The following is a 462,604-nucleotide window of genomic DNA, read 5'->3' as shown; positions in this document are numbered from 1 at the left end:
ACCCTGACGTTCCGTCCCTCGTTCGGGGGGCGCCGATCTATGTTTTTGCATCCACCTGAACAATGTGTAGTTGCGCCACTGTGCTTGGTTTCAATGTGCTTTCTTGTACTTTCTTAACTTAATTTTGCAAGCTACTAACATGAGCTTCCGGTTAAGCCTTTGGCTTTTTACTGTTTGGAAACGGTTCCTGTGTTTTGCTTTCTGAAAGTTTTCTTTTTCTAGGTGTTTTTTTAAAGAATACCTGCTCTTCTAAACTGACGTCTCCGAATATCAAAAACAACAACAACAACAACAACAACAACAATAATAATAATAATAATAATAATAATAATAATAATAATAATAATAATAATAATAATAATAATGGGCAAATAATTAAACATCTGATCACACAATAATGAACAAGCAAACAAATTCTAAACTTTGCTGCTGTCACATTTGAACACTGGCATGTAAAACACTTTGGAAATCACAAATTCATCCTTCTATAAAAACAAAAAGAAGGAAGAAGATTTCTATTGCACTACTACAGAATGACAAACACCTCAATGATGCAAGAACTATAAGGAATGCAAAACTTGAATAATATTTAGAAATTGTTGGAACAACAGAAGTCCATCCATCCATCCATCCATCCATCCATCCATCCATCCATCCATCCATCCATCCATCCATCCATCCATCCATCCATCCATCCATCCATCCATCCAACCATCCATCCATCCATCCATCCATCCATCCATCCATCCATCCATCCATCCATCCATCCATCCATCCTAACCTGAACACGATCCTGACCTTTAAGCAAGGTGGTGGCAGTACCATGCTGTGGGGAGGCTGTTCTTCGGCCCGGTGAGGAAAGCGGAATATGCTGCAATCTTGGGAAAAAACTTGTTAGATTCAACATTTTTTGGACCCTTTGGACTTAATCTGTTACATGAAGATAAATGGACAAACAGTTAAGACTCTAAAATCCTGAGACATGATTCATTAGACTTGCAGCAAAAGATGGTTCCCCAAAGTAATGAATCAGGGGCACTGAACATAAAGGCAAGCCGCACTTTTCACATTTTTAATTATTCTTATTCAAAAATCTCTGCATCCTATTTTAATTCCACTTCAACGTCATGTGATACTTTCTGTTCTGTTTATACTTAAAATCACAATAAATACAACAAAATGTGATGTTGTTAAATGACAAAATGTTGAAAAGTTATGACTCTATGCTTTTGTGTTTGTAAACCATGGAGTCTTGCTTTAAATTTCTACAACAGAAAGTACCAGTAATTCATTTTGAAATCTTTTAAATCCTTCCCCAATAAGCAATCAATCAATTAATTGTATAAATTCAAAAGAGCTTGATCATTTCCATTCCGATGACTAATATTTTTTGAAGGGCAATTTTGTTTTGAGACTTCATAGTCAATGTTATTTATGTATTTAGGTTTTAATTTCCGTTTTATTCATTGATTTTGGTTATTGTGTTTTATTTTGGTATATTTAAAATGTCTTCCAGTTGCAGTGTGCACTGCTCTGTAGTAAAATTAAACTTTATTAGTGTTTAAGAGGGCGAACTTGCATAGTTATGCTGTTATCAATACTTGAAAAAGGTCTCCACAAAACATTATCATTTATCACGATAATTCCCGGGACAATAAAATTTGTAACGGTTCCACAAAAATAAACCTTTAATTGAAGAAAATGTGCGCATTCTCTTTTATTGCAAAAGTTCTGTCATTATTTTAAAACCTAACAATGGAAATAAAATGGTGGATCTTTAAAAAAAAATGGCTGGAATATTTGATCGAGTTTTTATGATAACTGGACGATATCATGTCCGTTGCTTTCCAATCACTGCCGATTTCCATCTTGTGAAAATATTTGCGGTATAAACCGCGCATCGGTATGATGGAGCTCGACATTCCAGTCTCCTGACTGAACCCGGTGACTCACGGTCAGGATGGTGGAATAAGGGTCATTATGTGGAGGGACATTGTCGCTGTGTTTGCGAGCGTTGAGGAGAAACAAAAAGCAAGACTGTGCTCGAGATTTCTGTAGGAGAATGAGAGATTGAAATTGACTCTCTTGCTCCCTCTGTATGTGCATTTGTGCGCGTTTGTGAATGCGACAAATTACGGCGCGCGAGAGGGGCCGGAGTGGAAGGCTGTGTATGAGTGTGTTATGTCGCAGGGAAGAATGGTCTCTCTGTGGATTCACAAAGTCGCCCTGTTCGCACCAGGGTCAGCTGCCTAGATACACACAAACACACAGACACGCACATACACGTACAAGACACAAACGCACACATTAGTGAACCTGTATTTAATCCAAATGGTCTGTGAGACAACTGAATCAAATAAATTCCAATCGGATAGAAGTGGTTTGTTACCCTCTGTTTATTAAAAATAATATTGGCATTTTCATAAGTGGGTGTTTGCTGTCATTGATTCAATGCATTTCCAAATTCATATTCAAAAATACTGTACTGGATTAATATGTTAGGCAAAAAATGGAATGTTAGCGTATAACTCATTTCTAAGCTGATAACTAATGTTTATTTTTTTACTCTGAACATTTTGGACTCAGTGTCGAAGTTTCTTTTGGTTTCTTTTGAGTTTTGTTATTTTTGTTTTGCTTGTTCTGTCACCAAAGTCTGACTTATAAATGACTCATGGACACATTGATAAATAGGTTGTCGGCTGAATGATCCCTGATTCTTCTTCTTTCAGACTTTTTTTTCCCGTTTATTTCTATACTTTGCCTGACTCTTCTTTGGTTGCTCATTTATAACTGTCCTCACATTTAAGGCATATACTCCCTGGTACAATGTCAGAGTTTAAGTGTGAAGTAATTACTTCAATTAATTTTGTGAATGAAGACAGACGAGTTCAATTAATTACTTTATATCCACGGATGTAGAGTGATACAGAATTATAATCCCAGGTCCAGTCAGAAAATGAGTGAAAAAGCAGATAAAGAACAAAGAAAAAGCTTTTCTTTAAACATTCAACTTTCAATGAATTTAAGTGAAAATCTGGAAAGGAAATGAAAAAGTAGTTGATGTTTTAAAATGTGCACATTTCTTCTTATATTCCTTCTGATTTTCAAGGATATTTTGTCCTCTTAGACTTTAAATATTTAATATTTTTCATCTTTGTGAATTGAAGAAAAAATCTCTGTTTTCTTAAATTATGACAGAATCATTTCATGCCACCTCAACAAGTAGAACTGTGATGCAGCAGGAATCTAATTATTTGTTTAAAAAGCCCTAAGCAAATTTTCAACTTCTGAAACAGAAATGTCCATGTATCGGAGATTCATGTCAGAATTTTGGAATTTTTCTTACAATTTCTTTCGACTTTTTGAACTTAGAAATTTTCATGTTTTTTCTCTAAAAATTTCTGAGATTAATCTAAAAATTTCAAATAAATTTTAAATAAATTTATTCATCCTTTTTTTCTGTCTAATAAGGTCATAAAATGTGAAATGTTATGTTAAATCAACTTGATATAATAATGTAAAAACGTAGTTAAATAAGTTGGGGCAACTTTTAAAAATAATCTCATCATTTTTTAGTTTAATATAATAGCTAAAGACAGTTTAGTCAACTGAACTAATATACAATATATTAACATGTGTTTTGAACTTGGCAGTGAAAAGTGATGCAACTTTACTGAGTCAAAGCAACAAAGACTGTCATTTTGAGTCAGCAAATATTATTTTTAGTGTTCTGCCTCATGTATCCCACCCAAAACAGGTGCCACAACCAGGTAACCAGTGTTAAACTTCACCTGGCCCTGGTTATAATGTTCTGCCTGATTATTGTATACTTACGTAGTTAAGTTGATTCTGATTCTGATAATGCCCCAGCCTTTTGTGACTTTCAAATCTCACATATTGATCTGGGGATGTTAATACAAACGCATGCATCAGAGTAAAATGTATCTTTTCACAGTGTATGGTAATATTTTCATTGTCACATTGTCAGATCTTTGTGTTAACATGTTTCGTAAGTGTTTTGTTACACAGATGCAACATGTATACTTTCTTGTCCATTTTCAGAATATGCGGTTTTAGATGTTTTTTTGCAACAATTCCATGTTCACTATAGGTTCGGTCTTTGGGAAAGTATTATTTTTTCTATTCATTATACAGACTTGTCATCATCAGAAAACAGAAGAAGAGTCACACTTCTTCTACTGCTCTGGCATTCTTAACCATCTGCATGATCTTTACAACAAACTAAACACAAGATATTACCAAGATTGTTTTTTGAATGGCAAAGAAAGAGAAGCAGATTGAGGTTTCTTGGGGTAACTCAACCATCAGATAAGTAGCTGCTGCAGTTAAATTTAACTGACAATACATCATACTTACTATGAAACACGGTGTTGACAGAATCATGCTGTTGAGATGCTTCTCAGTCAGACCTGATGGGAAGATGAATGCAGGGTCATCCTGAAAGAAAACCTGTTAGATGCTGCAAAGATACTGAGATCTGGATGGATGTTCACCAGCCAACAGGAAGAAAGTATTGGGCAAATGATGGGCAAAATATCATTATCTAAATATGCAGGTAGAGACATGCAGTCATATTCAATAAATTAGAATATATGTTCTGAATTGGCTTGTTTGATTAAATGCTATTTAAAAAAATAACCTTAAACCCCATATATTTCACTTGGTGAATATGCCACCAAGTGAATCCATTAACTTTTCAATAATCTAATTTAATGACTGCATTATAAAGGAGTGTTTTTCAAAGTGGGTACCGCCAGGGGGCGATAAGGAGGCCTCAGAAAATTAAAGGGAAAATGAGAAAACAAAATGCTAAAAACTAATACATTTCTTAATAAAAAAAAATATATAATTTTTTCAAATCATAAAATCTATTGTTTTTCAACTATTTATTTTATTTTATTATTATTATTATTATTATTATTATTATTATTATTATTATTACAAAATCTAAATTAAAATAATTTACTGAAATGTTATTTGCCATTATTTGACCGTCTTTCTCGTTGGCTGCCAGTCAAATTCAAGAAGCTACTTCTTAAGCTAGCAATAACATATTTGCTAGCGGTAAATGGGAAAGCTTCTGACAAGAAAAAAATGGAAGAAACCATCCAGCAAAAGCGACTCAAAGACCGACTGAGAGCAGAGCAGGAGTTTAAATTAGCTACTCATCCACCGCTGTGATCGAGAGAGGCTTATTAATAATCGAGAAATAAATATCAAGTCTGGAAACCTGATATGTAACGGACTGAATGTCATGTTTTTAATATAATCTTTGCTCGGCTTAAGTAAAGGTGGTTGCCACGGCAACGGGTGTGCTTAAACGACAAAAAGAAAGAGAGAGAGGGGGAAGGAGGTGGATAAAGAGGGTAGGAGTGGTTTAGAGTTGATCGTCTTTTCGGGTTGTTTTACCTTTTTTTTACCTTTGCTGTGGCTCATCACACCTGCTGTAGTTTCTGAACGTTCAATAAACGACACACTTGGACTGATTACCTGGTTCGTTTGTGAGCATAAGTCACAACATCAAATAGGACAAATATATTTCATTAAGTTTTAACAAATTCTACCACGATAAATAATTATCCATCCACCCATCTGTCCATTTTCTTTCACCCTTGTCCCTCAGTGGGGTCAGGGGGTGCTGGGGCCTATCTCCAGCTAGCGTGCCGGGTGAGAGGCAGGGTCACCTGGACAGGTTGCCAGTCTGTCGCAGGGCAACCCAGAGACACACAGGACACACAACCATGCACACACACACTCACACCTAGGGGCAATTTAGACAGACCAATTAACCTGACAGTCATGTTTTTGGACTGTGGGAGGAAACCGGAGTACCCGGAGAAAACCCACGCATGCACAGGGAGAACATGGAGACTCCATGCAGAAAGACCGGGGCTGGGAATTGAACCCAGAACCTTCTTGCTGCAACCGCGCCACTGTGCAGCCCCGATAAATAATTATGTGAAATTAAATTAATTATATCCCGACTTCAGAAGATTTGCCTTTACTGGGCTCTTTGGTTCCTCCTATCAGTCTGAATTTTCTCATACTGAGATCATCAAACCAAATTTCAGATCTACCATGACTGACTGATACCTGCTGGTGTCAGGTTTGCAACCAGCTTCTGACTGAGAAACCAGTAAGCTGCTCCCAGCGTCAGAATCTCACTGAGGAAGGAACTGCATTAGGTTTTATGTCATTTTATTATTTCTGCTATAACTGATGTATATTCACATATAAAATAAGTCAATAGAGTTTAATTTGCTATTTTTATGTCTTTGTGTCATGAGATAGATCTCAGGCGGCTGGTGAGAGAAAAAGTAGATCTTGGTCTCAAAAAGTTTGGGCACCCCTGTTCTAGATAATTGCCGCCCCAGATATGAATACAAGTTACTAGTAAACCTTTACGTTTTCTTGTATTCATTATTAAACTTTAAAATCTCTTACATTTTCCTCCCACAACCTTGCCCGTTTGTGCTGGTTTTACCTACTGAACAGATTGTAATTAGTTGCATTTAATTTAGTTGTAATCAATGTCTTTAATATTTTGAATTCATTTTCTTCTGTTTAAAAAGAAAGTCAAATTTGGACGGACAACGGCTTGTTCAATTTTCTATTTTTCTTTTAAAATGCTGTCATTTACCCACTCTCCACAGGAGGGCGCCATTCGTAATGATATACCAGTTGCCCCCAGTGACGGCTGACATTGGCACTGCAGAAGAACCTCCCACTCCGGAGCTGTCAACCCCAAACAGCACTCACAGCTGAGAACTTGATGAAGCCGCCCTTCTCAGGAAGTGAGTCAAGCAGATGGTTTTATTTTTATGTTGGGGCTTTCTTATGGAAGTAAATATGTGCCATCAGAATTTGAATAAAAATTTCTGTTCCACTTGGTATTGTCTGCTCTCAATATGGTCCCTCTGGTGCTCAGACTGACACTGAATGCTAATGAGTTCAGACTTGTGAGAATTTCCAGTGTGTTATTGTATGTATGTTAATGTTCATGAAGCAGACTCATTTTTAATATTGGGACTGGAAAACAATGTGTATCTTAGAATAAAAAGCGTTCATCATTTAATAACTGCAAATGTTAAACGTTTATTCTCTATTCACTTCTGCACAAAACTTTTGCAGAAAAACAGCTGTAATATTACCTCAATCACATGGTTAAGTGGTTGAACTGTATAACTTCATAAGCCCTTTAAATGATAAATGAAATAGAATTGTATTACTATAGATTTACAAACAGTGAGAAGATGACAAGTAATAGCAATTCTCATTAAGAAGATGGCTCATGATTTTAGGAGTGAATTACTGTTGGAAGGTTATAAGTAGCTAACGTCTTAACCGGAGTGGATAACTCCCTTGGCAGCTACGCTTAAATCCAGATTAGTCGAATCCGAAGGCTAAATCTAATGGCTAATCTGATAAGGATTGAGTCCTAAGCAGTGTTATTCCGTAACAAACCAACTCCAAAAATATACATTTATAAGACTTTTAAAAGGTTGTCATGTTCACATTTGGTGGTTATTTACTCAGAAATCTTGACTTATTTTTATAGGATATGGAGGTTGGAGGCAGTACAGCACCTTTAATCTTTCTGTCTGAAACTTGTACTGAGAGTAGAATCTTTCTCGTTAAGGTAGGATAAATCTGAAGCAGTGCAAAAATATCATGGTGGTTTTGGTGAAAGACGTTTTGCTACTTTTGTTTTTACACTGCGTTAGTCTTTGGATCAAGCAGCTACTTCTACTTCTACAAACTTAATTCGCATGTGATTTTTGATTGTGGTTCTTATTTAATGGGAACACCGCAATTGCAAAATGTAGTTTTTTCGACATTAGCGGAATATTGGCAAAGTTTTGCTAATGTTTGTAATGGAAGCTCACCTACAGACTGCATAAATATTCTCCACCCCCAAGTCAGTATTTAGTAATTCTCCTTTGGTTGCAGTCACTTCCTTTATCCCCTTAACAAGCAGGGATAAACGTAGGATATCCCTACCATTCTGTTTTTACTTTGGGTTTTTTGGGGGTGAGGGTTAAGGCTCTACATTTAATAGTTATATTTGTCATTTTGCAGAAATCAGTTTTTAATTTGACATTAAGGGGGTTTTGGTGTTTGCAAATTTTTGTCAAAAAGTCACATTTTATAGATCTGGATTGATTTGTAAAAGTAAAAAGTGCAAAGAATAAATTTTCTATGCAGTGGAAATGTTTGTCAGCGGTAAACATAAACTGGTTAATCAGAGGATTCATACAGTGATGTAAAATTAGTGAAGACGTATGTTTGGAATATGAACAAGTTATCCCATTCATCACTGTCTCTTCTGTTTCCACTTAATCCTGTTGAGCGTCACCAGGGGGCCTGGTGCCTGTCTCCAGGCGTTGATGAGGAAGAGGTAACAAACACTTAAACAGATTGTTGTCAGGCTATCACAACATGGACAGGCCAGGACAAGAACCAAGTCAATTTGCCATTAAGGTTTCAGTTAGGATTTGGACCAAAAACCTCCTTGTCGTGAGGTAACCACAGTATCCACAGCATTTATTCTTCATTTATAATAAATGAGTATCTTGAGTCAGTTGTTGAAGAAAGCTCTTGTTATACGTGGCTATCAAAGGGGATTTAACTGTCACCAAAAAGTTACCAAATTGCAACAAAATTTCAGGATTAATGAGCTAAAGTTTGTATTTACAAAGAAAAAGAGAAAATTCTGGAAAATACCAACCTAACAAAGAATGTCCAGGCATGCAGGGATTTGATTTCTATAAAAATAAACAATGGCACAATGTGTTGTAGGTACAGCACACTGCTGTTAGTGCTGTCATCCGCCTCAGGCTCAAGTCATTTAGCTTCTAATGTCTTTGTTTGCTCATTAAAATAACTGTATGAAGGGAATAATGTAGCTTTGTTAAAAAAAAAAAGTTTATTGCACAGCTTGAAGAAACACACTAATATTATTCTTGCCTTTGTTTTACTCTAGTTTCCTGCATAATGTGAAAACACTCAAAAATAGAGGTGCACTTGGGAGGGACTCTCCCTTGATATGTTGGAACAGTAATAATATGAAAAACATGTCAACTTATACAATCTTTTTAAAAAAGTAATAAATTAGACTTTAAGTAATTGCACAGTCGTTGCACACAGTTTCGAAACTTCTTCTACATTCCATCTCCTGTAAACGGTTTCCTCCCCAGCAGGGTACATGTGCACGTGGGAGAAAATGCCACCAAATGTTGAAGGTCTAGCAGTCTGGTCGAGTCTCATAAGCATTCCATACATCCAAAATCTGCTCAGAGTTGTGCAGTAATGTGACAATGACGGAGGCGAAGTAGCAGTCCGTCCTTTCTGAAGGCATGTTGACAACAAACAAACCGCCGCGAGGAGGATCCGTCAGCTGAATCCCTAAATGTCTCATGCACAAACCCATGTACACATCTTCGATGTAGACAGCCTGAACCTTTTTGGACGCTTCCAGTATCCGCTTGGGCAGATCCAGGGACAAGACATAGCCAACTCCCAGCGCGTACGGAGGGTACGAATCCTCGGGGAAGACGTTGGGCGACAGAAACCACTTGGAAGTCGGGTCTCGAAGAACGGCGGCGCCCCGCGCCACCAGGCCTGTCATGTAGTCGTGGCGGGGAGCTTTCAGGAGCATGTCGACGAGGTTGCGTACATTGAGGAAGGTGTCCGAGTCGATCTTCATGGCGTAGGAGGTGTTGGGGCAGTGGGAGCTGAGCCACTCCAACATGACCATTGTTTTAATGGTGAGATTTTTGTAGCTGTCCAAAAAGTTACTTTGGAGGATGTCGTGGTGCTTTTTGCTTTCATTTAAAATCTGTGGAAAACAAGAACATTTGAAGATGAAGTAAAGGTAACATTGATAGCCAGACGTCAGGAAGGAACTACGAAATTTGGCCAATCATGCACATGCATGATTGGTATGTAAACAATCGGATTGCAGAGGAGACTTTCTAGAAGTAGTAAATGAGGAAGTGCACTTTGGATTAACAAGCAAATTTGTTGCTATTTATCCACTAGTTGTGGAATCAACAACAGTTAGCTACAACAATGACAACAAATTATGTCTTGTATGCTCTTAAAAGGGGCACTATAGTGTTTTACAGCCACATGGTTCCATTTTACAGCACAATCAAGTAACTACGTTACCTTCAAAAATGCTATATCTGTGAAATATGACCTAAAAGAAATTTGACTTCATTATTTAGCACCTTGAAATTGAGTCTCTGTCTCTTTAAGAAAGTCCTGCTCTCTGAATCTTTAGGAAGTCATCACTCATCTATTAACCATTTAATGTTTTGACCACCCTTTCACTGAGAAGTGGCTCGTATTATGAGTTCATCAGTTGCGCAGTTCTGCCAGGAGTTTGCTAATTGCTGCTGGCTAGTCTGAAGGAGCTGAGTGGGGGGGGGGTCATGGAGGAGAGTTGCCCGAGGAGAAGCTGCATCTCAAAAGCAGAGCTAGGTTCACCCAGGTGTTTTGTACAGCTAAATGGTTGCCACAGGAATTAAATGATTTCTAAAACATGCACGAAAGAATCAAGGCAACACTGCAAGTACGTTTTTGATGAGGGTATAACATTATAACATGATGTAAAGCTGAAAAAAGTAGATTTTGCATAATACGGCTTTTTTAAAGGAGTTAGATAGGAGTGACCTTTTAGGTCTGTAGGTTTCACAGTAGCAGGGCCGGTCCTAGCCAGTTAGGAGCTCTAAGCCAGTGTTTCTCAACCCTGGTCCTCACTGCCCTGCTGTCCTGCATGTTTTAGGTATTTCCCTTCTGCCACACACCTGAATTGTATCTCTGGGTGATTAACAGGCTTCTGCAGTACTTGATGATCATGCAATCATTTGAATCACCTGTTCTGGAATAGAGGCCCATCTACAACACGCAGAGCAGGGGGGCGGTGAGGACCAGGGTTGAGAAACACTGCTCTAAGCACACTCACCCCTGAATATGTAAATAATTCTTAATTTATCAGAGCATTTCTCTTTATTTGGTGAAGGATAAGTAAGGTTCACAAAGACAACATATTTAAACTGAATTAAAATGAGAAAACAAGGTACAATTAATGAAGTGTAACAATGGGAAGTGTAATACAGAACTGGGAGTCTTCCTAGAAGAGAGTTGTGCTGTTTTCACAAAACAACAAAAAGGTCAGACATTAAAGAACAAACAGATGCATGTAAGTTTAACTTCCCTGAGGAGGATTTGTTAGGAGGGAAAGCTTATTACAGTTTTTCTCAACTTATTTTGTTAATTTCTCAAATTAAATTAAATTTCACATAAATATTAGTTTAACCTCCACAACATTTAGCCATTTGTGCTCATCATAGTATGAGCTTCTCAACACTTCCAAAAAATTGCAAATCCTCTTGGACCTGCATCAATTTCTTCCATGCAGTTCTCTGCTGTTTCATAACATTTAGGGTTTCCCCCAGAAAACTTGCGAAGCCCGGTGCGGTAGGGCAGTCATTCATCCAGCCGGCCGCCATGTTTTTGAGTTAAAAAATGTTTAAAGATGACAGGAAATTTGAAAATATCACTTGATAGTTATGCATTATTGGAAGACTGGAAGATTAATACCTAACTCCAACTATAAGCTAAATCTAAGTCTGGTGGGGGCAGAAGTAAAGCCTGGTGGCCCGCCAGTCTTATAATACACTGTGGGAAACTCTGATGTTATCGTTTGTCATGTGAGTCAAAATGAACTGCACTAATGAGTTAATCATCCGCCCTAAAGCTAGTAGTCCTAATTTTATAACCAGTTCAACAAAAATGTTGAATTGGTTCTCATTTTACTTACTTTTCCTCATTCTTTCCAGAAAATATCTCTCTGAACAATTTCTCTCAGATATTTCTTACAATTACGCACAGCTTTACACAAAAACTATTTTGTGTGTTTGTAGCCAACAAGGTGACTTTTCAATTTGATGAGACTGACATTTTCACTTGCATGAACTCTTGCCTTTGAGAAATAAACTAGCCTTTCTGAACACCCTTTCACAGCTCAACTAAGTTTAAAACTATTATAAGAAGCACACCAACTGTTGTGCACATGTTGATTTCACTGATAACAGATACCAAAGTGTTTAAACCCCATAAAAACAATAAACTACAAATTTGCAACTACAAATCTGCCAAACTTCTGCAGATTATTTTAGCTTCACAGACTTTAACACCAATTTCCAAAGCAAATACTTTGTGAATCAAGACAGATGAAACAGGCAGAGTATGGGATCACTTCCCAGCTTCTTCCTGTTTCTCTCCCTTACTATGGTCAGTGGCGCAACTACACATTATTCAGGTGGATGCGAAAACGTAGATCGGCGCCCCCCTGAGGGAAGGAACGTCAGGATGAAGGAGCGACACTGATTCGACCCCCCCCGAGGCAACGATACGTGAAGGGTAAAACTCGCTACATTTACCTCGTTATGTGCGCGAGGTGAAGGAGCGTAAGGCGCCCTGAAGTGTATGGGAAAACATCATCGGTGCGCCGCCCCCTCCAGACGGGGTTTTGACGCCCCCTCTGGTGCTGCGCCCCTATGCGTTGCATACCCTGCATACCCACTTTTTGCTCCACTGCCTATGGTGCTATGTTTCCGCCACCAACTTGAGTGTGCAGTGAGACTGATTTGAGCACACACATCTATGTGAATGAAGAACAATTTGAGGCATTGCTCAATGGCGTTCTTGCTCCACCAGACACCTGTCAAACTTGAGATGTTTACTCAGCTCCAACAACGTTCGGTTCTGCCCAAACTTTAGACTGAGGCATAATTGAACCGAAAACTGAAGTAATAAATTGTACTTTTGTGTTGGATCTATTAACATGCTTTACATACTTTTGTTTTTAATTATGATTCACTATGACTATCATACTGCTGATTATTTTTGGTGCCCTATGCACAGTGCGAGTTGTGTATGGCGTGAAAACGATGCTTCCCACTATGTTGTGGGTATGCCCACAGTTCCAGGAAATGGCACATACCCTGCAGTGGTTTGCATTTGTGCACAAACAGATGACAGCTGAATCTGCATATAGACTTGTTATTAAGCATGAAAACTTTAACACAGTAAAAATAACATGCCCTGCCACGATGTTTTAGCTTCCTTCATACTTAGGACTATATAAAGCACATTTTTTAAACACACCGACATGTAATGGCTGGAGGCAGAGCAGCTTAGAAATTTCAGTAAAGGAAGTGATCAGACAGTACAGACAAGAGAGACACATTCCAAACAAAACAATGCTTTCGTAGTGGCTGCAAATACATACAGAGATGTATGTGTTATTTGGATATTTTCAGAGTATTGGTGTAAAACTAAAGATATTGGGTTGTCGAAAGCTTTAAAACAGTAACATAGGAGTACAATTGTAGGATATAACGCTGCTGTAAAATGTTTTAGAAAAAATGACGTTTCCATCCTTGTGTCAGTAGCTTCAAGATTGTGGTGATTCCACTAAGTAAAATATGAAATGAAAATCACATGTGAATAAGCTTGTTTGTGCGATAAGAATTTGTTTTGAGTCAAGTGATTACAGTTCTTGCCACCAGCTCTGCCACCCGTTATACAAATAAAAAAGGACATCAGTGCTCTTAGAGTTCACCCTACTCAACTCTCATACCATTTCTTATCTTATCAAGCAGTAAATGTTGAGAGAAAAAGAGTGGTCACATCACCTGTTCATCAGGTGGCTCTGCGTCGTTACCTATTCTAGACTTTCCCAGGAGGAAGAAGTAGCTGACCAACTGGCCCAACACCCGATTTTCTCTTCCCCATGTCCTGCGAATGATGTCACGGGCCTCTTTGCTTTGTGGGGCCACTGGGATCATGACCACCATGAAGGGGCTCTCCTGTCGGCATCGGTTTGGTTCATCCAGTATGAAATGGTATTGGTACGGGTATTCCACATAGAACTGTGAGGGTATATAGTGAGAAGGTGAAATCTGTGGAGGCAAAACAAAGTTTTGTTTTATATAATTTAAATATGACCATTTACATCACATAGTTTAACGTAAATCTATTTTTTCTGAATGCTTGCACAGTATTACATCTGAATTAGCTTTTACACCAACATCTGTACCAATAGAGATGCATTTTAAAAAGGGGGAAACACTTATTTACGAACATAGAGCCTCAAAATGAAGATCTATTTTCTCACTTTCAGCAGCAAAACCACTGACAACAACTTCACTTCCTACTTTTCAAAATTATGTTTTGCTGTAAGCAAAATTATTGCTATATCATCTGTAATGCTTTCAAAAGGCTTTTTAAAAAATAAAACAAAACAAAATAAAAACATATCTACACTGGCCAAACATGCCCTGGCAGAAGCAAATTCCACAACTGTTACTGTAGGAATTGAATTCAAGATTAAATTGTCACTGTGTTCTGAAAATATTGCTTAAACAGAAATTACAGTTCATATCTATGTGTTGCTTGTTTTTTTTACTTAAAACTCTCTAATGTTTGGAGTGTTGTGAAAAGATTAGAGACAGTAGTATATGTGAAGCACAGAAGATTGCTGATCCTTGCAACTATTACAAAAATAATAGGGACAATTGCAACATTATAAGTGTTATGTATTCATAAATAAGCTGGAGATGGTGAAAAGAAAAATAGGAACTGAACTTATTTCTGTTTCAGTTCATCCTTGTGGCTGTTCAGGAGTTAGTCGTGGGGAAGAGCCTGGGAATTCCCAACCACAACTTCAAAATCCAACATGGCTGCTCCTCATAGCCATATTATAGCCATAGTGAAAATTGCAAAAATAAAAGATTTTACCCATAGCTGTTTGTAACTTTGTCAGTCAGCATGTCGTGTTGTGCAACATATCCATGAATATCATGCATTAGTGTTTAAATGCAGTCTGTACTACACATGTGTGAGTGTGTGGGGGGATGTGGGACGGTGCCGACGCTGTAACAAAGCTATAGATGAACCTCATTGTCAGTTCTGGCATAAACTCCAGTTCTATTAGCTTCAACTGTTTGCACAAGCTGATTGACCCAGAGGAATTTGTTTGAGTGCTCACAGATCAGGAAAAAGCAAGTCGCCCAAAAATGCTTCAAGACACACTAAGGACAAGGTGGAAAAAAATCATCACAAGAGACAAAGAGACTAATTAAGACTTAGCTCCACATACCTACACAACCACTCACCTCCACACTCCCAAAGAGAAGGTCAGATATGGGTTCACATTTCATTAAAGCCACCTATCCACTTTCATGCCTGATAGAACCCTGATTTCATACAATCAGTCAAGCAATTAGGATCCCATCTCCAGATTTGCATTTTGCAGATCAAAGCTTCCCTGGCAGATGTAGGCAACCAGCTTCCCCATGTAACATGCCTGAAATGCTGGGACAGGAAAGATGCCTAGTCGGGGTCACAATACCTTGGTCAAAGTGGTTTTGCTTGAATTGCTTTATAAAATTAGAGGCATTTTAAACATTTTTTCCTCTTCATCCATATTGTGCCTCTGACTATTTTTTGGCCACTTTCCTTCTTCCTGACATGTTTTCTACTGAAAGCAAGAAGCTTACTATGCAACAGTATACCAATTTTAAGTCCATATGCAAACAGGGCAAACCGTCTCCCTAAGTTACGCTAGTTTGAGCCCATTAGGCTTAAAATGCGTATTTATTCACCTAAGTGATGGTTTGTATCCAGTAGCAATAACGATGTCCATCCATCCATTGTTGTTCTTGCTGGGTCACAGGTTGCCTGGCCATTGCATGGCAACACCCCTCGTTTCCAGTGAGCCGTATAGCATGGCCCGGTGTAGTTCGTTACGATATTTTATGGTCTGCCATTTTCGAGAGAGTGTTTCCACCAGCAGTTGGACTTGCACTGGGCAGGTGGTGTTAAATCTGAATACCCAACAATGCGTCATACTAGCTTGTCTCAAGCAATGTAATTTTTCTGTCCCCATGTCAATGGACTGTGTTGTGTGACACCAGTAACCCCAACTCAGTTGCACCTTATCATTGTCTTATGAACCTAGAACTGAAGGGTTTCCAGGAACAATGCAGTAGTGGGTCGGTAGAATGACCCACTTTTAAAATCTAAACAATCTGGCCTGTGGCTCTGCACTGACCCATGCCATACTGCTCAGTGGAAATGAAGCAGTAGAGAGGCACAGGACAAACAACTTGACATGGATGAAGCTCATCAACTGCTCTCTAAAGATTTCTCATCTTGTCTTAAGAGCTGTGGTTTGCTAGTTGCCAACCTGTCCAATGCTAAAGCTAACCTGTTGGTTAGCAAACTCCTAATGGCCTCTGCTGGCCAGTAGCCTCTGCTGGCTACTGGAAGTAGGCAACCAGTAGAGTGACAGGACTAGGCATGCTAGTCACCAACCTCGCCAACGCTAGCGCAAGTCGGTAGACTATTTCTCATTTGCTAGCGTTCAGTGACTTATGGTGGATTCTAATTTACCAGTGCCACCCTAGCACTAATCAGATCAGTTACCTGCTTCGGATTGAATTTAGCCTTCTCTGGGTGAGCAATAGTCTGAATTTTGGTGCCGATAGGGTGCCAAATTATTAGACTGTGGGAGGATGCTTGAGTCCCTGAGGAGAGCCTGAGCAGGAAAGGTTAGCAAACTCCAAACCAGGATTCAAACCCAGGGCCAACTGTACTACCATGTAGCATCACATAGTGAAATCAAACACTTATTTGTGTCCTTGCTGTATTTGAATTCTTAAGTTTCATTTACCTAGCACAGTTGTGACAACAAGGTAGTTCAATGTGCTTTCCATGATTAGAAGGCATGTGAAACAAGAAAAAAGCAAAATAAACATTACATTGTGATTGCAAAGTAAGGGAAAACAATGAACGACTGAAAAAAAGTTTCTCATGTTCCAGTTATTTAAACGCAGCTCAAAACAAATGGGTGTTTAGAAACTCAATGTTTCAGCAAATAAGAGAGAAATTTATATTATTGGATTTGCTATCCAGTTGGTTTCCAATGATCAATGATCATCATTTCCCAATAAGTGATCCAACTTCAGACATAAATTAAGCTACGTTTGGTATACTACGACTGGTGAGAGACAAAAAACTGAACTAATATATTTTGCAAGTGATGCAGTAGTTTTACACATCTGTTATACAACAATTTTATTCTCTACCATCACCAGTCGGCATGTTTTTTTTTTTTTTTTTACTAAAATGATTATATTTTATTCTGCATCTTTGTTTTAAATATTTTTTAATATATTTTTTTCAGCTTTGTCATACTCTGAAAATCTCATATCCAGGTGCAAGCCTTCCTAAAGGCCGTCTTAAAGTAAACTAATTTTACAGATGACCAGAATCAGGGTGAAGAAAAAACAAACAGTCCAGTTACAGTAAGGTGTTGCTGATGACTCATCCTGCTGAAGTTATCCTGTTATTTTTTCGTATGACCTAATCCCGGAGGACTAAATAAAAAAACGTACTCACAGTATTAACTGCCGTCTTGTTGTCGTCCCTCTGGATCAGCAAAGGCCTCCAAGATGGTGAGAACCAACTGTAGAGAACTAAAACTCCCAACATGAGGGAGAGCATGACATAGAACAACCAACGCCTGGCTCCTTTCCACGGAGACTTCTCACTGCAGAGCGAGGAGTGAAACATCTTTAGTGGTGGTGAGAGGTGCATCCGGTGATCAAGATTCAGTTCTACTTTGCTGAGGATCCATTTAGATTCACATCTTTCTGGCACTACAACAGGCACAACCACAAAAAACATTTCTAGTGAAACTTGAGCTCAATCATAGTATGCATGTGAAAACAAACTGATGAAAGTGCGTCATATTCAACTAGTACCGACTTGCAGCCTTGCCGCCTCATTTATACCATTTAGAGGAAACATAAATTGAATTTTCTTGAGTGCGTAACAGAATGCACTCCATTCTCTAAGCTGTGAAGCACTAGAAATCACAATGAAACAAAAGCAGATGTTTAAGTCTACACCGCATCCCTAGCATGGAAGAAAGCTGCAAAACTTACACTTAACACACAGTCAACACCTCTAACCCCACCAGCAGAAACAACATATTTACTCCAAAAGCAACAACAACACGCAAAAAACCCTTAACTTTTTCCATCCAGGACACACTATAACCTATTAATGTGCAGTAAATATGAGTCCAGTCCCTACCAGCTGCTTTGGTGGCTTCCCATTGAGAGACATGAAGTTAGAGGGAACAGCAGAGTTCAACTCGTCACAGTTTGAGCTCCCATGTGAAAGTAGCACATCTTTATGCAAGCCCAAAAAGGACAAGCAGAAACACGTTGTCGTCTTCGATGTCTACAGTGTGAGTGCCTATAAGAGTGGTGGAAAAACAAGCGGCAAACAAACATGCTCATGCAAAAACTTGCAAGTGTAACTGTCTAATGATCGGAGATGACATGGACGAAGGGACTACAATCAGAAACACAGAAGTTCTTTTTTTTTTTTTTTTAGTTAATGGAAACTCTGTATTTACTTTCCTGTTCTTTTTGTTTTAAGTAGTTCCAGGCGATGTTTTTCCCCTGCAGTTGTATGACAGTTCTTAAATGTTCAACCATAAAAATAGGATACTTTTTTATGTTTGGACATTTGTGAGAATAGGAAGCACCTTTCTAAGTAATTAGGATTGTATCAAATTCTGCAATTGGGACCTGAAGTTGAAAAACATTAAATTGCATGACAGAAATTCAATCATTTTTGTTGCTTCTTAAAAAAAAAAATTCCCCCAAACAATAAAGGTTAACCCAAATTAAACAAATAGCTATGAACCAGTGGTAAAAATAAAGACGCATCTTTTTAGCCTGCAGCGTGACACGCCCATCAAAACTGTGCCAGCACATTTTATTCAAAATACAGACACGGGCTTACCTTTTTGACAAAGAGTCATTCAACATGGCTTCTTCTGAGATGTCTATCAGGTGAGTCGAGTCAGAATGAGGACATGCCTCTGCTTGCTGTCTGTCGCTGGTTGTGAAGTGGTTTGAGAGGAAGTGCCTCAAAACAACATCTGTTGCCTTTTCTGATCCCATGCCCTCCTCTGAAGGCTGCTTTAGAAAACATAAGCAGAAAACCTGCTAGTGGACACATTGCAGATTTCTACAACTTCCATAAGAGGCAAGCCTGGTTACTCTGAGTCACTATGGTCAAACTATAGCAATAAAAACTCCCTCTTTCCTTCTCTCTTTTTCTCTCTCTCTCTCTCTCCCATTATCTCTCGTGTTTGTACTGCTGCAGCGCGTGCTAAGTGCTTCTGTTTGACGTTTTTCACAATGCAAAGGCAAAAATGGGGCAGAAATTTTTTTTGTTAAGAGTCTAGCAGAAGTGATATGTGACCTTAGATTTTAAGGAGTTTTCTTAGTAAATTTGAACAACTGTTTCCTAAAGGTTTATAATGGTTTATAAAATATAAGAAATTAAATATGAGGATAAATTAGAGGAATTTGTCTTTGTGCTTGATATGATCAGATCACTTCAGCTGCATCCATGAACGCAGCTTGTTTTGACAACTGCTCACCTTTGTCTTTTGACATTTTTTTCTATCAATGTTAAGCCATAAAAAGGAAAAGAAAAACCTACTTATTTCTGTTTGGACATTTGTTACAATCAAAAGCAGTTGAAATTCATTTTATGTTAATAGTGCTGCCCTTTCGCCCATTTACAGCTTTAGGTCGTTTTATAATTGAGAAAGTGAAGATGACCAAAAATGCTAATGGCCGTTATGCTTGACTTTTTTTTTTATACATTTGTGAGATGTTTAATTCCCACCCACTTTGCCAACCAATGCCTTAAAGTAACATTTTATGTTCTACTTTGTTGAAATGTGATAATGTAAAACATAATTACTATGAACTCATACATTCTTGGTAAAATTCCACCAAAACTCAAAATCAAAACTCCTAAAACAATGGAAACTTTTGCACAATTTATCAAGGGATCAGGGTTAACTTTTGATAAGATATTCAAAGTATCCAAATGGCAATTAGAATTTAAAAAAATTGAGAAAAAAAACCCCAATCAATATTATACGTCAATTACATTATACATTTTTCATTCTAATCCAAAAACCAAACATACATATTTCAAAACACAGTTGATATATCCAAAATCATCTTAAATACTTATTAAAGATCTGCATTTTGTCAAAGGAAACCAACACAAAACAGTTTATTGTGTGAATAATCACAACATTTTAAGTGTCTCTCTTTGGAGCAATCATTTCAGTTAACAGAAAACTACAAATACTTTTAAGTCCTAAAAAAAAGGCAAACAATTGTTCTTAAAAGCAGTACTCCACCACACAGAAGCCTAAGAAACATTATTTTTCTGGACCTTTCCCCTTAAGCAGAGTTTTTAGGTTTGCTTTGGCTGTAAAAATTAGTGTTTGGTGCAGACACAATCTTTGTTTTGGGATATTTTATCACTCATTATGATTTTGAAAGCATAAAGCAGCAGTTTCACTGAATTCAAAACCTACCAGCCATGATACTTTTACAAAGCTCTAAGAAAACACTTTAAAGCCACTTGTTCTGCTTAGCCTTATGTGTGCATATCTATAAGGTGACAGACAGAGGATTCATACATGAAATAAGTGTTAGCCTCTGAGTAGTTACACAATTCTGGCTTCCCTTTCACAAACCAACACCAACAGGATGTATTCTGAATGGCAAAGGAAACAGTTTGGGTTTATTGCAACACGGTCACCTCAGAGTTTCTCTGAGAGCTGCTGAAGGCAGTTCCCACAACTTGACTTTCACAGAATTAGATTTTAATCCCAGCAGTGCATCTAGAGACCTCTGGACACTCAGTTCTTACTAGAACTTACTTTTAGAAGACGTAAAAGAGTGAATCCTCGTCCCGAGGCTGACACTATTCAACTCGACTGCGGATTAATGAGAGGTTTAGCTTCGCCTCTTACTCTTTGATTGCTCCATTAGGAAAGCCATCAGCTGCTTTGCTGGGCCTCATCCAAACCAAACTGCTTAAAGATACTTTACAGGAAGAGGTTAAGAAGGCTGCCGAGAAGAAGCAGTGAAAAAGGAGCAACATGAGCTCTTGTATAGAACTGGTTTTCCTCTGCATGTCATAACCTTCTGTATGCCCCATTCAGAAGGAAGGTTGTGACACAGAAGAAATTTGACCCTCTCAAAATTGCCCTGATTTGTGGATGGAAAGGACCCAAAAGCGGAGAGGAAAAATGTGGGATTGCTTTAATAAAGTAATAAAAACGTACAGAAAACGAGGCATAGAGAGCAGGACGAGGAATGCAGGAGGCGAACGAAGAAGGTAACAGGAATTAAGTTTTACACAACAAAAACAAGAGAGCTTAGGTGCTGAGGCAAGGCTGGGAAAATGACCCAGGAACCAAATCAGCTAATCAGAGAAAATGTGGCACAGCTGTGGCTGGAAGAGAGCAAAGAAACTGGGGGCTGGCAGACAGAGTAAACACAGAGAACTGAACAGGCTGGATCCAGCTAGCTAGCTAGAGAGAAAGATAGTCGGCCAGCTAGCTAGTTATCTAGATAGGTAGACAGAAACATTAGCAGAATCCTGACAAAGTTTTGCCCATGTCTGTGCAGCTACTACTCAGCATGGTTTAGCTTCAGCACGTCTGATTTAAATTGTTTTCTGATTAACGGGCATTTGCTGACCTGAACCTGAAAGCGGAGAAACGACTAAAACATGCAGGGTAATGTGTGCCTTGAGGACCAGGGTTGGGAAACACTGCAGTACAGACCGACCGTGTTGCCTCTAATCTCCTTCGACAGCACTTCACTCTCACCAACGGTGGTGAGGAAGTCAGAGCGTCAGAGTCAATGAAACGTGAGCCCTGAGAGCAAACTGGTTCTGAGAGCACGCTGAATTTCACAGGAAGAAAACATGAGCACATCTGTTTTTTTTTTTTGTTTTTTTTTTATATGTGCCAGACTTTCAAATCACGGAGAATTTGAATTTCTCAGTTTCTAAATAAAACCAACACTGATTATGGTTTGGTGAATTTACCATAAAGACAACAACAAACACTGTTTCTCTATCTGTAATATTTGCTGAAGTTTTTGAATCAGTATTTTCATTTAGACATTATTCCATCCAATATATTTGGTTTATTTAGCTTGTCAAAAGAAAATGAGTGTTCATTTTTCAAAGCCATATTTTCGCCATTTTGTTCATACATAAGTCACAAACTAAATTTTTAATTTGTGAACTAAATATTTAGCTTGCAAATTAAATATTTAGTTAAGAAGCTTAAATATAAATTTTTGAACTAATTATTTAGTTCCCACTAAATATTTAATTCTGAGCCAAATATTTAGTTTTCAAACATTTACCTCCAAGTTAAATTAACTAAATATTTGGTTCTAAAGTAAATATTTACCTTACAAACAATTTAATTTTCAAACTAAATATTTCAAATACATATTTAACTCTGACACAAATATTTAGTTTGCTAACTAAATACAGGGTGACCCACGAAAAAGTAGCCTGTCTTCCTGCCTGCCAGAGTGGCGCGCCGAGTGAATCCTTCTCCAGTGAATCCTTCCACTGTGAACACGAAAGTGTACATGAGAATTTTTGAGGAATTTTACGGACAGTTGACGCTGGAAGAACGCGAGTATACGCCTTCTTCTAACAAGATGGCGCGACTTGTCACACCTCACACGTGTCACTGGCACAAATTTGGGAGGTATTTACAGAAGACAGGATTGTCACTAAAGGACTGTGGCCACCGAGATCGCCGGACTTCACTTGTGACTTTTATCTGTGGGGCAATTTGAAGGGAAAAGTGTACGCTAATAACCCGAGAACTTTACAGCAGTTGGAAGACAATATTCGTAATGCAAAGCAGAGCATTGCGTCGCGTATATGACAATATGTTAAGGCGCGCCCCAAACTGCATTGACACACAAGGGGACCATTTCCAGTACTTTCTGTAAAGAGCGAGTAAATATTTTGGCATTTTGAGTTTTTTCTTTCTTTACGGAAGGCCGCCAGTAATACTATAGTAACGCGGGCTACTTTTTCGTGGGCTACTCTGTACTTAGTGCCTAGCTACATATCGTCACCTTCCTAAAATAATGACTTAAGTCAGTGTTGCCAAAAATTATTTTTTGATTATAAAGTCTTTTGGCAAAAAAGAAGTGGTGATTTTTTGCAAAAAAATTACTTTTTTGCCATTATTTTTGGAAGCTACGATTTAAATTAGCCTGCCAATAAGCGGAAGTGGACTATCAAAATAAAAGCTCAATAGAAACTCCTGCTGTTGGCGAGGGTGAACCACTTAAGTCGTCGCTTATGTAAAAACATATTTTTATTGATTCTTTTCCTCTCGACATGTCCAATGTATTAGCTAAAAACACAGGAAGTGCCACTTTAACGACTACAGCAGCTACTGCATCGACATAATGACGCCAAGCAGGAACACTTCCTGTTCATGTTTGATTCGCTCTTAAGTTACTTTAGAGCGGCTATCAGTTTTTATACAGACAACATATTGACTAATTTTCACATGAATAATTTCCACTTATACATTAGTAAACAGGAAGTCTATGGATTCAACACTTTATAAGAAGTCTCATTCTCGCGGCCCACGGGCCAATTGCAGCCCGCAGGACGATGTCTCGTGGCCCCCACCGTGATATGATAGTATAATATTAGGGTGAATCTGTTGGGCCAACAAGACCTAGACATGTTTGTTTTACACGTTCTCCACTTGTGGACTGTTTCTTTTTCTTTCTACAGATGAGTAACTAAATGCCTCAGACAACTCTATGTCTCACAGTCATGTTTCCTCCAACTAAAATGTTCAGAATCACCAAACCAAATATGTAAAACAAACCTTTAAAAAGCTGAGTCCTAACCATAGGCAACTGTCAGAAACCCGTTTGTGGTTTGCCCTAACCAAAAATTCATTTCATTTTGATCTCTTTTTACATATTTCAGTTTTTTTTTAAATAAGTCTCTTCTCAATTTTAATAGTTTTGTTATATTAATTGAATATCACAGTAGTGCTCCAATTAACCTTTAATATCCATATGTTTAAATATGTTGCAAAGGTACACAGCTTGTCTTGATTCCGTAACATAACTATACATAGATCTATACAAGAAGATCAAGTAAAATCTAAGACAAAAAAAGTCTGAATGCCTCCTTGAAAATATGCTGATAAATAAATAACATCTCATACGTTTAGTCATTAGCACATGACTTCATCAGGACTCCAAGATTAAAGGACTTTCTTCTTATTCATAAGTTGAATTATTTCCATAACCAGCTGCCATGTTCAGCAGCCGTTATCTGCTACATCTCCGCCTTACCATCACAGAGGATCTAGCACTTGGTTCAGCCTCCGTATGTTTTGCTTAGCAATGCAGTGAGTCAATTTTCAAAATCTAATCTGACATCGGAAAGAGAAGGAAAGCTAGAGCTGCAGGTCTTAAGATTTTTAATGTGCAGCAACTGCTTGGAAACGGCAAAGACTTTCATTCAGACATAAAAAGCAAAAAATGCAGTTAATACTCATGTCACTGAATGCATTTTCTATAAATGCCTCTTGGTTTGTTTTCCGTTTGTTTGCATGCTGAGAATCTGCTACAGGGAAATTACTTTATTTCTTAAAGCGTCTGCACCAAAAGGAGCTGGCCTTTGAGAATCTGATGTTCGTTACCGAATAGGGGGATTTTCTTTAAAGTTTGTCAGTGCATAAAGAATATTCGACAAATATTTTTTTTGTGAATGCTTTGTGCATTACGTGGGCTGACAAACTGTGGTCTGGCCTTCTTCTGCAGGGGGAAAACCCTTTGGTGAGTGAGTCAAACTGAACGTACAGAAAGGTCAGTTCAACATGTGAGCCCACTGTGCATGAAGTGAACCACACATTTGTGCAACTGGTGAATTCTGCACTTTATCAAACAGAAAGTAAAAGCACTGTTGCACAAGCTAAGTTTTCATAACAAATGTGTCTATGTTCTGCTAATGTTGAACAAACAATGTCACAGTTGTGGTGTTTCCACTAAATAATATATTAAAATCATGCGTGAATAAGTTTGTTCACACAACAAGTAATTAAAAAATAATGGCAGCGATGGATATATTCATTATTCAGTCATGATGTTAGCGCTCATCTATCAGCCAATCAGAGGATATGTCAGCATCTTAGTCAGGCTTGTGAGCAACAAGCCCCGCCTACTTCGGAGCGGTTGCATATGCAGCGTTTTGGGAAATTGTAGTCGACCATTTTACAGAAGAGCGATGGATTCAACACTTTAGAAAGACACACAACTTTTTATGAACTGTGTGATGCTGTGAGAGCTCTGGAGGGACCAGCTGCATATTGCCTGAAAAAGAAAAAGTAAAAAAAACCCCAAAAACATCCTCCTCCTACCACTTCCTGTCATCTTCTTTGTTGTTTTCACCAGTAGTAACATGCGACGGTTGATCATGTGACTCCTGTGATGCAAATAACATTTTTCCATTCAAGGTCTGTGTTTCTGGGTAACACAGACCAACCGACACGCTGCCGCCGCAGCCTCTGTCTCCCTTCCCCCGGCTTTAAATGTATAGGGGCTGGTCCCTTGGTGACCCTTCTCCGTTTGCGCACAGCATGTTGATGGAGAACGTGGTGCTAAATGACCTGCAGACGACCTGATTCTAGACCAATGGTTCTTAACCTTTTTTGAGGTACCGAACCCCCAAGTTGCATATGCGCATTCACCGAACCCTTCTTATTCCAACCCCGACTCACAAAATACTTTGTGGTATTCTGATTTAGTAATGCAATTATATTAGCTGTGTAACCACCCCCACACCACTAGAGGCAGTACAACCCTGAAAAGATGCGACTAAGGAGCAGATTTAGTCTATAGAATTTGGTAAAAACTGTGAGCTTGAGACACAAGTTCAAATCCACGCTGAGAGTAGAACTCCTTCAATCAGGGCTCCTCCGCAGCACTGATTAGATAAGCAATGTAACGTGATCCTCTGCAGCAAGTGATGGCAAAGTGGCGCGTCATCACGACTTTACACAAGTGTGTCTTTACCTCCGCGGCAGAGGCTCCGCTGAACCCCTCAGACAGACTCACCGAACCCCTGGTTAAGAATCACTGTTCTAGACAGTCAGTAGGTAGATAGGTCAGTCAAACTTCATTAACAAACCAGCGTTCTGACAACTATCCCAGCATGCACCGCGCGCTGCTTCTACGGGCGAAAATGAAGTTGGCGGCTGCTTTCCGTAGTTGCTAGACCTGTTGTGGCTCAATATTGGTCCATATATAAGGCGCACCGGATTATAAGGCGCACTGTCGGCTTTTGAGGAAATTGAAGGTTTTTAGGTGCACCTTATAGTGCGGAAAATACGGTACATGGAATACCTGACTGAAATAGAGTAGATATGACAAAATCTAGGAGAATGCCACAGGGAGAATGCCATGAACATAAACGGAGAAGACATCATGTGTGATGCCAGTTATATACATTTGACATGTTTGAAATAAAGATTTTACTTCTTATGATGGTGTAGTAGAAAATGTTTGTATGAGAAAACTGTTAAACAATTTGAAATGTATGCCTTTTATTTTTGACTCATATGTTGACTGTAAAATAAGTTTCAAGAATAAAATAAAATAAAATAAAAAAGAAAACAAAGCACTTCCAAAGAAAGAACAAAGTCCTCTTAGATCAGTGTTTCTCAACTCCGGTCCTCAGCGCCCCCCTGCTCTGCATGTTTTAGATGTGCCTCTATAGAACAGCTGATTCAAATGATTGCATGACCATCAAGTACTGCAGAAGCCTGTTAATCATCCAGAGATACAAGGTGTGTGGCAGAAGGGAAATACCTAAAACATGCAGGACAGCAGGGTGGTGAGGACCAGGGTTGACAAACACTGTCTAAGAGGAATGTTTCAGAGTGTAGAAAAACTGAACCGCTTTGGAGAAAATGCTTCGAGTTCACTTTGACATTTATGAGGAGCTTTTGCTTAAGGACTTTTGACAATGCAAGGAAGTTGGGATTAATGTTTGCATGCATGCAAATATGAACAAAAACAAGTCAAGGAGGAGTTCAAGCCTTAAAGCTGCAGTATGTAACCGTTTAGTTTAACACTGTCACCATGTTATGACAGCATAATATCAGACAAATAATCTGAAAAGATTGATATCTTTCACCTCCACACTGAGCCACTCTTCAGAGACGCATCGCTCCCGATCAAAAACAACCAGTCAGAGCCAGGAGGGGGGTCTCATTGCTGTCAATCAACCTTGTGAATGTGCTGCTAAATGTGTTAATGACAGAAACAACTTACTGTACAGGAAAACCGTTTAATCGGTGTCCATGCTAACAAGCCTTCACGTCAAGCTCTGCTGTCAGAACAGTCTGTGGGCGGTGCACAAATGGGCGCCAAGGCAATCCCCCGCCCCCTTTTCTAATGCTGCCCTGGGAAACAGCCTTAAGCTTTTCACACCAAAACCCTCACTACTTCAACAATACTGAAGCCAGATGCAAGAGCTTTGTGACTTCTTAAAAATACATGTAATGGCGTTACCTACTGATGTCTTGTCTACTTCTGCTTTTCATATGTGACGAGAAGTATTTTGAACTTCAGCAGTCAAGTTGTTTCTTTTATGTAAATTCATGCCTGAAAAGCGGCACAGAAAAGGGATGTATGTACGAAAGTACTGAGTTTCTGTTCTAAAAAGTTCATTATATTTTGCTGTTTTAATCCCTTTACAAGGGTATTTTCTCTATAAACTGACAGTTTGTCATACTTGTGTGGTTTAATTTCATCATACCTTTTTTTTGTTGGCTGTTGCAGAAACACTTCACACAGTTATTCAGAGGTGAGATAAGATAAACAGTGTGAAACATGGGTCTTATGCCACCAAACGAAACACAATCTACAGATCAGTGGTACCGCATGATTCAGAAATATTGAGAAATATGAGCAGTTGCTGTAGAGGAAGTGAAAGGGCAGAGAAGAGGATCTTAAAGTAAAGGAGTTGGGTTTGAAGCAGATGTAAAGATATGAGAGATAGGAGAAAGAGAAACAAGTGACAGACATCAAAAATTAATGAAACAACTAATGCATTTTTATTTGCTCTCAGTTAAATAATGTCAACAAATATATTCAAAGAATAGTCCAAGAAATGAGCAGAAAAGGAAACAAAACAAAACAACTATTATACTGTATATTGCCATCGAATATAACAACTCATAAGTAATTATTGTATCAAACAACCTCAAAATGTCCAGAATTTCATTGGTTCTAATAGGACAATGACAGTACCTTTGTGTGAATTCAAAACATTATCCACATTGCTTAAATATTGCGGTCTAAACTATTTCCTTTAAAGCTCAAAAAGAAGAATGTTTGATTCAGCTTGGAGTTTTAGAGCGGCTTCAGCGGTGGGATGCCCTACCCCCCTTCGGCTGACAGGGGGCGCTAAAGTTTAAAACATCAGTCCGTCGGTAGGGGCGATCCATCGACCTGTCCGTTAAAACGAGGAAAAGAACAAAAACGAAACGCCTCTGGAGCACGTGGACGCTAGTGGAAAACCTAGAGAACAAATCACTGTCATGTTGGGATCTATACAGAAGTAATGGAAAGCTGTACAGAGATTCTTGTAACAAACAGGCAGTAAAAACAAATCTTTGTGGAAAAAAAAACAGTCTAAGGATTTAACTCTTAAATTAAACATGATTAAATGAATATTACATTTTTTATTGAAGGGAAGCCTCCATTTTTCCCTTTTTGTCAGTTTTTAACCATCACGCCATGGCCAGACAGAAAACAAGACATACTGCATCAACACAACAGGATCGTTATAAAAAAAAAAGGCTGCAACAAATGATTGTGCCATTTTTCTCTTTTACCTATGTTTATTGAATCCTCTTTTGGTATCTAAATGGGTGGGTCATGCAAATAGAAAAGAAGCCAAGTCCGTAATACGATTTAGTTCGGTGGTAATGGATAATCTTCGGTTACGTTTGCTTCCCATAGTCGACTACATTTGGAGGTTATGGTAGACGGTCACCATCTACCACCAACTGAAAGCTGTTAGCTAACTGAAGGCTAGTTTTCAGTTAGCTAGGTTCAGTTAGGTAGCTTTCAGTCACTGATGGCTAGCTGATAGCCATCAGTTAGCTATGAGCTAACTGGTGGCTATCAGTTAGCTGATAGCCATTTCATTTGAATGTTTCCTAGAAAAATCTCTGCTGTTTTAGTTAATGGTTTACATTGTATAAAAAAACATTTCAAAGTCAACCAGCTCGGTTTCTATGAGACAAACCAGCTAGCTAGTTATAGTGCTTCAAGAGGTTGACTTGTTTTAAGGTGGAGTATTTTTCCAAAACACCTACAGTAGTCAACAGGTAGGCTGATTTCCCAAGGACTGACCTACATTCAGGAAAAGAATGACAGAATTCAGCCGACTGACCCTTCTGTGGCCCGAGTGGCCTCCAAGTCAACCGGTTTCCATAGCAGCTGGTGTGAGAACAATCTGCGATCGAGAAACCTTTTTGTGCTCTAAGATGCAACTTGGCAACTGCCTGGACAAACAGAGTCCCTAGAGTCTGCACATAGTAATCATTTAGGGTTCCTCGACCCTGGTTAGTCTTTTCCAGTACTTTTATCCATGCATCTGTCTAAAAATTTTATTTTTCTCTGCCCAGTGGGCCATATTGTTGGTCAGTCAGCAGCAGCACTCCCTTTGCAATGGTTGACTTTTTGCAATCCAAGCTGGTGTCAATCTGCAGCCAGTTCACTCCCCTCATCACGGAGAGCAATTGCTCTTAGAATTTGTCTTTGTCCAGTACACTTAAGATTCAAGACATGCCTCATCCACCATCTTTGTTCATGACGTGGTATGAAGTGACCCAGTAGCAGTTCTCAGGCAGTCTTCGAGGAGCCATCTAACTCTCAAGTCTGTACAAAGTCAAACCCCCCCAAACAAAGTCCAGTTGTACAAGCAATCCACCAGAAGGCGTCTGCCCAGCGGTCCGTAAACGGGTACCGACTGAGCCGTCAGTCTACCAGATATCAGAGCTTAGTTCTCTGCTGGTGAGCGGTACGAAGGTGCTGTTCAGGTGGAGGTCTGGCTTCTTCCCAAGCGTACTGCTCTGAGACACCTGGCAAACACAGAGCCACAGGTGTCAACAATCCACTCGAACATTATGTCCGAACAAAAACCTACAGCATAACTCTACGAGAATCATTACTACTGCATGCTAAATGTTTAATGCCTTATCTACAGACAGTCTCACAAAAGTATTTATACTTCTTAAACCTTTTCACATTTTGTCACAGTACTTCAGCAAACTTCAACATATTTTCTTGGGACTTTATATGGTAGACCAACACAAAGTACTGCATATTTGTGATTGGCAAGCAGAAGGATCCAAGATTTAAAATCTTTTACAAATAGAAACCTGAAAAGTGAGGTATGCATGAATCCTTACCCGAGTTAATAACGTCAAAGAACTACGTTTGGTTTTAATTACAGCTGCAAACCTTTACGTCTCTACCAGATTTGTACATCTCCAACAATGAGATTTTTGACAATTTGTCTTTGCAATAGAGCTTAGACTCACTCAGATTGGATGTTGGGCATTTCAGAACATATTGTTACCAAAAATTCTCACCAAAATTTAATCCAGTCCACTTTAATCCAACTCCAGTTTGTTTGTCTAGAAAGACCAGTTTGTTTGGGGAGGTATGAATAATCAAACTCTGATTCGGACCAACAAACTGAACTCTGGTCCATCTACAAGCCTAGGTCTCTGTTTGGTGAAGTGAACTCTGGTCTGGTTCAAATGCAAATATGAATGCCAAGTGGACCGGAGACTGCTCCAAAAGCAGGAAGGAGTCTATTGTTCAGGGCATTCTGGGTAAATACAACCAAATATAAACACACTAGTCTAGTGCTTATGGGAGAAATGGCTCTTGGTAAGACAAGAGAGAAATCCTACGACGGCTAAAATCTGAGGCCATTTTTGTTTACATTTTGTGAAGAAAGAAGTTGTGGTCATGTCTTCTTCTGAGGTTCTGGTATTGTTTTATTCAGTGGTTCTTAATGCAGCGCCGCCACAGGTAAAGGTGGGGAAACAGGTTTTTAAAAGTATTTGGTTTGAGTCTCAAGACATTTTCCTGTAAGAATAAAGGATTTATAATAATAATATGACTTTTGAAGGCAGTTTGTTTGCGCTGGCTTTATTTAGGGTTAAAACTTGTGTCAGACTTTTCAGAATCTTAAATGTAAAGAAAATTGAAAAAACATATACGATTCACAATTATGCACTGGTTTGGTTCACCATATTAAGTTTAATCACCTTTAAGTTACTGTACATTAAAGTTTGGGGTAGTAACGTGACAAAATGTGGAAAAGTTTGAGGGGTATGAATACTAGTCCAAGCCTATTGTTTATCATCATCCTGTCCCAATTTCTACCTTTAGAATAAACACATATTCTAGCATTACACCAAACGAAACAATGTTTCTTTTATCTTCTCTTTTATCCAAACAGACCTCTTGTTCCCCAGTGAACTGCTCTGAACCCCTGGGGAGAAAAGAGGGCTTTTATTTTTATTTGCTCTCAACTCCGAGCACACGCAAACACATAACAGTATGGATCATTACAAAAGGATACTCTGTGCAGATGGTGGGTCTAGGAACGAGAAAAACCAGAAGACACAGGTTCCCCCACCTGTCCATTCAGCAGTGTCATGGGGATGTTGCAGTAGACATGGCGCCCCCCGGGGCCCAGGGTGGAGAACTGCACCGTGGAGGGAGGAGGGAGCGGAGGCGACATGGAAGAAGGCTGCGGGGGAAGCTGGAACTCGTAGCTGCGGCAGAAGTGCCGCATTTGGGCCGCTGTAGCAGTGTGACCCCCTCCCAGTGGCAAGGTCATCTGGTTGTAGTCAGGGATCTCCGTTGCCAAGGCAACCTGTGAGTTAAAACAGAAGGAAAAAGAAATGTAGCTGGGGATTTTTCAGAAGGTTGTCATAATGCTTAGATTTTCACACTTCCTCTCGGGACGAGTTATGAAAACAAGCAATTTGGAAAATAGAGAACCAAATAAGGAACATTTGGAATTACAATGGGGAAAAATGATCCTTTATTATCTTAAACATTTAAAAACAAAGAAGAGGAAGGATACATCAGACGAGCTGTGTGGTGCAATTCTGTACCACACAGCTCGTCTGATGTGTATGTGTCTGATGTGAATAGGAAAAAATGTGACTAAAATCATTCAACATAAAAGTGTCAACTATATGTTGTATTGTTACCTTTGCTATCTTTGTCATCAGCTCATTGCATCCTGTTGCTGCTGCTGTGTTATTTTTGGCTTGGATTAGTCATTTTTTCTGCGTTGCCACTTCTGCAGAATGTGTTTGACTAATCATTAAAGATAAGTTTATCATATTTTGACATAGCGTGCCTATAAAAAGTATTCACTCCCCTGGATGTTTGACCTTTTTATCCCGCTTACAAATCAATCATGATGAACAAAATGTGAACTTTTGACAAAAAATAAATAATTTGAGTAAAAACTGATTTCTACAAAATAATAGTGATAGATAAATTAAAATACACAGCACCTTAGAGATTTTTTTTGTATCCATCCCCTGACTTCTAGTAAGGGGATGGATACATCCCTTTACTAGCAACACTTGAGTTCTGACTCAAGTGTTGAGTTCTGACTTGAGTTCTGACTCAAGTGTTGCTTGAGTCAGAACGTTAAATGTGTGCCAACAGTTCGAATTGGCGTTGGTATTTACTGACCTGATGGTGGCCATGGCGATTCTCATTAGGGGGCGCTAGGGAGGCAGAGGTGGTCGTCATGGCGATGGTTGAGACAGTGGTCTGTAGGTCACCAAAGAGGCCCTGTTCACCTGAGTCCATTACCTGTAAACATGAAAGAGTTTTCTTTTTTCTTGATCTTAATCGTAGAGAAGCTGTGAAGTAAGGTCAGTGAATAGCAAACCTAACTGTTGGTTATTAGTGAGTAGGATAGATGGCTAGCATCATGGGTTCAATATGCTTCTCCAATTCTTCCAAATGCCTCAGAGTGTGTTCTCTGTTGCTCATGAATCCAAGCAAAGTGTCTTGGTTTGAGGTATGAATTAGAGGTGGGCGATATGGACTTTAAGTTTCATCATGATATTTTGTGATGCCATTGTGATCATGATAAGTGACAATAAGAACTATTTATTCCATCTTTTTAGGTGTTTTGCTGTGACTGTGTCTCACATCAATTATAGTCTCACAAATACAAATAATGCTCATGAATAACATTCCAATCGTTAGTGAAATATCTTAGGACACCAGGCATGTAAAGAAGTGTGATTTATATCACTAAGCTGCACACAGTAACTGTGTTTTCAGATTTATCTATGCTTTTATTGAATAAACTGTGGAGAAAATAGTTAAGCAATCAATCCCAACAGATTGATGAACTACTGAGTGTTTTTAAACTGTATTAAATTAAATGTTTTATGATAACTATGAATCAGATTCTTATAAGAAACGAATCACGATACATGATAAACTATATGATAAATGCCCACCAATAGTATGAATAACTACAGACTTGAATATGTCAGGTGTTCCCAACTAAGATCCTAACAGTGCAGAATTGTACATTTCTTAAGCTGCATATTTTACAACAAAAATGTCAGAAACGTGGTTTAGTTTTTATTGTATGCTACCTGACGTCTGGACAGAGTCTCTCTGCGTTTAGCCGGCATCTCATAGACCACCTGCTTCCAAAACTTGGAGGACAGCTCATTGCTCTTTGGACCCCTCCACTTGATAACAGATAAGACCTTCCGAGAAGAACACCAAACGTTAGTGATGATGTCACTTCTGCAGCTCTTGTCCTCCATCAAATGCCGTGATCTCCATACCTTGATCGTATGCTTCAGCGCGTCCACCTCTTGGTAGTTCATGACATTCTTCAAGTTTGCGCACTCTATCATGATCACCTAGGCAAACGATGATGAGGGAAGAAGCATGTAGGACCTTCTTAACACTTGAATCAAACAAGAAAAGATGCGTCAGGTTGAACCCCACCTTGATCTCTCCTGTAACCAGCATGGAGTGGAGACGTGTCTCTATCTGGAAGATGCTCCAGCCTCTTTTGGCAACAAATTCTGGAGTCAGAACAATGATCAAACGTCTGCTTTGCTCCACGCTACGCGCCAAGTCCTCAATGTAGGCTGATGGGGAGAGAGAGAGAATATGGAGTGTTTATGCAGAGCAACAATAAAGATCCACAAGGAATAATCTTAGCTATAATGATAATCCATTAATTCACATAGATTAACAAGAAAAGTGTGGAGTGTTTTGGTCAACCGCAACCTTTGTGACATCGAAGCCCTCCCTCATGTAGCCACTGGTTCCAACAATATGATATGTATTTTTGTGTTTTTATGATGTAAAACACTTCGAACTGCCTTGTTGCTGAAATGTGTTATACAAAAAAACTTGATTGATTGATTGAGTGATGTACAAAGACCCACTGAACCTAAGTCAAGATCACTGAGTCCTGTGCTTCTGCGAGACATTCTGACACAACCGCTGCTCTTCATGATTGACTTCTTTACTCTCAACCACTAGGGGGCATACTAGATGATTTGAAACTAACGGACCTCTTGATTATGGATGCAGAATCAGATGTTTTCCAGTGTCAAATCATGACAGAATAAGGTTCAGCAACTATTTAGCAGACAGTTCAATGAATCAAACTTTTGGTCACATTTGATGCACTGCGACATCGATGAATAAACTTCACATTGCATGAGGTTCAATGTAGGACTAACTGGCTTAGAGGATGTGCTTGATGTTAGGCTCTTAGTATGGGTGTGAAATTTGCAGCTGTAAGTGACTTGCCTCAACATAACCCATCTAGCCAATGAAGTCATCATGCTCTATCATTGAGTCATTTGATTATTCTGGAAGATCCAATACATGGACTTCCAGAATATGGCCCTATGACATGTTGGTGACAGTAAGGCTGGTAAAGACCAGCCCCTTGTCCAGAGGGTCTGGGCCCTTGGATATTCAGAAATGATTGCTTCCTGGAGGTGTGGGTTTTTTATTTAAAGATCAGAGCACCCCTTAAGAATCCTCTCCTAAAGCATTATATTTTCTTGTTTGCTTTCCTCCCACGGCCTGATTTCCAAAGGACATCCACCATAGGTAGTGAATGACTGAATAACTGACATGGTGACTTGCGTGACAAAACCCCTTGTGATGGATGTTTTGACTGACACCAAACAGGAAGTGGTTTCTTAGCATTTTGCTGATGGAAAACATATCGGGGTCAGGGGCTGAGGCGGCTGCATTTGGTATTATAGAAATACAGTTATTCCTGTTTACAGCCCATCTCCAGTTAGTTGTTTGCAGCGTTCTCCGTGTCGGTTTTTGCAACATGTAACGTTAAGATTGCTTATTGTTTGTCTTTGTGCGTCCGTGGACAACAGGATCTCCCCCCTTTTTCTGTATCGCTCCCTTCTCCTCTGTCACATCTTCACCTGCTAACTGAATTAATGACAGAGACTCTCCAACAACACATTGCAATTTCACGCTCAATTTGAGAGGCACAAATAGTACAGAACATCCCTGAATTCAGCCCGTTTCTTCCCTGCCTCTTCCATCGCTCGTTTAATCTCTCTCTCTCTTCCCCCCCGCTCTTCTCTCGCCCCCCCCGTCTCCGTTTGTGAGGATTATGTTAATCAATTAATAAAACAGCACAGACCAGTGACCGTGCCGCCACCTCTTTTTGCTCTCGTTATTTATTTTTGCGCTCTCGTGTTCGTTCCGAGGCGCTAAGTGGGCTGGATAATTGAATGGTGTGTTTAAGGTCTGCTCCGCCACCGGCTTTGGAAGAAACACTGGGAAAAGAGAAAAGAAAAAATGGCAAATCGCTCTTTCTTGGTCGGTGTCACACTCATGCTCTCTGTTCCTCTCGATGTGTGTGTGTATTTATGAACAGCAGACATTTGTTTCAGGGATGTTTTTAGGGCAGCAGTGAAACCTCTCAGACTTTTTTCATGATTTTTTTTCTTAGGAACCTAGATTTAGCTAACCGCAAACTATGTGGGGCAACGTTATTTGTCAAGAGCCATATTTAAGTGGCAATATATGTTTATTTGTAAATCAATAGTAAAACCAGGGCAAAGGGCTTTTACTTTGTGATACAGTAGTTATATTGACTATGAATTCATTTTTCTTGGAACTTTTAGAACATAAACTGATGACTTGACTAAAAGTAATGGCACATTGACTATTTTATTTTGTCAAGTTTAAACCACGTTTACATGCACTGAATAAAAATATAAAGACCTTTTCTTTCCTGTTTCAGGTCACTCAGGATCACCACTACTCTTCCTATTTGATAAATGGAATCATTTCAAGGATTACTACACTTAAACGTCTTACTTGAAATTCTAAAGTTTATAATTAACACATAGCTGTAAAAACATTGCCTCAATACAGATTTCCTCTTATTTTTTTATTTTTGCTGGACTAAGGTTCAAGATCAACACACCTCATGATTAATTCACACCTGTTGTGGTTTAAATGTGTGGAAATGAATATTGTCTTTGACGCATTTTTTTTACAACTAAAAAGCCTCAGTAGGTATTTGTTTTAAAAAGTAAACTTATTTGAAAATTGGTTTGGAGGTATAGACCCATTAGAGCGGAGAGTGACTTCCATCAAAAGAAATAATAGTAGAGATGTGCCGATCAGGTTTTTTCCTGCCGATATCGATCACCCATGAGGGCCGATCACCGATACCGATCACCGATACCGATCACATAATTATTATTTATTTATTTTTTATCATAAACACTACCGGTTACATTATGTGGAAAAAGGAACCATGAATTCACCTTAATTTAGACAAAAACTTGTTTTTAATAACTTTTTCCAAGAAGAAAACTAAACAAAACAGGCATTGTGCAAATTGTACTGCTATTGGTAATACTATCTTTAACAGACTGATAACATATGAAGGCTCTGAAGAGGCTAAATAATGCAAAGAGCCAAAATAAAACCTCTCAACATTGCCAAAAAGTTCAAGTATAAAACTTAACATTCAAAGGCAAATACAGGATCCATTACAATAAACAATCCAGAGTTACTGAATGAAAACTTCCTGTTAGCATGGCGGCTAGCTGATTACTGCTAGTTCTGAGTGGCTGTTTCTGACTGAGTGGAGTAATTATGCAGAACAGGGAGGAGATCGAATATTTTTTCAGAGATTATCTGTCTCATGTTAGGACAGCGAAAGTTTTAATACGTATGTAAAATGTATTTTTTTAGGTTCGATGCAGCAGCTTCAAACAGAGGTTCGGTGTGAGAGTCATTACCAGGTGGAGCAGAAGCGGCGCTCCATCTGTGAAATATTACTACCTGTATTGCGTAGCAGAGGTTCAACAGCGAGAGTAGAACCAGCATCTTACATCGCAGCTCGAAGACTTAAATAATTTTGCGGGTTATTTGTTTAGCTTTCTGACCGTCATGCTAATCCGGGTGAGTGTTTGTACCTGCTATCTGATCCTCCGTATGTCATTTTTACTGCAGTGAGCCTCGATGTAGCCAAACTCCGTCAAGTATGGCATTGTTTTTATGCCATATTAGATTCGTCGTGTTGATGCATTTTGACGTGCTTCAATTTTCCGCCGCAACACGCAAAGGTCCCCATTCACTCAGTGCGTTATAGTTCCACATCGCTTAGGATGTGTTGCTGCGCGTTTGCGCAGTGTGAAGGAAAGAGGAGACCAGCTGCACAAGCAGGCTGTGAAATGAGATGCAGGTGATCGGTTTGTGTGATCGGCAACAAGAGACCGTGATCGGCGATCACCGATCATACACTTTTTCATGGAAATCGGCCCGATTACGATTGGTGACCGATCGATCGGCACACCTCTAAATAATAGTAATAATAATAATAGAAAAGACTGGCAGCTATAATGAATCTCCTTTGATACTGGACTTAGTGTACAAGTCCAGAACTTTTAAAGTGGGTTATTCTTTGATCATTTGTTTATAGAATAAAAATAAAATTCCTTTCTCCATTTGGGTCTGAAACATCCTGTCATTCCTCTCTGTTTTATGATCAACTCTAAGTCAGGGTGCTGTGTCTTGTAGTCCCAGTCAGATTATGATTCCTGCAGCATAGCTGAGGTTTATCTTATGGAAACAAACTTTCTAATAATAATAATAATATAGAGGAATCATGCTGACATCAGACCTTGGATACAAATGTCTGTTTATATTCATCATTACAGTATGAAAGTGTTAAAATCTCATCTTTACTCCTCTTCCCTCACTTATCTACTTTCAAGGAACAATGTTGGACATTTTCCACACACTGATATTATTGAAGCAGTTGAAAAAAATGCCTACATTTATTATATTAAATCACATGAAGCTCATGAAGTTTTTATTTATGGTTTCTGGCATTTTTGCCTGTTTTACACAATTTTCAAATCTAAGCTTGAACTACTTTTATACAGTTTTCCTTTGCCTAGACCAAGATCAAATATATAGCACAGCTACAAATATTTGAATAAGTGAAATCACGTGTAATTGGCCACCTGGATGTGTGCTGCTTTTGATGCTATTAAGAAACGACTGCTTTCTAGATGCATAGACTCTAAGGTTTTAAATTTTACCAAGTTGCTAACATTTGGTCATGTGTAATTTGCCAGTTCGATGCTATTAAGCTTACCAGTAGTTGATTGCGCTGTAAACAACCATCCTCCACTGCGAAGAGAGAAGGATGGAACCGAACAAGAAGGCTGTTAATGTTAAATGCAATATTTGGAGGCATGGCCAACGCAATATGAACGGCTTCATTCACTGCCATTACTACAACTATAGGCAGATTACAATTCTAAAATAAACAAAAAATCAATGTAATCGTTCGCAACTCCTCTTCCATTTCGCTGATTGGCCCAATAGAAATTCCACCAAAGACAATCCACTTCAATGGGAGAAATTCTCAACTGGAGCAGGGAAGGAAAACGAGAATCTAGTGGATTAGCATAGAAAATGGCCCGGCTGCCATCACACCAACCCTGACAATAACAGATCTATCAAGATAATCAGACAATAAAACTATTGCAGTACAATCTCGGTTCAAATGAGATGCCAATATCAACACACCTCAAGATTAATTCACACCTTTTGTTTGGGTTTAAATGTGTGGAAATGAATATTGTCTTTGATGGCAGTATGTTTTAAAAACAAACTGACTCTTAATGAAGCCAGTCGGACATTTTGGGTTTCATTTCATTTACACTGGACTTTGCAGAACCAACGAGAGCAAATTACTCACAATTACATTATATACATATAACAAGTGTTTGTAAATTTTTGCACCGTTTGTGATATGAGTGATATGCAGTCCTGTTTGGACTCCGAAGCCCGTACTGAGAATTTGACGTGGCCTCAAAAGACAGACAAATGTTGTGAACATTAGCTTCTGATTCAAAGTTAGATAAAGCTTCATTTAAGTAGGAAAACTACTGTATATATGTTTCTTTGTGTGCATGTGATGTACGCCTGAGAGCCGACAGAGATAGATTAGTTCAGCAGTAAGTGCGTTGTGATGAAGCTCTGCACACATTTTTATTTATTCTGACAGACTGATGAATTCTGGGGATTGGGGATTACAGTGACCTATAGAGAGAGAGAGTGTGTGAGTGTGTGTGTGTGAGAGAGAGAGGAGGTTGATAAATGGAATGATACTTACTACTGCTGGGTATTAAATCTCTGTCTGGTATAAATAGTTTGTATCCGTAATGCTTTTCAAGAACGTCCGGTAGAATCTCCAGAGCAAAGGTCTCCTCGTCGCTGCTCGTCCTGTCAGGAGAGAAAAACGGAGAAAAAATTATTGCAGACTGAAATACAAAACATTGGGGCCACTGCTCACGGCTCCACTTATTTAAAAGGCTACTTCACATGTTTGGGAGTTTGGTTCTGCAGGGAAAATGTGACAGTCAGTGTCTAATAGAGGTGCAGAAAAAAAAGTAAATAGAGAGTTGCAAATTCTAGTCTTAGGAATTCGGAATCAGTTCAAAGTGCGCAAAATTTCTATTTTTTGGGGGAAAATTGTATTTTTATTATTTTTTATTTTTTTATCTAAGAAGCCAAGCAGCGAAACTAAGCTAACCTAACAGAATTTTATGCCTATGCCAAACCTATTTTCGTTTAAAAATAAAATGATAGAATTTGATACAGTATAGAACCTTATAAACTTGTTGTAAATAATTTTTCTATACAGTGTATTTTCTTTTGTCAGTCACGTCATTTAGGCAAACAGAATCCCTGGACCGTTTGAATAGTAAAATTGGTTTCTGAATTAAAAATCTTTTCTGAACGGAATCCTGACCCTAAAAATTGTAATCGAACATTCAATCTGCCTGAGTTTAATTTAGATGTTTTACTTATTAAAATATTATATTTATTTCCATCAGATGGCTATGGTAGTTTGGGTAAATTGGTCTTGGTAATAGAAACATAAATCTCTTATGCAATATAAGGTGAGACTCTTGCACTTGCAAAATATTAGTTTATGTTATGTGTGAAGAATTCAAGGTGAAGTTTACAAAGAGTATTGAGAGTAAGCCTGATGGTGGCAGCATCATGCTGTGGGGCTGGTTTACTGCCAGAGGTGCTGAGGCCCATTCTGTTCAGAATGTTTTAGAGAAGCTAAACAAATGAAACCTGGATACAACTGGTTATTTCAGCAGAAGAACTGAGACCAAAACATCATGTTTAACGTTTAAGGCAGGCTGGACTAGCCTTCACAAATCCCTGACATCAAGTCTATTGAAAATTTGCAGCGCATGCTGAAAAGGTTGGAGTCTGAAAATCGACTCAAATAAGCTTAACAAAATTCAGAGGTGGTCAAATATTGAAGCGCTGGGGATGTGTGTGTATGTTTGAGGCCGTGGCTATAATTTTGACCCGTTATGGATGAGTGAAAATCCATAAAAAGTTCAAACTTGTGCATCAAATTCTTTTAAATAATCATCCCAGTTGCTTGGTGTGTGATCATTTTACCCCTCAAAATGAGTTCAAATAAAGTATCAAACACCCAAAATGAAATGGTAAACTTCTGACTGTAAGCTCCAGAGCTGATGCGCTTTAAAAAACGTTTTTTTTTGCAAATCTTTGTGAAAATTTTAACTTTTATTCTTCACCATCAAAGCACATTAGTTCTCCTTACTTAAAAAATATGTGCAAACTCATTGCCTCACTTTTTTTTTTTTACAGTTGTCATTAAATGAACTGATAATTAACATTAACTTGTACAATTTTGATACAAGTTAACTTAATAAATCTGAATAATATGTAATTACTGAAACAGCCCAAAGATTATTTTTTGTACATGTAATAAACCCCAAATGTTTCTGAAGAGACATTTTAATAACTTGAAACTACTTTTATAAAAAGAAAACTTCTTGATTGGAACAGTTCCTGGCTTCTGCTTTTTGGTTCATTTCTTACTTAAACTTGAACAGAAGATGTAGAGAGCACTGATAGCTTTCTAACTGTTTCTCAGTAAAACTAACAGTGAGGTTTATCAAAAATGAACATACCACTCACTCATGGTGCAGTTTCATGTATGCAAATGCCCATGGAATAAAAAAAGTGGCTAATAAGAGCTTTACTGCTCTGAAAATAGACTCATTCTTCACATGATTTCAAATTAACTAGGTCCTCAAAATGCTTATAAGTAGGTGAATAAAAGGAAAGCTATATCCACTTAATTTATTTGAATAAAGTGGACGTTGTAAAGGTATTATACTGTTTAATTCAAATGTATTCGTCTGACCTGCCCAAAGAGTCCAGGTCCACCTTGGTGTAGGACAGGTAGGCGTCGTACTCCTTGTTGTCTGGGGAGAGAAAAGATGATGAAGACAAACTGCATGGACTCAAACCCAGCGTTTCTCTAGATGTGCTTCTGTTACAAATGTACGCAAAATGTTGTCATTTGGCGTTTACACTGACCGCAAAACTGCAAATTGAAATGATGAAAATGAATTTGCTTGATGGAAACATGACAATTTAGAAAAAGCTCATGTCTTTGGATAAAAAGTTTTTTACTACGATGAGGTGTTTTTTTTTTGGCCATATAGCAATTGGTTTATTTTGCAAAACTGCAATGGAAACACATATTTTCACATCACATGAGTCACATGATCAACAACCGAATCTTAATACTGGCCTAAACCATGAGGAAGAAGACAGAGGAAGTACTAGGAGGATGATGGTACGCATGATTTTTAAATAATTGTCACATGAACAAACTTATTAATGCGGGACTTTAATTATGCCTCTTATTTAACAGAAGAAACAATTGCAAATTTATGTTTTTCCACATTAGCAGAATGTCAACAAAGATTTGTGCACCCTTGTAATGGAAATGGCGCCAAATTTCCGCTAATATCAAAAAATAAACACAATTTCACAATTGTGGTATCTCTATTAACTAGGAATCACAATTAAAATCAAACTTGTATACATTTGCTCACTCAATAAGTCATCAACATTCATCGTCCAACCACTTCCTGTTGTCTTCTTCATGGTTTTTGGCAGTAGTAACATCCGATTGTTGATCATTTAACTCGTGTGATGCAAACAAAATGTTTCCGTTGTAGTTTTGTGAAATAATCCAATTTTGATATGACCGACAAGCTACCTTATCCAAATGACAAAACTTTTTATTGACAATAAAAGGTGCCGGGTTTCCATTGAGCAAAGTTATTTTCAAAATGTGAAATTATACAGTCAGTTATACAGCTTCTGGCTTCTACTTTAGCATTTCTCTTAGAGAGGTTAAGAGTTTCCCGTCAAACTCCATGAAGAATCCCCCGGAGGAATGCCGAGCAGCTCACCATCTTCAGTCTCGTCACTCCCGAAGTGTCTCCTGTAGCAGAGCATGATCTCCAGGTTGTAGCACTTATAAAGCGCGGTTAGGATCCCCAGCAACAGCAGGATGACCCCAAGGCCGCCCGCCAGCTCCAGGCGATACATATCTGCCAGAGATACAGCGGGGAGAGAACGCACAGCCCATGAGATCCTTATCAGCTAACAGTCTGAGGAATTCCAGCTGAAGTGGGAGATAAATACAGGTAAAAGCTTTTATTTTCGTGTTCTCTGACTTTACTTTGCTCCGTCCTTCTTAAACTACTCCGCTAACACCTGAGGGTATCTAGGGCAACCTGACTTTCAGAAACAGATAAGCAGGAGCTTCAATTCCCTTCAGAGTGGCCCTTTTTCTAAGCAGAATCTTCTTCAGTCGTAAAAAAAAAAAGAGAAAGAAAAAAAAGAATCTGATAATAATGGCTTTTCAGTTGGGATGATTATTTTTTTGATGAGTCACAGCCGCCTCTAGAAGCATCATTCAGAGACCGCCAATCATTCCTATCGGTGCAGCACAGATAAAAGGAACAGTGTGACTAAAGCAGAAAACTCTCCAAAGAGAAAGCAGACAGGTTGTTAAGCGAGGGTCAAATCAGCCAGCAGCTAACGACTGCTGTCTATTATGGATATTTGTGTCTTTCATAAGAGTGATTCAGTTTGAATGTTCATGATGAAAGATGAAATGAACAATCCACTCAATGCTTTAAATGGAGGTCAGAGAAGGCAGTCCTTGATGGCTGCATGGGAGGAAATGAGTTTGAATCAGGAAACGCTTTAAAAAAAAGATAAAGATAAAGATAAAGATAGGTATACAGCCCTTCTTACCCCAAAGAGATTACTATCACTTCCTGAATGGAAGTGGTGGTGCTAGTGATATACACACTGTCACTGCTTAATTTTATCTACATAATGTTTTGCTTTGTCCGTTTTTATTTCAAGTCATTTCCTGTTTGGCACAAGTATTGAATTGCAAAGCCCTTAGATCAGTGATGTCCAGGCATTTTTCTGGTGGGGGAGAGAAAAGTATTTAGATTTTTCAGGTTCACCTGATCAACGGCAAACTAAACGCACATTATTTTAATAAAACAGCATGATTTCTGTAGAGAAATAATCTCTACAATAATCTTTGTAGAACTTTCCATTTCGATAGGCTTTTTCAGCATGTTATGTTATTGCCTCATCAAGACAGACCTGGAGTGTGATGTGTTTGAGAAATCCTTTAATCTCCATGGCAACCACTCATTTGGGCTAAACACCTGGGTGGACCTAGCTCCGCCTTTCAGAATGAAGCTCCTCCTCCTTCAGATCATCCGCCTAATCTCCCTCCCACCCCCCGCCACTCAGCTCCTTCAGAATAGCCAACAGCAATTGGCAAACACCTGGTGGAACTGCGCATCTACTGAGCTCATTATAGGAGCTACTTCTCAGTAAAACGCTGGTATAAACTCTGTGAAAGAGTTAATAGAGGAGCCATGTTGTGATGACTTCCTGAAGGCGGAGTTTCAGAAAGAGCAGTTGCTTCTTAAAGAGACAGAGGCCTGATTTCAAAGCAATACATTATAAAGTCTAATTTCTTTGACTTTATATGCTGGTTATATACATCATTGTATAACAACTGAAGGTAACATAATTAATTGTGCTATACAATGATACTATGTGCCTAGAAAATACATAATATTGCCCTTTTAAGAGTCTAAGACATTTACCAGTTAACTCCCCCCCAGAAAAAAACCCAACAGTTGATGATTTTTCTCTTGATTTTCTTTTTTGTCTTGTCAGCAAGAACAGGTCATGACTGTCTCACTTTATTTTGCCAAGTTAATAAAAAGTCCTAATTGTTTTTCTAGTTTGCATAACCAGATTTAGAATGATCCAGCTAGCACAGCGTGACGTGATCAAGTCCCACATGTTTTCTGACATTGCACAGTTTGTGTTGAGCTTTAGATTCAGTGTTACCACTCAGTCTGTTGGAGCTTCTGTAACAAACACTCAAAGTTGACTTGATGTTTTGGGTCACAGTGTTTCTCTATAGGAACAGTCACTTTGCATGTCCTGTTGTGTGTTTTATCTGCAGTGCATACATACTGAAATGTTTTCCCTGTTTACTTCGGTTGTGTTGTGTGTTGACACTGACATGTTTGCTGTGTGAAACCATTCAAACGATTTTGTGTTTTACAAAACCGAAGATTATAAGAGAAAAAAAAAAAACACAAACAACTTCTGCTGTATTACAAAACACCATGCCTTTATGGAATCACGTCGACACTTCAGACACAATCTCAGATGGAGTGTGTGTGTGCGTGCGTGTGTGTGTGTGTGAGTGAATGATAGTGCCTTCATAGGCAATATGAGTGTATGGGAGATTAATGGAACATGGCTGGTGAATGACACCCTGGGAAATATGATCCATTTGTGCCTCCCTCTCCACCACCACATCATCCGACACAAACACACGCACACACACGCACGCATGCACGCAAGTAAACACACGCCGGCTCATCTCGTCCCCAACTTCTCCTGGAAGCACTTCATTCCACGACCACATTTTATCGATTTTTTCCAGTCACAGCGAGGAATTCTGCTCCATATCCACATTTCAGATTGCAGCTGGGACTTTTCCTTAACGCAGTACGAGACAGTGATATGTTTCCAATGACATAAGGCAAACGCTCAAAACTAATGTGTCTGCATGGACGGACAATACTGAATAATAATAAAACACGACTACTTCTAAAGTTTCATCAGAAACTCACGTTGCAGTTGAATTAGCTCGTATCTTATTAGCTTATTTAACTGAGAAACTACAGGTCCTTCTCAAAAGATTAGCATATTGTGATAAAGTTAATTATTTTCCATAATGTGATGATAAAAATTAAACTGTCATGTATTTTAGATTCATTGCACACCAACTGAAATATTTCAGGTCTTTTTAATACTGATGATTTTGGCATACAGCTCATGAAAACCCAAAATCCCTGTCTCAAAAAATTTGCCTATTTCATCCGACCAATAAAAGAAATGTGTTTTAATACCAAAAAAGTCAACCTTCAAATAATTATGTTCAGTTATGCACTCAATACTTGGTCAGGAATCCTTTTGCAGCCTTGAATGTGGCATGGAGGCCATCAGCCTGTGGCTCTGCTGAGGTGTTATGGAGCCCAGGATGCTACGATGGCCTTAAGCTCATCCAGAGTTTTGGGTCTTGCGTCTCTCAACTTTCTCTTCACAATATCCCACAGATTCTCTATGGGGTTCAGGTCAGGAGAATTGGCAGGCCAATTGAGCACAGTAATACCATGGTCAGTAATACCATGGTCAGTAATACCAGTGGTTTTCTCACTGTGAACAGGTGCCAGGTTGTGCTGAAAAATGAAATCTTCATCTCCATAAAGTTTTTCAGCAGATGGAAGCATGAAGTGCTCCAAAACCTCCTGATAGCTGCTGCATTGACCTGCCCTTGATAAAACACAGTGGACCAACACCAGCAGCTGACATGGCTCCTCAGACCATCACTGGCTGTGGGTACTTGACACTGGACTTGTGGCCTTTTGGCATTTCCTTCTCCCCAGTCTTCCTCCAGACTCTGGCACCTTGATTTCCGAATGACATGCAAAATTTGCTTTCATCCGAAAAAAGTACTTTGGACCACTGAGCAACAGTCCAGTGCTGCTTCTCTCTAGCCCAGGTCAGGCGCTTCTGCTGCTGTTTCTGGTTCAAAAGTGGCTTGACCTTTGACCTGTGGAATGCGCCACCTGTAGCCCATTTGCTGCACACGCCTGAGCACAGTGGCTCTGGATGTTTCTACTCCTGACTCAGTCCACTGCTTCCCCCAAGGTCTGGAATCTGCCCTTCTCCACCAGCTTCCTCAGGGTCCGGTCACCTCTTCTCATTGTGCAGCGTTTTCTGCCACACTTTTTCCTTCCCACTGAGGTGCCTTGATACAGCACTCTGGGAACAGCCTATTGGTTCAGAAATGTCTTTGTGTCTTTTACCCTCTTGCTTGAGGGCGCCAATGATGGCCTTCTGGACAGCAGTCAGGTCAGCAGTCTTACCCATGATTGTGGTTTTGAGTAATGAACCAGGCTGGGAGTTTTTAAAACCCTCAGGAATCTTTTGCAGGTGTTTAGAGTTACTTTGTTGATTCAGATGTTCAGGTTAACTGCTCGTTCAGAGAACCTTTTCATGATATGGAAATTTTTTGAGACAGGGATTTTGGGTTTTCATGAGCTGTATGCCAAAATCATCAGTATTAAAACAATAAAAGACCTGAAATATTTTAGTTGGTGTGCAATGAATCTAAAATATATGAAGGTTTAATTTTTATCATTACATTATGGAAAATAATGAACTTTATCACAATATGCTAATTTTTTCAGAAGGACCTGTATATTAATTTTGTTGCTGTGATTGAAATTCTCACAAACAAGTTGAATACAACCTGTTTAAATGGTCAAATAAAATAAATACAAGTACATTTTATTACAAAAAAACATCATAATAGCAAAGAGACGCATAACGGGGAACATAGTAGTACCGTACTGAAAGATCCAGCCAATTTTGATACGGCCAAACTTGAACTAGACCTCAAAGTTTAGTCTTCACAGGTAAAAACTAAAATCCAGACTGAATTTAAAGTCCGAACATGCATCAGTTCTTCTTAACTGAACAATTGTTTTAGAAGTAAAAACAGTGGGTGTTATGTCTCAATTGGCAATTGATGACATGATTATGATGCATTACTGACATTTCAAATGAATAATTTAATTTAACCAAATTCAGAATAACGTTACTTTCATTTACTTCCTTTTCTGACTTATTTAGGAGAACTGTTCTTTGAAAAAGCATTCGCACTGTAAAAACAAAATCTTACCAAGTATTTTAGTCTATGTGCTAGTGCTGATATCTTAGTAGACTTGAAATAAGACAAAACTAACTGTTCAGCAAGATGTTGGAGCTTGTTTTAAGAAAATAATTCCTTAATATTGATGAAAAAACTCTTGTTCTACTGGCTGATTATTTCACTTATAACATGTGAAAAATGTCTTGTTCTAAGTGAAATGATCTGCCAGTGGAACTAGACCTTATCCATCAATATTAAGGAATTATTTTCTTAAAGCAAGCTCAAATATATTGCTAAAAAGTTTCTTGTAAGTTAGTTTTGCCTTATTGCAACTGCAGGAAGATATTTGCACCAGCAACTACACCAAAAACACATGGTAAGATTTTATCTTTGCATTATTTCTTCAAGTTTTTGCTGTTTTTTTCTTACCTAAATGTTTCAGACCAACAAGCAAATGTCAATATCATCCATTATCTTCCACTTAATCCAGAGTCAGGTTGGGTTTGAACAACACCCCGACGTTTTTAGGTGCTAATGCACAAAAATGTAATCAACTTTCAGACATGCATCGGTTTAAAAACAGGTTCAGTCTTCAAACAGCCGTTTCCTACTATTTCAGGACCTGGAACATTTATGAACATTACTAACAAGCCAATTAAACACAGGGATAATTATGTCAAAAAACATAACACCTCAGTAGCCATTGTGCCATTTTAGTTTTTGCAATTCTTATGTGGAAAATATGGAAATAGCAATCATTTTTCAGTTTAATGTCATATCTTGAGACTATTACACGACTCTGCTTATTGTTTTATGACCCACACAGGAGTTCTTCAAGAGCCACAGTCAGTAGTGTGTGTGTGTGTGGGGGGGGGGGGATGTGCGTGTGTGTTTGTGTGTGCTGTAGTCTAGTCATTGGGAAAGAAGCAGGCACACCCTGAACATGTTTCCAGGTTTCATTGAGCCAAATGAAACAATCAGACACACAAACACACACACCTGTGGTCAGTTTTTGAATCTCCAATAAGCTCTATGCATGTCTGTAGTAATATGAAATCATAGCACAAAAAGAAAACCAAAAGATTGAAAAAGAAGAATAAATAAAGCTTCATGCACAAAGTTGAGACAGCAAACGTTTTGGCAAAGAACAATTGTTGTTTTTAGGTGAACAAGTTTTCTTTACAGGTTAACAGTTTGTGTTTGTCAATGTGACCTGATGGCACCAAATCACTAAAGTACGTTCATTTTTTTGTTTGTTTCATGAACCCAGAGCCGCTGCTTGTGTGTTTTATTCCTGCTCACCACTTCATATGAAGCCAAATTTTCTCTTTGACAAAAATGATCAATACATTTAAACTGAAGGCTAAAACATGTTGCTTGTGTCAAACATTGTAGGCGCAATTTGGAGGAGTGTGCAATTCTTTACAGCTGAGAGCCATCACACTGTTGTAAAATACAAAGTTGAGTTTCTGTATTTAAACAAATGACTGAATTAAAACAGAAGAGAAAGCCAGTCTGAGGACATGGCTAATACATTAGCTTTATTAAAAAGCTTTAGGTAACAAATTTTAAGATGATTCGTTTTTTTAAGGTATTTTAAGGAATTTGCAATCTTTCTCTTTTTGTGCCTCAGTTCAAACAGATTCAGTATCCTTTTTTCCATTCAAATTTGAATTTGGGTAATTAATTTTGTTAAGTGACATAACTCTATATCTATCAATTAGCTTCATTTTCTTTTTAAAATTTTGTTTCCTAAAAGAAACTTTTTATTCCATGTATTTTCTTTTTTGTTTACAACAAACAAAACAAAACAAACAAACAAAAAGCCCCACTACTAGATACATGTCCACATTCACCACTATCAGGCAACTGAGGCAAATGCAACAGTGACAACTGATAGCAAAAGATTTTTAATACAAAAAGTAAAATAAGTTGGTTAAAATGGGTGGCGGGGAGGAATTTCAATAGTCATTTAAAAATGAAACAAGTAAAAAAAAATAAATAAATAAATTCAGCCTCAGATCTCATTTTGTCGACCAGACATTTGGAAGTCTGGTTGTGCTAGATTTCACTCTTACATCTCATTTATATGTATATAAACTGACTAGTTTTAAGTTTGACCTTTGATTTTCTTCCATGTTTTAATTTTCATGTCATTTTATATTACGGAATCAACTGGATAGAAAATAACTGAGACAGATAACAATAAAACCTAAAGAAGACACTAAATTCATCTCTTTATTAGAAATGCAGGTTCTGATTTCTCTTAAAGTAACACACTCCTGTTTCTCACGTTACCCACTATAGGAAATGATGTTACCACGTCTGACCAGTAGGCGTCTCTCTAACTCTACCTCCACCAGCCTCATCGCTTCCACTCAGAGTTAAAGCTCAGAAGGAAGGGAATAAAAAAAAGCAGTCCAAGCAGAGGTAAGAAAAGCAGCAAATGTAACTAATTGCCAAACATTTGCTGTGTGGTAAAATGACCTCAGAATGTCTGCATTGATAATGAGACAGATTCAGAAATCTGTTTCTCCTCACCTCCCCCCGCTCCATGAACGATTGTCAGGTAGTTTCCATTAGTAACGACTTACTACCTTCGTCTGAAACCCGAGAGCGAGCGGAACCTTAAAATCGATTTTTAACCGTGCTTTTTACTCGTCCGCCACATAGAGAGGAGGTGAACTGGTGTCTGTGGGCAGAGGGGGAAGAGAATGATTAAAGAAAGTTCAATTAGATGAGAAACTTTTTCCTCCTCCCTTCGAATCAGAACCAAACACCAGACCAGCACCTTAATTAATTCCACAGCTTTCACTTTGTGTCCCACTGACTCATTTTTTTCTCCCTTTTGGTTTTATTGAGCAATATGTCAAAAAACAATAGGGAATATTCCTCAGCTGAGCTGCAGGAGGAGATGTTTCCTGGTTCTACACAGTATCAGTATGGATGTGTGTCATCAAAAGCCAATATTCTTCAATGCTTGCATTTTACTTAATAAACTGATATGTTGCACACACACCCACCAGGTTGTATTTTGTTGCCCAAAGTATACACAGGTTCAGTTAGAAAAACAAAGGTTGAATTTAGGGACAAACTAATACAATAATTTGGGCCGATATCGATATCCAATGTTAATGTTGCTGTTATGATCAATAACAGATATTTACCTTTATTTTATGGATCATGCTTCCATTTTTTACTCATGAAAAAAGCATTTTATAGCAGTTGATATTGATAATTATTGATTTTTTATATCTAGAATACTGCCATGTTGGTGTTGACTTTTCCTGTTTCATTCACATTTTTAAATCCACACACTTGTTTTTTTAAATTTAGTTTTAAACAGTTATGAGGCACGATGGAGAAGCTTAAAACTGCTGCTGCGCAAGTTACTCATCAGATTGTTGCTAAGCAACCAAAGAGTGAGTGAGTTATTTGATGCCACAAACTTTTCGTAGCTGTGAGAGGTTGAGCGACTAAAAACATTGTTCTGCCTACATCCCCCAGAATGCTGAGCGGTTCCGGATCAGAGTTCAGTGAAATGAATAAACATCCTATCGGACACATCTACGCCCACCATGATGCTGCATAGTCAGCATGTTCAGGGTGATTTGCTGTCTTATTTATATCCCACACACAACGTAAAGTTTGCAACCCAGAAAGTTACATCTTGATCTGATCCGACCAAAGGAGCTGGCTCTACATATTTGCAGTTGAAAACTGTAAACAGGTAATCTTCTGGCTTTCTTCTTACCACCCTGGCATAAGAGCTACAACTGCAAAAACACAATCTTAGTAAGTATATTTGTCTAGTTTCTAGTGCAGATATCTTAGTACACTTGAAATGCTAAAAACTAACTTACAAGTAACATTTCAGTAAGATACAAGAGCTTGTTTTAAGATAATTACTAAACATTGAACTTTTAAAAAAAAAATACTAGTTCCACTGTATTTCACTTATAACCAGAGATGTACTGATCTGATATTAATACCTGTATGAGTCCCGATATTGAAAAAAAATTCTAGGTTGGTATTGTTGACAATGTACCTGACCCATGACAGCAGATCTATTCAGTCTGCTTTATTATTTATTTTACGTTATAATTAGATTTCTTAATTGCACTTGCTGAAACATTTGAAAGACTGTTTGCTGCAGTTTATCTTATTTCATTGTCAGTTTCAGTTCATCTAATTTCCATGGGCTGTTAACCTCCTAACTGAACTGACTGAACAGACTAAATGTGTGTTATTTTTACATATTTGACCAAGCTTGTTAAGTTGCTGGTGTTTTACGTGTGCTGTACTGGTGCATAGTTAGAAAATACATTTGTAATTCAATGAGAATGCCTTACTGTTTGGACTTAAAAAATATATATTTTATAACTTCTTGTACAGGCGAGATGCCTGTTTCCATTTAAATACCAGTAAAAATCAAGAACGAGTTGTGTGCGTTGTTCAACTGGGAGTGGAGTCCCAGCTGTCATGCCACGTCAGTAGAACGCCCTCAGTAACCGTCCTAAACAAAGTTTGCTCCATCATCCTAAAACCTACGATGAAGAAAAGTCTCGGCAAAGCTTTCACAAAACTTTGAACGGCATCAGAGGAACAATGTCCCCATCTGTCCTACCAGTTTGTCACTTTCTCTCTCCTGTCAGCTCCTTCAGTCCGTCTCCCTTCCTGCCCCCCCCACCCTCTGCTAAGACTCCCGTCATGGTGGCTGAGGGCAGCTCTTTCTGCTCTGTCAGTTACGATAAGTGGACGGTGTGTATACCGTAGGTGTGCGTGTGTGTGTGTGTGCATGCGTGCAACACGGCTGCATCAAGCCATTACCTTGGGTCAGTGCAGAGCGAGGGCACATCCTAATTCAATCACACACACACGCACGCACGCAAACGCATACACACACACACGCACACACACTCGGAGAATGAAATCAAGCTTTGCTAACGTGCGCTAACTTAGGATAACTCCTGTTTTGTTTAGGGGCGCCGTGTTGCGTTCAGGGACCCAAATGCGACCCTATTAGCTCCAAGGATTTAGGCAGGAGGATCTGGAACAATTGGCCCAGTTAGAGAACTTTTACACAGAAAGAAGAGAAAGTTTGTAAAAGACCTTGCCTGTCTGAACGGGTTTAGTCATTCTAAGGAGTTGGTGGCTAGGAGAGTAGAGAGTAGGTTGATTTTCTTCTTTTTTTTGTATCAAAGTTCTGTAAGTGGGAAAATTACAAACACTCACTGTTTGTTTGACTAAACCCAAAGAAAGCAGCATCTCCAGCAGAGACATAACAAGCTGATTATATATTCGCCTTTTATGGTTTTTCAATGCGCCTTCAGCCTCAGTCGAACACGCTGGGCTCCCTCTGAATCCCGTGAATCAGCCAGGCTGCTCTTTTCAGCACGCAACAATTCTGCATTAAATGTGTGTTTAGTGCGTCTCTGAAGAAATGCAGAGCAGATCTTTTCGGTCACAGAATGGTGAAAGCAGACGTTTTGGGTAGAATGTAGCTGGTATTTCCCCCTAAAATAGACAAGATTTAACACATAAATCAAAAATATATTTCTGCGTTCTGCACCAAGTTGTAAATACTGGATTTTCTGGATTATAAATCACTCTGGAATATATTATATAAAAAAATGCATCTTGAAGATAAAAAAGTCGTATGTAAGTTGTTCTGGACTATAAGTCATAGGATCAGCCAAACTATGAGAAAAAATGCCACTTAGTCTGGAAAATACAATATTAATAAAACTGATCATTTGGGAATTTATGCTCAAACTTGAAATATTTTTAAGTTGTGTCTACATTTGTTCTAAAACTGCTGAAAAGCAGGTGCATCTGTCTTTGAGGTCATTTACAACTACAAAGCTAACTTTTATTTTGAAAGCTAATAAAATGATCAAACTACAAGCAGACTTCATTTATCTACATCTAGTCATGGTGACTACTTACTAATGCACACATTCATGCACCAAACATGCAGATCGGTCGACAGCTTGGGGTTTAGTGCCTTGCTCAGAGCTGCATCGACATGTGCAAGAAGGAAATCTGACCCAAAACCTTTGGATTACAACATCACTATTATTGCCACTGAACAGCAGTTGCCCCAACATGGTGAGATAGAAGCACTCAGCAATATTTGTCTCAGCAACACTAGTTGATTTGGTTCATTATGAGAACATTTTTGACTGAACAAAAAAATATTTGAACAAATCTGAACAAATCATAACTTTCTCCAGCTGGACAAAAACAAAACTGAAGTTAATATCTTTGGAACGTCCTAGAGTCAGCATACAGCTTGTGTTATAGCTGGAAACTAGAGATCTGACTGAAATCGGGGTGTAGTGATGTGACCTGCACCTTCAGACAAATAAAGGCCGTTACAAAGTCGGCCTTCCATCACTTGAAGAACATCTCCAAGATTAGAGCTAATGTACCAGCAAGATCTATAGAAACTCATTCATGTCTATCTTTTATCGCATTGATTACTGCGACAGTGTCTTCACAGCTCTGAATAGGTTGTATCATTTTAAACAGAGATTTCAACTGCATAGGCACTGTTTGGCCAGAGGGGGCAGCACTGAGACTGTTTTCGGCAAAATACTGCCGAACTAAATCAATTTACACAAACATGTCAAAATTCTCACAGAAACAAAAAGAAACAAAGTGTGGGTTAGTTACACTTTAAAAAAAGTATACTGTTGTTAGTTTATAAATCACTGAATGTCTTAGCACCAAAACACATTAAAGATCTGCTGGAGTTGCTTGAACCTTCCAGACCTCTCAGGTCTTCTGGTTCTGCTCTGCATCCAGAACCAGAACCAAACCTGGAGAAGCAGCATTCAGCTTCTACGCACCACAAATCTGGAACAAACTTCCAGAAAACTGCAAAGAAAAACACTGATTTCAAAGCTCAACACCCACCTGGTTAGAATTGCCATTGATTTGTAGTGAGTGAAAGATTGATCAGCATATTTGATGTGTATTTTCTTGATGATCTTGTTGACGGTATTTGACAAAATCTAATGTTTGTTGCTTGTTTCATGATTGTTTACTGTATTATGATTTTACACAATGAACTGCTGTGTTGCTGAAATGCTTTTCAAATAAACTTGTCTGAAGTTCTTGTTTCTGAACACTAAAATATAAAAAAACAAAAAACCCCAACATGTTTTCCTTATTTCTCTTAGTATTGCTTTAAATCACATTTGTGTTACTTTATTCTCCCTGAAATACTATAAATATATAAATAAGTCCCTCTTTATATTTTGCCTTCAGGTTTACTGAACCCCTTCTAGCTGAACTCTGTTGAACCTTCTTTGACAATCTAATTTCTATGTTGTCATTTTCAGCCTAAAATAAAGGCGATTATATAAAACCCCCTCATGTAGCTGTAGTATATGTCCAATTTCCCCATGTCTGAGGTTTACAGGGTGAAAATTTGAGAAACCAGCAGACCTAAAGTCCTCAATGAGCCACACGCTGACTGCACTGCCTTCGCTCAGCTTTGAAGCTGGAGTTAAATCAAGGTTAAAGCGTTTATCTGCTGCTCACTTTCTTTCAGTGTAAAACGATCAGAGAGCAGATATAGAAGAGAAAAAAAGAGACTTCTATTCTTCAGGATTTGGATTAGGGGGGGAAAAGAGCGACAAACCATATCTCTACAGTGTTGTGTATCTTCAGACATCTCTGAGGTTTTAGGATTTAAAGAAATAATTTAGAGGAAAGCAGAAACAAGAAGAAAGAATCATAACAGAGTGATTTTAGTCAGAGTCCACTAGTTGTAGAACCCAGTCTGAGCTATTGATCAAGGTCACGTCAGGGTGCAGCGGATAATGAGGCCTGTTTAGCCCTCTGTATTCGTTTGCCTAAAAAGTCTGATTTGTTTGGGGAGATTTGAATGCATCGTCAAACTCTGGTCCGACTAAAAACGTCGGTCTCGGTTCAGTTGAAGTGAACTGTGGTTTGATTCGAATCCACATGTGAACGCCGAGCAGACCGGAGACCGCTCCCAAAGCAGAAAACTGACTGCGGAGCAGGGAATTCTGGGTAAATACAACCAAAACAAACACGCTGGTGGTAGAGTCGGGTGGTGGTCTTTTACCAAAGACAAAAGAGAAATCCTACAACAATCCTACAAATCTGACGCCGCTACATTTGTGTTTACATTTCATGAAGAAGAGCGCTTCTTCAGAGGTTTTTGTGTCATTTCCTTGGGTGGTTCTTGGTGCAGCGCCACCACAGGTGAGGAGGGGAACAGCTTTATCAATTAGTTTAGTTCAACTGCTTAGGCACGGTTTGGCCAGAGGGGGCAGCACTGAGAATGTTTTCGGCAAAATACTGCCGAACTAAATCAATTTACACAAACATGTCAAAATTCTCACAGAAACAAAAAGAAACATAAAGTGTGGGTTAGTTACACTTTAAAAAAAGTATACTGTTGTTGGTTTATACATCACTGAATGTCTTAGCACCAAAACACATTAAAGATCTGCTGGAGTTGCTTGATCCTTCCAGACCTCTCAGGTCTTCTGGTTCTGGTTCTGCTCTGCATCCAGAACCAGAACCAAACCTGGAGAAGCAGCATTCAGCTTCTACGCACCACAAATCTGGAACAAACTTCGTTTGACTCAGTGCAGCGTGAAAGCGAAAAAACCACATCAGCTGAAAATGTAGACTGAAGACTGATTAAGAATGCTTTTTAAAGCTCAGTCAGTATGAAGAAATGAGGAATGTTCCAACACTTTTCTGTCAGTAACACATGTACCCTGGAGTGAAGCTTCCTGTTTGTTAGTTTAAAGCTCTGGCTGTGTGAGCATGCATGCATACGATTGTATGTAATTACACTGAGAATAATGAGAACTCCAGGACTCTCATCCCGACCCCCTCTGGAAGTGCCTCGGGGTGTTGGTCCCTCTGGTGCCGGGTAAGTACCAGAAGACAGATTAGGTTTCTAAAGCAATGCGGCGGGAGTCAGATGTTTAAAGAGAAAGATGTGTTTCTAACCCTCTGCCGTCCTCCACCTGCGTCACTTTTCTCCTCTTTTATTTCCCCAAACTTTGTCTCCGTCTGCATCTTTCCGCACTACTTCTCTGATTTCTTGCCTTGCTTTGCCTCCCACTGCTTCTCTGCCTGTTTATCTTTTCCAGCGTTTTTCGTCCCGACATGCTTATGCTTCATACGGAGGGCAGTCACCCAGCTCTCTTTTCTTTCAGAGATCTGAGCTAACTGTGACAACTCATCTTCTCCAGCACTGTTCTAACACTCTGAGTTTCTCTCTGTCTCTGTAGTTTTTTTTTTTTTTACTGCTGAACTTTGACTCACACCGGCCTGTTCGCTCTGTTCGCCAGATGGAGACCAAGATGCGGCATGAAAGGAAGTTGCATCCTCATGCATATTTAAAGCAGCAGCTAATTTGTTTTACCGTTAAAGAAGCTCTTAAACCCATTTAACTTTTCCACATTTCGTCTTGTTTTAACCAAAAACTTTTATTTTTAAAAAAAGTTTTATTTAGGTTAAAAATAAACCCATCTGGAATAAAATCTTCTCCACAACTCATGACTGAATTATTTTACAGAGAATGAACAGAAATTCTCAGCTTCCAGAAAAAAGTTGGAGGACAGAAAACCTAAATATCTGAGAGCCAAACATTGTGGTTCCACAAAATACTATGATTAATATGGGCTGAATAAAAATGCACACCTCACTTTTCAGGTTTTATATTTTAAAAAGGCTATGAAAACAATGTTAATACTCTTTCAATTCACAATTATCCACTTTTCGTTGCATAAAACCTCCGGTGTTTCTTCCACTTTAGGCTCTGAGCGGCCAACGAAGCGAGATTCCTCCGGCCCCGCGCCTCCGGGCTCGCGCCTCCGGGCCCGCGCCTCCTTCCTCCTCCTGCTGTCTGCAGATGGATTCACCGATTGTTCAGGCGCCTCACTTCCTCTCTGTTCAGGTCCAGCTCTTCCACATTACCTAAATCAAGCTTCTGACAAGCTTTCACAGATAAGTCCACAAGATGCACGCGTTTAAAGTCTTAATTACCTCGGAAGCGCCTTTGCATCTCCAAATATTTATCAGGCCAGGAACGCGGCGCTGGCTCTGGAGCCCGAGGGCCACGCCTCATTAACAGAACCGTGAAGAGGGATCTGATACGTCCCATGTAACTGGAGCAGACGGGGGTTTATATTTAGCGAGCCCGGGCCGAGCATGAAAAATAAAGCGCCGCTTTAGGGAGAACGCACCGCGAAAGTTGCAGAGCTCCTGAATGCATCGCGGTGTTTATCTCACAGAGAAACGGGTTGGACTCATTAAAATGAGCCAAAAATACAAACCAACAGACTAATACAGCTTGGACATGAGGCGACTACAGGTGAATGCTTCAGTTCAATTCAATAATACTTCAAAAATTAGATAAAATATATTGGATAATAAATTAGAAAGAACTTTTTACATATTTAAAGAGTCAGTTTTAGATAATAATAGTGTGATAACCAGATAATTACCAGAGATTGAACTTCATGTGTTATTTAATTATCTCCAAATGGATTTTATAACCAAGAGCAAAGGCAATATAAGACAATCTTAAACATTAATAAAGGTCAGCCAATGTTTTGATCCAAGGTGACGGTGTGCATATTTAACGGTTATTGATGGATTTTTGTTTCTAGGAATCCATTTTGGTAACACTTTATTTGAAGGGGTGTGCATAACACTGACATGACACTGTCATGAACATGAACAAGTCTTTATGAATGTTTATGACAGTTGTCATGAACTGTCATTCGGTAAATAATGACACTTTTAATGCAAAGTTGCTCTAAAAGTTGCATTGAAAGTCTATTAAAAATGCCAACTTTGCATGTTTTTGTAAATAATGACAATTTAAAGCATGTCAGTCTTATGCACACCCCTTTAAATAAAGTGTTACCTCAATTTTTGATAGTTTCTCTGAAAAATGATTAATTTAAGCTTCAGCTACATGAAGCTCCCTTGGTGCCTTTATGTCTAACAAACATTAAAATGTATATTATTCTAGGGAATAACCTGGATTTTAAGAAAAAAAAAGGTTTTAAAAACAAAATCAAAACATTTTATTTTATGGTTCATAAAGTCAAAATGTTACAACTTTATTCTCGTACGACTTTATGGTTGTAATCTTATGACTTTATTCTCTAAATATGTTGAGTTAATTCTCGTACAAATTTGTTCTCATAATTTTATTACTTTATTCTGGTCATTTTATTTTACTATTTTACTCCGTCGTAAGAAAAAAGACATTTTATTTGACTGTTTTTGTATTATTATTATTATTATTATTATTATTATTATTATTATTATTATTATTATTATTATTGTTATTATTATGTCTTTACCATAGTGAATGAATTTCTCTTTATTCAATGCAGGAAATGTCAAGAAAAAAATACATGAACTTCCCAACTCCAATCTTTCCAGAGGAACTTACTAACTTAATTGTCTGACCTTTTTCAGACAACAGAAAGTAAAACCTGACTCGCCTCCAGGCAGCAGAAACTATCTCTGGTAATTGTGACATGACAGATTTCTTCTTGTAAACAAAGAGCCTTTTTATTGTCCACCTCATGCAGCAGCAAAGACAAGCTAAGAGGGAAGGAGAAAAGCAAGATCTGTACCTTTCTTCTGCAGTATTGCGCTCCCACTGCGCTTCCCGATGCGGTTCTCTACGTAGCAGGTGTAATTGGCCAGATCTGCCTCCTCCACGGCGTCAAACGTCAGCGACACCTGCACTTCCTTCTCACCTAAATGTTCTCTCAAGATCCTGCAAAGACAAAAACGGAGCACAGATTCAATTCCCATCGGTCACCAGAAACCTCTCCGCTTGAAGCTGCTGATAAGGCTGTCCAGATCTGAGCCACCTGCTGGGAACAAGGACTAGTTTACGTGGGACAATAAGTTTATAAAACCACCATATCACACACCGAACATCAGGAATGTCGTAGAGGTACTGAATGGTGGAGAAAAGTGAAGGAAAAAATGTTCACCCACAAAGTGCTTAAGATTTTTCTGTTCAAAAAACATTCCAGAAGTCTGGCTCTTTCTCTAGCTACACTCTATCGCAAACTTCAGACTGACGTTCCCGGTTTTCTTAGGCAGCATCTGCTTCCTTCTTGTTCACCTTCCATCAAAGGTGAACTTGTGGACTTTCTTTCTGATTGAACGTACAGTAGCAAGAGTCCGATGAAGCTCTGTGACTTGGCGTTCTGTCAGCCGTTTTCAATGTCCTCTACTTTTGGAGGGATTTTTAAAGCAGTGCAACAATATAACATTTCTTCCATTTTAACCAAGTATTTTGGTACCAAGCAGAATTTTTGAGGTAAAACTCCCAGAGCAGAATCCCAACTTGTTTCAAAAAACAAGCAGTAATGCCACAGAAGTTTTTTTTCTCCCTCCTCAGTACAGTGTATGCTGGTTAAAGCCAGAATATGAACCTGCCAGCTTCTGAGACACACATTCCTCAGACCCCATGGGAGTTTTTGCAAAGTGCAACCATGACAAGCACAGAGGCTTGTGTAGTATTTTATATTTGCTCCTTTTCACTATTCTCAGTAAAAAAATACTTTATTTCTCACTTAAGACTTTAATCCCAGTGTCCCGAGCCTAAGAGGTCTGAGACCCATTCAGTGGGAGTGATCTGTTTGGAAAATAAACTCCCTTTAAGTGTTAATGCCGTCTTCCACTGTCAGCAATGGAGGAGAGCAAAAGTAGTTGAAGTAGGAGTTAAGATAAAAGTTACTGATCCATCCATCCATTTCCATGGACTGCATAATTGCGCAATTGCAGATTTAAAAAATAAAAATGAAGAAATCGCTTAACGGAAATATGCCAATTTTGAACATTTGAAAAGGTTTTATTTCTCAAAACTGCAATGAAAACACTGTTTTTCTCATGTGATTAACAACCGGACAGAGACATCTAAAGGTTGCAGGACACCAAACCTCAAGGACTGGATTTGAAGAACCCTGATATAGAGAAATATTATTTAAACTGTCTGCACTGGCAGACCCATTCTGTTGGTTACAATTATAGTAGAGTAACCACTACTATAAGCCAAACCTGTACAGCATCCAAATGACTTCAAACTACCTCAATCCACCAGTCCATGTCTCCCTTAGTGACAAAACTCAGAGATTGTTCAACTCCTCCAGCTGAGTATTCCTAAGCTCAAAGGTAGGTACAGTAGATTATTTTCTTCACCATCAGTTCACACCAGTATTAAAAACAAAAATTCTCACCAAATACAAACACTCCTTTGACCTGACTGGAACTCTACCTGAGTCCAGAGGTACTGACCTCTTGTGGCCGTTCTTCTTTAGCAGCTCTCTTTCAAAAATTACCCGACTTCTAGTGCTTGTTCTGCCAACCAGTAAGCACTACAACCCACTTCACCTGTGTTTTAGCATTCATTGAGTACATTAAAACTTTGTGAAGTTCAAAACTTCCTGATCTCAACTACATCTAGACTTAACTGTGCAGCTGTTCGTAAATGGACTCTCTAGGGTAGTTATCCTGAGTTTGAAAGTGTGGAGCTCACACTTTTCCATGACAATTTTTGTCTTTAATTGCCTACTTCAAAGCTATTAGAGGTACAGCCGGGCACCCGTAGTCGGTAGTGAGAGTTTTGTACATTTAAAAGGACAGTTTCACACACAATGGAGCGAGTCGAGTAAGGTTCACCTTCAAATTGGATCTCTGATCTTTATGTTGGTGTAGATTCTCAATCCTCCAAGACCTGACGATTCCAAGTGCTTAAATTAGAAGACAACCGGACAAGAGGAAAAGTCCTGTTACCTTCTTTTTGACTATTTACGATTTCTCCTTTTTTTATTTAGTGTTCCTTGAAACTGTATCTGTGAATATAGTGAAAGCACTTATGCTTCCCAGTGTGTACTACATATTTTAAATTTACAAACATACATATTTCCATTTCAAATATGTGCAAAATCTTATTGATAATCTACTACTTTTGACAAAACAGAATTTCACAATTGCAGCATGTCAATTAAATAAGAAGCACAATTAAAATCACGTGAATAAGTTTGCTATTCACGTGATAAGTCATTAAAAAACGAGCTGCACCATCATCCTCCAACTACTTCCTGTCTTCTTCTTCATGGTTTGCACCACGTGACTCGTCTGATGGGAAAATATGTTTTCTGTGCAGCTTAGTGAAATAAACCAATTAGATACAACCACACCAAACCACATCATAGCATCAACAAGATTTTTTCAAAAATTGCCACATTTCCATTAAGGGAATTCATTTTCTAAATTTCATAATTGTATAGTCAATGGAAACACAGCTAATGCAAATGTTGGAAAATGTTCAAATTGGAAATAATTTAACACACATGCAGACAAACGAGTATTGTATGACTTTCTTTCAATTTACAAACAGACGGTACGGTTGCCACCAGCGACCATCAGGTGGTGACATTAAGAGCTGCTAATGTATCACAGCCAGCCACTGGAGATTGAGATACCAACTCAAAGGAAAAGGAAAGTCTGTTCTTGAGACAAAGAAGACACCTTAAAGCTACATTAGTCACCAGTCAGCAATTGACAAGGTTTGATCAGGGTTGCATTGTGGATTTAGATGTAGGGTTTACTCTTCTCTATACTCCTCCCAACACTGGATCACTGGATCGTCTTTAGTTAACCCAGAAGATCAAAAGTTGAGCAGTGCCATTTTAAAATCAGTGCAGAAGAAGAAGGTGATTTAGTGAAGGGATGGTATAATTGGGGGAATGAGTCCATGTTGGTTTTGTGCCCATTAAAAGCCAACAGACCAAGAAAAGACTGAATGGTTGGATCAAACTATTATCTATGATTCAGAATGTTCCAACCCCAAACATTAAAAAAAAATGTCAATAACAAATCTAAAGTAGGTTAAAAACAACCATCTCCAGTACATTCTAAATAAAAGAATAAAAGGTTGAAACTTGTTGGGAAAGCGACTTCTGATCAGGGGAAAATGAAGACAGACAAAAAAAGAGTTAGAAAGGAATAAAAAACCGTATGCAGTGGGGGGAGGGTTGAGGAATTCAATCGATGCATTGAAATAAAGATATTATGAATTCATTGCACATGAAGGGACTGCGAACTATGAACGCTGAGTTGCAGAAATGGTAAGTAGCTGGACGGCCGAGCCGTGCCCTGTCGACAGCAGCTCAGAAACTGATGATACTGCTCATATTTACTATGTTTACTGTGCTTTTAGCATATTTTGATCCCAAACATTTCAATTATTTACAAGACAAGTTGACTTTTCTCAAGGAAAGATGCATGCCTTCAGAAAAAGGTGGAGTGCAGAGAAAAACTCAAACCTTTCAGAGGAATGACTTAGTTATGCATCTCACAAACTGAGAAAAGTTTGTGAGATGCATAATGAAGACTAAATCTGTGTTCTACACTTCATGGTTGTAATATTACAGCTAACCTTTGTACATTAGACAACTGTTGTTCATCGAATTGTTTCTCAGGAGAAATAGTTTCAATGCACTCTACTAGTACCACCCATTCGTTTCCATGGCTGCATGGACACTATCAACAAACTCCTGTCAGAATCATGTGGGAGCTGAAAGCTGACAGATTAATATGAGTCACAGCGGGGCTCTGTCCGCCACGGCGCGACTGTTGGATCTGGAATGGCAGCGTGATCTGATCAGAGGCGGTCATAACGCTGAAATGAAAGATACAGAAGTCATCTGGCAAACAGTGTTTTATTACCACGGGGAAGGATTAGTTTCACATTCACCGGCTACCCTCAACATTTACATCTCTGTTTTCACAGAGACAAATATTATCAAAGGGCATTAGCTTAGCAGTCACAGACACCATCCTGAAGGCGGAAGGGCTCTTATGTCCAGACTGAACCAAACTGAAATGTTGAAGTCAAAACGTTGTTTTTCTCGACCTCACAATAAAACAAAATGTACAAGGCTCTGGGTGTTCACTGAACGTTTATTTCACAAGAAACCAAACAGTCTATTTTACCAAACCACCTTAAGAATGTTTCATATATATGTAATGTTTTGTAATCCAGTTTTGTACGATGTAGAGACTCAGAGGAAAATGAGATTTTGTGTGCTTTTACACCTGATAGTCTGGTAGATTTGGTTCGACGCGGTTTGAATGCCGTTCACTACGCATTCAAACCGCGCCAAAGTAGAGTTCACCTCAACTGAACCAACACCTAGCTTTGTAGGCAGACTAGAGTTGTTTTTGGTCCACCTCAGAGTTCGATAACACATCCACACCTCCCCAAACAAACCGGACTGTCTAGGCAAACGGACGGGAGTTCGAATAAAGTGGACTAAACAGGCTGGTGTGAATGCAGCCTAAATTATTCACAGGTCCATAATGTGGTGTACAATATTCCACAGAGGCTGAGCTAGACAGCAACGCAGTTACTTTTAGGTCAAATACTCGTATTATTGTCCATTTAATCAAGGTTCTACTGGTGTTTCCCAATCTGCTAAGTCTTAATACTAACCAACATATCAGATGGAGAAAATCCGTCCACAAATCTTCAATGTTCATATGTTTGAGAATCTTATTTTGTCTCCTCCATACATATTTATTGTAAATATGATCAAACAGCTCAATATCAAAATGGTCATGTGACTGTGATACATGATGTCATGTCCATATGAGTAGCTGGAATTTTCACTCAAGCCTGAAGGTGTGTGTGGTGGAGGAGGAGCTTCCTTCTTGGTTGGTGCCGTCTGAGTCCAGGTTAATATTATAATTGCTTCATGGGGTTATAACTGAACCAGTGTGGATTGGAGAAAATCCACATTACATTGTTTTTTTTCTTCTTCTTGAGTTTTTTAAATAATATTTCCAAACTGTCAAGGGTTCTAAATTAATAGGATATCCATACCTACTAATACTTTGTTTACCTCTGCACTTAATGTTACAGTAAACAGTGATCCCCTGCAAACACACCAGAAAACTGCCTGCTGATTTGGCAACTTTGACTTCCACTGCATGCATCAATTAAATATTTTGAGGCCCGGCTCTGCAGCACTGCGGTATTGACAGGTGGAGATGCAGGATGAAGTTATGAAGTCAACTAAAGCTTGATGAGGTTCCTGCATTGTTTCCGGGTACGAGGTTAAAGAGCCGGATGACAAACCAGATACTTAGTGAATGGGCAGTGATACTTAGTGAATTAGCAGAGCACTGCTGTGGAAAGAGTCTATTATTAAAGTGTGCTGGTGACCGACGGTCAAACGGAGCGACGTTTGGTGACGGCCTCGCCAAAGAACGCTCTCTGTGGGTGAACATTTATATGTTTTGAGCTCTTCTCAGTCTGTCTGTACTTTCTGATCCCTTCAATAAGAGTTTAAACTCTTCTATTTTAAACTTTTATAAAATAGATTTTCTCCCCCTAATTTCAAATAGGTAACAATAGAAAAAAAAGTAGATGAATTATATGAGGTTGGTCTGGTCTGTTGTTCTGATTGAAGGTTTTGGATAACCTTCAAAGGATTAGAGAAACTGTTGTGTTTCATGGCAACCAGAAAACTCTCAACAGGTAAAAAGAGAGCAACATCCGACGTTAAAACGCCTGCGTGGAACTAGCACCACCTCCTTGGAGCTGCAGTTTCCAACCTTCTGCTTCACCTTTGATCCCACTCAACTCTTTCAGACTAGCCAGCAGCAATTAGCAAACACCTGGTAGAACTGAGCATCAGCTGAGCTCATCATAGGAGCTACTTCCCAGTGAAACGCTGGTAAAAATGTTATTAAAGGGTTAATGGAGCAGCCATGTTATGATGACTTCCTGAAGGCAGAGCTTCAGGAAGAGCAGGAGCTTCTTAAAGAGACAGAGGCCCAATTTCAACCCTGAACTCTAAGATGAATTCCTTCTGGTAAATCAATGAACGGTGAACTTCACTGAGGCGAGTGAGGCCTGCAGTGCTTTAGATTTGGTTCTAAGTTCTCTGAGGACTTTCTGAAGGAAATGTGGTGGAGTAACTTTGGTGAGATGGCCACTCCTGGGAAGCTCTACCATTGGTACACATTTTCTCCATTTGCAGATGGCAAACGTAACTTTAGCTTGACGTTGTCCTAAAGCCTTGGCTTTGAGACAACATTTTTTCCCATGTGTTTTTGAATTTCTGTTGGGAGATGATGTATGGCGTTTTGAGATCTTTCATGATTCTTAAAGTCTGGCAGCAATCAGGCCACAGTATGGATAGTGACACTCTTTCCTATAAATATGGATAATCAAAGTAAATTTATAATTTAAGAGGATTCAAGAGGATTTATTACTTATTCCAAGTAGGACCAGGTTGATTTGGATATCTTTAGCCCTAATCAATGAAATAGTATTTAACAAAATTTTTTAGTAGGTTTATCCCAAAGACTAACACAAATGGACGCCTTATTTTTACAGTGAGGAAGACCATGAAATAGCTTCTAAAGCTGCTGTTACACTTTCATACTGAGAAAACTAATGGTACTCAGATCTAAACATGAGGACATAAAGGGGATTCTGTTGAAAATCAAGTCCAGTGGTTGAGCTGTTCGCGTCGTTTCTGCTGCACTGCAGTTCTAAACAGCGCGCACGTATCAGAGTTTACAAAGTTCTACTGAAAGAAGGAAGTTTGTTACTTTTGAAAGAAGCCATTTTAACCTCCCATTATCCATAACTCTAGAACCGCAGAGCTCAAATGGGACTTAGCCTTACATACATCTTTAAATGTTTAATGGATTATAGCAAGTCTTACCCAGGCTTTGGGTTGGAGCCATGGTTTTCTCAATACTCTCTTTCCTCTTCCTTTTTCGTTTTTTTTTTGTTTGTTTTTTTACAGAAAGTTTAAAAGAAACAGCTTCAGACTTTGCACAAGAGCGAGTTAGCCTGGCCAAGGTCAGGTGTTTCAGGGGACACAGACATCCTCTCTTTTGTTAAACTCAATGTGTGTGTGTAAGAGAGAGAGTGTGTGTGGCATTGTAAATATTCCAGCGGTTGCCATAGCGATCTGGCAGATTGTTCTAATGATGTTTGATGCCCTGCAGACACCCAGTCTTTTCCCAGTAGAGTCCGATGTAATTGGTCCCAACAGGGAAGAAAATGAATTCAATTAAACTTTATTATTAGGATTCATAATTTTTCAGGTGAGTTGAGAAGAATCCTGTCGGAGAAAGCTCGGCGAGCCATAAATCACGAGAAAATTAGGTGCTGACGGTGTGAGCGGTGAAGATTCAGCAGAGTCATTGGAAAATTGGTCAAAAACACACACACCTGTGCGCTCTAAAGTTAAACCGCCTGGCTTTATCCTTAATCGTGTTGTCGTGGTAATGTGATGAAATGTTCTGCGAACGCCGTTGTACTTACATGATTTCACTTTCTTTGATGTGTCCTGCCAGCTCCTCCACATACTTCTCTCCTTTCTTCCAGTAGATGATGGGTCTCCTGTTTTCTCCGCTGTAGCCAAAAAAGGCCTTGCAGTCCAGACTCAGGGACATACCTGCACCGTACAACACAAACCTGTCAGCAACCACCATTAAAAAAACACACACACTTTTTGCATCTGAAATTTCTGACTGAATCGTGACTAGAACTCCGGCTGTAATTTGACAGAAACTTGACGATGGCAAGACTCTTCGCTGCAGGGTAAAGTAATGATTTACCCAGAAAATTCTCTCAATTCTTCACATAGAGTAGAGAAGTCAGAGATGGAGAACTACATGTCCCATCTCTAAGAGAAAACTAAACAAAAACAACTTTATTTAACTGATACAGTTACTTAATTATAGACTTTCAACTAGTCAGCTAGAAATTTTTGACAAAACCTCCCATCTTCCTGCACCCTGACATGCTTCAATCAGCATCTGTGATGTGGAAAGTATAAAAACAACTTCCTGTGTAGGTTTTTGTTTGAATGGATACATACAAAAATATTAAAGTTTAGCGCACAGTTATAAAGGAAACACAGCTACTGAAAACCACAGCATTGATGGTGCCATATTTACATTTCCTTTTAAATTTGGTCAAATGTTTCCCAGAAGTATCTTGGACCTGCACATACAAGCGGTTGGGAGGCTACCATTAAGCCATGCAATACCAATATCCCAAGAACTAAAAAAAAAAAATAATAATAATAATTATAATTCAAAGTAAAATACAATTACATTAATAATAATGCAAACACATGGTCACATCCCTTACTTGTTCTCCTAACACAAATGCACACACAATCACGTAAGACCTTGAAATCCCCACCATGCTGTTATTACAGCTATCAGTGGTGATGATGAGGTATTAATGAGCATTCTAATGGACGCCACCTCGTTAGGCAGTCAATTAGCAGATAAGTATGATAGACCTCGGTATTATCATAATGACAGCTCTATCCGCAGTCAAGAATCAAACCGCTGAGGCCGTCTGTTTGTGGCATTACATGCTACAAAAGAAGCACGTTAATCCAGAACTGCTTCAGACGTCCACTGTCATGACACTTCAGGCAGAAGAGACGAGCAGCTTTCTACCTTTGCTATTTCAGCTTTCTAAAACATCCATAAATTTGATTCAGAGCCTAAATTAAGAGAAAAAGTTCAATGAAAAGATTGAAAAATGGACTTTACATCCCATGAAGGCAATGATAAAACCTATTGTGCTTTCTTGAACAGGGTAGGATAGGTATGGGCTACACAAAACATGCTGATCACAATTTTTTGCACATCATTCTTAGACAATAAGATTTAAGTCTGCTCTGTTCTGCCTATTTTGAGCTCCTTTCAGAATGAGCCGTTTTACTATCTCATCTCATCTCTTTAGATCCAAATAATCTGCTGCTGGTCACACCCCCCAGCTCAATGTTTACAATTTCATGTGAAAATGGCTGAAAACAGGTGCACAATTACATAACTGAACATCTTTGAAAAGCAGAAGTGGAGCCTCCTGCACAACCAACAACAATGCCACAAGTGGTTTCTGGATGGTAAGTCGACAACAAAACACTTGTCTTTTCCAGCAGCCATTATACAGCACATACAGCGGTAAAGCCAGATAACCAAACATGCTAAAGCTCTGTTTGGGTTGGAAGGGTTTGTCTCAGGTTGCTAGGTAACGGTGCAGTGTTACTCAATAATTGAGAACCTTTTGAAACAGCTCATTTCCAGTCACCAAAAAAGATGAACTTATTGCCAAGAAAGGGCTTGGTGGTCTCCTTTTTTAAAGTTTTTAGAAACGGATGAGACCCTAAGGGACAAATAAAAATGGCAAAAAATTAATTTTGGTCCAAGTTAAGAGCGAACATTCAATTAAAAGATAGAAAAAAAGACTTCGACTCACATTGAAGCAACAAGCAAATGTGGTTGAAGAGTAAAAAGTGCTCACCAACACAAAGGTGAGCACTGATGCCTAAATATTGCTGAGAAGTTGCTATAGGTTGTCTTATAACGTCTTTGTTTGGGGCTAAACACAATCTGCGCATACCGCCTTAAAAACGTCAAGTTTTCAAATGTCATACCGAAACAGCCATTAAAAAGATCTCCGCAGACACCAAGCGCGCACGGAGGGCCTGATATGGAAATGCCTGATGATTGCTTCAGGTGTGGTGACAATCCTTAACTTTGATTGATGGACCTGGGGGAGAGACGATGGGACACTTTGACGCACGTCAATCTGAAAATGCTAATTCTTAACTAAGAGAAGAAGTGGTCGTCAAATCTCTGCATGTATACGCGCATGTGTGCGTGTGTGTGTGTGTTAGTGTGTGTTAGTGTGGTCTCTCTTGATGGTGACAAATATTTCCTCTCTGACCGAGGCGTGCGGCTTCCTGTTCCACGCACACATAATTCAGAGCTGGCCATAAAAAACAGCATTGGGGGGGAAATTGGTTTGGCTTGATTGCTTGAGTGTGTTTTTGTGCGTAAGGACGTGTGTGAATGCGAGCGCTGCAGTAATTGATTAGCACCCTGAGGGTGTGTTTGTGTTCTCAGCATGTTATGGTGATTAAAATCATCAACTTTGTTTGCCTTCGTGTGGAATGAGGGTGTGTGCTGGTTGGTGCACACACACTGAGACTGTATGTGTGTGTGTCCTGCAAATAGGCCGCGTCAGGCTTCAGATTGTGTGTGTTTCATAAAGTCTCGTTTTATTTTCTCCTGTGTGTGGCAGCAGCAGCAGGGGTTCATACGCTGTTGAAAAAAAAATGATTGCGCTGTTGTCACTACTTGAAAGTAAAGACCTTACACCAATGGCTGATGGGAATTTTCTCAATTAGGTTCATCGCCGTTTCACACTGCAGCTGAGTGTGATTACACAGAGACGGTGTGAATCACAAAGAAGTCTTACTCAATCTTGAGAGAGTTTGCAAACAACAACAACAAAAAAAAATAATCAGGTGACTGTTGTGTCAAATCCAATAGTTTTTTCCCGTCTTCACTCCGACAGGCTTGTCTGTACTTGTTAGTGTAGCTTCTCGATACACTGGATGCGTAGATGCAGCAGAATACATGCATTAATCCAGACTCTGGTTTGCCCATGGCTCACTTTTAAGCATTGCTACTGAAGCACGAGGAACTACGGGTTATCAGACGCTAACATCTATGTCTGTTTGCTTGTAAAAAGAAAGAAAACCTAACAAAAAAAGACAAAACTAACTTTGAGGAATTTCAAATACAAAAAAATGTATGTAACCTGTCAGTGTATTGGGTGAACTACTGCAGCTCTTATTGCACGTTCTAAAATGTGACAGAGTTTGGGGAACCAGCTAAAGACTGCTGTGGTTTTGTTTTTGACATCTGTCTGCATCAAGATGGACGGACCATGAGCTTCTTCTCTCTGGAAATGCAAAACACAGGTTTAAGACAAACTTGCACCCGACTGAATGACACCTGTAACATTTCTGTGGCGATATCTTTTGGAGAGATAAGTCTAAAATAATATTGTTTGTCCACAACGCACAGAACCATGACATGACAAGCTAAACTAAACTCAGCATTATCAGCACAACAGAGTAGGACAGAAGCAACTTACAGAAGAACAGGCATTGTTCCATCATTAGGTTTACCATCAGCTGTACACCAAAGCTAAGTGAGACACCATCTGTCAGGCAGCTGAAATTTGTTTTATATAGTTCTTAGAACAGTATAATTCATCCAAACACCACATCAACTCACAAGACTCAACGTGCTCCCAAATGTCCAGATCTCAACTTGGCTGAAACGATGTGGTGAGGTGTTGGGGAATGCTAACGCCTCACCAGGGGTGCGCTTGCAGAAACAAACGCACCCAGAAATCAACAAACTAAAGCAACGCTGAAGGAAAGTTGGTCAACATTCCTCCACAGCCGTGTGAGAGACTGATAACACTGGGTTACAAAAAATAGTTTTTGGAAGTTATCTGTTTTTTCAACTGAATTAGGACTATTTTACTCCACTGAATCCAAAACAATGTCCATTTATCTCCATCAGGTTTTTATTCTAATTTGATTTAGAGAAATTTGATCTTCTGACTAAACTGATGACATTTTTGTGATATCAGTTCATTTCCGTTAATATTTCTCATCTAAAAAAAAAGGTTTTAGGAGAAAAAACTGGTTTTCTAACAGAGCGCATTAATTAAATGTTACAAATTGGATTTCTGCAAACTGAATAATAAACACTGATCAGGGTAAGTTCATGTAAATTGAACATTACGTCATTAGGTTTTCCATGAACATTCCTGCCAGTAAACTTTCGTTTGGAGTTCGGTTCAGCATCTATTGCTTCATTTCACTTAATAACATCTACATAAATAATTAATAAACACATTCAGAACCACAGTATTTCATGCAGACACTTCCCAGATGTTTTGTTTGTGCCGGCGTATGCTTTCAAAGTAATTCCTCAACTTATCTTCTGCAGAGTTTCTGCTAAGAACCCACAAATGTTGCGATTTGTCACCGAGGGATAAAATTCAAACCAGCCTCCTATCAACAGCAGAGTTAATTTATATTCATGCGATTTGAATCTTGCCCGGATAAGATCCAAAAAATATGAAAAAATTTAAATAACCCTGAAGGAGAGGCTTCGTGATATATCAAGTGAAATGAAAAGTGAGAGAAGTGATATGGGATGGTTGTACAGTCAGAAAAACGTGGAGCCGGTGGTCTCGGTTTGTCCCTTTGTAATTCTTGCAGCAGCTATTCGCATCATTAGTCTGTTTCACTTGTCAGTCTTCAGGGTTCCCCTGTTCTCTGGCTGCGTTTCACCAGAGTAGATTCTCTCTCATCTTTCTGTGTATTCCTGCCAGTTTTCCTTGTTGTGTCAGGACGTATTCTCTTTCCAATTACTTGCTGTCCACACCTCCTTTGTCTTCTCTTTTGCACCTTGTTTTCCTTTGTCCCTCGCTGATTTGCCAGGTTTTACCTGCAGACACGTCTGTCTCTGAGAAATCTGTGAAGCAGCTGGGTTCCTCGCCTACAATGCAGTGCTGCAAAAAGGTATTTACCGCTCTATGGATTTCTTCTTCTTCTTTTTTGTTGTTGTTTTTTGTCACACTTATGTTTCATATCAACCAGTTTAAATGACACCATTCATCCATAGTCTTTACCTGGTTATCCTAGCAGGGTCACTGGTGCCCATCCCCAGCCCTCATTGGCCAATAGGGTGGGTACGCCCTGAACAAGCTGTCTTAAGGAAACAAGCAGCCATGCACACACACACACACACCCACACCCCCACACACACACACACACACACACACACACACACACACACACACACACGCACACACACACACACACACACACACACACACACACACACACACACCCACACAAAAATGCCCAAAGGTTCTGTAAGTAACATGTATGAAATATGAAAAATGATGTTAAATGAAAGCAACAGAACATGTTAACATTTAAATTCACTCTAAATAGAAACACTTTGCTGTTAAGTAAAGAATCTGTAGATGGAAACCTACAGAACAGTCGGGCGTTCTTATCTGCCAGTTGTAATCCATCTCCTCCATTAAGCCTTGGCCCACTTAAGACCAAGACTGATGTTAAATAAAAATCACTCAATTGAACTGTTCGTTTCGCTGGGAAATAAAAAGGTGTCGGGGGAGGCGATGTGTTTCAGTAAAGATTGGCTAATTTTCAATTAGTTCACTGAATAATAAAAAGGAAAGCGCTCTGAAGGTGATTTAACCGTCGCCGTCGTCCTGCTCGCCTCAGCAGATGAAGCGGCGCTGGGGTGGCTGCTTTAACGGCAGATAAAATAAAAGAACCGAGGAGAAACCGCTCACTGACAAACGAGCGGTCAGGTGGATAAATAAAGACGATGAATGTCAGCATGCTGAAGCAGCGGCTAGCGAGATGTGAGGGATTTACACAACAGAGCAGCAACACGATATAATGTATAATCGTGAAGTGAAAGAGCAACGACACCTGGGTTTCAATCAGTTTTGTGAGTTAGAAATTAGAAAAAGAGCAATCTTTATTTTTTTAACCTCTCTTACTCTGATACCACACAACATTACGTCAGCGTATTGTGTGCAATTGTCGAAATAAAAAAAAAAGGAGTAAATTTCCACCAAAAAAATAAGAAATATAGAGATTAATTTAGGAAAAAATTTCTAAACTTCAAAAAAATAAAAAAATGGCAGTTTTTACTAAAAATGACTAGCCTACAAAAATGTCTTCCTGGATGTATAACATTCTTATGTTAAGCTAAACTTACAAACCTATAATATTCTAAGTTATCTCTACTTAATAAGAACATGTATGTTTTAGTAGAAAAGTACAATCAATCCATTTTATTTCATAATGATACATTCTTCCTTTTTATTTTTTTTTACCAAACATAAAAGAATAAGTGATAATTACTAACATTTTTAATACTATCTGGATTAATAGAATATATGGGCTGTTGGGAAAAAAATGTGGATTATTTTGATTGGATCCATGTAGTAACCAATTCTCTATGATATATCAGATTACAATTTAATTATTAATTATTCCTGCATTTTTGTCAAAAATCTAAGGGTCCTTTAACATAAAGCAAATATTTCCAAAATGAACACAAGGAATGTAAATGTATTGAGGGGAAATCATGTGTCGTAGAATGAGATAAATGAGTGTCTCAGTCAGCACAGACCGACTGGGGCCGCCACGTCCGACGGTGTGGTGTGCGTCGCACTGGACCGACACAGAGAAACGGTTGCAGCTCTGTAAAAAGGTTCCACTTCAGGCGCTGGTCTACAAACCGCTGCTGACTCTACAGTCAGAAGCAGAAAAGGCCTCAATCTGAAGGACATGAGAGGTTACAGAGTGATGACAGAGATTCTGCCGCCACTGACAGGACGATCATTTCTTCTTCCACTTTATCACCCTGAATCCACCAGACTCATGTTCAACAGCTGCTCCTCTCAAAACAGCTTCATTCTGATTTGTTTTTTGTTTTTTTTTGTTCAGAACTTTTCTTAGTTGAGAGCCGTTATCCCCTAAAGTTTTAGAAACCGTGCAGCTGGAAAAAGATTCGCACTTACTTTACTACTTTCAGAAAGTTATGTGTAAAAGTGACAACAAGGTATTGTTTTTACAACACAGTATAACTCCTCTACTGAGTTCCATCAGGTGTTTGCTAATTGCTGCTGGCTAGTCTGAAGGAGCTGAGTGGAGACGTTATGAGGGAGGGCTGCTCTGTAAGGCAGAATCTCAGAAGCTGCAGCTCAGAGGAGGAGCTGTGCCTCGAAGGCGGGGCTAGGTCCAACCCAGGCGTTTTGCACAGCTGATTGGTTGCCACAGGAGACTAAAGGATTTATCAAACATGCATGAAAGAATCAAAGCAACTCTCCAGGTCTGTTTTTGATCAGGGGATAACATTACAACATGATGTAAAGCTAAAAATAGGTACATTTTGCATAATACTGCTCCTTTAAGCTTTTGGGCTGTATTTAGAAGCCGTAGAAATCCAAATGGAAGAACAAAAATGTGTAAAATGTAAATTAATAGGTCCCGTTTAAAGAGGTCACCAGCTCTCTAGATACAAGAAGTTTGGGGCAACCATGATATGTGGCTGAAGAAGCCGATTCAGATTCAATCTGCAGCTGAACAAACTGGAATAAATCTGAATTCTATTTGCTGGAGAAAGACAAATATGTTAGTGTATAAAGATATAGATAGCTGCAGTGAAAACCTAGAAGTTAGGTGGTGGCACAATGGCTGAAGCAGCTGGGAACTTTGTTTGAGGGACGGTGGGGTGTATGTGGGTGCTGCCGTCTGGAGCGAATTCACAAATTAAAGATGACAGGTTTTCAAATCCGTGTTCCGTGGCTGCAGCGTTCTACTGAAGACCATCTCAAGATGCCACACGGAACCTTCTGGCTTTCCATAATTATAGCCACACTCGAGCAAGACATGCATAAGCACATTGTCTAATTCTGGCAGCGGCAGCATCATTCAGTGATGCTGACTTAACAAATGCACTGATCCTTTCCACTTACATCTTGCCTCTGTGCAGCAGAGCTAAAAACATTACTGCAAGATCTGCACATGGCCGGAAACACACCAGAACTTCTCTATGCCCACAGCATGCATAGGTTTTAATGTATAGGGTGCTTTTGTTAAGACTTTGGTTCTTTTAGATGATTAATTTACGAGGTTGGGGTTGCAGGAAATAGCAACTGTTTTAAAAAATTATTTTATTTGGATGTATCATGCCAACAATTGTACTTGGAACTGGATTTGGCAGCCGTCTCTGAGGCGCAAAGCCAAATCCAGAATATAAAGTTAATGACCAATAAGAACATTTTGGGTGTGTATGTATTATTCAATTTACTGTAATTAAAAAAAATACTTGAATTATCCCAATGGGAATGAAATGTTGTTGTAACTCAAATCATCCAAGTGTCGTCAAAGAGGGCAGCAAGGATCTCCAGTAGCAGTCAGTCATGCAATGAATCTATAAAAGCCTCTGCTGAAGATTGTTGCTGTTTGAAAGTCCGATGGATGCCATATTTATAATAATAATAATAAATTTTATTTGTATAGTGCTTTCCTAATAAAGCACTATACAAATAATAAGTAAATGACACTTGATTCAAATGATTCAAAGTGTCAAACAGAACACTTTAAGATGCAGTATGTACCTTTTATATAAAAAATATTTACCGCTTCAGGTCAAAAACAACCAGTCAGAGCCAGGAAGAGGGTCTTAGGAATGTCAGTCAAACTGGGAATGCACTGTTAAATGTGATAATGGCGAAGAAACAACTCAACGTTACAGCAAAGCTACTTATCCGCCGTCACTGGTTACAACGCTAACTAATGCTAGCTTTCACAACAGCTCCTATTGATGGGAAAAAGCTTTATAGTAGAGAGAAAGTGGGAGAGAAAGTTGGGGGAGAGCGGTGCACAACACGGGCAAATTAACAGCACTAAGATCCGCCTTAGGAACATGTCCTGGATAACCATCAGTTGCTAGCATGCACTGCTTATCCACCTCATTTGCTTTTGCCACTCTTTAAATCTCTGTCTGGTTAGAAAACCGGTCAGAGAAACGTTTCAATGCAGGACATCTTTAAGATGGAAGAGATTATTTGAACTTCCTCCTTCTCTCTGCTTCAACCTCCTTTTCAACTCCTCTGGAGTTTGGGGTCATAGTTCAGGTATCATTTGAGCTTTTGGGGTGCTAATCAGTAAAAACAACACCTTGTTTTCCCAACTGCACATCACATGAACTGTCCAAAAGTTATAAAGCAAAAGCAAAAATCCTTCCAGCTGCACAGCTTCTAAAACCAGACAGAAAAACTGTCCAAGAAACCAAAGAATCGATCAGAAAAACGAAGAACCAAAGTCTACAAAAAATAAGATCAAACCAAAGCTAACGTAGCAGCTACTCCAACTACTACTCCAACTACTCCAACATGCTGCCGCCGCTCTATAATCTTTTCGCTTTGATTTGAGCGGCTGTATAAAAGCAAAAAGCATGTGTTCTGCTTCGTAAACACAGTGTTTCTGTTGAGACTAATCTAATTCTCACACTTTACACGCAGAGAACGAGCGAACTAAAAAACCCGAAACACACAGGCCGTCCATCTGCTCGTCAATTCACTTCCTGTTCGTCTTTTAGCTGCTCTGCGCTCATACGCTAACGTTTTCATCAGAATGAATCTACCGTAGTCCATCTGTTCCCTTTCAAGCACACACACACACACACACACACCACACCCCCACACACACACACCAACAAACCTTTAGGTGATTCTGAGAGTGAGGGTGTGTGTGCATGTGTGTGTGCGTGTGTGTACATGGACCAGGTACGGCGGTGTTGGGGGGGAGGAAAGCGAGGGGTTGTCTTGGTAACATCTGAGTTTTGGGTCCTAGGCTCTGAGGGTACACAGCTGCAAATGGCTACACAGATGGTGCCTCACACACACACACACACACGTAGAGACACACTTTAATGCCATGCAGATTTCCAGGACATTCGTAGGGACAAATCCAAGTGTGAGTGAGTGGGCTGCTCAGCTGTAACCTGGGAGGCTGCAGTCTGTAACGGCATCCTGGCTCTAATAAACGATCACATTCTTGTTTTCTCCTCATTCTATTTTTAGGAAAGGTGCGTATGTGTCTCCTCTGCTCTTCAGAACCCCCGTTTTCAGTACTTGCTTGATGTAAATAACCGCTGAGGTTAATGATGTTGAGTGTGGAGGCTAATTATGTGCTTTCTCTTCTCTTCCTTGAGTGCTACTTTCTTTCTTTATTCGCCAAGTTGAGACAGAAACTCTCCGCTGGCGGTGCGCTGCCGAAGTTTCGCAAGCTTCACCCACAAGGTGTTTTGATTAACTCAAAGTCTTAGAGAGCCTGGCGAAATAACTCACACCTATAAATCGTTTAGGTTTCGTCACATTGCATCCGCAAATTGAAATGAATTCATTGGGTTTTCAAATGACGTATTGTCAAAACGGCTGATGATCTGTGCCTTGCCTCCGACTCTGCTGCGTCACAATCTCAATGATGCTATGGTTTCCACAGCAAAATGAAGAATATTTTACATCCAGTGAGAGCTACGTCCTTGTAGCACGAGGCTACATCCATTCAGAGCCTGCTACTGATTAGTAATAGGCAACTGAGTAACCGACTCTGGCAAATGAGGAAGAGACAAGTCACTCTGTTAGCTTTAAAGAGGCTGGACATCCAATGGATTGCCTACTTCCTCTCCTGATCAATAGCATCAATGGCTAATGTTGATAGGCTAACGTTAGCATAGTATAGGCTGGGAAGAACAATGCTTAGACTGGAAAGTGTCATACATTTGATTCATTGAAATGTTTTCTTTTGACACGGTTTACTTTAAACCAACGTGAAACCAAGCATAAACATACTGTATTACCATCTGACTAAAGGAGAGCTGAATAAAAACACAACACACTTTTCAAATTTTGATAACCGTTTTTCTAATTACTGACTCGAGTTGGCCTGTTTCAATCAGTGCTAATGAATTATACTGAGATTTGAGGTTATAAAGTGATGAAATGTGAAAACGTTTACGGGGTCTGAAGGATTTTGCCAGTCAAAATGTCTTCTTTGAAGATCTAGTCCCAAATGAGACCTGACTGTCAGCTCTTCAGCAGATTCTTTTATTCACTAGATCACAACTGAACCTTTTGATTACTTGGTAAAACTTCAAAATCAAAACTCACCAACTTAAGGAAACTTTTGCAAATTTTTTTTAAAGCTTTGAAATCCAGAGTTAATGTGTTTATGACGATGTGAGGACTTCGACAAGCCCTGTTCGGATTCAATATAATTTGACATTACAATCACACCGGAGGGACGGAATATTACCAGCTAAAAATGAGCCACAGGATCACTCTTGGAAATGCGATGAAATTTCCTGTCTAACAGGAAATGAAGCTGCCACAAAGCTGGAAAGAGTCATATTTGATTAGCCTGAATAAACTAAATATTTTTCTCTCCCTCTATCTCACTTCATCAGTTTCCCTCCTCCTCTCCTTCTTGTTTCTCTTTAGAGAATCGGAGGTGATTCCCACAGATAGAACTCTCTGGAGAAAAGTAATAAAGGAAAATCCATCCTCCATCTTCATCCGTGTTTGTCCACTTTCTGACAGCTCTAATTAACTAAGTCCTTTATGCATGTGCAAGTGACATTTGATTGGCTGGGGGCCTGGTCTTGTTAGGAACTGTTTTAAATTAACAGATGAAATTAGATAGGAGATTACAGCAGATATGTTTGACAAGGTTAATTAAATGACCAGTCATGAGGGGGGGAGCAGATCCTAATAAGATAGATCTTCCATTAATAAGGTTGCTCTCTGCAGTCCCAGTTTTCCAAGGAAGCATTTGGAGAATTATGCCATTGGTACTTTAATTTTAACTTGCTAATTTGATTACTCTGAACATGTGAGAGCATCTCTGGGAGTTCATTAGTTTTAGTATTACCAATTTAACAATGTTTGCAGATGGAACACATCTGCTAGGAAACAGGGCGTATCTATGACAACGGAGGTAATGTGGGGAATGAGGGGGGCGTTTCACTAGAGCATGACTTCAGGATTTTGTCCTTTTTGGAGCCTGGTATGTCTGAATGGCATTAAACAAAACAGAATGTAAATTAAAGTGTGAAGGTTGTTTTGCTCTTTGACAATTTTTGTCTCCAAAAGTGTGTGTCTAATAATTAAATAACCTTCAGACTACAATAGCCGTGTTTCCATTGACCGTATAATTGCGCAAATTGGAATTATGAAGATAAATCTGCTTAATCGAAACATGTCAATTCTGGAAAAAAAAACAAAACAAAAAAAAAACCTCATGTTTTTCAATAAAAAGTTTCGGCGGTAAGATGAGGTAGTTTTTTGACTGTATTGAAATTAGTGTCTTTTGCAAAACTGCAATGGATAAACTTTTTTCCCATTTCACATTTACATCCCCAAAATGTGTTCAGTTGCTGCCTTGTGACCGACCGACTGCTTCACTATGCATCTCAACACGCAACCAAATCTGTGTATTCAAGAAGCGAATGAGGAGAGCAGACCACTCATTTACTGACAGAGCAACGTATTAATGACACCACCAGGTGGCAGTAATGCAGAGAGTTGGATGCGAAGGAAAACATCTCCGACAAAAGAGTTCCTTTATAAAGAAAAGCTTAAGGATTGAAGAGGTATGTGAACTTTCTTTGCAACAACAAATAAAAGCAAGTTTCAGCAAAAAACAACGTCAGGTAACATTAGCGTAAGCAGGTACATTGGTACTTAAAGTTCCAGGTTTTTAAGAGAATCCTACAATCCAACCGTCGAAGGCAAACTGATGTTTTTATCAGCAACATACCGTAAGTTAATATTTAGTCATTTTTACTAAGAATGAAACAAAATAAGTTCAGTTCATTTTACTCCCAGCTCCTTTATTTGCAAACCACGACAAACACGTAAAAGAGAGCAATTCAGCCATTAAGAGACAAAGATGCTAGAGCATATTCGAAGGCTGAATAATAGTGGAGTTCCAGCATTAAAAGTGAGAGAGCATAAAAAGGCTGACACGCTGTGCTTATTGACTAAAATAGAGCTTCCAGGTGGCTTTCTGTTGGTTTGTGATTAGAAACAAACATTTGCCCATTTCACATCGTGGTCGGATCCATTACGAGTACAAATGGCTTCTATTTACCATTCTCTGCAACAGCCACTATTATTTATCTATATTTATTTATTTTTCTTTTACCTTATGAGACAGATTTGACCTTTTTTTTAAATATCTAGCAATAGAATTTCTATACACACTTTCCTATGGTCAATACTTATTTTTCCTTTGAACATTTCATTCAAACTGTTTGTGTGTGTTTTTTTATTAACCCATTTTCAGTCCAGTTCTAACATTATTTTGTAAACAACAGATGGATCAAGGACTGCTGCTGAAAGTTCAATATTGCATTTTTTAGAGCTGGAATCAGTATTTTCTCATCTAAGGAACAGCTTTACTTGGGATGCATAACGCTGGTAAGAATACAGCATGCTACGATTAAACCACATGGCTTTTGTTATCATCAAAAACCCATTCAGTCATTTAGACTCCACGTGTTTTTTACCCTGTGTATGGTCTGGCAGAGTCACCTTTACACAGTTTTGTTTTTTGAGTGGTTTCGGGAACTGACGGTCTGATGGGACAAGCCCCCACTTCACTGCTGTCAAACCATAATATCTGCCACGCTCCTCCTGAGCATTGCTCTAAGACCGCGGGAGACGTTAAGTGGAATTGCTAGTTCATTTAAACTTTTGACCGTAATTTAGGAGGGTTGCTCTAGAACAGGGGTCACCAACTCCAGTCCTCGAGGGCTACCATCCTGCAACTTTTAGATTCACCTCTGCTCCAAAATGTCTGAATTTCCTCACCAGCATTCATTCCTCTCTGCAATAGGCTGGAAACTAGCAGTTTATTTGATCCAGGTGTGTTTGAGCGGAGACACATCTAAAAGTTGCAGGATGGTAGCCCTCGAGGACTGGAGTTGGTGACCCCTGCTCTAGAAACTTATTGCTACCTCATGTTCTTACTATTCTCCTACCGGTTCTGTTGTGTGTTTTGGGTTACTGGCATGTGGGGACAACTGTGCTGTACAGTTTTTGGAGTGGAAATGGAAGGTACCACCATACTTGCCAATTGGTACCTTACTGCTTTCCATGATTTTGAATGCCTCATCTTGACTTCTCCAAACATTCTTGTCACTGGGGGAAAATACTTCAATCTTTGTCTCATCTGAAAACAAGCATTCTCGACCATTGGCCGTTTTAAGAGACCATAGAGGTCATAGAGGTTGTGGTGTGTGAATGATGTTTGGACACCACTGGGTTATAACGGAAGACAATGTTCCCTGACTCATAAAGAAATAACTCTGAAATGGTAAAACCAACAAACTAAATGAGATCCACCAATCCTAAAAGAGATCAAAGCTAAGATATATGTTGTATATTGAGAAGCACCATTCAGCTTCTATGCACCAAAAATCTACAGCAAACTTGAAGAAAACTGCAAAACAGCTGAAGCCCTGAGTTGCTTTAAATTAAGGCTAAAACCCGCCCTGCCTTTGATTATGGAACATTGATCAACATATTCGATATGATTTTGATGACGGCATTTGACAGAATGTAATGTCTACTGCTTGTTTCACAATTGGTGGCTGCGTGGTGCTTTTATGATGTAAAGCACTTTGAACTGCTGTCAACAGAATCTATTTGATGATCGATGTATGAGAACTTTTGTAATTTCGGTCAGTTATGTTCAGGACTGATTTAAATTACACTGGAGTCCAGATGTTAAAGTTTCTGTTCAAAGAACAGAACTTTGTGTTTAAAAAAAGTTTTTAATGGGACGCTGTTATTCCACGATCACACTTCCCTTCCATTGATTTACACACATTTCCTTGAGGTATCCTCAAAGACTTCTTTTGAGTATGTTCAATCACTGATAAGGCAACTTAATCCGTTTCATTCAGACCTGTGAGGCTCTGAACACTTTGCCCTTAGGGTGTTTTCTTATTATACCTTATGTGAAAACTGTCTATTGTGATACAGAACAAGCAATGCTACATTCGGGCTGAGATTTCCCATGATGGCTCAGAGCTATCATGTTGAAGCAACTGTTTTCGTGTATAAAGAGGTGTTGATTCTCTGCCCAGACAGACAGTACTCATGCATCATCACTCTCGGCTTACAAGCTGGAATGAAACACCAGGCAGTTTTAGTTTGACATTTTGCTCAATTTTCTCTCGGTCATTACTAAAGAGGCAAATTCTGCAACAGCACACAATGATGTTACCAGACTACTGATGCATGAATGTTGAAAGAAATGAAGGCCTTTCCATCCATCATTTCCAGCAGTCATTGACGCAAAAAGGCGGTATAAATTATTTTCAACATGCATTTTTTTTTGCTATTTTGTGAACCCTCCCCCCCAAAAAAACGGAAACCTTTTTAAGAAATGACAGCTGTTGTGTCATTTCCTGTAAGAAATAAACTTCTTGTCTTATTGGAGATCATTTTACATCCAAATCTGCCAGAGGTTATAAATAATTTTGAGATTAACTACAAATGTCACACTGTTCTTAAAGTCAGAGGATGCTACTTACAGGAAACTAAATCTTACCTAGATAAAAATAAAACATATATGTTTATAATTATAAACATACAGTATGTGCTCTGATCAGTGTCCAATTATACACTGATTATGTTAATTTTGTTGCAAAGCATAATGAGGTTGTTATTGAAAAGAAGAACTTGTTCTTGACTCACCAGCGTAAAAAAGGTTAAATAAAATAAACAAGTGTTTCTTCCACATGTTTGCACTGCAATTTATGTCAAACATCTTCCTTTAAAGAATGATGAGCCAGAATGTGATGAAGATAATTTAACGTAGATTGCAACATTACGTGCATCGTATAGACATGTTGCACATTATTGTTCACTACATCTTGCGCACAACGCTGGAGGGCAAAAGGTGATTCTTTTACTTTGCCATTCATAGCTGCTCTGCCAGTGTAGAACAACTCTGTTAACAAAATGAAACCTGGAGATGTAGGTCATACTAACTTAGACCAATACATCACAGCAAAGGGAAAAATAACGCAGAAAAACTGTTAAAGAACAACTCAAACCACTTGAATTATTCGCTTTTGTCGTTCTGTGCTGTTCACAGGGAGTCGTTGCCATAGCAATTGGCTGACAACTCCACTAGTGTACCAAGAATCAACACCAATAATCAAGCAAACATATTTCAAACTAAGAGCATTCAGTCCGTTACAGTTTTATGTTTTCATATTTGAGGTTTATTTTGTGATTATTAATAAGTGATCGTCTGCAGTGATTGATTATCTAATTTAAACACCTGTTCTACTGATGATCTGTCAGAAAGTTGATGTGTAGGTTGTATTTTCTGTTTTAACATGAACCAAATCACACTCAGTTCCACAGCACATCTACATGTTCAAGTTTTTAAAGTCATGTTAGCATAGCTGACCTACTTCCCTCCTCATTTTTTTTATTCAAACTTTTTCTGACCTTGTTATCTAGTTGTTGTGGTGTTGACAATTAGTAGCAAAGCACTGCATCCCTTTTTCTTTTATATATCACAAATATATTTAAGATTTGGCCTGTTATCTTAACTTGACAGCTAAAACCAATGGTAGTCATCATCAGCTAGCAGCGTTTTGCAAGGAGCTGGAGGACAGGATCATGCTTGTGTGACGTCACGTTGCAAAGTGTCTGTATGCTTGCTAAACAAGGTAGAATTTAAACAAAGGCCCAACCCGATCGATGGCTAAAAGCAAAAGTAGTCTAAGCAGAAACAGTACATTTCCCACTGGGTTGGAAGACAGCGAGCTGAAAAAAGGAATAATAATCTGAAGTAGGGGTTAAAAAAGGAGTAAATCCACATGAGGTTAGGAGTGTTAATAGTTTCAGTCTCTGTGGTTCTACCGTGTGTGTGTTTGGGGGAGGTTTTATGACAGAACTGGGTAGTAGGTGACGGCTGACTGACAGCTCTTACCGGAGGCTTCCAAAACATCCAGGAGTGTTCCACTTATCTGGCTTAAAGACGACGGTTAGCAGAAAAAAAAAAAAGACGACTTGCATGGGAAATTAAATTTGGTCCCCGAACTGTCTGAGTCATCTGAGGTTTAACCAGCTGTAGGCCACAATATGACTACACAACTCTAATGTGTCCAGGCTTGAAGCGATGACAAAATTAAAGCGTCTCCAGAGGAGCAGATTGACTCTAAAGAAAGCTTGTGTAATGGCCTTAAGGACTATTTTGTTTGTGTGTAAACAAAACCCACAAAACACACTACTTTTACTGTAACTTTAACCACTTATTTAACACCAAATTTCCACCGATCAATAATAACACCTAATACATGTGGGTCGTTTTAATTGTGCTGTATAACTGCCTAAATTTAGACCTAAATAATGCCTCTTGGTTATTCAGGGATGGTGCATCTTTGAGATAAAACGTTGACTTCTAAGGCTTGATTTAGGCTTTTCACCAACACACATCAATGGCTCTTTGCAGTCCAATTCATTTGAAACCAGATATTTACATATACCAAATAAAAAAGCTTACACTTTATTTTTTCTCTCTGTCTGAAGTTAAATTATACGAAACTTCTTTTCTTTTATGTTGTTCAAAATTACTTCTATTTGCTGAATATCGGAAAACTTAGCAAAAACATTTTTAGAAGTTGAAAGACATTTTGTCAGTACTAGGATAACTGTCTTTTGGTAAATGGGCTGAACCTATATAGTGCTTGTTCCAATCATTTTGACCACTCAAAGCGCTTTAACCTAGAGTCACATTCACCCATTTATACACCAATCTGTAGGCAATTTAGGGTTACATGCCTTGCCTTTTGGGTGACGAAAGGTAAACTTCATTCAAAGAAAGTTACAAAGAAAATCTGTAAAAAAAAAAAAAATTCTATAGGTTTTCTAACAATTCTCAAAAAAATAATTTTTGTAATCCTGACCTGAAATGAGAAGTTTGGACTGATTTAACTTTGGACAGTTTGTGTGTCTTTCCTGTATGTAAATGTTCATCTGTACATAAACAGGTGACTGCATCCTACCAAACTCAGTTATATTACATGTGTTTACACCCTGAATTGAAACTTTACATGAGCCACCTTTTACTGGAACAACACCTGCACGTCTTTCAACTTGAACTTTTCCACAACTTTGCATTGAAGGCACGACTTAGCTCTGCTTAATCTCTGTTTTCAGCTCCAGACTTTGGCTATTTTCGTCACGATGCTTGTGATTTACCCTGTAAAGTTCACGTAAGCTGAAACCGTTTCTTCACAATTTGTTTTATTCATTACTGTGACTACCGCTGCTTTTCAAAGTTGTGCAGAGCATGGCTGTGCATTTCCATCAGCTCTTGTGAGCTTTTTAAGAATTAGTAGTTGAGCTTTAGGAGGCAGAAAGCGTTTGAAAACATCAAACTGTCATGTCGGTTTTAAGGTTGCGAACCCACATGCAAGAACACAGTCAGACAGAGCGAGTCAGAAACAATAATGTTTATTGAAGGATCAGGGAGCTGGTGGCGAAGCCGAATCGGCGGACCGGTTCTTCTATTGGCGTGGAGGTATTAGGGGCGAAGCGGAGCGCGAGCCGAGTGTCCGTTGACGAGCGATGCTTAGCTCTGATGTCGGGCACGGCCTGGAGCCTGATCCGTCCAGGCGGTCCTCCGGGAAGTTCGGGCGTGGGCCTCCTGGCCCGTAGCGTCCCGAAGGGGAAATCCCGGGGAGGGATCGACGAGGGGAGATCACGCACACACACACAGGGAGTGGCGTCTGACCGGGAACACCGGCAGCGTCGGGAAATCACACAGGAGGGAGGTGATCCACAGCGGGGAGACAGACTTACACGAATGCGGGGGGCAGCTGGTTTCCGGGAAACAACTAGAAGACGGCGGGAGAATCGTGGTAGGCAAACACTCAGGCGGTGAGACGGAGTGTAGCTGCTGCTTATATCGCAGGTCCACGCCCTCTAAACCAGCTGCAGGTGTGTGTCCGGGTTGAACCAGGACACTTCTCAGGGGTGGAGCATGGGTGACATCTGCTGGATGTCTTGAGAAGTGGTGGTTCCAGGGACAGGTGGAAATAAAACTAACTAAAGGAAAACAAACTAAGAAACTAGGAAAAGGGAGGACAAACAGACCCTGACAGTACCCCCCCTCAACGGACGCCACCTGGCGGCCGAACAGAGGACGGGGTCTGGGAGTCCCTAAAGTCTCTAATAAGGGAGGGGTCTAAAATGAAAGATCCCGGAACCCAGGAACGTTCCTCAGGACCATAACCCTCCCAGTCGACAAGGAACTGGTGACCCCGACCTCGTCGCCGAGTGGCGACAATCCGGCGGACGGAGAAGGCCGGATGGCCATCGATGACCCGGGCGGGTGGAGGGGGTTCGGCCGGAGGGCAAAGTTCACTGGAGAGTACTGGCTTAATTTGGGAAACGTGGAAGGTTGGGTGGACACGCAGAGACGGGGGAAGGCGGAGGCGTACAGCTGAGGGGCTAATGACTGCCAGCACTTCAAAGGGGCCAATGAACCTTGGAGACAACTTTCTAGACATAGACTTGAGGGGAATGTTGTGTGTGGACAACCATACCTTTTGTCCCACTATATAAGCAGGTGCAGGGGTTCTACGACGGTCAGCCAGGCGTTTATTGGTAGCGGAGGTGTTGTTGAGGGCAGTGATGGTGTCCTTCCAAATCTTATGGCTTCGTCGGATGTGGTGTTGTACCGACGTGATCGAGAGGTTCTCCTCGTCAGAGGGAGGAGTGGTGGTTGGTAACCCAGGACCACTTCAAACGGAGAGAGACCTGTGGCTGCAGAAATGTGGCTGTTATGTGCATACTCGACCCATGGGAGGTATTGGGCCCAATCGTTGGGGTTCGTGGAGGTCAGGCATCGCAGAGTCGTCTCTAGCTCTTGGTTCATACGTTCTGTCTGGCCATTGGTTTGTGGATGGTAGCCAGAAGTGAGGGATACCTTAGCCCCAGAGCCGAGCAGAACTGACGCCAGACCTGTGATATGAACTGGGGGCCGCGATCCGAGAGGATTTCCTGCGGGATGCCATGTAGTTTAAAGACATGTTTAATTAATAACAGGGCAGTCTGGGCAGCCGTGGGCAGCTTACGTAGGGGAACAAGGTGACATGCCTTGGAGAAACGGTCGACGATGGTGAGGATGGTGGTCATACCTTTACTGGTTGGGAGTCCGGTAACGAAATCTATGGCCACGTGGGACCAAGGGCGCTTAGGTATGGGTAGTGGTTGTAGGAGTCCTGCGGGGGTTGATTGGATGACTTGTTCCGGGCACAGATTGGGCAGGCTGAAACAAACTCCTTGACATCCTTGTGTACGGAGGCCCACCAAAACCGTCTGTTTATTAGCCCAATCGTGCGGCTAACGCCGGGGTGACCTGAGAACTTAGAATTGTGTATCCACTGGAGAAAACGGGATCGGACAGAGGACGGAACATACACCTTACCCGGTGGGCAGGACTCTGGGGCTGGTTCTGTTTGCTGAGCTTGATGGACGATGTCTTCGATCTCCCAGGTGACCATTCCCACGGTGCAACTGGGAGGCAGGATGGGAGCTGGGACCACCTCAGCGTCATCTGGGAATAGACTCGAGATAGAGCATCGGGTTTAACATTCCTTGAACCTGGGCGAAATGTGATAGATAGGTTAAATCGAGAAAAGAACAGAGACCAACGAGACTGGCGGGGATTGGATTTCTTGGCTGCTTGCAAGTATGTCAGGTTCTTGTGATCGGTCCAGACCAGTACGGGGTGTTCGGCGCCCTCCAGCCAGTGGCGCCACTCCTCCAAGGCGAGTTTAATCGCGAGAAGCTCTCTGTCGCCCACGTCATAATTCCTCTCAGCTGGTGAGAGTCTACGGGAAAAGAAGGCGCATGGATGGAGCTTATGGTCGTGGGTAGACATCTGGGAAAGAACCGCGCCGACCCCGGTGTCGGAGGCGTCAACTTCCAGAATGAATTGCTTCTTGGGGTCAGGCTGGACCAGAATGGGAGCGTGTGCAAACCGGGACTTGAGCTCCTCGAAGGCGGCCTCCGCTTGAGGGGTCCAGACGTATTCTCTCTTGCTGGAAGTGAGAGCGGTGAGGGGTGAAGCAGTCTGACTGTAATTGCGTATGAACCTCCTGTAGAAGTTTGCAAACCCCAAAAAGCGCTGTAGTTGTTTGCGGTTTTCGGGTTTAGGCCAGTCGAGTACTGCCTTGATCTTGTCCTCGGATGCTCTAACCTGTCCCCTTTCGAGGATGTACCCTAGGAAGGTTACTGAAGGGCGGTGAAACTCACACTTTTCCGCTTTTACATACAGCTTATTCTCCAGAAGGCGTTGGAGAACCAGACGGACATGTTGTTTGTGCTCCGCGAGGGATTTGGAATATATCAGGATATCATCCAGGTAGACGAACACAAAGACATTGATGAGATCCCTCAGGACGTCGTTCACCAGGGCCTGGAAGAAAGCAGGTGCGTTAGACAACCCAAACGGCATGACCAAATATTCATAGTGGCCCATGGGGGTTTTAAACGCCGTCTTCCACTCATCACCCTCCCTTATGCGAAGGAGGTGGTAAGCGTTCCTGAGATCTAGTTTTGTGAATATGGTTGCTTCTTGGACGGGCTCAAAGGCTGAGGATAATAATGGCAACGGGTACTTATTCTTGATGGTGATCTGGTTGAGTCCACGGTAGTCAATACAGGGCCGAAGAGAGCCATCCTTTTTCCCCACGAAGAAGAACCCTGCTCCGAGGGGAGAGGATGAGGTGCGGATAATCCCTGCAGCTAGAGACTTGTTTATGTACTCCTCCATGGTTTGCCTTTCTGCTCTAGAAATGTTATATAGCTTGCTGTTGGGTAATGGGGCGCCAGGCAGTAGATCGATGGCACAGTCATACGGTCTGTGGGGTGGCAGAGACAGGGCTTTGTCCTTACTGAAAACAGGAGCTAGATCATGGTACTCACGGGGAATGGAGGAGACGTCAGATGGGTCGATCTCAGCTGGCTCTGTAGGCGTAGTGACGACTGGAAAGGCGGAATGAAGGCAGGTACTGTGACACTTTGTGGACCACGACTCAATCTTGGTCTCGGCCCAGTCTATGTGCGGGTTGTGCTTGTATAACCAGTCGAAACCAAGGATGATGGAGGCACTGGCGGCAGGAAACACGAGGAAAGTAATCTCTTCTGTGTGATTACCTGAAGTGAGTAGACGCACTGGCTTGGTTTGATGGGTGATCTGTGGCAGGTTCCCTCCGTCGAGGGCTGATACCCGGAGAGGAACTGGAAGCGGCTCGATTTCAATAGACAGTTGCTCGACGATGTCTGAATTAATGAGGTTCTGTTCACACCCTGAGTCAATGAGGGCTGATAAAGAATATGGTTCGTTAATGATTATGGAGACAGGGATGATGAAGCGAGATCTTACTGCTGTAGTCTCCGGCAGTCTCCCCGTCCTTACTGCCGGACCTGCGGGTTTAAACGTATTGGACAGTTAGCTATTACATGATTGGGTTCACCACAGTAAAGGCAAAGCCGGGAGCGCATCCTCCTCTGCCGCTCCTCTGGGGTTAGCTTAGCGTGTCCCAGTTGCATGGGTTCTGGTCCTGTAGATGAGGGAAAGGTGGGTGGAGGTTGGACAGTCGACTGGTTACTGACCTGTGCGGAGCGCGGAAGGGCGGTGCGGCGGGATCGCTCACTCATCCTTGACCGAATCCGGTTGTCTAATCTTATGGCCAAGTTAATAAATTCATCCAGAGACTCTGGTTCATCTAGAGTAGCCAGTTGGTCCTTTATCTGCTCATTTAACCCATGAAAGAATGCGCTTTTAAGCGCAGCAGGGTTCCAGCCTGAAGCAGCGGCCAAGATTCTAAAATCGATGGCAAAGTCTGACACAGTCTTCTGGCCTTGCTTCAATCCATGTAGTTCACGGGAGGCTGAAGTCTTCTCAGCCTCTTGACAAAACACCTGCTGTAACTCCTTCAAAAACTCGGGGAAGGTACACCCATAGTTAGAGGCTGAAGAAAACCGGGCTTCGGCCCACTCTAGGGCTCGACCCGTCAACAGGGATAACACGTAGGAAATCTTAGCACTGTCATGCAAAAAACTCTGCGGTGAATGATTAAAGATGATATTGCATTGGAGAATAAACCCCTTGACCTTCCGGACGTCACCTGAAAATTTCTCTGGCGCTGAGGGTCGGACGTCCGAAAACATGGAGCGGGCTGGTGGATCCGGAGCCACTGTCGGGGAGGGTTGAGAGCTGGGAGCCTGCTGAACTGAATTCCGTAGGAAAGTGGTTAATTCTGTTAGTTTATCGTTAGTCTCGGCTTGACGACTAGCTAACTCCCGTAATGCGGAGTCATGTGACTGGACTAGCGCGTGTTGTTCGGACAGCGCCCGTCTGATAGCGTCTGCTGAGGTTCCGAACTGGCCTGAGTGTTCTGTCATGTCGGTTTTAAGGTTGCGAACCCACATGCAAGAACACAGTCAGACAGAGCGAGTCAGAAACAATAATGTTTATTGAAGGATCAGGGAGCTGGTGGCGAAGCCGAATCGGCGGACCGGTTCTTCTATTGGCGTGGAGGTATTAGGGGCGAAGCGGAGCGCGAGCCGAGTGTCCGTTGACGAGCGATGCTTAGCTCTGATGTCGGGCACGGCCTGGAGCCTGATCCGTCCAGGCGGTCCTCCGGGAAGTTCGGGCGTGGGCCTCCTGGCCCGTAGCGTCCCGAAGGGGAAATCCCGGGGAGGGATCGACGAGGGGAGATCACGCACACACACACAGGGAGTGGCGTCTGACCGGGAACACCGGCAGCGTCGGGAAATCACACAGGAGGGAGGTGATCCACAGCGGGGAGACAGACTTACACGAATGCGGGGGGCAGCTGGTTTCCGGGAAACAACTAGAAGACGGCGGGAGAATCGTGGTAGGCAAACACTCAGGCGGTGAGACGGAGTGTAGCTGCTGCTTATATCGCAGGTCCACGCCCTCTAAACCAGCTGCAGGTGTGTGTCCGGGTTGAACCAGGACACTTCTCAGGGGTGGAGCATGGGTGACATCTGCTGGATGTCTTGAGAAGTGGTGGTTCCAGGGACAGGTGGAAATAAAACTAACTAAAGGAAAACAAACTAAGAAACTAGGAAAAGGGGAGGACAAACAGACCCTGACACAAACACCTAAATGTGAGATAAAAACTATCACCCCTTGTGCCTTTTAGGATTTCTCTTCCCTGCCTTGAGCTTCCACAGCTGTTAAAAGCATGAAAATGTCGGGTAATAGTAAGAGTCTCCTGTTGTATGTTGGCACAAGTGTGCAATCCAGCCACTGATTTGCTCACTGTAACGAATCTACACACGTATGAATCCACGCTAACATTGAGGACAGGTGTTTAAATATTTTTTTTGGCAGCAACAAAGAAATCTAAATATACATTATGGGTAAATGTGAATTCATTTGATTGCCTGCAAAGCACCTCAATTTTCCATCTTATTTTGTCTTATTTCAAGAGGAAAATGAACTACTGTTCAGACAATGATGGAGATAGAAATGGTCAAGATCCTAACAGGAGCTGTGCTTCCATTCACCATGAAATTGCACAAATTGAAATTACAAAAATAAATTTGCTTAATGGAAACATGCCGATTTTGATAAAAAAAAGTTTTTATCAAAATGAGTTGGTTATTCAGCTGTATCCAAATAGATGTATTTTGCAAGATTGCAAAGGAAACACTTTTTTTTCGCATCAGACGAGTTACGTGATTGACAGCCGAATGTTACTACTGGTGGAAACAGAAAAATGACGACAGGAAGTAGTAGGAGGATGTTGGTTTGCTTCATCAGAGCCCTCACAGCATTTCACAGTTAAAATGTCGTGTGTTGTTCAGACATATTGAATCCACAGCTCACCGACTACAATTTCCCCAAAAAGCCACACATAGCTGCTCCCAATTAGGTGGGGCTTAATTTCTATAATTAAACTTCACACATCTAAAGAAAATAATGACTAGAAGTTAAACTTTCCTTTGTTAAATTACAAAGCATGGGGAAAAAACCCAAGATGATAAGTATCTGAAGGATCTGAATGTCAAAAGTTGATCAGAGTCATTGTCAAGTTTTCATGTAAAATTTTAAATATCAGGAAATCAGTTGGTGACTGTAATCCTGTGATTTTTTTCATGTCTTCAGCCCTGATCAGCAATTAGTTTGTCTTCTTCTGAACCACAAATGCACAACACTAAGAGGTACCAAGCCGAGCAGGTAGGAATCAACACTTTAGTGTGGAAGTTGGTTTGGAAGGTAAACGACCCAAAGTTAACTTTCAGAATCACTGAAGTGAAGACAAGGAAAAGCAGAAAAAGGTACTAAGAGGAAAAAACATTTATCATGATGTACTTAGAAATTTCCAAGGTTATTCCGGCTTGGAGAGAGAAAGACTTTTAGCAGGTAATAGCAAGGCTTCAAATTTCCAACTTTACCACTTTAAGCCTTTAATCTCTGTCACGGAAGGTGCTGGATTAGGAAATATTTGGAGCCTTCAAGAATTTTTTTTGGTGTGCTAAGGTGAGGATCTTTAAGTGGTACACGTGTTTTAAAAAATGTCAGCTATGCTAACAATGCTAATATGTAATATGTTTTACAGCAGCCACTCTAGGTAGAAAGACTTGCCTTTTATTAATTTTTTTGTATGTTATATTTTCAAAGCAAAATCAGAATTTGCTAAAAATCATTATCAGAAGCTAAAATCTTTTTATAAACTGGAGATTGGAAATAAGCCAGAAAAATTCTGACCTGTGAATTTCTGCTTAAAATTACAATTTAAAACTGAATAAATGTTGAAAGAACTAGGAAAAAATAATACAAAATTAGCTAAAAAAATAAAAAATAAAAAAATACATGAATGATCAATACGTTGTATTTGATCTCACCTTCAGTATTATGAATGATTTAAAGCTAAAGGGGCTGATGAATGAATTTGGCTTTGCTGGAGCAGAAATAACCGGAAACTGAGTTGAAAAGACAGACCAAACAGTAGCTGTTTCTGAAAAAAAGAGATAAAAGTAACATCTCCAATTAGATCCATGGGAAAGACATCACTGAAGCATTGAATACTCTGCTCAAAAGGGTAAATTTAACAACTGTGGTGCTTGTGCTTTGAAAGAAAAGGAAAGAAAAAGAGCCAAAGAGCAGATCTTTTTCAGGTGAATGGGAGGGAATCGTTGGACGTGATCAGACTGAGCCGTCTGTCGAGTGTTACCGAGTCCATCCCGCTCTCAGTGCAGATGAGAAAGCACATTTTACAGTTTATCTGTGCGTTACTAAACCAACCTGCGAGCCTGAAAGCCCACTTCTTCCGATCCGGGTTGCTCTCACCGCGGTTAGTTCTGCCTGTAAGAACACAGTCAAACAGCTGTTTCTCTAACTGCCTCGCTTTCATCGCATGCATCTCGTTTCTCCTCCCAAATCAAGCCTTTCTCCAACGGTGTCGCAAACAAAAGCTAATTACCATTATTTAAGAGTTCCACAGATGATGAATTAATTGAATTTCATAAATTTCATAGTACTTTGAGCACAGAAATTGTCACTCTTTTCTCCGTAATTACATTTTTAACCCCTTTGAAGCAAATTTTCTCCTCCCTCACATCTTTGACTGTTCCCCTGTTTTGAGTGGTTTGTCTATCAAAAAACAGACATGAAAGCATAAAGAGACATGTAGCTAGTGGAGTGAAGATATACGTTTCTGAGTTAGCATGCTAACTAATGTGTAGTTAGAATGTATTGTATTCAATATATGATGTTATTTTGCATCTTGTGTGGATCTATGTGGCCTATAGCTTAGTACTCACAGCTCCCACAATGTTTATTTGTACCCCAGGTAAAAAAATCAATCGGTTGTTGCATCAAATTTATCAACCCCATGTTCTGACTAAGTTATACATTTTTTCTACAGACATGATGCAGCGTGATGTCATGCATGTAAAGTCCTGCCCCCCAACTTTCTGTGGGAGGGCAAAAGCTGCTAGCTGGTGATGACTACCATTGGTCTTAGGTTTCAAGTTGTAAATGTAATGCGCTAATCTTGAGTGTACGCCTGACATATAAAAGAAAAAAGGACATAATGCTTTGCTACTAATTGTCAACACTATTAGAACTAGATAATATAGTCAGATCAAAGTTTTAATAAAACAAACATTAAATGAGAGGGTAGCAGGTTAGCTATGCTAGCTTGACTTTGACAACCTTAACGTGTAGATGTGCTGCAGAATTTGGTGTGTTTCAGTTCAGTTCAGTTAAAAAAAATTAAGGGGACCTGCACACCAACTCTGCCAGATCATAAGTAGATCAGGTGTTTGAATTGGCTAATCTACCTGAGTGATTGCTTAATATTTGCATTAATAATCATGTATAAAATAAACATGAAGACTCAAAACATAAAACTGTAACATACTGAATGTTCTGTTCTATGTGTGGGAAATGTCTGCATGAGTTTTAGTGTTGCATCCTGATGCAGTAGTGGCATTGTTGTCAATCAATTGCTATGACAACGAGTCTATGTGAAGCATAGCCAACACAAAAGATTAAAAAAAAGGAAAAAGTGTACAAGTCGTTTTGAGTTGTTCTTCAACTAAGTTAAAAAAGTTACGTGGAACCACTTGACATTACATTTTTAAGTCCAGAATATCTGTTGTTGAGTGCGTTATTTTCCCTTTGCTGTGGCGCACCGCATTAGATTAATAACATCTATATCTCCAGTTTCAATTTAAACTGTTCTACCGTGGCAGCATAGCTATGGATAACAAGTAAAACAATCGTCTTTTTGCCCTCCACCGTTGTATGTGCCCAATTTCCAGATGTAAACAATAACATGCAACGTGTCTACAATCCTTTGGTGTGCTGCCCGCTACACAGTTGCACACTTAATAATGTGGCAGTCTTAATCCCAGAAATGTGGGACTTTCATACGTTTTGCTCATTAGATTTTTTCTACTTTTCTCCTGCTAACTTAGATAAAACATCATAATTTTAATGCTAACCATCCAACAGTTCATCATAAGTACATTTGCATTTGATTTCTCATTAAATTTTCTATTTCTTCAAGACATTGCTTCCCAATTTGTTCCCTTTTTAACTCTCAATTGGACAAAGAAAAATAAATTCTCCACTGGATGTTTTTGCTTTAGATCCAATGACACCATGGAGGTACTGCACCACATTGTTCTGCTCTGAATTACCCAGCATACAGTAGGATGACTAGCTTGTAAACGCCATCCCACTTCCTCTAATGTACGAAACGCTAAAATATAAAGACCTCTCGATCATTTTCTCCTGGCCTTCTCCCACCCAATGTTCTCCACCTCTCTGTGGCTGTCTGAAACGGCACGATGATGTACACAACTATTTTAAAACATGGAAATGATGAGCACAAAGAGAAAGGCAAAGGCACAGTTAGATATAAAAGGAAGCAGACAGTGAGATGGAGGCAGACGCCTCACAGAGACAGTCAGACAGACGGGGGCTGATAAATACGATGGGAGATGAGAAAGACCAAAAAAACAGAGACAAGAAGGGAAAAAGGGGAAAAAACACTTCTTATCTCCCTCTGCCTTTCACAGCCACCCCCACGTTAGCATCTAATATGTCTCAGTATGTGAAACTATCTCTAAGCATGACTTGTATGATTTAAACATTGGCTTTGAGAAAATCTATATATTAGTGGTCACTGGAGACACAGTGTCATTTTAGTGAGCAGGAAAAAAATTTAGTATTTGACAAAATCCACATATTGTCTGAATCCCCAATGTTTCACCGTGTATATAGGTTACTATCACCCAACGCCTTTACGCCTCAAATGTACATTTAACTTTAATGTCTACTCTTTCTGATACTAAAATAAGGTTTGGAAAGTCGTCCACTTCTATTCAAACGGGTTTCTGCACCTGGTAGGAATTAGCAAGAAAAGCAGCTCGTTCACCTTCCTTTCAGTGAAAGATCCCTGTAAAGGGGCAAATCTACAACTTTGCAGAACAAACATTTGCATCTTGAGAACATGGGAGCTCTTCTGGATGAATTGGTAACAGTGTCAGTACAAGAACAGGATCCAAAAGGGAATTGGGGCAAACATCATAGGAGCACCGCACCGGTTAGCCTCTTAAAACTGTAAGACCAAACTCAGATACAAAACTATGACAGGTGGAGTACTTTGAACTGCGTGATATTAAACACTGGGACATTCAGTAAAACTTATAAAAGAAAATCCTAGAGGAGGCCAATTCAAATACCAGCTACAATCAAGTCCACCTTAAAACAAGGTGATGTTCTGTCCCAGCTATTGTTCTCCAGAGGCCTGAACACCTTTAGGCATTCATCATGTTCCGCTTAATCCAGGGTCAGGTTCTGGGGTACCTGACTTGTTCCTCCAGGTGAATCTCAATACCTTCACAGGTCCACTGAGAAACAAAGACCCCTCCACATAAACCAACACCTCGCCAGAAAAGATCCCAAGAGGCATCTCAGTCAGATGCCTGACCCACATCAACTGGCTCCTCTTGATGTGGCTCTACTCTGATCCCCTCCTGAATGACAGAGCTTCTTACCCTATCTCTACGGGACAGACACCCAACAGAGGAATCTCATTTTGACCTTTTGTATCCACAGTCTCGTTCTTTCAGTCACTACTCAGACCTCTTGACCATATTGACATTAGGAAATGGATCAAGAGGTAAACAGAGCTTTGTCTTTCAGCACAACTTTCTCTTCAAGACAGACTTGCATGGCACCAGCCAGCGTCACTGCACATCAAGCTACCCATCAATGTCCTGCTCCTCATTTGTAAACAAGTCTCTGAAAACTTAGCCAGGTCTTGCTTTTCAAGATCTGGCTATCTTTTTGGAAATGGGTTCTTAAGTTGAGTGATCATCAGCCACCTGCTTTACACTGATTAAATTAAGCTGCATGCTAAATGACCAAGACATAAACTCACCAATACATACAACTGAGAAATACAAGACGGAAATTTAAATGGCCATTCAGACTAAACTTGTGCAGGAAGTAGTATTTGGAAGACACACAAAGGTTGGACTTCAAGACGATGTCAATGCAGATTTCTAGGTCATAGAGTTAAAAATACCTCCAGGCAGCAAGGAAATCAGCCACAAATAAGTACTCCCACAAAAAAGGAGCCAAGTGAATTGTAAGAACAGTACAAGCTTTCACCACATCCTCTACCAGTCATTTAAAATGCCTTTAAAAGGGAGGGGATAAAACAAGAAAACACCTCAGTACACCAAGGGTTTCAGATTGAATCCAGCACTTTGATCATATAAAACAGACTAAATGAGGGAGCGCATGAACCAGTAAACACCAGAAAATATAACAGCAAACATCCAGAAGTACATAAGGAAAACGGCAACTCAAGATGACATGAAGTCAAGGTCTGCAGAAACCCAAAGTTGGTGGATAGGAACAAGAAGGCATTGGATGAGGCACTGGTTTAAACAAAGAGTCTGGTGTTCTGCTCAGAGTGGACTGGACGCCACAGTCACAGAGGATGAAACGACCAAATCACATCAAAATCCAGGCAACATTAATAGAGTATCTTGATCGACGCCAAAGATCAACAGCACAAAAATGCAACAAAAAGGGTACATAGGGCGCAAACAGTAATTAAGAAAATCACAGGGCCAGAAAAACAAAGGGAAAAGTCAAGTCCTTGGTGTAAGTTCTCATCAGCTAAGCTATTGTGAAAAAATAAAACAAACAAACAAAAAAATTCCATCTCTTTGGTCATAGAGAAGCAAAGTTCAAAGAAGAGCCATTACCATACATAAGGAAAGTGGAAAGTTTAGTTGTCAGGAGGCATACTGTCTCTTTCTAATTGTAAATATTCTATTATCTTAGCTCTGATCTCACAAATTACTCAATCACTGATGACTAATGAATCCAAAAAGAAAACAATTGTACTGGGAGGGGAGAACAAATAAATGTGGGCCGTGTAGATAGCGGACGAGACAATTCACAAATGCAATAACTTGCCCAGAGTGACATTTAGAGGCATTTATTTATCCCTTCTGTCTAATTAAAACTGCATTAAAAAGCAAATACCAGCTTTGTGCGAATGAGTCAGAGATACTAATGTTCACATAGCTGTTAAAATTCCTGATGGCAACTCAGCTGCAGAAATAAATAATTTCGTCATGTTTGATGTACAAGGACTGTTGTACTTGAAAGGGCTAAAAGAAAATGACCTTTAGACTTTTTATGGTCAGATAATTTGTCAGACTTAATTATGCTTGCTTAGCTAAAGGCAGAAGTTGGCTATATTTTTAAAATAGTTTTTTTCAGAGTATTGACAGCATTGTGATCACAGCCATGTCCATGAATTAACCAATTGTACTTTCACACCACTGCCCATAGTACTACCTTACATACCTTTGGGTAGTCTGGCCATTCATTGCCTTCCAGCACTATTCCACTCGATTCAGAGCTCAATCTGGGCTTTGTCCCGTTGACTTGGATTCCACTGGCAAAATTTGTACCGAACAGCAAAGAGAAGAAGTTCTGAACCATAACATTGAGTTTCTGCACCGTTTTAGAATTGTACTCTGCCTGTAGTTTTAGTAATGGCAGTGGAGGAAGTGAACGGAGCCATTCAATGTGTGCAAATATTAAATTAACATGAACAGCCATTTTATTCAGATGAGCACTTCTTTCTTTACAGTGGAGGATGGTTATTTACAGTGCAGACAATTTCTGGTAAGCTTCATAGCGTCAAGCTTGCGCATTACATATGTCACAGACAAACGTTAGCGATCAGGTACGATTTAAAATTTTAATCTTACCCAAGATTGAAATTTCAACAGAGTCCACGCCTCCAGAAAGCCATCGTTTCTCAATAGCTGAGAGTCTGAGAGTGAAGAGTGAAGAGTAGAACCAGGAGCTGGTATTTACCAGGCTAACCTTTAGGGATGTTTCTTTTCAATCAGAGGAATTTTCTCATCTGTAAGGTTTCTGCAGTTCCACCAGTTGCAACATTGCGGTGGAGTACCAAAAAGCACACGGGCAAGAATCTAAAAGTGGGAAACATTTTGTGCTCGACGGGAAGGAGAAAATATAGACGACGTGAATGTTTGGCTTTAGTAATTAGCTGTGCCTCTGTGAATTCATGTATAACATTTAGAAACCGACAGCATTCGTGAGAAAAATGACACGAAGTAAATGTTGAACCTTAAAAAGTCGTAGTGACCCTGTGATAAATGGTGGCAAACATTTTAGATCACCAATCATTACATGAACGATGTCTAATTTACTAAGCCATAATGCAATTTCTCATGCTTTGGTTTAGGTGCTTTCTTCCATCTACTTTCGCCTTGGTGGTCTAACATTCCCATTAGTTTTCCCTCTAGAGCCAACATTCATCAGTTCGCTTCATCTGCTCCATTCTGCCGACTCACACCAAGAAAAATAATGGAAACTCATTGTTTGGTAATTACTCGATTAAATATGCCAGTGAACTCTCTGAAAATATCTTAATTTATTACTCCAAATCGCCTCGAACGTATTCAACACTGGAGAATAAAACTAAGAATGTGTAAAATGTTCATTTGAAAAATAGGGAGAATTATTAGACAGCACAAAGTTTCTGATAGCTCTCTTTTTTGATACTGTGAGCTTCATGCCTAAGAGACAAACGCTTCAGTGGCATCTACTAGTAAAAAAGGACAAGTATTGTAAGACTGCTATGTTTGGTGTTTATAGAAAAAGTCAAATGAGCAACAACAAAAACGTACAAATAATCCAACTAGTTCATTTATGTCCCAACATAAACCTACTTTAAATGCTTTTCAAGTCTAAAATTCAGCTTGAAAAGCTGCTCAGTATTTTTCCATATTAAACTGTAGTTTCAAAGCTGCTGATGCTCCATCATAAAGACTCAGATTCTCTTCAAAAATTGATAGAAATCAAAGATTGCATCCCAGCTGTTTTAGTATTTTGGCTTTTTTAAAGCATAAACAAAAATAAAGAAATAGAAATACCAGAATACACCATGTTTCCATTGAATTCTCTTGCAAATTTTGAGCAAACTTTTAAAATGTTGCAAAGATGACAATGTAAATTAGTGGCGTTTCCATCTACTGGTTTAAAGCAAATTAACCAGGAAGAAGTTTTGTGCCCACCAGCGGACACACGAGAGTCCAACCCAGATGTGGAACTGCATTTTTTTCCCATTGTTCGTCATTTTGACATTTACCGTCAAAAAAAGATTCAGTGTATTTTTTCCCCAACCTTTTTCACATTAAAATAGAGACATGTTCAATTGTGTTTTATTGTCATTTGGTTTGGTTAATATTCAACAAGCTGAACAGATCACACATCAAACAGAGGAATACATGTAACTTTTTCTCTCTAGTGACAAAAATCACTGACTGTTGCTGTAGCAACTACATATAAACAGCCACAGCAAACGATCGCACTTCCATCTCCCCTTTTGCACGTCAACTCTTTCTCAGAAAACTGAAAGCTACTTCAAAGAAGGTAACATTTTTGTAAAAATGAGCAAGTTTTTTGTTTTTGTCATTTTCATCAACCTTTTCTAATGCGATACTTCAAAATGCACATAATTAACCTTGATTGAAATAGAGTTAATCTGTAAACATTTCCAGCTCTGTTCACGTATCTGCTGTGAACGGAAACAGATTTGAACTCACTTTGCTGCTGGGCCTCTGTAGGGAGTACCTACTCAGTTCTGCTAATAAAGTTAAAAGAGTACACTGTGAAAGTAAAGGTGGAAATGAAGATATGAATTATTACCCAACATCCACCAACCACATTCTGTCCTCAATGGGAAACATAACAGCTTCATTCTGCTCACATGTCGTTTAGTTCGAAAGTATATTAGTTTACTTTTGAACATAATGTCATTGAACGTCACCATCGTCACATGAAATGAATCATCCGCTGGACTCAATTTGATATTCAATCAAAGTCAGACTAGTCAGCAGCAATTAGCAAACACCTGGAGGAGCTAATTATAGGAGATAGTTCTCAGAGCAACGCTGGTAAAAACATTGTTAAAGGGTTAATAGAGGAGCCATGTTGTGATGACTTACTGGCCCTTTAATAAATCTGCAACAATCTCAAACATTTGTGTGGAGAATTTTTGAGGAAAAACATTAAGCTAATACAATTTGGAATAAGGCTGACATAAAACGTGGAAAAAGTGCAGCGATTTGAACACATTCCAAATGGACTCGTACGTTAAATCAGCGTCTAACTCTTTGTTCTCGCTTCATCAATGTTTTCCTCACATCTGCAAACAAACAAAACGGATGCATTTACATCCAGTTGTTCCAGAAAAATGCAGGAAGCACAAAGATGAAACGCTTTTGCTCCAACAAACGAGCTTTCGGAACGTAAACGAGCAACCCCACCTTGTCTGGAGACAAAGAACGAAGGACGAAAAGAAGAGACAAAGTGAGAGATGAAAGAGGAAAAGAGAAGACATGAAGCAGAGAGGAAATGTGTGTGTGTGTGTGTGTGTGTGTGTGTGTGGGACAGAGGGGGGAAAGAAAATGAGTAACACCACTGCGGCTGCTGATGTGAATCCTCCTCAGGTTAAAACAAGACAATAATTAAAAATGTACCGCGGGGTCACAGTGTGACTGCCGGAATGTGTGCAACCGAGTGTGCGTCTTGTATGCAGCCTTTATTGCTTTCAGGAGAGTGTGTGTGTGTGTGTGTGTGTTTTGTGGGGTTGATATTGCAGTGCCCATTAAAAGGTGTCCCTGCTGCAGTCGGTGTACAGAGGCCTCGGGGTCTGTTTGTTACTACATCACACACATGCACACACACACACACATCAGAACATTTCTGCCTACGGTGTTAACATTGTCAGAGAGACCGCTGAACAGCAGGGCAAACCCATGCATGCACGCACTTGTGCCGACACAAACACACACACACACGCACGCACACAGCTGGTGAGGAAGGAAGCCAACTGGGCTCACTGCAGAACACAACACACACTGTTTGGCACACAAGCAAATCTGAATTAGATCCTTTTTCCGTGTTTATTTCCAGTCCATCATTTCCTTCCACGGATTTTCAGGAAAACGAAGTCCTGAGACGGAAGTCGGAAGTTCTTCTTTTGGCCTCTTGCCAGATTTGGAAAAGTTTCAAACCAGACCAGTCAGAAGCCATTGCTGTTCGCTGGCAGATGGAGACGAAAGGAGTAAAAGAAGCGCAGCGGGACGGTGAAAGGGTATAGAGTGCGTGCCGACAAGGAGTGGGACAGCCAGCCGAGCGTTCAGCGATCCACTATCCTTCATTTAACTCGGCCAAGATGCTGAAATCCCTGCCAGCTGTTCTCCAGCCAAACCTGACCTCTGACCTCGCACCCTCATGCCTCCACAGACCCAGGCGATGACTGCGCAGGGCTTTGGAAGGCGTCTCCTCACCAAAGCCGCACAACAACACCAGCTCCAGGTTATGTGCTCACAGAGGCTAAAGCTAACAGCTAACAACAGGAATGAGCAACCGCTTACTTTGGGTTTGCTAATCAGCAAAGCTGCAATATGTAACTCATATTGAAGTAAAAAAATTTTTTTACCATATTTGTTGAACCCATCGCTATGTTGCAACAGTATGGTATGAGACAAATTTATGATAAAAAAAAAAAAAAAAAATCAAGTTTGTCTGCCTTCTTCCAGTGCTAACCTGCAGAGCCAGGAGGCGGGTCTTAGCGCCGTCAATCATGGAGATGTGTGCGTCACTCAGGAGGCCCTCTGTGAGCGTTAATACTAGTTAGAATAGCCACACATGACAGTGGATAAATGGTTTACCTGTAACAGAGAGTTGTTTCTCTGCCACTAGCACACTTAGCAGCGTGTTCACGAGGCTGCAGTTTCTGACTAATCAATGAGGATGGCGCTGTATCGACATGGCAGAATCCAAAATAACGCCAACATCTCTGAGGATTGATTTAACAAAAGAAACTAAAACTCCAAGGTGTCTGGACGAATAATTAAGATTTCCGTTTTATCACAGTCACTGACAACAACTTTCAGTATTCAGAATGTCTGATGGAACAGCAGAGAAACAATGAGACACATGTGCAAACGGACTTAGGCCAAGAGGGTCAAAATGAAAAAGAAGAGAACAGGTCTGAATACCAAACCTCTACACTCTTAAAAACATTCATCTAGAATGGATGGACACTTATGCAATCACTAAAAATCAACATCATTTTGTAGAAATCAGTTTTCTGATTGATGGTAAAGGTTTTTTTTTTGTAATTTGTTGTAAAAAAAAAGAAGCTTTTATTGATCCATGATTTACTGATCTAGGGGAAAATCACCCAAAAGTGTTGAATACATTTTATAATCACAGTGAAAATGATCCCCTCAGTAACACACCTTGGCTATAGTTCGCTATGACCTCTGAGGATTCAATCCACCTACATTTCAAACCAACACAAACGTCTCCATACATCTATATAAACAGTTTCACACACCATCCTGATTGTTGTTTTCGTCCACGCCCCTGCTGACCCGACTTGCCTCTTCACATTTCTTCCACTAAATTACCTTGAGACTTCTGCCACCCACACCTTCATGACCTCATTATTAGAAGCCCCTGGAAAAGCTGATGTAGTCACATACAGCACTTAGAAATATTTCAGCCCGACGCTCTGCTCAGTTCGTAAAGGGCAGTTATTATTGCAGCATCATGACACGGTACTACTCCCTCTTTTTATGAACTGCTGAAAAATCAATTGTAAAAAAAAAAAAAAAGAAAAAAAAAAGAACATTCACCCACAGTTTCTGCCATTAGCTGCATCAAACTCTTACCTAATACCACTGTAGACTATTGAAGTCACCATTCTGCAGCAGATTTCTGTTAACATTTTGTACCTCGTCAAGCCTCAAAGTGCAGAGGTCATGTACTCCTCCAGGTTGCATCAAGATAAAGTTGATCAAAACGGCTGTTAATGGAAAAACAGGAGGTTTTATGGAGGAGTACCATCTATCCATCTGTTTTCTGACAATTTGCCCCAACAGGGTGAGGATTACCCCGCACCAGAAACTTCTGGCTCTGAGACTAGCAACTGCACCATCAGTTAGCCACATTTTAAAAATCAAAACACAGTTAAAATTTTGCACCAAAGATTTTCTTCCAAAATTGAAGGTGGCACAAAGTGAAAAGGTTCCTCCTTACCAGGCGTGATTTCTATCACCGTGTCTTGTCTCTCTGGAGGGAAAAGGACTTTGGGAGGCTGAGTCGTCTGCAGCGCTGAAAGAGACCAAGAGGACAGATGATTAATATGAGTGTGCAACAGTTTCAAACTAATGGGGTTTCAATGTTCAAATTTTATGAAAATAACATTTTTATTTATATATTTATTAAACCTTTAGCCACATAAAAACCTATCAAGATCAAGACTTTGTTCACAACGGGTGATCTGGCCAAGAAAAGCAACAGCACACGCCATGACAGACAAGACAAGTAGAAAGGAATAACATTTAATGTATTTCTGATGTCTATTTTAGTTATAAATATGACAGTAAAGTGAAGAATTGTGACAATAATAATAATAATAATAATAATAATAATAATAATTAATAATAAACAGACTAGGACTGGCACGATACATTTTGCTGGATGATGAACTGTCCCAGACATTATCGCAATAAACAATAATATTGTTGTTTCGAGACCATTTCAAGTAAAATAATGATAATGGAACAATAACGCAAGAAACATTCTCAAGTTTCAAAAAAATTTACATTGGCAAGAAATTTGTCATAATAAACGATACAACAATTACCCACTCATAATTAAAATACCTTTAAGTTTGTAGGTTGTTGCATGAAAAAATGTGAAAAGGTTCAAAAGATATATAACACTTTTGCAAGACTCTTGATGTTTAAGAATGAGAGGTGAACTTTTTTAATCAGCTGGAGCGTAGCTGACGTACAGTGATGATAAACGTAAAGGCAGAAATGGGCTGCGTTGTATTTTAGGTTCAGCCGTTTTTGTTCGACACTTTTACATTTACAGACAGCTGGCAGGAAGCAGCTTTGTCAGGTGCTGTAGTATTTACTGAGAGATTCAATATTTGACCAAAGGACATTCTGACATGTCGGATAGGATCAGCCCGACAAGCAGAAATATATATTTAGAAAGGAAATAACTATGTTTAATAGAAATATCTGAATTTGTGGCCGTGGGAAGCAACAAGATGCAGCAGTTTGCATCCACAACAAGCCAAACAATTGTTGCTCAAATGTTAGATTCTGTTGTTTTTGTCTTAACTTGATAACAATTAGGTTTTTATGTCGGAGTTCTCTCTCTCTCGCTTCTTAAACGTTGACTTTCAGTTAATCTTCAGTTTCCTGTTTTTTAATGAAACACCCTTCATGAGACTTTTATGATGTGACACGAAGGCACATGGAGGATTGAGTTATTCTTCTTTTCCCTTCCATCCTCTTCCCAGGTACCCCTCTCCATCTCTCTATCTTTCCATCGCTCTATCTCCCTGACAAGATTGATGGTTTCATTTGCATTCTGAAAGTTACGCAGTGCCCTTTTAAGATTAATGAGACAACCCTTCACCTATAGGCCTCCTCCGCCGCTGCCCCCCCCCCCACTGTCCCAGCACTCCACCTACCGCCATGTTCTCCTTGCTTTGTCACCATTTCCTCATCGCTTTTGTTCAACGTACACAGAGCATTGAAACAGAACTTAAAATAAATAAATAAATAAATACTACATATTTTGATGACGTATTGCAACGTCAAATTCAACATGCCTTAAAATGTAAGTGTCTTAGTTGTAGTCTTTGGTTTACTTTACATTCTGTTTATTTGTGCTTTTACAAAGTAACACAATTGTTACTCAAAACATGTTTATGCCGTATAATATGTCCAGTTTGAAACTTAAATACTTTTTAAAGTTACACATTATATATATAAAAAGCAAATGCAAGAGTTTGGGACTTTTTGTTAACCCATATTACCATCTGAATACAAGAAGGTGGGCAGCAAACACATGATAATGACAAGGTAGGTGTTCACTTCTGGCTGCCAGCATCATAAAAACAGAGAATGTGAATCTTTCTTGTCATTTACTGGAGTTAAAAATTACAGCCTGCTGCTGGTTCAATTTTACATCCATGCTTGCATGTGAGCGGCTAAACTGTCAGTGTTGTAAAGGTTCAGCAAGATCTGAAGTAAACAGTTTTAGGGAGAAGATAACTTAATTGCAGTAAAAGTTTTGTGAGCTTGTTCACGACTGAATACTGCGTATGATGATTGGACAAGCTGCTGTTGCTGTGCTCAACTTTTGCAACAAGATTTATGAACATCATTGTGTTCATTTAAAAAGACCAACCGGTAAAAAGAGGCTTTTCAGGTAAAAATAATGAGCTGTAAACGGGACATTGACCAACTTTAAGCCCATGAAGGGCATTATCAAAATAAAATGGAGGAAAATAACAGACTGATTGTTCACGAGGCTGCTGTTTCTGGTTCAATCAAATCAATCAATCAAATTTTATTTGTATAGCACATTTCAGCAGCAAGGCATTTCAAAGTGCTTTACATAATTAAAATAAAAACAGAAATAATCAGTGAGAAAGAGAGAGATTTAAAAAAAATAAAAAAAAACAAAATAAAAATAAAAACAAAAAACATTACATCATTAAAACATCGAAAAGAAAGAATGGTTAATGGTGATGCGCTGACATGGCAGAATCCAAAATAATGCCAACGTTTCTGTGGCTTGGTCAAGGCGCTGCCTCACTTGGGTTATTTGACTGTAACGACGAATAATTAAGATTTCCGTTTTATCGCAGTCACTGACGACAACTTTTGATATTCAGAAGATCTGAAGGAAGAATGCAGCTGAACGTCATCAGTAGAGGAATTATGAGACGTGAAAATGTACTTATTTGGCCAAAAGGGAGAATATAAAAAAGAAAGAGAACAGGTCCTAATACTGAACCCTGAGGTTATTATTCCTCATTAATTAATCAAGTTTTTTGCATTTATTTGAATTCTACAGGAAGTAAAACAACAAGCGTTCCAGAATTACTCCAGTCATGTTGGAGTGTCTGTATGTATTATTTCTGATTTGTTCTTTTTAAACTTTATCTCATGAGTTTTTCAGTTGCTTCGATGAATGTTTGAACATTTACTCCTTGTGGTTTTGGATGCTGTGCAGCCAGAAGGATTTTTGCTCTCACTTTTTTTGCTTTCGGACCGTCACGATGCGTAACCGTGGCAACAAAGTTACCTTTTATACAACTGGGAGCAATTGGCTAGCATCTCAAAAGGTCAAATAATACCTGAACTATGACCTTAAATCCTGGAGGAAAACACTTCAGATTTAATGCAAGGCTGACTGCTACCAGATATCCTTCCTTCCAGCAACATCTTAAGTCCACAACGACTTTTTAAATAAATACTTGATGAGATACAACATTAAATTTCTCTGTGATAAAGTTGTTTTTTAAAACTGAATTTAAACATAATAAACTGACCCCACCTTCACCACCAATGGTGCAATGATACAAATCCCTTTTCTGACTATTTTTCTCATTTCATTAAAATCCAGCAGGTTTGGTTTATTGTTAAGCAGACAAAAAACAGTGGAAAAAGACATGTATTTTTTAATATTAAAAAAAGAAAATGACTATTTTGGTCCTTGTGGCATAAAGTTTGATGTAATCATTTAAAATGATTATGACTGAAAACATATTTTCACTTTGTAAATAATCATCCTGACCAGATTGAATAGTTTCGATGACGTGTTGCTCCATTGAACGTGGAGTTTCACATAAAGTTTGACCTCTCCTGGTCCTTGTCCTTCCTCCCAGCCTGCCTCATCAGGTCAGTTGGAGCTATAATCACAGACGGTAAAAGTTTGTCCAAGCGCTTATCTCCCTCCGCAGTCATTACAGGGGATGGAAATCTGGCATTTTTGTGAACTTCAAGGTGGCTCCGAGTGCGAGAGTCCACACGTCGTCGGATATTAAAGAAATGTGTGTGTGCGCGGAAAGTTTCGATTGTTGGAAAGTCATTTGAGTAACCCCCCCTGTGACTTAAGGAGACTTTGATGCTATCTGAATCATCCTGATCTGATCATCTCAAGCTCACAGGTGCCGTGGGTAGATTAAAGCAAACCCTGTCTTATACTTTCCCATGCTGATCTAAGGAGAGTGGCTCTGTCAAACTACATTTTTTTCATGCTTTAAATCATACTTCCATAGAAATATCTGTTGCATTTGCAGCATTTGCCCTCATTTAAACACAGGGGATCTGCTTTTTTCACTTTCACATTCCTTAAAAAATTTTTTTTGATTATTTTAACCTTCCTGTTTATTTGATTACCAACACGCTGAAGTCAATCTGTTCATTCATTCCAACACCTGCACTGAAATTGTTCTGTTGTTAAGATAACAGATGACAAAACTACTAGCATTCCTTCGTCTGAAACAATGAACGAGTCATCAGGGTTGGAAAATAAAAGTCTCACCAAAAACAAAGAAGAAAACAGCAAAAGTTTGGCTCGACTGTCAGAGCTAGAATACTCTTCGGAAAGATCTAGAGCTCCAGGAATCTGCAACTCACCGTCTACTGCAGATTTGCGAGAGATCAATTGGCTTAATGCGACCCTGGAGCAAATATTAAGGTGAAAGATGCATAATATGCTTTGTATCAGAGACACCATCTGCTGCGGAGCAGGACCACAGAGGAATGACGCCTCAACGGCAGGAGGAGTACTCCCCCTCGCACTGTACATTAAGCTTGATGATTACCACCATAAATTAAAAATGAAGGGCTATGAAGGGAGCAGAGTGTGCTACAATCAACAACTTTTGATGAGTTTGGACGTGATGGGAGCCAAGTGTACACATTTACCTGACGAGAACTTCTAGACCGGTTTATGTGGGAGGGTTTTCCAAGGAAAGAGTCAAATACCCAAATGTTCAGCTTGACGAATAAATAAGGAGGCAATTTTAGTTGAGGAAAATACCCTCAATACTAAAATGTTGCCTGCATTAAAAATGCATGTTCAAGTGGGAAAATTGGGCAAAAATATATGTGTGAAGAAATCCAAACAGCCCCGGTTGTTCAGAGTTTAAAACGTAACTCAGAAATCGTGACTTGTGTTCGGTGTGAACAAAAAGCCGCTGGAAGAAAAGTGACCAACGTTTCCAGCTGACCCTGTGGTCAAATGGGAGTCAAGATGGAAAGGTTTAATGGTCTGGTGAGTTCAAACTTACAGTGATAAAACACTGAAAACAGGAGGCACGTTCAAGACCTTAGACAGCAGAAACAGTGTGAAGCAACCCAGAGTTTGTAGGGTTGGTAATGGTTGAATGATGAAAGTTTTGTATCGCAAGTTGAACAAATTTCTTTAGAACAAAAAAGCTCATAACAGTGAAAAATAAACAAGACCTTTGAATATGTCTGGTCAAAGTCAATCTTTCTTAAACTAAGCACAGCAGTCTGAAGGAACTACAGAGAGATTGGAGGAAATTCAAGAATCGACACACTATCCCCATACAGCCACGTCCTCACTGCACCTTACCTAAGTTTTTAAGTATCTGCTGGAGCGTTCCTTGTTGTGGCCTGTTGTAAATACTTTGTCACTATATTTTCTTGTGACTCCGGTAGACTACTAGACATTAGGAACTGATGAGTTACACAACGCAAACATGATAGAGAGGGAAAAACATCCTTAAGCTAGCGTTTCCAACCTAGAAACAACAAAGGTTACAAACACCAGAAGTAACGGGTGTGCTAACTTACGTCTCTGAAGGTTGGAGAGAAGCTGAACAAAGACTACGCAGATGCAGAAAAGGTTCAGCCAAGATTGAAATCCTCTCATGATGATTGGATGTTTTTGTCTTAAATAATGCATTACGCCAGCTGTATCATGCCAACTGTGAAATAGCCTCTTTTTGTACTGTGAGGGAGAGGAAACGTGTCAGTCTGGCAGAGCATTGTTCAGGTGCCTCATATTTAAAAAAAAAAAACTCATTGTATCAAACAGAAATGGCATTAATTCTGTAAGAGCAATTTGAGCCTACTGATGAGTCTCAATGAAAAAAAAAAGCTAAACGTTCCTCAAAGTATCAAATTGACTGCGACCCCAGAGGCCTTTTACCGTGTTGCTGGCTAAAAGACCCCCAGAGCTAGCTCTGTAATGACATGGGGAAGATTTCAAAAGGGTGTGAAAAGAAAAGGACACGACTGAAAGGGAAAAAAAACACTGAGAACTGGAGACTGAGGGACACAACGAGCCTCATGTGGACACATACGATTTGCATCCTTCAGGAGCACAGCTTGTATCAGCAATGTTTCGGGCTTCAGCTGGAAGAAATACTGTGTGGTTTCTGAGTCTAATTAGTCAATTCAAATAAAGGAAGGGGACTCTTACCTAACCGCTGCTGGTCCCACTGACAGGACGGACGGAAACTTGATTTATTTCCATCGCGGGGGCCGGAGGGGCCCAAACTAACCATAGAGATTTAGCTAATTATCTCTGCGCTACCTGTGGACGACTGAGCTCTCCCAGAGAGCTACCGTTTTCTCAGTGAAGAGTAAAAATCTGTCAAGACTGAATCAGAAACACAACGGCAGAGTTTCTACTCAAAAGAGACAGCAGTAATAATTAAAAGTATGTTTAAAATTAATAAAGAACAACTAAGTAACATTTCAGCCTAGTCCTCTACAAGACTGCTTCTTCCCACTCAGCTGTTGGCTCTCAAAATGCGGTAGGGGCTTCGAGGACGGTGCTTTGGTTGACTTTAGTGTTGATAAGCTGAAATTTTGACATCAATGATTTGAAAAGTATATATATAAATGAACGCAATGAGATGAAGACCAAATAAAAACTGACAGGCAAAGACATCAACTGGTCAAACAATGACCTTTGTTTCATCAAACCTCCAGGTACAAGGTCAGAACCGCAAATAAACTTTTTTATCTTCATTTGTCTATCAGTGGTATATGCAAGGCTGACTTTAAGGGTGTGTGGTTCGTTTGACACGGTGCAGTGTGAAAGTGAACCAGACTATCAGGTGAGAACCTGCTGTCTGGTCTTCTTGAGCGCAACTTCCTTCTTCACAAAATGTAGCTGGAGTAGCTTCAGTTTTTGGCGATTGCAGGATTCCTCTTTTGTCTGGCATTTCTCCTTGTAATGCTAGAATGCCCTGCTCTATGAATCGCTTCCTGCTTTTGGAGCCGGCTCTGGCCCGCTTGAATTGTCATGCATTTGAACCACACCATAATTCACTTTAATCGAAATGAGACCTAAGTTTTTAGACGAACCAGAGTTTGCTGTTTTGATCCGCTTTAGAGTTTGATTGCACATTCACACCTTCCCAAACAAATTATACTTTCTTGGTAAAGAAACTAGAGTTTGATTAAAGTGGACTAAACAGGGCTGATGTGAAGGCACCCTAACTGGAAACACTGAACTGTGCAACGAACTAAACCATCAGCAAGTCATATCAAAACAGAAACAAAGAATGCTAATGTAAGCCTAGCAAACAATGAAATGTAGTAATATTTTGACACCTTGTCAAGACATTATAATAGCTTTCTAAACTAAATTCACCTGAGTTGGATGACCATACCAAGACAGACAATTTTCTGTAACAAAAATTAACAGCAGAAACAGCATTATCTGTTTGATGAAATGAAGGTGTTTGACCAGTTAATGTCATTTTTATTAGGTCTGTACCGCATTTAATTCATTTATATTCACTTCAAAATCACCACTGGTGAGTGAGTGATGAGTGACTACCACATTTAATACGGATTAAATTTGGCAGAGGTGCCCAACGTGGGTCCTGGAGGGCCGGCACCCTGCATGTTTTAGTTCTCTCTCTGGTGGTAGTAACAGCCTTTTCAGCTTGTCAATGTTCTTCTTGGGGCTTCTAATGAGCCGTCATTGGATCCAGGTGCTTTAAACCAGGGAGAGAACTAAAACATGCAGGATGCCGGCCTTCCAGGACCTACTATGGGGACCACTGCTTTACGACACCAGATGTTTCAAGCAAGTTCAATTATTAAATCGAACTCATGAATTGGCCAAAAACAATTGGAATCTGTTCTCTCAAACAAAAACTCCAGTTTGAGACAATCCGTAGCTAAAACCCCCTTTTTTAAAAACCTCAGCTGTCCCCTGACCTCAATGCCATTCTACTGTCTTTGAGCTCTTGCTACTTCAGGTGACCTTGACCTTCAAAAGATCGTTGTACAACTTCTCATGGAGGATGTTGATTACAATGACAAATGAATGCAGAGAACAAAATGTGAGGTCCTTCCCTCTCCCTGTTGGTGTGTGTGGAGCTGCATCTGTTGAGAGGTGATAAGACCTTTAATAATGAGCTTGTTCATTCCGTCATCAGTCAATGCACTGTCACTGTCTCAGCCATATTCATTAATGCATTTTTCATTTCCACACGGCGGCATTAACAGCACCGGAGGTAGGGGGGAGAAATGAACAACGAAAATGATTGAACAGGGTTGGGACAGTGACAAAAAAACCCCATCCTCTTTACATCCACACACACACACACAGAGTCGCTAAGGCATGTATTGATATAGCACCTTCATCTTTTGCACTCACACCTTTGTCTTCCTTCATTAGATTGCGAAATCATTGAATTAAATATCACTTTCCGGAGAGAAGAGCTTGTCACTTTGCTGATGCATTGGAAACATCTTTCTCATATGCCTTCCCATTGAATTTCATTTGTCTTGTTCACATGAAAAAGCACTTTAGATCAGTGTGAATCTCTCCCTGACCCCCCACGGCGTGATGTTGCGATTTGCTGCAATTTGTTGCTTTGGAGAAAAAAAATAATAAAATAAAAAACGTGGTTAAAAGAAGAAAACAACACAACGACGCTCTGTCGAACAAATACACACAAATGCAGAACTAATGAGGACAGAGTTTGGCTGCCGGAGAACAAAGTAAAGCCGATCACACTCATAAGCAGGAAGCAGAACACGCAGGCACGCCCTTCCTGATCGATGGCCTCGCTCGCATCAACCTTCCTGTGGTTGCTTGTTATTCAAAAACAGGAGCCGTTCTCGCTGAATCTTTCATCTGTCACCCGTACGTATTTGTCTCCAAGTTCATAAAAGAATGTGCAAGGAGAATAGAATTAGTCAGGAGGAAATCTCACCGTGTCATAAGAAAAGGAGATTCTTTTCTTATCACGTAAGTCTAATAAGAAAAGAATCTAGTGATCCGTCAGCAGCGACGGAAAAGCCAGCTCTCTGTCCTCAAATTAAGGAGAAAAATTCACACAGAGAATTAGTCTCTGAAATCTGCCACATTAATATGTCAAATAGGATGTTCAAAAGTTCTTTTATTCAGAAGCACAAAGACCAAAAGCCACTTTCTTTGCTAAACGGTGTGAACATTGTCAGTGATCCAGGTAATACGTCAACTTAAAATTTAGAGTGACTTCTCTTCTAACTTGGATTAGTCGATATCTGGGAAAACTTATCTACAGAGTTTCCCCCAGTGTATAAAAAGCCTGGTGGGCCACCAGGCTTTTCTTGGTCCCACTCCAATGCTCCAAACATAAGCATTGTTTATGTTTTTTTATACACCAGTAACAGTGACTGCAACCTTTAACAACTGATCCGACACGCCGTTATTCAGTAGTGTTGCTCATCATTCATTCTTGGTTATGCTATGTATTTGTCTAGAGAAAAATGCCACTACATTTTGTCCCCTTGGTTTACAACTCACAACAGAGCTTATATAGTTCTGTCATAAAGGGAGCCAGAATGTTTAATAAGAATCCAGATAAAAAAACAACAACAACAATGCTCATTCTCAATTTTAATTAATCCTTTCATGTCATATTTATTTATCATAATGCAGCAGTAAGTAATTTTCCAAAAAGAATTAAGCTTTATTATGGAAAACTTAGTCTGTCTATCCATTGTCTTTACCTCCAGTCATGTTAGAAAATGACAGTAAGCTTCTATTAATGCAGAGCTTGATAAAGCCACAGGAAAATCAGCTTTACCTATTAGAGGTTTTCTCCATCACCACACAACAATGCCTCAATAGGATAATGTCAATGGTAAAATATTATTATCCCAACCTATGCAAGACAGAGAGTGTTTACTGCATCTATTTATTGTTGCGTAACTTCAATAAAGAGCAGAGGATGACAGATCAAAGAAATAAGTCACAAATTCTCATAAAACACTCAGCAGTATGGAACGTGTCAATGCTCAGCAGAAGCTGCTTTTCTTCTTCTTGAACACGAATGCACGTTTAGAGACCTTTAGAAACTCAAGTATGAGCTGAAAGCGAGCACCGACTCACCTGCAGGCTGTTTTCTTAATCCTAATAATTTACCGTTGTTAACTTGAAATAGCTAAAGTATCTGCAGGGTGGTTAGGCTTTTCTGCTGTGCAAAGATTTTAAAAACATAATACGACTTTAAAACTCACACTTTATAATCTGTGTACTTTTCACCTTGGGAGAGATTAAGGGGAGACCATTCATTGATAAGAAAAGATTTTCAGTATAAGGAAAATAAGAATTTGGGAAAATAAGTATGAAACAATGTTTCCGAGTAAATATATTTCTAAAGAGGGTATTGACATAAGATGGAACCAGATGCAAGTGGCAGACCAAATAATGCAGTGTAGTGAATTTAAAACAATAAGCTATGTACAATGCTTTGCTGTTAGTTCTTTATGCACAGCTGTATTTTCTTTTGCTGCAACAAATCTGGAGTTTTCTTGTTTTCGTGAATTAGCTTCTTCACGAGATATGTCATTAAAAAGAATGTCATCGATAGATGCAGACAGTTACATGAGAGCAAGAAGCCCCGCCTACTTTGGAGTGGTTACATATGCTGCGTATTGGGAAACTGTAGTCGAATATTTTACAGAAGAGCTATGGAAAGTTGGGATGACACACAACTTTTGATGAACTGTGTGATGCTGTGGGAGCTCTGGTGGAGCCAGCTGCACATCGTCCAAAAACAACAAAACCAAACCAAACCATCATCCTCCTACTACTTCCTGTCGTTCTTCTGCGTTTCGGTCTGTAGCAACATCTAACTGTTGATCACAAGACTTTTGTGATGTGAAAAAAGTGCTTCCATTGCATTTTGGCTTCATACATGTAGCTTCATACGGCCGAAAAACCAACTCAGCTTAGCGCAGACAAACCTTTTATTGAAAAAAGCGAATTAAAAAAATTATCATGTTTCCATTAAGCAAATTTATTTTTGGATTTTAAATTTGCGCAGTTTTAGGGTTTAATGCCAACAATGACATATGACTTCAACTGTGGACTTAACTTCTCTGATTTCTTTGCGAGTACGAATTATTTTGGTTGTTACTTATATCTGTCATTAAACCTAATAAGCATGGAATAGTTCAATACTTAGTTTACTCAGTACGCATAGACGACTTGCCGCAGGCTAAAAACACGTCATATAAACATATAAATACATGTATAAAACATGTCGTTTAGTCTTTTTTTATTAAACATTTTTATGTTGTAGAAGATACCAGTGAGATTACTGTTGCTCTGCCGTGTTGCTGCCGGTGCCTGTGTTTAATTTGGACAGAGGAGGGAATCTGAAGATATGAGCCACATTCAGATGTCCAGCATCCCTCGCGGCTGTACCCACAGCTACTTTGCATTCCAAACGTTCAAAAACACACACATTTATCATTCTTGATTCCTCCTCCCCACTTCCTGTTTTGGACGGTATATCGTCTGATAAACAGTGTCAGCTGTCAGTGTTTACAGGGAGAGAGAAGACAAGAAAAAGTCTCCTCTGCAGAGTGGAGAACAGTCCTCTTAACATATTGTAGAACAGATGAGTCACGCATACTGAAAGACATCTCCAGGAGTGCCGTCACAGGTATATAAAAAAAAGGAAGTGTTGTATGAAATATTCAGATGAGTGTCATGCACAGACTCTGAGATGAGTGCCACGGAAGAGTCGCAGCTTGTTCCTCTGTCTTTCTTTTGTCTCTTTTCTGTGTGACAGGACCAACAACACAGAGGCTCGCTCTGCTTCCCTAAACACTCCGTTATGCAACCGCTCCTCTTAGCTTTTATCTAATTTGACACTTGTTTTCATCTGCTGGAGAAGATGCGCAGACTTTTCTCTGTTCTGTGTCTGCTTACGTTTGAGGTTTCCTGATACTCAACATTAGTCATGTGACTAAGCTGACGGGAAAGTGGAAAATTGAACAGCTTTAGTTATAAAGCTGAGAAACATTGAGATTAATCAGAATGGACAATCATTTAGGATTTGTGAGATGTGTTGCGTTACAGCCACTGATATAGCTTATGTTACGTGGAGTTCTGAATGGAGAACATAGGAATTGCCTGTCATTATCATCACAATTTGCTTTACAGCTGATTTTTTTTCATAGTTCATATCTAAAATATTCGAATAACAATTCAGCTTGGGGAGCTGAAATACTTAGTATAATTAAAATAGAATTAATTTCTGTCATCACAGATTTCTTCTTTCCATCAGATGTTTACTCTTGTTTGATACTGTAACTATGAATAATGTTGGTTACTTTGGTAACGCTGAGTCGCACCGAGAAATCAACCATTTGTCAGTTTGACCATCTTGGACCAGAGGTGGTGGACTTGTTGGAAACAAAACAAATCTGTTTTCTGACCAGTACCACATCAGAACAACTACGGGTCACGTTGACAACAGCTTCTCAGTGTGGAAGCTCTTCTGTTGGGAAGAAGAATTTTTTTTTTCCAGCATCAGTAAGATCTTGAAAATGTTTGGCATTAGTTATGTGGTCTATCTCTAAATTAAGAAAGTTTCGATAAGAGTTGTCTACCCATGTTGCAGTGGCATGAGGCTGGCAGTGAAGATCTTAAGAGTGTGTTTTTAAGCACTAAAAGACAGAATGAGAAATCCCAGTTTATGAAAATGCAAAGAAACAAAAGAAAAGAAGCATCAACATATGTAAATGATGCGTCTAAACCAATCTGGGAAAGTGATGACAAAGCCGAGATTACTCCTCACCACAGAAGCAACGGTTGTGCATGTTTATCCTCGCTGAGTGGGAGTGGAAAAAACGCTGTGGAAATATTTATTCCTTAGCCAAGGGCTGCTGGATTTTGTGTTTGCAAAGAACTGGAAAATATAACGACGCCTGTTTCACAATCACTTATCTGAATGCTCAGAGACAGAAATAAATAGAGGCTCCAAAAAAAAAAAGCCTACAGCGAGAGTGGTACGAGAAGAATGATGTAGACAAAAAAGAAATTATCAAAGTGGGTTTTAATAAAAGCATCAGTGGTAACACACTGGGAGCTTTATTGGATATACTCAGCTCTGTGCAACATCAGCCTAGTTAAAGATATTTATATTTTCTTATCACTGGATTGTTTGAGCGTCAGATTAGCTATAGCTGAAAGCTAATTGGCTTGAAAAGAGACTCACAAATACTCATAAAAACCATTTTCTATTGTCACAGTGATGGTATTTATCTGGAACTGTTTAAAAAAAGCTGCTTTTGTAAAGTAAATGTGCCACAATTCTCACACCGATCAGATCAGACATAACAACAGGACTAATGACAGGAAGTGAATAAAATTTTGTAACATTTTGGCTCCTAATTCTAAATGTTGGAACATGTTTTTAAATTTAATTTATTTGGTAGGGACAATCCACATCAATAAGCATTTTTGTAAATGTGTCAGAATTAGCCCAGAGGCTATTTGTCCTCTGTTGTCCCTGGACAATAAGTCATTTGTCTTGCTAGAGACAAAAATATTTGAGCAAACGTAAGAGCGTAAAAGGCAAACATAATAATTCGAGCAGATCTAAGGAGGCCCAAAACTGTGATCGGCTTGGTTAGATAATCTCCAGAAACGCAGCGCTTATGGTTCATTCCCAGTCTGCAGTGGTCAGTATCTACTATGAGTGAGCAAAGGGAGATCGTTGATTGGCCAAGAGTCACTGATGCACACGTTAGCCCAGGTGGTCAGATACAGTGGCTCAAAATGCTGAAAAAGTTGTAGAAAAGGTTCAAAACAGTGCATCTCAGTTTGACCAATTGTTTACTAGTCAGTTGGTCAAGCAGCCAGTCTGGCTAACGTTTTAATATTTTATAGATTTAGATTATAATTTTCATCAGGGAACATCCCAAAGGGATTTAAAAACCAGTCAGCCAACCTATCTACCCACCGACTTGGTACCGAACCAATCCACCAATCGTCTTGGTAACAACCAATCAAAGGTCAGGTTTCCTATGTTGAAGTCTGTCCTTCAGGGGAGGGCAGTCTGATCTGATCAGTCGTGACTTTTACTTGACCTTGGCTTGTAGTGTGCATGGCACTATAAAGAAGATGAACTGTGGACAACAGACCATTATTTTTGCATTGACACAAAGTTAAACTGTTTCAGGAATTAATTGATGAGCAAATAGTCTGCCTCCAAATTCACAAATTGGTCATCTGTGGAAAACAGGACCAACTATTCCAATCCGAGGAATAACCACATCACAACTTTCAGGACTTGATGTTAACGTCTTAGGGCCAGATGCCATAGCACACCTTCAGGGGTATAGTCAAGTTCATGGCTTGAAGAATCAATGTTATTTTGGCAGTAAAAGTGTAACCAACACACTATTAGCTTTTAACTGGTCAGTGTATGTGTAGTTCACTGAAAGCGACTGCGTCAACCAGTAAAGAACAGTAAACAGGACAAAGTTCAAAAGTTCAAAAACAGAAAAAAACATGTCTTATTGTGTGTGGTGGAGTCACATCAACTGCTTTCAAGGTCTTCAAATCAAATTGTGTCCCTATTTCCTAACAGAGACAGAATGAGGAGAAAACATGACTTTCTGTGAAGCTTGATATCCTGCCTCCAAGCTGCCAATTTTCACCATGCTCCAGTGAACGGTCGTGACGACGACGCTGAAGAAAGGAAGTGACAGCTGGACGTTGATCATCCCAACATCCCATTAGCACCGAAACACCTCCCCTCCGGATTCAGTCTCAGTGGATCAGATCGTAACTCAGCCTTCTCTCCTGGGCTCCCAGTCTCTGCCGCTCCGGCGCTCCGGGAAAGATCTGTGTGGAGGTCGTCATGATGTCTCAGAGGAACGCTGGTACTTAGCAAGAGAAATAGGCCTGGGTGCTCTGGCTCTGTGTGGCTCTGGCTCTCATGTGTGCTGCAGAGGCGTTACTAGCTAGCAGGCTGAGAGCCACACTGTTTTTCTTCTCCAACGTAATGAGGTCCATATTCGACATTTGACTGGCTGCGCGACACAGGGATGCGTTTCATCGCTAAAGGTGCAGTCAAAGGCCAGGGATTCTGCTATCTGCTTTGAAGGAATGCATTCATGGTTTATGTGTTAGCCTTTTAATAGACAGGCAATCTATACGGGGTCTGTTTTATTCTTCACAAGCAACAAGCCTACAGTAGCATGCAGTAGCAAAGGTTCCTACATGCTACTGTAGGACCCTTTGTAAAAACACCTTTAAATACATTCAATTGTTGTAATTGAATACCTTTGTTTTTACTTTTTTTTTCTTAAAGGGGCAGTATTATTAAAAATCAACTTTCTTGAGCTTTACATCTTGTTATAACGTGATTCCCTTATCAAAAATATGCCTGGAGTGTTGTCTTGAGAAATCCTTTAATCTCCCGTGGCAACCATTCAGCTGTGCAAAACGATTGGTGGGACGTTGCGCCGCCTTCAAGGACGAAGTTCTTTGATCAATATATTTGATGTATATTTGCTTGATGATTTTGATGACTGGATTTGACAAAAATGCTTTTTACTCGTTTCATAACTGGTTACTATATCATGTTTTTATGGTGCTGTACAAATAAACAGCAGTTGACTATTATTTGTGAAATCAAGATCCCAAAAGTTATCAGAAAACATAATTAAAAATAATCCATGTTCTTATTATAGATGCATTACAAAAGAAATCAAAGTAATCCTCAAGCAACTGGAAGACTTCAGAAGTAATTGCAGATGTTAGTTTCAGGTTCCTTGTTCATGAAACTCCTCTGTTGTTGGGCTTTTCCATTATGCTGTGCTTGTGGATGAGCCAGATAAAGTTTGACATTACTTTACTGGCTGGTTGGGTAGGTAAAACTTTGCCATGGCGTGATACACAAGTGGCACAGTGACAAGGTTTTTTTTTGGTCCAATGGCTCCTGACCAGTACTCATCTTTACTCAGAGGCCAAACCTGGTGCTAGTGTAACTGAGCCAAACTCATCCACAATCTGGCCGAGAATAATACTCAATGAACAATTGTTATTCTTCATTAGCTAGCCTATTTGAGGGATAAAGTTCAGTAACACTTAACGTATTCCATGTCTATGGGCTTTTATATACTGTATATGTGTGAAGGAATGACATTAAAATGTTTTGATATAGTTTGGTATGGTTATGTTTATGGTTTTACACCTCTTCTATTCATTCACCTTTTTTTTTGAATATGTGAATCAAATACAGCAAGTTACTTTTGCACAGAACCCATTGGGACTCCACATAAAAGTTCACTGTCTTTCCAAACTAAAGAATATGAAGACAGACATGCTGACTAAGCAGCAGCAGTAAAACTTGGGAGCTTTATACCGCATAATCCAACACAAACAAACACACTTTGAAAGGCTACAGCTTCTCTGAACATCACAACGCATCTATTTTTACCTTTGGAAACGGAGGTGACAGTTGTCTAAAACAATCAAAACAACAACAACACAACAAAAAAAAGACAAAAAAGCTGAGTAAGTGTATGAAGTGTGACTTTGCAACCTGCAACAGACAAACAGGAAACCTGGATATTATAATGAGGCCACAAGAGGACTGACCTTTTCACCATAGTCAACATATGGCACACTACACCTGTCTGCCTCATGAGTCCGGCTCTCACACACGGCTGATTGCCAGTGTGTGTGTGTCAAGCGGTTCTGTCTGAATGAATTAATTTTGGGAATAATATTCACAACTGAAATAAACGCAGTGACAAAAACCAATGATGTAGCTCACCTACCAATTTTATGAATGAATAGCACTGAGTCCTGTCATAAGCCTCGTAACTCAAATGTCTGTTTGTGAACAAGTGGACAAGTTCAAACAGCACTGTTTATGAGGCAGTCTGCCAAACGGAGCATATTGCAGGTCCATGTGTGTTCGTGTGTGTGAATCTCTTTCGGTTGCCCCAAAGGGATCAAATATTAGCAGACATGCCAATCTGAACATATTGCAGATTAGGAGTAAAGGGGAGCTGAGGGATCACCTGGCAGCAGTGTGTCTTTATTGCTACTGGTGTTAACGTGAAGATGTTCAGCTCGCAAGAAAACAATGAAATACACGATTCGGAAAAGGTGAATGAGTTGGTTTTACAGAAATGCTTTGCTTTGGGGTTAAATGCTCTTTTTAAAACAGGCATTAACTTCCACCTTGGTGTTTTCTGATAGCTTTTTCAACATTCAAGAACCCAGTTTTTATATGTGTCAATATGAGTTATTGGTCAAATATTAATTTATAATTACACTATATGTATATATCTCAATAAGCTTTAGAATAAATCATTTTATACACTAAAGTGAAGTTTTCACTATTTGTTATATACTGTATGTTCTCAAATCTAAAATGTATTCTCAATTTGGAAAATGAAAGTAATAAGCATTTGGTGTCAGATCTGAAACCAGAATAACATTGTTTTTCAGTGGGCTACCCAGCTACATAGCGAGGAAACCCCCCATAAATATTTAACCTAAAGGACCCCGTGATACCTGGGAAGCATCTCCTCATCAGTATAATGGGATCCTTTCAGAGTCAAGGTCAGTTTTAAGTCTGTGAGCAGTGGAGTGTGGAAGCCGGTGGTTAGAAATTACAATTTGTGCTCAATACTTCCTATTTGCTTTGAATAGCACTGCTGCACACCAAAAATGGTTCTTGGTTCAAATTGCATTGTAGGCTTTTATGCTTCAAATTTTAACATTCTACTGATGTAAATGTGAGTTTTCTACAATGTCTCTTAAAGGGGCAGTGTTATGTGAAATTGAAATTTTTTTGGCTACGCATCATGTTCTAATGTAATTCCCTCATCAGAAACAACCTGGAGTGTTGCCTTGAATCTTTCAGGCATGTTTGAGAAATCATTTAATCTCCATGGCAACCATTTAGCTGTGAGAAATGCCCAGGTGGACTTAGTCCCGCCCTCAAGGATGATGCTCCTCCTTGGAGCTGCAGCTTCCAAGCTTCTGCCTCACAGAGGCGGAGTGACTGCTGCAAGCGTTTGCAGGACAAACTCTTACAGCCGTCGCCCCATCATGTACAAAACATTTCAAAACAATATGTTGAGTGTTATGGTGACAATATGTGATAACAACAAAGCCACATTTTCTTTGTCATTAACATCTTTCCACTCTTTTCCATAAGTTTATCATCTCAAGGAGCAAGGTATAACAGTCAAATATGTCCTGCAAGTAGACATGTCCAAGTATACGAAATCCATCATATTGCACCTTCCTGAAATAATGGCGAAAATCAATTTTTGCTAAAATTGATTTGTGTTTTTTTGTTGTTTTTTTGGCCTAAAAAAAACAACAACACACAAAAGCACAAAAAGTTTGTGCTTTTCGTATGCTTTTTTTTTTTTTTTTACAAAATCACTTTTTTTCAAAAAATGACATGCCATTATTTTAGGAAGGTGACAACATGCTTGATGTATCCTTGGCAAGTTTGAGAGGATATATTTTGTGGCTCTTTTTTATGTTTAGATACAGCTGAGGTAGGAGTTACTGTAAATACAATCAAACATCAAAACTCAGAGCCGTAGGTACGCACTGCTAAGATTACGGCAGCTTTGAATCCAGCATCCTTTAAGACGTTGTTTGTTGTTGCTGCGTCTGGTCAGAACTCAATATTAGAAAGATGCTCATATTGCTATAGACCTATGGGTATTTTATAATTTCACATTCATCATCACAAACATGGTAACATTTTATTTGAAGGGATATGCATAAGACTGACATGACACTGTCATAAACATGACATAACACCTGTCATGAACATGAAGAAGTCTTTATGAATGTTTATGACAGTTGTCATGAAGTGTCATTCGGTAAATAATGACACTTTTAATGCAAAGTTGCTCTAAAAGTTGCATTGTAAGTCCATTAAAAGTGCTAACTTTCCATGATTTTGTAATGATAATTTAATGCAAAGTTGGCATTTTTAATGGACTTTCAATGCAACTTTTAGAGCAACTTTGCATTAAAAGTGTCATTATTTACCGAATGATATTTTATGACAACTGTCAAACATACATAAAGACTTGTTTATGTTCATGACAGATGTTATGAATGTTTATGACAGTGTCATGTCAGTCTTATGCACATCCCTTCAAATAAAGTGTTACTCAAAATGCCACTGACATTTGAGATAAGTCACCAAATCGGACTCGTTTTTGCAGTTTCAGACAGCTTCCATATTGTTTTCAACGGAAAATGCTGCTGAGTTCAAGAAGTGTAGAGCACAAAGAATGATGCATTCAGGTACCGTCTAACAAAGTCTGTGATATGCAAGTAGCAGTGAGACGCTTTATGGTTCACAGGAAAAAGAATTAACATTAATGATCCCAAGGAGCAGCTCTTCTATTCATCAGCAATACAATGTAGGTAATATGGAAAATACCAAGATCAGCAGATTTGTGATAAGAAAATCTCAATTTCTGCCCCAAGCAGCCCCAGATGACCCTGTCTGTACAAATACACACACACACTACACACACACACACACTTACTACTAATAGCATATTATCTTTGCTGCGAGCTCTTACATCCACAGTCTGAACATTTAGCTAGGCTATTAATACACTTTAATAGGGGTCAAAGCTACCGTGTCGAGGGAAAATCCACATACACTCGAGACCCTCGCAGATTTCGCTCTCCGATTTAAAAACTCACACACACACACGCACACACACAAGAGGTTCTCTGTGGTTAATTCTGTCTTTAGTAGTGACTGAATCAGGTTAAAGAAAGTAATTAACTCATAATGGCCTCAACCACCCTGCCAATTAACACGATTTGCATGCGTGCGAGTCTGCATGTTTTTTTGCACTTTCATCTGCACAGGGGATGATTGTGCCTTGATGAGCGTCTGAGTGTTTATGAAAGCAAAACACTTGTTGTGTCTTTCTGTTTTTTTTTTTCTCTCTCATAAAACCGCCTTTTGTTGTATCTGCGGTTGAGGATGCTCCCATGTGAAGTGTCTGCGCGTGGATGCGGCTAAATTAATAGATTTCCTTTTTTAATAGTTTGGGTGTATTGGGAAATTAGTGCTACGAAATGAAATGTGATTGCCCCCAAGGCCGCTTCTGTCATTATTTAACACCGCTAGCGGTGTGGACCCGGGGCGAGAAGGCCAACGCTGGCTCAAAGAAAGGATGGTTCTAAAAACAGAGATAAAGGAAGAAAGTTAAATGGTCAAGTCAGTCAGTCAGGCCTGTCACTCCCTCCCTGTCAAGGGGGAACAGCAGCAGAGAAAGAGTTTGTTGATCTCTGTGAATCAGAGCTCAGCTGCCGTCTGGCTGCTCTCCGCCTGCTGTCACTCACTTTCACAAACACAACAGCTCATTTTTCTGCCTGACAGTAGATGAGGAGACGGCAGGAAAAAAAAAAAACACAACAGAAAGAAAAAAACAAAAAAACACTGTCCAGGGTTCAGCAGGGAAACACTCCATTGGTATTTCTGGATTTTTGACTAGCCTGTCCTATAAAGACAGCTCTGCACAACTCCCAAAATTGACTTGTATGGTTGTGGACAATAAAAAAAAAAAAAAAAAGGGTGAAGTTCCGAAGCTAGAGAGGGACAACATGAGAAAAGGTTATTTTATTTATATAGCACATCTTCAGCACCACGGCAGTTCAGTACTTTACATAAATTAGAAGGAAATACAAACAAAACAACAAAACCAAAAAAAAAAAAGACAAAGAGGTAAGGGTAAAATATGTTTTAACAAAATTTAATATTGGTTCCATATATTAAATAAGAGTAAGTAGTCCATAGTTTATATACTAATAGGGTTTTCTCTGGATCTTAAGTTTGTTCTGGATTAGAGAGATATAAGACTAAATGTTGGTTCCAGTTGTTCTGGGTTTTGATCTACAGTTGTACAGTATAAAGCTAAACGTTGGTTCTCCATGTCCGATTCTTGTTCTGGGTTGTTAAGTAAACTAATAGAAGTTTCTCTAGGTCCTGCTCAAATATTAAATGTATAAAGCTAAATGTTGGTGCAAAGTAATAAGTACTCCACAATTTCTAAAAGTAATAAACTAAAACACTATGAAAAGCTAAACGGTCCATGTTTGATTATAAAAGTAAATGTTTGCCGAGTAGTGTGTGCTGGTTCTATTGGACCACAGCTTCAGATTCTCCAGGCATTCTGAGATCATTTGTAGCTGATGCCATCCATCATAAAGATGAGAACATTTGAATGTAACTGGGTCGGTGCTTTGTAACAATGTTTATTTGAAAGACAGCTTGTGGTCTCCAAACAACGAAAGAGAGATCTGCTAAAATCACACTCCATTTTTGCTTACATTTTGTAAAGAAGGAAGTGGCGTTCAGTGTCTTCTTCAGAGGTTTTCATTTTGTTTCCTCCAGTGGTTCTTGGTGCAGCGCCATCACAGGCGAGTGGGTGAACAGGTTTTGTTTTATTTGACACAGCAAACCGCACCACATGAAAATGTAACAAATTTTGAAATTTTGGTTCACAATTGAATCGAGTCTACCGGAGTCAGGTGTGAAAGCGTCCTTATTCAACTCTGCTGCTCATCTCAAAAACACTTTCTGCAAATGTCAGACCATTTAAGAGAAACAGGAAGGCTTTTCAAAAACAATAATAGCTAATATAATCAAGGAGTGTGTATCTATATACTTCTGCAAGAACTGCAGCCCAAGACTGCATGAGCATAACTAGAAACCAACAAAAACACTTCAGACAGTCAAACTGAGCTCTTTTTTGGCAGCTTTTCCAGAGCTCTTTAACAATTACTCAGCCTCTTTGTCAGCATGTCAACAAACAGTTGGTCAATGATGCAGCAATTCAGCAACTCAGTCAATCTTCCCAGTCAGTGAAGTCAGGCAGGCACTTGAAAATGTTTATGGAACCATTTTCGCCTGGTTCCATAAACATTTCCCCCCAGAAGCATTCACATATGTATTGCTGACTGATGAACAGAAATGACCTGAACACAGGGACTAGTGCCAACAGAAAAGCACAAGTAGCTGTCATTGCTTGTTTGTGAAAGTGAGTTATGAGAAAGAGGTACAATACAGATAAAATTTGCAAAATTTTATTACTGTAATTAGGGCTGTCCCGATACGATATTGATATTGGAAAATGTTAAAATATCAGAAAAACCTGATAGAATCTCTGATAGAAGCACTCTGCTCCAGCATTTAGTCCGGTCCAGGATTTCTATCTGGCAGCGCTAGCATCCTGTATGCGGACTCATTGGTCAGTTCTTCAAATACCCAATTCTAGTTGACTATTGTTTTCTTAATAATGAGAGCAGCTGCATTAAACAATAAATCAGTTAATCGCATGATGAATTAAAATGAGCTCTATAATTTCTATTTGCATGATTTATCGTTTTTCTTCAGTCTGGTGCTTTGGTCTCAACTAGGTCTTTTTATAAAGGCTAACTTTGACACAGAGACTAGATATTTCATTTTACTTGTTGTTTCTGTTATTTATTTTAATATCTAAATTGTCTTCCAGTTCCAGGTTTAAATGTTCATTAGAATTTTAAGTTTCTCTTTGAGAATTTGTTCTTGCATTATTGTGTTGTTACTACTATATTACTTGAAAACAGTCTCAAAATAATATCATCGTTTATCACAAAAAACTTCTGGGACAATATATCATCTGGAAAAATTTGTTACCATGACTGGCCTATTTGTAACATCATTTAACATTCCTTTTCTAACATTCCACACTACAAAACAAGTATGTATGATTCATGCTGATATTGATATCTAAAACTGCGATACTGGTATGGTGTTGAATTGGGACACCAATTCAACACCAATTCAGTCATAATACCATCATGAAATTTTACATGGATGTTTGGTAGAATTTCATAGAATCTTTTTTTTTGTTTTTCTTTATTGTATGTAATGAGTATTACAAAACATCCTCTAAATGACACGCACACACACGCACGCACGACGCACGCACACCCGCCCGCCGCCACACACACACACACACGCACGCACGCACACCCACACACCCACACACACTCACACCCAGTCCCCCACATGGCTGGCAGGGGGTATGTATAGGGAGCAACCTGAGGCAGTTCCCCCCTCCTCTTATTTAGTTGAGGACCCCTAAGGTGACACACATACATGCACACAGAATCAGATACACACTCTTATTTAGTTATGCCACCTAGGGCTAAACTTCTACATAACATCTGTCCAACATTTATCTGCCCTGACGCAGCCTCTCAGCAAGAGATGGATGAGATGGAAGGAGGAGGCGGGAGCAAAAAGGAGGAAGAGGAAATGAATACAGCAGAAAAAAAAATGTATGCAAAAAGAGGGGAGGGAAAGTGGAAAAAAGGTGGAGGAAACACTGGAGGAAGAGAACGAGGGTAAGATAGTAATGTTGCTGGAAGTGTCGATGGATGAAAACGAGGGATGATGGAAAGGAATGAGTCATGAGCGAAAAAGGGCAAAAAAATGGAGAGGAAGAGAAAACAGAATCAGACAGTTAATATTTACTCTGCTGGCAGAGAAGCAAATCCTACAAAAATACTAAATTTCTACACTGCCACTTAATTATTATTCTGAACAAATAAACCACAGTGGTTTTCATGTGGCTCAGTTTTTTAATGTAACCTTTTAGTTTCATCTGATTCATCCTTCTGTAGCTTTAGCTTGAGGGATTAAGTGGAGTTACAAAAGATTACAGTCTGGCATGACTTAGAGCGAGAGACAAGTTCATCTACAACACCAACGCTCCCGCTGTCTGAACGCTGTTGTGAAGTTGCTGGTGAACTGCCAACAACTTTGCTATACTACAACAACTTGGCTCTAAAACAGCAAAGGTTTTGGTTTTTTTTTATTGATTTGAAATTAGCATATTTGTAATCCATTCATTTGTTGTCTGTACTTGTTCTCCTTAGAGCCGATCTCCAGCGATCTTTGGAGAGGTCAACAGTCTAAAATATATGGCCAGTTTTATTTTATTTAAATGTGGCATTTCAGGGTTAAAAAAAAATCTAAGTTTAAGAGTGTGCTGGAATTTTGAGAAATAATGTACATTTGTGAGGTCAGACATTAGATGCATTTTCATTAGCCATAAAACTGCGGAAGTTGAAAAAATAATACAAATGATACAATTCGTTTAATGGAAACGGCCCAATTTTGATACGTTTTTGCACAAGGATGAGGCGTTTTTTTTTTGTCAGTATCAAAATAGATGATTCTGCAAAACACTTGTTCAAATCGCATGATTCAAGTGATCAACAGCCGGATGTTACTACTCGCGGAAACCAAAGAGGAAGATGACATGAAGTAGTAGGTGGATGATGGTTTGTTTTTGTTTTTTTCAGACAACATGCAGCTGGCTCCTCTCACAGCATCACAGTTTATAAAAAGTATTTCATTCAATCGTCTGGAATCCATAGCTCTTCAGTAAAATCATCCACTAAAATTTCCCCAAAACCCTACATAGGCAGTCACTCCCCAAGTAGGCGGGGCTTGTTTCTCCAACACCTGAATAAGACGGCGACGTCTCCTCTGATTGGCTGATAGATGATGAGCGCTAACTATATCTAATGTAAGTATTTACACCGTCACTGCCATGATTGTTAATGACTTATTGTGTGAACAAATTTTTCACACAAGATTTTAATTTCATTTCTTTCTTATTTAAGGGAAACGGCAGCTGCAAATTTCAGTTTGTGGAATATGGACAAACATTTGTGACAGAAACGCCAATCAAGTTGCTCCGCACAAAACACGAATATGATGGAGTTTGTTGTTTCAGTAACCAAATAGTTCTGTTTTGTAAATCACATGCTACAAAGGAGCACACTCTAATTGGAAGACAGAAATCTCAGATAGTGAAGAGATCTGACAATAAAAAAAAAAAACACTTTCCATTTCAATTTTTTTATATTTGATTTCCTTTATTTAGTTGGGTGGTGGAGTTTGGCACATAAAAAACCCTCGTTTTACCCACAACAGTTGTATAGGCTCAGTATTAGAGTCTTAGAAAGTTGCATTACAAAACCATTTATGCTTTTATTCATTCCCAATCTTAGTTCCTTTAATAAAAAATCTCATTTAACAGCCATTTTGTGTGGCAGAACTTGTGCCGTTTAGAATTGAGCAAAATGCCTCGACGTTGCATTGATAAGTCATTCCTCACAGCAGAGCACAAACCAAACAACTTTATTATGGGCTAGACGATTAAACTGAGCTCCTTTTACAACCCATTTGCCTTTTGCACATCAAAACATTTACATCCGTGTGAAATGAATGGTTTTCCATGGATTGGAGAATAACTCACAAAGGCAATTGTAAAGAGAGGCAGTCGACCGATGCTCAGTCTGCAAGAACCGTTGAAGTAAATCCTGATTTTGGAAAGTTCCAGATTAAACAAATTTGACTTCCCGTCAGAATCTGGCAGAGCACAGAGTTATGATCTGTAGATTTATGCATCACAAATCCAACAAGCATCTGGATAAGAACTGAACTGTACGACGGCCCAGCTTTAGATCACACTCTAAGGTTAAAGTATAAGGCACTATCAGTGTTTGCTAAGTTATTCATTTATAGCTACTATTCTTGGGGGTGTGCTGATGCAATAAGACAAAGTTTAAGCAAATAAAAAGCAAAAGTGACACCCTGCCACCTCACATACAAAGAAAAAGTCATTAAAGCTGCTTAATATTACAGGAATGAATTTTGCTGACTGACTGTAACCTTTGCAGACTGTTTTCTCATTCGGAGCGAATGCTAAAAACAGGCCAGAGGCGAGGCTAGCTCTTTACTCTGACACTTATTAATGCAATATGCTACTACCCCAGATTTAACACACTCTTAAAACACACATGACACTTTATGTATTCAAACAAAGGCCAGTTCTCTGAAATGCCACCCCGTGACTTATTATTTGCGTGAGGGTGTTTGAATACAATCACTTCCAACGCCGTTGTCTGAGATCCATCATTCAGAGTTTCATGAGCTTGTTTTGTGAAGTGTCTGATGAGCGTAATTAAGGCATAAATCTGCTTGTTTGCTCTATTAGATATGTGGCCAGCGGGTAGAAAACAGCGTGTGCTGCACACACACACACACACACACGCACGCACACACCCACACACACGCGCGTGCGCGCACGCATTTATGTTATCGCTGACATCTGAACAAATGGCTTTCTCTGCTGCGTGGATCTATCTTGAAACAATTAGATGCTTTAAACTGTATCATTTACTTCAGTAAAAGGAGAAATGCTTTCTAATCCATGCAGGGCTGTGAAAAAGTGTTTTCTCTTGTAGATTTCTTCTGGTTTTTGCATTTTTCTTCTTTTTTGTCAAACTTGGATGTTTTAAGTAAATACTTGACTTTCTGACAAATATTACAGTTATAGACTCGTACTAAGAAAAAAATAAAAGTGAAATTACAAGAATAAAGTCTTCAAATTACGTGTAAAAAGTCACAATATTATAAGTGTTTTTCACTTTTTTGTTAGCGAAATGTTTTAATAAACCAACTTTGTGACAAAGATTATGACGCGTATTAAGGTCATACTAAGAAAATAAATAGATATTACGAGAATAAAGTCATAGTATAAACAGAAAAAAGTCATAATATTAAACAGAATAAAGTCTAAATAATACGAGCATAAAGTCATAATAATATAATAATATAAGAATACAGTCATAATATTTTGAGAATAAAGTCATTAAAATCAGTACAAATTTATTTTCATATTCTCACATTGTTGGCAAAAAAATTTCAAGATCTTTTTTTTTAACCAACTAAGCTTTTTAACGGGTTTTATTTAAGTTGATTTCATGATTCTCTGCATCTCTGGCAGAAACGTGTGGCTGGTAAATTTGAACTCAGGTTTCCACACAATGTGACCCATTGTGTTCAAGTTATATTTTAAAAGGGGCAATTAATTTTCACATCGGCTTGTTTGATTTTTGAACTAATGTTTTTTTGTTTTTTAAAAGGTAAGATGTGACAACATGTTTAAGAACCAAGCCAGTGGAGGGAACAGTAAAAGCAAAGCGGTTTTATATTTCATATTCAGTTCCATAAACAGTTATAACCCTGTTTTGTCTCTTAAAAATGGAAAATAAAAAGAGTTTTTCTTGGCCTTTTCACAGAGCACGAAGCCTCTAATTTTCCCCTAGTTTGTAAAGGACATAGCATTTAGTTTTGCCATTTTTCTTTTGCCATAACATTTTGTCCAGAATTAGGCAAACTGTGATTTTATGTCACTCTTTTTGAAATAAAAGTATCCCAGCAACTCTTTTTTTTTTCTTTTTTCACTTTAACCACCGGCTTTGTGAAAGGTTGAAATGAAAAGGTTACAAACTGGTGGTTAACCAGATTTCAGGGAGCAGCAACAAGCAGCCACGTATGTTAAAAGTAGAAAATAGAGCAATTTTACAAGAGATCCGTTTCAGATGGTCTGACCTGCAATACCTAGCAACCAATTCCTACATGCTTAACTTTTTCTTATTTTACTATGTGATGGTATTATCTAAGAACAAAAAAAGTGTCATCTAATAATGTAGAGCGAGCAGACGTTTTACAAAAATCCCTCAAGGAGATGCACCAATCAGATATTGATATTAGTCCCAATATTGAAAATAATTCTTGATCGGATATCGGTGTCAATTTGTCCGATCCATAAGGGTAGAGCTACTCAGTTTATTTTTATGTGTTTGCTCTGGGTGCTTTATTTATTTGTCTTACATTATATTTAAATTCCTAATTGCCATTTCTGAACAATTTTTGAAAGATTGTAGTTATTTTTTTTTTGCATATTTTACATTAACTGTAATTACACTGACTGAACAAATTAAAGGTATTTTTACATGTTTGACAGAGTTTGCGAAGCTACTTCTGAATTTAAGTGTTCTGTATTGGTGCATAGTTAGCAAATAAATGTGTAATTCTGCACATTTATGTCTGCGTTTTAAAAAAGAAACATTGTAAGTCAATTCAGTTTTTCTCTATCGGATCGTATCGGACGATGCTAAATCCCAGATATCAGTATCAGGATTGGAAGTGAAAAAAAGTGGACAGGTACGTTCCTACTCTCGATACAAGAAACTGACCTACATCTAATGCAAAACCCCTATAGATGTCTCATTTAAATGTGAATGTTTTCAAAAACATTCACTTTTTTTTTTTGTTTTAATCTTTTTCAAAATCTTTTTCTCTTTCTCACTGTTTATTCCGGTTTTTATTTTAATTATGTAAAGCACTTTGAAATGCCTTGCCGCTGAAATGTGCTATACAAATAAAATTTGATTGATTGATTGAAAAAACAAATAAAAAGTCTTTGCATCAGTCCTCCAGAAGTTGATAAAGATGTGGGTACTCCTGTTTAAACAGAGCTAGCTGCCTCTTAATCACATGCAGATGGCTTCGGTGGCCTCCCAGAGCACAAAGGTTTATAAAACCATTCAGGGACAAGATCAAATTCTAAATTCGGAAACCTAACATTTTTACCCCAGCTGAAATAATGAGATTACTTTGGGATGATGGAATTAGTCTCTTGATGGTTTAGATTTAATGCGGCTTCACTACCCATGTTTTTTTTTTTTACCCAGCAGCATCTACTTTAAGTATTTATTAGCCGTCTTGTGTGGATCCAGTTGTTAGCTCGTATTCCTCCCTTTGAGATCTCACATTAGTGTTAACATTTCTCAGATGACAATGAGCAGACTCCACACACAGTGGTAAAAAAAAAAGGATAATGGATGACCTTCTGATGACCCGTTTAAAACCACTGCCAGCTTCATATTAAATTAACACGTTACAATTATCGTTTCCGATCCGCATCCGACGAATTAACACGAACAGGAAATTATGTGACATTTCATGAACACCATAAAGAGACGAAACGACACTTGAACAATGTAAAAAAAAATCAACGCCTGGGTGAAAAAAAAAAAAGCTTTGCATGCACACAGCATTTTATGTCTTTTGATGGGAGACAAACAAATAATTCTGTTCCTTTGTCAGATAAACAGCCCTCTTTTGTCCCCGCTGCGTTTGTCGCATTGTTCATCAAGGCTCAAACATATTCGTGTTGATTGCGCTGACAGCTTATTGAATAGATGTCAGCGGTTCTCACTGCCTGAGTCTGGGACGGTGATAGAAAACAACATGCGAACAAGCTTATTTATATATTTCCCCGTGAACCTGTGTGCATCTGCTTTGTTCTTGTTCTGCTCCTATTAGTGTTTCTCCCTTGACCTGAGAGCTGCGGATCAATACGTGACAAATACAGTCCTGACGCGACAGACACCGACTCCAGTTCAGTTCGCATCATCTCGCGGCGCCCAAACGACGGTGATGAAATGTAATCTTTTTTGTGTGTAGAAGTGCATGTGATCCACACGACGGAGTTAATTGAAATACATATATTTTTATTCATATGCGCTTTTGATTACCCAAACAAACAAGCACTGCAGCGTGCCGTAACACCCACATTTCCAACGAATTTCCGTTCGTTTAGCCGTCACTGACCTTGAAATTCTGCACACACCCAGAATGTCATTAGGTAGCAACAGCATAAAGGATGATGAATAGAGTGGGAGTAATAATAGAAAAAGAAAACAGCGTTACCGGATATCCGATTAAAGCGCCACAACTTTTACAAGCCGCTTCAAATTTACAGATTTAATTACAGCGGCAGGCAGAAGGAAGGATTTGTTGTAGTTCAGTTTACAGGACAATAATAGGACACAGTTCAGCGTTCATCTGGAGCTGGAGCAGCTTGAGTGGCCAATAAAAGGATGAAAGTGAGTGAAGAAAGCACATAAAGCTCTTCGATGGCCACATTTCCATGTTTGGATTCAGACATTTTAATGTTGAATGCAAAATGTATAGGAGGCTGGAAAACTAAATCACTCTATCTTTAATTTTCCCATCAAACATCTGGAAATTTTGTGACATAATCTAATCTATTTAAAAATGATTAGATTAGATTCCATAAGCACTTAGTGCCGTTTATAGAAGAACTACAAAATAAAGCGTAGTACAAAAGGGTTGGTTTTTACCAGTCTAGTTTCTATTCAACTGTTGTGCAAATTTTGAATGCATTTTTAAAATGTCGCAAAAATTAAAGGAGAACAAAAGAAATTGAAAAACAGGCATGTTTCCATCTACTGGTTTTAGTCAGCCAGATCATGCAAAGTGTAATTTCATCAGATGTGAAGTAGAGATTGCAGAAGTAGCATGCCATGTACCACATTTCTCATAAAAACAGAGGTTTTCAGAAATGTGTTTCTATATGGCGGATTGTTCTGTTTGCTGTTTCCATCAACCTTTTCTAAAGAGATACGTACTTCTCCTTGTTAGTAAGTTTTAGTAAGTTTTCAACTTAAGTACCCTATGTTGCACATCTCCATGTAAGAACATCACGTAAAGTACGTAAAGTAAGGTGCTTATATGTATATATGCAATGTATATCTACACAAGTACCTTACTTTAAGTATGTCTACGTAAGTACTTTATGATAAAAACTACTATTAGCCTTTAACATCAAATATTGCTAACTGGATATCAACAGGAAAACACGGCAAAAGCTTTGAAAAATCGACGTATCCTCACCGGTTTTCCAATCTGGCTCAATACTCATTACCTGTTCTGTGTCTTTGGATTGTTTTGTGATAAACTCGTGTCGTTGAATCCACCTTCAACAGCACTCCATTCTCTTGGCTAAAGTACATCCCACGCTGTGTATCTGCTGTTCATCTAAATCCATCTCTGTCTAGACTGGTGAGGAAGCAAAAAGCAATGAAGGAAAAGGGAGGGCAGTGGCGTTAGAGGAGGAGAAGAGACAGACTGTCTATGTGTCTGTCTGGTTTAATGACTGATACTATGAGGGTCCTCGTCCTGGTAAAAAAGAAATGGTGTTCTCATTGTATCAACGTGCCATGAGTCATGCAACAGCCTGCTAAACAACATGCTCTGAAGAAGCAGAAAGGCAGATAGGAACAGAAAGACAGATGATGAGAGAGGGAAAGCAGACAGAGAGAAAAGGCGATGGCAGTTTTATTAAAACAACAACATGGTTGGAGTCGTGTGTGCATCAAGCGAATCACACTTGATGTGCGAGCGGTGTGAAAACCACAAAATCAGGCCACAAGCAAAGTTGTTAGAACCATTTCACAGTCTACAGCTGCTGATGGTAAATCATGACAACAATCTGTGAAATTGTCCAGTAAATGTCTGGTCTGCTTCTACATGACTGATTTGACGCAGCACAGTGGTGTTTGCAACGGGGAGTGAAATATTGGACAAAACAAAGGCGGAAAACGCTGCAGGTTTGTAACCGCGACGGCAAGTGTGACACTGATTTTCAAACTCGTAAGTAAAATTTGAGAACAGAATGTCTCCATATTAAGTGATTTAAGCAGAATTCAATGCATCCACTTGGTTGAAGTCACATTTTTCAAAGATAATATGCTGACAAAAAACCAGGAATGTGACACTTTGAAGACAAGATCTCTGCATTTGAATTGAAACGACGTTGACGGTTTCAGACAAAAGCCCCTTTCACACAGAGACGATTTTAGGTGCATCCTCAAGTTTTTGTCATTTTGGTTGTGCGTCCACATGAATTTGGCATCCTGGGAGACCAGAAATGATCATTTGGTAAGTTATCCAGAGCTGTTTTGACATTTTTTTAAAACATTTTTATTAAAAATAGTGCAAGACAATATTTTTGTAAGACATTCTATAGCTAGTCCATTGAACTACAAAATTGTTATTAATATACCCACAATAGCCAGACACTAATGTTGACATTTAATTTAACACGGGATAAAAAATTTTTTTTAAAAGATTATTCGACCAACATTTAGTTTTACGTCGTCGTCAAGTAATACACTCCTTCCACGAGGGTCCAGTTGGAGGAGGGGAAAGAAGAATTTGAAAAGCAATGAGTCAAACTAAGAGGAATTAATTAGCGTCTCATTAATCACATTCTGGTCAAAACTAATGTCTCATTCCACGAATCCAGACGGTGGGCAGGGAGCAGACGAAGGGTGGTGTCTGAGAGTGTGTCATGAGCAAACAGGGCGATGTGTAGCAGTAGTTAATGAAATGGGTGGTTATCAAGGCAAACAGGCTTCATTAAGTCCAGTGTAATGACCTGTGTCGCTTTTCATCTCTTCTTCACTCACTCTCTCTCTCTCTCTCTTCTCATCTCTTGGCGCTCTTCTCTCTCTCTTTTTCTCTCTGCTTTCATTTCACTTTGCACAGAGTGGGCTACTCAAAGGAGGAAAACAATGCAAGGAAGTTTAGAATGTCTCCCAAAAGAATATGAGCTCATTCTGATGCAGTTTGAGAAAAATGTTCACTGCCTATTTACTACCGTAACTGCATGGCCCCCAGAAGACATCTCTTGGTGTTCCTCTAAAGCCGATTAAATGTTCATGAGCCAAAAGCGGGGATCACCTGTCTAATATCCTGCTGCTCCTCCATGGCAACAATCCTCTGCGACCCACAGAGGCATGAAGTGGTCAGAAAACCTCAATACCCGGTTGTACCTGGCACAAACATCATGGAACTGGTGCATGTTCTTCAACAAGATCCTTATGCTTGTCGATGTGCTGAAGGAAATTGTGGGATATAAATTGTAGAATTCACATACAGTATTGTCTTCTGGATCTAGAGATAGGATAGGAACTTTTTAGGAGCTTTTACAGCTATCCAGTCTTTGCCAAACTAAAAAAGTTTGATGCAAAGTTGAGCTTGTTTCCTCTGAGGGAAGGTTGTCATTGTTGTCCCTCAACTAAAGAACGCCTGAGTGTCAAGTTGCTGGGATCAGTCAAACAAAACGTAAAATTTGTTAATGCAGGTTTAAAATCCAGATGGCAATTCTTATGTATTGTTTCTTAATTTGAGAACATTGGACAACAATAGTTTGAAAAACCCAATCAAAATCTAAAAGTAACAAATTTTGCCACATACAAAATTAACTGGAACAAATGTTAAAAGCGATAAGTGATATTTATGTCATCATCACAAAATGATCATTTTCTCAAGATGAGATAACGTCTTTCACTATCACGAAAAGACAATAGTTATTTGAGATTACAAGATGATTATCTTACCTTTTCTCAACAGTTTTATCAAGATAACAGGTTAATTTCCCAATGGATTAAGATAATTTCCCAATGGTTTTCTCGAGATAACGAGTTACGGTTACACATAGAGGAAAAAATACCTGTGGAAATCATCCGCTCTCTCCTGTAAAAAGCTTTTCCTTCCAAATCATTAATTTAATGTTCAAAATAAGTTCTGGTGTTGGTATGGTAGATTACTAATAAGAGGAATGCAAATACTAAGGTTTTTTTTATGTTCTTGTCATATGAAACATCCACCGGCTGGTATTATCCAAGCTGGCAATGGCAATTTTGGTATGATGTGAAATGTTTAAAGAATACAAACCATCCATCTCTCTGATGGTTTGTCCGCTGCTAATACTTTGGCAGAAGATTGTCTGTAGCTGTAACTTTACAAAATGATAATTAGGACCCTGACAAACTTTTCAAATTAGCCAACATCCTCAAACAACAGTCACATGGCAATTCTAAGATGGACATTGTTTAGTTTCACCTCTTTGTTAAACGGCTTAATGAGGTGGGCTCATTTTCACCCTTCATTACCCAAGATGCAACCTTGCATCTTCTCCACAGGCTAAAACAAATAGGACCGAGCCACTTCACATGTTGGTCTTCATAGGAATCAAATCACAAATCATAAAGCCCCCAGTGACTCACAGGAAGGACCGGTGACACGTCTAAACTTTAATTAATGTCGTCTCAACAACTTTTTATTCAAACAAACCAAACAATCTTTCTACTTGACATTTGAAAAATATTCCATGTTAAAACAATCAAAGTAAAAGAAAATTAACAACCACCAGGAGTTTGCCTAAAACAGAGGATCATTGAAAAACAAGGAATCAAACAGGCAATGGGAAAAAAAAAGAAGTAAAAATCAAAAGCAAAGGGACGGACTGAGGCCCCAATCCAGATCACTTCTGATACACACATTCATGCAACTAAAGCAGACTGAAAACACACAGAGGTTCAAGCACAGAGGAAAAGCTCCAGAACCGCTAAACAGTGAGAAACAACCTCACGCTTTGTCCTCTTTCCCCGGTTACAAGGAGACGAAGCACTCTAGTCTGATGAAATGCAATTGTTAAGATATTCAGGTCACTGAAAGGTTACTCTGGCATACTTTATAATAAATTTAGCTTCCACGTTTTCTTTATTATCTCATTTCTTTCCCATCAGGATTCATTTTTGTCTTTTTTTTTTGTCTCCCAGCACCTTCTTTTACTATTTTGGCTCAACCCTCCTTTCCCTCTTCAGCCTAATTTCTGCTGCTGTTGTGCAAAGCCTGCGTCGTTCGGTTGCTCCGCTGTAGCTTCTTATTGATTGCCAGCAGAAACGTGCTGTGATTTCATTTAGAGCTGAATAAAAACACTGAGAAATCCCCCCTGAGAGGAAATTAAAAAGGTAAGGGAATGCTTCAGTAATCTGATGATTGAATTATTAACTCACTCAGTGACTTCTAATTATTGAGATTAGAAAACAAAATAATGAGTCAGTGAGATCAGACGCCTCAAGAACAAGAAAGAAAGAAAGAAAGAAAGAAAGAAAGAAAGAAAGAAAGAAAGAAAGAAAGAAAGAAAGAATGATAGACCTGCAGTTTGAGACGTAGAGGAGGAATATTGTTATATATATATATTATATTATATAAATTTAAACACTGAGACAACATAAAACAAAGCCTTTCCAAAGTATTCAAACCCTCTAAAACATTTATTTATGAGTAGGATTTTATGTGACAAACCAAAACAACATAGACAATATTTGAAACCGAGATGTAAAATAAAATTTTTATGAACACAAAACTGTAGTGTTTTGTGATCCCCCACTCATTATAGCAGCTGCTCCTCAGTGAAATGCTGGCAAAAACATTATTGAAGGGTTAATAGAGGAGCCATGTTGTGATGACTTCCTGAATGCGGAGTTTCAAGAGCTGTAAGTTTTGCTGAACGTGGAGCATACAGAACTGAGCTAGATACTTTCACGAGATACTGGACATTCAAGGGTTGAAGCAAGTTTGTTCATTTGAGTTTTTTGGGGGGCCTCAGAAAATATTTAAAGAAAAAAAAAAGCAGAAGCTCTTATTTTCATTTTGAGCAAATGACTGATGACTTCCAACAAATCTAATAATAAAAAAATAGAAAGCAAACAATAAAAGTTAGAATCTGCAAACTAATAAATGGTAAATACAATGGAGAGACTAAGACTAGAAGATGATGAATTTAAAAAAAAGAAAAGGAAAAGGAGGTTGTAATGGCCATTTGGAATACAATAATGGAGCCATTAAACCTGCTCTACCTTAGTGCTATTAGTTCTGAAAAATTAGGGAAAAAGCCCTTCAGTGTACCACAGTTTCCTCTGCTTTGTAACAGATTGTTTCTATGCAGCGGATAATGGATCTCAGAAGAGGAAAAAGAAAATGAATAATGACTGTTTGGAAGACTTTTATGGATTTAATATAGGACCATTTGCCTTATGCATTTTAGTTAATGACTCTGGGTAGAACACTTTCCACAGTTAAGGTAAGAATGATTGCTCAGAGTGGACTTTGGGTAGAATTTAAGTATAATTGAGGCAATTTATTAGACATGCCCCCATCTCTGCTGTGTATGCCAAAAGACGCTCAGCAAAAAAGCCCATACGGCATTGTTTTCCCCCTGAGGTTGGCTGAAGGAGTATCACTTTAGCTTTCAATGTCTTCTGTTTCCATATGATGTGCAAACATCCCTTAGATTTAAGCAAGCTCTGCACTGGTGGCAATATAACTCTATATAGTGGATCCCTGTATTTGTGGGGTTTAGGTAGGTGGATACCTAAAAGCTTCAACATACTTAAGATCCCACTCAGAATGATCATAATTGTTCATTTTAATACTTCAAACATCAAATATACCTTTCACAGTAGAAAGCATCTTAGCACTACCATGGAAGCCAATATCTACAGGTTTCTTTAGCCAATCAGCTCAGAGTAAAATAAACGGGGCTCCTGGATTGGCTGCTTTGCAAACGCCAGCCGACAGCATGTCAATTAGCACTGCACCTCGGTTTTTTAGCTTCCCAAGCTGCATTTTCTTTCAAATATTTTAGATATGCTCAACAAAAAGTTAATTCAGTGATGTTGCACAGAAGAATTCTCAAATAATAAATCGTCAACAAGTGATTGTAGGTAATGGCGAAGAAACCAATTTACCAGTCCATCGATGGCTATGCTAACTCACGTTAGAGTTTATGACAAGCTCTGCTATCAGGCAGAAGCGGTAGCATAGAAAGGGGAAGGTCTGAGTAGATCAGACGCATCGCAGTTGTCAGTTGTCTGATTGGTTGTTTCTGACGTTGTTTCTGTAGTGGAGCTAAATTCTATCACAGATTATTGGTGTCATTTTATAATGTCAGGGCTTAGTAACAGTTTGACCAAATGTGTAAATAAATGTTGCATATTACCCAAGTTTAAGAATAAATCAAAACCCGAGTATGGATGAATGTCATCCCTACTGTACTGTGTTAAAAATACTTTGTGTTTTTGCTTTTTTTTTTATATCTGAACCTCAAGAAAATTGTGGTAAATATGATCAAATATTTACATATTTGTACTGTATTTGTGGTTGAAATAACATATATTAAAAATTTTAAATATACAAGTTGTGTCCCGTTTTCTCTCTTTCACCAGAGACAAAGTTCAGCTTGTTTTCATGGAAACAGAAGCAGCGTTTTACACACCTCTACTTGTATCATAGTTTACTCTCAGAGATAGCAGATCTCGTCTCCACAGGTAATAATCTAGTTGGATTTTTTTTTTCAATCAAACTCTGAATAAACAAAGTTTGCTATTTTCCTGAGCGTGTCGCCTGACATTAACCAATTTGCATAATCACTCCTTTTCATCCTGATGCAACATGCTCTCTATTTCCTATTTGGTTCTGATGATTTTTCTCATCCTGTTTTGTCCTCTCTGTGTTGTTTCTCTCCACTTCCCCTCTCGGTCAGAGGTATCGGTGTGTGAGACGCAGAAGGGTCTGCATCTTAAGGTTGTCTAATGCAATTAACTCGACCACTGGGTTTTGCCATACATGTGCATGTGTGCGAATATGTTCGTCTGAGGGAAGGAGGAGAACTTTACGCTTAGAGGAGACGGTTAGCATCAGTGGGCTTTTGGCTCCTTTTCTAGGCGATCACTGCCTCTGTGTGTGTGTGTGTGTGTGGGGGTGTGTGTGTGTGTGTGTGTGTGCGCGTGGGGGTGTGCGCACGCGTGTGCGAAGGTAAGAAATGTGGGTTTCTGCCTCCCTTCAGCTTCGCTGCACATATTATGCTTGTATCTGCGTGTGACTATGTGTGTATACATAATGAACGTCTTGACTCTTATTTTCCAGACCAGTGGATAAAATCATGCTGGAACATGTTTCAAGTGGAAAAACAAAGGGTATCAGGTCACATCAACCAAATACACACAACATATGTTACACAGACACCAAAAACTGAATGAGAATCAAACTTTATATAAACTAGTTGTTCGCTACTTATTCAGTGGATTTCACCCCCAACTTTCAGATGAAAACTGAGCGTATAAACGCACATACTAAACTTTTACTAATGTTGGGTCATCACAACTTCATCTTATTTGGATTTACTTATTAGGAAGAGATCAACCAACACAAAGTGGTACATAGACACAATGAATATTATCGTTTATAACTGGACGGCAAAAACATGATTCTTCTACTTGCCATCCAAAGCTGCACTGTCACTATAAAACAATTCTGTTCAAAGAAATGAAACCTGGAGATGGAGGAATTATGAACTTAATGCAGTGCGCCACAGCAAAGGGAAAAATAATGCACAAAAAAGTTGAACAACTCAAAACCATTCGCATTACTTTTTCTCGCTGCATACAGACCCGTTGCTACAGCAACTGACTGACAATAGCTCCACTAGTGTGTCAGGATTCAACACCAAAAAACACGCCAACATTTCCCACACAAAGAACAGAACATTCGGTCCATTACAGTTTTATGTTGTCAAGCTCGGTGTTCATTTTGCAATTACCTGAACACGGCGGTGGTCTAAAACACAAAGCACATTTTCATTTAACCCCATTTACTCGAATACCAAAAAATAAAACCGAGGTCCATCAACTGACTTAAGAAGTAACCTAATTAAATAGAGTAAATGGAGTCCACTTTTGTGTAAAAAAGCATTCTGGGAGGATGAAAGCAGTAAAGCACTTTTTTTGGCAATATGCAAAGGACTACCTGAGGCAGAAGTTAAATGACCCTGGACAAGCTCTACCTAAACATGGTGGTGGCAACGTCATGTTTCCGTGTGAACGAATAGTTGTGTAAGTAATCTCAATTCAAGAGATTTTGAATTTAAAATGTTGGTTATTTTGTTGATATGCCATTTTGATTATTATAATGTTTTGATTAAAATTTATAATGAACCTTGCAATTATCTCAATTAAAAGCTTTAATTCAGTCCCACCACCAACCCTCAGACATTTACAAGGCGTACATTCCTTTGATTTATGGCAAAAACGAAAGTAGGAAAAAACCCAAAGTGAAAACAAGCCTATTTTCCATCAGCAAAGCGAGAAAGAGAAACGACAACAAAAAACCCATCCTATTGTGGAAAATAATCAACTCAAATAAATGCTAAATGATTCTCTTTAATCAGGCTTAAAATTACAGAGGACTGTTGCTATTAGTTGGCCTTTGTTGTGTAGATTTATGTTAAAAAGTGTGTGTTTTTAATCAGTAATGTAACAGAATGCATTCACTATTAATCATCTTTTTTATTTTCTTTTATTTTTTAAAGTTAAAATACATGTCAATGGGGTAATAATTGCAACAATCTGCTGTGAAGCAGAGCTCTGGAGAGCAGAAAGTGAGGCATAAAGGAACTTCATCTTTGCTCCATTCGTTACATAACTGCACGAGTTATTACGCACCACGTTACACTGATTTTGTGCCTTTAAGGCGTGTTGCCACCCATATGTGGAGCTGAACTCATGGCGAGGTGAGCCTGCTTCCACTACAGGAACTGTAACCAGGAACAATGTGGCGTAAAATGTGACAAGGTCAACACAAATGATCGGATACCAGAAAACATCTGACGAATAGCAGTTCAGAGACGGGTCAACGCTGTTCTAAGGTAAGCAAGGAGCCTCCTCTGTCCATAACCCGGGCCTTTTAAAAGAGATCTTTGGAAATCAGTCTTGTAAGATTACTTTTAAAGCCCCTTTTCAGACATGTGCATAGTTGTAGTCCATACTTGTAATGACATATGTTATGAGGTAAGTTTAAGTTGAAATGATAACAATACATACGTCCTTCCACTTATTATCTCCTGTCCTATCCAACAGATTCAAGAGTAAAACCCTGTGATCCCTCCATAAATCAACACCCTCCTGCTTATTCTGTCAGGGTTCCCAGGGTGGTACCAGAAGGGATATTTAGTCCCTGTGATGAGTTAAGTTCTGCCACGTAACACTTCTTATGTCAATACCCCATGACTGGCTAGAGCTCCTAAACTGATTTCTATGGAAACCCTCATATAATAAGCAAATTTTTGCCTTTTGTACATGTGTGCGTTGGACTAAGAGCTGTGTTCATCATGATGTTCAGCTGAGTCAGAACTGGTTGCGTTTAGGGATGCAAACAATCGACTTGCGATTGTCGAAAGTTCTAATCGTTTAATTATTAGCGTCCACATAGACCTTCTTTTAGTTTTGTAATTTGGCTTCAATCCAGAAGAGGGCGCAGCTGGTCGTTCCTTGGCTGGAGACAGTTGATACAGAAATAAAAATGGCAGGGCTGTCTCAAAACTGGAAAGATCCAGAGTCTGGTGTGGAATGCCAAATGCACTTTATCCTCTACAAGTTCCTTAAGTTTCACCTAAATAGTGCTCATTCAGCCGAGTTGTTACATGGTGCAGCGGTGTCAGCATGTTATGAAAATATAGACCTTTATGTTATGGAGAGATGGTTGGCCATCTAAAGACAAGAGAATACGTTTTTAAGAAAATGTCCGCTTATCAATCACTCAATCAATTTGATCAAACTTGAGATTAACTCATCGATGAGTTATATCCCTAGTTTCATTACATTTGCCGCTAAATACATGCAATTTTTTTCACGTCTAAGGATCGGTAGATCAGAACTCTGTGATATATGCACAGTTATAAGTGTCCCCAAGCAGATAAATAATTATTTAATGAAATAATTCTAAACAGGTCAGAAAGAGCTGCAGCTGCCATTTGTCAGGCGAGTTGAATCTTTTTCTCTGCAGAGTGTTTGCATAGTTTAGCACGAAATTAATGTTATAAGTGGGTAAATACTGTGAAAGTATAGTTCCACTTTCATTATTGCTGCAGCATTGTTTCACATGTGTGGCACATATAATATCTCAGGTTCATCTGGAAGTAGTATTGTGTATGCTACAATGTGAAATGTGTTGGAAGGTGACCTGAAGTCTGATGTGACCGGTGGTTTAAAAAACAAAAAAAGCAAATCAGCAGCTCCCATTTCGATATTTTCTGGTTTTTTACTCATTTTTTAATTAGCTTTTTATATTTTCCTTTATTTTATGTAATTTGATGTAGCCTATTACCATACTTAAACGTCTTCTGGAAAAAGTCACTTTTACAGATAAATATTTTATAGGTTAGCTTAAATCTGATATGATGGGTGTTTTGCTTTTCTTTTTATCAAATAATAGAAAAAAATATGTACAGTCAACAGCAGTTTATTTGAGGTTTCTTTGTATCCTTTGGTCAAAACCAAAGACCTCATCAATCTGATAACCGAACAGATTGGCTTCGTGTCCGAATGAGTGCTCTGGTCACTTCAACGTAAAACACTACAATCTTACTCGGCCGGACACTGAAACATTTATGAATCCTAAATGTTTAATGATGCAGCGCCACATCCTAATGCGTGCTTGCTGGTGACTGAATGCTGCAATGTAAACACGGAAAAAGAAAAATCGACAGGGATGACTTCACTTTGTGCTGAATGAGAGAATATATTGGACATCTCAATCACACGTTACTGTACAGTAGAGGCAACTCTTAGCATGTGGCATCCCTGTTTATTTCTGACTGCTAACCACAGCACAGTGGATGGAATTAGCTGCTATTGTTTTTATTGACAAAAAGGGAAAGTAGATGCTTAAAACTACTTATAGTCAGCTCCCATCAGGGAGGCTGGCATGTTGTTAATGCTAACGCTATAACCAACATTAGCAGTGCAATGCCTCTTGTTAGCAATAGACAAGCTTTGTAAGATATTTAGAGTACTGAAAACATTTTTTTTGTAAAAAAAAGTTTTTATTTTTGAAATATGATGTGTCCACTACAGTGGACATTGGAACCCCATACATTTGAAATTGAACCTTGATGGCAACCAGTTTGTCACAAAGAAAATATCCAAACATCAACATAAGAATGAACTTCACATTGACAAAACTGAGCACTGTTGCCTAGCAAGAAGGTTCTGGGTTTGATTGCTGACCTGGGGTCTTTCTGCATGGAGTTTGCATGTTCTGCCTGTGCATGGTGGGTTCTCTCCGGGTTCTCTGGCTTCCTCCCACAGTCCAAAACATGACTGTTAGGTTAATTGGCCTCTCCAAATTCTCCCTAGGTGTGAGTGTGTGTATGTGCATGGTTGTTTGTCTGTCTCTGTGTTGCCCTGCGACAGACTGGCGACCTGTCCAGGGTGTACCCCGCCTCTCGCCCGAAACGTTAGCTGGAGATAGGCACCAGCACCTCCCGACCCCAATAGGGAAAAGGGTGTAAGAAAATGGATGGGTGGACGGACGGGTGGGTGGATGGATGGATCGGTGGGTGGGTCGGTGGATGGATACAGAAAAAACTAAAAATAATTACAAATGTCCACTACAGAGGACAATTTTAAAACTTTTAAATACTACGATAAAATACAGTCAAAATAATTCATAGAATGTTTTAATATGCTGCTAAGAGACTTATTTAGAATATGCCAACAAATTTTAAACCAAAATTTGCACAATAAAAATTTTTATGCACTTAGCTTTCTCTTCCATAAAATGTGCTTGTACTGATGGACGCCATTTTTATGAATGAGAAAAAGGAAGGTACAAAGCCCCACCCCTTCACGTTTGGTATCATTGAAAGCCCTAAATGTCTTCTGTAGATACTAAAAGGTATTAATTCAGTAGTATGCACTGGGTGGGAGATATTCAAGTTTACAAATGTCCACTACAGAGGACAAATGTGAACTACTTGTTGTTCAGGAGGCTTTTACCATAGAGACCAGAATATAGAGAAATCATAAAATATATGCCTGAGCCTTCCTGATACAGGAAGAAGCACCAATATTTTTTATGTTATCTTATCCATCACACTTATGTGAACTACTTGTTGTTCAGGAGGCTTTTACCATAGAGACCAGAATATAGAGAAATCATAAAATATATGCCTGAGCCTTCCTGATACAGGAAGAAGCACCAATATTTTTTATGTTATCTTATCCATCACACTTTTCTTAACACACACGCAAACACACAAAGAAAGGTAATAAGGAAACCTTATTGACCACCGGTTCAGAGCTGCCTGTTAGAATATTGTTTTCAATAAACCCACTGCCTATATTCAGCAGAAAATCTGATTCTGCTGTTGTACACAAAAATTTGCAGTAACATTGAAGTCCTTCTGAAGTTATGTTGAGGAAATAAAAAAAAAAGTTGCATAAAGCTTACTATGTTCTTGAATTTCCAGCAAAGCACTAATGAGTACGTTATCATTAGTGATAACAGCTTTATGGCGCAAAGCAAAAGAATAAAAACATAACTGGAAAATTTATTAAGAAATTTAAACGGGGCCTGTCAAAGCATGGCCATTGGTTGGAACCCAGCGTTCTGATGCTAAAAATTAACATCAATGCTAAGCTTAGCTAGCATGTAAGAAATACCATGTAGAATATTAATGTTATATTGAACTGAATCCATTCAGTATGTAAACATAAGTGTGTAAGCTAAAATGATCCAAAATGCTAATGTTATCCTAAATCAGTGTTTCTCAACCTTTTCTGGGCCAGCGCCCCCTAGCCTTTATCGAGGTCCGTCACCGCCCCCCACCAAAGAATGTGTAGGCTACTTTGCACCGACTATTATTTTATTATTAATATTACTATCACTATTGTAGATGTTTTGATTTTTATGCTTGTTTCTGTATTTATCATCAAGATAATTTCACAGAGAACAAAAAAGTCATGGGAATAGAAATGATTTTCACAGGCGTCTAAGAAAAATTTAATGAATGGACATTCAACTCAAAATTGGTAGGCCTAACTGCAGCCAATCAGAATGGAAACAGTATTCTTATTCTTTGTCATTTTCTAGTTGTTAAATATTCCACAAAATGACCAGATAGATGAACAACATGCCAGTTCAAACTTTGGTCTATCTGCAAAACGACTGAGCTCTACAACATTAAAACATGGATAGAACTGTAACTACATTAATCATAACTCTTCTTCTCTTCAGTGTTTGTCAGTTTCTGGTGGTGCAGCTCTGTGCTGCCTTCAGGAGAATGGGACATCAGAGTATCATCCATAAAACTTTACCCACATGGCATTTACTGTGCAAACCAGAGCTTTCAGTGGAAAAACTAAAGTTACAGGCCCTTTTAATGTCATACAAATATGAGACAGAAACATGGATTATATCTTTATATAGACTTGTCTATTGATTTATAGATTAATAGTTTTACTGGACAGAAATTACAAAGAACAAATCTGGTTCTGAATCAAATCCTAATAAGTCAAATTGAAAGTGTCATGGAGTCATCAGCCTCATGACATCAGCACTGACATGAAAAATAATAGTGAAGAAATAAATATATTAAATCTAATTAAAAACATAAATAAGTGATCAGTTCTTTACTGTTGTGGTTTGTAAGATATATTTATTCTCAGTAGATGTGGTCTCAACAAACCCATGGCACTTTAACAATATTATTTTACCTTTTATCTGGAAATAGTGTCTGTTTATTTTGCCATACATTCCTCTATATTAATTATTGCTCGACAGGTCTTGCCATAACAGTTTATTCCTCTGTATTTACTTTAGTTTCTTAGTTTATTCTTGCATTTTGTTCTTCATTCATTTCCATTTAGTTTCATTTGATTAGTATTGTCCTCTCTTGGTTTATTGCCATGTCCACTTTAGTTTCTTTCCTGTTGCTAGATTTATTTAATCATTTATTGACCACCAGCAATCTTCACTCATCACCTGCTGCGCCGCCTAATCGTCATGTGTTTCACATCATATGTTGATTTTTCACTGTTCAGCTTCAGATTCTCTGTTTTTATGCCATAATTCACATCTAGTTCGTCGCTCCGTTTTATGTCCTGCTTCTCCTGTTTCAGAGTTTTGCGCAATGTGCAGGTCTTTTTTTTTCTTTTTTAAGCCCCCTAAGGTGCAGGGATACAAAGTGAGGGTATCGTGATTTTAGTCATTACATGTTTATAAGAGCGATTTTCTGCTGTCCTTCCATGGTAGCGGGCAGCTTTCAAACGGAAATAAAACACTTTTTAATATAAGTTGCTGCTTTGACATGATCACAGAACTGCCAAAACATATGTACAAAAATACCAGACAAAGTGAATCACAGCAATGTCATCAGCCGGTGTAATGCTGAACTGATGCGGTGAAGCTACCAGTAGCAGGAGTGGAGCTGCGCCAACGCCCACGTTGAGAACCGCTATCCTAAGGGCTGTCAGTGGCATGTGGGGTATGAATGGCATGTTGTCTTACTTTAACTTGCTCCATTCAGTTTACTAAACATAGCTAATATTTTTAAATGAGATAAAAGTATTATTTAAGGGAAGGCATTGCACTGCTAATGTTGGTTATAGCGTTAGCATTAACAACATGCTAGCCTCTCTGATGGGAGCTGATCTACTAGCTCTTTGTTCTAAGCCATCCATCCATCCATCTGTTTTCTGTACACCCTTGTCCCTTAGTGGGGTCGGGAGGGCTGCTGGTGCCCATCTCCAGCTAACATTCTGGGCGAGAGGCGGGGTTCACCCTCTCGCCCGGAGAGGGTGCACCCCCGGGCGAGAGGGTACACCCTCTCTGGACAGGTCACCAGTCTGCCGCAGGGCAACACGGAGACAGACAGGACAAACAACCATGCACACAGACACCTAGGGAGAATTTAGAGAGGCCAATTGACCTGACAGTCATGTTTTTGGACTGTGGGAGGAAACCGGAGAAAACCCACGCATGCACAGGGAGAACAAAAATTCTGTTGGAGAACAAGCAAACTCCATGCAGAAAGATCCCGGGCCAGGAATCAAACCCAGGACCTTCTTGCTGCAAGGCAACAGTGCCTTGCAGCAACAATGCTGGGTAAACAGAAGCCCTTTGGCAAAAAAATGACTCAGGCCATTTATAAGACAACAATTTATAGTGTTGGCGAATACATATCAGAAACAGTGTGCCACATCACTTGTCGTGCATCATTTTTACCTAAAAGTAAAAAAAGAAAGAGTAAAGAGGTCAGGTACTAGGGGACCAGGTGAATTAGAAAATAATAAAAAGGGTAAAAGTAATCTGACGGGTTCAAAGGTAAAAGCAAAGTACTTTTAAATGCATCTGGTGTCCCAGATACTGTATTGCATATAAAATCGCTGAAGAGGCAAAGCTCCTGTATGGCGCAAATATCAATACATCAGACAATATTCTATTGATTTCACAAACATTTCGCACCACGGTAATTTGTCTCTATACCTCTGCTGTTCTTTTTGTTTTCACTCTTGAACTGTATTTATTTCACTCACACAATGAAGCCCTCCGGCACAGAAATCCTCAGCAGTTAAATTTAGCCCGAATACTGTGTACTTTGCTAACACACATTTCACTTTGAAACGCTTCTGAAAAATGGATGAGATTTTTTTTTTAAGGGTTTCAGTATAAAGAGTGCATGAATGGAGAGAAGGGAAAAAAAACGAGGTAGACACTGGATTTATCACTAAGAGGAATGCAGAAACAAGCTCCAGAGACAGGAACAATTAGAACAATTAGCTCAAAAATGTTGCATTGAACAGCCTCCAGACGCCAGTCATGTGTTGCATAACGTAAAAAAAAAAAGACTCTAGTGAATGTCATATGACAGTCAGAGAGAAAAACACAGTGCTGTATTTGCTACAGTTTTTCCCACCACTACTGTTTGTAGTATAGCCTAGAATTGAAAACACAGCTGTTACTTTTATAGCATCTTCCCTGCTGTTGTCACAGCAATTCAAACAAAGGTTAAAATAAAATGTTATTCACATAATAGAATTAGTAAACAGTATCACAGAGCAAGTGAAATATTTTTTATCTGGTACTACTATATGTATGCTCACCATCCTCTATGTCACAGGTGTCAAACCCCAGTCCTCAAGGGTCACTGTCATGCAGTTTTAAGATGTGCCAAAGGTACAAAACACTGGAATCAAATGGCTTAATTATGTCCTTCTTGTGTAGATCAGTTCTCCAGAGTCCTGCTAATGACCTAATTATTCTATTCAGGTGGTGCAGCAGAGGCACATCTAAAAGTTGCAGGGTAAGTGGCCCTTGAGGACTGGAGTTTGACACCCCTGCTCTATGTATTGAATACTTTTTCTACAGTGCTGTATAAATGGGTCTGCCACCTAAAAGATTTCTTTTGTTTTAGCTTTTTTTGTCACTTACAACTACAGTTTGCAACTTTTATTGTTTTTTTTAAACTTCAGTTGTTTTTTTACATATTGGTTTTAAAACTGTCACTAATGTGACAGTGTTGTATGAGACACAATCTGTGGGGGGAAAAAATGTAATCTTGAGATTGCTACTATAGCGGTCTGCAAAGATGTAAAGCTCCCGGTCAAAAACAAAAAATCAGAGCCAGGAGGAGGGTCTTAGCGCTGTCAATCACCTCATTTAGGAGGTGTTTCCCGTTGGCATTTGTTCCGTTAAAATCTCTACTTTTTCTTTTTTTCTTTTTGGGTGGTTTTGTACAAATATGATGCATCTTACCTTTATTGTGACAAGGACTTCAGGAAAATGGTCTGCACTGGAAAAGTGGCTGACCAGCAACAGGCCGGTAGATAACTAAAACAACAACAGAGGCATTCTGTTTCATTTGAACTAATGAAACAGGAGCCAAGCTGTAGGGTCAACATAACTGGGTTTTCATTGACAAATCTGGTTTAACCAACTGGAACATCGAAGAATGGCCCATAAATGATGCTACAAGCTGATTCTAACTAGAAAAGTCAACTTATGGTTACTGACTACACCTAACAGGACCAATGCCAAAGGAGAGCAGAAAAGACATTAACCTGCATATCAATATCAATAAATATGGCTGACATTTTTTATCATTATATCAAATACCACAGGTCTCACCTGTTGGACGTCAGAGAAAGATTCAATAACAGTATATCTTCTGGGTTAAAAACTGTTGCTTTTTCATCATTTGTCTTCTAAACTTGTATAAAAATTCAATGCCATATTGTCCAAACAAAATTTATTGATTGGTGACCAATTCCTGAATTAGGTTGTTTCCCATAAAGAAATTAAAAGCATTTAAAACTAAAACAAAAAAACAGTAATCTCTACTACATCTTGTGCGTTTGATCTTTTCACGTTTTTGTTTTTCAGTTGAACTCGAGCAGTGTGACGCATGACCCAGTGAACATGAGGTTGCCATGGTAAACCACTAATCCTGCTTCAAACTGAAATTAGGCGTTAGTAAAACTTGTGTATCTCAGAGAAAATAGACAGAACAAGTACATTAATTCAGTATTTATATCTCACAACACAGAATGTATTATTCACATAATCAGCTCACTGCTTATTACACAAAGGAAAAGACTGTTTGGTTTGATTTTACAGCTCTCAGTAACAAACAAAGCCTTTAGTCAATACAGAGAAAAAATGTGCATGTATGTGGAGTTTTTCACAACACTTTTTAGAGTATTACATTGTTTACATTAGTTTGATGATGATGATGATGATGATGATGATGACGACGACGACGTCCCCAATAGCTTACTTGCATTTTTTTCTGACTGTTACAGATATTTGGGATCAGATCATTTTTTTCGATTGAAAAAAATAGAAACAAAACTTAGAGCTTGTGTTTGGTAGACATTGTTCGACTACAGTAATTTTACACTCTGAGCTATTGACGTGTTTTACAAGGCGGTTAATTGAAAGTTGATGCCAAGTTATTATTGCCCACTGCAGAAACGACCAGAAGCTCAGACTCTGTAGAACAGTTTGGATCTGGGGCTGGACAATAAATCAATAACAGTACGTATCGCGATATGTCAGAAACTGCACTGCATTCTGGGGGATGTAGGCAGAGAAAAGATATTGGCCACTCAACCTCTGACAGCTAGGCCTGTCACAATAACCAATAAATCAACTAATCACATGATAAACTAAAACAAACTAAATAATTTTTATTTGCTTGATTTATCGATTTTCAGAAATCATTTTATTTGTGGTTTCTGTTGGGGTTTTTTTTATTATTTATTTTGGATATTTAAAATGTCTTCTACTTTCAATGTTTAAATGTTCATCTGAATTTAAAGTTTATTTATCTTTGAGAAAGTGTTCTTTCGTTGTTCTTGCATTATTACTATTATATTACTTGAAAATTTTCTCAAAATAATATTATTGTTTATCGCAATAAGTTCTGGGATAATATTTTGTCTGGCAAAATTTGTTATTGTGACAGTGCCTACTCACAGCCAGCTAAGAAAAGTTGGTTGCAACAACAATTTGTTACTTAGCAACAAGCTGTTGAGTAATTTGCGCAGCAACAGTTTCAGATTTTGCCACCGTCGCTCGTAACTGCTTAAAAATAAAAAATGAGATCAAGTGACAACTGTGGATAAAACAGGGAAGGTGTGGTTGTATTTCATATTTCAAACAAAAAAAAAGAATCAATAATTATGAATATTGACTGATATGAAACGTTTATATTGTGATGAGTTTCTCAGCCGTATCATCTATTTGGAAATGTTGGAAATGTAAAGTTGCTGCAGCCAATATAGTCTCTCTCTTTATTGTGAATATTATTGAAAAAGGTAAAAATCACTGAATTTGGCTCAACAGGCATAAAATGCTAAAGAGCCTTGATCTGATCTCAGTTAAACTTCCAAGACATCCAAAATAGTTTCCTTTGACTTCAGATTTTTAAGAAAAGAAAATAACTCACTGCACCATAAACAGCCATTCAATTAGAGCACAATTATTTCCCCCCCGAAACACAATTATGAAAACAATTAGTTTCCTGGGAACATAATTCCGAGCAAAACGGCTTCACAACAAGTCGTTAGTGCTGCAATAAAAATGTTCCAGTTTAGCAAGTCTACACAGGATATCCCCCCGAACCCCGCCGGCTGAAAACAGCTTTATAAACACGAGAGATTACCCACCCCAACAAAGTGTACACTTCCCTGAGGTACAGCGGTTAATTAGAGGGTTGTAAATATTTAAAGGGAACAGAGAAGCTTTAAATGAGGTGCGCCGAGAGTGTGAAATTTACAACACACGTCCCCAGATGCGGCTTCGATCCATTTCCAGGGCTTTTACTTCGACTCGGTGTATTTAACACCATAGCCGAGAGCGCGTCTTCAGGCTCTGCCTTTTTCTCTTCCCCTGCTTCAGTCTCAATTTAACGTTGAAAGCGAGATCAGATCTTTCTGCCAGCAGACACAGGATCAACAGCTGAGGGGTTTAACTCAGGAGCAGCCGGAAATCAGTGGAAATATTCAAAAACAAATGTTTTTGTTTTGTTGAACAGGTGGAAAATAAACATACACTTAATATCTGTCTTGTATAGAGGACAAAAGAGTCAAGGTTAGATAATATTCAACCTCATTTGAACACATAAGTAATCATAAAACCAGTCGCTGTAGCATTTTTATAATGAAGTACTCATTCCTTATATTCAGAAACAACCAATCAGAGGCAGAAGGAGGGACTTTGCACTGTCAATCAAGTTTATGTATGCGCTGTTCACACCCTCCATCGAAAAGCCTGTACAATCAAGATTGCTGGTTTACTGTAGCTATGCTAATGGTGGAGAAACAGCCTAATATTAAAGGGAACACCATTTATCTGCTGTCATCGGTGGCTATGCTAACTAGCCTTAGCATTCACGGCAAACTTCATTATAAACTGACAATGCCAAGACTTTACTGCTGATTGGTTGTTTCTGACGAGGAGGTTGATGGATGCAGTTTGGCATGCATCATAAAGCTATCTATCTATCTATCTATCTATCTATCTATCTATCTATCTATCTATCTATCTATCTATCTATCTATCTATCTATCTATCTATCTATCTATCTATCTATCTATCTATCTATCTATCTATCTATCTATCTATCTATCTATCTATCTATCTATATATTAAAATTATAAGCCGAACTTAAAACCCATTTTTTTAGAAAACGGCTTTTGACTTTTAACTTTTAGCATTTTTATTTATTATTTTTTACCTTTTTTTATTGTGCTTGTGTTTTTAACTAGCACTGATTTATTGTGTTATGCGTTTCATCTTGTAAAGGACTTTGGTCAATACACGGCTTTGCTTGGAAAGTGTTATAGAAGGATAAAGGTCTTCTATAGCACTAAGGTCAAGCTTGTTTTTAAAAATGGAAAAATACGTGTTAATGATCATTTGCGTGTAAAATCATGAGATTCTAGCCAAGTTGATATTAAAACACAAAAATAAATGCAGGGATAAGAAACATAAAATAACACTGCAGAATAAGAAATATATAAAAAAACACCATAAAATGTATATATTCTTGCATATACTCAATGTTTACTTTTTTTTTTTGTTTGAAGGCGTTTTATTTAAAGAGATGAGAAGTGAAAGCTCCCTTATGTTACTCAGAATTACATCCCAAGTGTGAGATTAATGATAAAGTTTATTATAACTATTATTAAATTATACTGAGATGTCACTATTCACTTTCAACACTGTGTGTGAGGGAAAGAAATGCAACTGCTGTTCACAATTCTCCATGTTAATTGTATCCTATTGTGTTTTAACACAAACTAATTAGATTGACTTAAATTGTTGCATTAAAGAAAAATGTTCAGTGAGGAAAGATGTAAAGGAATCTGCATGTTTTCTGGTTCTGCTCTCCTCTGCAGCGGTGGAGGGAACCCGGGCGGCGCGGTGAATAATTCTCTGAATTCCCTGTTCGTGTCAGCTCTGCTTTACAAGAGGTAGCTGCACATCTGAAGCACAGCGCAGCAAAGTGCTGGATGAAAGCAGCACTGACTCGGCTGTGGGATTTAAAAAAGAAAAAAGAAAAAAAAAAAAAAGTGTGGTGAAATGGAGCGTTAAATGTTTTAGGGCACACTCTAAAAGGACATTGTTCGGCTTTAACATGTTGCTAATCACGGCGCTTTAAAGCACTTCAGGAAATCTGTCGGTCTGCATCACCGTCGAAGCGCAGAGGAGATTGGATTTACGAGAAATGTTTATGAACTGTTGTGCAACGTAAAAACAATCCTCAAGATGTTGCTGTTGCTGAGAGAAACCGACAATCTGCTGCAGAAGGAATAACAATGAAACACAAGCAGGTGGCAAAGAGCGACCCGTCGCTCCCAGCAACGTCGGCTCCGAGTACTGAAGTCACTAACAAGTCAAAGTTAGATAAAAAGTCGCGGAGGGTTTTTATGTTTATGTAGTTAAATTACAGAGGGGGAAAAAAAAAACATAAAAGAAATTACAGGGATAAAAATCTACTCAACAGTTTTAGGGCACATTTGTAAAGTGTGCTTAAAGAAACTTTAAAAGTGCTGAAGTAATGATGAATGGTGCACTGCTGAGTCCGGTCATCTGTCAAAGTAATGGATGCTCTGGAGTTAGGAGGGCTGCTAAACGTTCAGAGAAGGTAGAGGAGTTGTTCACGCTGCAGTTTATTTCATTCTTGTTAGTTTGTCAAAAATGACTGACTGCATAAAATCCATATATTCTGTACATGGACAGACAAGTTGGATGGCAGATGTGCTTAAAATACATTTTTCTTACATTGCATTACTTAACTCAAAGTCATAGATCCTTAAAGAGGCAGTGCTATGTAAAATTAACTTTGTTGAGTTTTACTTTATGTTATAATGTTATTCCCTCATCAAAAACATACCTGGAGTGTTGTCTTGATTCTTTCATTCATGTTTGAGAAATCCTTCAATCTTCATGACAACCATTCAGCTGTGTAAAATGCCTGGTTGGACCTAACTCCGCCTTTCAGGACAAAGCTCCGCCTCAGAGCTGCTGACTTCCCCAATCAGCTCCTTCAGACTAGCTAGAAGCAATTAGCGAACACCTGGTGGAACTGAGCATCTATTCAGCTCATTATAGGAGCTACTTCTTAGTAGCTGCATTTCCGTTGACCATAAAATTAAACAGTTTGACATTTTAAAAAAATTAATTGGTAGAATGGAAACACTCTATTTATTAAAAAAAAGGAAAACTCTCCTTTTTCGATAAGAGGTTTTGGCGCTAGGATAGTGTTTTTTTTTTTTTTTTTGGCCATATCAAAATTGGTTTATTTTGCAAATCTGCAAAGGAAACACTTTTTCCGCATCGTACGAGTCACATGATCATGAAGAAGAAGACGAGAGGCAGAAGCTGAAGGATGATGGCGCAGAATGGATTTTAATAATTTATCAAGTGAGCAAACTTCCTCTTGTGATTTTATTTGTGTTTCTTATTTAATGGAAACATCGCAATTCTCAACTTGTTTTTTTTTTTTGTTTTTATTTTTTTTTTACATTTGCAGAACATTGACAAATTTTAGCGCACATTTGTAATGGAAATGCAGCTACTGAAACGCTGGTAAAAACTTTAAGTGTTTAATAGAGGAGCTATGTTGTGATGACTTCCTGAAGACGGAGTTTCAAAAAGAGCAGGAGCTTCTTAAAGAGACATAGACCCAATTTCAAGGCGTTAAATTACAAAGTTAAATTTCTTTAACTTTTCTCTTCATTTTGTAAGTCATAGTTGACATATACAGCATTTTCATAGCAACAGATTGTGAAACAAAATGGCACTATGTACCTGGAAAACACCTAACGCTACCCCTTTAAATAACGGATCAGATCCTCCATTCAACCTTTGTATTCACAGTGTAACATATGCTTTGGCCTCTTTCGGGATCCCCCAGCCACAAAATGTCTCCTACCTGTTACTTTTAGTTGCGTTGTCCGTCGCACCTGCTTGGATCCGTACTGCAGTGCGCACGTATAGTTCCCGGCGTCGCCCTCCTCCACCTCAGGAATCCAGACGTGCGTAGTGTTGACGGTAACGGAGCTCCTCCATTCCACTCGCTCACACTCCTAACAGGAGACTCCCGTTTAGCCGAAGCAGACGCCAGGAGAATAGGTGATGGTGCGTTTTCAGGGCCGTACCTTATACCAGGTCATCTGCGGTTGTTTGTACGGAGCCAGATAGTCTTCGATGTCGGGACAGGTGATCATTTTGCTGTGGGTCACCTCGGCTTTCTCCAGGTGCCGGATCTTGCTGCTGTAGCACTTCCCCTCGTCGCTCTCCTCCACTGTCATCGACATGGACACTTTCATGCAGTACGTCGAGTTCCTGAAGAGGTCACAGGGAGCAATGAAAAAATTGTCATAATAGGAGATATAGTATGTTTCCAGAAGTAAATTTTTTGAGCATTCCCTAATAAAAGGAAGCAGTGTCGACACACATATTTAAAACAAAGCAGCGAGAAATGGTAGAAAAGAAATAGTAAATATTTGAAATTTATGGCACAACTACACTGAAAAGAAACATTTTTGGTCCTGATTTAAAGGAGTTTAATGTTTCTTCTTCAGGTTTCCAGGGAGTTGATTCCAAAGCTGAAGCAATGCACCTAATGGCACTGACTACACAAATTAAAGTTACTTTTACATGTTTGACCAAACTTGTGAAGCTGTGCGAAATACTTTTGTAGACCCAAAAATATGTGGTTAAAAGTATTTTGTAGACAAACTGTAAAGTTTGTCCAAATTCTGTTCCAGGTTTGAACAAAATATTTCAAAGGCAGCAGAAACACTTACAGGTCAGACGTTTGATGACACATCGACCAAAATATGCAGCATCGCACACATTTAGGCACATCATTTGTGTCGGGAAAGTTAAATATAAAAACATATTTTGTATACGCAGGCCTGCACCTCTGAGGCGTGAAAGGACTCTTGAATCAATCTGAGTGGGTTTGTTTGGAGCTGATTTGTTTAGCCATCCAAGGATTAGCCACAACAACAGTGACATGAGTCATTCCTCCATTTGCTCAAAACAGAAACTGTGTGAAACGGTCTTCATATCATTTTCACGGCTGGAATGCCAAGCAGACCCTCAGGCACTGTTGTGGGTATTTTTTGTCAAATTATGGCCCTCCTAAGCTACCGTACAGGACATCATGGACGTCACTGAAGGTTTGAATCCACGTAAACATCTGACAAGCTGTTAGCATTCTGTTAGCTTGTGATCTCACTCTACATTTTTCCTCAGTGAAGTTACGCTGATGTGTCCTTGAGGTGACTTTAAGTCAGAGGATTAAAGAAGGCGACTTCAACGTTTTCAACTTAAATTTGGACTTAAAGTCTTAGGTTGTGCTGAAGGTGATGGGGGTTTTGTATGTTTTTGTGTAGGGAGGCTCAGCTTGGTGTTTTCTCCCAAGTTAACCTCGAGACACAAAGCAACATTGATCTATTTCTCTTTCATCCTCTGTAACACTCACACACACACACACACACACACACACACTCACCTATGGTCCTTTAACAACAACCTCTCATCTAAGTGGATCTAAACCACTTATCCCATCAATTGAGTGTGTGTGTTGCTTATATGTGTGTGTGTCTTCCAGAGGGTGCTGGGATTTGGGTCACTGGCCTAACTAAGACCACTGAGCATTGAACTTGGAAAGCTTTTTATCCATCCAGCGCTCCCTTTCTCTCCTCATCATCAATCTCTCTCCAACCTGCAGCATCTTGTTTTCATCTCCATAGATTGTGTTACGGTTCTCTCTCTCTCTTTTTCTCTCTCTCCCTCTCTCTGAGATAGAGAGAAAAAAATGATTATAAAATTTTTTAATTTTCTAGAACAAGCAAAAAAAAAAAAAAATCAAATTAAAAAAGATTGATGAGTTCTAAAAGTCAAAAATGTGCATGAAAAAAATTTTGAGATTGACTTCAGAGATTAACTTCAGAGCGCCAAAAGTTCAACATTTGTGAGAAAAAAAACCCCCGGTAGCAATTAAGATTCATTTCAGAAATGTTCTCAATATTCTCCAAAAAAAAAGTCAGAAACTTGTGAGCTCCAAAAATCAAATATTTGCAAGAAAAATAAATAAATAAATTTCTGAGTTTTTCCTAGAACATTTCTGAGATTAATCTCACAATTTCTGAGTTTGAAAAGTGAGATGTTTGCTTAAAAAAAAACTAGAAACTGTGGGGATTATTCTCATAAATTTTCTAGAAAAATCTTGGAAAGTCAAAAAAATACTGACTTCTGAAACTGAGAACATTTTCAAAAATATGTTCAACTTTTCAAGCTCAGAAATCAATTTTTTTTCTAGAAAATCTCAGTTTTTTCTCTGAATTGTACTCCCTTTTCTCTATGTACAGTAGGGCTAATACACCGTCGTACTACCCCAATGCGAATGAAATGGAAAAAACCTTAAAGTATCTCAAATGTTTGCATTTCATCTATAATTAAATAAAAATCAGCTCCACCTGAAACAAAACCTCACAACCTTCAGTGTGAGCACAACACAAATTGTGCATAATCAAACCAAAGTCAACAAATATAACATGGGATTGTATTTTGACTTCATGTGTAACACACAGTCACCTGAACAGAGACATTCAAGTAAGGTATGTAAACATCAACTCCTTTGGGTTTCATTGCAAAATCATTTCTTTCTCTAAATATAAACATCGTATTTCATTGATAAAGCATTTTTTTAAAGGTAACATTGCTACTAATTGTGCTATAAAATGATGTCTAAAAAAACATAATATTACCTCTTTATTGCTTAATTTAAGTCTGTCAGTTTTAAATAACATCAGAAAGTCAAAACATTTGTCAAGAAGAGGAATAAAACAGATGAATAAAACCTGACTGTAAGTGGCAGGAAAGTATAAAAAAAAGAGTTTGGTTTATAGTCCAGAAAATACAGTACTTAGCAAATCTCTACATAAACGGACAAAATGAAACATACAAAAATGGAGGATTTTCTGTCTTCTCTCATCGACCCAACAATCAAGAATTACACATTAAATCACTTTCGTTGCTTTGATTTATTCTGTTTTTGAACTGATACAGTGTACAGCTACATGTGTCTCCTACATGTTTCCTTCCGTTTGTCATTGTGTCAAACCCGCACACATTAAACAGGAAAAAAAAATCACACACACACACAAAAAGGCATTATGTTTACCTCATGATAAAGTCGTGATTCAGTCGGACTGCAACGCAACGACATGTCAAACTCGTGTTTCACGCTGCGCAAATCTTCCTCAGCTCAGTCTGTGTGTGGGTGTGTGTTCGTATCTGGTGTTGTTCAGAACACATTAGAATGACTTTGTTTGGGGAAAAAAATAATAAACGCCACAAACGTCTTGTCATTGTGCAGCGCATTACTGATGGAAAAAGGTCTGTAGGCTAAAAAAAGAAAAAAAGAGAAAATAATGGAATCATTTTTTGCGTTCTGAATTAAACACAGTGCGGTGAGTCAGTCTTCCAATCCACCGCAATGCAATCACAAAAATATCCAATTTGGAATCAATCTGTGGTTACTGATAAAAGGAGAAACAAACAGTTACTATAAATGAAAACTCAATGTCTTATACAGTAGGATGCTCAAAATCAGTAACAACAGCAGATTAGGTGGGAAAGAATAAAACGGCGTTGGATCCCCGAACACGTATTTTTGACACTATTTGTACCGTAATTGGCTACACGGGAGAGAAAATCTTACAGATGAGCCACATTTCAGATCGATTCAACCGTTTCCTTGGCGACGGGTGTATTTTCAAATTCCCTCCGTGCTTTTTGGGGCCTGCCGTTTGGTTTGCAAGAAAACCACTTTGGGTGTAATTTGTTATGACAAAGTAGCGTTTTGCTGGAGCAGAGCTTGAAGGAACTGCCCAGCGGAGGAAAGTAGTCGGCCGCAAACCCAGAATTGAGGCATGCAGGAAAACAAGAAAATAAAGGTTCGAAAATATACTAAATAGTTCGTGCACTGATTACACAGTGCTCTTTAACAGCTTCTAACTACCTTATTATTAATAAATTTTAGTGCATTAATAATAAGGTCTGCCACACAGTTTAGATTTTTTGGGATAAAAATATTAAAATCTTCAACTTCATAATCATGCACTGCTTTGTGTCCAATCATTTTTAGTGCAAACTGGATCTAATACTTGAGCGTTTTGACCCAATGTAGACTAAAGTTATGAGTTTGGACAACTTGATGTTGCCATTATTATTATTCATTTATTGATCCATGTTTCTACTCTCATTATAAAATACATTTAGTCAGTTTGTTTATTTTGCTGAGCAACTTTTACAAAAGCCACCTGCTGTACTGGATTGAGTTTATCCTCCAAGGTGGGTCTAACTTTAAAACCCAACCCAAATGACTGAAGCTTGATTGCTTGTTCTTTTTTTTTCCAGCTTCCACTGGAGAAGAACAGAAATTCCAATTACATGAAATATTTAAAACGAGCCACAAACAAAATCCTCACATCCGCTTGCAATCTACAGCACCCACCGCGTCGATAAATCAGGCTCAGCCTCCGTGCAATTACCCTCCTATGATCAGGGCAGGCTGCTGGAGGCTGCACTGAATTATGGAGCTAATAGACGGGGATGTGTCCGGGCCAGCAGGCAGCGTGTTTATACCTGGATCTCACCAACATGCAGTGGGAGAGCAGGGACCCCCGCACACGTCCAGGCGCTCACTCAGGAGCGGCCGACGCCGTTTCTGTAAATTACGGGCCGACGAACTCAAAACGCTCCAAATTACGGACGTGAGCCTGAACATCGACTGTGTTCTGTTAATGAGATTAAAAAGTCTGCTTGCGATGAGCTTTTTTTTTTACATTAAATGTTGACAACTGGAAAATGTAACATCATCTTCAGACGTTTATTAATCATGATGGGTGCAAAAGTGGCCCATTTTGTGTAATTAAAGTTTCAAGGTCCTTTTAAGCCGTGTTAAAATGAAAGAATCTGAGCTACGGTTGAATGTGATGAAACTTCATTAAACTCTTTTTTTTGTGAGGTACAATTAAAGCAGAGAATGCTTTTACTTTCAACATGCCTGTCGGTTCAGTGACACTTGAAAAAAAGAAGAAAAAAAAGAACTAAAGCCGAGTTCAACCTCCCTGATGTTTGTAATTATTTTTCAGCACAGCCGGCCCAAGTCATTAGCTGTATGGACCCCCTGCTGGAAGTGAAGGTTCACTGGACAGGTTGAAAAATGGGATTGTTGTAAACAGACAGCAGCTAGTTTTATATTACAAATGTGCGCAAAACTTTGACAATGTTACACTAATGACAAAAAAAAACACAATTTTGCAATTGTAGTGTTTCCTTTAAATAAGAAATGCTATTAAAAATCACACATGAATAAGTTTGTGGACACAATAAGTCATTAAATAAAATATGCCGTACCATCATCCTCTTACCACTCCCTGTGGTCGTCTTTGTGTTGCCAGCGGCAACGTCCGATTGTTGATCACGTGATTTGAAAAACGTGTTTCCATTGCAGTTTTGCAAAATACACTAATTTTGATCCATTGAAAAAAGCACCTCTTTCTAGCATGCAAACTTTTTATCAAAAAACTTCAGTTTTTTCAAAACTGACATGTTTCCATTAGGTAAATTCATTTTTATAATTCCAACTTGAGCCATTTTGAGGTCAATGGAACCACATCTACCTACTTAATGGTTCACAGGATACACAATCACAAACTGTTAGGAAGGTTTTGAGAATATGGCTGTTTTACCTCAAAAACTCTACTGTTTATGAGAGCTCAGGCTAGCTTGCTAAAAACTAGCTCCTTGTTCTACGCTTTAATTCATGCAGACGGTCTGGACCTCTGGTTATTGAGAAGAAATTGTTTCTTGGTGGCGTGCACTCTGTTGAAGTGCATGCCACTTCAACAGATCGTTAAGATCGCTAACGCTAAACGTTAGCGATCTTAACCAATCGCTAACGTTTAGCTCTGTAATGCGCCAGTGTGATTGTGAAGGAAGCTATGCTATGAAGCTAACTGGAAATTGTGAGTGCTCTAAACTCCCCCTTTCCCACCTGACCACCACCAGAGCGAAGAGGGAAGTGCCAGGCAGAACGACATCTTTGTCAGCAACCAAAAGTCTTAAGCATTCCTCTTACTCTGGAACTGTGGAGGAAGACAATTGCGAGGCTAGTGCCAGGCATGTTAGCCGCTAGCTTTAGCCTCCAGAAAACAAAGCAGGATCCAAATAGGAAATGAATTGCTAGCTTACTAGTTCACTCTAAAACTGGTGGACAATAAGCTTAACTGTACATGGGCCATCAAACATATACTCATTGTGTCTCCAGAGTTTGCTGTAGGTGCCCCTCAGTTTTGCACTTATTGGTAATTATGACTTTAAATCAACTGTAATTCCTTTGATAAGAGAACAAATCAACTGTGTGCGTCCAGTTGTCCTAGTGGGCACCAAAGCTCGGTCCTAATTCAGTTCAATTAAAAAAGACGTTATTAATCCCAGAGGGGAATAAATGTTGTAATTCATGTTATGCAATTTTTTTTAGCGTTGTAGACCTACCCAAGGATCAAAGAGTGTGTATATCTAGGACATCACAGAGGAAACCTGTTAGGCAAATAAAAGACTCTCAGCCTGTCTCTTAGCCTGTGCATTAGTGTGGCATCAGACACACTGGATAATGCAGAGAATGATGAGGACGAAACAGGAAGCTGCTACGGTCTTGAAACAAACTATGTGCCCAAATATAAGGATTATTGGATCTTGAACATCTTTCAACTGCTACCCGAAAAATGTATCTGAAATCTGCCTAACAAAGAAATACATCTTTTTTTGTTTCTTTAGAGTTCTCAATTTTAGGACCGTTCTATGTGAAATCAACTTTTTGAGCTTTACACCATGTAATAATGTTATTCTCTGGAGGGGTTGCCTTGATTATTTCATGTATGTCTGAAAAATTCTTTAATCTCTATTGCAACCATCCAGCTGTGCAGAACTGCTGGGTGGACCCAGCACAGCTTTTTAGGCACATCTCCTCCTCAGCTTCAGTTTCTAGGTTGCTGAGCTTCCACCTCACTTACATCCCCTCCCTCAGCTCCTTCAGACTAGCCAGCAGCAATTAGCAAACACCAGATGGAAATGCACATTTCTTATACGAGCTGCTTCTCAGAGAAACACCGGTAAAAACATTGTTAAGAGTTAATAGAGGAGCCATGTCGTAATGACTTCCTGCAGAGATTCAGAAGGAGCAAAAGCTTCTTAAACAGACAGAAGCCCAATTTCAAAGTGTTAAATTATATAAGTCACATTTCTCTTAAGTCATATTTAATATAAAGCATTTTTTTTCAACTGACGGTAATAAGGTCACTTGACATTGTGCTATAAAATAACACAATGTGCCTGGAAAACAATATTTCCCTGTTAAAAGCACACTCTACACATGATCACAAATAAAGCGGTTCATGAACGTTAAGACTCTGCTGAATGTTGACCCAACTAAAATGACTCAGATCATTTTAAGTTTGCCGTACGTATTTCCTAAGGTGAAATCTGGACCATTTACTTGTTTAATCAATCAATCAATCAAATTTTATTTGTATAGCACATTTCAGCAGCAAGGCATTTCAAAGTGCTTTACATAATTAAAATAAAAACAGAAATAATCAGTGAGAAAGAGAAAGATTTAAAAAAAATAAAAAAACAAAATAAAAATAAAAACAAAAAAACAAAAAACATTACATCATTAAAACGTCGAAAAGAAAGAAGAAAAAATAATTAAAAACATTAAAGACATAAAAACATGGAAGACATCAAAACCCGCACTCTAACCCTAATTTAGCCATAAGCAACTCTAAATAGGTGGGTTTTAAGTTGAGATTTAAAGGCACCCAGTGTTTCAGCTGTTTTACAGTTTTCTGGAAGTTTGTTCCAAATCTGTGGTGCATAGAAACTGAATGCTGCTTCTCCTCGTCTGGTTTAATAAGGGCCTTTACAGATCGTCATGTTTGGGTCCATGCCTTCTGCTCCTCCTCCTCCAGCCTCCTTTTCTCCCCTGTCTCTGCTCTTTCCCTCATATCTCCACCAGGCCAGAAAGAATTCAGAGAGCCCTAAACCTCTTCAACATCAAAGTGTCAAAGTAAAGCTTACTTAAAACTTTTTCTCCCAGGCACTCCTGGTCGTGCCAGCAGGAGTAGGCTTACGTTGGCATGAACTGGCACATGTTAGCACACGCTGGGATGAGAGCGATACCAACGTAGATGGCTGCCAAGTTACTGAGAACTGCCAAAAAAAACTTCAAATGACCGCTCTCTCCTTCTCTGCTCCCTGTTTACCATCCACTCCTTCCTTGTTAGTCTACTGGTGTATATTTTGACCCCGTCCAAACTCTATTTTTGCAAGTGCCTGTTGTCGACTGTCATTTCATTTGACCAACCATCTGTAACTGCACACGTTTAACTTTGATGGAATGTTTTCTTGTGTGAGACAAACAGAGAGGGGAGCATTAATTGAACACCAGCACAGAGGACGTTTGGTGTAAAGTAAATAGAGCATTCCAGAAGAAGAACCTCAAAGCGACTGTGAAACATGGAGCAGGATGTGTCATGTTCACCGTCACAAAATTCCCCATGAATTTACAGGTCCTTCTCAAAAAATTAGCATATTGTGATAAAGATCATTATTTTCCATAATGTAATGATAAAAAATAAACTGTCATATATTCTAGATTCATTGCACACCAACTGAAATATTTCAGGTCTTTTATTGTTTTAATACCGATGATTTTGGCATACAGCTCATGAAAACCCAAAATTCCTATCTAAAAAAATTTGCATATTAGCATATCATTACATTATGGAAAATAATGAAAAATTATCATTATTTTCCATAATAAGGGGTGAGACAAGCGATGTCAGAGACTGGTAGATGGTTCAATAAAATGGCCCAACCGTAGCTAGTGGGAGGTTAAATGTTGTTTATTTCTCAGTTAGACAATGTTTTTAAGTCAATTACTTTCATTTTCTGAATTAAACAAGAATAAATTGTAAGAGTAATTAAAATGATTTAAAACTTTCTCATGAAAATGTGTTAAATCTACAATATGCAACTTTGACAACAAAAACTACTTATTTGTTAAAACCATCTCTATGCATTAGTTAGGTTACTATAGCGATCTGCAGGTCAAAACCAATTCCAGGAGGAGGGTTTTAGTGCTGTCAATCACCCTCTTGCTTTCTGACCTAGCTGTGTATTTCTGCAGTTAGCACCGTGAGAATCGAGGGAGCTTCATTCATTTCTTCCACAGATTGTCTGTCTGAAACTGTCACAACATAAAGATTATTTTAACAAATATGTAAAAAACACATGTTTTACTGGAGCTTTAATAAAGAACTGAACCATTCATGTGGCGTTCCAAAGGTAAGCATAGAAACCTTTCTTCTATGCTTACCAGCAGTTTCAAATAGGTTAAATCATTTTGGAATGGGTTAAATGGGGAAACTGCAGCACACAAAAAGCCATTTCCTTTCTGTAGTCAACCAGCCATAAGACATGCAACCACCCTCAGAACTATCAGCAAGAATTCAACATTCAAGGAAAATATCAATCCACCACTCTCTTCTAAAATCATGTGTGTGTTTTCTGACTCCATATTTGATGTTTTTCTATGTTGATTCAGACTTGTTAGCTTCTCTACTGTGCTGAAAACTGTCCTGCTGGTGGAAGTCCTGACGTCCTCCTCATGTTAAACCAAAACCAACTGTTTATAAAGTATCATTTGCTGCTAAAGACTTTTTGATTAAAACGTCTTCCAAAAAGTCACATCCCAAGAAAATGCTAACATGTGACATTTGTGTCAAGATAATGCAACACAGTCATCTTAAAATGATTAATTATTATAAAAATGTCATTTTATTGGAGTGCTGGAAGCGGCCTAAAATGCCAGTGAATGTGTTACTCCGCATTAGCCGATATAACAATCCTTTCTGCAACCAAATCGGCCTTTTCTTATGGTTGATAAGAAAAAAAATCAAATGTTTGCATTTGTAACTTGACAAAATATTCAAGGCCAATGAATAGACTCAAAGTGTATCTTCTCCTTCCTGAAAAAAATAAAATGACTATTAATTAAAAAAGGGTGGAGTTTAAGCCTAAAACGGGAAATACTGCAATTTTCTGTTTTCATAGATTTTGAGAGAAGCCAAAAAAGCCCAGAGTATGAAATACAGTATAATCATAAAAATAAAAAGTTGGTCAAACGAAACTATTAAACAACTATAAAACTTTCTGTGTGTGTGTAAACATAATACCATCCAACTTTGTCATTTTACTAAAAAGTTTCCCAGTTAATCTTTGTCATCAGAAGAATCTCTAACCAATCACCACGTCATCAAAAAATGTGCAAACCTTCAGCAACAGGGGTCATTTTGACTGCACCAAAAATACAAAGTCACCATGCCAAAAAGCCAGACATATTTTCAGCCACCAACTCATTTTTAAAGCGAATGTGTTTCTTTTCCATCTAATGTGACGTGCAGAAGTGCATAGACAAGAGCCACGGCATGAAGTGTCTAATCTAACACTTCCTTGTTCACCATCTAACACTTATTATTTTTGTTCTGCCTTCCGTATTGTTTCCTGCCTCTGTCATTCTTCATGTAGGATGTTCCTGAGCAGAAAGGCAGCTTAAGGTGTGAACTTTTGAACAGTTTTGGGTACAAGTGTCCTCTTCCAAGCAGACTGGCTTCTTTTTCAGAGCAATAGCAGATCTACCAGAGCAGCCTTGGAGGGAAATTGTAAGGTTCCCTTTCGAAGAACCACTTTTGCTCAAAGTGCTCTGTCTGTGAGAGGATCTGCAGCTTGGAACTCACTCCCTGTTCACTTAAAGTCTGTAACCATTTTAGTATGTTCAAAAATCAAACAAAACTCTGGTTATGCCAAAAACAGACCTGTAATCATTTTTAATTTTTTTACACTTCTCTGAATATATTATGTCGTGTTGTTTCAAATGATTTCACTTCAATTTTTAGAGTTATTATTTTTAGAAAAAAAAAGCCCATCTAGGGACAAGTGCTGCGAATTAGCTGTTGCTATTGCACCATGATGCTAACATGGGACTGCTGTTTCATTCAGTTTGTCTATGTAAATGTGTGTATGTCCCTATCAAATAAACTTAAAAAAAAAAAAAAAATTGACGCTCCATGGCTAAAATGGAACTCAAATCAAATGAATGATTAGTGAGTTTTGAAGCAAAACCAACTTGTTGAATGTTTGCTGTAGATTTTTTTAAACTAACAAGTATGTTCACAAAGAGAATACATAAGAATAAACTTTGTAAATACATTAACAACCAACATACAGCCAGAGATACAATAGAATGAACAAAGTCTAAAAATGAAATCTAATTAAGGAGAGTTTTGAAAATGTGTTTTTTTTTTAAAACTCTTATCTCTTATCAAACTCTGCTAAAACCTTTTGGCAAATACAGTGGAAAATGTTCAGGTATCAGATGAGTGAAGATGGAAGCAAAATAAACTAAAAAGTCTTGGTTTATTAGTTAAAAGTGTAATTGCTGCAAAAAGTGAAACATTTACTTCAAACTCAAACTTTTCAGATCTGTAAAAATCATAAACCAATATAAAAAATATAAATATAACAAAATATTTAAAAAATGTATTTAATTTTCCCCTCCACTTAATTATACTCTACTTATTGAGTCTAACACACAAAATCCCAATTAAGTAAATTAAAGTGTGTTGCCTTTTTTTCAAAATATGTGAAAAAGTTCATGTATTATGACAACTTTTGCGACACATTTATATTTTGTTTATTTCTTTTTCAACCAGACTCTGAGATATTTACTGTTTTATTCAGAAGGGTTTCCTTGTTTTCCACGTGAGTAAACATTTGGACTCAGTAGAAACTGGAATCACAATAACAGCCTCTCGCCACCTTTCCGCTGCTCTGATTGTAATTTCAGGTTTAGTTTTTCCATTGGCATAAAACGTCACCATAAACTCCCGAAAGATTGACACATCCATCTACTTTTAGTCAAATTTAATCTGTCTCCTGCTCTGTTAGTTTTCCAACAGAGCTGAAGTTCGGACATAAATTTGTGGCTGGCATGCAAGAGGAAGGTCAGATAAAAGATAATTAATCTAACTCTGGTTTAGCATCACTTAGCTCCCACATCACATTATTTCTTTTGATGGATTATTAATAAGGTTTATGAAAGACCTAAAAACACATTAATAGTCTTCATTTGCAAAATTTAGTTTAAATTTTTAAAGGGGCACTGTTATGTAAAATTAACTTTTTTGAACTTTCCATTGTCATAAAATGTTATTCCCTCCTCTAAATCATACCGGGAGTTTTGCCTCGACTCTTATACATGTTCCTTTAATCTCCATGGCAGCCATTCAGCTGTGCGAAACGCCTGGGTGGACCTTTAAGGATGATACTCCTCCTCAGAGCTGCAGTTTCTGGGCTTTTGTCCCACTCAGCTCCTTCAGACTAGCCAGAAGCGATTAGCAAACACCTAGTGAAACGGCACATCAGTTGAACTCATTATGGGAGCTACGTCTCAGTGAAATGCTGGTAAAAAGGGTTAATACAGGGTTAATACAGAAGCATGATGACCTCCTGAAGGTGGAGCTTCAGAAAGAGCAGGAGCTTCTTAAAGAGACAGAGACCCAATCTGAAAGCGTTAAATTATAAAGTCAAATTTCTTTTACAGAATTTTATAACAACTGAAGGCAATACAGACTGTACTAGAAAAAGATACTACATGGCTGGAAAACACATAACACTGCCCCTTTAATTTGATTACCTGGTTGAGCTCAACAGGTTCAAGTATTGTCGCTCTTCTTTCTGAAATCAAGCTGAGTTGTGACACATCGACCCCCATCCCTCTCTGTATGTGTGCCTCGGTATGTGAGCTTTCTGATTTCCTCCCTGAATCACTCTGATAGACAATCAAGTGTTCCAGGATGGAGGTCTGGTGCAAAGTCCATCTTGTAGCATCGTAGCCTGAGGGGAAACGGGGAGCTCTCACTGTGTGTCTCAATTTCAGTTTAAGTAATGTCTGTCTGTGAGCGGTGTGTGCTGTGGTCCTAATCATAATGTGTGTGAGGAGGGTGTTGAACGGTCATCGCATGCCCTGCCCTCTTCCCCCACTGAGCTCCCTGTACCTGCAGAGAAAATGGTTTTTTGTTTTGTTTTGTTTTTCACCCTCGTCTGTCCATCTAATTCCATCTTCTCTCTGTCGGCTCTCCTCCGTTTTCGGTTTTGTCTATTTAGCCTCTTTCTCTGCATCTCCAATTTGACTACTTTGTTTTTGATTACAGTCTGCGTCTCGCTCCCATCTCCCTACCCCATCCTAAATTACTTCGCCATCGTCTTGAAAATGTTTCTGCTTCTCTGCAATTTCTATCTTATCTCTATATTATTTCTCAGTTTATGCCAGAAATCCTGTTATTTCATTTACTGAGTTTGCACTAATTTTTTTCAGAATTTTCTTTTCCATTTTGAATTATGTAAGAAGGATTTTTGTGAAATGTGTGTCTACATTGATAATATTCAAACCAAGAAAGTTGCCTAATAATTAATGTTATTCCTTAGTATTATTCTTCTGTCTTATGGCAAGGCTTTGACCCAAATCACAGAATAAGGGTTTCATATCAGCTGGTATGGACAATGATCGATTAGTTTTTTTGTTTCAAATATCTGAAATGCTGCCAAACCTTTCTGCATCACACTGCAAGAAATTCTGACCCATACTGTTGTTCTGTAAATATAGTAAACAATGGCTAAGTGGTGTAAAAGAGATATAAACTCATGTCAGCACAGACATTATATAATTAATTGTAGTATTAAATAATCTGAGCCAAAGGGATTATGTAGATTTAAAAAACAAAACACAAAAGAGTGGCCAGAGAATGGAGCCCTGAGGAACTCCACATCTGATCTCTGTCTGCTCTCATTTATAACTAGAAAGCAGAAAAATGTCTCCTAGCTAAGATCTAGATCAGTTTATCATATCAAAATCATATTCATTTTTCCAGTCTGACATTGAGTTTTTTATTTATGATAAATCACTGGCATCCTGTAAAACCAAGACAGAAGTTTTATTATAAACCACTGAACAGTCATTGATTAACTGCCTATGCTAGCGGTTCTCAACGTAGGCGGTACCGCCCCCCAGGGGGCGTTCAGAGGACGGCAGGGGGCGCTGGCGGATATTTTTACAAAAGGGGGGCGCTGGATGCCTTTGGGGGGCGTTTAGTCGAAGGTAAACTTTACACCTTAAATGCACAACAATGCCAGTTTAGACTTTGAGCAACTTGGTAAAACTGTATTGTGTAACATTAAATCATGGTTGGCTGCAACTGTATCGATGGCAGCTCTTCCTCTATTCAGTGTTTGTTAGCTTCAGTTAGGTTCTTGGCGCAGCTCCGTTCTCCTGCTACTGGTAGCTAAAATCACGATACCCTCACTGAGTATCCCTCTGAAAAATGAACCCATTTAAATAAAGAAATCAAGAAATACCTCCATGGGTGATACCACGATAGAGAGCTTTCATTTTATAGCGTTAACACCGGTGCTGTAAGTGGTCCGGTATGAAACGGGGGTGATAGAACAACACAGCACTTTTACATTTCAATAATCAGAATGCAGAAATTGTTTCCATTGTTTTAAAAGGTTTATGTCCGTCTGCCTTTTCCCCATCGATGCGCTTCCCGACCGCCCTGCACCTTAGGGGTTTAAAAAAAAAAGGAAGAAAAAAAAAAAGATGCGCGCAAAACTCTGAAACAGGAGAAGTGGGACATAAAACGGAGCGACGAACTAGATGTGAATTATGGCATAAAAACAGGGAATCTGATGCTGAACAGTGAAAAATCAACACCTGATGTGAAACATATGATGATTAGGTGGCGCAGCAGGTGATGAGTGAAGATTATTGATGGTCAACAAATGATAAAATAAATCTAGCAACAGGAAACTAAAGTGGACATAGCAATAAACCAAGAGAGGACAATACTAATCAAAGTAAACTAAATGGAAATGAATGAAGAACAAAATGCAAGAATAAACTAAGAAACTAAAGTAAATACAGAGGAATAAACTGGTATGGCAAGACCTTTTGAGCAATAATTAATACAGAGGACGGTATGGCAAGAATAAACAGACACTATTTCCAGATAAAAGGTAAAATAATATTGTTGAATTGCCATGGGTTTGTTGAGACCACATCTACTGAGAATAAATATATCTTACAGACCATAACAGTAAAGAACTGATCACTTATTTATGTTTTTAATTAGATTTGATATTTTTATTTCTTCACTATTATTTTTCATGTCAGTTTTAATGTCATGAGGCTGATGACTCCATGACACTTTCAATTTGACTGATTAGGATTTGATTAAGAACCAGATTTGTTCTTTGTAATTTCTGTCCAGTAAAACTATTAATCTATAATCAATAGACAGGTCTATATATAGATATAATCCATGTTTCTGTCTCATATTTATATGGCATTAAAAGGATCTGGAACTTTAGTTTTTCCACTGAAAGCTCTGGTTTGCACAGTAAATGCCATGTGGGAGAAATTTTATGAAAAATACTCTGATGTTCCATTGTCCTGAAGGCAGCACAGAGCTGCACCACCAGAAACCGACAGAAACACTGAAGAGAAGAAGAGCTATGATTAATGTAGTTACAGTTCTATCCATGTTTTAATGTTTCAGAGCTCAGTTATTTTGCAAATAGTTCAAAGTTTAAACTGGCATGTTGAACATCTTTTATCTGGTCATGTTGTGCAATATTTAACAACTAGAAAATGGCAAAGAATAAGAATATTGTTTCCACTCTGATTGGCTGCTGTTAGGCCTACCGATTTTAACTTGAATGTTCATTGCATTTTTTGTAGACGCCTGTGAAAATAATTTCTGTTCCCATGACTTTTTTTTTCTGTGGGAAATTATTTTTGATGATAAATACAGAAACAAGCATAAAAATCAAAACATCTAAAATAGTGATAGTAATATTAATGATAAAATAATAGCAAAGTAGCCTACAAATTCTTTAGTGGGGGGCGGTGAGGGAAATGGATAAAGGCTAGGGGGGCGCTGGCCCAAAAAAGGTTGAGAAACACTGGTCTATGCGGTAATCCCCGCTAAAACTTATTCAGGGTCTGAAACGTGTTTACTAAGTTCTAAAGCTCCTGGGAACCAAATTAATGCAGCAAGTTGTGAATTTATGACAAGCGGTTTTTGTCAAACAATTTTAAACTCAATTTAAGATACCCTACTGCAGATGCACTAATGGCTGAAAGCACAGGGGACTGTTTTCATGAGGCAGAATCAAACAAATACTGTTTGTCTTATTCTCTAAATCTTTTAGGTAAAATAAAAAAGCAAAGTAATTGTTGGGTAAGAGTCAGCAGGGACAATTGGTGAGGCGTTTATCTGCCTGTCAGCAAAAGCAATTTAAGGTCCAAACATTGTTCAGAGGAATATAACTGCCTCCGACTTTTCTATGTTAACTGCAGGAACAAAAGTTGCAGCAATGAGAGGATGAGTGATGCTGCACTCAAAATGGAGTGCAGAGAAGCTCAGGAAGTGGGAACGAAACAGGTAGGAGCAGACGGAACGATCTTACAAACGGTGGCCGAAGAGAGGCGCTTAAAATCTGAGGAGGCCGATTACTGGAACGCAAAGCAGGTGAGTCCAGAGAGCGCCTAATTCACTGACCACAGAAACTGGGAGAAAAAAGTGCATAGAAACTATAACGATGAAAAAAGACCCCAAACAATTCCACATCCAGGAATAATTACAAACTAGAATGTGAGCAAACGTGAATTTACTAAAATGTGTGATCAACTTAAAAGAGCACAAAACTTCAAATTAATAGCTATGTTGTGCAAGAGAGATCTAAAGTTATGCCATCAGCATAGACACTGTGAGATGATTGTAGTACATCATAATCTGAACCACATGGATTATGGAGATTTAAAAAAATAAAGAGGCCTTAGAATGGAGCCTTGAGGAACTCCACATGTGATGTTTGAGTGTTCTCATTTACAATTAGAAAACAGATAATTTTGTCTACTAGATCAGAGTTTACCAGTTTACCGTACTTCTACATGTAGCTACAATATGAGCAAGACTATGGTTAGCTGCTATAAAACAGGATTTCAACAACATTTTAAAAAAAGACAAAATGATAATGGAGTTAACATTTTTCACCCATTTGATCAACTTAAGTATGAATTACCAACGTCACAGTGGCTACAAAATGGACTCCTGTAAACTGATAACCTCTTAAAATGTTTTCAGATATGTTTACATATTGTAACCTTTAATCTGCCAAATATCTATTCTGCATACCTCAAAATGTATGAAAGAATTTTGTAGTTTTCTTCCTAAAATAATGGCCTAAGTGGCTTTTGCCAATTTTTAGTGGTGATTTTGGCTCCATTTCTTTCTACTACACACAGACATTACATTTGTGAACATGTTTCTCCTTTCTACCTTTAAACTCAGATTTTCAGAAAATTATAATCAAGAGCTATAAATTACAACCTTCTAGAGCTTTGGGTATTTTCACTTTCCTTTTATTAATAAAATTTCAACAGATGCCAGTCAGCGCAGGGCGTCAGGAAGCAAGACAAAATCTACCTGGCAGAGCCGTTTCTTTTTGTTTTATTGTAGCAAGGGTACAAACAGGGAAACGCATGTCAGCGCCCTTAAAGCAACAGCAATAGAAATCAGATCAAGAGCAATAAATTGCTCTGAATGTTCGGGTTTTTCTCACGGCCCTTTTACTACCCATTTTCATACACTGGATACGGCCTTTTAGTAATATAACCATATCCAGTCAGAGGCTCCCTGCTAGGATAGGAGGTGATTTGCTTCCGTGCATGTGTGTGCGCGCTAATAAGAGGCCCTGAGACAATGACAGACACCAAGCCCTAATTAGGTTGTCATGCTGAGAGAGCAAGGGAGAGACAGAGAGAGAGAGAGAAGCGGGGAAAAGGAGAGAGAGATAGCTTATTACGGAGGATAGGTGTCAGGCTATGGCAGGAATAGGTGGGAGGATGGCACAGGAGCGGGTCGAGGGGGAGGAGAGAGGGAGGAAGACGACACGGATGAAGGGAAAGAGGGAACAGGTTGGAGACGTGGAGAACCAAAGACTGGGAATTGGAGTAGTATTAATGGGGAAGTGTTATGTGTTTTCCAGGCACGTAGTGGCATTTTATAGCATAATGAAGTAACTAATTTCAGTTGTTAAAAAATGCTACATATATCAAGTATGACTTTACAATTAAATGCCTTGAATTTGGACCTCTATCTCTTTAAGAAGCTTCTGTTCATTCTGAAACTTCAGGAAGTTATCAACATGGCTCACCTTTAACAACATTTCTACCAGTGTTTCACTGAGAAGTAGCTCCTATAATGAGCTCATGCAGCAGGTGTTTGCTAATTGCTTATGGCTAGTCTGAAGGAGCTGAGTGAAGGAGTTGCTGGGGGAGTGGGAAGTTTGGAATCTTGGGAACTGCAGTTCAGAGGAGGAACTTCGTCCTCGAAGGCAGAGCTAGGTGTTTTGAACATGTGAATGGTTGCCATGGAGATTAAAGGATTCTCAAAGATGCGTGAAAGAATCAAAGCCCTCGCATGCACAGGGAGAACATGGAGACTCCATGCAGAAAGACCGGGGCTGGGAATCGAACCCAGAACCTTCTTGCTGCGAGGCAACAGCTCTACCAACTGCGCCACTGTGCAGCCCATGATGTAAAGATCAAAAAAGTAAATTTTACGTAACACTGCTTGAGAAAAACAGGAAGTGGAAATGAAAGAGTACATGATCTTTTGACATTAATGGAAAAATTAATCCATTACTAATGTTTCAAACAATTAAGTTAGTCCACTAGAGTAATGCAACTAAAGGGGTTTGATTCATTTACTTTATGTGATCGCATTTTTTTCACTCAGTTTTATCCAAACACCCGTCACTCACTTGCAGGTAAACAAGAAGGAAAGCTTTGTTGTCGGCTACAAAGCTGACTGCTCTACATAGGTTTCTGCCACTGCAGTTACAAACACACAGACATGTCCCTGAAGTGGCCCCACAGTAGCCATGCCAGAGCCTGTTGTCCTGCCAGCAGCCATATTGTGAATGAACAATTTGCAAAACTGGCAGGATTTCCTCCATCTGGCAGATTAAACCCATTTGTCGCACGTTTAGAGAAAAGATTTGCTTCAGAAAAGAAGGGAAAAAAACTATTTTAGAACAAATTATGGTGTGAAAACAAAAACAAAGACGTGTTGTAACCTAAGAGGTCGTTTGTTTTAATGACAAAATTATGGCACTTAACATCCTACTTAATGAATTCACTTTCTAAAGCAGAAGCCTAATCTCAGACTGAAAAACTTAGAAAAAAAAATCAATCTTTAACTTATGTCCAAATAAACCCATTCGATAAATGAGATGATTGAAAAGTTTATTTATTGTAGTTCACCAAGTGAAACGTTACCTACAATAATTAGACACAAATTGATGTTTCTTTTTTTGCTTTAGGGTTAGGGTTAAAGAATATAATCAGATTAATCAGACTATAGTGCTGTAATCAGGGGTGAAAATAAGGGGGTACGGCAGGGTACTGCGCACCCTAAAAGATTTAGCAGGGGTACGCAGTGCCTGCAAGAGAGGGGAGCGGCTGTCTGATGTAAAAAATCAATGGGTTCATTGTGCAGCAGTGAGTTCACCCACTAATTAGCCGTGACTGATTCATTTTTCAAGAACAATCTAAAACATGACTTAATCAGTTATTAAATAACTTTTTTCCCCATTTCATATTGTTTCTGAACTGTTCGTGCTTTGCTAGACCACGGGTCCAATATGTCGATCGCTGAGGGTTTTGAGTTGATCTCAGCATGAGGTGACAAACTGAACGTCGCCAGGACGTTGAGAGCAGCACGTCCTCCTGTGAGTCCTTATTAAAACATTCGGAACTTTATTAAAGAACAACAACAAAAAAATCAACAAATTAATGACCCAACAACAATAATCTCAGTAATTATTGTTTCAATAAGGTGTTGCACAAGTGTGCGCTTTTCGGTTCCATTACCAAAATAACTAGCAGAGCAGGAGTTTAAAATGAACTAATCAACCACCTCTGTGTTCATGAGAGGCTTATTAATGATCGCAAAATAAATATCAAGCCTGCAAATCTAATATCATAATGGACTGAACATTTTTAACATAATCTCTGGTCGGCTTGTGGACCGCATGAGGTTGCCATTGCAACTGGTGTTCTTAAATGACAGAGAGACGGAGAATAAAAAGGTGCGAGTGGTTTAGAGTTGATCACCTGTTCAAGTTGTTTTACCTTTGTCTTGGTGTCTTGGCGCATCACAGCCTCTGTAATTTCTGAACGTTCAATAAACGACAAACTTGGACAATATATATATATATATATATATATATATATATATATATATATATATATATATATATATATATATATATATATATATATATATATATATATATATATATATATATAAAATCAGTGACGTGCGGTGAGGTTCATTGCTGGTGAGGCACTGACATATGACTTAGACACTCCGTTTGAGAATCATCAAACTGTCGCGAAGTAAAACTTTCAGCTCCGGTGTTGGTCTTCCTTTAATTATCATTTCCTGCTTCAATTGAAAATCCACTTTAGAAAACGGTTTAAGTGTAGAAATGTAGTTTTTCATGTTGACGTCGGAAGAGAGAAGAAAACAAATATATCGCTGTACTTTACTTATTTACTGTGTAGCTCCATGGCTAGCTCACTGTGTCTTACTCTGCAGTTGTGCAGTCACAATATCTGGGATCATGAGCGCCCCCTGCCATGAGGCAAGAGAACTGCCTGCCTCACCTCGAGTCTTTTCTCTGCCGTTTATCGCTCCTCTGCACACAAAACACGATACACACACAGTGGCACCCCCTCCAGACGGGGTTTTGGTGCCCCCTCTGGTGGTGAGCCCCTATGCGTTGCATACCCTGCATGCCCACTTTTTGCGCCACTGTACACAGTGACAAAAACAGTGTACATTATACACATGAGCTAAATTATGGAAAATAAGACCATATATTAAATGTTTCTTTACCATTTTATTGCTGGCGTACAGACAGGACGAACATGCTGTCATATAATGGCAGACAGTGCAGTTAGCGAGAGGTTGATCAATCCCAGGTGAGGCTCGGCTCGCTGTTGCCTCACCTGCTTTACTTCTGAGCATTTGAATGGGAAAATGTGAAAATCCAGCGATTTTGAAGAAAAACAGAATTGGTTAAGTTAAGCAAAAAATAGATACTTTATAGTACAAACCACAGGGTGAAAATGGCAATAAAAATGATTTAATATTATATATTATTTTTCCATGATGACGGGTGAATTTACACCTACCTCCCCTGACCGCACGTCACTGATATATATATATATATATATTTTGTCATAGTACCCCCAAGAATTTAAAACTACTTTCACCCATATATATTATGTTATATATTTATTTTTTATATATGTCGGATATATATTTATTGTTTTGTTTACATATTTGTTTTTTATTTCTTATTATGTCAGTTTTGGTCTTCCATGTGTGTGTGTGTGTGTCTGTCTGTCTGTCTGTCTATGGGGGCGTTTACACGACAACGATCCAACAAAAACGGCACTTTTGTTCCGTTTTTGTTGGATCCTTTACACGATAACGTTCTGATTACGATCTGTGTTTACACAGTAACGGTGCACATCGAAAACGTGTAATGCTCTCGCTGCGCCTAGTTGGAGCTAGGTTCTTTGAAACTTTGAAAGTGGGCATGTGTTTAAAAAAAAGTTGTACTTGAAGGCATGTGGATTTGCGTGAGAGAACACGCATTGTGTGCGTCTGATTAGGGCGCATGCAGTTGGAAAAAGTGGAATAACTTTGCCGAAAAACCTTGTTTGAGCTTTCACGGTGTCTGTAGCGAGCCCCGGACTGGAAGCTGTTTATTGTTTTTACCTTGGAATGGCCAACAGTCTGTTATTCCTATATCAATTTGATAAAATAGGAGTTCCCGCACGTCCCATATCCGTGTCCTCTGTTACCTTTTTCAGCAGTTAAAACAGTTTTATTCGTCGCTAACAAGTCGTAACCTGTTTTTCCGAGCCGCCTTCAAACGCAACATGAACGCTGAGACGCTCGCGCTGGGTTTACACCTGTGAGGCAGCGGGACACCGCAGGTGTGTGTTAGAATCATGGCAGCAAACCAGCAAAACGTAAATAACTTGGCACAGTTTTTCCCCCGAACTAACCGACTGAGTTGAGTAAAGCTGTTGGATGCAGGGGATGATAGCTAGAAGATGACTGGCTAATATCAATACAGCACGTTAAGCTTGTTAACAAGTAGCCTGTAGGCTGCTGGTGTTGTTTATGTTCAGCTACGTAGACTCATTTTGCCCCCCAAAATAAGTCGGTGCCCCCGTTAAACTGGTCTGGAGCCGGGCTGGTCCTGGTCGTAGTTCTCTACATAAGAGCGCTGAACAAGCAGCCGTGTATTTTGCCACCTGGGCGGTGCGGAGCGGTGAAGAGACGCTGAGGGAACCGAATCTGATGGGGAAACAGTAACACCAGCATTGTGAGTAGTTTCTTCTTCTGTGGATTGTAGGAAGCAGCTATGTTTTGCGTCATACTATGCATGAGCTGGTCTGGAACCCGTTTTCAATCTGTGCCGTTGTTAGAGAAAACATTCGGTGGTTTCGTGTAAATGCACACTACAAACGCAACAAAACTCTTCCGTTTTCCCCCGAAATCGTTGTCGTGTAAACGGGGCCTATCTATCTACCCTACTGGATCATTTCAGTGGAGATTTCAGACTGTGGCAGGAAGCCGGAGTGCCCGGGGGGCGGGAAGAGAGAAAGACAGAGAGAGAGAGAGAGAGAGAGAGAGAGAGAGACCTACCTACCTACCTACCTATAGATCTGTCTATCTATCTATCTGTAGATCTGTTTATCTGTCTGTCTATCGATCAATCGATCGATCGGACCTCTGCCTACTGGATCATTTCAGTGGAGATTTCAGACTGTGGCAGGAAGCCGGAGTGCCCGGAGAGAAACCTGCAAACAGGAAACCTGTCAAATCTTTTTACCTTTTGTCCTCTGGTGTCTGATCAATTCTTCTCGTAAATGTAAAAGAAACCGTTGTTGGACATGTCTTCACTGCAGTCGCTGTCTGCAGTGAAGACATGCTCGTTGTCGGCCTTCACGGTTCGTTCTCCCTTCATTAAATAACAGTAGATGTCTGTCAGCTTTGGATCGGCACAGATGACGGAGGACAGGTGGTACGTCTCCGTCCCACATTCTGCAGGCACATCGATGGTCTGAGTGGCTTTGGTTTGGTATTCCCTGGTCAACCTGTGCAGAAAAAATACCAGGACCTTGTTATCGGTCAGGCAATGTTTTTTCTGCCAGGGTGACCCGCAGCCTGAACAACGGCGTTTGCATGCCAAATCCAACCAGTATTCAAGCAGTATAGATATACTGGTTGAAAATAACACTGGTGGAAGGGCAATGAGGGCGCCGTCGTTCAGCCGCCTGAGGGAAGTGGCTCCACAGTTAGAGCAGGAGTCGTTGTCGTACAACTCTCTATCTGTGTCGCCGCCAAACGAGTCCAGCCAGACCAGCACAGACTCCAGCAAACTTTTTGTGTCGTAGTCCCTTCCCACATCCGACGGCAGCTTCTTCTCCCTCAGCTCCATCAGAACTGGGGAAAGGTCTTGTTGACTAAAATGCTTGCCAGGCTGACGGACAGCTGAGAGGAGGAGACTCCCACAGCAGGGGATGGACGAAGCCTCCAGAAAAACCCTCTCCTTAGCGAGACACCGCTTGGTGACGCTCAGGTTTAGGATGCTCTGGAACGCTGCGTTCACCCAGCTGTTCTGGAGCTCACCGGAGAACTTGAAGTTCTCCTCCGCTTGTCCTGGTCCTGCAGATGATGTCCCTACATCTAGCAGATCCGACCCAACGCTATCTTCTGAATTAACGTTAGGGGAACAGGAAACCTCGACATCAACGGAAATCTTTACATTCACAGATGGTTTTTCAGACAAATGAGCACAGGACAAACGTTCCCCGTCCGGGGAACGTTGTAATTCAAAGGACCCTGAGAAAGTGGCCTTCAGAGGACTCTCCTGCTTGGATGGGACCAGCGAAACCAAAGCTTTGGCTGTCACTTCAGCCACAGCTTTGGCTGCGAGATCAGCCGCAGACAAATCTTCCCCAGCCGGGTTAGATTTTTCTGCGACTGCAGTCTCACCCTCACGCTGTACCATCTTCTCAGAACAAACCTCCCCAGCCGGGTCGGTTTGTTCTTCGGAAGCGGATGGAAATCCTTTCCAAAATGGATCGTCCTCTTCATCCTGATCGTATCCTTCATTGGAATCCTTCCCTGGGAAGAAACGATCGCACACTTTTTTCATCCCAGTCGTCACGGCATATCCGATGCCCCAACCAACCGGGAAAATCAGGGGAACAAGTGCCGTCGCAAAACTGAACATTATTGCTATAAACAAATTTGAAACTCCAAGAAATGTCTGGATCCTGACTGATGCTTAGAGATTCCAGTATTCAAGCATTAGAACTTCTTTGATCTACTGTGATGTACATAATGTCATCTATGACCTCATCACTGAGCTCACTAGACTTCTGGTGCAATGCCTTGCTTCTGGTCGTTGCTATGGAAATGATCAGATCAGATCTGCATGTCTCAAGCTGACATAAATACTTAAATAAAACGTTATACTTTTTATTTATTTAACATGAAGAGATTAATAGATTTGTATATGATTTAATTTTTGCTTTTGTGGCTTTCCATACCTGCTGTGTTATAAATGTTCTGAAGCCTTTGATCCACTATTATTTTTAATTACTATTAATTCATTAGGATTATTCATGTATTAATCATTGCACAGTGCTAGGAACAGTCTGTGACTTATTATATTTATTTGTATTAATTTTTGCAGACAATTTAATGCTGTGACTATTTTATCAAACATAAACAAAAGCAGAAGAGCGATCCAGACCTGCACTTATACATAATTTTATTGAGGTCCAGAACCCAGAAGTTCTTGGCTTGTGTCATTCAGGAGCCTTGGAGATAAAAAGGCTTCATGATTGTATTTCAAAGGCAGATTTCAAGAACAACTCGGGCAAAAGTTTGGGTCAGGTGCTATTTGAAGGTGTAGACGTGTGTAGGAATCTCCACGATGTCAGTAACACAGAGTAGCATGTCTTAGTAGGTGTAGGTGTGTGTGTGTGTGTGTGTGGGGGTGTGCGTGTGTGTGTGTGTTTGTGTGTGTGTGTGTGTGTGTGTTTGTGCGTGTGCAAGTAAAATGCTTGCTACCTTTCTGTGCACAATAGTATATATATATATATATATATAATTTTTATTTTTTTATTTTTTTGTCCTAGTACCCCCAAAAATTTTAAACTACTTTCACCCCTGGCTGTAATTAATCATGATTAATCACTATGTCCAACTTTGTAACCTTCTAATCTAAATATGAACACAGTTGCGGTTCTGGCAGGAATGGAGCCCTGGCTAAGCCCCTCCTCCTGCCACACTCCAGCCAATCAAAATGAAAGCAATTATCTGACTTTTTCTGAAAGAAGGTAATGGAAACTTACTCCACTTCAAATGCATACAAGCAGTAGAAAACTTGTTCAGAGGAAAACTGCCAGATGACTAGCTCACTCTTGCCCCCCCCAAGTGTGTTATGCTTTCTGTATTTCAACCAAATAAGAGAAATGTCTGTGTCCATTTGAATGAAAGTCACAGGATGTTTGTTGTCCTTTTTACTATTACGATAAATTAAAATCACCTTACATTTTCTTTTCTAACATTTTTAAATATAACTTTTTTTGACAGGCCTGGAATCAGACAGAATTGCACCCTAACATTGTTTTTAAAAGTGTATCTGCATCAATTTAAGCTTCCTGAATTGTGATCAAGGATTGCTCAAAATCATTCTATGGAGCACAAATGGCCCACGCGCTGCACTTTGAACACCCTCGGTATAGTGACTCCCTCCCTTTTTAATTTTTCCAAAAAAAACAAACAAAAAAAAATCAAAAAGGTGTCACCGCTTTTTTCTATTAAAAGTGAGAACAAAGCAGTGAATTGGGTCAGAACTGGTCCAGAAAAAGATTTTATCATTCCAGAAACTCGGCGTGATTATTCCGTCTCACCACCTGCATTATGCTCAGACTGAATCCCGAACTCGGTAAACGAAACGCCTCTCTGCTCAGCGTGCTTTGACCTTGCTCCCCATCCAGGCAGAGGAGCTGCTTGGCTGTGGCATTCACAAAGCGTCATCAGCGATGCATCTACCTGACCCAGAGATGACCCTGAATCTCGCTTCATCTGAGAGTCTGGGGTGGAGAGATGGAGATTTTCCTCCAGGGGAGAGCAAAAGTCTTTCCCCGGCGCACAGATACGGTACCTTAGAACGCACGTGTAGAAGCCGTTATCTTCCACTTCAGCAGATCTAAACCAGATGGAGTCGTCTTCTTTGCTCAGCCTGTGGCCGGAGAAGATGATGGGCTCCTGCAGGAGACATTACAAAGAATAACAAGAAGCTGAATTTTCAGGAAAAAAAAAATATATATATATATTTATATTTTTTCATGATGAAAGATTACTACATAAATTAGATGAAAAAAATTATTTAATTTGGACTATTTCACTGTATTTGAGATGTGACACACCAAAGAACAGCTCCTGTAGGTTTCAGGTTATCTGAGTGAGAGTCCATCAGCTGTTCTTTCCCAGCATAAAAAATAAACCTAGCTGAAGAAATTACTGTGTCAGCTACAGCTTCAGATTTGTTCATGTCCCAAAGGGCAATTAATATTACAGCAAGTACATAAACATATAAAAATTAGACTTGCAGTATTTATGACAGATTTTTCCACCTACAGAACTTTGCAAATGAATTCATACGTCTTCAAAGTTTGACACTTTTGGCATGCCATATTGAAATTTACGTGACAGATGGATTCAAATTATTTGCATAATTCAGAAGTGAGGAAAACACTGAGATGTTTTGATGTATGGAATGTATGAAATTAATTTCATACATTTTTAGCAATAAAAGTCTGAAAGGTGTGGCTTGTATTTACATTTAGTACCTCTGAGCTAATACTTTTTAGAATCACCTGTTCTTGCTGTATTTGAAGCAAAATTCTATAAAATGTCTACGGAAATGCCAAATTAAACTAATAAATAAATCTGTACTAAATCTGTCAAAATTAGACTCCCAAGCAAGTTTAAAAAAAATATCTATAAAGGTTTTTACTTATGTAAACTTCTTCACAGGAATTAGAATTTCAAATTTATCTTCAGTTTTTACAACAAAAAAAATCAAATTACAAAAGAGAGAGAATGAATACATTAATTTTATAAAGTATTGAGGAAAAGCACATAAGTTTGTGGCCTAATGTTAAAAATGGCACTAGTGTGAGCGTCAATATAGCATCAAAAGTCAACAAAAAAACAACACTTTATTACTTTCATATTAAAATATTTTAAATTGTATTTAATATTTGAAACATAGTGTTTGAGATTTAATGTTTTGTTTTATATCATTCATGTTACAGAGCCAAAATAGACACATGTGGTCCTAGAAACCTGTGATATATCACAAGAAAACACATTTTAGTTGTGAATTGAATAAATGTGAGGTATGAATACTTCTGAAAAGCACTTTTAGTTATTTTCTTACGCATCGTTACTTGTCGTTCTGAATGAGCCGTCTTACCTCAGCATCTCCTTTGTTCTTGTACCAGATGAGACGCAGCTTGGCGTTGGTGGCCATGGTGTAGTTGGTTCGAATGTAGCTGTAGAACAAGGCACATTTGACCCGAACGGGCTCGCCGGCCAGGACGTGGTACTCCCTCAGATCCACCGACCAGTCTATGCATCCGTCCACTGGTAGGGAGAGAAGGCAGAGAGGTGAGACTGGCAGTCTGAATGCGCACGCTGTTCGCTCTGCTCGACAACTTTGCTCTCTCAAAGTTTCTGAAACCAAACATGAGTAGTCATCAAAAATACCTGCATGAGCTGAAGAAAAATAAACTATATGGAAAATGAAATGTGCAGATGACGGAAGAAAATAAGAGGATGTAAGGAAATAACAGTAAAAGACAAATGCAGGTGACGGGGAATATTGTTCCTTTGAAAATTGTTTGCGGTATTGTGTCTCAATCTAGAAGCAATCAGAGACTGAAAATAGCTTTTCAAAGTGTGTGTGTGTGTGTATATATATATATATATATATATATATATATATATATATATATATATAAAATGTAGTTAACATCTCAGAATACAACTTAAAGCTTGAACCCATGAAGAAGATATAATAAGTGGTAATGGAAGAAAAATATTAGGTGAGGAGGTCCATAAACATTCAGAGTTCTGAAAGAAGGAGGGCGATGCCTGCTAAGGCAAAAGAAGAGATGAAAGAGGAATGTATGCAGCGATGGGTAAGATGAGGTCAACTGGAAGAGGGGAAAAAAAATAAAAATTGTAGACGGAAGACATGGGAAAGGAAGAAGCTAAGATGTAAAGGTCAACACTGAAAATGACAAGGGCGATTCCCCAAATGGACTTCCCGCGTCCTCATCCCCCCTCGTCTACTCTTTTCTTCTAGATTGTTCTTCTTTTCTCTTCTAATCTTTTGTTTTCTCGCTCCTCCAGCTTCTTTGTGTTATGTGGTTTAAAGGGATTTGCTACTTCATCCAGGGTTAGTGCACATCATTCTGCCAAAAATGTTAATAAAAAAAATAAAAAAAGATTTAGTTCCCAGGCTTTCATTTGCAAAGTATAAATTTATTGGGTAGGTAAGAATGTAGGTAGGTAGACAGGTAGAGCAGTAAGTAGGTAGGTAGCTAGGTAGGTATTTAGGTAGGTAGATACGTAGGTCGGAAATTAACTAGGTAGGTAGGAAGGTAGGTAGGTAGATTTGAATACTGGTAGGTAGGTTGGAAGGTAGGCAAGACGGTATGTAGGTGGAGCAGTAAGTAGGAAGGAAGGTTGGTATGTAAGTTGGTTGAAAAGTATTTCTGACCTTTGCAGGTCAGAAATAAGATTGCGCCGGTGTGTGTGTGGCTGCTCGTCTGACGTTCTCTCGTTTGGTTGTTTGTACTGTTTCTGACCTGTGTCATCTGCGGAGCTGAGTCTCTGCTGGTGTATGATTGCAACACATTCCTAGACCTCCAACCTGTGACCCAGAATATGCTGTTATTCGATGTTGCTGGCCAACAATCCTTGCCCCCGCTTCTGTCGGAGATTCCGAGCCACCTGTTCCGGGTTCCTGCGCTGCTTTCATGGCGGAGCCGTCATCGCCGTCGCGGTAGACGAAGTGGCCGGCTGGTGAAGCTGAAGTTTTACCTGACGCACTGTTCTGCTTTTACCCGATCATCGCATGGATCGTTTCTCTTGGATCCCGTCGACGTCTGCTTGGTGCCAGTGGTCGGCGTTCAAGCCACCCCACACCGGCGTCCCTGGCCTTCCCGAATCAACATTCGCCGACGGTGTCTCCAAAACCTGAGACCGCTGTGCCGGGTTTCCCGACCTGTCGAAGCCCAGGATCCAGTTCCTGTCAGGATTGGCCTGGTAAACGCCAGGTCGCTTGCGAATAAAACTTTTATTCTTTGGGACTTTTTTAGTCACCAAAACCTGGATTTTCTGTGTGTGACTGAGACGTGGCTGAGTGTTGGTGAGTCCAGTTCTCTATCTGAGCTTTTACCGGTGGACTGTTCTTATTTTAATTCACCATGGGTTTCGGGGAGAGGAGGAGCCACAGCGACTGTTTACAAACAGGACTACCGATGTAAGCAGTGCTTTCTACAGACGTCATTCCCCAGCTTTGAGTTTACCTCATTTGAGTTGAGACACGTAAACCCAGTTTTCTGTGCTGTCGTCTACTGGCCCCCCAAATATAATAAGGATTTTATAAGCGACTTCTCTGACTTTTTATCTGGGATTATAATTAACTATGAACATGTTCTCATTGTTGGAGACTTCAATATACACGTGTGTTGTCCTGATAAGCCTCTGGTAAAGGACTTTTTAAGCCTTCTGGACACTTTTAACCTGGTACCGGCCGTATCTGGTCCTACACATGAGCACGGACACACACTGGACCTGGTTATTTCCTGCAGTCTGCCTGTGACTAACCTGGAAACCTGTGACTGTGTTCTCGGATCACCTGCCTGTTTTATTCACTGCTACTTTGCCACCTACTGCAGTCAAAACTTGCGCTGCTGTTCGGCGCTGTCGGATTATTAACCCTTCCACTGCCACTCAGTTCTCTACTGCTTTTCTTCAGCTCTGTGGATCATCTGACTTCCTCCACTCTGATACAGAAGAGCTCTGGTCCTGGTTCTGTTCTTCCTGTCAAACCATCCTGGACTTGATTGCTCCACTAAAAACCAGGCAGCCAAGGATTAAACCTGAGCCTTGGTTTAATGACAGAACTCGTGCTGTAAGGAAGGAATGTTGTCGTGTTGAACGCAGATGGAAAAAGGACAAACTGCAGGTTACTTTTCAGATTTTAAAAGACTGTTGGCGTCTCTACCAAAGCACAGTTAAAGAGGCTGAAAGGGAATATTTGGCAAATATCATTTCCTCAAACAGCCATAACCCCACATGTTTTATTTAACACCATTGACTCTGTGCTTAATATTCCACAGAATGCCTGTTTGGAAGCTTCTTCTGACATGTGTGATAATTTGCTGCGTTTCTTTATTGAAAAGGTTGGTAGTACCAGGGCTCTTATCACAGCTCCTGACTCTGACCCCTCTGTTTCGGTACCTTGCTCTGCTGCTTTCAATCAGTTTGAGCCGGTGACTGTCTCACTTTTAGAGGACGTGGTTGGCCACATTAAGCCATCAGGTTCCCCCTGTGATCCTGTCCCTCCACAATTTTTTAAAGATATTTTATCTAGCATAGTGCAGCCTGTTCTTGCAATTATAAATAGCAGTCTGTCCTCAGGTGTGGTGCCCTCTAGTTTTAAACATGCAGTAGTGCAGCCATTGCTTAAAAAACCTGGCCTTAATCCTACTGCTCTGGCAAATTATCGGCCTATTTCTAAGCTGCCTTTTCTTTCTAAGGTTTTAGAAAAAATTGTGTACTGCCAGCTGACACAGTTTTTAGATTACAATGGCATTGTGGAGGTTTTCCAGTCAGGTTTTAAAACTCTTCATAGCACAGAATCTGCTTTAATAAGAGTTTTTAATGACATCCTTCTTGCATGTGATTCTGGTCACCATGTTGTTCTGATTTTACTTGACCTAACTGCTGCCTTTGATACAGTAGACCACAACATTTTAATATCGAGATCACACCACTTTGTAGGTATTGATGGCACTGTTCTTAAATGGTTTAGGTCTTACCTGGAGGAGAGAACTATTTCCGTGAAAATTATTGACTCTGAATCATCTGCTGCTTCAATGCCTTATGGTGTCCCGCAGGGCTCAATTCTGGGCCCTCTGCTTTTTTCACTTTATTTACTGCCTCTGGGTTCTATATTTAGGAAACATGGGATCTCATTTCATTGTTACGCTGATGATTGTCAGATTTATTTGCCCCTGAAGCAGAAGGATGTCCATTCCATCAAACATCTCCTGGCATGTCTAGGTGATATTAAAGCTTGGTTGGCCTTGAACTTTTTAAATTTTAATGAAAAGAAAACAGAGGTGATTGTATTTGGACCCAGTGGCTCCTGTGAGTCCTCTTTTGTGGACCTGGGACCCTTGGAGGTATATTTTAAACCTGTTATTACAGATCTTGGTTTTAAAGTGGACAGTGACTTTAAATTGGACAGCCAAATCAGAGCCGTGGTTAAGTCCAGCTTTTATCATTTAAGGCGATTGGCGTCAGTGAAATCTTTTCTTTCCAGGCAGCATTTTGAAACGGTGATCAACGCTTTTATTTCAACTCGATTGGATTACTGTAACTCCCTTTATCTGGGAGTCAGTCAGTCGCTGCTCTCACATCTGCAGCTGGTTCAGAATGCAGCTGCACGACTTTTAACAGGAACTCGAAAGAGGGAACATGTGACCCCTGTCCTGGCCTCACTTCACTGGCTGCCTGTATATTTTAGGATTCATTTTAAAATTCTTATGTTTGTTTTTAAATCACTACATAATCTTGCCCCTGCTTACCTCTCTGAGCTTCTTCACCCCTACGTACCTTATCGGTCACTCATGTCAGCAGATCAGCTGCTCTTGGAGGTACCAAGAACCAGGAGGAAGCTCAGAGGGGACAGGGCTTCTCTGTCATTGGCCCAAAGTTATGGAACGACTTGCCTTTGCAGGTCAGAGAGGCCCCTTCACTGTCCACTTTTAAAGCTCGTCTTAAAACCCATTTATTTTACTTAGCTTTCAACACCAGCGGGATCTAGTTTTAAATTGAATGTTTTTGTTTTTTAAACTGTAAGAGTTTTTTTAGTTTTTTTTAGTTTATTTATTTTTTTTATTGTTATGTTGTGTTTTACTGTACAGCACTTTGTATCAGCTGTGGTTGTTTTAAAGTGCTTTATAAATAAAGTTGGATTGGATTGGATTGGATAAGTAGGTAGATAGGCAGAAAAATAGGAAGGTAGGAAGGAAAGATGATGGGTAAGTAGGTTGGAAAGTAAGTAGGAAGGAAGGCAGGAAAGTCAGTTGGTAGATTTGAATATTGGTAAGTATGTAGGAACATAGGTAGGTAGGAAGGAGTATTGGAAAGTAGGTTGGAAAGTACGTAGATAAGTGAGGGTTGGTAGATATGTAGGTAGGAAGGTAAGAGTTTTGGAAGGTAGGTAAGCAGGCTAGGTTGAATGTACAGTAGTAGTAGGTAGGTAGGAAGGTTAACCTTTTGTTGACCTTGTTGAAAAGTTTGGTCTGACACAGGGAAGCAACCAGTTAAATGGATTTTACCAATTTTACCAAGAATTGTGTTACCAGCCAGTAGCATCACTGGTATACATTCTTTACACAATCTTTAGACGTCAAAGGTAAGAAAACATGCTATAAGCTATTTTAGATGTCAATCTAAAAACATTAAAAAATGCACCATTTATATCAAGAAAAGATAACAGAAGATATCTGACTCCTGCAGCAGATATTAACCACACTCCCTCAGCTGCACTTCCTAAATGCTCCATTAGATTTTGGCTGCAGATAGCCTCCAACACATCCTCATTTAATGGCAGCGTAAACATGTTTTATCACTCTGTAAAATGTGTCATGTCTAATCTGTGATGACTTGGGTCACTGTCAAAGATTTAAAGGCTTCATTTCCATTAGTTTACTGTAGGAATTTACAACCACACACTTAATTGGTAACATTTATAGATCTAGCAGCAGGCATTAAGTCATAGCAGTGACAGGAGAGATTTAGTGCCGCGGCACGCGCGCAGGCAGATTTATAGCACACAAAGTCACTCCCTCACCCTTGCAAATTAGCGCTCACCCGTGCTCTACACACACTAATGCACACAGGAATGATTTAATAACCGACATGGGCGACAGATAGTCGGACGTCACTTTTAAAAACGCGCCGGGTTGCCTCTGTTGTGGAAGGAGTTGGCGTATGTTAGCATTGGCGTGAGTTAGCGTGTGGTTGGGATTTTGGATGTGTGAATGAGAGTTGTTGATCTGTAGGCTGTTTTTCAGCATTTAACACACACATTCAGACCTACACAGGATGACCTCGGAGCATCACATTAATAGTAAATCACATCAGTTTGGTCTACTGGACTAATCCCTATTGTTTCTGGACATTGCTTAACACAGGTCAGAGATAGTAACACACACACACACACACACATGCACACACACCCACAAAGCAGTACGCCTGCAACAAAAAGAAAAAAAAAAACATAACCTGACATAGCTGCAACAGCAAATAGCCAATAATTCATTTATCTTCGTCTCTACACGCACTCATCCGTGCGGGTTTCTGTGTATGTGAGTGTACCAGGGGGAGAGTGTGTGTGTGTGGTGTGTGTGTGTGTGTGTAAGCAGACATATTAGGGATGTGGGCGAGGTGTGAACATGAGCAGATATATCATTCCCATCGGCTCTATCTGCATATGAATGCTCCCTGGACGGCAGAATGGAAATAACCCCGGATGAATGGTGAAAACTTTCAGAGACTGAGAAAGTTGAGGGAGTTTTTGGCCAAAGCGCACACATTTACATGCAGAGGAGCAGAGCCACACACCAAAAACACTTTCACTTTACTAATACCCGCAGCAACCTTTATGTAATTATAAATGATGGCGTTAGGAAAACCTCAGGATTGGAGGGAAGATGAAGGGAAAAAAATAATAATTATCTCTTTTAATAAAATCAAATCTGATTTTCTTAGAGGGATATGAAAGTATAGGTAGCTCAGCAAACTAAAATATTTAGATTTATTTGTGCCATCTTAGCTTAAGTGCTTTATCAAGTAACCCTCCACCACAAAAAAAACCCTACTATGAAATTCATTCAAAATTTTGAGCTGTTTGGTTTTTCTTGTTTTCCTTCCCAACTGCAGACGACATCTCTTTCCTCCTCCATTTATTCAAACACTCTACCCAAAATAACAAACATAGGTAACACATGTGATTCAAGGGACTGTGCGGTGTGACCGGTATAGGTGGCGCAGGTCACAGCAGTTTCAGTACGATGCCCGTCACTCAAACCTAAAGTCCTTCAGAGCCTCTAGTCTGTCTGCACGCCTCCAACAATCCCCTGCAATACCGCTACAGCTGCTGCCATAATAATAGCTTGACCTGACCCACCCACACAGAGGCAAACACACACACACACGCACACACACACAGCAGAGAGGTAATGATCCAGACACTCACCAATGGGGCCAAGCCAGACATGGACACACAAGTCTATCACCACTGCAGGACTATCTATACCCTAGGAAAAAGGGAGGGAAAAGAAAAAAAAAAAGATAGAAGAGGTATAGGGAGAGAAAGAGTTCCAGGCGTTTTGGCCAGTGGTTTGATGTTCAATTTCGGAGCACTTCTTTTTTTACACATTTTACGAGAATGGGCTTTAGCTTTGATAGACCTTTTTATATACGTCTGCAGGACATACAGGGTGTGTGAAGTCAGTAGATACAAGATAGTGTTTGCTATTTTCAAAATCTCTCCTTTAAAATAAGTTCCACCCTTACAAAAGGAAGGAAACTCACACTACGATAAGCTTAGCTAAACACCCCAACCCACACACACACGCACGCACGCAAACACACCCCCACACACACACACAGAACCAATCTATTTTGCGAGCTGTATGAATATGGTAATGTATGTGTGGGTTACGGCCTTCATTCACTGGAATAGAGTAACAACAGCATCTATCAGCAAACATGGCTCGTAGCATTGCGACACACACACACACACACGCACACACACACACACCGTCCACACTAAAACGCTCGACCTCATATTAACACACACATACATCAGGGCTGAATAAATGGAGTTGACCACAATCTGCCCTCTGTCTAATGCTACCAAACAGAGTGAAATTTATTCATTCTCACAAGAGCAGTGACGCACACACACGCACATTCAGCTTTGTTTTTCTAAACATGGTTGTTGAATAAAGAAAGAAAGAAAGAAAGAAACCATAATTTGACAAAACTTATGCAAGGCACTGACGCTGGAGCGCGTTTCCAGGTGGCTGGAGTTACTGAACGACCATGGTGCAGGAAAACGTACTGCAGGTTTTTGTGATTTTGTCTACTTTTTCTCGGATTTCTTCACAGTGAAAATACTGTTTGTGAGCTTCAACATTTTGTCACTGAAACACTGAAGCCCTTTGAGGAAACCCACAGAAATAGCCCTGTGGGACTTTATGTCTTGTTTCCATTGAGCGATACGCTACAATTCGCTTAGTTTGGTTTATTATACCATTTTACGATCTGGAATATAGGCCTGTCACGATAACGAATTTTGCTGAGCAATTAATTGTCTAAAAAAATTATTGCGATAAACGATAATATTGTTTCAAGACCTTTTGACACTGATTTAATGGAAATGACCAATAATGTATGCAATTTCCTGCCATAGATAGATACACTTTATTTTCAAAAAAACACATAACACTGGAACTCATAAACTTAATAAACAAAACAACCAAAAACAAAAATAAAATGGATTCTCAGTCTCCATTAACAAAAAACGTACTTGAATAAAAACTAAACAACATGAAGCCAAAGTGGAAATAAATATTGCATTCAACCCAAAGAGAGCAGATTATGAAATCTGTATACTATATTGCCCTTCAGTAATCACTAGATTTAAATAGAGAAGATGGCCACATCCCACTACCTAATGCAATAGTTCACACTACACTATTTTTTGCCCCTATTTTCCCCTAAAGACAATAAAGCCGATTAGATCGTTGGCCGATCTAAGATTGTCGCTGGTGATTTCGTAACCGATCATCCTGTAGTGTATGGTGGGTTATGGTAGATCGTCGTGGCTGCTCCGATCTAAATTAGGGGTTTTCCCCGACTGGGAGCTTAATGCAGCCTGTTGAATGTGCTTATGGGCCTACATCTGAAGTGGGTGTGGTTAGTTTGAGCTGCTTTTACAATTGAAAAAGGCAAAATGGCGTACTGTAACCCAGCGACCGCGCAGTGAAAACTTGGCACGAGTGGAAAGGTACAGATAGAAGATGTTACATCTCCAAGTTTTTTTTCTTAGTCCATTTGTTTTATTTACATCATAGTCTGACTGCTATTAACTTGGCAGAAAAGATGAATCTCAACATGTGAAAACAATCTAAGTGTTAAATCACACATACAGAAAAACAAAAGTTACAACAAAATGAAGCTTTTAACCACTCAAGTTTTTGGTTTTGCTGTTTTTTGTCACACGCGTTTCTGGTAAACAATTTTTTATTTCACACAAAAATAACAACTACAAACTGCAATTTTGAATAAATGATTTCAATCATTAAGGCAAAAAAAGTTAATCCAAATAACTTACCCATCTTAAAACACTCCAGCCAAAAGTTCCTGCTAAATGGAAACAAATACTACTTCACCCCCAGTCCTCTTTTTGGGGGTAATCTTGTACATTTCTGTTTCTTAAATGGGTAAAAGAGCAAAGGAAGGAGGAAAAGAGCGAAGGAAGGAGGGCAAAAATATGAAAGGTTTGTGTGTTGGAAATGGTTTTCAAGTGGCCTAGTCAAATTCCAGATTTCCAAATAAATTAATTTGCTATTCCGTCTCCCTAATCAGACCATTCAGGTTTGAAAACCCACAACTATCACTGAACAAAAAAAAAAAAGATAATCTGCAAAGAAGACAGGGCCAAAATTCCCTCACAGCAATTTAAAAGCTCATTGCCAGTTATGAACTCTTGATGGCAGCTGTTGCTGCCAACGATAGAAAAATTAAGCTTCGGGGGAAATTACTTTTTCTCATAGGGCAGGGTTGGTTTGGTTAGCTTTTCTCCTTTAATAAGTGAAATCATTATTTGAAAACTACATTTTCTATTTCACCAGATTACCTTTTGACATTAAATTCGTTTGATGGTCTATGGCAGGGGTGCACAAGTCAGGGCCTCAAGGGAAACTTTCCTGGATCCATTAGATGCATCCTATTACCAACACACCTGAATCAAACGGCTTAATCCCGTCATCAGCAGGTCATTCGGTCCTGCTGAAGCCCGGTGGGGAGCTATTCGTTTGATTCTGGTGTGTTGGAGAAGGGGTGCATTTGAAGTTGCAACTGGGGCTGGGCAAATTTCCTGTGAATAAATGTTATAGTTCAGAAACTTCATCGTCCATTTCACTTCACATATACAGTCCCTCAACTTATTAAGGAAACTTTTAATTAATTTCCGATGCGAGCCGGCGTTTCAAGGGGCTCGAGTCCGATAAAAAAATAAGTTGCGCATCAGCCACAGAGCCAAAAGAGGAACAATACCCAATTTAAACTTGATTTTGACTACTAGTGCTTTAATAAAGACAGTCAGAATACATCTAGAGATAGTGAGGACTGGCTTGTGAACAGAATTTATTACATTTAAAGGCCATCTGTACCGTTTTACCACATTCTGTCCAGAAGGGAGCACAGCCAGCAAGAGAATCGAGTAGAAATGTCTGTACAAGTTGCCTCTGTGGAGGAAGACAAGACTCTCCGGTGTGTAAGGAAGGAAGTTGTGTATGATATTCAGTTCAGTACACCAAAAGTACACATTGATAAAAAAAAAAAAAAAAAACACAAACCCAGGGTCATATGATTTATATTGAACTCGTCTCTCCTGAGAGGAGCCAATGAAGCCCTGGGAGGCCTGATGGAGCTGCTGACTTAATTTGGACTTAAGAAAAGTGGAAATAATTTTTATTTATTTTAATTGTATGTTTTGATTAGTTGTTTTTAAGACTAGTTGTGGGTTTATATAGCAGTTCACTGGCGATGTTTTCCCATAGCATATAATTACCCAATGATATTTTTACTTTTCCTGTCTACTTAACATCTTTTAATACAAAAACACGGTGGACCCCCTCGGCGCCCTGACCACCGGGCTTAGCAAGTTTTCTGGGGGAAACCCTGAGATCATAATAACGTAGTCATTGTCTTGTTAGTTTAGTTTAGCTAAACGGCAAGAGTGTGATTTGTCTCACTAATCAGATTTGTGTTAATTCATCGTGCTTTAAGCCAGGTAACAAATGCTGACACATTCTAGCAGTATGAGCAGAGCAATATACAGAGAACAGATTAGAGGAAGGCATTTACCTTTGATATTCTCTGATTTTATGATTTTATGTTATTTTGTGTATGAAGACTCTCTCAGCCATGTCATCTTGTCCTTTCTGTTCCAGCCTATTGCCCTGCCACTATGGAGATTTGGTAAAACCGGTTTTCAAACGTAGTTATAGACCTAGAACATTTTCACATTTTATCACTTCGCTGCAAGATAATATGCATTTCATTGGTATTGTATGCAATGAAATAAAGCAAAATCAAGTCAAATTGCTGCAAAGTACGTACATATAAAGTAACTAATAGCATAAGCTACTTGTCATTGTTCTTACAGTTATTTCACTGTCTGGTACATTACATGCCAGTTAAACTGTAAACAAAAACATAGTAAAAACTAAATTGTAATAGTATTATATATTCAAATAAACACAAACTTAAAACACAGGTTTAAACCTTTATAGCAAACCATGTGAGCATATCATGCCAAACTGTGCTTTATTTAACCAACAAATTATGAACACTTTATAGAAAAACATCGGTATTAAAACCCACAGTGCAATAAACACGAGCTAGCATTGGGCTAATTAGCTGATAACCACAAGCGTTTTTATTAGCTTAAGGCTAATTTGCCAAAGCCCACATGAAGAACATAAACATATCTCTCAATAGTTTACTACATTCGACATCAACTCACCATGTTGGGCAATCCTCAAAAACGCAAGTAAGTAGTAATTTTAAGGCTAATTTAGCTCCTTTGCTTCAGCCTACGGTAACATAAAGTCCCTTCCGCTTCGCCGTCCAGTCGCTTCCGGTCCGCCATCAAGTCACTTAAACCAATGTAGGCAAACTTAGAGCCCCCTAGTGGAATTTGAGGAGTGAAGCCAACATTATTTTTTTAAATATAGTCAGCTCTTATAGGAAAACACATTGCAGAATGACCTTTCACTACAATTAAAACTTCAGGGGTTTTGAAATGTCTCTACTAACTTTGTTTCATACATACATGTTGGCCTACTTTTTAGAAAATAGCTCAAGCTCAGTCACATCGCAGCAATCTGTCATTAAACAACAATTTCCAAAGCCTGGCACAGTTTTGGGGGTTATAAGGTCTAGGTCACGGGTATCAAACTCATTTTTAGTTCAGGCTACATCAAGATTATGAATCTCCTCAAGAGGCCGGGTGTGACAAAATGTATTGATAAAACAACCTCTTATACTGTTTCATAGGTGTTTGGTGTCCACCACTAAATCTTGTGTTCAGGATGAAATGGTTCATTTCTGGTCTCATCTGACCAGAGCTGTAAAGTGTTGAGTTGTGCTCCTATATTCTGGTCTGTTGCATCTAATACTTCCATTTCGGAGCTTTAAAGCTGCCCGTGGGAAGACATTTAAAGTATATTGTAGCTATATTTTTCTGACTTCAATGTTTTTATACATGCAGCAGCCACCTGAGGTGTGAGGTGATGAAACACAAATTTTATAACTGGAGCATAGACTTGAGATTTGCAGGACTTTGTGCTTCATCAAACCAAACAGAACATTTTATATTTGCTGAAAGGTGACCGTTCCATCTAAAAAAAAAAAGAAAAAAAAAAGAGAGAAATAAATAAGGTTTTGTTGCATAACCGCCTTGGACTTTCCTCCTCTGTAACCAAACATTCAGAATGCCCTGGAACAGAGTGCGGCTATCATAAAGAGGAAGAAAATGTGATTTGATTGGTCATGGAGCAGACCAGGGCTCAGTACCGTTTCCAGCTGAGTTATAGGATTGCCACAGGCCTCTTGACACCGCCCGAGGAAAGTCATAAGGAATGAAGCCTTGTGTATTACATTTTAAAGGTATCTTTAAAACGCGGTTGCCTTTTAATCGGGTACACTAGTTTCCCTTTCCTATTTCTTGACCCATCAGCAAGCGGACAAATGAGCCGGTAATGATGATGAGGAAAGGAGGAGGAGTGGAAACCAGAGAAAATGTGGAAGATGTAATAGTATTCCTATTGCTTAATGAAAAGTAATGAGACCTATTTTCCTCAAGAACAGAACACATTGGCCTCCATATTTTCCATAATAAATACTGGAGAGGTAGATTTGAATGGATGAAGTGACAAGGAAGAGGGTGAAACACTAGCAGATGGATGTAAAAAGGAAAACAAATATTAAAGAAGTTAATGATTCTGACTCATCGTTCCTCATCGTTCGCTGGCCCAAAGGTTAAGGGGAGATGGAGGGTTTATGAAAATAGTGTTTGGAGCAATGCCTCATCAATAAGTCACTGTCAAATTACACGTGGTACCTTGGTATAACCATCCTAATGAATTAGATTAGTGTAGTAGTGACTGATGAGTTGGATGAAACATGGAGGATGTTTGTGTTTGAGGAAGTAAATGTTTCCCTTTAAACTACACAACTACCCTTTTCACACAGAAAAATAGAAAAAAAAAACATTAAAGCTGCAGTATGCAACTTTCATAAAAAATATGTTTATTTATGTATGTATCATATACATGTTGTGACAGTAAAAAAAATATGAAACATATAATTCGTGAAAAGATTGATCTCCTTCATCATTTCCCTGAAGAAATGCCATTTGAAGAAATGCACCGCTCCCAACCAAAAGCAACCAATCAGAGTCTGGAGGAGGGACTTAGTGCTATCAATCAACTTTGTGTACCCACTTCTCAGTGTGCTAATAATGAAGAAACAACTCACAGTTACAGGAAAACCCTTTATTCTCGACAGTCTCTCCTATCAGGAAGAAGCTGTAGCGAAGCAAAGGGGAATAAGAGGGTGACTGACAGCGCTAAGACCCGCCTCCTATCTGTAATTGGTTGTTCCAGCACATATTTTTTGTTTTGTTTATTTTAATAAAATTTACATCCTGCAGCTTAACAGACTAATGTTTGAGGCAATCTACAAATCTGGTCAGACGTTTTTTTGAAGCAAACAAGATCAAACAGGCAAAGATAACAATAATGTTTTAGTTTTTTTTTTTAAACCAAACGTTAGGTGAACAAATATGACTTTAATTAGAGGGACAGACATCTTTGTTGTTAAGATGTGTCTGTCATCTGTAGTCATAATTGTTAGTAATTGTGAGTATGCTCATTTTGAGCCACCATATTGGTAGTCGATCACCCATCAGTCCTAACATGATGTCAAGAATAAGCTTTCCAAAAGGTTACCGCTTTCATTTCAGTTATTCAGTTGATTTTTTAAGCATTATTTACTAAAACAGTGTTTCATTTTCTCTTCTGCTTGTATTGTGATCTGGTTGTTTGAACACATTGTATCTATGTTCTCAGTTAGCTTATAAAGTTAATATGGTCTCAATCCTAACTCCTTGAACTAAACATTGGTTCTTAAACATACTTGTTTAACCAATTGTGATGTTAATGCATTGCTTTTTTGTTGTTGTTTTTTATTGGTTGAAACTTTTTTTAGCTCATTCTCCTGGTAGTTTATTAGTTTCCTTTAGTCAGTCCATTTTTACTCATTACATTAGTTGAATGTTACTAGCCCAGCTAAAGAGCTTCTTGACTAAAGTATTTTAACAGGAAGTTGAATTATCATGTGAATAAATTCTTGTAATTTGGAGATAATTTGTTTATTCTGTATGTATGTGCAGCACTTGCAGTTTGAATTCACTTCATTCAAATTATACACAAAACTGTCACACTAGACTACATGTTCTTTGGTTAATCATTCTTAATACTCAGGTGGGGCCCTAAATGTGTAATTTTGATCAAAATGATTACGTTTATTAATATTTTCCCTCACACGTAATAGTTATTCATAGCTAAACCAAAAATATTACTGCGAGATGAATAACTCTGAACCAAAATGAAATAAATATCCTCATTCTCTACTTCGTGTTTATTCGTTTCGCCATTTTCGCCACATTTGTTCTCGGCTTAATCAGCGCACTGTGTTGGTGCAACAGCAGCCCACTTTTTTACCTCCTTGTTGATCATTAAAATCCAATCTAATCTGGCTGGGCTGGCCGGTTCATAAGCACAGGAGGGATGATGTATTTTATGTTTATGGAGATAACGACTTTTTTTTTATTTTTTATTGCTTGTTGATGTCCCCTGGTGCTTTATCTCAGGGGTAATGAAATGTCCCGAGCGGCTTTATCATGATGAGATGTAATGTGTTTAAAGTAGCAGAAAAAGGTGGTGTGACTGTGTTCATTTCAATAAAGAGAGGAGAATAAATTCTCTTTATTTTTTTGCTCAAAAACACAGTCCTGTTGGACTGTGCCTATAAATAAATATTATACATGTAATGTTTAAATATATAATGTTTAATATTTCTACAGTTTTTTAACCAACTTTACTAAAGGCATAACAATAAGTCTAGTTAATAAGGTACACAAAACCAACATGAGATAAAACTGATGCTATACTTGGATACGGGACCTTTTATTTAAAAAAATAAAGATGCAAAGCTACATCATTTTAATTCACCTTTTAATCACGCAGGAAATTAATATTGTGGTTTTTGGCCTCAACTCAATTACATGAGATCCTACGGAAAACAAACAAAAAAATGTGTATGTGTGTGTGTTTCAGAAATAAAACAAAGGCGGTGAACATTCGATCTGCTGCATGTAGACTTGGCTGTAAGTGCTGTGGGGATAAACATGCAGCAGAATCATTGCTCCTTATTATCTGTGTTTCAGCTGGCCATATAGTTGCCCAATTTGAGATTTCAAGAAGAAATTTGCTTAAGCGAATAAGGTCAATTTTGAAAAAATTCCAGTTTTATGATAAAAAGTTTTAGCACGAGGAGGAGGAGTGTTTTTTTTTTTTTGGTCATATCAAAATTGGTTTATTTTTGCAAAATCACAGGTTTTTTGTGCATCAGACGAGTCACATGATCAACAACCGGATATTGTCACTGGTGCAAACCAGAAAAAAAGATGATGACAGGAAGTAGTTGGAGGATGACGCAGCAAGTTTGTTCACACTTATCGTGTGAACAAACGTATTCGCGGGTGATTTTAATCACGTTTCTTATTTAATGGCAACACTGCAATTGCGAAATTGTGTTTTTTCGACATTAGTGGATATATCTGTCATGAATACACAGCTAGTGAGAAGACCAAGAGGGAACCATACCTTCAAGTCAGTCTCCAAAAGTCTCCAATAAGACCAGCGAATGTCATGAGATTAGCTATTTACATTAGGAGTCACCAGAAATATCTGAATAATCGCAAAAAAACCTCACAACAAAGCCAATAAGCTGCCAAAATAACTACAGCATATGTTTGAACAAAGTAACTATGCAAACTGTCAAAAATAATGTCACATAGAAAGTAAATAAAAAAGGCTTGTACCTTCCTCAATAGATTAATTTCAACATTTTTAGTGACATTCTATGCAGATGACGACATAGTCAGAGTAAAAAAGTTCTAGTACCCAAAATAAAAAATATAGTGAGGTCAGTGATTCAGTCCTTTTGAGAGAAAAAAAATCACTGAAATTAATATTTTGAGATACAGTATTTAAATAAATATCTCCCTAGAGTTGAAACTTTTACAGCTTTACAGTAAAATCACAACATGAATCAAATTTATTTTGAAAGAACATTTTACCATAACCGGAAGAGAACATACTAAAACAACATTGTTCCGTGTAAAATTGCATCTTCATCTTGTATTTATATATACCCTCACACACTCACGCGCACTCACACACACCCCTCCTGCTCCATCCATTTGTCATCGTGGCGATGGAGCGTGCCGCAGAGTCACTCCTGCATTTGTCAGTTCTCCGGCCTGTAACGCACACACCCACGCGCCGTAGTCCCCTCTGCTTTCCTCCTGCCTGTCATTAATAAAGAGAAGTAGCAGCACACCTGTTCAATGACAGCACCCTACAGAGAGGTGGGGGGGACAGGCAGGCAAAGGTGCGACTGCATTTTATAGGAAGTGAAAAGAGATGTACTGCTACTGAAAGAAATACAGAGTGAAGACGTAGTGTGCAAAAAAAGAAGTGAAAAAAAAGAAGAAACTTTCTGGAGTTGTCTGTAGATTTCAGAGAGTTAGGATTTGTAGAGAGTGGTGTTTTGAGCTGCAGCCCTGAGTTTTCAAATGTAATTTGAAAAAAAAATGCTAAAAACAGCTCAGATATGTAAACATTAACTGCATTACTGTGTGTGTGTGTGTGTGTGTGTGTGTGTGTGTAGGTGTGTGTGTGTGTTTGTGTGTGTGTGTGTGTGTGTGTGTGTGTGTGTGTGTGTGTGTGTGTGTGTGTGTGTGTGCGTGCGTGCGTGCGTGCGTGCGTGCGTGTGTGTGTGTGTGTGCCGGTAATGAAGTCTCTTTTTATTATTGCATTGAACATTCATTTTTGTAGCCCTTCAAAGAACTGCAGATTCCGATTAGCTCATGCTATAACCCGGTTCAGCGCCTCACATGGTGACATTTATGTTGAGCTGTACATTGTCCCTTTTTAAACAAAGTTTTTTTTTCTTGCTCATATTTGAACAAAGCCTATGTATCCTATGGAGGCCCTAAAGGGACATTGAAAGAAAAAAGCTTTCTAGTGTGACATAATGCATGTTGTGCACAAGAAAGTTTCTTTTTCTTTTTTTTTTCCTTCAATGTCCCTTTCAGGCCACCATAGATAGAAACGTCTTATATTTTCTTATGATTTTAAATGAGTTTCATCCATATCAGCCACCTAAGATTGATTCTCCCCTCTGGGTCATTCCTAATCAGGTTTTTCTTTCTATATGATTAGGAAGCCCATCAGTTTTTTTCTACAAGCCTTCAGCAGATGGTATTTCTTCCACCCTTGAGAATACAAATGTTTTCACTTGGCTGTACTTTACACAGATACAGACCAGACGTTCCCCTGAAGTCGTGCATAATAGTACAATTAAATTTGGCCAAACTGTGTCAGCACAGGCAGAAAAACCATTTGCTCAATAAAACTAATTTATTCATAGTTATCTTTTTGTCTGGTTTCAGAATTAAAATTGTTGATTAAAAACAATTGTTTAGTTTTTGACTGAAGTAATTAAGCAAAATTCAAGTAACCCAAAACCTTCCTGCTATCTCCCCTTTATTTTCTGCTTTGTTCTAATTTTCTACTCTAACAAAAGGGCGGCCATGTTGGCTGCTGCGGCCTCTGGCTCCTGTCTATCCAGAACAGTTTGGTTTTGTTCTTTTGTGTTCATTGGATGGGCTATACTGAAACAAATGTTGTTGTGCTTCCATATGGCAGCAAAGTCTGATTCTGCTGTAAAACTACAAAATATAAGAAATCCCACTGACACGTCAAATGATCAGATCAAATTACCACTGTGAACTGATGAGAAACGTCAAGAAATATTAGCTGCGTCTTCATCATTTCACCGCATCACAGAAACTTTCATCCCCGCACCGTGGGGGGTTCCACTTCTGTTAGACACGGCGTCATGCTCAAAGTAACAATCACAAGACGGTGAAGTTTAAATCCTGTGAACGCAGGTTTGACTACAGATTCATTCTACTGTCAGAGATATAATCTGAAGAATCAGCTAAAATGGAAGCAGATAAAGTACAATTTGACTGAGGAAGAGAGACCAGTCAGGCACAAAGGACCCAAAAGAAACAAAAAAATAAAAAACCTAAAACCAAACCGTTGCAGTACAGCAGATTGTTTCATCAGAAATGGTTTTGCTCCCATCTCTACCACTCAGCTCTTCTTTCAGTCTCCTACAATCTCTTTCATCCCACCTTCACCTGCCTCCATGCACGTCCTCTTCCTCCCTAACCGTTGTTCTGCTGAATATTGTAAATGAACCACAGTGGAATTGCACAGTTCCATAATAAAAAAAAGTGCTGAACAGCAGAAGAAACAGGCTCTGATCAAGTCTTAATTTGATGCAAACTTACAGCACTTGTCAGCTGTCAATGCTGCTTAAAGCACATTCAATCAAACTCTCAAGGGAAGACCAGCAAATTCCTAAAAGTATAGTCTAACTTACCAGACAGGGAAGGCTATGCGAAGCAGCAATGTGTAAAAAGGGCATTTTCTGGGTTTTGCATATTCATTTGGATAAGTGTGCAAAGGGATGCAAGCTGAGTTGTTTTTGGTGTTCGACAATGCAGGGCTTTCCAAAAGTAAAGCGAAACGTCCTCAAACGTTTTCAGATTTCACTGCATCTCGTGGATTTTATTGACATTTCACATGTGGTAGACCAACGTTAAGTAGAGGATTAATATGACATGGAAGATTGAAATGAAGTGTAATCGGATTTTATTTGTACTTTGTTTTAATTACATAAAATATTCAGATTTTTGTAACCACTACGATTATTGTAAGCGTGTGACTTTAAAGTGGCGGTATTATCTGTTCTCCAGCCACACAGTGCTATTAACAGAATCAAGTAACTATGTCAACTTCAGTTGTTATACAAAAAAAATGCTACATATATCAAATATGATTTAAAAGAAATTTGACTTCATAATTCAACACCTTGAAATTGGGCCTCTGTCTCTTTAAGAAGCTCCTGCTCTTTCTGAAACTCCGCCTTCAGGAAGTCAACACAACTCGGCTCCTCTATTAACCCTTTAACGTTTTTACAAACATGTTTGTTAACCTGCGACAGACTGGCGACCTGTCCAGGGTGACCCCGCTTCTCGCCTTGAACGTTAGCTGGAGATGGGCACCAGCACCTCCCGACCCCATTAAGGGACAATGGTGTAAAGAAAATGGATGGATGGATGGATGTTTGTTAACTGTTGTGAGAAGGAGATGCGTTTTGAAGGCGGGGCTAGGTCCGAGGTATTTTGCACAGCTGAATGGTTGCCACGGGAGATTAAAGGATTTCTAAAAATGCACTAAAGAGTCAAAGCAACACCCCAGGCATGTTTTTGATAAGGGAATAACTTCATAACATGATGTAAAGCTCAAAAAGGTTGATTTTACATAATACTGACCCTTTAAGATCAGTAGTCGCTCCTCATTTTCTTCTTTGGTGGTATTGTTTTGTTAAATTGTTTTATAGTACTGATTCAGGTGCTTAATTTGGAAAAAACATTTCCTCCCACAATTACAAGAGAAAGCTAAAAACAACCACATTGTGTTTTTCAGTCTGACTTAGAATGTTTGCAAGTAGCACCCCTGCAGAAATCCGGACTATGTGCTCTGAAGTGTTCTCTAAAGGTTAGAATTCAGGTTAAATGGCAACATAAGTGAAGCTATGTAGACAGGAACAGGTATGCACACACAACATGGATACTAAAAACAACCAAAACCTGGCAGACCTCAGCCAGGAGTGGGATTACTCTGCCAATCCCTCTGAAGTCTGGGCTTACTGGAAGGGGAAAGCGTGCCCCCTAACCTGGCAACCTTACCGACGTCCGGTCACCTTGACAACCTGCTGCTACGCCCACGGTTATTCCTCATACACAAACACACTGCTGACGGTCTAATTATATTGTGTTCCTTCATAGGGAAAAATGAGGTATCTAAAGTTTTACATTTTACATTAAATAATTGTATATGTAAAACTATATATAAATAAATTTAAAATAAAGAATAAAGAGACATTAGTTTCCAGACTCTTCTCTCCATTACACTTCCCTGAATGTAAGAATCTGACTTGTCTAAAAACATAAATTGCTCAAAAATGAGGAGTGATTTTCAGATTAATTATACATACTAGATATAATGGGGGCTGAGAACAGCTGTACCTGCTGTGCCTCGTTTAGATGAGGTTTTCTAGAGATTATGAGTCGATTTTTTGATATTCACCAAAAGATTTTTTCCCCCACACAAACTGTCTAAAAACAATAAAATAAAAATAAATAACTACAATTCGTTAAAGTGACAATAATAATTATTTTATTTTCTTCAAATGGGTAATTATACGTCCACTGCTACAATGACGTGGTGCAGTCATGGCTCTGTAAGCTAATAAATCCTGGGGAAAAAAACTCAAAACAAAACACAGAGACGCCTCTTCATTTTCAGGTCTCATTACAACAGCAGCTTTCTTGTTGTCTGCGGATCAGTTGAATAACCTATTGTAATATATGAACCACTAGAGTCAGCTAATTTAACTTTTCACATCAGTTAATCGATTGCGCTAAACTCTCACCAGTGATAGATTCGGTTTTCAGCTCGTCACGTCTCTTCTCTCCAGTGTCTTCCGTCGGCGGCCCGCTCGGCTAATTTATCCCACAATTAAATTAAAAAAAAAAAAAAAAAAAAAAAAAAGCTTCGCCCTGCACCATAAATAGCTCTCATGCTGTCACAACATTGTTCTTATGTGAGGCGCAGCGCAAAGCCGTCATCGGTCGTTAATGAGATGCAGGGAATCGACAGCGCAAATGTTTAATAGCTCGCGCTCCTTAGGAGCCGCGCTCGTTTGTCCACACAAACACTTGACGCAATTAATATGACAAGTGATTCAATTAAAAGAGCTCGGTGAGGAAGGCAAGACAGTGAAAAAACAGGGTTTTATAATATGCACAAGAAACCTTGAGGGCAGTTGAATATTAAAATACTTACAGAAATATTGTTAGAAATATTACTTTTTTTTTTGCTAACCAAGAATATCTGCCATGTTTCAAAAGCTGTTCAAATCATATCATTTCCTGTTCATTTAGCAATTTATTCTGCTCTACATGTTTTCAGAAATAAGCTAAGAAATTTTAAAAGTCTTCAGTAAATCATGATTTAAATAATTGAATTAAGTATTAAAAGAAAAAAATGTTTAAAAGAAAAAAAGTGTATATAAGCCTAGAAAAACATTGCTAGTAATATGAACATGACTAATATATCTTCAGAAATAAGCTAACAATTTTTTTTTTCCAGAGTCATGACTTTAAAATTTTTATATGACTTATAATTGGTTAATCCTGATGAGAAAATAAAGTCTTATTGCGACCCCCTCGCCCCCAAAAAAGAAAACATGTCTTCTATCAGAGGCTATTTCAAATTCCCTGTAACGCAGACTGCTACAGGATATCTTTTCTGCCCACAACCATCACCATCTGCAACAGCTCTTCAATGAATCTTGAAAAATTTGCATTACAACATCACGTCATGTTTGGGATCAATAAAGTGTTGTTGAATTTAACTGAATTAAAATAATGGAATATTTTCTAGTCATGGTGAAATAATACATAAAGTACTGTATTACCAATGACTTGGGTGCTGAATCCAATTGAAATATTTTTTTTTACCCCCTGCAGATAATAGAAAGTGACCAAGATTTACCTATTAATCTTTACTTTACAGTTACTTTTGTCAGAGAGTTGAAAACACAGATTAAAGAGATAATTTTTCTATAATGAAAGGAAAATGACTTGTTTCAATCTGTCATTGGATCAAGTCCAAACCTACGCTTACAACAGCTAAATAAAGGAATTCAAATAGAAAACTTAAACCACCAAACAAAACTTTTATGACTTTATTCTATCACTGCCAGCAGTTTTTATCTCCTCTTCTGTTTTGAACTCCAACGATGCCACTTCAATTTTGTCCCAATAAAAACAAAACATTTTATACTCTTGCTATTTTTTTCATCCGTTTCTATGGCTTCTGGATATTAAAGGCTTTGGCAATTGTAGACTTAAGGTAATTCTCTACAGGCTATTGTTAGAAGGAAATGTGGTTATGTGAATTGAGCGTTAACACAGTTTAGAGTTCATCTGGGTTGATAATCTGGCAACTTTATTGTTGCTGTAAGATCAAAGCAGCAATACTTAAACACAGGACGGAAGAAGTCTTCATAAAATGCACAATTGAGTCATATTATCTGCTGGATGTGAGCATGTGATGACTTTATTTCGGTAATGTATGGAAACATTAAGCTAAAAAGAAAATAATTCCCATTTGCAACAAGTACAAAACAAAAAAGTGGAGATAAAATGACAAAAACAAACAATCAATCAATCAATCAATCAATCAATCAATCAATCAATCAATCAATATATGTTGGGATTTTCCTCCATTTTTTTATTTATTTTAAACTATCTGCCTTACAATACCTGATATTAACAAACTGTCTATTCCTGGTATGTCTGTATTTTCTACCTGGTAATATGAACTTTAAAATCCAGGAATGCTACATTGGGCCACACAAAATACACTGAAAATAATAAAAAATTCAAAAGGGCACTTTTTTTTTGTCCAGTAGAAAAAGTGCAGGTGTTTTAACACCCCTTGTGTCTATCTGTACACATCTCTGCTTTAAACATATTGAAAATGTTGGAATTCATATTTAAAAGACACAAAGAAGGATTGGAAACATATTAATGTATAAAAGAATTAAGTAAATGGAATGCATTTGTTTACAGTTTATTTTTTTCTATTTTTTTTTTATAAAGTCAGGCAGAAGTACTTAGCCAGTCACACTCTCAAACACCAACACATTCATCCAACAATGAAACGATGAGGAACTGGAGAAGTGCTTTGTCCAGGGATCAAACCCACAACTTTAAGATTTCACAGGATAACCACTCTCCTTACAGCTGACCCCCGAAAAAAAAAACTGAAAAAAACTAATTTTACAAAACAGAATGTGCTTGTCATAAAAAAAAAAAAAAATCAAATACAAATGAACTTTAAAGCAGCAGTAAGTGATTTCTTTTCTCATTGTTCATGTTTTGGGTTTCTGGATCTTAATTGAATTATGCATGGAGTGCGTCTCCGCGCTCCATGTGCTCGTCTGCACCTGTTCCTCCTCCTCCTCCATGAACAGGAAGTAGTGGCCTAATTACTCCAGAATCCCAGAGGATGTTCAGACCAGTTTACACTCATCACAATAAATTACAGTCACCTCCCTCTCTGCTGCCACTTCCACTCCTCCTCTTCATCTCTCTCTCTCTCTCTCTCTCTCTCTCTCAGCTTTTATTACAGCGCCGTTATCCTTTGAAACATTTCGCCTCTCTCAAGTCAGTCAGGCTGTTTGCACACATGGAGTTATGGACGCATCTTTAACCTCGTTAACCTTTATGTTCTGTTTTAATAGTTTTGTGTTTTTCATTGTAGTTTAGTTTTGATTTTTTTGTTTGTCTAATTCAGTTGGTTTTAGTTCATGTGTTTTCTAGATTTTATTAGTTAAATATTGTTTACTTTTAGCTTAGTATTTATTAGTTACAGTATAGTTTTAGATTTGTCATACTTTGGTTCGTTTTTCTGTACAGAATTCAAAAGGTATGGTATTGTGATTATGTTTTCACACCGATCGGGTGATGAATACGTAACAAATGATACAATTTTCAAAACAATTGATTCCTTTGTTGTTGAACAACCAACCGACTCTTGCATTTTTATCCCAACTCTTGCTGCCGCCATTTTGTGAACCAATGCAAATGCCGCCGTGACGAGCCCCGTAATTTGCCGACAGCCGACATAAACTGCTTTTGTGGGGGGCAAAAAAAAAAAAATACATTTTCACATCAGTTCCATTGTGTTCATGAATAGGTTTAAAAACACAAAAACAAAGGATATTTTATCTAAAATTTCAGTAAGTTTTAGTTAAGTAAACGCATGGTATAGTTCCAGTTAGTTATAGTTTTTCCCCGCTAATTACCCGTTTTTATTTATTTCAGTTAATGAAAATGTTTTCTCACTTTCAGTTTTTGTTGTTTTGTTAGTGTTAGTTAACTATGATCACCTTGGTCCAAAGTTTACATGAAATGAATCATCCATCAAAGAAAATCCACAGATTAAGTGAAATGTTAATTATGTTACTCCAGAGACCCTGATATTAAGTCATGAAACATTCACTTACAGTGGGATTTATCTGTCTAACTCTGTGATTTATGAACACATTAGAGCAGAAGTGTCCAAACGTTTTGTCTCATCAGATCAAAGGAACTCGCAGGCCAGAAAAATGTCACTTTTAAAAAACTAAATTCACCAAAAGGGCGATTTTTTTTTAACCTACTCAACAATAAAGTGATTATGAACAACTTTAATTAAACAAATAATCAGATTATTTGTTTTTATTGCACATCTAAAACTTCAAATGTGTTTTTTTCCCCCTTGTTAAATGAAAAGCCTCCAGTTTGCTTAATATTTCCGACTCGCTTGAAGAAAACTGCAAAAAATATTTTGTCTGTTCTCAGCAATAAAAACAGGATCTAGGTCAGTCTTCACTTGAAAAATACTTGCTGTATATAGTACAGCAATTAAAAGCAGATTTGGCTGCACCAAGGTGAACTTTAGAGTACAAGTAGAAGTAGAAGTGGTCCTGGTTACCATGACAACAGAAGGAAGCCAGAAAACTCGGAAAAGATGATCACTCTGTGGTGGATCCAACAATTTTATAAGTAATGTTTTTTATCTAAAAGTTGCAGTTTGACCTAATTTATTGAACTGTGAATTTTTTAATTGTGGTCGGGGCACCTGCCAAAAAAAATGAAATAAAAAAATGTAAAAAAGCTGCTCCTGGGCCTGACTGTGAAGATCTGAAGAGCTCTAGGTTGATGAGGACTTCTGTGTTACTTTAACCAAACATTGACAGGATCATCACCTTGTCACTGACGAGTTAAAAACAATCAAATCTCCTGCTGAGTTGGAGGCAGGGGGCCGAAACAGGAGTTGCCGGAGCGTCAACATTGCCCCGGGCGAGCATCTAATTCTGTGCAAGTATTTGCAAATCAAAACCAGTAGGAAGGCGAACAGAATTTAACAGCTTCCATCTTGTGAATAACATGGTCCTGAATCAAACCGTGGAAAACTTGCATTGTGACTAAAGATAAATGCACAGATGAGTTTCTCTAGATCCTGCAAGGACATTAGTCCTTTAACCACAGAAGTTTTCTTCAGGTGACAGAAGGCTGGCTTTGTAACGCCTCTATGTGGCTCTGAGTGTTCAGTCCATCTCCACACCCAGATTTCACTGAATGGCTTGGGACCAAAATACCTGACAGACCTGCAGTCGATGACGTTGAAACAGCCACAGCTTAGTGGTTCACTCCAATTCTGATTCTCTGGTTTTTACACTGACTCATTTTCCGAGGTGCATTTACTCAGACTGGATAAAAAAAAAGGTCCAAATCAAATCCAAGTACAAGTTTCACACGGGAAGCTCTGTGGCGACGTACTCCCTTACACCTCCAGCTGACGGAAGGTAAAGTGGTTCTCGAGAGAGAGAGAAGGTTGGGAAGCTCTGTAAATGTTCTCATGATACAACTGACAGATTATCTCCAGAGAAACAGAAAAAAAATAAATCCCTGGTTCATATCACAATTATCCCGAGGCCCCAAAACACATTAAAACTCCCAATTACTTTGAGTTCATCCAGTGGCGTTGTACACCTTCTAGCTCGGCTGTTTAAGGCTGTCAATCTACCAATCACACAGGGTGACCAGACAGCTGAGGATGCTTACATTACTGCGCGTCACACTGGTCAGAAATAGCCTTGTTATAATGGCCCAGTGAATCACGATTGCGCGCCCAACACACTGCCGATTACCGGACAGAAAAGTGTCACACGGTGTCCAGCGTCAGGATGAGGCGGGAAAACACAAGATGGAGAGAAATAATAAAATAATAATAATAATAAAAAAACTGAGGAGCAAATGAAGATGGAGGGGCTTTATGACTATTCAAGCAAAGTGGGAGGAAAGCGGAGATGATGGACAGGGGTGTTTCCACAGAAAGACAGATGAGAAGACAGAAAAGAGTGACGGGAGGAAAGACGGAGTAAGCAAGAGGAGAGAAGAGTGATAAGGAGCAAGAGAGACAGCTTGTCTTATCGGTGAGCTGTGAAAAGTTGCAAGTTGTCCAAGGACATTTATACTCCCAAACAAAGAGAAATGGAAGCACTTTTAAATAAGCTCTCAGAATGTGCAACTCACTTAAAGGGGCAGGATTGTGTTTTCCAAGCACAGTTTATAGTCATATAGTCAAGTGACAATTTTAACTTTAGTTGTTTAAAAAAAAAAAAAAAAATATATATATATATATATATATATATATATATATATATATATATATATATATATATATATATATATATATATATATGTGACTTGAAGAAAATTTTACTTTGCAATTCAATGCCTTGAAATTGAGCCTCTGTCTCTTTAAGAAGCTCCCGCTCTTTCTGAATCTGCGCCTTCAGGAAGTCATCCCAACATGGCTCCTCTATTAATTTTTGAGAAAATGTTTATATCAGCGTTGCTCTGAGAAGCAGCTCCTACTGTACTCCTTTATCTTTCTTTAGCACAAAAGGTGAGAACATTTATGCTATGTTAATTATTTCTTGGACGTAAGCAATATTTTCTGTATTTTCTGTAGGGAAAATATACTATTCCAATATGATGGACGAACCCATTAAAATCTCTCCAAACTAAACAAGCACAACTTTCTTTACTTGTTGTGCCAGGTTTATATAATCTGGCTGATGTAAAATAATACATCCTGCTAGGAAACAAAAAACAAAAAACAGTTCTTTTCATTTAACGCTACAACGATGCTTTTAGTCAGTACATTGCTGATGGTGAGGCCCTATATAAATAATCCTCTTGAACTCCATTTCTCTCTCCAAATGAGACAGAGGTTCAATCAGAATCATGCAGCTCAGAAGCTGAAAACATGTTACTGTGAAATGAAGTGGAGAAAAAAAGTATTCTGAAACTATCTCAATTTTATATACATAATGTTGCATGTTATTGTTTACAACCAGGAATTTCATGCATGCTAACAACTCTGGAGGGCAAAAAAGAAGATTCTTTTACTTGCCATCCAAAGCTGCCTTGCTGCGGCAGAACAACTCTGTCAACTAAATGAAACCTGGATGTGTTATTAATGTAGTGCAGTGCGCCACAGCAAAGGGAGGAAATAACGCAGAAAAAATGTTGAAGAATAACTCAAAGCAACTCATATTCTTTTTTCTCGCTTTGTGTCGGCTTTACGCTATGCACAGATCCGTTGCCATAGCAACTAACTGACAACAGCTCCACAAGTGTGTCAGGATTCAACACCAAAAATCACACAAACATTTCCTACAAAAAGAACAACATTCAGTTAGTAACAGTTTTATGTTTTCAGCCTTGATGTTTATTTTGCGATTATCAAATGATCGTCTGAACACAGCGGTGATCGATTATGATCTGTGTGAAGGTTGTTTTTTTTTTACTGATGCGAAACACACTGAATTCCACAGCACATATACATGTTAATTTGTCAAAGTCAAGCTAGCATAACTGACCTACTTCCCCCTCCCTTGCTAGTTTTTTGATATTAAAACTGTTTACTGATCTTGTTATCTAGTTGTCATAGTGTTGGCAATTAGTAGCAAAGCACTGCATTCCTTTTTTTTTATTTATCACGCTACAGTTAAGATTTATCCCTTTATGTTTACAACTTGACAGCTAAAACCAATGGTAATGACTGGTTTTAGCAGTTTTTTGCCCTCTAGCAGGGAGCTGGGGGTGGAATATCGAGTATGTGACGTACATTGCAACATCTCCATAAAACACCATTTCTGTGATATATTGCTACTCAACATATTGCTTTACATTTACCAAATTGCCAACAGTTTAAGTTGTCTACATGGAAAGTACAGAAAAACAACTCAAAGAAATCCACTTCGGCCTTGTTCTTTAAATTAAATCCATATTTTGTCTTTGTCCTGTGTTTTTGTCTAGAGTCCAATTACACCAGCAGCAACAAAATGTTGATTACAGAATCTCTGAAGCGTCGCATAATCTTTAACCCACTTTGGTTTTCAACTTTTCCTGTTGTGAGACTTCATGCCGGCTCCATCATGTTCTGCACCGCAGTACATCAGCGAACTAACTTATGAGTTTCTCCTGACAAGCCTCCAGCTCCTGTATAAGATAGATACTTTGAATGGAACTCTGTTACTTCTACTTCGTCAGGCAAGTAAAAATAGGGGGGAGAAAGTAATTGTCAGTGACGAAGAAAAAAAAAATGCAGTGGTAAGAGAGTCGTGAAGCTGAAGAGATGTATCGAGAGAATGAGAGAGTGAGCGAGAAGCTCCCTCTAGTTCTGAAGGACGGAGGGAAAGTTGCCAACGCTGCACTTCCAATCAGATAAGAAAAGACCCAGTCATCAAGGTTTAGGCCCAATGCATGTGTGCGCATTCACAAGCGGCAAAAAACGGGGGCTGCGAGTGTAAAAGTAGTGTATGCGTGGGGCGGGATGGCACCGTGTGAGGGAGGTGTCACTCTGTGCACATACAGATAACTCCCCAAGAGAGAATGCGCATGTGTGTGTGTGCGTGTGTGTGTGTGTGTGCGCGGCCGGCGGTTCGAGACAGAAGCTGTCGAATCGCTGTGGACGCGCGTAGAGAGCATATTTTGAAATATTTATAAATGAGGAAGATTAGATCAGCAGCAGAAGAAGAACAGAATCTGCAGTGAAAATCAGGGAGGACTCCGGGGATTTCCAGCAAATTCTACTTCCTGCTGGATGCAGGAAAAAGTCATGAGAATTTGTTTCCAATGTGAGGAGAATAAGAGCAGCAGGTCAACTCAGATCAAAACATGAGAGCGTAAACTGTAAAAATGTTGTCAGTGGTCAGCACCGGGAACTAAAAGCCGTAATCATAAACATTAGCAACCGCTAAAACGCTATACCAGCATGGTATTTAGTGGAAGGTAATGCTTAACTTTTTTGAGTTTTGTATCATGTTATAATGTAATTCCCTAATCAAAACCATATCTGGAGTGTTGCTTTGATTCTTTCATGCATGTTTGAGAAATCCTTTAGTCTCCATGACAACCATTCAGCTGTGCAAAACCCCTGAACAAAAATAGCACCGCGTTTGAGGAAGAATGTCCTCCTCTGAGCTGCAGTTTCTAACATTCCGAGGTTTTGCCTCACAGAGCATCCCTCCCTCACTCAGCTCCTTCAGACTAGCCAGCAGCAATTAGCAAACACCTGCTGGAAGTGTGCAGCTGCTGAGCTCATTACAGGAGCTACTTCTCAGAATAAAAATGTTACTAAAGGGTTAATAGACGAACAATGTTGTGATGACTTCCTGAAAGCAGTTTCAGAAAGGGCAGGAGTTTTTAAAGAGACAGAGGCCAAATTTCAAAGTGTTAAATTAGAAAGTTGAATTTCTTTTAAGCCATGTTCGATATTTAAAGCATTTTAAAAACAACTGGAGGTAACATAGTTACTTGATTGTGCTACAAAATAGCGCTATGTGCCTGGAAATGACATAAAACTCCGGTTCCAAGTTTTCACCAGGAAGGCATCTTCAGTCTCAGTTTTGTGTTTGTCAAATATTCCCAGAAGTATTTCGGGGTTATTTCAGAGCTGCTCAGCAGAGAAATAGAGACATTCGACTCAGACAGGATACGTGTGTTAAAGTATTTGGGTGTCAGAGGGAGGGGCCCCTCACCGTCTCAACAGCAGAGTGGATGTAGCCGAGCTGAACGGAGCCAAACCCTGTGGCGCGGCCCGCGGGACGGTTCTGCACACGCACGATGCATGTAGAAGAACTGGTCTCCCGTATGGGACCCGGGTCCGGCTCGCACATCCATCTCGACTGACACCTCCTCCCTGGCGGACGGCAGTGTGTGCGTGTACGTGTGTGCTGAAATCACGAGGCGGGAAATCCCATTGTGAGGCGAGGATGCACGGTATGTTTGTGTGTGTGTGTGTGTGTGTTAGTGGGTAGGAATCAGGCAGTAGGCAAATCTGGGGTCAAAATCTAAGTTGACTTTATTAAAAGTCTTGTACTTTGGCAGCGCCTCATTTCCTCCCTCCTGCAGAGCAGGTGGACTGGAGGACATGAGGGAGCTGGGACCAACTGCTGTCTATCAAATGCAGATTAATCAGCTTAGGGCGAACATGTGGAGAAAAGCTGCAGTTACAGACTCCTGTTTAGCTCGTTTTAGCATTGTTTATGGTAAATAGAAATGCAAAAAGCAGTGTGTCGCAGCCAGGAGGATCTCAAAAGGAGCAGCAAAAGCAAGTGAGATGGATTAGCGGCGCTTGCTAACAACTAACTGTGACATCCAGGATGTGTTGCTGTGGAATATCGTCTCTGATTCCCAGATACTGAGCTGTTATGCTGTATGTTTGTTTGTGTGTGTGCGCGCGTGTGTGTGTGTACATATTTTAAATACAAAAATGTACCCTTTTAAAACAGGAATATTCCCACACTTTACCAGAGCAAACGGCTGGACAAATCTGTACCAAAACCCAAAAGGATTTATTCTATCACCTCATAATCACATTTTTTATAGCACTTTATGTACATCCAGTTTATTAAACTTTTCATGTTACTTCAGTATTAGGTGGATCTTTTCTATAGAAATCCATAAAAGGACTTCTGAGGTCATCCGTGACGCGCAAACTAAACATTTTAGGAACAACGAAGGCCGTGAAGATAATAAATGGATTATTTATAGTGAGTCAGACCATTACCATGTAATTTATTTTTGCTAAGCCAGATTCTGACCTTATCCACTTTATTTAATTTTTTTTTTTTTTACACAGTACTGCAATCTTTTATCTTTTTTTTAAACAGGGGGCTATGTTTGGAGGAGACTTTGCTTTTCAGCTGCAACGTATCTCAAAACGAAAACCCCCACTTTCACTTTAAGTGAATATTTCGAAACAAAGAGCCCTGGAGCTGGTTTCGGTTGAAAGGGGCCCGTTAATCCCCAAGTTGCCTAGTTAGATCAGCAATGAAATCAAGGCACGCTCACTTTTGGAAGATATCTTCCCTTAAAAAAAATAAAATAAAAAAATAATAATAAATAAATCATCTCATGCTTCGGCAGTGGCAGAACAAGATATGATCAAGGCAGCAGAGATTACTATCACATACATTCTTCCCCCTGTGGCCACGGCGTAACGCGGAGAAGATAAAATTAATCTAAAAACACAGAGATGGTGGGAGGAAATGGAGAGACAAGATTGTACAAGAGATGAGAACAAAAGAAAAAAAGTAGAAATGCAGAGGGTGAAAGGACTGAACGCAAAGAAAGGCAAGAAAAGTATGATTCAATTATAGAAAGCAATAGAAAGCATTAGGTAATGAACAGGTAAAAAGGTGTGCAAACCAGGAGAAAAAAAATAAAAATAAAAAATAAATAAAAGGAAAAATAAAATCATTCCCTCTTCACAATCTTTAATTGGCTCATAAGAAGAAAATCCTCTGAGTTCAGTGAAAAGCTGGGAGCTGAGGGCAGCCTTGTACGTCCGGAACTCACCTCTCTCCTTTTAATCAATAAAAATGTACTGAACACACACACACACACACACACACACGCACACATACACATTATACAAACACCTACACTAAAGGTATGGTATCACATAGGGAGCTTATTATCACATCTTATTCCCAGCAGTTGTCCTTAAATAAGAGCAAAAGATTGCAGACCCTGCAGACGTGGGAGCAGGGAGGAGAAACTTCATCTACTTACACGCTTCCTGCCTCCTGCATCTGCATGAAATATACATAGAGGTGATGCTTCATACGTTAAACCCAACCACCGCTTAGTTAGCACCCCGACTCTAACCATAAACAAAGACTGACGGAAAGCACAAGTCTGCCCAGAATCCTCTTAGTCAGCAGGCTTAGACCGAGCAAATAGCTCAGCTGAGCGTGTTGAGTGTTGGTTCTTCGCCCTCTTTGCCCAAAATAAAAGATCTCTGTGGAGCACTCACAGTCAGAATTCATTCAGCAGCACTAATAGAGCAAAAATATTACATTTCTAGAAATGTCACTGAATAAAATGTGGAGCTTAGAGAAAACGGTTCAACACCATAAACACGTGCAGCGTGACGTCACGTACGCAAGATCCCTGCTAGCCGACGACGACTGCCATCGGTTTTAGCTGTCAAGTTGTTAACGTAACGCTTTAAACCTGAAACGTAGGTGTGACACAGATACTTGTCAACACTACGACAACTAGGTAACAATGCCAGGAAAAAGTTTGTATCGAAAAAAAAAAGAAAAAAAGCATGGGAGGGGGATGTAGGTCATTTATGCTAGTTTGACTTTAGCAAATTAACATGTAGCTGTGATGTGGATTTCGGTGTGTTTTGGTTTAGTTAAAAAAAAAGGGAGACCCCCACACTCACACACACACTCATACACACAAACTCTCTGACAGATCATCGTTAACAGCAGGTGTTTAAGTTAGCAAAACATCCACCGCTACTGTTCTGCCGATCACTTATTAATAACCGCAAAATAAACATCAAACCTGAAAACATGTTACTGGAATCAACTGAATGTTTTGTTTTGTGTGTCGGAAAAGTTTTTTGTTTTTTTTTTGGTGTTGAATCCTAAAAGTGGTGTTGTTGTCAGTTGCTATGGCAACGGGTCTGTATGTAGTGTGTAGCTGACACAAAGAGCAAGAAAAAAAAGAGTACGAGTGGTTTTGAGTTGTTCTTCAATGGTTTTTCTGAGTTATTTTTCCCTTTGCTGTGGCGCACTGCACTACATTAATAACACCTCCACCTCCAGGTTCCATTTATTTAGAGGGATTGGTTTCAGTGGGGCTACAGATGACAAGTTAAAGAATCGTCTGTTTGCCCTCCAGCGTTGCGCGCATACGGAAAATTTCCGGATGGAAACGATAATATGCAACGTGTCTGTAGCTCCACGTTTAAGACTTTGGAGCCTACAGTTTGTAAAAAAGTGAATCAAAAATCTCCTGTTTGGGTGACTCATGGAGTTGACCGCTTTAAGAAGGTTCTGTTGTAATTGGCAGTACATCTGAACTTCTGTAAAAACAAAACAACAAAAAAACCTACATATATTAATAAAAGTTACGTAGCTGACAAGCAATGTATGCATTACAAATACAAGCCACATTATTAAGTAATTACATCCGTATGTTTCCTTATTGAATGACATTTTGGAGTAAATAATGCTCGTTTCGCCTTGTTTTTATAAGTCAGTCGTCTTCCTGTTTTCTCCCACTGATTCCGGCGCTGTGCTGACATTATTTCCATCATTAATTGCAGACCCATCAGTGATTGTGCGAGCATATCTGCAGACAAATGTGTCCCCACAGCCAGCTCTAGTCACTGCAGGAAAGTCAGTTACAGGAGCCAATTAGGGGCCACGCACACACACACACACACACACACACACACACACACACACGCACACGCACACACACACACACACAGAACCGGATGCCACATCCACCGTGCTCATTATTTGTCTAGCTGGCCAATGAAGCCAACATCTGCCCAGTGTGTGACCATCAGCACAGCGTTTCTCAGTCAATCTATTCCCACAGCATTTAAAGATGCAGTGGCATTAATTTCTCACATAAAACATATTAATCTGTCTGTTCTCGCCATTTCTCGGCCAATTACTGTCCAAGCATCTCTCACTTCCTTCCTGTCTCCTGGTGGCTGAAATGGTCAGACGTCTCAGGAGGATTACCGTTGACCTGAGGACATTTCTGTCATCTGATTCAACAGATCAATACATCATCCAGCATGGCAAGTATTAAGTATGGTTTAATTTGATCTTTTTAAAGGAGTTTGCTTTGAACTGATTGGTGCAGAATAAGGAAAACACCCATTTAGTTTAAGTTATTTTTCACACTGACATCATCATTTTCCACGGTGTCTCAGTGGCTTTGGAAAGTTAGTTTTTAAAATGTGATAACAGATTTGTTTCCAAATCCCTCTCATAATTGTTGTCATAACAACTTCAGGGTTCCTGCAGGCTTCACCAACTCAAATTTGGACTATTTAAGGCCACTACAACTGAAATGTACAAAATAAATGTTTCTCTCTCTGTGTTCATTTTCCTGTCCTTCTCAGATGTATTTCCATCCATAGTAACAACTTTTTTCCAATAAAATTCTAAAATAGATAAGAGTGGTGCATAATCATTGCGTTTAAAATCCACAACACCTCAGGCCCCAGAGTTTGTGTCACACCAAATGCTGCTTTGAGATCAGTGCTAGTAATAGCAGCGGCAGCTGTCGATCTTTTGTGAGCGTTAGCCGCACCAGGTAGGCAAAACTCTTATTGGGGACTGTTTTTTAACTTTTGGCAGCCTTAGCCCCCATACTGACAAGTTTGTATTGAACAGTATGTGCCTAGCATCTTGGCAACAGAAATGAGCCAGTGGCAAAGACGAACGCAATTCAGCAAACTGGCAATAAATAAATAGTTTTATCCAAGAATCTCTTAAGGAAACTACCTGCCTAGTTACTAGCTAGGTAGGAAACTAGCTAGTGTAGCTAATAGAAAGCTAGCTAGTGTACCTACTAGCTAACTAGTGTAGCTTGTAGCAAGCTGGTTGGTGTACCTAGTAGCTAGCTAGTGTATTTTAAAAGCTAGTTACCGATAGTGTCAACCTTAGTCACAGAACACAGTGAAGATCTCTGGGGGTGCCTCAGATTTGCCTGACAGAAAAGTCTCGTGAGAAAGAAACAACAAATAGGATAGAATATACAAGATTAAACAATCCTGCCATGACAAAGTTTAAGACTTGTGGTTACCATATTAAAGGTCAACTTACATTTTTTTAATGAATGTAAAGTATTCATTAAAAAAAATTAATTTTAGATATATAAATTTAAGAGTACAATTTTTTAATGATCTGTGGACATCATGTAGTCAGTGACAAGACGGTTTTCATATTATAGGGAATGCAAGACTCTGTCCCAAAGTAATTATCGATAGATGGATGTAGAATAAATATAACAAGGGTTATATACACACAGTGCATTAAAACAACAAAAAAAAAACTTTTGGTTTGGATAAAATGGTTTGACAAATTTAAAAACATGAATTACAATGCATATTTAAACCAAGTAACCTGGAGCTTTTTCTCCACCTGGATTATGATCTCCTGAACTGCCTATTTACTCCAGGTCGTACCAAAATAAGTCAATTATGAGCTGAAATGGGACAGTACTCCTCCATCCTCCCCTCCTCCTGCAGCAGTATACACCGAATGCTTTTTATTGTTTGCAAACCATTTTCAATTGTAAAGAAAAGATATGTCTCTCAGAGACTTTAAGCACACAGGAGTGGTTGGCCCCGGCTCCTCCAGTCAGACCCTGCGGTCCCCTGAGGGCCCAGGTGTCAGCGATCTGCCAGGGGCCGGGGCCACGCTGAGTGGGAGGCAGCCAGCATCATTTCCTTCTCTCTGCACACATGGGGGAAGTTTGGAATATGAACACATAGCTTTGTATGCATTGCTTACACTCTAACCTGCTTAAATTCTGTCTTTCTTAGATGCATCCACCTTTTATTATTTGTAACTTCCTGATTCTTTTCCCCCCTAAAACCTCCACATTTTTAGTTACGGCTCATGTTGAATAACCTTGCTGGACGGTGACGTCACAAAGCTGCTGCTGCTCTGCCCGTGTGCCAAACGTCATGATAGGCCTTAAAATAGACTCTCACAATTCATATTAAATATTAATCACCTTTTCCAAGCCTTCACACCCTGTTTAAATCGGATTCATTAATGTTCGCTAGTTTTTAGGAGCTGAGCTTGATGTTGTGGAACTAATTGAAATTTTTAATGTGCCTGTTGAACAATTTACTTTAGGTGTGTAATCAACATGGGGATGGGCGAAATGGACTTAAAGTTTTATCATATTTCACTACTGTGGTAACGATAAGAGCTGTTTATTACTCTTTTATTTTTTAAAAAGGGCTGTATGAGTGTGACTGCATGGCAAATCAATAACGGCCCCAAAACTTCAGTTCTTGAAAAACATTGCCAGTTGTTATGTGCTTTTTCAGGACACATGTTACATAAATAAGTGTGATTTGCATCAATAAAGTGCACACATTAATCATGTTTTCAAATGTATTGATACTCATTGGTACACTTTTATTGTACAAACAATAAAGAAAAACTTGTAAAAATCATAATTACAACAATATTTTGGGGTTTTAAGGCATTATTTGAAATTTGTAACAATAAATCAAAAACTTGCCATGACAGTTTATCACGATAAATGGAAAACGATACAATAAATGTACAATAGTAAAAACTGTATACAATTATGTACAATTCTTGGCTTAATATTTCAAGTCTTTTACAAAGTTTAAGAAAGTAAATCACCCATCTATGGTCATATTTGAGGAGAAACCCTGGCAGACGCTTCCTAATCTGAAGTCTAGTTCATAATACTTCAGGTGTTTTCAAACCAGACATTCACACTTCCCCAAACGGGCCGGAGTTTCAAGGTAAACGAACTAGAGTTTAATTAAAGCGGACCAAACGGAGCTGGTGTGAATGCACCTTTAGTCATTCCTCTTCCAACTCCTTCTTTGGTATCTCCGATAACATTTCCCGCATTTAAGCACAAAGAAAGCGACTGACAGAGGGAGAACTAAGCAGATCGTGATGGAGAGGTAGGTATTATTGAGAGACGAAACATTCCAGATTAGTGTGGAGCGGAGTGATGCCGGGGGGAGTGACAGGCTGTGGTGTGTGTGGCAGACTTTGCTGGACGTGACGTTGCGGCCATGGGCAGCATTGTGAGAAGGACGATTGGTGTTAAATTGGGGTGAAAAGAGGCTTAGGTAGAGGCAGAAGAGACTGAGTTGGACAGAGAAAACGCAAGAAAGAGATGGTCACCCTTCACTCCACACATGGATTAGAGGCTATAGAGACACTGACAGGCTCGAAACCAGGCTTACACCGCTAAAGCCCCGCAGACACACACGCAACTCGGGACGCGTCGGCCCCAATAGCTACGCTATATCCACCGAGGGGGGGGCAAAGAAATGAATTGTACAATGGTTTGGTAATGGAATATTCTCAGTTTTGCTGAAATTCATCAGCTGGGTTTTTTCAGGTATTGACAGCTTTTCATGGAGTCAGCCTGCTAAGGTTGGCGAAATGTTCTGCATCTTTCACAACCACGCAAACATCAAGCTATCCTTGGCGTTCTGAATGCTAACAACTTGATTGGTGATTATATTAGAAGTGATTTGAAGAATTAGTTGGTTTATTTTCCTGAAAATGAAAGGTTCTGATGTCATTTAGGATCCTACAGCGTTTTTAACTTCATGTAAAATGTAGCTTACAGCTATGCTAGCAGTTATACTGAGCCAGGCTTCAGATTTAAAGGGGCAGTATTGTGTTTTCCTGTCACACAGTGTCATTTCATAGCACAATCAAGTAACTTACGTTGCTGTATGTATCAAATATTATGCAAGATAAATTTGACTTTGTAACTTAGTACCTTGAAGTGGGGCGTCTGTCTCTTTAAGAAGCCCCTGCTCTTTCTGAAACCCCGCCTTCAGGAAGTCCTCTCTTAACCCTGAGTGGTTGCCGTTTGAGATTAAAGGATTTCTCAAACACTCTATCGCATCGCTTATCATTTATCATGATAAATGACTGTGATTAATCACTGTCATAATAAATGCCAGTCAATGATGTTTAAAAAACACCCCACTGAATAATTAAATGCATTCAAATTAAAGAATGTCTTTTTTTCTATTTGTTTTTCTTTTTCACAAAAAAACAACTCAAATAAAAGACTAATCTATTTTTAACCCGTCTTTACCAGGGCTGCCACTAAATGAGTTTGGCACCGTTCATTAGCAAAACGTTAGCTTTGAAAAGCTACTTATGAATTATTCCACTAGGCACGTGCTTCTGTGGTGATTATTTTCAGATTGATGAATGTTGCAACGCATCATTACATTAGCATCACTCTCCCTCACCTTGAGAGAAAATAGCTTCACAATTTGTTTCACGGTGCAGGGGGGGGGGGTTACAAGTTAGTTAATCTTGCCATTGATTTCTTCTTTAAAGGGAAGATTAAAAGTCTATTTATTCGTCTTCAAGCAGACAGAGCGACAGGGAAGAAAGCGAGAATGAGTCTTTTTTTTTTTTAAATGAGTTCAATTTAATTAACGTTCATTGTTTGAATGGACTCTCCAGAGGAGGAGAGAAAGATGTGCTGATGGTGTTTATCTCACTGGCTAACCCCGGGGCCAGTTTTAATTTCTTAAATAAGACTAATGCTGATTTATTGCAACGGCTTTTCCATCAAATTTATTAATCAAATGCAAAGATTCAAATGAATGTGCGACTACACAAGTCAGGCTGGAAACTTTGGTTTAGACATGAACTCTAGAATGATTCAAGAATTACCTTTTCTCTTTTAGTTTAACTTTTCTTTACCTTTAATGAAAATGTTCTGGCTAACTTGCTAAAATTGAATATCTTTGTATGAATGTCTGGTTCTGAAATTCCCAACATTTTTGATGGTTTGACCATAAAGACCAGGAATTCTGGGAATACAAGGATCAAACAGAAGCTTCCTAAAATCTATGAGTTTAAAAAATGATCTATTTCCTGTAAGTGCACTGACTCCATTAACCATCCAGGGTGTGAGACGGTGCTTCGTTACGGCGCTTTCACTGTGCACATCACAGAAGGGGAAGATGCACAGCCGATTCCCACCGAATCGACATGCCGAACAACGAGACAAAACTCAGCAGGGGCGCAGCAGACTTCCCAAAAAACCCAACTTCCTCCGTCGAAGATCCCGCAGTGCTTAACCTCCAGTCAATATTAACTTTTAATTTCGTTTTGCCCATCTACAAATCCACTCTACAATAGACCTTTGATTAGTCATTCGTCTCTTCCTTGTCAAACAGCACCACTTTTCCAGTCATACTCGCGTCTTCGCTCTCCTCTCTGCTCTGCCTCTATCGCAGCTGCTATAGAAATGTTTTGTTTTTCTGCATCGCTTCAGCACATGCTGTGGATTTTCTGTAACTGTAGGGTACAGTTGTGTTGGAACATCTGCTGCAAGGCCTGGTCCCAGCAGAAACTTACAACAGTCACCCATGCATGCGTCTTTGTTCGGGAAGCTTGTTCTGTGAGTGCTAATTGGTTAGCAGCTGCAGCTGGTGGCTCTAACTTCCACCTGTGTTATATGAACAGTGATGTGAAAAGTATTGGCACCTTTACACATTTTTTATTATTTGCCTGAACGAAATGTTTCAGATCATCCAAAATATATACACTGCTCAAAAAAATAAAGGGAACACGTTGACATTTAAGTGAACACTGAAGTCTTCCCTTTATTTTTTTGAGCAGTATATTTTTTCATCACACTAGACAGCATAGGTAAGCACCAAAAGCAGCTTCTGAATAATTTTACTTAAAGAAATCACTTAATTATTTTCGCCCTCGGGCCAAAATTAGTTACATTAAAACTGGGGGAAAAAAAATAAGTTTGTGATTTTTACTTTCTTTTTTTTTTTGTTTTGCCTGCTTGATAAACGTTTTTTTTTTTTTCTGAAATCTGTATATCCTTTAAGATCCAAAAGATTAAAAAAAATTGCTGAGGACTATTAAAAGAAAAATATACAATTGTAACAGTTTTGGGGTCAACAGTTCTTTTCTATTTTGTTGGACACAGTTTTACCATTTGTTGGGGTTGATTAAAAATCATTTCAAGGGTCACAAATGGCTCCTGGTTCACACTTTAGACAACCTTGACTTAAACAGTGGCTGAATTCTGCAAGAATTGTATAAAATTATAGAAAAAAACCTCACTCCCAGTATTTTTCTCTTTTTTGCCAAGTAAACGGAGATATATTTAGCATTAACCTCAAAGACTTAGGATGCTATGAAGGAGAGTGAGATATGGAGTCAGGCACGCTTGCAAAATTAAAAACCTAATTTTCTACATAGCTTTTACAAAAATATAAAAATGTATGTGCAGACAAATGAGTAAATTGTGGAGAACCGGTGAAGAAAACGACATAATAAGCCAGGAAGAAACACAAAATGCAGTCAAACCCCAGCGCGAGTTATCAACTAAGCAACCTCTGACATTTTAATGGAGAGGACAGGAGGAGATCATTCTGGACAGAGCATATTGGGTCTCCTCCTGCGAGACATATGCACATGCAAACGCATACACTCACCGCCTGAGAGAAATGATGGATAGATGTCACTGGCAGGTCTCTTGCATTCGCCATCCCTGTTTACGCAGGAGATGTTAGCGTGAGCTGCTGAGTGTGATAAATAGCCATGAGTGCAGAGGTCTTAGTGGTTTTGTCCAGAGTCCATTAAACACCTGTTCACTGGCCTAATGTGTGCAGTCCCATGGCCTCAGGCTGCTGAGGACATACAGGAGCAGACATGCAGTGTCTGGGATAAAACCCAATTGAAAAGATAGCCATTTCCTCTACTTACGTGATAAACAGGTTGAGGCTGTACAGCTCTCTTTGACTGAGAGCGTTTACTGTATTTAGGTAAGTAATGCTTACAATAACTGTGCAATATATGCTTTTTAAAGTTTTTAAAACCATAACATTGAGCACAATGCCATGCTGAGTGTTATATGGCACAGTTAGCTAAAATGTTAGTTGAGTTCATCCAAAGGCAATAACAGTTTCCCTAACGCTTAAGCGCTACAACAACACAGTAATTAGCAAAAGCTAATTCTAAAGCGCAACAATAATGCGGTATTTAGCGGAAGTTAATGGTCAAGAGCTACAACAATATAATATTTAGCGGAAGCTAGTGCTAAAGTACTACGACAACACAGTAACTAGCAGAAGCTGCTAGAGCAGCACGGTATTTAGTGGGAGCTACAAGGCACCGTATTTTTAAACACTATAACATGATGTAAAGCTAAAATAGGTCAATTATCCCTAATTGACCTATTTTAGGTAGCTACATAAATGTATTTATGTAGCTACTCCACCTCTGCTGTGTCACCCCTAGAAAAGTTTGAGCACCTTTAATTGGAACGGTAATGTGAATTAAACAGACTAAAACTAATGCGTTCCCTTTGCCATTTTCTGTGTCAGCTTCTACCAAAATTTAACAAATGAATAAATAAATTAAAATAAATTAATTATGCATGTGGAATCATGTGGCTCCGCTGCTGCTGAGGACTTCCAAAAAAGTAAATCCTGGGATGTCAGGACTACGTCTGTGTTGCTCGGCAACAATATATATATTTTTTTGGTTAGCTCATAATATCACTTGTGTCCGTGGTGTCTTTTTCAAGAAGCTAGGCTGTATTAAAATGTGTGCCCGTGTAACTGGATCCACGGATATGAATGCCGTGAGAGTCGGCGCGCCCTTATGACTGCATGGGCACTCTTGCATTCAGAAAGATGACAAGCAGTCTTTCGCTGACCGCTGCTCTGACAGACTGCGGGCCCGCTCTGATTATGACTGCAGCCTTGGGATGACACAGCTGTCAGAGCGGTGCGGGCTGAAGCCGGAGCTGTTCTACGGCCGTTCCGGTTCTGGTTGTGACACTTGGTGTTTTTAGCGACGTAACGACGGCTTCATGCAGCCAACGTGTCCGCGTTGTGTTTTCAGTTGTTCTTCTCTTGTGCAGGTCGCAGAAGCAACATGGGTAAAAAACTTTAAAAAAAAACAAAAAAATAATAAAAATAAATAACAGCTGCACATTCCCTCTGCACCCCAGAAAGAACAGTGAAAAACGTAGATCCATGCAGTCAGACGGCAGCTACAGATGTGCTCCAATCCAGCATCTGGACGCTGCTGGAGGTTAAACGGGAACAATGAGCGCTCTGTGCGTCACAGGAAAGGATAACGTCTTATTTAATTTCTGTTCAACAACACACCGAGTGCACAACTCTGAGGCAATTACTGTGAGGAGAAGTGAGTAGATAAGAAAACATCCTTCAAAGCAAAAGGCAAAATTCGGAGTGAAAATCTGTAATAACATCTCTTGGACAGAAATGATTGAGCCCCTTTCAATTACAATTATATACATGATCTTTAAAGATTTTTTGCTATCAAGAAGATGCTAAGTCACTCTGATCATGTAACTTTAATGTAGCCCTACATTTAATATACAAGCTATGATGCAAATTAGCAACATTAGGTGCAATTGGTCATATTGAGGACTAAAGAAATCTTCGACTCCCAGGTTATGTACATTATTTTAATAATGCTGGTCACCAGGCCTGTCATAATAAGCAATAAATAAATTAATCACATGATAAGTTGAATAATTTATCATTTTTCTCTTATTTCTTCTCTATTTCTACCAAAAACTTGATGATAAACTTCTTCAGTTTGGTGCTTTCAACTCAACTAGCCATTTTTTGAAGGACAATTTTGTTGACAGACTTCATAATTCATTTTATTTGTTGTTTCTGTTTTTTTTTTTGTATACATTTTTTTAAACGTTTTCCATTAAACATTGACTAGAAGTGAAAGTTTTTCAATCTTTGAGAAAGTGTTCTTGCATTATTATTATTGTTATATTACTTGAAACAAACATGATAATTTACTGCAACAACTTCTGGGACAAGTTATCATCCAGCAATATTAGGTATTATGACCGGCCTACTGGTCACACTTAAAAACGGGCTTGTTTAAAAAAAATGTTGACAATATTGTGATGTTCAATAATCAATCCATCAAATACAGCTTGATTTCATATTAAGCAAAGTACAGCTTAATATTTATAAACAGCAAGTGGGTATCATTCAAACACAAAGTGCTTCCAATATAAACACTAGTATGTGTGAAATATGCATCAACAAGCATTCCAGCAGGTGGAGGCTAACTCTGAAAAACAGTTTACAAAGAGACACCATGCAAACACTTTACTTTGGTATTTCAAACTAAATAAGCATTTACTTGACTGAAAAAAGTGAAAGTTTTGCTCCCATACGCAGAAGGTGTCCCATCGACACCTACCATGTAACTGAGAACCATGTAACGTTTAGAACTATTCAATCATCCATTCCACTTAAATATGACCAAATGAAAACTTTTCCTCCTGCCAGCAACATGACTACAAGTGCTGGTTCTGACCCAAAATAAGCCGCCTGTTGTTCCTTTTAATTCTGCAAAGCACTTTGCTAATGGCTCCCCCACTTCGCCCCGACATCAGCCGCCGACACGACTGTCACCATAATGACCCGAGCAGAACAGCAGCACTTAGAAGGAAGTTTGGCCCAGGCCGGGCCTGTCACTGCCAAAGGAAGCCGTTGGACAGATTTTGCCCGGCCCCATGGAAGGCATGTAGCGATCGTGTTGGCTACGCAGCAGGGGACACACACCCCATAGTCACCCTCTATCACGGTTAATTGTAGGGAGAGCGCTTTAATAAGCCCAAAAGGTGTCAGGTACTGTATGGATAATGTCTTCCACTCTGTCGCGGCTGTCACTGTAATCAAGTTAGCCTGACTGGAGCACTTAGCATTAACATCAGCATGGGTGATAGCTCTGTACTCTAACTGCCCTTCTTTTTCTTTTTTTTTTTTTTTACATTCATAGAAGCGGTAATGATCACTCAGCATCCACCGTCCTGTTCCCCCCAACAAACCCCATTCCTCCACCCTTCATCTCTCCGTGTTTACGTGCAAACCTGCCCTCTCTCCTCTTTTGTCCGTTTTAATTACGCCTGAAGATTGACTCCGTGCAGGTACGTCATTACGTCGAGATTAGAGGGCCCGCGGCTCACCCGACCTGCTCTCACTCACGCACCGCCGCCGACCGACCGGCGCGAATCCCTAATGAAGTGTCAGCAGTCCGGTGGCGAGCAACAATGGAGGAGCGTGCGCACGCTTAGCACCGTGTCAAAAAAACACTCCGTCTCGCGGCTAATAGCACGTCACTACTGCTGACACTGCACTATCTGCTTAACCAGTGTGTTTGTGAGTGTGTGTACAGAATAACAGAGTATAAATAGGTAAAGAAATGGGCTGCTCTTGCACGTATGTTTGGTAACATTAAGATGGACACCTTTAAATGCCTTTCATCAGAACGAATGCTAGAAGCTTTAGAAATTTCTTTGCCAGTCTGTTCTTCTCTCAGACACCAATTTGAAGAAGAAAAAAAAAAAGTGGTTTCTGTGAATGATTATGTGTTAAGTGACCCACTCGTTTGTGAAATTATAGCCTGAAAGCATGAACGAGTTTCAAGTAATTACTATCTTTGTAGCTATTGATGCTTAATTTAACTGGATTTTTCCCAAGACACACAGGGGCGAATTTCGAGAAGACCTCCACCGAGGACGGGGCGAGTGAGACCGAAGGTGACCGTCTCCATAAACCGGAAATCCTGCACACATCAAAGAACGACAAGGTCGAGTCATTTCCATCTGAACGGATCAGTCAGACAGTTCTCATATACGTTTCCCCAAACAACTACGTCACCGAAACACTTCGTGTTGCGGAGTTGTGCAAAGTGAAACGGCTAAAGTGAATGGAAACAGCTGAAAGTCTCACTTTTTAAAGGGTCCCTATGACTCCTTTCATTTAAAAATCCCACCTTTCCAAATTGCTCGGTTGATTTGTGACTTTTTTTTTGTAAATACAGGAATTCTGTTTAGACTTACGTTATAGCTTACCAAAGTGTTTGGAGTTTGCAGGTGGCACAAAAAAACCTCCAGAAAGTGCAACTTAAACTGGTTTTATGATAAAAACATTCCCAAAGTTCACCCTTCTCCTTCACCATTTCATCACCTGAGACACATCTGTCCTTGAAACATTTACAGAACCATGATTACCGTTATAATGTCCAAGATATTTATTTTATAACCATTCAACTGAAGACTTGATATGCTATTAACAGCTGAAATGATGGAAACCATGTCAATGTTAGAAAGACAAACTTCTGAAGTGTAATGTGTTTGTCCATTTGTAATCAAATATCTAAAATTACCAAAATGGGTAGGTACAAAGTATGGAAATATAAATGTCTTTGTAAATTATGCTTTTCTTTCTCCATAATTATGAATTAAAATAAAACACCTCAATAAAATCCTGTTTTCTGCTCATTTTCAGTCCAAACTGGTCACACACTGGTGTGTTAAACCACTTGTTATGCTATTTGTCTCAGGGTAATTTGGTTTTATGAACACTATATTACTATATACAAGAACTATTCCAATTCTGGATGAACATTTATCTCTGAAAATGTTCTGAATTTTCAGAGATGAACTGAGATTGAATAAATTTCAGGGAACATAACACTTCTGCATTTGCTTCTAAAATGTACATAATTGAAAAAAACCCAAAAAGGTTTGGGAATAGTTAACCGTGATAGATTTTCCCAGAACACATCTAGTAAAAAACCTAAGTCTCTCTGAAAAGCGAACGTCTGAGAAAAGCCATTAGGTAGAACCTTCAGGGTATTCAGGGAAGGACCTTAAGGGGAAACAAAAATGAAAAAAGTACAATTATTTTTATTTCATAGTGCCTCAAAAAAAACTATTGATATACCTTGAACAATTTCAAATTTTATGACGGCAAAATCACAAACCTGAAGGGATTTGATGCTACAGACCTACACAATCTCGTTTGTGCAAGTCTTCTGGGCAGACCCTGAACTTTTCCTCTTTTTTTGTTGAAAACTATCTGTAGCTCGGTCATAATGTACAAGGACAGTCTGAATATTGTTCTGAAAGCTCTCTCACATCTAAATTTATTTTGTAGTGCAACAGCATCATTAAATTGCAACGTTACTTTTAGTCAAATGTATTTAACAAATAAAAATGTAATTATTAATGTTCTCCAACAAACCTCAGTGACCTTGACAGAACCGCTGGACTCATACTGGGATGAAATAATGCAGACTCACTACTTAGGTGACTCATGAAGGCAGTTGTTTGTTTGCACCGGATTTTTTAAGAGATTTTTTATTGCAAACAAAAATTTTGACAACCACGTAGCATTCATAATTATACACTACTATGGGTTTATCACAAAATTTTCCGCACTATAAGGCGCACCTAAAAACCTTCAATTTCCTCAAAAGCCGACAGTGCGCCTTATATATGGACCAATATTGAGCCACAACAGGTCTAGCAACTACGGTAAGCAGCCGCCGACTTCATTTTCCCCCGTAGAAGAAGAAGGGCGCAGTGCATGCTGGGATAGTTGACAGAACGCTGGTTTGTTAATAAAGTTTGACTGACCTATCTACCTACCGACCTGATAATCAGATTGTCTGCAGGTCATTTAGCACCACGTTCTCCACCAACATGCTGTGCGCGCATGGAAAAGTGTGACCATCGTCCGCCCCACGCCCCGGCCCAGTCGTGGAAGGCTCTCCTCGCCGACCGGAGTCGGACTGTTTTGTTGACATTTTTTATGTCAACAAAGTGGCTTTAGACATTCATCCGGGGTGCTTCAACTAGGGTTACCAAGGGACCAGCTCCTGTACATTTAAAGCCGGGGGGCCGGGGGGGAAGAGAGACAGAGGCTGCGGCGGCAGCGTGTCGGTTGGTCTGTGTTACCCAGAAAGCAGTTGGGCACAATATCGCAACACCAACACCGTGAGTGAAACAATGACTGGAGCAGCCTACTATGTAAAGTACTCGGGGACCACTTCTTTATTATTACACATCCACATTTGTAGAGTACGGAACAAATCGCGTCCCGTACCGTTCAATACGGGACGGGTGGCAACCCTAACTGTAGCTTCTATTCTATGCGCCTTATAATGCGTTGTGCCTTTTTTTGAAAAAAGTTTTAAAATAGGCCATTCATTGAAGGTGCGCCTTATAGTGCGGAAAATACGGTACATATTTTCTAGTTGCAATTGGAAAAATTCAACGTATAAATATGTTTGGATGCTAAAAGGTAAATGGAAATGTAAAAATGCTGTTGAAAAAAAAAAAAAAACTCCAAAAAAGGTGATGAGTAATTTCTTCTACATCAATGTAGAAAATCTACACAGACCAAGCAAAAGCTATACTCCCATCTTCACAGAAACATAAGTTACAACATTTACATCTGAAACTAGAAGGGAAATTATTCATTAAGAGGTAAAGTGCAATTCAAAACAACTTGGCCCATGTGTGTTTTTGTTTGTCTTTCTGCAGTTCAAAGGCTTTTAGTTTCCATGTGTCACAAAGACTGCAGTTTTAGGCAAGGAGATGAAAAAAAAACATGCATTTAGACTAAGAAAAGCTGATTATATATGCTAAGGTTGTCTAAATAAACTGAAAATGAAGTTCTGACTTCGCAAATAGTAAGTATGTTTTCTTTACCACAATTCAACGGATATATTAAGACATATGGTGGAAAATATACACAAAGACATGCTAACACAAAATGATGACATCACTGACTAAAACACACACACACACACACACACACACCCGCGCACACTTGCAAAGTCTCAGAGGTACTTGGTTTGTGGCTTGTGTCTGCAGCAGATGGTCTGAATTCCACAGCCAAAAAGAAACGGATTCACTAAAAGGCAGAGCTGCTCTTTAACTTGTTCTGTCTTTTTTCTGCTTTTCTGACTGTTTCCCCCCCCTGTCAGCTTCTTTCTTTCTTTTTTTTCATTTCTCCATCTGTCCAGTTCAGCTTGTCTGATGGAGCGTAGTACAAAGGAAGCTTAACACCAACAATGACACAAGACTACATGGTCGAGTTTTGCTGCATTTGTACAGACAGAGGCAGAAAACCTACTTAGCTCCAATAATCACGTTTTATGAACGGTAAGCAGGAAATCATTTGAAATTCCATTATGTGGAAAATATTGGCTTTTGACTATGTGAATTATTTGGGTACCATTTGTCCCCGAAGAGATTTTTTAAACGTTTTTTGAAGACCTGAAGAAGCAACAGACTCTGTCGGTCAAGAATTCATTCAAAGTCATTGACGTCTATCAGTCTAGAAAGGGTTTACAAAGTCATTATATTGTGAGTCCACTGAGACACATAAGAGCTATTAACACATGGAGGAAACACTAATGCCTTTGCTAATGCCTTGACTGACAAGGCATTAGCAAACTTTCAAGCCTGCTGAAATTCACAGGACAATGAATTAGGGCAAATTTAGAACTCAAAACAAAACACTCCAGTATCCCTCCCCCCAAAAATAAAACTAGAGACACCTTGGATGTTACTGTTTTCATCTGGAAATTTCACGCATGCCCACAACGCTGGCGAGCAAACAGAAGATTCTTTTGCACAGCTGCGCTGCCACAGTAGAACAAATTCGGTTGACAAAATGAAACCTGGAGATGTAGGTGATATTAATTTAGAGCAGAGCGCCACAGCAACGGATGAAATAACACAGAATTTCCCACACAAAGAACAGAACATTCGGTTCATTATTGTATCATGTTTTCAGACTCAATGTTTATTTTGCAGTTATTAAAAAGTGATCATCTGAACAACAGATGATGGTTGATTACCTGATTACGACATCTTTTCTACTGACTGTCACAGAATTGGTATGTAATTTCACTGATTTTTGGGGGTTAAGCACCAAATTCCACAGCACATCTACATGTTGAGGTTGTCAAAGTCAAGCTAGCAAAGCACATCTACTTCCCTCTCCCTGGTCTTTTTACATTTTTTAAATAAAACTTTTGACTGATCTGTGAAATGTGATACCGTTGGACCTTATCTCATTGTTGCAGTGTTGGTAATTAGTAGCAAAACACTGCGTCCCATTTTTTTTATACATCACGCATACATTTAAGACAATTTTCTCTTGACAGCTAAAACCAGTGGTAGTCATTGTCAGCTAGCAGTTTTTGGTCGGCTAGCGGGATTTTGCGTGCGTGACGTGAAGTTGCAACATGGCTATACTTGGCCAAGCTTTGCAGCAAGTTTATGTGTCAGACAATCAACTCAAACCAGATGTGCTAAAAAGGTCATGTGACAGGAAGGCCAATGATTAAGAAATCAGATCAAATGTGTAACGGTACCACAGTACCACCATGGTGCTGTTCTTCTTTGTGGGCTGGGGAGACCAGAACATTCTTGTAAACGTCTGTAGATCCCACATGCCAAACATTTCTACAGTGCGACTAATTGGCTTCTTCCAAACACGTCCACCCACATTATAATACATCGTTAACCTCCTCAGTGGCAAAACTACGTTCAAATCAGACCATTCATTCCGGATGGTTCACTTGTTTTGTTATTGACTGTAAATCCAACTATGAATACAGATAAAGGAAAAATCGAGTGAAGCATGAAAAGACGCAAGGACAAACAGAGCGAGAGGGGAACGACTGGGCTGAATGGAATACGAATGACGATCATAAAACAAAACCGAACACGGAATCTGTAAAGTTTTTATTTCCCTCTTCCTCCAAGTTTGCTCCAACTACAGACAAGTGAGTCTATTTACTCCGACAGCTTTTCTAAAAAAGAAGCCCAGTCATCACTTATGCATTCTTTCTGGCTGGACTTCACAACATATTTTCTGAACACCTCTGTCTGAGTCAGAGGAAACAAGGATAGCTTTAATCACTTCAACTTGCCACAGTTCATAGAGAGGCTAGTTGGGTTTCACTGATTGGCAGGTACCAGATCAGCTGACCAATAAATTGTGCGTTGCATCTTTAACAAACATTTTATGAGCAAATATTTATATAACACATAAACCTGCTGTTGACAATGTCAAGACAAGTTGAGCTATATTACAAGGCCTGTACATCAACATGCGGTTTCAATCAATAAATTGCAATAAGCAATTTCTGCTCATGTTTGTTGTCAGGATTAATTCCATTCTAGTCTGCAAAAATATTTTTAGTCCATATTGCTGAATTTTGCAAATGACTCCAGAGTGTTCTAAAAATACACTTTAAGATCTCACTTGGAGTGTAAACATTTAAAAGGTTAACTAGGAGGAGGACCTTGAAACACTTCCACTTCATGGCTTATCAGCCATCATTCTGACAGGTTTGTGCCAACGTGCAAACTGGGAGTATGAAGTCACCAAATTACACAATTTTCATCTTGCAGGTCAGATGGACAGACGGTGATGCAGACCCATAGACGCAAATATGTTCATCTGGAGCTCTAATTAGGTGTCTGCTTCTCTTGGTGGCAGATAGGTTGAAACATAAAAGGTTTAAAGAGAGAAAAGGTGAGTTAACCACCCCCCACCCCATTGGGCAATAATACAGATTGCGCAATGTTGATATAACACAGATTACCAACAGAAAGTAATCTTTCTTCAAATAAAATAGAATGGAAACATCTTCCGATATCTGCTGCGATCCGACATCAGGAGAAAGCAGTGAACTGCCTTCCTATTCGTTTAATGTTTCACTTCTACCCCTCAGGATTTTTGTGGAAATGTAAAAGGCCTCCATCACCAGGACTGCTGGAGAAATCTACAAAGATTTTTCCCCCCAAAAGGAGATAAAAATGTCACTTCGTTAGGCTTTACCATCAGTTTTTTATTCTTTGGCATTTTCTTCCTTTTTTCAGATGGTTTATTGTGATAAAACCTAAAGGAAACTAAATGCCAGGAAAATATCCTCATATTTATACGATATCTCTGGAAGGTGTAGCTCAAAACTAATTCAGAGTGGCAGACATAAAAACTAGACGCTTTAAATTGTTTGCTTGACTGACTGAAATTAAATTCCAAACTGATATTTGAGAGCAGGGATCAAATCCCATTGCCTTTAACGCATTTCTGCAGTCACAGAGTTTCCATTTGAGAACAGAAGGTCGGTTTGAACAAATCTGTGTTATAACGAAAGTGAAATTTACTATTTTATCAAACTGAGCTCCTTTGACCTCCTCAAGCTTTGACCACCAGCTGAGGGAGTTTCAAGGTATATGCAGGCTTTGAACAGGATATATACTGGGATTTAACAGGCCCAACTTCGTGTTTTTGGAGAAAGATCTCTCTGCATTACATTTTTTAAATCTGCTAGGATTTGTTCTGCAGTAAGTGGATGTTGGTAAAAGTTAAATGTCTCATGCTCCATTCTCGACTCCTTTTTATTTCAGTTTTTTATGCATCAGGATAGGTTTGATTGGAAAGCACTAATTTTCTTTAGCATCATCTTCTGAAAGGCCTTAGGATGATGATTCCAGATCCAATGTGGATCTCTGCTCAATCCGTTGTTGTTTACAGATTTTGCTAACTGTTGCTAGCTGCTTAGTTAGCATTTTGCCCAATGGCGGTGCGGCGCACTGCGCAATTTACCGTGTAAATTGAGGGTTATCCACTCTGCCACAAAGTGGACTCTGTAGTCATTTGGCATCCGTTATTGTCAAAATAAATGTTTATTTCAGTCCCATGCGTCGTTCCTCCCCAACCCCATCAGGCAAAGTTACCCCTAGTTAATATGATCTGTCCTCAAGCTAAAAAAATGTGTTGCATTGTCTATGTAACGCAACTCACCGTGACGCAAGAAAATGGCAAAATAAATGTTTCTACAAAGGAAAATGTCAAAAATACTAACCTGCAGTGACTTGGATAAGTAACTTTAATCTGATTTCTGGTTTGGAAATAGTAACGTGTTAAATGACTTGTTACTGAAAAAAGTGGTCTTGTTAGAGTAACACATTACTGACAACACTGGCCATGTTTATGTGCTATTAACGGTTTGATTGTTATTCTTGTCCCAATGGGGAATTAATTTTACAGCCAGTCACAATAAAACACAAAACAACAACACACCAACATTATATTTAGCAAAGAGGGCTAAATTTTCAAATGGAGGATAAAAACACAAAACTTGGTCCTATGACTAAGAAGGGAATCAATAAAGAAATCAATATATAGTACTTAAAATTTTTTAATAAAGGTTTGATTTGCAATATGTGAGAGTTGCGTTAAATTACGCAAAGTGAAAAATCTTCAATGCGTCAAACAGTTTTTCTACAGCAGTCAGAGCATCAGAAACCGTGGGTTTGCATTTAGCTACACTCTTGTGCTGTATTTGAATTTAAAGACATTCACATAATATACAGAACATTTGTATTTATTCTAAATGTACTGAAATAACAGAGTGCAGTCAATGTCAAGATAATTTGGATTTTCTTCTGAATGCAACATTTCAGATCATGAAAATGCATTTTCTATCATTTTAAAATTACGTACCATTAAAAAAAAAAAAGTCACCTTCACGATTACATTAAACAAAATCTATAAAAGATAAAATCCCCTCTAATGAAAAAGAAAAAACCCATTAAGACAAAATCACCTAGCGGTAGTATTTTGCTGTCATTTTTTTTTCTCCCTTTTAATAAGAAATATAATCACAGTGAAATTGTTTCCCCCTGTCTAACTAAAACACCCCCCCGCCCTTCCATTATTCCGCCCTTCTTCTTGTCCTTGTTTATTAAATCCACCTACAGGCGAAATGGAAAGCCATTTGATGATGCACTTGACTGACATCCAGCGATGCCTGGTGTTTTTCTCTGATGTTCTAATTCATTTTGGAGCTGCCAAATGACAGCTGCTTTAGTCAGCCAGAGTTCAGTGGTATGTGACCCGCCCTCCCTCGAGTGTTGCATGTGAGAATAAACAACGGTTTTTATTCCCCCGATGAGATGCTGATATACTTCTGCCCGGCCGTCTGGATGAACTCGCTGACCGTGGGCGTCGGATAATAAAGCGGTGAAGAATAAAAGGCCCCGGAGAGGCGGCGAGCAAGGGCGAACGAGCGAGAGCGAAGAGAGGGAGGTCGGGGAGTAAAGAGGAGGAAGTTATCTGTTGTAATGTGTGACATTACTTTCTGCTGATCTGTCACAGTTTAATGCCTCCTGAGCTCCCTTATTCCTGGTGAAGGGTGGAGACGGACGGGGCTGGTGTCCTTAGACGGGTCAGGCGCTTTTAGCCCGGGAGGTTCCCCCCTCAATTCACCTTCAGCAAGAACAGCATTGTGGCGTAAAGCGAGCGGCCATCTTTCATCCAGTTTTCAGCCAGTGGAGAAGTTAAGCTTTAAATAAAAGCCGAAATAAAAGCAACTGTCACATTACAAATCTTTGTCCATATTCTGCTTATGTCGAAAAAACAGTTTTATAATTTGTAATATTAAATAAGTGAAATCAAAATCACGTGATAAGTCATTAAAAGTCATGGTAGAGATGAATGTAAACAGTTACATGAGATATAGTAATAATTCAGCCGTGGCATTAGCGATCATCATCATCAGCCAATCAGAGGAGACTGTGCATCTTATTCAGGTGTTGGAGCGACAAGCCCCGCCTACTTGGGAGCGGCTTCGTATGCGGCATTTTGGGGAAAATGTAGTCGGCCATTTTACAGAAGAGGTGTGGATTCAACACTTTAGACCAGTGGTTCTTAACCTGGGTTTGATCGAACCTCAGGGGTTCGATGAGTCGAACTCAGGGGTTCAGCGGAGCCTCTGCCGCGGAGGTAAAGACACACTTGTGTAAAGTCGTGATGACGCCCCGCTTTGCCATCACTTGCTCCAGAGGATCACGTTACATTGCTTATCCAATCAGAGCTGCGGAGGAGCACTGATTGAAGGAGTTCCACTCTCAGCATGGATTTGAACTTTTGTCTTTAATTACTTCAGCAAAGCTCACAGTTTTTACCAAATTCTATAGACTAAATCTGCTCCTTAGTCGCATCTTTTCCGGGTTGCTACTGCCTCTAGTGGTGTGGGGGTGGTTACACAGCCAATATAATTACATTACTAAATAAGAATACCGAAAAGTATTTTGTGTGTGTGTGTGAGGGGGGCGGGGGGATTGGAATAAGAAGGGTTCGGTGAGTGCGCATATGCAACTGGGGGGTTCGATACCTCAAAAAAGGTTAAGAACCACTGCTTTAGAATGACACACAACTTTTTGTTGGTGGAGCCAGCTGCACATCGTCCAAGAAACAAACAAAAAAACATGATCCTCCTGTTCCTTCCTGTTGTCTTCTTTGACATTTTCGTCAGCAATAACATTGGGCTGTTGATCATGTGACTCATGTGATGTGAAAAGAAGTGCTGGATCCTTTTCACATCACATGGAAAGAAGCCAGCACTGCAAAATCACAGCACTGGATTTCGCAGTGCTGCAAAATCCATTTCAATACTCCTGAAAAACTGCCTCATCTTGTCGCATTAACTTTAACGACATTGCCATGTTTCAATTTAGCAAAGTTTTTTTTGTACTTCTAACTTCCTCAGTTTTATAGTTAATGGAAATGCAGGTAACGATTAATTTTTTTGGGGTGGTAATGGCATATTACCTAATACACTCTGACAACTCTTGTGAACCATAAATTAAGTCAATATTTACAAAGTCAATAATAGTTTTGCTTACATCCGATGCAGAATCAGCAGCGGGTTGTCAGTTTTCATCCTGGTGAAACGTTTTGAGCGTTTCACCAGGATGAAACGCTCAAAACGTTTCATCCTGTGCACATACTGCACAGGATGAACATACTGGCGCACATACTACTCGGAGTATGTGCGCCAGGGTTGACCGGATGCACATACTGCAATGAACAACCCAGAAAATTTAAGCAAATTTTATGATATTTTGTTACAATACTGTTTTTACTGTCCACAAACAGGTAGTTTTAATAAAATATACCTATTATAATAATTTGATGCCTAAATATATTAAGATAATTTAAAATTATTTGAATTGAATCAGATTTACAATCCTCCAAAATCCTTTCTTACAGTGCTTAAAGTCTTGCTGAAAAGTTTTGGCATCTGGACCTTAATTAATCTCTGCCTTTTTCACCTCGGATGAACGTTTTTCCCCTTCATTCTGTGGAAAAATGTTTTACTTATTTATTTTTTGTGAAATCAAACTTTACACACTCTAATCATTTGCATAAACAAACTCGAGCAAAAGCCCCAGGAGAGCGTGCGGTTCTCATTCATATTGCTGTCAAAAACACAGCGCAGACTGAGCTATCGGAACATCAGCAGACGGGCCGGGCTGGAGACGATGTGTTTACCTTGGCATAACCTCAAGCTAAAGACTGAGCATCAGTCAACAGCGAGGGAAATGTTTCGACTTTGTAATCTGCCATCTACATTGTCTGCCCCTGGTGAGTAACTGGTGGATTTTTGAGGTGGATTTTCAACGTCGATCACGTTCATGCCGGCTAATTCTGATGTTCTGAATGCTGCGTGGTGTCAAAAGACGTGTGGGGACCTCAGAAAGTAGGCACTACGGATCTAAAACTGTATCTATACCCCTTTTCCAACACATGTGTGGCATGTACACTGTACAACTCAACTGCAACACACATTTAAACACGTTGTTGAAGCGCCTTCTGATTTAATTTCAGCATTCGGGCTTCCTGAGTAACCCCTCGTCTGGATTTGCAAAATTCTGACTTCTTCAAATTGATCAGATTATGAGGACGGAGTTCTCACAGAGTTCAGAACCAAACAGATTCAACTGGTTCTGAACTTTAGAGAAGTCGTTCCAAAATTTCCTGTGATTCAATGGGTGTTGATGCATGCTTCGACTCACTATGATGTTGAAAAATATCTGGTTTTTTTGCAGATAACGAAAGGTTTTGGGTCAAAATTAGAACGTCTTATGATGCCATCCATCTTAAGAACAAGTTCCGTCAGAAGACGAAGAAGAAAAAAAAAAAAAAGTAAAAATCACCCAACAGCAATCGTTTCGAATCGTCCGAGGAAGAAGGAAGGTTGATGAAATGCTACGACACAAAACTTGATTTCAGCTTGTTGCGGTCATCTCCACTCAGTCATTTGGTACATTTGCAGGTCCTCAAGTCCAACTCACTTTGAGGACATTCTGTCAAATTAGCATTGGAGCAATGAATTCCTGATTCCATGCAAGCTTAACACATGTCAGGAATTTTGTTCAGTTTTATGCTTCTGAACATCTTTCTGTTTTGGAACATGCCACGTCAGCCGTAGCACATCCCACTACTCAGTAGTTCGACAGCTTAAACACTCAAATACTGAATTATCAGCAGCCGTACTGCTAACCGTACTGCTAACCCCAATACCATATTTCATGGGGGAAAAGTTTTTCAGAAGTAAGAATCGAAAAACTAGTCATTATTTAAATGGCTGTCAGAGCTTGTCTAGAGTGCATGATTTGGACTTTTTTTCTGGATATGGCAAACTAAAAAATGCTGTCAAAATTATTCTTTCAAAATTTGGTGCTAATATTAACCCAATCACTAAAAACTAACTACAAAATGTATCATCCAGTTCTTGTTGGAGGGTTGTAAGAACTTTATTTATATTTGATGATTGGGACTTCCTGTACCAATCCGTAGGTTTCCATTCACATTTCAGAAACTCCTGTCCCTTGTTTGCACCTGAAAATGACGAGAACGTGACGGCGAGTTTGTCGCGTCTCTGCCAGAGTAACATGAAGGCTGCGGTTCTGTGACTGGAGGGATTCCACAGACGGTTTCTCATGCAGCTGAGTAAAGGTGTTACTCCAGTTTCCTCCTTTGTTTTCCTCTTCAGTTTATCTTCACAGTTACACAAAACGCTAAAAGATGCTGCTCATGCCCAGATACATTCGTTCAGAAGTTAAAGGAGTCAAAACTGAATGGCTCATCGGAGTTACATTTTGCTTTGTCTGTGTTTTTTTTCCCAAGCACAAACTGTAAAAATGATGTTAATTCAATTACACACTTTCATTCATCCACAGCTAAGTGAAAGCAAAAGCATGAGTAGACTATAGATCATCATTCTTCTGGGTCACGTATTGATGGTCGCTGTCCATACCTTCACTTTCCTCATCATCCGATAATCTGTGCATCCGCAATCATTCATCGGCATATCATCAATCATCATCATCATCATCATCATCCTACATCCGCCCAGAACAAAAAAGCCATGCAAACACCCGAGCGGCCGTCCATTCATCAGTTAGCCAGTCAATTAGCCATCCATCCAACCAGTCGGTGAGTGCTGTGGCCGCTCGCATCAGCCAGTCAGATCGGGTCGCGTGAGTAATGAGGAGGAAGAGACAGATTCGCAGAAAACTGCGGAGTCACGACCCGCATATCATCCCGCTCTGACTCACTTTATGGCTCCCTCTCACTTTTCCCTCTCCTCTCCTTTGCCACTCTCTCCTCTTGCCTGCCTGCCGTTTAGACCCTTGACTCATCTTTTCCCGGTGAGGAACGACGTTCTCGCCGTGAACAAATCCCGTCCTTCGTTGGCAGTTTTACTCTCTGCAGTCGCAAGAGGCCATCAGGTTTTACGTTTTGCAGTCCAGCTTTCTTCAGAAACCAAAGCTTATATTCGCAGAGGGGGAAAAAAGGTATTAGACCCAGTATGGACTACTTTTTATTCACATCTAAATACTTAAGATTGTTAAAAAAAAACTTGACAAGATGAAAATCCAAGTAAATACAAAAGTAAAATCTGAAATCATTTTCAGAGGGAAAGCAACCACCAAAGAAGTGAATGTGAAAATGTAAACGCTTCTGTGAAATGACTGATCATTTTCACTTACCACAACCGGGCCTGATTACCATCAGATCTGAATAGTCATGAGATCACTTAAATGGAGCGTCTGACGGCATTAACAAAGCTAAAAGATCTCAAAAAGCAATACACCATGCCCTGGGGAACAGAGACACAACAGATGAAAAGTAAAGTCACTGGCAGCTACAGAAATAGAGTGAAAAAGTAAGACTTTGAACACAAATGTACCACAGATACTGATGGAAAATTGAAAAAAAAGACAAAGAGTGGCGTCCCGTCTTCCAAAATAACTCAAGTGTGCACCGAGGAATAATCCAGCAGGTAGAACAACATCTAAAGTACTGGACTGTCTCAGTTAAGGTTAGTGTTTATGATTCTACAAGTAGTAATCCTATCCATAAAATATTTTCAACCACCTACCATAATGAACACAAACAACAACAGCCTAACATGAGCAAAAAAAATAAATAAGTAAACGCCTTAATGATCCCTAAGACCTTTGGAAAAATGTTTGACTCAGAAAATGTCAGTAGTTCAACATGGTGGTAACAGTGTGATAGCCATTGGTTGATTTGCTGCCTCAGACTGTATTTAATGGAAAATGAATTCTGCAGTCTACCAGAAAATCATAAAGGACAATGTCCTACCGACAGTTCTCGACTTTATTCTCAAACAAATTTAGTTTGTCAAGGAAGACATTTATCTGCTGCACACCAGGAAGTCGACGTCTGAATGGCTCAGAAATAAAATAAAATCGGCCTAGTGAAAGTCATGACTCAGAATGTGTTAATTTTTAGAAGTGCTGAAAATTAATTTCCACATGGAAATTTTCAGAATTTCCATGTGGCTGAACCTTGACAACTCCACAAAGAGGAGCGGGCCACAAGTTTTCCACAACATTGTACTAGACTCATCGACAAGTATGGCAAATGCTTGATGGCAATTCTCACTGCCAACGACGGCAAAGCCAGCTTCGTTTAGGGAGCAACTGCTTTTTCACAGAAGTTCATAAGATCTTTTTCCGTGGTGCTTTTAAATAAGTTACAATATACATATTATGCAACAAGACTGTTGTCAGTCTTCCCCTTGTCAAGTGTTCTCTTGTAGTATGAGTGCTTATGAGTAGAGCCATACTGTACAACAGTTTGAATCGAAATCCCAAAAGCATTTAAAGGAGAAGAAAAGCAGCTCCGTCTGTAAACACAAAGTGTGGACGGCTGTGTTACCTGTAAGGGCCCTCATGGTCCCTCGTGCTCGGCACTGTGGGTAGACGTATGGAGATGGAGAGAGGGGTAAAGTGGCGATGCCGGCTGAGGAAAATGACCCTCCACTGGGGTGGGTGCCTTATCGAGGCGCCATCAAGTGCATAAGTACGCTAGAGCTACATGGGGATGGTTGAGCCTCACTGTGGCGGTTATACAACCACAACACTTCTCCGGCGAACAGCAGTTAAACTCGGGGCTAAATCTGGCGGCTGCCGCTTGTGTAACAGACAAAAATAAATAAATAAAAGACCCACCACTGGCCTGAAGAAAACCCAGGCTTCCAGATTTCCATCCAGTCAGCCGTGCACCGTGAATACAGAGCGGATTTTAAAGCAGTTTATTTTTATACCGCATGTGTTCAAGAGTTTTACGCTTTCGTGCACCTTTCCGTTGCGCCGGCGTCATCGCTACCTCTGGCGCAGGCCGTGCGCACATGCCCAGATCAATGCGCTCCTGATATTTTTGGAGCGAAGAGGTCTAGAAATACACTGGAACCTTTCAACACCGACCACCGCTCCTCAGAGAAACAACTCAAGTGAAATTCAACCTGATGTTTCCCTCATGGGAAGACTCGCTTGTCTGTAATGGCAACAGGAAAGACAAACCTGAACTTTTTTATTTTTTGCATCCAAGAATACAGAACCAGATCTGGAAGGGAGAAAATATAGAAAAATATAACAGACATAAAGTTAAGAAGGCGTTGATATGATAGAAAGGTTGTCAGGAAACCATCGTTGGGGAACTTTAATGGCTAAGAAGAAACTTGAAAAATCACAAGATACAAAGATGTTGAAGAATTAACCAATTACCAAGGACTGCCCGTAGAGCTCCTGAGACTATAAAAAAACAAACAAAAAAAACAAACAACATAAAATATGTGCTTTAATATCTAATCTTAGAAAATAATACTCAAAAGTTTCAAGCATGTGTGGAAAAACAGAGGACACTGACAGGTTGTTTGTATCTCTACACATTCAAACGAGAACAGAATTTAATACGATTGAATAAGAACCAACTTTTGGAACCTCATAGTCGTGTAAACTCGGTTTGATTAGGAACCAAAATGGAAACATTTGTTATATATTCAGCTGGTGTGCTTCTCTTTCACAAGGCATAGTGAAAGAGAAGCACACCAGCTTCCAAACCAACCAAACCCTTTGGAACATTTATTCCCCTCCACGCCAGTGGGGGCGCTGCACAAAGAACCACTGAAGGAAACAACTTGAAAACCTCCGAAGACGACACTGAGCGCAACGTCCTTCTTCATGAAAGGTAAACAAATATGTAGTGGTATTAGATTTTCGTGGTTGTTTAATTTCTCTTTTGTCTTTGGTGAAAGACAACGAGCCATTTCTCCCGCTAGTACAAGACTAGCGTGTTTGTTTTGGTAGCATTTACCCAGAATGCCCTGTGCTAAAGTACACTTCCTGCTTTTGGAGCGCTCTGCAGGCTGCCTGGTGTTGGCATATGAATTCAAACCATGCCAGAGTTCACTTCAATCGAACAGAGAGACTCAGGTCTTTCGGTGGACCAGAGTTTGTTCCTTTTGGTCTGGGTCAGAGTTCGAGTTTGATTAAAGCGGATTAAACAGGACTGGTGTGAATGCACCAAAACTAAACACAAGTTCTAATGAAGTGAAAACTGCTGTTGTTCATTTACAAATTCTGAAGCTGCTGAAATTCATCAGTAGAGATAATGACATTAAATATAATATTAAAATAAGTTTTATTCAAAATGTAATTTGTACATTTTCATCGTTTATCTCAAAACCTGTGTGTGTGAAGAATCTTCCTTCAGTCTGCTGTAGTGTGTGTGTGTGGGTGTGAGTGTGCGTGCCTTTAAGTCAGCTGTTTCCAAACGAGCTCTGTGTGCAAAGTGTCTAATGAGACCCTAATGAGACGGGCTGGAAAAGTTTTTTCAAAGTTTTCAGAGGCAGAAGTGTTTGAAAGTGCGGACGTTCTTTAAGTGGGGATAAACAGACGTTTGGAAGCTTTGTACATTTCATCACAAAAACATGAGCACCATCCGTGAGCAGCAGAGGAGAGACGGACACATGGACCATTTTTAAAAAAGTATTTATCTTTTTTTTTTCTTTAAACAGTGAACGCATTTGAAAGTTAGAGAAGTTGCGTGTCTGTGCTTTTATATTTTTGTTCACACATTTGACTGATTAGTTGCCAGCATGCATTAAATGCGCAGACTTTGTTGATTTCCAGTTTTAATCACATTTAACTTTAGCTGATGTGATAACCAACACATCCAATTAAAACAAGACATTCCTAAATAATATAAATGGGTAAAAAATACCAGTTTATTCAAAGTTGCATGCTGAAAGTGGCACTTTGACCAAACTAAGGTTTATTTTTGTTTACTAAAAGCCTGATTCGCATCATTTTTGACAATTAATTAGTTTTATTATCATAAGGACTTGTGTTTGTGTGCTGAAGGTAAACATTTTAATATAGTATAGAGTCAAAACTTTATCTTGCATATAAACAGGACTTTTTGTTACAAAATAATCTAAAAACTTCTTTTTGGGAAGAAGAACTTGGACAAATCAATTAAACCCAATGAATGCATTAATAAAACATAAATAATTTAAAAACCACTGCTAATGTTCATATTCTTCCAGATATTGGAGTCGGCCATAATCGGCAGGATGATTAGTAAACGATTTGATTTTCTTTGTCTCATTTATTAACATTGAGGGAATCTGATTAAATTTAGAAATATATTCACTGATCCATAAATGGATGGGTAAAACGTAAAAAAAAATTAAAAAAAAAAAATAAATAAATAAATAGCATAACACGATATAAACAGGCACACACTGAAACACATCCAAGCTGCTCACACACAATCTCTCAACCCTTTCATGTGTCTTCAGTTCTGGAAAGCTTTGGACTTGGATTGCAAAATAGATTTTTTTATTTTTTAGGATATTTATCTCACACATACCATGTTTTGTTTTTTACCTGCGAGCGAGTTATGTACTCTCGTTCCGAGTTTCAGCAGGTCTGCTTTAATAAGTGATCGTGCGAAAGTGAGATGATGGATCCTGAAGCCAGCAGAAGAGAAAAAAATAAGAGACTGATTTAAGCTGAAAAAAATATATAGATATACCTGTGTGTGAGCTTCTGGTTTACTGTATACACAAAAACAATCACTAGTAATTTTTTTTAAATCATCTTCCTGCTCGGTGAGGCTGCCTGGCTAAGAAATCTTCCAAACAGCTTGTTGCTCTGAAAGAACGCGTTAGAAACTGTGACTCACGAGAGGCAGATGCAGAGAGTACCCAAACTGACTCACCTAACGAGGACACACACACACATGCACACACCCCCCACACACACACACCCACACACACACACAGTGCCCGTGCATCGCCAGAAGAACGCCCCGCTGACAGATGTGGAGCCGCGTTGATGAAGGAGGCCAGATACAGACGGCTGATGAGGGGGGAGCGACGGAGGGAGCAGGAGACACGATAAGAAACGGCGTCGCAGCCTCAATGCGGACGATTCCCTCACAGCAGAATCTCTGATTCATTGAAGCACGTTTTACAGAAAGCAAATGTGTTTAAACCACAGCAACATGATTGAGAAATATTACTCTTTGAATGATCTCTTTTGTTATCAAATACTGTTTTAAAAATGACTTACTCAGACACCGAGGTGACCCAACGAACCGCTACGTACATCGTAAAAGCCAGGGGTCATTCATCTCGTTTCTTTTGGAAATCTTTCCCGTCTACTGGCCCTTCCTCGTGATTTATTAATCAGTAATATGATTCTTTAATCGCTCATGACCTTTTCCCCTGAAGTAAAATCCTCCATTAATCGTTTCCACTATGAATCATTAAAGACCACAACGTCTATAGATCAGAGTTAAAGATCCGTCCGTTATTTGCCTCAAACCCAGATGTGTCATCTGATTTAATTCATGTACATATTAAAAATAAGACACAAACATCCTGATTTTCAGTGGTCATATTTTTCCCAGCTTCTCCATTTAATATTTTTTTTGCAGAGATGGACCACTGCAACAAGACAGTCACAGTGAGCAGTTTAAACTTCGAAGGAGATTTAGCAGCGTTTTGATTCAGTGGAGATTCTAAATACAAATGGAAACTGTACTAAGATGCGGTTTGTATCAGTACTTGTTCAAACTCTGAACCATAACATTCTAGGCACTCAGAATTGCTCATTTTGTGGCATAAATTTGGATATAGATGCCTTTAGATTTAATGTGCAAAGGAAGTTTTTCACAGCTTTTGTAAGGTTTTACTATTACTATTATTAAAGTTATTATTCCAGCAAAACTGGGAAAAGATAAATCCTACAATTAAAAGATTTTTGCTTTTAAGGTGTTTTTAAAGAGGCAGCATTGTTGTTTTTTTTTTGCCATATTGTGTCATTTTATACCACAATCAAACAACTATGTTAATGTCAGTTGTTATGAAAATGGTATATATATCAAATATAACTTAAACGAAATTTTACTTTGTAATTTAGTGCCTTGAAGTTAGACCTCTGTCTCTTTAAGAAGCTCCTGCTCTTCCCTTCTGGAAGTCATCATGACATTTCTCCTCTGTAACCCTCTAATGTTATTAATGTTGCACTTAGAAGTAGCTCCTATGATGAGCTCAGCAGGTCCACCAGGTGTTTGCTAATTGCTGCTGGCTAGTCTGAAGGAGCTGAGTGGGGGAGTCATAAGGGAGTGTTGCTCTGTGAGGCAGAAGCTCAGAAACTGCAGCTCCGAGGAGGAGCTTCGTCCTCGAAGGCAGAGCTACATCCACTTAGTCGTTTTGCACAACTGAACAGTTGCCATGGAGATTTAAGGATTTCTCAAACTTGCATGAAAGGATCAAGGTAACTCCAGGTACGTTTTTGACATGATGTAAAGCTCAAAAAAGTTGATTTGACATAGTACTTTAGAGGCATGAAAAGGTAAGCTTTTTAATTAATAAAAAATGATTCTGCTAAACAGTAACAGTAAGTAAGCCTTCCTGGTGCTTTCCATTAATGCAAAAATAAACCTGAGTTTCATTCATGTCAGTAATGCAGGCTGACTCAGTTTAAAACTGCCGTTCTGCGTCGTTAGAGACGCAAACAAAGAGCAGCAGATGGAAACAGACGCTCATCAGGCTTCTGGTTCGTTGTCCACGACTCTCGTTATGAAGCACATAATGAAGAGCTCGTCAGCTGTTGATAAGCAAACACTTCATCATGACCTTTTCCGCTAGCGCTCCGACAGTTAGGAACGACGACACATCGGCGCGTCGTCGGCATGCCGGCTCTTAACGCTCGCAGGAAGGAGGGAGGCCAGGATGAAAACAACCACCATCCACCGGGGAGGAGGATGAAACGCCGATCCCCTCCGTCACACTGTCCCACATTCCTCATGTAATGCAAGTGTGTGTGTGTGTGCATGTGTGTGTGTGTGTGGAGGGGGTGTGCGTGCGCATGTGTGGGTGTACTCGAACCCCTCTAAATCTCATATTAATTATAATCAGATTGGTTATTGATCAGAGAGCCAGTCTGAGTATTGATCTGGCTCGTGCAGCCTGGTAGCAGGTCATGGAACCATGTTTGTGTCTGGAGACATTAAAAGAGAAGAAGAAAGTCCTTTCACATTGGTCCTAGAATAAGTTAAACGAAGGATTACATAAATGTTTTAAATATAACTAGTAAAACAAAGTGTTAAGATAAACTTTTGCTTTAAGGATCTTCACATGAAATTTGAGTTACTTGTGCTGCAATATATGTATTTTTTTTATTTTATTAGTATTCTAAAGTTGTTATATGGGAAACAGTTCACTTTTTCATTATTTATTCAACAGAACTAAATTCAAGATAAATCTTTTCAAAAAATGTTTTAGTTGCTTGTATTAGCTTAGAATTTAAATGGCACATAAAATATTTCTTTTGTTCCTACTTGTTAAACTTCTCCTGGTTTGTTATGACATATTTATTAATACACTGTAGATATGTACAGTCTTCTCTGACATTAACTAAACTGGTGAATGTCTTAACTGATAGACAGCTTAGTTGTATATCTAGGCTAATTGACCATGAATCTAATTAAGCCACCACTGCCTGAGGGATTCCTCAAGGTTGTATTCTTAGCCCACTTCTCTTCAGTACATCGTCTTCCGAAGTTAGAATATGTCTAATCACGCCTTAGCTGATGTCAAACAACTTTACAACTTATTCTAGGCATGTGAGATTTTTGTAAATAAGTTTTTAGCAATAAAATCTATCAAAAGGTTGCGATGCATCCAAAAGCTTCTGCCAAGGTCCTAACCAACACTAGGATGATGGATGAAATCCCTGCAGCCAGCAGAGAGTTTGCATGGATTTCTTGGAATGATGTTCTGTGAAGTTGTGATCAGTAATAATTCCCTGACCTACAGGAGAAACATCTCATGTCGCTGCTAGTCTGTTGCAAAGATTGTTGGTGGAGTGGAAACCTAAACCAAAAGCCCAAAGTCGTTCCTGGAGGGCCGGCGTCCTGCATGTTTTAGTTCTCTCCCTGCTTTAACCCACCTGGATCAAATGATGGCTCATTGGAAGCCCTAAGAACAACATTTTCATTGCTGAGGAAATACTTAGATATATAACTAAGTTGTTGTAGTCTGCCAGTTAAGACATTCACCAAGGAGAGAACTAAACCATGCAGGACGCGAAGATCGACTGTGGGCACCACTGGCCTAAAGTTCAGGTGCATCATCCTGCCTTGTTAAGCAACAAAATTAGTCATCAGTCTATCTGGACCATTTTCAAACAAGTATGAGATATAGAAAGCACAAGAAATAAATGTAATCAGTTTCCAGGAATTTTTAGAGGGAGTCTCAGTATTTGTGAATTTCAGATATTTGCAGGTGGCCGTGAACCCTGACCTCTAGAGTTTAGATCAGGGCTAAAAAAAAAAAGTCCAACCCGAAGTGGCCTGAACCCATAAGTATTGTGTCAGACGCCGATCAGCCACAAGTAAATCTGACATATTTTAATTACGGTTTCAGTTTTTATACCGTTATTTATGTAAGCAGGGTAACTTCTTCCATTTGTAGCCTTTGCTAATCGTCTTCCAGCTCCATCTTGTTGCTTGTTGTGCAAATGATCTGGGATGTTTGACTGATAGGATCCTACCTCTGCGGTATGGAGATAGGATGGGTTCACTGTACAGCTTTATGCTTGACAAACTGATGGCGTCACTGTGGAAGGTATATTTGCAGTGAAATTTTATGCAGCTGTTTCAAGGTGCTAGCACCATTTCAGTTTGAGTCCTTTCAATTTCCTAAAGTTAGCTTATGTTAAACATCTGAATATCTGTAACGTCAACCACTCTGGGTTTATTCACTTTTGAAAAAGCTCACCATGATACAACATGCTGATATTAACTTCCAAGAACATTACTTAGAAAACATACAAAGTAAGCCTTTAAACGGCTGCGCTGGCTCCCTGTAAAAAGACATATTTCAAAATCCTGCTACAGCTCTATACGGGTCTAAATGGTCTTGGGCCTAAATGCATGTAGTTACTTGTTATGTATGAACCATGTAAGCAGATCGCTCAGGTCCTAAGAGACCTCTTTACTCAGTGTTCCCAGAACCAGAAATAAATCTGGACAGACAGCATCTAGTTTCCATGTTTTCTAAGGCTGTTTTTAATGGAGTTTGTTTAGGGAATCTCGACTGCATTGCTACATCAAAAATTTACAATACATGCAATTTTTTTATACACTAGTGAACTCTTAGAGTGAGAAACACAACAATAAATAGACTGGTCACAAATGGAATTAAATGTTCTACATTGGTAAAATAGTATTTAAAACTAGATGTGTTTCCATTGCAAATGCACGCAAATCTTAGGCTATATTTTGCTAACGTAGAAAAAACAAAACTACACGATTTTGGTATTCCCATTAATAAGGAATTTAAAAACACATGTGAACAAGCTTGTTTCCACGCTAAGACATAAAACATTATGGCAGCGACTAAACAGTTACATGAGATATATTCATAATTCAGTCATGGCGTTATGACAGCTTAGAGCCAATCAGAGGAGCCAGAGGGTTGGAGTGACAAGCCCCGCCTACTTAAGAGAAGCTACATATGTAATGTTTTGGGTAAATTGTAATGGGTGATTTTACAGAAGAGCTATGGACTCAACACGTTCTAATAAGACAACTACCACTTTGTCATTGTCCACATCGTTTTCACAAGTAGTAACATCTGGCTGTCCATGAGAAAAAAGTGTTTCCATTGCAGTTTTCCAAACTACATCTATTCTGAAAAACATTTTATCACAAAATGTCAGTTTCTTTCAAAATTGGCACGTTTCCATTAAGCAAATTTATTTTCAGAGTTTCTGAAATCTTTAGTTGCAAAAACATTTTGTGGGGGATTTTTGATTTTTGATTCCCCACAGAAAAATCCAAATTGTCTTGGATCGTTCTCACAAACCCAATATTTTGTGCCTCTGACTGTATCACTATATCCCTGGTAAGAACGTTGGCTAAATCCACGTCGTCTAACTTAAGTTTTAATGGATTTCCTTTGATTAATTCTATTTACGTACTTCTTTTCTTCTATAAGGACCCATGAGTAGTCCTCTGTACCAACGGTACCTGGCTTTCCTTTCCTTAAGCATGAATCGTATATACACGTGTTTCAAGCTGTCATTTTAAGTCACAGTGGACATGGAAGCCCAGAGCTCATTTTCCGTGCAACATCTAAACTCATCAGACAGACAACTGGGAAATTGTTGAAAGCAAAAGGCGCTCCAGATTGGGTCTTTAAGGACTAACAGCCATTTCAGTGACAATGTGTGTGAGAGGGATGGGATGGCAATAAACAGAACAGCTTGATGGCCTTCTTGTCTTGGCACGGCCTCTGTTCGTCTAAATCTTTTTTTCCTAATTTCACAGCTTGACTCTTATTCCTGCCTCATTACGCTGTGAGCAGAGAGAATGGGCTGTGTGAGTGCAGGAGACGTGAGATCACCGTCTTGGTTTCCAAGGAGCGATTCTGCACCCAGCCGCCGGAGCGGGCACGAAGCGCGGCGAAGTCAGAGCAACAAATACCACACACACACACACGCACACACACAAATAGACTTGGGAAGAGATGCTGAAAAATCACCGAGAAAGTCAACATCGGTTCAGAACAAAATGCTTTCGTATTTTACAGAGTGGAAACTGTTTCTCTTATTCACGAAGGGACAGCAGCAGGGACGCAGAGAGAGAGAGAAAGAAAAAATTGCATTCGACGACACGAGGGAAGAGGAATGAAGACGAGAAGATTCAGCTTGGGAATAATGAAGAGATAGCAAAAAAAAAAGAAAGAAGAGCCCATTGAAAAGGAGAAAAACTTGTTCAATACGCTTTACTTTTTTAATCCCATTACAGTTCAAAGGAATCTTAACAATTAGCTTGTCCGTGTTAAATTATTACATTATCCCTAACAGTAGACTGAGACTTGCACACATGAAAATGTTATCCTTACTTCCTCGTCTGCCATCTTCGTTCCGGTTTGTTCTTCGTTACCAATCACGGTAGCATCTACTTCTTAATATTCTTCACAGTCATTGCAAATCAGACTCATTTTATTTGAACTCACCTGGAGTTGTGGTCTGTAGAACTCATCTTTGTCATACTTTTTTTATTTTATTTAATTTATTTTTTATCTGTGAATGGAAAATTCAGGGTTCCAACTCAACCTTAAAAATATGTGGGTAAGTAAAGGGGGGGAAAAGCATTTGAAGGCTTTATTCTTTAATTAGTTACAAGACGACAAAATCTAAATGAAAAAAAAATAGAGTTGACATATTTTTACAAAAACAATAAAAAGTTATTAAAGTCCTCATGCTGTGCTTTAAGCGTTTATATTCAGTGACTGTCTCTCTAACCTAAACTGATCATTGTGTTTCAGGATTTGTAAAACATACAAATCAGACATAAGAGAAGCCAACTTCCAGTTGATTTTAATAATTTGTCTGGAAATGTAGAAGAAATGTAAAAAAGAACAGAGTAAGGAAAATGATGTTATTTTTAACTGGAATAAAAAGTCCTGAATAGCGTTACCAGGCGACACTGATAACATTCGATGTTGTGGGCTGTTAACGTGGGAAAAAGGTTTTAAAAAATGAAGCCAGAGGAAAAACTAACTAAGAAGCAAGAAGTTCATTCATGATGTAACAACATAGAGCTAAACTCTGGTGCATGCCGGTTATCTTGCTCCGTCGCCATTATGTACTATTACACTTTAATTTGTTTGGGTTGGAAGAATTCGTGCCTGTTTCACAATTCAAAGAGCTGCTAAAAGAGCGACTTGACCTGCAGCAGCTTCAGAAAACAGCAGAATGGAAATATCAGAGAAAAGCTAATGGCCTTTTCTTTATGCTTTTGAGAAATTTAACCAAATTAAAATTAGTAAGCAAACCTATTAAAATTAGGAATACACCTCTTAATCACTCTCATCACGTAGAGGAATATGCTGGATATTCAAAAACATTTCAAAAATATCGTAGAAATCTAGGTAGCAGATGGCACTTAAAAGGTAATAAATTTAACTGCACTAATGGTGTTAAGTAGTAACATAAAGAGCCAGTTGAAATAGTAAATGTTATTACTTTGTGCTTGTTTAAATGAGTAAACCCAGTTTTAGTGTGTGTATTTAAAGTTAATGATCCTCACTGCAGGAAGACGAAAAATAAAACTTTTGATCGCTGGCTGGAGATCAGAAATTGGCAAACAGATTTGTGATTTGTGGAGCATCTCTGTTAAATGGAACGCATTAGAAGGAGAAAAATGTTTGCTGCCATCGCACAAACCTGTGTGAGACTGAGAGAGTTTGCAATAAAGCCACTTTTAAAAAGTCAAATACTCAATTTGTTCAAGATAATGGTTAGGGCGTTTGCTTCAGTTTTTAAAGTAAAATTTACTTTCAACTCTTTACCTCGTAGAAAAATTCCTAATTAGTGTCATATTAAAATGTCGGCTTATGTCGATGCTTCTTCCGTCAAGATATATGCAAAACATGAATGAAATCAATCAAAAAACTTTATAGTATACATTTATATTATGTTTGAATACCAAAGTGTGAATAAAAAAAACTTAAGATTCTGGTCAAACAATGACATCGCAGAAGTTCCCCTTTTGTTTTTCTTTTCTTTTTATGCTTTTAGATGGTATTTTTGCAATGTGCAAGAAATAATAAAAAGCATGGCATAGCATTAACTTTTCAATAATATTCAGATGTTTTTCTTATTTGACTGTAAAGCATATTCGCTATGCTTTCTGGAGTTACGTTCGCAATTGCAAACATAACATAACATTTGAAAGCCTTTTAACATCAACTAAGGGACATTTATAGATCCTGGTTGAAAAAAAATTATGGTACATCAAATATTCAATGTAGATATCGCACAAACATTTGACATATTTAAAATAAGACTTTATGCTGGTTACCTGGCTTTGATAAAAGTGCTGTAAAGAGATGTGCTTTTATGACAACAAATAATATCTACCTGATTAGGAGACATAACTGATGTCTTATAAAAGCTATCATGTCTAAGTAGAGGCAGAAAGAAAAGGATTTAGGTTTTCAGAAAAAAAGATACAATCAAATAAAACCCTATCAAAACCTGAACCAATGATTTTACGTGCTCCAACAGACACCCCAGCCCCTGCTACTGCTACAGCCAAGACCAGAGTTAGCTAACCTTCTACTTCTCTTTATTCCTCCTGTCTGCCATATTTCTCAGTGACCTGGATAACAGCACTAGCTGAAGGGCTGAAGAGTATTCAATCTTAAATGACAACAAAAATAGACAGATTGGAAATGATAACCAGATTCTTTGTTTTGAGCTTTAAGCTAAGTGCAGATCTCGACTTTAATGTGTCCATGTCATGCTTTCCACTCACACTTGGGTATCTTAGACGTCTGCATGCGATATGCATTCGAATACTATTTTAACACAGCTGAGAGGGTGACTGCAGGTAAAGACCAGCCTCTCGTTCTACACCTCACTTCGTCCAGAGGGTCTGGAACCTGAGCTTCTGAGAAACGATTGCTTCCTGGAGGCCTGGACTCTGTTGAGGTTTTACATTTCACCCAATGGCTAACGTTTGTCTGTGATGCATGTAATGCGCCACTTTGACGCTGACTGGAAATTTTCTGTCGCATAAACAGGCATCCTCTACTGCAGGGGTCCCCAAACTTTTTCCTGTGAGGGCCACTTAACTTTTCCCTTCTCTGGTGGGGGGCCGGAGTCAGTTTGTAAGAGAAAGAGTGTTACACGTTTATCACCTGCGCTGCCGGAAAATGTTGACGGGGGCGAGGGGGTGTTTCTCGATTGATTTTTACCCAGAATGCACATGGGCAAAAACCGTTAGTGAAACGGTCACTGGGACTGACTAGTATTTATTTAATTGAGGAAAATCTGGAATGTGTTCATAATAAACACGTGTGTTCATCTTCTCTACCGCTAGCAAACAACCGTACTGATTAAATAACATAAAAGTCAAGCAGTTCCCTAAAAGTCCAACAGATGGCAGCAATGCGCCATGCAAAACAAAACACCCACAGTTTACAGGACACACTTCCTGCTAAAGAGCCCCCTGGTGGTTGAAGAAAAATCCACATATAAACCGGAAAATACCATATATAAAAAAAAATCTGGTATTGTTCGGGGGGCCGGACCAAATGTGGCAGCGGGCTGGATCCGGCCCGCGGGCCGTAGTTTGGGGACCACTGCTCCACTGCAAAGAGAAAAAAGATAAAGGAACTGTCAACATTAATTCAGTATTTGGAAGTCTGGCCAACGCGATATGAACGGTTTCGTTCACTTCCTCCGCTGCCAATGCCAAAAAAGAAAAATAATGTCATCATTCACAACTTCTACTTCTGTTTGCTGAGTAGCCCGACAGAAATTCAACCAGAGAAATCCAGGTCAATGGGAGAAATCCAACACGGAGCACTGAAGGGAGATGAGAATCAAGTGGAAGGCAATGGCCTCGCTACGTTGCTGCTAATCTTCACCTCTTTTCTCTTGTGTTCCTCTGCTTCCTTTCATTTGACTGGTGTAAAAATGAAAACTCACATTCCAACTACTAACACAAGATTATCTGAATTGTCTATTTGTAAGAAAAGCTCCACTTTATGAGCATCATTAAAACAGAAAGCAAGGTAATAAGCGCTAAGTGTTTGACCCTCATGCCCGCAATGGGAGTTGAGTGGTTCTTTTCATTCACTTTTCATTCACTCCTTCTGAGTGATCGGTTTTATTACAAAAATACACAAAAAACTTTTGTCCTACCTGTTCCTGTAAAAAAAACAAAACATCTATTGCTTTTGCCCCTGCATTTCAAAATGACCTTCATACAAGTCAAGTGAATATTTTTCTCATTCCAACTTTGATATTCACTGAAAAACAAAAGATTCCACAAACACCTGTGGAAAACACACAGAGGTTATGAAGAGCAATAGCCAACACAAAAAATTCAACTAGATGAAAATAAACAATTATTACAGATCCATCAATTACAGATTTGCCACCATGTTCCAATCAGTATTTGCAATGATTTTAATCTGTTGACTGTTGAACCGTATTTACATTCAATAACTATATTATATAAAGGACAATGGTTATTTTACATTTGTAAAATATATCATCTTCTAAATATGACGTTGTCATCTTAAATTACCACACAGTGAGCTGTGTTTTCTATTTAGTTTAAAATAGGGACATGGTGCATACGTCAGAGCAGTTGCTGTTGAGGACAAAAACAAACCAACAATAATGATAATAAAAATAAAAAAGGCATTTAAAGCCAGCTGTTAGTGTGGGTACTAACAACATTTAATAGTTTCTTAGAGATTAAGCTCTAAAGTTATATTAAAACTCACTGAAACTCAAAAGGAGGTTGTGATATTCCACAAGATGTGTCTCACAGGAAGAATATTCCAACAGTACCTGTTGTAAATTAAAAAAAACTTTAATGAGAATGCTACTCTCTTCACCTCCATGGAAACGCTGACAGTGAAAGTCTACGGGTTCCTTAATCTATTTCTACTGAGGTCGAAATTTTTTGACAGCACACTGAAATTCAGTGTTAATGGGTTTAAAAATCATGAAAGTACAGAACTTGCAGTTACGTTTAACAGAAAATATGACTTCAGAGAAGCATAATCACCTCCGACTGAAACAACAGGCTGAAGATATTCAACTAATGAGAAATGTTTTGGATCCTCCAACTGCAAAGCTTCACGTTTAGTTCAGCGTCCAAACAGAAAGATGGGGTACATTACTACTGCTGTGATGTCCGTTTCACACATCACAGCCTTAAGCTTTAATTTCAAGCGTTCGGTGTTAGGGAGTGTTAGGATTTTTAATAAGTCTATTTAGCCATCTAACTAGATTGTTAGCTAGATAGATGGCTAAATAGCTAAATAGACAGACAGATAGCTAGATAGCAATAAACTAAAGCTTAAGGCTTTAGTTTCAAGCCTTAAGCATGCTGATGAGAGTGAAAGTTCATCAGTGAAGACCTGGTTACAATAGCGTTGCATGACATTAAGTAATATCATTGCTGCAGATTTTGTTTTGAGGTTACTTTGATGCTAACGACATACATGCGGTTTACATTACAGTTATAAATCAGTGGGATTTTAAAATTTTTAAAAACATATATATATAATCTGTGGCAGCCTGGATTAATTAGTTATCAAATGATACATGGTATATATTGTTCAATGTGTAGCCAATTAAATGATGAAGCCTTATTTACCTTAGAGAGTGTGCGTGTGTGTGTGTGTGCGTGCGTGCGTGCGTGCGTGCGTGCGTGTGTGTGTGTGTGTGGTTGAAACGAAGCATGAAGGCAAAGGAGTGTTAAGGTTTTTAATAAGTCTTTCTTTAATGAATATAATCTTACTAATGTGCTCTCATCCATCACTTTAATGATTTTTAGAGCCTTGCGTAAATTAACTTGATTGTCCTGTTAGTATGTGTAGTAAACAAACAGAATCATGCTGATCAGTGGTTTCAAACATCTATAATTCATTTAAAAGGCTTTCACCTCTTCACTTGCAGCGAAAATGAACAAAACACAATGTCATGTGAAGACTGAACCTGTGATTGTCACTAGGGAGTCGATGCATCGGTTTTTCTACTTTAAGAGTTAAACAGGATAGACGGGAACTACAGAGAGGAAGCTAAGGTGCTTACTGATTGAAGTAAAAAAGAAAACACCTCTTCCTTTTGTCTTTACATTTCACTGTTCAACAACTCCAGTGTAGTTATCAATTTCTGTCTAATCCAGAGTTTCTTTATGCTGTTCCGAGCTGCATAATTCATATAACCCATTCAGTATCAAATGGGGTCAAGTTCAGCGCATTGGATCAGAAGCCATGGATGGATGGATGGATGGATGGATGGATGGATGGATGGATGGATGGATGGATGGATGGATGGATGGATGGATGGATGGATGGATGGATGGATGGATGGATGGATGGATGGATGGATGGATGGATGGATGGATGGATGGATGGATGGACAGACAGGTAGATTGATAGCGAGATAGATGTCTAAATAGCTAAATAGACAGACAGCTAGCTAAATAGCGAGAAAGACAGCGATACTGAACCAGTATCCAGATAGACAAACAAATGAACAGCTAGGTTGATAGTTACATAGCCATTACAGTGTAATATAACACAGTTAATTTTTTTGTACATTCAAAATCACACTTTGAGGAGGCAGCATGGGGTACATTGCAGAACTTAACACATCCTCTGTTAAATTTGTTCATGGCCATTAGATGCACTTCCAAATATTTACCAGATATTGTTTTTCACTAAGAGCCTCTGACAGCTGACATGTTAATCCTTCAGTGCTGCCGGGGCAACAGCTCCAGCAAATAGATGCAAAGACAAACAGGACTCCAGCTCTCCTCTCCAGCTGTTTGCACTTTTTATTTTTTTACTTATACTTTGTGTCAGCCTTTGTTTTTGATAATGTTTGTCAAGATATGTATGCCGTTTCTGTTCACAGCGTGCTACAGCAATCTGAAGGCAATTTGACGGTGCCAGCTATTGTGTGGCTTTCTGCGGGTCTCGGGAGAGCTGGAGAGGGGCGATGGTGCTGGAACCAATCCCAGCGGAAACTGGGTCAGAGGCAAATCCTGGACTGGTCCTTGTTATTACCTGACCATCATTTTCTACTGGTAGCTTTTCTGTTGTTGGAAAGAAACTACAGAGATGTAAATAACATTTGGGGATTTCTCATCAAGGTACGTCTTACCCTTTTTGTCTGGAATAATTTTCCCAACCAGTTGGGTCAACCAGTTGTTGACCCAAAACAACACAAATTATTGAAGCACGGGGAAATGGCCGCACAGGAAAAAGTTCACCTAATGGTTTTTTATGACCTTTAAGGGAAGTGAGGATAAATGATGACGGTTTGAGACAGAAACGTAGCAATAGAACGACTTACATCTGACTTGAAGAACCACTACACAGCTGCTTCTTTTTCATTTATTTTTGGCTACAATTAAATTTCTTTGAAGCTAGTTATACTTAATAGCGAGCTAACAGCCACAGTTGACCCACAGCATCCCCAGCAGGTTAGGCACCTCAGCAAACTGTGAATTGCTGAAATTTGAAAACAGTTGGTATCAACTCTCTAAAAATAATTCTAATCACATATTTTAATAGTTCACACAATTGAAACTGTCTTAGCGCTTCTGCGGAAGGTAAAACATCCGTGGTCTTTTCCTCCACTTCTGGGGAAACAGCCAATCAGCACGGCGCTCCTCAATTAACTGATCTGCTCATTCCAGTCGGTGACGTGTTACGTGGCATTGTGCCTGGCTGCTCACACTTCCCAAGATGCATTTCCCTTTCAATACTTTAGATTTACAGTGCAAAAAAATAAAATAAAATTAATTACCAAATAAGTTATTTTTCTGTGAATATTTTGGAGATATGTTCCACAACATAATGCTGTGTTGCAAACCCTAATGCTCTTCTGTAGAAAATTTAATAAAAAACTAAATCTCAAAATGCCCGAAAGTAGATCTAAAACATTAAATTCTTTAAAAAACCAAAAGAGATGCAGTATTTATTTAAGATGGGGACTGGGGTATTTAAGTATTCTTTTGCTTTAAAGGTTTTAACTGTTGAACCCAAAGCCGTTCTTTTGAAGAGATTATTATTTAGCATTATTTAGTTTCCACTTTGTTCTGTTTTATAGCAACAATCAGGAAACTATGGTCCCTTCAGTTTTTGTAAAATTGCTGTAAATATCAAATATCACTAAAGAAATCTGACTTAATGCCTTGAAATTGGGCCTCTGTCTCTTTAAAAACCCCTGCTCTTTCTGAAACCCCAGGAAGTCACAACTACATGGCTCCTCTATTGACCCTTCAACAATGTTTTTACCTGCATTGCTCTGCGAAGTCACTGATGTGAGTTCCACTAGCTGTTTGCTAATTGCTGCTGGCTAGTCTGAAGGAGCTGAGAGGATGAGTCATGGTGGCTGGTTGCTCTGTGAGCCTGGAAACCGCAGCTCGGAGGAGGAGCTTTGTCCTTGAAGGCGGGGCTAGGTCCACCCAGGCGTTTTGCACAGCTGAATGTTTGCCATGGACATTAAATGATTTCTCAAAGCAAAACTCCAGGTATGTTTATTGATGAGGGGAGGAAATTTTAACATGATGTAAAGCTAAAAAAAAAAGCTGATTTATTAATATGATGATACTGCCCCTTTAAACCATCTGATTTACGTAGCGGTGGCGTGGGACGAAAACAGACGCGATATTTTGCTCAGGAGAAGAACCTTTGCTTCTCTCAGCTGCTCATCCGCTTCATGAAGCTACAGAAATGGAAGAGAGAGCAGCTCTGATTCAGTGTCTGGACTTTGACAGCGTAGCAGACTGGCAAAACTGAGGAGCTCTGAGGTGTCCATGTTACGATCACATTAGACCGTCTCACCAGGGAAACTCAAAGACCCATTATCTCAACCTTTCTTCAAGCTTCTCAGCTTCTCACTTCAGAGTCATTTAATTTCATCTTCTCATTACTTCCTCTTCCCCCACATCCAACCGATCCTTTTCTTTCTTACTTTTTTTTTTCTCCCCCCACTCGCTCTTCCTCCGCAGCGCTCAACATGTGTTTTGAAGTGAAATGAGCATGTTTGATGGGGAGCTGAACAGAGGAGCTGGAGGTGTAGAGGAAAAGGGAGGGTTTGAGGGGGGGGGGAGCTGTTGGAAGACAGCGGCTCCTATATATAGCGGTGAGCGTGGGTAGATGCTGTATTGACAGGAAAGACACACATTTTCTATCCATAGCAAAGCAGGAGGGAAGAAGAAGGATAATGAGCTAGAGAGAGGTTGAACAGGAGCCATGCCGCGTTGCTTGTGTTGCTTTTTTTTTCTTTTTTTTTTTTGCGCGATGGAACACGTCTGAGTTCCAGCAAACATTCAGACGCTAAAGCTTTGAGACGGCAGGAAATCCTACAGGACCTGATCACAACACTTAATAATAGAGGTTTCATGTGATTCCAATGAAACGTCATTGATACCATTTGGCCAAAACGCATCATTTAGAGGTGCAATGAAAAATTGTTTTCATAATAAAAGTTTTTAATATTTTTTTGTAAATGATTTTGTAAATTATAACAATTTAATGCAATGTTGGCATTTTTAATGGACTTCCAATGCAACTCTTAGAGCAACTTTGCATTAAAAGTGTCATTATTTACAGAATGACACTTCATGACAACTGTCATAAACATTCATAAAGACTTGTTCATGTTCATGACAGGTGTTATGTCATGTTTATGACCGTGTCATGTAAGTCTTATGCACACCCCTTCAAATAAAGTGTTACCCAAACCTGACATCAAATTGGACACATTGTGGTGGCAGCATTATGATGTGGGGATGTTTTGGGGAGGGGGTTCCAGCTGAAAGAGGAAAGCTTGTCAGAGTTGACAGGAAGACTGATGAAGCCAAATGTTGTGTAGGAAAAACTGAGAGACTATACTACACTGAGTTTAAGATATTCTGAGAACTAAAATGGCTCCACTATCAGTTTCTGAATGTGCAAAACAAAATGAAAACAAATCAGGGGTTATGAATAACTGCTAAAAGTGCTAACAGGACAGTCCTAAATACACATCCAGTGATACGATGGGTATGTATTTGGCTTGTAGCTCAACGTGTGACCTAGATGAAGTCCAGCTCTACATCCAAAATTAAAAAAACATAATCTCCACCGATGTTCAAAATTAAATTTGAACTTGAGCGAATTTGAGAAATAAAATGGCAAAATGATGGTATCGATCCGATGCTTGTCATCGGATCGATACCAAGTAAACACAGGGCCCGTATCGCCGGTACTAATACCGATACCAATACTTTTTAATTTAAGTTTGACATTTTGTCAAACTACTGACTTGTAGGTGTAATTATTTTGTTCAAGAGGGAATCTGAAACTAAAGTATATATTTTACCACTCAAGTATTGATCTGATCTGGGATACTTGGTATTGATATTTTGGGTCAATTTGGCCACCTTCAAATTGCAAACAAAAACTGTAGAAGTTAAAAGAAAGAAAGAAAATCTATTAACCATTAAAAAATTCCTTGTGTAGTAATATGACAAAATGATAAAAACATTCAAGAGGTGTGGAATGCCTTTACATGCCACAGGTTTATAAGGTTTATGTTTATGCAGAGGGTAAAGGAGAAACACTGGGTAGGAAAATAGGCCAGTGAATGAACTGCATTTCTTGCTAGCGCTTTGATAACCTACTACAGCCAACCAGAACTGGGCTTGCAGGCAGAGACACAGGGTATCCTGTGGAGTCTGGCAACGGGAAACTGGCATCGGATCGTTGCCGTCTTCAGGGCCGAAGCCTCTGAGGATCGGGTTTGTTCCAGGATCCCACAGATCCTCAATCGGATTGGAGTCAGGAGAGTTTGGGAGCCTGGCCTTCTGTTTGGGCTTTTTTTTAAATTTGTTCTGTTCCTTGTTCGGGTTTCAACATTTGTGACGGGGTTGCGTCGCCCCTCTGAGGAAGCGCTGTCGCCAACAGAAAGAGCTTTGTCAGGAACGTTTATTCCAAGTGACACCCACATGAATGCCATTACAAAAAGAAAACATTTCTTCCACAGCATCGTGGTGAAACGGAGCTTCTTCGTTGTGACTAATCGATGTATCTGCTGGCTAAAGTTATTTCCGGCATTCGACGGGAGGCACACCAACTTCCTGTGACTAGTGTTCAGCAGTAATCACTAAGACAGGTGAAGTGAAGACTCCCTAAAAAGTATGACATTTAAAGTATTACATTTTGCCTACTCATTATTGTCTCCTAGTTGATTGGTGCGTTTTTCTACATTTCCCGACTTAAGCTGTTATTAAATGTGTTTGACATTATCCACTTTTCAAAGAAAACATAAGCTGCAAGTTTGTTTGATTGACTGGCGCATTTGGAAAAGTCAATTTCATCTCACTCTAATCACTTGTCTGTCTTCACTGCTTTAACTTTATGCTGTTTAGTCGTCTTGTCTGTTTATTTTTTTCCCTGTGGTGTTTTTATCTGAGCTCCAGTTCTAAAGATGTTACTAAAAAGTCATCAGTCTACCAAATGAAACGATTTTCACGAGGACATCTGCCAAACTGTGTAAAGATTCAACATATACCCCCAGAAAACATACTTGTCACTTAAACGTTGTAGATCAGCAAACAAAAGTTAATATCAGCCAAAGACAACCTGAGTAAATAGAAAAAAAAGCAGTTTTCAAATCATAGCCTAATGTTTGAGTGGGGAATTTATTATTTTTTTTCCCCCACTGCAGGACTTATGTGACTTGCTGTAACTGGAACAACATATTCTGCAAAAGAAATCCTAGCCTGGCCATCGTCTACCTATGCAAGTCGACTCAATTCTCATTTCCCTTTAGAGCTCAGTTTGGAATTTCTCCATTTCATCCTGGTCAATCAGCCAACGTGAAAAGTTGTGAATGACGACGTCAATAGTTTGGCAATGGCAGCGGATGGAGCGAATGAAGCCGTTCAGTCCCTGTTGGCCACGCTTACAAATACAAAGCAATTAAAGTTGGAACAATATGAAAGTTTAAGACATTTTATTGCTGGCAAAGATGTTCATTCGGCTTGGCACTTCTTTCTTTGCAGTGTGAGGATGGTGGTTTACAGCACACGCAATTTCTGGTGAGCCCACTAGTTAACGCTTAACGATTTAGTAAATCTCTAATCCAACTAATAAGTGATGGACATCAACAGAGTCCTCAATAGGAGAGGACTCTGTGGGCCTTCTGGACGAAGCAAAGCGAAGAACAAGAGGCTGGTATTCATTAGGCTAAAAAAAAAATTCTGAGTTCTTTCTTCTTCCAAGAAAAACATTCCTGTTTTTGGCTATAAAGATGTGTTAAATTGAACCTTTCAGACATTACTAACTTTTCATACGCCTACAACTACAGGAGGACTCTTACAAACCTGAATGTTTTTATTAACAATGATCATAGGAAGCAAAAAGGGACACATGTCATGGAAATGAAATTTGAGGGCATCGTTTGCTTCCACTGTGATTTTCCACCTTAGGGCCACGAACCAATGCATTGGTGCAGTCACCCACCGTGGTGTCCTGTATATTTTCGATACATTCCTGCTCTGGTAGCCTCTGATTCAAACGATTGCATTACCTCCGCAGCACGCCATCAGGTTCTGCACTCGTCTTAATGAGCCCATTCCTTTACAGTTTATAGGTGAGGATCAGGGTTGGGAACCACTGAGAAAAATCATAAGCAGTTCTGAGAGTGTTTCTACGCTAGCATCTATTCTGTTCCCCATTAGGATGCTTGTGCATCATCAGCGTTTCAGACCCAGCAGGCCGCGGACAACATCAGCGGTGTCGGTTGTGTTAAATGCTCGTCTTTTGTCACTTTTCTCGTGCATGTCTGGTGGCCGAAACACAACCCAGTGCTTCTTTCCAGTGAATGCACAATCGATGCACCGCTCCCGCGGGAACAGTCGTGGTTATTAGGTAATCGATACTTCTATCCCTGCTAAAGCTATTTCAGAATCAATACCATATTCAGACCACAGCCGTGAACCAATCCATACCATTAATAATCCAATCAACTAGACTATGATCACTGGAGATGAGAATGGTTACTGCGCAGTGTTGCATTAAGTTGCACCCTGAAAACTAAAGTGAATGTAAATGTGGATCACAGTAATGTGTCAGTAGTTATAAGCAAATGGGAGCAAAGAAAAGCTGTTGGTCTTTATTGAAGCCAGGTGATCTAAGAAAACCTGAAATTCACTTAAAGCGAGATTTACATTACTGGAATAGCCAGCGATACTATTATTATTATTACTATTATTATTATAATAATTATTATGGTAATGTGTTTCTCTGGTCAATACATGACCAGAGAAACATCCTGAAAGTACAGGAACTCCCAAAACCCTTTCTCAAGTTTTAACCACAAATATCAGAGTTTGGTTATAACTTAGTTTTCTTTCTTTACAGCAACGATCGATAAAACATGTTGGCTATTTAATGGATGGTGCACAAAAGCCAAGGCGTCATTTGGAATGCAGTGTGAACAATTAGTGGGGACAATAAATGTTTGAACAAAGCAAAAACGAAGAGACTCAAATTTACCAAGTGATTCATGATTTACCCCCCACCGCTGGGACGCTTTGAGGAGCAGCCAGTAGGGAGGCAGTGACTTCGCCTCTGGCATTAGAGCTGCATATAACTGATGTTAGAGTGTACATTACAAAAAAAAGGTTCAATCCTTACCATTGCATTGTTGGAAAACCAAGACAACCCATCTTTACTTTTGAAAGTAATCCCAGTTGACGATAATGAACCTCTGCTTTACAATGTTTTTCTCTCAAAGCTTGCATGGTAAAAGACAGAAAACCTGATTGGAAGGAGCCTCTCTGTACCTGCAGCCACACTAAATGCGTTCGCACCAACTTGGAAGCGCTCCCCAACCTGCTCACCTGTGGCAAGAACCTTTTCAAACTTGCTGACTCTCTTTGATCAGCTGTCGCTCTTCATGCCCCAGTCTAGCATGTTTTTGTCAGCCTGCTCAGAGGGAACCATCTTCAGTCACAAGGTGAGCTTTAGCAGAGGTTAAGAAAAGCTTTCCCCTTCAGCAAGTGTCTCAGCTTTCAGAGATCCGTCCCCACGAGCAACACGCACACGAGTGACGCGTCCCCTGCCCTCAGGTATGGCGTGTTCTTTATAGAAACGGACAATAATCTTACCGGGAGAGGCTGTCCTGTGCATGTGCAGTACCTTATACCTTCAGACATGCTCTTCTTGGGAAGCGTGCACTCACACACGCACGCACACACACGAGACACACAGAAAACAACAAAGTAGGTCTGGGCTACGTCAGGTCAGCTCAGCAAAGCACGACTAATGGATGCGGACGATAGGTACACGAGTGTGTGTATGACACAGCAGAAGTGCCTGTGGAGCTTCTCTCTGCATGTTTTCCTTTTGTTGCCATAGGTAGGCAGACAGTGTGTTTGTGGGTGTTCGAAGGACTCGGGGCCATGTGTGACCCAGACCTCCACCGCTAGCATGTGCGTCGCTACCGTGGCCCGGAAATGCGTTCGCGAGTGTGCGCGTCTCAGTTAAAATATGGAAAGCCTAAAGAGGAAGTGGTGAGAGGGATAGGGCTGGAAAGCACTAAGCCAGAGCATATCATCTGTCTGAGCTCCACCAGGCAACGCTAGGAGTCGAATACTTCATCCCAGATTGGACAGCGTCTCTCCTCCTTGGCAGTTTGAGCTGCTCCGACAAATTGATGAGATTAAGATACTGGCAAAGTCGTGCTTTTTGCAATCTTGTTCCTATTAGATGAGAAATCCAAAGTCAAGCTGCTAACGGAATTATATATACTGCTTGGAGCTTCCTTCTCCATATCTAGTATTTTCATTGATTCATTTCATAAGAATGCACAACACAGATCAAACTTTTGACCCGTCTTTCTGGAACAAGAAGCTTCTTTCTTGTGCTGTAGTGCTACCAACTACAGATGAGAGGTCATCTCATTAGTAACATCATTTAATCCCAGTCATAATCCATCTGCTCTGAAGGCCTCACATGTTTCTAAGGGTGTTTTCACACCTGATATTCCAGTAGACTCTGTGTGATTATGGACCAAAACTGCAACATTAGTCACATTTTTAGCTAGTGCAGTTTGTTTCACACTGCACTGTGTCAAACAAACAAAACTCTTTGAAAACCCTGTTCCCCTCCTTGCCTGTGGTGGCACTGCACCAAGAACCACTGAAGAAAACACAAAAACTTCTGACAAGGACATGAGTGCAACTTCCTTCTTCATGAAATTTAGACAAACATTTAGTCTAACGTCAGATTTTAGCAATTGGAGGATTTCTCTTTTGTCTTTGGTAAAAGATCACAAGTCATTTCTCCAGCTAGCGCTAGACTTTAGTTTAGACGTTTGATTTGGTTGTATTAACCCAGATTGCCTGTTGTTTTTGTCCACTTCCTCCTAGGAGTTTACATATGCATTCAAACCACACCAGAGTTCACTTCAACCGAACCAGACCTAGGTTTTTACGTAGACCAGGGTTCACTTGTTTGGTCCACATCCATTTTTTTGGAGTTCAATCCCGCATTCACACCTCCCCAAATGAACCTTGGCAAACAAACTAGTTTGATGAAAGCAGACTAAACAGGGCTGCTGTGAATGCGCCCTGAGCAGACAATAGATAGCATCCAGAAAACCAATGGGCACTGCAGGAAGGTCAGCCAGATAGTTCTAGAAAATCTTAAAGCAGGATTAGATTATTAAGCAACATTGCAAACCTTCAACATCTCGCAGATCTCCGACAAGGATCAAGACAAATGCATACCCAACAAGGACAAGGCTGTCAAACTGATGGGCTGGGAAAGCATTAATCAGAGAAACAGCCAATAGGCTTAAGGTATGTCTGATGGAAGGAGCTGAGATCTACATATGAAGTTTTTCTTCATATATTTATGATTTTTCATTCTGTGTAGTTGTTTTCAAATGTAGGTCTTAAGCAGACGTCATGGTTCTGAATCCTGTCAGTTTGTGCGTTATGTTGCCCCCTTGTGGTGGTTTTCAGTTAATGTAGCTTTAACTACCAGACCGTTTCAGTGGAGCACATGCTGCACAGAGAGTCGGTTGGGCCATTATTATTCCTGGTTTACATGTGTTGTTTTCAGCTGTTTCACTGAACACTTTTAAGGATATCTCATGTCTTCGCTACCCAGATGATATTCATTTATACATCTAATTTAGCCCTCATTAAGTATCAAAACTGAACATCTCATAGGAGTGTTTGAAGTGTAAAATGTTGAATGGCTAAAAATGTCTCCAACTAAATGAAAACAGAACCGAAATTGTTTGTGGTCCAGAAAAACAGACAACTCTAACAAGAGACTTTCTTGTCCTTCAGCATTTTATGGGAAGTTTTCCACCAGGAACCTCACAGGGTCAATTTTGACTATGTTTTCTCTCTGGTTCAGTTATATTTGTATCACTGATGAAATATTGCTAAAATGTGTACTATGATCTCATGAACTTCTCAGCAATAACCCCCACGGTGCTTAAATGTCCTTCCATTTAGTTTGATGTTGTGGAGCCATTTAAAAACGTTTTGTTAACATTTTGTTCTTATATTTAATGTTTTCAGGGTTTTTTTTGTGTGTGTGTGGAGAACTTTGTGATCCATATCTTGACAGGTTCTACTTTAATAAAGTTTCATTTGCTTGCATGCTGCCTTCTCTTGTTGCACATTGCATGGCTTAACTCCGACGTCACAAAGCGACTCGGATTGCCCAGAAAGGCTGCAAAAATTCACGTGACATCTTCAGGGGAAGTTCTTCACATGACTGCTACGTATGTAATGTGCGTAATTAGGCGCTATCAAAGCTAAACAGACTGCCACAAAGATTTAGTGCATTTAGTGCTTTATTTAGTCAGACAAAGAGTCACCAAGTCCGAGGAAAGCAAGAAAGTACGGAAAATAGACGGAGGACAGAAATAGAGAAACTGACAAAACACACGCGCGCACACACACACACAAAACTTTGAGTCAGACATAAAGACAGTGGAAAAATACAACCTTCAAAAGTTTAAATAAAAAAACAGCTAAATGAGTTGATTATATAAATAAGCTTTGAACATTTGTGTGAAAAAAAAAACAGAAGGGAAGGAGGGCAAAAAAGGGAGAAATCAAATGAAATGATTTGGAGGCTTTGAATTAAAAGATGATGATCCTAAATGATCCGATTATCAGAACAAACTCACCCTTTTGAGTCGGACACCGACGAGTGAGGTCAGGGAACGCGGCGCGCGCAAATTGAAAAACATAAAGCCGAGCTGACGTTCCCCAAACAAGCTCGGGAGATTTGCAATGCTAATTACCGTATAAGAGAGGGTCCGCACGCCACTACAGTCATGCGAGTATAATCTCCGCTGGAGCTGGCAGCCAATTTAGCATCTCGAGGCAAATCAGGTCAAGAAGGACAGGAGCTCTGCTGCTCATACGAAACACACAGAGATTTCACACACGAGTGAAGGAACTCCATGTGCCCCGCGCTTCACGCTAATTCACAGGCAGCGCCTCCGAGCAAGTCTCCCAGGTGCCAATCCAAGCACACTAAAACTCCCATAGCGCCTCGCAAAGTCAACACTGTGTCACAGTCAAACACTTGATATGCAAGCGATCGTAAATTAGCTGCAGGTAAAAAAAAATTTTTAAAAAAAGGCTCGAAAGTGAAAGGTGTGACCAGACTCGACTCAGAATGAAGGAAATCTGGTATAAATGCAACCGTGTCACACAAACATCAAACTGCGAGCCCCAAGGCAACGTTTAGATGCACACTTCAATTGTGTAAGCGTCTGCATGACATACAAACACCTATCTACGTTCCTCAAACCTTCCCCCTTTAGCCATAGGGCTGCCAAGTCAGCTTAGCCTTGGGAGAAGAAAAGAAGCGATGCGTCTTAGTAAGTGCGGCTTTGATGACCTAAAATATTCAACACGTCTTGGGTGAGTTTGTGAACATGGGGAGATGTGAAGATTCACAGGTGATGCTTGGAGTCACTATAGTTAGCTGTAATACCACCAGCGTTCAACGTGCCGCCCTATTGTCATTTTTTGCCCATGTATTTTTCTTTAATTTCTTATATATATATATATAGTAAAAATGCTCAGATTTCTTTTCTGATTTAATTTATTTCTATAGACAATGCATTATAACTTTCTACATGACTAAAAGAATTAACAACACTACTGCTTTTGATTTTTGTACCGGGAGATTTTAATATATGCTAAAATATTTGTTATGCTCCGTCTTCCACTTTGTCCATGATTACTACAGGAACAAAAACCTCTTGTTTCGAACCTTGGGATAGAGGAACAAACAGGGAGGGCTGTGAAGGAAACACCAGGCCTTTACTGCTCATCAGTTGTTTCGTAAGCACTGTGAGGAAACCGTGACTGGCTAACTGTTAGCAGCTAACAATGGAAAAGCTAGTATATGGTAAAAGGCTTCCTATAGAGATACAAGCCAGAAAAAAGTTTCAATTAAAATAAAAATAGTGAGGGAGAGAGAAGTAAGACGGTTATGCTAGCTTGACTTTGACAACTTTAACATGTGGATGTCCTGCAGAATTCAGGTTGTTTCAGTTCAGTTGAAAAAAAAAAGACCACCAATGGAGCCAACTCTCTGACAGATCAAAGAGCTGCTCTTATTAGCTTATCTTATTAATAATTTCCTTAATAATCACAAAATAAACATCAAGCCAGAAACAAAACTGTAACAGAGTGAAGCTTATGTTCTTTGGCTGTTTTTTGGTGTTGACTCTTGATACATCAATGTCAATGTTGTCAGTCAGTTGCTGCGGCAACAGGTCTGTGAGTAGCGCAAAGCTGACACAGAACAAAAAAAAAAGACTATAATTAGTTCTGAGTTGTTCTTTAACAGTTTTCCTGCATGATTTTCCCCTTTGCTGTGGCGTATTGCACTACATTAATAACACCTCCAGGTTTCATTTAGTTCAGAGTTGCTCTACTGCGACCAGGCGGCTAAGAAAAGAATCTTCTGTTTTGCCCTGCAGCGTTGTGAGCATGTGCAAAATTTCTGAACAAAAACAACATCATGCTACGTGTTTGTAGGTGTTAAATTAAAGAATTCCTTCCAATTTTTTCAAAAATTATGAACTGTATTTAGACTAGATTTATTCAAAATCTAATATGTTTATAATAAACTAAAAATGAACAGCAACTTTTATTGGCTCTGGTCTGACTAGATTTAAACTGGAGTTGGATTTGCAATATATCAACAATTCAAACCTGGATTGGTTTACTCTACCCTGATTAGTCTTTAAAAACACAGTTTGTGTTTTCGAAGAAAAAAGAAAAAAAAACATTCTGGAGCGACATTATGTACTTTTCTCAAATTGAATATTTCAAGTCAACGTGTCTCGTAACACGTGATTTTCTTTACCAACCTTTTGGTTTCCATTTGCCTCTACTGCGTTTCTTCTTTCTGCAGGTACGTTTACCTCTCTCAACTTGAAAGAACTCAACTTTTCAACTTTCTCCCACAGGAGGAGAGCAGAGGACTCCACTCTCCGCCTGCATTTTGAATGACTTTTAAAGTGAAGGAGCAGGGTGTACTGTGTTGGCATTGGCGCTAATCATTTGGAAAGATGGGCGGGAGGGGAAACATCTCGTCTGCCGTTGTGGTTTTGAGCGTAGGTACGGAGATGCGTGTGTCCGCCTCCACCGGCTGCTTTTACCTGACGGCCGAAAACACCTTTAGTGAATAAAACATCAGGTGTAAAGCCAAAGCACATGATTTAATCTGACGGCCCCAAAAGCAAGCAACATCTGCACTTTGGACGGCTGCTGTTGTTGTTGGGGGGGTTTGTGTAAGAACAGGAACGAGGAACAGCCTGAATACAGCTAAAGTCAGGTACAAGAGGAGTTCACTGACTGACCGTCAGATCAAACCACTTGAGTCGCAGTTATTTGCCGATAAGGTCGGAGTGTTGAGTAGACATCGAGAGGAAACTGTTTGTAATTCTGAAGCTGTCTGAGTTTATCTGAGGAAGCGTCGCATTGCTAAAGCAGTTTGCATTGTTAGTTCAGAACTGAAGTGGAAGGCAGTTTTTGTGTGTGTTTTTTTTACATAGATATCCGAAGAACGTTGGGTGAGTAAGTAATGAGTCTCTCTTTATCTGATACTCTTTAATGAAATACAATACTGCCATAAAAATATGTGAATGGAATACACAATGCAGGGAGGTCCAAACTTTTTTGTCACATGAGCCAAAAATCATCAAGTCAAAAGGATCTGAGGGCCAAAAAAAGGATTTTACCTCCTCAGTAAGCTAAGCTTTCAAAAGACATAAAGCAGCTGTTGCTGGAGGGATGTGTAAATTATTCTAGGTCTAAAACTTAAAAATGGTTTTTGCCTCGTTAAAAATCATTTTCCTAATTTTCTAGACATCAATTGAAAACAAAACAAAACAAAAAAGAACCCAATTTAGTCAATTTTGATTAATAAGTCTGTCTTTGAAAAATGCTTGCTGTATTTATTAAATTATTTAAAAGTAGATTTAGATGCAGCAAATCTTTTGCGTAAACAGAAGCTTTGGCCATATAGTTTTGCAATTTGTCATTTTAAAAATAAATTCATTTAATGGAGGCATGGCAATTTCAAACAAACCTCAATTTTGGCTACAATGTTTTGGTGCTGGGATGAGGCGGCTTTTCATTCATATTGAAACTGAGGTATTTTGCAAAACTTCAATGGAAAAACTTTTTTCGCATCACGAGTTATGTGACCAACAACCGGACGTTGCCACTGGCGCAAACCACAAAAAAGACGACAGGAAGTAGTTGGAGGACGATGGTGCAGCGTGTTTTTTAATGACTTATTGCTTGAAAAAAAAAATTTACTATTGCAATATTGTGTTTGGTCAACATTAGCGGAACATCGACAAGGCCTCTGCACACATTGGTAATGTAAATGCAGCTACTGATAATACTTAAAAATAGAAAGTCTCCATTTACATCAAACACCTGTGTTGGGCGGACAAATTTCTATCATTTCTCATAAAAACAACATGGTCAGACAATAAAACACCCAAGATAAGTAAACACATTTCCAGTTAGTGTGTTCCAATGTCCAATTTGACAGAACCGCACTCGTCCAGTCAGCTGGTCATTACTGCGGTACGGCTGTCAGGAACTGAGCAGAGGAGTTGACAAGCAGCTTTTTTAGTTTGAAATATTCTGTTCTGACTTCTTGAAATAATAATAATGATGATAAAAAACAAAAAAAAAAACTGTAGTTAGATGGGTCAGTCAGGGTAGCTGTGAGCCACAGGGTCATTTATTAAAACAGGAAGTGAAATCTTTGCGGTTTCATTTTGACAGTTAAAAACTCCCTCTGATTAATAAAACATGTTTTGTGAAGCTACATGACATAATCCTGTCTGAAGGTCCTGACCACGGCTGGATCCGCTGTCCGACTCATGATGCTCTTTGGCAGCTTAGGCTGTGTGTCTGCGTATGTGTGTGTGTGTGTGTGTGTGTGTAATGGTGTTTCTAAATTAGACACAAACGACCACGGCCTCTACAAAGACCAAATTCAAACAAATCACGTGTGGGAATCAGCCCAGATGAGAATTGATTTTTTTGATATTTTTTTTTTAAGTGATCATATCTGGTTTTTCGTGAATAATCATCTGTCCAGAAGCACTTAAAGGCAGCGTGATCCGGCCGCTGCTCACTGATGTCTGTAATGGACTGGGTGGTAAAGCATCATCGCCATTTGTGAGAAATGCTTTTGGAAATTTGAAAAGAGACAAGATGGGGGACCTTTGATTCCGTAACACTGTTTTTAAAAAGGGGGAGGCAGAGACGGAATGATGACTGGTTGGACCCTTGCTAGCCAAAGCTCCGTCGAGTCTTTAAAGAGTGTTGAGGATCCGGTCTCTAGATGGAGGTAAGGAGCTGCAGAGGCCTGGGAAAGAACAAGATGCCAACAGACGGCCATGTGCCTCAGGAGATCCTGCCAGAGGTAAAGACAGGAGTTTGGGAAGCTGAAGCCATAAATCACTACTAGCCACTTCTGCTGTGCGTCGCTCCAGGCAAAATCTAATCTTTTAGTTTGATGTACAGTCGGTCTGACCAGGTGAGTTACTTTACGTCCAGCGTAAAAGCCTCAAACGGAGGACTGGGGCATTTTGCTTCTGTCTCGGCATGTTCAGTGGAAGATCTCCAACATGAGCAGAGTTTGTAGAAAAGTGAATAAATCTTCAAGGCAACGGAAACCTAACAGCATTTTAAACTACTTAAAATGAACATTTACACATGCAGGAGATAAAACGTTACCTCAGTAGCTGCGTTTCCATTGATCTTATAATTGTTCAATTTGACTTTGTGAAAACAAATTTGCTTAATGGAAATATGGCAATAAAAAAAAAAGTCTTGCTTTCAATCAGTTTTGGCGCCAGGATGAGGTGATTTTTCAGTCGTGGGGAAATTGGTTTATTTCGCAAAACTACAATGGGAACGAATTTATCGCATCACGAGAGTCACATGATCGACAATCGGACGTTGCCACTGGTGCAAACCACAAAGAAGACGACGACAGGAAGTAGTTTGAGGATCATGGTTTTTATTGACAACAAACTTCTTCATGTGAATTCAGTTGCATTTTGCTTCTTATTTAATGGAAACGTTGCAATTGCGAAATTGCGTTTTTTTTCTACATCAGCGCAAGAAAGGAAACGCAGCAGCCGACTCTGTGACTGTGATTTCTATGCAGTATGACTGTCAAACGTTTCGTCTTCCACCGCTCTGGAGATTTCTTCTCTTTACTGTGAAGCTGCAGCGATCTGTCTTCTTCTAAACCCGAACAAACTGCCCCTTTAAAACTACACCAAGCATTCCTATTGCATCACACACATTCTCACATCATCAAAAACCAGCAGTCACAGTGGCTACGGATGCCGTATCGATATCGACGGCACAAATGTATGGCTGTCACAGCGTCAGACGCAACGCTTTTAGTTTGAGACTGAGATGAAACGGTGTCAGACTAAATTAAAGGCTTCTCTTAAGGGCCATCGCAGCATTGTGTTTCATTCTGTGTGTGTGTGCGTGTGTGTGTGTGTGTTTGTACTAAAAATACATGAACTCAGCAAGACATTTCTGTCTTGTGTCGCTCTTCTGGAAATAGCTTAAAGGACGGGGCTGGGGAGAGTAAATTGATGCAGGGAGCGGATGGATGAGATGAGTGACTGGTAGGGTGGATGTGGGGGGTTTGGGTACAGAATGAGATGGAGAGCACATAAAACATAGAAGAGAGAGCAAACGGGAGAGAGCAAAGTTTGAAACAAAGAGCGAGAGCCCCGGGCCTGTTCCAGTTCTTCTTGTTTTGGAGTGGGCCTAATGGCTTCCACAAAACACGCAAAGACAACACGGCCACTCCCGGGACCAAACCACTCACTGACCATGCGTCTCGCGCTGCGTTTAAGTGCCATGGGGAAAATTGCCGCAACAAATCAACGAGACACAAATTGCATTTAAAGTGGCAAAACGACAGAACGGCTCGGGCATCCCAGAAAGAAACAGTCAAAGTTACTCTTTTGGGGGCGATTCGTTTGAGCTATAGGCTTTATTTTATATTACAATACCTTGTTTTGTTTTGTGTTTTGTTTTTAAATTATACTCTCTAAAGCATGGACGCTTTAGAGCGTATTACCTGTTACCTGTTATGTAACACCAGGAGAAAACAGTCTCATCATAATTCTCTATGCAGATGAAATGCTGAACCGTCTGTTTTAATAAGATTCAACTGTCAAACCGTTTATCTTAGAAAATGTTTGGGGACTTAGATTTTTTCTACCAAATACCATAGAAAATGTCCATGCTTCAGACTTGTATTCAAAGTTATACTGTTTATGCTCCTTAATGCAGCACACTGTATTATTCTAAAAGTAGAATAATACAACGTAGCAGCTACAGTAAATATGTATATTAATGAAGATGATTAATAGGTTATCCTCACAGTCATCTGTATGAATGCGAGAGTCTGATGGCGAAAAGCCGGCAGGATAGAAAAAAGATTTTAGAGAACTTACTCCAGAATTCAAAACTGAAATGTGTTGAAAGATTATTTTGTTTGTTCTGATTTAAAACAAAATCAAAAATTATTATATAATTCCTCATGTGACCCGTGTGATACAAAAAAAGTGTTTAAAAGACAATTAACCAATTTTTCAACCTTCCACCAAAGTTTTTTTTTTCTAATTATTACGTTTCTATGAAGTTAATTTATTTTCGAAACGTCAAATTTCAAAAATAACTATACCGTCAGAGGAAACACAGATACCGACTTCCTCCCACCTCTGTTTATGGTGACTTACTGCTTGAAACATTTAATCAATTTTTCATCATTTTCAACTTAAAACAGAGATATTCAAACTTATTTGCAGCACTGAAAGCTATTATTTTACAGATGGACAAAAGCAGCTGGAATATAAAGATATGTAAATTTGTTTGAGAATAAGAGAAATAACAGCGTTCACATTAGCGAAGGCTAATGTAGCCTTGGTATTTAACTACACGTGGATGTTTTACCTCATTCTTCATTTGTTTTTAAAACTATAAGGCGAATGCTTAACGGTGACATTTAGATGGAAGCAAACATGTAAAATTAAAGTAAAAAATATATATATTTACATTAAATGTCAACATTGTTCCTCAGAAACAGTAGCTTCAAGGACAAAATGCCAGACTCACACCAGGTTTTTCCACCTCTTTCAGCCACGCTGAAACAAGACGTGAGCTGAAGTGGTGTGTTCTAGTAACGAGGCAATTTGACTGACCTCTCTCACACTTCCACCTGTGTGAAGTTAACTTCTCGACCCCATTCCTCACGGAGATGAGAGGAGTAAGAGACTCAGTATTGGACAGAGCAATAGATTGCTCCATAAAGATGGAGCAATTTGTAGCCCAGAGCAGTGTGTGTGTGTGTGTGTGTGAGTGTGTGTCGGTTTGATGTGGAGGGGGCAGAGTTTACGGACCCATAAAGTCTCGGGCGATAAAAGTCGTACAATGCGCCTAAACAGCAAATAGACAGAGGTGGCGATCGGCTGGCGTGTTGTTAGAGCCGACGTGAGAGAACGAGTTCTGTGGCTATACAAAACGTTTCCTCACTTCCAAATTTTCAGTTTTCTGTATTTACAGTGGTTTTTCATTTTGTTTTATATCTTGAGAATATGTCCAGATTCCTCAAAATCAGAGCAGTACATTTATATTTTGGTTTAAAACAAGTGTTTGCTTTTTTAACTCCTTGTAGACCAAACGTGTCGGAGACGACGACGCTAAATTTGCAATAGTTCCACGACTTCTGGAGCAACAGCAGTAAACGGGCTGCATTTACTTCCTGACCCACAGCTGCAACCCAACAATAAGTGAAATAATCTGCCAGTGGGAATATCACTTATTTTAAAATCAATATTAAAGAGGAATTTCCTTAAAACGAGCTCATGTATCTTGTTGTAAAGTTATTTGAAAAAAGCCACAACTAACTTACAAGAGTCCAAAGAATATACTTTTTAAATAAAAAGTAAACCAAGTAAACTTTTTTTGTGTGTGTTTTTACATTATCGACTAGTTTGTGTTGGTCTATTAGATGAAATGTAAATATATTGATGTTTGTGGTCGTAACGTGAAAAATGCGAAGGGTATGAAAAGGGTGTGTGTGTATATATATATATATATATATATATATATATATATATATATATATATATATATATATATGTGGTTTCATTTTACTCACGTGAGCGCAATGACTTTGAAAAACAAAACAACAACCAGAGAGCATAATTACTATCAACAAAAAAAGTGAACAGTAAGCTTTTCATTAATATTCAGGACAGAGGTGGAGGTGGACCGAGTGTGTGGGGGTGAAACACACACTCCCTCACACACGCAGCCATTCTCACACACACACTCACAGGGATCCTAACCTTGAACCAGAACACAAAGGCAGAGCAACTCGTGTGCTCACAGCCTGAACGGAGTGATGTGGATTCTTTGTGTGCTGCATCAGCGCCGTTCCAACTTCACTCCATTAATTAAAGTGTCCTGTTCTTGTTCTGCTTTTCCTGAGCAAAACTTTTCCACCGTGGAACTAACACAGAGACTAAAGATTTGAAACTGGAAGTTAATCGGGACTGACTCCTTCTGGGAGAGTTTCATCGTCTAAATGTTCCTTTTCATTCGAAGCCAAACTGACTTAATTTGTTCGAGTCTGAATCTGAGATCTGGATGACCCTCATGGACCGATAGCCCTGATGAAATATTAATCAGTGAGGCTTCGCTGTTGAATGGAGCTGCAAATTGTGTCACAGATTGCTTAGCTGTTGCTGTGAGGTGGAGCTCCTCAGTGAGATTTTTCAAAGAAACTTTTTGAGAGCGAGGACAATTCTGGACCCCATTTTACTCTCTAAAAACTTAAAGGAGAATGTTGGAAATGTAAGAATCCTGCTGCAACGTAAAGGAACTTCATTACAATAAACACAGATGCAGGAAAGAGAAACTAAAGATTTAAGGTTAGCACAGCAAGTACCACTTTAATTTCTTAACTAATTTGAGAGAACAGGCTGTAGGTCATGGACATGCTGCCACAGTTGCTACCATACTCTAGATACACTGGAACCTCTATAATAAACCACTAACATTGAACAGTACACGTATTTAAATCCATAAATAACTGATCAAACTCTAAACTGAGTAATGGGGAACCTACTATGTTCAAAGTCTCTCCAGGACATTTTGGTTCGTCATCATTTCATGTGACTCTAGATGAGAAGAATTACATGTTCTAATGCATAGAAATGTCCAAACAGCTAATTCGCAACTGGAGTTGCAAATTAGCTGTAGCTGTACAAGTATACTGTCTGTAATAATTGTCTGTTTGTGTCCGTTGTCCCTGACAAAAAATAAATGAATGAAATGAAATTCTCTTTTCCCATTTTCGTGAGACGAAGGACCATGAAGAGACACATGAGCGGAACCAGAAACTTCCCTGTAACACTTCTCAGGCCCCACGAAGTGAGGGGAATGTGACAGCGATAGTGTAGCTGTTCCACAGAGTCGTTAAACTCTCCTTCTCCTCCTGGCTGTATGTAATACAGACCTTCATCGCCTCCCCTCCAGCAGCTCTGTCGTTCCCCTCGCTCTGTTTCTCCCCCTCCCCTCCCTCTGGACAGCAACAGCTCTTCTGTCTCCCTGAAGGTCCACTGTCAAATACCCGCTTACCTCGGCACTCTGGGCCGAGGCGCTGCGCGTACGTGCGCCTCCCTGGGGTTCGCCACAAACCAGCCGGGCGCATCGCTGCGTCTTTGGGACTTTCCTGTTTTAGTCGGCTCTGTCCTTTGGGAGGAAAGAATGTTAGCGTGTTAGCGAGGAAGGCTAGGGAGATCTCTGAGCTCAACCAGAATATTACAAGAGTGAGAGAAATTAAATGAACAGGGAAGGGAACCGCTGAGAATTAATGTTGCTAACGCTAACCGAGGAAAAAAGACCAAGAAGTCGTAAGATTGTTATTTCAGTCGTTATCTCACAAGTGAATCTAAATCTCACAAAATGTCCCACAATTTAAACTGCAAAACTAAATAAAACACAAAATGTGTCTGTTTCTGTATTGACATTGATCGGTTGTTGACAATCTTCAAACTGTGTACAAGCAGAGTCATAAAAAAATCTACCGTATCAAAATGGGAAAAGTAATGGGAACTTTTATTATTGTTTTATAATTGATTTTGTGTTGAACAAAACACAAATTAACCCTAAAAAAATCAAAGCCTGAATATTACAACAAACTCTGAACAGAGGCTACACTAAACCCAAACACCATCAAATCAGGATAACAAATGCATGCCATTCTAGATTTTTTTGTTTTTTTGTATGAATAAAAGCCAATAAACAAATAAATCATCTGTGCACTACTTTGTGTTGGTGTTTCACATAAAATCCTAGGAACACAAAGTGAAGCTTTGGGCTGTGATGTGACAAAAAGGTGACATTTGTCATGGTGTGTGAGAGAGAGCTTTTTGCTTATTCATTCATGAATAACAGCAGTTAGCCAGCAGATTGATCATTGCTGGTGAATCCCAGTTTTTCAGCTCAGTCACACTCATCTGCTGCTGCAGCTGGACAAAAACTGCTGGTGTAATAAGGCCTTTAGGGCAGCGTTGCTTTTAGAAACTAGGCTGAGGGAGTTACTCACAGTTTGGCCTTTGGATGACTGAATTATGAAATTTTGTGGCTTGTTTACCGAGTCCCAACACAAGAAATGGTGGCAGGAAAGTGCAATCACATCGAGCGGCAGACTATTTACTGCCACTCCAACATCATTGTGCTACATTGAAGACTTTTGGAGGAAGTAAAAAAATAAAAATAAATAAAAAAGTAGACCTCAGACTAACTTCAGAGTTTTTGCCTGAGGGAGCGACACCAGAACACCGGATTCTGTGTTCGTTTCAGGCTAGCGTCGAAAGCTCAACTCGTCTCTTTTCACAACAAGCGAAAACAGACGGCACGCTAGCGAAGCTGAAACAACGAGCCACTGAGAGGCACAGGAAGAATGCAGATTCGCATCCCAGCCAGTAGCAGTTCTAGAAACAGAACTGTATGCTGCTAAAAATAGGCTAGGTTGTGTTTTAAGCATGGCTGTGTGGCCTTGGGTTGTTCAGCGCAAACAAAGACGCCTGAAATGATGGCACTGCGTGTTTTCACAAGCTGAGCGAGCTTAAAAACAGAGAGAAGATTAAAGCTGAAGTGTGGAACTTTATCAAAATATTTTTTTTTTTTTACACATATGTGGGAATTGTCACTGACTTGACAGCATAGTACGAGACACATAATCTGTAAAAAAAAAAAAAAAAAAGCAAGTTCTTCTGCCAGAGCCGATGGGTTGCTTCTCTGACATGAGCAAATTTAGCAGTCTGCACATGGAGTTGATTGACAGCGGTAAGACACTCCTCCTAGCTCTGATTGGTTGTTTCTGACCGGGAGTGGCAGCAGCAGTAGCTCAGACAAGAGGAGGAAATACATTTTTTCACACATTATCTGTCTCATATTAAACTGTCACAACATGATGACACTTTTAATAAATATGTAAACATTTTTTTAAATTAAAGTTACATGCTGCAGTTTTAAAGCTGTGGGAAGGTGGGAAGGCAAAAAACCTGCAACTTTGACAAAGCAGGAATATGGAAGTACTACTGTAGCACTAAAAGTAACTCGCAAATACCCAGAAGTACGCGTACGTTAAGGATGGGTCGCTGTGCAAAATTACTGCAAATAAGAAAGTGATGTACACAGATTAGACCAGCATTTCTTAGGTTAAACCTGTTAGGAAATGCCTCTTAATGAACTTTTGCTGAACTACCTCACAGGTTGAGCATGAGTCAGCTGTTGAAGGTTATGTTTAGCCTGGGACTAGATGCTAGGTCTCACCAGACAATACATTAGCATATTTAAAAGCACTGTATAACAGCAGGGACATTTATTCTTATTTGTGTTTAAAGGCACATTACTGAAAGATCAGGTCCTGACTTGGATGTGAAGCGTTTCACTGTGGTCTGTGTGTGTTGGCAGAGACCTGCTGACGCATCAGGAGTTACATTGCTTTAATATCGTTGCTATGACGTCACCATCACAGCTTTGATTTTAATGATGGTCTGGTCATTTGGGGACGAAAGCTTCATATTCTATATTCTGTTAAATAAAGTCAGCAGGCCTTGTTAGAGCTACTTGAAGCATTCAGCGTTATTAGATTATCTACTTCAGTGCAAACAGCTTCAGAATAGAATGGGATTAAATTAAGAACATTATTATTATTAGGTCAATGCTGCTACGCTGTACATGTACAGAATATACAGCATCTCTGAGATTTAAACACCAGAACATAGCACTCTTAAACATGAATATTGATAATGACAGATCATTCTTTACCTTTATCTTCTTTTCTGTTTTTTTTTATTGTTTTGTTTTTCTTTTACTTTAATCGAATTTCCTCGTACGACTTTAAAACCACAATATCCTCTTCATATTTTTATGAAGTTCTTATGCTGGTGTACTGTCTTGCAAATGCTATTTTATTATAAAGGAATTGTGATAAACTCACCAAACGACGGCTGCGTTTTCTTTACAAATCTTTGTCTATTTTCCGCTGATGTTGAAAAAATCCACAATTTGGCAATTGCGGTGTTTCCATTAAATAAAAGACTATTTAAATCACACACGAATAAGTTTGTTTACATGATAAATCATTAAAAATTATGGCAACATCAGATGTAAACAGTTATGTGAGAGGAGACGTCAGCATATCATTCAGGCGTTGGGAAAACTACAGTTTTCCCAACTACAGCTTTTTGGGAAAACTGTAGTTGGCCATTTTACAGATTTTACATGTTCAAAAAACAATTTTTTATGAACTTGTCATTGATGTGAGAGCTCTGGTGGATCCAGCTGGAAAACGCCCCAAACCAAACCATCAATCTCCTACTACTTCCTGTCGTCATCTTTGGCGTTTTCGCCAGTAGTAACATCTGGCTGCTAATCGTGTCGATTGTTTTTTTCACAACTCAGTAATTCTAGAAGAAATCTGTCAAAGAACAGTGAAGAGAGAAATGTAAAGGTCCCTTAAAAAATATCAAAAGGAAAAGTAATTTCTGGTTTATTACTACTGAGCAACCTAAAAACAACAGCATAAGATTGCCTAATAGATAATAACACTATTAGTACCACACAGAAAGTACACTGACTTTAAACTCCATACCCAACCCTCCTCCTCTCACACACACACACACACATCCCCCCCCAGACACACACGCACACACACAAGGTCCATTCTTCGCCAAACTTGCTGTCTCAGCAGAGTTGTCTGACAGGCCCACAACGATGATGAGGTCAGAGGGGCGGAGTTTGATCCTGATTGTCAAAGACAGTCCTGACACAATCTCTAGCAGTCAACCAGCCTCCCACCAGACGTAGTGGGCTTATACATAAATAAAGAAATATATGTATGGATGTGTGCTCGTGTGTGTGTGCGATCAGTGCATGTCTCACTGTAGCTTTTCTGTGTGATGTACGTCCTGAGTGGCCTGGGCGTTCTCAGCACAGGGGGTGAAACTGACAAAAGTTGGAGACGTGACGCATCTCTTTTCCTATACGACCTCAGAGTGTAATTTCTGTCAAGTATGTGGTGGTTGAGGCGACGCTGACACAGAAGAGAGAGAGACATCTTGACAAGAGACTGTGTCAATCTCCTGAAGGCGAGAGACGCTACTGTCCCTCAAGATTTACACAGTCAAACAGACTCACCATATTTTTGCTCTGTCCAGATGCTTTTTTGCTTTGTGTTAAAAAAATGTAAAATCTGTTGACCGTTTCAGACAAGTCACGTTAAGATTACGTCTTATATTTGAAATGTTGGGTGACATTCAGGTTGTAGGTTTGAGTCCAACTTCCATGTATCCCATGTTGCCTGCCAATACACATTTTGGTGTTTAAATGCGAGTGTGAATTGGTGATTCTGGTCTTCCAATTTAGCCCAGAATTTTGGACTAAAGTTGCAAGACCCACCTGATACCTGTAAAAAGTGTATCTTATTATGTTTTAAACATATATATATATATATATATATATAATGGGTCACTTTACACATAAATCAACTTTACTGACATACCATTTTTAAAACAAAGTCTTTTTAAACATTCTTTATTTAAGAATATGCTTTATTATGAACCCAACATACATTCATCTATATATGCACATATGTTGGGTAGAAGAATCTGTAGGGCTTTGGAACAAAGCCGGCAACGCCCCACATGCTTCAACACTCCTGGAAATGCTTTCTACAAGGCTTATGCAGGTATACATACACCTACAAGGACTAGTGTCTCAGCAAACATTTAAAATTTGTTTCAGCAATTAGCAAGTCTCAGAAAAGTTCTCATGGATTCACATGACAGATAGGCGCACCTGTCCAGTGACTTCACATAAAAATTTAAGTTTTTACATGAAGTTTTGCAGCTTCAACACTTCTGGAGATGCTTAGTAGTGTGTTTATGGGGCTTTTTGACTGTTCTTCACAGAGAGGATGGGAGGGTCAGGCATGGATCTAGGAGACCTCGCTGTAGTCCACTCTCTGATTCATCCCAGGGCCATAAATCCTTCAAATTGAGGTCAGGACTATGTGCAGACAAGTTAAGTTCACCCACACCAAGTTTGTTCTTTGATGTCTGCATGGACCTCGCTTTGCTCGCTGGCGTATTGTGATGCTGGACCAGTCCAAACTCAAAATGTCTTGATACAGCTGCAGCAATAAGAGGCCCTTTCCCTAAGGGTCCAACAAGAAACTCCAATCAGGCAGTTCGTGCAACAAACCTGGTTTGGAAGTTTTTGCAACTTTTTCTTTTTCTTTTTTTTTTTCTTGTATTGAATTCAATAACTACTATATTCTGCATTAAAAGGGGACTTTTTGATGACTTTCCAAACTTTTGTAGCTCAGTTTAAAAGTAGAAAACTTTCTGGCCAGAAAAAAAAAAACAAAAAAAACTTTGTGTCATTTCGAGTACAAGAGTCAATTTCTTGGTTCTTGCCCAGCATGTAATGGCTGCAAGACCAGCCGCTTCAATTGGCCTCACATTTTTAGAACATTGTTAATTTCTGTATTATCTCTGGGTGAGCATATTACGCCGAGAGAGAAATGGTTAAAAATCCACATGACGACAAAAGCTCCAAACCCCTGACCAGAGTGATAATCATAACCTAATTAAAAACCAAAATGGAAGGTAATATATTAATATCTTTTAAATACAAGTCCATTTGAAATACACTCAGGGTTCTTTAGGTAAATTTAACTTTTTAGAACTTTTCTCAACTCTTTAAGTAATGCTACAATGACTGAACTCCCTCATCGTCCGATCTAAGACGGCTTCGATTACTGACCTATAAGGCTATCAAATTTATCTGCCAGAAAAGATAAACACTGTTATTATCGGACAATAAAGCAAGGCAACTCAAGACGTACTTCAGTTTTGACTCTTTCATTTCTTTCTTTAGATAAGGATGTGTTCACAGCCAACTTGTTGGGTTCATTTCCGCCGAACTAGTGGAGGTATGACTGAGCATTCGAACTGATGTAGGCCAAAAAAGTGAACTCTGGTTCGCCTAAAAACCTACGGCGGGTGCAGTTTGAATGTATATGTGAAAGAAAGCGGACCAGAGACTGCTCCAAAAGCAGGGAGCCGACTATAGCGCAAGGCATTCTGGGTAAATACAACCTAAACAAATGCACTGAGGGGAAAAAAAAAGAGACAAATGAGAAATCCTACAACCGCCAAAAATCTGACGCTGTTCCACTTTTGTTTACATTTTGCAAAGAAGGAAACTACTCTAATGTCTTGATCAGAGGTTTTGATGTTCTCTTCAGTGGTTCTCAGTGCAGCGCCCCCACAGGCGAGGAGGGCAACAGGTTTTTCAAAGAGCTTGCTTTAAAAGAGAACCGCAGCTGAAAATGTAACAAATGTTGCAATTTTGCATCAAACTGAGTCTACAGGACTCAGTGTCATGTGTCCCATTTGAGACCCTGGATATCATCTTACACCAGAAAAGAAGTCACACACTGAAAGTACCTGGGTAGCATTTTACAGTAAACTGTTAAGCCTGGGCTGCGACAGACTGGCGACCTGTCCAGGGTAACCCCACCTCTCGCCCGGAACGTTAGCTGGAGATAGGCACCAGCAACCCTCCCGACCCCACTGAGGGACAAGGGTGTACAGAAAATGGATGGATGGATGTTAAACCTGGTTAGAAATATGACAACATTTTACTATGGAGAGATGCTACAACAACCAGCTTGTTAAGGATAAATATCTTTTCTTTTTAGGTTTTGTTGGCTCTAATGGCATTTATTTGAAAATAGTTTGATAGGAAAGAGGGTTATGAGAGAGGGGGAAGACATGTGGCAAATGTCACCAGGCTGGGAATCGAACCTGTTGTCATGAGGCGGTGGTTTCCGGTGAGTGAAAATGCAGGCAGGACCCAGGATGTAGCGAGAAATATAAGAATTTATTGACAACCAGGAACAGCGGGGAACAACACGAGGGAAACTGGCAGCACGGAGACGGAGGAAATAAACAGACAATCAACAGGGACCATAGACAAACTATTGACAGGAATCGACGAGGACTACAACTATCGACATTCAATTGACAAGGACCCGACGAAGAACACAGACAACAGGTGAGACTAAATACACACGGGGTAATCACGGGAACGAGACACACCTGGGAGACAATCAACGGGGAAAGACGCAGAGACAGGACTAACAGGGAACAGGATCACACAGAAACTTGAAAATAAACACATAGAAACACGGATCATGACACCTGTGACCACCGGCATGAGGACTAAGGTCTCAATACATGGGTTGTGCTTTGCCCCTGCACCCCATGGATAAATATCTTTGACAGATTGGACACAAATCTAGCAGAATCTTCATATGAATTTGACGTCTCCCAAGTTTCGCCAGTCAACGTTCGTTTTAAAACTTTAACTACAGTAAGATTTCTGAGACTCATTCCACACAAGGCTGCGGTTCTCCCACAGAGGTAGAACGAGACGCTGAAAGCAAAAAACTGTTTTGAGGTTTATCTTTAGAATCAAACAACGAATCTGGTGCAGCGAGCTACGAGAAGCGGTCAGGGTACATTGACTCACAGCACTTTGAATCAAACGCATGAGAAAGGTCTGCAGAGCAACATATTGAAATCTGACATTTTGCCAGCGATGTTGCTGCCGGAGGGTTCTGACAATAAATAAGACATCTTAAGAAGTGAGAATGGGCTCTCTTCACAGTTGCCCCGTCACCTCCTGGAGAGCAGAGCACACTGCCAGAACCATGTGCAGAAGTCGCACAGATGGCAAGACGACAGCAGGAGGAAAGCAGGGCGTTATAATAACCCCCTGAATCAGGTTCACGTGGTTTTAGTCAAAGTGAAGAGCAAAAAGACAGTAAATGAAACTTATTGACAAAGGACAGCAGCCGTTGGAGAAACAAAACAGGAAAAAAAAACAATCGAACGGACAATCTCATTAAATTAACCAAACTTTGTGGCGAGAGTTGTCGTAACGCCAGTGGCAGCTCCATGCATCGGAATGGAAAAGTTGCTCAAAAACAAATTTCACATATCAATTTTTGAACATTATGTCAACTTTTCAGTAAGACATAGAAGCTTGTTGTAAATAATTCCTTATTATTGATAAAAATTGTACTTGTTCCATTGGCAGATTATTTCACTTATAACCATTTTTATAAGTTAATTTATCTGCCAATGGAACAAGCAATTCAATAATATGGAATTATTTACTTCTTGCTAGAAAGATACTTTTAAGTTAGTTTGCCTTCTTTCAAGTGTACTAAAATATTTGCACCAGAAACTGGACCAAAATCCTTGGTAAGATTTTGTGTTTTTGCAGTGAGATCCACATGCATGATAGATAAAACTAATATGACACATAAACCCGGAACACGACATCCTCACCTGCACATTGTCTGGAAAAACAAAAACAAACCATCATCCTCCTACCACATCCTGTCTGTTTCTTCGTGGTTTTACCCAGTTTTTCTAATGCATCTATTTTGATACGGCCAGAAAAAGCATCTCATCGAAAAACATAAGTTTTTTTTCAAAATCGGTGTGGTTCCATTGAGCCTATTTATTTTCGTAATTTCAAGTTGCACAATTTCATGGTTTATGGAAATGCAGCTAATTTCTAATGCAAGTTTGAAGTCTCTGATTTAAGCCAACCAGGTTAATACAGGCATCAGACACAGTCATGCCTCTTTGGTCACTCTGGTTTAGTTTCACACTGTTTCCTGTCACCATCAGGTTCTTTTCCACGTCCAACCACAAGATCATCTTAAAATACATTTTGAGCGCCGAGGCAACGAAAGATCTCGCACTATTTAATGACATGATAACTGATATGATAATTAGTTGGAGTTGATTATGTTAATTAGGTCTGTGGGCCATTTTTCCCCCTGGCAGTTTAATGACTACTTGCAGCGAAACGGTTGGAAAGGAGTTATTACACGGCGGCTGATGTGACGGCCGTTCATGTTGCGTCTGTGTTTTCTGCTGCGTGCTGACTCGGCGAAATATCACCCACTAGATCTAGATAAGCCTGACCTGACCTGCACCGTGACCCGTTCAACACATCCTCCAAACACAGTGAGATATTTGCCTCATTGTTGACAGAAGGCGGCCATCTTTCCTCATCTGCCGCCGAGACGTTTACCCTTCCTGTGACCTTCATCGCCTTTTCTCCGTCTCCCTCCACGTTTCGCCTCGCAACTTCCCGGCTTTTAGTTCACGTCTTCTCCTCCTTCTGTCTTCATCGATTTCCCTCTGACTTGTCCTCGTCTGTTCCTCCATCTCTGTATTTACGATTGCTTTTTTTCCCCCAAGAGCGTAAAAGACGAGCCCTGGTGACCTCAATCACTGTTCATACGCAGTCTGATTGTTCTCCAAAACGGCATGTTGCTGTGGTACAATATCAAGCATGCAATTTTATTTTATTTTTTATCTTTGTAACAAGCCAGAACCAGTTCTGAGATCATCATGGTAGGAAAACGTTGATAACTAATGCCACAATTTTATGGTTTTACTGTATAAACTAAGCATCTAAAATACATAATGACCTTTTTGTTGAAACCAAAAGGCAATAATTTATTCTTACAGATTCAAAATACAAAATGTTACCAAGTAATTTCAGTCTAGTTTCAAGTGCAAATATCTTAGTTCATTTGAAATAAGACAAAAGTAGCTTATGTCACTTTTCAGCAAGACATTTTAGCTTTTTTTTAAGACAATAAGTCTTTAATATTGATTAAATATTACTATTTCCATTAACAGATGATTTCACTTATAACAGGATACTTTTCCCATGTTATAAGTGAAACAAACTACCAATAGAACCAGACATTATGACCAGTTTTACTGTTTATTTCATATTTAACATATTTGTCATCGGTGTTCAACAACAGGACTCCATTTGGTCATAAAATGACTGAGTCCTGTCTGTCAAACAGCAGTAAACCAGTAAATACATTGCAGGTACGAACAATGAGGGTATACTTTCTAAAACTAATTTAAAAACAAATTCAGAAACCCTTTAAAAACTAACAACATAAGCAATTATCCAAAAAAAAATAAAAATATATATATATTTCTCCATGTAGGCATTGAATGTATTTCATTATACAAAAAATACCATTTTTGACTGATTGTTTTCTAAATTTGTTTGTAGCGTAATTAACACATCAGGCTTTTGTGTTCGTTTAATCGTCATAACCGAAAACATCTATTTTGTAATCATCATAAAAACAACAACATTGCATTCCTTGTTTTTACCAATTTAAGAAATATATTACATATTTATATATAAATATATCTATACTCAATGTTTTTAGGAAGATACGTTGTTAGAGAAATGATCGTATCAAAAATGACACGTCAGGCGTTAATAGGTTAACCAGGAGGAAAGTCTGTACAGGAAAGACTCGCTTTTGAAAATCAAGTTTAGTATTTGAAGCATGTTGGCAACAGAGTGAGCGAACCGCAACGCTGCAACTGTGAACATTCGAGTCTAATAAATTCTTCATACTCATTTCTATCAAACATACAGAAAAAATAAATAGACAAAGTACATCAAGGACCTGAAGACGAAAATGGAGCAAAATATCTGAAATCTCGAGAACGAGGTTTCCTGCACAATCGCCTGAATTTGCTGAACAGATGCGACAACTGCGAGCCTGAGTACTTGGCTGCAAAGGTGAGTGGCGTCTTCTTTGTGTTTTCAGATGTGATTTTCTTTTCTACTCAAACTCATTAATTTCTTCAGAAACACAAGAAACTGTGCGTCCTGCCTGTGGTCTCCTCTATTCTGGTTTTGTCTGAACTCTCGGCAGGTGAAGCTTGTCAACGTCATTAAGACAATCTGCACTTTTCCATTTGTTGCTTCAGGACATTTGAGCGTCAGAAGGAGGACAGCTACGCCTCATGCAGTCCAAAGCAGACTGTTTCCTTTCATACTCAACAAAAATTACACAAGAAATAAAAAAACAAAGATGAAGTTCACAAATATTTTGATGGGTGATGTTTTGCGAGAAAAAATTCACTTGACAGGTAACCACGTCACACACTATACTTTGTACAAAAGTACAAATTTAGATGAGATTACCGTCACAGACCAGGAGAATCCACTCTTCATGCTCCCATCTTCATTAAAATCCTTTTTCCTTATATTTTCTCTTTTTTTCTCAGTGTCTCTTCCGCTGACAGCTTGCTGGGTTTATTGGCTCATATGTGAGAGGGTTCCTGAGCATAATTACCTGTTTTATGACTGTGACACGTCAATGAGTTAGAGAGTCGCTCTCGGTTTCCCTGTGATCTGCACCGTCTGACGAAGGTAACGTATGAAAATGAAGTGACGCTGAAATCCTTCCTCACTTCCTGTCCTGGGAAAGATCAAAGATGGTTGCCGAGATGAGAGAGCGTCATGTAGAAGATAATGTGAACGGCACACATTTAACTCATCTGTGACTTTTTAAATTTTTTTTTAGATTAGCAAGGCTGCCGGTGGAAAATCCTGGAAGATATTCATTGATGTGACATCTAAGCAGTCCTACGTATGGACCAACATTAATGCTAAAAGTCTAAAGAAAGAGTCAAACTGTTAGCATTTCCAGTTACATTTTGCTCGTCTTTCATTAATGTCATAAAAACAAAATACTCTTTTTTGAAATTTCTATTTTATGGATAAAAACGATGTAAAGTCAGAGCGGTACGCAGAAACGTTTAATTGCCAGAGCTGGGATGTGAATGCAGGAGGAGCGTCTCGCCGTAATGAGAAGCTTTTTCACTTTAATGAGATTTAAAAATATGTTCCTAAAAAACTGCTGCTGGCAATTCTACTGGCAGCCAGTAAGAAAGCCGTCACAAGGAAATGGCTAAAACCAGACCCACCCACTATTGATGAATGGATTGAGATTGTTTACCGGATTTATGCTATGGAAAAGATTTCTTTTTCCCTTCAAGTTGAAATAGGAAAATTTTATAAGATCTGGACCAAATGGACTGAGTATGTAAAACCAATTAGATCTGACTTCATTTGATTATTCTTGTGAATTACAGTATGTGTCCTGCCCTTTTATGTTCATGTGGTCTTTATGGCTCGAGTTGGTGCAATCCCCATTTTTGTTCAATGTTGTTAATTTTTGTTATCGTTCATAACTAAAATTAGTAACAGTCTGTAAAAGAAAATACCAGAAAGGCAGTATGTATGTAAGAAATTACTTTGACTCTCTGCTTCTATCCTTATGTACAACCTTAAATGGGTTAAGTTGTAATTAGCGATTGTAATGGAAATCTGTCTTTCTAAATAAAAAAAATAAAAGAATTATGTTCCTTGGACAGGTAACGACTTTTTGAAAAGACACGAAGTGGATCCCCTCCAACTCTCCAACTTCTCACTCAGTTTTTTTCCGGACGACACTCAAACATCCCGCGGAGTGCCGCTGTTTGTTTGTTTGTGCTGCCGTTCCACTGTGACGACCTTTCTCGTTTATACCAGATCATATTTTGGTTTTAATGAGTTTTACTTCTCACCGATGCGAGAAAGTCTGTCGCTTTAACGAGATACTGTTCCCGTATTTACTCTATAGAACAAACGGCACACTTAGAGGGGCAGAGTTATTTACCGGCATATAGTGGCATTTTATAGCACAATCAACTGTATTAACTTCAGTTGTTATAAAAATGCTATATATTAAATATAACTTAAAAGAAATAGGACTTCATCTGGAAATTGGGCCTCTGTGTCTTTCTGAAACTCTACGTGCGGCATGCCTGACCTCTTGGTTTGTACATTAGCAGTGCTATCTGCAAAAAAAACAATCAATTGAAAATTCTGATGGAAGATAAGAAACACCTTCAATGCCAAGATGACAGTAAAGCTTAGAGTAAAGACTGCAGCGATGCTGAAGTCGTCTCACAGCTGGATTAGGTTAGAAATGGGTTTGTGCGTGGCAGCTCAGAGCAGCTAGAACACCAAGGTTATTCTGTCAAACCCAATCAGTTTAGGAATGAAAATGTGCGAATGCCCAGTGTTCTGATCAAAACGATCCAGTCTTCATGTGGAAGACAGATCACCTCACAGCCAGGTCTACGGCACGATGCAACTGGTTAGCACTTAGGAGGAAATGGCTTAAAAAACGTTAGAAAACATGACCAAGTGGCAAGAAATGGAATGTTCTTCTGGAGAACGCTGTTATCATAACTAAAACTAACAAAATAACGAAAACGGAAATAAGCATTTTACTGATCTAAATAAAAATGTTTTAAACTACCTTTAACTATATTGTGAGTTTATAAAACTAACTAAAACATACAGAAATTAGAGATATTCGAGATGTTACATCTTTTGTTTTATACTACTACACCTGATAGAATTAAACTAAAACCTAACTAATTATAACTAATGAAAACTAACAAACAAAGTCTAAGAACTATCTGAACTAGACAAACAAAAAGTCACAACAAAATAAATTAAACTGTAATGAAAAACCTAAAACTACGGTCACCCTGCGTCTGGATGGCAGCCCGTTTTCACATTTAGTTTCATGACATGCGGCTGCATTTGGTTCGGTGTTATTTATGAAACATCATCTCACCTGCTCTCACCAGGCTTTGAATGGATGTGTGCTATGTGGGTGGCAGTTGTAAAGACGTATCACACTATATCTTCACGCTGCAGATAAGCGTTCAGATTCCCTTGGGAAGCCAGTAGAGCATAGGTTAGTCTGGCTAAAAAAAACAAAAACAAAAAAACAGCTTATGTTGCTGTCTATTTCTGGGTGTTTAAGAATGAATCACATTCCCATACAGTTCCCTTCATGTGTAGTAATACGGCAACATTACTTCCTAAATAAAGCTCTTTTTTTGTAATGACCAATATATTTTATCCTTGAAGTTTGTAGAATTAACACTACTGCCAAGCTAACAACCTTGTAATGCAAAAAACTTAGATTATACAAATGGCCAGGTGACGGTACTTGTAGGGATGAAAAAAATGTTTTAAACATAATTGACATTAAGATCAGAGAAGTGAATCTGAATAAAGGGTTTTAACTTTGCTGCAGGCTGCGCCATCCACACATAAACTGGTCTGGTTTTGGGCCAATTCGGGCTACATGTCAAGCTTTAACCACAAAAATTGACCCAGCAAATGAAATGGAGAGAAAGACAATCTGAAGATAAAGTGAAAGTTTATTCACACATTTGTACAATTTTCTCTCTGGCAAACATGGTCTATAGTGGAAGATCAGCAAAGGCATAAAATCAATGGGAATGCCTGAACAGCCCTAATGCAGAGAGAGAGCGAGAGAGCAAGACAGAGAGAGAAAGAGAGTGATAGAGAGAAAGAGAGAGAGAGGTGTGTGTGGGGTTCAAATAAAGTCTGAAGCTGCTACCTGAATGAACAGTCGTTGCAGGAAAGTATCAACAACGTTGTTCACAACAAAAACATCTTGGTAAAATCCGTATTTTGGATCATGTAAAACATAAAGACTTCATGGGGATCAATAGTTACCGTTACCTTTATGTTGTAGTTAAATTACACAACACTATTTTGTAATGTTGAAAACCACTGAAGGCTATTAAAACTTCTGGGTTTGGTGAATTGCTTTGGTACCGACACAAACAATTCATTCAATTATTTGTTTCTTCCACCTTCCATTATCTTGAATAATAGAAAATGCTCAAATTTCATGTGCAGCTAAAATGAATTGGACATCTCCGAAAGTTTCTATGCCATATTGTATTTTCATTGATTTTGTCTCTGATTCTTGTCTGGTGCGATAGGTTTGAGTGAAGAACCTAAACAGAGACAGGCAAGAGGAAGGTGAACTGGACATTTAGTAGTGAAATGATTTTCAAAACTAATGGTCAAAAGTGGTAAAAACATCTAAACAGGGTGAACTTAAGTTAACATATAACAGCGACCATGAATGACATAGAACAAAGCATATCTAGTGTATCTGACAATGATCTAAGGGAATCAGGAGATATAAATATGAGGAATATGATTATTGGTAACAGTGAGCACAAATAACAGGAAGTTAGCAAAAGTGATGGAAGCACACCAAAGTCCCGAGATCCCAACAGTTGGCCCAGTTAACTTTTATGAAATTCAGATCAAAATGAGAAGAAAAACTCCTGATGACACTAAAATAACTCAGAATAACGTCCAGGTGAGACATAGAAATCAGTATGAAGCACACCAAGAATACATTATCATAATGAAATAATGTCTTTACAAAAGTGGGTACACCACGTTCCCAGGAGAAGCATAAACCAAAACACAGTCAGCATACGATGATGTATTAAAGGAAACGAGCAAAGGTACCCAGTGGCGAATGGGTAAAGTTGATAAGGTTTAGTAGAGTAGATATTTTCTTGCTTAGAAACTTCGAAAGACAGAAATTTGGAACTTTATGAGTGTCTCTCCTCACACCCAGCTTCCAAGGATCGGTTCGCATGATCACACTCAATGCCTGCATCACAATATAGGTCTGACGTCAAGATCAATCAATAAACCCAAACTTCTAACAACAAACTCTGCAAGTCTTTAACATACATCTTTTTCCGTTTTATTCACTTGGAGGAAGACGTAAAGACAAGGTCTGAATCGCTGAAAGTGCAAAGTCAGACCACCGAGGTACGGCCTCCGCCAAAATGAATCCATTAGCGAAGACATTGTGTCGGCTGGAAGAAGAGCCGCCGACGGACTGGAAGCAGTCAACGCCAGTCAACGTCAGGAATGACAGGCTCATGCAGAAAAGATGAGACTTTAGCACAGATCAGAACTCCAAGAAGAAGCCGTAGGAGGTTTACGACTCACCCGTCTACCGTTTGATTTCACTCGTCACCACTTTACCTGCAAGTGTTCGACTGAACGCCTCCAGGGAAAACAACACAAGTCGGAATCGACTCTAAAGCATGGTTCATGCAAAACTTTGACTTTACAAGGGGAAAACGTTTCCTTCAGCCACAATGAAAGCACAAAAGAAGAAGGGAAAGCTAGAACCTAAGAAGGAGCCACAGCAGAGAACCCGTACATAAGAGGCTGGGCTGTTGTGTCGGCTGCCGCACCGCATTACAGTTTTGTGTCTAAACTCCATCTGGATGTGTGGAAGCGAGCTTTTATCTCTTCAAAAGGGCATGCTGGAAGTCTGGATAGGTGAGTGCATATAAAGGACCTTGTGTACATGAAAGGAAATAGGCATTGTGACCCCGGAGTCCTTCTCTGAGCCGGGGTGACTTATTGAGACACACACACAAAAAACAAACATATGGGAGCAAGCTGTGAAAGCCGAACCTCCTTTCTAGTTCTGTCGCTAAAGGGCAAGTCGACAGAAAGTCCCCTAACTTTAGTTTGGACACCGAGATCAAAGAGTCGGCTTTCTAAGGAGTCTCGCATTCAAGAAATGAGTGTCAAACTTGGATGTTTTACAGCAAGTTTTCAAGGGTAGCGCTTCAGTGAGATAACAGTGTTGTCATCAAAGTAGATATTTTCGTATTAATGGCATGTCATTTATCCCAATAATTACGCCCCTGCTGCGTTCAGGACTTCCAGTTCCTCATGCAGAGGGGGGAGAGGAGGCACTTTGAGTTAGAAAAAGCTGACATGCAGTAGCACTCTAAATATAACGCTCTTTTTTAAACTATAGTGACAAAATGTAGATGCTGGTGTATCCTTTCATTGGCTTGTCAGCTCTGACAGGCGGCTCTAAAATTCCTAAAAGGAAACCAGAATGTATTAAAAATCTAACTCGCATTAGTGTGCTAATGAGCCACACGAGACACCTGTGGGCTGAGAAGTAATTGTTGCTGCACATCAACATGAGAGGGCTTTTCAAGATTTTTTTTCCAAACAGCAATAAATTCCATCTTCATCCAATGACAAGTCATTATAATATCTTGCCAATCTTCCTAGCAAGTGGATGTACCAGCAAATCCACCTCGGACTGTACAGGCGCCAGTTGGTACGTCAAAGGTTAAAGTTTGACAGTACCAATTACAGACAACTGAGCAGTTGTGGCTGAAATGAAAATGGAAGAACAAGTCATAAGAGATGAGAGTCCTGAAAGCTTCTGACTCATCAGAAAGACTCAACTGATTATGACTCTGATGGATGGGACTAGAGATGGACTGTATCTAAAAGTTAAAGAACACTGGAAAGAAAGAAAAGGGGTTTGAGATTACTGCTGTAAGCTAACACTGTAGCATTGGCGGAAGAATAATTATGAAGAGGCAACTTGCAAACATTGAGTTAGTCACAAATGATCATAAAGCATTCTCAGGTACAATGTGAGGCCAACATTTCCAATGACTGTAGACTGACCCCAAATGGATCAGCAACAGAAAAATTATCCAAAACACTTATGCTAATCTTTATAATAAAGTTAGCTTTACCTCATGATATCTCCTGGTATCTGATTACATTTCCAAACCGCCTCTTCTTTGATATGGAACTTTGTTTTCTAACAAAAAAACCAACAGAAAATGGGAAGTGCGCCCCTGCCAGCATGCCTAGTTGGGCCCCATACGGGGAAAAGAAGGGCTGACATATGGGTCCCACATGGGTTTATCCACGGGTTCCATGGTGGGCCCACATGGGTTTGCCCATGTGGGGCCACAGCCCACATGGGCCCTACATAGTGGTGGGCCCACATGGGTTTGCCCATTTAGGGCCCATGTAGGCCCACGTAGGCTGTGGCCCTACATGGATAAACCCATGTGGGACCCATATGTCAGCCCTCCTTTCCCCTATATGGGGCCCACCTAGGCATGCTGGCAGGGGCGCGACCAGAACCGGTAGCAGGTTTTACAGATAATCTTTTCTAACGAAAACTTAAAAAAGCATGAATTGTTCATCTGAACAACCCGTAGTCATTTTTAATAACATAGAAACATTTTTAGAATGATTTATTTAAACCTATTCAAACTTATTTATTCAGATAAACAACTTAAGGGCAACTCAAGCGGCGCAAACATCAGACATGAAAATAGACTGAAGAAAATATTTTATTTTCTGTCACAAAGTGAAAAGAGCAGCATCCAAAAGCAATCATGAAGATATGTTGTACCGTCTTCTACTAGTGTAAAAGTCATATTGTGTGTGTGTGTGTGTGTGTGTGTGTGTGTGTGTATGCGTGCGTGTGTGCGTTCAGGATGACTCATACAACAGGTGTCACTATCTGCTGGAGGAAAAAAGAAAAGTCACGGCACCATGCTCTCAGAAACATGACTTCCGCCTGTCATCTGCCCCTCTCTGCGTCTTCTCCTTGTGAATATTAAGCAGGACTTTAGGTGGCAAACGGAGCTCAATGTGTCCTCTGCTTCTGTCACACAGTGTTTGAAAAATTACACGGTTCAGCAGAGCGTTGGTGACCCTCTTAGGAGGGGAAAGCGTGGATGTACGTGTTGTTTGAGGAGTCTTTCAAACTTTGCGGATGACACCATTAATGGATGTCAAAGTCGCCTGAGAGTGGCGAGCGCCCGACGACCTGGGCGTGAACATCGGGCACATGCCAACAGATCATAGGTCAGATTCTGCCGAGCTGTGGACCGCTGGAGCAGAAAGTAAATCATTTGGTTTTAATTACACACGACGTTTAAGTGCTTTGTAAAAGTTTTCAAACTCCATGTACCGTTTCATTTTTGTAATAGTTTTGTATGATTACATTTTCTAATTAACTCACAGAGTCTGTATTATGTAACATTGACATTTTGAGCTTTACATCATGTTATAATGTTATTGCCTCGTCAAAAACATACCGTGATTCTTTCATGCATTTTTGAGAAATCCTTTGATTTCCATGGCAACTATTCAGCTGTCCAAAACGCCTGGTTGGCCCTAGCTCATCCTTCAAGGACAAAAGCTAGTCCTCAGAGGTGCAGTTTCAGAGCTTTCCTCCCTGACCCCACTCTGCTCCTTCAGACTAGCCTGCAGCAGTTAGCAAACACCTGGTGGGTCTGAGCATCTGATGAGCTCATTATAGGAGCTACTTCTCAGAGCAATGCTGGTAAAAACGTTGTTTAAGGGTTAATAGAGGAGCCATGTTGTGATGACTACCTGAAGGCAGAGCTTCAGAAAGAGAAGGAACTTCTTAAAGAAACAGAGGCCAAATTTCAAGGGAGTCAAATTTCTTTTAAGTCGTATTTCTAGAACTACTGAACATAACAGTCAGATGATTGTGATATGAAATGGCACAATGTGCCTGGAAAATACATAACACTGTCCCTTTAAAAATTTATATCTTAAAAATGTTGCAGACTTCTTTACTCTCGACACCCCTAAATAAAATATAATGCAACCAAGGATGGCTTTTGAAGAATTTCATTCCTGCTTCCTGTTTTTCTGTAATACTTAGGAGGAAACCAATCTGAGTAACAGGGAAACGGTGGGAGGAGGACGAATGAGCTTTCTGTTGGTTGATCGCCTACAATCCATTTGCTTAAGTTTATAATTTGACAGGGGGGTTTTAATACGTCCAACAAAGAAAACTGAACTTGTTCGACAGAATCAACCACCCAATGTGACAAGTAGACTAAAAGTCTGGCACATTTCAAGTATTATGTAAGGTACCCTGTGTGGAGTCAGTGAGTGAAAGATGAACTATTTCAGCATAGCAGAGCTCTCATGTTCATATAAATGAAATTACTAAAATGACATGACACATAAACTCTGTCAATTACTTCCATTTTTTTTCTTCTCCTCAGACACCAGAGTTCTGGATCCTGAAATGGGTTCATCTTCCTCCACCTCCCTGAATACACCATGTTACACCCTGCGTGACCCAGACTGCCTCCAGTTGATAGCATGTCTCGACATATGCGTTCCCATGGATACCCTGGGACACCATGTGCTCGACTCACGAGGAGGTGAAATGGCTTGCCATCAATTTGTGGCTTGCTGGCCTTTTCTGAGAACCTCCATGACCTCCCCTTGTGTCAACATGGACCAGACAATGTGCTTCTCACCGCTTTTATCTTGAGCCAGTGACGGTTCCCTCCTGGGGTTCAAAGGTTTGCTCGTTAGAAAGACAAATTGATCGTATATCCGTCTATATACGGTGTTCCTCGGTGTACGGTCACCGAAAAACCAAAGTCCTAAATTACAGTTTAGTGTTATGATGTGATACAAATAATGTTTTTTTTTTAATCAACTTCTAAAATGTACCGATATTGAATCTCAGCTGTAAGACAATAAGATAGTGTCATTTTTTTTGTCACACATAAAGCTTTGTTGGCTTCTTTTCTAAAACTTACCCTTGGCAACAGTGAAGGAGTCATTTTCTCCTGTGGAGGAATTCTGGCTCAGATTTCTTTCCAAAGTTACTTCACTTCCTGCTGATTTATGGGCATTTGTTTTTGTATAAACTCCTACATCCCACCACAGCACATTAATTGAGTTGAGGTCTAGGCACTGACTGGACTATTGAAAGAGCTTTATTATCTTTGATTTGCTGCTGCTTGTTCTGCAGATGAGCCAGGCTGGAGTGACGATTCAGCTGTCGGACGGATGCCCACAGATTTGATTCAAGGATACTTTGGTGTGAAGTCAATCACCAGCAGGATTTTAAGATCTGTCGTTTCAAAACAAATCTAGATAACCACCCTTCCACCACGAGGCGTTACAGCTGGTCTGAGGTGTTTGGATGAGGACTAATATGTTCTGTTTGGTGTTGCTAATATGTTGTTGGTGGGCCACATTTGTTGATGATCTGTCAATCAGGTGATTCTGAACAATAGCAGCTGGTTGCTGATGTCAATGTTTAGACATGATGTATTGTTCTTTTTGGTACATTTCAGATTAGATTCATGTAATTCCAGAAACTGATAAAGACCAGAACATATTTATCAGAAAAAGGGCATGCACTACATTAGCATGACGGTGCACGATGCCGATCCAAAGCATTCGAGTTCATCAGGTTAAGCTGCAAAATCAAAGGTAAACTGCAGTGGATTTCCAGACCATGTTATCTCCTGAGTGCTTTGTTTCAGTTCGTTCCTGTCTCCGCCAATGATAGCCAACTGAGATCAATGATACCACTGTTACACTGACTCAGGAGACCTTGATGTGATGCATGGGCCTCTCTGCGTGCGAACACCAGCGCGCGTTTGCTTCCAGAAGCCATGTGTGTGCGCGCGCGCTCCGCTAGCAGGCTAATTCATAATCATGACAGGAAATATTCCATCATATCTTCACAGTCCGCCATCTTTGCCAAACAGCAGGGATAACAGAGGGGGAGGAGATGTGCAGAGGGGGTGCGGCGGCGGCAGATTGAGGGAGATGAAGGGAAAACGAGACAGAGACGGACAGGGTTGGAAACTGGAAGATAAAGCGCACACTGAGATGAGATGAACATGCTAATTTCACTCCATCACAGCAGCGTCTCGAGGAAAAACGAGCACATTTGTTTTGGGCCAGATAACCAACACCAACAATTACTGTACGTGCATTACTTATCAGTTCTCCGGTAGTTTGTTAGATCACACAGACTGGTGTAAACATCTGTATGTTCTCTGTCTGTTGGCTTCATTTAAATGGCAAAATGTATGGCAGTGTCATTTCTTATAACTGTGTATATTACTACTAATATTACCATCATCCACTTTTGGGCAGATTCTAAGGCATTCCCATGTTGTGTTTCCATACTATTTCTGTTCTCCTTCCATTATTCTGATTCTGTGTAGTGTGCAAAATCTTCCTGCATCAAACACAGACCAAACTTTACACTCAAATTTCCATTCCCATGGAAACAGCTGAGGGTCAGAATCTAGGTGGACAATTTCAAAATGTTAAATGACAAAGTTAAATATGTTTAAAGTCATATTTGATGTATGTAGCATTTTTATAACAACTCACGTCAACATAGTTACTTGATTGTGCTACAACATGATACAATGTGCCTGGAAAACACATTTAAATCAATTCTAAAGCAAAATTCTACACAGTTTCCATTGAATTCGGAGAGAGGCATAAAATCAAAGTCAACATCCACCCTCGGCGGCCGATGAGCCAACAAATTTTCAGAGAATTTACCAACCAATCTCCCATCCAGCTCTCCTCTGTCTACAGAACGCTGGCTTTTTGTTACGCTGAACAAATGAGATGGAAAGCAGGAGCGGCGGAGACGCGGTGTTCCCCCCGCAGAGCAGCTGCTCTCGCCCAGCGGGACGGAATGAAGAACTCACCGGTCGGGGCCGACCTGGGTATCACACCGCTTTACATTTAAATGGAGAAGAGTCTGTGGAGGTGTCTTTGTGATCAAAGCACAGCCGACTGAGGGCAGACTCTGGGGCAGACTCAGGATATGCTAGAGGTTTTTGTTTTTTTTTTTCATTTATCCGTCTCTCTCCCACAGGAAGCTGAGAGGTTGAGGGGATGTTTGAAAATTCGCTTCTCGTTGTTTTTTCCGCTAGATTCCGGCTGGGATGAGTGACTGAAAGAGGGAGAAGTGGGTTTAAGAGAGCGTTTAGTCTCATCCAAGAGCTTTTTAGCTAAATACTAAGCAGCTAATGGCTTAATGAGAGCAAGAGCCTCTGCCTCGCGAGTACAAAGCGCAAAACTCTTTGGTGTTTCCACAGATAATCAGAGGGATCTTTGCAGACGACTGAGGAACTTGCAATGATTTGGAACGTCAAAATTAGCGTAAACATGCCGACATTTGTTATGCATCTGTTGTGAAAAGTGTGCCGTGTGTTCATGCTCACCCCTTTAAATCTCTTCTGAACCCCATTCGCTGCAGTCACAGCTTCAAGACTTCATGTTTTCACGTCTACAGATAACTTTTTGCCCGTTCTCTCGTTGTGAAGTATTATCTGTGTTTCCATTGACTGTAAAATTGCGGAAATTGGAATTACAGAAATGGATTTGCACAATGGAAACAGCAATTTAAAAAAATAATTTTTGATAAATGGTTTTAGTGCTAGGATGAGATGTTGTTTTTAGACACTTTTTATTCATCACACGAGTCACATGATCAACAAGCAGATGTGACCACTGGCAGAAATGACGAAAAGGCCACAGGAAGCGATTAGACCACGATGGCCTAGCGTGTTTTTTTTAATGATTTATAACGTGCCTTTAATCTCATTTCTTATTTAATGGAAACACCACAATTAAAAAATGGAGTTGTTTTTTTTCTACGTTAGAAGAATGTAGTCAAAGTTTTGCGCACATTTGTCATGGAAACGCAACCAGTCAAATCTCAGTCAGATTGGCTGGAGTGAATGTTTGAGCAACAATTTTCAAGTCCTGCCTCAGATTTAGTTCCAGACTTTGACTGGGCCATTTTAAGACATGAAAATGCTTTGACTGAATTCAATGTTTAAGGTCACTGATGGAAGACGAACCACCAACCCAGTCAGGTTTTCCTCCACGATTGCCCAGTTTTAGCTCTGTCCATCTTACCAATAACTTCTTGTTCTTATCTGACGTTAGTGCATCCTGCACATGTTTGCAGCATGTAAGGTACATGTTAGGGTCCATATTACCTTTTGGTCAATCAGATGGGGCCGAACACCTCACAGTTTTCAGACTTTGCACACACATTTAGAAAACCATGTAGCATTTTTCTATCCAGTGAAGGTTGTGGTTGTAACGTGGAACGAAGGCATTTGTATGACTTTACAACGTAGAGAACATAGAGAACCGTAGAACCATAGAGAAGACTCGATCTTTTCACAGACTCGCAATCTGCCTGTGAAGTTTGTCAAAATTTGTTTATTCATTCTTTGAATTTATGTTGTTTAGTCAACAAGTTTTTTTCTTCAGTCATTTATTGTTCTGTTATGCTGCTCTTGACAATTGGTGGTTGCCATAGTAACAGGTAACAGTTCCGCCCCCATTTTCTGTTACTGCCTGTAACCTTGTATTAGAATCAGCTCTGTCTTTTCTTTACAAGTATTATATTTTAGACAAATTTAATAATATAATATGTTATTTGTGCTCCCATTATGATTAATAATTATTCACTTACATGAAGGCCAGGATACGTTAGCTTCAGATACGTGTTTTAGCATGCGATGAATTTTCTACATCCCAAAAAAACGTTGCACTACGTGTAAAGGTATGTTCACGTTAGCGGTTGATCTACTTGCTAATAGGCCTGTCACAATAAACAAATCAATTAATTGCATGATAAATTAAAATGATCTCAGTCATTTCCATGTGCTTGACTTGTTGTTTGTCTTTTTTCTCTTTGTATTTGTTATTTAAAATGTCATCCAGCTCTAGTGTTGCTCAATAGAATTGAAAGTTTATCGATCTTTGTGAATGCGTCCTTGCACTATTATGTCATCACCATTACATTACTTGAAAATGGCCTCAAAAATATTCTCGTTTATTGGAATAACTTCTGATCCAATTTATCGTCTATCAAAATTTGTAATTGTGATGGGCCTTCTTGCCAACGCATATCCTTGTACGTCCTGTACGTTTCTCCGCGTTTCTGCGCTCATACAGTCTAATCGCGGTCTTCTGGAGAGTGATGCCGTCATGAGCTTTATCTGTTCTGTCCCACACGTTTCAACGCCTCTGCCTATCTTCTCTGTTAGGAGATTAGAGCTTATAGAACACGTAGTCACAGCATGGAGCACCATGATGAAACCTGACCTACATAGGAATACAGAAATGTTGGACACCCCAATCGAAACTGATCATTTCATTCATTCATTCATTGACTCTCTGTGTGTGAATGAGGCTCGTTTTTCAGTTTAGTATTCATAGAATTTGTTATTTCTGACAATATATGATGAGCTTTTTTTTTTTTTTTTCCCAGACAATCCCTGCTTTATTATCCAGGGAATAGAAATAAATGCTCAAGGGAGTGGAGCTTGGTGAAATGAGGTCACAAAACAGCAAAAAAAAAAAAAAAAGAGAAAAAAAGAAAGAGAGAGAGAAAGAAAGAAAGAAAAAAAGGTGTCTGGAATCATTGTGCAGGTCAGTCATGCAATAAAAGGTAGATTATTGGAAGTGTCCCATAAAGCGTCTCGGTAATTCCAAGTTGGTCCTCAACAAAGATAAGATCCATCCTGGTTATGTGAGGCATTGATCAGAAGTAAGTGGTTAAAGTTCAGTTTGGGTTTTCTGTTTGGTTTTCTTTAAGTTTAAATCCTGGATAAAAGCACGCAAAAAAAAAAAAAAACAGGAAGAAAGGAAAGATTACGAACAGAAATGTGAGTGTAAGACGGTGGCAGCTTCTGCTTTACATTCTGTTCTCACATTCACACATTTCCTCTTTACTAATTTCATTAACAGGATACTGGAAAATATCAGAAAATCTGTCCTCATTAATGACGACCGTAGATCATTTGACTGTTTTTTCTGCAGGGAATTTTCAAGAGAAGGAAAAAAGAGAGAAGGAGTTTTTTTTGTGTTTTTTTTTTATCTGTGTGGGAAAAAAATGCAAATGAACAAATAAAAATAAAAGAGAAATAGAAACCACAAGAGAACAAAGTCCAGATGTGAATCTGAGCAGGTGACACAATAATAAAACACCTTACTGTTCTTTTTCCTACATGCTGACGATTAATTTTACGCCAAAAATGTTTACAATGCATATGTTAAAAAATATTTTTTTTATATAAAGATGAATATCCTTTGCTTCAGTTTTCACTTTTTAGTTTTAGTTTGTGCAGCTGCATGGCAGCAACAGCATTCAAACGAATGAGGCGGATTTACCGTAGCAGACAAACAGCAACGCGCAGGCAACGCATCAGGGTCAGTGTTGGTGCTTTTTACCATCCTCTTGCTGGTTTCGCCACAAACTTGTCAGTAGTAGAACATCCCTCCATCTGGGAGGCTTAAATCATTAGATTTACTTTGTTCTGGTGGCTTAAATCATTAGATTTACTTTGTTCTGGTGGCTTGCCAGAAGATGGGAGAATAAAAATCCCCATCCCCACTTTAAATCAGTTAGAGCCGTTTGTGTGCAGCTCAAGCAAGCAATGAAAGTAGGTTCAGCAGGTGCCGGTTTAGCCGTCTCTATGACTTGTCAAGCATGATGTTGAATACATGGAAAGATATTTCACAGGTGAATACACACTCAAACACACAGCGAGGTCTCAGGGGGCAGGGAGGAGAATGCCGAGAGAAGAGAATTTCAGCCTCCGTGTAAAAAAAATAAAATAAAAAAAATCAACAACTGTTTTCTCCTCATTTTCTCAGGAAGCCGGAGCAAGCCGGGCTGAGAATCTCCAGACAATTTCTGCTCCTCTACTAGGCCACCGTCCAATTATAGCATCATGACCACCGCGGACACATACACACATCCACAGGTAAACACACTGCTATCAGTCTGAGAAACTATTCCAAAGTACACCTAATTAACCGCAGCCGCGTTTCCATTACAAATTGTTGAGATTCAGCTAACATTGAAAAAAAGTTTTTGTTTGTGCCATTTTTGTGTTTACATTAAAAAAGAAATGAAACAAAAATCACACATGAATAAGTTTGTTCACGTGATAAAGTCATTAAAAAATCATGGCAGTGATGGACGCAAATAGTTACATGAGATGCATTCATATTTCAGCTGTGCTAGCACTCCATCAGCCAATCAAAGGACACGCTGGTGTCTTCTTCAGGCTTTGGAGCGACAAGCCTACTTGGGAGAGGCTAAGTATGTGGCGTTTGGAGAAAATGTAACTTGTTTTTTTTACAGAGGAGTTATGGATTAAACGTGGTGGAATGACAAAACTTTTTATGAACTGTGTGACGCTGTGAGAGTTCTGATGGAGCCAGCTGTACTTTTCCCAAAAAAACAAAAACAAACCATCATCCTCCTTCCACTTCCTGTCATCCTCTGTGACGTTTCCACATGTGTGATGCAAAATAAGTGTTTCCACCCCGTTGTTGAAAAGGAGTGCAGGTTGGAGTCCCCCCCGTTGTTGTAAAGGCGTGTGGGTTGGAGTCCCCCCCCCCCGTTGTTGTAAAGGCGTGCGGGTTGGAGTCCCCCCGTTGTTGTAAGGGCGGGGGGGTTGGAGTCCCCCCCCCCCCGTTGTTGTAAAGGCGTGCGGGTTGGAGTCCCCCCGTTGTTGTAAAGGCTTGCCGGTTGGAGTTCCCCTGTTGTTGTAAAAGGGTGCGGGTTGGAGTCCCCCCTGTTGTTGTAAAGGGGTGCGCGGGTTGGAGTCCCCCGTTGTTGTAAAGGCTTGCAGGTTGGAGTTCCCCTGTTGTTGTAAAAGGGTGCGGGTTGGAGTCCCCCCTGTTATTGTAAAGGGGTGCGTGGGTTGGAGTCCCCCCTGTTGTTGTAAATGGGTTGGAGTCCCCCCTGTTGTTGTAAAGGGGTGCGCGGGTTGGAGTCCCCCCGTTGTTTGAAAAGGGGTGCGGGTTGGAGTCCCCCCTGTTGTTTGAAAAGGGGTGCAGGTTGGTGTTCCCCCTCTTTTTAAAAAAAAATTCCGGCAGGAAATTGCATGTTTTTGATTGTTGATTCAATGTTGCATGACTTCTATGTTTTTGTGTTTAATGGTGACAGAGCATTTTAGCAGCAAGAAATGCCTTGCTGCTAAAATGTGCTCTACAAATAAAATTTGATTGATTTGATTCCATGGCAGTTTTGGTGAATACATCTACTTTGATATGGCTGAAAAAACCTCAACGCGGATAAAAGTTTTTATTGGATAAAAACTTTTTAACCAATAATGTGACTTTTTTCATACCTGCTGTGATTCCATTAGGCAAATTTATTTTCGTAAGTTCAATTTGCGCAACTTTGTGATTAACGGAAACGCAGCTTTTGCGCGAGTCCCGTCTGTCCTCCAACGAATACGAAGGCAATCACTTCCCCCTTTTCCGTTGGTGTCAACGCTTCCGTTATATCTGTCTCCGGTGACAGAACGCTCTCTCATTCTGTCACCTGCCCTTTATTTTTTAATGTATTTATTTTTTGCTCCCCCACTATTCAGGACATGGAGCAGATGAGATGGGATAGGCGTGATTTGTTTCACGCGCCCACTCCCAGCGGTTTTGATTTGCCGCGCGCTCCGAGCCTCCGTCCCCCGCCGCGGCACAGGAGCGCAGTTGATTTGTGAGCCGTTCCGTCTCTGCGTCTCGCCGACTTTTGATTTGTGGCGCTCTTCACGCCGGGGGCGACCCCGGACATAAACATGTGGTTAGACGTCCCGTAGTCACTGAGACGCCCTTCCGTCCTCACGCCTCCCACCAGCCCGTCCTCCGGAGGTCTTAAGGGAATTACATCTCCCTCTGCCTATCTGTCTGCCGTCCTGATCTATATCATTTGCATACGGCGTTCCAACAGCTGACATTTGGATGACAAACTAACATTGCTTGGCATAGCACTCCAGTCCAAGACTTAGATTTACTCAGCTTATAAAACACAATGGCTGCTAAATGCCATATCTCTGCGTGACAGTAAGAGAGAGAGAGTTTGTGTGTGTGTGTGTGTGTGTTCCCCGTCCCGTTATTATCTTGGGCAACGTCCTTCTATCTTCCATATGTCCGCGTAAGAAAATGAAAATGCCAGTCTCCTCTCGTCTCTCTCTCTCTCTCTTTGACGCCCACAAACCCGCTCACTTTCGCCTCGTCCAAACCCCGCGGCGGAATCATTTTTCTCCTGTAAATATGCGGAGTCGGAAGCGTTTACTAACGGCGCGCTTATTTACCAGTCGCACTTATTCGCCGTGACCTTTAACGAGCGAAGGCGACGGAGATGATCTAATCAGAGGGACAGAGTAGCAGCTGAGAGATGGAGGGAGAAGATGAAAAGGGTGAGAGGAGATGGTACGACTTCTATCTGCTGTGTGTGTGTGTGGGGGGGAGGGGGGGGGGTGCGTGTGTGTGTGTTGGTGAGCATATTTTCAGTCGGTGACATTTACTGACCGTCACTTTCAGTTTAAGTCTGCGCACTTGAGAAAAAGAGAGAGTTAATGTCAGACTCCAAGCTGGATCGCTGAGGAACTCTCATTACTCTAGTTATGGACAACCTGGCAGAACTGCTCCATCTCTCCAAGTTTTCCATGTTTGGTCACATGGCAACCGCTAACGTCAACGCATGTCCCTGGGAATTTATCAGGTAGACCAACAGCAGAGGAAAAAAGTGAAGTGAAAAGGAAAATAATCGTCAGTTTTCAGTTTGTTTTATAATAAAATCTTGTGAAACCGACTGAATTCAGAAGACACCAGTTAGAGTCTGTGTGTAATTTGATCTGAATATGAATACAGAATACAAAAATGAAAGTCCAAGGAACACAACAGTACAGGTTGGCAATGGAGTTTGTGAAGCTACGTTATGAACCTGAGCTTTAACGATGCAGTACCTAACTTTTATAAATATGTTTGTGACATATTTGTCAAAATTGCCACTATGTCAGGACAAGATGACATGAGACGGATAATCTGTGGGGGAAAAAATGGAGCTGTGGTCGTATAGCCATCTACAGAAATACACTATACTGTCAGAAACAACCAATCAGAGCCAGGAGGGGGGGTCTTAGCGCTGTCAATCAGTGTTGTGTATGGATTGTCCAGGTACCATACAGTTTTATCAACACTTTCTACCACAACTGATTCTTTAAAATACATTCTTGGTCTTAATATGGCCCAAAATGAAAATGAGTAAAATCACTAATTTATGACTTATATTTATGCATATACCATATTAGTTCCTCCTGGTAGACAGAAACCTTGCATCTCCAAAAACTAGAACTTTTCAGAAAACAAGCCTCTGTTATGTCACATGCTCTTCTTGACACATTTTACTAGAAATGAAAATGAATAATCTTCCCCTGCAGACATAATGAGGGATAACGACAGGTAATTTTCACAAAAAATCAAAAATTACCAAAGAAAAAAATTGAAATTCAAGGTATTTTTCCCTGACAGCCATAAAACAACGTTCTTCTTCTACTTAGCGGCGTGTTTGTCTTTAACCGCGTTGAACCGCCGCCTCTGCTGTACATTTCAAGTGTCAACGTGTCGACACCTCACTGCTTTTCAATTTGTCCGCCTGCTCTTTGTCACAAATTGAACAACGCCAGATTCCGTTACTTTCTGCCAACTCCAGCACAAACACACCCGGCTTGAGCACCGACATTGACAAAGAAGAACCACTGTGTGTCAACTTGACCCAAGCTACAAGGCTGAAAGTGCTCCGCTTTTACACCACAGAGCAAAAAAAAAGAAAGAAGAGAGAGGACAGACACACTCGGCTGAATTTATTTTGACACATAAAAGGTGAACGGACATAAGAATTATGGGATATTGATTTTAAGACACATGGTGTTCTCTTAATTAGCATCTTGCATTAATGCTTCAGTGGCAGAGAAAGAATGAATGTGTCCAATCTAAATGCAGGCATTGGCTCCTGGGTGAGTATATGGAGGCGTAAAGACAGAACTACCGGTATATCCGATATGTTCTCTTTTCTCTTGAAGGACAGAATGTTACACAGAAACATGCACGTGTTTGTATTTCTACTCATATCAGGTCTTTGCTTTGATTTCCACTCATTTAAAGTGGCGGTGTTATATAAAATTCACTTCTTTGAGCTTAACATCATGTTATAATGTTATTCCTTCATCAAAAATATACCTGAAGTGTTGCTTTGAGTCTTTCATGCATGTTTGAGAAACTCTTTTGCTCAGCTGAATGGTTGCCATGGAGATTAAAACGCCTGGGTGGACCTAGCTCTGCCTTCGAGGACGAAGCTCCTCCTCTGTCTGAGGGGCAGTTTCCAAACTTCTGCCTCAGAGTCCGCTTCTCAGACTAGCCAGCAGTAATTAGCAAACCCCTGGTGGAACCGCTATACTAACTATACGAGCTGCTTCGGAGTGCAACGCGACTCAGAAGTAGCTCATGCTGATTTCCTGAAGTAAAGAGGAAGTTGTTCAGTCTTCCTGAAGGCGAAGCTTCAGAAGGAGTTTTTAAAGAGACAGAAGCCCAATTTCAAGGTGTTTAATTATAAAGTTAAATGGAAGTAAGTTTTGATACATATAGCATTTTGTAACAATTGAAGGTAACAGTTAATTGTGTTATGAAAGGGCAGTACATGCCTGGAAAACACATAGTACTGTACCTATAATTAACTACATTTATGCCTATCTAACCAGTACTAGTCTAGTCAACCATAACCTTAATCAAAACTTAATTCACATCATACCTCCAAACCCAACCACCAAATCCAAAAAGGCCCATTGCAGTTTGAAAGGATAGTAAAAATGCAAGAAGTTGTCCTGAATAGGAAAGCTAGACAAGTACACACACACACACGCACACACACACACACACACACACACACACACACACGCACACACACACACACACACACACACACACACACACACACACACACACACACACACACACACATATATAGAAATGTGGATTCAAGGACAATTAGTATTTGTGAATAGAGGCCAGTGGGCAGGAGAAGGCAGACAGAGCGAGAAAGGCACAGTGAGGATCAGAGTTGGGGAGTTAATTGGTGCTTCTGTCTTCAAGAGAAAAAGACAGCTCCATCCACACCTGGAGACACTCCGGAACACCATGTGTGGACACGGACACTGACAACACTTGTCCCAACGCGCGCACGAAAACTGAACCCGCTGCATCGCACATGTGCGTGTGTGTGTGACAAAACATGCCTTCACTTCCTTTGCTTCGTAGATAAAAGCTCGGCAGGAGGAGGTGACAGCCTAAGGTAAACCTTCATTTGTTGTTGTTTGTTTCTCGCCGTCTACTTCACCCATCTCAGCTTGATACGAGAGCTTTATTGCAATTTCTCCTTGATTTGCTTCCATTCCTGTCCCACTAGATGGCTCAGTTGTGTGCTTGAACTGATTACAGTACTTTATAGAGTAGATGAAACCCAACTGAGTCAAAGCGGTATTGTTGCACCACAACGATCCTTTAAACTGCAACACGATGAAGTGTTTAAGGCTCCAAAAGCTTTTGTTGCAGACATATTACACACATCTCGTGTTACAGTCTTACTATGAGAATGGTTCAGTCAGTTTAAAGCTTTACCAATTTGCCCTCAGTTTTACCTTTATTTACAACACACACAATTTTCATGTGATTGGAACGATTTTCAGCGATGATGTGGAAATCAAGCACAACTTTTCCAAAATGGTGCACAATTAAAACCTACAAGCTACGTGTCCTTTTGAAGGTGAGTGAAGGTGGTCAACCCAAGCAGACGGCTCAACAAATGAACCAGCCAACCCTGAACTCTGGTTTCCTTTGGTGTTATACCTCAGAAATAAGAAGCAGCCATTACAAATCTGATCTACAGTAACAAACAAACAACAACAAAAAAAAGAGTGTAGTTACTCCCACACTTTTCCATGCTCATGTTTGCATGTGTGTGTATTCGTGTGGGTGTGTGTTCACAGAAATGCTTTCACTCGCAGCGTGAGCATGGTGCAGTTCCAGGGCTTCTGCTGAAAACTGCCAGCCCGCAGGCTAAACATTGTGTCTCTCACCAAACTCAGTCTAACACACAAACAAACACACACACACCTCAAAGAGATCTCCCTTTCATTTGCGCTCTGTTCAGTCCAAATGTGCCAGAGTGAGAGTGAGCACACATTTGCCTGCCTGGCCTGTGCCATTGTCTCACTGCATCCACGAGCACGAGCGCGGTCACTCACACCGGGTTTATGTGTTTGGGAGATGTAAACCGAGCGAGTGGGCTCCACGCCGCCGATTGTTCCACCTCCAAATCGTAGATACTCACACATGCGCCCACGCCGTCTAAATACACCCGACAACTATTCCTGCTCATCTTAAACATACAGTCAGAGAAGCCTTTGTACATACACACACACACACAGATCCAAAAGTGTTTGTATATGTTTTCACAGCAGAAATTGGCTGCTGAAGAACGTCATCAGCAGAGCTGGCAGCCGCTGCCGGCAGCAACACATCCTGCAGCATCTCCTTCTTGGCTCAGGCAGCTTGGAATGCACATTTCTTTTTGTCACTTTGAGCTGAAGATTTCGAGACTTCCCAGAGCGGCTCTTGAATATTCGCATTCTAACAATCGCCTTGTACACTTCTAACCTCAATAAATAGGGTTCTGACACATTTTCAGGATTATAATACATTCTGTAGTCTGATTTTAAGTAGAAATTCAAAAAGTGCAGATTGTCGGACAATGGATGGATTGATGGTAAAACCAGTATTTGTTGTTTCCAGGATGTTAAATGTCAACGCTCTTGGTCAGAGGAGTTTTAGAAGATGGAAAGTATAAAGAGGGTGGAGTAGATCTGGAAACGGACGCAGCTAAAGGTGCGAAAATTGGCAATTTTTTCCACAAAAACCAGCTCACGGGTAGTGACGTCAAATGAGGACGATGAAACGGGTCAGGCTAACCACGAACGTACAGACAACCAGGGGATAAGAAATAGCCTGGAAATTCTAATATTTTACTTATTACTTCATAAGATCCAGAAAACATTTGAGTCACATTGAAGGAAATATATATATATATTCCAGACCCTCTAAGAACCTTCCATGAAGTTTATTTTAGCAGACTGGTTTTAAAAGTAAAAGTAGAAGGGAAATTTGAAGTCTCAAGTTCTGGCTTGCATGCACCACACAGCACTGTGAAATCAAGGCTTTGAACTAAACACTGACATGAACATGTCACTGTTCCAGCTTGTACAGTCAGATGTTTTATTAATGTGCTCTATGACTACTGTATGTGCAGCGCAGCGGGTGTCTGGGTGACTTTCAAACGGCGTCTTTGCCCTTTGATAAAGAGAGTCGTAAAAAAGGCTGGAGCTTCTCTAGAGCGTAGAGAGAGAGAGAGAATGTACCAAATGTGTGTCCGCAACATGCTACATGTGGCAGATCTAACTGGTCGCTTTACGCAACTTTGTTTATTAGCTTTAAGCGCTGCAGAGATGAGGAGGGTAAAACATCAAGAAGAACACAATCCTGTTACATCTACTGAAATACCTGCTGCGTTTCAGTGGCAGTCAATGGCGCAAAAAGTGGGTATGCACTGTATGCAGTGGATGGGGCGCTGCACTACAGGGGGCACCAAAACGGGAAAAAAATTTTCTCGTCGGCATTTTCTGTATTTAACAGCTGTTTGTGCATGTATGAAATGATCAATACCAGAGGAACGGCACCGATTAGGGGCCCCTCTGCTGCCTCACCTCCCCTCACACACCTTCGAGAACGCACTCAGGCTAATTTATTTCTTTCTTTGAAATTTGAATCGTCTTATATAGTGCACTTGACAACAGTGAGGTAAAGATGGAGTGGCAGTGGAAAAAAACTATCAGAGGTACCATAAAGCAGAAAGCAGCCCTTACCTTTTTAGATAGAAGCATAAAATAACTACAACTACAATTAAAACTAAGCAATATTTAACTAACTCTTGTGCGAGCGAGGACTGAGGCAAATGTAGAGGACTGTGGTAAATGATAGAGGTTTTACGGGTGTGGGGTCGGTTGGACCCCATTTCTAAACACAGGGCTAATAATAACTAATCAAAATGACCAGATACACTCTAGAAACTAATTAAAAGATTTCTCACCTAGCACCCAAACTCTGATAAATCTAAAATATCAGAGCCCCATGTTGAAGTCTACTGCGGCTGCTTTACTCTCCTGTCTTTATATTGGCGCAGACATGACGGAGTTATGGCTTTTTTAAATCTCCTCCACAGTGAAATCTTTTCTACTGGGCTACTCTCTTCTTCTGAAATGTTGTCCTGCTCAGCCTGGAGCAGGACAACAGGAAAACTTCTAGTGTTTTGGATTCTTGAGAGGAGACCGTTTTTATGTCCTCCACATCTCCAGAAAGTTGTACATTGCTTGCTGACTGAGGCTCAGATACAGTTTCCATTTTGGACTTCCAACTTCCTGATTCTTCAGAATGTAAATCTTCTCCTTCCTGGCTGGATTTCTCTTTGGTTGTAGTCTTTTTCTGCTTTGCTGAACTTCACTGTTTTTTCCTCTTGATCGTTCAGCATTTCAGATGAAGCTGCAAGTTGTGCCTCCTGTTCCTCAAACACAGTCTGCAGGTTCTCTGTTTTTATTTGTAAAACACTTTGTGGTGCCAGAGTTTTGGCTTCTTTGCCAGAGTTTTCAGTTTCAGAGGTGTCCATCTTGATTTGGTTTATAAGAGCCTCCAGTTCTCCATTTCTAATATTCAGATTTCTTAGGTAGCTCTTTCTTCACTTTCTGATCCCCATCTTGTTGAGTTTCAGAGATCTTCTCTTCTTCAGTGCTCTGGTGTAATTCAGAGATCACAGTTTCATCTGTAGAAATCTCATTCCTCAAGTTGGCGGTCTGATCCTCAAACGATTCTGGTATAGAAACTCCTTGTTGCTGTTTGTTGTTTTCTCCAGAAATCTCTTGGTTCTTTGGGGCTTCCTGCTCAGCGGAAGCCCCAAAGTTTTCTTTGACGGCTTTTTGTCCACTTGCTGCTCGCCATTTTGTTGCTTTCCAGAAACCTTCTCTTCTTCAGTAACTTGAAGTTTAGAGAGCAAAGCTTCATTTGTATTAATCTCATTTTTGACAGTGGCTGTTTGATTCTCAGCTGTTTCTGTTATTGAAACTTGTTGTTCAGAGTTTTCTTCAGAAGCCTTCTGATTATTGAAGGTTTCTGTGTTTTACAGACCGATTCATCCTCCAGCTGTGGAGCAGAGCTCACACTGTCTACTGAGCAAGACCCCTTTTCCAAGCAGGGAGAATCATTAACTTGCTTTAGAGACACAGAACTGTCAAACCTTTCATCAATTCCAGTGGAAGATTCTGCAGTTTGCGTGTCTTCTGGGGTCTTGGCATCCTTACTCTGATTTGGTTGTGTTTTCTCTGGTTGGTGCTCAGCTTCCAGCGGCTCAGAGGTCGATTCTTTGAGGACCCATGGAATGAATTCCAACTCAATCGTTTGACGTATTGGGCCCATGTCATACGTCCAGTTTCCAAATGTTATGATCTCATTCTCAATGTAGTCACCCTCCCATGCTGCTGCAGTCTTCTTTACGCTGAGATGAGCGTTTCTTCTGCGTCTCCAGAGTTTTAGAGCCTGGTTCTTTACCAGTCACTGGTGAATCATCAATATTTTCATCCTAAATCTTCCCATGAACGGGGGGCTGCACCTCCAACCAGGCCTGAAGAGATATCTTCTTCTTCTTCTTAGGCTTAGGTTGCTGTTTCTCTCCTTGCTCGTTTACCATCTCTTGTATGTTAGAAATGGCTTCTGTTACAGTGACCTCTGAACCTTCTTGGCTTTCAGGAAAACTATGCTTGTTTTCCTGAAGCCAAGCGTTGAACTGCACCTTCTTCTTCTTGTTGCGTCTGGCCCTGGGCGCAACAACAATGCTTCCATGCCATTGATTTGCTCGTTTGTCTGCATTTTATCAGATTCTTCAAAGTTGAGAAACTTCTTTTAAACTCGCAGATGAAACGTATCACGGACGACTGCTAGACGGTTGTGATGAAATTTGATCGATATGACGCTCAACAACAGACTAATAGAAGATCTGCAGCAGATTTAGCTTCCTCATAAAGTCCAGTCTGATCGTCAATTCACAATGGCCAAGAGAAAACTCGTCTTTAATACTCGTCTTTTAAAACTCATCTTAAAACCCATCTATTTTACTTGGCTTTCAACTCCAGCGGGATCTAGTTTTAAATTGTATGTTTGTTTATTTTTAAACTATGAGTTTGTATTTATTTATTTATTTTATTTTTTTTATTGTTGTGTTTTAATGTACAGCACTTTGTATCAGCTGTGGTTGTTTTAAAGTGCTTTATAAATAAAGTTGGTATGGTATGGTAAAACAACACTTTGATTTTAAAAGGGCTGTAAATGTCCATAAAGCTTGAAGTTGAGAAGTTGTTTGAAGAGAACTTAAGCCTGTGTTTGCATTGCTAAATGTTTCATTTCCCATACGATTATATTATATGATTTTAAACAAACAAAAAAATTATAATCAGGTTTTAGTTTTTTGTTTGTTTGCTATCTATTCATAAGCAATCTGAATAGCCTTAAACCTGTTGCTAGGCAACATTCAAACAGGGCAGCCATTTCCCAGATTCTTTTGGGTTTAGTTCTGTTCTGTGTTCTCTCTGATGTTATCCTCGTGTTTAGGCTCGGTACTCTCACCCAGCTGATCCACGTCCATCAGACTCACTGGTTTGTGGAAACTCATTCCCTCTGCTTTTGGATGGTGGGGAGCTGGAAAGATTTTGTTAATATGTTTTTACATTTGAAAAGTTATTATGATGCAACAATTATTTTTTCCCAAGGATTTGGACAACAGACTCGACTGGAGAAGTCCAGTCTGTTGAAGGGACTTGTCTTGGGAAGACAGAGTGTCTTCAGTCAGAGGCTTCTTTAAATTCACTGTGATAGAGACTGCTACAAGGGATCTTTCCTGCCAACAGCCATCGCAATCTACAATAACTTTTTGAAGAATCTGAATGAATGAGTTACAACATTTAATTTCCCTTTGGGATCATTAAAATATTTTTGAATTTTAATTCTTTATTTTTAAATGGCTGATTAATATCGCAAAATTTCAAATACCTTTAAACCTTTAATTCTCAGATAAGTTGAAAAGGAGGCATCGTGAATGTAGAGCAGGAGCAGAGAGAAGCAGGACATTTAAACTGTTCTTTTTGTTATACATAAGCGGTAAAATGAGATTTTTTTTTCAGGAAAAAAATTTAATGAATTCCAAGTGCTAAAAAAAAGGCAAAGAATACCAGGAATACATTATAATATGCTATGAATCATTGCTGTAAGTTCATATCCCCAACTCCAACATCAGCGATATTTTTTATCTGCGGTCTAGGCCGTTACTCAGTGGTCCCAAATCTTCCTTTAAATTAAAGTTTGCATTTCATTTAAAAGTCAAAGTCCCAGAGACTGGAGCAAGAGAAGAGAGGTGCAGAATCCATGTTGCTTGAAGTATGTATGGAGTTCACACAAGCAGTGATGATTTTGGCAGCTATTTTTGTGTTGGTTATTTTTTTATTAAGTAACACCAGCTGCTAGATAAACTTTTGGCTATTGAGAAATGATAACTCTCAATATAGTTCCTCAAACGATATTCAGAAACGTTTCTCAATATCGTTTCTCTGGATGTGTGGACTATGTTGAAGCTTTAAACTCTACCCAGCATCTAACATTTGCCTGTGATGTACGGGCAAATGAAAAACACCAACACCAACACCAACATGGGAACACACCAACATGGGAACCAAGAAGGAATGGTCGCGTCTGGAGATAACGAGGTTCACAAACGGTCTTTAGATGCAGGTGGTATTAGTTTAGTGTAGTGTCCCACAGCAATGGGAAAATAACTCAGAGAAACAACTCAAAACCACTCCTGTTCTCGCTCTGCGTCAAAGGCGCCGCACATAGATCCGTTGCCATAGCCATCACAGTTTTATGTTTTCAGCTGTGATGTTTATTTTGCGATTTTTAATAAGTGGTTGAACACAGCTGTGGTTGATTATTAAATTTAAACATCTGCCCTACTAAAGATTTGTGAGAGAGTTGTTGTGTGTGTCTCATTATTATTTTTCTTAACAGAAATTCACTGAATTCTGCAGCCCATCTACATGTTAAGATTGTCAAAGTCAAGCTAGCATAACTGACCTACTTAGCTCTCCCTCTCTGTTCTTCTTTATTAAAATGTTTTACTGACCTTTAGTTGTCATAGTGCTGACAATTAGTAGCAAATCACTGTGTCCCTTTTCCTTTTATATATCCTGTGTACATTTAAGATTTAGCACGCTATATCGAGAACTCGACAGCTAAAACCAATGGTAGTCATCGTCAGCGAGCAGTGGAGTCTTGTCACATCACATTAAAATGTGTGTATATTTAAAATTTCTAGAATATGAGCTGTACTAGTATCCTACTGGCACATGCAAGAGAAAACAAAGGCTTTCAGCCAAGGCAAAATAGACAAAGGCAGGTTATTGGGTTGTGTGCCAAATATTACAGCATCCCTTCATATCTGAATTTACCATCTGAGCACAAGCATTAAACTCGATAAAAATCCCTGTTTCCACTCAAAGATTTCCGCCCATACCCAGTCCCATTTACAAGCTGCCATATAGCCGTGCAAACACAGCAGGTATAGCTAGGTTTGTGATGCCATAGCTGAGAGATCTGAACTAATTATGTTGGTTGGTCTTTGTAGCATTTCATGCTATAAAATTTGAGTTCTGCAGTAGCAAAGACGACCGTTGAGTACATACTAAGCAGTGATAAGGGAAGCGGGTCCAATCTTACTCCTGTCATTGTGGTGTGAGGAACTGCAGAATATCACTTTGGGTCGTCAAGTGAAGTAATTTGGCGGGTTTTCACAACAAAGCGCCATGTGAGAGGCATCCTGTATCCTCATGCATTACCTAATGCGGAGCAAAACTCTCGGTCATGAATGATTACCTCAGACCTGAACATAACTAAGGGAAAGGGACGCAGCAGCAGTCCTCCGCTCATAACAGCGAGCTTCTTTGGCAAGAGGAACATTGCTGGGGATGAGTAATGTGGTCGGTGCTCTTAGTGTAGAGGCATTGAATCTCATCAAACGTTGAAGTATTTGACTGCAAAAGTGAAAAATTTGCCATCCCGCTGAGAGATTGCCTGCAAGGAAAAGGAATGGAGAATCAGCAATGTCATTAAGATTTCTCATCTGGGGCCATAAATGTCTGAGAGAGAAGGAGAGAGAGAGAGAGAGCTCACGGCAATCTATCTCAGAGCCTCTGAAAGTTGTCAGTCTGTTCCAAATTGGCTCATCAGCCAACAGACAATCACGCTCCCAAAGCTGCGCGGCTAATTGTTTAGCTCTTTTCGATTTTGAACCCGAAATCTGTCCTCTCCTGTCGGGCTGACGCAAAACACTGCATGTTTTGACTGACGCTGGTTTCACTCTGTTCATAACGCTGCGCATGTTAAGCTGCTTACAGAAGCCTGGATGGTTTTTGCATCGACAATGAGCGAGAAAATAGACTAACTGCTGAATCATGCTGAAATAGAGGAGAATAACCTGTTACACTTTGTGGAGAAAATTCGAAATATCTTAATTCCAATTTTCTCTTCGTTTTCTTTATGATGCAGGGTTTCCCGCAGTGTATTTTCTTATTTATTTATTAGCTATGTTTGGTAAACTGAATGGAGCAAGTTAAAGTAAGACAACATGCCATTCATACCCCACAAGCCACTGATAGGCCTTAGGATAACATCAGCATTTTAGATCATTTTAGCTTACACACTTATGTTTGCATACTGACTGAGTTCAGGTCAATATAACATTGATACTCCACATGCCATTTCTTACATGTTAGCTAAGCTTAGTATTGATGCTAATTTTTAGCATCAGAACGCTGGGTTCCAGGTCCTGTTTAAATTTCTCTAGAAATGTTCTAGTTTGTGACATTAAAATTGCCTCTAGGTGTGTTTATGAGTGGAAGTACATCCTGACTGTGATGGACTTGTGACTCGATCAAGATGTACCTCAACGCAACTCCTGCCAGGTAAGTCCAGATGGATGTGATGGAACACTTGATGTCTTAGTCATTTTGTAAGTGATGAAATAAAAAAAAATGTAAAAAAGCAGCTCAACAGTATGACTGTTGATAATTTTGAATGTGAACACAGGCCCAACGGTTGCCTTGAAACGTGCTCGTCAAAGCACAAACACCTTCAGGAAGGTTGAGGGATTATCACACCCCGAGAACAAATTAACATTGTGTGTAAATGCGCCGGTAGACAAATCATTCTGTCTGCGCGTATAAATGTGCAACAACGAACAGACATCAGTGATCCGCTGCACACTTTTTGTGTGTGTGAGTGAGTCGGGACAGAATATTGTGAACCAAAGATATATTGTCTCCCCTCCACATTTATATGCAGCCAATTTATCTTGCACTGAAGCCGTGTGTGTCTGTGTGTGTACGTGTGTATTTACGTGTGTGGGGGTGTGTGTGTGAAAGAGAGGAACAATCTGTTGGAATATGTCACAAGGCAGATGAATTAGGTTACCTCCACACAAACCATTCTGCTTCCCTAAGTGAAATAAAGTGAGGATACAAATTGGCCGTACGTTCTTTGACCACTGAGCTAATTGTGGCCTGGGAAAAATTCAGAGTTTTCCTTACTTAAGAGCACCAGAAGAGAATTACTCAACAGGCGACTAATCAGTCTCTAAGCACAGGTATTTTTCAAAGTCTTTCTCTGGGTATTGTTAAAGCCATTAGGACTCATTTCTGTTCAGTAAAAGCACATATTTGTCCTGTTCACATTTTAAAAATGCCTCCATTATGTGAAATTATTCTAAAATAATTCAATAAGTCACAATTGTGGCTTAGGTAATAGTCTGTGAAATACATCAACGATCACACACACACAGAGTATGTGTTTCAATAATCACAGGGGCTTTGCATTGACTTCCATCCATTCTTCTTCGTTTCTATAGCCCAATCCTGACCCGTACTCTAAACCCAACCTAAACTCAATTCATATCTTAGTCCAGAACCCAACCACAAACCTAACAACAAAACCTCTTCTTATGGAGTCAGAATTATTCACATGTTAATACTGAATAATTAATTACTTAGATTTTAATGTTTTTAAAATTTTAACACAATTGATCTTTTTTTTTTTACATACTAAAGAGAGGAACCTTTGTATTCACATGTGTCTGGTACGCTTGTAAAGCTGATGCACAATCCATTTTTGTAAACAGCTGCCAGATGACAAAGTTGTTGTTTTTTTTCATTTCTTTTCTTTAAAACAAATACAATCTGAAGGAACGTTGGTAAACACAACTGCCATGTGCTAATGCTAGTTAAGCAAAAAAGGAAGTAGCCTATCACCAAAGCTAATCATGGCTAAACTAGCATCTCAATGCAACACAAATACTACAAACAAACCGTGCCTAGCACAGACGTCCCCAACGCTAATGTCGGTGTCAACAGCATGAACAATCAGGAAATCCTGAAACATTTCAAAGCTAAAGCACTTTAAATCAATCTGATTTCTCAATAACCTAAGTAGAAAATAGTTTTGTGATATTATGTCTATTTATTCCAGTGGAGTTTCATTTTTCCTTAAAAAAAAACAACAAAAAAAAACCCACAATATGATGAAAAAGGCTAATGTTGTGTTCAAGTTGTGCTAAAAGGAGTTAGCCTATCATGGAAGCTGTTCAAACCTAAAAAAGCATCTCAATGCTAAACATAACTATCATATTTTATGAAGGCTAACATTAGTTTGGTACATACTACTCTTCACACATTGCTGTCTGTGTAATGTTCAGTGTGAAAGCTTACATGAAGCAGTGTATGTATTTATGTCCATCACCTGCCATGAACTGCTAGCAACGAGCATCCGCTTTGTTAGCCTCTTAGTGCTTTCCACATCCTGTATTCAAAGGGAGGTTTAAAATATACTTCCCTCTGCTCTAATGGATGCTGGAGCTGCAGTCAGGTGTGAGCGTATTTTAACTGATACCAGGGGTGAAGACGCACACAGATACCGAGACCACGGAGCTGTAAACGGCTTCCATTTTTAACTCAGACGCTGCTTGTCAGGCTCCCCACCAGAGCTACAGATAAGAGCCGCAGCAGCAAATATCTGTGTACATGTTTCTGTTAGCATTACAAAGAATACTGCACTGGAACAACCTCATTTCAATGGAACAGCCACAAGCGCAGTTTTAGTTCTGTCACCACAAGTTTGCAATTATATTTTGATCACAATATTTCTAGTCGCAAAGCCTGAACATTAGGTTTTGAGAGGAAAGACGTGTAGAACTACACGTTGTGACTCGTGTAGTTCTACAGTATGATATGCTCAGGGAAAAATTACCAACAAACCATATGCTCCAATCTATCACAGCATGTCACTATCCTCTTTCTCTGTTTGAAAGCCGAGTCACTTCGTTGACTGAGAAGTTTTCAGTTTTAGTCAAATCTATTCATGAATAGAGCTGCGTTTCCAAGCAAAGTCGATCTCCGTCGAAAGATCCAAATTACTCAAAATCATTCCCCAAACGTACAAGTAGAAAATTTAGTAAGTGAGTCTGTTTTATTTTATGTAGCACCTTCCACCGTACAAATCAAAAAGCGCTTCACAGATGCAACAACTAAAACACAGTAATACAGAGATAAGTCATTACTGACAGTTAAAGGAGTGCTGTCATTGCGTTGCTGCATTCTTCCCATGTCCTACAGAAACTACCAACATTAATATCGGCAGCAGCTTCTTTGAAAGGCTGCGGCAAAATATAGAAGAGCATTTGTTTTCGGTACTTCTATCGTCTCCTGGGTGTGATTCCTCCGCCATCACTTGTTGCTACGCACCACCTCCCTCATGATCAGTCTCTGCTGGCCTCTTGACTCCAACAATATGGGGCCACAATCTGCTGCCAGCCTGACACGCTCGTTCTGCCTCCGGCATACACACAAGCTAAGCTGATGCGGTGATAGTGAGACTGCCCTTTTGAATGGCTTCTTTAGTAATGACATTTCATATCAAAATAACATCCTCTGTTGAATTAAACATCCAGCGGGGGAGAGAGAGTCGGGGAAAAAAGACGAAGTACTAATGGCTGAGCGATTTGTTTGACCCCCTGGAAGCCAGATGGGTTTTGTGTAATATGGAGGCTGTAACGCTGTGGCGGACTTTACGGGACTGAAAAAACTTTATGGTTGCCTCCATGGTGAGAGCGTAGCTCATTTTTAAAAATGTTTTCAGTGCGAGCTTCCTTGTAACACCCAAGCTGCATTTCACTGAAACATTCAGGCAATAGCCCCTTCCCTCTTCTTCTACACCTACTTCATTCTTTAGTGTTCAATTCAAAGTCATAAGTTAAAGCCATTAGTTGCGTTTCTGTTACAAATGCACATAATACTTTGGCAACATCCCGCTAATGTCGAAAAAACATAACTTAGTAATGGCTGAGTTTACATTCAATAAACTAAAGGTCCACGACGTGGAGCCAAAACGACAACAGAGTCCATCTACCTAGGTTTCCAAACATCCTGTGAAAGTAGAGCTGGCTGGGAGGGGAAAGCAGAAACCGGACTGGGTTGTTTGTTTCATTGATTGGTTCTTGATCCAGCAACCACATAATGAAATCCAACATACTTTTCTTGGAGAGGTTCAGTCAGACAGGAAGGTTCCAGACTGGCAAAGTCAGCCATCAGGTTGAAACGCTCCTAACAGACTTGCCCACTAAAAAGATGGCGGCACGGCGTAACGCACTTAGTGATGCAAATTCAGGCTCCGCCACACGCCTCGCACAACAGATGACATGGGAAAGCAGATGAGACCGTGATGAATGCTGTTCTCCATGACTGTTCAGGCAAGAGAGGAATGAAAATGCAGCATGAAGGTGAAGTACCGCTTCACTGTAAGATTAAGTGTAACAACTGTATCAAATGAATTTGGTGTGTTTTTTTGTTTTTTTTCCCCTTCTTGTTAGATCTGCATGAAAAATGAATCAGAAATGGAACAATAGAGCTTTCTGAATGCTGTCCAGGTACGATGGGAGGAAGTGATTAACTGCACATAATCTGGAGTGAGCTAATTGAGAAGCTACAATGATAAGTTCTAATAAAGTCAACTTTGAGTCACTCATTATAAGCTGCATAGGAGCTACTGTCCTGTCCAAGATCTCCATTATTAAACATTACAGTACGGTTATACTTTTTGTTCTTGCTTAGCAAAATTAGCTTTGCCTCACCGAACAGGGACAACCTGCACTGTACTACAACCATGCTCCTTCTACTTTGGGACTGAATTCAAACGTTTAACTCTTTGGTGCACAAAACTGATTGAAGAAATAAATCGATTAAGGCCAAGAACGGCACTGAAAGCAGCCCTCTAAGCCATTCAGACGAACACAACAGAGACACAATCAGATGACTTATTACCATGTAATAATAACTCAGAAATTGTCCATGGAAAAACCTTATAAGCTTGTATTAAAGCAGAAAGTACGGCGGCCACCGTAAGAAAGGCTTACAGTATTCAATTATGCCGCGTGAACTGATCAGTAGATTATTGCGAGGGAACGCAAAGGTATTGTGAGGTAACGCAAAAGAAAAAAATTCCCCATGTCTCCTGGAGGGTTCCGTAAAACTGGACTTCCCATAGCATTTCCTTCAACAATTACTTTCTCCTCTTTACTCCAAATTTGAGATTTATGAAAGACTAAAGACTAAAGACTACTAAAGAACCTATTCTACAAACTTAAGAATGAAATAACTTTATTTAGTAATTTTGTTATCAGCACTTTGTGTCTCTGTATTTAATATTGGGGTATGAAAGTGGAGAGGACTTTGTTTGGTTCTCCATGTTGTGACTCGTCACCTTGGTTTATCACATAAATCACTGTAAAACATATTGGCATTTTTGGTTGTAGCGTAACAAAACGATAAAAAAAAAAAAAACAAAAAAAAAACAACCTGAAGGGGTTTGAAAACTTTAGCTGTTTTCACGTAACTAACACCCTGCCAGGTGTCAAAATGACCTTAGGTTTTGAAGACAAAGTGTCTTTAATGCTCTGCTGAGTGTGTGTACAAGTGTAAAATTTGACACTAACGGAGCAGCCACCGCCTAAAGTCACTCTCTCCTTTTACAATTTGTTTCCCTCCGTTAGTGTTTTCACACCTTTCCTCTGCTTTCTGACACATTTTAGATTTTTTTTTTTTAGCCCCTCTCCTTCCTATTTTTTCTCCTGCCTAAACTTTGTCCTCCTCCCTGCTTCTCACTTGTTTTTAACAGTCACAGACTCTTTTTTTCTTTTTCCTTTCTCCCCCTCTGTCATTTCGGTCGTCTCTTTCTGGTAACAGCGGGAAGCTAAACTCAGTTCACAGTTTTCTGTTACGTCTGACTCTAATTCCCTTCTCAGAGGCAAGCTGCCACGCTTCGGTTCCTGAGTGAGCGCACACGAAGGACATCGTAGTGCGATCTCTCGGCGCTCTTGGTTTGATTTAAACGGCCAGCACGCGAGGAGTTGCGGTAGCATGTTGCTTTATTTCTTTTTCTTTTGTAGTTCCTTTCCCCCCCCCTCTCCCACATGTCTCCTCATTTTGTTATCTGGTGTGCGTGCTCTCTCATCTTTTTGACACAGAGCAAGATTGCTCTTTTAATGACTTCTTGTACCTGCGTGCTAACTCTGTCACCCCTCTCGGCGCGTTCCCCTCCGCTTTCTGATTCTTCTTGAAGTTTCGTTGATGGCCTCAACACCCTAACCTCTTTTGAAGCCTCGGTTTGACATTTCATTTCAAAACAACAAGCCTCCCTGCTGCGCTCCGCTACCTCACTTACCTGAATATAATGTGCTGAAGGTAAAACAAAAGCTGAAATCTGCACTGTTGCTCTTTTCACTGTCCAAACTGTACCACAGGGAGTAAAACTGGAAACCGGGAAAACTGGTGAAATGTACTGCAATATTTTTGATTTTCTTTCCAAGATTCCTTAAACTGCAATGCAAAAAAAAAAAAAAGAAGTGAACATTGACTTCTACGTTACCAGATGCATTGAGGTTTGTGTTAACATTACGTCACAGCAGGAAGACAACAGCAATGGCTTTAGAGAAGCAATTTATGATGCACAACAACAGATACAACTTCAAGGTAAACATAAAACCAAATAGCATTTTTCGCACCAATAAAAATGCGCCGCTCATGGTGGCAGCATGTTGGTCCACTTCTGACACGTTGGTTCTGATTGGTTCTTAATGTTGCTTGTTTGGACATTCGCTCCCAATGGTTTTTGGAAGCTGTGCAGATGAAGGGATATTTTTGCTTTTTTTTTTTTTTTTTTCACGGTTTTCCGACAGTTGTAATGATGCGTAACCATGGTGACAGAGTATTGTTTTCACAACTCATAACTCCATGAAGCAAATTTACTTTTGTAATTTCAAATTGCGTAGTTGTACGGTTAATGGAAACACAGCTACTGTCATCTCACAGCAACAGCCTTCAGTCAGAGGCCTTCACGGATTTGACGCGTGACTGACTGCTACTGGAGATCCTTCTTGCCAACAGCATCACCATCTGTTTGAACATACTTATGATCATAAGAGTTATGACAAGTTTTAATTAAATATTTTTGAATCCAACTGGTTTGAATTCACATAAATATAAATTCACCAGCCATTTTATTAGGTACACCTGTTTGCTTGTCAACACAAATCGTAAATCAGCCAATCAGAAGGAGCTGAATCAGTGAAATTAGGGATCTAGATGTGGTAAACAAAAAAATTGTTTAAGTTGAAAACAAGTGTCAGAATGGGAAAAAGAAGAAGTTTGAGCAACTTTGAAAAGAGCATGGTTAGATTTCGGGTCAGAGTTTCATGTCGCACCTCCGTATTTGCAAAGAATCCAGGAATTTTAATCAGTTCTTTAAAGAGCAGAGAGACTAATACTCTGCATATTCTGTTAGCAATATCTATTTGTCCCACACCAACCTTTTGAGCAGTATTATAAAGACAACAATCACACGCTACTTTTCCTGAAAAGTCCTTGCTTCAAAGTTTGGCAGCATTTTCCTGACAGAAACGGATGAAAAGACACGCACAACGTTACAAGCTCAATGTTAAAGCAAAACTTTCTACAAGTTTATTCTGTTTAGAAGAATACAAAAGAACAACAAGCAGCATTTCAGTTAGCCTGCCAAAAATACAGCTTATCTGGTTTTATTTCTACCATTTTCTTTTTCGAAGAAGAAAAAAGCTAGAACTTTAAAATCCTGAAAATGCTATATTTGATAGCTGAAATCCTCACACACCATCAAGTGCTAACCTCCAACCCTCTTTTGCTGAACAAACACACATACACGCACACGCACGCACGCACACGCACACCTACGCACACACACAAACACACCATCATCCTTCAAAGGAGAGGAGCTCCTTGAAAACTCAATTAGACTCAGGGGCAGAACTTGCAAAAAATAAAAAGAAAGAAAGAAAGAAAAAACAACAACAAAAAAACATACACTCTGACACAGCAATGGCCAAACCTGGCACGCACACACACACACACACACACACACACGCACACGCACGCACACGCACAGACACACACTGGAGCCAGTGTTTCAGCTTCCTGACCTGCAGCTATTCCCAGGATTAAATGGACTCTGGGGTTCCAAATGAAAGAGCTTGTTCTATAGCGTGCAGCTAATGACACTGTGTGTGTGTGTGTGTGTGTGTGTGTGTGTGTGTGTGTGTGTGTGTGTGTGTGTGTGTGTGTGTGTGTGTGTGTGTGTGTGTGAGAGCATGTAAGCTTCGGGTGCTCCAGAACATTCTCAAGACAAACACGTTCATTTGTGTACAATTGAGCAACTTATTCATGGCTTAGTTTCAGCCTCTTTATTGACTGGAAAATGATCTTTATTTTTTTATTTGATGTTTTTAAATGGGCCTGTCGTGGCTTTTTCTGTAATGGCTGAGGACCTTAATTGAGACTCAGTAGAAAAAGCATAAAGAGGTCACGGTAAAAAAAAAAAAAGATAATTTACTAAACAGTAGATAAAAAGTAGTGACAGGAAATGTGAGTTTGTAGATTTAATAAAAGGAAATCTACAAACCTGGTTGTGTTTTCCTTCACAAGAGGTTAGACTTACAGAATTTATCTGCATCAACATTGACACATTCATCTGAAAATTTTAACGTGTTAATATTACATAATGCAGATTAATCTTACTATTTTTCGCGTTCTGGACTCGGTGAACGATGGCGAAAGGTAAAATGTTTCCGCAACAGCAGACGGCAACGAATGCTGAACATTTTTCAGGTGTTCTGTTCGAATGGATTCAAATCTTCTCAATGAACAAAAACATATATACACACACACATATATATATATATATATATATATATATATATATATATATATATATATATATAATAAAGGTGAACAAATCTGTTCCTACTACAAGCCTAAGTATTCACAGACACACACCTCATCACACACATGTGCTAATCCTTGATTAGGACGTAGTCAAGACAATCTGTCCAGGCCAGGACCCGGACAGATTGGGAAAAGCTGAAATGCTCTATGTGTGAAAGAGCGAATGCGTACTTTAAGACACCAATTCTGGTCCACTGTATGGGTCACTAGCTATTAACCCCGAGGCAGTCACCTTGACACACTTAGAAACAACGGGACACACACACACGCAGACACACCAGGAGTCTGAAATGACCAGTATAAACACGCTCACCCCGAATAAAAACTTTGCTTTCATTTGCAACCAGTGTTGATCCTGACATTGACGTTATTCTGATGGAACTTTAAAGGGACAGTATTATGTATTTTTCAGGCACATAGTAGCATTTTATAGCACAATAACTGTTACCTTCAGTTGTTAAAATGCTTTGAATATCAAATATGTCATGTATTTTAACACTTTGAAATTGGGCCTCTGTCTCTTTAAAAACTCCTGCTTTTTCAGAAACTCCGCCATCATGACATGGCTCCTCTATTAACCCTTTAGCAACGTTTTTAGCAGCGAGCACTTAGAAGTAGTTTCTATAATGAGCTCATCTGATGCGTAGTTCCATTCGGTGTTTGCTAATTGCTGCAGGCTAGTCTGAAGGAGCTGGTATGTTTTTGATGAGAGAATAACATATCTAAAGCACAAAAAATAAAACTACCTCTAATATTTATACATGTGTGTATGAGAAATTACCTGTGGTGCTTCTGATGATTGGGAAATATTGGATTTCTCAGTTTTCCACCAAATTTAGGGCTGACACTTTTGATTTCGGTCACCAGACAACTTCTTGATGTGTCTCTAGTTTGTTGTCCTCCAAACTCCATGAATCATTTATCATTTTTGCAAGTTCCTGCAGTCTGACAGTTGGGAATCTCCCTCTGCTCTGGAGAGACTATCAAACTCTCTTTCTCTCCTTGAGAGTGAATAAATGAGTCACTGCAATCAGTCACTACAGTCTATGTAAGCAGACACCACTTTGTGAACGTATGCTTTTCCAAATCATACTTGGATGAGGAGCATAAAATTTGATTTGTTCTGGATTTTCACAGATAAAAAAAAACAAACTCTCATTCAGTTTAATAAAATTTTTGCTTTGTTCTGACTTTTTTATGTGCTGCCTGTGGGACACTTTAGATTTAAATCTCTGAATAGATTTGCTCTCCTTAGATGATTTTTTTTTATCCTGTTTAAAAAAAACCCAACTCTAATCTTATACAAAGACTTAGATAAGTTGCCATTTCTTAGTCTGTTTTCAATTGAGCCTCGCTCTTGGCAGAAAACATATTGATTGGTCTCAGAGATGTCTTTCAACATTCTGGTTGAAACGTGACCAAAATATTCTAGGATGTGAATACTTTTGCGAGCAGCTTTGATCTCCTCTTTGTCTTGATGTGCTTCATATAAAAATATTGAAGTAAAACCTACCAAATGTTCCGAAATGAAATTTTAGTCCTTTGTAAATAGGTTCAGAAAAATTCCCAAATTCTGTTTAGTGTAAAGATGTTCAACCATCACTGTACAGTGTGAGGGAGGACGGTTTGTAAGGTGGGGGTGTCTTGACATAGAAATAACGAGGAGTGAGAGATGAGGGAGAAAAGCATCACATTTACAAAGATATAAAGCAGCAGCAGCTGTTTCCAGCCCATTAAAATGTAATTAAAGAGAACCTCATTACGTAGAAAGACAGAGAGAGCGATGGGGAGAAGGAGAAATAAACTGTTATCTATTGTCCATCACTCATCTGGGCAGAAAACCATCAGTTCACTTCAATTGGAAAACAGGAATCCACTGAGGTCTGATTGTGTTTGTGCTAATTAAACGTGATATCAATTAGTAAAGAAAGATATAATTATCCAAAGGTATTTCTGACAACAGAAAAGTTTAATCGTTTGTCTTCCAGTTCAATCAGCTTTTTTCTAAAGGAATTTTGTGTTTCAGTGACAAATCACCTCATCTGAAAAAACAAAAATGTTGCTAGTTAGCTTTAGTCACTACAGTTAGCACCAGCTACAATAATTAGCCACAGTCACTACAGTTAGCTAGTCACTACAATTAGATACAGACACTACATTTTGCCACAGTTAATACAGTTAGCAGTTATTCTAGCAACAATAATTAGCTACACTACAGTTAGCTAGTTACTACAGTTACAATAATTAGCTACAGTCACTACAGTTAGCTAGTCACTACACTTAGGTTGCACACTTAATAATTAGTCAGTGTGGTTTTTCGCAGGTTCTTTTATTTTGATGAATGCTGTTAAGAAACAAGAGCGACAGTGAGCGCCTCCGCTGACCAATCGTTACTGCGCTAAAATTACCGTTGGCTCGCTGAGTCAGGAGTCCTGCTCACCGTGCTCTATGTGCCCACTGGTGGCGAACCGTTGTAACTGCAGTACAGCGCATCTCAGCAAGAGACGTGCAGCTTAAGAGCACAGTCAACATAAGAAAAACTAAAGTAAGTAAACAAAGAAGCTGCAGTTACAATAATTAGCCACAATTACTACAGTTGAGATGGATGGATGGATAGATGGATGGATGGATGGACGGACGGACGGACGGATGGAATGTTTTGACAAGGGGATACGAAATACCCTGGAAATACACATAGAAACAGACGCAGCTAAATGTGAAAAAAATGGCAATTTTTTTCCACCTAAACAAATTTGAGGGTCAAATGAGGATGATGATGGCACATCACAATATTTGTCATTAAAATACAAATACCAGTATTAAAACCAGCATTTGCCCTTGTCAGGATTGATACTCCTACCAACAAGAGTGTGTGCTCTGATGGATTCTACCCATAATGCAGTGTGACATAACATGTTCTATTGTTGTGACTGCTATAAAAGCATAAGCAGTCATCACTTGGCACAATACACGTCTTCTTAGATCCAAGAGCTTTTGGACATTTTTAACTATTCTATGTTGGTCCTAATCCAAAAAAAGCAATAACATGACACATTTCTCAGTCAACAAATTAGAGCAACTAAATAACTGTTACTCTTTATCTAAAAATAGGACAAAAAAATTTAAGCTCATTTTAAAGTATAATAATTTGCACTTACACTCTTCCAAAAGAAGTTGCATGCTGAAGCTACGATTAAGGTTAGCAAGATAGAATTCTGTTTTAGTATCAATGTCAACAGAAGAAAGCTAATCAGTCGGATTATAATCCAGCTGAAAAATAAATCACATCTTTTTCTTATTATCTGAAATAACCTTCAGCACAGACTAGCAATATATTGATCGTTTCCTTTTCTACACCCTCAGCTGTCTGCATGCGCAGCACATACAGCAACTGCAACCCTCTGTTGGACAGAGGAAATGTTTGTGTTTTACTAAGTTTTTGCTTATGGCTTATTGATCTGCACGGCTGCTGAAGGCCCGGTGTCTTAAAGCAGGAGCGCCGACGTTCTGCTTTCATGTGCTGGTTCTGAGCACTTCCACTCATCCATATGCATCTCATTCATTCAGGTTATGAAATGCGTATGTTTTCTTTTTTTTTTTTTTGGCATTAACTTGCACTGTGACGCAAAGGTAGAAAAGTTCAACTGAAAATAATAAGTAGCATCTAGTCTGAACCAGAGACACATTCAGGTGTAGGTTAAAAAATGTATTTAAAAAATAGTGGAGATATGCGAGTTGTGAGTAATGAATGCACACAGACTACTTTATGTCTGTGAATGAACTAAGGCATGAGTGGGAGATGATGCTAAAGGCGAGGCTGAACTCAGATAAACTGGAAACTGTATGTTGGTGTGTATGTGTGGGAGAGAGAGAGAGAGAGAGAGAGAGAGAGAGAGAGAGCTGGAGTGTGTGTGTGTTTTTGTGTGTGTGTGTGTGTACGGTTGTCTAATAACTAGGCCAAAGCAGTCTTGGGGATATTAGTGTTTCTGAATTGAAAAATGGTCAGAGGGGAAAATTCAACCAGAACACATGGACTCATGATACACAGAGGACAAACACGCTTCTTCCACACGTACGCTGCTACAGTAAGCTGAGCTAAAAAAATGAAATAAAAGTCTAAAAACATACCAAAAGTAAATCAGACAGCATAAAGATGATGCGACGAAATATATTAACTAAAAATGAGTTGATTCTGTCATTATCAAAAACGTTCTCCTTTCATTTCACCTGCAGTTGAAGAGAGTCGTAGGTAAAACAAAAACCACTTCTGATACGTGACTTTTACATAATGATAATTTGATTGCAAAGTTTACAAATAAAACTATATTTTTGTACAAATTTAGTGGTGCTCTCACACCTCTTCTCCTCAAAGTTTCCACCTCCCAACACTGATAACTGTAACAGCACTATAACAGCATTCTCATTAACTCGACTTTAAGAACTTATTTTCCATATTTAGTGCTTTACAAAAAGAAATAATGAACAGTCTATATAGTAAGTAACTTCTGGCTCCATATATTCCCAGCAGGTCTTTGAGCTTCCTGGCTGTGCAGCATAAAAAGCCTGAGCACCAGAGGAGTGTTGGAGACATTTCACCTTTATACAATCAGCTAAAACATATCCTTACAAAGCTGGTCGTTTTTTATTTATTACACTCAGTCAAATTTCAGATACGCACTAGAACATTTAATGAGTCAAACATGATGAAAAGTATTAACTGCTCATTAACAACTGTTGGTAAAGGTGCTGTGGCGGCGCAGGGCATAAGGGCAGCCCACATAAGGAGGTTTTAGTCCTGGACGCGGCCATCACAAGTTCGATTCCCGGCCTGGTGACCTTTGCCGCATGTCTTCCCTCTCCCTCTTTACCTTCTTTCCTGTCTGAGCATTTTCAAATAAAGGTAATATTGATGGAAACTGTTGGGGAAACAGACACAGAAGTGCTTTCTATTCCACTTAACCCGATAGAAAGTGTAAATTGCAGGCGACCAAGGCCTTCATCTCCAATTCTGTCTAACAGGGGGTGGTCCGACTCCCGTCATTCATGCACTGGCGTCTTGCTGTGAGCAAAACCCATGAAATGTATTGACGCCGGCAGTTTCACAGAAGCCCGGGTGAAGACAGCAAGGCAGGCTATGTGCAGTGAAGGCGGTGCATTAGCGACGCGGCGGTCTTCTATCACCGTCCGCCGAAGACGCATCCAGGCACGCTGCTAGCGCAAGGGTCACCTGTGTTCCCACAGCAGAAGGAGTCTGATGTGAAACCACCCCGCCTGCGGAACTAGAACGTACAAATAGGAAGTGCAACGGGAGCCATTATGAACAAACACCACCTGTCACAGCAAACCGATGTTTGCGAGTACCTGAGGCCATCCGCCCACGTCGCGGCTCGCCTCACGGCGCTGTGGAGAACCCAAGCACTTTGCTCCGGATGACAGATGTCATGGGGTTCGTTAGCGCTTCACACACATACAGCAATCCTTGCTTAGTGTCGTCAGTCCTGATCCAGCAGAACCTTCTACAGGTGTGGCTGACGAAATGCTTCTCATGCTCGGTTACTGTTACACCCGTCTGCAGCCAACATGGCAGGCGGGTCTTCAAATGAACCCAGAATAAAACAGCCATCAAACAACGGCACGTTCCTTTAAATCAGGAATAAAAAATGTCATACATAAAGCTTGTGTTACGTCAGCTTTTTCTGTATTTGACTCCCAGGATTTTACTCCTACAGCTCATTTATCTCCCTAATCCCGTTTTTTTTATTTATTTATTTTTTTCTCCTTTTTTGCAGATTAGCTGACACGTCACATCTCTTTGCCTGCCAGCTCCTTCAAAATCATATCCGGGATGCTCGATGTTGAAAGCTCACAGATCACAGCTTGGGATGGCTCACACGCAGAACGCGCCAACCTCCAGCCCAACACAGGATTTTCCCTGAAATCCGGGACATTTTTGTCTGCGACCTCCGACAGTTTTGTCCGCCTGGTGCTTAAAATGTTTCGATCCAAATCAGGCTTTGACTGGAGCCTGGGATACGGCGCTGGTTCCAGCCGTACGAACCGTCGTATGAAACAGATTTAGAACAGAATTACGCAACAGGTCCTAATACATGCAGTGCAGGCTGCTGGAGCAGAGGAACCCGTTCTGTCCACACAGCTCATCATCACCAATGCAGCTTTTGAACACACGTTAAATCATTCACTGCTGCTAGCTTAACCAATCACAATGGTAACACTTTATCTGAAGCATAACACCTGTCATTAACATGAAGGAGTCTTCATGAATCATGTAGCGTCATCTGTAAAAAATGAAACTTGTAATGCAAAGTTGCACTAAAAATTGCTTTAAAAGGCCATTAAAATTGTCAACTTTGTATTAAAAGTGTCATTATTTACACTTCATGACCATGGTCAGAAACACTCATGAAGACTCCATAATCATGACAGTTGAAGAAAATGTATAAAAATGTGTGGTTAGAACCTGACTGAAGTTGGCCCCCCACTTTCTTCAAATCAGACAAAATTGGTGTCACTTTGTGCTACGTTTGTGCAACAAAAATGTTGGCTTGTGCTGCTATCATTTTAAAGACATAAAGAAATGTTTCCAGAGATCATGAAAGGTCATCCTGGTCTCCCCACCTTCTTGAAATCATGCAAAAATTGCCATCAATCAACTCGACTCTGTTTGTGCTGGACTGTGCAGCGCAAAATGTTTGTTTGCGCTGCTTTGGCTTTTACTAAAAAAGTGACCTTTAAACTCTCATTAATATCTTCAAAGCCAAAGCAGCACAAAAGAAAAATGTTGGTGCACAAACACAGCACAAAAGTTTAACACCAATTTTGTCTGATTTGAAGAAGGTGAGGGAGACAACTTCACTTCACTCAGGTGTTGTATGAAACCTACAACGGATAAAACTGTTCATCACAAACTGAGGCGGCGATGAGAGGGCGGCCATTTAACTGTAGAGGAATAAATATACATCGGTATGTTATGTGTGAATGTGTCTGTATGTAAAAAATATGTATATAAGCTGTGCTTCTACTCACTCCATTTTGATTATGCCAACCATTTTTCCTTGGTTACGGTGTTCTATAGTTATTGTGCTTCCTTTAGTTTTTATTTACTATTATGAGAAATATATTATGCAGCAAATCATTCATGTTACATGTTTCAATTTCTTGCCCTTCAGAAAAACAAAATTGTCTTGTAGTGCCTGTAGCCAAAAGCCAGTATCTAGGCTTACATGACACTTTAGTTGGGGCACAATGTCTTCTTTGGAAGCTGCTCACGCTCACACTTGTGGCGAACTCCTGCTTTCTGCCTGTTGTGGTTGGATTTCGCAGCGTTTCTCCCTCCTCTGTGTGTTCCAGGCCTTAAAGGCGGCACCAGGCGGATTCTGCTCTTCAACTCGGATTATGCACTTCCTTAAATCAAGCCTTTCAGATGCACTTTGAACCACCCCGTTTCACCTGGGGCAAGACAGACATTGACATCTTCATACACACACACGCACACGCACACACACACACACACACACACAATACCTGACGCTGTAAGTTCAAACTAGAGAAGACTGATTGCTACTGGCCTGAAGCGAAGGCAAACATAGTTTACTTTTTTTTTTTTTTAATCAAGTACAAACAGTTACACCCTGAACTCAAAGTCTTTTCATCTTCGCAAAAGATCAAATGAACTCGTGTAATATGACTGAAGTTGCTTGTAGTGGAAAGTCCATGAAAATGATTTAAGCTCTAAAGAACGTCTCTGTAGTTCCACCTGAGCAGCAACCAGCTGTCATAAGGAGCCGAACCAAAACCGCTGTGATACAGGTACCCACTAACTGCTGGTCTGGTATACGCCACATAAGGTTCAAACCCACAATGGCAAGGATAGTTGAGAAAAGGTATTGTGTAGACTGACAGACATAGTTTGGTTTGTAAAAATATGTCTACAATAGACGACTGTGCATAAGTGGTGGAATCACAAGTGGTATTATCAGGAAGTTAGTGAAGGGTTCAACAAAATGTTGAGTCAAGATGGTCATCTATCTCACAAACACTCGATCTTTATAATAAGACGCCAACTTCTCTTCTGATTGGCTGATAGATGATGAATGCTAGCAACTTGACAGAAATATGAATACATCTCATGTACCGATAACCGCTTACTTCTGTCACTGCCATGATTGTTAATGACATCGCTTAACCACCCCGCCTGGTTAAGTGATGTGGTGGTGAAATTAAAATCACGTGTGACTTTAATTTCCGTACAATTGCAAAATTGTGGGGGGGGTTTTGCGACATTACCTGAATATACATCTGTGGAAAAAATTAAGAGATCACTTAAAATGACCTGTTTCTCTGGTTTTACTTATAGGTAAATGTTTGAATAAAATGAACATTGTTATTTTATTCTATGAAATTTAAAGCAAACATTTTGTATTTATTAGCAGAAAATGAGAAATGATCAAAACTAACTAAAAAGATTCAGCGCTTTCAGACCTGAAATAATGCAAAGAAAACAAGTTAATGTTCATTTAGAAACATCAATACTAATGTTTTAACTCAAGAAGAGTTCAGGAATCAATATTTGGTTGAATATCCAGGAGGTTTTCAATGGGGTTCAGTGCAGAGGCTCTTCATTTTGTTCCAGAGCCGGAGCCAGGAATATGTGCACATTTCTAATTGAAACAACTAACAAGAGCCTACATTTGAGTTCCTTGCCCAGCTTTTTGTTTTTAACCATTTCACCGATATGATTCACATCGAATACCGTAGACAAACATTTATAGCTCCTTATATAATGACAAACTTTCATAACATCCCCGTACTGGAAGGTAAAGTATCTGACTTCTTGCCGCCCGAGCTGAGTTTAGTTCTTAAACTTTGCTTTTGATTTGCCACAAAAACACTTCCCTCGATACAGCCCGGTAAACAGCCCATCTACCGAGGGCTCTCATGTACAGGAATTCAGCGCGCTGATGGTGATCTGATTCCGCATTACGCGAGCCGTCTGGTAATGCGCCATTCTTTGGGAGTCATTCAGCAAACACAGAGGTTAAAGTCAGCCGCACACACCCTGCATCTGGCCCTCTGCCGCTCTCTTCCATGTGCTTCACCGACTCCATCAGCCCACCAGCCTCTTCAGTCTCACTTTCCATGAGCCCCCTCAGCTCCTCAATAACAGCTCTGCAACACGGGGACAGAGCCGAGAAAATGGATTTTATTTGTGCTCTTGCGTGGGTGTGTATGTCACTGTGTGGCTGTGTGCATATGAAACGAGTAGAGGAGGATGGAGGAGGGGGTCTGTAGACGGAGAGAAAGATTGTATTGTCCATGGAGACACACAGAGATCGCGTTTCAGGTAATAGTTTTCCCATTTTTCTTCCAAACACGGCAGCATGGTGAGGTTGGTGTGTGAAGGAAAACATGTATGTCGAGTTTATTTGGCATTAATATTTTTTGCTGGAATTCAGTATTGCATTGTGTTTATATGTGGTTTTTTTTCCGACACGTTACATAGCAACACAAAAACTATTTTCGGAGGGCGCTGAACAGAAAATATTTAAAGAACAGACAGTAGATGCATTTCCACTGACCGCATATTTGCTCGATTTGATATTTCGAAAATAAATTTGCTTAATGGACCCACGCCAATTTTTTTGCTGAATAGTTTTGTCGCTAGGATGAAGAGTTTCTTCAGCCGTATCAAATTGGTTTATTTAGCAAAACTGCAACAGAAAGATTTTTTTTCCCCTTCGGATCACACGAGTCACACGATCAACTGGATGTTACGACTGGCAGAAAGCACAAAGAAGACGACAGGAAGTAGATGGAGGATTTCACAGAATTCTGACTTTATTTGCACCACACCTCTCACCTAATGTCTGATGGATGGACGGACGGACGGTGGTTGGTTGGTTGGACGGACGAGCGGACGGACAGACGCACGGATGGTCGGTCGGTCTATGGATCTAAAAATCATTTTCATCTTTGTTCTATTTACTGTCCAGCTTGTCGTTCACTGAGCCTCATATTTTGAACTACAGCCATTATTCAACACATCGACATGACAGAGACGTCTCTCAGATTTGCTTTGTAGTTGAGCGTCAGGTCATTTCCATAAAAATGAATAAACAATTACTCATCCATTTGTTATCAGCAAAGACAACATCAATTGCTGTCTGCGTTGTGTCCTAAAAGCATTTTTTAAGCCTCCATCCACCCTGACTTGAAAAGGCCGTAACACAGCCTCATTTACATTCAAGGTCTTTAGGCTAAGGAGGCTCTAATAGACGGTGATGGTATATATTACTGGTCTGCTGCTTTTCATTATGCGGCTAATGATTCCCTGTCAAGTTGTATTGAAAACGAACGCAGGGGGAAAAAAAATGAGAGAGTGGGCGGCAAGAGGCACAATGACACGAGAAAGAGAGGGAGAGAGAGAGGAAGGCGACTTCAGGGTAAATGTTAGAACCTTCATAGCCAAGAGCTCAGGCAAAACATCCACATGTGAATACAAGAGAATAAATACAATAGCACACACAAATAAAACAATGCTTAATGGAGAAGAAGTTTAGCACAGAAGGAGCTCACTTTGCTCCTGTCTCTGCTTTCATTGGTTTGGGTTTCCTGCATACTTCTAGCAGCTACATCAGTAAAAGCTAACAAAAAACTGTTGGATATCTTACTCCACTTGAAACTTTCCATTTAACCTGAAAAACTCTAGAGTTAGGATTTAAAATGCTTTAGCAAACTGTCTCCATAAAAGCTTGATGTCAGACAAGAAAGTATTTCCGTCTTAAAGGGACCGTGTTATATAAAATTTACACTTTTTTTAGCTTTTTACATCATGTTTTGTTATTTTTGTATCAAAAACATGTTTCATAAATCCAGGAGATTTTGCAAAATCTCACAGATCACCTGTCTCCCACTCAGCTCCGTCAGACAAACCAGCAGCAATTAGCAAACACAAGCTACTTGTCAGTGCAATGCTGGTAAAAAAAAGTTGTTAAAGGGTTAAGCCATCTTGCAATGGCCATCTTTGTTTTTAGCCATCTTTAAAAACAAAAGTATAAGCAATGGGAAAACCTAAAGGTTCATCTAAAGCACAGTCAATATGGACGCCTATCGGATCCTTAGCTTTCCAATCTACCAAACTGAACACTTGCAAATGGTATTCAAAGCCAGACTAATCTACACTAAGCATGTAACCTCTACCAACGCGGAGCCAGCATGGAGCTTGGAGAATGATGCCACCTGCTCCAGTACGGAGCTCCTCTGATCTTAGTCGGGAGAGTATGTCTCGTGGTCTAATTAGAATGCCAATAGCAAGTCTCCCCACCCGACTACACCTGATACACATGCGCACGCACCCATCTGCACATGGGCCCCCATTATTCACTGGTAATTGCTATGTCAATACGAAGCTAAGCAGTACTGTAGCTGTCGCTTAAACACAGAAACAGACACACTCGCTATCCTTTAATCGTCCTTCCTCGGATTGCTTAGCAGCTATTTTCACACACACACCGTCCCACTTGTGCATCCGCCCATTTAGACTCCCCGTGGATTCAATCTGCCACTCTCTTTTCACCCCCTCGCCTCACCGAGCCCTTCCCCCTCAGGTTTAAATGTGCATAAACACACACGGGAAAACGTAGCGTCGCACGGAAGGTCAGGGATGAGGTTCACGAGTGTCACATCTTTCTCACCCCTCCTCTTTTCACTGTCCTGCCCCCCCAAGACTTGCACAGTGAAAAGCCATTTACCCTGACACCTAACTACACTTTGTACTGACCTTTTACCCCCCATTTCTTTAGCTTCGTGATGTTCGCCTCATCTTAATTTGCCATTTCTTCCTTTGGAAGTGGAGTTACAGTTGTAAAAAGAAATTAGGATACAGTGTGGGACTGTGCATGTTCTTTAACGGAATGGGTCATGATATGTAACAGAATCATTTAATCAAGCCGCTCGCTACTTCAATAAACAATTATTCATCCATTTTTTTTTATCTCATACAGCAAAGATAACATCAAATGCTGAGCGTCTTTCTACAATCAACTAGCCAGCTACTTGTTTGTAAAAAATAGCTAGCTAGTTGTATAAATAGCTAGCTATCAGTATAAATACTTAGATGTTTAACTATCTAGTTATCTAGCCAGCTAGCTAGATAGTTTATTTAACCCGGAGAAAATGTGTTTGCAGTCTAAATAAACAATATCAAACTGAAGAAAAGACCTTTTAAAATTTCCATTTTAAGTAAATCCAAAAATGAATTTCTGGTGAAAATTACTTTTATCTGTCATAATGACACCGGTCTCCTCTCTGACTTATATATAGTGTTTTGAAGGCGACAGTTAAAGGGTTAAATGAGGACATCCATGTAGTTTCCCAGTTTGTTTTGTAACCTGATCCTTCTGTAATCTGCCCCACAAACATATTTGTATTGATTGTTGTGATATTGTTTGCTTAGTGATCTGAAAAACCTCTGTGGCCTTCACAAAGCAACTATATCCACACCTAGGATTGTAACAAGACAAAAGGTGAAAAGGTGAAAAGCTGTAAGCGTTCTGAAAATTTCTGCAGACCACTGAATGCTGCTTTATGTACAGACTTCAAAGTGTTTGTGGGAAATATGTGAGTAGCGCTGAACAACAGCCAGCCAGCCCCAATTAGAACCAACACCTCCCCCCCCCTTCATGTCGCAAAGCTTGAGAACTGCATTCGTCTCGGCCGTGACGTTGACTGGCTAATGGCTGGATCTCCTTCAGCTGAGAACAGTGATTTCATGTCACCACGCCAGGCAAATCAGTCAACCATCACATAGTATCAGCAATTATGATATGAGATCTACCATCTCTTTGAAATGTTCCTGGAGTGATCTAAGACATAGTTAGGGCGACTTTCTGAACAAGATCAGCTTTGAACTGTCATGTTCATGGTCTGGTATAAAATATCCCAAATGAATCTGCAGTTGGGTTTTATCTAAAGCTGTGTTGGATTTGGTTGGTTTGGTTGACCAAGAAAAGTGTTGTCATTAATAACGCAATATGACAATTAGCTTAGCTGCCTCATTAGAACATCTGCTTAATAATCAGCACCTCCTGAAACCCTTAATGAGATTAATAAAGTATGGATGAATGGATAGTTTGTAACAACGTCTTATCAAGCTTAACTTCCACTACTCCCTTACTTTTTCGGCCCCACATATTCTTCCTTGACGTTTTGCCGCCTTCGCCCTTGATTAATTTCTCTTGACTCATCTTTTTCTCATGAGCCTCTCCTCTCCTCTCCTCTCCTCTCCTCTCCTCTCCTCTCCTCTCCTCTCCTCTCCTCTCCTCTCCTCTCCTCTCCTCTCCTCTCCTCTCCTCTCCTCTCCTCTCCTCTCCTCTCCTCTCCTCTCCTCTCCTCTCCTCTCCTCTCCTCTCCTCTCCTCTCCGCCCTGTCCTCGCTCTCCCCTCCCCTGACCTGCTCTCCTGGCTCAGGCCCAGCTAAATTACCAGTTCTGTAGAATGATGGTGACAGAGTGCAGAACTTAATTACACACCGGCTGACAGCAAGGACTATGTGTTAGATTCTCTCCCCTCTTGTCCCGCTCTCTTCTCTGTGCTCCTCCACCTCATCCTTTCTCCTCATGTCTTCTGTTTCCTTTTCATTTCCCGTTTTTTTTCTTCTTCTCCATTCTCTGAACGTCTCTCTCCCTGTCTCCCTCCACCTTGTTAATGACTAGTTTTGGAACAGTGACCCAGATTGGATTTGGCATCCAGTGCCATGCAATGGCATTCAATTCTCTTTAACTTTTTCACATTGGGTTTTATTACGTCCACAAACTTTCAAGTATTGTTTTGGGGTTTTATGGTGGACCAACACAAGGAGAAGCATCGCTGTACAGAAAAATAGTTTGTGGTTTTCAAAACATTCTACAGTAAAATTCAAAAGAGTGGTGTACAGTTGCAATTAACCCAGATCTCTAAGTAAAATGCTCAACAAACATGGACAAATGTGCTCTGATTAGTTTGGATTTATGGCCCGAACCAAAATTCAGGTTTCTGTGGCACCTTTAATAAACCTTCAACACATACTGTCTAATGACAACCAAATGAGAATTTGCGACATAAAGTTGTATTAATCTCCTTATTGTAGTGTAAATAGAGGAGCAGATAGCTTAACCTGTTGAGGAAGGAAAGAAAATAAGTAGGGTGTAGCAAGTAAGACTGTAACAAGCGTAGCGCACAGTATGCTGCGCCACTCCTATCAGTCACACATCCCAGACGATTTGCACCCGATTCACACAACAAACAACAAGACGGAGCTGGAAGACGTTAAAAGCTGAAATTGGGAGAAATGATGCAAATTATGGTTTTTTTAAAAAAAGGAGTAAAATCATGATAAAGTAATATGTCTGGTTTAATTCGGGCTCAGGCCAGTAAAGTTAGTTAGATGGGTCGGGTCTGGCTCAAATACAGAGCCCATGGACCTGGGTTGGACTTTTAGGCCTGGACAAACATTAACATGTCAATCACATTTTGTGGAGGAAAACTAACATCACCCTTAACACAATGTCACTCCCTTTCTTCAGCTCAGACAGAGAAATGCCTGGAGGATTAAATTCAGACTACTACCACGACATTGACCGTAAACGTACAGCCAGAGCTACATTGGGAAGAGTCTTGACGATAGTTTGGCCCAGTCAAAGTCCGCACATCCATTTTTTTTACCTTCTTATCCCTGCAGGGTCACTGGGAGGCCGGTGCCCATCTCGAGTCAAATTATTCAACTATTCTCAATTCTGTGGGAGGAAGACAGAGAAACCACGCATGCAAACTTCATTCAGAAAGACAACTAGGCCGGGATCTGAACCAGGGAGCTTCTCACCTCAAGGCAACAGAGATACCAACTGTGCCACCATGCCGAGGTAAGACCTTCATTCATCTGGTAATCTGCAACATGACATCAATACTGATGTGGAATGATGTGAACTCTGACTGAGGAGGGGCAAAATCCCATCCTCCAAATCTAGAAAGCTGATTGTAACGTGACACCATATCGTCACCTTCCTAAAATAACGGCCTAAGGCAGTTTTTGCCTTAAGTGATTTTTCTTTTGTCTATATGATCTTTCGCCAAAATCAAGTTTGGCAAAAAAAATTACTGTAATGACTTATTGTAGGAAGATAATGATATGACAAAATTAATTTGGTATGATTAATGTGGAATGCAAAACTATACATGAAGAAACATATTTTACCTTCTTCCATTGTAAGAGGTGGGATGCTGGGATTTTATTACATTAAGCTAAGAAGACAGAAAGGGAAAAACTTAAAGATCAATTCTGTTAAAAGTCTTTCCTTTCTGTGATTGCAAAGTAAATCCGACATATTTCCCTAATCAACATTTACTGCTGTGATTATGCCAATGTGTCAACTAGGAACCACCTTGCGGAGGCATAATAATAAAGAAAACCGCTTCAGCCGTCTGGTGGCTTGATGGAAAGATGTATAAATTACAGACAGTCAGAGACCAGCAGGTCACTGGTCTGAAAGTCCATCGGGAAACAGTGAGATCACGGTGCTATATAATATTCACCAATTCCCATTATTAACACACACTGGAGCCTTGCACAAGAGCATCGAGACAGAACAGACCACTGGACACCAGCCACAGCGGTCACTACAGGTCAAAGGACAGAGCCTCTGTTACACTGGAGCTTTGGTCACCGAGGATCCTGTCCACAGTTTACCCTTCAAAGGAGTGAATGTGGGAAGTAAAGGCACCAAAAGATTCTCTGAAGAAAGGAATTCAGGTTCTGAGAGAAAAGTGTAAGAACAATGGGCCAATTTTCAGCCAGAAAGTCTTGGGTTCTGACATCCTTATGTGCCACCTATCCTGCCAATTCTCCATGAATTGGCAGTGTACACCAATTCATGGAGAAAGTATTTCTTGATGGCTATGGCCTATTTCAGCAGGTAAGTATGCCCTGCCACAAAGCTTCTATGGTTCAGGAATGGTTTCAGGAACAAAACACTGCGTTTCTGATGTTGGCCTCTAAAAGTGCATTCACACCAGCCTTGTTTAGTCCACTTTAATCAAACTCTAGTTTGTTTTCCCAGAACATCTTGCTTGTTTGGGGAGGTTGTGAATGAGCCATCGAACTCCGATGAAGACCCAAAAACTGAACAGTCGTAGTGAATTCTGGCGCTGTTTGTATAGCACAGGGCATTCTGGGTAAATACAACCAGAACAAACACACAAGTCTGGTGATAGCAGGAGAAATGGCTCGTGGTCTTTTGCCAACGACCAAAGAGAAATCCTTCAGTCATTAAAATCTGACGGCACTTCATTTTTATTTACATTTCTTGAAGAAGGAACTTACGCTCTGGGTCTTCTGAGATTTTTGCGTCACTTCCTTCAATGCTTTTTTCTATTGGGCATATTGGCCAAACAACTCTGGTTAGTGAAGACTTCACCTCACAAACTGTCTAATTTCAGATACCACAGCTCACCTTAAGAGGTCTAATGAAGTCCGTACCTCAATGACCCGGTTCTGTTTGAACACAAAATACACTATTAATCAGATGACCATAACATTATGTCTGATTGTGTGTGTTTAATTTGGCTGCTATTGGATATTCTTTCTTTTTGTTTTTTAAATATCACAAATCATGAATCATTGCACAGTTGGAAAATCCAGAGCTAAAAGTCTTAAGTGAAATGTAAACCTGGCCTGTGTGATCAGCATGGATTACAATGCTGGTGTTACCGTGGTGGAACATTGTCTCAGAAACACACAGAAAGAGCAGCAAACACACACAAAGCTGCTCACATTAAGCTCAAACCGCAGAGAGTCCATCGTCTTTGGGGATGGATTGCTAGAAATAATTCCATAAGTCTTCTTTTTCTTTTATCTCCATGTGTAAATACATTAACAGCTTTTAATATGTGTGTGTGTGTGTGTGCGTGCGTGTGTGTGTGTGTGTGCGTGCGTGCGTGTGTGTGTGTGTAGTGGTGCCTTTTGTTGGTACATTTAGGTCAGCGTCTGTCTTTGGCTGCCGAGCCTGTGTGTTCTTCTATCTGTGTTTGTTTTTTGTTCATAGAGTACGTGTTCCAACATTAATTTGTTTCCCAGGCTTATTTGTCCACTTCCAATTTATTCTGTTTATTTATTGCTGCTGCTGCTCCAAATGCGCTCCTGTGTTTTCACTTGCCTGTGCATTTATGCTGCTGTACACTACTGCATGCTTTGCATACGCAATGTGTTCAAGCTGCAGCTGCTGGGTTGTATGTTTTGCAACTTCATAATCTTTCTTCTTATGTTCAGGTTTCGTAAGACGAGGATAACATTTACAGACCTGGAGGAACTTTGTGTGGCAACATGGAGGCTGATTTGGATTTTTTACATTTTTTAGCTTAAGGTTTTGTGGATTAATCTTTATTGGGTTAAAAAAAATGGCTCCAGCCGTTGTTTTCTGCTGCCGGTTTATTCGTCGGATGCGCTTGACGTGTCAAACGCTTCAAATCGCACTGTGATGGGCCCTCGTCACGCCTCCACATAGACTTTGACTGTAAACCAGATGCACCTGATGTGTGAGACACGTTTGGTGTGAACGCACCATTAATTTCTGAATTATGAGAAATAAAGACTGATTTTTTTTTTCCACTGGTACTTCCTCCTCAGCAGGCTGTCAGAACGCGCATGCTGCATCAGGAAATGGTTCAGTCAATCTCACTGGAAACTTTTACTTCTGAAGTCGATTAACTTCTCCAAATGAACGACTTGAAGATTTATATGAGAAACAATGGCTCATATACAACACGTCATCACGACAATGCAAGACCAACGGCTAAACTGGAGTTTCAGTATTTACCAGTTATTGAAAAGGTTTGAATCTTACAGGGTTCCTAAGTTGTTTAAGACTTTTCTAAAACATTTTATTTCAGAGGGAAAGGTGAGCTATTCTTCCAGAAAGAGACTTCCACAGCAATAAAATTTACCCGACACATTCAGTCTGAATTACCTAAGAGAAGTAAATAGGTCTTGGTAAATTGAAATAGATTATAGGACCTATGGCACTGCTTATTAAAAGGATTTGATAGATGTACATATTTGAGCCTGTGTGTGTCATCTCTGTGTGTTGATCACAGAAAACTCATAACAAATTCAAACTTGTGCACCTAATCCTATTAAAAAAATAAATCAAAAACCTGGCACTCGCATGTTGCATAACCACCGCACCGTGAAAAACGATCAGTTCAAACACATCATTAAAAGTCATAAATTAATTTGAGATTCATCCCAATGGAACTATATGTAAACTAACTTCAGCTCTAAACTGGGTTCAGATCACAAAGTCAATTCGTGCATGCTTTTATTCGTCTTTTTTGCACATTCTGGGCGTGTGTGTGTGTGGTGGTGAGGGGGGCGATTATTGGGGGCTGTACATACTCTGTTTCCCCTGGGTCCCTTGTCAAATATCATTAGCGTCAATAATGCACAGACACGCAGACACACACACAGAAACTACAGCAGAAGAAATGGTTTTACATGAGGTCTTCCAGCATGTGAATAGGCAGGTATGGAATATCATGGAATGTAACCATAATAATCCACATAAAGACAATGGTCCACACTCTAATCACAGCAGCCCACTGAACTACACACACAGGTAACACATACAAAGGGTTATCTTAAAGGGGCAGTATTACGTGTATTCCAGCCACAAAGTGGCATTTTATATGACAATAAAGTAACTATGTTACATGTAGTTGTTACAAAAATGCTGAATATATCAAATATGACTTAAAAGAAATTTGATCTTGTAATTTAACGCCTTGATTTGAATTGTGCCTCTGTCTCTTTAAGAAACTCCTGCTCTTTCTGAAACTCCGCCTTCAGGAAGTCATCACAACATGGCTCCTTTATTAACCCTTTAGCAAAGTTTTTACCAGCGTTGCTCTGAGAAGCAGCTCCTGTAATGAGCTCAGAAGATGCTCAGATCCAGCAGGTGTTTGCTAATTACTGCTGGCTAGTCTGAAGGAGCTGAGGGAGGGAGGGCAACTCTGTGAGGCGGCAGCTCGGAAGATTGGCATCTATTCTCAAAGGCGGCGCTCCGTCCCCCCAAAGCACTTTGCACAGCTAAATGGTTGCCATGGAGATGAAAGGATTTCTCAAACATGCATGACAGGATCAAAGCAACATTCCAGGTGTGTATTTGAGGAGGGAATAATATTACAACATGAAATAAAACTCAAAACAGTTGACTTTATGCAATACTGATGCTTCAACTATTGATACTTTTGCCTCCTTAATATATGAAGAAATGAAGGACTTGTGAATAATAATAATAATAATAATAATAATAATAATAATAATAATGCAGGAAGAGGCAAAAGCCAAATGGGCTTATAAAAAAGTTTCCACCCAAATAGTATAGAAAAAATGTACAATTATACACAAGAATACATCAGTTGATCATAAATGTATGAAATACATTTAGTAATCATTACATTAAAGAAATCCTGTATTTGCATAGAGCATGAATGTATTCTGCACAGCAGACAGAACAATAAAGACGTGAACACGGGGACGGCCGTGTCAGGCTTCATCAATATTCCAGTGCAGACCTGGAAAATGAATGAATCTTTAATACGACCTGCACAGTGAAGACATGGGAGCAGCATGTAAGGTCTGTGGAGGGAGGTGGGGGGCAGGAGGAGTTAAAGTTTCATGAGGTTGGTACTGGCCCATTTATTAATAGCAAGACATTTGTGAATGAATTGGGGGAAAATGTATTATTATTTGCTCCAGTTTAACCACTAGTGTGAAGGATACTTGGGAAAAGTTGCCAAGTGTGACAAGTTTAATCGCTGCTGTAAGTGGGGGAAAAATAGATGGCTATACTCCCATTAATGTCATACAGAAATGGGACAGAAATATGAATAGTATTTATTTTTAATCTGTCGATCAAAAAATAATCAGTTTTACTGTACAGAAAAGAAAACAAAAACAAAAACTATTTCTAAGTTGTCACCTCAAGTTGTCGAGACAGGAAGTTTGAGATTTAGTTGGTTAGTGGGTTAGCCTAGCATCAACAAAGTAGCAGTAGTGTCAGAATAAGTGTTGTAATGTACATGGATAACATTGGATAGAGAGCAGCCATAAGTCAGTTACCCTGTCACAGTATAAGCAAGTTTTTAAAAGTTACAAAGTAAGTTTTCCAAGTTACGTTTCCATCAGTTTAAGTCCATTTATTTAGATGCCAGAGAAAATATCAATTGGACTACAGTTTGTTTGGACAGATGAGGCAAAGATGAATGAAGTGCTCTCTCAACCCTGCCTGTTGCTGCTCCCTGGTGGTCAGCTGGTTGAAAGCACACTACTCAATGTTATTAATAGTTAATGATTAGTTTTAAATATCTGAACTCCTGCCAAACTGGTCGCGTCACATTTCCTGTTTTACAATCTTCACTCCACACCGTTGTTGTTTATTTTTATGTCGTTATGAAACTTGAAGCTGCTGCTGCGCAAATTACTCAATAGGTTGTTGCTAGGTAACCAAAGAATGACTGACTTAGTTAGTTGATTCCACCAACACAGATAAGCTAAGCTAAGCTAACCGTGACAGGTGGAGCAGCTGAAACCTTTCCTCTGCCTACATCCCCCAGAATGCCATGCGGTTCTGGATCGAAGTTCAGTGAATATTCTATGTACTGAATATTGAATATTCCATCATGTGTATTATTTATTGATATTAATCCAGTCCTATGTTATCGTAACTGTAAAAAAGTGATATATTGCTTTTGCAGTAGGTGCACTATTTCACCAAGTAAGTGTGGTATTTTTACTTCATAAACAGTTAAACGTACACACCTAACAAGGATTCTTAAAAGCATATTCTAGGTTAATATGACAGATTGTGGGTTATTTAAAGTAAGGGCTTTCGATTGTGATGGTTGTGACTGAAGAGAGGGTCTGGGGAACACTCCATGCCAACAGGGACTTGTCCTCATGCAGCCACGCTGACACACAGTTGTGTATATGAGCGTCGGTTGCTTTGTGCGCTGAACAAACACTCACATTCAGCCACTCGACTGCAGACATGGTGAGTGCTGCGAGGAGAAAAGTCAAGTGGATTTCTTTGTGTGACAAAGGCACTTGTGTTAATTAGTCACACTAGAGAGGAATGTTAGGTAGTGCTGGTGGTAAACACAGAAAAGGCTTTTGTGTTTTATTTCATCACAGGCGTAACACACGGTCACACAGAGGGCGGGAATGTCATTCAGCACGTTATTTAGGTTATGTCTGCCTATAGCATGCTAATTCTGCCAGCTCCCTGCTGCAGGGCAAAATACTGATAACTATAAGTTTTACTGTCAAGTTGTCAACATACCACACGCATGATGTAGAAAACAGAAAGGCTTTGTAACTAACTGTCAACAACTAGACAACTAGGTAAGGTCAAGAAAAAGGTTTGGTAAAAAAAAAATAAGGAGGGGAAGGGATGCTAGCTTGACTTTGACTATCTGAACATGTAGATGTGCTGCAGGATTCAGTAAAATAAATAAATAAATAAATGGTGATCTACACACAAACTCTCTGACAAATCATCAGTAGCAGGAGCTTAGATTAGTGTTCAGACAATCACCTATTAATAATTGCAAGAAAAACATAAAGCCTGAAAACATAAACTGAATGTCCTGTTCTTAGTGTGTAGAGAAAGTTTGCGTTTCTTTTGTTTTTGTGTTGAATCTTGACACATTAGTTGCATTTTTGTCAGGTCGTTGCTATGGCAATGAGTCTGTGTGTAATACAGCTGACAAAGAGAACTAGAAAAATGAAGAACACGAGTGGTTTTGAGTTATTCTTCAACGGTTTTGTACGTTATTTTTCCCTTTGCTGTGGCGCACTGAACTAAACTAATAAACAGTTTCCAGGTTTCATTTTGTTAACAGAGTTGTTCTACTTTCTAATTGTCTTTTTCCCCTCCAGCGTTCTCCGTGTGTGTTGCCCATTCTTGTTTGCTAGTTGTATTTACAGCTAACCTCCTGTGGAGGCTCGTGTCCAGACTCCATGTTTAGCACCACTTACAGGCCTGGGGGAGTAAAAACATCATTTTGTGATGTTTTCAGTTCGCCCATGTAGATGAAAACATTTCTGGAAACTGCCTCGTGTAGACACAGGAGTTTTTGAAAACAAAAATCTGTTTAAAAAAGAAAACCTTCCCATGTGGATGTGGTTTTAAAATATTTGCTCCCATCTTAAGCACTGCATGGCATCATGAGTGGTGGTTTCAAAATATTATCTTGCAAAATCATTCAGTTAGTTTTTAATTAAGAGGAATAACTTTAAAAAGGATCATGACCACACCTGGTTCCAAGAAAGAATTCAAACCAGGAATAATTAGCAAAGTAATACTTTAATATAAATTTTATTAAAATATCATTTTTCGCAACACAGGCTCAAACTGCAGGTTTAAATACGAATTCGATATTCATGACGCGATTGTGGTATGGAATTGATAGAAACAACAAAGTTAAAAGTTTTCACTTTCAGTTATATCAGTCATCACAGTTTGAGATCTCTGAACTTTTTATGCAATTAAAGCAAGACTCGTCAGAACGGTAACATGAAACCACACAGAGCCTTCACGCTCTGTCCAGATACAGCTGACAATGTGTGGCTCTCAGAGGAAACGAGGAGCTCCTGTTCGCTTCTGCTGCTCATTAGTTTTACGGAAGGAGTCGACGTCTTTTCATTTAACCGCCGCTAGAATGTGTGGAGCTGTGAAAGGAGACTGCAAACACACCAAAAAGCACTAAAGTAGAGATTTTTTTTAAAAACTTAATCTGCTCTCTTTCTCTTTGCAAAATGGCTAATTAATCGTTATTTTTCACCCTCACAATAATTGGTGAGTAGTCGGACATTTTAAAGTCTTTCACTGGCAAACTAAGTCTGACCTGGCCAATCACATTGTCTAATAAGTCAAAAAAGTGATATCACCAGCCAGCAGGCCAAACAAAGCGGACAAAAATGATTCCATCTCATGTATTTAGTTTATGTTTCAAACAATAATATTGTTTTTTTTATTATTATTATTATTTTGGATTTAATCTCGTTGCATGTGAAGGAATGCAGAAAGAAGAGGCAAAGCATTTACACCGGAGATTAAATTAGGTTGCGTCAGAGTCTGAGTCGGCTGTGGCCCCTTAAGAAGGCGGCTCTGCTGCATCTTAAGCCTGTTGCTTCATCAGAAAACGTGCCAATCTGAAATCAACTTCCCTTCAACCTGCAGCGTGTGTAGCCAAAGGGTTTGTGTGGCTGGGGTCAGGTAAAGGTCACACAGTAATGTATTCCCAGATTTCCTTCCTACAGAACAACTATATAAGCTCCAGACGGCCTTAATCTGTCCAAACGTGACTTCAGAGTTTCTGACCATGCAGCACCACCCCGCTCTCCACCAGCTTATCACAATTTGCCAGCTTTTACTGCAGCAGGTGCTGCATCAAAGCAATGCAGCACAGCAGGGAGACCGACATGAGCAAATGGTAGTTCCTATCCATATGGAGTCCAGTGCCGTACACACACACACGCACACACACACACAAATACAAGTAGAGGAAGACAGAACAGATCTAACAGCCTATCTTTGGCTCGCCCACATAAATGTCCGCTTGGCTCTGCTCTGATCACATAATTGCCTAGTACACACCTCTCCCACACACCCCGTACACACACACATGCACGCACACATCCAGAAAGCAGACACAGTAGCACATTCAGGCAGTTTGCTCAAATATACTCTTAGAACCAGGATGTATACATATGCATATCCTCGCGAATTGGGGTGGCGAGAAGCGGACACTTCACACGTAGAGCCGTGCCTGCAGACGTACGCGCGCCGCGGCGTAGAAAACTGCAAACAAGAACGCCCACCAGCTCACCCACACAGGGAGCACAATGACGGGAGAGCGAGCCAGAGACATGCAGGAAGGAGAGAGGAGCGAGAAAATCCCAAAAAAAACACCAACACTGTAGCAAAGGAAGCGTGGAAGGAATCAATCTATTTGGACTTCAAGTCCTGAAGTCTAAATACACTATACTGATGCAATGATTTGTTACATTTACAAATAATATAGCTGTAAATTCTAACATTCAGCTGAAACATTCTGCAGGTTTGCCTTAAAATGTAATCCATATTTTTACCTAAATAAGAGTTTAAAATGTAGCTTGAAGCTTAATACAGTAAAAAAGAAAAGAAAACAAAAAAGGCAGTCACTGGTATCAGGGAATGATAATCCAGGAAAGATTTTCATTGTCATATTCCATTGGATGAAAGTAAAGAGATCTTGGAGTAAGTACTTGAGTGAGTTGTTTCCTTTATCAGGTGTATGGCGCTAACACGGCCCAGCAACTCATCCACCTGTTGCTAGCTAATAAAAGCTTCCAGTACTTTTACATTCCTTGTAAAACAAAATCATTGCTTTCAAAAAAATATTTCCAGTTGCTAGACGTCCATGGCATGATGGAGCACCAATCACTTATTTCAAAATAGCACTCTCGCCACCCCAAATACTGCACTAAAGCAGTAGTTAGCAAGCTACAGGTGGAATAGCCGCTACAGCAGCTAGCTCGATTAACCAGCAAATTTCATTCCAATTCCAATGTCGCTAGCTAGTTAATAAAAGCTTCCTGTACTTTTATGTTGCACAAAAAAACAAATTCAATGCTTTCAAAAATGTATTTCTGGTTGCTACAAGCACAGACAGTCCGTGGCGTGGATACTAATGGAGCACCGATCATTTGTTTTAAGATATTACTGTTTTAAAGCTATTGCTAGCAAGCTAAAGGTGGCGACTGCTATAGTAGCTAGCTTGATTAAATGTCAGCTTATTTTATAGACACCAAAAAAGCAAAAAATAACTACATTTTTACATTTTTGATTTAAATAACGTACAAATTTTTAATAAAATGTATGAGGTAAAAAAATGATGACTATAAGAATGCATACATCTTTAGGAACAGTTGTTGCTTTTCCATTTTAAACTAAATAAATCACATAAAGTCAGAGTCATAAAGTCAAAGCTTTGTTTAAATTCAGTGACGCCCTGGAAATTATCCAATTATCCTCCATTATCCAAAATATCCATATAATCTAACATTTTTAGGGATTTTTTGGCAGTAATGGCCTGTCTACATTGGTAGCTGGAGAGGAACTATGTAGATAAAGAAGAGGAAGACATGCAGTAAATAGCCCAGGGCAGGGTAGTGAACCCAGGAGAGCTCCGTCCAAGACCGTAGCCTCAGCAGATGCTGTCTGCTCCATCACTGAGCCGCGCGACTACCCTCAAGGCTATTACATCATGATCATTTTCAACCGGCACATTCCTCATCTAAAGTAAATGTAAATCGATGAAGTTAGAAGAATTGTTTTCTTGAGGCGGGCTTTAGCATGGATTTAATGTTTAATAATTTCATATGGCTCCTCCATCTTTCCTTAAAGCCTCTTTGTGTTGTTACCTCTGAATTTGCTGTTGCTGGTGCTTTGCAGCAAATGACACTGTTTGTGAATCACAGAAAGAGCAGCGTCATCACAGCGGCGGTATCCGGCGCCTTGGAAATGGCAACTGATTGGTCAAATATACAAGTCCTTCACAGAGTGTGAAGGCATTGCAGGTTAGTCGAAAAGTTTTTTCCATTCAAACTGTTTTTCTCACCTTGAGTTTTCATGGGAAGCTACACATTAGCTGGTTTGACTTCAAACCTTTTACACACATGTAGGAAACACAAATAACCTCAGTGGTTTTTGTTTTTTTTTTGTTTTTTTATCCCCAAGATTTAACTTGTATATTTGAAAGTCCATTGGCTGTTCCGTGTTTGTGATGACATTGAGCCAGAGGTTCAGTCTGCACGGCAAGTACTGCTTCCTGTTATTCTTCAAGTCTTTCTTTAAACATGATTAGCAATAATCCAAACCCCTAAAATGAAAGCAAAGTCTCACTAAACACAAGAGTGAATCTATGAAATTAGGGGTACTTTGTAATTTTCTTTGAATCTTAAGACAAACACCAACTCTAGCGTGAAAAGGATCAAGACCACAATGAATGGTCTAGAAGTCAAGTTTCCTGTTAAATCCTCTTAACTTATTATCAACACAAACTGTGCAATGTGATTAGATTACAGCAGAATCTGTTCTAACTGGATTGCTTTAATTCAATGAACAAGTTTGCTAAAACCTGCTAAGTCATTTTCAGCGTTCAGCATCGTCTGCAGGAGTTGGCAAAGGGAACGGGAGTAGAAAATTACAGATGCTGTTGGCATCAGCTTGATGTTACTGATCCACTAACTAAAAAAAAAAAAAAGAAAGAAGTTATTTAACTGTTCCCAAGAAAAACAATGGAATCCCGTAAAGCTGTGAATGCATTGGCAACTCTCCTTATCCCCCGTCCAGCCTTGGCACGTCGATACCCCAATCAAAGTCTCCCACCGTCAGGCCAATCAGGCAGATGAAACACATCGATTATGAATAACAGATCATCAGCAGATCTGTCATCAGCTGGCTCGCACACACACAAATGAGCAGAACAGCAGCAACAACGACGAAGCTCAAAACCGGCGACACACGCGCAAGGCAGAAAAGGACGAGCGGACACACACCCGCCCGGGATCCCAGATACAGTTTTGGAAGTGGAACGTTATCTGAAGTGGCGATAGCCGGGAAAGGCGAAGCCGGCTGGAGCAAACAAGTAGCAGATAACCACTAAATCGAGTTAAGCGCTTCGGGAGCAGCTGGAAAGCACAAGAGCAGGGAAAATTACAGGGGAAATATAGATGTGGTATTTATTTGACACAGAAAGGTTGAAGAATTTGAATGAGAAAGGATGACTGGGTAGCAAACGTTGAGAGACGGCCGCGGGGCGTTTGAGGACAAACGGAGAATCGGTGAGAAATGAAAGGTGGATGAAGAAATTTTAGGAAGAGAAGAGAAGAGAAACCCAAGTTTTTTAGGGATCAGAAGGACTAGAGCTTTCATTCTTTTTTTAATCCTACCTGAATTTCTCTTGGTGATGTACTTGACATCGTCACAGGCTCCCGGGGCAAAGAGGAGGAGAAGGGAGAGGAGAGATAACGTCTTCATCTCCCTATTTGCCACTGGCTCCTGGAAGTGGGGCAAAGAAAAAAGTGTTAGTGTTCATTCGTTTCAAATGGAGCTACACAATGCATCAAATCGCAATTGATTTTTCAATATTGGTGTTCTTGGACGCAGTATTTAGTAAGGATATCACGTTTCAGGAGCCAAGTTTTTAAAACTTTGCAAATTCTAAGACATATTTTGGCCACTAAGTGTATTTCTCTAGAGGCTGAGATGATAAATGTGATGGAGAGTGGAGTGGTCCTTTGGTATTTAAGAGTAGAAATAATAAAGTGTCCCAAATGAAGAGAGATATTTCTGCAGCAATTTTCAGAAATTGTGCCTCAACCAGAAAAGGTTAAGAAATATTGACATTTTTTACTCCATGAACTGCTGGATCTTAGCAGAGCATTGTATTCACAAAGCAAATAACACCAATGATGTCTCCCAACAAGTTCCCAAAGAGCGAGCAGCATTTTTATTTTTTTTGTAAATATGACATCTTTCATAAAAACTCATTAGGGATGAAGGAAATGAAGCGCTGGTGAAGCCTGGAAGAACTGGGAAGCTATCACGCTGAGTGTGGTGAAAAGGATGCCTCTAATGTAGAGAAATAGTTATTATTCACTTGATTCGCTCAAAATGAAACATTTTTCCACAATAATAATAATTCCATATGTAATACAAACAGAGTAGCAAATCTCAAACTCTATAACAGCTGCCAGAGTTTTACCAATTAGGGCCTAATTGAGCCAATTCTCACCTGCCTACATTTAAATGAACTACATTTAACTAATGCTTTCTCCTCCATTCAGACCATGCTGACTGAAAACACACCACTATGTTATATTGATAGAATTATCAATAAGTTTAGTCATGGGTTACCTTAAAAATGTATCAGTGTGCTCTGATACATTTGTAATCACATATGAGCTGAACAAATCTGACATATCAGATTAAATAACCTGACAGAAGACAGGTTATTTAATTCTGAATTCTCATTATTTATACTTTTCAAAATTTAGCTACACTTTAGAACCCATTAGTTACAATATCTGACATCCTTCAAAAGAAGGAGTCTGCACTTTCAATGTTTCCTTTTCTCCATGAAATCAACAAATAACCAAAAAAAAAGACTAAATGATGATAACTCGCATTAGCAATCATGGCAGCCTGTGTTGTGTTGAACTATGGCATAGCAAAGAGCAAGTGGGAGGAGGTGAGCACGGGAGTGACTGACAGCGCTAAGACCCTCCTCCTGGCTCTGATTGGTTGATTCTGACTTAGTGGCGTGTTTCTACACTTAGTAATGGGAGATGAAAAAGGAGCTCCACTCTTTCCACATATTATCTGTATTATGCTGTCACAACATTAGGTTAATATATGTAAAAAAAAAAAAAAGTTGTAAAAGTTACATAATTTAGCTTTTATGGCTATACTGGGTTAAATAAAGGTCACACAAATTGAAATGATTTGAAAAAACAACATTTAAAAAGAGAGAAATCTGCCTCAGCTTAGAGAGATGCTCTGTTTGGCGGCACAGATTGAAAATAAAAATGAAAAGTAATGAGGTGGTTTGTGTGCTGTGTTGTAGGAGGAGTTCTGCAAAGAGGATAAAGCTAAGTTTGAAAAGCATAAAAAGCGACAACAGCCATTTGTAAAGAAAAATATGAGTGTGCATTGCTTTCAGTTTTAAAAACAACACAAATATGGACAAAAAAAGAGTGATGATAAAGTAAAGTAATTTTCTCAAACTTTATTGAGTCTAACCAGCAGCCAAGAACATCAACGCCTCGGAGACACTGGCCGTCGCAAACACAGTTTCATATTGACCCATGTAAACCAACTCTGATGTTCTCCTTCTCCAAACCGCAGTGTTTTCACACACACACACCCGCGCACGCACGCACACGCACATACAACAGGAAGGACAGAAGAGAAAATAAAGATTAGCTGTGCCAGCGCTCGCTTCATGATGACAAATGGGAATTCAGACGTCAGCTTGAATTCTGATTGAAATCTCATTCGGCCCACATGAACAGTGGGACAGCCGATGACAAGGCTCAGGACGGCGCCGATACACGAGACGCCGTTTCGTGCTTTTGATTATTGGCAGCTCAATAATAGAATGAGGATCTGAAGCAGAGAGACCAAAATGTAATATCTGATGGAAAAAAAAAAGATGAAATATTCTGCGTGTCGTCGCCACTATCAGCCAGGCTCCATCTGTTTATTCCATGGAACTGTGCTCCCCAGAAACTTTTATTTTTAACTTGAAAAGTGAGAATCAAATAACAACTGAACCGTCTAAAGAAATTCTAAAACAAAACTTTAAATCTTTAATTTTTTCACACTTAGACAAACCTATTCTCTAGCAAAGATATGACATAACAATTTTAGGTGCTTACAGTGCTAGTATCAACAATACACATGCTGTTTGAAATATTTATATAATTGAATAATTTGGTCACTTGATTTCAGTTAGTTGATTATAATACAAGACAAGACAAAGATTTTAGATTTTTTTTAAATGCAGCAGAACAGAAATAATTTCCTCATTAGGTTTTACAGACTCATTGCAAAGTGATCCTCTGGATCCCGCCCTGCTGCTGGAGAACAACAATACTGCCACCACTGACGATGACTGCCATAGGTTTTAGCTGTCAAGTCATCAACATAATGCGCTAAACCTTAGATGTAGCGGGATATACAAGAGGAAAAGGGATACAGCATTTTGCTACTAATTGTCAACTTTAAATAAGGTCCCAGGGCGTCACATTTCACAGGTCAGTTAAAGGTTTTAATTTAAAAAAAACTAGTGGGGGAAAGGGAAGCAGGTTAGTTATGCTAGCTTGACTTTGACTATCTTAATGTAGCTGTGCTGAAGGATTCAGTGTTTCGGTTCAGTTAAAACAGAAAAAAGGCGACAAACACACACCGACTCTCTGACAGCTCATCAGTAGAGCAGGAGTTTAAATGAGCTAATTGCCCACAGCTGTGTTCAGACAATCACTTATTAATAATCACAAAATACACTGAGCCTGAAGACATGATGCTGTAGCAAACTGAATGTTCTCTTCTTTGTGTGAGAAATGTTTGTGTGCTGAGTCCTGACACACTAGCGGAGCTGTTGTCAGTCCATTGCTATGGCAACGGGTCTGTGTGTAGCGTAGCCAACAGTGGGAAAATAGAGGAATATGAGTGGTTTTGAGTTGATCTTTAACATAATCTGCATTATTTTCCCTTTGCTGAGGCGCATGGCACTACATTAATGACACCTTCATCTCCAGGTTTCATACACACAATTATTTTATTTGGATAAATTTGTAACAGTAATACGCATGTAACCTGTATTTACTTTAATGGTTAATATTCAGTCGTATTCATATTTTAAATTTGAGGTATACACTTTTACATAAGTGTATGTTTTGGAGTTCCAGTACGATTTTCTTTTCAGCTGCCTGAATAGATAATCACGGGGGGGGGGAATTAAAGGCAGCAGACATTTTGAGTTCAAAACATTACCAAGTTATGAAATCCTGCTCTCAAACTTAACATATAAGCTCTTAATATTTCACCTTTGAATTCCTGTCACCTGGCATGAACTCTGAGGAAACTAAAGTAATTTGCTGGGCATAACGGAGAGAGAAACTGTAAAAAATGATCGATCTTTTCAAGCTTGTAGTGATCTTCTACTAGTACTCACCTGGGTATTGACAGAATTGATATTTAGATTGACACATCCAGCCTTAATGATGATATTCTGTGGCGTGTCACACACCACTAACAACCTGCTGCGGGGGCAACTGACTGACACGGCATCATCACAGATTATAGGCTGCATCTGTGCTGGACGGTTATCAAAACCGCATTTATTAGCTCCTGCTAAAAAAACAGCTGTTTCTGCTTTTTATTCACTTAATCACCAACGTTGGACTTAATGAGCACTTCTTTGTATGCAAATGTAAACCTTTGTTGTGGCCTTGTAATAAAAGAAGCAAATTACTCTACACTGTATGAACGGCCAGCTTGGATACAAGTCTGCAGCAGTTGTGCTCAGTGTTTTTCTATAATTGCGTTGCAAATTTTTCATGCTGCATTTCTTTAGGCCTCCAGAAATCACTAATTAAAGAAAGTTGATTGCAAGGAAATGAATCCTCAGCATGTCTGAAAGTATAATCTTTTAGACAGCCTTCAACCCAGTACTTTGCAAAACCAGGCCACATAAGAAGGTAATACACATATTTCATAGCTTTCTTTCTCGTCTTCACATTTAGACAAGTGTGTTTTTGGAGCGGCTTGTTGGAGCCTCACTCCAACATTCATCAACTCCAAGTTAATCCAGGTGATTTAATGAGAATAACATAGCTGCACATTAACGTTTCCTTCTCTATCCAACTTCATTATAACCTCTCCTCACTCTCTGCTAATGAGAGGAATGGGCTGAGCCGGTTGGGCAGATGGGTTTCAAGAGCCGGCCAGAACTTCTGAGAGGTTTCACTGACTTCAAAACTCGGTTGAACTGTTGATGTTTTCTGGCAAAAAAAACAAAAAAAAAAAACAACATGAAAAGGAAAACTCATGCCACAGGTAGGTATGTTGGTGGAGCTCAAGATTATCCATCAGTAACTATTTATTTTCCAAAGGGATTGATTACTTTAGTGGGATTGTAACAAAATGAGATACTTTGACTCTTCTTGATTACCTAACATTTAAACCAGAAGTTACTAACTTACCCAGACCTACTGTATTTAAGCAGTATTATGTTTCTGTTTTTATAGCATTATTAGCATCAATATTGTCAATATTGCTGTTTAATATTATTAGAGTTACTATTATTAATACTTTTACCTACTGTCACATATTTGAATGTATTTGATTAATCCAGAATCTGAGAGTAGAATAAAGGTATATTGCCACAATTCTAATAAATAGGAAGAGATCATTATTGTGATGTTGTTGGAGATAAGTTTATACTTTTACCCTCTCCTTTGAATGTTTATTACTTAATGTGTTACTGTCATTTTATGTGCAATTTATAATATTCCAAAAACTGTATTTAATACTGCAGAGCTGTTAATATCTCATAGTAATAAAGCTTTTTTGACTCTTTTAAAATCAGTATTTGAAAAGAATGCTCAAATATGACTTGATTTTACTGCATTTCATTTCTGGGAAGGTGCTATATTAATATTTCTACCAGTTTTCCCTGTGGGTTTATTCTCATTTCCATCCATTCACATTTATGACATTTGGGAAATTCTGGCCTCTGATCAATCCACAATAACTTTCAGTGACCTCCTGCTAGTGAATATTGTTATTGGAGTCATATAATCCCATTCACATTATGAGTAGATTATATTAGATTATTGCTGTGAAGGCTTGTATGTATAAAGGTGAATATATGATATAGATATTTTGCCACAGATGCAATACATTTTGAAAAAACTGATTCACATCTAAACAATGATTGATTCTGATTTAGTAACTTTTCTCTCAGCAGGATTTGATTCGATGCATCATATTAGAATGAAGGAGGGGAATGATGCCTTGTGACTGAACTCACTTACAAAACACCTGGAACTCGGATAACTAAACAAGGTTCAGTGAAATATGGAAAACCTGACAAAACACATTTCTTCAAAATGGATTTTTCTGGAAAATGAGCAAACATTGCAAAGAGGGATTGTTGTTATGAAACATGAACCTGTCAGATACTCAGAGCAGATGGATGTTCTTTGTTTGTACAGCTTTGGTCTCGTAACACAGATTTTAACTCCAATTTTTCTGAAAGAATGTTGATTAACAGCAGCATTTTTTTTGTCCCAGCTCTCCTGCGAGTGGTCATTTATTATGAAGCACGCAGGAAGTCCATGTTTGTTTTCCTTCCAGGTGTGTGCTGTCATTTCTGTCCAATGGGAGCAATGATCGTCAGCTGTTTGGGTTTGTTTACAAACTGTAGCTCACTTGGAAAAAGTACAATGTGAACGTGAAGCGTACCAAATGAAAAATGTCAAAGTCTGGTTTGGAAAAGGACTTTACGGGTATGAATATACCCTGAAACAGAAGATAAACTGAAACCAGATTTTTTTCTGGCTTAAACCTGCAGTACGTAACTTTTCTAAAAAAAAATAATAATAAACATTTTTTTTTTTCAAAAGTAGTTTTACACATTTTCTAAAAACATCACCACATATAGACAGTATAATATGAGACAGGTAATCTGTGAAAAGACACTCCTATCTGTGCTGCTATTGCCGTCTGAAGAAACACACATCTTATGACCAAAAACGAAAAATCAGAGGAAGGAGGCGGGTCTTAGCACCGTAAATTTAATCTCGAGACACGTTGCTAAATGTGCTAGTGACAGAAACAACTCGTTGTTGTGATCTGTGTTTCTCTGTGTAGTTATTTTGAGGTTTTTCTGTGTTTATTAGTCTGTTCCCCTGTGGGTCTCTGTCTTCCTTGTTGATTGATCCCAGCTGTGTCTCGTTTCTTTGATTACCCTCCCAGTGTATTTAGTCCCACCTGTTGTCTTTGTCTCTTGTCGGGTCCTCATCGTGTGTACATCTTGTGTGCATCTCTGTCGTCCCCGTTGCTTCCTGTGCAGCCTGTTGGAATTCTGTTTCGTTTGGATTATTTCGTTATTAAATAATCATCTTCATTTTCATTCTAGATCAGGGGTGGGCAAACTTGGTCCTCGAGGGCCCGTGTCCGGCAACTCTTAGACGTCTCCCTGGTCCAACACACTTGAATCCAATAGCTTAATCACCTCCTAAGTGCAGTCAAGTTCTCCAGAGTCCTGCTAACGACCTCATTATTTGACTCAGGTGTGTTGAAGTAGAGATACATCTAAAAGTTGCAGGAGACCGGCCCTCGAGGCCTGGAGTTGTCCACCCCTGTCCTAGATCCTCCCTGCGTTCTTCCTCACCTCACTAATACCACAAATCATGACACTCATCGTTCGAGGAAAACTGTCTATCATCATCGGTGGCTATGCTAACAACATTAGCTCGACAAGAAGAAGTCGTATTGTAGAAAAGAGCTTCATGTAGCGGCAGGCATGACTGGCAACGCTTAGGCCTGGAACCAGACGCCTCCTGGCTCTGACTGGTTGTGTCTAGTTAGAACTGGGAGAAATTGAAAGGAACTAGATTATTTTTACAGATTATCTCTCATATTATACTGTCAAAACATGTAAAAATATGTAAAAAAAAATTTTTTTTTTTTTTCAAACATAGCGTACTGCAGTTTTAAACTACTTCAAGTTAAATTTAATCTCCCCAACATTTCAAAAGTTTCTTTAAATTCTCTTAATTACAAAGCAGCGCAGCAAATGATTCAACATGTGGGTGTAACCTCAGGGGTCACACCGGAATACTTTGGCTATCAGAGTTTTTCTTTCAGCTTAAGACTGAAGCTTAAAAAAAAACAAAAAAAAAACTTTGCCACACTATCTTTAACACATTGCAAGTGTGTTTTTTTTATTTATTTTTTGCTCCATCTTGCATATCAAGCCGTCCTTTATCCAGACCAGAGGCTGCGGTTTTCCTCTGACGCCGTTCGTCTCACACCAGCCGCCTCATTACTAAACTCTGCGCTCTCTTTATCTTATCTTGGCTTGTCGCCCCCTCAGCAGAGCTGCGCCGCGCCGTTCCGCGTGCAGACCCGCGCACCGCTCAGCCTCCTGTCTTTCACACATAAAGACCTGACACACTCACAAACACGGGAGCACCGGTGGCTCGTTTGATGTATGATCCACCATGAACACCGATCGGTATGCGAATGGAAGCTGATGCCGTGCATATGTATGTGTAGAGAGTTGGAGGGGTAAAAGAAGAAGCTAATATATGGTAAAATATATTTTTAAAAAAACATCTGCAGGATACTATAGTTGGTTATGAAAACAAATAAAAAGCTGAGAACACTGATTTTAGGTCAACGTTATGTCTGGGTTTGTAGTCCTGGCAGGACGGAGTGTGCCAGGACTACAAGGAAGGGAAGCTGGGAATCCAAAATAATAAACTGTTTTTAAAGTTTTTTTTTTTGTTTGTTTTTGTTTTTTACAGAGAATAAAGTTGGTATTAAATCTGTTTATTCCAAAAGTTACTGGTGGTTTGAGTGAGATACAAATTTTCAGAACTGTTTTTGTGCCTACCTACTAAAATGTCTACATCAGATGCGTCCGAAGTCGGTCCTGGAGGGCCGGCATCCTGCATGTTTTAGTTCTCTCCCTGGTGCTAGTAATCTTTTCAGCTTGTAAATGCTCCTCTTAGGGCTTCTAACGAGCCATCATATCCAGGTGTGTTAAAGCAGGGAAAAAACCAAAACATTCAGGATGCCGGCCCTCGAGGACCGACATCTCCCAGTTGTCTTTGTCAGGTTAGGGTTAATTGTGAATTGGGCACCCCTGGTCTACACACACGCGCACACACGCACACAAGTCCAGACCACTGTCCAACACACTCACAAGTTCTGATAGCAGGCTATTCTTGTCCCCAGAAAACCAGCAGTGAGCCATTAGGCCACCTATGCCACTCTGCCCATATTAAAGACAGCCTGCAGCCTTTTTCTGTCCCACTGACTCAACCAAAATGCACTTGTGCTAATGATTTTGTAGCTACAGAGGAAATTTGTGGTCATTTTTAAGAACAACTAAACATCAACAGCCTTGGATTTTCTTTTTCTAGATTTTTTCCACATTAAAGCCAGAAACTTCAATATGTTGTATAGGGATTTTATGTGGTAGATCAGCAAAAAACAGTGGATAATTGTTTTAATCCTGGAAATGTTCTTCAGGTGACTGAAGGCTGATTTTGTAACCGTCTTTATGTGACTTTGAAGGCTCAGGTCTGACTCACGGCTACAGTCAGATTTCGGCCCTGTGATCGCCGGTTTCTAACTGTAATAACTGAAGCTGAAATCAAACCTCTACAGTTCCAAAGATTATAACTTCAGTTTTGTTTCTGTTCAGCTGGACAACTTGTCTTTATCTTGCTTTTTAAATAGCTAAAAAGCGTCCAGATTAACAGATTCGGTTCAGAGACCAATCAAAATGCTTGAAACGAGGCCTTATGACAGTCAATAACTCTTATGTATCACTGAAAAAGATTGCCCTGCAGAGTTTTAAACCAATAATAATTATTTAATAATAATTTTGTTAAAATGGCAGTTAAAGGAAAAACAGTTTAGCTTAAAATTATGTTTTTTAAGTTTCTTATAGGACAATCTTAATAAGTTGGTTATGTCCAACTATCTAGTTTAGATGTTTAATATGTGTTGTGAAAAATTTATTACGATAAGACTTTCAATTTATCGATTTATTGATGTTAAATTAATGTTAAATAAAAGGCATAACTCATAGTGTTATCGTAAACGTTATTTTTACTGTTTTCTCCACTATTTGTTAAACGAGAGAATCAAGAAATGTCAGGAAGTTTGAAAATAGATTAAATGTAGTTTAGTGATACAAATCACTGTCTTTAAGAAGAAGCTTAATTCAAATGGGAATGTTTGAATTGCCACGCAGTAACAATATGTGCAGTTCATTGACCAACTGTGCAAACTGAAATCATGAAATTAAATCCCTCATTTCAATTTGACGTGCCATTAATTGGAAATGTCCCAATTTCAAAACAAAAGGCTCAAGTTTTACAATAAAATGGTTTTTGCACCAGGATGAGGTGTTTTGTTTTGGGGGGGTTTGATCAAAACTGATTTATTTTGCAATGGAAACACTTTTCTCATCACACAACTCACATGATCAACAACCAGACAAAGACGACGACAGGAAGTGACAGGAGGGCGACAGCGCGGCGTGTGTTTTAATGACTGATGGCGTGAACAAACTTATTTACGTGCTTTTCTTGTATTTCTCATTTAGTACAAAGACCACATTTGCGAAATTGTGTTTTTTTTCTATACATTATAGACAAAGATTAGCGTATATTTGTAATGGAAATGCATAAAGGTACCTAAAAGAAAAAAAAGAAACATTTTTTTTATTGTTATCACAACAATACCACAAAATATTGCGATAAAATTCCAAGTCCATCTCATCCACTAAAGATTTCCATGAAAACTGATAGCTGAACATCAAACACATCCTTCCACTATAATTTGATTGCAGAGGCTTTAATGACACAAATATATGATTATGCTAATGTGACGGAAATGATAATGGAGTTAAGCGTCACCGCTAAGTGTAAGTAAGCACATCAGCATCAGTTTTAAGGGATCGCTGAGGACATGCAATGACATATTACACAACGTCTCCATCTTGTGATGTGAGGCAGAAATGAACCACATGCTGATTGGGAACGTCGGAATCTACTAATTTTTTCCTGTCTGAATGCGGCAGCTGGGAAGGTCTGACCGCTCCAGCTGCACGGTGCGCTCTCATCAAGCCCTGTGCAATTATGCACACCTCTTCTAATGCCAGAACCCTGATTTCATCTCCCACTGACAGCACAAAGGCTTCCATAATATAAGCACGGAGATGCCCTGCGGTTTGCGGTCGAGGCTTCGCAAAACCTGGAGGAGAACAGAGTTTTTAAGAAACGGAAAATAAGCTAAACTATTTAGTCTCTCTGTTATTAATTTTAACAATCCAGCTGGGTGAAAGCGTACAAATATTTTATTTTCAGAATATAGCAATTTGAAAATGCACGGTGAAACCACTGTAGTCGCAACAACTACTAATGAAAATTGAAATGAAACGACTCCACTTAAATTACGAAGGATTCACCTGGTGGCGTCTGAAGGCACAGCCTCATAAAATCCTCCTGGTCCACCTCAGAACCAAATGCGCTCCAAAGCGTCGCGTCCGTAATGCTTCAACGTGTTGTTAGCCTCCGATCAGCGAGATGCAATCAGTTCAGTGTCCAGCTAAGACATGACATGCAGATGAGATTTTTTAAATTTTTAATCAATTAATTTAGTTTCTTCTGTAAAGTACTCTGCGTAAAGTTGACCAAGTTGGTGCGTCTGCGCCAAGTGTAGTGAAGAGTGAATTGTAATCTGTCTAAAATGGCAGACAGCCTTCAGATTTTTTAGTCTCCTAACCCTCCTTAGTGCAACGCTCAGGAGGAGAGCAGCAAATGTCACTGTCAGACTGTCAGTTTCCAACACACACACAACATACACACACACAAAACAATATAAAAAAACTTGGAAAAGGTCACATGGGGTCAGTGAGACCCAGCCGGACTGCACACACAGTAGAAAACTCATGGTGTCTAAATGACTCTTAAGACTGCGGGAGTGTTGAAAAACAAAACAAAAACAAAAAAAAAAGGTCTAATATGGAAAATATTCCGTTAACGCAACAAATGATATCACGTAAAATTTGTAATTTTTTGGCACTCTGATTTATGTGCTGCAGTATCAGACGTAGAGGATGGAAGTGTCTTCCTATGCAAAGCAACGCAAAGCAATTGTAAGATGCGATTTTAGATGGTTAGAAAATTTGCTGATAAATTATGTCAAGTTAATGTGGCTGCACCATTCTGAGCTTTTAACTACCTTCAGGACACAAGGACAGATGCACCTATTACATCTTTCACCAAAGCCCAATGGTGAAGGTTCACATTCCGCCTCATTGCCTTCATAGTGACTTACAGGACCGGCAATCAACATAACCCTTTTTTTTTTTTTTGCTGGATCCCATTCACTTCAAGGTCTAGTAAGCCGCCTTTTACTTCCACGGCGTTTCCGTTTTGCATCCCAGTAAAGTTGAACGAGCCTCACTACTCTCACTGACATCCATCATCAACGTAGCAAGCGGCAGCTTCAGGGTTGCGACTGCTTTATCACAGCCTTCTCGCTAAACTCCAGCCATTACGGGGGGCAGCTGCCACGCAGGGCAACGCTGATCACATTTCTCACCGAGTCAAACTCTTCATTTTGATCGAAAAGGCTGACAGTTAAAGCTGGGGATTGAGGAGGCAGCCGGGCCTGGTTGTTATGACATAATAATTTGTTTTTATAGGTGGTTTCAAGGTTGAGCGTGTAAGTGCAGAGTGAGAGTGACTGGATAGTTCAAAGACGAGCAGAGTAGGAACATTCGGACCGTTTTGTTCTTGCCGTTTGAGCAGATCGTAAATCCCGCGGGTGAACTCCGAATTCCATACATCAAAATGGCTGCCTCCCCTTAATTTAATGTTTCCACATGATCTACTCCACGGATCCTCCCCTTTAGTCTTGGAGAGAGTTTCATCTTGCCATCTTTGCCCTTCATGCTGTTAAAGTTTTCATTTAAATCAGGTGTGCTTTATGTCAGTGTTTTTCAACCACTGTTCCGCGGCACACTAGTGTGCCATGAGTGATCGTCAGGTGTGCCGTGGAAATTATTCAATTTCACCTACGATACCATATTTTCCGGACTATAAGCTGCTACTTTTTTCCTAAGCTTTGAACCATGCGGATTGTAGCCCGGTGTGGCTTTGCTGTGGATTTTTCTTCAACCACCAGGGGGCTCTCTAGCAGGAAGTGAATCATTAGAAGTCAAAATTGTAAATCAAAGAAGAACGGCTAATTTTCATTTAGAACAACCACATGCTAGCAGCAGGCACGATGGAGAAATGTTTTCAAACTCATATCATGCAGCTTTTAAGTTGAGGGCTGTCGATCTGGCACTACAGGAGGGAAATAAAGCCACTGCACTTAAGCTCAGTGTGAACGAAACCATGGTTCGACTTTGGAGATGGAGTGCTGCGTCCAGCAGATTTATTAGGACACAGCACTCTGCTGGGTCCTAATGGAAAACCGAGACCAGCTTCCAGTTTTGTTTTGTTTTTTAAATTGAAGGTGCTAGTATGGTGCGCTCTATAGTCCGAAAAATACGGTAATTGGTTTCAAAGATTTTTTGAAAATGAATTATCTGCAAATAATGCCATCTTCGAGTGTCTGCTGTAGGAGTAGCGGCGTAATCATGTAATGTTCTTACCACTAGATGGCAGTAGGTACAGAGCATTTTACATTAAAACAAGAGAATTAGTGATGCATGAATGTTACAGGTAGCGGCGAGAGCACTGAATCTAGCAAGACAGTGATGACAGTGATGGAAAAGACAGTGAAGCTCAGCAGTAGTTGGAAAGAGCATAGGTCCATTTTCCACAACATGTCTGTGTGAAGTGAGCTTCTCTAGTCTGGCTACTAAAAAAACTAAAACCAGAGAGAGACTGAGAGTTGTTGAGGAAGAGCTTTGTCTTTCTTCAATTTCTGCCAGAAAATCAGCTGTTTTCATCCAAACATGCACAGCTTTCACACTAGGTGGGTAAAATATACAGATATTGACATTTTGTACATGCAACTCTTCATATTGTAACAGTGTATATGAAGTGAAATGTTTCCCAAATATTATTGCTTCTTTCAAAATAAGAATTATTTTCTGTATTCTGGCTAAAAGAATGCTTGTGGATTAGTTTGTAAAACAGTTTGAAGTTTTCTACAACTTCTTTAAATTTAACACCACAGTGTTGTGGTTGTTCAGGGGTATTTTTTTGAAGTGGACATGTTAAGTGCAATTTGAAATAAGAAATGTAAAATGTGATAAAAATACATTTTTGTGTTTATTTGATTCCTATTCAAGAGACTTAGATAAGAATGACTATATATGTAATATAGGCGGCTACAGAGTATCTTTGTTTGCATTTTTGGTTGGTGGTGTGCCTCGGGATTTTTTCAATTAAAACAATGTACCTTGGCTCGAAAAAGGTTGAAAAACACTGCTCTGTATCTTTTTTTTTTTTTTTTTTGGTCTTGGCTTTCAACCATTTAGTTAAAGGGCAGTACTATGTATATTCCAGACACATAATTTAACTTATTAGCATAGTCAAAGAACTGTTACCTTCAGTTGTTACAAAAATGTAATATATATATATATATATATATATATATATCAAATACTTTTCTATTTAAGGCCTTGAAATTGGGCCTCTTGTCTCTTTAAGAAGTTCCTACTCTTTCTGAAACTCCATCAAGAAGTCATCACATTGCTTTGTTTTTACCAGCATTGCACTAAGAAGTAGCTACTATCAGCTGCTGTGAAGTTCCACCAGGTATTTGCTAATTGCTGCTGGCTAGTCTGAAGGAGCAGAGTGGGGAAATACAGTGGGAGGAGCCTCCCCTGAACTGGAGTTTCCAAGCTTCCACCTCACAGTCAGACCTCCATGTAAACTCCCCCACTCAGCTCCTCAGACTAGCCAGCAGAAATTAGCAAACACCTGGTGGAACTGCACATCCTCTGAGCTCATTGTGAGCTACTTTTCTGTGATATGCTAGAAGTTCCTAACAGGTAAATAGAGGAGCCATGTTGTGATGACTTCCTGAAGGCGGAGTTTCAGAAAGAGCGGGAGCTTCTTAAAGAGGCCCAATTTCAAGGTCTTAAACTGCAAAGTCATATTTCTTTAGTCATATTCCAGCACCTTCCTAAAATAATAGCCCAAGTAATTTTTCCCAAGTGATTTGTTTTTTGCCTAAAACATCTTTTAGAAAGGAAGAGATGGTATTTTTTTTTTTTTTTTACCAAAAAATCACTTTTGCATTCAGTTCATTATTTTAGGAAAGCGACAATATGACATGAACAGCATTTTTATAACATCTTAAGGTAACATAGTGACTTGATTGTGCTGTGAACAGGCACCATATGGCTGGAAAACAAATGACCCTGCCCCTGTAAGGAGCTCTGAGGTGGTCTCTGGCACTGATTAATGAGCATCTTATGCTAAAAGTTCCACATTTGTACAGTTTTCGCTGTACATCGTCACCTGTTCAAACTGCTGCTTCAGATTGAGGGGGGGGGGAACGAGCCGCCGCTGCTGCCGTACCGACCTCAACCTGACGGATCGATTCAAGCCGACTCGCAGCGTAGAAACGTGACACGTGTGATGTTCTCCTCATGGTTATTAATACCAAGCCGACGGCTTCAGAGGAGCCAGCTGCCTTCCATTCACCACGCAGGAGACGAGCCTCCTGGGGTCTCCCCATGTTGGTGCAAAAAGGGGGGAGGTAAATAATAAATCAGTAACCAACGTGCACAAGTTATTTGCTCCCGTGGAAACGGAGCAGGGGGTGCTAACTGCTGCGTAAACATGCGGTAATACCATAAACTACAAAAAAAAAAAAAACATGACTGCAAAAAACAAGCGTCAGAATGTAGAAATAAAAGGCTGCAGGACAGAAATACGATTACACGACTGCTAACGCGGAGTGTCGCTCTGCACGGGAGTGTGCTAATGAATGCAGCACCACCTGTTCAGTGAGTTGTCTAATTGCTCTCAGCAGAACCCCGTTTCCTCACCATCACGCTGTTTAGCAGAAGCATTTAGCGGTGAGGAGAGGTTACAGTACGGCGCCGCGCGCCTTCACCTAACGGCTAACGACTAACGGTACGGCCGGCCATGTCCGAGGTAAGCCGGCACGAAATGTGTCAGAGAGGAACAAGGAGGGCATTTAAATAGTTGCTTTTCATTTTTAAAAAACGGGCAAAACCTTTGGGAATGAAGTAAATGTTTTTAAGTTACTGTTGCTTATTGAGAAGTTTGTTTGTTTTAAATAAGCACAATCTCGGTAAATACTCTTTTCCCAAAAACCACCACAGCAGCTGTCATTTCAAAATAAAAGCTCAAGCGATGGGTTCCAGTTTATTGTCATTTCTAAATTCAAATAAGAACAAATTAACAAAAATATCTCCCTACACTCTAAAAATACAAAACCTTATCAAATAATTTTTTGTCTAGTTTCTAGTGCAAATATCTTAGTACATTTAAAATAAGACAAAAGTACAAGTAACTTTTCAGCAAGAAATAGAAGCTTGTTTTAAGAGAATAATTCCTTAAATTTTATGATCTACCACTGATTATATCACTTATTACAAGACATTTTTCCCATGTTAAAGGGAAACAATCTGCCAGTGGAAGCACATTTTCATTAACATTCAGGAATTATTTTATTGACTTAAAACAAGTTTCTCTTTCTTGCTGAAAAGTTACTTTTGTCTTATTTGAAATATTCTAAGATATTTCCACTGGAAACTAAACCAAAATAACTTAAGATTTTGTGTTTTTGCAGTGTAAGTGCAGTCAAATAGAAACGCAGCCAATGTTCACTAAGCATAAAAAAAAGAAAAAAAAGCCATGACTGGATTTTTATTCAGTTTACAGAAAAACAGTCCAAACAGCCCAGAGGAAAGACTGCAGGAAGCACAATCAGACACAGGAAATGACTTTGACTGTGCGAGACATTTGTGAAATCAACTGTTTTGAAGAAGAAGACGAGGTGAAAGCGACCATGAATAAAAAGTGGGATCAAGACATCCAGAAAGAGTTAACTTCAACGATTTCAGCTCAATCTGGTGACCGTCTGTGTGTGTCCCAGGATGAGTGTGTGTGAGACGGAAAGTTTGATCCTGAAGTGACTTATTGATCAGAAATGTTGGAGCCGTGGTTACAGAACTCCCCTGATCTTTGCCGGGTTCTCTCAAAAGGCAGGTGGATGTGGATCTTTGAGATGTTTAGTCAACTAAAAGTTCACTATGTTCTCTTGGTTTTTTTTCTTCTTTTTTTTTTTTCCAAACAAAAAACAAAAAGATTTCCAGATTTTTACGTGATGACAGTGCATGAAAACAGACGGGGTGCTGCGTCGGTCCGTGTTTTGACATCAGACGTCCAGACAGAACACCGGTCCACTGTGGAAATGCCAAACTGTGTAACTTAAAGTTTAAAGTCTGTGACGTCCTTTATGTTTTGACGGTTCACTTCCATAAGTGTGAGTGTTGTTGTCGTTTGGTTGTGGCATCGACAGTGTATCCAGTCCAGATTTCAGACTGCGGTTGCGTTTTTGTAGAGCTCAGTGTCCCTTGTTCAGCGAGATGCGTTTTGACTGAGTGTGACTGAAGCCGCCTTATGAAAATATCTCTAAGCCATATTTATAATTATCCCATCGATCAGAGCCAAACTGGGATCACAGTGATCCAATACGGGCTATGGAGACAGAATGCAGCGTCTTTCTGCCCCCTGTTTTCCATCTGTCTCGCCATATTTCCCTCCCACCGCCGGTAACTCACCACAGAACCATACGCTCCGTTTTCTGTCTGCAGGTTAAAAATAATAATGTTTATGGTACGTATGTAAATAAGACATCTTTTTTTTTTTTTTTGAGTCATTCTGAACATTTCTGTTTCAGTCATAAGCCTCAAAATCCTCCTAGCCTAAATACATTGCAATCAGGTTTTTATTCTAATTTGATTTAGAGAAATCAAACTGATTTCATTTTTGTGACATTTTTAGTTCATTTCTGTTAATATTTCTCATCCAAAAAGGGTTTTGGAGAAAAAAATGGTTTTCTAGCAGAATGTATTAATTAAATGTTACAAACTTGAATTTCTGTAAACTGAATAATAAACACTGATCAGGGTAAGTTCATGTAAAGTGAACATTATGTTTCGGTCTTTTCTCTGTCCTGATGGAGTCTCAATTTCTCTCTCATCACTCATTGATCCAGATGTGAGAACAAGTCATGCATTTTGATGCTCATGTTGTTCCATAGTTCAGAAAGTCGACCCAATGGAGCAAAACCAATGTGATTTTTGGATTCAGCTCAACATGACCCTAAAACAGTCGAAAAACCTCAAACTATTTTTTGTCTGTTTTTATAGTGTAACTTGCCCAAATGACTGCGCAAATTTGACATTCCGAAAATGAATTTTCTCAATGGAAATAGGCCAATTTCAAAATAAACTCTTGGTTTTTGATAAAAAGTTGTATCAAATGAAGTCTGCTAAGATGATGTTGTTTTTTTCTGCCCAAATAGAAATTGGCTTATTTTGCAACACTTCAACAGAAACACTGTTTTTTGCGTCAAGATCAACAACCGGACGTTGCCGCTGGCGCAAACCACGAAGAAGAAGACGGCTCCTCCAAATACTGCAGGAAGTTTTTTAATGACCTACTGCGTGAACAAACTTATTCACATGTTATTTTGCAAAAATTTGATAATTGCTTCCATTTTAGTTAGTAGAAGTTCGTTCTATTTTAATCGATTGACAGCATTATTATTGACTCTTCCTTACCAGTTTCCCAGTAGCAGGGTTGATCAGCAGATTCATCTCTAGGACGCAGAATCACCTCCACAACTTGCAACTGAAGGCTTTTTATCATTACTGCCACCCTGTGGTTACAGGAATGCATAACACCGAGACGACGTTAAACTTAAGACTTAATGATCAATGAGAAAGAACCTTCTCTGTTTCATTCATTGTTTATTAAACATAGAATGGAAATAAAAGAGTCGAATAAAGTCTGAAGATACAAAAAGAAGAATAGTACACAGCAAGCTAAACCCTGCCGTAGTATTTTAATGTCTTCCTCCGTCCTATCACTCCGTCTCTCCCTCCCTCCCTCCTTCGTATCTTCCCTTCTCTCTGGGAGCTGGCTGTCAGGTGGAGGGCAGGGCGCTGTCTGCCTGTCCGCCCACACACAGCACAAGCCACGCTGAGTCGGCCCACCACGCTGACAAACACACGCATCCACACACAGTTCATACACAACACCGAACGGGGGAACATTTGGATTCAGCGCAGAGAACCTTCGCCAAAACTTTGCGAGACTTTAAGACGTGGCAAAGCTGGATTCTGCTTGTGTGGGAAGATGCGAAGAGCTGGGATCAAAACCAGACTTGAGACGTGCCTCTAACAGCAGAAAGTCTTCCAAACTTGTTAATTTTGTTGCTTGGAGTAGAAGTTGAAAGTCATTCCCTACGGGCAACTTGGATAAAATATCTTGTGATACCCCTGAAGCAGAGCGGACGGTGTTTGTCCGTAGTAGAAGCTGCGCTTCCTTTGACTGTATAATTATATAAACTGTAAATAAACTGCAATTTGACATTCTGAAAATACATTTTTCGATTAGTTTGGTGCTAGGATGAGGAGAGGGTTTTGTATCAACGTTGGATTATTTTACAAAACTGCAATGGAAAATTTTTTTCGAATCACACGAGTCACATGATCAACAACTGGACATTGCGCTGGTGCAACCCACGAAGAAGAAAAAGACAGGAAGTAGTTGGAGGATGATGGCATAGAATGGTTCTAATGACTTACGGCTTGAACAAACGTCTTCACATGTGATTTTAATTTTTTACGTCTTCCTTTTTTTTTGTTAAACTTTTTTTTTGTATTTTTTTACTTTGGCAGAATAAAACACAGATACTGCCAGATGTATTTGTCACACAACTCATAACTTACAAGATCAAATTCATTTTATTTTAAACCAAAGATGAGAAAAGCATTTTCAGTAGCACCTGAACTTTGACTTCAGGTTCAGATATGAGGTCTTAACACTTTCTTCTATGTAAAAATAACTTGCAACCTTTTACTTCAGAAATTACAGGAGAACCAAATCGTGAATTGACCTGATCTGCAACGACAAAACTGGTTTCAAAAATGTCTCGGTGTAAAATTTCTTACAGTTACATTCTGATGCATATAAAGCTACACTGGTTAACAACAAAAATTACAACACTTCCAACTTAATTCACATTATCATTTCAGGAAGAGAAGTGATAAAATGCTTAATGTCAGATTCTATGACATTTAATATAAGAAGGAATCAGCGTTAGCTCTCATCTCGTCTATCAGTTGTGGTGGAAAAGTTGCAAAACCAAACGTTGACATCGACGGTGAAAATTCTAAAAAGACATTCGGAAATGTTGCCAACCTGTTGAAATGCCAACGCAGCCAACACCTGGGCAACCGAGAGCCGAGAATGTTAACAAACCACAAAGTAACGGCACTTCTGAAAACGAAAAGTGATTGCATTGACATCCAGGAATGAAATGCTCATGTAAAATACAACTTCAAAACTTCAATACCCACTATCATTACTTCAATACTTTTTTAGCTAGCAGCTGTTACTACCAGGTTTTCTGACTTTGTGCCTCTCTCCATCTTACCTTGAGATTTGATCTGAAAGCAGCTCTCCAAATGACAGAGAGGCATTTAGAGAGCCTCTCTGTCATTTAGAGAGCTGTTTTCAGCTCATTTTCTCCCAGATTTGTGGCAAAAACACAACAACTTGCACAACATTTCTTCATCACTGATAAGTGTGCGTGTGAGTGCGTATAGGTGTGTGTGTGAGAGCTGCGAGAATTTGCATATGCATGTACAATGTCATGATAAGATGAAGAATACCACAGTCTTCGACACAAAAAGAAACCCTGTGCCAACGTTTCCGCCTGCATGCTTTTAATTTGACAAGAGTCAAACAGAGGTCTGAAATCCAGAAACTGGATAATGAGAGTATCTGCATGCGGCTCTTACTTTCACCTGCTAGACCAAAAAAAGCAGACGTACCAGTCGTTCTTAAAGTACTCTCCTACTTTTATCAGTCGGCAGCATTTATGTTCTGATGTTCTTTGAGTTTTCGTATCTTGTTCTGCGGCAGGTTGTTAAGAAAAGTTGGAATGTCGTGTTGGAGACGGTTAATGAATTCCTAACTTCCTCTACAGTGAGTCAGACCTTTACAGAAACGCTGTAAGAGAGTTTTCAGGAGCCGTGTTGGGTTGAACGTTTCTGGTGGAAGAGTTGGAGGAGTTACGATTCAAACCGAGTTTTCCTACAACCGACGAAGGCCACACCAGGAGACATGGACGAATAGGAAACGGGTTACAACTTACGCTGGTTCACCAAATGTTAAGGGGGAAAGGATTATAAAAAAGCGTTTATCTACCAACATCGGTGACCATGGGGTGAACGGCGCACACATGGGCATGATTGACAGCGCCAAGACCCGCCTCCTGGCTCTGATTGGTTGTTTCTAGTTAGCACTGGGAAAAGGCAGAGGAGTTTAATCTTTTCAGATGGTCTGTTTCATATTATGCTGTCACGACGTAGTGATAGTTTCATAGTTACATACAGCAGCTTTAAGTAAGACTGCCTAATATTTAAATGTTTTTCACTTTGGTTTCACTGCAGTCCAGCAGCAGTAATACTATTTCTATTTCATATTCTTTAAATGTTCCACAAATTTGACTATATTGACTGGACAGAAACTGACTGGAAATCCTTTATGCCTCCCATTAAAGAGGCAATATTATGAATTCTGAAGGCGCATAGCAACATTTTATATCAGAAAGTAATGACCTGATAAGAAACATGAAAAGAAATTTGACTTTGCAATTTAATGCCTTGAAATTGGGCCTCTGTCTCTTTAAGAAGATCCTGCTCTTTCTAAAGCTCTGCCTTCAGGCAGTCATCACAATCCTCTATTAACCCTTTAACAATGTTTTTACCTGCGTGTCATTGAGAAGTAGCTCCTATAATGAGCTCAGCTGATGCTCAGTTCCACCAGGTGTTTGCTAATTGCTGCTGGCTAGTCTGAAGGAGCTGGTTGGGGGAGTCGTGGAAGTCTCAGAAACCTCGAAACTGCAGCTCTGAGGAGGAGCTTCGTCCTCGAAGACGGAGCTAGGTCCACCCAGGGGTTTTGCACAGTTGAATGGTTGCCATGGAGATTAAAGGATTTCTCAAACATGCTTAAAAAATTCAAAGCAACACTCCACGTATGTTTATGAGAGAATGACATAATAACATGACGTAAAACCAAAAAAAGGTCTATTTTGCTTAATACTGCCCCTTTAAATACATCATATATTCACCGGACCAGAACCCATTTCATAAAATCTTCACTTCCCCTTTAAGATATTCTCCAGAAGAAATCTGGAGAACTCGGCAAATCTAAAACTCAACATGGACTGATTTTTATTTCCATCTTCCATCTTATTTTTTCTTTTGTTTATTGATTTTTTGTCTTACGCCATCTCTTTTAAATCTGCACAGAGAAAACATGGATTAATGAAAACGGTAAATATTTGATTGTTTAGTTTAGATTTTTTTTTTTTTGCCATCAGTTACGAAGAACCTCAGCTGCCAGGAAACCTCCGCTGTAAGCTTTGCTGTATTCAAAGCGCAGAAACTGTCTGTGTGGCAGTCTTTTGAAACGTTCGCTTTTTCCTTCTCTCTGCATCAAAAACTTGAAACAGCAAAACACTTTCATGGGGAAAACCCTCATCTTTTGCTTTTGAAATGAAGAATGAGAAATAACCAGAATGCCACAATTGACGGTGTGAGTAAGCAGCGTTTTTTTCCCCTCTTCTTTCTCTCCTTCTTCTTCTTAATATTTGCCATCATATAAAGCTTTTCTGCTGACGTCTAATGTATCTGAGGCCCTTTTCAAATGGAGATGGAAATCACAGCAGAGAAACGAGCCACTTCACATGAAGTGCTGAGTTTGACTTGTGTTGGGAGGTACAGGCGAAGCAGAAAGGCTGCGCTCAAATGTTTTCTTTCTGTTATCTCTTTCTATGGAAAGCTGTGGCTTTCATCTTCAGCGCAATTATGCTTTCAGCATTTTACTCACTTTTTTTCTTTCCATTTTTGGTGTTTTGCTTTGGAATACAAGAGTACAGACAAATAATCAGTCAAACCAAACCCAGAAATGGGCAAAAGTGCTCATTTAGGTGTTGATCTACTTTGATAGGATTAACACAGCAGTTGATACTGAAAGGGGAAATGTTATGTAAAATTGACTTATTTTAGCTTTACATCATGCATTTTGAGTCAATACGTTGCAGAACAACATTTTACTGCAATCGCAGCTGCTGGTCTTCTTGAGCCATTAAGAAATAAATGTCTCAGCTGAAAAAAAAAACAGTTGAAGAGAAGACAGACATGTTGGATGGAGAACATCTTTGGACATCAATTTTCAAGTCTTACTACAGATTTTTAATGGAAGGCAAACCTCCGCATCATAGTCAAACAGCATATTTCACCTTATTGATGGGCAGAGTTAGTTTCCTTTGAAATAATGTGTTTACAAACAGGCCAAGAAGTCAGATTAGCAAAACAATTGAAAAATCTTAGGATGGTGTTTCATAACCTAAACCTATGATGACATATTAGGGCCATTGTAAATAGAGGTTTAAACAAAAACGGAGTAGCAAATGTCTGCTGAAAATCTAAAAAAAAAAAAACCACACACACACTGAATACACAGATTAGGTGAAGTAGCAACCTTTTCAAAATGAGAAATGATCCTTTTTCTTTTTTTTTTTTTTTTCAAAAAAATTTCTGAAATAAAATTTCTAAAGCAAAATTCATTTCTTTTTTGCAGAAAAACATTTTTGAATTTTTCAGAAATCTTCTGAAAACTTCTGAAAATTTTACTGAAATTTTTTTCTGGGAAAAAAAAAAGAAAGAATTTCTTTTCAGAACTTTTTTAGAAAACAAAGTGTAATTTCAGAGTTTGAAAAGTTTGCTACATCACCTAATCTGTGCATCCAGTGTGTTTTTTGACAGCTCAGTACACAACGCTGGCAGTTAAACTTCATACAGTTGAACATCCACCAACTTCGCCCTCTGCCAAACAACACAGGGGGAGTTCTGTCTCTTCCCTTCATCTGTTTTGTCACGTCAGTGTGCAAACCGCCCAGTGACTAAACTGAAGGAAGATCTTGGAGGTGTCCGAATCTGAAAAATCCCCCCAGGGTATTTCTGGCAATCAGGGTACTTTGTTGTGACGGCTAGAGTACGACGAGACCTGCCTCAGTTCACAGGACCAAATCTCAGGTTCACCAACTGTGTCGGCCAAAGGGCAAAAGAAAATTCACATCCGGCTGTAGGTTGACCGCTCTTTGTGCCCTGAAGTGGAATTCTGGAGGAACGTTTTTATGGGATGTGTAAAAAGAAAGTTAAAGATGCTGCCTTTAAAATGGACAAACATTAGAAATGACAAACTAATGGAGCGTTCACACCAAACGCTTTTTGAGCATCGCTTTTGGAGGAGCATTGTGGGCCGTTGCGGCTCGTTTCGAGCAGTTCAAAGTGCGACGCAATTTGAACTGTTTGGAGCGTTGGATGCATCAAGCGCATCCAACGCTCCACAGAGTCTTTGAATGTAAACCAGACGCACATGACGCTCACAGCGAACACACTAAAAGTGCACAAGTGCCGAACTTAAAGCTTCAGATGCGGTTTAGACCCATGTAATGCTTTTTGTGTGAACGCAAGATTAAGAGAAAGGAGTTCCTTCAAAACAACTAAGTAAATAAATAGTAACTAATAGCCACTAGTGACAAGTCTAACATTTGCTCTGGTCAGAAACCACACTGCTTGGCTCCTGTTTTGCTAAAGGGAAACTGGAAATAATTTTTTTAAGATAACCTCAATGGAGACAGACATGATGCAAGTTGCACAATGCAGAAGGGCAAAAAGACAATTCTGTTACATGCCATCCATATCCATAGTAGAACATGTCTGTTCTGTTCAAATGAAACCTGGAGATGCAGATTGTGTACAAATAAAATGTATATTTTTTGTTCCCTTAATGTATTTTGGGGTTAAAACTCAAACTAGGTAAATTAAACAAACAAGAGAACACTTGGGAAGAGCTATAAACCCTGTATCAAAAACGTCTATTGAACGCAATGAGAAGCTGTTATTGTACACTAACTCTTGTTTTAAATCTTAAATTTACCTTTTCAATCATTTCGGCATAATAAAAATTCCGAAGTGAGGGGCGACCCTCGCAGTGCTTCTCTTAAAAAGAAATCATAACATCTGCATACTCGTGACGGAAAGTTCCTCCAGAAAATTACTTTTAAAGTCATGCTGCGTGTCAAAAAGTATCAGACCACATACAATGACTTGTATTTTGTAACAGTTTTATGTTATGTTTCATCGTCAAACACCATGATTGAAGAACCACGGGAGAATATTTTGTCTGAGAAACGTTTCCTATTCATGCTTTCTTTACACCTGGTATTAATCCATGGGAGTCCAAAAGTCTGACACCTCATGAAAGATTTCAGATATGAAAATTATTACAGTTGTGTTCTGGACTATTAAGGCTGTGATAAAAAAATAAGTCTGGAGAACTACTGAGGTAAAACAAGGAGAGCTGTATCTGACTGGTCATCTCTGGTGGTCAGTTTCCACCATGGAAATAGATTCAAGAAAGAGCTACACAAAGTAGTTCAGCATTCTGAAGTGATAATCATCTTAACATTTTTGGTAAATAAATATTTGGAAACTTTTTTTTACAGCTATTAAAACCACATATATCTAACAGGTTCTTTTACAAGGATGGGCCTGTATTTAGTTCTATTCATCTTCCTATTAATGTTGATCACTTTTCTATTCCCACTAAAGGAAAACATCTCCACTGCAGTATTTTAGCAAAATACATTGAAATTTGCTGTAGTAGTGTGACAATTCATGAGACACACGAAGGGGTTTGACTGCACAGCAGCTCACAAGACTCAACAAAATGTAAAGGCTACAACATAAAATCAAAAGTCACCCCCAGTGTATTTTAAGCCTGGCAGGCCACCAGGCTTTACTTGTGCTTAATTAATTAATACATTTTTAATTATTCCCGTTTTTAAAACTTTATAGTTGGTGTTTAGGTATTAATCTTCCAGTCTTCCAAAAATCCATATACTTTCAAATTTCCTATCAACTTTAAATATTTTTAAACTCAAAAACACTACAGGAGACTGGATGACTGCCATAGCGCCCTGAGCACCGGGCTTAGCACATTTTCTGGGGGAAACCCTAAATGCAACAACACAAATGACACAACGAGCCCCAGGACTTCCCCCTGAACGCCATGTGAACACACGACTTAAAAACCCATCAGAGTACGACTAAAACAGCCGCCCTGCACTGTAAAACACACTTAACCCGCACTTAGTCAGATCAAATATCACACCATCAAGTATTTCCTGGAGTCTGTTTGTTTGGTGGACAACGGTTCCGACTGAAGAGGTCAATTCAAACACAAGGAGCAGTCACATGTCCGTGTTTATGCAACACAGAGTCGATACGAGGCAGTTTGTTGCCCTACACACACACAAGCACACACACAGAGGTTAAGCGCTGACTGTAATGAGATGAGTAATCACTTGTGTCAGATGGCTTGTCTGCCAGCAGAAGAAGAGAGGAGAGCATGTGCCAAGAACGCTCACCCCTCTCCACTTCTTCTCCTCCTCCTGCTCCTCCTTTTTCTCCTCCTTCACCATCTTTCTGGCTCCCTCAACCGCGGAGAGAAGATGAAGAGGCAGAGCGCCGTTTCCCCCTGCGGGGCGGCAGAGCGGCTCGTCCCTCTCCTCTTCTCTCCTCTCCTCTCCTCTCGGAGGTTACGTCTGAGCAGCATATGGCCTCCTCATCTGGATCCAGAAGGGACAGATGAGGAGAGCAGGAGAACTGGCTGGGCGCGCGGTGGAGTGAGCCATATGTCCACACTTCAAGTTGTAATATGGCGAGGAGGCTTGAGCCGCAGAGGAAAACATCCAAGGGAACGAACGATACGACTGTTTGCCGAGACGTTTTTGAGGCCTGAAAGCAAGTTTTCCGAGCGTGTCTTTCTGAGTTGATGTCCAAATCGGATCGGTTGAAGTTGGTCGCAAAAACGTTGCCACCAGCAGCTCTGTCCCAGAAAATATAACGTAAGACATAAATATGAATGATATCAAAATGAAATAGGCTATAATTCTGTCAATATTTTTCATCTTTGTCAGCTTGAGGGATCCAGTTTTCAAACTCATATTTTCACAGTGTTATTTGTTTATTCTAAATGTCACAGTTTCAAACTAAATATTTAATTAGCAATCTAAATATTCATTTAACAAATCAAATATCCACTTCCAAAAGAAATGTTTAGCTAACATTAAGCTAAATGTTTAACTCAAAGCTTAATATTTGCTAAATATCTATGTCCAAACTAAATCTTTTGATTGCTTGCTAAATGCTAGCAGTATTGGTTAGCAAACATTTCAGTTCAAAAATAAATATTTGGTTTGGAGGCAAATCGTGAAGCTAAACATTTAGCTGGAATATTTAAATATTTAGCTACATCAATAAATAAATATCTATGTCCAAACTACATATTTAGTTTACTAACTAAATATTTAGGTTAGTAGCTAAATATTTAATCTCAAATTAGATATTTATCCATCCATTTTCTTACACACCCTTGTCTCTGGTGGGATCAGGAGGGTTGCTGGTGCCTCTCCAGCTAACGTTCCAGACGAGAGGCGGGGTCACCCTGGACAGGTCACCAGTCTGTCGCAGGGCAACACAGAGACACACAGGACAAACAACCATGCACACACACACACACACTCAGGGAGAATTTAGACAGACCATTTAACCTGACAGTCATGTTTTTGGACTGTGGGAGGAAACCGGAGTACCCAGAGAAAACCCACGCATACACAGGGAGAACATGGAGACTCCATGCAGAAAGACTAGGGCCAGGAATCGAACCCAGAACCTTCTTGCTGCAAGGCAACAGCTCTACCAACTGCACCACTGTGCAGCCAAATTAGATATTTATCTCAGAGCTAAATACTGAACTTATATGCTAATCGACTTAGTTAAAACCTCATAAGTAAAACATGTATGGAGACTTTCTGCTGCTTCCATTCATTTCTCCTGTATTAAATCTTCTGGTCAAACAGTTCTGTGGAGAAATATGCATGTCGGAAAAATAATACTGGTCAGAACGCGAGCAGAAAAATTAACCCAGTTAAATGCTGCAAGGATTTATTTTTATTTAATTTTTTCACCACATTGCTCTCTCATAACTGAATACGAAAGTTGGGAAAAGTTAAGAAAATATTTGTTCTTAAAAGGTAACCAGTCTGGAAACATGTCTTAAAAAACAACAATTGTAGCACATTGGTATTCCATGCTATTAAAAAGTATTGTAAGCAATAAGACATGGGCTGATATGAGACTGCCAGTAAGTTAACTTTAAATACTCACAAAGAAAATGAGAAAACTGCAAAATCCAGAAAGAAAGTCACTGAAGAAAAGACAGAAGAAGAGTTTTCTGTCATGTTGTTAAGCAGCTGCTGTTCTGGACTGGAGTCCAACATACAGTACATGTACACCAACATACATGGATACACAGGAGGGAGCGGTGACAGACACAGAGAAAATATCCGTATTTTTATGTTTCCTCCGAGCCGCTGCCAGCCTCCTCTAGATGTTTGTCAGCTACACCTCCTCACATCTCCACAAAGAAAACCCCCCCGCTGTCACCAGCCACCGAAAATAAGACGTTTAAGAGCACAGAGGTCACCATTGTATACGGCGCAGACCTGCCACCCCCCGCCAGGAGGAAGAAACGAGTAAAAGTGCAACAAGAAAAAAGCCATAAATATCTCAAATTGCAAAGTGCAACATGCAGGAAAAAAATAAAGGAGGAGAGGAAAAATTAAACAGGACGTTTATTACAAGAGTTAGTTTTTTTTAGTCTTCTTAGAATTTTAATATTTGTGAGTGAAAAGTGTTTCTGGAGCGCTCCTGGGTGCTTTTCGTTCCTGCCGACTCTGCTGCAGCTAACACCATTAACCTTTTTAAGATCAGTATTCAAGAAGAGATTTTTTTAATATATATAAATATATAAATGATGCGCAACTGAAACAAAGAGCAACTGAAAGACTTGTTTTAGGTGAGTATTTAGTTTGAGGTAAATTGTGAAGGAAAGAAAAGAGGGAACAGATTAGATTAGAGAAACCTCTCAGACAAAAGTAATTATTTCCCATCGATGCCTTGTTAAAAAACCAGAGTCATGTGTCTTTTCACATGACAGTTTCACATACAAAAGAGTTTTATTGCTACCTCTAGCAAAGCGTAATCCACTGCTGCTCCCTTCAGTTCAGCAACATATTGTATTCCAATCCGATCCCATCAGGTGGATATCCAGGTTCCATTACAAAGAGGAGAAATGGGATAATCTGGGTAAAGAGAAATGGATTTTCTTGAAACATGGGCACTTTATTCCTAAAAGGAGCATGTCAGAAGGAAGACGGGAGTTGAAATAGTGGAGACAGTCCACGTAAACAACAAAACAGTGAATAAAGAGGAGGAAAACCGAAACAAGACAGAGGAATGAAGTGAGGAACCAGAAAGAAACTGAAAAGACAGATGGAGTAAGCAAGATGTTTTTCGCACATGCGCACAACGCAGAAGGGAAATAAGACTTTTTTAACATGCCATCTATAGCCGTGATGCCCCAGTAGAACAATCCTGGGAACTAAAAGATTGTTCCCAGGATCCTTTAGTTCCCAGGAACTAAAGAATCCTTTAGTGCACTAATGCAGTGCACTACATTAGCGCCACAGCAAATGGGAAAATAACACAGAAAAACTGTTAAAGAATAACTCAAAACTAAGGGTAACAGATTTATTGGCCCGCAGATTTCCTTAATTTTGTGAGATCGGTGATCAGCCGATACTTAAATACATCGATCGATAGTAGCAGTGCTTTGATAGAAATGATCAACAATACAACATCTAGATAACAAAGTCCAAGGTTGTCACGTTTCAAAAAAAGGTTTGATTTAAAGAAAAATATTGAGGGAGAGGTAAGTAGGTCAGTTAGGCTAGCTTGACTTTGACAAACTTAACATGTAGATGTGCTGTGGAATTTGGTGTGTTTCGTTTTAGTTACAAAAAACCCAGTGCGTATTATGACTATATACGCACTGGTTATCTATAGAGAAGGTGATTAAATCGGCTCATAATAATCACAAATTAAACATCAAGGTTTGAAAACATAAAGCTGTAACAAACTGAATGTTCTGCTCTGTGCAGAAAATGTTTGCGTATTTTTTGGTGTCGAGTCTTGATACCCTCTCTGCTCTGTCACCTAATGGAGCAGTTGTGAGTCAGTCGCCATGGCAATGGGTCTGTGTGTAGAGAAGCCGAATAAGAAAAAAAGAATGAGTGGTTTTGAGTTGTTCTTTATCAGTTTTTCTGCGTTACCCTTTGCTGTGGCACTCTGCACTACATTACTAACACCAACATCTCCAGGTTTCATTTGGTTAACAGAGTTGTTCCACCAGAGCAGCATAGCTGTGAATGGCATGTAAAAGAATCGTCTTTTTACCCTTCGGCGTTGTGCGGATGCACAAGATTTCTGGATGTAAACAACAGAAACAAAAGGGCAAATTCACACGTATCACTGTGTATGCAAACAAGTCTCTTTGTCCAACAGTCAACTTCTCCGCAGCTTCGGCTCTGATTGGCCAGCTGCAGGACGACCTTCAGTGAGTCAGCTGTTATCCTCGGACATCGGCCGTGGACAGGACCAAGCAGAGAGGTCACATTCTCAGTCAGTCAGTCACTGAGTCAACCTTTCTGTCATCCCAGCACATCAGTCTGCGCCACCAAAATAGAATCAGAACAGCTTCAACTTTCCTTCTTTTTTTTATTTTTTCCTGGAAATTCATCCCGTCAACAAGTCAGACAGTCAACCTGCCACTCGCCCAGTCAGTCATCCTGTGAGTAAGTTAGATAGTCATCTGTCTATCATTTAATATCCTGACACCAGCATTAGTCATTATATGACTGTCACTTCTGCCATTGCTGACGGTTGTCAGGTAAAAAATGAATAAAACGTTGGTGAGCCATTAGTGTTTGTACAGTGTTGAAGCATGGGAAGCAGGAGGATTTTATTACAAAATGGGTTTTTTTGTATTTGTTTCTGTTTTAAGTTGTTTCCCATTCTGGTTTTGACAAATCCAAAAACATTTTGTTTGGAGCCTTCATGAAGCAAAATGGTTGGAATAAAGTGAAATACAGCGTACACTGTACATATAGGATGTTAAAAACATAAATAAATAAATTGATGAGGTGAGATTAAATCATAGTTGATGGAAAAAACTGTTCTAAAAGTTATAAAATGCACTGACTTAAAAATCAATACAGTTTCTGTGCACTTATTGAATATTTATAGCTGCTAACAAAAACAGTAAACCATTATTTGAAGAAAAAAAATGCAAATTCAAATATTTCATAATACAGTTGAATAATGTTTATGCTGAAAAGATGCATGTAAAATCATCTTAAAGTTTTAGATTGATTGTCATTGCCACCAGCACTCTGACTTCAGCTTTTTATGACTTGAATTTGGTTTTGGAACAGAATGCTAATGTTATAAAACAAGACTAAATTTAGAATCTGTAAGAAACTGTAATGTTCCAGCGGTGTAGCATTTCCAGCTGTAAGTGTGTGCTCAGTGGTCTCAGAAAGGTATGAGTCTTAAGTCTGTGTGTGTGTGTGTGTGTGTGTGCCTCTGTGTGTGTCTCTGAGAAGAAGGGACACAATATGGCACCATTAAGCCACTTCTTATAACATCACATCCAGCATGGAGCCAGTAAGACCGCAGTGGTCTGTGTGTGAAGGCATGTGAGAGGGTGTGTATGCCTCTTCAGGTGTCCTGGTACGCAGTGTGTGAGTTGGCGAAGTGAAATGGCACACACACGTGCTCGGCGCCGATTACAGTGACGTTAGGAAGAAGAAGAAGAAAAAAAAAGCCCTCACCCACTCAGGCCAGCGTGGCATCATCAGTCTCAGCTTCACCTCTTATCACTGCAGTCAGCTGTGTGACTGGCTGCTCCGGCTCACGAATGTAGGGCTAACAAAAATCTGACGACGCAGAGCAGTGAACGCACGTACATTAGCTGAGAGTGAAAGCTGAAGCCTTATCGTAACGGAGGACGTGTTTTTAATTCTACGTGAATTGGAAACGTTACCCCGTACGTCTTATTTAACTTTGAAGGCAATATCTTGAAGAGGTTCTGAGCTTCTGAAGCCGTTCACTGAAGGCAACTTAAAACCCATTGAAGTTGCAGGGTACGGCCGTCAGATTACATTTTTTTTGTACCGGATTAGGATTAATAACTGTCATTTAGGAACAATGACAAAAACCGTTTCTGTCAAAAGCAGGTTTCCAAATAAGTGACACGCTCTTGTGGCTGTGCTAAGTCTGCTTGGCTTGAGGGCAGCACATAATGAAAGTTAATGAGGGTTAGGGAAAGCAAGTTGAAATATTCAATTTCTCATTAAAATGTCAGTTGTTTTTTGGGGGTTTTTTTCCTGCGCGCCGCCGGGTACGGACATGTCAGACTGCGCTCAAAATGTAAAGCCAAAGAAACCAGTCAAATGAACTTGCCCTGTTCCCACCGACCGACAGCGAAAGATAACTTACAGAGATACGGGGAGGCAACGTTTTAAACGTATTATGCATTCAGATAAGTCTTAACACACTTCTGTGTGCTTGTTCCCTTTTTTCACATCACTCGCCCCTACGATTGCAGTTTTTCTTTCAAGATTTCATCACAAGTGGGAATTTTTCCCCTTAAACCTGTTTACTTCCAAACTACATGAAACATATATATTTGGGGAGGAAAAAAAGATTGGGAAATGTGTGTTTTAGTAACGTATGAGATCAGTGTGTGCTAGACTCCTGCTTTGAACTCACTGAAACATGTGATGTGAAGAATTTTCCCAAACTCATGCTGAATAATGCATGTACATAACAAAACCACTGTAAAAGCATGTTTGTACATTTAACGTGTCGTAAATATACAATTGAAACCATGAAGCCAGATATTTACTGACTCAGAGTGTTAAACTCTAGTCTTCCAGGACTGGTTGTCCAGATGTGTCCTGGGTTCCTACACACCTGAATCAAATGGCTGCAGTGAAAGTTCAATTTATGACCTATTTATTTGTTTCAGGAATGTTGAAGCAGAGACATATTTCAAAGATGCAGGAGCCCCATAAAAACTAAAGCTTGACACCTATCACTCCATTAGCAAGCTAGCTGGCTAGCAACATACTAACCTAAACATTTTCTGTTTTCAGTCAGTTAGGATTACCCAAATTATTTCATTTTGTTAAAAGTGTTGTTTATGAATATTATTAGATGAAAGTGTCTTGAAGCAGAGAAACATCCGTAAGATGCAGGAAACCTATAAGGAATAAAGTTTGACACTTGTCACTTCACTGGCAAGATAGCTAACTAGCTAGCTAACGACAAACTGATCTAAACATTTCCTGTTTTAGGTGAGTTAGGATTACCCAATTTATTTCTATTTGTTAAACGTCCTGTTTATTACCTAATTATTTGATTCAGGTGTGTTGAAGCAGAGAAACATTTTAAAGACACAAGATGCTCTTAAAAACCAAAGTTTGACAACTGCAATTTCACTAGCTACCAAAGTGAAGGGCACCAGTGAGTTAGCTAGCTCACCAGCTAATTAACTCGCAAGCGAAAAACAAGCTGACCTAAATATTTCCTGTTTAAGGTCAGCTAGGATAACCTAAATTATTTCTATTTGAAAAATGCCAGAAAATTATATTTTTTAAATGTTTAGAGTTTTCATTTACGCAAAATATTTACGCTCACTTGAGGCATACATGTGGAAGGCAGAACCTCCAAACACATCAAGCCAGAAAACGTGCTGGAAAGTAAACCTGTAGACTTTTGTAGCGGATATGAAAAAATTACCTACAGTATACATTTTAAATACAAGCTGCCAAAATATTAAGTCGCAAGTTAAAGAAATCAGTTTGAATAGCAGCAAGAAAGTCTTTGTTTCTTGTGTGCAATTGGAATCCGCTATGAATGTGAGTTTTTTTTTGTTTTTTTGTTAAAACATGCTCAATAACATCCAATTAATGATCCTAAAGCATCTTTGAAAGATACAGTAAGGATGGATATCTGTGTCATATGTCTCTGTGTTGGCCTTCTGATGCACTGGCGATCTGTCCAGAGTGTGCTCTGCGTCTCGCCTGATGACAGCTGGGAAAGGTGCCAGCCCCCGCTGCAACCCTGAACTGTCCAAGGCGGGTGAAAAAATAAAAAATAAAAAAATAAAAATGCCAGAGTGAGTGAGTGAGGCAAATTTGGCCCAAATGATCACTGCAGACATGTTTGAGTTACCTTCTGGTGCTAGCTGGGCATGTCTAATCCAGATTATCTCAAAGTCACAGAAAAAGAGGCTTTGGCTGGAACCCTGTTAGGTTCTGATTATACAGGAAATTAAAAACACACTGATTACCAGCTGTAGCTCTCACTCAGGCAGAAACAGAATTCACCTTTAAAAGAGGGAATTTGACATATTTTTCTAAAAAAACGCATCAGTTCTATGATTTATTAATCAATTAATTTGTGTGCTGTTGTGGCCTTTCTGTTCGATCATCTGACGAACTCATTGAAAAGGGATTTCATAAGCTAAAGAAGTGATTACCTTTTAGCTCACATCTTTACATTTCTCTATTATTACAAATTTAGGACCCACAATTCAATAAGAAATGAGTCTCTTAATGCATCTCTTGTTATTTTAACTTGTTTTCTGACCTCTCTTGGCAGCCCCTTGGACCAGTATCTGGCTTTGTGCCTGGCTCAGTGTATTAAGACCTCACAAACCATGACACGCCCATATGGAAACACCATATGCCCTCATCAATACAACATACTAATCCATAATACATACCCATACACACACTGCACAAAAAAAGAACCACATGCGGCAGTACGCTGCAGTGCAGACAGCGTGTACAAACACATAAGCAGACAACTCACACACACTTAAATTGGTTTAATGACCCATTTGGCATTGAGCAGCATCTGTTTAGCAAATGAAGACTCATAGTAGGGATGGTAGTAATTTTCTCCCTGACACACTGAGCAGATAGGACAGGCGGGATCCTGTTTAGTGCTTGTGAGCGCTGTCCCGTCCTGTTGGGCTGTCATTGTTCTGTGTGCTACCCGTCTCTATCTACTGCACTGACACACAGGAGTCGCTTTTTTAAAAACTCAGTGAGAAAACGGGCTGATACTCAAGAGTGGACCACCACTATCTGACCACAGTGGACTCCTAGTTCTTATAGGGGTAAGGGACCACATTCACTCACTAATAGCTAAAGTGTATGAATACTTGCGACACCCTTTAAAAATGCTTACAACTGTCTGTTTTCATAGTTTAAACACCAAATACACCTTAATATGTGCTAACACACATGGTGAAAATAGTCTTAGAGCGACTGCAGCAGCTAACAGTGTTCCGTCTTAGTGCTAACGCAGAAGCTAACATCTATGGTCTTTTTTTAGCGCTACCACAGAAGCTAATATCAACAGTAATCTGTGTTGGTGCTACAGCAGAAGCTAACATCTACAGTCTTCCCTCTTAGCTCTACCACAGGAGCTAATAAAGTATTCCGTCTTAGCGCTACAGCAAAAGCTAACATCTACAGTCTTAATTATCTCAGTTCTTGGAAGTTTCACCAATTAATGCCAAGGAAAATATAGTCGCTCCTGGATTTTCTGATTTGCAAACACCAGTTAGCATCATGTCAAGTAGCAATACGCCTAGGGATTTCGGCTTCCCAAGCTGCATTCCTTTCAAATATTTTGGATTTGATCCATTTTTACTTTCCAGACGTTTTGTGTTTGCTGAAACGGTTAGGTCCACATGGATCCCCGACAATCTCTCTGAGATCCAGTCAAGGCAGGCCTAATTCTGGATGAGTTTTAATATGGCAGCACAATTCCAGTCCCGCTCCAAAAACCTCAGCAGCGCACAAATTAGAAAGACAATGCAAACCCCTTAAACTACAAATTGGCCAGAACCCTTCTCTGATTTGCCTGTTTATGGCAGCTTTCATTGTGAACGTAAATATGTCAGACATGCAACATCTCATTATGCTACATCAAATCTAATGGTTGGCAATCATTTGAGGTTTTACGAAGAGGAAGGAACATTTCTCAGACATCTGTGGAAGATCAAAACTATACAGTGGTATGATGGCAGGTCTGGATGTAATGAAAATGATGGAATATTCTGGAAATAAAACAGTCATGCTAACACAACCGTCACAGGCTATACTTTAAAGGTACAACTATTAATGACTAACTAGAATATATATCATGAATAAAAGGAGGGGGAAAAACATATTTGCAATATTGTGAAATTGATATAGGAGTTAAAAACATTGACTTTATACCCATTTTGTACACTTCACTTCATATCTAGTTACATCTCAAGAAATGTGATTCCACTGCTGGGTTGGAGGTTAAAAACATTTTTTTGTAAAATAAAGAAGCAAACAGCAAAGTTTAAAGATCCCTTATTGGCTATAGATTGAAAAATAATAGCCTGAAAAACACAGTTGATTATGTCTGCCACAATGTATACAAAAAGGGCACAAAGTTTTTAAAGATTTAGAGGAAGTTTAAAGGTCACTGCTTTACCAAAAGTGTCTGAATGGTAGGAATATTTGACATTGACCCTGACACATGCCTCAAGAAATAGGAATTAAAAAAAGAAAAAGGAGAAAAAAGACATAAATAGAAATTGTTTTCCCGCCGCGACTTGGTGTCCGCGTGCTTTCACTTTCAGCTCTCTAAGTTGGACAAAGCAGCAACATGTCAGGTGAGGTCATGACACTGGCAGTAATGGGAACGGAAAAGTTGAGGGGGAAAAAAGTTACACTGAGGCTAAAGAGAAAGGAAAGACACACAAAGAGGAAGGGAAGAGAAAAAGAGCACTAGGGGCAAAGAACAATGAAATCAGAGGGAGATGAAAGATGCTGGACAGAAGCAGAGTCTAAACGGTGACATGATTTATCACCTGCACCCACACACACACGATTAGCAGCACACTTGTTTCCACTTCCTGGCTGCATCACTTCATATACTCCAGCTGTTCTTCTCCACCTTATCTACAAACAGACTTTATCCCATCAGCATAATTTAAGACTAGTCCGCCTTACATGTGAAAGAAAACCGTTTGCCTCAATTCATCAGGACTGAACATTTTCTTGAGCTACCTGTAGGCTAGTTTTATAGGTTGCGGCGCCTAATCAGGACTTGAGAAGACTTGATGTGAGCACAGCAGGCGCTCAGATCCTCATTAAACTGTTTTATCTGAACAGCTTCAGAGAGCGCCGATTCTGGAAACACAGTGTCGTAAAAAACTGTTTTTTGGAAAAAAGCACTTCTGCGTCTGTAAAAACAAGTATTTTACCAGTTGAACCAGGTAAGAACAATATATTTACCTGTCAGCTGCATCTTGAAAACTTATTAGATTAGAAGACTTCCTGTATTTTGATAGATTACAGTGGAAAGCATCATTCATGACTGCGGACAAACAGCTCAGAGTTTAACAAAATTTCTTTTTAAGGTTTTTAACTTCCACATGTTGGCAGATGGACATCAAAACTGACTTTAGAGTGGAAAAAGCAGACTAATGTCAGGCTTCTGAAAAAGGCTGTGGCCTGTTGAAGCTTTATGGACGACACGCAAAAATAAGGTCTGAGCCAGGAAAGCAGCAAATGGAAATGTCCTGAGTGGAAATATCCAATAAGAATCAGCTACTTGTATAAAAAGTGTCTTGTTTATTGTCAGCTTTCTAAGGATGATGTAAGCATATCATCCTTAGAAAGGATGATATGCTTTCTAAGGATGAACCAGACTTATAATAATAAGTCTGGTGGGCCACCAGGCTTTACTTGCACCCCCATCAGGCTAAGTATTGTTTATTTTTATACACCAGTAACAGTGATAGCAAAGGCAGATTAAAGAGTCTCTTTGATGAAATGGTGGAAAGCATATTTTCACACTTTTGCCGTCAACTTTAAACATTTTAAACACAAAAACGCGGTGAGCTGCTCGAGGCCCCAGCGCTTCACTCTATGTAAGGCTTAGAAGGCTCAACTCACGCCATTTTGCTTTGGGTGTTATCGTTACTTTATCCCACTGCATAAAGTTATTCTTGTCTGCCTTCTTGTCTTGATCCCATATCTAAATCTTTTAAGCCATTTGTAGCCTAATTTGCTGTTCTGATGTCTCTTTTCCCTATGCAATACCAACCCATCCTTTGTAATTAGCTTTCAAAGGATTTGCCATGTTATATGCACTAAAGTGGAATTTAATTACACTCGGCTGTGTGGAGAGTCTTTATTTTTGACGCGTGGTTTCTTGTATCGTTCTGCTGCAGACTGACATGTTGCCAACATGATACAAAGTCAGAAGTTGTTACATCAGCCTTACACTGGCCCTTTGTCAGTGGTATTACATTAATAATATGTATATCATTACAAGATGTTGCAAACAGTGTAGGTTATTTAGGATTTTCCTACAGTCTTTCAGCGTTTTTATCCTCTGCAGAGCAGCTGAGGTCTGGACCAGTCTCTCCCGTCGGGTTCTTCCAGCTACACTGACAGGATTCCCTGAAGGATCGGCCCAAATCCCCGGAATGTTTCTGCAGTCTATAAAGAGTCCTGCTTATCATTTTCTTTTCACAGCTTTGATATTCTTCCTGTGTCGCCTGTAAAGTTCATGCGGTTCCTCTGAAAACATGGGAAGATTACAAGTAATAAATCAATTGATTTTCAGTTCGTATTGCTGATTGTCACATGTAGAAGAAAGGAGTAGTAGCTAGAGGACAGGCAAGGTGTCGATATGGAAGTGTATCAAGGTTTCCCCCAGAAAATTTGCTCAGCCCAGAGGTTGGATGACAGGGCAGTCGTTCATTCAGAGGTCCGTCGAGTTTTTGAGTTAAAAAATGTTTAAAGTTGACAGGAAAATTGAAAATATCACTTGATAATTATGTGTTAATGAAAGACTGGAAGATTAATATCTGAACACCAACTATAAAGTCTTAAAAAATGCAAACATTTTAAAAATACTTAAGTAAATAAGCAATGCTTGGCCTGGTGGTGCCACAAGTAAAGCCTGGTGACCCGCCAGGCTTGTAAAACTGTGTGGGAAACCCTGTGTATTCTGCTGCTGTTTTGAAGCACGTTAGTTTTACCTTCCAGAAAATTTGAGGTGCGTCAATCAACAACCATGTGAGGTTGTTGACTGACATAATATTAGCCTAGTTTGCTTTATGTTTAGTTATGCTAACTCAGGAAAATCAGATTCTAGACACGTTCCGACCAAAAACAATCAGAGTTCTGTTAAATATAGACATGGCCCAACAAAATAATCTGTAACTACTCTCTTAAGGATATCCAAATGCAGTTTTGCAACAAATAATATTAAAAGGTAAAAGAAAAAGAAAAAACAGCACAATTAATTTGGCTACAACTATCACACAAACAATGAAAGACATTTATGTAATCTTTCTAGCAATAATGTCACTTTTTTCCCCCCAATAAAGCAACGCCATAGTTGCAGCGAGGATGTCAGAGGCAATTAAAGAAGAGGTGGGTTATCACAAGTGACATCTTCTCTCTAAAATTTTTTTCTGCTCAGACTCTGTCATACTGTAATTTATGATGACATTTGGCTGTAACCACTGATCAAACATTCATCACTCAGAGTGTCTGTCAAGACCTGAATGGACAGTAAATGTAATAACAGATAATGAAAATAGTGACTGCTTAAGCTGCGTAGCGTAATACTCCAAGGTGACAGTTAATATTATAACATATTCAATAATCTATCATTGATTAAACTTTAAATCCATCTTCATAGGGTGTTTTCACACTAGATTGCCTTATTTTGAGTTTTGTAAAACATTTAACGCATCATATTCATTCATAACAATGAATGAATTCCCCATGAAACCTATGGATTAGAATGTCATATTTAAAACCTGCATTTGTAATTATCCACCTTCCTTCAATACGACATAAAACCTTCACATTTACAAGCCTTTAGTGTTCGTTCTCTACCGGCTTTGAACATCCAGACACTGAACCGACTGCATGGAGACTGTCTCTTAACATGAATTTTCACATCTTGAGACAAATTCTCAAATAGATTTAGATCTGTACTTTAAATGGAAACTATTATTCAAAGTTCAGATTTTTCCCCAAATGTTTTTTGACAATAAGCTAATGTTTTTTGGTGTCTGGAAAACGAACCATTTCAAAATCCTCCAGTATGTAACGTCACAAATCAGCAGCCCCTCACCTAGCAACCCCAGCGAAGCCTAGCCCGCCACCTAGCAACCCGAACCCAGCTCCAGGACGTTTGGTCAGCTGGTTTTACTGCTGTACAATGGCTGCTGGAAAAGACAAGTGTTTCGTTGTTGATTTACCATCCAGAAACCACTTGCTGCATTCTTGTTGGTTGTGTAGGAAGCTCTACTTCTGCTTTTTCAAATATTTACAACTTTATAATTGCACATCTTTTATTCAGCCTTTTTCACATGCGATGTTACTACTGGCAGAAAAGACGAAGACGACAGAAAGTGGTAGGAAGATGATGACGCGGCATGTTTTTAAATAACTCATTGTGTAAACAAACTGATTCAGGCGTGATTTTAGTTGCGTTTCTTATTTAATGGAAACATCGACATTAGCTAAATAATGTTTAGCAAAATGTTGACAAAGTTTTGCGCACATTTGCAGTGGAAAAGCAGCTACTTACTCTTTGGATGTGTGGCAACAATCTGTTGAGCAACATGCAGCAACAGTTTAAGGTTTCACCACCTGGCATCATAACTGCTTAAAGATAGAAAAAAAAACTGAGTGGAGTTAAAACTGTAGATAAAACAGTAAAGGTCACGCTACAAGTTTGGAAATATTTCAGATATTTAATACAAAAAAGGAATCAATAATTATCAATAGACTGATACAAAACCAGTCCTACTGTGGATTCTTGTATTTTCTCAGAACATTTGGTTTTGAGAAGGTAAACTTGCTTAGCATTTGGGAAGCTAGGTAAGTGTGAAATGAAACGTGTTGACAACATCACCCGCTTTAGGAGCCTCACGTCACCCTACTGCAACAAACCTCTTCACATTCCTGTCTGTCATAGCGACGGATCTCACGAGGCCGGTGATACTTGGAGAGAGCAGTTGGCAAGAGTCTCAGAGGGACATCTCAGGCGCAGAGGGAGTTGCGTGGACACCGCGGCACAAGGACGTCTTACCCCGCTTTCTGAAAGCCGATGCCAGAGGGGAGCCCAGTCCGCCGAAACGTGACGCTAAAGCCGGCCTGAGCAAACGTCAGGAAGTGTGACAAGCTAGAAGAGAGACTGTCCTCCAAAAAGCATTCCTTCAATCCTGTAGTTGTCAGAAAATCAGCAGGTTTTTTTTTTTTATTATTATTCTTTATGGCTCAAATATCGACTGTCATGGCTTCCAGCTGAAAATGGTCATTTGTGGATATGGAGGCATTTCAGGCAAACTTGTTTCTTGTTGTGAGTTTGATTTCACTGATGAATGTTGTGATATAGTTTTATCAATAGAGCCGTAATGGGAATTTAACTCAAACTCTAGCAAAATAACTCACAACCATTGTAGTTTTTTTTATATTGTCACGTGGCGTGAATAAACCTGGGTATATTTTGGGCAGATTTTATGTGACAATATAAAAAACGCATAGTTGTGATGTGAATTGAAATAAATATTTTTTTTGACTTTTTTTTTTTAAGAATAGAAATCTGAAAAGTTTGTCATGCATTTGTATTTATCTCCACTAGGGGTTTATCGTATCGTTGATCATTTATCATGATACGTTTCTTCCCTAAATCATTCTTAGTTTTACTACTTTCTCCACCGTTTGTTCAATAAAAGTATCAATAAACATTAATTAATTCAAACATGTGATTAAATGGAGTTACTGTGTGCAGTTTAGTAACACAAATCACACGCCACAAACTGTGTCCTAAATAAGCATGTTACAGATGGAAATGCTTTTCAGTAGCATCATTTGTTTTTGTGGGGCTTTGATTGCTGTGTCCTCCAGTCACAGCAATACAGTTGCCTTAAAAAATAGTAAGTTTATTGTCATATATCATTATCACAACATTACCACAAAATATTGTAATAAAACGTTAAGTCCATATTGCCCATCTCTAATGTTCACTGAGCGGAGAGACTGCAGCTCTGAGGAGGAGCTTTATGGCAATAGGTGTGCTTTGTGAGAGCCAGCATTTAGACACCCTCAAATGGTTACCATGGAGACTAAAGGATTTCTCAAACTTGCATGGAAGAAATAAGGCAACACTCCAGATATGTTTTTGATTAGGGAATAACATTATAACATGATGTAAAACTCAAAAAAGTCAATTTTACATAATACTGCTCCTTCAGACTAGCCAGCAGCAATTAGCAGACACCTGGAGGAACTGAGCATCAGCTGAGCTCATTAAAGGAGCTCCTTCTCAGTGAAACGCTGGTAAAAACGTTGTTAAAGGGTTAATAGAGGAGCCATGTTGTGATGACTGCCTGAAGGCGGAGTTTCAGACAGAGCAGGCGCTTCTTAAAGAGACAGAGACCCAATTTCAAAGCCTTAAGTTGACTTTCTTTTAAGTCGGATTTTAAACATACGGCATGTTTGTAACAATTGAAGGTAACAGTGACATGATTGTGCTATAAATTGGCACTATTTGCTTGGAAAACACATAATACTGCCCCTCTAAGGGCATTAACAGACTGGAAACAAATACACACTGTATGTTAAATAAAATATGTAATCCATTTCTGCTGCCACTTTAAAATCTCACTAAAATGGCAGCACTAAAATGCTCTTCTAGGAGCCACACAAAGTCAGAGCTGTGACTAGTTCTTCCCTCCAAGTTGGCGTGTCTTACAACAACGACAGCTCCAGCGGCCGGCCTTAGCGTCTAAAGATGTCAAATGGCGCAATTTTGTCTGTACAAGAGTAAGGACTGTGCAGCGGTGTAAAAAGCCATTAGGTAATCCATTTCTAAGGCTCTCGCTCCTCTTCGGGAAGGGAACAGAGCCAACTCATTTTGCGCCGCAGACTCGGTGAAATAAACAGAGACGGAGGGAAAAATAAAAAATAAAACAACTGTTGCGTTTCACAAGGCCAAATCCCCGAGCGTGAGTAAACTAGATGAGCTTCAGGACACAAGTTGACATTATGTTTCATTTCAATAACAATGCCGCTGTGAAGAGGACTGCCTTGGCAATATCCCCGGTGGGAAAACACTCTGCTACACACACACGCACACACACACACTACAAAATGTTATCCTTCACGTTCGCTCGCAGTCATCTGTCAGGAATTAATTCCGTACCATTAAATCATAAAACACTGAGAATTTGACGTAAAAATCCTTTAAAGCTGACAAGTTTTAATGAGTTTCCTGTTTTGTTTTTTTTTTGTTTTTTGTCTTCATCTCTATAGGGAACTCGTACACACACGCAGACACACCCACGCACACACAAACGCAACACAAGCTTTTAAAACCTGCTTCACTGACACCACAACGCCCCACTGGGACCCGCAAAAGAAATAATCTGCAGGCCAGATTTATTGCACACACATGCTAAAAGAATATGTTTATCACACACATTCTCTGAGTCACACACCTAAACAGTACATTATGATTCTCACACACACACCCACACACGCACACACACGCACACACACACACACACCCACACACGCAGGCACACAGGAGCGGTAATAGCTTCAATCGCACCTTTTTCAATAGATATACTCCGGTGAATGCAGCGCGGAGAGAAGCCGGGTCGTTTGTAATTAAGTTCTACACGTGCAAATCCAGTTGTGAGGCGCTGCTTATGAGATTGGCTGTGTAATGACATTGGCCCCAAAAGAAGGGGACGGGGGGAGGGGCCGCTTACTTAGCATTTAAATAGGTTCTTTCCCCCACTGAAACGGTTTATGTGCATTTTGGAGAAGAAAAAAACAAAAAAACAACAGACTGTGTCCTATGTGGTGTTTCATTGTGTGTGAGGGAACAATCCATCTTCCCACACACACACACACACGCACACACACACACACACACACACACACATGTACATGCGCTGCCATGCATGTATTCTCGTCTTCATGAAGACTATCAAGTGGTTTAGTCATAATTAATGTTCACGTAAACAGGCGAGCGGTCGGCTTTCTAAAGGCTCCTCAATCCCACCGGAGGATTTTGTTAGTCTTTGTAATCAGCTCCACATAAAACACTCCGTAGACACGATGGAGGAAAACCTGTCTAAATATTAAAGGGACAGTTACTTTATTGAAATGAGCGGTTCAGTTAATAAGGATCTGACACATTTAAAGGAATGTAGTGAGGGACAGAGGAGGCAAGGAACAAATGAAGGAGGAAAGAAGGAAGAGAAGGAAGGAAGGGAGGGAGGGAGGGAGGGAAGGAAGGAAGGAAGGAAGGAAGGAAGGAAGGAAGGAAGGAAGGAAGGAAGGAAGGAAGGAAGGAAGGAAGGAAGGAAGGAAGGAAGGAAGGAAGGAAGGAAGGAAGGAAGGAAGGAAGGAAGGAAGGAAGGAAGGAAGGAAGGAAGGAAGGAAGGAAGGAAGGAAGGAAGGAAGGAAGGAAGGAAGGAAGGAAGGAAGGAAGGAAGGAAGGAAGAATGCTGGCTCCATAGAATACAACACATTCTGGGCCACTGTATCAATAAATTCTTAGATTTCCCAGCAATATTGTCAAAGTACCTCTGGTAAGGTTGTGGGCTCATGTCGTACACTGAATATAAACAAAGCTGGAACACTCCCACCCAGTACTTTGTGTGTGTGTGAGCATGAGAAGGACTGATTTCTGATCATGTGAGCTGGCCGGCCCGGGGGTAGAAGCCCGAACAGACCCTGCTGGTCCTGCACCGTCTGCTGAGCTGTTGTTAGCCAGAGGCATAAACATTCCTCTGATGGCTGAGGATCTCTCTCTCTCTCTCTCTCTCTCTCTCTCTCTCTCTGTCTATCTCAGACCTGTTCAAGCTGAGTTCCTCAGCTCGGCCCTAAACTGCTGGAATAAACGCTCAGATTACTTTTCCACCGATCTCTCTCCTCAAAGTCAAAGCTAAGTGAATTTAAAACTGATCAGCTTTACGTTACTTCCACTTGTTACACAGTACTGTCTATTGCTGTTGTGACAGCTGCGGCTAATAATGCTAATGGTGTCGAGAAATTTGTGACAAAATGTCTTCTGAGTTTCAGCTGGCTATTGTTTTGCAAATAATGAAAAAATGGTGAAAAAATGGTAATATTCCCATCCAAAAGATACATATTTATTAACTTCCATAAATGAAAGTTAAAATTTTCCAAACCAAACCTCTCCATTCAGTGGCCAGAAAAAAAAAAATGATACTATAAAGATGAAGATCCATTCAGCACTGAGCGAATGTTTGAAACAATTCAGTTTTAGATGTACAATAATTTCTTTTTTCAGAGTTTAAGTATTACTTTTTCATCAATATTAAGAAATTATTGACTTAAACAAGCTCCTACGTCTTGATGAAAAGTTACTTGTTTGTCTTATTTCAGTGTACTAAGATATGTAATGTTTGTTTCTTAGCACAAGAAGCAAGAGTAAAACACACTTGGTTAGGCTTTGTGTTTTTACAGTGTTTATTTGAGTTTGTGCTGTTGGCGATGATTTGACAGGCTGCCATTCCACCGCCATAAAGTTGGCAGCGTTCACCAAGTCAAAGTGACATTGAAAGGTATCACTGACTCCATCTCTGCAAATAATAATAAAAAAGATGAATATATATATATTAAAAAAATAAAAATAAATCTAAGCTAGCTTGTCTAAATACCAAATTTATGAGGTTTGGTCGGACGCCCAGACTGTAGCCAAATTTTGGAAAATGAAGTTTAATGGCAGGATAAAAAAAAAAACTTTCAGGGTAAATATTTGGCTTTACGGCCTTATTTGAATCCCACACAGCATCTCTCCTCTGGAAGCCTCTTCCAGCTTCCTCTAATGGCATCACCTGCCTGTGACCTTGAGCCAGTCTCCCTCTACTTCCTGATAAACAGGAAGTAGAGTGATGTGTGCCAACTGTAGAGGTAAAGAGATCTAGTAGCACATTCCATTCATTCCATTTTCATTTTGAGACCTGGACACAATAATAAAACGATAAGCAATGAGAGGTTTTATAATTTAAATGGCACACTAAAATTGTAGTTTTATCTGAATGCACTTAACTTACAATGAACAGTGGGTCAAACCTTCAATAAAACTTTTTATTTACCCAAACAAAACACGTGGATCTGTTGAAGTGAAACCCAGGCAGTAGATTTGCTTGTTTGAGTGTTTCAAGGAACAGCAACACAATTAGCCTGTTTAGCTTAGCTCAGCTGTAGCTATGTTTTAGCACCATTTTGCTTACTCTGTTCGACTTAAAAGTCAAAACCGATGATCCATTGTACACTAAAAATTGCAAACAGTTATTTAATTACCCCCTTTCCTCCTTTATCAGATTTCAAGGCTAACATAGCTACTTGATTGTGCTACAAAATGTCATTATGTAGGTGGAAAACGCACAGTACTGCCCCTTTAAGAAAGCCTTACCAAAAGACCTCAACACTGGTGCCGTGGCACTGGGAGGTCCAACGTTTTATTAAAGACACAGCGACCTCATGCAATGTATTACTTTTAAATAGAATTTTTTGGGGGCATTTCCCGATGAATAGTAATAACTCTTGTCCTACAGAGGTTTGTATTTGCATTTCCTATTAAATATCAGGCGTTTTCAGAAACATCCTCAAAGCATCTGGTTGCTCCGAACCGATTTGTCTCCACTCAGCATGCAGCGCTCGTTTGGCGTACAGGATGGCAGCATCAATAGTCATTAGTTAGTCTGAAGTTGGTTGTACGACGTCTCTGCCAGGGCCTGCGGTGTCCCATCAATACACTTACTTACATTAAATACATGTTGCTCACTCTTTAAAGCCTTCCGGATGTTGAGTGTTGCCGTTAAATTACGCAGATCAAACGAGATCATTGCTCAATAGTTCAGTGCTTTTCAAAACAGAATCAAGCCTCCTCTAATGAAGGCCAGTGAAGGTAGTCTCCAGAATGACGAAGGCAGTCAAATTCTGCGTTGATTTTAGGCGTTCTTTGTAGACCTTTCACATAACAAATTTTGCCAGACGATAAATTGTCCCAGAACTAAACGATAATATTGTTGTTTCGAGAAAATGTTCAAGTAGTATAATGGTAGTAACAGAGTAATAAGAACACATTCTCAAACATCAATAAACTTAAAATTCTGATGAACATTTAAACTTTGGAACTGAAAGACATTTTAAATATCCAAAATAAATAAACAAAACAAGAGAAACAACAAATAGAATGATTTCTGAAGTCTCTGTAGACAAGATTGTCTTTCCAAAAAGGAATAGTTGAGACCGAAGCAGCAGGCTGAAGACCAGTTTTGGTAGAAAGAGAGAGAAAAAAGGAAAACAATAAATCAAGCAAATAAAAACTATTGAGCTTGTTTTAGTTTGAGTTGTTGTTGACTGTGACAGGCTTAGATCTACGTCAAGTGCAGAACAAAAAGAATAGATCCCGTTGTAGTGAGAAAACTGAGAACAGAGTTGCAGTCTCGCGGCTTCTTCCTGACTTTGGCAGAGTCGGAGTCACCGGAGCCGGTGCCAGACAGAACTCCCCGGCCAAGGAAGACGTGCAGCTCAGCATCGCAATCTTCCAGCTGCAGCCGACGCAGCGCGGCTGCAAAGGCCCAGACCGAACAATGTCATTCTTTCACCTCTGCCTCACAAGGTTCACTTTGAAGCAGCAAGACGTTGCTTTAGATCGTCATGTGCAAGAAGAAAAAAAAAAATTAAGTTGGAGTCCTGAACAACTTGTCCCGTGAATTGCATTGACGATTTGCGGTTTAGCCCGGCGTAACGAGAAATCTGTTGCGTCTCCCTCCCTCCCTTTCGCGCTAATAAAGCCGTGGTGGCAATGAAGCAACGCTGACTGAGATTAATGGAGAGCAAGAATACGGTGGAGGAGGGAGAGAGGAAAAAAGGAGACAAGAAAGCAGGACACAAGGGGCAAGAAGAAGACTTTGTTGTTTCTTATTTTCTCATTGCACACAGGGTTTCTATTTTCTGTCTTTTTTTTTTGGCACTGAGGGGAAGAAAAGAGAAAAGTCCCGGAGGACAGAAAGGTTAACCTGTCGTTTTATAGCCTTCATGCTCACACACACATGTGTAAACACACAGGGTCGGCACGCTTAACACTGTCTACGCTGAGATTTGTAGCCAGCAGGGGGAAGATTTAAAAAAAGGTGAAATTCTTCAAAAATCTGTGTGTACAGTGGATATAAAAATAGCACACAACTTTGGTAAAAATGTCAGGTTTATGTGATGGAAGATGTGTCAGGTCAGAACCTTTCACCTTTTATGTTCTGAATATCCTGCTTATTTTCACCAAATCGGCTCGATTTTGAGAAGTTTGCCATTACTTCTTGTTGGTGTTTCAAGTAACCGTAGTAATATACTGTAATTAGCAAAAACACAAGCCCCTATTGAAAAACCAATGGAGCTGGGTCTTGAAAATCCACTATTTTTGAGGATTAGCTGTGTCATGGTTTCACCTAGAAACACCACCGAACTTCCAGACCATAGATAGGTCCCTGCTCTGTTCAGAAGTGAAGGTTTGTATGTTGATGGGGCTTATGTTTTTTCCACAGCTTTCCTCTAAATGCCCAAATGCTGTCAGTTGCATGTAGGGTATCACCAGTATGTTGACTGTCTCTATCTAGAATGATTAACATGGCTAATAAATTAATAAAAAGTAGCTAAAATGGTTATTTTAGCTATGAGGCTAATGTTAGCATGACTATCATCTTTCCACTATAGTAGGCTCCAACTAGCTCTGTTACGGAGTGAAGATTCTTCAAACAAAACGGAGGCTCGTATGTCTTTTACTGAACCTTTCTGTTCAGTTCTTTATTGAAGAGCGAAAACGGCGACAGCTGATAACGGCAACAGCTGTTCGTAACCAAGACAACCAAAATATCAACAAAGCAAGATAGTGACAAAACAGAACCAGATACTTAAGCATTCTTCAAAATAAAAGACTTCTTCTATTCAAATAAATCATGTCTTGCACTTAAATATATTTCACTTCATCCTTGTAATTATATACAATCATGTTCAATTCAATTAATAATAATCATGTAATCTATGCTTAACATATAATTGTAAATCAGTCACTTATCATACTGAACAACATATAAGTGTAAAAAAGTCACAACAAGCTCAAAGGGTGTCACATTTCACAGGTCAGTAAAAAGTTATATTAAATTTTAAAAAATAACAAGGGAGAGGGAAGTAGGTCAGTTATGCTAGCTTGACTTTGATAGCCGTAGCAACTTACTGACAACGTTAAGGGTGTCAATGTGTCCAAGTATGTTTTAATCAGACCAAAGCACAGAGCCAAGCCTGTTTGAGATGCTAAGCATAGTTTCATTTGGGTCCCACCATAACAACGTGTCAACACCAGATGCTTCATCATTCCTACGCTGTGGTACTAGTTTGTGTGTAACTCACCTGCTACCATTAGCATCACTTGTAATTAGCTTATGTTGCATCAACGGTATCATGGCTGTTACTTGTTTCACTTAAAACATTTTTCTACATATAAGTGAAATAATCTGCCAATGGAACACTTTTTCCATCAATACTAAGGAATTATTAACTTAAAATGAGTTCTTATGACCTGCTGAAAAGCTACTTTTAAGTTAGTTTCAACTTAGTTCAGGTGAACTGAGATATGTGGACTAGAAACTACACCAAAGATACTTGGTAAGACTTTGTGTTTTGCAGTGAAGTCAATGATTTGGCTGGGTTTCAAATCAAATCTATTAAATTCCAACGTATGTAAAAGCACATAAGTGAATATATCAACAGATGTCAGTTTGGCGATTTTATGTCTCTGTTGAGTCGTTTTGATTTGTGCTTTAAAAACCCGACCAGCGCTGGCAGCTAGCAGGCTGTGGCCATGGCTGCTCCTGCTCCTGTCATGATGTGAGGCTGTTTAAGCGGTAATGACATGTATAATCCCTGATGATTTAAATATAGTTGTAGCGGCCCTTGATCAGAGACGAGCCCTGACATCTCTCACAGAAATGGCTTAATACCACCTAGCTGGCATATGGGTCGGCCTGCAAACCGGGCTCAGCCATTAGCCTCGTCACTGCCGCAGTGTGTGAAAACTGACAGGAAACTACAATGCCTCACACAATTATTGACATTTACCCATAAAGCTAAGAGAAATAGTGCACTAACACCTCATTTTATTACAATTAGCTTATAATGAATCAGAATTTCAATTGTTTAGTGATTCCCTTTTTTTATGTCAAGATTTCTAAAAATGACTTTAAAAGTTTTTCTGTTGACCTTGGCTGCTTTTTTCCTTCTTAATTCCAACGGAGTACATTAATATTTTCATAGGTACAAGTTTTTATGACAGCATATTATAGATATACAGATAGAAAAATGAATTAATTCATGTAAAAAAGAAAATGAAAATCTCAAAAATATGTAAACTTCTGAGCTAGATGTCAAAATGTGCTAGAATAACATCAGAAATGTTTTAATTAATCTAAAAAATTTTCTAGAAAATACAAGGAAATGTCTGTCAAAAGTCAAATATTTGACTTTTGTTTAAAAATTCCCCAAATTTTGACTTTTCAAAGAAAGATCCTTTTTTTTAATCTCTGATTTTTTTTCTAGCAAATTTTTGACTTTAGAACTCAGACATTTCCTTGTTTTTCTAGAAAAACTTTGGCAGACATTAATTTTTTTTACATCTACAATGGCACTGATGTGCTGCCGTACATTTTAGTCTCATCAGTCCAGACCCTTCATGTTCACTTTGTTCAGTGGTTTTAATGTTGGAACTCTTCCATAAACAGGAGTTTTGCTCAGCTTCTCATTGTTGAATAATTAATACTGACCTTAGTGAAAAACTAAACACCAAATCAACTTTGTTATCTTTACATATTTGTTAAAACTTCACTTTGTTGAGGCAGTATGTTATGAGACAGATAATCTGTAGGGAAAAAATGAGCTTATCTGCCTTTTCCCAGTTCCATCTAGAAACAGCCAATCAGAGCCAGGAGGAGGATCTTAGCACTGTCAATCTGTGTGGTGCTGCTCATGCCCCTTTTTCCCGTTCCTCCCATTGCTCTCTGCTACATTGCAGCTACCAGAGCCTGCCATGAATGATAACTCTAGTAAAACAGATAAACAGTTATTTTGTAATGGTAAGTTGTTTCTCCACCGTTAACATGTTTGGCAGCGAGTACACAAAATTGATTGATAGCATTAAGACCCTCCTCCTGGCTCTGATGGCAATAGCAGCTCAGGGAGGAGGTGGAGGAAATTGATTTATTTTTACTTGGTAACACTTTTAACAAATGTGTAAAAACATTAAAGTTTCATACTGTTGCTTTATCTGTTAGTTTTGTTCTTCAATTGTCCACGTTCTTCCTTTTTAAATCTCATGCAAGAATAAACAAGAAAAATGACCAGCTTAAAAAAATATTCATTCATTTGAAAGTTTCTTAAACGAAAAGTGACCAACTCCTAGGAAGGAAAATATCCCATGCCCTATAAGATGGCTGCACGGTATCCAACGAAAAGCACAGCGAGTTATTACAATGGAAACAAGTGGAGCAGGAAGAGTTTAACACGAACCTCCTGCCTCTGAAATGATTTGCCCGACAAAGTAGAATCAGCAGATAAACGTGTTGAATCAGTTCGGCAGGACGCTGATCTCTGCCGTATTACGGCCTGCTGCTGTAGCAGACCGGGGCCGCGCTGTTGCTGCTGTGTACACTACTGCTCTATTTGATCACAATCCATAGGGATTGCTCTGTCAGACCGCGTTAAGTCAACCAGGAGGCGGCTACACACACTAGTGGGTTGTGCTGAGGGGGGAATGGGCCGCTCACACCGGGAGGAACAGGACGAGGGATGTGGAGCGGGAAGATAACCGGCCCTGCTTTTTCTATATGTTTCGCTTTATATCGCTTTCAAATGTGGGATCCGGAGTTTAGATTCGGCTGAGCTGAGACTTCTGACAGCGACGCAGAGTGTCAGTGTAGAGGAGAGGAAAGGAGGGGACTGTAGGAATACAGAGTGAGTCAGAAAGAAAACGATGCTGCTGAGATGGAGGATGAGGAGGAGCAGGGGAGAGGAGGAAGGCAAACAAACGTGGAGAAATGTGAGCAGAGTTCCAAAACTGGAAAATAATCTTAATGCCTAGCTAAAGAAAACTCAGATTTGTGTTTTATTGTCATCCCACTGCAACACATCTGCCTTACATATGAATGGCATTTAAAGGGACAGTGAGATGTGTTTATATTATTTTATAGCAGAATCAAATAACTATTCTAACTTCAGTTGTCATAAAAATCATAAAAAGTAAACTTTGTCATGTCTTTTTCATATATAAAATCAAAGTGTTTTTAAAAATGTAGATGTAATATAAAACAAATAATCTTGCCATAATTGAGAATCTACGGATAGTCTTACACTAATTTTGAACAAAAAGCATTCAATGTTTGTTGATAGATTAAGGGAATACAGGATTAAGACACTAAAGATTTGTGATGGGAATTTAACTTTACATCACAATATAGATATTTTTCTTTTTTTCAATAATAGTGAACATTAACTGAAAAGCTAAAACGTTTTTCCATTTCCATTCATTAGATCTTTCACTGGGTAGAATCAGAGCTCCACAAACTAAATTTTTACTCTAAAACTAAAAGTTTCCTATTAATCAGCTGAACGGTTCCAGTCCACCAGTCATTAAGTGGTGCCATCGTATCACCAAACAGGTCACCACTGAGCCAAAAGTCACAATCCATACGGTCAATTTTGTGTTTTGAAAACATAATTAGTCCATTTATCCTCATCTCAATGAAGCAGAGTTCACGCCACTTTTTTCTTCTAATATTGATAAACTATAACCATAATTGCCCGTCCCTGTGCAGTCTGGCAATTTGCACAAAATCTCACTGTGCTGTTATCGGCCCTCTAATCCCAAATCTTTTGTGAGCTTCAACCGTTTTTCTGTTCTGCAGCAGTCTGCTGATTCAGCTCACAACTGAAGGAAGGAAATCAGAGTCAGAAGTTTTACTGGGGAAAAAAAAAATCTAAAATAAAAAACGAAATTGTGAGGTGTGATTGCTGCCGCTGCCGATGTCTGCTTCTGCCAGAAGAGAACCGCAGTCATTAGCGCTGCCACCAGCGACTCTTCCTCCTCAAGCCCTTCACTCGCGTGCAGTCCGTTTATTGTTGCAGTCAGAGCCGTCTGAAGAGAGTTTTTAGCTGCAACAGGTCACAGACTGCAAAAACACTAAATTTTACTGAGTATTTTTGGTCTAGTTTCTAGAGCAAATGACTTAGTTCACTTGAAATAAGACAAAACTAACTTACAAGTAACTTCAGCGAGATATAGGAGCTTGTTTTAAGTCAATAATTTTGATGAAAAAGTTCTTGTTCCATTGTCTGATTATTCCAATTACAAAACGGTAAAAAGTAGTGTGTTATGTGAATTAATCCGCCAACGGAACAAGAATTTTTTTGTCAATATTTAGAAATTATTGACTTAAAACAAGCTCCTATATCTTGCTGAAAAGTTACTTGTAAGTTAGTTTTGTTTCATTTCAAGTATACAAAGATGTTTCCACTAGAATCTGGACCAAAGATACTCGGTAAGATTTAATGTTTTTGCCGTGAGTCAGTCTGGTGTCTGCCGTCAGGTAGTGGATTATTTATACCATAATAATGGTATAATTTTGTCAGTTCTGAAAAATTTAAGGCAGAAGTTGCGTAAGACAGTCAGAAGTAAATGTTCTTCTATATACATGCACTGTATATAATTTAAAGGGACAGTAAAAAGCAGCGTTTTTAAGCTTCACATCATGTTATTAATGTTATTCCGTCATCAAAAACACACCTGGAGTGTCACCTTGATTCTTTCATGCATTTTTGAGAAATCCGTTTAATCTCCATGGCAACCATTCAGCACCTGGGTGGACCAAGCAGCCGTAAGCCTGCCACGATAACAAATTTTGCTGGACGTTCTTGCGATAAACAATAATAATGTTTTGTTTTTCAAGTAAAATATAACGGTAACGGCATAATAATGCAACAACGCATTCTCAAAGATCAGTAAACTGTAAACAATCTGTTATAATAATAACACGTTAATTTATCAACAATATCTTACCTCTGATATTTTTCATTCACATTTTTCCCATCGTTTCATTGTCATTGCTGTTTTGAGAACATGTGTGTGTGCGTGTGCATGCGTGTGTGAGTGTGTATGTGTATGCGTGCGGTTAGTGGGAGTTCAGTGGTGGGGCATCCAAAGGGAATTCAGTCCCAATCATTTAGAAACACACATTAGTGGTGATGTGTCCTGGCCGGTTCTGTGCCTGTAAGGAACACAACGCAACTAAGCTAATTTGGAGTCAGAGGGGCCCAGACAAACACACGCACACACACGTTTGCTTGGCTATCTTTGTGGGGACTTTCCATTGACTTCCATTCATTTCTAAACTATCCTTACCCATATCCTATCCCTAACCATAACCATTACATACCTAACCAAAACTAATTTCACACCTTAGTCCAAATCTGACCCCTGACCCAAAAACAACGTTTCCCTTGTGGGGTCCAGGCTTCGGTCCCCACAAGGAGCAGTGGCCTCACAACGTAGTATGTGTCAGGAAAATGGTCCCCACAAGGTATTACAAACACACACACACAGACATGCACCCGCACACACACACACGCACACCCCTGCAGACAGAGGCTGTGGACAGTAGATGCATCATGTATGTACTAAAGTTCCAAACCTGCTTGGCCAGCGATACCCAGCAGCGCTGCTTAACTCCTAAAGGTCTTTTCTAAAATAAATACATAAAAAAAGTCAAATAATGACGAAAAAAATGGTCATGATGTAATTAAATACAGATAATTTTTTATTCTGTCATAGCATAGTTAATTAGCAACGCTCCAACTGGTAAGGCAAGGAGAATTACGTAATGTGTACAAAGGGAATCGTGTTATTCTTTTTCTGGATGGAATAAATGGGCCAAGCAGGATTGTTTTTTATATTTCTAAGTGAGCAAAATGTGTTTTGTTGATTCGTGATTCTTACTTAATGAAGTTTAAACTTTCAGCTTGAATGAATAGATATTTCTATGTGATTTCTTCAGATTTTGTTTGCCACACTTAAATGTTTCAGATTATCAATTGTAATACTGCACACAGATAATATGAGGAAATAAATTCGACAGTTTAAGAGGGAAAAAAATAAACCAACCTGAATCTGTAAAATGCAATCGCCGTACCTTGCTGAATCATGAATTAATTGTGATGAACTAGATGTTTTTTGGAAAGCTGAGTTCAGCACCGCTGGTCATGCCAGGTGAGATTACTGCCAGACATAAAGAATAAAGATAAATGCCTTGTGTTGCATTTTATCAGTTTTAGTTTAGTTTAGTTTTCCAATTCTGTTGTCTCACAAAGTATAGTTTAAGATCTCAAAAGCAAAATCATAACCAGGTTCAACTGCGCTCGTTTGTAATTACATGACTACAGTGGGACTATTTGCATCAAAGTAAAAAAAATACACTTTTTTTTCTTCAAAAGTATGCATTTTAAGAATTGAAACATGAATCTGACCACTTTTGTGTTTAGCTGGTGGGATTTGCACTCTCACAGAACTTTAAAATACAAAACTTTTACGTGTTTTGACTGTCAATGATGTTTTACACTTTTAAAATTGTCCGTTTTCAATAATAACTAAGTGAACCAAACATGTGGAACAGTCAGAACAATTCAATCTGACGTCTGCAGTGTGTAGCTCTCATTCCAGTGACAGAGCTGGAAGAAACTGTAGCTTTTCTTCCCTCTAACATGTCCCACGTTATCAATAAAACCAAAGCTGGTGGAAGGCGTAAAACCAACGAGGAGAAAATCTATCAAAAAATTTTTAAGACTCGATGAAATAACCTTAAACACAAGAGCGGGCCGCACCCAAACACAGCCATTTGGGGTCGTCCTGGCACTCGGGCCATCAGTCCCCCTCATCATCCCACATGGAGCCCTATTGTCACTCTGAGTCATTGAACCCCAATGGACTGAGGGGCTCAGAGCTGAGCAGACAGGAACCGAGCCACAGGCAAGAGGTAAGAGCTCAACAACAATGTGGGTAAGAACAAGAAGATGAAGAAGAAGCAGCGAAGGGTTCAAGCAGAATACCAGTCCAGTTCGGTGGCTCTGAAAGCTGGAGAACAACTTTTTCCACATTAGAAAGAGAGTGTTTTCTGTCTGGTTTGTCTTTATTTAGTTTTTTTAACACCAAAATGATCCTGACAATAGAGAACATTGAGTATTGTTCCCTCAGTAAAGGGGAATACTGAAAGAACAGCAGCTGGGTTTCCATTACAAATGCAAGCAAAACTTCACTAATAATAATAATTTTTAATAATATTAAAAATAATAGTGATTTGCAATTGTATAATATTACATACAGCTGTGGAAAAAACTAAGAGACCACTTAAAATGATCAGTTTCTCTGAGATATATGTTTGAGTAAAATGAACATTATATTATTCTATGAACTATTGACAACATGTCTCCAAAATTCAAAGCAAAAATGTTGTATTTATTTGCAGAAAATGAGAAATAGTGAAAAATAAGTAAAATATACAGGGCTTTCAGACCTGAAGTAATGCAAAGAAAACAAGTTCATATTCATTTAGAAACAACAACGCTAATGTTTTAACTCAGGAGGAGTTCAGGAATCAATATTTGGTGGAATAACCAGGAGGTTCTCAGTGGGGTTCAGTGTAGTCGGCTCTTCATTTTTTCCAGAGCTGCATTTACATATATATTTAATACAGAAATAAAAAAATAAATAATAAAAAATTGTCAAACCTTACTGCTGGTTAATTTTGCAGTACTCCTATGAGGTGTACGCAGGCGAAGATATTATTGCAACATCAATAAAATAAAAATGACAGAAGTAAATAGTAAAATGAATAATAAAAATCAAAACTGCAATTATAAGTCTGCTGAAAAGTAACGGCTTATTGCATATTTGTCTCATTTACTGTAATAAATTATCATTACTTTTATTCCATCTCCTAATAAAGCGACCAAACGTTGCTACGTGTAGCTGGCTGCCGGTTGCGTTTACAGATGATGCGTTCACTGATTGGGAAAAAATCTGATTTTTGAGCTTCCAACTGGCTAATGACATGTCAGGGCCAATCTAAATGAAAATAAATAATTTTCACAACCCATTCATTAAAAGGTCTCACAAAGACTCATTTTAAATTACAAAAATCTTAAAAACTACATATGAAAATCAAATTTATGGTGAACTAAGGAAGGATAACTGGTTTTGTGAAGTACCTTGTATTAAAGTCAATTTAGGAATAAATTAAAAGTGACCTGAATGGCCTTTCTATTTCTCATTAACGTCTGCCTCCTGTTTTCAGGCGATGCATATGCAACAATCCTGAAGGTTGAGTTTGTTTTTTTTTGGTACTTCTTTTTCCTGCCATAATGCCTTTGGGCAAGTTTCTTTCGTATGACACAAATATAAAGACTCTTTGATCTTTTTAGCACGCGTGACATCGAATTACCCCGGAGTTTCAAAGAAACGTGACGATCCCCGCGTCGTGTGACATAACTTTGATCAAAATTGCTCTTTGAAAAATGTGCAATGCACAAGTCATAATAACATCACTCGCGTATCGCTGTGTACGGCTAATCAGGTAGCACAAACAAACTTTTGGATAACCACAGAGCTCCAGAGAAAACTTCTCGTTTCATTTAACTCTTTTAAGACAATCAGTTCTTGTGGAATTTGTTTTACTGTTTCCACTGTAGAAAGCACTTTCAGATGGTTTTCAACACTAAGCTGGGGTTTTTAGATCTTTTGTAGCTTTCCTTTTAAAGGTAAAATGTTTTATTTTGTGCTTAAAATGGGGCATTTGTTCACGTTCATGTTAAAATGGCATAAATGTTCAGTGAATAATGTTAGCTAATGGATCATGTCTGTCTCAAATTGTGTAGGAAGGAAGGAGGAAGTACGATGGCATACTAGGGTAGATAAAAAAAAATAAAAATAAAATAAAACAAACAAGAGAAAATTTCCAGCAAAAAACTCAAAAAATTTGAGATTAAAGTTGAGTTTTTCTAGGAAAAACCTGAACATTTCTGAGTTTCAAGAGCCAAAACTTTCAACTTTCAGAAATGTTAGGGGTTTTAAAAGTCAAAAATGTTACATTTTTGACGCTTGTTTAGTTCAAAGTTCAAAGTTTTTTCTAGCATTTCTTTTTTTTTACTTTTCAAGCTCAGAAATTTCCTCCTTTTTTTCTAAAAAAAAATTCTGAGTTTTTTGGCAGAAATGTTCTTTTTCTATCTACAATGGCTCTAATACATCGTCATAAGGAAGTGAATAAAATACTTTAATAAACAAATATAGCTAAAATATTTTGCAGATATTCTTTAAAGGCTCTTCTTCTGATATATAATGATAATTGTATGCTTGCATAAATTTTTAAATCTTAAGGAGTAAATGTAAACATGGCAAAAATTGTTGCCACTATCATATTACTGAGTGCTAAGCTAGCCCACATACAGCTTAAAGCTATAGATGTCTTCCAGACCTGAAAAACCTTAAATTGAAGTCTTCTACATCAGTCATTCCCACAGTAAAAAAAAGCTCCTTCAGACTAGCCAGCAGCAATTAGCAAACACCTGGTGGAACTGAGCATTAGCTGAGCTCATTACAGGAGTTCCTTCTCAGTGAAACAGTGGTAAAAACATTTTTATAGGGTTAATAGAGGAGCCATGTTGTGATGACTTCCTGACGGCAGAGTTTCAGAAAGAGCAGGAGCTACTTAAAGAGACAGAGACCCAATTTCAAGGTGTTAAATTTCAAATATTTTTTTTTTCTAAGTCATATTTGATATGGATCAAATTTATAACAAATTAAGTTGACATATAAATTGATACTATGTGGCTGGAAAACACACAATACTGCCCCTTTAAAGTTAACTGCTCACTGCATGAAGAGCTGGCAGTGACAGCTAGAAAGCTGAAAACGTTTGGTTTTACCATTTGTGGTAATTCTGTATGTGATGCTTCATGCAGGAGTAAGGGTTGGTCAACCATCAGGAAGTAACAGTGGCGAGCCTGCATGTCCCCCCGGAGGAAACCGCGTCCTCACTGGCGGTTAGGTAACCACTTCCAATTAGGATATGATGGAAGTCATCTGAGATTTACAGGGATTTTCAGGAAACGGCTTGATAAGAGTAAAAAATAAATAAAAGAATATGTACTGTACAATGTAACTTACTAGTTGCTTAGAGCATCCTTTCTTTTTCTGTGTTCTTCCTCTCATATTTTCCTCCTCATCGCTTCCTCAGTTTATGGATCTTTCCACACTTCTCCCTCTGCCCCCACGCCTCCTTTTTATAAAACATACAACATCCCTCTTCTCTCCCATCATCATACATTGTCTCTCTTTGTTCATTCCCCTCATTTGTTTTGTTTCTTCGCACATAAACAAGTATCTTATGAGCAGTTATTTACATTCTTTGAGCTAAACATGGCCGACGGCAGCTTTCGTGGTAACTGCTGGGCCCTGTTAAGCTGTATTTTACTCGCCGCGCAAGAATTTAATATATCATATGAGCACCGAGGGACTAAATGAATTTGTTTTACCACGGAGCAATTACACCGCAATAAACAGCAGCAAGTCCCGCTATGCTACGCTCCTCCTCTCAACTTAATTCTACTTTTTTTAGTTCTTCTTCCCTTTTGTCTTCCTACTTATTCCTCCCTGCAAGGAATTTTTGTTTTCCATCTTTTTATTTATTCACTTGATTTTTGTTATTCAATCTGCTGCATTATCTGAAGCACTTTTTAAAATCTGTACACTTTTTTTTATTATGATTTTCATGTTTTTTTGTTGTTTTTTTTCACTGTGGGGATGTTTTTGCTGCAGCCTGGGATTGTTGCTGCCCAGAAACAGTGTTGGGCAACGCAAGGCTATCCATCACCGAGCCCCCGCCGGGGTCCCGTCAACCATTTCCTAACAAAATACCAACAGTCTGGGTCCGGAGCCCGCCATACATTACGGCTGCTGTTGTCCGAGGAGTGATTTCTCCTCCGAGTCTCTTGGATTATTTCACCATAGTTGTTTGCAAAAATGTGTTGCTTCTGAGGAGTCCATTTGTGTTTTTCATTTTTCTAATTTTCTCTTTTGCCCCTAAAACCTGCACAATGAATATAAAACTGCCAGCTTGTCGCAGTGATAAATCATATCACCCTGTGATGAACTGGAGCTACATATACTACCAAAACACAGACAAAAGCAGAAATCGGAATTTTACGAGTAAAAAAAACGAGGGTGGGCGGGGGGGGGGAGCCAAACTACTCGGTTACGCAAGTGTGCAAACCCTTAAAATAATCCTTCCTTGGCTTTAGGATTCAATTCATCCATCCAGTGTTCCTTGGATCAGACTTGCCATTGATTATAGGTGATTAACTATAAATAGGAGTCTCATACAGCCGTTCCAGCAGGCTTTTCTTGGTACTCGCTCACTTTTGTACTTTAGCTGAAGCCATAATTTGCTGGGAAATTACAAAGGATCTCATTGTACAAAGGAATCAGTCAGGAGAATGGTACGACGCAAGCTTCAGTTCCATTCAGTTTGGTTATGTAGAACAATTCCACAACAAATGTCATTCAGTCCAATCAGACATTGTTCAAATTGATCCTAGTTATCAAAAACTGCAGTCGTTTATTGTTCCAATTGGTTTAAAATAAAAAGGTTTTCTATCAAAGGAGACCAAGCAGACTGCATTGAGTCACTGACTTAGAGTAAGCTTCTCCTTAACAGGAAGAAATCTCCAGCAGAACCAGAACCATTTGCTCTGTGGGAACAGCCATCTGTCATGATTGACTGGCGGCTTGAGAAGACAAATTATAGTCACAATTACCAAAAGTATTTATTCAAAGATATTCAAAAATAGTGTTCCAGTCACTCATAAAGTCACTAGTGTACACAATCAAGAACCTAGAGCTGCAGTCTGGTTCAGCTCTAGGTCATAATGCAACTTGTGCTTTAAGTCCAATCATGACATTTCTTCTTTACTAAATACTAGAGGTGTACTGCAGCTTTCTGGCCGATGGCCGATAAATATTCCCTAAAAAGTCTGATCTGCTGATTACAATTCTGGCCCATACCAATTCTTCTGGTCTGAAATATTGCTAAATATAGGAACAAAGTTGCTACTTTAGCAATAGTGGGGTGAAAATTGTTAACTACAAAAGTACAAGCATAATCTGGTGGGCGGGGCTAACAGTCAAAACTCTCTCACAGCAGAACAGAAGAGAAATGTCATGACTGAATTTTAGACCTTTGCTGATGTAGATAAGATTGGTTTAATAATAATGATACATTTTATTTGTAAAGCCATTTATATCTCCAATTAAAAACTCAAAGGGTTCATTCACACGCTGATGATGGCAAGCTACTGGATTGTAGCTACAGCTGGAACCGATTCCAAGACGAACTCCTACCGCTGTCGCCACCGACGGCCTCACATGTCACTATCGGCCAATCACCAATTTCCCAAAATTAAGGAAATCTGGGCCGATTAACTGGTGAACCCTTACTAAATATTCCTCAATCTCCTGTTTGTGGTTTTATTAAAGGCATAATATCCAAGAAGTGGGTCAATGGACGCAAAGGTACACAGAGGTCAAGTGTCCTTGGAGTCGGCAGCTACAGACCTCCCAACTTCATGTGTGTTGTTTGATGCTCATTAAACATACGTAAAACCTGCATAATTTTTCATAGACCTCTACGTTTGCCTCAGTCCTCGCGGGTTATTTAACAAGGGTTAAAAATGGTCTTCTCTCAGAATGATCAAAATGTTCCATATACACTTTGGAACTCTTAAATGTAGCATAAAGACCTCCCAGCAGAGTTGAGGCGGTTAAAACCTGCAAAGAGTGAGTGGACTGAGTTTATTTACTGCTATTCTAGCCATACTGACAAATCAAAGCACTTTACACTACAGCCACATTCACCCTGTCACACTCAGTAACTCGCACACATTCATACATCAATGCACAGATCAGTCGGCAACTGGATGCTAAGTGCCTTGCCCAATGGCGCATCGACACGTGACAGGAGGAAGCTGGCATCAAACCACAACTTGTGGTTTATGGTTTCATTTTTCATCTAGTCCGATTCAAGTAATGTGAATGTTATTTAAAAGTTAATTTATTTCAGTCACTCAATTCAGAAAGTGAAACATCATATACACTGATTATTCACAAACCATTTTCAAGTATTGATTTCTATATGATTATTTTTCCTGCTTATAGGTAATAAAACACGACATCTAGGATTAGTGTATTACATCAGACCAGTTGAAAAACATATTTTTAATTCAGAAATGTGGGTAAGCAGGTTTGTTTCCTGCTGTAATGCAGGTTTTCAAAAACACTATCAGGTGTTCTGGCATTTATTCAGCATGGCCATGGAAATGTATAAGAGTTATAGATGACTGGAGATAATACAGGACATTCCCAGAAGTAAACTTGCTATAGACACATTGCAATGTGACGTCACACACGCTGCCCCCAGCTGGAGGGCAAAAAACTGCTAGCCAACGATGACTACCATTAGATTTGATTGTCAACATAGCACATTAAATCTTAAATGAACACGTGATATATAAAAGAAAATGGATTATTTGCTTTGCTACTGTCAGCACAGCTAGAAAACCAGACAACAGGGTTCAACAGTGTCACATGTCGCAGGTAAGAGAAAGCAAGAGAGAGGGAAGTAATTCAGTCATGCTAGCTTGACTTTGACAAATTAACACGTAGATGAGCTGTGGAATTCGGTGTGTTTCAGTTCAATAAAAAATATAAAAAAGAGGGTAACCCAAACACCAACTCTCTGATATATCATCAGTAGAGCAGGTGTTTAAATTAGTTAACCAAGCACTTATGATCGCTTATTAATAATCGCAAAATAAACATCAAGCCTGAAAACATAAAACTGTAATGGAGAAAATGTTCTGTTCTTTGTGTTGGAAATGTTTGCGTGTTTTTCTGTGTAGAATTCACTTGTGGAGCTGTGGTCAGTCAGTTGCTATGGCAACTAGTTCACATGTAACGTAGTGGACACATGGTGCGAGAAAAAATCAGGAGAAGAGTGGTTTTGAGTTCTTTGATGGTTTTCCTTCACTGCACTAAATTACTAACACCTACATCTCCAGGTTTCATTTTGTTAATGAAAATGTTCTACTGCGGAAACGCAGCTACGGATGTTAAGTAAAAGAATCATCTTTTCACCTTCCGTTGTTGTGCAGATGTTCAAAATGTCCGGATGTAAACAACAGCATGCAACTTGTGCACTTCTATCTAACGTTCGTCCTCTGGTGTATCTGAAGGGATTATGTGTTTTCTGACTGCACCTTTATTGTTTATACCTTTCTATACATTAAGATTCTCATTACATGACTTGAACTTAATTCGATATATCACCATTATTACTTCTTGTTGCTGGTGTCCCTTGACGCGGCTGCATCCCTGACATAAACTATCCGCCCGGATCCACGCCCTGGTTATAAATGGCTGCTGTTGGTCAGCGAGACATTCTGCTGCCGGTTCATCTGCCCCGATGGTCAGATATATACGACACTGTTCCTGTATCATAAATACACACACACACACACACACACACGCACGCACACGCACACACACACACACACACACACACACACACACACACACAAACAAAGCAGCAGCCTCCACTGTCTTCTTGTATTCTGACGATTGATGTGCACCTTGTTGCTAAACGGCTGAGATAATTAAACCCTGCGCTCTCCTCCCCTTTGTTTATGGGTGTGTGTGGTGTGAGTCTCACTGAACACTCCTCTGGTGCATTGCAACACACACACACACACACAACTATGCGTACACACAGAAAATTGGAAGACACACGTCCACTCTGTCTCTCTCCCTCCTCTTCAGCACCATGCTAACACTATAAATCCTCACTCTCTGTCACCGATCACAGCTACACACACACTCACTCGCACACACAACCTCTCTTCCTCGGTGGAAAGCGAGAGCGCGGGGGACGGAGAGAGAGAAAGCACCTGCTGGTGCTGTAAAGCACTTGCACAAACGGCGTCTGTGTTCCGGAAGACTTCAATAAATGGGAAAATTATACAGTGCAGGCGGAGCGGTCGCCTTTCAGACGAAGGTGCTTCGCCTCGGCCACGCAGCTGACGGCCGCTCTGGAACGCACAAGTATTTTCAGTTAAGCTTCTCGTGTAAATGTATTAGAGCACTTGAATTAGGACAAAATTAACTTACAAGTAACTTTTCCACAAGAAACAGGAGCTTGTTTAAAGTCAATAACTCCTTAACATTGATGAAAATGTTCTACTTCCAGTGGTCGATTATTTCACTTATAACAAGACATTTTTTCCATTTTGTAAGTTAAATAATCTGCCAGTGGTTCTAGGACTTTTTCGTCAATGTTAAGGAGTTACTGACTTAAAACAAGCTCTTATATTTTACTGAAAAGTTCCTTGTAAGTTAGTTTTGAACAAAGATGTTTGCAATAGAAAAGCAACTAAAATTACTTGGTATTTTACGAGTTAAAAAAAAACAAGGCCTACAGCAGAATTTGAGAAGCAGAATTAGATACACAAAGTGGAAAATGACAACAAAATAATTCTCAATAGACAGATTTAAACAGAGAAAGATGAAGTATAAAAATAAAGTGCCTTGTAGGACTATTAGCAACAACTGAACTCCACGTTTTGTTTCACAAGAAACCAAAAAAAATTACTTGTTGGAAGTTTATGTGATGAACTGAGAAAAGGAAGAAACAACAGTGGACTGGAAAGAAAATGATAAATGGTTTTTAAATGGTTTTTAACAAAATATCCCTCCTGCAGCTCTCCTGTATCGGATAACATTCCATTACAAACTTTGTAAATATTCCAAAAATAAGAAACTCAGATAAAATCAAGCGAATAAGTCTGTTCACATAAAAATGTCAAGCGTAATCATCCGCCAACTACTTCCTGTCTTTGTCTTTTTCGTTTGTTTTTCGGTAAACAGTTTTGGTGCTAGGACGAGGCCATTTTTCTGCCGTATCAATATCGGCTCATTTTTAAAAAAAACTGCAATGGAAACGCTTTTTCGCGTGATACAAGTCACATGATCGACAACCGGATGTTGCTACCAGCGCAAACCAAAAAGAAGACGACATGAAGCAGTTGGAGGATGATGTTTTTTAATGACTTTTCGCACAAACAAACTTATTCACTTGTGATTTTCATTCCCTCTTTCATTTAACAGAACCACCAAAATTGCAAAATTGTGGGTTTTTCCAACATTAACAGAGTATCAACAAAGTCTTGAACACATTTGTAATGGAAACGCAGTTAAGTTCCGGACAACTTCTTTGCTCTCAACAACAGCATAAATGAAGCTCAGAAATCCTGAGATATTGTAAATAAGACAAATAAGAGGACAAAGTGACCACATGCAATCGTCCCGCTATCAAACAGCCACACAACAAATATAGACAAAACAATATATCCTCTACAAGCACACAGAAAGAGGCAGGAAGGGGCCATAAAAGGCTCGCAGAGAGACTACAGATGACTCAAAATGCAGTTTAGTTCTTCTCCAGAGAGTGTGTGGGAGCCTGCACTGCTCCGACTGAAACACCGGGGACCTTTTTCATGTCTGTACTCAGGAACCTCTTGTTTCATAATGACTCCCAAGATTAAAGGACCAAAACGAAGGGAAGCTCAAACCCCAAACCGATGGCACCGAGCAGCCGCTCTGCATCTCTTCAGGTGGGACTTTGAGCTAAGATGCTAGGTTACTTCCTCCCTGCTTCTACCCTGAGGCCAGTGTTTGTCTTTTTTTTTTTTTTTTTTGCTGCACACGACGTCTGGCTTTTAGCACACATCGTTTCTCTCGTGCAAACACACAGCCTGATGAATAAGTAAGGCCCAGCCCGACTGACTGGCTGCACTACGAATTACAAAAAGTGCTCCACTTCATTTTCCACAACTTTCAAACGATTATTCCACAAGAACCTGAAAACACACACGGACTCGCCATTTTGTTTTCTGGTCCTTTTTATCGATTTCCACTGCTTTCATTAGCAGCTCAACCCCTGCCTTAAAGGAGATATTCAGCAGTGTTTTATTTTATGTATTTAATTGTTTATTTTTATAGAAATAAATCTACACTAGCGATAAAAACAAAGCGGGGTTATGAAGTATGGGTTTCCACTGCAAGATTTTATAAAATACAAATATTTTTTTTAAAAGAAAAAAAGCACATTAAACAAAAAAAAAAAAGCTGCTAATGTTGCTTTTGTTTTTATATGTAGGGGTGAGGTTAATGATTATTTAAAGATTAACTTAAAGATTATTCTAACGAGTAATCGATTAATGGGAAAATGAATTTGCCACATTTTACAGTTTTCATTTCGTCACTTTAAACTTTTTGCATCAAACATTGGAAACATCAAAAGATGCAAACAAAATAAAATAAAAAGTATCTGGGGAAGCTAAAACTATGACACTTGAGTTTTGGCTCAGATATATTTATGTATAATTAAGTTTGTTTTTTTTAGAAATGCAAAATGAATGTACTTTTTGTGCAGTATTGGCCTACCTGCTGCTTTGAGTATGTTCTGTCGGTCAATGTTTTTATTGAGTCTGCATGCTTCAGTTAATAGTTTGATTACTGATTAGTTGACGATTATTTCAATAATAGATTAATCTCAATTAATCCGATTCATCATTTCAGCCCTAATGACATGGCAAGAGATAATCAAGATAATCAGCTGGTTTAGGTGAAAACGATAACAGATTAGCAACATCTGATTGCTACAAAAGTTTGATTATAGTGACTGGAAGGACCAGTTCCATTTTCAATCCGTCAGCTTACAAAAAAATTGTTCAAAAACTGAAATATTTCTGTTTAAATGCATCAAGTGACCAACATGATGTGGTTTTTACATTTGACTCAAAATGATTGTTGAAAATCCTTTCAGCAATAATACGATCGGGACTGTCCAATTTGCCCAAGTCGTCTGAACAAACCACTAAATGCATTTTTATGAAAATACACTAAAGTACTGGACACTTTATGTCTTAGCTGACATCTACTTGGAGAAAATGGATTTGTCTAGATTACATATCGACACAAATAATGATGCACGTTTTTCACTTTAACACTGATACAGATTCCTGAGGTTCTGTACCGATACGATACAGAAAAATGGTGCAGAATTAACTGAAAACATTTGCTTTTCTAAACACAAACAAATAAAACTGAAACTTACAAAAAAATATATGTTTGACTACCTTGGTCAAACATGTAAAAGAATAAACTGTAATAAACCTTCTTTCAAATCTTTCATTAAATACAAATAAGAATTCTAGATATAATGTAAAATAAATAATAAACCATGACATCGCTCAGAGCATAAAGAGTAGAAATAAACTGAATAGAGCCGTCATTATGGATCGGGCACAACAGATATTGTTGTGAATTTATAGATACAATAACTGTATCGGTCCTGATGTTGAAAAAAATTCTAAATCAATCTAATAAAATTTGATCCAGATTTATGTACCGTATAGAAAAATCAAGTCGAGGTTTGAATAAATAAACTTTTAAAGCAAAAATTACCAGATGCAGTGAAACTCCGTTAATCTGATAGGTAGCTTGTTGCTACCTTTATATATATATATATATATATATATATATATATATATATATATATATATATATATATATATATATATATATATATACACACAGGCTACCAATCAGATTCCAAGTTCAGCTCCAACACCGCCCTATTGGGTACACAGCAATGTTTACCTACACTGCTAACATTGGGGGAACAGACATAATAGAAACTTACAAGCGCAACTGACGCCCCCAGCTCATGCTGCTCTGGGCGGCAAGCCATATCCCCATATCGAGAATCGTCCCATAAGAAGGCAAAACAAAAATGCTGAACATAAGGTGATGTCACGTGGGTATATATACTCTTTGAAACGAGTTTTATTGATTTGACAGAAAACTTTAGCAAACCGCTAACCCTAAACTCAGCTAACCAGGATCCCAAAATGTCTACTTAACTGCAATATAAGTGGAACTCGAGCCCCAGTAAGACTGAGTCTCTAAAATGAGGCAATTTTACCTGAAAATCTTCGAAAGATGTGTGAAAACAAGCACGCACGCGCGCCAACATACAAACACGGAGGAGAAAACAAGCTCATATCGCTCTCTCTCCCTTTTTTTTTTTTTACTTCTTTGCTCCCGCAAACACCCCGCATCACACGCAAGCAGCCTCACCTGACGACTCGATGGAAGTAATCCTGAATCCCAAGAGGAGCCAGGTGACCCGGAGCAGAACTGGAGGAAAACGTGCAGAAATAATCCCACCTCTGACTCCGTCCTCTGATTCCAGACACAAAACTGCCTTAAAAGGAGGAGGAGAAGAAGAAAAAGAAGAAGAAAAATAATAGTAGTAAAGCCTTTCTCTTCCTTTTTCCAAAAGGTCCGGGTTAGTATCTGGAGCGGATGAGCACAGCCTCAGCGGCAGCAGAGGGGGGAATAGGATCTTTTCTCCAAGATGCGGGGAAGCTGAAGTCCGCTCCAGTTAACCGCAGTTACGCACACTCTTCCCCCCCCCTCCAGCCTCCTCCTGGTCCTCCTCCTCCCCGCCAGCCCGCCCGCCCCCACCTCCAGCTCCGCCGCGCTCTCTCCTCCGCCTGTCCCGCGCCTCACTTCCAGGACGGAGGACGTGAGTCGGCGACCCGGCGCGCTCCCTCCGCGCTCCTCCAGGAGGTCCTCCCTCCTGGCCGGGATGTCGGGTGGAAGGAACGAAGGAAGGAGTCGCTCTACTTTCTTCTTCTTCTCCTTCCAAAAATAACTTCCAATCTGCGATGTGGAATCCGCGACAAACACGTTTAAAGTGCGTGCATGTGTTGTTTCCCAAGTTTTTATATTATTATTATTGTTATTAATGCACTTTAATCTGTGATGATCACCTGACAGTTGTGTGGAAAATCTGATTTATTCTTCCTTGTATGCCGATGCAGTGACCATCACAGTCTACAGTGTACAGTGCAGGTGGAGTTTGCAGCAATATTTGCAAAGAATATTTTCCTTATGGGAAAAAAAATGTCCGATGTTCAATCAACCAATCAGATCATGCGTAGACATTTCAGCTCTGGAATGCTATTAATAACTTCAGAATATTTAATAGTATTTTATCCATTTGCGTTCTAGACTTCTCCGCTCCTCTAATGCGTCCCTCAGGGGTCAACAAGGAGGAGGAGGTGGGGGGGGGGAGAGCCCGGCTCAGTCACTGGATGTTGTCCCGTTTTGTCCACAAAATGCCAAAAATCCTCACTCAACCCCCAAAAAACCCCCCAAAACAAAAACAAGTCCACCTGGAACGAGTTCCGCTAGATAATCCTCCTCTCGGCGCAGAGAAAGAGATGCGCAAAAGCCCTGAGTCGCTTCTTTTAGGACTGTCCTCAGACCGATGGGAGGAGAGAGAGAGAGAAAGAGAGAGAGAGAGAGAGAGAGAGAGAGAGAGAGAGAGAGAGAGAGAGAGAGAGAGAGAGAGATCTGCTTCCTTTAAGCTGCAAAGTGAGGGGGAAAATGGCTCAAAATTTTTTTACGAATTCTATCTAAATCTTTGGGGAAAAAAATTCCTTCCCCCCTCAAAAAGTGCGGAGTCGTGGCTTAAAACGGAATCAAATAACCTTCTTCCCATGATGCTCTGGCGCTCGAGCGCAGCGGAGGCAGGATAGTTCCCCTCTGCCTCCTGGACCAGAGGAACTGTTGATGTTTCCTGAGACAGACAGAGACAGGAATGGACCGGAACCAGCATCCAGCAGCCACTGAGCGCGGGCGCTGTTCTTTCAGCACCACACACACACACACACACACACACGCACACACACACGCACACGCACACACACACGCACGCACGCACACACACACACGCACGCACGCACACACACACACACACACACACACACACGCACGTACGCACGCCTGCACACACACGCTCACGCACAGTCTGAAACACACTCACTCTATTTAACTGCTGGAGTTTCCATCTTTTCGTCCACTTTAACTACTCTGTATTTACAACAACAATAATAAATAATATTATTGTCATTATTTGAAGAAAGGAACATATGTAGAGAAAAAAAAATCAGTTTAGCTAGGGAGAGAAATGGGAAGGAAGAGGAGAAAGATAAGAAAAGTCGGGAGATAGAAGAAGCACTATCTGCTGCTTCTACCGCCGCTTTTGATGCACTATGTCGCCCCCTTCTGGTCATGGGAAGAACTTATAGAGAAATGGGGAAAATGAAGGACCAGAAGTGGAAGTAAATGGGGGAAAGAAAGGTTGATGATAGAAGACTGCAAAACTTCCTACGCTAATTTATTCCACAGTGAAACTCAGTCGGAATGTCTTAAGAAATGTCTATATATAATATATATGTATGTATGGAAGGCGCAGTTTGACATTTTGAAAATAAATTTGCTTAGAGAAAACAAGGCAGTTTTGGAAAAAAAAAAACGTGTTTTGAAAAAAAAATTGTTTCAGCACTAGGATGAGGTGGATTTTTATGGTTTTTTTTTAAATTGAAATTGGTTTATTTTGTGGTTTCCTCCCACAATCCAAAAACATGACTGTCAGGTTAATTAGCATCTCCAAATTGTCCCTAGGTGTGAGTGTGTCTGTGCATGGTTGTTTGTCCTGTGTGTCTCTGTGTTGCCCTACGACAGACTGGCAACCTGTCCAGGGTGTAGCTGGAGATGGGCACCAACACCCCTGCTGACCCCACTAAGGGACAAGGTTGTAAAGAAAATGGATGGATGGATGGATGGATGGATGGATGGATGGATGGATGGATGGATGGATGGATGGATGGATGGATGGATGGATGGATGGATGGATGGATGGATGGATGGATGGATGGATGGATGGATGGATGGATGGATGGATGGATGGATTATTTTTGCTATACTGCTACGAGAAACACTTATTTGCATCACACGAATCACTTGATCAACAACCGGATGTTGCTGCTGGTGCAAACCACTAAGAAGAAGAGGACAGGAAGTAGTGGAAGGATTATTTAATCAAAACGCCAAATTGTAAAATTGTGTATGTTTGTGCGCGTGTATGTGTGTGTGTGTGTGTGTGTGTTGGGAGGGATCAGGCTTCAACATTAGTGGAATACTGACAACATTTTGTGCACATTTGTAATAGAAGCTAGCTAGTTAGCTTGAAAGAAAATGGAGGGGCTCCAAAGTTTGCTGTGGTTCATGGTGAAGTTGTTTGTGTCAACAAGTGGATTGTGCACTGAAAAGAAAAAGGAACTTCAACTTTAGACATTAAATTTGTTAAATTTACTTTATTCAACATAACTTAAATTTTATATATTTATATATATTCTTGGACATACTTCATCTGACTACTTGTAGCAAATCCATCCATCCATCCATTTTCTGTACACCCTTGTCCCTAATGGGGTTGGGAGGGGTTGCTGGTGCCCATCTCCAGCGAACGTTCCGGGCGAGAGGCGAGGTCACCCTGGACAGGTCACCAGTCTGTCACAGGGCAACTTGTAGTAAATCAACTTTTCTTAAAAGTTGGATCAATTGTTTTCTTTTTTCAAAGTGAGGAAGAAGAAATAATGATACACAACTTTCAATTTTGTGGGGGGGACATTTTGAAGAGTGAAGTTCATATGTATTTCCCCCTTTTACTCTGATATCCCCAATAAGATCCAGGAGTCCCTCTTAAAAATATCTCATAAAAAAGATTATCTGTCTATCTATCTACTGCTCCCGGTTTTTCTGTTGTTAGGGTCCGACAGGTTTGGGTGAGTTTGCTTCCAGGGAACATGATTAAAATAATCAGTGTGGATTCTCAGAATCAGACAGCAGTGCACAGCGCTGTGGATAAATGGCGACAGAACATTTGTCCCTAATTTGAAATACAAACAATGCCGCGTTCAGCTCTTTAGCCCTGACCGGGCTCTGCTCTTTTCTTTCACTTACTGTGAACAGATATCATGCTGCAGTGTTCATGGAGTTAAAAGAACAGTTTTCTCTCTGATAATTATCCCGTCTCATTGACCAATCAAGCTGCTGCTCGGCGCTGTAAAAAAACCAACTTTGTTATTGTCAGAATTGGCCTTTTAGCGCAGGATGCTAACCTGGTATTAACCTGTGAGTGCTTTGTGGACAGCTAGATAATGGAATCCATTGGAGGAGGTTTTGTTTTCACTCTTTATGCTGCCATCCGCTTTGAAAATTAGTAAGCTGTGTGAGCTGTAAAAAAAAAAGTGCAATCTGGGGAAACGGATGAAAAAAAGAGAATGCCTTTTAGGCTAATTCTGGCACTTTTACACAAATGTTAATGTCAGCTATGCCTACCATATGAATTGAAATCGATACTTTAGTTTCAGATTCCCTCTTGATTTATTTTTTGTATTATTTTAGTGTCGTAGTTTATCAACTCTGCCTCAAAAAATATTTGTTTTGAGTTTCTCTGAAATTATGTTTTTTGCACTTTATTCAGGAAAAAATGCACACATTTGTTTCATTCCATTGTTTCTGATTACAAAATACCTTAACATATTCAGATGGTAAACATGTGTAAACTGTGTCCATATTCTGTCCTACATTTTGAGGAAATAATTCAAAGACAACAATGCACAAAAACACCTAAATGTCAGAAGTTTTGATGATATATCAAACAACAATTAAAAAGTATCGGTATCGGTATCGGCGATACTGGCCCTGCATTTACTTGGTGATGGATCGATACCAAAATAGTATTGCCCGATATATTTTATGGATATAAATTGATGAAATGAAAGATGCAAGATGCAAGATGCTGTGCTTAATTTCATGTTGTCACATTTTTAGTGAACAGAGAAACATGCTGAAAATTAGATTTTTAGACCTTATAAGATTGGTGGATAAGATCCGCTTCACCTGCAACCATCGGACGATTGCAGATCCCTTAAGGAAATCAGAGCCGATTTATCAATGTAGCCCGACTGAAAATACCTTTTATCGGTTTATGTCCTTCCCTTGTATTTGTTAAACTGTATTTGAGGTGACAGTGCAATGCTTTACCCTTTCACACACATTTTAATCCTACTTCAATAATGTCTCTCTCGAACATTTTTCAAGCACCGATTAGTTCTGTTAGGAGCCTACTGGTACTGATGGGTGACTTTTGGAGAGCGTGGAGCGTATCAGGCTGAGATGCTGAGGAACAGATGGCCGGCGAGATGTTTAGGATCACTGGCAGTCCTTCCTGCCCTTTCCCTCACCCTGGTGTCATGCAGCTCCTAGGTGGAAGGCAGCAGACAGCCAATAAACCACTCAGTGGTGCAGAAAATGTGCTGGACCTTGTCCCTCTTGTCTGCGGAAGGGGAGGCAGTCTGTATTAAGTTGTGTGGTAGGGAAAATATGGTGTCAGTCAGAGACGTCTAAACAGGAAACGTGCTGAGTTATGCAATGAGTTATTTCATCCAGAAGATGCAAGTTTGTAAACCGAAAGTCAGAATGTGCTCGTTATCTACAGTAGCTGAACTACTAATGAAGGGAAAAGGAGCTAGCTAGCAATTCAATTAGCTGTATTTGAGCTTATTCTGCAAAAATATTCCAGGCAAAAACAAACCCCTCGAGTGTCTGGAAAAACTGAATATGTTTTCTGAAAAACTGAATATGTTTTATGAGATGGATAAAGTTTCAGGTGCTACATGGCATCCTCCTCAAGAGCTACAGTTTTCCGAGCTTCTGACAAACAGCCCTCCCTATAAACTCCCCCACTCAGCTCCTTCAGACTAGCCAGGAGCAATTAGCAAACACCTGGTGGAACTGCACATCCACTTAGCTCAGGGGTTAATAGAGGACTTCCTGAAGGCGGAGTTTCAGAAAGACAAGGAGCTTCTTAAAGGGGTGTAATACTTCCCCCGTTAGGTCAAACTGACCTGGACTGTTTACTGTTTGAAAGCTAAATACAACCAAAGGTTAGGTTGTAAAGGTAGACCGCGACCAAGGTTCTTGGTAACGTGATCATTCACGTTTCCAAATATATCTACAACTTGTATGTGGGTGATGTAATGTCACACTTAGTGAGCGTGTTCAGAGTTTATGGAAGTAAACATAGATATAGATGGTGGAGCGTACCTTGAGATTTTAAAGTTGTTGCCCAACCTGAGCCAGCACATTCACAACTTAATACTTGTCATTTTCTTCCCAGTTTTTTGCATCAAGAAGCAGGACAGTGATGTTTGTCGAGTACCGGTGACGGCCAGGTCGGAAGGACCCGACCTGGCCGTACAGGCATAGGTCACATTTGAACAGATGAGACACATATCGGGTTCCACATATCCAAGTGGCCTGGGTCACATTTCTAAAAATCTGATCTCTGTTGTTCAGATTGTCATGAAAAAATGAGATATGGGAAGCATTAAGACGAAGAAAAAAAAAAAAAAAATCTGATTTGGGTCACTTCAGGCCACAGTGTGAACGTAACATTTTGTCCACTGAAATCCTGATCTTAGGGGAACTGAAGCCGCTCTGGGATTCAGACAGAAATCAGTTCCAAGCGATGAGACTCGCTAAAAGTAACCGGCTCCATCGGAGACTCCTCCAAGGAGCCATTTGCATTCTCAGACAATATCTTTGGTCCACTTTCAAACATGAGTGTGGATGCATCAGTTTGCCTTCAGCAACAGTATCAGGGAACCATCTGGGCCCTTAAAAACATACAACTGACGCGGAGCCTGAAAGGAAGACAGGAATGAACCTTAAGCGTAGCACCAGGGGCCCCTCTCTGTCCTGAGTCGTGAGGGTAATTCATTCCTCCGGTTGCCCTCCACGAGTCAGGAGATTTGGTTTTCATTTCATTATCTGTCCTGACGCTAGGCATGGCATGCCATTTGCTTTAGCCTAAGGGAGGATGAACACAGAAAAAAAAAAGAGAGATTTGGATGAATTCCCAGAGTGAGCAAAATGGCTCGCAGAGAAGACGCAGCGCTTCCAGCAGGAGAGAGCTCAGTCGTGATTCAACAGGTGCCACCGCTCGTTTCCGATCTTAAAACACGGGTTCAGGTCTTTTCCCGTCGCTTCCGCTGTTTGCGCGTTGGAGCGGGCCTGAGCGTAGCGTTGGAGCGTAGCTTCGTTAGTTGGCTGTGCTGCGTTTGCTGTGAACAGCTTGAGAGGGCAGCTAGCATTTCAGTTGTCCAGGTCAGGGGCGTGAGTCCGAGTATCATCACCGTCGGTTGGTTTAAACATCTCAGGAGTGAAGATAAATAATATTCAGCAACAGGTGGATGCAGTGGGGAACATCTCGTAAGGAGAAAAACAAGATTTGGCCACAAAAAGAGATGGCAACCAACATTTTACTTCTCAAAGAACACAGATTTCCTGAGTTTTGTGAGGATTTATACCCATTTCACTGGATTCACTGTTTGATTAGGATTAGAAATTATCACTGCGGGCGATAATTTCTTGTTTACTTTGTAAAAAACCTTCTTCCACCGTTAAGGTCAAATTAAGTTTGTTGATGAGCAGCTCTCTGTGCTCTCTGTGCAGGTAAAGTCAATCGAGATGTGAGATGTGTTTTAGTTTTGAGTTTTGAGTTTTCTCCTTTCTTGTGTGCAAGAGCAGCTCAATAGTTCAGAACTGCCTTTAAGGCTTTTCTCGTGGTAGATGTGTTGGACAGCCTGCACACCAGTTGGTCATCTGCAATGTTTTACAACTTTTTTTAGGTTTAAACTGAAGCAAATTTTGATTTGACAGTTTGTTTAAATGAAACAAACTACGCTCGCTTACAGTATGGATCAGTAAACATCTGAAACATCCTCTGGTGAGGCTGCGGTCTGAAAGAGGATCCAGCCGGGAGAAGCTTGATTTCTCCACTGAAGGCTGTAGAGGTTGAGACTCAAAATTAAACTCAATCTGTGATATTTCCCTCTGCGCCAGGAAATCGATAGAAATATTGAGGCAATGGACAGAGGGGAAAGCTAGTAAAAACACGGGACAACATCAAACCAATTTAAATCCCAAATGAACAAGCAGATGCTCCAGGTGACAGAGTGTGGAGACATGTTTGGTGTTTAGAGACAACTTTAATTCTGTGGGAAACTAAATACAGAATGAACAACCAATCAGGATGGATGCGGTTTGACACTGGATGTGTTTCCATTACAAATATGCGTACAAATATTTGCCAATATTCCACTGAGGTCGAAACAAAACACAATTGTGCAATTGTGGTGTTTCCATTAAAAAAGCTAAATTAAAATCATGAGTGAATAAGTTTGTTCACGGGATAAGTCATTAAAAATCATAGCAGATGTAAGCAGTTACATCATACATATTCATAATTCAGCCATTTAGCTAGCGCTCATCATCTACCAGCCAATCAGAGGAGATGTGGCTTTTTGGGGAAATTGTAGTCTGTGCTTTTATGGAAAAGCTATGGATTCAACATGTTGGGATGACAAAACGTTTTATGAACTGTGTCGTCTTCCTGTCATCTTCTTTGTCGTTTCTGCCAGTAGTAACATCTTGGCTGTTCATCACGAGCCTCGTCTGACAAAAAAAAAAAATTCAATATGGCTGAAAAACCGCCTCATCCTAGTGCAAAAACTTTTTCATCAAAAAATTAGCTTTATTTTGTTTTGGTTTTTTTTTTTTTTTTTTTTCAAAATTGGCGCTTTCCATTAAGCAAAATTGTTTTTCCAAATTCAATTCGTGCAATTTTACGGTTAATGGAAAGAAATTATTTAGGTCTAGTCCAAACATACAAGAGGGAAAACAAATATGTTTTATGTGTTTGGACTTTTCATTCACATGAAAACCGCTTACGCTTGCCAATAACAATTATTTATAGAAACTCCGACCAGAGTGAAGATTTCAGAAACCTCCATATTTGTGTTTGCATGTGTTCATAGGAAAACAGAGATTTGGGGTTCTGCACATTACATGTCAAAACAGCAAAAGCAGAAGAAATCTGTAAGGATTCAAATTTTTCTCAGGATAATCTGATCTCAAAATTATGCCTCTGATACGTATGAACATTCATTGCCTGTGTTTAGCACCACTTTTTACTCTTTTTAAAACTTTTATTACTCTACTATAAATCTTTATATTTGTTTTTTCAGCATCTTTGTTAAACCTGGTTTTAGGCGTCTCCTTTCCACTGTTGTGAGATTATTTTTTCCAATGAATTCTGTTCTTTTCTGCACTAAGAAGCAAAACTTTCGTCTGGAAGTTTCTCACTGTTCCGGCGATCGCGGCTCAACCATCACCAGGGAGAGCTGAGCTGTGCTGCGTTCAGGTTCGTCATGTTAAAATCATCGCTAAGGTCAGGACTTTCAGAGAAAATGAACACCAGTCATAAAGGAGCTCATTAAAACCCGTTCAGGCACCACTCCGTACACAAACCCTCACGTCCCTTAACGGCGCTCCGTTCATCACAGACGTCCCGCTGTGACGAGCCGCAACATGACATGTTTTTTTTTATGTTTTACAGGATTCTGTTCAGCTGGATGTGTAACAATACAGCTGCAGGCAGACTTCCTCCAACTCTTTGACACGACATAAATAAACCTGCAGGCAGCAAACTGAGTGACAGCTCATTTTCAGCTGACTGCAACCGGAAGAGCAGCAAAGGTTAAAAATACGTTGTTGTTTTTTTGTTTATGTGTGGTAATAATAATTTTTTTTAAAAATACAGATTTTTGTGGATTTTCTTTTTCTCCAGATTTCTTCATTTTTGCACCTAACTGTTTCAGATAATTCAATAAACTTTATTGAATTATATTGAATTGTATAAAAAAAAAACACACAGATTTTGAAATGAATCTCAGAAATGTTCCAGTAAAACATAAGGACATTTCTGAGCTTGAAAAGTTAAAAATTGACGAGATTAATTTAACAAACTTTTGTGAAAAAACTTGGAAGTTTTTGAGTTTTTAAAGTCAGAAGTGAGATGACTATGAAGGTCTTACAGTTACCATGCTGAAATTAAAATGTACTTTTTGATTTTTCATATTTAGCTGTTCAATCGCTCTGTTACATAAAGCCAGATGGTTTATGTCGTTTTCCTTCCCTAATAAACATATTTATATTTTGGAAAATGCGGCTGCACAGTGGCGCAGTTGGTAGAGCTGTTGCCTTGCAGCAAGAAGGTTCTGGGTTCGATTCCCGGCCCCGGTCTTTCTGCATGGAGTTTGCATGTTCTCCCTGTGCATGCGCGGGTTTTCTCTGGGTACTCCGGTTTCCTCCCAGTCCAAAAACATGACTGTCAGGTTAATTGGCCTCTCCAAATTGCCCCTAGGTGTGAGTGTGAGTGTGCATGATTGTTTGTCCTGTGTGTCTCTGTGTTGCCCTGCGACAGAGTGGCGACCTGTCCAGGGTTTTCCTTGCCTCTCGCCCGGAACGTTAGCTGGAGATATGCACCCCACCGAGGGACAAGGGTGCAACAAAATGGATGGATATTTTGGAACATGCCTTTTGTGTTTACTTAGATGGGATTATGTGGGATTACTGAAAACAAATTATTTTCTGTCTTAAACAGTTCTTTCAAGATAAAATCACTTTCCACTTTAAGTTGTCTAGATTTATCTTAGAAGGGGGGAGAGCAAAATAATGACAGTCTGGATTGATGTGTCAGCCTTCTGTTTCCGTCTGTCCACAAATTACTCTAATTAGATTCTGACATAGTTTTCGAATTAGCAAAGTCAGGAAAAATTTGCATGAAATAAGGGATAGTAGATGATGAGAATTTGGAGTGATTGGAGGACCAAATGATCATTTAAGTTAAAAAAAAAAAGAAAAAAGAACGACTGGTTAAGAAAACTCAGAACTAAGAAAACAGAAGCAGGTTAAAGGATTACCAGTGAGATGCTCAACTGTTTTCTCCATTACTGGCTCCTTTTCCCTGCAGCTGTGTGTCCCATTAGCCGCTCCATCTCTGCATCCAGAACGCCACGGAAACCAGCTGACAACAACTCAGACTGTGCAGCAGAAACATGAGTGGCTAATAGAGCGGCTGCATTATGCAGCCCGTAGCAGATACGTCTCCATGGTGTGTATTTACAGAACGTAATAAATGTGACAGACAGCTGGAGAATTCGGGTTAGCGATATTTGGCTCTTTACACATGTGAGAAAACAGAACAGATGTGGATTAACAACCCAAACTGGGCAGAATCTGTAAAAGATTGATGCTCTGAACTCACAAACTGACTTTAAAATGTCTGGTTTAGGCTTGAACTAAATTGCTTTGTGAACGTTTTTCAAACTGCTGTCATTTTTTGTATTTTGTCGCTTTGGATTTTGTCGGCCAGATCAACAACAATTTTTTTTTCCTTTGGTAGAAAAACAACAACCCACAAGTCATTTCTCCTTCTGGTGTTAAACCAGCACATTTATTTTGGTTCCATTTACCCAGAATGCCGTGCGCTACAGAAGAAGTCTTAAGGACATTGTAGACAGGAAAAAAGGAGAGATACATTTCTACCAAAAACAAGTAAAAAAAAAAATCTGGAAGATCTCAGAAATTTTCCGCAAAAATAAAAAATAAAAACATTGGAAATTTGAGATTGAGAAGTCAAAAAAATTGTTTGAAAAAACTCAAAATTTGAGATTAATCTGCAATTTTCAAGAAAAAACCAGAAGATTTCTGAGTTTGAAAACTTTAATTAGTTTGAAAAAAATGAATAATTTAAATGTGCAAATTAATTTAAAAATATTTCAAGAAGAGTAAAAAAAATGTTAGTAAGAATCTCAAAGTTGGAGATTAATCAAGCTCAGAAAATTTCCAAAACTCAAAAAAAAAATTTTACTTTTAAAACTCTGAGATTTCAGCATTTTTTCTAGACAATAGTTATGGCAAAACTTTACTCCTTTTATTTCCACCCAGAAGGCCTCCAACAAAGAGGCAGATATTAATTCAGTCAAAACACAAAGAAACCAGGCAAATCCATTCATCCATTCACTCATTCATTAATGTTTGGCAGCAGACCGTAAGGTGGTCCAAAGTGTGTGTTTGTGTTGGTTTGGTGTTTTTTGGTCTTGGCGGTAGACAGAGTGGTTATGAGGCCGGTTGTTAACCGGATGGAAACCCTGAACAACCTGCGCCGGCTCCCATCCGCGGCTCCGTGTTGAACTTCCTCCAGGTTTCTACGCCTCAGAGAAGTTTGTCTGATCTATATGTGATTATTCTAATCAACCATAAAAACATCTGCTGGATGTTACTCACACTTCATTTCCTGTGATGCGTTTGAGTCGTCTTGACAGCTAGTCTTTACCGAGGGAAATCCCCAGACTGATGGATGCTTCTTGAACAACTGAATTCATCTTCCTGCCTCCCGTCACATTCTGATAACGTGAAGGTAGATCTACCTGGGGAGGTCTGAGCTTTGGCCAGCTTCCATGTGAGCCTTACTCTGATTGCGTCGTCAAATGATGAAAAGTCTGAAAATTCAGGGTCAAAACTAGAAGATGATTTAGTCCCTTGCAAAGAAACTATTTGCTATTTTTAGATGACTATCTTGCTAGCTGCACATTTAGTTTAATAAATTATTTATTTTGGAGCTAATAATTAGTTTGTTTAGCTACCTAAGTAAATATTTAGTGTGGAGCCAAACACCTTGCTAGCTAAGACATGTGTTTAAAGTTTAAAATTTTGTTAAGCTAAATAGTGACACGCTAAATATTGAACTTGCTAACCAAATATTTATTCTGGAGCTAAATGTTTAGCTTCTTAACTAAATATTTAATTTGACTCAAAATATTTTTGTGCCAAGCTAAACATCCAGCTAGCTAAAAAATTTGTTTGAAGGTGAACATTTGGTTAGCATGCTCAATATTTAGACTCAACCTAAATACTGAGCTTACTAACTAAATATCTAGTTTGGAGGTAATTAGTTTGCTTACTAAATATTTAATTTGGAGCTAAATATTTCTCTTACCATTTAGCTTGGAGCTAATATTTAGTTTGTGAGCTAAGCATTAGCTTGCTAATTAGCCTGACACTGACATTTAGAAATTACTTAGGCGAAAATATGACTTTGAATGAATGAGGCCCTGTTTTCTTTCCTCTAATGACTAAATAATAATAATAATGGCTAAATAATCCAAATTATTGCTACAAATTTTGGACAGTCTAACTTTACAAATGGCTCCCCGTAGACCCACGCATCCTTTTTTGCTTACACGTCACAGTCATTTGCTACTATGCGTCGGTCTGTCACACCTTTCATAATTTGGCAGTGAAAAAAAAAAAATGCAACCAGTCCTCACATCAGAGCAGAGCCATATGTCCAGGCGGCCATGATGAATATAGGAGCTGACAGATGATTAGACAGCTGATTAGCTGTACCCTGAAACACTGCGGCTTTCTGTGTGTGCGTGTGTGTATGTGTGTGTGTGTGTGCAGGTTGTGTACCAATCTTGTGTGCGAGTGTGCGTGGGAAGGTGTGTGAACATCCATCTGTGTGTGCTCCCACTGTAGTCAACAGCTGACAGAGAAAAAAAAAATCAGTCATTTCAGACAAAGGTTTTTCCTTCACCTTCTTCATTAACGCAGTTCTCCAATCACCTACGAATCTGTGTGTCGCCTACGTTTTCATTAATACTGTTATGAAAAGAAGTCTTGGAGAACACGATTCAATCTGAGCACTGCAGACGACGCAAAACAAACACAGCCTGGTGTCAGGAAGTAAAGGTACTGCACCAGACACGCTCACCAAATGAAGACTTCTCAAATAAACTTGTTTTCTTTGACAGATAATTACCACAAAATTACAGAATTAACACTTAACATTCCTTTATATCTGTTTAAAATTGATTTTTCTTGCATCTCAAAGAGGAATAGCACAGACACATGTTTAAATTTATGTGCTTTTTTAAATATATTGCTACATGGCTCTATAGTCTGGATCTCAGAGTAAAGCTAAAAAACTAGAGTTAGCAGTCAGACAGCTGAGTTTAACAACTTTAGGAACAAAAAAGTTTCAACATACAGCTACATAACTGAAGAAAAGCACCAATTAACTATGTATTTAAAGAAATGATGTCCTCAAACAACCAGGTACAGTGAATTACATGATAAAATGTTAAATGTTTTTCCTTTGTAAGACGTTGCGATGTTGCATCCCAGAGTGGCTCTGCTAAGGTGCCACACTTTTAGACTTCAAAGACGCTTGTGACCCAAAGCCTCCTGGTGCCAATCGGATCATTTTGAACAATTTGACTGGCCTTCCCTCAGTGTACGCCATCAAAGTAGATTCGAGCGAACCACCAATTTTTAACAGCTGCAGCTTCTCAGGAGGCGGCCGTCTTTAAAAACGTTGCTCCCTGAAGGGGGGGAGCGAGTTTCCGCTCTGTGCGCGCTGCTGGGAAAGAACAAAATGTTCAGCTTTACCTGCGTTTAATAACACGTGGACTGTTACTCTGTGGGGATTTCACACCATTTGAGAGGCACCAGGTTGGGCTTTGAGATGCTAATGAGTTGGAATGTTCTGCATGTAGTTTGGAGACGTTTTTTTTGTCAATTTATTAGAAATAATTCTGGAAAACCCCTAAGATGAAAATGTTCTTGGTGTGCTTTATTATTGCCCTCCTAATGGTCAGTGGTGAGGCAAGTTATTTAAAACGGTAACTGGCTACACTTACAAATTACTCAATTATTTCAGTTGCTTCAACAAAGTGGTGCAACAATTTGCATTGAGTTACTTTTCAATTACGTCCTTTTGGATCTGTCAGATAGGTGGCGCTGTAATTTCAAATCACTACCCGATAAAAGATTACATTTATATGTTTTGGTTTTTAATGGATTTGTTTTGGCTCAAATGTTCTTTATTTCACAGTTAACTGACAGGAAAGAGGGCTGTAAGAGAGGAGGAAGACGTGTAGCCAAGGTCAACATCAGGCTCATGCAGAAGGGGGGCTGGGAGGCTTGAGCACCTGCCCTTTTTGCTCCTTGCCCCCAAGTGCCCTTTTGGTCAATTTATTTATTTATCTATTTTATTATTATTTTGGGGTGGGGGGTATTATTATTTCCTAAGCCCTCTTCTGACACATAAAAACATGTGCTAAAATTCTTTGTTTTTTTGTTTCTTTTTTGTACAACATAAGCCCTCTGGTCACCTTGTTACCGTTGACCTTTTGCCCGTGACGCATGGCAGTTGCCTCTCGCGCAGTGAGATAAGGTGGCTAACTGGAGCTAAACGTAGCGAACGTTCCAGATTACAGAACAGTTTTTGGTGAATTATTTAAAAAAAAAAAACATTTTTGGTGAATAAAGTGGAGTAGACTTGCTACTTGTCAGATGATGGAAAACGTTGAAGTATCGTTTCTGCTTCAGCTCGGAGTCGCGGTTTAAGCAGAGAGGTAATGAAGTACAACAGACACTGACGGGCCTCTGCGTCTGCCTTTCTCTGAAGAACTACTGAGCGGGAGGAGGAGACAGCCAGGTGAGGAGAAACTGTTCTTATCTATCGATTCAGTATTTCTATCATACAGACATTAGGCTGTTGTTGTTGTGATATTAACTAGCTGCTAGCTAACAACTTTGCTAGCAAAACAAGATAACTAAAAAGCTTCTCCTCTGTATCTGTAATGATATCAGTCATTCTTCAGTATTGCTTATGCAATAAGGGCACATCGCCCATCCAAAACCGATCATCTCCATAATGGATATATGTCCAATCTTCTAATTTCCTTTGCTACATAATGTACATTTCATTTATTCCAGCATTAGGTAAATGTATCTTGAAGGAGAATAACACTTAAATAAAAGTCCAACAGGGATATTCATTTAGAATTAAAAATAACTCACCCTGAATTACCATGATAGATATAATGAATGTAATGAAAGTGTCATTAATGAAGGGGAAAAAACTCAACCCAGACTTTAAGTTTAGGGTCTGGTTCACAGAGTATAAAGTTATATTTGTTTCCCAATTATTCAATGAAAAAAAAAAAAACTTACCTCAGTTAAGTAAAATAAAATTGTAATCAAAACTTTTGGAATTGTAATGATTCCTTCAAAAAAAAAAGGTTTTGTTTAAAATACTTTTATTAATTAACTCATTTTTATCAAACATAAACCTTTTTTTGCACACATCAGAAATCTTTTGTCTTGATTTTAGGCCCTGCTCGTGATGTCATGTGACAAGCAAAACTTTGAGTCACAAACAAAAACATAGAATAGCAAGAAAATATTTCTGACAAGCGCAAATAAATTTGTTTTGCAAAAAAGTTAACTTCATGAGTCAAAAATGTGTGATTTAAATTAAAAAAAAAAATTTTTTTAAGCAAAACTCAGCAGGCTTTTCTCATGGTGGCATGCATTAACAATTCAATTTTTGCTTTTTTTTTTTGTTTGTTTTGTTTTTCTGCAGTTCCACGTTAAAGTTTGATGCAGCTCTGCTTTCCTGAATGGACCATCTTCATCTCCACTGCAAGTGTAGCAAATGGGCAGCTCTTTTATAGATTACAGTAAACTAAAAGGTTGCATTGTGCCCTTGTTTATATTTTTATTAGTGTCTCTGATTTACATATCTTGCTAAATTGCGGGTTTGAATATTGCAAAACTTTCCTATAACAAAATAGAACTGCAGAAAGAAATTACTAATAAAATATCTTACATAGGCATAGTATTATGCTCTAAATGGAGATGTTCGTTAGCTTTGATTGTATACGTAAAATTTTTGTAATTTATCATTGTTTATTAAACTCTGAAAGCTGAGTGGCTGTTAATATTCTGTCCTAGAATGCGGTAAGATGTGCCCTTTTTTTGTTGTTGAGCACCTGCCCCTTTAGTGGTCTCTGCACGGGCCTGGTCAACATGCCATGACTTAAACTTCATACTTTGACTTCGTAATTTAATCCTTGAAATTGGGCCCCTGTCGCTTTAAGAAATTCCTGCTCTTTTTGAAACTCTGCCTTCAGGAAGTGATCACAACTTCGCTCCTCTATTAACCCTTTAAGGTTTTTTCCAGCATTTCACTGAGAAGTAGCTCCTATAATGATCTCAGCAGATGCTCAGTTCCACCAGGTGTTTGCTAATTGCTGCTGGCTAGTCTGAAGGAGCTCAGTGGGGAAGAGCTGCTCTGTGAGGCGGAAGCTTGGAAACTGAAGCGCCAAGGAGGAGCTGCGTCTCGAAGGCGGAGCTAGATCCACCCAGGTGTTTTACACAGTTGAATGGTTGCCATGGAGATTAAAAGATTCCTCAAACATGCAAGAAAGAATCGAGCCAAAACTACAGGTATGTGTTTGATGAGGGAATAACATAGCATGATGCAAAGCTCAAAAAAACTTGATTTTACATCCTACTGTCCCTTTAATCCAAACTTTCACTTTGGCTCTGTGAGCTCTTAAGACTCAGCGATCCAACTTTGCATCCGGTTGTTTGGCAGATAGAGACGTGTCCAATCCAATCCCCTTTCATAAATTCTATCGGACTAGTCTGCACACAGACTAGTCCGATATGAAATAGCCACTGGTAAACAGAGTCAATCTGGTTGGTTGAGAGAAATCTAAACAAAATTGTCAGCATGAGTTTGGTGTGTCCTTTCAGGAAACTTACAAACCCTAATCATCAGCATCGTCATTCAACCTGCTCAAAACTCTGTATCATCATATTTATAGCTGACCCGAAAAGAATCACATGAAACACATTCATGCGATTTGTGCCAACAGTCAACAAGCACTAAATATTCAGCTGCACGGTATTACATCTAGTCTCTAGTCATGTATTTAATCTCCCAAACTAATTTTATTGAGTTTTATCTGGGAACCATTGTCTGTCTACCAGACTTCACCCACTAACTGCCTCCTACGCACAAGGAAGCATTTATCTCCTGAATAGAAGAAGATTGTAAATGTACCCTGAGCTGAGTTTTAATGTTACCCAGCTAAGAGTTCCTAGAAGTAAAGGAGGGGGAACACATATGCCTGTTAGGATGTGCCGACATATTTTTGTGTACATTAACAAGCTCCTACACTTGTCGAAGCATTACTTTGTATGTCTCAGTGGGAAATATATCTTGCTCCAGTATCCCACTCACTTACTTCCTACTGCTTTGCATGCCATTTTTTTCCCTTGTATATGTGCTATTGCACTTGGACAGGAGACTGTATGATCCTGGCATGAACTGGCAGGCATGTCGCCGCTCACAGGGACTCTACGTCTCTCTATCGGTCCTTCTCTCTCTCACTCTCCTGCGCGCTCTCTGCATGTCCCTGGCATGCGCAGGCGGAGGCGTCACTTCTGATTTGCTTAGGGGGGCATGATGGTGCCACTGTGCACATGTGCTAGTTTTTAGTGTCTGTGTGCATTTAGGGATTTTTTTCTCTGTTGTGTTGGAGCCGTTTAGGATAGGTGTTGGAACACCTTTCCTCCCCCTCACGCCTGCCCTCTCTTCTGCTTTGGCTTTTGGCCAAATCAAGTTCATGAGAATAGTGGAACATATGCTAGGCTCCAAGGCAGCAGATCAGACAGCCATACTCTACTGGACACAGTGTACCTCACTGTTGTTCTCTCCATAGCATCATGTTTCAGACACAAGTTCCTTGACTCAGCACACAGAGAAATGTGTCGTTTTTTAAGGCTTGTGTTCTTACTAGATCATGTACGAAAAATTGGCAGGAATATTACAGTTAAGATATCAGATTAAAGGGTATAAAGCACCTTAGATGTACTTCATAGACCAGCCGTTCTATGAAGTACATCTGTTTTATAGTGTCTCAACAAACCAGATAATCACATGGCCAATCAACGAAAGCAGTCTGCTGTCAGTTACATCTCTTGTGTGCAATACACGCCTTGCTCCGGATTGTACCAACACCGAAGTGGTTAAGGCCTGCTGAAAAAGACGAATCTGGCAAGGGCCGACTGCGGAAGAACTGGTTTGAGTCACACCTATGGAGAAAGAAGGGCTCCTGTCCTCTGTGGTAGATTTGCACTTTGCCAGGCCTGGTAGTAGGGGTGCTAACGCAGTCATCCACAGGAACTACCATGTTTTTGAATTTTAAAAAAAGTTTTAATTTTGTAGAAAATTTGAAAATAAATTCTTTTGGAAGAATATTCCAAAAAAAAATTATTTCAAATGCTTTTGGAAGAATATGTTGGTTTTTGATTTGTTCTTTAACAGTTTTTTTGTAGGTGTTGTTAATGCACTGCACTACATTAACAACACCTACATCTCCAGGTTTCATTTTGTTAACAGAATTGTTCCAGAATTGGATGGCAAGTAAAACAATAATTTTTTTGCACTCCAGCATTGTGCGCATATGCAAAATTTACAGATGTAAACTATGACATGCAACATGTCTGTAGTTTTAAAAAAATATAGCTAAAATATTAAATATCAGTTTTTTGCACTTTGATTCATACTAATTAAAATGTCAAAAAAATCTCAGATCTTTTATCCATGACTTGTCACTTTATTTGCTGCGGTTCTTAGCATATAGATCGTTAAAGACCGGCAGTGGTTATGGAGTTTTGGTTAATAATTACAGATAATAATTTTAAAAAAAGACCCCTGACCTCAGTCTCCCTATGTGTTCACATACTGACCATACTATGTTACCATTGTGCTTCCAACCTTTTCATCAAAGAAACTCTTTAACCAATAACTTTTTCTGTAACTTTTTCTGTAATAAACAAACAATGATTAGCCTGGTGGGGGAGAAAGTAAAGCCTGGTGCCCTGCCAGGCTTATAAACCCTAAGAGCCCCAGATCAATGCAAAAGCATGAAGTTAAAATATTACTTTCAATCATCTGTGCAAAAAGTCATTACATGTGCTGTACATTAATGACACCTGGAGGGAGGAAACTTTTTCCGCGTACTGTTAAAAAGGGTTTATCAATTTTCAGCCAGGATTTGACACATTTATCCTGGGGATTTGTTGGGAAAAATTACATCAAGCTTGTCCTAACTTTCATTTTTCATCCTCTGTCAGCGTCGTCCCGTTCTGCCAGGAGACATATCCTGCTGAAGATTTCTTACCAAATTTATTGGATGCAAGTTATTGAACAATACAGTGCCGTGTTGCTGAGGTCGATTATCTAAAACCGTTCCCTGTCGCTGACAGCAGTTACCTGAACACTTTGTCACCGAAATTAACTTTTGATATTGATTCAGATCCCGTTCTTGGGCAGATTAGAGGGGAAGATTTAGTGTGTCAGGATGTGGCTGTGTGGAAATGTTGTGCCCTGCCTGAGCTGCGGTGAACCTTGGCCATTTCCTGTACACCACCAATCTGTCAAGCGCTAATATTGAGTACTTTCAAAGTGACTTAACTTTTCTCTGCTGTCAGAAGCGTTTTAAAGCTGGACATAGTTTTTAGCATGTCATTGTCTAACTTTTGGTTCTCTTTCAGGCGTCTCAGGTTAAACAAAACTCATTAAGGACCTGTTATTACACACATCCTCCCAGCTTTCGCTGTCGCCATTTTACAGACTAGCTTATGCACCGCCAGGAGGAGCACGGAGTGTCGTAATTTACTGATGGCTGTGTGTGGGGGGAGAAAAAATCTATTTCAGATCAGTTCGAAAAGCTAAAAAATAAATCCATGAGCACAAAAACAAAGGATATTGCATCTAATTTCAGCATGTTTTATAAACGCGCAACATAGTTCCAGCTAGCTACCGTTTCCCCCCCCCATTTTATTTATTTCAGTTAGCGACAATGTTCTCATTTTTAGTTTGCCATTTAATTAGTTTTAGGTAAATATAATGACCTAATATTTGAATACATTTCAAGATGCAATACGGGATATGTCTTGGTGGAGAAGAGGAATGTGGGGGTTGCTATGAAAGACAGACGATTGGGAAGGAGAGTCTGTTGAGGAAAAGTGATAACATGGAGCAGGAGAAGAGATGGGCAGACCATAATGACATTCAGGTAGAAAGGGCCACTCTGGAGAACGTAGCAATCACGGATGACATTCAAAAAAGAAAAACGAAATTTGCAAACTTCCAAATAGTTTTCTCGCCCCCTCTGGGTGCTTTGAGGCATTTTTATTGTTGTTTTTGATTTCGCTGTCTTGTTCTAAATCTATAAACCAGAGAGTGATGGAGACGAAAGAAAATGGGATTTTTTCCAGATCTGCCGCTAAGCCGTAAACAATCCCTGAGCTGGGCAGTTCAGTCTTCTGTCCTTGGATTTTGATCCACTGCTTTTTACAGTTGGTTAAACAGCAGGTAATTCAGCTGGGCCATCAAGTCAGTCAGAAAAATTGGATTTTAAAGCAGCTTTTGATTTCTCAGAAAGCATGAAAGGGAAGGTGGACTTGTTAAATGAAAGCACTCGTGAGGCAAATGAACAGAAGGGACTTTCAGATTTGTGCTCTTTGAAGACATCTGGTCTGTTTGCGACTTTGTACTCTAAAGCCTACTAAGATGGAGTACTACTTTTCCATTCTGCTTGTCCTTGTAGCGCAGCGGGGGAGTGGGGAGGGCTGAGGGCTGAGGGTCTGGTGTCATTCTACCATCGCTGTGCAGCAGGGAGAGAACTGCACCCTGGACGGGTTGGCAAGATTTCTTAATGCAGAAAAAAAGCCTCCTGTATTTACATATCAAAGTTTCAGTTTTATGTAATATGAAAAAATAAAACAAAAAACCTGGCAGTATCACCCAAATCAACACCATCAACACCAGTTTTTTTATTAATCTACTCCAGGGGTGAAAGTAGTTTTAAATTCTTGGGGGTACTATGACAAAAAAATAAATTATATATATATATATATATATATATATATATATATCGCCCATTATTGCAGCTATGCCTGGTAAGGCATAGCTGCAATAAACAGCTATGCCTTACCAGTAATCAGATACCCTGCCGGAATAATTAGCTGGCCAATGGAAGAGATGAAGGCCACGGATGTTAAGACTAGGAAGCTACTAACCATGCATGGAGGATTCCACCCCAAATCCAGCACCCTGAGACTGTACACGAGCCGTAAGGAAGGAGGCAGAGGACTAGTGAGTGTGAGAGCCACTGTCCAGGATGAAACATCCAAGATCCATAAATACATCAAGGACAAAGCCTCAACAGACGATGTGCTCAGCGAATGTCTCAGGCAATGGGGAACAGAAGACAAGGTGCTGGAAGTACCATCATGGGAGGACAAGCCCCTACATGGGATGTACCACCGACAAATAACTGAAGTGGCTGATGTCAGGAAAACCTACCAATGGCTGGAGAAAGCTGGACTCAAGGACAGCACAGAGGCTCTCATCCTGGCCGCCCAGGAACAGGCCCTAAACACCAGAGCAATAGAGGCTCAGATCTACCACACCAGACAAGACCCAAGGTGTAGGTTGTGCAAGGAGGCCCCTGAGACAGTCCAGCACATAATAGCAGGGTGCAAGATGCTAGCAGGGAAAGCATACATGGAACGACATAACCAAGTGGCGGGCATAGTGTACAGGAACATCTGTGCAGAATATGGACTGGAAGCCCCGAGATCAAAGTGGGGAACACCCCCAAAAGTGGTGGAGAATGACCGAGCTAAGATCCTGTGGGACTTCCAGATCCAGACAGACAAGATGGTAATGGCGAACCAACCGGACATTGTGGTGGTGGATAAAGAACAGAGGAAAGCCGTTGTGGTGGATGTAGCAATACCAAGTGATTACAACATCAGGAAAAAGGAGCATGAGAAATTGGAGAAATACCAGGGCCTCAGGGAGGAACTGGAAAAGACCTGGAAGGTGAAGACCACAGTGGTGCCTGTAGTCATCGGGGCCCTCGGGGCAGTCACCCCCAAACTGGAGCAGTGGCTCAAACAGATCCCAGGAACAACATCAGACATCTCAGTCCAGAAATGTGCAGTTCTAGGCACAGCCAAGATACTGCGCAGAACCCTCAAGCTCCCAGGCCTCTGGTAGAGGACCCGAGCTCAGAGGATGAAACAGACCACCCGCGGAGGGTGAGAAGGGAATTTTTATATATATATATATATATATATATATATATAAAAGCTGGTAGCTCTTGAATTGCTACAAAATGGAGCTGTATTTCCCTCAGCCCAATCTTGACACCTTGAGATGCCATGAGACCTAAATTCTGAACATCATGGCATGGAGTGCATCCCAGTTTTCCATGTCTGGCATGTAACTATTCATTTAAGCTTTTAAACTGGTTCTATTGATCTTGGGTCCAGACAGAAGGATAATCAGTAGCCCAGCATCATGACCTGTTTGTTCTGAAGATCCTGCAGCTTCCACTTCATCTTCCTAACTTGGCGCCTCCTCATCCTGACTCTCATACTGACAGGAGGAACCACAGAGCTCTGTTAAGTTAAAAGCTCATCTTCTGAAGTTGGGATATTTTTCCTCCAACATGTTCCAGAGGAATCACCTCAAACCAGATGTTGGACTGAATTTTATTTCACTGTCATTTGTGAATGTTAGAGCCTCATTTAACAGTGGAGCTATAAAGGTTGAAAAAGGTTATCATTTTGGAGAAAATCTCACCAACTTCAATATTTCCACTAAATAAGAGGCAAAAAAAATTTTGTTTGATAAAGGAAAAGCCTCAGACTCTGAGCCCGACAGCACCAAACTATTTTTTATATTTTAATTTCACACAATTATCGCGGTAGAAGCCATTTGTTTGTTAAATACTTAATGAAACATATTTACCGTGTTTGATGTTTGTTGTGAATGACGTATACTCACAAAGAACGAGGTAATTAGTCCAAGTTTGTCGTTTATTGAATGTTCAGAAACTACAGCGGCTGTGATGCGCCAAGACAAAGGTAAACAAAAGTAAAACAACCTGAACAGATGATCAACTCTAAACCACTCGCACCTTTTTACTCTCCGTCTCTCTGTCATTTAAGCACACCCGTTGCCATGGCAACCTCCAGCGCTCCACAAGCCGACCAGAGATTACGTTAAAAACATAACATTCAGTCCGTTATGATATTAGGTTTGCAGGCTTGATATTTATTTTTGCGATTATTAATTAGCGCTCCCCTGAACACAGCTGTGGTTGATTAGTTCATTTTAAACTCCTGATCTGCTAGTTATTTTGGTAATGGAACCGAAACGCACAAAATTGAGTAACACCTTGTTGAAACAATAATCATTGAGATTATTATTGTTTTTGGATCATTAATTTGAACACGTTTTGTTGATTTTTTTTTTTATTGTCGTTCTTTAATAAAGTTACGAACGTTTGATCAGAGGAGGGCGTGCTGGTCTCAGCGTCCTTGCGCATTCAGTTTGTCACCTAATGCCGAGATCGACTCAAAACCTTCCTATATATATATATATATATATATATATATATATATATATATATATATATATATATATATATATATATATATATATATATATATATAGCGTCTTACAGCAGCGTCTTACATCGAGCTGCGATGTAAGACGCTGGTTCTGATCTCGCTGTTGAACCGTTGCTACGCGATACAGGTAGTAATATTTCACAGACGGAGCGCCGCTTCTCCACCTGGTAGTGACTCTCACACCGAACCTCTGTTTAAAGCTGCAGCATCTAACTTAAAAAAATAAATTTTACATACCTATTAAAACTTTCGCTGTCCTAACATGAGACAGATAATCTCTAAAAAAATAATCGATCTCCTCCCTGTTCTGCATAATTACTCCGCTCAGTCAGAAACAGCCACTTAGATCTAGCAGTAATCAGCTAGCCGCCATGCTATCAGAAAGTTTTTATTCAGTAACTCTGGATTGTTTATTGTAATGGAACCTGTATTTGCCTTTGAATGTTAAGTTTTATACTTGAATTTTTTTGGCAATGTTGAGAGGTTTTATTTTGGCTCTTTGCATTATTTAGCCTCTTCAGAGTCTTCACATGTTATCAGTCTGTTAAATATAGTATTATCAATAGCAGTACGATTTGCGCAATGCCTGTTTTGTTTAGTTTTCTTCTTGGAAAAAGTTATTAAAAACAAGTTTTTGTCTAAATTAAGGTGAATTCGTGGTTCCTTTTTCCACCTAATGTAACCGGTAGTGTTTATGATAATAAAAAAATAATAATTATGTGATCGGTATCGGTGATCGGCCCTCATGGGTGATCGGTATCGGCAGGAAAAAACATGATCGGCACATCTCTAATATATGTAGAACAACGCTTTAAATATGTCAGCACGTCACCGAAATGTTGGATTTGTTCTTTGAGTTGTGGAAGTTGGTAAAGTGTGTCCATTGAAGAACACCGTACTTGGCGTCTGTTACTGTGCGTTGGCAGTACAACGGTCAGTATTTGCTCTGAATTCTAAAGGCGAAGCCGCTGCGCTTTCGGGTGGTCCGAATAAACGGTCCCAACCACGATTTCAACTGCCGTGTGCGTCAGATTCCTGTCTCGTTTCCTTCCGACAAAAACCCTTAATAACACACAACGTAGAGTCCAAGGAACAGCGAGGACTCATCTCGCACGGACAGGGTTACATATATATGTGTGTGTGTGTGTGTGTGTGTGTGTGTGTATATATATATATATATATATATATATATATATATATATATATATATGTCTGTATGTATGTGAAAAATTTTAATGTTCTTAGTCATGTAGTTAGTAAAACTTCTGTTAGCTTGTTTTTGCACTGGACCTATGTTTGACGTGTTGTATACTGTACCCCTTTCTGCTTTGAGATGATATCTCTCTTTAATTGACATTTTATGTAAACAAGGACAAGTTGACAGTGTTACAACAATAAATATCTTGAAGTAAGCGTTGTGCTGCTTGTCTTTTTTTTCTTTTATGCGTTGCACCAGAACCAGAACAAATGTTTTTCTGAAACGGTTAGAAATCCCACAAATCACAATTTCAGCTAAAATTCAAAACAAACCACAACAATGTTCTCTGGCATCTATTTCTACTGTCTAAAGGCCACAGTTACCACGGTTGCTGGAGGTTTTTGTTGTTCAGTGTCCTAAGGGTCACTGACAAAGACGCGCATCGATGCACACATACTTAAGATCAATTTCTATCTGTTGTGTCCCACTAGCCTGGAAAAAACCAGCTCCCTGAGTTACACTATGCTTCATACAGAGAATCTAGACCCTCGGCTATTGAGAAATGATTGCCAAATTAATGGTTTTAATATACCATTGTCAATCAAAACTTATATTTAACCATTAAAATCCATGTTTTAATCCCTAGCCTCCTGAAATATACCCTTCTGAAGTCCGTCATGGCGCCTCGAATGATTAAGTGATGCAGTTGCAAAGAGTTAATATTTTGAGTCATGCAGAACCATACCAACGATCAGAAGCAAGATATTCCCCCCACAGCTACAGTGAGCTCATTGTAGCTATGACCTCATCTATGACATAGATCAAAGAACATCTGAGGTTATGAATGTTTGGATCTCAAAACAGGAAGTTATATCCAAGTAACACTTTGATTGTTAGCACCGTTTTGAACAAAGATTTTGATAATGGAGAAGATCGCATTCACCACCTTGTTTTTTCCAATTACCTTTGGCGTAGGATATTTGGTCACCACAGGAGTGAGGAAGATTTGCAATAAGCTACTTCCGGGGGTGATGTTTGACACTAGTAGCTATAAGGATGAGTCTATCGAGTACGATGAATTTGACTCTTGCCTTTTCAACCCTTCCCCGGCTGGGGAGTCTAAAACATCTGCCTCTGCTCTGATGATAGAGGCATTAGAAGAATGGAGTCATCAAAAGAGATCTGCCCTAGGGAATGTCAAAGAACAAACTTCCCCGGCTGGGGAGGTTTGCGGTGAACAGGAAACCCTTGAGTCTGAAAGTGCAACCTCTGCTCTGATGATAGCAGCATTAAATCACTGGACCCGTCAAAAGAGATCTGCCCCAGGGAACGATTTCTCTAATCTCAAAGCGGCATTAGAAGACCGGACCCATGAAGAAAGATCTGTCCTAGGGGACGATTTGGCCGATCTTTCTTCCTCTGACGTTTTCTTTGAAGAGACGAGTCCTGACTATCAGACCTTAACTTGTGCGCTGCATCCCTACGATGTTCGACATCTCATCGTACCAGAATTTGCCGCCAAAAGAACTTTCGATCACAGGACTAAACATCAGACCAAACGTCACACTAAAAAGTCTTGCTGTTCATTATCTTGAGCTTCAATGACACGGGTAATGACAGTGAGACTTGGAGGGGCGTGGTTGGGAGAAACGGCCCCCCCGATCTGAACCCGAGTGGTGTTCTGTTGTTGGACTTCTGTGCTCATCACAGATTGTCCATAACGAACACCATGTCCAGGCATAAGGGTGTACGCGAGGTGAAGGAGCGTAAGGCGTGCTGAAGTGCATGGGAAAACATAATCGGCACGCCGCCCCCTCCAGATGGGGCTTAGGCGCCCCCTCTGGTGCTGCGCCCCTATGCGTTGCATACCCTGCATATATGCCAAGTGCACATATGGACACCCCAGGCCGCAGTTTGATGATCGACTTTGTCATCATTTCGTCGGATTTGTGGCCTTATGTCTTGGACACTCAGACGAAGAGAGGAGTGGAGTTGTCAACTGACCACTACCTGGTAGTGAGTTGGCTCTGGTGGTGGGGGAGGATGCCGGTCAGACCTGGCAGGTCCAAACATGTCGTGAGGGTCTGCTGGGAACGTCTAATAGAGTCTCCTGTGAGTCTGAGCTTTAAGTCCCATCTCCGGCAGAACTTTGAACACGTTCCGGGGGAGGTGAGATACATTGAATCTGAGTGAACCATGTTCCGTGTCTCCATTGTTGAGGCAGCTTATCGAAGCTGTGACCGCAAAGTTGTCAGTGCCTGTCACGGCGGCAACCCTCGAACCTGTTGGTGGACACCTTCGGTGAGAGATGCTGTCAGGCTGAAGGAGTCCTATCGGGCTTTTTTGGCCTGTGGGACTCCAGAAGCAGCTGATGGGTACTGGCAGTCGAAGTGGCATGCGGCTCAGGTGGTTGCTGAGGCAAAAACTCGGGCATGGGAGGAGTTTGGAGAGGCCATGGAAAAAGACTTCCGCACGGCTTCAAGGCGATTCTGGTCCACCATCCGGCATCTCAGGAGGGGGAAGCAGTGCAGCACCAACACTGTTTATAGTGTCGCTGCAGCATCTTGTTGCAAACCTAGAAGGATCTTAGCTTCCTCCAGTCTGCTCTGTCCTTTTGTATAGATGCTTCACTGTTGCGTCTCGGTCCAGTCTGTTGTCCAGATGAACACAGAGGTGTTTATATTCTTCAACCACCTCCACTTCTTCTCCCATGATGGAAATGGGATATGATTTGATCCTGTTCCTCCTGAAATCAACAATCATCTCCTTTGTTCTCTGGTGCTCCAGCTTCCTGGCCACAGTCTGAATTCATGACTGTTAGATCAACTGGTCTCTAAATTCTCCTTAGGTGTCAATAAAAAATTAATTTCATGAATAAAATATCAAAAATAAAACATCAGGGCTGCATAGTTGGTAGCACTGTTGCCCTGCAGCAGTAAAGTCTTGCGTTTGAATCCTGGCCTGGGTTTTTTATGCAGGGGGTTTGCATGTTATCCATGTGCATGATGGGTTCTCTCCAGGTGCTCCAGCTTCCTCCCTGTACAGAAAGAGTTTGTGCACATTAGATAATAGATGAATAATAAATAATAAATGGATGATGGAAAATATTTTACATTGTTTATAATAATAATTAGTAGTAATAATAATAATAATAATAATAATAATAATAATAATAATAATAATAGCAATAATAATATTAATATATTAGTATGTTAATCAATATACAATTATATAATATATAATTAATATGATACTTAGTAATATATTATATTGCTAAGTACTATACTAAAATGATTATTATATTAATCATAATTATTGTTAATTCTAATAACATTATTATTATTTATATTGATAATGATAGTAGAAGTAATATAATAACAAAGTTATTATAATTTAATATTATGATGTGTATGATGATGTTTATGATGATGTTTATTTTGCGATTATTAATAAGTGATCAATGTGGTAGATTAGCTACTGCAGCTATTAGCTCATTAAACACCTGCTGTACTGATGATCTATCAGAGTTGGTGTTTAAATCGCCTTTTATTTTCTAACTGAACTAAAACAGAATTCCACATCTACATCTACATCTTAAGGTTGTCAAAGTCAAGCTAGCATAACTGAACTACTTCCCTCTCCCTCCATATTTTTTTCTTAATCAACTTTTTCCTGACTTGTTTATAAAAGCACTGCATCCCTTTGACTTTTTATCAGGAGTACATTTAAAATTGAGTGTGTTATATTGACAACCTAATAGCTAAGTACTTCATTAAAGCTTTGCTTTTTAAAGATTTTATAATATGTTTTGTTAAATATGGAGTTATTTTGTTCTCTAATTTTATAAAAGCCTTTTGATAAATGAATTATAAGAGCTTACAGGCTACAAGCGCAATTAATTCAGTTATAGATCCAGGTAACCACTTCACATTCGGAAAAATAAATGTATTATTTTTCTACAGAAATGAATAATTAATCCCAGGTCTTCAGTCAAAACATCTAGAGCTACATATTTTCTTGGGTAATTTTAAACTTTTTAAATCAAATTTTATTTAACTCTGTATTGAACCCTCTGTATTGAGCCCTATATATATATATAATTTTTGTTTTCTGGCTTGATATTTATTTTGAGATCATTAATAAGTGCTCCTCTGAACACAGCGTTGGTTGATTAGTTCATTTTAAACTCCTGCTCTGCTAGTTATTTTGGTAATGGAACCGAAACGCACAGAATTCCGCAACACCTTGTTGAAACAATAATCACGGAGATTATTATTGGGTCATTAATTTGAGCACGTTCTGTTGATTTTTGTTGTTGTTGTTTTGTATTAAAGTTAGGAACGTTTCAGTCAGAGGAGGACGTGCTGCTCTCAGCCTCCTGGCGTTCAGTTTGTCACCTAAATGCCGAGATCGACTCAAAACCTTCCCCGATCGACGTATTGGACCGCTGCTCTATCAAAGCACGAACAGTTCAGAAACAATATGAAATGGGGAAAAAGTTATTTATTAACTGATTAAGTCGTGTTTTAGATTGTTCTTGATAAACTAATCAAGATTAGTGGGTGAACTCACGGCTGCACAGTGAACCCATTGACTTTTTTCCAGCTGACAGCCGCTCCTCTCTCTTGCAGGTACTGCGTAACCCCGCTAAAGCTTACCTACTACCCCCCTTACTTTCACCCCTGATCTACTCAGGAATATTTTAGAAGCATGTCAGAAATTAAAGCAATAAACAAAAATAACAGTGGTAAAGTAGGCTTTTGTTAGAACTGAAAAAAAATCATATATATATATATATATATATAAAAGTTGTTATATTAAAAAATACATTTTTCTTCTCTTGTGTTTGAGAGTCTTAGAAATCTACCGAAATGTCATGTATTATAACAAAATATGGAAGAAGAAAAATAGTCTAATTAGAAACAGACTTGTTTTGTCATTTAGTATCCTGTGGAATTATGTTTATTTTTTTTAAAAATCTTTTTTACTTTAAATTCAAGAGGAACAAATTCACGCACAGAAAAACAAATTCAAAATGTAACAAAAAATGTACTTGCAAAAACTGACCCTCAAAACAAATTCAGCTGAAGAAATGGAACAGCAAATGAAGTGGCTTTCCGGTGAACCCAGCCAAAGCAATCAGCATCAGATCGAGTCGAGCAGCTCCGAGCCAATCAGATCACGTGACAAAGCCTTAGCTGGCTAGCGTAGCTAACCGTTAAAGGGCATCTTTAAGGTTCTTCTAAGTGGCAGAAAAACATTATCTGAAGTGAAACTGTAAGTGATTACTGTACTCTGTTTCTAAGTACCTAGCAATTATTTTAGCGAATTAAATCAAAGAAAAACTCCTCTTCTAGAATAAAATGCACAGCTGTCATTGATAGCAGAGCTCAGATGGGGGCGGTGGTGAGTAAGTGGTTCGTTAGCCAGAGCGAATTTAAAAGTAAAAATAAATTCATATACATTATTGCATAAGATAAAAATTCACCGTCTAAAAATAGTCTAAGCACATTAAAGGCTGCTGTAGAAATGCTGTTATATTTGGAGCCAGAATTCTATTCCAATATCATTTTGTGAGTCAGAAGAGAGGAAAAAAGTATGAGAATTCATCAAATACCACCTTGTATGAGTCATTTTAAAACTATTTTAATTAACTCAGGGGCTTTATTTGCCATATTTTATAATCTGGCCGTCTGGTTCAAACACGATATACAACAACGCGCGTAATTTAAGGCCTTCAGAAAAGAAAAAATGAAAATAAATGTAATTTTACTTTAGAGTATTATATTACTCATCTTTGAGATTCAGCAATAACGCCTAAAAAATACGAATGAGTACTTAATGGTTATAGACAAAGAGATTAAAAGATTTGCTTAGGGGTATGTGATATTAAGTTATTGATACAAAATTACACTACAAACTGGTCCAGAGCCTCAGAACACTGCAGCTGATTATTAAAAGCTGTAAAACTCAGGTTCAGGTGCTGTTCTATTTCAGGTCAGGATGACTGAGTGGTTTGCTCATTATACCTGAGTCAGGCCTGTAACCCGCCCTGCTCATACATTTTCTGACTGAGATCAGAGCTTTTTGATGACCACTACAGAACAATTTAATTGGTGGTATTAGAATTGTTGTTTATTTGGAAGACCAATTTGAGCAAAGGGTTACATTTACATATATGTTTGTATATTTCCACAGTTATGTTGTCTCAGATTTATTTTTAGAAATGCTTTAGACTTTTCTACAATGAAACATCCTGACTACATGATGCTGCCTCCTCCATATTTCAAATTCGGGGTCGTCTTCTTAGGCTTGCATTTACTCAAAATGTAAAATTTGCCAATTTTTAAGGGGCTAGTTACACTTTAAAGCTGTATGTAACCTTCATAGAATTCTTTGTATACATTTGTTAAAATTATCATTATGTCGTGATAGTACAATATGAGATTGATATTTTATGAAAAATATCAACTCCACCCCAGGGCCAACTGCAGAAACACACCTGTCAGAAACAACCAATCAGAGCCAGGAGGAGGGACTTAGCGCTATCAGTCATCCCTTCCCCTTGCTTTCTGATACGCAGCAGTTCTCCACAACATAGCCTGCCACGAACGCTACCGCTAGTTAGCATAGCCACAGATGACGGTGGATAAGAGCTTTTTCTGGAATGATAAGTTATTTCTCCGCCATTATCACATTTTGCTGAGTTGATTGACAGCGCTAAAACCTTCCTCCTGGCTCTGATTGGTTGGTTTTGACTGGGAGCAGAGTATTTATTCAAATGGCAATCGTAGCTCAGGAAGGAGGTGAATCTTTTCACAGATCATCCGTCTCATACTGTCACGGTGTGGTGAAAGTTTTAGCAAATATGGAAAAAGCAAAGTTGCATACTGGAACTTTAGAGCTTGTATTAGTTGAGGAATTGTTTCAATGTGGATAATGAGACCATTACAAAATTCAGCCAAGATCTTCACAAGGTCTTTGAATTTTGCTCCGGCAACGATACACACATTCAGTAACCAAATCACGCCGACGTTTGGGACACTGAACCTCATCTCTTTTCCAAAAAAATGTGATAGCTGGAAACTTCCCTTCAGTATTTCTTTGTAGCTTCAACTTTTTCACTGAAAGTCACTCGTGCCTGGATGTCAAGCAACCCATGCATGGGTGGGTCAAACACAGTCCGCGCATTAATATTCAGGAAATCCGCCAGCCAGATGTGAGGGCCAGTCGCTCAGTGAGCCTGTCAGGTGGTGTTGGGCCTTGCCTTGATGCTGATGGGATTTGAGCATCCAGTTTTATCTTTGGCATCAGCAGCGTCTCCTGTGTGTCCAGCACCGTGCTGATACCACGCACCCCCCCCCCCCCCCCCCCTTCCCCCCCCCCTCTCTCCTGCCACTCGGTGGACGTTATCTCATCTCGGCGCGTTGACATCAGCAGTCTGTCCTGTCCTCGCCGATTCTCTCGGACTCCCTGTGAAAACCCTCTTCAGCACTTTGCTGAAACCCATTACTGTGCCTCGACACACACTCACACCCTAGCAGACAAACACACCATATCAAATACAAGAACGCTCGGACGGAGATAAAGGTACGCATAAATGAAATGACACCAAACAAACGAAAGGCCACAGTAAGTAGTTTTATTTGTACTTTAAAGAAATTCAAGGGTATATAAAATATTGTAATAGCCTGCCAGAAACACACACGTCTTTTTACTCCCCTTTTTGCTTCCCGTCTTTGTCCTTGTCATCACACGGGCCGTAGGTCATGTGCAAGTGAGTGTTGGGTATTAGTGTGTCTGTGTGAGAGTCCAGAGAGACGATTATTCCGAGATGCCAGAGAAGTGAGAGATAGTGATCTCAGTCAATCTAATAGAGCTAACGGGTCCCACACACAGACGCACGCACAGACTTTTTCTGAAGCACTTTAATCCATTTAGGGAGCATACTCTGTATTTGAGGAACGTACAAGTACATTGAAATAGGATTTAAGAAATGCCCTTATCTCCCTGGCCGTGTGTGTTTGTGTGCATGTGTGTGTCCTTGTGTCTTTACAGTAACCCCGTCTCTGTTCTGACTTGCCTGCCCCGTGCAGCTGATTTCATCAGAGCTGATAGCCCTCGTACATCACCAAATCTCGCCCTTGTCCCTCAGCTGTACGAGTCTTTTCCACGTTGTGGCTTTCACTTCAGGAGGATGTTATTTGGTATGGATCACTGAAAAAAATGCACAGTTTCTGCAAAAAGGAAAAAGGGGCCAAAAGGGGCTGTCAGTGTTACTTTTTGGTTATTTATTCTTTCATGAAGGAGGCTTAAAGTAATAACTTGCTGCGCCGTCATACAATAGCGGTTTAACCTTTGTACAGGTCTTTTGTCTGCTGTCTAGACTCTCGTAAGATGGTTTATTTTCTGTGGAAAATCCTCTGCAACATGTTGAAGGGGATTTATACGGTCTTTACAAGAGCGGCTTCCTCAGGTTGTTTGGAAGAAATAATAAAAAAAGCAACTGCTTCAACAGCTCTCCTCAGATCTGGTGTCAACATGCCATTCTGGGCAGATTCAGATGTCAGCAGCCAACTTTAAGTACAACCGTTAACACCAGGTGTTAAAATCTAAATCGTCTTAGATGCAAATCTGGACTTTATGAAAGGGCTCAGAAGAAAAGCAACAGGAATGCCTGTTTTTGGTTTGCCAAAATCCATGTACACAGGTGAAAGAAAGTTGGTGTGTGCATGTCGTTTGTATTTAGGAAGTTCATTGAAAAGGTTTGTACTATTAAAAACACCAAGCCCAACGATAAGAGAGTGAGTGTGTTCACGTCGGTTATCAGCTCAGTGACATGTTCTTCAGACTCCGATGCGCTGGTTTGTGGTTGGATGTAAACGCCGGCGCGTGAAACCCTCGGTGAATTCAAAGGTTTATAGTTTATTAACAATAACTCCCTTGTAGTTCTGCGCTGTGGTCCACTCAAATCATCCAGATCTTCAACTGCACCGTCCGCCATATGCTCCCCTAGCCAGGTTTCAGTAAAATAGAGGGCTGATGAGGAGCAAACTGTCCCGTTTCCTTCACCAGGAAGTGGACATTTGCCAGATGACAGGAGCTGAGCAAAAAGATCCCCACCTGCGGATCTTGACAACTATTTACCCCCGTCTGCATCGCTGGTAAATCCTGCAGAGAGAGGTGCCTCTCTTCTAACCAGGATATCAGGAAATAACTCTTTATATCAGTGAAAACTGGAGAAAAACCACTCAGAGAAGACTGGCTAATGCTTAGGAGTTACTTCCTTGTGAAAGTGGCGTTATTATAGCAGCAAAGTAGAGTGGAAACACAAAAAAAGTGCGAGCGCGCATGGTACCGAGGCAGCCATCTGCGGCGTCATCTTGATCAAACAGTTTCAGGCCTCGAAAATAAACTTAAAAAAAAAAAAAAACGTGCAAATCTGACGCACTGGATAGATTTTGGTTTCTGACAACCGCATCTGTGCTTCTATCTGTGCAGATTGATGTAAGATTACTGTATGTCTAGTTAGGGCTTTTTTGTCCATATGGTAGTTTTACATTATTAACAAACATTCATTTGTTGTTCCTGCTTAATCTCTCTTAGGATTATAAAGTATTAAAGCTTATTCTTGCAGTCAAAAGGTGAGAGGCGGTATGCACTCGAAGTAGGTGACCAGTCACGTGTAGTAAACAACTAGACATGAGTGTATTTATGTAACATATAAGGCAGAGAATCTGTGGAAACTGAAGAGCCTGTATCGATGGAGAGAACATGCAAAATTACTTCACTAAGTTGGAACTACATCCACCAGATTTTTATTTATAATATCCAGGTACTTAAATGAATTCATAATGCCATACACTAAGAAGATTACTAGAGCTTTGATATAAAAACACACCCACGGCATCACAGATCTTCCACTGTACTTAACAGTGGACAGAGTTCCAGAAGGTTTTATCAAACTACACATGTTAACGTTTAAAATTTTAGGATGGAAAATGCTCTCTCTTTGACCAGTTGGTATGTGAATATGTTAATGGTTGTTAGGGAGACCTGCAGCCTAGCCATGACCTTCCTGTGCTATTCCGCTCTATTCAAATCTGTCTTACAGCTCTGAATTTCTACTGGGCCAATCAGCGAACAGAAGGACAAGTTGTGAATGATGACATTGAGTTTTTTGAAGTAACAGCAGCCCTCTTGTTCAGCTAAGCACCTCTCTCGGCTGTGATGGACGTTTGTGTACGGTGCAGACAATGTCTGTTAGTTTCATGGTGTCAAACTGGCGCATTACATACGGCACAGGCTAACGTTAGCTATTGGGTAAAGCTTAAAACGTCAGAGTTCACACCTCTAGGAAACAATCATTGCTCAATAGCTAAGGGTCCAAACCCTCCAGACCGAGTTTAACCAGAAACCCATTTTCTTCCAGTTCTGTCATTTCCCATAGCTTCAACCTACCTGGAGTACCAAGAAGTACAAGATGTTCAGAGCTCAGAGACATGTCTAAGGTAAGGAAAGCTAAAATGCAACCACCACTGAACAAGACAAGAGCTGAATAATCTAGACTGAGATAAGACATATCAGAAGACAGATTAATCAAAGGGTTTATGGACAGATGAAATGAGACTGGCGGACCAGATGACTGGTCCTGTGGGCACATCAGCAACGGTCACAGAACTGGTTGGTCCTTTCCAGGTTGAAGATGACAGTCATCACAATAGCTAACAATACACTGAAAAAGACACTAAAAGAATATTTAGATTATGTAAACTAGCGCATTGAACATTTAACTGCACATTAAATTAGACGGAGCTCTCCCTGAACATCCGTGCTCCACAGAGGCAACACAGCACAACCTACAGCACCCAAAGGATCTGCTGCCTCACTGCAGGAACACCTTGATTATGCAACTACGTACTGCATATACAATTATATAACTCAAAGAGGCAACGCAACTTAATACTTGAACTGTCTTAGACTGCTTTCCTGAGGCATCGCCTTCACTTCAGGACTTCAGGATGATATCGAAAAATAGATCTAATAAAAAAATAACATCTTGAGTCATTTCTCTATATTTTGCATGACACATCCATCCATTTTCTTACACCCTTGTCCCTCAGTGAGGTCAGGAGGGTTGCTGGTGCCTATCTCCAGCTAGCGTACCGGGCGAGAGGCGGGGTTCACCCTGGACAGGTCACCAGTCTGTCGCAGGGCAACACAGAGGACACACAACCATGCACACACACACTCACACCTAGGGGCAATTTGGAGAGGCCAATTAACCTGACACGCCTGTTTTTGGACTGTGGGAGGAAACCGGAGTACCCAGAGAGAATCCACGCATGCACAGGGAGAACATGCAAACTCCATGCAGAAAGACCAGGGCTGGGAATTGAACCCAGAACCTTCTTGCTGCAAGGTAACAGCTCTACCAACTGCGCCACTGTGCAGCCCATATTTTGCGTGACATGTAACCACAAAATAGCCCGTAGTTTGTTTAGTCTAGGCCTGTCACAATAAACAATCGTTTTATCATTTTTTTTCTTTCTACCAAAGACTGGATGATCTTCAATCTGGTGCTCTGGTCATTTCTTTCTTTTGAAGGGCAATTTTGTCTACAAAGACTTCATAATTAATTTTATTTGTTTTTTCTGTTGTTATTTCGGATATTTAAAATGTCTTCCTGTTCCAGTGCTAAATGTTCACTAAAATGTAAAGTGTGTTCATCTGTGAGAATGTGCTCTTGCATTATATTATGCCTACCATTATATTGCTTGAAAATTGTCTCAAAGCAGCAATATTATCGTTTATCGCAATAACGTCTGGG

At 39.5% G+C, this 462,604-nt stretch overlaps 2 protein-coding genes and 1 long non-coding RNA gene across 12 annotated transcripts; 1 reads left to right on the top strand and 2 right to left on the bottom strand.

Annotated features, from left to right (window-relative positions):
- Positions 1–8,934: 8,934 nt before the first annotated feature.
- On the bottom strand, positions 8,935–21,955 carry LOC103471021 (beta-1,3-galactosyltransferase 2-like). Of its 8 annotated transcripts, none has more exons than XM_081611920.1 (5): positions 21,278–21,955; positions 18,916–19,094; positions 17,497–17,647; positions 13,728–13,994; positions 8,935–9,859 (listed from the first exon to the last, which is right to left on the bottom strand). In XM_081611920.1, exons 2-5 carry the CDS (start codon positions 19,074–19,076, stop codon positions 9,266–9,268), a joined length of 1,173 nt encoding a protein of 390 aa, XP_081468046.1. In that variant the 5' UTR covers positions 19,077–19,094; positions 21,278–21,955; the 3' UTR covers positions 8,935–9,265. The 8 variants fall into 8 exon arrangements, with proteins under 8 accessions (XP_081468046.1, XP_081468049.1, XP_008418009.1 ...); XM_081611923.1 differs by having other exon boundaries at positions 18,916–19,091; XM_008419787.3 differs by lacking the exon at positions 21,278–21,955 and adding an exon at positions 18,196–18,360 and having other exon boundaries at positions 17,497–17,756; positions 18,916–19,048.
- A 6,148-nt stretch (positions 21,956–28,103) lies between these two features.
- Positions 28,104–425,626, bottom strand: il1rapl2 (interleukin 1 receptor accessory protein-like 2). 3 transcript variants are annotated; one of them, XM_081611918.1, is made up of 20 exons: positions 425,535–425,626; positions 386,184–386,299; positions 357,421–357,529; positions 185,959–186,128; positions 184,642–184,745; positions 158,262–158,448; positions 158,036–158,189; positions 104,604–104,678; positions 67,208–67,340; positions 59,475–59,620; positions 42,953–43,093; positions 41,890–41,950; positions 39,802–39,911; positions 34,107–34,252; positions 33,941–34,018; positions 33,743–33,859; positions 32,817–32,939; positions 31,738–31,977; positions 31,560–31,590; positions 28,104–30,163 (listed from the first exon to the last, which is right to left on the bottom strand). In XM_081611918.1, the coding sequence occupies exons 3-20, from the start codon at positions 357,506–357,508 to the stop codon at positions 30,075–30,077; spliced, it is 2,193 nt and encodes a 730-aa protein (XP_081468044.1). In that variant the 5' UTR covers positions 357,509–357,529; positions 386,184–386,299; positions 425,535–425,626; the 3' UTR covers positions 28,104–30,074. The 3 variants fall into 3 exon arrangements, with proteins under 3 accessions (XP_081468044.1, XP_081468043.1, XP_081468045.1); XM_081611917.1 differs by lacking the exon at positions 386,184–386,299 and having other exon boundaries at positions 425,535–425,619; XM_081611919.1 differs by lacking the exons at positions 31,560–31,590; positions 386,184–386,299 and having other exon boundaries at positions 425,535–425,619.
- LOC145553099 (uncharacterized) lies at positions 343,789–348,484 on the top strand. Its single transcript, XR_014089299.1, has 2 exons — positions 343,789–345,292; positions 347,695–348,484. It is a non-coding gene; the product is annotated as an uncharacterized LOC145553099 (long non-coding RNA).
- Positions 425,627–462,604: the final 36,978 nt, after the last annotated feature.

This window comes from Poecilia reticulata, chromosome 10, assembly GCF_904066995.2.
Source record: "Poecilia reticulata chromosome 10, P_reticulata-male-v2, whole genome shotgun sequence".
Taxonomy (NCBI): domain Eukaryota; kingdom Metazoa; phylum Chordata; class Actinopteri; order Cyprinodontiformes; family Poeciliidae; genus Poecilia; species Poecilia reticulata.
This window is presented reverse-complemented; position numbering and strand designations above follow the sequence as displayed.

Bases quoted from the DNA above. Each gene is read 5' to 3' on its own strand.
- il1rapl2 (XM_081611918.1), bottom strand. From the start codon at position 357,508: ATGAAGACGTTATCTCTCCTCTCCCTTCTCCTCCTCTTTGCCCCGGGA. The intron at 43,094-59,474 runs GTACAGATCTTG...TATCTCTGGCAG, and splicing joins CGCAATACTGCAGAAGAAAG to ATATGTATCGCCTGGAGCTG. The intron at 30,164-31,559 runs GTCTGTTTGGAT...TGTGTTTGCCAG, and splicing joins AGTTCACTGGGGAACAAGAG to GTGTCTCAGAGCAGTACGCT.
- LOC103471021 (XM_081611920.1), bottom strand. From the start codon at position 19,076: ATGGGATCAGAAAAGGCAACAGATGTTGTTTTGAGGCACTTCCTCTCA. The intron at 17,648-18,915 runs GTAAGCCCGTGT...CTCGCTCTGCAG, and splicing joins AATGACTCTTTGTCAAAAAG to TGAGAAGTCTCCGTGGAAAG. The intron at 13,995-17,496 runs GTGAGTACGTTT...TTGCCTCCACAG, and splicing joins ACAAGACGGCAGTTAATACT to ATTTCACCTTCTCACTATAT.